The sequence below is a fragment of the Dendrobates tinctorius genome, unplaced genomic scaffold (assembly GCF_039654945.1).
Source record: "Dendrobates tinctorius isolate UK_male_01 unplaced genomic scaffold, ASM3965494v1 ptg000039l, whole genome shotgun sequence".
In the NCBI taxonomy this organism is placed as follows: domain Eukaryota; kingdom Metazoa; phylum Chordata; class Amphibia; order Anura; family Dendrobatidae; genus Dendrobates; species Dendrobates tinctorius.
This window is the reverse complement of record NW_027361707.1, coordinates 66,216,639-66,735,016: the sequence shown is the minus strand read 5'-3', so window position 1 is coordinate 66,735,016 and position 518,378 is coordinate 66,216,639. Positions and strand designations below refer to the sequence as shown.

The 518,378-nt window shown below is 44.0% G+C and overlaps 1 protein-coding gene across 1 annotated transcript; it reads right to left on the bottom strand.

Moving 5' to 3' along the window:
- Positions 1-91,978: 91,978 nt before the first annotated feature.
- On the bottom strand, positions 91,979-393,908 carry NWD2 (NACHT and WD repeat domain containing 2). The gene is made up of 7 exons (XM_073574727.1): positions 393,371-393,908; positions 264,112-264,200; positions 246,286-246,402; positions 131,829-132,032; positions 117,766-117,907; positions 116,321-116,910; positions 91,979-96,997 (listed from the first exon to the last, which is right to left on the bottom strand). The coding sequence occupies exons 1-7, from the start codon at positions 393,519-393,521 to the stop codon at positions 93,065-93,067; spliced, it is 5,226 nt and encodes a 1,741-aa protein (XP_073430828.1). The 5' UTR covers positions 393,522-393,908; the 3' UTR covers positions 91,979-93,064.
- Positions 393,909-518,378: the final 124,470 nt, after the last annotated feature.

The following is a 518,378-nucleotide window of genomic DNA, read 5'->3' as shown; positions in this document are numbered from 1 at the left end:
CAAATAAAATAAGTACTGAAAACGTCACCAATTTTCTAAGTAGATATATTTCTACAGGTGCTGTTGACATGAAATTCTCACCAGATGTCGGTAACAAGCCATCCAATCCACACAAAAAAAAAAAACCATAGATGTCCATAAACTAAATTATGTGTAAGGGCAGGTTCACACTAGCGTATAACTCTGCCAAATGGATAGCACTCAACCCAATGTTATACTATGGGGCAGTGGAGATAGAGTGCGTCTCATAATCAGATGACGCACACCCATACAAGTCTATGGGCGCATGTGAAACATCTCGCTGCACTTGGATGTCATCTGAGTGCAGTTCAATTTGTGAGTACATAGAGAATGGAGAATAGGGAGAAATTAAGTTCTCAGTCTTTTCATCAGCTATGAGAGAATCAGATCCCAGTAAGATGACACTCAGCTCAAACTCTGACGGAGTTTTAGTCGAGTGTCATTAGCATATTCAGTCCAATTTTCTCGAATATACGGAAATGTCAGCATGCCCTAATAATGAGAAATGACATGGGGAAAAAGTACTGAACATAAGAAAAAAGAGAGGTGCAAAAAGCCATGGAAAGTCATGACACCAGCTGAAATCTATCAGTAATTAGAAAGCAATCCTGCCAAATAGTGAAATATGGTGTCAGCTGGTTCAACTGATGACCAATAAAAGGTTTGTCATTACCAAGGTGCCCCACAAGAAACATCTCATGATGGGTAAAACCAGTGAGCTGTCTCAAGACCTTTGCAACCTTAATGCTAAATAACGGTGTGGGGAAGGTGACTTGGCGGATGGACTTGACTGGAGGAAGAAGGGATGGTTTGTGCACTGTAGACGGATATTTGTAATGACAGAAGGGAAACAGCTGGGGAAAATGGAATAGGAGTGCAATACCTAGATTTGACCACAAGATGACAGAGGGGAGCGTGAGAACAGGACTTGTCAGCAGCTTAGGCCTCTTTCACACATCCGTCTGTCACCATCAGTCAAAATCCGCCGTTTTGCTAAAAAAAGGATCTGCCAATTTTCTTGGCGGATCCGTTTTTTTCCTATTGAGTTGCATTGCCGGCGGATCTTGACGGATGGTCATCCGTTGGACCCGTTTTTATACGGATCCGCCAAAATTTTGGCGTCCGCCAACTTGCCCGGACGAACAACGAAATGTTTTTTTGGCCGGGCGGATCCGCATTTTACAGTGCGCATGCCCGGAGGATTGACTCAGCCGGAAATTTAACCCTAAACTCAGTTCTGGTGGCTGAAGAAATTCTCTCTCTCTCTCCTTTTCCGGGCATGGTTTCCTTTAAATTTCTGCCTTATCCGGATCCGTCAAAATAACCGTCCGGTGACACCCGTTTGTTTAAATCCGCCAACGGATCCGTTTTCCGCCATTTTGGTGGATTTCAACTGAGCTAAAAAGCGGATGTGTAAAACAGGCCTTAGGGCTACGGAAACGCTTAGTCATGGGGGGGCGGGGAGATAGGAATCCAGGAGGGAAATTCCCAAGGAAGGGGATAAATAGGACAGGACAGGGATCCAGGCTAGGCTAGTCCTGGGAGGAGCAGACTCAGTACGGAGGATTGACAACGGTGGAGAGCTCGACCAGGGGACTGATAGGAAGAGACAGTCAGGGGGATGGCCCTGACACAAAGAACCGCAGGACAGACGAGGCCCTGGTGTTAGGAACGGCGGAACCCATTATATAAAAATATAAATAAAGTGCGTTCGCTGCTCTGGGTCCACCGTGCAGTAGGTGATATAACCGCTGCTAGATGGTGGCAGAGACAATATGGTGATTATGCACACGGGTTAAACTTCACCCGAAGTGTGCAGGACGGGCTCTGTTCACACCCAGAGGTACCGTAACAAAAAACACAAAACACTGAACCTGTTTGTGACACAGGCTTCAGGTAGAATACACACAGGACGGTAAAAGGTCACAGGAGTAGTCCAAGATGGCGGTACTAAATCCTTCTAGACCTACCGTTGTTATCAGAGAATATAACGTCGCAGCCGCTAATGCTCAAAGAGCTGCTAAAGCATGGCAGCGTGGAAACTGCCGCTGGATGACACCGCTATGTCGCAAGCACGATGTCGGACGCTAGCAGCTGTGGTAATGGAACAATAGCGCGCCGGTACTGGTAGTAACTCAATCCCTCACACAGTCGTAATATCAAAGGGTAGGGGTTTCAAATGAGTCATTCACCAGATCATGCATCCATCAACAAACACACAGCAGCATGACTATACTAGCGCATGGCGGAACGGCCATGTGCGCTTTTTATAGCAGCTGGGATCTTCTGGAAGCTTCCAGACCTCCGAGATGGACCAATGAGATCCGGAGCAGGACCTGAGCACATGACTCCCGATCTCCAATGGGAGACGTCTCATGAGCATGCTCAGAAGGCAGATGGAAGAACTTAGCCTCTGGAGAGATCTGCTGCAAGGCAATCTCTTCTGCAATTTCCTCTGTAGTAGATAAGGAGCAGGAGACTGCAGAATGTGAGGGTCTGGATTCCTGCTTATTAACCACAGAAATCGGACTCCTAGCACCCGGGGGTACCGATTGGACGACGACTGCAGACTGGTGAAGCGCTGGTGGTAGATAGGCCTAGGGCAGCCGCAGCGAAAGATCCGCGAGGAACGTCACTATGACTGAAGGAGGGTGAAGGTACCCGAGCCTGAATACGGAGAGCTGTAAAGGAGCTGCGGTGTATGGCTACGGTCATCAGGAGGACGGCCAATAAACTCGGACCTGTTGCAACCAAAATCTGCCTCCATCTCGTGTCTGTGTCGTCTGATCGCGGTAAGCAGTGGACCACCTCCCAATCCGGCCCATTACCACATTTGGCGTAGTCGGCAGTATCGCCGCCGCCAATACTACAACTTCAGCGGCAAGCCTGCGACAGAAGAAATCAAAAGGACTTGAGTTTCTTTACCTGTGGAATACAAATTTGAGACTTTTTTCTGGATCATTGGCTGTCATCAGAGGATCCGGGGTGGTACAAAAATCGGACAAAATGGCTGTGATACTCCAGCGTCAGGAAGAGGCACAGGCGTTTGCAGCTGTACTGGACGATCTGGGGCCATCTCAAATCAACCCCCGGGGGGAGCAGTGTACATCTGGAGACTGCCGCCCCCTCATGCTGGACCCTGGAAGATGGGTGGAGAAGCCGACCACCGCCCCATCCAAGAACGGGAGTGGCCTAGGTAGGAAGACCGGCTGCGGCTGTTTGGCACCATTCGACTGCTGTACACAGGATGGAATGCGACGCTGCAGCTGCCGTGGTCTCGGATGCATGGAACGGCGGTGGCGTCAGGAGGTCGAATCTCGTTGGGAGTCCTGCCCATGGGAGCCACTGACAGCACCCTAGACATCGGTTGGAGAAGAGGAGTGACTGCGGTCCCTGCTCGAGAAGTCGCCTAAGAAATCTCCTGGGAACCTCCCCGCGGGACCAACGAGCCTGGAGGCTAGCCCTGCCAGATGGCAGGGTGAAGATCGGAGGCTGCGGAAGGAGCTGCGGGGTGACTTGTCGGAGGCCGCGGCGCCGGGAAAGGTGAGAGGTCCCCCGGCCCAGCCGGCGGCTCCGCAACTGGCCCCTGCCACGCGGCCTTCCCGCGTGGCCTCCTGTTTTCCCATGGGCCCAGCTGCGGAGTGCTTTGAGGCCTCCGCCAGGCCGAGCAATGCCTCTGCCCGTGTCCCCGAGCCACCCCGCCCGGTGGCACCACATCCTGTGTCGCCGGTGCGGAGCCCACCTGTGGCCGTCCCTGCCATGCTCCACCTTGAGGCGGCGGCCTATCCACCGAAGCCTGCCGCCACCCCGGTCCCACTCCATTTCCCCGCGGTGGCCGGGTTGCCAGCCTCCATGGCCTATCCACTGGCAGCTGCGGCCATCGCTGTTCCATTTTCGGCTGCGGACTGTTTGCCGGAACCCGGGGCTGCTCCAGCCTTGCCTGTGGCCTCCTTGCCAGTGACGGCGGTCGCCTCGGCCCCGTCTGCGACTCCAGTTGCGGCCTGCCCTGCGGCCACGTCTACTTCATCCCCAGAGCCGGCTGTGGCCCACTTGGGCTCTGTGGCCTACCCACCGGGACCCGCGGCAGCCCCCGCCCGTTGCCCAGCCCCAGCGGCTGCTGGGCCACCGGAATATGTGGCTGCCTCTGCCCCACTCTCGACCCCCGGCCACGTCCCGCCCACCGGACACCGCGGCCTACACCGGACCCTCCGTTTGGGTTGCAGAGGTCATACAGAAGAAGAAGGCCAGAGAGCGGGAGGTCTGGGGCCTGCTCCATGAAAAATGAGAGGCTGGCATGGCGGCTCCACGATCCACCGGGCGACTCGTGTACACCAACCTGGAGAAGGGATACGGGTTCATTCGGGACCTCGCAACCGGCCACAAGGTATACATCAATGTGACTTCCATCCGTCACTGCCGGGCTTTGCGGGAGGGGGACTTGGTGTCCTATTATAAGGAGTACTCTCCCCGCAGCTACTACGCGGTAGCCATGATCACCGAACCCGAAGGCCCCGAGCCCCCCGTAATGAAGGACCCCCAAAGACACTCCCAGAATCCCGGGAGCTCCACGGCTGTGGAGCCCCTTGCTACTGGCGGAACACTGGCTATCAGGAGATGGCCCGGACTACAGGGATTTCGATGCACCATTGTGCAGGCCAGAGGACAGTTCAACGTCCAAGATAAGGGGCATGTTTGTTGTTTATTACTTGCTCCTGATAGAGCGGGGATGCAGGGGAGGAAGTGCTCATGTTAAAGGAAGGGGGAGTACTCGTGTTCTGTTTGAAATGTTATGGTTAAAGAAAAAGGGGTAACTCCTGTTGAGTTACTCCTAGCGTAAATAAAGCAAAGGTAGCTGTATATACGGTATACCAAAAGTTGGTTTAACGTGTAGTATGTATAAGAATGTGCAATAGGTCCCGGGTACAGGGTAGGATAAAAACGCTGACCATGACTCTTTTTTAAAATTGAAGGACAAAAAGACGGAAGAGAGTGAACAGTAGTGACAGTAGTCCATCAGCCAGGTCCCCGACACCATGGACACCCCAAAAGGATAGGCGGGCGCTAACGATGACCTGGTAGGCGAAAGGCCTCGGTTATGGCGTTCCAGACAGTTGAGGGTAACAGAAGGGGAGAGTAGTGGGAGGTACACGCCGTAGAGTAGTCCGGGTGGACCTAGCCAACCTGAAAGAAGTTGTCATGTGGCGTGCGCGCCGGCGAGTAGCAGTAGGCTGCTCGGAGCATGGTGCTCTTGGTTTGGTTCGGCCCCCCATGTGTGGCGGGTTTGGCCCAACAACCGGTCCGACAACAGACAGTGGGTAAGCTTTAGGACGACGAAGGTAGGGAGTACGATTGTCGGGGACGACAATAGACAAAGGAAGGGGGAGTGTGGGAAAGGTGACTTGACGGACGGACTTGACTGGAGGAAGAAGGGACGGTTTGTGCACTGTAGACGGATATTTGTAATGACAGAAGGGAAACAGCTGGGGAAAAAGGAATAGGAGTGCAATACCTAGATTTGACCACAAGATGGCAGAGGGGAGCGTGAGAACAGGACTTGTCAGCAGCTTAGGGCTACGGAAACACTTAGTCATGAGGGGCGGGGAGATAGGAATCCAGGAGGGAAATTCCGGAGGAAGGGTATAAATAGGACAGGACAGGGTTCCAGGCTAGGCTAGTCCTGGGAAGAGCTCAGGAGGACAAGACTCAGTACGGAGGACTGACAATGGTGGAGAGCTCGACCAGGGGACTGATAGGAAGAGACAGTCAGGGGGGTGGCCCTGACGCAAAGAACCGCAGGACAGATGAGGCCCTGGGGGTACCAATTGGACGACGACCTTGGACTGGTGAAGCACTGGCGGTAGATAGGCCTAGGGCAGCCCCAGCAAAAGATCCGTGAGGAACTTCACTACGACTGAAGGAAGGTGAAGGTACCCAGGCCTGAATACGGAGAGCTGTAAAGCAGCTGCGGTGTATGGCTACGGTCGTCAGGAGGATGGCCAATAAACTCAGACCTGTTGCAACAAAAATCTGCCTCCGTCTCGTGTCTGTGGCGTCTGATCGCGGTAAGCAGTGGACCACTCCCCAATCCGGGCCATTACCACAACATACTGATAGCATTGGTTACAGAAGGATTTCTATACTGTAGAAGGTTCCAGTGAGCACAGTTGGGACAATAATCCAGAGGAGGAAAGATCATAATTTCACCATAAACCACCCATGAACAGGTGCTCCCATAAGATTTAAAACAGAGGGGTTAAAATTAGAGTTGAGCGATACCGTCCGATACTTCAAAGTATCGTATCGGATGGTATCGGCCGATCTTTAAAAAAAGTATCGGTATCGCCGATTCCGATACCGGAAGTCCCATTCAAGTCTATGGGACTTCCGGTATCGGAATAAGAAAAACCCTTTCCTGCCCTTGTACAGCCTCTCTGGGGTCTGTACGGGCCTTTCGGGGGGCTGTGCCGGCCTGCCAGGGGGTCTGTGCAGGCTCCGGTGGTCTGTGCCGGCCTGCCGGTGGTCTGTGCAGGCTCCGGGGGGCTGTGCCGGCCTGCCGGGGGGCTGTGCAGGCTCCGGGGGGCTGTGCCGGCCTGCCGGGGGGCTGTGCCGGCCTGCTGGTGGGCTGTGCCGGCCTGCCGGTGGGCTGTGCAGGCATCGTCCGATGGGACTACAAGTCCCATCGGGCGATGCCTGCTACCATGACAGTGATTGACACATTAGCCAATGATGGGACAGTAGTAGTCCCATCATCCGGCTAATGTGTTAAATGTAAAAAAAAAATAAAAAATTACATGCTACATACATACTACATGCATGCTACATACATACTACATGCTACATACATACTACATATATACTACATGCATGCTACATACATACTACATGCTACATACATACTACATATATACTACATGCATGCTACATACTACATGCTACATACATACTACATATATACTACATGCATGCTACATACATACTACATGCTACATACATACCACATACATACTACATATATACTACATGCATGCTACATACATACTACATATATACTACATGCATGCTACATACATACTACATGCATGCTACATACATACTACATGCTACATACATACCACATACATGCTACATATATACTACATGCATGCTACATACATACTACATATATACTACATGCATGCTACATACATACTGCATGCTACATGCATGCTACATACATACTACATACATACTACATGCTACATACATACCACATATATACTACATACATACAATACATTCATACAATACATACATAGACATACAGTACATATAACATAGAGTAACATACTTACCAATACTTGTCACATTGTTCCCCGAAGCCATTGTCGTCTACGGAATAAATATTAACATAACAAACCACAAAAATACTCACCCACGATCCGAAGCAGTCCACGAGTGTGTCCCACGACGATCTTGGGTAGAGAACTGCAGCATCAGATGATGCTGCCGTTCTCTACGGGCTGCAGGAATCCAATGACGGAAGGTAGGTATCCTTCCGCACTGTATTCCTCCACCACTTAAAAAAAAAAAAAGTCCCTAGTCTCACTTTATGCCATTGCTGTGTGGGAAATTCCCACGCATGTATGTAGCATGCATGTAGTATATATGTAGTATGTATGTAGCATGCATGTAGTATATATGTAGTATGTATGTGGTATGTATGTAGCATGTAGTATGTATGTAGCATGCATGTAGTATATATGTAGTATGTATGTAGCATGTAGTATGTAGCATGCATGTAGTATATATGTAGTATGTAGTATGTATGTAGTATGTATGTGGTATGTATGTAGCATGTAGTATGTATGTAGCATGCATGTAGTATGTATGTAGTATGTATGTAGTATGTATGTAGCATGCATGTAGTATGTATGTAGCATGCATGTAGTATATATGTAGTATGTATGTAGCATGCATGTAGTATATATGTAGTATGTATGTGGTATGTATGTAGCATGTAGTATGTATGTAGCATGCATGTAGTATATATGTAGTATGTATGTAGCATGTAGTATGTAGCATGCATGTAGTATATATGTAGTATGTAGTATGTATGTAGTATGTATGTGGTATGTATGTAGCATGTAGTATGTATGTAGCATGCATGTAGTATGTATGTAGTATGTATGTAGTATGTAGTATGTATGTAGCATGCATGTAGTATATATGTAGTATGTATGTAGCATGCATGTAGTATGTATGTAGTATGTATGTAGTATGTATGTAGTATGTATGTAGCATGCAGTATGTATGTAGCATGTATGTAGTATATATGTAGTATGTATGTAGCATGCATGTAGTATGTATGTAGCATGTATGTAGTATGTATGTAGTATATATGTAGTATGTAGTATGTATGTAGCATGCATGTAGTATGTATGTAGTGTTTTTTTTTTTTTTTTTTAACATTTAACACATTAGCCGGATGATGGGACTACTACTGTCCCATCATTGGCTAATGTGTCAATCACTGTCATGGTAGCAGGCCCCCGGACATCAGCACAGCCCCCCGGCAGGCCGGCACAGCCCCCCGGCAGGCCGGTACAGACCCCCACAGGGTGCACAGACCACCGGCAGGCCGGCACAGCCCCCCGGCAGGCCGGTACAGACCCCGGGCAGTCCACACAGCCCCCCGGCAGGCCGGCACAGCCCCCCGGCAGGCCGGCAGAGACCCCCGGAAGGCCCGAAATGACAGCGCATCATGATGCGCACACACCGCGCATCATGATGACGTCAGGCCGTCAATCAACTGAACTTCCGATTCCGATGCCGAATTCCGATATTGAAAAAATATCGGAAGTCGGTATCGGAATTCCGATACAGCAAGTATCGGCCGATACCCGATACTTGCGGTATCGGAATGCTCAACACTAGTTAAAATAATTATCAGTAGAGTTGTCCAAGAGCCAAGCACGACCTGTGTAAACCTACAGAAAGACCTGGAATCAGCAGATACAAGTGTTTAAAAGAAAACATAAAAAATGTGCTAAACATCCATGGCCTGTATGCATGCTCACCATGAATTTCCCACGCAGCAATGGCATAAAGTGAGACTAGGGACTTTTTTTTTTTTTTTTTAAAGTGGTGAAGGAATACAGTGTGGAAGGATACCTACCTTCCGTCATTGTATTCCTGGAGCTGGTAGAGAACGGTAGCATCAGCTGATGCTGCTGTTCTCCACGCAAGATGGACGTGGGACCCTCGTGGACTTCTGCGGATCGGGGTAAGTATATTGGTGTTTTTTTATTTTGATATTTATTCCTCAAGGGGACAATGGCTTCGGGGATCAAAGTGACAAGTGACGGTGAGTATGTACTCTATGTTATATGTACTGTATGTCTATATGTATGTATTGTATGTAGTATATATGTATGTTGCATGCATGTAGTATATATGCAGTATATATGTAGTATGCATGTTGCATGCATGTGGTATGTAGCATGTATGTAGTATGTAGCATGTATGTATGTTGCATGTATGTAGCATGTAGTGTGTATGTATGTAGCATGTATGTAGTGTGTATGTTGCATGTATGTAGCATGTAGTGTGTATGTTGCATGTATGTAGCATGTAGTGTGTATGTTGCATGTATGTAGCATGTAGTATGTATGTTACATGTAGTATATATAGTATATATGTAGTATGCATGTTGCATGCATGTAGTATATATGTTGTATGGAGGAGGAGGAAAGATCATAATTTCACCATAAACCACCCATGAACAGGTGCTCCCATAAGATTTAAAACAGAGGGGTTAAAATAATTATCAGTAGAGTTGTCCAAGAGCCAAGCACGACCTGTGTAAACCTACAGAAAGACCTGGAATCAGCAGATACAAGTGTTTAAAAGAAAACATAAAAAATGTGCTAAACATCCATGGCCTGTATGCATGCTCACCATGAAAGACTATTTTTGAGCGAAAAGCATGTTAAAGCATGTTTAACCCCTTCACCCCGAAGCCTGTGTTTACCTTCCTGACCAGGCCAATTTTTACAATTCTGACCACTGTCCCTTTATGAGGTAACAACTCTGGAATGCTTCCATGGATCCCGGTGATTCTGACATTGTTTTTCTCGTGACTAGTGTTGAGCGATACAGTCCGATACTTAAAAGTATCGTATCGGATGGTATCGGCCGATCTAAAAAAAATATCGGGTATCGCCGATTCCGATACCGGAGGTTCCATTCAAGTCTATGGGACTTCCGGTATCGGAATAAGAAAAACCCTATTTTTGCCTTGTACAGACTCTCTGGGATCTGTACGGGCCTTTCGGGGGGCTGTGCCGGCCTGCCGGGGGGTCTGTGCAGGCTCCGGTGGTCTGTGCAGGCCTGCCGGTGGTCTGTGCAGGCTCCGGTGGTCTGTGCAGGCCTGCCGGGGGGCTGTGCCGGCCTGCCGGTGGTTTGTGCAGGCTCCGGGGGTCTGTGCCGGCCTGCCGGGGGGGCTATGCCGGCCTGCCGGTGGTCTGTGCAGGCTCCGGTGGTCTGTGCAGGCTCCGGTGGTCTGTGCCGGCCTGCCGGGGGGCTGTGCTGGCCTGCCGGTGGGCTGTGCAGGCTCCGGGGGACTGTGCCGGCCTGCCGGGGAGCTGTGCCGGCCTGCCGGGGAGCTGTGCAGGCTCCGGTGGTCTGTGCCGGCCTGCCGGGGGGCTGTGCCGGCCTGCCGGTGGGCTGTGCAGGCTCCGGGGGTCTGTGCAGGCATCGTCCGATGGGACTACAAGTCCCATCGGGCGATGCCTGCTACCATGACAGTGATTGACACATTAGCCAATGATGGGACAGTAGTAGTCCCATCATCCGGCTAATGTGTTGAATGTAAAAAAAAAAAAAAAAAATTTACATGCTACATACATGCTACATACATACAACATGCATACTACATATATACTACATGTAACATACATACTACATGCAACATGCATACTACATACATGCTACATACTACATGCATGCTACATACATACTACATACATAATACATATATACTACATGCATGCAACATATATACAACATATATACTACATGCATGCAACATGCATACTACATATATACTATATATACTACATGTAACATACATACTACATATATACTACATGCTACATACAAGCTACATACTACATACATGCTACATACTACATACATAATACATATATATTACATGCATGCAACATACATACAACATATATACTACATGCATACTACATATATACTATATATACTACATGTAACATACATACTACATATATACTACATGCTACATACATGCAACATACATACTACATACATGCTACATACTACATACATAATACATATATACTACATGCATGCAACATACATACAACATATATACTACATGCATGCAACATGCATACTACATATATACTATATATACTACATGTAACATACATACTACATATATACTACATGCTACATACATGCTACATACTACATACATGCTACATACTACATACATAATACATATATACTACATGCATGCAACATACATACAACATATATACTACATGCATACTACATATATATTATATATACTACATGTAACATACATACTACATATATACTACATGCTACATACATGCAACATACATACTACATACATGCTACATACTGAAGGAATACAGTGTGGAAGGATACCTACCTTCCGTCATTGTATTCCTGGAGCTGGTAGAGAACGGTAGCATCAGCTGATGCTGCTGTTCTCCACGCAAGATGGACGTGGGACCCTCGTGGACTTCTGCGGATCGGGGTAAGTATATTGGTGTTTTTTTATTTTGATATTTATTCCTCAAGGGGACAATGGCTTCGGGGATCAAAGTGACAAGTGACGGTGAGTATGTACTCTATGTTATATGTACTGTATGTCTATATGTATGTATTGTATGTAGTATATATGTATGTTGCATGCATGTAGTATATATGCAGTATATATGTAGTATGCATGTTGCATGCATGTGGTATGTAGCATGTATGTAGTATGTAGCATGTATGTATGTTGCATGTATGTAGCATGTAGTGTGTATGTATGTAGCATGTATGTAGTGTGTATGTTGCATGTATGTAGCATGTAGTGTGTATGTTGCATGTATGTAGCATGTAGTGTGTATGTTGCATGTATGTAGCATGTAGTATGTATGTTACATGTAGTATATATAGTATATATGTAGTATACATGTTGCATGCATGTAGTATATATGTTGTATGTATGTTGCATGCATGTAGTATATATGTATTATGTATGTAGTATGTAGCATGTATGTAGTATGTATGTTGCATGTATGTAGCATGTAGTATATATGTAGTATGTATGTTACATGTAGTATATATAGTATATATGTAGTATGCATGTAGTATATATGTAGTATGCATGTAGTATATATGTTGTATGTATGTAGTATGCATGTAGTATATATGTTGTATGTATGTTGCATGCATGTAGTATATATGTATTATGTATGTAGTATGTAGCATGTATGCAGTATGTAGCATGTATGTAGTATGTATGTTGCATGTATGTAGCATGTAGTATATATGTAGTATGTATGTTACATGTAGTATATATAGTATATATGTAGTATGCATGTTGCATGCATGTAGTATATATGTATTATGTATGTAGTATGTAGCATGTATGTAGCATGCATGTAGTATGTAGCATGTATGTAGTATGCATGTTGCATGTAGTATGTATGTTACATGTAGTATATATGTAGTATGCATGTTGTATGTATGTAGCATGTATGTAGCATGTAAATTTTTTTTTTTTTTACATTCAACACATTAGCCGGATGATGGGACTACTACTGTCCCATCATTGGCTAATGTGTCAACCACTGTCATGGTGGCAGGCATCGCCTGATGGGACTTGTATTCCCATCGGACGATGCCTGCACAGACCCCCGGAACCTGCACAGCCCACCGGCAGGCCGGCACAGCTCCCCGGCAGGCCGGCACAGACCCCCGGAGCCTGCACAGCCCACCGGCAGGCCGGCACAGCACCCCCCGGCAGGCCGGCACAGACCCCCGGAGCCTGCACAGACCACCGGCTGGCCGGCACAGACCCCCGGACAGTCGGCACAGCCCCCCCGAAGGCCCGAACTGACGGCGCATCATGATGCGCACAGACAGCGCATCATGATGACGTCATTTCGGCAGCCTATCAGAGCCACAAAAGTGGCTCATTGCATTTTGGACTTCCGATTCCGGTATCCGATACGAAAAAAGTATCGGTACTCGGTATCGGAATTCCGATACGGCAAATATCGGCCGATACCCGATACTTGCGGTATCGGAAAGCTCAACACTACTCGTGACATATTGTACTTCATGTCAGTGGTAAAATTTCATTTATCTAACTTGCATTTATTGGTGAAAAAAATGGAAATTTGGTGAAATTTTTGAAAATTTTGCAATTTTCCAATCATGACAATTTTGTAACCAAATTTTTCTTTTTAGGAAGTTATAAGGGTTAAAAGTTGACCAGTGATTTCTCATTTTTACAACACCATTTTTTTTAGGGACCACATTACATTTGAAGTCACTTTGAGGGGTCTATATGATAGAAAATGCCCAAAAGTGATACCATTCTATAAACTGCACACCTGACGGTACTCAAAACCACATTCAAGAAGTTCATTAACCCTTCAGGTGCTTCACAGGAAGTTTTTTAATGTTTAAAAAAATGAACATTTAACTTTTTTTCACAAAAAAAATTACTTCAGGTCCAATTTTTTTTATTTTACCAAGGGTAACAGGAGAAATTGAACTGCAAAACTTTTTGTGCAATTTGTCCTGAGTAGGCTGATACAGGGGTAAGCCACTGTTTGGGCGCATGGCAGAGCATGGCAGAGCTCAGAAGGGAATGAGCGCCGTTTGACTTTTTCAACGCAGAATTGGCTTGACGCCATGTCGTATTTGAAGAGCCCCTGATGTGCTTAAACAGTGGAAACTCCCCCACAAATGACACCATTTTGGAAACTAGACCCCCCACGGAACTTATCTAGATGTGTGGTGAGAACTTTGAACCACCATGGGCTTCACATAAGTTTATAACGTACAGCCGTAAAATAAAAAAATCATATTTTTTCCCACAAAAATGATCTTTTCACCCCCAATTGTTATTTTCCCAATGGAAACAGGACCCCAAAAATTATTTTGCAATTTGTCCTGAGTACGCAGATAACCCATATGTGGGGGTAAACCACTGTTTGGGTGCATGGCAGAGCTAGGAAGGGAAAGAGCGCCGTCTGACGCAAAATTGGCTGGAAATGAGATCGGGTGTCATGTTGCGTTTGGAGAGCCCCTGATGTGCCTAAACTGTGGAAACCCCCTACAAGTGACCTCATTTTGGAAACTAGACCCCCCAAGGAAATCACCTAGATGTGTGGTGAGTAGAGTTGAGCGAAACGGGTCGAAAAATTTCAAAAGTCGCCGACTTTTGGCAAAGTCGGGTTTCATGAAACGAAACCCGACCCTAGGATGAGGTCGGCCACGAGGTCGGCGACTTACGCGCCAAAGTCGCGTTTCAAAAGTTTGTTTTGTGCTCTTTTTCAGCCAATCAGGATCCACGGACACTGTGGGCAACGTGATGACATAGGCACGGGTCACCACCATCTTTCAGAAGGGCATGCAAGTGATTGGCTTGCTTTGGGGGGCGTCACAGGGGGTATAAAAGGGCGTGCACGCCGACCGCCATGTTACTCATGCTGATCTCAGAATAGGGAGAGCTGCTGCTGCTGCTGATTTTGTAGGGAGAGCGTTAGGCAGGGAAGAAGACACCAAAAACTGCTTCTGCTGCTAGCGATTTTGCCTGTACAACACACCAGTCACTGTGTGTGCAGTGCAAGGGGAGGCTATATAGTGGTGTATCAGTGGTGTTGGTTGTTGGGCTGCCTTCTAAGGCTTCCTGACATTCCTGCATTGCTGTTTACCCACTGCTCCACAAACTGCTTTTTTAAAAGCAATCCCAATTTTTTTTTTTGTCCTGCTGAGAAGAAAAAAAAACTGCTTCTGCTGCTAGCGATTTTGCCTGTACAACACACCAGTCACTGTGTGTGCAGTACAAGGGGAGGCTATATAGTGGTGTATCAGTGGTGTTGGTTTTTGGGCTGCCTTCTAAGGCTTCCTGACATTCCTGCATTGCTGTTTACCCACTGCTCCGCAAACTGCTTTTTTAAAAGCAATCCAAATTTTTTTTTTTGTCCTGCTGAGAACAAAAAAAAACTGCTTCTGCTGCTAGCGATTTTGCCTGTACAACACATCAGTCACTGTGTGTGCAGTGCAAGGGGAGGCTATATAGTGGTGTATCAGTGGTGTTGGTTTTTGGGCTGCCTTCTAAGGCTTCCTGACATTCCTGCATTGCTGTTTACCCACTGCTCCGCAAACTGCTTTTTTAAAAGCAATCCAAATTTTTTTTTTTGTCCTGCTGAGAACAAAAAAAAACTGCTTCTGCTGCTAGCGATTTTGCCTGTACAACACATCAGTCACTGTGTGTGCAGTGCAAGGGGAGGCTATATAGTGGTGTATCAGTGGTGTTGGTTTTTGGGCTGCCTTCTAAGGCTTCCTGACATTCCTGCATTGCTGTTTACCCACTGCTCCGCAAACTGCTTTTTTAAAAGCAATCCCAATTTTTTTTTTTGTCCTGCTGAGAACAAAAAAAAACTGCTTCTGCTGCTAGCGATTTTGCCTGTACAACACATCAGTCACTGTGTGTGCAGTGCAAGGGGAGGCTATATAGTGGTGTATCAGTGGTGTTGGTTGTTGGGCTGCCTTCTAAGGCTTCCTGACATTCCTGCATTGCTGTTTACCCAAAGCTCCGCAAACTGCTTTTTTAAAAGCAATCCCAATTTTTTTTTTTGTCCTGCTGAGGTACTGAGCGTGCATTTTTTCACACCATACAGCGGTGTACGCTCCTCACACAGTACCGTGTAACGGCTGTTATCACAGCCACAGTGAAGCTATCAGTGTGTCACTCTGTGAGAATAAAACGAGGACATGTTCCGTTCTTACAGACCTGCACTCTAGGGAGATTCCTATTCTGCCCAATTTTACATACACCTTGTAGTTTGTGATACACTAGCCAATTTCTGCCTGTGACATAGCGCTGTGATATTCAGTGGGCCTCACACAATCCATAAGTGTCCAGTGTCCACAAGTGTCTGCAGAAATTCAAAATCTCCCTTATCCTCTAGTCACTTTGGTCACAGCTTTGCCATCGAGCCTGTGACAGAGCGCTCAGATATTCAGTGGGCCTCACACAATCCAAAAGTGTCCAGTGTCCACAAGTGTCTGCTGAAATTCAAAATCTCCCTTATCCTCTAGTCACTTTTGTTACAGCTGTGCCATCGAGCCTGTGACATAGCGCTCAGATATCAGTGGGCCTCACACAATCCAAAAGTGTCCAGTGTCCACAAGTGTCTGCAGAAATTCAAAATCTCCCTTATCCTCTAGTCACTTTTGTCACAGCTGTGCCATCGAGCCTCTGACATAGCGCTCAGATATCAGTGGGCCTCACACAATCCAAAAGTGTCCAGTGTCCACAAGTGTCTGCAGAAATTCAAAATCTCCCTTATCCTCTCGTCACTTTTGTCACAGCTGTGCCATCGAGCCTGTCACATAGCGCTCAGATATTCATTGGGCCTCACACAATCCAAAAGTGTCCAGTGTCCACAAGTGTCTGCTGAAATTCAAAATCTCCCTTATCCTCTAGTCACTTTGGTCACAGCTGTGCCATCGAGCCTGTCACATAGCGCTCAGATATCAGTGGGCCTCACACAATCCAAAAGTGTCCAGTGTCCACAAGTGTCTGCAGAAATTCAAAATCTCCCTTATCCTCTCGTCACTTTTGTCACAGCTGTGCCATCGAGCCTGTCACATAGCGCTCAGATATTCATTGGGCCTCATACAATCCAAAAGTGTCCAGTGTCCACAAGTGTCTGCTGAAATTCAAAATCTCCCTTATCCTCTAGTCACTTTTGTCACAGCTGTGCCATCGAGCCTGTGACATAGCGCTCAGATATCAGTGGGCCTCACACAATCCAAAAGTGTCCAGTGTCCACAAGTGTCTGCAGAAATTCAAAATCTCCCGTATCCTCTCGTCACTTTTGTCACAGCTGTGCCATCGAGCCTGTCACATAGCGCTCAGATATTCATTGGGCCTCACACAATCCAAAAGTGTCCAGTGTCCACAAGTGTCTGCTGAAATTCAAAATCTCACTTATCCTCTAGTCACTTTGGTTACAGCTGTGCCATCGAGCCTGTCACATAGCGCTCAGATATTCATTGGGCCTCACACAATCCAAAAGTGTCCAGTGTCCACAAGTGTCTGCTGAAATTCAAAATCTCCCTTATCCTCTAGTCACTTTGGTCACAGCTGTGCCATCGAGCCTGTGACATAGCGCTCAGATATCAGTGGGCCTCACACAATCCAAAAGTGTCCAGTGTCCACAAGTGTCTGCTGAAATTCAAAATCTCCCTTATCCTCTAGTCACTTTTGTCACAGCTGTGCCATCGAGCCTGTGACATAGCGCTCAGATATCAGTGGGCCTCACACAATCCAAAAGTGTCCAGTGTCCACAAGTGTCTGCTGAAATTCAAAATCTCCCTTATCCTCTAGTCACTTTGGTCACAGCTGTGCCATCGAGCCTGTCACATAGCGCTCAGATATTCATTGGGCCTCACACAATCCAAAAGTGTCCAGTGTCCACAAGTGTCTGCTGAAATTCAAAATCTCCCTTATCCTCTAGTCACTTTTGTCACAGCTGTGCCATCGAGCCTGTGACAGAGCGCTCAGATATCAGTGGGCCTCACACAATCCAAAAGTGTCCAGTGTCCACAAGTGTCTGCTGAAATTCAAAATCTCCCTTATCCTCTAGTCACTTTTGTCACAGCTGTGCCATCGAGCCTGTGACATAGCGCTCAGATATCAGTGGGCCTCACACAATCCAAAAGTGTCCAGTGTCCACAAGTGTCTGCAGAAATTCAAAATCTCCCTTATCCTCTCGTCACTTTTGTCACAGCTGTGCCATCGAGCCTGTCACATAGCGCTCAGATATTCATTGGGCCTCACACAATCCAAAAGTGTCCAGTGTCCACAAGTGTCTGCTGAAATTCAAAATCTCACTTATCCTCTAGTCACTTTTGTCACAGCTGTGCCATCGAGCCTGTGACATAGCGCTCAGATATCAGTGGGCCTCACACAATCCAAAAGTGTCCAGTGTCCACAAGTGTCTGCAGAAATTCAAAATCTCCCTTATCCTCTCGTCACTTTGGTCACAGCTGTGCCATCGAGCCTGTCACATAGCGCTCAGATATTCATTGGGCCTCACACAATCCAAAAGTGTCCAGTGTCCACAAGTGTCTGCTGAAATTCAAAATCTCCCTTATCCTCTAGTCACTTTTGTCACAGCTGTGCCATCGAGCCTGTGACATAGCGCTCAGATATCAGTGGGCCTCACACAATCCAAAAGTGTCCAGTGTCCACAAGTGTCTGCTGAAATTCAAAATCTCCCTTATCCTCTAGTCACTTTTGTCACAGCTGTGCCATCGAGCCTGTGACATAGTGCTCAGATATCAGTGGGCCTCACACAATCCAAAAGTGTCCAGTGTCCACAAGTGTCTGCTGAAATTCAAAATCTCCCTTATCCTCTAGTCACTTTGGTCACAGCTGTGCCATCGAGCCTGTCACATAGCGCTCAGATATCAGTGGGCCTCACACAATCCAAAAGTGTCCAGTGTCCACAAGTGTCTGCAGAAATTCAAAATCTCCCTTATCCTCTCGTCACTTTTGTCACAGCTGTGCCATCGAGCCTGTCACATAGCGCTCAGATATTCATTGGGCCTCACACAATCCAAAAGTGTCCAGTGTCCACAAGTGTCTGCTGAAATTCAAAATCTCACTTATCCTCTAGTCACTTTTGTCACAGCTGTGCCATCGAGTCTGTGACATAGCGCTCAGATATCAGTGGGCCTCACACAATCCAAAAGTGTCCAGTGTCCACAAGTGGCTGCAGAAATTCAAAATCTCCCTTATCCTCTCGTCACTTTTGTCACAGCTGTGCCATCGAGCCTGTCACATAGCGCTCAGATATTCATTGGGCCTCACACAATCCAAAAGTGTCCAGTGTCCACAAGTGTCTGCTGAAATTCAAAATCTCACTTATCCTCTAGTCACTTTTGTCACAGCTGTGCCATCGAGCCTGTCACATAGCGCTCAGATATCAGTGGGCCTCACACAATCCAAAAGTGTCCAGTGTCCACAAGTGTCTGCAGAAATTCAAAATCTCCCTTATCCTCTCTTCACTTTGGTCACAGCTGTGCCATCGAGCCTGTCACATAGCGCTCAGATATTCATTGGGCCTCACACAATCCAAAAGTGTCCAGTGTCCACAAGTGTCTGCTGAAATTCAAAATCTCCCTTATCCTCTAGTCACTTTTGTCACAGCTGTGCCATCGAGCCTGTGACATAGCGCTCAGATATCAGTGGGCCTCACACAATCCAAAAGTGTCCAGTGTCCACAAGTGTCTGCAGAAATTCAAAATCTCCCTTATCCTCTCGTCACTTTTGTCACAGCTGTGCCATCGAGCCTGTCACATAGCGCTCAGATATTCATTGGGCCTCACACAATCCAAAAGTGTCCAGTGTCCACAAGTGTCTGCTGAAATTCAAAATCTCCCTTATCCTCTAGTCACTTTTGTCACAGCTGTGCCATCGAGCCTGTGACATAGCGCTCAGATATCAGTGGGCCTCACACAATCCAAAAGTGTCCAGTGTCCACAAGTGTCTGCTGAAATTCAAAATCTCCCTTATCCTCTAGTCACTTTTGTCACAGCTGTGCCATCGAGCCTGTGACATAGCGCTCAGATATCAGTGGGCCTCACACAATCCAAGAGTGTCCAGTGTCCACAAGTGTCTGCAGAAATTCAAAATCTCCCTTATCCTCTCGTCACTTTTGTCACAGCTGTGCCATCGAGCCTGTCACATAGCGCTCAGATATTCATTGGGCCTCACACAATCCAAAAGTGTCCAGTGTCCACAAGTGTCTGCTGAAATTCAAAATCTCACTTATCCTCTAGTCACTTTTGTCACAGCTGTGCCATCGAGCCTGTGACATAGCGCTCAGATATCAGTGGGCCTCACACAATCCAAAAGTGTCCAGTGTCCACAAGTGTCTGCTGAAATTCAAAATCTCCCTTATCCTCTAGTCACTTTTGTCACAGCTGTGCCATCGAGCCTGTGACATAGCGCTCAGATATCAGTGGGCCTCACACAATCCAAGAGTGTCCAGTGTCCACAAGTGTCTGCAGAAATTCAAAATCTCCCTTATCCTCTCGTCACTTTTGTCACAGCTGTGCCATCGAGCCTGTCACATAGCGCTCAGATATTCATTGGGCCTCACACAATCCAAAAGTGTCCAGTGTCCACAAGTGTCTGCTGAAATTCAAAATCTCACTTATCCTCTAGTCACTTTTGTCACAGCTGTGCCATCGAGCCTGTGACATAGCGCTCAGATATCAGTGGGACTCACACAATCCAAAAGTGTCCAGTGTCCACAAGTGTCTGCAGAAATTCAAAATCTCCCTTATCCTCTCGTCACTTTGGTCACAGCTGTGCCATCGAGCCTGTCACATAGTGCTCAGATATTCATTGGGCCTCACACAATCCAAAAGTGTCCAGTGTCCACAAGTGTCTGCTGAAATTCAAAATCTCCCTTATCCTCTAGTCACTTTTGTCACAGCTGTGCCATCGAGCCTGTGACATAGCGCTCAGATATCAGTGGGCCTCACACAATCCAAAAGTGTCCAGTGTCCACAAGTGTCTGCTGAAATTCAAAATCTCCCTTATCCTCTAGTCACTTTTGTCACAGCTGTGCCATCGAGCCTGTGACATAGTGGCTCAGAAATCAGTGGGCCTCACACAATCCAAAAGTGTCCAGTGTCCACAAGTGTCTGCTGAAATTCAAAATCTCCCTTATCCTCTAGTCACTTTGGTCACAGCTGTGCCATCGAGCCTGTCACATAGCGCTCAGATATCAGTGGGCCTCACACAATCCAAAAGTGTCCAGTGTCCACAAGTGTCTGCAGAAATTCAAAATCTCCCTTATCCTCTCGTCACTTTTGTCACAGCTGTGCCATCGAGCCTGTCACATAGCGCTCAGATATTCATTGGGCCTCACACAATCCATAAGTGTCCAGTGTACACAAGTGTCTGCTGAAATTCAAAATCTCCCTTATCCTCTAGTCACTTTTGTCACAGCTGTGCCATCGAGCCTGTGACATAGCGCTCAGATATCAGTGGGCCTCACACAATCCAAAAGTGTCCAGTGTCCACAAGTGTCTGCAGAAATTCAAAATCTCCCTTATCCTCTCGTCACTTTTGTCACAGCTGTGCCACCGAGCCTGTCACATAGCGCTCAGATATTCATTGGGCCTCACACAATCCAAAAGTGTCCAGTGTCCACAAGTGTCTGCTGAAATTCAAAATCTCACTTATCCTCTAGTCACTTTTGTCACAGCTGTGTCATCGAGCCTGTGACATAGCGCTCAGATATCAGTGGGCCTCACACAATCCAAAAGTGTCCAGTGTCCACAAGTGTGTGCAGAAATTCAAAATCTCCCTTATCCTCTAGTCACTTTGGTCACAGCTGTGCCATCGAGCCTGTGACAGAGCGCTCAGATATCAGTGGGCCTCACACAATCCAAAAGTGTCCAGTGTCCACAAGTGTGTGCAGAAATTCAAAATCTCCCTTATCCTCTATTCACTTTGGTCACAGCTGTGCCATCGAGCCTGTGACAGAGCGCTCAGATATTCAGTGGGCCGCACACAATCCAAAAGTGTCCAGTGTCCACAAGTGTCTGCAGAAATTCAAAATCTCCCCTGTCCTATAGACACCTTGTACCTTGTTTTACATTACTATATAGTTTGTTGGATTTTGTCTACATTTCTACCAAAAATGAGGAAGGCTGGTGGAAGAGGCCGTGGAATTGGGCGGGGGTTGGCAGCTGGTAATGATGGTGTTGGTGGTGGATCTGATGGTAGTGGCAAGAGCAAAATAGGACCGAATGCAGGAGGTGTTGAGCCTGCGTCATCGTCTGGCTACATAAGGCCTCGAACGCTTAGTTTTCTAGGAGTTGGCAAACCGCTTTTAAAGCCAGAGCATCAGGAAAAAGTTTTGTCTTACATTGCTGACTCAGCCTCCAGCTCTATCGCCTCCTCTTCTTCAGTTGTAAAAAGTAAAAGCACTGAGTCGTCATTGGAGGCTCATGTTCATGAACCACACCTTTCCTTGTGTCCTTCACCCCAACCAAGATTGAAGGATGACGCAGGCCATACTACTGATTACTCCATGGAGCTGTTTTCACATACCATGCCTGGATTATCAAGTGAAATGGTGAATTACCCAGGCCAAGATGAATCTGACATGGAGTGCACTGATGCACAGCCGCTGATGGATGATTCTGCTGGTACATTCACTCAGAGCACTACATTGTCCTCGCAGTGTACAGAGCCAGATTCTGACCCTGATGAGACTCAGGTGCCCCTTCCCGCACACTATACCACCATACACAGTGACACAGAGGAAGGTGCACATGACATAGAAGAGGAGGTGATGGATGACCCAGTTGTTGACCCAGATTGGCATCCATTGGGGGAAGAGGGTGCTCTTCCAATAGCTCAGATGAGGAGCATCCACAGCAGACATCGACATCGCAACAACTATTATCTGGCAGGCCCGGAGCACTCCAAAGACAGGTTCCAAACATCAAAAGAGTTGCTGGACAGCTTGTCCAGAGGGTCAAAAGATCACAGTGTGCTAGGCCGCAAAATGTCTGCCAAAGTAGGAAGAGTGCAGTGTGGCACTTTTTTGAACAAAATCCTCATGATCAGGCCAAGGTTATCTGTAAGAAGTGCGCAAAGACCTTTAGCCGAGGGAAAAATCTGAAAAATTTGAATACCAGTTGCATGCTTAGACATTTAACCAGCATGCACTTGCAAGCGTGGACACAACACCAAACCTCAAGTGCCACATGTGCAACTGATCACAAAGAAGGTAGTCAGCAACGCTACATTGTTTCCCCCACTGTAAGCCCACCGGTTAGCACAGCAGCAAATGTTGAGGTGTCGTTGCAAGGCCACAGCAGTCAGGGAATCCCACTGTTATATCAACGAAAGACTGATTCTAGGCCATCAGAAAGAACACCAACTCCATCACCATCATCAACCCTCTCTCAGTCCGCCCTGTCCACCGCTACTTCCACCATATACAGCTCTCAAGTCCAGCTCACCCTCCCAGACACTATGAGTAGGTCAAGAAAGTACTCAGTCTCTCATCCGCGTACACTGGGTTTGAACGCCCACATTGCCAAACTAATCTCGTTTGAGATGATGCCCTTTCAGTTGGTGGAAAGCGCAGCTTTCCGCGAACTCATGGCCTATGCAGTACCACGCTATGACCTACCCAGTCGCCACTTCTTCTCTCGCAAAGTCATCCCAGCCCTCCACCATCATGTGAAAGACCGCATTGTCCATGCACTCAAGCAGTCAGTGAGCGGAAAGGTGCACCTCACAACTGATGCATGGTTCAGTCGGCATGGCCAGGGCCGTTAAGTGTCCATCACTGCGCACTGGGTTAATGTGGTGGATGCAGGGTCCACAGGGGACAGCGGTGGTGGGACAGTGCTGCCTAGCCCACGGTATAGGAAACAGTTGGCTGTAGGCGTTCGACCCTCCTCCTCCTCCTCCTCCTCCAGAAGCGAAAGCTCGTCCACAGAGCGCAGTCGTACGAGCACTCCATCTGCAGCTGCCACTGTTGCACACGAGGTGTCCCCCTATCGAGCAGCTAGTGTAAAGCGTCATCAGGCAGTGTTGCAGATGATGTGTTTGGGCGACAGACACACCGCCGAGGTGCTGGCCGAGTACTTTCAGCGACAAACTGAGTCATGGCTGGGCAGTGTGCATCTTGAGGCAGGCAAGGTAGTTAGGGCGTAATTTTTTGGCAGCCATAGCCCTTTCAAAACTCAGCCACATACCTTGCTTGGCTCACACCTTGAACCTGGTGGTGCAGTTCTTCCTCAAAAATTATCCGGAGTTAACAGCCCTGCTCCAGAAGGTGCGAAGACTGTGCGCGCACATCCGCCGGTCGCCTGTACACTCCGTTCGTATGCAGAAGCTGCAGCGATTGCTCCACCTTCCCAACCACCGCCTCATTATCGACATTGCAACAAGGTGGAACTCCACCCTTGACATGGTGGAGCGGCTGTGCGAGCAGAGGCAGGCCATAATGCGTTTGTGGGAGGATACACGGCCAGGCACTTTGAGAGCAGACATGGAGTTGACCGGTGTGCAGTGGTCGAAGCTGAAAGACCTCTGTAAAGTCTTTCAGTGTTTTGAGGAATGCACACGGCTGGTAAGTGCAGACGACGCCATCCTAAGCATGAGCATCCCACTTATGCGTCTGCTCATGCAAACTTTGACGCACCTTAAGGAGCAGGCTACTGCAGCCAATGTTGATGAGGAGGAAGAGGAGGAGGGAATCCTTGATGACATTCAGCCATTGTCTGCTCAGGGACCTCTCCTGGACGAGGTGGAGGAAGAAGAGGAGGAGGAGGAGGATGATGTGGATGATTACTTAGGGGAGGAGGATGCATCTCGTGGGGCAAGTGAAAATGTTGGCGTGGCAAGGCCTGGTACAGGGTTTGTGCGTGACTGGAGGGATGTGGATTTGCCAGAAAGTGCTCCTCCAACCAGCACTCGCAGTGCATCATTGACACCGGGAACATTGGCCCACATGTCAGATTATGCCTTGCAGATCCTAAAAAGGGACCCCCGCATTGCCAAAATGATGAACGATGACGACTACTGGTTGGCCAGCATCCTGGATCCACGCTATAAAGGCAAATTACAAAACATCATGCCACAGGAGAACCTTGACCTAATATTGGCTAATAAACAATCAACTCTGGTAAATCGTTTGCTTGAGGCATTCCCAGCACACAGCAGCGGTGATGGTTCTCACACGAGCCGTACGGGTCGGGGGCAGCTTGGCAGAGGTGTTCGTGGTGCACACAGCAGAAGTGGCGTTGGAGACACGGGTTTCATGACAATGTTGTGGACTGATTTTTCAAGTACCGCTCACACAACTGGTAATACTGCATCGATGGAAAGTGACAGGAGACAGCAGTTGTCAACTATGGTTACAAACTACTTTTCCTCCCATATCGATGTTCTCCCACACAGGTCATTCCCCTTTGACTATTGGGCCGCTAAACTGGACACCTGGCCTGAATTGGCACAATATGCCTTACAGGAGCTCGCTTGCCCAGCTGCAAGTGTGCTATCGGAAAGAGTCTTCAGTGCAGCTGGATCAATCCTGACAGAAAAAAGGACCCGTCTGTCAACCCAAAATGTGGATGATCTAACCTTCATTAAAATGAACCACGCATGGGTTTCCAAGGATTTTGTCCCACCTTCCGCTGATGACACATAGGGTGACAGAGAAATGGCTTGCTTTGGTCCACCTCTTCCTGGGACTTGACCTATTTCACCTTTTGCATCAGCTGAATGTCCAACATCAACATATGCCACTTTCTAAAACTCCCTAACTGTGCTGCCTCCCCCCCCATGGCCGGGGTCACCACCTAGCGCACGACACCGTGCGAGTGCCATTGCCCTGGACAGGTGGGTAGGCCGACTCTTGGGCGCGGGCACTGGCACAGGGTCCTTCATAGTGCAATCAAGTGTCTCTGACGGTGGTGGTGCACACCCGCCGTCAGACACACCGCCGTACTATGAGGGGCCCAGTGCCAGTACCGACGCCCACGAGTGGGCCCCCCTTGCTTGGGCAGGGCCCCAGCATTTGCAATCTTTACCTCTCCCTGCTCCTCCGCTGTGTAGTCTGGGCCGTCAAATCCATACTGTGCCTGACATCGTCTGAGCCTGCCTCCTGATGTATAGACATATATTTTGAATGTGTACGCTATCCATACATGTTATCCGGGGATACGGTACCCTTTCTAACCTTTGTGCAATCACGTGCAATCCATACTGGGCCTAACACCGTCTGAGCCTGCCTCCTGATGTATAGACATATATTTTGAATGTGTACGCTATCCATACATGTTATCCGGGGATACGGTACCCTTTCTAACCTTTGTGAAATCACGTGCAATCCATACTGGGCCTAACACCGTCTGAGCCTGCCTCCTGATGTATAGACATATATTTTGAATGTGTACGCTATCCATACATGTTATCTGGGGATATGGTACCCTTTCTAACCTTTGTGCAATCACGTGCAATCCATACTGGGCCTAACACCGTCTGAGCCTGCCTCCTGATGTATAGACATATATTTTGAATGTGTACGCTATCCATACATGTTATCCGGGGATACGGTACCCTTTCTAACCTTTGTGCAATCACGTGCAATCCATACTGGGCCTAACACCGTCTGAGCCTGCCTCCTGATGTATAGACATATATTTTGAATGTGTACGCTATCCATACATGTTATCTGGGGATACGGTACCCTTTCTAACCTTTGTGCAATCACGTGCAATCCATACTGGGCCTAACACCGTCTGAGCCTGCCTCCTGATGTATAGACATATATTTTGAATGTGTACGCTATCCATACATGTTATCCGGGGAAACGGTACCCTTTCTAACCTTTGTGCAATCACGTGCAATCCATACTGGGCCTAACACCGTCTGAGCCTGCCTCCTGATGTATAGACATATATTTTGAATGTGTACGCTATCCATACATGTTATCTGGGGATACGGTACCCTTTCTAACCTTTGTGCAATCACGTGCAATCCATACTGGGCCTAACACCGTCTGAGCCTGCCTCCTGATGTATAGACATATATTTTGAATGTGTACGCTATCCATACATGTTATCCGGGGATACGGTACCCTTTCTAACCTTTGTGCAATCACGTGCAATCCATACTGGGCCTAACACCGTCTGAGCCTGCCTCTTGATGTATAGACATATATTTTGAATGTGTACGCTATCCATACATGTTATCCGGCGATACGGTACCCTTTCTAACCTTTGTGCAATCACGTGCAATCCATACTGGGCCTAACACCGTCTGAGCCTGCCTCCTGATATATAGACATATATTTTGAATGTGTACGCTATCCATACATGTTATCTGGGGATATGGTACCCTTTCTAACCTTTGTGCAATCACGTGCAATCCATACTGGGCCTAACACCGTCTGAGCCTGCCTCCTGATGTATAGACATATATTTTGAATGTGTACGCTATCCATACATGTTATCCGGGGATACGGTACCCTTTCTAACCTTTGTGCAATCACGTGCAATCCATACTGGGCCTAACACCGTCTGAGCCTGCCTCCTGATGTATAGACATATATTTGAATGTGTACGCTATCCATACATGTTATCTGGGGATACGGTACCCTTTCTCACCTTTGTGCAATCACGTGTAATCCATACTGGGCATGAGAACGGCTGGCGAGCTGTTAAGCAAGCTACAGCACCTGTGGTTTACACACGTAAGTTTTTCATTTTTTCAGGAATGACGGTTAGGCCTAATTCCGGAACTGCGGTTGACCTGCACTTACTGGGAAATCATTGTTCGCGGGTAATAATTGTAATCAGTGATCCCCATCACTAACGTTGTTCAGCGGGTTATCTGCACCTGTAAGCGACAAACGCTGGCCTTTTAGTGTAGCGCACATGCAGCCACGGACATGTAAGGGCATGACACACCAGTTATTGGCCAATCTCATGTGCCAGAGCCTCACGTGTCCCTCTAGTAAGCCGGACTCGGACCGCGGGGCATGACGGAGTCTCGTTCGTTAACGGAATTAAGCTTGCAATGTGTGCATCTGTTCTGTAGCTGGCATGGTTGAGGTTTCTCAGGTGGAGTCGAATTTAACCGTAGGCTCCACTCCTGGTGGTGCCCTTCTGGACATTCCTTTAAGGTTCAGCTTTTCAACCATACTGCCCATGTAAAACAAACACATTGCCTTCATGAACGCTGTTTGGAGGGTCATGACTCGTGGGAATAACGCCGCCCAATCAGTTAACCTGCTAGAGAGATCGTTCGTTGCTCCCAAGCATGACATCACACTCCCTAGGAAGAAGGTAATGCCACTGTGGCGACCGTACTCCTGGGGGCGACACAAGTGCACTGATGCCCAGCCACTGCTCGATGAATCTGCTGGTACATTGACCCAGACCACTACATTCCCCTCGCACGCTACACGACCTGAATCTGACCCTGATGAAACTCAGGTTACCCTTCCCATATACAGTTCCATCTTACACGGTGACAAAGAGGAAGCTGCAGATGAAAGTGCAGGTTCGGCCCACCCGCCATCAGACACACCACCGTACTATCAGGGGCCCTGTGCCAGTGCCGTCGCCAACGAGTGGCCCCCCCCTGCTTGCTCAGGATCACAGCTCTTGCAAAGTTGAAATACTGTGCAGTGAGATGGAAGATGGGGACGACGAGGAGTCCAGACAAGTACAGGGATTCCCTAGCGAGGAGACTTATTTGATTGTTTTCAATGTTGGGATAGCAATTTTTGGGGAGCACTATACTCTGGAGAATGATAGATGGGGCCCACCATACACTGGAACATTCCAAAGGTGGACATCAGACACTGGAGCAGCATTTACAGGGCCCATTATACACTAGAGCATTAGAAATGGGGCCCATTATGTTTGGAGCATTATTTGGGCCCATAAGACAGTGGAGCTTCATCCATGGGGACCAACATATATTGTAGCATTATGTGGAGCTCATCATATACTGTTTCAAACATTATATGGGCCCAATGATTCTGTATGGAGAAATAGATGGGCCTCGTCATGAGATGTAAAAAGTGAAGTATTTTTCATTGTACTATACCGCTATTTCTCTGCCGTATCGGAGCATGATAAGTTGTGGTATGTGTTAAAGGGGCGCTCTTTCGCCCAGGGCACATGAAAACCTGCAGCCAGCCCTCCCCCCCACAACTTTAGCCAAATAACCCCCATTTTTCAGTGTGTAACTTGTATTATGAAGTTAAATAAGGTTGACAAGCTTAAGTAAGAAGAATTGATGCTTTTGGCATTCAAATGGGCACTGTAGGTGTGTTTCCTGTCCTCCTCTCACTGCCGACTTTTATTCCCCATTGACTTACATTGGGTTTCGTGTTTCGGGACGACCCCGACTTTTCCCTATAATAGGACGATCTTGCTCGACCCGACTTTTGGAAAAGTCGGGTTTCACGAAACGAAACTCGACCCTAAAAAACCAAAAGTCGCTCAACTCTAGTGGTGAGCACTTTGAACCCCCAAGTGCTTCATAGAAGTTTATAACGTAAAGCCATAAAAATAAAAAAATCATATTTTTTCCACAAAAATTATATTTTTGCCAACAATTTTTTATTTTCCAAAGGGTAACAGGGGAAATTGGACCCAAAAGGTTGTTCTGCTATTTGTCCTGAGTAGGCTGATATCCCATATGTGGGGTAAACCACTGTTTGGACGCATGGCAGAGCTTGGAAGGGAAGGAGCATCGTTTGACTTTTTCAACGAGAATTGGCTGGAATTGAGATCAGACGCCATGTTGCATTTGGAGAGCCCCTGATGTGCCTGAACAGTTGAAACCCCCAAATTCTACCACCAACCCTAACCTCAGCACACCCCTAACCCTAATCTCAGCCCTAACCCTAATGAGAAAATGGAAATAAATAGATTTATTTTAATTTTATTATTTTTCCCTAACTAAGGGGGGTTTGATTTACTATTTATAGCGGGTGTTTATGTTTGGCAGCTGTCACACGTTAAAAGACGCTTTTTATTGTAAAAATAGTTTTTGCATCACCACATTTTGAGAGCTATAATTTTTCCATATTTTGACCCATAGAGTCATGTGAGGTCTTATTTTTTGTGGGACGAGTTGATGTTTTTATTGGTAGCATTCTCGGGCACATGACATTTTTTCATCTGTTATTATTTCGATTTTTGTGATGCAGAATGAACAAAAACCAGCATTTCATGAATTTCTTTGGGGGGGGCGTTTACACCGTTCCGCGTGCAGTAAAATTGATAAACCGGTTTTATTCTTCGGGTTAGTATGATTACAGTGATACCTTATTTATACAATTTCTTTATGTTTTGGTGCTTTTATACAATAAAATCAATTTTATATAAAAAATAATTATTTTTGCATCACTTTATTTTGCGAGCTATAACGTTTTTATTTTTTCGCTGATAACGCTGTATGGCAGCTTTTTTTTGCTGGACAAGATGATGTTTTCAGTGGTACCATGGTTATTTATATACGTCTTTTTGATCGCGCGTTATTGCACTTTTTGTTCGGCGATATGATGATAAAGCATTGTTTTTTGCTGTGTTTTTTATTTTATTTTTGAAGGGTTTCACTAAAGGGATTAACTAGTGGGACAGTTTTATAGGGCGGGTCATTACGGACGCTGTGATACTAAATATGTGTACTTTTATTGTTTTTTTTTTATTTACAAAAAAAAGAATTTATTAGGGAATATTTTTTTTTTAATTTATTTAGGAATTTTTAAAAAAATATTTTTACACTTGTTTTTGTGTTTTTTTACTTTATTATATTGTCCCAGTGTGGGACATTACTATAAAGTGTCAGATCGCTGAGAAAGCCGCCTCCCTGCAGGACCCCAAAGGTCCCCACAGCCATATTGGATCCGTGGGCCTGCAGGGAGGAGGCCCTCGGAACAGCGTGATCACATCGCGCTGTTCCGAGGGTCTCAGGGAAGCACGCAGGATTCTTCCCTATGCCCCCGGTACACTGCGATCATGTTTGATCGCAGTGTGCCAGGGGTTAATGTGCCCGGGGCGGTCCGTGACCGCCCCTGGCACATAGTGCCGGCTGTCAGCTGTGATAATCAGCTGACACCCGGCCGCACTCAGTGGCGCTCCCCCGTGAGCGGCGCTGATTGCGGTGATGTACTATAACGTCCACGGTCCCACGGGCCCGGGTCATGTGGACGGGATAGTACGTCACATGTCAGAAAGGGGTAAATCATATTGCACAAAATAGTTAACAAATAACATTTCCCACATGTCTACTTTATATCAGCACAATTTTTGAAACATAAATTTTTTGTTAGGAAGTTATAAAGGTTAAAAGTTGACCTGCGATTTCTCATTTTTACAACAAAATTTGCAAAACCATTTTTTTAGGGACCACCTCACATTTGAAGTGACTTTGAGGGGCCTATATAACAGAAAATACCAAAAAGTGACACCATTCTAAAAACTGCAACCCTCAAGGTACTCAAAATCACATGCAATACATTTATTAACCCTTCAGGTGCTTCACAGGAATTTTTGGAATGTGGAAGGAAAAAATAAACATTTACTTTTCTTTCACAAAAATTTTCCTTAGGACCTATTTTTTTTACTTTTACAAGGGTGAAAGGAGAAAACAGACAACAATTTCTTTTGAGCATGCTGATACCCCATATGTGGGGGAAGTCTAGTGTTTGGGCACACGGCAGGGTTTGGAAGGAAAGGAGCGCCATTTAACTTTTTGAATGTAAAATTTGCTGGCATAATTAGTGGACACCATGTCATGTTTGGAGAGCCCCTGATGTGTCTAAACAGTGGAAACCCCCAACAAGTGACACCATTTTGAAAACTAGACTCCTTATGGAACTTATCAAGATGTGTATTCAGCACCTTGAACCCACAGGGTCTTCACAGAAGTTTATAACATAGAGCCGTGGAAATAAAAAAAATCACATTTTTCACAAATTTTGAATGCAAAATTTGATGGAATAATTAGCGGACTCTGTGTCGCGTTTGGAGAGCCCCTGATATGCCTAAAGAGTGGAAACCCCACAAGTGACACCATTTGGAAACAAGACCCCTTTGGGACCTTATTTAGATGTATTATCCAAATGAAATGAAAAGAGGTGGACGTTTCGCGCTGTGCTGCGCTTCTACGGGTCACTCCCTGTAGAAGCGCAACACAGAGCGAAATGGCCATCGTCTTTGCACTCTTTAGCCCCCCACCTGCCTGGGATGTTTTAAAAATTTTTTTGGACCAATTAAGTTTGGACTTCATTCCCATGAGGGACACCTCTTTTCATTTCATTTGGATTATGCATCTTGCTCTGGTGTGCACCTGAAGGAGAAAAGGTTTTATGCCTGCGGTATTTTTGTCCAGCTGATGGTATTGGCTCTATGAATCACCGGTGGTGATCGTCTTTATCTGTTTTCTGTGACCTTATCTAGATGTGTATTGAGCACCTTGAACCCCCAGGTGCTTAACAGAAGTTTATAACGTTAAATCGTGAAAATAAAAAGAATAAAAATTTTCTCACAAAAATCTTTTTTAGCTACAAATTTTGTATTTTCACAAGGGCAAAAGGAGAAAATGCACCCGATAATTTGTTGTGCAATTTCTCCTGTTTACCGATATCCCATATATGGTCAAAAACTGCTTTTGAAACAAAGTGCAAAGCTCAGAGGGGAAGTAGCACCATATTACAGTGCTCCGACGTCATCGCGAATGACCGCGAGACGTTGTGATCCTGCGAGAATGGACGCCATCGCGGTCATTCTCTCAAAGGCTTACTGTTACCGGGAGCGTGGAGAGAGGCGGGAAGGCTGCGCGGGACGCCGGAAGGTAAGAATAACAATATTTTTTATTTTAAATTCTATTTTTTTACAGGGATATGGTACCAAAAGCCCGGAGGACAGTCTCCTCTCCTCCGGACTGTGGGTACCCTCCGCAAATGTTCTGCTTACTTTTTGCATGGTGTGCACAGCCACATGCGGAAAGTAAGCAGAACAATGCATTCCTATGGGTGCGGGTTCGCCACGATTCCGCTAAATTAATGAGCATGCTGCGTTTTTTGCCGCGAAGCGATTTCGCCGCGGAAAAAACCGCAGCATTAGCACAGCATTGCGGAATCCCATAGGAATGCATGGGATGCTTATTTTTCGCATTTTTGCGGCAAAATCACACGTTTAAAACTGCCGCGAAAAAAACGTTACATGTGAACTCAGCCTAAGCCTTTCAATGAGTTCATCAAGGGGTGCAGTGATTATATTGACACCACAGGTGTGTCACAGACTTTTATACCATTAGGCAGTGAATAAAAAATAATTTACATTTTTACCTCCAAGATTGTCAAGTGTTAGCCCCAAGTTTTACATTTTCACACTGGGAAATGGGTAAAAATGACACTAGAATTTGTCCCACAATTTCTGCTGAATGTAGAAATACCCCAAATTTGGCTGTACAGTATTATTTTGCCATATGGAGTGACTGGGGAGGGACGGAGCGCTATTTGCCTCTTGGAGCACAAATTTTCCTAGAGTGTTGAAGTACAGCTGCCTTCTGTACCCTTATTTGCCTGGACTGCTGTGACCAGAGGAAGAGAAGGTAACCTGTGGGGAAAAGCTATGTTGGTCCCATCTAACTATGTGCAAGGGATCTGGGGGGCTTGCTGAATGTTTGCTCAGTGGACTCTGTCTAAGCACTGTGTCTTTAAATAACTAGTCACAACTACCCCCCCGGTTGCCCTTGTTACATGACAATGGCCAAAACCCAGTGGCAGCTATGAAGCTTGGTAACCTAGCACACGTACCATGCCTGGCCCACGTGCCCAAATTAGTGGTTCAGCGGTTTCTCAAAACCTACCCAGATCTGCCTGGGCTACTTGTGAAAGTTTGCTACGTGTGTACCCATTTCTGCATGTTGGCTACAGACAGCTGCCGACGCCCTCACAGGGCTGCAGCAGTATTTGCAACTTCCAGCTCATTGACTGCTGTGCGATGTCACCACGTGTTGGAACTCAAACATTATATATGTTGGCAAGTCTTTGTGAGCAGCAGAGGGCAGTGGTTAAATAGCAGCTACACCATGCACATCAATATTCCTGTTAGCCTCAGCCCATAAGAGATGATGAGTGGGCATGGATGTCTGACATCTGTGTGGATCTTCAAAATTTTGAGGACTTGACCAAGATTGTGAGTGGCGATGACATCATAATCAGAGAAGCAGGATGGTGACCCTATCTGCTGAAACGCTCACTGTTCACAAATAAAGAGGAGTCTTTGCAGGCAGAGCCAGTTGAGGTGGCTCAAGAAACTAAACTGGGTGATGCTACACAGCCCAGCCTCATCTCATCTTCTCAGCACAGACTGGGCGATAATGAGGAGGAGGAACAGGATCTGATTGCCTACACTACAGATAGTAGTACCCACATCACCTTCATCTCGCCTGTTAAGCATGGATGGCCTGGAGATGAGGAGGAGAGGATGGACAAGGAGGAGGAGTATGAGGAGGACAACATAGAAAGTTATCCTCTTGATGGGGACAGGGAAATCCTGGCTGTTGGCAGTCTGGCACACATGACTGAGTTTGTTTTGCTGCCTTTCCCATTAACCTTGCGTTTTATGCATTTTTTGCCAACACTAATTACTGGCTGGTTACCCTTCTAGATCAACGCTACAAGAAGAACTTAAAATCATTTCCACATCATGCACAAGCACTTTAACCGATATGTACACATCAAAATGGCCGCTTCAATTAGACTTCTTTAAAATGGAGCCTGGTATGCACATGAGCAGTATGCCCTATGTCGCTGCACCTCCGAAGGTCTCTAGCAAATACTGGTGCGAGTTTATGACGTCACAGAGGGTTTCCGCCTTACACGTGCTGGATTTGAGTGCCAGAATAGGATGCTTCTGTGGCAGAGGGATGGTGTTCCATGCGCTATGCACAATTGGCGCATGAACATACCTCAATGACATAAAAGAGCAACACAAGACTGCATTAGACACACTCCCCTTGAGAAAGCGTAACAGCGAAACGCGCGTCCGGGCACTGGTGGCTGTATGTGGGGTCCTTTCACCTCAATATGGCTAAGTTCTATACTACCTTTATATTAGATATGGACTGATTAAGATTTTTTGTCGTCTTCCAATATTGCACTGCATGGTATACATAGACGGACTGATTATTTTTGTCACTATACAGTCTTAATAGTCTGTACTATGATTTACGGTATCATGCTGTACATGCAAATTCTTGCAAGAATCATGGAAGTTCATTAGTATTCCCTGCTTTGTCTGATATAGACTATCTTGCTACCCTTTACTTTTTGTGAAAATCCCCTCCCACCTTCATCTACTTGATTTTATCCGCTTTTGAATCCTCTTACATGTCCCATTTACTCTTGGTTCATGTCTTTTTTTACATTTAATCCTTAATAAAAATTTTTACATTTATACTCTTTTGAATGGTGTTTTTCTGGGTACTTTGTACCCAGATTTGGGTTGTATATGTTAGTAGAACCAACCGGTTATTGATCTTTATATGATGGGAAAACCCCTATAGCTATGTTTATATATCTTTTGGATATTTTTATGGTCTTATCTGCAATTCGTCAACTGTGAGGTGTGGCAGTAGGACTAGCGTATGACAGGCATCTAATCAGGGATTATTGCCTAATAAATTGTAAGACTTGCTGCTGCTTTCTTCCATGCACTCATTGACCAATTCATGCTTTTCACGGTGTTGTGTAGTCATAAATTCATCAAATCAGGCACAATGAAATAATTTAATGTGTCCATTCACAGTTTTTCTATACCATCATTATGTAAGAGGTATGCTAGTTTAACATTTGCGTTTGGAGGTGCAGCAGACGCTCGCCGTGAAGCTCCGGCCCCTGCCGTGCCGACTCTGGTCAGTTCCGCCTATGGGCACATGCCGCTGCATGCGGCCTGCGCGCCCTATCTTTAGCATTGGGTACGCAGGCTGTGCGCAGGTATGCATTTGCCGCCGCATGCGTCATTTTGACAATGCGGCAACTGCTCCAAAATGCAACACATTGTACCGTCAAAACGACACATGCGGCGGCAAATGCATACCTGTGCCTGGCCTGCGTACCCAATGCTAAAGATATGGTATGCAGGCCCCATGCAGCAGAATGCGCCCATAGGCGGAGCTGACCAGAGGAGGCGCGGCAGGGGGCAGAGCTTCACTGCGAGCGTCTGCTGTGCCTCCAAATGCAAATGTGAAAATAGCCGTAGTTGTACTTTACTGGAGCTGGAATTACCACTTCTGAACTCTCCAGTGCTTTGTTTCCAACTAGTTCTGGGTGGTTCTTGAAGTTTGTTTGGAGTCATTGTCCTGCTGGAAGACCCATGACCTAGGATGCAAACCCAGCTTTCTGATACTGGGCACTACATTGCGACCCAAAATCCTTTGTGAATCTTCACATTTCATGATGCCTTGAACACAGTCAAGGCACCGAGGGCCAGAGGCAGTAAAACAACCTCAAAATATCTTTGAACCTCCACCATGTTTGACTGTAACTACTGTTTTTTTTTTATTTATAGGCCTCATTCCATTTACAGTAAATAGTAGAATTATGTGCTTTACCAAAAAACTCTATCTTTGTCTCATATGTCCACAAGACACCTGCTGGCCCCCTAACAATAGAAAGGGTCACCTGGCGGCCCTCTATAAATAGTGATAGCCAGCTGATGGCCCTGCAAAAAAAAATTCAGTGTGTCTGATTATGTCTCAAACACCACATGACCAGATAAGGTATTAAAATGATAAAATTACATTTCCTGTGGAATGTTTTTTTCCACCATTGAAAACAATGCAAAAACGCAGCAAAAACGCAGCAAAAACAGTGTGTGAACTTAGCCCAAAATGTGTGGAGGAACATTTTTTTCTCTTATTTATTTTGCCTTATGTACAATACAATTCATTACGCAGGAAAGAATGTTTCTTAAAAACTTTCAGTCAAATCCATTTTGTCTTCGGTTTTGTATGTTTTATTGTCTGTCCGTAAAAGTGGCGTAATACTCTGAGAACATTATTCCCAGCAGCGACCTGGGATTCAGAGATGCTTCCAGGGGTCTTCCCCAAGCTGTTTCCATGTAATTTCAGCGATGTTACAATTTGCTCAACTCGAGTAATGAATACCCAAACCTTTTGTTAGCCCTTTCCTACCAGCGATGTTATATTGAGGGATTTTTACTGGGCTCATGTAAAAAAAATAATATATCTTTGTTTATACAGTACTTTCCCTAGAAGTTGTTTTTGGAACAGGATTTGTGTTTTATGCTTTTATCCTCAGTGAATTTGTTCTGATGAAGAATTAGATTAACTTATCTTCCTGATTCCGTCAAAATAAAAACTTATCCCTTATCAGAAATCTGATTACCATTCCTTTCATCTCACTTCTATTGTTCTTATTGTCTTTGAACCTGCATAATAATAAACTACTGAATTACAGAGCAATTAATATATTAAAGGGGTAGTACAGCCTTGGGGAATTTTTTAGCAAGCACTGCAGCTGGCCAAATCCTAACAATCTGTAATATACAGTGATGCTTGAAATCTTCAGAATTTCAATATTTCTGCATTTATGAAAATAATATTTTCCTCTTCGCCACGACAGCACCCACTGAGAGAGGGGATCCGCCCCTAGGAACAGGAAACCTACAGAGAGATAAATGGGGCGGTCCCCCTTGCTCCCTCAGTTTGGTTTCCTGTTCCTAGGAAGGAACCCGCAGAAGAGGATACCTGGTCTGGTAGCCGCCCGCGTGCATGACATGAGCAGCGGGGGCCCCAGGACTGGAAGCAGCGTTTGTGGGAGGAAGAGATGAGGTCCCCCCTAGCTGGTAATGCAGGTGAGGCCTCGGTGGGGAGTACCGAGGCTCACTTAATGGGGCAGAGCAACGCGCCCCCCCTATCCCCATAGAGGGATATGCACGCATTACGGGGCAGCACCCTGGATGTTCGTGCCCCCCGCCCCCGATACGGCAAGGGGGGCTAGAGGTGGCGCTAGGAAAAGTGCAGATTGAAGATGGAGTTACCTGGAGTCCAGGGGCAGCGGTCGGGAGGTAGCCAGCGCTCCCAGACTGAGGCGACCCGGAAGTGTAGTATCAGCTTCCGGGGTGAGGGGGGAAAGCGCGATATCGCGGCAACAGAGCTGCGCCTGCGCAGTGGAAAGAAAAATGGCCAACAAAAAAAAAGAAAGGGAAAGAAGGAGAAAGAGGGGCGGAACCGGTGAGCTGCATAAGAAGCGCCGGTAATGTTACAGCGGTGCGCAGCTATGTCATCCATAGATGACCCGGTTTCGCTCCAACAGAGCCAGCCGAATGAGTCCCCACAGGGCAGCAGAAAGAGCGGCACTACGAGAAGGACCAGCAGTACCAGGAGAAGTGGCAGCTCCACAAGGGAGTCCAGCGAGCATTCCAGACAGAATGAGCCCACACAAAAAAAGCGGAAGGAGAAAAATCCGTCCTATGCTTCGCCTCAGCCTGAATTGCGAACCCCGCAGCCGGTAAATTGCTGACGAGATTCACGGGTGAGTGTTTTTAGTCAGACTTATAGCTAATGGCTTTCCCTTGATCCATACTTTTAGGCCAAGAGAACGGAGAAGGCGAAAAATAGAGAGTGTGCCTTATGTTCTCAGCCCCTCCCAGATGGCCACCCTAAAAGATTATGCGAGTCTTGTATTGAAGAGACCCTACAGGAAGAATCCTCAGGGAGAATGGAAGATATCCGTGCTATAATTAGAGAGGAGCTACGGGCCTTGGGCGGCTCCAGTAGTCTGGGGGGTCGTTCTAGAGGAATGGTTTCACCAAGAGGAATGGTTTCACCGGTGTCAGGATCGCCGTCAGAAACTGGAGAACTAGACTCAGATAGATCCCAGGAATACTTTTCCTCAGAGGAGGAGGAACAGACTTGTTTCCCTACGGACAGTGTTAGTAACCTTGTTAAATCTGTCCGAAATACCATGGGGTTGCCAGAGAGTAAGGACCCCAAGACTCCGCAGGACATGATGTTCGCAGGCATTTCCCGGAAAAAGGTCCGAGCATTCCCAGTACTCCCAGCCATAAAAGAGCTGGTAAAGAGGGAGTGGGAGAAACAGGGTCAGAGAACCTTCCTCCCCTTAACGTCAAAGCGCAAATACCCGTTTGACGATGAGTAGTTGACTTCTTGGTCGAGAGCCCCTAAAGTAGATGCGGCAGTGGCCTCTACCTCTCGTAGATCCTCCCTGCCGGTGGAAGATTCAGGGACGTTGGCTGACTCGTTAGATCGTAAGACAGATACCTTTCTTAAACGATCCTGGGAGGCATGCACTGCAGCCTTTAAGCCCGCAATAGCAGCCACGTGCACAGCAAGGTCAATGTTGGTGTGGCTGAATGACCTAGAGGAGAAAATAAAGAGCGGAGTATCCCGAAACAAACTCCTTTCGTCTATTCCCCTCATTAAGGGAGCAGCGGCTTTCCTGTCTGACTCCTCAGCGGACTCTCTCCGATTATCTGCTAGAGCAGCAGGGCTAACCAATTCGGGCCGGCGGGCCTTATGGTTGAAGGGGTGGAGAGGAGATACGCAGACAAAGACTAAACTTTGCGCTATACCCTGCCAGGGTAAGTACCTATTTGGCACGGAATTGGACGAGATCCTAACAAAAGTGGGGGAGAGAAAGAGAGGTTTTCCTAACCCGCATATTCCCTTTAGCAGAAGGGCCTACAGGAAGCCTCCATTCGGAAAAAAGAGAGATTTCAAACCTCAGTACCGCTGGGGAAATAAGGATCCCAAACAGAGGGGCAGCCTTTTTGGGAAACGTCCCTTCAGAGGAGACAGGTTCCGCTAGTACCAGTACACCGGTAGGTGGCAGACTACTGAAATTCAGCCACCAATGGGGGAAGATTACATCCAACCCCTGGGCCATTGATATCATCTCATCGGGCCTAAAGCTAGAATTTGTTCGGCATCCACCGAACTCCTTCCTATTGACTTCTATGAAGTCCCAAGCACAACAGGAAGCACTGGAGATGGAGATTGCAACGCTGTTAACTAAGCGTGTTCTGATAGAGGTCCCGGGGGACGAAAAGGGAGAGGGCTTTTATTCTCCCCTATTTTTAGTCCCTAAGCCAGACGGCTCTTTTAGGACTATAATAAATGTAAAAAAGCTTAACACATTCTTGAAGCTGAGGTCGTTTAAAATGGAATCAATAAATTCAGCAATAAAACTCTTGTTCCCCAGGTGCTATATGGCAGTCTTGGACCTAAAGGATGCCTATTACCATCTCCCCATATACCAGCGGCACCAGATGTTCCTGCGGGTAGCAGTCTGGTTCGAGGGTCGGATTCAACATTTCCAGTTTACGGCGATGCCGTTCGGACTATCTATGGCCCCTCGAGTGTTTACCAAATTGATGTTGGAGGTGATGTCATATATAAGGCTGAATGACACCCTAGTGGTCCCCTACTTGGACGACCTGCTCATAGTGGGAAATTCTGTGGCCCAATGTGAAAAAAGAATAGCTGATATTGTCTCATCCTTACAGACACTAGGCTAGCTAATCAACTGGGAGAAGTCCAGGCTAAAACCAGTAACCTGTCAGAAGTTCCTAGGCCTGCAAGTAGATTCCGTAAGTCAGAAATGCTTTTTACCAGATGCTAAGGCGCAGGCCATAGTTAATAAGATACGGATCATCACTGAAAAACCTGTAATATCATTGAGACAGGGTATGTCCTTGCTGGGGTCCCTAGTATCATGCATTCCAGCGGTGCAATGGGCCCAATTCCACTCCAGAAAATTGCAGTGGGCTATTTTACAGGAGACAGACAGATTGCAGGGGCGGTTGGAAGGGAGGATATCCCTATCGCCCGAAGTCGTCAACTCCCTAGATTGGTGGTTGGATCTTACCAATTTATCAAAAGGAGTTCAATGGTGGGTTACTCCCTCTTGGGTACTCACCACGGATGCTAGCCCCTCGGGGTGGGGAGCCCACCTGGAGGAAGAGATGGTACAGGGCCAGTGGCTGGAGGAAGAAGCAGAAAGCTCCTCTAATATGAAAGAACTAACAGCAGTTTACTATGCTATATCTCAATTTCTCCCGCAGTTAAGAGGCACCCACGTGAGGATCCAGTCAGACAATACCACCGCAGTGGCATATATAAACCGGCAAGGAGGTACGCGATCAGGACCATTGATGTCTATCGCGGAAAAGATCTTTCAGATAGCCGAGGTGCATCTTCACTCCTTGTCTGCGCTCCACATAAGAGGAGTAGACAATTCTCGAGCAGACTACCTCAGCCACCAGACCCTATATCAGGGCGAGTGGGTCCTCAGCCACCACATCTTCGAAATGATAGAGGCAAAATGGGGCAGACCAGAGATAGACCTGTTCGCAACCAGAGCCAACAGACAGGTAAAAAAGTTCGCTTCTCTCTACAGAGCAGACAACCCGGACATACTAGATGCCCTCCAAGCACCCTGGACATTCCAGCAAGCCTATGCCTTTCCTCCAATGGTTCTGTTACCAACAGTGATCAGGAAAATAAGACAAGAGAGGGCGAGGGTCATCTTGATAGCACCATTTTGGCCCAAGAGGCCATGGTTTTCATGGCTGAGAGCCATGTCAATAACCAACCCATGGATTTTGCCGCTACACCAGGACCTTCTCTCGCAGGGTCCCTGCTACCATCCACAGGTCAAAGCCCTGCGCCTAGCGGCCTGGAATTTGAAAGGGAACTATTGAAGCAGAAAGGCTTCTCAAAAAACCTGATTAATACCCTTCTGCAAAGTAGGAAAGAATCTACAACAAGAATATACTCTAAGGTGTGGAGGAAATTTCTGGCCTTTCACCCAGCAAAATTATCCGGTGAAGTGCCCATTACGGCCATTCTAGAATTCCTTCAGAAGGGTCGGGAATTGAGGCTCTCAGTAAATACTCTTAAGGTCCATGTATCGGCCCTAGGAGCCTTGTTTAACTACAACGTGGCAGGTAATAGGTGGGTGACCCGGTTTATTTCAGCTTGTCAGCGGTCAGAGCCAATTCATATTCCTCAGCTACCAGCATGGAACCTTAGTCTTGTTTTAGATGCCTTCACTCAGCCCCCCTTTGAACCCATAAGTTCAATATCAATGAAATGCCTCTCATTAAAAACTGCTACGCTAGTGGCCTTAGTATCAGCTAGAAGAGTAAGTGATCTTCACGCCCTGTCAGTTGACCCCCCCGTTCCTGTCAGTAACACGAGACAGACTGATATTGAAAACAGACCCGTCCTACCTTCCCAAACGGGCAACTAAGTTTCATAGATCTCAGGAGATCTGCCTACCTTCTTTTTATGAGAACCCAACAACACAGGACAAGGCTAAATATCATACTTTAGACGTTAGAAGAGCTGTGCTAGCCTACTTAGATAGGACCAGTCCCTGGAGGCAGAGTAGGTCTCTTTTTGTCTCCTTCCAGGGTAACAAGAAGAGGGCTAGAGTTACAACGGGCACGTTGTCCAGGTGGATCAGAGATGCGATCACAATGGCATATTCAGCAAAAGGAGAGGACCCTCCACAGGGTATTAAGGCGCACTCTACCAGAGCCATGTCATCCTCCTGGGCCGAGAGGGCGAACGTCCCAATTGAGCAAATATGTAAGGCTGCAACCTGGTCTTCTCCATCTACCTTCTATAGTCACTATAGACTAGATTTGTCCTCTACAGAGGATCTGTCTTTTGGTAGATCTGTCCTTAACACGGTGTGCCCTCCCAGGTGATTATCTCTGGAAATCTCTCAGTGGGTGCTGTCGTGGCGAAGAGGAAAAACCGGATTACTTACCGGTAATACTCTTTTGTAGAGTCCACGACAGCACCCGCTCACTTCCCGCCCGTAAGAATTAACAGGTGTTTCTCCTTGGTGGTGGAGATTAGAATTACGACTTAAAATGTAGAAAGCTATAGCAGGTGTAGAATTGTTTATATATAAGGACAGATGAATTGTGTTAACAAATTGACTAAAACATGTATGGCGGTTGCCCCGTTGTTCTCTGTAATACAAACTGAGGGAGCGAGGAGGACCACCCCATTTATCTCTCTGTAGGTTTCCTGTTCCTAGGGGCGGATCCCCTCTCTCAGTGGGTGCTGTCGTGGACTCTACAAAATAGTATTACCGGTAAGTAATCCGGTTTTCCCCGATAAACTACATTAGATTTTCAGACGTTATAAATGTAGATGAAAATAACTAAACAAGTAAAAAATTATTAACCTTTTTTTTAAATGAGGAAAATAAGGAAAATGATCCAATATCACATATCTGTAATTTGGAAAAGTATGTGAACCTTTCCTTTCAGTATCTGGTACAAACCCCTTGCGCAGCAATAACTGTATCTAAACGTTTTCGGTAATTGTTGATTTGCGCATTGGCTTGGAGGAATTTTAGCCCATTCCTGCCACAAAAAAAAGCTTCAACTCTTTTATGTTGTTGCGTTTTCTCTATGCTTCAAGTTCTTCCACAAAATTTCTATAGGGCTAAGGTCAGGATTTTCACTTGGCCATTCGAAAGCTTATTTTTGTTCTTTATTAACCATTCTTTTGTTGAACAACTTTTGTGCTTTGGATCATTATTTCTTCATGATTTCTCAGATTCTCTTGAGCATAATCTCATGGACAGATGTCCTGACATTTTCCTTTAGAATCTCCTAAAAAATAAAAAAATCAGAATTCATTGTTTCATGAATGATTGCAAGCTGTCTAGGCCCAGATGCAGCAAAAAAAAAAAAAGCCCAAACCATGATATAACTATTAATGTGATTCACAGATGGCATGAGGTTTTTGTGTTGTATTGCGATGTTTTTCTTTCTCCAAACATAACAATTTCAGTTTTATACCAAAATACTTTATTTTCATCTTATCCATCCAAAATATTGTTCCGATAGTCTTCTGGCTTATCCAGCTGATCTTTAGCAACCTGCAGATGGGCAGCAATACTCTTTTTGGACAACAGTAGATTTTCCTTGCAATCCTGCAATACAAACCATTGATGTTCAGTGTTTACCTCTTGCTGCCCGAGGAGTGCGTTCTTTGGGCAAAAAAAGTGACATTGCTGAATATCTGTGGTGGCCTGGTATTCAGGCATCAATGCAATTGCTGTGAGTGCCACCTGAGTAAGGAGCAGAGGAGTTGTAATCTGCTTCCTGCTCCACCGGTGACTCCATCAAAATGCAGGCCACTTTTGGTCTGTGCTCTGTTGAAGACGGCACATACTGAGGACGTCTGATGGCACAATGCAGTGACATCATCGCTTCATCTACCGCCTACTGATATGCATCATAGAAGAAAAGACTGCAGTCGTGGCATACATGGAACCAGGATTAGGAGTGTATAAGCTTTTTTCACTTTTCTTTTATATGTTTGCCAATGAATGGAGGACATTACAAGACATGCTGGCTGTGGGGACATAAGTGGGGCTGTCTGTAGGACATAAGAGGGGTTGGTTGTAGGGACATGAGAGGCTGGCTGTGGTGACATACAAGGGGCTGGATATGGGGACATAAGAGGGGCTCCCTATGGGACATAAGAGGGGTTTGCTGTGGGGACATAAGAGAAGTTGGCTGTGGGGATTTATTTGGTGCTGGCTATGAGACATAAGAGGGGATAGCTATGGGGACATACAAGTGCTCCTCACTAAATTAGAATATCATTAAAAAGTTAATTTATTTCAGTTCTTCAATACAAAAACTCATATTATATAGAGCCATTACAAACAGAATGATCTATTTCAACTTTTTCTCTGTTAATGATGATGATTATGGCTTAGAGCCAATGAAAAAACCAAAAGTCATTATCTCAGTAAATTAGAATATTTAACAAAAACACTTGCAAAGGCTTCCTAAACATTTAAAAAGGTCCTTTAGTCTGTTTCAGTAGGCTCCACAATCATGGGGAAGACTGCTGACTTGACAGATGTCCAGAAGGAAGTCATTGACACACTCCCCATGTAAGGTAAGCCACAAAAGGTCATTGCTAAAGAAGCTATCTGTTCACAGAGTCCTGTGTTCAAGCATATTAAAGGAAAGTTGAGTGGAAGGAAAAATTGTGATAGAAATAGGTGCACAATCAACTGGGATAACCGCAGCCTTGAAAAGATTGTTAAGAAAATGCGATTCAAATATTTTGGGGAGATTGACAAGGAGTGGACTGCTGCTGGAGTCATTGCTTCAAGAGCCACCACACACAGACGTATCCAGGACATTGGTTACAAGTGTCACAATCCTTGTGTCAAGCCTCCAGAAGCATCTTACCTGGGCAAGGAGAAAAAGAACTGGAATGTTGATCAGTGGTCCAAGGTGTTGTTTTCAGATGAAAATAAATTTTGCATTTCATTTGGAAATCAAGGTCGCAGAGTCTGGAGGAAGAGTGAAGAGGCTACAATCCAAGCTGCTTGAGGTCTACAGTATTGTGAAGTTTTCACAATCAGTGATGGTTTGGGGAGCCATGTCATCTGCTGGTGTAGGTCCACTGTGTTTTATCAAGACCAAAGTCAGCACAACTGTCTACCAGGAAATTTTAGAGCACTTCATGCTTCTCTCTGCCGACAAGCTTTGTGTAGATGTAAATTTCTTTCTCCAGCAGGACTTGGCACCTGTACACATGGCCAAAAGTACCAATACCGGGTTTAAAAACAGCAGTATCACTGTGCTTGATTGGCCAGCAAACTCACCTGACCTTAACCACATAGAGAATGGGGCATTGCCAAGAGGAAGATGAGAGACACCAGACCCAATAATGAAGATGACCTGAATGCTGCTATCAAAGCAATCTGGGCTTCCATAACATAGCAGTGCCTCAGGCTTATTGCCTCCATGCCTCACTACGTTCATGCAGTAATTGATGCAAAAGGAGCCCCAACCAAGTATTGAGTGCATTTAGTGAACATACATTTCAGTTGGCCAAGATTTCGGATTTTAAAATCATTTTTCAAGCTGGTGTTAGAAAGTATTTACTGAGATAATGACAGTGGAGTCATAACAAGAGGGGATGTACAGAGCATCATATCACATTAGACTGTGGATACATTATACTGGTGTCACAGTCCAATTCTTGGATCTGTGTCAGATTCTGGATTCTCTCATTTAAACCTTTTTTTTCCTTACAGGCCTTTGTGGCCTTAATATGGGTTTTTAACCCTGGGGGCCACAGGTGTTATTACATGTCTGATAGTTTCTTTGCTTTACCTTTTGCCCCGATGGTCACTGGGGTTATTACATGTCTTTGGTTTCTCTGCTGATGGTGACCACTCCTCCTTTGCTATTTAAGGTCACCTGGTGTATCAGCTGGTGTTGGTTATAGCAGGTCCTTGGTGGATTACAACCACGGTGAAGTTAGCAGCTGGCTCTGAGGTGTTTTGCCACTGCTGAAAGCTGATCTGGTGCTGAACTCTGCTGCCTGGTGACTGCAGCAGAGAAAAATGTGAAGGTAGCAGTTGGCTCTGAGGTCGAGCCACTGCTGAAAGCTAATTTGGTGATGAACTCTGCTGCCCGGTGACTGCAGCAGAGAAAGATAAGTGTTGAGCAGCTGGCTTTCGGTGTCGAGCCACTGCTGAAAGCTAATCCAGTGATGAACTCTGCTGCCCGGTGACTGCAGCAGAGAAAGATAAGTGTTTTTATGTTCCCCCGTTTGGTGTATTTTCCTTCGTGTGTATTAGTGCAGCGGTGGGACCAGTGTCCGCACTATCCAGTTTCCTAGTAAGGGATAGGTGCAGGGCTAGTGAGGGATTCAGGTATCCTGGTTGGTGACAGGTGAAGAGCCTGTATAGGGAATGTTAGGAGTGTTCAGGGACACTGCCTCAAGGGAGTGCAGGGGTCTCCATATCCCCGTTCCCTATTGCAGGGCCCACCGTTGTAACTGTTTTCCCAGTGTTCCCCTTTTGTCTTGTTGTTTCAGTTACCGACCTGCGGGTTGTGTCACACAGGACAGGTATACATGACAGTCTTGTTATTTCAGTTACCGATCTGTCACACAGGACAGGTACACGTGTCAACTGGGAGCTGTGGAGGACATTATATTAGGCGCTGTGGGGGAAATTATTCCTGGTCTGTGGGTACATAATACTATTTAAGATATGTGGGGGGAATCATATTGTATAAGATCTGTGGGGGACATTATACTGGGATCTGGAGATACCATACTGTATAGGAGGCTCTGGGGGCATCATACTGTATAGGGGAATATGGGGGACATCATAATGTACAGGGGACTGAGGGAGACCTTATAATGGGGGCTGTGAAGACATCATACTGTAAAGGGGGCTGTGGTGACCTTACTGTGTAAGGGGCTGTTGGGGACATTATACTGTATGGATGGCTGTGATGGACATCATATTGCAATTTAGGCATCTGTGGTGGACACCATACTGCGTGGGGGCTGGGATGGATATTATAGTGTATATTAAGGGGTTGTTGCCAATATCATACTATGGTGACCATCATACTCTGTAGGAGGACAGTGTACGGCAGGGGTACAGTTCAGAGAGGACAATGTGGTGGACAGTATGAGAGCATGATGTGAAAAAGGGGTACAGAATGGATATGGAGAGGGGTCTGAGTGATCTGGAGGCACAGTATGGAGAGGGGTTAGCATGGTAGGGGGACAGTGTTGATATATAAAAAGTCGAAGGGAAAACAATGGAAAGGGGACAGATATGGTATAGACTTTGGTTCATAAGGGCATGCAGTGTGGAAAGTGAAGCTCATAAGGGCAGATAGTGTGGCGGTCATATATTATTATTACTGTATTATTGTTATTTATTTATATAGCACCATTAATTCCATGGTGCTGTACATGAGAAGGGGGGTTACATACAAAGTTATAGCTATCGTTAACAATAAACAAATTTACAATGACAGACTGGTGCAGAGGGGAGAGGACCCTGTCCTTGCAGACTTACATTCTACAGGTATTATAGGAGGCTTTTTTAGGTGATATTATGGACATAGATTTTTATGTAAGAGGGTATTTTACTAACACTTTTATTTTAAGGGCACTGTGTTGATATATGCTGCAGAAGACCAGAGAAGTGAAGAGAACAGCTGTAGATGTGAAAAATCATCATGACGTCTGGACAAGATGGAACTGAAAAGACAGAAACAACTCAGTCAGAGGAAATGTAACTTATAAGGTAGCAGGATATAAATGTTTACCTGTTGATACTGACTACATCTCGCCAGTACTGTGGTTACTGTATAATTCACAGTCTGATAACGATTGATAACAATAATTCCCAACATCTCTTTATTATTGATAAGGACATACTGAAAGTTATTATTATTATTATTATTATTTATTGTTATAGCGCCATTTATTCCATGGCGCTTTACATGTGAGGGGGGTATACATAAAAAGTTGTATGTTTATAAGATACAAATGTATACAGGCCTGACTTGACCTTACAAATGATGACTGTACTAAGTTTTGTGATGCATTCATGTACTGATGGTAGTTATGGTGAGGTATACCTGTACAGATGATGGTACTGGTGTTGTATTTGTTTACTAACGGTGGTTCTTGTGATGTATTCATGTACTGACTGAGGTTCTGGTGATGCATCTTTGTACTGATGGTAGTTCTGGTGATGTATTTATGTACTGATGGTGGTTCTGGCACCATATTTATATACTGTTGGTGGTTTGAGTGACCTATTTATTTACAAATTAAGGTTCTGGTGTTATATATGCACTATTGATGGCTCTGGCATTTTATTTATGCACTGATGGTAATTTTGGCTGATGGTTTTTTGGTGAAGAATAAAGCACCCAAACCATGATTACTACATGGATACATGACCAGACCCATCAGTAGCATATGAATACAGCAACAGAACAACAATCATTACATGAATTCATCACTAGAACCACCATCAGTACAGCAATATGACACAAGTACCACCATCAGTGCATGAATATGTCTTGATAACCACCATCAGTACAGGAATATGGCATCAGAATCACCATTAGTACATTAATATGGCACCAGAAGAACCGTCAGTTTTGTTGCAAACTGTATTTGTTGCATGCCAGACGTAAAAACTATCATAAGTATTCCTTTATCTATAATGAGATCTGTTTAGTTCCCATTAGGGTATCTCCCAAATGCTGGACACTTTAATTGAAACAAAATGGCACCCATTATAGTTACGTTATATTAGTTTCCTTGACTGTCATTGTGTGTGACATTTAAAATATACGATGTCAGGGATGAATATTGCTATTTGTCCCTTGTATTGTATAAATGGTCTGCAACAATGAGGGATTCAAATCTAACTTTGAATACGCACTCCCTGTTGAGCCTCAACACTAAAGTAGAGTGAAGGACATAATTATTTGATCCCTTGCTGATTTTGTAAGATTTGATCAAAAATAGCATAAATTCCATCCCACCGTTGACAAGGTGACCTTGATCGGGATGGACCTACGCTGTCTAATATTAAAAACCTTACTATGTGTCTGAGTTGACCTCAGCGTGTGAATAAGGGCAGATAAAAGGACCGGGTCCAGACTTGTGGACACCAGTCTGGGGAAGCCTTTAAATGTAATTTCCAGCTCAGGAGACGGAGGCCATACCTCGGCTTGCACAGAACGCAAAAATACAATAAAAAAACACAAAAATTGGGCTTGGTTTAAGTTGGTACACATGCTGCACATAAACGCATGTTCACATTGGCCATAAAGCACACAAAACATACAAGAAGCTAATTACCTACAATTATAGACATGAACAGTCTATAATTTTAAGGGTGAGTTAATTACGGGGGAAGACCACTTTTCGAGAGAGAGAGAGAGATATCCGGGCATGCGCAGAGGAGGAAAACTGCAAGCGGTGGCCGGATCAGGTAAAAGCCTGATCCGGCTGCCGGACGTTACCATTGCCTTTCATTGGCCCACAGAGCCAGAAGTGCCGCATGCGTGCATGTCCGGCTTTTTTCGCCGGACAAAAAACGTTGCAGCACGCGTTCTGTCCGGCAGCCGAACTGCAGATTTCAACCGGAACAAACGGAAGCACATGCGGCGCGATCCGGCGCAGGTGTTTTTCAATGACGAAAAACCGCATCCGGCTGAAAAACAAACTGGATCCGTTTCTTTACACACATGCCGGATTGCGCCTGATGGCAAAATCCGGATGTGTGAAAGAGGGCTAAGAGTTCTGGCTCCTACAGACCAATTAGACACTCCTAATCAGCTCATTACCTGCATTAAAGACAGCTGTCTTACATAGTCACCTTTATAAAATATTCCTGTCCACAAACGCAATCAGTCAGACTCTAACCTCTACAACATGAGCAAGACCAAAGTACTTTCTAAGGATGTCAAAGTACCCCTAGTTGTATATTTCAGACTCAAAACAAGAAGAGATCCATTGTTGTGATAAAATTATGGGTATCCATGTAGGAAACTGAGAATGGAGCAGGTAGGAACGACCCGAGGAAGTGGGTAGCACGCTCCTATACGCTCGTATACTTCATGAAATACCCATAATTGGTCGCAAAAGGGTGGAATGTGAGAGAATATATTCCATATTGTCTCTGTGTATCCATCTTGTCTCATAACTCTTGTTCCATGGTGATCAAATACTTAACAATGCTGGGAGAAGAAGTTTCATATTTCGGTTGATACCTAAATTTTTTGCTACATTTTTCAGAGGGAGATTTTCTTTGTGACACCTTTTAAACTTGAGCTGGGCATTAATAAAGCAGAAATGCTACTAAGCAGGGTTCCTCAACTCCAGTCCTCAAGGCCCACCAACAGGTCATGTTTTCAGGATTTCCTTAGTATTGTTCAGGTGATAATTGTATCACCTGTGCAATACAAAGGAAATCCTGAAAACATGACCTGTTGGTGGGCCTTGAGGACTGAAGTTGGGGAACCCTGCTACTAAGTACACCATGTAAAGGCTCATTCACACGTCAGTGTTTGGTCAGTATTTTGCATCAGTGTTTGTATGCCAAAGCCAGGAATGGAACTTACCGAGAAAAAAATATAATTGAAAGACTGACTCCTGTTCCTTATTTTGGAGACATTCCTGGTTTTGGCATACAAATACTGATGAAATACTGATCAAAAATACTGATGTGTGAAAGAGGCCTATGGTTGTGTTGTACTGATTTCCTATGAGCTCATAAAACATATCTTATTTGAAGTTCAAAAGGCATAGAAGTTAGTGGATTTTCCTCACAATAATTATTATCTTTTTGTTAATAATATAACATTTCCTATACCAAGGTCCTGATGATGTAAAACATTTATGCATACAATTAAAACAAATTACATTTATCCCACTGATAACATTTTTTGTTTCATGGATTTCTGGATGTACAAAGATTTATAGCTAAGGATATGACAGTTGACCTTTCTCCCTTCCATTGTATTAGTGCTGACGTGTTGGTAGTCTCATGCTTGACGAGTGACTTAGTGTGTATTAGAGATGAGCGAAGTTATTCAGATAATGTTCACCAATCTCATTTGGATTCGTGTTTGCTTTCACGAGCATTTTTACTCAAAGTCAGCAAAGTTCAGTCACAGTTCGGTAAATCATCACGTTTCCACTAATGCTTTTGTTATTACTTTGGCTACGATAGGGGTGCTGTATGATGAAGGGGAGGATGGGTTCAATGAGGGGAGGGTGTGTGGAGAGGTTAGAGGGGCGACGCGCTCTTTTTTTTTCCTTTACTTTACGTGTGTTGATTCTGGCAGCCAATCTGCGTGCAGAAACCATCCACACCATCATAACACAAGGTCTTCTGTGATTGGCTGCTGAAGTCACATGTCCCTGGCCATATAAAAAGCAGACATCTTGTTTTGCTGGCACCATTGTCTCAGTGTCACAGTGCACAGAGGTCGCTCTTGCGCTTATGCTGCTGCTGAAAGTGAACTTGTCAGTTAACTAAATAGGATCCTGTCCTGTGTGAAATTAGTCTTAGATTGTGCAAAAACTGTGTGGCAGTCCCAGGAGGCACCATTTGCTACTCCAAATCGTTTCCAATAAAACTGTGTTTCAGTGGCAAAACAGAAGGCCAGGTTTCCACTTAAAAATCATTAAGCCTAATATAGTGGTGCAGGAACAAGGCCCAATTAGCTACTCCAAATCATTTGTGATTAAACTGTGCTTCAGTGGAAAATCAGAAGGTCAGATTTCCATTTAAAAATCATTAGGGCTAATATTAGGGTGCATCCTGGAGGGCCAATTAACTAATCCAAATAGTTTGTGATAAACCTATGTTTCAGTGACAAATCAGAAGGCAAGATTTCCACTTAAAAATCCTTAGGCCTAATATTGGGGAGCAGCCACGAGGCCCATTTAGCTAATCCAAATAGTTTGCGATAAATCTGTGTTGCAGTGAGGAATCAGAGGGCCACATTTTCTAATCAAAATCATTTGGGCTAATACTCTTGTGCAGGCACCACACCTCATTTCATAATCTAAATTGTTTGGGATAATAGTCTGGTGCAGGCACCAGACCTCATTTCATAATCTAAATTGTTTGGGATAACAGTCTGCTGCAGGTGAAAGACCTCATTTTGTAATCCAAATTATTTGGGATAATATTCTGGTGCAGGCAATAGACCTCATTTCATAATTCAAATCGTTTGGGATAATAGTCTGGTGCAGGCACCAGGAATCACTCCATAATTCAAATCGTTTGGGAAAATAGTCTGATACAGGCACCAGACCTTATTTCATAATCCAAATAGTTTCTGATAATAGTCTGGTGCTGGCACCAGAATTCATTCATAATCAAAATCTTTTATGCTAATTATGTGGTCTAGCCACTGTCATGTCGGACGCTGTTCACACCACTGTGTCCGGCAGGCAGAGGTAGTTCCACCTCCAGCCACTATAGCCTCAGTGGCGCTGGCTTGATCGTCAGGCTCTCGGGGGTTAATCCTGCTGGAGACCAGGTTGGATGGTTAGTCACGCCCACAGTCTTTAAATAGTCATGCTGGCCTATGGGCGTCGCCGATTATAGCTTGTGTTTCATACCAAGTGGTTCCGGTCTGGAGTGGAGGTGTTGCAGAGAGAGAGAGAGAGATTCGTGTCTGGTGGCGTATGATCCGTTGTTTTCCTTTCTCCTTCCCATATTTGTGTTTAGTTGTGCCCTGTTCACATTACTGTATATTCCTGTGTGTGTGCGGCGCAGTGCAGTTTAAGTTCTCCCTGTCTGTCATATTTGTGTGTGGGCTTTGGTGTTGTGACTCCTCACTGGGTGGAGGGTGGAGGGTTAAGTGCAGGGCTGAGCAGGAGATAAGGAAAGGGTGGAGGCTCAGGCATTTGCACCATCAGCAAAAACCCTGGGTTGAGGGTCAGACAGGGTTTCCCCTAGTTATAGGGACATCACAGGGGCCTCGGGAGTTACAGCCTTAGTGGAACTAAGCCCCCGTGACATTATAATCGGCCCACATTTTTTCAGGAGTCCATGGATCCATTAGAGTCCATAACCCGCCAGTTGGCGGCGCTGTCCATACAGGTCTCCGAGTTGAAAGGAGCAGTTCAGCAGCAGGCCCTGGTAGTAGCGAAGGTGCAAACGGCATCTGCAGGTATCGGTGCAGAGCCGAAGTTTCCGCTGCCAGAACGATTTTCAGGGGATCGCAGCAAATTTGTCGTATTTCGGGAGGCCTGCAAGTTATACTTCCGCATGCGGCCAATCTCCTCAGGTAATGAGGCCCAGCGGGTAGGGCTAGTGTTGTCATTACTGAGTGGTGACCCCCAAGCATGGGCATTTTCTTTACCAGCTGACTCTGCTACATTTCATTCTGTTGATAATGTTTTTTCTGCCCTCGGGCTCATTTACGATGATCCTGACCGACTGGCTCTAGCGGAATCTAAAATCCGCACCCTCCGCCAGGAGGAGCGCTTGGCAGAGGACTATTGTTCGGAATTTCGCCGCTGGGCCGTAGACACACAGTGGAATGACCCAGCCCTGCGGAGCCAGTTTATTCATGGGGTATCAGGGAGGGTTAAACAAGCCCTCCTGGTGTATGAGACTTCGGCATCCTTGGAGTCTGTCATGAGTTTGGTGATACGTATTGATCGCCGTTTTCGTCAGGGGGCACAGGAGACGCTACCTCTGGGGGAAAGCAGAGGTGCAAGTGTGGTTGAAGTTGATGAGTTCCCTGAACCTGTGCAGATTGCTGGCGTGGCACAGGTTAAGCGTCGCGCTCCGGGATTCCGGAAGCCCGGAGCATGTTTCTACTGTGGTAAAAGTGGTCATTATGTTAACGTTTGCCCGGTACTACCTAAGAGGGTCACATCGGCGGAAAACTGTTAAGCTCAGTGGGTATGGAGGAGACCCAACTGAGCGTATGCATATCCTCCATGATGGTATCTCAATGTATGCTCCCTGCCAAGGTTATTATCGCGGGCAGAGAGCTACCAATATCAGTATTTGTGGATAGCGGTTCCGCCACCAATGTCATAGATGAGAAGTTTGCACACACCGCCGGGTTTAAGATCGAAAAACTTCCTCACCCCATACAGGTGGTGACCATTAATGCTGTTCCCCTCCCTCAAGGGGAGATTACGGAGTTTGTGGCAGAGGTGAAACTCCACATTGGGGTCCTACATTCTGAGTCGGTTACATGTAGGGTCCTCCGTAATCTCCCAGCACAAATGGTCCTGGCCTGTGTTTTCCATGGTTGTCCAGGCACAACCCGGTAATTGATTGGACAACTCAGGACATAGTATAATGGAGTGGTTTCTTCCAAGACAATTGCTTGGCCACATGTGTGTCCGCCGTGACGCCCAGCCTGCCGGAGGCTTTGCAGGATTTCGCGGATGTTTTCTCTGAGAAGGGTTGCTCAGAACTGCCTCCACATAGAGCCTATGACTGTGCGATTAGGTTAAAACCCGGGGCCAAATTACTTAAGGCCAGGATGTTTAATATTTCTGGTCCTGAGAGACAAGCTCTGAAAGACTACATCGCGGAGAGTCTGAGCAAAGGACACATCCGGCCTTCGTCCTCGCCTGTAGCCGCGGGGTTTTTCTTCATTAAGAAGAAAGATGGGGGGTTACGCCCGTGTCTGGATTTCCGAGAGTTAAACCAGATTACTATCCGTGATCCCTACCCAATGCCGTTAATCCCGGATTTGTTCAACCAGGTAGCGGGGGCGAAATGGTTTTCCAAGCTGGACCTCAGGGGGGCGTATAACCTCATAAGGGTCCGTCAGGGGGATGAGTGGAAGACGGCGTTTAACACTCCTGAGGGTCATTTTGAGAGTCTGGTTATGCCGTTTGGGTTGACCACCGCGCCTGCCGTTTTCCAACATTTTATTAATGATGTATTTGCTCATATCCTGGGAAGATTTGTGATTGTATACCTGGATGATATCCTCATTTATTCTAGCGATCGGGACACTCATTTGGAGCATGTCAGGCAGGTGTTACAGTTGCTCCGGGAGAACCAGCTCTATGCTAAGCTGGAAAAATGTTTATTTTTTGTCCAGGAGTTGCCCTTTTTAGGATATATTGTGTCCGCAGCCGGGTTTAAAATGGACACCCCTAAGGTGCAAGCGGTGCTGCAATGGGAGAGGCCGGAGAGTCTGAAAGCACTCCAGCAGTTCCTTGGGTTTGCCAATTATTATAGGAAATTTATAAAACACTTTTCGACTATCGCCAAACCACTCATGGACATGACAAAAAAGGGTGCCGATCTAGCGAACTGGCCTGAGGTGACTATACGTGCATTTGAGCGTCTGAAGAATAGTTTTGCTTCAGCCCCCATTCTGGTGCAACCAGACGTGTCTAAACCTTTTGTGGTGGAGGTTGATGCGTCGGAGGTGGGAGTGGGGGCAGTACTGTCTCAAGGCTCGTCCTTGAGCGAGATGCATCCATGCGCCTACTTCTCCAAGAAGCTGTCGCCGGCCGAACGGAATTATGATATCGGCAACAGGGAGTTGTTGGCCATCAAATTGGCTTTTGAGGAATGGCGACACTTCTTGGAGGGGGCGGCTCACCAGGTCACAGTCATCACCGACCATAAGAATCTGCTCTATCTGGAGTCGGCCAAGCATCTGTCTCCTAGGCAGGCCCGCTGGGCATTGTTTTTTACTCGTTTCAATTTTCTTGTGACTTACCGTCCCGGGGCTAAAAACACCAAGGCGGATGCTTTGTTTAGGTGTTTTCCGGGGGGAGAAGAGCCGGTACCCATCCTCCAGAAAGGGGTAGTGGTCTCTGCTCTCACGACGGAGGTAGAGGCGGAGATTGCCGAGGCCCAAGAGGAGGTACCACCAGGACTTCCCACCAACAAATCATTTGTACCCCTGCATCTTTGGCTTAAGCTGTTGAAGGAACACCACGACTCGGTACTGGCTGGTCATCCAGGGGTGAGGGGCACCTTAGAGCTGGTATCGCGTCGTTTCTGGTGGCCCAAAATCTGGCAGGACGTGGTCTCATACGTGGCAGCTTGCATCACGTGCGCTAGGGCTAAGTCACCCCGTACCCGTCCTGCTGGCACGCTACAGCCTCTGGGGGTACCCAATAGGCCATGGACAGAAATCTCCATGGATTTCATCACTGACTTGCCAGCCTCGGCGGGGAACACGGTCATCCTGGTGGTGGTTGACCGTTTTTCAAAGCTGGCGCATTTTGTGGCGTTGTCTTCATTGCCCAATGCTAAGACATTGGCTCAGGTATTTGTGAAGGAGGTGGTCAGACTCCACGGAGTACCGTCGGACATAGTATCTGATAGGGGTACGCAATTTGTGGCGAGGTTTTGGAAAGCTTTTTGCTCACGTTTGGGGATCAAGTTGTCACATTCATCGGCGTTTCATCCACAGTCTAATGGACAAACTGAGCGCATGAACCAAAATCTAGAACAGTATTTATGATGCTTTGTGTCCGACAACCAGGAGGAGTGGTCTACTTTCCTTCCTCTGGCCGAATTCGCGTTAAATAATCACCGCCAAGAGTCATCGGGAGAGTCTCCATTCTTTTGTGTGTACGGTCAACATCCTCAGTTTTGTACCTTACGTCAGGGTGACTCGGGGGGTGTCCCGGAGGAGGATCAGCTAGGAGCCCAATTGTCATCAGTCTGGAGGCGGGTGAAACAGCGTTTGTTGAGCATGAGTGCCAGGTACAAACGGGTGGCTGACAGTAGACGCGTGCCAGGTCCTGACCTGTGTGTGGGTGAATGGGTGTGGTTAGCTACGAAGAACATAAAACTCAAAATTCCATCTTTAAAACTGGGTCCAAGGTTTATTGGGCCTTTTAGGATTTCTGCCATCATTAACCCAGTGGCTTATCGGTTGGAACTTCCCGCGGTGTACAAGATACACAACGTGTTTCACAGGGCTTTATTGAAAAAGGTGGTAGGCTTGGTGGACACGACGCCGATGCCACCTCCAGTCATGGTGGATGGCGATTTAGAGTTTGAGGTCGCCAAGGTAGTGGACTCTCGAGTAGTACGCCGTACTCTTCAGTATTTGGTGCACTGGCGGGGGTATGGTCCGGAGGAGAGGTCTTGGGTTCCAGCCTCAGACATACATGCGGATCGGCTGGTCAGTTCTTTTCACCGTCGTCATCCGGACAAGCCGGGTCCTATGAGTCTTGAGGGTCCGGAGGTCCCTCGTAGAAGACGGGGAAATGTCATGTCGGACGCTGTTCACACCACTGCGTCCGGCAGGCAGAGGTAGTTCCACCTCCAGCCACTATAGCCTCAGTGGCGCTGGCTTGATCTTCAGGCTCTCGGGGGTTAATCCTGCTGGAGACCAGGTTGGATGGTTAGTCACGCCCACAGTCTTTAAATAGTCATGCTGGACTATGGGCGTCGCCGATTATAGCTTGTGTTTCATACCAAGTGGTTCCGGTCTGGAGTGGAGGTGTTGCAGAGAGAGAGAGATTCGTGTCTGGTGGCGTATGATCCGTTGTTTTCCTTTCTCCTTCCCATATTTGTGTTTAGTTGTGCCCTGTTCACATTACTGTATATTCCTGTGTGTGCGTGGCGCAGTGCAGTTTAAGTTCTCCCTGTCTGTCATATTTGTGTGGGGGCTTTGGTGTTGTGACTCCTCACTGGGTGGAGGGTGGAGGGTTAAGTGCAGGGCTGAGCAGGAGATAAGGAAAGGGTGGAGGCTCAGGCATTTGCACCATCAGCAAAAACCCTGGGTTGAGGGTCAGACAGGGTTTCCCCTAGTTATACGGACATCGCAGGGGCCTCGGGAGTTACAGCCTTAGTGGAACTAAGCCCCCGTGACAGCCACACTATATCAGCCAATAAATGATTATTATTAATTTAGTCACAGGTGACTGACAGATCTGGGCCTAGGGTGGTGAAACAGCTGGTTAAAAGAGGGGAAGGCTACATACAACATGAGTGGGAAAAAGAGAGGTCGTGGTGGAAGGGGGAATAGGCTTCATGTTCGATGTGTATGGCTAGTTTCACACTTGCTTTTTTTTGCAGCGCGTTTTTCCCGCAAAAAAACGCATTAAAAAAACGCATACAAATGCATACAAACGCTGCGTTTTTTTCCAGCATTTTAATGCGCATGCAGGAAAAAAACGCAGCGTTTTTGCGCGTTTGTATGCGTTTTTTGTGCGTTTGCGTTTTTTTACAGATTTTGGAAAAACCCCACAAAAAAGAAAAAACAACCATTCAACAACACACAAGACCAATGGGACTTCATTGTGGGTGTGGTATGTTAATATATATACACCCTGTCTACAGTATTCTTCACATTTGCTTGATTCTTCTCGTGACCATGGATCTGCGCTGGAAGAGTTTTCACTTCAACTTGGATTTGGACATCGCGATGGCTCAGGCGTATGCAGTTGCTTGCCATGAACAAAGGAAGAGAGAGAGGCAGCGAAGACGGCGGCGTATGTGGATACATCCGATTGTTGAACTCCGGGAGAGCCGTGGGGCATACCATACCCTCTACAGCGAGCTCCAGTCAAACCCGGAGAAATTTACAGATTATATCCGGATGTCCCACGAAAGTTTCATGGATTTGCTTGCTCGTGTCCAACAATCCATCCGGAGACAGGACACACAGCTCCGTCGTGCGATTCCTCCTGAGGAACGGCTACTGGTGACATTACGGTATGTTTTAAAAACAAAGGGGTGTGGTCTGATGTTTTTTTTTGTAAATTTAGTATTCAAAACCTTGGGTAATTAGTTTTCGTGAATGTACTAATATTTTTTTTATAGTTTTTAAAAATAATATACATAAATATTAATTTTACTTCTTTGTCTGTTCACAGATTCCTGGCGACTGGAGAAACCCTATCCTCACTACACTTCCAGTACCGTATTGGAATCTCTACCTTGTCTGGAATTGTTGCTGACACCTGCCGGGCTCTCTGGAATGTTCTTTGCCCAGAATTTATGCCCCTGCCCACCGCTGAAAAGTGGATGGAAATTGCTGACAAATTCTGGACAGTATGCAATTTTCCCAACTGTTTGGGAGCTGTTGATGGGAAACACATACGGATCATCAAACCCCAAAGAACGGGATCTGAGTACTATAATTACAAAAAGTACTTTTCAATAGTACTCATTGCAATTGCGGATGCCGGATGTATGTTTGTAGCAGTGGACATTGGAGCATTTGGCCGTGGTAATGACTCGCAGGCTTTTAAAAACTCAGACATGGGCCGGAGGTTGTATGGCAACCAATTTAATTTCCCTATGCCACGGCCTCTTCCTCACACCGAAGCTCCGCCACTGCCCTTTGTAATGGTTGGCGATGAGGCTTTTCAAATGTGCGGAAACTTACTGAAACCCTACTCCAGCCGGGACTTGGACCACACCAAAAAAATTTTTAATTACAGGCTGACCAGGGCCAGAAGAACTGTCGAGTGTGCTTTTGGGATTCTTGTTTCCAGATGGCGAATTCTGGGCACGGCCATTAATCTTAAACTTGAAACAGTCGATGAGGTGGTGAAGGCCTGTGTGGTTCTACATAACTTTGTGATGGCTAAAGAGCACCCGACCTTTGAACTGGACGATGATGCTCCTAACCCATTGCCTGAATTCACTCAGCACACTCTCAGGTCATCCGTTGAAGTTGGCCAAATGAGGGACAAATTTGCGGCCTACTTTATTTCTGATGTAGGACGGGTGCACTGGCAAGATGAAATGGTGTAATGTTGTTGTTTATGGTAATAAAAATCCTTATTTGATACCATTACTGAGTGCACTATATTTTTTAAACTCCGATTAATTAAAAAACTTCCCATGTATAACTGAATTTTATTATGTTCACACACCTGGGCAGGTAAATACACATACGAGTTAAAATGCAGCATTGCTAGTCTGCGTTAAATATATTGGAATGAGCAAAGCTGCAGGCCATGAATCAGGAAACCATTTTTTTTCAAGATAAAATTGTGCAAATAGTTTAAAACAAAGTATGTGATTTTCTCAAAACACAACACTCAAAACCCAACCCCAATGAAAGTCCATGGGGAATACAAGTCAGCATTGAGTGGATGAATGTAATCTGCTCCATTAAAAGTTATTACACTAGGCCTTTGAATGACTATACTAGGCCGTGGTATTTCAAATATGAGTATACTAGGCCTTGGGGCTAGTAGTATAGTAATATGTGAAATACCACGGCCTAGTATAGTCATACCAAGGCCTACTGTAATAACTCGATTTTTAACAACTAGCATCTTGTTTCACCAAAAACAAACTGGTGAAACTAGAAAGAAACTTATTTTTTAGACAAGTTTCAACAGTTTGTTTTTCATGAAACCAGATTCTATTTTGTAAAACTAGAGTTATTACACTAGGCCTTGGAATGACTATACTAGGCCGTGGTATTTCAAATATGAGTATACTAGGCCTTGGGGCTAGTAGTATATGTGAAATACCACGGCCTAGTATAGTCATACCAAGGCCTACTGTAATAACTCGATTTTTAACAACTAGCATCTTGTTTCACCAAAAACAAACTGGTGAAACTAGAAAGAAACTTATTTTTTAGACAAGTTTCAACAGTTTGTTTTTCATGAAACCAGATTCTATTTTGTAAAACTAGAGTTATTACACTAGGCCTTGGAATGACTATACTAGGCCGTGGTATTTCAAATATGAGTATACTAGGCCTTGGGGCTAGTAGTATATGTGAAATACCACGGCCTAGTATAGTCATACCAAGGCCTACTGTAATAACTCGATTTTTAACAACTAGCATCTTGTTTCACCAAAAACAAACTGGTGAAACTAGAAAGAAACTTATTTTTTAGACAAGTTTCAACAGTTTGTTTTTCATGAAACCAGATTCTATTTTGTAAAACTAGAGTTATTACACTAGGCCTTGGAATGACTATACTAGGCCGTGGTATTTCAAATATGAGTATACTAGGCCTTGGGGCTAGTAGTATATGTGAAATACCACGGCCTAGTATAGTCATACCAAGGCCTACTGTAATAACTCGATTTTTAACAACTAGCATCTTGTTTCACCAAAAACAAACTGGTGAAACTAGAAAGAAACTTATTTTTTAGACAAGTTTCAACAGTTTGTTTTTCATGAAACCAGATTCTATTTTGTAAAACTAGAGTTATTACACTAGGCCTTTGAATGACTATACTAGTCCATGTTATTTCACATATGACTATACTAGCCCTTGGGTTGGTTTTTAACATGTATTTACCCATCAGTGTGTGTGAGCGGCGCAAACAACATTAATGAAACTTATTAATGGTGAACCACAAATGTAAATTTATTTTTTATCACAAAAAAAAAATTTAAAAATTATTTTTTACGGCGTTTGGGGGCAGATGGTTTCAATTTGGGGGTGTGCAGGGAATATGCAACACTTGCAGTTGAAGACGGTGTTTGAGGGGAAGGGGCAACAAAACTTGTGGGGGAAGGTAGTCCAGTTAAGGGAATTAAACTTGGAACACTTGTAGGAGAGGAAATCTGTTCAGTTACATTAGTTGTAATGGCATGTCGCCGTAGGCTTGTGTGCCTGGACCGACTTTGGCCCAATGCCCGCCTTGATTGATTTCGCCTTGAAGTAGGGGCAAATATGGAATGTAGGTCCCCCGTCTGCTGGTATGGCTGCTGCTGCTGAGGTGGCGGCTGCTGCTGCAGAGGTTGCGGCTGCTGCTGAGGTGGCGGCTGCTGCTGAGGTGGCGGCTGCTGCTGAGGTGGCAGCTGCTGCTGAGGTGGTTGCTGCTGCTGAGGTGGTTGCTGCTGCTGCTGAGGTGGCGGCTGCTGCTGAGGTGGTTGCTGCTGCTGCTGAGGTGGCGGCTGCTGCTGAGGTGGCTGCTGCTGCTGAGGTGGCGTCTGCTGAGTTGGCTGCTGCTGCTGAGGTGGCTGATGCTGCTCTTCTTGGTCAGTGCTCGTCCTTGCAGGAGGACTGGTGGCGGCAGTGATGGCCCAGGTTTGCAGAGTGGTGGTGGCAGGGCTACTACATGTTGTTGTAGCGGCAGGGCTGTTCCATGTTTGCCTAGTGGTGGCTGAGCTCCACGCATGCATGGGATTGGCGGTGGTGCTCCAGACAGGAGCAGCGCTTGCCATGGTGGTGTCGGTGAAGTGACCAGCTGCACTCAGACTTGTGGTGGTGTAACGGTGGGTGTCCAGCCTTTGAAGAGAGGTGTCCGTGCAGTGGTATGCAGCACAAGTCGGTAGTGAGGTGAAGCGAGTCAATGGTGGCACAGGTGGAAAGGACACCACTGACTGCTGACCGTACCGATTATGCTGCATAGCCTGCAAGAAAGCATTGTTGCAGGCCTGCAGCACATTCAGCTGTTGATCAGGACTAAGGTGTTCCGCCATGCCCTTTTCAATCTTACTAAAAAAATGGTGTGCTGGTCTGTTGAGGTCGGCCTCCAGACGGTCAAGGCGCTGTTCTACAGAATTGAAGCGGTGTTCAAAGTGGTTAAAACCACGTTCCATCAGTGCAAAACCGCTTTCAACTCTGTCGGACAGTGACTTGAGGCTGGAATTAAATGTCTCGCTCAAATGCATAAACTCGGGCAAGACATTCCTGTCCAAGGCCCTCTGCCGCTGGCGGGTAGTGCCCGCATAACCAGTGGCAGAGACCTGGGACAGGGGAACACCTGATGGCCCAGCTTCCTGGTCACCAGCTGTGTGTGTGTGGGACCTGCAAGGTGCTTCCTGGCTGTCGGATGGCTGGGACGGGTCAGAGGACGTCCGACGAAGGACCGCTCCAGGGCCAGGTTGCAGGGTGCTGCTCCAGGTGCTGTGGAAGAAAGGAAAATCATTACTACCATGCCTTTACAAGAAGCATCAGCTGTGGATTAGAAAAACACAGATTAATAAAAATAAAAACCCAAAATGTATAATACTTACGATCTTGTGGCAAGGACCGGTCTTAGGAACTGCAACGCGTGATAGTGACGGTATCTAGTTCTGGTCCTTGACGCAGATCCACTGCGAACCTGGCCCTCAGCACGAACATCACTGTTGAAGCGGTCCTTGATCGAACGCCAACGTGTTCGGACTTTGTCCACTGTTGATAAAAAAAAACAGTGCCGTCAAGTACAACAGTCACTGCTTCACAATTTAGCAATACAATACTCAAAGCAGTCACTGTACACCCCGATGACACTGTTGGGTTTCCTGCTAGAATACACCTAGCACGAAACCCAACAGTGCCGTCAAGGACAACAGTCACTGCGGCACAATGTAGCAATACAATACTCAAAGCAGTCACTGTAGACCACGATGACACTGTTGGGTTTCCTGCTAGAATACGCCTAGCACGAAACCCAACAGTGCCGTCAAGGACAACAGTCACTGCGGCACAATGTAGCAATACAATACTCAAAGCAGTCACTGTAGACCACGATGACACTGTTGGGTTTCCTGCTAGAATACGCCTAGCACGAAACCCAACAGTGCCGTCAAGGACAACAGTCACTGCGGCACAATGTAGCAATACAATACTCAAAGCAGTCACTGTAGACCACGATGACACTGTTGGGTTTCCTGCTAGAATACGCCTAGCACGAAACCCAACAGTGCCGTCAAGGACAACAGTCACTGCGGCACAATGTAGCAATACAATACTCAAAGCAGTCACTGTAGACCCCGATGACACTGTTGGGTTTCCTGCTAGAATACGCCTAGCACGAAACCCAACAGTGCCGTCAAGGACAACAGTCACTGCGGCACAATGTAGCAATACAATACTCAAAGCAGTCACTGTAGACCCCGATGACACTGTTGGGTTTCCTGCTAGAATACGCCTAGCACGAAACCCAACAGTGCCGTCAAGGACAACAGTCACTGCGGCACAATGTAGCAATACAATACTCAAAGCAGTCACTGTAGACCACGATGACACTGTTGGGTTTCCTGCTAGAATACGCCTAGCACGAAACCCAACAGTGCCGTCAAGGACAACAGTCACTGCGGCACAATACAGAGCAGGGAAATACTCACTAAACGCCTTTTTGGCGGATGCTGTGGCGCTGTCCCAGCCATCCATCAACGCTGCGGCCACCTCATTCCATAGCCGCCGTGTCACCACATTGTCCTTGTACAGCCGGTCACGGCTGTCCCACAACGGCGAACGCTCCTGGACCAGGCTGATGAGCTGCTCATTATCCAGGTAGACGTCTTCATCCCGTTGTGGAACCTAGACAAAACACATTCATTAGAATAATCAAATTTAAATTGACTAAAAAGTTACAAAAAAAGAAAAAAAAAAAAGAGTAAAAATAGAAGATAAAAAAAAAAACAAAACATTACAAATCATTTGATACTTACATTACGTATCACCACCGGGACTTGGCTTCGCTGCTCCTGCTGTTCGCCCTCACTATTCCCGTCCGCAGATGATGATGACGATGTCTGAAAGTTGAAAAAAACGTAAGAGATTTGGAGAAGCAGCAGATATACTTACCAGATGCACGAAAATAATCACCTCACGGTCTGCTTGCGCCAATTCCTGCCGCGATGGGGAATACTCCGATTCTGAAGACATACTGCATGTAAAAATAATAAAAATCATTAGTACATACATAATTTAAAAGGACAGGCATATAATGTAATATACTCACATTCTTCGCTGATATAATGTGTTCTTGGTTGAATGTCTGCTCTTCAATCTGTCTAGTGTAGTAGTGGCAGAGTTTTGGCAGGCACCTCCTTTATATAGCCTTTTTTTTTTGGACTTTAGAAGATTCTAACTAGGATAAAAAGTGGACACCACCCAAAAAACGCTGCGCTAAAAAAGCGCATACCTGCGCATGCCAGTGCGCACGTATGCGCATCCATAGGCTATAATGGCCATTTTTAGCGCAAAACGTGCGCATACGTGCGCATGCGATTTTTTCAAGGGCCAAAAAATGCAACATGCAGCGTCTGGAAAATACCAACGCACACCCCAAAAAAACGCAGCGCATGAAAATCGCATACATGCGCTTACAAGTGCGCAGGTATGCGCACCCATGTTAAATATAGGGGAAAAATCGCATGCGCACGTATGCGTTTTTTTCCAGCGCTAAAAAACGCAAATGTGAAACCAGCCTAAGTGGGTTAGGTGCTAATGTTAATGAAAACTCAACCAAACAAACACTGTCTCATCCTATCCAAAAACCACTGACAACATCTGTTACAAGATGCCTGTATTCTTAGGGTTAGAAATAGTGCTGGCTACTGGGTTCTCACTCTCTTAGATCAAAGTTACAAGAGTAAATTTAGCCAGATGCATGCATACTGGAGTATTGAAACATGCTTTTATTCCTGGATTGAAGCAACAGATTGATGCTTTATTTGTAGAATGAGTATATACAGGGTGGGACATTTATATGGATACACCTAAATAAAATGGAAATGGTTGGTGATATTGTTGTAGCTGTTTTCGTTCTGACCAAAGTCAGGTCTGCCAGATCACCAGTGAGGCCAATTTAGGAGTTTACGCCCTTAATTTACAAGTGCTTGGAGACAAAGGAGAACTGCACACTGGTCAAGTGCAAATCACTTTATCTGACGTAATGAAATGCAAGGCAATCTTTTATACCATTTACAATATGTAACTCTATGTAGCTCATGTAGCCCCCACCGTAACCCAGGGTCATACCTTGTTTACAATGTACCCAGAACACGTTGTGGCTTACTATTGAGAACATATATGATAAGAAGCATAGTTTCCTTGAAGAAGAGACTGCTGCGTCATGAGAATAAATTCTAGCAATGAGAGGTGAAAGGCAATTAAAGGCATTTACAGGCAAACCATTAACCCTTCTACATCAATTTCCCCCTTTTGTAAATGGTATAACGTTTGCCACAGGGTCAGCTGATGTCCACAAAGGAGCTACTGTTTCATGAGTCTAATACCCATAAGGGGGCTTCCTACCTGCTTCGCCCATCCACCCTCAGTGTGGACACTCACTTTCCCCGTCAGCAATGGCTATCTGGGGTCTATGATACACTATGGAAGGTGCAGCCTTAGATTCCTTTTTCACACATACATGATTCAGTAGCTTAAGTAATACATATATTAGCACTTTTATGGCTACATAAAACAATAAGCAAAACAACAAAATTCGTATACAAGTCTGTACAATGCCAAAAATCCATCCTGCTAGGCCATTAAACCAATTTGCTGGATTTAAAAAAAAAAGAGAATGTGTTACCCGACCAGGAGTCTCTGTTTGCACTGTGTTGTTTTAACCATTGGTCTCTAATTTCACCTATTTTGTCTATACTGGCCCTGATCTGGAGATTGCCAGCAGGGTCAATATAATTACAACAGCTGGGACCAATTATTTGACACATTCCTCCTTCTTTTGCTGTCAGGTAATCTAGTACTATTACTATAGTATGTTGGTTAGTAATTATGATTAATTGTCTCTGTATTGTATTAGTTTCATTAAGAACTTCAAGAATCTGGAAAATCTGATCATCCAGGTAGTCGGTAGCCTCCACTAATTTATCCCACATTTGTGTTATGAAGGGGTATATTAGCATACTACTGAATATTTTATTTGTTATCCCCATTTCTACTAGATGCGGCCTACCATTTGGACGGGGTTTATTGTCTGCAGCCCTTCTATACAAAGTATGAATTGGAACTGCTGCTGTGTCTATTTTACTATGAGCAACTATGAAAGTGGCTGGTGTTAGTTTGGCAAGAGTGCAAACCCCTCTTATGTCTGGGCTCACCCAACTGTAGGCACGATGTCCGCACACTAAGAGTACTCCTTCTGGGAGAGCACAAACGAGACCAGGGGTCTATATACATTGGTAAAACTCAAAAGTCCTGACATAGGTTTATGGGCACACCAAGTATTATTCATTTGTTTTCCACTTATACCAGATGTACATTTACCCCTTTCTTTCCTTATTATTTACCCGTAAATGATTTACAGCCTTCAACACCATCTTGGTACACCGTCTCATTTACCTGTGTTTGATCATGAATGTATATACGGAAGCAATTATTGTCCTCACCACAGGTATTTGCTCCAGTGTGTTGAAGACTGAACCACAGTCCATCATTGGGAATGGGGCCTGAGTGAGGGATATCAGTCCTCCTCCTGGCGACCATATTTCCGACGTCTGAATCATATTCCCGCCACCACATTTGTTCCTTAGGCCGCGTTATATTAAACTGAAACCAGGGATTAGCGGCCCATCCGATTATAGCCAATGAGGCAGATATATCACGGGGCACATCTTTTCCCCAAAACCTTGATTGAGTCCAAGTCTCATTGTGTATGCAGTGTGGGGTTAATACCTCCCATTGCTCCAGAGGTAAGGCTAAGTACGGCATAGTTCTTGCAGATACTGGGCTGTGTGTACAGATCCAACAGTCTTTCAGTTTCTGTCCTTCCATGTCCTTTATCAGAAGAGCATGATTCCGAATAAGTTTGTTGTCCCAGTCAGCATTTAAGAGTTTATCCTGTGTCTCTGTAGAGTGCAGTAACCCTGCTACTGCCAGCAAGGTGATTAGGAGAATAGTCACTCTGCTGTTGACAGGACCTTCTTGCAGTGACTGGCGTGGATCCAGGTGGTCTTTCCCTCAAGTTTTACTGAGGTGGATGTGGTCAGCTGGACTTGGAAGGGGCGGTCAAATCGTGGGTCCAGGCTTCTTCTCACGTGTCTGCGTATAACCACCCAATCACCTGGATTCAGCTGATACACATCTGCACTGGCATTAGGATCTGGAATGGATGAAAACACACGTTTATGCACCACATTAAGTCTTTTCTGCAAGGCCTGGACATAGGTTGTCATAGCACCGTGTTGCATTTGTAGCGCCTGTGGGAAGTACAGACCAGTCTTTGGTGCACTACCAAACAGGACTTCAAAAGGAGACAAACCTGTCTTTCTATTTGGAGTGTGTCTGACTGAAAAGAGTGCAAGAGGCAAGCACTCTACCCAGCTCTTTCCTGTCTCGGCCATGGCTCTACCCAGCTCTTTCTTGTGTCTGCCATATCCTTTTGAATTTTCAGTTTAAGTGTTCCATTTAGTCTTTCCACTTTCCCACAACTTTGTGGCCTATATGGTGTACGAAATTCTTGCTGTACACCCAGGGCCTGCATGATTTCCCTCATTATTTCTCCCATGAAGTGTGTGTACCCCTATCGGTTTCTATGGTTTCTGGGACACCATACCTGCAGATCAGTTCTTTCATCAGTTTGTCTGCAGTAGTTTTAGCATTTTCACATTTTACCGGATAGTCTTCTGACCAACCAGAGAAGAGATCTACACATACTAGGACATTTGCATACACTCCTACCTTGGAAGCTGTATGTAGTCAATCTGCAGTCTCTGAAACGGGTAGAGAAGACTACGTGTTGCTTTCTTAGGGACTTTTTCTGTTTTACCTTGGTTGTGCTGTGCACAGATGAGGCATGATTGTACAAGTTTCGCGGCTGCGTAACTGAAACCAGGAGCGATCCAGAAGGCATCTACCATGGCACACATGTGACTTTTTGAGCCGTGAGTGGGGCCATGTGTTGCTTGCGCCATGATTGGGAACAGGGACTTCGGTAGGTTGTTTATCATTATTCTCCCATACTCCATTTGAGTTCAGCTCAGCTCCCAGTCTCCTCCAGTGTACCTTCTCTGTTTGGGCAGCCTGTTGCTGGAGTGATTTCAGGACATCTAGGCTCAATGAGGCTGGAGTACGCTGACTCCCCGTCATCATCCACTGCTCCCTAGGCCGCCTTGCTGCTACTTTAGCAGCCTCGTCCGCCCTTTTGTTGCCCTCTACCTCCACGGAGTCACCTATTGTGTGTGCTTTTGACAATGCCAACCTGGACTGGTAACATCAATGCCTCCACCAACTGTTTCACCAGCTCTGCATTCTTAATGGGCTTACCGGCTGATGTAAGAAACGCTCTGCTTCTCCAGATAGGGCCATAATCATGGGCTATTCCCCATGCATAATTCGAATCTGTGTAAATATTAGCGACTTTACCTGCAGCGGCTCTACACACCTCAGTGAGTACCTTCAACTCTGACTCCTGTGCCGACATGTGAGGAGGGAGTGGTTCAGCTCGGATTACCTCAAGTGAGGATACTACTGCATATACAGTGTAGAATCGTCCATCCTGGTGGTATCTGGAGCCATCTACAAAAAACTCAAAATCTGCATTAGGAACAGGTTTTTCATGAACGTGTGCAAAACCCACTGTCTCCTGACTCATCAGTTCTATGCAGTCATGTTCATGCGTCATGTCAAAGTATTCTTCCTCACTTGCTAATATGGTCACCAATTCCCCCTTTTCTGAATCCACAGGCAGGAGGGTGGCTGGATTCAGAACGGTACATCTTTTGAGGGTGACATACTCAGGAATTAGTAGAGCGCATTCAAGTCGGAGCTGTCTGGCCATTGACAGATGTTTTGGTTGGGCTTGTATGAGTATGGAAAGGATGTCATGTGGGGAATAAATTGTCAAAGGAAACGTCAGTGTGATCTCACATGCCTTTCCTAGTAGTAGTGCAGCTGCTCCTACCGCACGGACACACGTAGATGCCCTCTGATCACTGGATCTAATTGTGCTGAGTAGTAAGCTATTGGTCTCTGTTTCCCTTCATGTTGTTGTGTCAGTACTGTGGTAGCATGTCCTCCCTGCTCTGTGCAAAACAAGAAAAAATGACTGGTCATTGTTTGGAATGCCTAAGGCCAGGGCTGACACAAGCAGTCATAGAGTGGATGCATCATTTGTGAAGCAGACCTTATCCAAGGCCTGCAGTAGGTCACCAAGCCTAGGAAAGTGCGTAGATGTTGATGTGACCTGGGTAGAGGGAGATTTTGAATTGCCTGTTTCCTGTCTTCAGTCAGGTGTCTTGTACCTTTGGCAATACAATGTCCCAAAAATGTTACTTTTTGTTTGCAATACTGTAAACGTGAGACCTTGCAAGCCTTTTCTGCCAAAAAACATAGCAAGGAAACCTGTTGCTTCCCTGCAGGACCTCTGGACCAGGAAGAACAGCAAAAGGTCATCCACGTTCTGTAATAGTACAATCTGCGGATGAGGTGATTGCCACTCCTCAAGGATCCCTGCCATCACTGCTGAATAGATGGCAGGGGAGTTCTTTCCCCCTTGTGGGAGGACTGTCCAACAATATTGTTTACCTTTATGAGTAAAAGAAAAGGATACTGACAGTCAGGGAGCAGGGGTACAGAGAAAAATGCATTTGCCACTGTGAAACATGTTGACGTTGCTGGGATCTGTGACAGTAATAGTAATGTGTAGGGATCAGGGACAATTGGGGTCACACTCTCTGTAACATCATTAATAGCCCTTAAGTCATGAACCTTTCTGTAAGTGTCAGCGAACCCTTGGGTCCTTTTTTCATAATGGGATACAAAGGGGTGTTGCAGGGAGAATATCTTTGCACCAGAACCCGTGCCTTAACATACTCTTTAATATTCCTGCTCAGGGCCATTGATTTGGCTAGGCTCAAGGGGTATTGCTTTAAACAAGGAGGAGTGGTTCATTCTTACAATTTAATCATGACAGTAAATTCACTTGTCACTAACAATAAGTTTTGTAAGCACCACAATTCCAGCACTTCACTGTTTCTAGGTCCCTAGGTCCCTTACTACGTCTCCACTGTTTTCCTTGTGCTCCAGCATACATGACAGGTTGTCTTATCGTCCTTGTTTGTTCAACTACTTTAGCCACCTTAAGGAGGTCTTTTCGGATCTACATGTCTCCATTCAGGTCTGGCTGTCTGTACTGCGTCTCGTAAGTCTTTGTTCATACCATCAATGAATGCATTCACTAGTATTTTAACATCAAGTGAGTTTATGCGAATGTACCCTATGTCTGCCCATTTCAGCTGTAACCATCCAAAGTACATCTCTACACTCTCTCCTTTTTGCTGTGTCACGTTAGTCAGGAGCACAGACTGCTCTGATTGTTCCACTGTAGCCCACTGTTTTAGTGACTCAGAGTACGTCTCCCCAGACCGTGCAGATTTATCATCCATGCCCCAAGCCTGATTCTTTGCCACATCTGTGTGTGTCTTAATTTTGTGTCCTAGTACGTCACCTGCCTTTAAACTCACCAACCTCTCTAGGTCTGCCCAGGTACACTTATATGTCCGCTGTATTTCCTTTATGTGTCTGTAAAACGGGGATGGTTGGTTTTCGGGGTCAGGCAGCTGCTACAGCAAAGCTAGCTGGTCAGAGGGGCTCCAGGGATAACACTTCTGCATCTTTCTTACTCTGGTCACCCTTCTCGGTCCTGATGTGGTTGGTCGTCTATTGTCAGCTTACTCCTCAAAGGTCAATGTCCCCACTACCCACTAACCACACTATTATGTCACCTTCTTATGTCACTACATATGATCTTGTCTGGACAGGATTTAGCGCAACTCGCTTAGGTCGTAGCACAGGTCACACAAGTAGCTATTCAGTCTGGGTTGGTCTGAGTCTGACCACAGTGTTTACAAGTCCATCTGTTTTGTCTGGGTCGCTGGTTAAACTTTGTCAATCAAAACATTCATAATACACCTTACTTCCGTACTGCTGCACATTCTCAAACATCATTTATTCACTTGCTATTTTCTTCCCTTGTCTGTGCCTTTTTTTTTTGTACATCCAAACATTCACACTCTGGCATCTTTGCCTTTTTCAATATTCGTCCCACCTGTTTTACTGCTTCCTTTCTTCTCTGTCTTTTACAATCTGCATAGCGGTGGAAAGCTATTGGGAGGCCCTGACTGCACACAGAAAAAGTTGCCCATGGCTTCAACTTTTTCTCCCGACAGCTCACCTTTATTCTGAAATGCCCCTCTAGTGTGCCTTGTCTTTGTCTTACAGGCCACACGTAGCAAGTCAGAGCGAGCCTGCCAAGGTGTAGCGGGAAGGCTCCTTGCCTCTCACCCGGTAGACCTACAGGATGTAACGAGAAGGCTACTTGCCTCTCACCCGTTAGATTAGCTGACTAGATAGGAATAGGCCTTTTTCCTTCCAGCCCAGCTCCATGGAACGTGGGAAGGCTGCTTCAACTTACACAGCTTACCTTTATTCTGAAATGCCCTCTCAGTGTGCCTGGACCTTGTCTTACAGGCCACACATAGCAAAGTCAGAACGAACCTGCCAAGGTGTAGCCAGAAGGCTCCTTGCCTTCGCCTCTCACCCGCAACAAAAAACCCGCTGACTAAAGTAAGAAGGCCCAGATGTGATAGGCCTCTAACCTACTTTATCAGCTGTGCAGTTGGCTACCTCCTTCTGCTGATCCTCAATTTGCTATAAATCAATCACACAACTAGAAGCAAGTTCAAACACATTAATGACCAAACAATCACTTACAATTTCCTTCTAAATTAGGCACCATATTTTACTTTCAACTTCCAACTTCAACTTACAAAATTTCATTCCACTTCAATTAACTACTGTTGCTTTAAAATGCACAAATCTCCTAGCGAGCATTACACCAGGGACAGAAACACAGAGAATCTTGAGCGGAGCTCCATGCCACATCCCATTAGACACTCAGCGTAGATATCAGAGGAGAACCGCGCAGCCCTTTCATTCACCCCTCCCATCAGAATTTTAGAAATTCAGTGTCCTTCACACAGAAACAGAATGCAGCAGCTCTTACACAAAATCAATTTCTACAAAACCCTCAAAACCATGGGATTTCACTGAAAGAGCAGATAACTGTATAATGTGAGTAATCGAGCCTTGCTCTTTTCCAAATACATCCAGGAAACTTTACAATGTAATGCCACATATACTGTGACATGAGCTATATCATTACTCAATTCATTCAGTCTCAGATGTGGATTTGAAATATCTATAAAGCATCTGTCCACGATCTCCCACAAGAAATAGAAAGGTAACAATCTCTTGACACAAAATGATATGTGATGATTCATTCATACGTGCTCATTCAGGGATTTTTTTTTCTATCACCTTTCAGTGGTCATTTGATTTTATAAAAAGAAGAGAACAAAAATCCCTTATACTCAATTACTCATCTCTCATCTCATTCAGAGGTTCTCATAGACATACATACAAGGACTCACACAGCCTGCCTATTTTTCATTTTGAAATTAACACAACTTATAAAACTACAGCAGTATCCACTGACACTCTGAGAACACCAAAGCCAACCTCTTAAACAACAAGAACAACAAAAACCCAAAAAACAAAAGCCACAGCCCCATACAAAATACAGCCTCATATGATTTTACTGCCAATCCAAAATGACCAAAATAACAACACTGCACAACTGCACAGAGTCTATCCCACTGCTACACAGTACACGACCAGTTAGTATATTGACAGAACAGATTGTCAGATAATACAGATGACAATTATTATCTTATTACTCTATTATTCAACTCTCATACGGACATACTCACTGCTCACTGGTGATGTAGGTTCTTTTGAACCGTGTTGTACAGCCTTACCCGGAGATATGTAGAGATCCAGAGAGAGATTGCAAATGCAAAACAATGTAAGAATAAATTTTCTCACCTGCTGCCGCTGGATTTTGCAGTTCCAATCTCCCAGGAAACTCCCACATATGAATTCCGAATAGGCTGCTTTCCACGGTCCCGCGTTCGGGCACCAAAACTGTTGTAGCTGTTTTCGTTCTGACCAAAGTCAGGTCTGCCAGATCACCAGTGAGGCCAAATTAGAAGTTTACGCCCTTAATTTACAAGCGCTTGGAGACAAAGGAGAACTGCACACTGGTCGTGGGCAAATCACTTTATCTGACGTAATGAAACGCAAGGCAATCTTTTATACCATTTATAACAATATGTAACTCTATGTAGCTCATGTAGCCCCCACCGTATCGCAGGGTCATACCTTGTTTATAATGTACCCAGAACACGCTGTGGCTGACTATTGAGAACGTATATGATAAGAAGCATAGTTTCCTTGAAGAAGAGACTGCTGCGTCATGAGAATAAATTCTAGCAATGAGAGGTGAAAGGCAATTAAAGGCATTTACAGGCAAACCATTAACCCTTCTATATCAATATCAACTTCTTGTTTGTGGCACATCAGTATATGGGAGGGGGAAAACTTTTCAAGATGGGTGGTGACCATGGCAGACATTTTGAAGTCAGCCATTTTGGATCCAACTTTATAAATGGCCCACCGAGGTCTATCCATATAAATGGCCCACCTTGTATAATACACACATCCGCTTCTATCTGAAAGCTTGAATCCTCATTTTTTGGAATAGTATTGTATTAGATGCAGATTAAAGATAGTTTATCATGAAGTATTGACTGTCATGCTAGGAAAATACAGTAAAACATGTATTCAAAGGTTAATCACTCTCTTCTACAATGGCTATGTGTGGACAAACCAGTGAACTGGAATGTTTCCTGGAAGAGGAGTCTTGTAAAAATCCTAATCTTTCAGTAATACCATAAACATATGTAATAAAAGAACATCTGTGTGATGGGATGAAATACTGGCAAACATTTTACCAATTGTTTTAAAAGTTAAAGATAAAAGTAATGAGTAAAGTAAGAAGTGTACCAATGTTTCTACTAATACTATTTGTTAACTCTGGTCACCAGTGAACGATTCATCTAAGATCTTCAGATCAGTACTACTGTATATAGGTAAGCACAGTGTTTTAGTCACTGTCTGAAATAACAGAAAAAGAATATGCTTTTGTATGACAGTTCCTCCTTCCTTAAAACCTTATACCCAGGGCCGATTCTAGCTTATCTGAGGTGAAAAATAAAAATGTCACCCCTCCGTGCAGAACAATATAAAACTGCAGGGAAGAAACACAATTTTTTTAGTTTTAGGTATTCATTTAGTATTATGTTGTTCTCTTAGGAAACTTAGAATGTTAAAGTTGGAAGGGACCTCCAGGATCATTGTGTCCAACTGCCTGCTCAATGCAGGATTCATTAAACCATCTTAGACAGATGTCTGTCTAGCCTCTGTTTGGAGACTTCCATTGAAGAAGAAGTCACCACCTCTCGTGGCAACTTATTCCACTCATTGATCCCCATCACTGTCAAAAAATTTTTTTATATCTAATCTTAACTTGAACCTGTCAGTGTCTTATTGCTTTTTCTATCTACTGCAATACCACAGTATTGCTGTATATAGGAAAAACTACTGTCGCCTATGAAGAAATACAGAAATGCAGAAATATCAAAACCACCAATATTACATGAATACATCGCCAGAACTATCATCAGTACATGAATAAATCACCACAACCACTATCTGAATACATCACTAGAACCACCATCTGTATATGAATTCAGCACTAGAGCAACTATCAGTGCAGCACCAGAATCAAAATCAGTACAGGAATACATTACCAGAACTACATCTGTATATGAATACATAGCCAGAATCATAATTAATACATGAATACAACAGCAGAATTATCATTACTAAATGAATTCAGCATCAGAACCAAATTCTGTTCAGGAATACTTTACAGACGTGAATACATCACCAGAGCCAACATCAGTACATGAATACAGCACCAGACCACCATCAATACATGAATACAGCACCAGAATCACTATCAGCACATGAATATATCATGAAAAAAATCATAATTACATGAATATATCACCAGAACCTATATCAGTACATGAATACATCACCAGAACCAAAATCTGCACAAGAATGCATCCCCATCATGAGAAAAATCATCATTACATGAATACATCACCAGAACCAAGACCAGTACATAAATACATCATCAGAACTATCCTCAGTACAAAAATATATTAGTAGAACTACTATCAATACAGGAAAACATCACCAGAACTGTAATTAGTACATACATTACATAACCAGAATCATCATCAATGCATGAGTACAGCTACAAAGCCAACATTAGTAAATGAATACATCACAAGAACTATCAACAATGTACGAATACAGCAACAAAATCATCATCAGTACATCAGTACATAAAAATAGCACTACAGTCATCATCAATACATGAATACAGCAGCAGAACCACCATCACTACATGAATACAGCAGAACTACCAATACTCCTTGAAAACATTACTAGAACTATCATTGGTGCATAAATAAATCACCAGACATCAGTACATGAATGCATCACTAGAATCACCATCATTACATGACTACAGTTCCAGAACCAAGATCAAACATTACTAGAACTACCACCAGTACAGGAAAACATCAACAGAACTCTAATTAGTGTATACATTACAAACCAACATCAGTAAATGAAAACATCACAAGAACTATCAACAATGCGTGAATACAGCAACAAAATCATCATCAGTACATAAAAACAGAACCACAGGCATCATTAGTAAATGTATACAGCACCAGAACCATTATCAGTACATGAATACAGCAGAACTACCAATAGCTCATGAGAACATTACCAGAACTATCATAAGTACAGTTGTGGCCAAAAGTATTGACACCCCTGCAATTCTGTCAGATAATACTTAGTTTCTTCCTGAAAATGATTGCAAACACAAATTCATTGGTAATATTATCTTCATTTAATTTGTCTTAAATGAAAAAACACAAAAAGAATTGTCCTAAAGCCAAATTGGATATAATTCCACACCAAACATAAAAAAGAGGGTGGACAAAAGTATTGGCACTGTTCGAAAAATCATGTGATGCTTCTCTAATTTGTGTAATTAGCAGCACCTGTAACTTACCTGTGGCACCTAACAGGTGTTGGCAATAACTAAATCACACTTGCAGCCAGTTAACATGGATTAAAGTTGACTCAACCTCTGTCCTGTGTCCTTGTGTGTACCACATTGAGCATGGAGAAAGGAAAGAAGACCAAAGAACTGTCTGAGGACTTGAGAAACCAAATTGTGAGGAAGCATGAGCAATCTCAAGGCTACAAGTCCATCTCCAAAGACCAGAATGTTCCTGTGTCTACCGTGCGCAGTGTCATCAAGAAGTTTAATGCCCATGGCACTGTGGCTAACCTCCCTAGATGTTGACGGAAAAGAAAAATTGACAAGAGATTTCAACGCAAGATTGTGCGGATGTTGGATAAAGAACCTCGACTAACATCCAAACAAGTTCACGCTGCCCTGCAGTCCGAGGGTACAATAGTGTCAACCCGTACTATCCGTCGGTGTCTGAATGAAAAGGGACTGTATGGTAGGAGACCCAGGAAGACCCCACTTCTTACCCCGACACATAAAAAAGCCAGGCTGGAGTTTGCCAAAACTTACCTGAAAAAGCCTAAAACATTTTGGATGAATGTTCTCTGGTCAGATGAGACAAAAGTAGAGCTTTTTGGGCAAAAGCATCAACATAGAGTTTACAGGAGAAAAAAAGAGGCATTCAAAGATAAGAACACGGTCCCTACAGTCAAACATGGCGGAGGTTCCCTGATGTTTTAGGGTTGCTTTGCTGCCTCTGGCACTGGACTGCTAGACCGTGTGCATGGCATTATGAAGTCTGAAGACTACCAACAAATTTTGCAGCATAATGTAGGGCCCAGTATGAAAAGCTGGGTCTCCCTCAGAGGTCATAGGTCTTCCAGCAGGACAATGACCCAAAACACACTTCAGAAAGCACTAGAAAATGGTTTGAGAGAAAGCACTGGAGACTTCTAAGGTGGCCAGCAATGAGTCCAGACCTGAATCCCATAGAACACCTGTGGAGAGATCTAAAAATGGCAGTTTGGAGAAGGCACCCTTCAAATATCAGGGACCTGGAGCAGTTTGCCAAAGAAGAATGTCTAAAATTCCAGCAGAGCATTGTAAGAAACTCATTGATGGTTACCGAAGCGGTTGGTCGCAGTTATTTTGGCTAAAGGTTGTGCAACCAAGTATTAGGCTGAGAGTGCCAATACTTTTGTCTGGCCCATTTTTGGAGTTTTGTGTGAAATGATCAATGTTTTGCTTTTTGCTTCATTCTCTTTTGTGTTTTTTCATTTAAGACAAATTAAATGAAGATAATAATACCAAAGAATTTGTGTTTGCAATCATTTTCAGGAAGAAACTGAGTATTATATGACAGAATTGCAGGGGTGTCAATACTTTTGGCCACAACTGTACATGAATAAATCACCAGAACTACTGTCTGTACTTGAATGCATTACTAGAATCAGCATCAGTACATGAATAAAGCACTAGAACCATTATCAGTACATGACTACAGCACCAGAACCAAAATCAGTACAGAAATGTATTAGTAGAACTACCAACAGTTCATGAATACATTTTCAGAACCACTATTAACATGATATTAATACAGCACTGAAATTACCATAAGTACATGAATACATCAGGAGAAAAATATTCAGTACATGAATTGGTCACCAGAACTACTACAGTACAGGAATACATCACCAGAACTGTAATCAGTACATGAATACCTCACAAGAGCCATCAATAGTACAAGAATATTTCACAAGAACCATCATGAATACATAAATACAGCACAAAACCCACCATCAATATATTAGTACTTTACAAGAACTGGAGCACCCGGGCGCGCGCAGCACCGAGGGCGCTAGAGGGCGTGCGTGCGCAGTGCAGGACCATGGGGTACTCGGTACCAGGCCCGTCGACTTCAACGGGGGAAGGTGTCACGGCAGTGGCAACCCGGTCCGTGGCCCTGGGGTGTCCATTAAATAAAATTGATGAAAAGGGATGGGGACAAGTTTTTGGTGATGTTGTTAGATGTGGTAGAAATGAAGATAAAGTTTATAGATGATTAAATACGTGACGCCACCTGTGGTATTCTGGTCAGAGGTGACCAGCGCTGTGGGGTTGTTCCCCTGAGACTGTTGATGTGGTGCAGCTGAGGTGAAAATAGCTCTCCACAGGTAGAGCAATAGTCCCAAAGCAAAGATGTTAGATTGATAGTCAAAATGGCTGTGAACGTTGGGGTGCAGAGAAATGAGACACAGATAGGTGCAGTTTCTTTACCTTTTACTGGTAATTGGTTGCAATCTGGAGTACCACATACAGGTGATGGAATGAGTCCGGCTCGCCTGGAGGCATTCAGAGGATCCACCTTGTCAGGTGGGGATTTAGGACCTTCCTTCTGCGCTTTGTGTGTGGGTCTCTGCTGTTTATAACTAAGCTGCGACCCTCAATTGCGTGCTAATTTCAGTAACCTGTACGGCTGTCAGCATGAGCCTATTCTATGGGTACCATCCTTTTCATCGTCGGCCCCGGGTTCCTTATCCGCTGCCGTGCTCTCAGGTGTTCAATGTCGCACAGGAATTTACAATCCCCTGTACTTTCAGATTCTGCGGTCAGGACATACAGCTCCTGACCACCAAGGACTCTGGCGTCCCTTTCTCTCTATTAGCGCTTCGCTATGGGGTCTGCTATACACAGTTTTTTAGCTTCCCCATTGCCTCTCCGTCTCTGCTCGTGTCTTTTCCCTCTTCACAGATCAGCTCCCCCTCACCAGCTCCTCACAGATCAGCTCCCTGTCTTGAACTGACTGGATCTTCCAGAAAGATCTTTTTACCTCACGTTTAACTGTCTTGTCATTTTTCCTCACAGCCCTCAGCTGCTCTCGTTTCCATGACAACCCCCTCAGCTCACTTCTAGCTGACTCACCAACCCCCTCTGCTGGCCAGAATATATAAGGCAGCTCCCTTTTCTGACCTGCAGGAGGAATTTTGATTTAATCTATGTTATCTGGCATGGGGGTTCCCTTTCTGCCTCCAAGCATGACTTCACCTCTTAGAGGGAGGCAATGTCACTGTGACAACCGGACTCTGGGGTGTCACAGAACCATTAACTCTTCATGAATACAGCACAAGTATCATCATCAGTACATTGATGCAGCACCAGAACCATCATCAGTAGATGAATATAGATCCATTATCACTACATGAATGCAGAACCAGAACCAAAATCAGAACAGGAATACATTGCAAGAACAACGATAAGTGAATTATTTCATCCCCAGGATCACCATCAGTATATGAATACAGCAACAGAACCAAAATCAGTACATAAATGCATCACCAGGACTATCATCAGTACAGAAATACATTACTAGAACAATAATTAGTACATACATTGCATAACCAGAACCATCATCAATACATGAGCACAGCAACAAAACCAACATCAGTAAATTAATACATCACAAGAACTACCAACAATGTATGAATACAGCACCAGAATCATCATCAGTACAGAAAACAGCACAACAGTCATCATCAGTACATGTATACAGCACCAGAACCATCATCAGCACATGAGTACGGCAACAGAATCACCATCAGTACATGAATACAGCAGCAGAACTACTAATAGCCCATAACAACATTACCAGAACTTTCATCGGTATATGAATAAATCACCAAAACTACTGTCAGTATGTGAATGCATTACTAGAGTTACTATCAGTACATGAATACAGCAATAGAACTATCATCAGTACATGACTACAGCACCAGAGCCAAAATCAGTACAGGACTATATTAATAGAACTACCAACAGTACATGAATACATTTTCAGAACCAATGTTTGCATGATATTACTTACAGCACTGATATTACCATCAGTACGTGAATACATCTGGAGAAAAATATTCCGTACATGAAATGGTCACCAGAACTACTACAGTACAGGAATACATCACCAGAACCTTAGTCAGTACATGAATACCACACAAGAACCATCAATATTGCATGAACATCTCACAATAACCATTATGAGTACATGACTACAGCACCAAAACCACCATCAGTACATGAATACAGCAACAGAACCATCATTGCTACATTAATACAGAACCAGAACTATAATCAGTACATGAATACATAATCAGAAAATTCTTCAGTATATGAATACTTAATCAAAACCAAAATCATTTGGCCCAAATGCCATGATGACTTTTGACATCCACAGCTCTTCTCTGTACACTTACCTCTTCTGTGGCCTTCTGCAGAACATCCCCACATGGTTCTCTTAAAATATCAGTTTATTATGATACTACTGAATACAAATACCTGTTCATGCTATGCTCCTTAATAATTGCCCCCTTAATCTGCTTCCTGCACAAAATGTACCCCACACTGCCTCTCTACTATAAAATAATGCCTCCACACTGCTGCACTTATGAACTATACCTTCCGTAATGTCCTAACTTTTGAAATACCCCCTCCACACCATCCTTCATGAGTGCTAACCTCCACAAGAGCCTCATCCTTATGAACCATAGCATCCACACTTCCAGGTCCCCCTATATGAACTGTATTTGGCACACTGTCCCCCCTCATGAGTTATGACCTTGACAGTATCCCCATTATAAACCATAGCCTCCACACTGCCCTGTTATGAAGTAAAACACACAATGACCTCTTATGAGCTGTAACCTTTATACTCCTTTATGAAATGTAGCCATCGCACTGTCACCACTTCATGTTGTATCCTCTCACCTGTTTCTCTCACACTGACTATTCCTCCACACTGCCCCCCACATTGACCCTATCATCACTGCAGTCCACACTGCCCCTTCTAGTCTGTCCACATATTCATCTAGTCTGTCCACATATTCACAATGCCTCCATCACACTGTTCCCTTACTATATAGTGTCTCTTTTCTATCCTGCTCCATCTCTACATTACCTTATCTGTATACTGTTTCCTCAAACTATGCCCTCCCACACACTGCCCCTCTCTATACTGTGCTCTTTCTCTACACTGTGGCATCATTCCCCCTCCCTTCATCTACAGTAAGCATCCTTTGAATCTTCGGCACCATAAAGTGCTAACTTTCCCCACCATTTATGCCCTCTCTGTGGTTCTACTGTGACCTCAATAGTGAAAAGAGGTGACCTCATCATGCCACTGCAAGTTGGGGAGGTGAGCTAATAGGTACTCCTTTGCCCCTGTAATGCCAGCTTGCTGCTCATATCTTCAATTGTATTTCGTCTCTGAATGTTGAGAGTATAATTGAAAGCATAAAGCAGGTAACTAGCTGAATCAAGCTCCCGGGCGTGTGGCAATCCGCATGCAGCGTGTGTCAAGAGTGGGAGAAGAGGGTTGCATTGACAATCCGACACAATGGGCAGCACTTTTAACACATTTTATAAGTGGTCATAAACTTGTAAATAACTCATAAAAGAATAAAGTTACGTTAAAACCAAGCACACTATTGTTTTTCTTGTGAAATTCTCAATAAGTTTGATGTGTCACATGACCCTCTTCCCATTGGAAAAAATAAATTTAGATGCAAAATGGCCAACTTCAAAATGGCAGCCATGGTCACCACCCATCTTGAAACGTTTCCCCCCCTCCCATATACTAATGTGCCTCAAACAGGAAGTTGATATCACCAACCATTCCCATTTTTATTTAGGTGTATCCATATAAATGGCCCACCCTGTACATGTAGACCTGATGGTGTTGGTGGAGAGACTGATTGGTAATGATGTTTTGTTCCATGTTATAGGTCAGCAATCACCAGATGTATCTTACATTGGCTTAATCCCTTTCTTCCTTGAGAAAATCCACATATGAAATCTGTTTTAACCCCTACTTCATGCTGTCTTCAGGTTACATAGCAAAAACCTGCTGACAGATTCCCTTTAATTACCAATCCAGTGTAATTACTGTACTCTTTCACTTTAGTCTTTTCTTTTTTACTAATGTGCTGCCTTATTTCTGAAAGGTACCTGTTGAGTTTATTATAATTACAGTACTGGGGCTTTTAGCTGACTCCTGCCAATATATAAAGACATACTCTTCTCCACAGAAGGCAGACAGAAGACGGCACCTCCTTTATCGAGACCGTGATTGCTATTGGTTTCCGTGATTGATGGGGTGTTGACCCATAACATTTTGTACAGCCCTGGTCTGGGAATTCTGCTGAGAAGTAAGAAGTCTATGCCTGATGAAGAGACCTGAGTAGTCTTGAAAGCTTGCAATTTGTTACCATCTTTTCACTTAGCCATTAAAAGGTATCAACCACTGAGGACCCTCAAATTGAAATATCTTGCAGAGAAGGAAAGATTTTCAAGGAGCCATAACCCATTCATTCTTATTTTTGTGGTCTTGGTAGTTGGATCCTCATCAATTCCACAGTGATAGCACATCCTAGTCAAATGACATCACTTTCTGGGAATTAAGAGGTTAAAGCAAATATGTTACCAGATTTTTGCAATACAAATTGAATATAGTAAATAGATATCTTAGACCTGGTGATTGACAGTGGCATTTAACATGTTAACAGCCATGGGTGGATCGCGATTCCACTCGTGGCTGTTAGTGGCACATGTCAATTAATAAAATCAACTGTTATGTGCCGGAAAACATGCATGCAGGCTCAGTGCCGGAGCCTGCATCAAGGAGTTGGAGGAAACCATTGTGACATGGATTTCAAAAGTAACTAAACCAACCACATCAAGTCCAAGAGATCTGTATAGTAATCTATGCAGTTTGTATTATGAAATTTGGTGACTAGTCCACTTTACAGGCTAGTCAAATGAGGTTTCTAAGCAATTAATTTTCTTTGCAGTCATCTATAATAATAAATGCCCTAAGCAACTTCCGGTTGTAACAACTTCCGTCCAGTTGTAACCGGTGACGTCACTGCACTGCTCTTTCCATGTTAACCCTCAACACACACACTCCACTCACCTTTCACCATCTCAACTCACGTCCACTCACTCTTTCACTCCACATACGACCCTTTGTCTCACTCCGTCTCTCATACTCACGCCGTCATCGCCGCTGATCCACGATCCCCGACATCTTCTTCCGCCAGCGCCATCCTGGATCCAGACGTCCTCCACGCCGGCGACATGTTCTTGCGGCGACGCCATTTTGGATCGGCGAAATCCCACGATAGTCAAGATGGCGTCGCCGCAAGAACATGTCGCCGGCGAGGACGACGTCGGGATCCAAAATGGCGTCAGCGAAAACTCGCGAGATTTTGCCGACGCCATTTTGGATCCCGACGTCGTCCACGCCGGCGACATGTTCTTCCGGCGACGCCATCTTGACTATCGCGGGATTTCACGATACTCAAGATGGCGTCGCCGCAAGAACATGTCGCCGGCGTGGACGTCTGGATCCAGGCTGGCGCCGGCGGAAGAAGATGTCGGGGATCATGGAGCAGCGGCGATGACGGAGTGAGTATGAGAGACGGAGTGAGAGAAGGGGTCGTATGTGGAGTGAAAGAGTGAGTGGAGATGGTGAAAGGTGAGAGGAGTGTGTGTGTGTGTGTTGAGGGTTAACATGGCAAGAGGTGTGATGCTATCGCATCCTCCCGATGCGATAGCATCGGGCCATAATCTAGTGACTACATCATTGGCCCAGCATTATTTCATGGTTCCTAATTATTTTGTTTATAATTTGAATATTTCCATTTATTACAATGTAGAAAGCATCTGGCTATGCTATTGGTTAACAGAAATTGTTTGTGTGCCCTATTGTATATCCGTCTTGTAATTATGATTGTTGTGAGACTTGCTCATGTGCACAATTTTGGGATCAGGTTCCTGTACCATTCTTGTTTCTGAACACCAGGCAGATGCTTGGTTTTTGGCAATTGGTACCAAGATCATGAACCTAGTAAATCGATTTACCCTCTGTATCCGCAGCCTGTCACCGGCATTGGCTTCATGGTTGGCCGATACAACAATTTTCGAACTTGAGGACCACGTACTTTACAATAGAGTCACACTTATCAGTCAATATAACATGTTTATTCGTACAAACAAGGCATACACAAGACTGTATATTAGTTGGAGACTGCAATAGAGTTTTCATTTAATCACTCTGTAACAAAAGGTAACTAAGTGAAACATTTATGAAAATATAAATCTCTGTTCGGGTAAACTCTCCCAACAATATAAAGTTTACATAAAAACATTCATCTATCAATTGCAAACAAGATAGGAAAAAAATCATTCAAGTCACAGAATATACTATATTGGCTTGTCTACAGAACACAGAAGTATCACTGGGCATTCTCAAAGTGGAAATCTATTCAAACGAAAATCTGACGCCCGACAAGCATATTTTTTTTTTTTTTGTAAGTCCTTTGGAAAGCTGGGAAAGGACATGCTGTATTGCACATACAATATATTAGATGAAGATAAATTCTTCATGAACATTTCATATTACGTACTGGATTGAAATACAGTTGTAGAAAAAAATGTAGAACAGTCAGTAGCTGTAAGTTAAACATCCCATTTAGCACATCAAGTAAGAAAGTTTCTATAAATTCAAAATAAGATAGAACCTTTGGATATATTTTTGATATTATCGACTATGTTGACATTATGCAGGCATTATGTCAATCCCAGAGTATTCGGTTGGTCATTTAATCAGTGTGTAACACACAAAGTAATGTATGTTTAAGGCAGATGTCAACATCACACCATCATCAGGTCCAGATAGCTCATATCTTAGATGTTTAGTTCGACATTTAAGAACTGAAGAGTAACGCCACTTAAACAATGAACTTTTGACAGTTGTATAAAGCCTCCAGTTCTGTGTAATATATGTGTTATTTTTGTCATCCAAACCCCTTGTCTTTAAGGTTTACCCTTCTAGGTTACAGCCAAGTTCCCCTAACTGAACAGAAAAACAACTGGCGACCACAACTTTTGGGAATGCTACATGCGGCCACCTATACTTGAAGTCATTGAAAGCTGGGGACGAGAACATTCAGATTGTGAAAAACAATGCAATCTATTTTATCTTAAGAGGGTTGTCCCACAAATAGAGTACATTTTTGATTAACAGATTTTGGAATAATAATAAGTTACACAGTTACATAGGTTGAAAAAAGATCTAGGTCCATCATGTTCAACCTTTCTCCACCAATTGTTCATTTTGTCCCTAAATTAACTGTAACCCACAATCCAGCCTTTTTTAAAAGCTGTTATAATGTCTGCCATTACTACCTCTTGTGGTCGGGCACTCCACATTCTGACGGCTCTAACTGTAAAGGACCCTTTCCTATTTAGCTGCTGGAATCACCTTTCTCCCATCCATAATGAGTGCCCCCTGGTCCTTAGTATGGTCCTTGGAAGGAATAAGACATGCACCAGTCCTTTGCACTGACCACACATATATTTATACATATAAATGAGATCTCCTCTGAGGTGTCTTTTTTCTAAGCTAAACAAGCCCAACTCTTCCAACCTGTCATCATATGGTTGACTTCCATCCCTTGTAATAATGTAGTTCCCCGCCTTTGAACTGACTCAAACTTCTGAATATCATTTTTAAAATGTGCATCCCGAAACTGGATCCCATATTCTAGATGTGGCCTCAAAAGTAATTTATAGAGGGGTAACAAAACAATAGGATTGCCAGATTTTATATCTCTTTTTGTACACCCTAAGAGCTTGTTTGCCTTGGCCACTGCTGCTGCTTGACATTGAGTACTGCTGCTCAGCTTGTTTGTAACCAGAATACCCGAATCCTTCTCCATGTAGTCCCGAGTATACTCCCTTTTAATGTATATGCAGAAATAGGATTACTCCATCCCAGGTGAATTACTCTACATTTATCTACATTAAATCTCTTTTGCCAAGTGTTTGCCCATTCAGACATCTCATCCTGATCCTTTTGTAATATTGTCAGTTTTTAATATCCTACATACTTGAGTGTCGTCAGCAAAGACTGAGACTTTACTCTCAATCCCATCCACAAGGTCATTAATAAAGAGGTTTAGAAGAATCGGTCCTAGTACAGATTTCTGCGGTATCCCACAATTCTACAATTGGATGTGTTAATTTTTTTTTTCCTGTGCTGAGATAATCTTAAAAATATGTACCGGCAATGTACTTCTATTTATTGTGTCCAACCATGTAAACCTGCTCCAGTTTGTGGTTGGCACAGCTCCTGGCTACGTGAGATAGCATAAGTCACTTATGACCAAAGATTATACAGGAGAAACATCAGGAGCTCATAGCTGCTGCCTTTTGTTGTAGAACATTTATCTGTCTGTTTTATCACAGGAGTGAATATTTCTACTCTATCTCCAGGGCATCATAAATCAATTAAGTGACAAAGGAACTCAAGTGACTGCTGAACTTGTGTGTCACTAACTTGATTTATGATGAGCTCAGAGGGCTAGAGACATGACAAAAACACTCCTGTGATAAGACAGGCAGGGAAATGTGTTACTGCATACTCACTTATTTATTATAAGTGATTTATGCTTCCCCACTTTGCTAGGAGCTATGGTATGTGCCAATCATGAACTAGAGCAGCTCTCTATTGTCAGACACAGCCACTACACAGTAGATAGCAGAGGCAGAGTCACATGGAATGTCACAGCACAATAACATTTTTTTTTAACACATTCAATTGTGGAACTTATTATTATTCCAAGATATATTAATTAAGATGTACTTTAAGTATTGTCCATACGCCATGACTGTTATTATATTTCAGTACATTTCACTTCTATGGGAACTGTCAATAGACTTGACTGATGCTATTTTTACAAATCGACTGACCATCTTTTCTAATCTCATGGAAACTCATAATAAAAGATTTCAGAATATAGGCTTCATAAATACAATAAGGCTATAACATAGATAAGTTGCTTCATGACTCCTTCATGACTGTCCTGTTTTCAAGCTTCATTTCTGGGTGATCTTGTAATCAATGCATCAAGAGTCTTTGTGGAGTGTAAGTCCAAATGTTGTATTTAGATGGTTTAACAAAGATGTCTCTTCTGGCATCCATAAGACTATAAGAAATATGAGAGCAGAAGCAATAGTGATGTCTGTGTAGGGACCACTTAAGGGGCTAAGTGTTACAATTGACGGAAAATAATAATGTCAGAAAGCTCATTGACATTTCAGAATTCTGATACTCAGGTAAAAAGAAGGAAATCATAAGATTTATTTCAGGTTGAAATAGACACAATAAGCTGAAAACCACTGATAAACAATGTATTTTCACATTTTCTTTGTTTCATCATATTCGCATTTTATCAGGGACAGTAGAATTTAACTTCAAGTGTGTTTGCATACCCAACAATAAAAATTCTGCACTCCCAATTTATCACGAGGGTCAATAACAGGAGATTTCTCATTGTAGGCTATTGGTCTACAGGATTAGAAGCCATATTTATTTTCAACCCCAAATTACTGGCTAGTTGTAAGCATCCCTGGGAGTACCACAAACTCCTGAAAAACACTTATGTGTAGTAGTAAGCCTGGATAATACCTTTCTTCATGATTACTGGGCATCAAATGTGCCTACAGATTGCATGCACAGATTGGCATATATATTCTGGTAGTGACTTCTGCACTAGAATGGCACAAAGATTGATTTTGCTTAAGTAGCCCTTCAAGTTTATGAGCAGCTCCTGCTTAAAATGAGACAATACTCCTCATTAAAGGATATGGACATTTTTGCATTTTTAATTATTTGTTTGTTAAATGCAAAACCAAGCAATATTCTAAATAACCTTCATTAAAAATGTCTCAACATTTTTCTGCTGTAGAGTCTGTCTAACTCCTTCAACTAGCTGATGGCGCTGCTGTTGCTTCTAATCTTAATCCAACAGCACATGCCACATTGCTCCTTTGAAGGTTGTCATCATCTGCTTTCTGCTTTCCCCTCCTTTGAGCTTATAGCTATCAGTAAGGAGGGGAGGAGGTTGAACACACAGTACAAAATGCAGAGAGGACAGAGATCACACAGGCTTTCAATAGGGAGGAAAGGACACACAAGGCAGTTTGCAATGAGAGGAGCGAGAGATCACATAGTCCGTGTGTGTCACTAAGTGTAAAGAAGTGAAAACCTGTGGTGGACTCTACATGAAGAGGTCTTGGTAGATCACTTACTCCTCATCAGCAGTGTATGTCCACAGAACAAAAGGTCCACCTGTGTCTACACAAGGATATCAGTAAATGAATAAAGCTGTGCCATCACATGAAAGTTAGTGTTGATGGCAGTATCCTGGATGCACAGACCTCACATCCAGTACTACTGGGAAGGAGACAACCACTGGTTGTCTGAAACGAGGAGGGCTGGAAATAAATACGGGAATTAGGATTGCGTTGCGAAAGTTATTGCAACTTTTTTTTACCTCGTTAACCTAAAATATACTAAAATGTTTTTTTCCAAGACAGCTGTCTGTAGCCTTTAACATAGTTCCAAATGTCAGAGGCAATTCTCTTACTTTTTTGGAGGTGTAAACTCTGACACAAAGATAATATTAGAATAAAATTATAATTTCTGAAAGTGGTTGTCATTAAAGTGATTTATCATGAAAGATTGCATTCAGTCTATGCGGCTGTATACCTGTAAATCCTCACAGTGTGCACAGAGCGCGATATCATCTGTATTCAGCGAGGCCACATACATTTAGTCAGAATGTGGCCAGAACTATGCATATCGCATACTTAAAGCGAACCAGTCAGCACTTTTGGCAGATAAAAGATATGGCCACCGTCTTTCAGGGCTTATCTACAGCATTTTATAATTCTGTAGATAAGCCCCCGACCCGACCTGAAAGATACAAAAAATAAATTTTATTATACTCACCTGCGGGGTGGTCTGGTCTGATGGGTGTCGCAGGTCCTGGTCTGGCGCCTCCCATCGTCTTGCTTCACAGTCTCCCCAGCATTGCGCTCCTGTGTAGGCGTACTTCTGTGCCCTCTTGAGAGCAGGGAAAATTCCAGCAGTGCGCAGGCACTGGGCCTCTCTGACCTTTCCCGGCGCCTACGCACTTCAGTACGCCTGTGCCGGAGCGCGATGTCGGGGAGCCATGAAGCAAGCAGGAGGGGGGCATCACAACATTTTTCAGCCCTCTGTTACAGCATTCTAGTATGCTGCATATATCCCCAATCCCCATAGCTTTTATTATACTCACAGATGGTGCGGTCTGGTCTGATAGGGGTCTCTGGTCTTGATCTGGTGCCTCTTCTCTTCTTGTGATTGCCGTCCTCCTTTCCTGCTTCATGTGGAGGACACCTCCTATGTCATCTACTCAGTGTCCCCCATCATGCCCCTGCCAAGGGCAGAGCAAAGTACTGTATTGAGCATGTGCAAGGAGAGGGCGGAGTGAAGATGGTAAAGCTGGTGACAGCACACTGCTCTGCTCTTGGCAGGTCAGAGAGAATTGCGCCACTATAGGAGTCTGACAGAACATTGTACAGTGCCTTGCGAAAGTATTCAGCCTCCTGGAACTTTTCAACCCTTTCTCACATATGCTTCAAACATAAAGATACCAAATGTAAATTTTTGGCGAAGAATCAACAAGTGGAACACAATTGTGAAGTTGAACGAAATATATTGATTATTTTAAATTTTTGTGGAAATTCAAAAACTGAAAAGTGGGACGGGCAATATTATTCAGCCCCTTTACTTTCAGTGCAGCAAACTCACTCCAGAAGTTCATTGTGGATCTCTGAATGATCCAATGTTGTCCTAAATGACTAATGATGATAAATATAATCCATCTGTGTGTAATCAAGTCTCCGTATAAATGCACCTGCTCTGTGATAGTCTCAGGGTTTTGTTTGATGCACAGAGAGCATCATGAAGACCAAGGAACACAACAGGCAGATCCGTGATACTGTTGTGGAGAAGTTTAAAGCCAGATTTGGATACAAAATAATTTCCAAAACTTTAAACATCCCAAGGAGCACTGTGCAAGTGATCATATTGAAATGGAAGGAGTAGCATACCACTGCAAATCTACTAAGACCCGGCCGTCCCTCTAAACTTTCATCTCAAACAAGGAGAAGAGTGATCAGAGATGCAGCCAAGAGGCCCATGATCACTCTGAATGAACTACAGAGATCTACAGCTAAGGTGGGACAGTCTGTCCATAGGACAACAATCAGTCGCAGACTGCACAAATCTGACCTTTATGGAAGAGTGGCAAGAAGAAAGCCATTTCTCAAAGATATCCATAAAAAGTGTTGTTTAAAGTGTGCAACAAGCCACCTGGGAGACACACCAAACATGTGGAAGAAGGTGCTCTGGTCAGATGAAACCAAAATGAACTTTTTGGAAACAATGCCAAACGATACGTTTGGCGGAAAGGCAACACAGCTCATCACCCTGAACACACCATTCCCACTGTCAAACATGGTGGTGACAGCATCATGGTTTGGGCCTGCTTTTCTTCAGCAGGGACAGGGAAGATGGTTAAAATTGATGGGAAGATGGATGGAGCCAAATACAGGACCATTCTTGAAGAAAACCTGTTGGCGTCTGCAAAAGACCTGAGACTGGGAAGGAGATTTGACTTCCAACAAGACAATGATCCCAAACATAAAGCAAAATCTTCTATGGAATGGTTCACAAATAAATGTATCCAGGTGTTAGAATGGCCAAGTCAAAGTCCAGACCTGAATCCAATTGAGAATCTGTGGAAAGAGCTGAAAACTGCTGTTCACAAACGACCTCCATCAAACCTCACTGAGCTCGAGCTGTTTGCCAAGGAAGAATGGGCAAGAATTACAGTCTCTCGATGTACAAAACTGATAGAGACATACCCAAGCGACTTGCAGCTGTAATTGCAGCAAAAGGTGGCACAACAAAGTATTAAGTTAAAGGCGACTAATAATATTGCACGCCCCACTTTTCAGTTTTTGAATTTCCACAAAAATTTAAAATAACCAATAAATTTCATTTAACTTCACAATTGGGTTCCACTTGTTGTTGATTCTTCACCAAAAATTTACATTTGGTATCTTTATGTTTGAAGCATGATATGTGGGAAAAAGTTAAAAAATTACAGGGGGCCGAATACTTTCGCAAGGCACTGTATGTATGACATCCTCCACATGAAGCAGGGCAGGAGGACGGTGATCGTAAGAAGATCACCGGATCAAGACCAGAGACCCCATCAGACCAGACGCCGACATCTGTGAATATATAATAATATGTCTTTTATGTACCTTGCAGAGTAGATCGGGGACAAACAACATTATAGTATGCTGTAACAGGGGGCTTCCAGGTGCTAGATGTACTTTATATGGGGGAAACCTGGTGACAGATTCCCTTTAGCACATGAATATCGAAAAAGTGTTATCATCAGAGTAAAAGTATTGAGAGAAATATCACAACCTATGACTTGAAAGAAAGGTTTCAGCCCTACCTCTGTTCTACATGAGACTCTACTGACCCTTGATGAAAAATCCATAAATTATTGTTTTTTTGTGCAGGATTTGATTTGCTCACAATGAAAAGCAAGGCTTCTTGTGGAGACAATCCAAGAGGTCTTGGTGCAATCCATGAGTGACCGCAGAGCCACATGGAGGTACTCCATCGATATGGGTCTATAGAAAAAAGTGTACCACAATATATATATCTATGAAATCTATGTACTATTTATAGTGGGTCCTAAAACATCCTATTTAGCATTTTGATATATTTTCAGATTCTTTTTTGTCTAGTAGATTGGTTTTATTTTTTTATCTAGTACATCGAGTACAATGGTTGATGTTTCTCTTTGCCTGCCATTAGCAACCATTCTAATGAGACTTTTCATTTTGTAAAATAAAGCTAAAATTATGAAAATATATCAAAATTCTGAAAAAATAATGTAATACCCAAGGCTCACTGAGCAACAATATACTATTTCTATTATAGGCCAAAGAATGTCAGTGCACAAGGAAAAAACCTTGATCTGACCATTACTTTACTTTTTGCACAGGAAAAAATGGCATGTAGTGCATGCTGAATAACAGTGATGGATACGATTCTGCGATACTTTCAGTGATGCTTCTGTCATTAGGGGAATGTACCTTTTATCCCCCCCCATACAATGGTAAATTTCAGGACTAATTTGTAAACATTTTTGAACATACACTGTATTACTCATACGGTGGCTTCAATTGTTAGCGGCAAAGCTCTGTCCCCTGCAGTCAATGGCAGAACACATTTTCTCATAGCAAAAGTTATGTTTTTTGGTCGGTGTTGATTCTGTTACTTCACCAGTTTCGGAAACTGTGATCGGGCTGTCTCTTGCAAACACTTCAGTGGATTCCCTCCACAAGCAGTCAGGTGCCATTTTATAGATGTAATTATTGCATTTTGGTCTATGAAAGTGAGTTTTGTTATTGAAAATTTGTCGGCTATTGGAAGTGGCAATTTTAATTTTTAATGTTGCATCCACCCGGTCTACCACGGTGTAAGTGCCAATGCTCCCATCATCAAATCCTACAACAATATTGAGATGCCTTTGTGAGAGTGCAAGAAAGGTTGGAGATTTATATAATGTACAAGCACCAATACTTCTCCCATCCGCGAGTCTCATCACTATTAAACTCGAGACAGAATTATCTTCATCATCTTCACCATTTTGGAAGCAAATGTAGACAAGATAACGCCCATCGCAAGACAAGCTCTGTTTCCATATTATCCCTGATGCATGTACTTCTCTGAGTTTTCCAGTCTGAAGATCTAAAACGTTGAACTTTTCGTCTCCATGGGTAATAATCCCAAGCTTTCCATTGGGAGAGATTTCAAAATCATTAAGATTTCTTAAGAAGTTAGATGGTAGCTGGACTCTTCTGCAAATGGCTTCATCAGCAAGGCTCCAGATGCTCACAGTCTCAGTAGATGTCATGAAAACAACAAACTCAGGACAGTCCGGAATTAATTTGAAGTTGATGATGGTTGATCCATCATCGCAGCAGAATTTTTTCGTTATGCTTCCTGTCCATAGGCTTACAGCCAAAAGTTTGTTCTTGGTCATTCCAATCAAAAAAGTATTTGCAGTAGTTATAAGTGCATTTTTTAAGGCAGCTAGGATATTACATACTTTATGGCCAGTTGCGAGTCTCCATACTCTGGATGCATTTTGCTCGCATAAAGACACTATAAATTGATCATTATGTGTAATTAAGAGTTCAGATATTCTTTGACCACTAATTCGGAAGAGATTTTCCCCGGTTCCAGTATGCCAAACATATTGATTGCATTTGTCATCGGAGGTGACCAACAGTTCTCCTGTAGCAGTGAGTACACCATTTTCTACAATACCTTCATGCTTATAGGCAGATTCAATGAAGCCAGTGTTAAAATTCCATTTTTGAACATATTCAGATCCATCAATTGAGTAGATGAAATCTCCTCTCCCGGACAGTAATACCGTGTGGACTGCTCTCCCAGTCTTGTCAATATTGGACATGGCGGTTAAGATGTCAATGTCCCAGATAGAAAGCACTCCACTGATGGACAGTGATAAAAGTAAATTATGATGACTAGATTTCACTAATTTTACGATACTCCCTGACATCTCTTGTAAACTTGCCATGCATTGCCCCGTGTCTCTTCTCCAAACAAATATAGATGAGGTATTTTCTATGGAAGCAATAATACAGTCACAGTTCCGGGAAAGAACAGCTGATATAAATCTCTCATTGCGTTTTGCCCTAAACTTTTCAGAAACTTTCCACATACGAGTGTCTAGAAGTTCAATGCTTAATGCTTTACAAATTAAAAGTGCACTTTGGTCTTCAGACAGCTCAGTGCTGATAACATCACTGGTTCCCTTTGTACAATCAAACTCTTCTGTCAGTTGGGGATTGGCTATTTCCTCTATATTCCAAACAGAAAGGCTCCCTTCATTGTCGATCATAACCACTTCTTGGGTCGTATCAAGAACGAGAATATATTTCACAAACCCACCAGAAAATTCAGAGGTTACAGTTGACAATTTTTCACCAGTGCCTAAGTGAAATATTGTGGTGGTATTGAGGTATTGGCCACAAAATGCATATAATCCGTCCGAAGAACACTGGATGCACGTTACTTCGTACCAGCAATGGAAATTATAAAGTGGCCAACCATAAAGTAAATCTATAACATTAACATTTTTACTTGCTTCCAACCAGGCTAGTGCATGTGTATGAGATAGCGTGAAGCCATTGATTAGGTTTGGCCCACCTCCTACACTTTTGGAACCTTTAACTTCCACTTCAGAGAGAAGGCAAGAATTTAGGTTGTCGTAAATTAACAAAGTATTTTTTGCTGTGGATACAACAAGATATTTTTCATCTGCTGTAAGCTTCATTCCCATAACAACAAATTCAGTAGTGGTTATTTGTCTTAAAAGTTGCCTTGACTCAACATCCCAAGTACTGATTGTGCCATTCTCAAGTGCAGAAATGATTATATTTGGGCTGTAAGTAGGAAGAACCTCTGTTACATGCAATGAGCTAGATGACAGAGTAAGTCTTTCTGGAGAGTATGTCACATCCATGGAAGAGTGCAGGGGGACAATAGAACAATATTTAGGTCCATCTTTGTCACATTCTATAAGAAGGTTTCTGAACTTAGGCAAAGAACTCACAACTGGAAGAAGAATTTGCTGCAGTTCAGCAGAGAGTGACCCTGGATTTTTCAGAACCTTGTTTTTTATGCTTTGAAGAGTACTTGCGAGAAATTTCAGTTCTTTTTCTTGTGAGTAATTATATGCTATTTCAATATCATTTAAAGCCCTATCATATTGTCCAATTTTGATCATTGTATAGAGCCAGCTAAAATTCATTGTAATCCCAGACATTATTTCATCTGTCATTCCACATCTTGTTAAATTATGTAGTAGTTCTGTCATTTTCCTATGATTTACAAAAAAAATATCAGGCTGTAGAGGATTACACTGAAATGCCCATGGCTGCTCAGGAGCCTGCCTGTCAAATTCATTTTCATCATTGAAGTGTATTTCATTGCTAAGTAATCCCCTGCGTTCATTCTGAATGCAATTTTCAAAATAGTTAGGCTCATTGTAGAATGGCTTTTTCCTGCCTCCTGACCATGCACCGAGGAAGTAATCTGCCATATTCACATGCATTTCTTGCAAGTCGTCATCATTGCTGAGATACAACTTTTGGGCGATTAGGTGGAGATGTCTATTAGACCAAACCAAAAGGTTACAATTTCGTATGTGTCTTTCAACTAAATACCCTGCAAGATCATCTTTAATTTGTGCAATGATCGTATATGGTATCCTTAATGGATTCAGCGTCTTCCCATTTGCTAGTAATTCATTCATGACATTATTATCAAGAGCCAGAATGTCTTCTAGTTCCACCTCGCTGAGTCCCATTTTAGCCATTGTAATATATCCAAGTGCTCTTGAGATCAACCTCAGTCCACACTTGTTTTCCAAAGAACAGAATAACTGCTCTATGTTCTCATGAACTGTGATACAAAGAGTAGATTCATCAACATCCTTATGGGACCTCCAATTTCTCACCTCTCGAAATGTCAGGTTGACAAACATTGGCAGAGTACATCTAGAAAATGCTTCATTGACATAGATCTGTTGACCTGATGTTACTTTTCTTTTAACTCTCAATAGCTGATGTTTAAGTATTTGGCTGCACATTTTCCTATCTCGTGGAATGAGTTCTATGTAGTTGTCCTCGTTCTTTATAAGGCACCGTAGTTTTTGGAGGATTCCATGCTTTTTTGGCAGTGTTGACAATATTATGCGAACTGTGCGTGGAAGATGAATTGGGAGCCACCAAAGCTTCCTGGCATCATCACCATCTGTAAGTTGTTCAAGGCTGTCTAATACAAGAACGAGGGGCTTATGAAAAGAAGACTCATTCAGCAAGTTTAAAAAGAGCTCTCGCAGATCTACAATCTTTTTAGGAATGCTCTGCAGTAAACATCTGTAATTCACGGCTAGCTGCTCACAAAGGCTTTGAAGCAAAGAGCTTAATTCAGAGCTCATTTCTGTAGATCCAAGAAATCTAACAATGACCACAGGATTAGATTCTGGTCCCATTTCTTCCTGAAGCCATGAAGAGACCTAGAACACACAAAAAATGTTTATTAACTCAGGTTCGGAAATGGTAAATACAGCTACAAATGACATGAACATTACAATTACCGTAATTAAACTAGGGTCATACGAATTTAATTTTTTTTTTTAATTAGACTTAAATGATATTCAGTATTATTTAATGCATTGTATTTATTGTTTTTCTCTAAATATAATTTTTTTAATTAAATGCCTATAATTTAATAATATTTAATATGATATGAGATATGAAATAGAGATAATTGACCAAAAACATTGGTATACATCCGTTAGTACCCTAAATCAATAGATGATGTTGAAATTTGCTCACTGTAAATTGAAATAAAACCTGATGGTCTAAGCATTAAAGGAGGAGTGAAAAAGAAAGCAGTGTTGCTGTCATTTAAGGGTAAATCCCAAAATTATTAAGGGAATCTGTCAGCTGGATTTCACACCCCAAACTATTTATATGTGCATGCAGCTCTTTAAAAAAAAGTCCAGCAATACCCTTACATAGCTAGTCCTCTCCTCAGTTACTGAGAAATCGGTGTTTGAATTGATGTGCAAATTAGGCTGTAGATCTGAAGCGTCTGTTACGCCAGCTCTATTCTCCACCCAGTGCCAACTCCTCCTGCTTGACTGAAGGCTCACACAACATAGAGGCTGTCAGTCAAGCTGGAGGAGGAGGTTATGGGTGAGGAATAGATCTGGAGTGACAGAGGCTTCAGATCTACTGTCTCAAAGGCAAATCAATTCAAACACTACTTTCAGAGTAACGGACTGCCCAATTAAAGTTATTTTTGGACTTGTCTCTGAAGGCACTACACGTGCATATAAATAGATTAAGGGTGAAATCCTGCTGAAATATTCCCTTTAAGCTATTCTCTATTCTTTGGAACTTGGGAATCAGGCTCTGCAGAGCCTTTATGGAATGGAGAAAGGGTGGATGCTTGAGCTCTTATCCTGGAAAGCATGGTGGACAGTATACTAAGGATGTTAAATGATCACCGATCAGCACTCATTTAATGGCCTGTTTAGACAGACTGACCACAATTCTATGTGCACACAACAATTGTTAATACAATTTTGCTGTGTGCATATAATATTAATGCTATCGGCAGCACATCACTTGTTTAAACCGGACAATATGCTGCCGAGAAAGATTATTTTAATGCTGGCACATGTAAGATTAAGAGATGGTAACCCTGAAGAGCCTCTGCATGATGTAACATTAGTGAGGAAAGACTGCTATCTGCTGGCCGGACGAAACTATGCATTTTCAGATATAAAGGTCTGCGGTGGGATTTGATGCCACGTAGAGGAGTGGTGCGGACGTGGGCCAGAGACTATACTGAGGCCAGTGTGACAGGCCTCAGAAGAGATGGCACCCCTGAAGAGCCCTTGCATGATGTGGCATTTCAATATTTGCAGATGACACAAACTCTGCAGAGTAATCAATACAGAGGAGGACAAATTTATATTACAGGAGGATTTATGTAAACTAGAAGCTTGGGCTGATAAATGGCAAATGAGCTTTAATGGGGATAAATGTAAGGTCATGCACTTGGGTAGAACGAACAAGATGTATAATTATGTGCTTAATTGTAAAACCCTGGGCAAAACAGTCACTGAAAAAGACCTGGGTGTATGGGTGGACGACAAACTCACATTTAGTGGCCAGTGTCAGGCAGCTGCTGCAAAGGCAAATAAAATAATGGGATGCATTAAAAGAGGCATAGATGCTCATGAGGAGAACATAATTTTACCTCTATATAAGTCACTAGTGCGACCACACTTAGAATACTGTGTACAGTTCTGGTCTCCGGTATAAGAAAGACATAGCTGAACTGGAGCGGGTGCAGAGAAGAGCGACCAAGGTTATTAGGGAACTGGGGGGTCTGCAATACCAAGACAGGTTATTACACTTGGGGTTATTTAGTTTGGAGAATCGAAGGCTTAGGGGTGATCTTATTACAATGTATAAATATATGCGGGGACAATACCAAGACCTTTCTAATGATCTTTTTACTCTTAGACCTGTGACGGGGACAAGGGGGCATCCCCTACGTCTGGAGGAAAGAAGGTTTAAGCATAATCACAGACGCGGATTCTTTACTGTACGAGCAGTGAGACTATGGAACTCTCTGCCATATGATGTTGTAATGAGTGATTCCCTACTAAAATTTAAGAGGGGACTGGATGCCTTTCTTGAAAAGTATAATATTACAGGGTATATACACTAGTTTCCTTAGTGTTGCGTTGATCCAGGGAGCTAGTCTGATTGCCGTATGTGGAGTCGGGAAGGAATTTTTTTCCCCAATGTGAAGCTTACTGTTTGCCACATGGGTTTTTTTTGCCTTCCTCTGGATCAACATGTTAGGGCAAGTTAGGATAGGATATGGGTTGAACTAGATGGACTGAAAGTCTCCCTTCAACCTTAATTACTATGTTACTATGTTACTATGTTATTAGTGAAGAAAGACTGCCATCTGCTGGCCAGACTAAACTATGCACCAGAAGAGTTGCAAGGGGACCTGTTATGAATGAGTCACCGAGGAGGAAAAAACAAAAAGCAAGCTAAGCCCAGAAAACCGGAGAGGTTGGTAACTAGCGGATTGCAGACCCCTGATCCTATTCACACAACTAGCAGTAGCCGTGGAGCGTGCCTACGGTGGTCCCAGATGCCTCGTCACGGCCGGACAACTAAATAAGCCTAAAGAAAGAAAGGGAAAATCTAAACTGCCCCAGAGCAGACCCAAAGCAATAGACAGCCCCCAACATGTATTGTCGGTGAAACAAGATTAAAACACAAGCACAGATAGAAAGATAGGCTGAGCAGCAATGGGGCCCTCACTAACTAGAAAGGACAGGAAAGAAAAGCTGGTGTCTGCAATCACGCAAAAAACCCTGCCAAAAAATGTCCAACACGTCTGATAGAAAAAGGCCCTGAAGTCGATAAGACTTCAATTACCTATATCAGCGCTCAGGTATATTCTGAAGACAGAGCAAAAGAGATCAACTGATCAGAGACAAAAATGGGGATTCAGCCCAGTTCCAGCCAGGGCTGGCTGAACACAAAAACTAAGTAAACCAGACAAAAACTCATATGAACAATAGCAGAGAAAACTTAGTTTTAGCTTTAAGAAGGCAGGAACCAAACTGGAAACCAGAAGCCACAGTCAGGAGAAATCACCAGCAAGAAACTAGGGAGTCGGCTGCCTCAAATCCAATCAGAAACTCCTGATATCCAATCACAGTCCTCTATTACCTCCCTTCACCAACAGAGGGAGTCCAGATAGAGAACTCACTACTCCTCTGTCAGCACAGCCAGCTCCATAACCCTCACCAGAAGCCATAGGCAAACCCGAAAATGAGCTCACAACAGTACCCCCCTTGAGGAGGGGTCACCGAACCCTCATCCACGCCACCGGGCCGATCAGGATGGGCCCGATAAAAAGCACAAACCAATCTATCGGCATGAATATCAGAGGCAGAGACCCAAGAATTGTCCTCCTGGCCATAACCCTTCCACTTGACCAAATACTGGAGTCTCCGTCTAGCCAGACGAGAATCCAGTATTTTCTCTACCTTATATTCCACATTACCTTTAACCAATACAGGGTCAGGAGGTGCCGCCATAGGAACTACTGGCTCAACATATCTCTTCAACAGCGACTTATGAAACACGTTATGGATCTTAAACGTAACAGGAAGAGCCATTCGAAAAGAAACCGGATTAAGAATCTCCAAAATCTTGTAAGGTCCAATAAATATTGGCTTGAACTTTGGAGAAGCCACCTTCATAGAGATATTCTTTGATAACAACCAAACCATATCACCCACTTTAAACCGGGGACCAATGGTCCTATGCCGGTTAGAAAACTGCTGGGCCTTTTCCTGGGAGAGAGACAACTTATCCACTACTTGGTCCCAAATCTGCTGCATTCTCTCTACCACAGTGTCAACACCTGGGCAGGCTGAAGATTCCACTTGCCCTGAAGAAAATCGAGGATGAAACCCAAAGTTACAGAAAAAGGGGGACATCAAGGTGGCAGAACTAGCTCTATTATTTAAAGCGAATTCGGCCAAGGGCAAAAATGAAACCCAATCATCCTGATCAGCAGATATAAAACATCTCAAATAGGACTCCAAAGTCTGGTTTGTTCTCTCCGTCTGCCCATTGGTCTGAGGGTGAAACGCAGAGGAGAAGGACAACTGAATTCCCAGCTTGGAACAAAAGGCTTTCCAGAATCTGGAAACAAACTGAACTCCTCTGTCCGACACAATGTTCTCAGGAATCCCATGCAACCGAACCACCTGTTGTAAAAACAAGGGTACCAACTCTGAGGAAGATGGCATCTTTGGGAGTGGTACAAGATGGACCATCTTAGAGAATCTATCACAAATCACCCAGATAACAGTCATTCTCTGAGAGACAGGAAGATCAGAAATAAAATCCATTGAAATATGGGTCCATGGCCTCTTAGGCACCGGCAAGGGCATCAACAACCCACTAGAGCGAGAACAGGGTTTAGACCGGGAACAAGTCCCACAGGACTGCACAAAATTCCTGACATCACGAGATAAGGCAGGCCACGCAAAAGACCGACTCACCAAATCTCTGGTACCAAAAATACCTGGATGACCAGCCAATGCGGAGCAATGAACTTCAGACATCACTCTCTTCCTCCACTGGTCAGGAACATACAATTTTCCCATAGGACAACGCTCAGGTTTGTCCTCCTGGAATTCTTCCAGAGCACGTCTCAAATCGGGCGAGATGGCAGAAAGAACTACCCCCTCACCTAGGATGGTAGTAGGCTTGGTCACAATAGGAGAATCAGCAAAGAAACTCCTAGAAAGGGCATCTGCCTTAACATTCTTAGTGCCTGGAAGAAAGGAGACCACAAAATCAAAACGCGTAAAAAACAAGGCCCACCTAGCCTGTCTAGGATTCAAGCGTTTGGCCGACTCAAGGTAAATCAAATTCTTGTGGTCAGTGAGGACCACAACTTGATGTCTAGCTCCCTCCAACCAATGTCTCCACTCCTCAAATGCCCATTTCATGGCTAACAATTCCCGATTCCCCACATCATAGTTGCATTCAGATGGGGAGAACTTTTGGGAAAAGAAGGCACAGGGATTCATTTTAGACGTCACCGGATCTTTTTGGGACAAAACAGCTCCTGCACCAATCTCTGAAGCGTCTACCTCCACCTGAAAAGGAAGTGAGACATTAGGTTGCCGCAAAACCGGAGCAGAAGTGAACCTCCGCTTCAGCTCCTGAAAGGCCGAAACAGCCTCTGAAGACCAAATCAGCACATCAGCACCCTTTTTAGTTAAATCAGTCAGTGATTTAGCAATACCAGAAAAATTAGCTATAAATTTACGATAAAAATTAGCAAAACCCAAAAACTTCTGGAGAGCCTTCAAAGAAGTGGGTTGAACTCAATCATAAATGGCCTGTACCTTGGCCGGGTCCATTTCAATAGTTGACGGAGACAAAATAAATCCCAAAAATGAAATCCTCTGTACACCAAAAAGGCACTTCGATCCCTTAACATACAAGGAATTCTCCCTCAAAATCCGGAACACAGTCCAAACATGTTCCACATGGGAATCCCAATCCCTGGAAAAGATCAAAATATCATCCAGATAGATGATCAAAAACTTATCCACAAAGTCCCAGAAAATATCATTTATGAAGGATTGGAAGACAGAAGGGGCATTAGTGAGCCCAAAAGGCATCACCAGGTACTCAAAATGTCCCTCCGGAGTATTAAACGCCGTCTTCCATTCATCCCCATGCTTGATGCGAATAAGATTATACACCCACCTGAGGTCAAGCTTAGTAAAACAGCAAGCACCTTTAACTCTGGAGAATAAATCAGAAATCAGGGGTAACGGATACTGATATTTAACCGTAATTTTGTTGAGGGAACGATTGTCAATACAAGGCCTTAATGAACCATCTTTCTTGGCCACAAAAAAACTCCCAGCACCTAAGGGCGAAGAGGATGGTCTAATATGACCCTTCTCCAACGACTCCTTAATATAAGATTGCATAGCCTCATGTTCAGGTACAGATAAATTGAAAAGTCGACACTTGGGAAATTTACACCCAGGGCTCAACTCATTGCACAGTCATAACTCCTATGAGGAGGCAAAGACGCAGACTTGCTCTCACTAAATACATCATAAAAATCAACCAAATAGTCAGGAACATCATGCGACTGGGGAGAGGTGGAGAAAACAGGAGTGTCGCCAAGAGCACACCAACAACCCCAACGCACCACAGACACAGATTTCCAATCCAAAACCGGATTATGGATTTGCAACCAGGGAAAACCCAGAACAATGGTATCATGTAAATTATGCAACACCAAAAATCTGAAATTTTCTTGGTGGTCTGGGGCAACCCGCATTATCACCTGGGTCCAAAACTGAGGTTTAGCATCAATACCCCTCAAAGGAATAGGCGTCCGCAGAGGTGTCATAGGAAAACCACAACGTTTAGCAAAATCCAAGTCCATCAGATTCAAGGCCGCTCCTGAATCCACAAAAGCCTTCGCGGAAAATGTGGATAAGGAGCAGATCAGAGTAATTGCCAAAAGAAACTTAGGTTGTACACCACCCACAGCAAATGTGTGTGCAAAACGTTTCTCTCGTTTAGGGCTGACAGAAATAACATGAGAGGCATCTCCACAGAAAAAACACAGCTTATTACGCCTTCTAAACTCCTGACGTTGCGCCCTAGACAAAACTCTATCATATTGCATAGGTTCAGACATTTGTTCAAAATGTGGCAGCGCCTCCCCTGTAGTCTTGCGTTCACGTAAACGCTGATCAACATAGAATCGTCAAGACCAGAGTGAACAGGAAATACCACCATAGTATCTTTTAAAGTTTCAGACAAACCCTTCCGAAAGAGAGCTGCCCATGCACTATCATTCCATGTAGTAAGGACCGCCCACTTTTGGAATTTCTGACAGTATAACTCTGCAGGATCCTGACCCTGGTTCAATGCCAATAGGGCTCTCTCAGCTTGATCAATAGCATTAGGTTCATCATATAACAACCCCAAGGCTTGAAAAAATTCATCCACATTAGTCAAAACAGGATCTTCAGGTGTCAAAGAAAACGCCCAATCCTTGGGATCACCGCGCAGCAAGGAGATGACAATTTTAACCTGCTGCGCAGAGCTCCCCGATGAGTTAGGCTTCAAGGCAAGAAATAATTTACAATTATTCTTAAAATTCAAAAATTTAGACCGATCCCCAAAAAACACATCAGGAGTAGGGATCTTTGGTTCAACAGCATGTGAATGAGTGAGATAGGCAGAAATTCCACGCACTTCAGCAGCGAGCTGCTCCACACGATCAGACAATTGCTTAATCTCCATCAAGGAGAAAAAGAAAAAAAAAATCTTCCTACGGCCCCAGAGAAAAAGAGGAGAAAATATACATTAAAAAAAAATTCTGACACTTTTTTTTTTTTACAATTCTCTCCTGCTTTTGAGTACCATAGAATCTGCGGTATGGCTGGTGATTCTGCTATGAATGAGTCACCGAGGAGGAAAAAACAAAAAGCAAGCTAAGCCCAGAAAACCGGAGAGGTTGGTAACTAGCGGATTGCAGACCCCTGATACTATCCACACAACTAGCAGTATCCGTGGAGCATGCCTACGGTGGTCCTAGATGCCTCGTCATGGCCGGAGAACTAAATAAGCCTAAAGAAAGAGAGGGAAAATCTAAACTGCCCCAGAGCAGACCCCAAAGCAATAGACAGCCCCCAACATGTATTGTCGGTGAAACAAGATGAAAACACAAACACAGAAAGAAAGATAGGCTGAGCAAACGATGGGGCCCTCACTAACTAGAAAGGACAGGAAAGAAAAGCTGCTGTCCGCAATCACGCAAAAAACCCTGCCAAAAAATGTGCAACACGTCTGATAGAAAAAGGCCCTGAAGTCTCTAGACTTCAATTCCCTATATCAGCACTCAGGTATATTCTGAAGACAGAGCAAAAGAGATCAACTGATCAGAGACAAAATGGGGATTCAGCCCAGTCCCAGCCAGGGCTGGCTGAACACAAAAACTAAGTAAACCAGACAAAAACTCATATGAACAATAGCAGAGAAAACTTAGCTTTAAGAAGGCAGGAACCAAACTGGAAACCAGAAGCCACAGTCAGGAGAAATCACCAGCAAGAAACTAGGGAGTCGGCTGCCTTAAATCCAATCAGAAACTCCTGATATCCAATCGCAGTCCTCTTCCTCAGGTGGCCGGTCTCTGCCATTCAGATCAGCTTCATTACCTCCCTTCACCAACAGAGGGAGTCCAGATAGAGAACTCACTACTCCTCTGTCAGCACAGCCAGCTCCATAACCCTAACCAGAAGCCAGAGGCAAACCCGAAAATGAGCTCACAACAGGGACCGAGATCATATGCAGGACCTGGTCCGGTGCCCTGCATTATGAAGTTCCTGGATGTAAAAGTATTGCATGCCAAACTGTGGCGGGATCTGGCGCCAAGCAGGAGTGATGTAGACGGCACTGAAGTCAGTGTGACAGGCCTTAGCAGAGCGTGAGCCAGCAGGACGCTGGCCGCCATCAGACAAGGCCTGAACGAAGCTCAGCAAATTCCAAAGACCCGACTATGCTTGTCAAGACCCAAAGACCCGACCTGCAGCGGTCAAGACCCAGAATCCAGACTGCATCAGTCAAGGTGAGAACCTTCACCCTACGGTCAAGATGTGGAGTCCACATACTTGAAAAAGACCATGTTATGGTCGAAACGTTGTATTGATATACTGATGGCAGAATAAAGGAATTTAATTTTATCACCCGGACTGGATGCTGTTCCTTCTACATATTTCCAGACTGCATCAGTCAAGGTCAGAACCTTCACCCTATGGTAAAGATGTGGAGCCCACACAAAACACTTAGAGAGCTGGGAACCAACCCTCTCCTCCCCAGGCATAGAAGACACCCGCCGTCAGTCAAGCACTGAAGATACACGAGGAGACGTCGGCCAGAGGACGCCTGCAGTAAAAGAAGGATGACACGAGTCAGCCGTGCCGTCACTTCCAGCTATAGCGTACAGTACAGTGGTCAGTCTGGGTTAGAACAGCAGGTGGGGTGTGGGCTGGTTGGTACATAGGAAGCTCAACATTCCTTGATAGACTTTGTCAGAAGGACTTGAAGCCTACTGGGAAAGCCCGGTGACCCCCACTAGGGCCATTGTTGCAGGAAGAGCTAACCTAGTAGTTCCCAGAAACCGGTGTGTTACCCTTGTAGTAATGACACAAACATAATTCTTGAGAAATGTTTCCTGTTATTCTTATTGTATTCTAAAAATTCACTTGTATATTTATTGTCTTATGGTTTACTGCTGTTTACACTGTTTTATATTATGTGTTTCCTAACCATTGTGAATTCCCGTTTACATCGGATAGAAATAAATCGTTCCTTGACTGATTCCATCTTGTGCCTCTGTGCATTGCATTCAGCGTACTGGGCCAGAGGGAAAGACTCTATGAAGAATGTCTTGCTGCGTCAAAGAATACAGCTTCCTCGAGAGTTTGATATCACCTAGCAAGTGGTGGCTCCAGAGACATTGGTGTTTCAGTTAGCTAAAAAAGCTCATGAGAGAGGCGCTCACTTTGGTGTGGAGAAGACTTTTTGGTGGTTACAACTGCTGGTATATTAGCCCCATTTGCGACAACTAGTCTAAGAGGCATGCCAAACAGAGGGCTTATATTCAAGCCAAAAGAATCTCTGCACCCTTGAAAGTGTTGATGATCAACTAATTGACTGATACATCTCATAACAGCTATGAATACTGCTTGATGATGACTGACCAGTTCACCAAGTTCGTGGTGGTGTCCCCAACTTGGGATTGGACAGCCGGAGCTGCAGCCAGGGCCAACTGTCAGAACTTTATTCACATATGTGGGTGCCCAAAGAGGGTTCAATTCCACCAAGGGACTTGCTTTCAGGGATGAGTAATGGACGAACTGCATTGTCTCTATGGGATTGATAAGTCCCGAAATACACCATATCTCCCACAGGGGAACGGGACCTGCAAATGCTTCAATCAGACCTTGCTACAAATGTTGTGGACCTTGGAAGAGGACAAGAAAATGAAGTTGCCCAAATTTGTCTCTGAGTTAGTGTGAGTCTACAACAATAAAGTCCAAGCGACTACGGGTTAAACGCCATATATGCTTCTGTTCTCTGTTCGGGTGGAGCGGACGAGAGATTACTTAATTGAAGCTTGACTCGGAAGATCATTGCCTGAGCAGTAGTCTGAGTTCCTGGATCCGAGAACATAAGCACCGACTCCAGTCAGATGGTTGGTCAAACAGAAGTTTTGGGAGGTGGAACATTCAGGTCAGCCCCCGATATCGGGAGAACAGTTCCATCCAGGAGATGGGGTGCTACTGTGGGCCAAGCGACCCAAGAATAAAGCCCCCGCTACACATAGCGATATCGCTAGCAATATCGCTGGAACGTCACCGATTTTGTGACGTAGCAGCGATATTGCTAGCGATATCGCTACATGTGATACTTACCTCTGACCGGCTCCCCCGCTGCTCATCGCTGGTCGCGCGAGAACATCCTGGACCATTTCTCGTCGGGCGCTTCCTGCTGGGCTTCCTGTGGCGATGCGTGGATGCGGGTGGGAGGACGTCAGCATCGCCGCATCTGACAGGTAAGTAGCGACCCCTGACCCCTGCGATGTTGCTGGTGAGATCTGCCTGTGTGGCAACTCACTAGCTACCACTTAGCGATGCACCAGTGATGCATATCGTTGTCGGGATCGCTGGTGCATCGCTAAGTGTAACGGTACCCTAAGCTATATCACCACTGGAAAGCAGTACCCTATTGGGTAGTGAGGAAGTTTCACCCGGATGATCCAGTCTATGAGGTCAGACCTGAAGGCGATGATGGAGAACTATCCTGAGTGTTGCACCAGAATGTGCTCTGACCCTGTTCCTCTGAAGCGGAGGAGTCCACCAAGATGAGGTCTCCAACCGGATTAGCCAGTGCCCCCCAAAGAGAAGTCTTGGGAGATGAGATAGACTAGCTTACGATGCCATTGAGATCACCGCAGTTGCTGATGCCACTCTTGAGTGGGACAGGGAACAAATCAGGGGTCGACCTGCAATCCCCGGTGACTGGGGTCTCCAAATACTCCAGAAGTACCGCTACAGGAATAACCCCACAGAACCGAGTGTGCCATCGCTGGTAATCCCCCCAACTGGTACGGTCAAGATGATTTTGTTTCAACACAGATAGAGCAGAAACACAGATAGAGCAGAAAATCTGAGAGTGCGCTCAATCCTTGGGAAGCTTTAAACCCGCAAGGATTCCAATTGCCCAATGACTGGAGAGCTAAAAGAGGGGAAGAATGTGAGAGGAAGCATTGATACCCCTGTTAATATAATTTTTCTGTGTGCACAGAATATCATCGTTATCGGCAGCACATCACTTGTTTAAACCGGACAATGTGCTGCCAAAAAAGATGACTTTATTGTTGGCATGTGCAATAGGAAGAGATGGTACTCTGCATGATGTGGCATTAGTGAGGAAAGACTGCCATCTGCTGGCGGGACAAAACTATGCCAAACCAACAGGCACCAGAGGAGTTGTAGGGGGAACAAGTTTATGTGTGGGACCAAGTCAGGTGCCCAGCATGATTGGAGTTTCTGGATATAAAAGTCTTGAGCGCCAAGCAGAGGAGCGGTGGTTCAGAGATGACACTGAAGCCAGTGGACAGGGCTCAGCATATATACAGTGGGTACAGAAAGTATTCAGAACCATTTACATTTTTCACTTTTTGTTTCATTGCAGCCATTAGGTCAAAGGAACTGGCCAAGGAGCTCAGAGACAGAATTGTGGCAAGTCACAGATCTGTCCAAGGTTCTAAAAGAATTTCTGCAGTACTCAAGGTTCCTAAGAGCACAGTAATATATAGAGACGTTTTGGCACAACTTCAAGAGTGGTGGTGCGCAAGTAGGATCCCAATCCGTATACTGGTATAGAAAAACTTGGCACACACGTGAATGATTGCAAGTGAAAAAAAGGGGGTGTTTTAATAAGATACAGTACATACAGTAAACGTTTCGGTCACAACGACCTTCGTCAATGTACTGAAAATAAAAAAATTACAAGATTTTACAAGGTTTCAAAATAAATCAAACAAAGCATATACAAAATGGATAATCTTGGGTACAAGTATGTGCAGGAATTTAAAGTTATGCCGTATACCAATAACAGCTTATAGCAAAATTGTGATACAAGATTTGATAATCACTGACACCCTGAGGACTCAAGATTATAGATACGCACATACCTATATAATGTACTGACTGCACTTGTATAGAGGGCAACCTGTTCTATAGAGAAAAAAGGTATTATGTAGTAGATGTTTAATATGGATGCCCATACCTAAGTCACCATGTGCCCATAATACCAAAAAGGTGCTACATACCATAAGGAATAATGCTAGAGCATGGAGGGTTAATTTGTCTCCTTAACAAGAGCCTGAAAATAAAAAGGTACTAGAGTGAACTATTTGTGCCATGCTGCTGATCCAGAATTTAGTAGCAGCAGAAAGGTATCTTACCGTTGGTGATAGCGTGGAACGGTGAACTAGTCTGGACGCGGTTTCCACCGCTTGTCTCCCGTGGTGTGGGGAGTGCGCACGGACCGTGTTATATACATGGTGATAATCACCGCTAACCGGAAGTGCTAGGGCGGAAGTGCCTTAGCGTGCGGTCCAGCCATGCCGCCTAGTGTGTTCCACAGGCAGGAAGGACGTGGACAGGGGGCGTGTTCAATGTCCGTCAATCATAGATTATCAACATAGGCTCTGCTATACTTAGCGTGCTGATGTATCAGGCGGTGACTTAGTGCAGCGGTATAAGGCTCTCTATCATTGTGCTGATCAAGTGGGAAGGTGATCATTGTGATTCCATGTTTTACTGAGAGTGAGTTCAATTCCGAGGATTCTGTAATGAAGATTAATAATATTAGTATGATGTATATTATAAGCTGTGTCACAATCTCAATGCTAAAATAAAATAAACATCACAATAGACAGCCACTTAATGAGATTAATGACTATGATGATAGAAAGGATTGCACATCTCTAGTACCTTTTTATTTTCAGGCTCTTGTTAAGGAGACAAATTAACCCTCCATGCTCTAGCATTATTCCTTATGGTATGTAGCACCTTTTTGGTATTATGGGCACATGGTGACTTAGGTATGGGCATCCATATTAAACATCTACTACATAATACCTTTTTTCTCTATAGAACAGGTTGCCCTCTATACTAGTGCAGTCAGTACATTATATAGGTATGTGCGTATCTATAATTTTGAGTCCTCAGGGTGTCAGTGATTATCAAATCTTGTATCACAATTTTGCTATAAGCTGTTATTGGTATACGGCATAACTTTAAATTCCTGCATATACTTGTACCCAAGATTATCCATTTTGTATATACTTTGTTTGATTTATTTTGAAACCTTGTAAAATCTTGTAATTTTTTTATTTTCAGTACATTGACGAAGGTCGTTGTGACCGAAACGTTTAATGTATGTACTGTATCTTATTAAAACACCCCCTTTTTTTCACTTGCAATCATTCACGTGTGTGCCAAGTTTTTCTATACCAGTATACGGATTGGGATCCTACTTGCGCACCACCACTCTTGAAGTTGTGCCAAAACGTCTCTATATATTGCAGTATAACCCTTACATTGAGCACACTTCATTGGGCAAATGACCTCACTAACGTTCTCATATAATGCTGAAGAAACCTCTAACATTATAGCACAATCCACTTTATCCTCTGACTTCCTTAAAATTCCCCCTAAGGAAACACGGGGACGGTATCTAGAGAGGGAACTCAGACGGTGCACCAATTTTGAACTTCATTGTGCTACGCTCACTGAGTATCTAAAAGTGCAAAGGATACCTAGGGGTCTACGTGTTCCTTTACGACCCACCCTCTTTAGTGACTCTCAGGATTTTTGCTCACGCTTTGAACAAATTATTAATAAATGTTCTTTTGATCTCATGACTCTCACGGTAGAGCATCTTCATCGAGGAATCTCCAAGTGCAAAGAAGAGATCAAGAACATTGAGAGCCAATTAACCTCTTCCATTCCTATAGAAGAATTCAACACCCTGAAGACCAAGATAAATGGGATCATAGAACAGCACCGGTGGGATACGGAAGCAAGAAAAATAAATAAATTTGCCAGAGACACAGAAGATTACGAACTCAATAGGGTCTATAAATGGCGGGAATCTTCCAACTCTGTAAATCTCTTTCCACGTTCCAACTACAGGTCCTCAACAGATGTCTCCACGTCGGGATCGGACCACGAGAGATATTCTCCTATGAACCGTTTTTTAGGACAAAGACGTCGACCTACCAGAAGAAGAGGACCCGTAGAGGAAAAAGACCCACGGAAAAACATGGACTACAACTGAGTGACCCGCTCCCAGGTAACAACCCGCTTGTAATTAACCTGTCATCCAAAAGTCTTAGCATAGCGGAACATCAGTTACTACAAAAGGGCCTTTCTTTTTGCCCAAGTTATAAATTTAACACTTTTAATCTTGACATGGACCTACAAAGGTTCTACAGACTACTTAGACTGAAATTACAATTTTCTGACAAGGATAGTAGTATTGGTCCTGCTACTACCCCATCCAACATGGTGATTTCTTCAGATAGTTTAGGCCTCAGAAACAAAAGTAACTATAGGCCCCCTCCAGGCTCCCATGCGTTAGAGACGTTTATCTCTTTTGTTAATGGTACATTTGAGGAACTGAGGGATGATATAAATAGGGGCAAAGTTCACTTCCCTAGGAACATGTCAGGATTAGACCAACAAGCATTAGGTTACTTACAGGATAACAGGGACATAATTATCAAACCCGCGGACAAGTGGGGAGCAGTCGTAGTCCTTGACAAATCTATGTACTTGAAAGAGATATACCGTCAGTTGGGGGACAAATCCACATATCAACCTTTAAGGGGCAATCCCATTCATGAAAAAAAAACCTCTTTCAAGAAATTTTCTTGAAATATACTAACAGAGGAGTTCTTGATAAGAAAACTTGCGAATAGCTCACTAAACAGTATCCCATCACCCCAGTATTTTACATACTACCTAAAATTCATAAAAGCCTTGACAACCCACCTGGTAGACCGATTGTGGCCTCCACAGACTCTATTTTTTCGCCTGTCTCGAAATATCTCGAAAAAATCCTAACCCCCCTCATAAGACGCACAACCTCTTTTATACTGGATACGGGAGAATTTCTTGACCAAATACGTAATCTAGGCCAGATTCCTAATGAAGCCCTACTGGTCACTTTTGACATTAAAGACCTGTATACGTCAATACCACACACGGAAGGTCTAAGATCAGTACGTAGATTATTGGAATTGTCACATTTCCACCCAGAACAGGTGAACCTATGCTGTGACCTACTATGTGTCCTCCTTACAAAAAACTATTTTTTATTTAAGGACACTTTCTATCTACAAATCAAAGGCACAGCTATGGGCTCTAATACAGCGCCCCCGTATGCCAACTGTTATGTGGCACATTATGAGGAAGATGTAATCTACATGGATGACCTTTTCCGCACACATGTTGTGATGTGGAAAAGGTATATCGATGATATATTCTGTATTTGGGTGGGTACTCTAGACACATTAAATTGTTTCTTTTCTCGCCTACGTTCCTCCTGGCCCGGTCTGGATTTTACGATGTCATACAGTTACAGGGAGATCAATTTCTTGGATACCCTTGTCATTAAAGATGAAATGGGCAGTCTTTCAACTGACATTTATATCAAACCTACTGATCGGAATAGTTTGCTCCACTATGAGAGCTTCCATCCCACTAAAATGAAAGACGCCATACCCAAATCTCAAATGAAAAGGGTTGAAAGAATAGTGTCCAATCAACAAATTCGTGAACAACGCATGGAGGAAATGCGCCAAAAATTTGTAGACAGGGGATACCCCAAAAAGTCTATGGCCCCTTCCACCACCCCACCCAAATCAAACATGAATCAACGTATCCCCTTTGTTCACGATTACCACCCCTTGGCATACCGTCTCCACACAAGCATACGTAGACATTGGCACCTTCTTAGCACGGCACATCCAAATATTAAGGAATTTAAAGAACCTTTTTTACCCTGTTTCAGGCGCCCACGTAACATACGTGATAATCTAATAAGAGCTGATATTGGCTCATCACAATCTTCTAAAAAACAGCGCTTCCTCATGAATCCAAAATTTGGCACCTTTCCTTGCCTACAGTGCACACAGTGCAACAATGTACTTAAAGGTGACCAATTCTCTCATCCTTACACTGGCAAAAGATATAATATCAATGACTTTTATACCTGCAGTACGTCCTTTGTGGTATATCTCATTAAATGTCCTTGTGGGCTACTCTATGTAGGAGAAACCACACAGCCCATCAGGGACCGGATTTCCAAACACAAATCCACAATCAGGTGTAAAAACTTACTTCTCCCTATTCCATTCCATTTCATCACAGCAGGCCACAACATTGCCCAGTTAAAATTCCAAGTAATAGAGCAGGTCCATACACCACGCAGGGGAGGTAATCGCATTCTATTACTAAAAAGAAGAGAAGCATTTTGGATTCATGAATTGAATACATTAGCACCTAAGGGGTTAAATAAAGAGTATGATGTGCAATCCTTTCTATCATCATAGTCATTAATCTCATTAAGTGGCTGTCTATTGTGATGTTTATTTTATTTTATTTATGGTATGCATTGTGATTGTGACACAGCTTATAATATACATCATACTAATATTATTAATCTTCATTACAGAATCCTCGGAATTGAACTCACTCTCAGTAAAACATGGAATCACAATGATCACCTTCCCACTTGATCAGCTCAATGATAGAGAGCCTTATACCGCTGCACTAAGTCACCGACTGATACATCAGCACGCTAAGTATAGCAGAGCCTATGTTGATAATCTATGATTGACGGACATTGAACACGCCCCCTGTCCACGTCCTTCCTGCCTGTGGAACACACTAGGCGGCATGGCTGGACCGCATGCAAAGGCACTTCCGCCCTAGCACTTCCGGTTAGCGGTGATTATCACCATGTATATAACACGGTCCGTGCGCACTCCCCACACCACGGGAGACAAGCGGTGGAAACCGCGTCCAGACTAGTTCACCGTTCCACGCTATCACCAACGGTAAGATACCTTTCTGCTGCTACTAAATTCTGGATCAGCAGCATGGCACAAATAGTTCACTCTAGTACCTTTTTATTTTCAGGCTCTTGTTAAGGAGACAAATTAACCCTCCATGCTCTAGCATTATTCCTTATGGTATGTAGCACCTTTTTGGTATTATGGGCACATGGTGACTTAGGTATGGGCATCCATATTAAACATCTACTACATAATACCTTTTTTCTCTATAGAACAGGTTGCCCTCTATACAAGTGCAGTCAGTACATTATATAGGTATGTGTGTATCTATAATCTTGAGTCCTCAGGGTGTCAGTGATTATCATATCTTGTATCACAATTTTGCTATAAGCTGTTATTGGTATACAGCATAACTTTAAATTCCTGCATATACTTGTACCCAAGATTATCCATTTTGTATATACTTTGATTTATTTTGAAACCTTGTAAAATCTTGTAATTTTTTTATTTTCAGTACATTGACGAAGGTCATTGTGACCGAAACGTTTACTGTATGTACTGTATCTTATTAAAACACCCCCTTTTTTTCACTTGCAATCATTCACGTGTGTGCCTAAGAGCACAGTGGCCTCTATAATCCTTAAATGGAAGAAGTTTGGGACCACCAGAAGTCTTCCTAGATCTGGCGGTCCAGCCAAACTGAGCAATTGTGGGAGAAGAGCCTTGGTGAGAGAGGTAAAGAAGAACCCCATGATCACTGTGGCTGAGCTCCACAGATGCAGTAGGGAGATGGGAGAAAGTTCCACAAAGTCAACTATCACTGCAGCCCTTCACGAGGCAGGCCTTTATGGTAGAGCGGCCCGACGGAAGCCTCTCCTCAGTGCAAGACATATGAAAGCCCGCATATAGTTTGCTAAAAACACATTAAGGACTCCCAGACTATGAGAAATATGATTCTCTGGTCTGATGATCGAAGATATAACTTTTTGGTGATAATTCTAAGCGGTATGTGTGGAGAAAACCAGGCACTGGTCATCACCTGCCCAGTACAATCTGAACAGTGAAGCATGGTGGTGGCAGCATCATGCTATGGGGGTGTTTTTCAGCTGCAGGGGCAGAACGACTGGTTGCAATTGAAGGAAACATGAATGTGGCCAAGTACAGAGATATCCTGGATGAAAACCTAACCCAGAGTGCTGTGGACCTCAGACTTGGCTGAAGGTTCACCTTCCAACAAGACAATGACCCTAAGCACACAGCTAAAATATCAAAGGAGTGGCTTCAGAACAACTCTGTGACCATTCTTGACTGGTCCAGCCAGAGCCCTGACCTAAACCCAATTGAGCATCCCCAAAGAGACCTGAAAATGGCTGTTCACCAACGTTCACCATCCAACCTGACGGACCTGGAGAGGATCTGCAAGGAAAAATGGCAGAGCATCCCCAAATCCAGGTGTGAAAAACTTGTTGCATCATTCCCAAGAAGACTCATGGTTGTACTAGCTCAAAAGGGTGCTTCTACTCAATATACCAGATAACTTTGCTTTATCCTGCTACTGATCAATGCAAATGCACAAATTGCCAATATTGTATTGAATTAACGTAGATTTATGGATGTAGATTGGCACAAAATGCACGATGTAATGCATAGTTATGTTATTTTTTTTAATAACAGCCCAATTAATGAAGAAAAACAGAACTATATAAATGTTGTATGACATAGAAGCCTGTGATTTTTTTCAGTAATTTTCAGTAGTCTGATCTTTGATCACCAGAATGTGCACAGTAAACATTCTCCTGACAGTAAGATGAGGAACATCTTCTAAAATGTGCTAAGTGTACTGAAAAAGATTGTCCCATCTGTATATCAAAATTTAAAGATAACCTAGCTCCATCAGAAACTCAGAGCCAAAAAGTATTACGGCGAAGATCAGAATGTTTCAGGCAGAGTAAATATTTAAAATTCGCACATTTTTGTCACTTTAATTTTTCAAGTTATTTACATCCTGCGTAGGTTTTTAGTCCCATTATGAAACACATGAATGAAACTGATAACATCTCATAAGATTTGTTATTACCTTTTTTGCTACTTCTGCTAGGAGGAGTGTTTTTCCAGTGCAAGGTCCACCATACACTACTAGTGGGTTAATATGGCCTGATTTGGAACGCTGTATGTATTTATGAACGAGGCTTAGCGCTTCACATCTGTATTCATAAAATGAAGAGTAGGTCCTACACAAAGACAAATGTTGCAAGATTTCATCGTAGAGTAGATCTGTCTCGGTTTCAAAGCTCTGTTGCACAGTCGCCTGGATAATATCTATCATGTCTTCATAGAACTGCTTGCAAAGCCCTTCCACATAATTGTTCTCTACTTCTTGAGAATAGCCCAGTTTCATATCACAATGTGTCACCGAGGTGTAAACCCGTAGATTGGATGATGCAACGATCGTTGGAATAAATTCATCCCTGAGCTTTACCATCTTCTCAAGGGCCTCTGTGTCTCGTATGGGCTTGCCTTCTACTTTCACAACATCTGTATACTTAGACATTTCGGGTATTTTCAAATGTTTTTCAATATTGGAAATTTTCCGAATATAGCAAACACATTTCTTTAAAAATGCAGCTGTTTGTTTTCCTAAAGCGAAGTCAAACTCATCTTCCAAGGCTAAAAAACACAAAAAAGTTCTGTAAATAATATGAAATTATAGATTAGAAAATGATTTTTGCTTTTTCTGAAATAGAACTTGGTTTGTTAAAGCAAATATACTAAGAGATTAATATAAGATCAATTTCCTAATAATTACGTAATGGTGCAATGCTAAACTTGAGATACAATCTAGACATTATAACATCAAAAACTTAACTATGGTCAAATATTGCTTAACATACATATTTCATGTCTACTTAAAAAATCCCCCCTCCCCCCTAAAAAAGAAGAAAAAACATTCTTGAGACATTAACTTAAAGCAGACAACAGGCAGCATGTATCAGACAATGGCTGCAGGATTCCAGCCATATATGTATAATTCAGAAACTGGGTCATTTCAGAGAAAAATATAGCTTGTTAGATGCCGGGGACCAAGTCGCGCTATAGACTAGTCAGACAGGCATTTCCCTGGCGGCTTCTCCCCATCTGCTGACTTGGATTGACAGGTCTCTGTTTACATACGTGTATAGAGTTAAACATAAGGTTTGCGATTGAGATGTGACCTTATGATGCGTGTTGAGCTCCGGCTTCGATGTGACTGGAACTCCAGGTATATAGTGAAGGCGAGCTTGTCCTTCATCAGTGTAGAGCAGAGTTTGGCTGGCTGAGTACTGACTATTTATGGAAACCAGTCAAGTAAAGTCTTCTTGGTAAAACTCCGTGCAAAAGAAAAGTATGCAAATTGCAAAATTGTTTTCTTCAGTTCTGCGAGAGTTAATTTGAATATCCTTCTGCCAACTAAAAATCGTAAAACTAAGCTAAAAATATGACACATTCCCTAAAAAAGACCACATAGGAGAAAAGTTTAAATACCAGAAGATAAGTATCTCTTTGCTTGGCTGGACTTTATCTTTCCTTTTTCATGAAGCAATTTAACTGCGGTGTTGAAAATGTTTTTGATCTCTTCTACTACTCCACGCCACTTCTCATTGGCAGAACTTGTGGAAGAATCACCCTATAAATAATGATAAAAACATTATTAAAAAATAAAAATGTATTACATGAATATTCATTTTATTGGGTGCATACATTCAACACTGGTCATTAACATTATGTGAAATTAGCATAGTAAAGCTAAGCATGTGATGGAAAACAATGACTTATAATTTAGTAGTTCTAGATAACAGTATAATCTCAATGTTGAAGTCAAGCAGCTTTAAAAAATGACTGAAAAATTAAATGTTGCTATTTCTAGAGCTATGCATTATTTTTACTCAACTCTGACAGTCACTATTTGACCAGCACAATTATTTTTGTACTAAATGGCAGTAACTTTTACCCAACATTAAAGAATGTGTTATTCTGTTCAACAAGCTGTTCATCCCACCAACCCAAAATCTGAACAGAAATGAATGCTTATAATAAAAGCTGACACAAAATCCAATTGTATAGCATTTGAAGAAAGCGTTCAAGTTGGGAATGATGTAATGTTTTCTCAAAATCACCTAAAATTCCACAAGTTTTTATGGTATTCCCATCTCAGACATGTATCACTTATCTACAGGATATGCCATAAATATATGATACATTGGGGTCTGACTTTCTGGACCACAACATAGTTGATAACTAGCTATATCCATGGGATAGGCGATAACTACAGTTGGTCTTTTACTGCTGGCCGTAGGATGAGTACAGCCATTTACTTGGCGACATCTGCATGTCTTCTTTTGATTAGCCAGCCTGGCATGACGTTACATGTTGTAATGCCTGTGGATCATGGACCCACTGTGCTATGGCCGGGCTTACCCTGGAGGGGCATGACTAAGCAGCTACCTGATATTCACTGGAGCCTGTGGTGGTAAGGTCAGCCTTGTGTGGCAGGTAGCTGCCAGGTACCACTCCAGGGCAGTTTACGGGAACCCAAGGGTCAGAGAAGCTGGTTTGGATTGTGTGCCCAGGCAGGACAAACTGTCCACTGGTAAGGGTTCAAACTGTGCGACTTCTGGATAGCAGTCACGATGACCACTGGTATTGGTTCAGACTGTATAGCTTCAGAATAGCAGACTGGAGGCCACTGATACTGGTTCAGATTGTGTAGCTTCTGGATGGCAGACAGGTAAAGAATGCAAGCAGCATACAGGTTAAACAAAGCACGGTCTAGATCAGACAAGGGAGACAAGGCAGACAAAGGGAAATAATTATACACAGGAAAGAATTAACTAACTAGCACAATTGTTGCTTAGGCACCTCCCAACAGGTGGAGGTGCCTTAAGTAGTAAGTGTCTTCCAGTTATTGGCTGGGGACACTTTAGGAGAGTGTGCACTGTCTCTTCAATAGACAGGCAGTGCACCCTAAGCAAGCTTCAAGGAGATCTGCCACACATGCGCAAACCCTAGGGAGTGGGAGCAGAGGCAGGAAATGCAGACGGTCAGCTGGGACAGTGAGTAAGTAGGCATCTTTGTTGGGTGTAGGGAGCAGAGGCATGCAATTACGCCGATGCTATATATGTGTGTCAAACCACAACAATGATATCACGCTGTGCCAGCTAATCAAAAGAAAAGTTGATAAGTAATTGGCGGTCTTCTCTGTCCCATCCAATGTCCACAGACTGCTGTCATGGCCGATGAAATTAGATGTGCAAAATGTTTGTAACCGATTCTAGCAATAATTTGTTGATCAGTGGGTGTCCTACTGCTAGCACCCCCATCAGTAAGCAGATTGGGTAATTTTTATCCCTGATGAAGAAGGTACTTCAACCTTTACAAAATGGACCAAATATTTTGACATCTGACCGCCACTGCATTCATTCTCTATAGGTCTGCCAGGAAAAGACAATCGCAGTGCTTGGTAGACTTGGAGGGAATGAATGGAGCATGCAAACTTCCACTCCATTCTAACATGGATAAAACTGTCCTTTTTTTGATTGGTGTGGTACCCAGTGGTCAGATCCCCACCAAACCAAAAAGTTATCACCTATCCAGTAGATAGGTGATGATAACTTGTTTTTATTGGCAAATCTAACACTTACCAAAAGCATTTGCAGGTCTATTTTCACAACTCCCATAGAAAGGAATAGAAGGCCCCCTTCTCCATTCACAGAAGTGTGGCCAAGACTAGTACACATGCTCGTATACAGATGTAGCCCAGACTAGTATACAGGTAAGGCACTGACTTAAAACATTTTGAATAAGGTTCTTAAACAATCTTTTACTTACATAAAACCTCAGCATTAAGACTAGACATATACTTTAACTTCCACGCCAATTAGCTGCCTAGCAAAGGAAAATATAAAGCAAGAACAGCCTGTCCCTTTAACCAATCAAATCAGTGATCCAAAGAAGACAGTCTAAAATATCGACACAAATTGGAGAAATGCAAATTTGTTTTTATTGTTCAAGAATAGTGATGAGCAAGTGTTCTCGTCACTACTCATTACTTGCTCAAGCATCAGTGTGCTCTGGATGCTCGTTACTCGGTGAGTTTTCTTTAATGTTCAAGTGGGAGCTCAAGTCCCCACCCTGCAAGTTTGGTGCTGTTTAGACAGCCAATCAACATGTGGGAATTGCCTGCCAGTAATGCCATAGCTATCTTGCTTGTGGCATTACTGTGATTGCCTGGCCGCATAGTATTATCAGATCTATAAAACACCAGTAACACTATGCTTATCCCACTGTACCCCGGAAACAGGCAGAGTAGGGAGAGCTGCTGGTAAAAGAGGAACAGAATTGTAGCTTCGTAATAGCCAGGGACTCATCCACATTAACATTTATTTAAGTACAACAGCAGCCTCTCTTAGGGATAATGATAATCAATAGTAATACTGCTGTTAGCAGCACATAAGGAGAGATTGTGCTGAAGGGATAGCGTAGTATAGGATAATGTGATTGACACGTCATTTATGCTGCAGCCTGCAACTGATACCAAAACCCCTTCTCAGTGCTAATAATATTTCTTTTGCTCTTAATCCTGCAAATTGTTTGGAGCAGGAAAATATTATACACCATTTTTATGGCGGCAATTGTGCATCAAAAGCAAACAGCCAGACTTGATTGGATCTCAGTAGCATCGCTATATTGCTCATGCAGCGTAACCAGCCCATCTGAGGTGTGCAAATATTCCTGCAATAGTAATACTGCAATTTTTTTCAGCAGTGAAATTTTATACGGCATTTATCATGCTAGATTTGGGCCTCAAAACACCCCCAAAATGTCTGGTTACAAATAGTGTTGCTATATTTAATATTGCAGTCTTATAGGTCCATCTGATGTGCGACAATTTTGTTGCTATTGTAATACAATTTTTTTCAGCAGTAAAATTTTATACGGTATTTATCAAGCTATAGTTGTGCTTCAAAACACATAAAAAATGTATTTGGTCACAAATAGCATTGCTATATTTATACTGCAGACTTATACGTCCATTTGTAGTGGGTACATTTTCCTGGCATTGTAATACTACAATTTTTTCAGCAGTGACATTTTATACAGCATTTATTGTGCTAGAGTTTGGCCTCAAAAAGCAGTGAAATGTTATGCTGCATTTCTCGTGCTACAGTTGTGTAACAAAAACATTTTTTGGTTACAAATAGCATCTAAGACATCCATCTGTTCCTACCATTGTAATACTGCAACAGGGATATATCATATGTAATATAAATTGATAAGTTGTGTGGTAAAGGATGGGAAAGTGAACGTGATGTTGACTGTGAGCAGAGGCCGATGCTGTGGACAAGGTGCCTGTTGTGGGAGAACAACAAATACACACATCATGTCGATCTAGCTTCCTGTCCCACTTTGTAGGGGGTGTGGAACACCATTCTTGCCGGTTTGTCACCTAGATTTAGTGGATGGGTCATGATGAATATGCATTAAGTGTAACTCCTTTTACTATGGGGTGTCATTTATGGTTGTTGTAGCAATGCCCCTAGATTTGTTAATGGGTCTTATTGGCTGGGAAATTTTAGACTTTGAATATCTAGCTTGTTTGTAGAGGGCCCCCTTATAGCTGATTGGTCCTGCGACTTTGTGCTCCACCTTATACTTAGAATATGTAGTTCCAGACACTATTATACCTCCTTGACCTATTAGAACTGCTGTTAATGGATGAATGGTTGTTATCCACCCAGCGATTGGCCTTCGTGGACTATAATACCTTACTCTTCTTGTTGTGATGCCACCCCCAGAGGAAGGCGTTTGCCGAAACGTGCGTTGGGGCTGGCACCATCACACCCGGGAGGTAATGTTTATTTGCACTTGTTTTTCCTGCTTTTAGATTATCTATGCACTTTTTGAGTAGCCATACCATGACTATGTTGGGTCTCTAATAGTAGTGTGAGTGCAGGAATCATGGGATGTATATTGAATGTGCAACCTCCCTATGACTTTATTGTGGGTAGTGGTGCCATTTTGTGGTTTCCCACTTTTTAAGCCTTGTCTGTTTTTTATACATTGTTATGTTTTTTGTAATTGAATAATGATTATGTAGAGGTCCGGGTGGCAGGCTGGGGCGGAGGGTAGCGTGCTGTGGTATTTAGGTGGTGTGGCTGGTAGGCGGTGGAGGTGTGCTGTCCTCACAGGAATGGGGGGTGACCCGCTTCTTGACGTCAACAGGCATGAGACAGAGGCAGGAATTGTATTCAACAGGTTTGCTTTTATTGGCCGCCCTCACGACGACCAGAACAAAACACGACAGATATTTCACACTGTTATCCTTCTGCAGACAGGCCCAGGTATCTTCACTTGTACACTTTCTCCATCAGGCGTACTTCATGGCTCTATCTGCCGTGGCTGCCCTTGGCCAATCCACCACGGCGTTTCACCTTACAAAGTCCACCAATAATCCAGGTCCTCACAGGCCATCTCTGCCTGTGACCAATGTCCTATAGGGTCACCCCCGTGACTGTTTCCACTGTCCAAAGTCTCTGAGGGGTCTCCTTTGTGTGACAGACTCTCCTAACCTGTGAGCTCCCCTGGCTGACTGAAGCTTCTGGAAGCTTACCTCTGTACTTATTCAGACAGACCAGGTAGCCCCACCCTCTGTCACCTGACAGTCACCTCTGCCCAATCAGAGTCACCTTGACCTCTGTCAGTTATGTAACACTCAAATGACAGTTACATAATCACTGCCATCAGCCCTCTCCAGTGACCTCTGATGGGCAGACTGCCACATGACACCTGCTGTCAAACTCTCTATCTCCTATCACAGACAGAACCGTACCCAGCTCAACCTCCCCACATTCCTCCTTCCTTTGCCCATTTTCGTCCTCGACAATTTGCGTCCCGAGGTGAATGTGGTGTCAATACCTGACATGGTCGTCACCTGAGTCACACATACTTTCCGTCACACAGACCCTCAGTCACTCAAACTTCTGTGTCACACAACTCTTGGTCGCACAGACCTCTCTGCGTCACACAAAATTCTGTGTCACGCAACTCTTGGTCACACAGAACCTCTTGTCACACAGTCTTCCCTGTGTCACACAGTCTCCCGGTCGCACAGACCTCTCTGCATCACACAAACTCCTGTGTCACACAGACTTCTCTTACTCAGGCACCCGGTCCATTTTGCCTTCTCTCTGTCCCGTCGTCCTTTCAGCTTAACATCGTCAGGGTCGGCATATTCCACGTACCCGGGACCTGCTGAATACACATTTTCATTTTTCAAATAACATTTCTAACTCACTATACATATTACACATAGCTTCGACATACATTACTTTTTGATGGGTACAACAGTTACCCTCTTCTTTGCAACATTCTACATTAAGTACTATACTATGCTTAAATTACTCACTAGTTTTGTTACCTATATCTACCAATATCATTATGCAAAGCATTTTTGTTTTTTAAATAAAGGATAACATCTTTAAATTTTTAACAAACAAGGACACTAGTGCTCACCCTTCCTTTGAGGAGAGCACTCCCCCCGTATGCATCCCCGCTACACCAAGAGTGGGCACTTATTACCCAATTGAGGACTTCGAACTGTCCCCAGGCCGTGCAATGGCGCACGACAGTCCCCAGCAGTCCATTTAGCAGGATACTCCGGGCCACCTCCTGGCGGCCGATGTTTCGACAATTAGCAGGGAACTCCACAGCCGTGAAGTCCCTGGGATGCTAAAAATACCTCTGGGCCTCGAGTGTCCCTGATGCCCGAGACCCAGGAGTCCTTGTCTCTTTCTATGGAGGCTCATACCCCTCAGGGTAGGTGATGACCGCTACCGTATAGCAGCCGCAGGGGCAGTATTCATTATAATAGGAGACCGGGTCTCCCTCCCGCAGAGCCCATCCATGTCCGATGGGGGTCACATTGAGGTAGTCTTTGTGGCCAGTGGCGAGGTCCCAGATGAACCCGCAGCCTTTAGCGGTGTTAGCATGTACAAGCCGCCCATATGATTGAGGGGTAGTCATGGCTGTCTCTCCCTTCTCGTGTAGCAGTGCCCATACCTCCCATTCTTTGGCCTCCTTCTGTTCATTAATCTCCACAACCCAGGCGGAGGGTCCGGCATAGGCCGCAGAGTCCAGTGGGCGGGCCACTGTCAGGGCCAAGAACGGGGCAGAGGCGGCCGCGGACATTGGGGAGCAGGCCGCACCCAGAGTCATGGAAGGGACAGAGGCGGCCATAGGCATCAGCGGGTAGGCCGCGGAGCAGGCCGCAGCAGGGATCAAGGCGGCCACGAGCTCTGGCAAGAAGGCCGCAGCAGGGGCCACGGATGGAGCAGCGGCGGCCGCGGATGCCGGTGAGTAGGCCGCGGCGGTCTGGAGCGAGGCTGAGGTCGCTGAAGAACAAGAGGTCAGGCGGAGCGGCCGGGGGCCGGTGTCTCGTACACGGGGCATGGGGGCGGGATCTGCCTGCGGTGCCGCCGGCTGAGCCGGAGTAACGCTCACCTTCCCCGGCATTGCGACTCCCGACAGTCCATCCCGCAGATCCTTCAGCAGCAGATGTTCTTCACCCCGCCGTCCGGCAGGGCCAGCCACCAGGACCGATGACTCTGCACGGACGGTCGGCAACAGCTCCATTAGCAGCTGTTCCTGTTAGTCCAAGGTGGCTGCAACTCCTGTGCTTCTTTTTGGCGCCAAATTGCCACAGCCATTTTTAACAAGGCATTTTTCACTCCAGATCCACCTGCAGAAATCCAGCAATTCACAATTCAATTTTTGTAATCCACAGGGAAAAATAAAATCTTCAACCCACACAGCTTAGGGTCCTTTGATTCTTCTTGCGCAGGCTTACCACTGAAGATGTTGTATTTGCGGCGATGGATCCTGCCGACTACGCCAAATGTAGAGGTCTGGGTGGCAGGCTGGGGCGGAGGGTAGCGTGCTGTGGTATTTAGGTGGTGTGGCTGGTAGGCGGCGGAGGTGTGCTGTACTCACAGGAATGGGGGGTGACCCGTTTCTTGACGTCGTCAGGCACGAGACAGAGGCAGGAATTGTATTCAACAGGTTTGCTTTTATTGGCCGCCCTCACGACGACCAGAACAATACACGACAGATATTTCACACTGTTATCCTTCTGCAGACAGGCCCGGGTATCACTTGTACACTTTCTCAGTCAGGCGTACTTCGTGGCTCTATCCGCCGTGGCTGCCCTAGGCCAATCCACCATGGCGTTTCACCTTACAAAGTCCACCAATAATCCAGGTCCTCACAGGCCGTCTCTGCCTGTGACCAATGTCCTATAGGGTCACCCCCCGTGACTGTTTCCACTGTCCAAAGTCTCTGAGGGGTCTCCTTTGTGTGACAGACTCTCCTAACCTGTGAGCTCCCCTGGCTGACTGAAGCTTCTGGAAGCTTACCTCAGTATTTATTCAGACAGACCAGGTAGCCCCACCCTCTGTCACCTGACAGTCACCTCTGCCCAATCAGAGTCACCATGACCTCTGGCTTTTATGTAACACTCAAATGACAGTTACATAATCACTGCCATCGGTGCTCTCCAGTGACCTCTGATGGGCAGACTGCCACGACACCTGCTGTCAAACTCTCTGTCTCCTATCACAGACAGAACCGTACCCAGCTCAACCTCCCCACAATTATATGTTTATTTTTATAATTTTGGTTTCTGTGTCCATTTTTTCTTTCGGATAATAGTCCTCCAAACAGTATAATGGCTCTCACATAACCCTCCAAACAGCATAATGGCCTCCACACAGCTGTCCATGCTGTATGATAGACCCCACACAAATCTTCACAGTTTATAATTGCTCACATACAGTATAATTGCCCACTAGCACGTCAAACAGTAAAATTGCCCCCCCACAAAGCATTGAAAACAGTTTAATGGCCCCCACATAGCCCTGAAAACAGTATACTGCCCCCCACATAGCCCTGCACACAATATAATAGCCCCACATAGCCCTCCTTTAAGTAGAAAGGCAACCACATAGACCTCCAAATATTATAATGGTCCCACACATAGCCCTTCAAATAGTATGGCCACCACATAGTTTAGTGGGCCGAACATAGCTCATTAAATAATATAATGACCCCCACATAATATAATGGGCCCCACATATCTTTTCGTATAGTATAATGGGCCCCACATAGTCTTCAAAATATTATAATGGCCCCACATAGTATAATTGGCCCCACATAGCCCTTCATATAGTATAATGGCACCGATATAGCCTTCCAAATATAATAATGACCCCCATATTGCCATTCATACAGTTGGGCTCAAAATTTTACATACCTCTGCAGAATTTTTGCTTTCTTGTCTTTTTTCAGAGAATATGAATGATAGCACCAAAACTTTTTCTCCACTCATGGTTAGTGGTTGGGTGAGGCCATTTATTGTCAAACTACTGTGTTTTCTCTTTTTAAATCATAATGACAACCCAAAACATCCAAATGACCCTGATCAAAAGTTCACATACCCCATTTCTTAATACCGTGTATTGCCCCCTCTAACATCAATGACAGCCTGAAGTCTTTTGTGGTAGTTGTGGATGTCAGTTGTTTCTATGGCAGGAGATCAATGGAGTTGGGATATGAGGTGTTTCCTGACCCTAGACCAAAAATTCTAATGTTTTGTTCACTGAAACAGTTAATTATCAGTTTTGCCTTGTGACATATCCTCCATCATGCTGGAAAAAGTGTTCTTCATCACCAAATTGCTCCTGGATCATTGCGACAAGTTGCTCTTGTAGAAAGATTAGATACCATTCTTTATTCATGACAGTCATCTTAGGCAATGAGCCCACTCCATGGATTAAAAGTAACCCCACTCATAAATGGTCTCAGGATTAGAGTTGAGTGACTTTGGTCGGATCGGGTTTCATGAAACAAAATTTGAGTCGGATAAAACTGGTCCGACTATGGCAAAAAAAGTCGGAGTTTCGTCCGAAACCCGACCCCAATGCAGGTCAATGGGAAATAAAAGTCAGCATTGAGCGGATGACATTCATGCACTCAATGCAGACTTTTATTCCCCATTGACTTGCATTGGGGTCGGGTTTCGGACGAAACGCCGACTTTTTTTTGCCTTAGTCGGACCAGTTTCATCCGACTCAAATTTTGCTTCATGAAACCCGATCCGACCAAAGTTGCTCAACTCTACTCAGGATGCTTTTAATGTTAGCATGACACAGGACTTCTGGTAGTGCCGCTCACCTTTTATTCTCCAGACAATCGTTCTTCCAGATTGTCCCAAACAGTCTGAATGGGGCCTTCATAAGAAAAAATAACTTTACCAATGTCCTCTGTAGTCCAATCCTTGTACTTCCTGCAGAATTTCAATCTGTCCATGATGTTTTTTTTGGAGCGAGGTAGCTTCTTTACTGCCCTTCTTGACACCAGGCCAGCCTCCAAAAGCGTTCACCTCACTGTGCATGCTGATGCACTAACATTTGTGTGCTGTTAATCCTGAGCAAGTTATCTGGTGTTTAATAGATTCTGTAGCTAAATCCTCTTTAGGAGATGGTCCTGACACTTATTGGACTTTCTACGGTGCCCTTATGTCTTCTTCATAACAATGGAACCTCTCTCTTTGAAGTTCTTGTTTATCTGATAAATGGTTGATTTTTAGGGAATCTTACAAGTAGCAATGTCCTCGTCTGTAAATCCCTTTCGATGCAAAGCAATAATGATTGCATGTATTTCCTTGCAGGTAAGTAGTTAACAGAACTAGACAACGATTTCAAGTACAAGCCCCCTTTTAAAGCAACCAGTCTGTTTTTATTATTCAAGCCAACATGATAAAGTAATATCACCTGCATTTTACTTAACAATTTCTTTTACATTAGTCTCAAACTTTTGGCCATTACTGTAGATTCAGGGTGGCTTTATTAGATTACATCTTGAATGTAATACAGCGAAAGCAACTTTTCTGTATACACATAATATAACGCTCATTAAAAGTAATGAAAGCAGTAATCCACTGGTTTTTTTTCTGCATAGTCAAACGCATAACACTTAATTTATTGTATCAACATTACACAAAGAAACATGATCTATTGGGAACTCATTAAATTGCAGGCTACTTATTAAACAGGCAGAACCCCTGCAAGGTTATGTAACAGACATTTGAGTTAAATATTAGCGCCACAGAGTAAGAACGGGAAAATAACCTATATATGAAACACAAGGTCAAAAGGAGAATAAAAAACACAAATTACAGTATAGCAGTCAGTGCAAGTACTTTAATGCTGATATGGCATGATATGTTCTCAGTAATGATTACATCTGCTCTGCGATATAGTCATTATTACAGAGAGATAGCTAGAAATAATGATTCTACTCTCTCACTAAAGCTCATTGATTTTGAACTAATATTGAACATGTAAATACAGAAACTCTAAAGGCCCCGTCACACATAGCGATCTCGCTAGTGAGATCGCTTCTGAGTCACAAGTTTTGTGACACAACAACGATCTCACCAGCGAGATCGCTGTGTGTGACAGCGATCAGCGTCCAGCCCCCTGCCGGTATCACTGTAGGAAAGCCCAGGACTTTTCTTTGGTCGCTGGTCTCCCGCTGGCCAGCACGCATCGCTGCGTGTGACAGGCGGGAGACCAGCGATCAGCTGGTAACTAACGTACACATCGGGTATCCAAGGGACGTGCGTCTGTTTGACAGCTCACCAGCGATCAAATAGCGACTTACCAGCGATCCTGACACGTTGATATCGTTGTCGGGATCACTGGTAAGTCGTTATGTGTGACGGGGCCCTAAGATGTTAAGAGGAGAGTGAAGAAATGGAAACCAATCTATTTGATAAAACTGCAGCCCCCTGTCGGCAATGTTTACTTATGTCTTAACCTGCAATATGAGAATGGAAAATGAGTAATATCAAAGCTGAAATAAGGGTGACTGACAGGACCGGGCCGGCTGCTGTCACTACCTAAAAGGCTTATCACAGGGAATCATGCCAAAGTTACTGGGAATACCACACTTAGAGATTCCCAGAATCCAAAGTTATTCCATGACTATAGGATAGAGGATGACTTACTGTTCTCTGGCAATTTGATCTCTTGAATCCGCAGAGAACCCTGAAATGGGGCTTTGCAGATTCCCGACTAGAATGCAGCATTGGTGCACATGCTTGACCTCTGCTCCATTCATTCTCTATGAGACTCTTGGAAATAGCTAATATCAGACTTGTCTTCCTCCAGCAGTCCCATAGACAGTGAATTAAGCGGAGGTTCATCATGGGCTTGTATACTTTAATCTCAATTGGCTCTGCATAGCCTTGCTCTTGAAAACAAACTGATGGGCTGCGCAGAGGGGGATAAAATGTGGGTCTGTGCAGATGGGGAATAAACTGAGGGGCTGTGCAGATGGGAGGAATAAACTGAGAGGCTGTGCCAAAGGGGAATAAAATGAATGACTGGAGTAAGATTTCTGGCATAATGTACACCAGAGCACACCTTGAAATAGAATAACTGAGGTGAAACTCCCCTGTCACACCCCATCTTTGCTCATTTTGGTGGCGCTGGTCAAACCTGGCGTGAAAATATCAAAAAGTTGCAAAATTTTTGCGCAAACTCGAATTTAGCGACATATCAAAGTGCTTTATGCCAGATTTCTGATGAAAACACTTGGATAAATTGGGGTCTATTAAAATTCACAAACAACAGACATTGTCATCCATCTGCCATCGTGTGATTGCAACCGGTAGGGGAAGATACGAAATATATTTATTTCTTTTTTTTTCATCAGAGAAAATCACTGATAAAAATGGTTAAAATTAAACAAATCAAACACTGATGAAAATTGGATCCAAAACACTGCTGAAAGTCGGATCCAAAACTGCTGAAAGTCGGATCCAAAACACTGCTGAAAGTCGGATCCAAAACACTGCTGAAAGTCGGATCCAAAACACTAAAGAAAGTCGGATCCAAAACACTAATCAAAGTCGGATCCAAAACACTAATGAAAGTCGGATCCAAAACACTAATGAAAGTCGAATTCAAAACATTGCTGAAAGTCGGATCCAAAACACTGCTAAAAGTTGGATCCAAAACACTAATGAAAATCGGATCCAAAATACTGCTGAAAGTCGGATCCAAAACACTAATGAAAGTCGGATCCAAAACACTGCTGAAAGTCGGATCCAAAACACTAATGAAAGTCGGATCCAAAACACTGCTAAAAGTTGGATCCAAAACACTAATGAAAATTGGATCCAAAACACTGCTGAAAGTCGGATCCAAAGCACTAATGAAAGTCGGATCCAAAACACTGCTGAAAGTCGGATCCAAAACACTAATGAAAGTCGGATCCAAAACACTGCTAAAAGTTGTATCCAAAACACTAATGAAAATCGGATCCAAAACACTGCTGAAAGTCGGATCCAAAGCACTAATGAAAGTCGGATCCAAAACACTGCTGAAAGTCGGATCCAAAACACTAATGAAAGTCGGATCCAAAACACTGCTAAAAGTTAGATCCAAAACACTAATGAAAATCGGATCCAAAAAACTGCTGAAAGTTGGATCCAAAACACTGCTGAAAGTCGGATCCAAAACACTAGTGAAAGTCGGATCCAAAACACTAATGAAAGTCATATCCAAAACACTGCTAAAAGTTGGATCCAAAACACTAATGAAAATTGGATCCAAAACACTGCTGAAAGTCGGATCCAAAGCACTAATGAAAATCGGATCCAAAACACTGCTGAAAGTCGGTTCCAAAACACTGCTGAAAGTGGGATCCAAAACACTGCGGACAGTTGGATCCAAAATACTGCTGAAAGTCGGATCCAAAACACTGCTGAAAGTAGGATCCAAAACACTAATGAAAATCGGATCCAAAACACTGCTGAAATTCGGATCCAAAGCACTAATGAAAATCGGATCCAAAACACTGCTGAAAGTTGGATCCAAAACACTGCTGAAAGTTGGATCCAAAACACTAATGAAAATCGGATCCAAAACACTGCTGAAAGTAGAATCCAAAACACTAATGAAAATCGGATCCAAAACACTGCTGAAAGTCGGATCCAAAGCACTAATGAAAATCGGATCCAAAATACTGCTGAAAGTCGGATCCAAAACACTGCTGAAAGTTGGATCCAAAACACTGCTGAAAGTTGGATCCAAAACACTAATGAAAATCGGATCCAAAACACTGATGAAAGTCGGATCCAAAACACTGATGTAAGTCGGATCCAAAACACTAATGAAAGTCGGATCCAAAACACTGATGAAGATCGGATAGATTTTTGCATTTTGAGAAAAAAATTACTATTGTCTGAATAGTGGATGAAACGACATTCTTACTAAATTCCTTCCATGGTATACAAAATCCAGAAAGTAATATTTTTTGCCTCTGATAAATACAAATACTGTCCTTGCAGCAAATAAAAAACAACCTTGTAAACTGTAAAAACTATTTTTTTTACTCTTCATAACAATTTTGATTCATGTGCATGGAGCGGATCACGGAGCAAATGTTCACAGGTGAATGACCTCGTGCTGGCAATTTGTACTCACAGGATTGTGATGATTCTTCAGTAGTTCTGACTTTGGCCTGAGGTAATACGCAGGAGGCACAGCATTTTCATCTCTGCAGTACCATTCTTCCAGAGTCCTTGTATCCAGCTTGGCCTCAATGGCAGCATCCAGAATCATTTCAAACTCCGACGACTCGACTTCCCCAGGGATTCGGATGGTTCCATACTTTTCTCCGAGCAGCCCCTGCGAAATAGAATTAGCACAGTTTACATCTGACATATCGCGATCCCTGTGGAATTGGGATAATTAGGCTTAGCAACGGCAATGGAAATGAATCACTTCGGTGGCACCGAATGAAGCAGTGTGAATACAGCTTACAGTGGATAAATCAGCGGACCAACCTGTGTATTCATTTTAATGTTGTGAAGCCAGTCGCACCGACGTACAGCCACTGGGGCTATCCTTCCTCTGAGATGAAGGCCATTGGTATCTCCGGCTCGACACGACATGACACAAATATTTTCTTGAGTCATAGTATAAAACTCAGAATTTTCCCATGAGAGTTACACTATGGAGAAGTAGTCGCCAACCAGTGTTTCTCCAGCTGTTGCAAAAATACAACTCCCTGCAGGGCATGCTGGCAGCTGTAGTTTTTCAACATTTGGAGTTAGGGGGTTGAAGATCATTGCTACAGAAGATACATTTTTCAGTTTTGTAAGATTTTTCTAGCTAAAAATTGAGATGGATTTTCTGCTTCAAGCCGTTAACGTGTTTATTGATTATTTGAGTGGGAAATGTTTTCTTTATTAGAAAAGCAGGAAATGTGTGAAGTGGGAGTGTAGCTTTATTGCTGATTTTCGGCTTCTAAACTAAAGCTCGAAAGTCACTGTAATAAATGTATCTGTCTGGAAAGGTAACCCAGTCCACACCGGCTAATGGCAACTAGGAGAAATAAACGGGCTTGGAGCAGATCTGTCTCCTCCTGAGATACAGAAAACAATTTGTTTGGAAAAGGGTTTTATAGAGGACTCGTCACTTGCTATAAATGTGGAATTTGTTTTTTACTGGTCTAAGTGCCACTGTTCCACCAAATCAGATGTTTTTCTTGCTCTTACATCTCTCCATTTCAGATAAATGTCCACCTTTTTCCTGTAAATATAGTCCTGTTTGCTCAAAGGTGTAGACATCAACTTTCCTATCTGGGCATCATCATCAAGACCACACCCTCTTGGCAAACAAGACTAGTGCAAAGGATCAGAAAGGCACAACCCAGCCAAAAAAACCTGCCAGATTCTTTGAGACCAGATAAAAGAATTACCGTTCATATTATTGGTGTGAAACATCTTTCGGATTGCAGTCGTTATATATACATGATGTTATACGGGTTGGACACTGGTCTATTCGTTGTGTTCTAACATAACCAATCATTACAGCAAGAGAAAAGAAAGAGAGCTTTCCACACTTCAACAGTTTCCTTGGGTGCTGAATCCTGTGGGTGAAGAGTAGAGTTCATGTGTAGTGGAATAGGGAAAGTGTCAATGGGGTTACACCTGGGGGTGCTAAGTGGGTTGGTGCACCACTAGACAGCGTGTGTGGAGACCGAGGAACGAAGTGCGCACAGAACCTGAGCTTAGCCAGTCACATGATCACAGGGGCGGAGCTAGCTGGTGACGTAACCGCAAGGGGCGTAGCTACCCCTCGCGAGGACAGGAAGCTGACCGAGGGCATAGGATACAAAGGACAAAACCAATAACGTAGTCAGAGAGCAAAGCCAAGGTTCAGAAGCCAGACGGGAACGAGGTAACCAGGGACAAGACAGACAAGTAACCAGAGGCAAGCCAAGGAGTCAGATAACAAGGAGGGACGAATCAGTACCAAGCAGAAAGACAGAGACAGTAGTCAGGGGGAAAACCGGATCATACAAAGCAAACAGACACATGCAGGGAACAACGATACAGAGAGTAACCTGGGTCAGCAATCTCAAACCGAGTGAGTGGAAGTATCACCGACACTGAACCCAGGAACTACCAGCATTAAATAGCCGCCCCAGAACCAAAGAGAGGCGGACAGACTTAACCCTGACCTGACCAGGACGGAGCCAGAACCACCCCTTTCTGAGTCATGACACCATGCAGGAAAAACGGAGAAAAAGTGTTCCCATATGGAAGAAAAAAACAACGGGTTTCTGGCACTAAGTGCGCCCTTAGTTATCTAAGGACATACTTAGAGCTAGAAACGTGTCAGTTTAACTAAGGGCATACTGAGTGCAAGAAATGCATCAGTGTTTCCATATAGGAATACTTTTTTAAATGTATTTGAAATAAATATTCAATATTTTACCAGTGGAATTGCTGACAATTCTCTCTTTTTCCTTCATGGCCAATCATTAATATCCTTCCTCACCCCCATAGATCATTGGCATAAATAATGGGCAGCAGAAAATGACCATTAATAGGACTCAGGATGACTGCAATCATGTCATTTATCAATGGGACACCTCTCCTGGTTGTCCTCTGACTGCATCCATTTGTGCACAGGCACAGATTCAGGAGGTTTTGTTGCCTCTATCTACAAGTGAGTTGAACATGATTAACCAGCGTGCCATGCAGAAGAGCAGGCAGCCTTGAAAGGTGATCATGTTGGTATAGCTGCAATCTTGACTCCTATGGAAAGTGGCATAGCTTCTCTTCACCTTTCTACTTTCTATACAGCCGATCCATGAGCAGTGGGAGGCCCTAAAGTGCGGCACAGGTGTAAGCAAATGAGTGATTGACTTACATCAGAACACAACAGCTTAGAACATTTTAGAAACTAGAAACATTTTTGACTAGAAAGTGACCAACCTCCCTGTGGGCAATTTTTTTTCCAAGTTAAATGCCTGCATTTCGGGCTAAAAATAATTTTTAGACTAGGGTTTCGTTTAAAATGTTGGACCATCTACAGCCTCTATGTCACATTGTACATAGATGGCTGCAGTGTATTTGACAGGTAACTCATTTAACAGAGATTGTAACTCTTATCTGTCTTCTCCTGAGCAACTATGAACTAAAGAGTCTTGATACATTTCTTCTAGTATGTCTCCAACAAAGAGCTCTGACGTGGCATGAAGCTATGAGGCACAATTCACAATAAACTTGGAGTCCTACTAGTTTATCTGTATTAATTTTTCTTTTTCTTTCCCAAGATAAAAAATGGTTCACCATCTTATATCTTACAGTCTTTGATGCTGTGCATTATGTGTAAATTCATAATATTGCCCCAAATGGAAATGTACAAAATGCTAGTGTTGAAGGGCTAGATGGAAATGAATGCTTTTAGCAGAATACAGCCACTGTTTACTATATGCAGAAATCGGAACTTTGTGTCATGTTCTTTTGTCGAGATCCTAGTTGTGTTTGTTTTCGGACAAGATGGGTGGTAACTGATATAGTTACTTAGAGTTGGAGAGGATTGTCTCATGCCCTTAAGTCTCCTAAACAAACCAATACATTGGCCAAGAGTCGCTTTTAGGGGTTGTCTGGAATTTTAATACTTCTTACAGTAGGCCATCAATATTACATTATTCGGTTTTGACACTCAGACCTCCCATCAATCTCACCAAAAGCTGTTTAACATCTTCCTGATGTAAGACATAACAGTATATCCTATGTCAGGTGACATTATATGGTGCTAGCTCAGGACTTGAGCCTGCACCGAACCTGACACATGTTGAACCTGTGACAGTGGTATCTAAATTGACTGTTTGCTGTTGTGAGCGTGCACTGGTTAACATCCCCCCTCTGTGACATATAGTGCTGACGCATTATCATGGCAACAGAGGGCCCGCTGAAGGCAGACATCTCTTCAATCTTAGTTTCCGTTTGATACCTAGTTTTTTTTTTTTATACCATCATTTTCTGTAATATCACAGTATATAGATGAAGCAATCAAACAAACACAAATTCAAGTCTTCCTAGGGGGAATTAAAAAAATGGTAAAAAGAAAATGTTTTTAAAAAAGTGCAAAAAGGATTGAATTTAATCATCCCTTTACCCAGCTTAACCCCTTCATGACATTTGACTTAAATTTATGTCATGGTGATCTAGTGGGCACAGAAGCAGTACCTGCACGATCTCCGCCATGAGCTTGGCTTAAGTGAAAGCCGACCCCTGGCTGTCATAGCCAGGAGTGGTGCCCATGCTGCCCGGGCCATTTAACCCCCAAAATCTCTCATTCCTGGGGCACTTATTGTGGATGCTATCTCTACCTACCTTTACATCTTTGTTTGATATGTTACGCTATGTATAATTGTATTGATAAAATCGTGTTTATTTTATGAAGTCAGCACTCCAATTTTCTTTATTTACCATATATCATTTCAGGAGTCTCTTCTTTACTTTATCCCCATTGGATTAAGACTTGATTGCGGATTATGTTGATTATATTACCTTTTATTTGTCTTATAATCAGTGTCCCTGTGAATTATTTCATACTAAATTGACACTGGTCAGAATTGTGAAATTTGGTGAAGACAAGCTCAAAGGTGAAGGGGATAAAAATAAAAAAAATATATTAAAAAAATTGTTACTCTCATATCTGATAAAGTCTACTTCCATTTTGTTGGCCATGCTAAGCATTTGAGCATTGTACTATTCCAGTGAATATCATGCAAAAATATAATATTAATAACCTATCTTAGTTATAGGTTAACAATAGTGATGAGAGAATAGACTTGCGGGAATCCAGTCCATCGGCCAGGTTAGTTGTCTCTAGCTGTTAGACAGAAGACTCGCGAATCTCTTCCTTTCTGTGATCCGTGACATGTCACTATTGCTGACACGCAGATGACAATGTACCAGTTCAACTAATCAAAAGCCATGTTGGGGACCTCGGAGAGTGAGATTTTGCAGTCTCACGTCCAGCTAGAGACTACTGACCGGTGTGATTCGATCCACCTATCTCTAATTATCAATCCTTTTAGGTTTCTTTTTCTAAATCATTCAAAACTAAAATGACACAAGAAAGATCACAATCTAAAAATTTCCAGGTCATCATCACCTACAGTCTTCAGGAGATGGCCGGTTTCACATGTCCATGGAAAATGAACCATTCTTGCATTGACCTGTCTCCAGACCTAAGCTAACTGCTTCTTCGGAACACATGAAGCTGTTGGCTGAGGTCGGGAGATCCGATGGTGGGGCCAGGTATTCCGATGTGAGAACGGTCCATGAGTCACAGATGTGTGAAACCCGCCTAACTGTGAAACGACTACAAACAGTAAATACGTTCCTGTTTCATTGACCCAATGGTGCAGTATATCTGAAGTAATGGTATGCCACTGAGCACAATAAATACATAAAAATGACTTGAAAAGAGTCCAGAGATAATTTTCATGGCCGGACAGCAGGAAATTTATGGTTGTGCTTGGAGAACATAATACAGCAGCTGACTTAGGCAGTGGGATTTATGGCTTTTCAAGCCATAATATTCTTTATATGAGCAAAACATAATAAAAATCGCTATTAAATATATCACATTATATGAGTTTAGTTTTGTGTATGGATGACGATACATATTTACAGCCTGCTATTCCAAACACCATATAACATGTTACATAGATTTTCACTGTGGGCAATAACAAACACTAATATTTCTACGAAATGATGTAATAAAACGTAGACTAAATCCTGCTCAGAGTCACATTTTATTCTTACAAGCTGTGCTCAATGTTACCATCCACAGGTATAGCTCTTCATCGATCCATTTCTCGAGAGCAGTTATTTGGCCATTTCCTCAGCATGAGTCTACACTAAGTGCAGTAATGCAATGATTAGAATACGAGGGAGTGGTCGTATCCTAGGAAAACTTAAAGGATGCCCAACATATTTTATTTTATTCTTTTTACATGCATGCACATAAAATACAACATCCCCTGCAATGCAATACAATCCTCTGTTCATCGCTCACACAGACTCTGAGTGTTTGAAACACTCCCCTAAATGTACTTTGTAGTAAAATTACTTTAAGGGGAGTGTTTCAAACAGTTTCAGATGAAAACTCCCATGGTTGTATGTGGTGAGTCAGGCCCCTGAGATCCCCAGTAAAAAGCTGATTTTGCCAGAGGAGGCCATAGTTTGACATTTTTTACTGCAGTGGCTATTGCCTGGAAAATATAGTATTACATTACAATTATTTAGAGTAATCATAATGTGAGTCGCTTGGTCATATGCCTTCAAAAACTGTCAGCTTTTCTTACCTTCCTAAACACATTAGCACAAAGTTGCTGTTTCTCACCACTCTTGTATGGAACGCCGAGCTTTGCTTGCTCTCATATTCGCCATCTTTATCTGTTCTTTCAGTAGTCAGGTTTCCATTGCATACCCTCGGGCCTTACAGGTGAGCTCAGGAGTGGATCGTCACATGCTACAATTCCACCATAAGGTTGGACTATAATTCTAGACTCTGCTACATCTCCACAGTGTGTCTACTGACCTACTCAACTCTGCTGTAATGCTTAGGTCTGCAACATTGACCTGGTGAGCTACTGATCAACGCAACTCAGCTGACCTAAACAACTCCACTCGTTATTTTGCTGGGCTCTTCTATATTGCTCAACTATGCTGATATCTACTGTACTGTTGAGCTAAAACACAATAGATCCACAGTATCATAGCAGAGAAATCTGCTTTCTTACCAGCCAGGACTGATCACTCATTTTCAAAATTCTAAATTCTAAATTCATAGGTAAAATATGTAGTCAGTTAAGAATACAACTCTAAACAACTCCACTCAATCCATTACATCAATTAAGGAATTTGCTCCTAAGACCTTGTGTGGGCATCACAACACAGAACCAGACCGCAATCAGAGGACCATAAAACATCCACATCCAGACTCCTTATCTATGAACTGGTTCAATATTTATGTTTTTCCCTCTTCCATAATGATAGTTCTGCTTCACGTCACTTGTCTTATCTATTGCATTTTTTCTGTGTTGTGTTGTGCATAAATATGTGACTCTTCAGATTTTGTATTAGTCAATGCCTGATAAAGAGACCTGAGTAGTCTCGAAAGCTTGCAATTTGTTACCATCTTTTCAGTTAGCCATTAAAAGATATATATCTTTCCTGTAGGATTTGAAGATGATTTGAATGTGAAATTAGAATCTAGTGTTTTCAATCAATAAGATGATAGTTAGGTATGAGTTGTCGACCTATTTTATTTAAATAATAAGGCTCTGTTAAAGTGTATCATAGCACAATTGACAGGAGCTAAATTGGAGTGCCCAGTGTCAGGCAGCTGCCACCAAAGCAAATAGGGTCATGGGATGCATTAGAAGAGGTCTGGGGACACGAGATGAAAACATAATTCTCCCTCTGTACAAATCACTCGTCAGACCACACTTGGACTATTGTGTGCAATTTTGGACGCCGGTGCTCAAGAAAGACGTTACTGAACTTGAAAGGGTTCAAAGGCGGGCTACTAAAATGATAAACGGAGTTGGTTCACTACAATACCCAGAAAGGTAATCAAAATTAGGTCTATTTACTCTAGAAAAGAGAAGACTTAGGGGAGACTTAATATATATGTACAAGTATATCAGAGGGCAATACAGAGATCTCTCCAATGAACTGTTTGTACCAAGGACTGTGACAAGAACAAGGGGGCATTGTCTTCATCTGGAGGAAAGACAATTTCTGCACCAGCATAGAAGAGGGTTCTTCACGGTAAAAGCAGTGAGGCTCTGGAATTCTCTTCCTGAGGAAGTGGTGATGGCTAACTCACTGAATGAATTTAAGAAAGGAATGGATGTTTTTCTTGTAACAGTATAGAAGGTTATGAATAACAGAATATTATAGGTAGATGGTTGACCCAGCTTAGGGGAAGGAATTTTTTCCCTATGGAGAAAATTGGCTTCTGCTCTGTGGGTTTTTTGCCTTCCCCAGGATCAACAATGCAGAACAGCTGCACTAAAAATAGGCTGAACTAGATGGACATAAGGTCTTCCTTCAGCCTTCAAAGCTATGTTACTATGTTACAAACAAAGGAGATCTTAGAGTACCTCAGAAGAAGAGTTGTTGATGCTGATCACGCTGGAAAAGGATAAAAAACTAAAACCTAAAGAAATTGGATTCTGCCAATCGACAGGAAGAATGTACAAATGGAAAAAATTAAAGTTCATTATTATCCTCGCTAAAAGTGGTCAACCAACAAAGATACTGAACTGTACCTCCAAAAGCAATGCTCAAATGTTTACATACCCCGGCAGAATTTTAGCTTTCTTGGCCTTTTTCCGGAGAATATGAATGATAACACCAAAACTTTATCTCCACTATTGGGTAGTGTTTGGGTGAAGCCATTTATTGTCAAACTACTGTGTTTTCTCTTTTTAAATCATAATGACAACCCAAACATCCAAATTACTCTGATCAAAAGTTCACATACCCTCGTGATTTTGGCCTGATAACACAGAAGTTGACACAAATGGGTTTGAATGACTACTAAAGTTAACATCCTCACCTGTGATCTGTTTGCTTGTAATCAGTGTGTGCATAAAAGCTGAGTGAGTTTCTGAGATACAGACAGACTCTTGCATCTTTCATCCAGCCACTGACGTTTCTGGATTGTGAGCCATGGGGAAAGCAAAAGAACTGTCAACAGATCTACGGGAAAAGGTAGTTGAATGGTATAAAACAAGAAAGGGATACAAAAAGATATCCAAAGAACTGATAATGCCAGTCAGCAGCATTCAAACTGTGATTAACAAATTAAAAATCAGGGACTCTGTAAAAACAAATCCACGGTCAGGTAGACCAACAAAAATTTCATCCACAGCTGCCAGGAAAATTGTTCGTGATGCAAAGAAAAACCCACAAATAACATCAGCTGAAATACTGGACTCTCTGAATACTAGCAGTGTGGCTATTTCAAGATGCACAATAAGGAGGCACTTGAAGAAAAATGGGCTGCATGGTTGAGTCGCGAGAAGAAAGCCATTACTGTGCAAATGCCATGAAGTATCTTGCCTACAATATGCAAAACAGCACTGACAAAACACGCATCAAAACTTCTGGAACAAGGTAATTTGGAGTCATGAGACCAAAATGTAACTTTTTGTCCACAACCATAAATGTTACATTTGGAGAGAGGTTAACAAGGGCTATGATGAAAGGAACACCATTCCTACTGTAAAGCACGGACATGGATCGCTGATGTTTTGGGGATGTGTGAGCTATAAAGGCACATGAAACTTGGTAAAAGTTGAAGGAAAGATGAATGCAGCACATTATTAGCAAATACTGGAGGCAAATTTGCAATCATCAGCCTGGAACCTGTGCATGGGACGTACTTGGATGTTCCAACATGACAACAATCCAAAACACAAGGCCAAGTCGACCTGTCATTGGCTACAGCAGAACAAAGTAAAGGTTCTGGAGTGGCCATGTTCGTCTCCTGTCCTCAATATCATTGAGCCACTCTGGGGAGATCTCAAGTGCGCAGTTCATAATAGACAGCCCAAGAATTTATAGGAACTGGAGGCCTTTTGTCAAGAAGAGTGGGCAGCTTTACCATCTGAGAAAATAAAGAACCTCATCAACAACAACTGGGGGCAATACACGGTATTAAGAAATGGGGTATATGAACTTTTGATCGGGGTCATTTGAATGTTTTGGATTGTCATTATGATTTAAAAAGAGAAAACACAGTAGTTTGACAATAAATGGCTTCACCCAACCACTAGCCATAAGTGGAGAAAAAAAAGGCTTATCATTCAAATTTTTGGAAGAAAGGCCAAGACAGCAAAAATTCTGCCGGGGTATGCAAACTTTTGAGCACAACTGTATAATAGTCTAGGGGGTCACAAAAGAAGACAAGGTAACCTCTAAGCAACTAAAGGCTTTTCTCATATTAGATAAAGTTAGTGTTAATTAGTCCACCATGAGGACACAGAAACAATGATGCGGTTCATACAGTAGCTAGATTGCATGGAGAAAGTCACTGTTCTCCAAAAAGAACATTGCTGTCCTTCTGCAGTTTGTTCAAGATCTCTTGGACAAGCCAGAAGGCTATTGGAACAATGTTTTGTGGATGGATTAAACCAGAATAGTTTTTTTAATTTAAACCAAAAGAATTATATTTGGAAAATGAAAAATACTGCATTGTAGCATACGCCTATACCTTTTGTGAAATATGGTAGTGGTTGAAGCACCATGCTTTGACCCTGTGTTTCTGCATAAGGCCAATTTACCATGATTGATGGAAACAATGAATTCTGAATTTTCTCTGCAAATTCTAAAGGAATATATCAGCACATCTATCCATGAGCTGGGTCATATGACCCACAGCACACAAGTCATTCTACAAAAGAATGGTTCCAAAGCCCATAATATTCAATGGGAGGCCAAGCCAAATGTATACCCAACACCTTAAGGGGTGGCAAAAAGCTTCCCAAACAGATAAAGTTAGGGGCAGACACCTTCAAAAGTGGTATCAATTGACCCAAAGTAGAAATTTGCTAATAGAAGAGCACCAGTCTCTCATAGGCCTTGCTTGAAGTATCTGGCTCTGGGCCAGAATTTACAGCTTTGAATTGAAGTGTCAATGAAGGCCAGGTTGTTAAGGGAACGGTGTAAGCCTTCTATGCTGGGAGCCTTGATACCTCATGCAATAGCTCTAATTTTTGGAATTACCAAGTCAAAGTTTTGATCTTAAACCCAGAGAAATATTGTGGTTGGACCAGAAGTGCACAGTTCGTGGGAACCTCATATACTGTAAAGTTTAGTTGTTCTAGTAAGATTTTCTTGACATTTTCTTAGTTGCATTGTACAGCAAAACCCATGGTCCATAAACAGCTTAAAACACAACAAAGGGATCTCACTGTTGGAAGTTTTCAGTTAAAAGACGGGTGCAAAAAAAATTCTAAGGCACTAGATATCATGGAGATCTGTGTAGACGGTCTTTATATTTGGCACAACAGTAATATTACGTAGAACTGGCTGTCCTCCAAAAATTAATGAAAAGTCAAGAAAAAAAATTGATGCAGGAGGCTGCCAAGAGGTCTACATCAACAATAAATGAGATGCAGGAATTTCTGGACAGTACTGGTTGTGTAGTGCATGAGACAACAATCCCTCATATTTTTCAAACAGTCAAGGCTGAAAGTGTTGGCACCCTTGAAATTGTTCCAGAAAAAGAAGTATTTCTCCCAGAAAATTATTAGACATATACATTTCCTTTATGTGGATTGGAATGACACAAAGAAAGCAGAGAAAAAAGACAAATTGGAAATAATTTCACACAAAACTCCAAAATGGACCAGACAAAATTATTTGCACTGTCAATTTAATATTTGATTGCATACTCTTTGGAATAAATAACTGCAATCAATCACTTCCTATAACCATCATCAAGCTTCTTACACCTCTCAGCTGAAATTTTGGACCACTTTTATTTTGGAAACTGTATCTCATATGTGAAGGTTGCCTTCTCCCAATAGCAATTTTAAGAACTCTCCACAGGTTGTTTCTCAATAGGATTTAGATCCAGACTAATTGCTGGCCACTTCAGAACTCTCCAGCCCCTTGTTTCAATCAATTTCTTCTTGAAGTGCATGGGGTGCTTCTTGAAGTATGTTTGGAGTTATTGTCTGTTGGAAAGACCCATGACCTAGTATGCAAACCCAACTTTCTGACACTGGACACTACATTGCGACCCAAAAATCCTTTGGTAATCTTCTGATTTCATGATGCTTTGCACACAGTCAATACACCTAGTGCCAGAGGCAGCAAAACAACCTAAAAACATCTTTGACCCTCCATCATGTTTGACTGTAGGTACAGTGTTTTTTCTTTGTAGGCCTTATTCTATTTTTGGTAAACAGTAGAATAATGTGCCTTACCAAAAAGCTCTATATTGGCTTCATCTGTCCACAAAATGCTTTCTAAGAAGGATTTTGGCTTACTCATGTACATTTTGGCAAATTGCAGTCTAGCTTTTCTATATCTCTGTGTCAGCTGTGGGGTTCTCAAAAGTATCCTGCCATAGTGTTTAATTTCATTCAAATGTTGATAGATTGCACTGACACCGATGCACCCTGAGCCTGAAAGGCAGCTTGAATGGGTTTGGTAATTGATCAGAGTTGCTTATTCACCATCTGGACTTTCTTGCATTACAACCTTTCATTAATTTTTCTCTGCTGTCCACATCCTGGAAGATTAACTACAGTGCCATGGGTTGTAAACTTCTTGATTATGTTGCGCACAAAGGAACATCAAGATCTCTGGAGATGGACTTTTTACCTTGATATTGTTGACATTTTTCAACAATTTTGGATCTCAAGTCCTCAGAACAGTTCTTTTCTCTTCTTTCTGTTCTCCATGCTTAGTGTGGCTCACTTAGACACACAATGCAAAGATTGAGTCAGCTTCTCCCTTTTTTATCTAGTTTCTGGTATGATTTTCATATTGCTCACACCTTTTAGGCTAGTTTCAGACTAACGTTTCTTGGTGCAGCGCAGGGCCGCCGCAAGCCACACCCCCGACCATGCCCCCTCCTGTCATCTCCTCCTCCGATCGCATGACTGTGCATGCGATCAGCGTACCCTTTACTTAGCGTTTGGTGTGCTGATCGTGCGCTGGTCTGATTTTGCTGGCGCTGTGCCCTTTTGGCGCTGCGCCCAGTGCACAAACACGCGCTGTGTTGCTTAGCTGAGTTTGAATGATCATCACATGCTTAAAATAAAGTTGTTTACCCATAATTTTTGAACTGTGGCAAAAATTTTGTCCAGTCCATTTTTGGAGTTTTGTGTGAAATGATATGCAAATTGGCTTTTTTCAATACACACAAAGGAAATAAACATTTGTATAGCAAAACATGCGCAATTGCAATAATTTTTTGGAAGAAATATTTAATTTTCTGGAACAAATTCAAGGGTGCCAACACTCACCCATGACTGTATATATAGTGGTACCTTTTTGTTATTTAACAGTTATTTTGGTGTAATGCAGTTTAATGTATTGCATGCAATTATTAGAGTATTTCTTATCGTTGATTTAGCAGATGCAATTTATTCCCTCTAATTCTGTGTAACCGCAGCAGGAAAAGGCAGCTTTTCTTAGTTTTGATATGTTGAGTAAACAATCTTCCTGCAGGGGTTGTATGAAAAGAGAGGCTCCTCAGGGTACACAGCAGTTACTACTGAAAATGTTTTGGGTAAATATCAGAAGTTTTCCTGCCAGTGGAAGTAAATTATTTCCAAATGACAGAAATTAGTTATGAAAATCTTGTTAAAGATGTTACAAAAAATTAATTTTCTACCATCTGAAATTACACTTGGCATGAACAATTTGACTTGCACGTGTTTGTGTAAGAATGCTTCAGGCTTGAGTCTTCTTAAAGCTTGTAGGCATCTGTTCGGTCTGTTTGGGATATTTTAATTTCTTGACAATCTGTTCCAAACTTCTGCCTGTGCCGTGCCGTTATGGCACTCTGACCGCCACTGTGCCTACGTCGTCAGGAGCAGGACTGAGGCATTATTCTACCCTGGTAAATCACTACAACATCTCATGTGCCATGGTCTGCAGAGTACAGAAGTCCGGATACACCATATTCATCTATACACTGTATGGTTAGACAGACCATTCTCATTGTATAACAGATTCAGAACACAAATTATATGACTGATATGGAGCATCACTGTACCCAGAGCAATCAGTTCTATGTATTATAATTGTAAAATGGTCTAAAAATGGAAAAAAAAACATTTTAACATTTATCATTTTTCTTATATTTTGCCAAAATATAAAATCATAAAAATTACTTACTAGCATGTATGTACTCTACCAAACAATTGTACCAAAATTAAAAAAACAAATAGTCCACAAGCATTAAAACAATGCTTCATATATGTATTTTGCCTTAAATACTAAAAATAATTCAGAATATTGAAAAAACAAACAAATCATTTCTGAGTTTTCAACACACAAATTGCCTCGGTTAGGCTACTTTCACACATCAGGTTTTCGGCGTCAGGCGCGATCCGGCGTCGTGCCGGAATGCCGGATCCGGCAAATGTTTTGTAAAACCTGATGTGCCGGATCCGGTTTTCTGCCGGATCCGTCTTGTTCTTGACAGACAAAACCGGATCCGTCTCATCTGGTTCATCCGTTTTTCTATCCGTTTTTCGACGGATTACGCCAGATCTGGTTTTTAAAATTGACCCTTGTGGCCTTCCGAACGGGATTGGCTACTGGAAAACTATATATAGCATGTTCCTACAGCCCTTCTTTGACAGGTTGTAGAGGAGAAAGTGCAGGTTGGAGAGAAGAGCAAGTTACTGGCGAAGATGGATGTTGTCATTGGAAATATTACCACTAGAAGTTCTGTGACGGTTTCAGTAATGAGGGACAATTTTGCACTATACTTTATGTCACCTCAAGGCAGAGTACACTGGCAGGATGACAGAGTGTGAAAGATTTGTGCCCTAACCAAACTTGTGTACCTTCTGGACCAACAGTATATACCTTTGCCAACCAAAGTTGGCTATCTTGTCATGGTCTTGCTATTTTTAGCTTTAAGGGCATGTCACACTAAGAGATATCGCTAGCAATATCGCTATAACTAGTGACGTTATAGCGATATTGCTAGCGATATCTCTGTGTCTGATACTTACCAGCGACCGGCTCCCCCGCTGCTTATCGCTGATCGCGTGAGAACTTTCAGGACTGTTTCTCGTCGTCAGCTTCCTGTGGCGCTTCCTGCTGTGAGGACGAGCGACGCGTGGAGCCGGGCGGGAGGACGCAGGATCGCCTGGTGTGACAGGTAAGTAGCGATCCCCGTCCCCAGCGATGTCGCTAGTGAGATCTGCCTATGTGGCAGCTCACTAGCGACCACTTAGCGATGTACCAGCGATCCTGACCGCGTCATATCGCTGGTCGGGATCGCTGGTACATCGCTAAGTGTGACAGTACCTTTAGGCCACAGGTGTGTACCTGGTTGTGTTTTATGCAAAGTATTTCACCTTTTAACAAAAGTTGTGTACATTGTTAGGAAATCACCAACAATAAACACAACTTTTCAGGTGAAATACTTTGCTTCAAACACAACCAGGAACACAACTGTGGCAAAAAGCTAAAATTTACCCACAGTTATATACCTGGTTTTGAATACCTTTTTACCTTTTAAATACCCTGTATTTAACCTTTTTTTTAAACATATTTCGCCGCAGAAAGAAATGACAGACAACCAGTGTAAACAATAATTTAACTTTTATTTAAAATATTTTTTTTTTGTGTAAACTGTTTTTAAAGTTAAAAAAACTTTTTTAATAAAGGTTTGAAACCAACCAAATGGGCATTTTTATTACAAAAAAAACATTATAACTCGGTGTAGTGTGGGGTGGAAATACTGCTGGAGGGGCTGCGGGACACTTCGACAATGGGAGTGTGGAGAGAGGACTGGGATCGTGGTGGGGAAGGAACAGTTAGAGGTGATGGTGTGGAAAAAGCTACAGAATGGGTGGACATGTGGGAGGCAGAAGAGGTGGTGGGCGGTGGAGTGGAGGGTTGGGCAGGGACTGTAGGAGCAGATGATGTTGATGGAAAGTTGTATGGGGAAGGAGTTTGGTACGGGGAAGGAGTTTGGTACGGGGCAGGTTGCTGGAAGTGGGGAGATGTCTGGTACTGGGGAGGTTGCTGGTACTGGGAAGGTTGCTGGTACTGGTGAGGTTGCTGGTATGTAATAGGAGGGGGAGGATGGAAAGTGGCTGGAGGGGGTACAGATGTAATAGGAGGGGGAGGATGGAAAGTGGCTGGAGGGGGTGCAGATGTAATAGGAGGGGGAGGATGGAAAGTGGCTGGAGGGGGTGCAGATGTAATAGGAGGGGGAGGATGGAAAGTGGCTGGAGGGGGTGCAGGTGGAGGAACTACAGTGGTGGGAGGTGGAGGTTGGGAGGTAACCTGCTGTAGAGCACCGTGGCACGAATGCATTACATGCATCTGCTGGGTAGGAGATAGTGTTGCCATGCGCTCCACAACAGACCTGAAAAAGGTGTGGTTTGGTGAAGATCTTGCTTCTGAATGCATGGTTTGCAGAAGTGTCTTCACCTCCAGAATGCTGGAGTTGATCTGCTGAAAGCCTGCGGAGATTTGCTCTGACAAGACTTTTAGACAGTTCTGGAAAGATGCATTCAGATGCAAGAACTCTGGCGCATAACTCTTTTCCTGACCCCTCTGCCGCTGCCGCCCAGTACCCGCAGGTGTACTAGAGGTGGCAGGGGCAGAAGGGTGGGGTAAAGGGAAAGCGATCTCCTCACCAGCAGCTTCATGTAATGTAGGCGGCCACGATGCTCCTGTGCTGGTGGATGGGACAGATGGGTCGAATGTGTGGGAAGGCTGGGAAGGTGCAGATGTACTGGGGCGGTCGAAGTGTCCCTCAGTGCCGGTCTCCTCAGGGATCGCCTCAGAAGGGTCCAATCGTGCAGGCTCCCGAGTGCTGCTCACCGTGCTGTGGAATAAAGAGAAAAAAAAACAATTAAAATACTGACATGGTATGGCCCTGGCTGAAAAAAAAAAGTTACATCTAACATTTTTTTTCACATGTGGTGTGTAATATTTACCTTCTAGTGACCATTGTTTCCCGGAGGAACGACAGGGCTTGTGCGTACTTGTACTTGCTCCTGCGTCCTCCAGATCCACTCGGGGCCCGCATCTCTTTATTGAACTCCTTCTTGAAACGATCCCTCACAGACCGCCACCGATTCACAATTCTGTTCCCTGAAACGAGAAAGGAGTGGTTAGTATACAACATCAGTGTTTCACAAACTCCAGTCCTCATGGTCCCCAGGGGTCATGTTTTCAGGATTTCCATAGTAAATAGAAATCCTGAACACATGATCCGTGGGGACCACGAGGACTGGAGTTCGGGAAACACTGGTTTACATCAAGCAACCGGTACTGTATATACTTACGCTCTTTAATCTGGGCCCGAACATCGAGGTCCTCCCAGCGGCCCACAAGGAGCGAACAGATTTCCTCCCAGAGTCGTCGGGTAACGATAAGGTCAGCGTGGCGGCGGTCAGCCATATTCCAGAGCGGCTCCCTTTCTCTGACGAGATCGATGAGGTGGTCCACATCGAGTCCTCCATCCTCACCGTCAGAGTCGGGAGCACGCTGTGAAGGCTGTTAAAGAAAAAGACAAAAATAACATAATTAGCCTCCACAAAAGAAATGAAATAAAAAGTGCAAAAAAACAAAGCAAAAATATTTATACTTACACGCTGGTGACCGCCGCGTTGCTGTCGCCGACAACCCTGGGAGGCACTGCGAGGACCTCTTGGCCGAGCACCAGATTGGGAAGACTAGAGAAGAAAACAAAAAATGTTATGTCTTTGGATGTAGGCATTTGTTTGCTGTGTGTGGTCTGCAGAACATTGTTTTCTATGTGTTGTGTGTAGTGTGATGTTGTGTTTCTGCGTTTGATGCAAAAAACTTACCAATTGTGAGCCCACTCCAGGTGTCTGTCCACCCCTTCCTTCTTCTTCTGGGAGCTCCTCTTCATCTTGTGAATCCTGTTTTGAAATAAAAGGCAATGAATAGACATATATTACAGAGATGATGGATTTTGGAAATAAAAACTTACCGTCAAACGCTGACGATGCGAGGGAGGGCTCCCAGAAGATGATGTGCTGTCTTCCTGGTGGCCACACTCCATGCCTGTGGGTGGTGTTCCATCTGCTGCCATTGCTGCTGCTGCTGCTGCTGCATCTATTGGGCGGCTGTTGAATAAAGAGAAACAAAGGGCCAATGAATATCTTGATATTCAATAGCCCTAGTTTGGAGGAATGGGGGATTTGATAATTACCGTCTCTCATCTGCTGCTGGCCTCCCCTCCTCAGCATGTTCCATTTGCTGCTCCATTTGGGGTGGTGGTGGTGCTGATGGTGCTGCAGTGGTCTCCTGCCTTCTCCTGCTGCGCTTGGTTGCTTTCTTGGGTGGCATGTTGGGTGTGGCTGTGGGTCCCACTGTCTTGCTTTTATATATGTCTTGTGGGCAGAGCTACTGAGCATGCTCAGACCAAAAAAACCGGATCCGGCCACCGGATCCGGCTTTCGCCGGATCAGGCGCATTGCGGCGCTCATAGGCTTTCATTGTGTGAAAAAGACGGACGCGCCGGATCCGGCGTGTCCGGCTTTTTCGCCGGAGACAAAAAACGTTACAGTAGCCGTTTTTTCCAGACGCCGGATCGCGACACATTGCCGGATCCGGCGAAAACCGGATGAAACGCATGGCTATCCGGCGCGATCCGGTGCAAATGCAAGTCAATGGGGGGGAAACCGGATCCGGCATTGCATTTCGCCGGATCCGGTTTCTGTCAAAAGCGCCGGATCGCGCCTGACGGCGAAAACCTGATGTGTGAAAGAGGCCTTAATCATTTGAATAGTTCTTTAAAGGGAATCTGTCACCCCCCCTCCCGGATGGATTTGACCCATTACCATGGGCATACAGGTAATAGAACTGTTAATCTAGCCTTATTTGTATACCTCGTAGTTGCGGTCTAGATGTGGAGAAATACTTTTATTTTATTTTTATTTAATGATCTCCTCCATACTCCGGGGTGTGCGGTGCCTGGAAGAAATCCTGCCTCCGCTCTTCATTATACTATCACCCCCCTCCTATGCACATTGCACTGACCTATGATGGCATATTGTGGCTACGGAATCCCGTGCTTGAGCATTGCACTCTTTCGACAATCTGCACCTTTTCCATTCCTCTAAGGTCAGTATATTCAGCGCTTACAGTATGCACAAGAACTGGACCATAGAAAGAAGGAAGAAGTGCAGATTGTCGAAGACGTGTAGGGCACATGTGCAGGATTCCAGAGAGGGATTCAAGCAAACTGCATGTCACAAGTCAGTGTGACGTGCATCGGAGAGGATAGTATAATGAAGACAGGAAGCGGGGATTTCTTTCAGAAGCCGCACGCCCCGGAGTCTGGAAGAAATCATTAAAATAAAAGTCTGTTTATCCACATCTAGACAGCAACTATGAAGCTCTCAGATAAGACTAGATTAAAGGGAATCTGTCACCTCATTTTTCCACTATAGGCTGCGGCCACCGCCATCAGGGGCTTATCTACATTATTCTGTAATGCTGTAGATAAGCCCCCGATGTAACCTGAAAGATAAGAAAAACAAGTTAGATTATATTCACCCCGGAGTCCGGTCCGGCACCTCCCATCTTCTAGCAATGACGTCCTCCTCCTTATTTCTGCCGCGGCTCCTGCGCAGGCGTACTTACTTTGCCCTGTTGAGGGCAGAGTAAAGTACTGCAGTGCGCAAGCGCCAGGAAAGGTCATAGAGGTCCGGCGCCTGTGCATTGCAGTACTTTTACTCTGCCCTCAACAGGGCAAAGTAAGTACGCCTGCGCAGGAGCCATAGCAGAAGTAAAGAGGAGGACGTCATCGCTAGAAGATGGGAGGCGCCGGACCAGACCGCGACACCCATCGGACCGCACCCCGGGGTGACTGTAATCTAACTTGTTTTTCTTATCTTTCAGGTTACATTGGTGGCTTATCTACAGCATTACAGAATGCTGTAGATAAGCCCCTGATGGCGGTGTTGGCAGCTGATAGGGTAAAAATGAGGTGACAGATTCCCTTTAACACTCTATTACCTGTATGCCCATCGTAATAGCTGAAAACTTACCCAGGGGATGACAGATTCCCTTTAGAGGAAAAAAGGAGCACATACAAAAATGTGACAATTTAAAATCCATTGCCAGAACACATGTATAATTCTTTTTGAAGCTTTCCTCATCTTTTATTAACTATTTCCAGACTGAACGCTTTTCCATTTTGTATTTTTGATTTTCCTCTTCTTAGTTACAAGAACCATAACTTTTCTTTTCTTATTTTTTCATCCAGATACAACTATAAGAGCTAGCTGTTTGCTGGAAAAGTTGTACTAATGAATCATTCCATTCGTTTAATCATTATCATGTAATGGAAAACGGGAAAGAAATTCCAAGTGTCGTGAAATTGAGCAAAAAATAAATTCTTTTTTTGTTGTTGTGGGGATTGTTTTCACAGCTAAAAATGATCTTCCAACATGATTCTCTATGTAATTAACAAACTTTTATTTTTTTTTTATTTACAAACGTGGAAAATATTGTTGGTGTTCGTTTAGTAAAGTAATGACAATCGACAATGATCATTCAAGTAACTTGATATTGACAAAAGTAATTTTCAAATTAAATTTACTGAATAACAACTAATGAGAATCAGACATTGATTTTAAATTGTGGTGCAACAGAAAAAAAATAAAATACAAACTAATGAAAATGGGCTGGACAAAAATGCTGGTTTCTTCAACTTAACATTTTGTTAAGGCAATTACTGCAAACAAACGTTTTCTGTAACTCTTAATGACACTTTTGCACCTTTCCACCGGTAATTTGTCCCACTCCTCATGAGCAAACTGCTACAGGTGACTTAGGTGTGATAGTGTCTTCTCCAGACTGCAATTTTCAGCTCTTTCCATAGATGTTCAATAGCATTTAGATCAGGTCTCTTAAAAGTTCATTTCAAAAGAGTCCAATGCTTTGCTCTCAGTCATTCTTGGATGTTTTTAGCTGGGTGTTTTGTGTCATAAAATCCTATTGCAGAAACCATGACAAGCAACTCAGACCAAACTTTCTGACACTGGGAAGCACAATTGGCTCCAGAATGCCTTGATAGTCTTGAGATTTCACTGTATAGATTTAAGACATCTTGTGCCAGATGCAGCAAAGCTGCCCCAAAACATAACCTCCTCCATGTTTCACAGTAAGTACAATGTTCTTTTTTTTGTATGCTTTATTTTTGCGTCTGTGAACACAGAGCTGATGTGACTTGCCAAAAAGATCCAGTTCTGTCTTATCTATCCAAAGGACACTCTGCCAGAATTGTTGGGGCTTGTCAATATGCACTTTGGCAAATTCCAGCCTCGCTTTTATATGATTTGCTTTCAACAATAATTTCCTACTTGATAGTCTTTTATGAAGTCCATTTTTGCTAACACAGTGACCTTTAAACTCTTAGGAATCTGTTCTGTGCTCTTTGATTACCATTTGTATTATCCATTTCTTCAAATTATCATCAGTTTTCCTCTTACTGCAATGTCCAAGGAGGTTGGCTACAGTTCCATAGACCTTAAAGGGGTTGTCCAGCCTTAATCCACAAGTCTGCAGTAACTCTAAGTGACTCATTGCACTGCACGCTGTGAGGATTCTCTAGAGCCAGCCCAGGAGCATTGAGCGAGGCCACGCCCCTCTATTCAGCACATGAATGCGTATATGCAAAGTACATACTTTATGATCAAATGAGACCAGACAGCCCCTTTCAATTTCTGAATAATATGTGCAATATGTGTGTAGGAACAGGAACATGAAGCTGTTTGGAGGTGGTCTTCTAGCCTTTACCTTTAACATGTTTGCTATAATTTTCTTTCTAATGTGATGAGAACTCTTCAGCTTTCTTTGGTCCAAGTTCAGTGTGGTGCACACCATGATATCAAACAGCACAGTGATTGTTACAACTGACAAGCGTATAGGGTCACTCACAGCGTCGTTAGGACAATGAGTAGTGGAATCCTGACAGTGACTAATTTTCTCCTTTTAAATAGGCAGACTGATTACAAGTTTGCAGCCACCTATGATGCTAATTACAGGACACACCTTAGTTTAACATGTCCCTATGATCAAATTATTTTCAATGTTTTTTAGGTGCACCATCATATTTTGTGTAGACCATTTTAATTATTTTAGATCAGGGGTGGGGAATCTTTTTTCTGCCAAGGGCCATTTGGATATTTATACCAGCCTTCAGGGGCCGTACAAACTCCGCCCACCAAGTACATCCTGACTCTGGCACTGGTTTCATGACAATCTTTCATTGCATGCCCTTCAATGTTCAGTAGTGAACACTGCGTGTGTGTGCAAACAGAGCAAGAAGAAATTAATGAGCTTGTGGCAATCAAAATACAACTACCTGCCCAAGAATGCTGGCACTGAGAATCTGCTCGGGGGCCTGATAAAAGGTCATCGAGGGCCGTAAATGGCCCTGGGGCCTGAGGTTCCCCACCCCTGTTGTAGATATAAAGAGGCCAATGAGTCTAGATATAAAGAGGCCAATGAGTCATGCTATATCAATAAAACTATTTACATTTTATTAGAAAAAAATGTTAAAATCAGGAAACAAAACATACAGATACATATAATAATTTTAGCAAAAAAGTAACACAAAGTGAAACCAGTGACACAAGAGCCAAAGTAAATAGCGCAGGGAGTGCTATGTATATAAATAGCCCATAGAGCAATGTCTGCACAGTAATCAAAATATTGTTACCATCTCTCAGGTAATTAAAGTGACTATATCCATAGTAAATACATCATTCATATCATTCAAGTGCGGCATTTCAAGAAAATGGGTTGCAGCAGTATATAGTAATTAATGTAGGTTCAACTGCTGCTGCATACCCACATTGATGCCCGCATTGCAAGAAATGGAACGCTATTGTTTAGTGAAACGTGCGTTGGGGTTGGTGCACAGGAGTGCTAGCCTGTCTACAACTATGGGTAATGATGGCTACATTTGATGTATACAAACATATATTTATTAACTCACTAGTGTCCACTGCTGCTATTTTATATCATGGTGGATATTGTTCTTTTTTTGCAATGTGGGCCCATTTTCTTTAAATGCCGCACTTGAATGATATATTTACTATGGATACAGTATAGTCACTTGATTTATTTGAGAGATGGCTACAATATTTTGATTACTGTGCAGTCATTGCATGACTCTTTATAGCTAATGTGGCGCCCCTGAGGCTCAGTCGCCACAGAGGTACTGCACCTTTTCCTAAGGTGTGGTGCCCCACCATCCAGGTAAGTTGGAGGCTCATGACCATGCTCCAACACTCGCACCCCACACTATAGAGTAGTTCAGCACAACCACATTGCGGCTCTTTGCTTAGAGAGAGGCAGAGCACCTTTGGTGGTTGCCTGCTTGGAACACTAGACGTGATGGGAGGTGGGTGGAGTTCAGAATATATACATGAGTGGGATGGTTTAAGATGACAGGTGAGTCCGACAGGAGGTCAGTGAGGAAGGAAGCCACTCGGGAGGAGTGGGGATCCCTGGAAGAAGGGATGGAGGAAGGAGTGCTGCAGCTGCCTCAGTGACCTGAGCCAGCTGGCACGGGAAAGGAAAGAAAAGAAGGAGAAGGACGTTGACCTGAAGCCTGAGCTTCCATAGAAGGGAAAGGACAAGTACGGAACGTAGGTGTAAAAGGGAACACAGAGGACGTGGGTTAGAGGAAGAACCCTGCCTAGAAGGCACATAAGTTGGCGGAGTGTGGAAGGGAGCTTTCCATCTTGCCTGGAGGTTGACTGAGTCCCTGACCCGGAGGACATGGCACAGAAGCGGGCACTACAGACTGTGAGTAAAGCTTTGGAACTACATGCCCTGGTGTCCTCCATTCCTTCCTGCGTCCGTCCGCCTGACACTGCTACATCCCCTGCGCCAGACACTACATCATCTAAGTGTCTCCACATCTACACTGCAGTGGGACAACAGCCCTGCCTGTGGAGGGCTATACCATCATTTCTGCACCACATCATCTGTCCCGGACTATCTGCATGCAGTGTCAGCTTAACACCTCCCTTGCCGAACACCACAGGTGGTGTCACGAACTATTCATTTAACTATATTTCACCATTCACATCTTCCTATTACTTGGGAGCCCAGGGCCACGGTCGGGTCACCGCTGCTGTGACACATCCCACTGATACCGGCCCGTCACCAAGTACCCCACAGCTCTGGGAGGGCGACTCAACTTGGCGTCACGAACAGGATGACGAGACCCGATGCCATCGGGTTCTGTGCGCCTGAGATTTGTTGGACTTAAAACTTGTGAGAATGTGCAGAAGACCCAGTTTGATAGACTGTGAAATGAACATTAAAAAAGGCCGTTGGCGCGGAGAAGGGCGTGAAGAGATGGGAGGTCCTAGGAAAAGACTGCGAAGAGTCTTGGGCCTCCCCTGCCTGAATTACTATGTAACAGCAACATGGCCCACCCCTCCGAGGGGTTCATGTTGTGAACTCATTTTCTGGTTTACCTCTGGCTTCTGGTGAGGGTGGTGGAGCTGGCTGTGTTGACAGAGGAGTCGTGAGTTCTCATCCGGCTCCCTCTAGTGGTGACAGTAGGTAATGAAGCTGATCTAATTGGCAGAGACCTGCCACCTGAGGAGGAGGACTGTGAGTGGACATCAGGAGTCTCTGACTGGATTTAAGACAGCCGACTCCCTAATTTTGTGCTGGTGATTTCTCCTGCCCTGAGGTTCTGGTTTCCAGTTCTGTTCCTGCCTTCTCAAGTTAAGTGTGCTCTGCTATTTTTTCACATGAGATTTGGTCTGGTTTACTCAGTTTTTGTGTTCAGCCAGCCCCTGCTGGGGCTGTGCTGAATTTCCATTCTTATATCTCTGTTTATGCCAGTTTGCTTTTTGTCCCTGATCAGATTGGTCTCTTTTTGCTCTGTCTTCAGAATATACCAGAGTGCTGATATAGGGAATTGAAGTCTAGCGACTTCAGAGTTTTTGTTATCAGAAAGTGTTGTACATTTTTTGGCAGGGTTTTGTGCGTGATTGCAGACAGCATCTTTTCTTTCCTGTCCTTTCTAGTTAGTATGGGCCCCATCATTTGCTCAGTTTATTTTTCTATCTGTGTTTGTGTTTTCATCTTGTCTCACCAACAATACATGTTTGGGGGCTGTCTATTGCTTTGGGGTCTGCTCTGGGGCAGTTTAGATTTCCCCTTTTCTTGCTTTAGGCTTATTTAGTTCTCCGGCTGTGACGAGGCATCTAGGATCATCGTAGGTATGCTCCACGGCTACTGCTAGTTGTGTGGATAGGATCAGGGGTCTGCAATCTGCTTAGTTACCAACCTCTCTGGTTTTCTGTGGCTTAGCTTGTTTTTCTTTTTCCTCCTCGGTGACTCATTTATAACAAAATCACCAGCCATACCGCAGATTCTAGGGTACTCAAAAGCAGGAAAAAAAAAAGTTTCAGAATTTTTTTTTTCCATATGTATTTTTCCTCTTTTTCTCTGGGGCCGTAGGAGGATTTCTTCCTTAATGGAGATTAAGCAATTGTCTGATCGTGTGGAGCAGCTCGCTGCTGAAGTGCGGGGAATTTCCGCCTATCTCGCTCAGTCACATGCTGTTGAACCAAAAATCCCTACTCCTGATGTGTTTTCTGGGGATCGGTCTAAATTTTTGAATTTTAAGAATAATTGTAAATTATTTCTTGCCTTGAAGCCTAACTCATCGGGGAGCTCTGTGCAGCAGGTTAAAATTGTCATCTCCTTGCTGCGCGGCGATCCCCAGGATTGGGCGTTTTCTTTGACACCTAAAAATCCTATTCTGACTAATGTGGATGCATTTTTTCAAGCCTTGGGGTTGTTGTATGATGAACCTAATGCTATTGATCAAGCTGAGAAAGCCCTATTGGCATTGAACCAGGGTCAGGATTCTGCAGAGTTATACTGTCAAAAATTCCAAAAGTGGGCGGTCCTTACTACATGGAATGATGGTGCCTTGGCAGCTCTCTTTTGCAAGGGTTTATCAGAAACCGTAAAAGATATTATGGTGGCATTTCCTGTTCCCTCTGGTCTTGATAATTCTATGTCATTAGCCATTCAAGTTGATCGGCGTTTACGTGAACGTAAAACTACACGAGAGGTGTTGCCACCTTTTCAACAAATGTCTGAACCTATGCAATGTGATAGAGTTTTGTCTAGGGTGTAACGTCAGGAGTATAGAAGGCATAATAACCTGTGTTTTTTCTGTGGAGATGCCTCTCATATTACTTCTGTCTGCCCTAAACGAGAGAAACGTTTTGCACACACATTTGAGGTGGGCAGTATACAACCTAAGTTTCTTTTGGCAATTACTCTAATCTGCTCCTTATCCACATTTTCCGCCAAAGCTTTTGTGGATTCAGGAGCGGCTTTGAATCTGATGGATTTGGATTTTGCTAAACGTTGTGGTTTTCCCATGATACCTCTGCGGACGCCTATTCCTTTGAGGGGTATTGATGCTACTCCTTTGGTGGAGAATAAACCTCAGTTTTGGACCCAGGTGATAATGCGGGTCGCCCCAGGCCATCAAGAAAATTGTAGATTTTTGGTACTGCATAATTTGCATGATACTATTGTTCTGGGTTTTCCCTGGTTGCAAATCCATAATCCAGTTTTGGATTGGAAATCTGTGTCTGTGGTGAGTTGGGGCTGTCGGTGTGCTCTTGGTGACACTCCTGTTTTCTCCACTTCTCCCCAGTCTTATGATGTTCCTGACTACTTGGCTGATTTTTATGATTTATTTAGTGAGAGTTAGTCTGCGTCCCTGCCTCCCCATAGGAGTCATGACTGTGCAATGTGTTGAGGCCTGGGTGTAAATTTCCCAAGGGTCGGCTTTTCAACTTATCTGTACCTGAACACAAGGCTATGCGATCTTACATTAAGGAGTCGTTGGAGAAGGGTCATATTAGACCATCCTCTTCACCCTTAGGTGCTGGGTTTTTTTTCGTGGCTAAGAAACATGGTTCATTAAGGCCTTGTATTGACTATCGTTCCCTTAACAAGATTATGGCTAAATATCAGTATCCGTTACCCCTGATTTCTGATTTATTCTCCAGAGTTAAAGGTGCCTGCTGGTTTACTAAGCTTGACCTCAGGGGGGCGTATAGTCTTATTCGCATCAAGCATGGGGATGAATGGAAGATGGCGTTTAATACTCCGGAGGGACATTTTGAGTACCTGGTGATGCCTTTTGGGCTCACTAATGCCCCCTCTGTCTTCCAATCCTTCATGAATGATATTTTCCGGGACTTTGTGGATAAGTTTTTGATCATCTATTTGGATGATATTTTTTCCAGTGATTGGGATTCTCATGTGGAACATGTTCAGACTGTGATCCGGATTTTGAGGGAGAATTCCCTGTATGTTAAGGGATCGAAATGCCTTTTTGGTGTACAGAGGATTTAATTTTTGGGATTTATTTTGTCTCCGTCAACTATTGAAATGGACCCGGCCAAGGTACAGACCATTTATGATTGGGTTCAGCCCACTTCTTTGAAGGCTCTCCAGAAGTTTTTGGGTTTTGCTAATTTTTATCGTAAATTTATAGCTAATTTTTCTGGTATTGCCAAACCACTGACTGATCTGACCGAGAAGGGCGCTGATGTGCTGAATTGGTCTCCAGAGGCTGTTTTGGCATTTCAGGAGCTGAAGCGGAGGTTCACTTCTGCTCCGGTTTTACGGCAACCTGATGTCTCAATTCCATTTCAGGTAGAGGTAGATGCTTCAGAGATTGGCGCAGGAGCTGTTTTGTCCCAAAAAGATCCGGTGACTTCTAAAATGAATCCCTGTGCCTTCTTTTCCCGAAAGTTCTCCCCATCTGAATGCAACTATGATGTGGGGAATCGGGAATTGTTGGCCATGAAGTGGGCATTCGAGGAGTGGAGACATTGGTTGGAGGGAGCTAGACATCAAGTTGTGGTCCTCACTGACCACAAGAATTTGATTTACCAGGAGTCGGCCAAACGCTTGAATCCTAGACAGGCTAGGTGGGCCTTGTTTTTCACGCGTTTTGATTTTGTGGTCTCCTTTCTTCCGGGCACTAAGAATGTTAAGGCAGACGCCCTTTCTAGGAGTTTCTTTTCTGATTCTCCTATTTTGACCAAACCTACTACCATCCTAGGTGAGGGGGTACTTCTTTCTGCCATCTCGCCCGATTTGAGACGTGCCCTGGAAGAATTTCAGGAGGACAAACCTGAGCGTTGTCCTATGGGAAAATTGTATGTTCCTGACCAGTGGAGGAAGAGAGTGAGGTCTGAAGTTCATTTCTCCGCGTTGGCTGGTCATCCAGGTATTTTTGGTACCAGAGATATGGTGAGTCGGTCTTTTTGGTCTTAACTCGTGATGTCAGGAATTTTGTGCAGTCTTGTGGGACTTGTTCCTGGTCTAAACCCTGTTCTCGTTCTGGTGGGTTGTCGATGCCCTTGCTGGTGCCCAAGAGGCCATGGACCCATATCTCAATGGATTTTATTTCTGATCTTCCTGTCTCTCAGAGAATGACTGTTATCTGGGTGATTTGTGATAGATTTTCTAAGATGGTCCATCTTGTACCACTCCCAAAGCTGCCATCTTCCTCAGAGTTGGTGCCCTTGTTTTTACAACAGGTGGTTCGGTTGCATGGGATTCCTGAGAACATTGTGTCGGACAGAGGAGTCCAGTTTGTCTCCAGATTTTGGAAAGCTTTTTGTTCCAAGCTGGGAATTCAGTTATCCTTCTCCTCTGCGTTTCACCCACAGACCAATGGGCAGAGAGAACAAACCAGACTTTGGAGTCCTATTTGAGATGTTTTATATCTGCTGATCAGGATGATTGGGTTTCATTTTTGCCCTTGGCTGAATTCGCCCTAAATAATAGAGCTAGTTCTGCCACATTGATGTCGCCCTTTTTCTGTAACTTTGGGTTTCATCCTCGATTTTCTTCAGGGCAAGTGGAATCTTCAGCCTGCCCAGGTGTTGACACTGTGGTAGAGAGAATGCAGCAGATTTGGGACCAAATGGTGGATAAGTTGTCCCTCTCTCAAGAAAAGGCCCAGCGGTTTTCCAACCGGCATAGGACCATTGGTCCCCGGTTTAAGGTGGGTGATATGGTTTGGTTGTCGTCTAAAAATATCTCTATGAAGGTTGCGTCTCCAAAGTTCAAGCCAAGATTTATTGGGCCTTATAGGATTTTGGAGATTCTTAACCCGGTTTCTTTTCGATTGGCTCTTCCAGTTACGTTTAAGATCCATAACGTGTTTCATAAGTCTCTGTTGAAGAGGTTTGTTGAGCCAGTGGTTCCTATGGCGGCACCTCCTGACCCTGTGTTGGTTGAAGATAATGTGGAATATGAGGTAGAGAAAATACTGGATTCTCGTCTGGCTAGACGGAAACTCCAGTATTTGGTCAAGTGGAAGATTTATGGCCAGGAGGACAATTCTTGGGTCTCTGCCTCTGACATTCATGCCGATAGATTGGTTCATGCTTTTCACCGGGCCCATCCTGATCGGCCTGGTGGCATGGATGAGGGTTCGGTGACCCCTCCTCAAGGGGGGGTACTGTTGCGAACTCATTTTCTCGTTTACCTCTGGTTTCTGGTGAGGGTGGTGGAGCTGGCTGTGTTGACAGAGGAGTCGTGAGTTCTCCATCCGGGCTCCCTCTAGTGGTGACAGTAGGTAATGAAGCTGATCTAATTGGCAGAGACCTGCCACCTGAGGAGGAGGACTGTGAGTGGACATCAGAAGTCTCTGACTGGATTTAAGACAGCCGACTCCCTAATTTTGTGCTGGTGATTTCTCCTGCCCTGAGGTTCTGGTTTCCAGTTCTGTTCCTGCCTTCTCAAGCTAAGTGTGCTCTGCTATTTTTTCACGAGATTTGGTCTGGTTTACTCAGTTTTTGTAGTCAGCCAGCCCCTGCTGGGGCTGTGCTGAATTTCCATTCTTATGTCTCTGTTTATGCCAGTTTGCTTTTTGTCCCTGATCAGATTGGTCTCTTTTTGCTCTGTCTTCAGAATATACCAGAGTGCTGATATAGGGAATTAAAGTCTAGCGACTTCAGGGTTTTTGTTATCAGAAAGTGTTGGACATTTTTTGGCTGGGTTTTGTGCATGATTGCAGACATTTCCTCTCCTTTTTAGTTAGTGTGGGCCCCATCGTTTGCTCAGCCTATTTTTCTATCTGTGTTAGTGTTTTCATCTTGTCTCACCAACAATACATGTTTGGGGGCTGTCTATTGCTTTTGGGTCTGCTCTGGGATTTAGATTTCCCCTTTTCTTGCTTTAGGCTTATTTAGTTCTCCGGCTGTGATGAGGCATCTAGGATCATCATAGGTACGCTCCACGGCTACTGCTAGTTGTGTGGATATGATCAGGGGTCTGCAATCCGCTTAGTTACCAACCTCTCTGGTTTTCTGTGGCTTAGCTTGTTTTTGTTTTTCCTCCTCGGTGACTCATTCATAACAGGTTCGTGTACTGGCTTGGTACGGAGGCGCTGGGAGAAGACGCCGCCCCTGGAAGGAGGGGCAGAAGCCAGTGGTGGGAAAGGGGCCGAGAGAGGAGGGAGAAGAACGCCAGAACGTCAACTTGGAGAGAGAGGGAAGGAGGCCTGCGGAGCGCGGGGAAGCGGATCTCCCCGGCGCCATGGCTGAGGGCTCCAGCCCCGTGGCAGAGGTGAACCGTCAGAAGCTGGGGGATGAGGTTGCCTGGCTGATGCGCCGCCTGCAGCTGAGGCAGGAAACGCTATGGACCTTGAATCTGCAGTGCGCCCAGGAGTGGCCTACACCTGCGGTACCCGCGACACCGGTACCCGTCGCTGCTACACCGGACCTCTTCCAGGAAGACCCTGCGGAGCCTAGAGCCACTGCCATACCACCGGCAGCGTACTTTGTTCCCTCCCTGCCGCTACTACCAGAGGAGTTGCACACAGCACAGGGAGCTGAAGCAGCGGAAGAGAAGCCCCCGTCCGGACCTGACACGGCTGCGCAGGTCCCTACAGAGACCCCCACAGACCCGGAGCCACCGGTGGCTCCACCGCCATCCCCGGTGTTCCACCAAACAGTATCCACTGCTGCCATGCCTGCATCGGAACAGGGACCGCACCGCCAGGAGGCACCAGGTATATACCCCGGCCCTCCTAATGGGTTGCCCCCAAACTTCACGTTGTCAGAGGCAGGCTTGCGGGAACTCGAAATGGGACAGTTGGAGGAGTCAGCTGCGGGCCCGGGACAGTCGGAAATGGGGAGGTGGAGGAGGTCCCTACTGAGAAGGGTACGGCTGGAACAAGCGCGCATGATTCGGCATCTTCGGGGGTTGGATGAGTCTCAGTCGCTTTGGGATAGTGACCTTGGGATCCCTTGGCTACCGAACCCTCGTATAGTCGCTTATCAGCGCCGACAAGCTGCGGCATCCCTTGGTGCTAGACCACGCACCAGCACACCAGAACTAGCAAGTAACCAGCAGGATGAAGACACCCAAAGTATTTCATCTGGTAGCAGTACCCCAGCAACAGCTTCCAGAACCCCAGGAGGGGACCAGCACTAAAATTTGCACTAACTCTCGTGACCCAGGAGGGTTTATTTGCACCGTTGTGCCTCTTGTTTTATTTTTGACCATCATGGTTAGATTTTGTATTCCCAGTGTTGCCCTGTGTTGTTGGCAGCCTTCATATTGAACTAGCGATCATGAACTTGGAGTGATCCAAAAACTTTTATTTGTAAATAGTTGCACCTCTTTAGGTGCCCTCTCTTGGTTTTACATATGGACACTTTGCGAAGATTAAGTCTACCTCATTGGAATCCAATCAAAGGACACTGCAAGAGATCCCTGCGGGGAGCGGTGTCCAGCACTTACAAGAATTATTATTGAAAGTTTTAATGTGAAGTATTTCATAATGTGTCTTATGATAGCTTTTAGGCTGAGTTCACATGTGGCGTTTTTTTCACGTTTCCGCGGCAGTTTTAACCGCGCGATTTTGCCGTGAAAGCGCGAAAAATAAGCATCCCATGCATTCCTATGGGATTCCGGAATGCTGTGCTAATGCTGCGGTTTTTACCGCGGCGGAAACGCTTCGCGGTAAAAACCGCAGCATGCTCATTAATTTGCGGAATCGCGGCGATCCCACACCCATAGGAATGCATTGTTCCGCTTACTTTCCGCATGTGGCTGTGCACACCATGCGGAAAGTAAGCAGAACATTTGCGGATGGTACCCACGGTCCGGAGGAGAGGAGACTGTCCTCCGGGCTTTGGGTACCATATCCCTGTAAAAAATAGAATTTAAAAATAAAAAATATTGTTATTCTCACCCTCCGACATCCCGCGCAGTCTTCCCGCCTCTCTCCATGCTCTCGTTCCCAGTAGTCCTTTGCGAAAATGCCCGCGATGACGTCCGTTCTCGCGGGATCGCGAAGTCTCGCGGTCATTCGCGCGACGTCATCACGAATTACCGCGAGACATCGCGATCCCGCGAGAACGGACGTCATCGCGGGCATTTTCGCAAAGGATTACTGGGAACGGATGCGCGGGACGTCGGAAGGTAAGGATAACACCATTTTTTATTTTGTTTTACATTTTATCTTTTACTACTGATGCTGCATAGGCGGCCTCAGTAGTAAAAAGTTGGTCACACTTGTCAAACACTATGTTTGACGAGTGTGACCAACCTGTCAATCAGTTCTCCAAGCGATGCTACAGATCGCTTGGAAAACGCTAGCATTTTGCAAGCTAAATACGCTTGCAAAATGCTAGTTTTTCCATGGGAAAATTGCGGGAATTTAAAATGCGATTTTCCCGCGGACTGGAATTCCGGAATTCTCGCGGTAATTTCCGCGAGAGTTCCGGTACGTGTGCACTTAGCCTAATATAGAATTAGGAATGTGTTGATACAGAAATGGGAGATTTGAATAAAGAAGTGAAAAAGTATATGATGAACCAGGCATCACGATTGTCCCTTGAGAGAATGTAGAAAATGTGCACTAGAAAGAGAAAAGAAATGTGTACTAGAGATGGACAGATGAAGAATACTGAAGTGATAGTGAGTAACAGATAATAGCACTTTGAATTAAGTATGGTATGGAAAAATTGCACTTTTTGACTTAGAATTTTAGGTAGTTAATTAATAACTGTTTGTAACGTTCAAGAACGAGTGCCTCTCATATTGGGAAGATTAGTGTAAGAAATGTTTATTCAGCATTGCAAAAATTTGTATGTTCCTGTATTGTCAACTTTGTTACCTTGTAGCCCGCGGACGTGCTGTGTTCAACGGGGGGGTATGTGGCGCCCCTGAGGCTCAGTCACCACAGAGGTACTGCACCTTCTCCTAAGGTGTGGTGCCCCACCATCCAGGTAAGTTGGAGGCTCCTGACCACGCTCCAACACTCGCACCCCACACAATAGAGTAGTTCAGCACAACCACATTGCGGCTCTTTGCTTAGAGAGAGGCAGAGCACCTTTGGTGGTTCCCTGCTTGGAACACTAAATGTGCTGGGAGGTGGGTGGAGTTCAGAATATATATATGAGTGGGATGGTTTAGGATGACAGGTGAGTCTGACAGGAGGTCAGTGAGGAAGGAAGCCACTCAGGAAGAGTGGGGATCCCTGAAAGAAGGGATGGAGGAAGGAGTGCTGCAGCTGCCTCAGTGACCTGAGCCAGCTGGCACGGGAAAGGAAAGGAAAGAAGGAGAAGGACGTTGACCTGAAGCCTGAGCTTCCATAGAAGGGAAAGGACAAGTACAGAACGTAGGAGTAAAAGGGAACACAGAGGACGTGGGTTAAAGGAAGAACCCTGCTGTCTGCCGTGCAAGTAGAGTTCTTGGGAATATCTGTCAGGAGGAACTCCAGTGTAACACGGTACTGGAAATCTTCACACTTAAAGGCGCTATAGAGGAGACGTTCAGGAAAGGCACATAAGTTGGCGGAGTGTGGAAGGGAGCTTTCCATCTTGCCTGGAGGTTGACTGAGTCCCTGACCCGGAGGACATGGCACAGAAGCGGGCACTACAGACTGTGAGTAAAGCTTTGGAACTACATGCCCTGGTGTCCTCCATTCCTTCCTGTGTCCGTCCGCCTGACACTGCTACATCCCCTGCGCCAGACACTACATCACCTAAGTGTCTCCACATCTACACTGCCCTGGGACAACAGCCCTGCCTGTGGAGGGCTATACCACCATTGTTGCACCACACCATCTGTCCCGGAGGATCTGCATGCAGCGTCGGCTTAACACCTCCCTTGCCGAACACCACAGGTGGCGTCACGAACTATTCATTTAACTATATTTCACCATTCACATCTTCCTATTACTTGGGCGGCCAGGGCCACGGTCCGGGTCACCGCCGCTGTGACACATCCCACTGATACCGGCCCGGCACTTGAGTACCCCACAGCCCTGGGAGGGCGACCCACTAATATTTTGATCGAGCTGCTATTTATCTGATACATGGGTATTTTTTGAATAGATATGCATAAACCATAATGATGTTGATTAGGAGTTTCTTTGATACATTTTCATTATTTTGTTATGTTGAACCCCAAAAATCAAAAGCAGTGTCTGATTTTCATTAGTTGATATTCAGTAAATTTACATTTTAAAATGACTTTTGTAAGTTTCAAGTTATTTCAGTGACTATTGTGGGCACCAATAATTTTATAAATGTGTGGTGAAAACAAAATTGTCAATTTGTTTAAAAAAATTGCTGGTGTTGCCATTTTCAGAGACCTATCTTACCAGGTACAGTATTATCATCACTAGTCCAGGTCAGAGAGGAAAAAATTAGGTGGCACTCCATGACGCCGTAACCAATCTTTTCTTTACTCAATGCAAGTAGTACATGGAGCAGGTGCAGCAGACGACAAACGTTTCGCGTCGATCAGATGCTTCAACGGGTCCAGGTCATCACTAGTTTTGATATGGTAAATCAGGTACAGTCTCATTGTTGCAGAAGGCTGTATGATGTCATCCTTGACTATATGTTAGTACATTTTAGATAACTGGTCGTTATGTTAATCTGTAATATATTATTTGAAGTACAGAAAATACTCTTCAGTGCTGAGTCATGAGAAGTGAAATTTTAAAGACTGCCAAGTGTGACAATGACATACTCCTATAATTTTCAAGGCATTGCTTCATTGAAGACAACTATCTTCTAAAATAAAGCTAAGGTTAGCCTGACATTGGCATTATGCTCAACGCTGAATTGCTGTGTTCGCAGTTCTTTTTAATAACATTGAAGCAGCTACAGAAATTCACTATATTGCTACAAGATAATATAAAACCTCAAACTGATAAACCCAGTCTATGAAAGGTCTGATTAGCTTTTGCAAAGTAGTATGTGCCCTTGAGAGAGCAACAAGCTCTTGCCATCACATGCAAGTCCAATCATAAATAATAATCAGCAAAATTCATTATGAGTCTCAGTATGAGATACTGTATAAGAACTATTTTTCAAGATTATGGTAAAAAGCTGGCACATATCATTTTATGCCAGCCGCCACCTGTGCTCACTTCGGAACTTTGTTGATAAATCTAGTACCAGCTTATACACACTCCTACAAGTGCAAATTTACTGATGGACGATCACTAATGTGGACTGGCAAAGCTCAATGAGCCACGATATCGTAGACCTCTCGACACTGAAATTGCAACAGCAAAATGGAAAAGTCATGGAGTTATGGAAATCACTGGATCAATAGACATGATTTGCAAATGATGAAGAAATGGAAACAAAGTTTTCAAAACCTCTCAATTTATTCAGTATCACGTATGAATGCCAAACACAGAAACACAAAAATACACGCACTTACATGCCTTAGTTATTTTTCATCTGTAGGACTAAGATTCTTTGGTTGAACATTGAATCTACAGTTTTCAATATTGCCATTTCTTGATGTCCTCAATGCTAAGAAAAAGGTTAAAGAGTCCAAACGTAGAAAAACAAGGAGTCCTTGAAATGATGATATGGCCTCTACAGCGCCTGGATCTCAACACCATCAAGACTGTCAGGGATTACATGAAAAGTCAGAAGGGTTTACATAGGTGTTCACAGAAGATCTGTGGTTAATTTACCAAGTTGTTAAGAACCTTCCTGCTGAGTTCCTTCAAAAACTGTGTGCAAGTTTACTAAGAAAAATTAATACTTGGATGCTCTATTGGGGGCCAATATTGATTTAATATTAGATCTATTTTGTTCATTTACTCTGTGTTTTGTTAACTGATAAAAATAATCTATTACCACGTCAATTTTTTAAAATACAGTGATTACGGAAAGTATTCAGACCCTTTTAAATTTTTCACTTCATGTTTCATTGCAGCAATTTCAAAAAAGTTAATTTTTTTTCTCATTAATATACACTCTGCACCCCATCTTGACGGAAAAAAACAGAAATGTAGAAATTTTTGCAAATTTATTAAAAAAGAAAAACAGAAATATCGCATGGTCATAAGTATTCAGACCCTTTGCTCAGACAATCATATTTAAGTCACATGCTGTCCATTTCCTTGTGACCCTCCTTGAGATGGTTCTACTCCTTCATTGGAGTCCAGCTGTGTTTAACCCCTTCACCCCAAGGGTGGTTTGCACGTTCATGACCGGGCCAATTTTTACAATTCTGACCACTGTACCTTTATGAGGTCATAACTCTGGAACGCTTCCATGGATCCCGGTGATTCTGACATTGTTTTCTCGTGACATATTGGACTTCATGTTACTCATAAAATTTCATTCAAATAACTTGCGTTTATTTGTGAGAAAAACGGAAATTTGGCGAAAATTTTGAAAATTTTGTAATTTTCCAACTTTGAATTTTTATGCCCTTAAATTACAGAGATACTGCACACAAAAAACTTGATAACTAACATTTCCCACATGTTTACTTTACATCAGCACAATTTTGGAACCAACATTTTTTTTTGTTAGGAAGTTATAAGGGTTAAAAGTTGACCAGCGATTTCTCATTTTTACAACACCATTTTATTTTTAGGACCACATCACATTTGAAGCCACTTTGAGGGGTCTATATGATAGAAAATACCCAAAAGTGACACCATTCTAAAAACTGCACCCCTTAAGGTGCTCAAAACCACATTCAAGAAGTTTATTAACCCTTTAGGTGCGTCACAGGAATTTTTTTGAATATTTAAAAAAAAATGAACATCTAACTTTTTTTCACAAAAAAAATAATTCAGGTTCAATTTTTTTTATTTTACCAAGGGTAACAGGAGAAATTGGACTGCAAAAGTTATTGTGCAATTTGTCCTGAGTATGCTGATACCTGATATGTGGGGGGAACGACTGTTTCGGCGCATGGCAGAGCTCAGAATGGAAGGAGCGCCGTTTGACTTTTTCAATGCAAAATTGGCTGGAATTCAGATCGGACGCCATGCCACGTTTGGAGAGTCCCTGATGTACCTAAACAGTGGAAACCCCCTACAAGTGACCCCATTTTGGAAACTAGACCCCCCAAGGAACTTATCTAGATATGTGGTGAGAACTTTGAACCCACAAGGGCTTTACAGAAGTTTATAACGTACAGCGGTACAATTAAAAAATCATATTTTTCCACAAAAATGATCTTTTCACCCCAATTTTTATTTTCCCAAGGGTATCAGGACCCTAAAAGTTATTGTGCAATTTGTTCTGAGTACGCTGATACCCCACATGTGGGGGTAAACCACTATTTGGGCGCATGGCAGAGCTCGGAAGGGAAGCAGCGCCATTTGACGTTTTTGGCTGGAATTGAGATCGGACATCATGTCGCGATTGGAAAACCCGATGTACCTAAACAGTGGAAACCCCCCAGAAATGACACCATTTTGTAAACTAGACCCCCCAAGGAACTTATCTAGATGTGAGGTGAGCACCTTGAATCCCCAAAGGCTTCACAGAAGTTTATAATGCCAGGGCATGAAAATAAAAAAATCGTATTTTTTCCACAAACATGATCAGTTAGTCCCCAATTTTTTTATTTTCCCAAGGGTAACAGGAGAAATTGAACCCCAAAAGTTGTTGTCCAATTTGTCCTGAGTATGCTGACACCCCATATGTGGGAGAAAACTACTGTATGGACACACGTCAGGGCTCGGAAGGGAAGTAGTGACGTTTTGGAATGCAGACTTTGATGGAATGGTCTGCGGGTGTCATGTTGCCTTTGGAGAGCCCCTAATGTACCTAAACAGTGGAAACCCCCCACAAATGATCCCATTTTGAAAACTAGACCCCCTAAGGAACTTATCTAGATGTGAGGTGAGCACTTTGAACGCCCAAAGGCTTCACAGAAGTTTATAATGCCAGGGCATGAAAATAAAAAAATCGTATTTTTTCCACAAACATGATCAGTTAGTCCCCAATTTTTTTATTTTCCCAAGGGTAACAGGAGAAATTGAACCCCAAAAGTTGTTGTACAATTTGTCCTGAGTATGCTGACACCCCATATGTGGGAGAAAACTACTGTATGGACACACGTCAGGGCTCGGAAGGGAAGTAGTGACGTTTTGGAATGCAGACTTTGATGGAATGGTCTGCGGGTGTCATGTTGCCTTTGGAGAGCCCCTAATGTACCTAAACAGTGGAAACCCCCCACAAATGATCCCATTTTGAAAACTAGACCCCCTAAGGAACTTATCTAGATGTGAGGTGAGCACTTTGAACGCCCAAAGGCTTCACAGAAGTTTATAATGCCAGGGCATGAAAATAAAAAAATCGTATTTTTTCCACAAACATGATCAGTTAGTCCCCAATTTTTTTATTTTCCCAAGGGTAACAGGAGAAATTGAACCCCAAAAGTTGTTGTACAATTTGTCCTGAGTATGCTGACACCCCATATGTGGGAGAAAACTACTGTATGGACACACGTCGGGGCTCGGAAGGGAAGCAGTGACGTTTTGGAATGCAGACTTTGATGGAATGGTCTGTGGGTGTCATGTTGCCATTGGAGAGCCCCTGATGTACCTAAACTATTGAAACTCCCCACAAGTGACACCATTTTGGACACTAGGCCCCCCACGGAACTTATCTAGATGTGTGGTGAGTACTTTGAACCCCCAAGTGCTTCACAGAAGTTTATAACGCTCGGACGTGAAAATAAAAAAATCATTTTTTTCCATAAAAATGATATTTTTGCCCCCAATTTTTCATTTTCCTAAGGGTAACAGGAGAAATTGGACCCCAAAAATTGTTTTGCAATTTGACCTGAGTAGGCTGATACCCTACATGTGGGGGTAAAACACTGTTTGGGCGCATTGCAGAGCTTGGAAGGGAAGGAGCACCATTTGACTTTTTCAACTCAGAATTGGCTGGAATTGAGATCAGACGCCATGTTGCATTTGGAGAGCCCCTGATGTGCCCAAACAGTGGAAACCCCCAATTCTAAGTCCAACCCGAACCCCAACACACCCCTAACCCTAATCTCAGCCCTAACCCTAGCCCCAAACCTAACCCTAGCCCTAACCCTAGCCCTAGCCCTAACCCTAGCCCTAGCCCTAACCCTAGCCCTAACCCTAACCCTAACCCTAGCCCTAACCCTACCCTAACCCTAGCCCTAACCCTAGCCCTAACCCTAACCCTAATGGAAAAATGGAAATAAATACAATTTTTTAATTTTATTATTTTTCCCTAACTAAGGGGGTGATAACGGGGGGGGGTTGATTTACTATTTATGGCGGTTTTTATGTTTGGCAGCTGTCGCACGCTAAAAAACGCTTGTTATTGTAAAAATAGTTTTTGTATCACCACATATTGAGAGCTATAATTTTTCCGTATTTTGACCCACCGAGTCATGTGAGGTCTTATTTTTTGCGGGACGAGTTGACATTTTTATTGGTACCATTTTTGGGCACATGACATTTTTTGATCGCTTTTTATTCCGATTTTTGGGACGCAGAATGAACAAAAACCAGCGTTTCATGAATTTCTTTTGGGGGGGTGCGTTTACACCGTTCCGCGTGCGGTAAAATTGATAAAGCGGTTTTATTCTTCAGGTCAGTACGGTTACAGCGATACCTCATTTAGGTCTTTTTTCATGTTTTGTCAGTTTTAAGCAATGAAAACTATTTTATATAAAAAATAATTATTTTTGCATTGCTTTATTCTGCGAGCTATAACTTTTTTATTTTTTCACTGATGATTCTGTGTGGCAGCTCGTTTTTTGCGGGACAAGATGACGTTTTCAGCGGTACCATGGATATTTATATGCGTCTTTTTGATCGCGCGTTATTACACTTTTTGTTTGGCGGTATGATAATAAATCATTATTTTTTGCTTTGTTTTTATTTTTTAAGGGGTTCGCTAAAGGGGTTAACTAATGGGACAGTTTTATAGGGCGGGTCGTTACGGACGCGGCGATACCTAATATGTGTACTTTTATTGGTTTTTTTTTTATTTCCAAAAAATGGATTTATTTGGGGGAATATTTTTTTTTTTTTCTAATTTATTTGGCGATTTTTTACAATTTATTTTAACACTTTTTTTATTTTTTTTTAACTTTATGAAATAGTCCCAGGTGGGACATCACTGTCCTATGACAGATCGCTGATCTGTCACATCACAGATCACTGTGACAGATCAGCGATCTGTCACAGGCAGTGCAGAAGGCTTCCTCATGCCTGCGCTTTGCAGGCACTGAGGAAGCCAGCCTCCTGCAGGCCCCCAAAGGCCCCCGTCGCCATCTTGGATTCGGGGGCCTGCAGGAAAGGAGCCCCCCGCAGCAGCGCTGCATATTGCGCTGCCGTGGGGGGCTCAGGGAAGCACGGAGGGAGCCCCCTCCCTGCCGATGCTTCCCTTTAACCCCCGGTACACTGCGATCATGTTTGATCGCAGTGTGCAAGGGGTTAACGTGTCGGGGGCGGTCCGTGACCGCCCCTGACACATTGTGCCGGGTGTCAGCTGTGATAATCAGCTGACACCCGGCCGCGATCAGCGGCGCTCACCACGTGGGCGCCGCTGATCGCGGTAGACGTATTATCCCGTCCATGGGCATAGGGGCCCGGGTCCCATGGACGGGATAGTACGTCTGATGTCAGGAAGGGGTTAATTAAACTGATAGGACTTGATTTGTAAAGGCACACACCTGTCTATATAAGACCTCACAGCTCACAGTGCATGTCAGACCAAATGAGAATCATGAGGTCAAAGGAACTGGCCAAGGAGCTCATAGACAGAATTGTGGCAAGGCACAGATTTGTCCAAGGTTAGAAAGGAATTTCTGTAGTATTCAAGGTTCCTAAGAGCACAGTGGCCTCCATAATCCTTAATGGAAGAAGTTTGGGACCACCAGAAGTCTTCCTAGACCTGGCCGTTCAGCCAAACTGAGCAGAAGGAGAAGAGCCTTGGTGAGAGAGTTAAAGAAGAACCCCAAGACCACTGTGGATGAGCTCCACAGATGCAGTAGGGAGATGGGAGAAAGTTTCACAAAGTCAACTATCACTGCAGCCCTCCACCAGTCGGGTCTTTATGGCAGAGTGGCCCGATGGAAGCCTCTCCTCAGTGCTTCTCCCAAGAAGCTAACCCCTTATTATCATTGGAGGGTTTCACTATAGGGTTCACTTGGGGCCTGTCCTTGTGAGGACAGGAGCAATTCCGGGGCACGACAGGGAGATAGGGAATTATTGCACATTTCTATCCCTTTCCCTTATACTCTCCTTTTTCCCTCGCTTGGATCCAGTACCCGGCAGGATACATCTGAAAACAGACCGGGATCTCTATGTCCGTTATTAGTGGTGAGACCAAACCATTTTTTAATGAGCACTGATCTGCACGAACACTAATTTGTTTGTTATTGTGTCTACTGTGTTGTCTCAGGTTTTAAAGACTGATTAAAGGTTATGTTTTATGAAGTGGGGAATCCTCCAAGCTATTGATGACTAGAGTGCTGCCTTATTTATTTGAAAGGTTTTGAGACTGACACACACTTTTGTCTTCAGTTTTCTTAGATCTATTAGTCACATGTTTCTCTGGTTACTGAAATATCAGCATTTCATAAATTCTTACACTTTTATAGACAAATACATCAGGTTTCTGTACAGAATCAACAATTACAGTGTTGACCCTTGTTTTTCAAGACTTCTGCTCTTTGCCCTGATCAACTTTTGGGCCAACCTGATTAATGACCGCTCATTCCTGTCTAATCAATGCTTGGAGTTTATCACAATTTCTGTATTGTTGTTTGTCCACCTGCTTTTTAAGGATTGACCAGAGGTTCTCAATGGGATTGAGATCTCGGGAGTTCCCTGGTCACGGACCCAAAATGTCAATGTTTTGTTCATGGAGCCATGCTGACATCATATCAGTCTTCATCCTGGTTTACTACAGGGCCTCGTGATTACTTTCTGCGCCTTGGTGTACAATGGTAGAATGAAAATATTATGCTTGCGGTATTGTCGGCTCTCCGTAATCCTTCATCCCAAAAGATGACAAATTTAGAACAACACTGCACTAGGACAGCCTGTTATAGCCGTGCATGGGGCTACTTCCCACACATTTGATCTTTATCTTTCATTAGTAGCCAAAAACAAAAGCTTAGAAACAATTAAGCGTTTAATAGCGGAGACAATGTCAGGACGCAATCAGCTCCATTAGCTCTTTAGATAATTACCAAACACTGTAATTTGGTGCCAACAACAACTACTGATTTGCACATAGTTTTTCTTACGGGTAGCACTATATGTCTTACAATATCAGGAGTATAATTACCAATAATTGCTGGCCTACAATTACCTCCACTGTGTAGATCCTGAGCGACATGGAGTATATCTCTAGTAGAACGTGCCTGTTTATTCTAGTATCGCAGTGAATGCTATGGTTCTGTATACACACGGATATCATGTGCTGGATTTTAGGAAATGTATAGTTATTTTTATTAATTATGTAATCAATGTAACATACGGCGGTAGGATAGGAAATAGGCAAGCAGTGATTTAGTGCCGCAGCAGTACTCCCAGTAAGTGCGTTCTATTGATCTCCTCATCTGTAATACACCAAGCAAGCAATTCATTATAATTCCTGATGTATACCTCTACAAGTGCATTAAAGATAGGCAAGGGGGTTCCTTAAAGGGAATGAGAAAATTACCTTTTCTTTAAAACAGGTTTTTATGTTAAATTTAATTTTTTTTTAAATGTTCGCTATTGCATTTTTTCATATCACTATATATACACTGTATTAAAAGTCAATCTCTGGGGAGAAAGTAGAGCTAATAGGGTCTGGCGAGGATGCCTCCCAAACTGGATCAATCTTAATGTAAGTAATACCTTCTTTGTGATTACTACTTTGCAGCAGTCTGCTTGTTTACTGACCATATGGCTTTCTGTTATGATGAGTCACCGAAGGAGGAAAAAACAAAATACCAGCTAAGTCCAGAAAAACCAGAGAGGTTGGCAGCTATCGGATTGCAGACCCCTGAACCTATCCACAACAACTAGCAGTAGCCGTGGGGGGTTCCTACGGTGCCCTAGACCCCTCGATCACAGCCGGAGAACTATATAGCCTAAAGACAGAAAGGGGAAAAACTAAACTGCCCCAGAGCAGACCCCAAAGCAATAGGCAGCCCCCAACATATAATGACGGTGAAGCAAGATGAAAACACTAACACAGATAGAAAGATAGGTTGAGCAAATGATGGGGCCCAAGCTAACTACATAGGACAGGATAGGAAAGCTGCTGTCTGCCATCCGCAAAAACCCTATCAAAATGAGCCAACCGACTGATAGGAAAAACAGGCCCTGAAGTCGCTAGGCTTCAAAAGACTATATCAGCACTCAGGTATATTCTGAAGACAGAGCAAAAGATCAACAGATCAGAGACAAAATTGGAATTCAGCTCACCCCCGGCCGGGGATGGCAGAACTCCCAAAAAACAAGGCAAAACAAAAACAAAACTGAAGAGTACAAAGAAGAGCAGAAAAACTTAGCTTTGAGGTGCAGGAATCAGACTGTTCTCCAAGAATCCAGCAGGAAAATCACCAGCCAAGAAGAAGGGCGTCGGCAGCCTTATATCCAGTCCTCAAATCCAGCCACCCAGTCATCATCTAGCTGCCCTGGTGTTTGGTAATCAGCCTCACTACCTTCCTTCACCGGAGGAGGGAGTTCATCAGACCTCAATGGTGAAGGGAAAAATGAACTCACAACAGCTTTCATTATATTTCAAGCAGGTTTAAAGATGTCTGACATCTATACCTAGGCACTTGGCATGTTTATATATGGCCAATCCAATTCTTTTGATCTAATGATTTTGCACCATACCTGAATATTTCCCTGGTCACTTGACTTAAATATCATATATGTTTATAGTAAACAGGTTCATATCTATTTGAAAACTTTGCAATGCACTGTGCACCTTTTTTGAGCTGATATATATTATGATCTAAGTAATTCTGTCCATATGCCTTTTTCTTTATAGATATCTTAGTGCTATTAAAGTCCCAAGCCTGCAAACAAATTGCCCCTCACTAATTTTAATGAAATACCCTTTGTTTACATTTTGATAACTTATCTTAAAATAAATTTTGAATAAAATATTTAAATTTTAAGTGCTTTTGTTTATGCCTCTTTATCCCTTTTATCGGCTGGTTTGGGATATAGTGTTCATGATTATTGAAGACGTCAATTTTCAAGAATTTATTAAACATGCGTTTTTTATTCAACGCATTTCAAAGTGACATGCACGTCTTCCTCAGGAAACAACCAGCACATGTGGTTCTTTCCTGAGAAAGAAGTGCATGTCACTTTATAACTTGTTGAATAAAAAATGCATTTTTATTAAATGTTATTAATCATCAGCGCAGAAAGTATCCACAAATTCTTCATATATTCTATCTATATTAAAAGTTACAGTTGAAACCAGAAGTTTACATTTCCGCCCAAGCTTTAACTTCCTGGCTGATGTCTTGAGATGTTGCTTCAGTATTGACACAAAATCTTCTTTTGTCATGATGCCATCTATTTTGTGAATTGCACCAGTCCCTCCTGCAGCAAAACAACCCCCACAACATGATGCTGCCACCCCCGTGTTTCACAGTTGGGATGGTGTTCTTAGGCTTCCAAGCTTCTCCATTTTTCCTCCAAATGTAACGATGGTCATTATGCCCAAAAAGTTCAATTTTAGTTTCATAACACCACAGGACATGTCTCCAAAAATTAAGGTCTTTGCTTTTGTGTGCATTTGTAAACATTAATCTGACTTTTTATGTTTCTTTTGGAGTAATGGCTTCTTCCTGGCGGAGTGGTCTTTCAGCCCATGTTGATACAGTACTCGTTTCACTATGGATATTGACACAGTCTTCATCTCTGGGACACAGAAGGTGTTATCTTCCAACAGTCCGTGCGATTCAGCAAGACTGTCCAGATTTGTGGGGTCAGGGTTTTGTGAAGATTTCCTCTCTTTCCCTCACCCTCTCTGTGTGATGTCTTTCTTTGGCATCTTCATAAATACGGAGCTCCTCCTGATCAGGGTCAGCATCTCTGCTCTGCAAACACTTACATTATAAATAATACTCTTATTTTCTTGTGATCTGGTCTTCCCAGAAATTGAACCCACAGCCTTTATCATTGTAAGCTAAAGTTATAAGCCACAAACCACACTGACAAGCATGGGAGGATTATCTATACTTCAAACTGCATTGTAGGCTCTGACCCACAGGCAGATGATACTGATACTTAGAGCTACATCTGTAGATAGCAGTACATTTCTATGACCCTGTTTCACAGAGATCAAAATGCTGTGAAACAAAAGAAACCACTGATGCCAAGGTAACATCATGGCGTATAATTCCTACTTGACGGTTATGGCCTGGAGTAACTAAAGGTTTTGCATAGTTCTGCTCAGTGTATACACACAAACTCTGCTGCCTGTTGTTGAACCTTAATACTGTCAAATGTCACATTCTCATCTGAGTACCCACAATGCAATGGTGTTTGTTAACAAAACAATAAAACTGTAATTTAGGTAGGTTCAGATGGCTATATTGAAAAAAAGGGCCAATCATGTACGCAAATTGCGGACTTGTCTGACTCCATGTGCATCTCCATGTGCTCATCTACATTGCTGGCAGGTGCCAGGAGATGCATTTTATTGCATGCATTATTCTTGTCCATAAAACAGACCAGAATAGTGCATAGCATGATTTTTGTTTCTGTGGACCACTAGACAATGTAGAAAATTGCCCATGTGCACTGGCATACAGGCTATAATGGGTCCATTTGCTGTCATTGTGCAGTCCGTAACATAGACCTTATATACTCTTATGTGATCGAGCTCTTAGCTTCAGATATGACTTGAGAAAATAACTCAAAATCATTTCCCTTTTGTTTTTCAGTTGCTTAATTAGGACCAGTACTTTCAACAAACAGCATAAATCCATGTTACAGGTGATTATAAGAAACTTTGTAAAGTATCTTATCAGACAAATCTGCTTTGTCCACTTATGATTTGCTTTTTTCTCTCCCCGACTACTGAACTTATCATCCACTCCAAAAAAATCAACTCACAACCTGTATGGTAAAGAAGATGACAATGAAGTGTCAGGTTATACCTCTTAATAGAAGTGAAAAGCGGAGAGAGAAAATTAGCAGTTAGAGACACAGAAAGATCATACTATGCTTTCTAACAAGTTTTTTTTAACTCACTCCCACATCTGCACTTCTTGATGCTGCTGTACAATTTCCTCACTGTGTACTAACTAAGTAATTAAGAACAGTAATCTCTCTTTGTGTGCTGTGCTGTGCATGGGGGACATGATAGCAGCTAGTCAGATGTGTGGACAGCTAGAGACGTAATAGGAGCGAGGTAGCAACCAGGAGAGTACAGGTGAATGTGTTGGGATCATTTGGGGACCTCTCTATGTATTTCAGCTCATGTGTCCAACTAAGAAGATTATTCGATTTTCAGCCATTTGAAAAAAACAAATTTAGATCCTAAAGGCCCCGTCACACTAAGCGACTTACCAGCGATCCCGACACCGATATGAAGGTGTCAGGATCGCTGATAAATCGCTATGTGATCGCTGGTGAGCTGTCACACAGACAGCTTCACCAGCGATCAGCACAGCGATGCCGAGCGCCCGGCATCGCTGGCCATCCCTGTAAAAAATAGAATCAAAATAAAAAATATAGTTATTCTCACCTTCTGATGTTGCGTTCAGCCATCCCGCCTCTCTCCACGCTCCGGTCCCAGTGATCCTTTGCACGAATGACCGCGAGATGTCACAGTCTCGCGGGATAACAAAGTCTCGCGGTCATTCATGCAAAGGATCACTGGGACCGGAGCGTGGAGAGAGGCGGGATGGCTGAACGCGACGTCGGAAGGTGAGAATAACTATATTTTTTATTTTTTAAATTATTTTTTACACCTGATCGCTGGTCTCCCGCCTGTCACACGCAGCGATGCGTGCTGGCCAGCGGGAGACCAGCGACCAAAGAAATGTCCAGAGATTTCTTCTAGCGATCAGCGATACCGGCAGGGGGGCCGCTCGCTGATCGCTGTCACACACAGCGATCTCGCTGGTAAGATCGCTGTTACGTCACAAAAGTTGTGACTCAGCAGCGATCTCGCTATCGAGATTGCTTAGTGAGACGGGGCCTTAAGACAATCAAGGTTTCTGCCTTCTCTTTATGTAGCATCTAAGTGCAGAACGTTCGGTCTGCCGTGCTGATACAACTACAGAATTCTGTTTTACAGATGGTTATATATTATTGTCCCCTACCCAGAGGTCAATTCGTTTAGCTGTGAACACAATTGATTTTTTATATGTAATCCTTCAAGTTTCATCACAACAATTCAAGTTTACCACGTTATGACAAATGTCTATTCACCCCCTTGGGGGAATTACAGAGTGCAGCGAGGCATATCTATGAACACAAGGAACACAATGAATCTGTTGCGCTGGAAGATATGATGTGAATTGGAGGTCACGCAGATGGCTTACTAAGAACAATCCAATATGTTATGGATACACAATGTGATACGGAGTAAAAGAAAGCTGTTATCTAAAAACAAAAAGGAGAATAGTAAAATAGCCTAGGAAGCAGCTTAGGATAAAATCAGTCTGTAGTCAGGTTACAGGACGTTCATATACATGAGCACACTCAAAATGGGTGTATTGGGGCATTTCTTTGTATTTTGGGGTTGTCTAAACACATAAATACACATTAGACTAACCTCGGCAGAAACCACCGATATCAACGGATCCAGATGAGAGTAATGAGCATAAGGACCCCTGACTCTCCTCTGAAAGATGATGTGGAGGGAGGTAAAGATCCGTCATGTCCCATTTCGGACAGACAATCCTTTTGCTCTCTTAAGTTAGGTATACAGAAGCGTATTTTCAGTCCGAGTGCAGTTCTTGAAAAACTGGACAACTCAAGGACCAACCCACCACGGCGCTACAAACAGTTTTCTTTCACAGCTTCCCTATCAAGCCACAAAATTCTGATGAAGGTCCAAATTCAGGGCGGAAATGTTAAAAATTCTGGATTAATTTTCTGGATATTCTGGATTGCATGAAAAAATATTTGCTTTGCTTGACTTCATCATTCAATTCTAACGGTGTGTAGAAAAAAATGGATCTTATAAGGAGCATTCATACAGCATCCATTTTTTTACTGATATATTGCAATTCTTTAACATAGGAAACGATGAATGGTCTTGTAATAATTAACTGCTGAGGTAATTAAAAATGGATTAAATATGGATGACAAGTGAGAAAAAATATCATCGAGTTTTCTGGAAGAAACTGTGACAATTTTTATATGTTCGTGTGAACCCAGCCTGAGATTGTATAGAATACTCCATTAATGAGTCTGTGTTCTGAAGAAGCTGTCTATGCACTTTCATATTTGTCAGCTGAAGGCTCAAATCTCCCACAGCAATGAAAAAAAAAAAAAGGCCGTGATGAAATGTAAAAACCTTCATATCTCCAATATCTTCCAAAACTTATGATACCGGTATATAATTGTCCAATCATTCATCTACTGTTTATGGGCAATTTTGATTTCTGGTCTGAACCTGGTTGTTCAGACAGGTCCTTGTCATCTTAAAGGATGTGGACACCTTTAGGTGAAATTTTTTTCTTTATTAAAAGCCAAACAATAATTTTTGCATTGGAATTCAATGAAAAAAATTTCAACCGCTTGGTTTCTTCAGTCTTAATTTATCTCTGTAGATAGATGGCGTCAAAGTGATTCAACAGTCAGAGCTCCTTCCGATGCCAAGGAAACTCTGAGGACTGTGAAATTATATGTGGTGATAAATCGGCATAAGAAATAATGCAAAAGAGGGATAATACTTATAAAACCTGACATCAGAATGAGCTCACTGACAAATTCAGGGTTAGGGCAGGTGAAGACGGCTGTGGATTCTCTCATCCAAGAAACGGTAATCAGGCCGGTTACGCTATTCACACTCTGATCAGAGGTTGATCAGTGTATGACCACAGTATAATCTGATTCTCTCAAGTGAGGAGAATATGGAGAAAATGTCTCCATCTTCTCCATTCTGTCAGTCCATGGAAATCGGACTGGACTCAGCTGTCACTTGGGTGCCGTCCGATGGTTTCTACAGACTCACTGACTTGCATGGCCAAGTGCTGTCTGAATATCGGATCAAACTTGAATACATACCACATAGAATAGCATTGGTCCAGGTGCAATCCATTGTTTTGTCGGATCGCACTCGTACATTAAATACGCTAGTCTGCAACCACCCAAGACGGGGTTGTCAGATCTTATTTTTTTCTTAAGCAGATATGACTAAAAAATAACAATTGGAGGCCTGTGGGCACTCCAGGGATCCAGTCCAGACCGATTATGGGGTCAACTCCAGATGCAATTACTGCGCAGCAGAGATTTTAGGTTATGTTACCACAGTCAGTAAACGCTGTGGGTGGGACGTTGCGTACATCCGTAGCGTCCAACCCGCAGAAGCCAAAGTTACAGCATAGTGGATGGGATTTCAAGAAATCCCATGCCCACTATGTGTCCACAGACTCCTGTGGCTCACCCGCGGAGACGGACATGTAGTGCGTCTCTCCAGACTGCAGCATGTCAATTTATCTTGTGGAGACGTGATCCTCTTCAAGATAAATTTCACCCATATAAGGTATTGGACTCGGTGATTCCGCACGGTTCTATGAACACATACGGATTCACCTGGGTTCAAAAGCCGGCAGGGGACACGTGCTGCGTCCAAATTCCTGATCGTGGGAACGTACCCTTAAAGAACTGCTGAAGCCAGTGATTGGCTGCAGCGGTCAGGTGAATGGAACAGTGCAACATCAGGAAAATATCAGACAAACTATGTAACTCATTCTGCAGTCTGCTACGTGTAATAGAAGCTGTAGAAGGCAGAAGTCAAACAGTCCCACATATTTATGTGCATCTTTTTCAGGTGCATTCCTGGCAAAGGGCAAACATTGATTTGTTTTAGATTTCTCTTATGTCACTTATTTTGCTAATTTTTAAATATAAACTATTAACGCATCTGTTTTTTAAAGAATTTTATACTTTTCAGAATTTTTTCCGCATGTGTCTAAAAATTTTGCACAATATGTATAGGCTTAAAAAAGATGAGCAAACATATATTGCATGCATGAGTTTTGTAATTCATTGTACAATTGTGACATTTAGTGATTTAGTCAATATTAGGGTTCAGTAGTTGTTGCTGTATTATTTATGGCTATCATAAAATCAACTTTTTTTGTATCTAACTTGGATTTTAATTTTTTTTAGCATTTGCATTTGCAAATTATCCTATCACATCCCAGTAGCCACTAGATGGCGATATGGCAGCTTGTGTACAGATTTTCCTTTTTTCTCCTGTGCCATTACGGTAGTGTTAGCGCTGAAATAAGTAATCACAGCAATTATATAAAAATTCACACTTCCCACCATCAAACACTTGATTCTTTTTTTGAAGGTGATAAATTCTCACTAATTAACTAAGAAACAAAGGAGGCGATATTTAAATGAACATTTCAGCAATGGAGAGGGTTTCCTGTAAGAGATATTGCAATTAAGATAATTTTATTATAATCGACGATGTTCATAGCAGCATTAGGTTATTTCAAATATTGAGTATAAAAAAATAAATCATTGATATACACTGACGAGCAAAAGGGTAACAATGATGAGAACTTTTGACTTTCAGGCTTTCCAAATCTTTTTTTTCTTCCAACTCTCACCATCCACTACTGCTTTGATCGTGAGACTACACTGCATTTTAATGCAATGTTGCGGTGACCAAAAAAATTCTGGCGTTTTGACTTTTTTGTTGTTATGACGTTTAGCAATTGGGTTAATTCTTTTTTTTAATTGATAGAGCGGGCGATTCTGAACGCGGCGATACCAAATATGTGTATGTAGGATTTTCTTTTTATTGTTTTATTTTGAATGGGGCAAAAGGGGGGTGATTTGAACTTTTATATTTTTTAATTTTTTTAAAAAATTTTTTTTTACTTTCTGCATGCTTTAACAGTCTCCATGGGAGACTAGAAGCTGCCATAACCCGATTGGCTCTGCTACAGGAGATGATCAGATCGCCTGTATGTAGCTGAATTGCTCACTTGCTATAAGTGCCGACCACCGGGCGGCGCTCATAGCAATCCAGCAGTGACAACCATAGCGATATACTGGAGACCTCTGGTTGTCATGCTAACCCATTGGCAACCCGCAGTCATGTGACACGGGCGCCGATGGGCCGGATTTCCGGCGTGCTTGCCGGAAGCATGTGTTAAATGCCACTGTCAAAGATTCCACCCGCGGGTGTTAGTGGCACATGTTAGTTGTTCAAAACAGCTGACATGTGCCAGGAAAGATGTGGGCTCAGCGCCATTGCCCACATCATAGGGAGGGAGTCCGACATCTGTGCGCTATTACGTTTGATGTCGGAAAGGGGTTAAAGGCTGCCGGCGCCATCTTGCTCACATTGCAGCTGGATACAGAGTAGGGAGAGTATAGTTTCAGCGTGGAGAAAGTGATAGAAAGTTAAACTGAGCATTATTTATTCCAAAAAGCTCTTTTAAAAGCTGAAGATTGTCAAAAGATTACTTGTTTGTTAGGTGGGGATTTAAGTAGGGACTAGAGAGATTTAATAGGAGGGAGGGTGAAAGGCAAGCACCTGGGTGTTCTCATCATTGCAAGTACATGCTGCAGATCTCTGCTATTTTCTACTGTGCTGTATAGTAATTAGTATTATGAACTGAATATGGTGAAATAGGGAGGGTTTTAAACACTACCAAAATACAAAAATCAGCTATTTGTAGAGGGAAATAATATTAGGTAGAACCAGCATGTACAAAATCATTTTTTGGGGAGCTACAGAATATTCCTCAGTGGCAGCATATAGTAACATCCATTTTAAAATCTAATTGCTAAATAATATTCCTCGTCTATTGCTTAAAATATTTAATATTTGTCTAGCAGTTGTGCGACTGGCGCAATCGAGATAATCGCATTTGACAATTTAGAGGGGCAATAATCTTCATTACTCTGCATTTGGAGTGTGTCAGCAAGACGATTGAAAAAAAAAAAAAATTTCTATTGGTTTAAAAAATAGTGTATCTTTATCTAGCAGTTGTGTGACAGGCGCAATCCGGGTACAGATAATCTTACGTGACAATTTAGCAGGGACAATAATCTTCATTACTCCACTGTTGGAGTGTGTCAGCAAGGGAATCGATAGGGAGTGCAAGTTTCACCATGCACAGTGTACAAAACATTAGCCACGTGGGGCATACATACATGAGCACTAAGTACAGTACTTGTAGCAAAAGCAGGAAGTGCTTTCCCATCCCAACATTTGGGACTGCTTTTACATTACATTGCTGTCATCCGTAGGGCTTACAAAGTCGCCGCAAATCCAGCCCTTGTTCAATTTTAGAGGAGTCAGCCTGTCTGCATTTTATGCTGACAGGCGTGTGCGCCTATCCGTTATGATTGCACCAGCCAAACAAAAACCCACTTAGACAACACACTTGTAGCAAGGTATCACAGCACCACCAAGGTGTAGAAGGAGAGGTAGGGCCAAGTGTGCAGCTTGGACAACCAATAGTTAAAGGGCACTGAAGAATCAGGAAGGACACTGGTATTGTCACTTAAGTAGTCCTTCACCATCTTGGTCAACTTCTCCCTCTTTGTCATAGTTACACCCTGTCACATGATCGCGGGGCGCTTATGAGTTGGCATGATTACCCGGGGTCTGCAGGAGACCCCTTTGGCTGTCATAGCCAATTTGCTATAAGCGCCGCCCAGTAGCCAACATTCATAGCAGATAAGCATTTCTGCTACACAGAGCAGGGCTGCAGTAGTACAAGTGATCAGAAGATCGCAGCCTCAAGTCTCCTATGAAGACTATTGAAGCATGTAAAAAGTGAAAAAAAGGTTTTAAAAATATTTAAAAAATATATATACAGCTCTTTATAGGTATATTTTTGAGTAAAATGTAAATTGCTCTTTTATTCTATAAACTACTGACAACACGTCTTCAAATTTCCAAGCAATACATTTTGTATTTATTTTCAGAAAATGAGAAATGGTCAAAATAACAAAAAATGCAGTGCTTGCAGCAGGGCTGTGGAGTCGGAGTCGGAGTCGTGGAGTCGGTGCTCATTTTGGTGGAGTCGGAGTTGGAATCGGTATAAAGTGGACCGACTCCGTCTCCTAAAATATACAATAAATTGGGTACAGTAATTCAATGCAGAATGTGCTGAATATTTTTTCATAGGAATTTGGGAAAGTTATGAAATGTCCTATAAATGACTGTTCTATTCCTGATCTAAGGCTACATTCACACACAGCGTTTTTCCTGCGTTTTTGTGGATACGTTTTTCAGATGCAAAAGCAGATCAGCTTTTTAAAAAACCGCATCACCTGAAAGGTTTTTCAGCTCATAGATAATGTTTTCAATAGCAAAAGCAGATTAGAAATCTGCTCTATCTATCCATTTATCCATATCTGTCTATCCATATCATATCTGTACCTAAAAGAATGAAAGCCGGATAGCACACAGACTAACACTCCTTTTTTTTAGCACCAGTCAGGTACACCTCATAGCTGCCCAAAAGGACGCCCAGGACAGGCATCGCTCGTCTTCAGTAACACATCAACATCAATTGATAGTTGGAATAAATAGACTGCATTCATCACCACAACATCTTCTTAAGGTGCAGGCTTTTTTTTCAAGTGTAGGGGTGTGCATTATGAGGTTCTACAGCAGCTGAGGTGTGCAGTATGAGGTTCTGCGGAACAGTATGAAGTTCTGCCCCCCCTAGGTTTGATCCTGGCTACACCCATGGTGTGAATGTAGCCTGAGGATCTAGGGTTTGTCTTAGCTGAGATGTCATAGTGTTATATATATATATGCAATATATATATATATAGATATATAGATATATGTATATATATATCTATATATACAGTACAGACCAAAAGTTTGGACACACCTTCTCATTCAAAGAGTTTTCTTTATTTTCATGACCATGAAAATTGTAGATTCACTCTGAAGGCATCAAAACTATGAATTAACACATGTGGAATTAAATAATTAACAAAAAAGTGTGAAACAACTCAAAATACTGTATGTCTTATATTCTAGGTTCTTCAAAGTAGCCACCTTTTGCTTTGATTCCTGCTTTGCACACTCTTGGCATTCTCTTGATGAGCTTCAAGAGGTAGTCACTGGAAATGGCTTTCACTTCACAGGTGTGCCCTGTCAGGTTTAATAAGTGAGATTTATTGCCTTATAAATGGAGTTGGGACCATCAGTTGTGTTGTGCAGAAGTCTGGGGGATACACAGCTGATAGTCCTACTGAATAGACTGTTAGCTGCTTTTTTCTTGCATAATACAAATTTTAAGTAAAGAAAATGAGTGGCCATCAATACTTTAAGAAATGAAGGTCAGTTAGTCTGAAAAATTGGGAAAACTTTGAAAGTGTCCCCAAGTGCAGTGGCAAAAACCATCAAGCGCTACAAAGAAACTGGCTCACATGAGGACCACCCCAGGAAAGGAAGACCAAGAGTCACCTCTGCTGCGGAGGATAAGTTCATCATAGTCACCAGCCTGAGAAATCGCAGGTTAATCGCAGCTCAGATTAGAGACCAGGTCAATGCCACACAGAGTTCTAGCAGCAGACACATCTCTACAACAACTGTTAAGAGGAGAATTTGTGCAGCAGGCATTCATGGTCAAATAGCTGCTAGGAAACCACTGCTAAGGACAGGCAACAAGCAGAAGAGACTTGTTTGGGCTAAAGAACACAAGCAATGGACATTAGACCAGTGGAAATCTGTGCTTTGATCTGATGAGCCTGGTCTGATGAGTCCAAATCTGAGATCTTTAGTTCCAACCACCGTGTCTTTGTGCAACGCAGAAAAGGTGAACGGATGGACTCTACATGCCTGGTTCCCACCGTGAAGCATGGAGATGGCGGTGTGTTGGTGTGGGGGTGCTTTGCTGGTGACACTGTTGGGGATTTATTCAAAACCAGCATGGCTACCACAGCATTTTGCAGCGGAATGCTATTCCATCCGGTTTGCGTTTAGTTGGACCATCATTTATTTTTCAACAGGACAATAACCCCAAACACACCTCCAGGCTGTGTAAGGGCTATTTGACCAAGAGGGAGAGTGATGGGGTGCTACGCCAGATGACCTGGCCTCCACAGTCACCAGACCTGAACCCAATCGAGATGGTTTGGGGTGAGCTGGACCGCAGAGTGAAGGCAAAATGGCCAACAAGTGCTAAGCATCTCTGGGAACTCCTTCAAGACTGCTGGAAGACCATTTCTGGTGACTACTAGAGATGAGCGACTATGCCTTTTTAGGGTCGAGTCGGGTTTCATGAAACCCGACTTTTGCAAAAGTCGGGTCGAACGAAATCGGCGGACTATAGGGAAAAGTCGGAGGCCGACTGAAACACGAAACCCAATGCAAGTTAATGGGGAAGCAAAGTCGGCAGGGAGTGGAGGACAGTAAACACACCTACAGTGCCCATTTCAATGCCAAAAACATCAATTCTTATTACTGAAGCTTGTCAACCTTTATTTACTTTATAATAATAGTTACGCATTGAAAACTGGGGGTTATTTGGCTAAAGTTGTGGGGGGTAGGGCTGGCTCCAGGTTTTCGTGTGCCCTGGGCCAAAGAGTGTCAGTGCGCCCCTTTAACACATACCACAACTCACGATGCTCCGAAATATAGGTATAGTACAATGACAAATACTTCACTGCTTACATGACATGACTGATCTATTTTAAATTGTACAATAGCTCAAAAAAGGACAGTATATTACTCCATACAGTATTATGGCCACCACATTGTGCGCCATACAGAATAATGAGCCCCATATATTTCTCCATACAGCATAATTGGTCACAGATAATGTTCTATACAGTATATGATGAGCTCCACATAATGCTACAGTATATGATGGTCCCCATGGACAATGCTCCAGTGTGTTATGGGCCCAAACAATGCTCCATATATAATGGGCCCCATTTGTAATGCTCCAGTGTATAATGGGCCCCTTAGATGCTGCTCCAGTGTCTGATCTGCCCCATTTAGAATGCTCCAGTATATGATGGGCCCCATGGATGATGCTTCAGTGTCTTATGGGCCCAAATAATGTTCCATATATAATGGGCTCCATTTCTAATGTTCCAGTGTATAATGTGCCCCATAGATGCTGCTCCAGTGTATGATCTGCCCCATTTAGAATGCTCCAGTATATGATGGGCCCCATGGATGATGCTTCAGTGTCTTATGGGCCCAAATAATGCTCCATATATAATGGGCTCCATTTCTAATGCTCCAGTGTATAATGTGCCCCATAGATGCTGCACCAGTGTATGATCTGCCCCATTTAGAGTGCTCCAGTATATGATGGGCCCCATGGATGATGCTTCAGTGTCTTATGGGCCCAAATAATTCTCCATATATAATGGGCTCCATTTCTAATGCTCCAGTGTATAATGGGCCCTGTAAATGCTGCTCCAGTGTCTGATGTCCCCCCATCTGGAATGCTCCAGTATATGAATGGCCTCATGGATGATGCTCCAGTGTATGATGGACCCTAATAATGCTCAATATAAAATGGGCTCCATTTCTAATGCTCCAGTGTATAATGGGCCCCGTAAATGCTGCTACAGTGTCTGATGTCCCCCATCTGGAATGCTCCAGTATATGATGGGCCTCATAAATGATGCTCCAGTGTATGATGGGCCCAAATAACCCTCCATATATAATGGGCTCCATTTCTAATGCTCCAGTGTATAATGAGCCCTGTAAATGCTGCTCCAGTGTCTGATGTCCCCCATTTGGATGATGGGCCCCATTTTTAATTAACCCAGGCATGGTATGTGAAAAGAGCTCAATAGAGTAATCTGAAGTGTGTGCTGCCGCATTCTTCACTTTCGGTGTGGGTGAAGGACACAAGGAAAGGGGTTGCTACTGACCAGAAGCCTGCACTGACGACTCAGTGCTTGCATTTTTTAAACTTCAGAAGAGGAGGTGATAGAGCTTGCGGCTGTTTCAGCAATGTAAGACAAAAACAGTTCCTGATACTCCGGTTTTAAAAGCAGTCTACCTACTCCCAGAAAAGGGAGCCTTACAGGCATTCCAGAGCTACACCATGATGCAGGCTCAACACCTCCTGCCTTAGCTGCTATTGCATTTTTGGCACTACCAACAGATGCACCACCACCACCATCAGTACCAGGTGGCCCCCCACACCTATGTCTGCATCCTCTTCCACCATACTTCCTCATGTTTTGGAAAATGGACCCAAAATACCAGCAGATATATGGTACTGTATCAGAAGCGTACAGCTCTATACAGTCTAGGGACAACAGTAAATCTACGTATATATTTCATGAGTCATACACAGACGCTCACAGGCTCAGTATGGAGCACACAATAAAATGAAAAGTTGAAAAAGGGTACAGTATCACCAGATACAAGGTATATATAGTACAGTGTAAACATTAGGAATCTCCGTATATATTTCAGGAGGCAGACACAAACAGGCCCAGTATGGATTACACAAGAATATGAAAAGCTGTAAATGGGTAATGTAACACAAGCTTACAGCTGTATATAGTGTTGGGGTAATTTTAAATCTCCAAATATATTTCCAGAGTAACAGACAGATGTTCACAGGCTCATTATGGATTACACCAGAATCTAAATAGCAAAAAAGGTTACTGTATCAGAAGCGTACAGCTGTATACATTGTTGGCCAAATTTGAAATCTCGGTATATATTTCCTGAGTCACCCTCAGACGCTCACTCAGTCTGGGTTTGACCATAATAAAAAAAGTTGTAAAAAAGGTACTGGATAACAAGATAGCAAGTATATATATTATAGGGTACAATTGAATTCTCCGTATACATAGTCCCGTAGTCACTCTAAGACGCTTACTCAGTATGGATTTGACCGTAATACTAAATGTAGAACAAAGGTACTGTATGACAAGATACAAGCTGTATCGAGTATAGGGTAAAAATTGGTATCTCCAATTCACCGTATATATAGAAGGCATAAACCACACACGCTCACTCACTATGGATGATACCGTAATAAAAAATTTTGAACAAAGGTACTGTATCAGCACATACCAGGTGTATTCAGTCTAGGGGTAATTGTAAATTTCCATCTATACTTCTGGAGTCAGACACAGACACTCACAGGCTCACTATGTATTACACCAGAATTTAAAAAGTAGAAAAATGGAAAGGCATTCAAAGCGTACAACAGTATACAGTGTTGTGGTACTTTTAAATCTTTGTTTATATTTCAATCTCAGTAAGCCAGTCCAGACTCTCCGCTACTGGAAACTACATGGATACAAGTACAGACAGAAAGTTCAGTGTTAGCAGAAATTTGGGAATTACTCATCGCGGGAAAACCTCCCGGTAGATGTTGCAGAGGCGATGCAGACCCTCAATTACTGTGTCTGTGGAGACAGTGAAAACGGTTCTTTGTGAAGAAAGGATTGCTTTATCGCAGTAGCGTGGATCACATCACCGTTACTCGTCTCCATCAAATTGTGATCACAGGGAGAGATGTAGACATGGTCCTCACTGCCTATCATGATGTGGCTGGTCATTTTGGAGTGCAAAAGACAGAAGCCACAGGCCGTAGGTGATTCTATTGGATTGGCATGAGAGGAGACATTGAAAAATGCTGGCAGGAATGTCACACGTCTGTGACTATCACAACTGTGAAAGGTGATCATAAAGCACCACTGCATCCACTTTTAAGTTGACGTCCATTACAAATGGTAGCCATTGATCATCTGAACGTAGAGGCCAGCAGGACAGGCCATAACTACATCTTAACCATCATTGATCAATACACCAAATTTCTAGTGGCCGTCCCTGTGAAGGATTTAACTGCCCAGACTACACAGCGGTGGAGCAGGGAGAGGTAAGTATTGCAACTTGCAAGTACTGTGGCCAGGACCAAGCAGGGGGGCACACTTGTGGTCGATGGTACTGGCACAGGGCCCCTCATAGTACGCTGGTGTGTCTGACGGCGAGTGGGCCCCCACCGTCAGAGACACTGTATTGTACTATGAGGGGCCCTGTGCCAGTGCCGTCAGCCATCAGTGGGCCCATCCACCTGTTCAGAGCAACGGCACTTGCCCGGGTGTGCCAGGTGTTGACCCCAGCCCTTGGGGGGTGAGCAGCCCAGTTAGAGAGGTTTAAAAAATGGCATTTGTTGATATGTAGGCTGGACATTCAGCTGCTGCAAATGGCGGAGTTGGGCAAGTCCGAGGAAGAGGAGGACAAAAGCGAGGCAGTTTTCTGGCAACCTATGTGTCATTAGGGGAAGGTGGGACAAAATAATTTGAAACCCATGCATGGTTCATTTTAAAGATGGTTAGATCATCAACATTTTGGTCGACAGACGGGTCCTTTTTTCTGTAAGGATTGATCCAGCAGCACTGAAGACTCTTTCAGATAACACACTAGCAGCAGGGCAAGCGAGCTCCTGTAAGGCATAGTGTGCCAATTCAGGCCAGGTGTCCAGATTAGAGGCCCAATAGTCAAAGGGGAATGACCTGTGAGGGAGAACTTCGATATGGTAGGAGAAGTAGTTTGTAACCATAGTTGACAACTGCTGTCTCCTGTCACTTTTAATCGATGCAGTATTAGCAGTCGTGTGAGCGGTACTTGAGAAATCATTCCACAACATGGTCATTAAACCCCTGTCTCCAACGCCACTTCGGCTGTGTGCACCATGAACACCTCTTCCATTGTGCCCACTACGGCTCGTGGGAGAACCAGCACCGCTGCTGTGTGCTGGGAAAGCTTCAAACAAACAGTTTACCAGAGTTGCTTGTTTGTTAGCCAATATTATCTCTAGGTTCTCCTGTGGCATGATGTTGTGTAATTTGCCTTTGTAGCATGGATCGAGGATGCTGGCCAGCCAGTAGTCGTCATCCTTCATCATTTTGGCAATGCGGGGATCCCTTTTTAGGATCCGCAAGGCATAATGGCACATGTGGGCCAATGTTCCAGGTGTCAATAATGCACTGCCACTGCTGGGTGGAGGAGCACTTTCTGGCAAATCCACATCCCTACAGTCACGCACAAACACTGTACCTGACCTTGGAACGCCACCGTTTTCTCTTGCCCCCTGAGAAGCATCCTCCTGCCCAAAATAATCATCCCCCTCATCCTACTCCTCCTCCTCTTCCTCTTCTTCCTCCACCTCGTCCAGGACAGTTCCCTGACCAGACAGTGGCTGACTGTCAGCAAGGCTTCCCTCCTCCTCCTCCTGTTCCTCCTCTTCTGTTGCAGATGCCAGATCCTTAATGTGCGTCAAACTTTGCATGAGCAGACGCATAAGTGGGATGCTCATGCTTATGATGGCGTCGTCTGCGCTTACCAGCCGTGTGCATTCCTCAAAACACTGAAGGACTTTACAGAGGTCTTTCAGCTTTGACCACTGCACACACGACAATTCCATGTATTCCCTCAAACTGCCTGCCTGTGTATCCTCCCACAAATGCATTACTTCCTGCCTCTGTTTGCACAGCCTCTCAACCATGTGCAGGGAGGAGTTCCACCTTGCTGCAACGTCTATGATTAGGCAGTGCTTGGGGAGGTGGAGCAATCGCTGCAGCTTCTGCATACGACTGGAGTGTACGGCCGAGCGACGGATGTGCGAGCACAGTCCGCACCTTATGGAGCAGTGATGTTAACTCCGGATAATTATTAAGGAAGCACTGCACCACCAGGTTCAAAGTGTGAGCCAGGCAAGGTATGTGTGTGAGTTTGGCACAGGCTATGGCTGCCACAAAATTATGGCCATTATCACTGACTACTTTGCCTGGCTCAAGATGTAGACTGCCCAGCTATGACTCAGTTTGTCGCTGCAAGTAGTCAGCCAGTACTTCCGCGGTGTGTCTGTTGTCGTCCAAAGACATCATCTTTAACACAGCCTGCTGACGCTTACCACTAGCTGTTCGATAGTGGGACACCTTGTGTGCAACACTGCCAGCTGCGGATGGAGTGCTCGTGCGACTGCGCTCTGTGGATGAGCTTTCGCTTATGTAGGAGGAGGGTCGAAAGCCTACAGCCAACTGTTTCCCATACCATGGGCTAGGCAGCACTGTTCCACCGCCGCTGTCCCCTGTGGAGCCTGCATCCACCACATTAACCCAGTGCGCAGTGATGGACATGTAACGGCCCTGGCCATGCCTAATGGACCATGCATCTGTTGTGAGGTGCACCTTTCCACTCACTGACTGTTTTAGTGCATGGACAATGCAGTCTTTCACATGCCAGTGGAGGGCAGGGATAGCTTTTCGAGAAAAGAAGTGCCGACTGGGTAGGTCATAGCGTGGGACAGCATAGGCCATGAGCTCGCGGAAAGCTTAGCTTTGAACCAAACGGTAGGGCATCATCTCTAATGAGATTAGTTTGGCAATGTAGGCGTTCAAACACAGTGTACGTGGATGACAGGATGAGTACTTTCTTGTCCTACTCATAGTGTCTGGTAGGGTGAGCTGGACTGGAGAGCTGCATATGGGGGAAGTAGCGGTGGACCGGACGGAGTGAGAGGGGGTTGGTGATGGTATTGGTGGTGATGGCCTAGATTCAGTGTTGTGCTGCAAAACCATTGTGATTCCCTGAGTGCTTTGGCCTTGCGACGACACCTCCACATTTAGTGCTGGTGGTGTGCTTAATGGTGACGGTGGTCTTACAGTGGGGGAAGTGATGGAGCGTTGCTGGCTACCTTCAGTCGGAGCGGGTGCACATGTGCTACCTGAGGTTTTGTAGTCCGTCCACGCTTGCAAGTGCATGTTGATTAAATGTCTAAGCATGCAACTAGTATTCAAATTTCTGAGTTGTTTACCTCGGCTAAAGGTCCTTCCGCACTTCTTACAGGTAACCATTGCCTCATCAGTAGGATTTTGGACAATGAAGTGCCACACTGCATTCTTCCTACTATGGTATACATTTTCTGGCCTTGCACGCTGTGCTAAGTTGACCGTCTGGCCAAGCTGTCCTGCAACTCTTTTAGTTTTTGTTCCACGTTTCTGGACAGCTACGGGCCTGCCAGATAACCGCTGCTGCGATGTCAATGCCTGCTGCGGATCCTTCTCCTTATCTGAAATATTGCCAGCGCCACCCTCCTCCCCCAATGGATGCCAATCCGGGTCAAGAACTGGGTCATACATTACCTCCTCTTCAAAGTCATCTGCACCTTCCTCTTTACCTTCCTCTGTGTCACCGTGTAAGGTGGTATAGTATGCGGGAAGGGGCACCTGAGTTTCATCAGGGTCAGATTCTGGCTCAGCAGACTGCGAGGGCAATGTAGTGCTCTGGGTCAATGTAGCAGCAGAATCATCTAGCAGTGGCTGTGCATCAGTGCACTCCATGTCAGAATCATCTTGGACTGGGGAATTCATGATTTGACTGGATAACCCAGGCATGGTATGTGAAAAGAGCTCCATAGAGTAATCTGAAGTGTGGGCTGCCACATCCTTAACTTTTGGTGGGGGTGAAGGACACAAGGAAAGGTGTTTTTCCTGACCAGAACCCTGCACTGACGACTCGGTGCTTGCAGGTTTCGAACGTTCAGAAGAGGAGGCAATAGAGCTGGTGGCTGTTTCGGCAATGTACGCCAAAACGTGTTCCTGATGCTCCGGCTTTAAAAGCGGTTTTCCTACTCCAAGAAAAGGGAAACTTACAGGCCTTCTTGAGCCAGATGATGACGCAGGCTCAAAACCTCCTGCCTTAGCTGCTATTGTGCTTTTGCCAGAACCAGCCGATGCACCACCACCATCAGTACCAGCTGCAGCCCCCTGCCCACGTCCGCGGACTCTTCCACCATACTTCCTCATGTTTGGGAAAATGTACCAAAAATACCAGCAGAGAGATGGTACTGTATGAGGAGCGTCCAGCTGTGTAAGGTGTATTAAAAAAATTAAAGCTACGTATATATTTTGTTAGTCACAGACGCGCTTCCAGTATGTATTTGACCGTATTCCAATAAGCAGATATACGGAACTGTATCAGAAATGTACAGCTGTATGCATTTTTTGTGTAACTAACAATCTCTGTATATGTATTTACAGAGTGTCACACACACATGCTGACTCTGTATAGATGTGACTGTAATGCGAACGGTAGATATACAATACTGTTTGAGAATCGGACAGCTCTATACGGTGTCTGTATGGAAAATTGTCAATCTCCATCTATTTTTATACGGAGTGACACACGCTGTCTCTGTCTAGTTTTGACCGTTATCAAACAGCAGATATACGAAACTGTTTGAAAAGCGGACAGCTGTCTAAGGTGTAGGTCTGGAAAAAAGGAAAATCTCCTCGGCTTGTCACACACAGATAGCTTCTATTTGTCCGTGATACCAGCCGGTACACGGTAGTGTGTGAGGAGCGTACACCGCTATACGGTGTATGAAAAAATGAATGCTCGGTAACTCACAGTCATCAGAACAAAATAATAAAAGTTGGAGTGCTTTGAAAAAAGCAGTTTGAACAGCAGCGTGCACACAGCAATGCAGCTAGCAGGTAGCCTTAAAAGGCAGCCTAATCACCACCAGCTCTGCTGCACACAACAAAAATCCTCCCCTTTCCCTGCACACTAATTGTACAGTGAAAAACGCTATCAGCAGAAGCAATTTTTTTTTCTTCTTCCCTGCCTAACGCTCTCCCTATTCAGAATCTGCAGCAGCAGCACCTCTCCCTATTCTAAGATTGGCAGAAGATGGCGGTCGGTGGTCACGGCCTTTTATACCCACTGTGACGCCACACAAAGCTGGCCAATCACTTCAATGCCCTTCTCTAAGTTGGTGGAGGCCGCTGCGCATGTCATCGCGTTGCCCACAGTGTGCATCCTCCATCATTGGCTGAGAAAAGGTGCTGGAAGCATTATTTGAAACGAGACTTTGGCGCTCTGATCGGCGACCTCATGGCCGACCTCACGCTATGGTCGGGTTTAGCTAAAGTCGGCTATTTTTGAATTTGACCGACCCGTTTCGCTCAACTCTAGTGACTACCTCTTGAAGCTCACCAAGAGAATGCCAATAGTGTGCAAAGCAGTAATCAAAGCAAAAGGTGGCTACTTTGAAGAACCTAGACTATAAGACATATTTTCAGTTGTTTCACACTTTTTTGTTAATTATATAATTCCACATGTGTTAATTCATAGTTTTGATGCCTTCAGAGTGAATCTAGAATTTTCATAGCCATAAAAATAAAGAAAACTCTTTGAATGAGAAAGTGTGTCCAAAGTTTTGTTCTGTACTGTATATATGTAATCGATATTACATAGCGTATTACATATTTACAATTTATTACAGTTTTTGTGTTCTAAAGTTGTATGCCAATAAATAGATATTATGTTCTATCTAAATATCTTGATTACTGTATCATAAAAATGATTAAATATCTGATGGTCACATTGTACTACAATAAATTTTTCACTTAAATATAAGCAATATATGTGGGAGTCGGAGTCGGTGTAAGGGAATTTGAGGAGTCGGAGTCGCAGGTTTTGCTTACCGACTCCACAGCACCTCAAATAATGCTAAGAAAACCAGCTCATAATCATTTAGAAACAACAATACTAATGGTTTAACTCAGGAAGAGTTCAGAAATCAATATTTTGTGGAAAAACCATGATTTTTAATCACAGCTTTCATGCGTCTTGGCATGCTTTCCACCAGTTTTTCATACTGCTTTTGGGTGACCATATGCCACTCCTGGTACAAATATTTAAGCAGTTCTTCTTTGTTTGATGACTTGTGACTATCCATCTTCCTCTTGATTACATTCCAGAGGTTTTCAATGGGGTTCAGGTCTGGAGATTGGGCTGGCCATGACAGGGATTTGATGTGGGGGTCCTTCATCCACACATTGATCGACCTAGCTGTGTGACATGCCGCATTGTCCTGCTGGAAAAACCAGTTCTCAGAGTGAGGAACATGGCCTGAGCAGAAGGAATCAACTGTTTTTCCAGGATAACCTTGTATGTGGCTTGATTCATATGTCCTTCGGAAAGATTAACCTGCCCAATTCCAGCCTTGCTGAAGCATCCCCAGATCATCACCGATCCTCCACCAAATTTCACAGTGGGTGCAAGACATTGTGGCTTGTAGCGTCTCCAGGTCTCTGTCTAACCATTAGATGACCAGGTGTTGGGCAAAGCTGAAAATTAGACTCATCAGAGAAGATTACCTTACTCCAGTCCTCTATGGTCCAATCCATATGGTCTTTGGCAAACTTTAGCCTGGCTCTCCTATGCTTCTCATTGATGAAAGGCTTTTTTCTAGCTAATCATGACTTGAGCCCTGCCTCTAGGAGCCTGTTACGAACTGGTCTTGCCGTGCACTTCACCCCAGCTGCCATTTGTCATTCCTTTTGTAGGTCACTTGATGTCATCCTGCAGTTGCTGAGTGACATTCGAATAAGATGACGGTCATCCCGGTCAGTGGAGAGTCGTTTTCGCCCTCTGCTGGTCTGTAGCTTTGTTGTCCCCAATATCTGCTGCTTGACCTTGTTGTAGTGGACTGCCGACTTAGAAATTTTAAGGATGGAGGAAACATGACGCTCACTGTATCCCTCTGCTAGTATAGCCAGAATTGAGCCCTTCTTTTTCTCACTCAAAACTTTTTGTTTCAACTCCTTTGCCATGGTTAATAGTTATTTTTTCATTCCTATTACTTTTGGGATATTACTAGCACTTGTTTTGCCATCCAGCTTGTCCTATTGCAAGAGGATTGTGAACACCACAGCAGGGGTTTTTTTTATACTTTCCTTTGTTAAATAAGATTTGGTTCAGGTGATCACCTAATCAGAAGCACATTAAGTAGAATGAGGTGCACTCTGGTTGGAATTTAACTGACACTGGAATGGAATGGCTGTCAGTCATGTAGAGAAGCTGATTTTTATAAAACTGTGCAGTGGTCTCTTAATTTTTGCCAGAGCTATAGATAAAAGTTAAAATCACCCCCCTTTTGCCCCATTCAAAATAAAACGCTAAAAAAATATAAAAAGTTCACATATTTGGTATTGCCGCGTTCAGAAACACCTGATCTATCAAAATATAAAAAGAGTTAATCAGATCAGTAGACGGCATAACGAGAAAAAAATTCAAGACGACAGAATTGCACTTTTTTTCATCACAACATTGCATTAAAATGCAATAAAGAGAGATCAAAATATCGAATCTACTCCAAAATGATATCAATAAAAACGTCAGCGTGACGCGCAAAAAATAAGCCCTCACTCAGCCCCAGAACAGAAAAATGCTATGGGTCTCGGATTTTTTTTTAAACAAATATAGGATTTTTTTAACCACTTAAATAAAAAAAAAGCCTATACATGTTTGGTATCTACGTACTCGTAATTACCTGGGGAATCGTAATGGCAAGATAATTTTAGCTTTTGGTGAACATGGAAAAAAGAAAAACCCAAAAAACAATTGTGGAATTGTACTTTTTTTTGCAATTTCACTGAACTTGTAATTTTTTTTTCATATTTTTCAGTACACTATATGGTAAAACCAATGATGTCATTCAAAAGCTCATCCCACAAAAAAACAAGCCTTCACTTGGTTATACTGAGGAAAAAATAAAAAAAGTTAGAAAAAGGTAAGGAAAAAACAAATGCAAAAATGGAAAAGGGCCTGGGGGTGAAGGGTTTAAGGGATTTTGATTGTATTAGCTAAAGATTCTGGCACTGGCATGCAACCAATATTAAGAAGAGAGGTACCAAGTCTCAGGGGGATGCCATGGCCACACATTTATGGCCACTTTCCACATTACATGGAAGTGGCAATACATAGACAACTCACTAAAAAGCATCAATCTGCCATAAATGTCCAATGTGGGAACATTTCTATCTATGGTATATTGCTAGAATATGACATCATATTCTGATTAGGGGTGGAGGTCTGCGCTAGGGAACTCGAATGGTAACGTGTGGATTTGAGGCGGGCAGGCCGTTACACCATCAGCGATCAGGAACGGACTGAATATCCCTGTAATATGCCATTGCTTTTAATGCTGGAAAACTCTCTCAGTCCGATTCCCATTACACATGACATAACTAAATTCATCCACTTTTCAGATAAAACATATTTTTATCGATGACCTTTTCACATTTGTACTTTTGAATGTCACAAAATACCTTTTCCTTCAAAGAATAAATCTTTCGATACGATTTCCATTGCTGAACTGCAATAATAAGAAAAAATCCTGTAATTATTCATGTATGCTTTCTTTTTACCACTCGCGGTCTGTGAATGCTTACTACATATTAATTCTAGTTAATAATTTCACTGCGGACAAAGGCCATTGTACTGCCTGCCCATGAGGCATGAAAGACCAGTTGGCAGGTGTCTGAGAAAACATGGACTGTGAAGAATGAAGGAGAATTAGGTTAAATGCTCTACTTTATGCCATACTGAGTTTATTTTTCTTGCAGTCTTGTTCTACACAAGAAAATAGCAATCCCGACATCTCTGTTTCTACATACAGTATGTGCCAGAGATCAGATCCCAAGATATTCCTACTGAAAATTAAAGGAAATCTGTTACTAGACAGATCTTGTTAATGAAAACATGTCAGCTTTCCTGGCATGTTGTTTTTTTAATAAATGCAAGCAGTCCCTATGAATTACCAATTTTTTGCATTGTACCCTTCCTCCAGGAAATGTATGAATAAAGTGACAACTGGGTGTTACCATTTCCTGAACCCACAAAGTCTAAAAGATTAATGTTGACCCCCATGAACGTAAGCAGTCTTGTATTTCTCTTACTGTATATCCATGAAACTGGAGATTGTCACCATCTTTCCTATATAGCCTGTTAGGCGTCAAGTTTCCCCCACTGCACTGGGGGAATCTCAAGCCAAGTCCTCTGTGGTCTCCCATTCCTCAGCAGCCACAGAGATTCCTGCTCAGCAGAGACGTTGGTCCAGCGTCTTGCCCAGGCCAACGCTAGGCATTTGGTTGCTCCTTCAGGCTCTGCTGTAACACCATGTTTGAGTCAGCAGCAAGCAGACACTCCAGGGATTAAGTACTGTATTTTGCCTACTGAGCATGCCCGTGGGACGACCTCTCATTGGAGGTCGAAGGTCACATGCGCAGATCCCGTTCCTGCTCTGATTGGTCCACTGGGAAGGTCCCGGAAGGACGCTGCAATAAAAGAGTTGCATGGCAGCTCGGCCATGCGCTAGTATAGACTCTTGTAGCTTATGGTGTGTACGATGACAGATGTTTGTGACTGCGAATAATTCATTATGAAACCCCTACCCTTAGTTGTGACTGTTGTTAGGGCTTAGAGGTTAGAGTCAGCACCTGTCAGTGGCTAGCTATACGCCACAGTGCATCCCAGTCCTCTGCACTATCTAGCGTCCAACTGTGCCTCCCTGCTCAGGGCACTGTCGTACTGCACCAGGTAGCAGTAACCACCAGTGTGACGCCGTGCGCACCTCTAGCGCTTTCCTCCCCACCCTGGGTGGTTAGTGGCGTCCGCCGAAGCGGTACTGTGCACACTTGGTGCGATCATATATATTCCTACCTTTTGCTGGCACCGCAGCCGCGGCGCCGAGCGCTGATGGTCTAGAGGAGCTCTAGTCCTGTGCCTCTAGGACAGAGCTCTGTGACCTCTAATTAGCGCTCACTCAGCCGAGCTCTGTGAGTTCAACAGGCTCCGGCATTTGTTTTCGTGGCTCTGTGGAGTAACAGAGTTCGCTTCCATTCACACTGGGTGAAGTTAACCCACGTGTGAGCAAACGTTCATCCACCACCTTGTTCCGCCATTAGTCAGCAGCAGGTTCCATCTCTGCACGGTGGATCCCGGGCTGCGAACGCACCTCATATCTCCTTTTATATTATTTGGTGCGTTCCGCAGGCCCTAACATAGCCAAGGCGAGAATTAGTTCCAGATAGTGATGAATGTACCGATCTGACAAAACTGAAATTTGTATCAAATTTTTAAAATTTCACTGAACGCAGTAAACTCGAACAATCTTGCAAAAGATTGTATCTTTCAGAGATTGATACCGTCATGTGATCTCTGACGTGGTTGGGCAGGCTTTCAACATATGGTGTAACACAGCCAATCATCAAAAACTATCATAGCCTGTATAAAAGAAGAAGCAGGGATGCAGCAGAATCTGGTGATTGTGATGAATCTGGATAGTGACAGGACGTCTCAGCTCACAGCTCAGCAAGAGATAGTAAGAGAAAGCCTTGAAACACTGAAGAAACTGCACAGATAGTGTGTGACCACACAGCAGTGAAGAATGGTTACCATATTTGGGGAGGTACTTTTGACATTACTAAGGCTGGGTTTGCGTTAAAGAGGTTGGATTGAGTCCTAGGAGACCTTAGAGTGTCACTCTGTCTTTTTAGTGCAAATGAAGGATTTTAATTACTTTACATTTTGCAACACGTCAATTCCTGGGAAAATTAAGTGAAATAGGAAAGTTCACATTTCAAAAGATTCGCTCATCTCTACTTCCAGATACAGGGATCTACTAATTATATTTTTGTTTAGCTTCTGATATCCACTGACAAAGTACTAAATGCAAGTGATGCAAGTGTTAGTTTTTATCTATAATTTTATTTATAGTTTTACGTATGCTGCCATGAAATAATATTAAAGGGACCCAGTCACGCATTTCAAGCATCTAACCTGTCCCCAGTGTGTTGTTAGTGATGCAATGTGCGTTTTTTTCATTTAGATGCTTGAAATGAGGTGACAGGTTCCCTTTAAGCATTATATATAATATATGTTACAGCATAAGGAAACATAATCTAGAACAGAATTCAGGTGGGATGTGGCATTGTGGGGGTTGATCCAAATATGAGAGTTACAACATTTAATGTATTCATGACAATATTATAATTGTATCCACAGAGAACAACTTATATACAGTATAGATTGTAAATTTAAGCTTCGACCTATAAAGCAGATCGCTGAGATAGTGACGCTTTAATAGTTTGATTTGATATTATCATGTAAATGCCACCAATAATTATACGGACAGCCTATGAGTTCTGCTTATGCTTCCAACACGCTGTGATTGACAGCTCTACATACACCAATCAGCGAGAACATTACAACCACTCACAGGTGATGTATATCAGTGATTTTCAACCTTTTTTGAGCCGCGGCACACTTTTTATACGTAAAAAATCCCGGGGCACACCACCAACCAAAATGGCACAAAATGACACTAAAACAGTACAATTCAATACAATTCAAGCAGGACATGACTGCTGAAGACCGGCAAAATATCATTTATTATTCCACACATACAGCTCTCACGGAGTTCACTCTTGGGGGTTTTAAATCAGCTTCTTATCACCACAAGAGCTGCTTTTTAAGCCCTCAAGAGTGAAATATGCCTGGCAGAGGTCCTTTCAATAAATTATTTATTTTAAAAAAGTTAAATAAAAAAGGATAACCCCCTCATATATACAATCCCATGTAACCTCATACATACAGTCCCATGTATTCCCATATATATATACAGTCCCATGTAAAGTCATACATACAGTCCCACGTATATGAGCCACATAATTATCAGCATATACCATATATATATATAGTATATGAGCTGGCGCTTGTACTCCAGCCTCATGGCCATAGTATTTCTCATTGTACCCCTTTATATTGCAGTATATGAGCCACATAATTATCCCTTTCTTTTAGTAATATGCCCCATCATTATCCCCTTCTTTTAGTAATATGCCCCATCATAATCCCCTTCATGTAGAAATTGCCCATTCCACTACCTCCATCATTTCCTTCTCCCCACCACCCCATTATTGCCCTTTCGACAACCCCATCATTGCCCTCTCCCCATCACCGCCTTCTCCATGACTCCCATCATTGCTTCTCATCACATCCATCAACTCACCTACACACGCACACAAACACACACCTCTCACCTAGACACACACACACACCCCCCTCACCTCTCCTCACCGGCAGCTTCCGTCCATTCCATAGAGGTACTCCTTCGCAATTTACTGGACATCTTCAGCTACAGTGTTTTGTGCAGCATATCACAGGGCACCTTCAGAGGGTTTATGGAGCCATGGGGAAGACCTACACAATAATAGACAGGCTTCTAATGTTATGATTGAGAAAAGCCATCAATCCCTCTATGAGGACGAGAGAAGCAGGACTCCTAAGCTTACTCCTAAGCTTTTGCTATTCAACATTTAAACGGTTTTTTATATATCTAAATCTAATCATAGAGATATATAAAACTCAATATCATCCCCTCTATTATTTGCTGTCCTGAGTTAGGGGAAAATATGACAGATTCGCTACAAGAAATTCAAAGGAATTTGGACAAGTCAAAACTGCTAAAAATATTATTCTCTGAAGGAAAATATTCACATAGCACTAGGGATGAGCAAATTCATCTGTAATAAATCAAATCCAGTATGAATTTACCAAAAATATCTGATTCCGTTGAATTCACAATTCGCACCATTCTATTCACACAAATCCAGCTACATTTATTTTGAGGGCCAGGAAAATCGCCAACACATTGTACTCACATGTCCTCACCTCTGCCACAGCCATGGGTAACTGTGACCTCATGTGGTTGTGTGGGACACGCATATTTTTGACATCAATGATGTGTGTCGTGTCCCCCCCACCCCAATGTGACAGTGTGGTTCTCCAAAAAACGAAACCTACAGAATATAGGTGAGTATAATGTATTTTTATTTTTTTAACCCCTTACCTTTTCCCAAATCATTATTATGCTTTAGGGATAGAAGAAATCTCAGATCATAGAAAACATTTTTCATGGCAATCAAAGCATTTTCAACTTGGGCCAATTTTGTTCGGACTGAATCAAGTCTGCAGCAAAAAAAAACAAATTGTCTTATCTCTATATAATATCTATTACAACATGTCCCAGATCAGTGTTTCATCTGCCATAGAGGTATGTTTTTGATTTCTATGCTTGAGCATCCGTAGCATTGTATGGTTTGGGCAGTCCTGATCGGAGGAAGCGGTTTGGGCAGCGGGTGTCTGGCTACAATCCAGGAAGCATCAGCGAGAACTTTGTACAAATAATTACATAAAAAGGATTCTGGTCTATCGTGACAAAGACAATAAATTCTCAGGGAATGCTTAAGGAAAGAGACAAAATCTGGGCTGAAATGCTGAAATACTTCCATTGGCTTTTATTTGTCAATCTGAACGTCAGCTTTGGAGGGTAAACAGATTACAAGAAGCAACAGAAGCCTACGTGTAATATGCTACAATGTCCCAATGCTCTTTTCTGATTTACAGCTTATTTTACAATTTATTGTACAAGTGCATATTGCATATTAACGGAGGGACAAAATGCCATTTATAAAACTAGAAAAACTAGAGAAGCTAAAAACAAAGGAAGTACGAAAACTAAGAATAATGCTGCAGCGGGAGATGGAAGCCTTGTAATACAGGACATACGTCTAGATTTCTTACACTATTCTTGTATTTTCCTGATTAGTAAACTTTAGTGTTTTCCAACTTCTTCAGTAACATGCCACCTTTTGTTTTGCAGCTCACCCTTTATAATACATGTACCAATTAGAAAGAAAAAGACAAACTGTAAAATCCCTAAAAGACCTTTGAGAAGGTAGCAGGTAAGAGGTTAAATCCTAATCAGACACCAGTGATGGCTGCTTAGGATTGGGCATGTTAAAATTCAATATGCCCATTTCTCTTTTCACTAAACATCTGCTAAACAACTGTGAGAAAAATAGCAAATATAGGTTACAACATAGTCATCTGAGCCCAAATTGTTAAGTTCAATTTAATGTCATCTCATTTTCTTTTCAGATTTGCCTCCTTTAACTCATCTCAGCTTCAAGGTTTGCAGTGACATGCCTTTTTTTATTCAAAGGTACTCAATAAAAAATGAAGATGGAAGGGGCAGCAATCTTAAAGCAAGTTAAAGGGGTTTTCCACTACTCTGACAACCCTTTCTGAATCCCTATGCTTTCAATCAGTAAAATAACAGTTACAGTCACCTCCGATTCCTGTGCCGTTGTAGTGTTGTCCGCATTGGCTCTCCCGGGGCTTGCATGACATAACAATCCTTGCGGCTAATCAGCGCTAGCTCCCTTCTCCCCTCCTCCATACAAATAAAGAGATCTGGAGGAAGTGAGAGCTGCTGCTCCTCTATCACTTCCAGTGGATGTTAATTACGTCTGTAAGAGAGGAGAGTGTCGCCAGTGTTCAATGTCCACAGGGATCACATGACATAATAATATCACATAATCCCCAGGAGAACCAATGCTGACAATGCTTGAACAGCACCGCTATTGGAGGTCCTTATTGTTGTCATGGTGACCCGATGTCATCATGACGACAACCGAGTCACCAGAGCCAGGAAACTAGCTTGTAATGTGAAGTGCATAATCAGCAAGTGTCTATGTCAGTGCAGAAATGACAGTTTCTATACCATGGGGAAGCTGCTTCATCTCCATGCTATAGAAGCGATCAACCTGCAAAAAATGATTGTCCCATATTGGGACAAAGTAAAAAAGTTAGAAAAAACAAAAAATTAAAATAATTGAAAAAATATAAAAAATAATCAAAAAGAAAAAAAAGAAATTGTATCTCTAAATATAAATGTTTGAATGAAAAAAAAACAATAAAAGTACACATATTTGATATCGCCACGTCTGCAACGACCCACCCTATAAATCTGTCCCACTAGTTAACCCCTTCAGCGAACTCTGTAAAAAAAAAAAAAAAATAAAAAATGAGGCAAAAAAACAATACTTTATCATCATAACACCGAACAAAAAGTGGAATAACACTTGATCAAAAAAACGGATAGAAATAAACTTTATACCATTGAAAATGTCATCTTGTCCGGCAAAAAAGAAGCCACGATAAATCTCCATCAGTGGAAAAATGAAAAAGTTATAGCTCTCAGAATAAAGCGATGCAAAAATATATATTTTTTTCGATAAGATAGTTGTTATTGTATAAAAGAGCCAAAACATAAAAAAATTATATAAATGAGGTATCGCTGTAATTGTACTGACCCAAAGAATAAAACTGCCTCATCAATTTTACTAGACGAACGGAATAAACCCCCACCCCCAAAAAGAAATTCCTGAATTGCTGGTTTTTGTTCAGTCTGCCTCCCAAAAATCAGAATACTGTAGATAGCGAACAAAAAATGTCATGTGCCTGAAAATGGTATCAATAAAAACGCCAACTTGTCCCACAAAAAACAAGACCTCACACGACTCTGTGGGCCAAAATATGGAAAAATTATAGCTCTCAAATTATGGGGATGCAAAAATTGTTTTTTTGCAATAAAAAGCATCTTTTAGTGTTTGACAGTAGCCAAACATAGAAACCCGCTATAATGCCTCTTTCACAAGTCCTGATATCTCCAGTACCGGAGATGTCAGTGTCCATGTCTGTAATACTTGCGGTACATGTGTGGCATCCGTGTGCGGCATCAGTACCACACAGACGGGTGACAGGGATGAAGCGTTACAGTAAGCGCTGTTCCTTGGCGCCAGGTGCTGAACACGGCTCTCATCATTCTCCCCTGCTCTTCTGGTGATCGGCACAAGCAGGGGAGAATGATGAGATTTATATTTAAGTGATAAAAGAGACAGCAGGCGGTGGCTGATGAGACTATTACTCCCATCAACTGACACCTGCTGCCTCTAATAACAGTGACAGCAGGTGGGGCTGATGGGAGTATTCATCAGCCACCGCCTTCACTATAAATAAATGAAAAAAAAACGGCATTGGTTTCCCTGTATTTTCTATAACCAGCCATTCAAAACTCAAAGTTGGGGGCTGCAACCCTCAGCTGTCAGCTTCAGCAAGGTTGGTTATCTAGAATAGAGGGGTCCCCGTGCTGTTTTTTTTAAATTATTTAAATAATTTAAAAAACGGCATGGGATCCCCCATTTTTGACAACTAGCCTTGCTAAAGCTCACAGCTGGGGGCTGGTATTCACAGGCTGGTAAGGGGCCATGGATATTGACCGTCGAGCCTAAAAGTAGCAGCCCGCAGCCGCCGAGAAAAGGCACATCTTTTATTAGCCTGGCTCTTCCCACTTGCCCTGTCGCGGTGGCAAGTGGGGTTCATATTTGTGGGGTTGATGTCACCTTTGTATTTGAGCGCTCATGGTGCTAGCTGGTATCTCACCGAGGTCACCGCAGTTCAACCCGGCTGGGAACGCAGCCTCAGTGACCGGCAGTAACCTGGATGACGTCACTGTCGTTCACTGATGCTACGCTCACAGCAGTTCATTCCCCAGTGGTTCTCAGCCTGGATGGTTGCATCTTGGCCCCGTCCTGGTTGAAAACTATTTCTCTCCCACACATGGATTACGGCATGAGACAGGGCAACAGAGAGCTGAGGGATGTTGTTGTTTTTAATTTTTGGTTTATTACAGGAGAGTGAGTACTTCGGTGGAATTAGGCGTTAGGCATTACTAAGCCATGGGCTTGATGTCATCTGACAATACAAAGGTGACATCAACCCCACAAATATGAACCCCACTTGCCACCGCTACAGAGCAAGTGCGAAGAGCCCAGCAAAGCGTCCGAATTGTCGCACCTAATGTGCCTATTCTGGGCGGCTGTGGGCTGCTATTTTCATGCTGGGGGTCAATGTACATGGCCCCTTACCAGCCTGAAAACAACAGCCCCCAGCTGTGAGCTGTAGCAAGGCTGGTTGTCAAAAATGGGGGGGAACCTCATGCCATTTTTTAAAAATTATTTAATTAAATAATAAAAAAAACAGCGTGGTGACCCTTGAATTTCTGATGTGTCACATGTATGACATCCTTATGTGTTATCCGTGAGCACATGTGCAGGACGTATTGCGGCACGTGCTGACAGTAAAAAATGGACATGTCAGTGTGCTTTGTCCACAGACACACAGTCCGTTGAAACATACTGACAAGTGCACAGACTCATTCACTTGAATGGGTCTACGTGTGTACGTGTCACCGATACATGTGAAATCTGTCACCACACGTACCAGAGACACGGACGTGTGAAAGACATCTAAATCTGGTATCGCTGTAATCGCACCGACTCAAAAAATAAAGTCACCTAATCACTTATATTGCATAAGGAACGGCATAAAAAATAAATGAAACCAATTCTGCAAGTGCTGCTTCCCAAAGATCGCAGTAAAGCTCGGCGCACATTTATCCTGTGCTGAGCGCTTGCACAGGAGTTTCTGTGTAAATCTGTGAAATACGTGATTCAGATGAAACGTCTGGTGGAATTTTCTCTATAATGAGGCAGATGGAGGCACTGTGGACGCTGTCTGACCTGTGATCCGGCGGTGTCTGTCTTTTTAGGACTGCATAAAAGTGCAAAATGTATCGGCGTACTCAGGATACTCAGGACAAATTGCACAACAACTTTTGGGGTCCAACTTCTCCTGTTACCCTTGGGAAAACAAAAAATTGGGGGCGAAAAGATCATTTTTGTGGAAAAAATATGATTTTTTATTTTCACGGCTCTACGTTATAAACTTCTGTAAAACACTTGGGGGTTCAAAGTTCTCACCACACACCTAGACAAGTTTCTTTGGGGTATCTAGTTTACAAAATGAGGTCACTATGGGGGATTTTCCACTGTTTAGGCACATCAGGGGCTCTCCAAATACGACATGGCGTCCAATCTCAATTTCAGCCAATTTTGCGTTGAAAAAGTCAAACGGTGCTTCTTCCCTTCCGAGCTCTGCCATACACCCAAACAGTGGTTTACACCCACATATCACATATCAGCGTACACAATTTCACAAAAACTTTTGCAGTCCAATTTCTCCTGTTACCTTTGGGAAAATAAAAAAATTCGGATATGAAGTAAATATTTTGTGAAAAAAGTTAAATGTTCATTTTTTTTAAACATTCCAAAAATTCCTGTGAAGCACCTGAAGGGTTAATAAACTTCTTGAATGTGGTTTTGAGCACCTTGAGGATATTGACCGTCGAGCCTAAAAGTAGCAGCCCGCAGCCGCCGAGAAAAGGCACATCTTTTATTAGCCTGGCTCTTCCCACTTGCCCTGTCGCGGTAGCAAGTGGGGTTCATATTTGTGAGGTTGATGTCACCTTTGTATTTGAGCGCTCATGGTGCTAGCTGGTATCTCACCGAGGTCACCGCAGTTCAACCCGGCTGGGAACGCAGCCTCAGTGACCGGCAGTAACCTTGATGACGTCACTGTCGTTCACTGATGCTACGCTCACAGCAGTTCATTCCCCAGTGGTTCTCAGCCTGGATGGTTGCATCTTGGCCCCGTCCTGGTTGAAAACTATTTCTCTCCCAGACATGGATTACGGCATGGGACAGGGCAACAGAGAGCTGAGGGATGTTGCTGTTTTTAATTTTTGGTTTATTACAGGAGAGTGAGGACTTCGGTGGAATTAGGCGTTAGGTGAGTTTATATAACTGTGTTTGTTATTTTTAAATAAAAATGGAAAACTTTTGTTTTACTTCTAATAAAAAACTTTATTCTGACTGTGTCTTTATTTACCATACAACTATAGAATTAGTAATGGAGAGGTGTCTTATAGACACCTCTCCATTACTAAGCCATGGGCTTGATGTCATCTGACAATACAAAGGTGACATCAACCCCACAAATATGAACCCCACTTGCCACCGCTACAGAGCAAGTGGGAAAAGCCCAGCAAAGCGTCCGAATTGTCGCACCTAATGTGCCTATTCTGGGTGGCTGTGGGCTGCTATTTTTATGCTGGGGGTCAATGTACATGGCCCCTTACCAGCCTGAAAAAAACAGCCCCCAGCTGTGAGCTGTAGCAAGGCTGGTTGTCAAAAATGGGGGGGACCTCATGCCATTTTTTAAAAATTATTTAATTAAATAATAAAAAAAACAGCGTGGTGAACCTTGAATTTCTGATGCGTGTCACATGTATGACATCCTTATGTGTTATCTGTGAGCACATGTGCAGGACGCTTTGCGGCACGTGCTGACAGTAAAAAATGGACATGTCAGCGTGCTTTGTCCACAGACACAGTCCATTGAAACATACTGACACGTGCACAGACTCATTCACTTGAATGGGTCTACGTGTGTACGTGTCACCGATACATGTGAAATCTGTCACCACACGTACCAGAGACACGGACGTGTGAAAGACATCTAAATCTGGTATCGCTGTAATCGCACCGACTCAAAAAATAAAGTCACCTAATCACTTATATTGCATAAGGAACGGCATAAAAAATAAATGAAACCAATTCTGCAAGTGCTGCTTCCCAAAGATCGCAGTAAAGCTCGGTGCACATTTATCCTGTGCTGAGCGCTTGCACAGGAGTTTCTGTGTAAATCTGTGAAATACGTGATTCAGATGAAACGTCTGGTGGAATTTTCTCTATAATGAGGCAGATGGAGGCACTGTGGACGCTGTCTGACCTGTGATCCGGCGGTGTCTGTCTTTTTAGGACTGCATAAAAGTGCAAAATGTATCGGCGTACTCAGGATACTCAGGACAAATTGCACAACAACTTTTGGGGTCCAACTTCTCCTGTTACCCTTGGGAAAACAAAAAATTGGGGGCGAAAAGATCATTTTTGTGGAAAAAATATGATTTTTTATTTTCACGGCTCTACGTTATAAACTTCTGTAAAACACTTGGGGGTTCAAAGTTCTCACCACACACCTAGACAAGTTTCTTTGGGGTATCTAGTTTACAAAATGAGGTCACTATGGGGGATTTTCCACTGTTTAGGCACATCAGGGGCTCTCCAAATGCGACATGGCGTCCAATCTCAATTTCAGCCAATTTTGCGTTGAAAAAGTCAAATGGTGCTTCTTCCCTTCCGAGCTCTGCCATACACCCAAACAGTGGTTTACACCCACATATCACGTATCAGCGTACACAATTGCACAAAAACTTTTGCAGTCCAATTTCTCCTGTTACCTTTGGGAAAATAAAAAAATTCGGATATGAAGTAAATATTTTGTGAAAAAAAGTTAAATGTTCATTTTTTTTAAACATTCCAAAAATTCCTGTGAAGCACCTGAAGGGTTAATAAACTTCTTGAATGTGGTTTTGAGCACCTAGAGGGGTGCAGTTTTTAGAATGGTGTCACTTTTGGGTATCTTCTATCATATAGACACCTCAAAGTGACTTCAAATGTGATGTGGTCTCCATAAAAATGGTGTAAAAATGAGAAATCGCTGGTCAATTTTGCTGATGTAAAGTAGACATGTGGGACATGTTACTTATTAAGTTTGTTGTGTGCCATATCTCTGTGAAATTAAAATTCAAAGTTAGAAAATTATGAAATTTTCAAAACTTTCGCCAAATTTCATTTTTTTTTCACAAATAAACGCAAGTTATATCAAAGAAATTTTAACACTATCATGAAGTACAATATGTCATGAAAAAACATTCTCAGAATCACCAGGATCCATGGAAGCGTTCCAGAGTTATTACCTCATGAAGGGACAGTGGTCAGAATTGTAAAAATTGGCCCGTCATGAACGTGCAAACCACCCTCAATGGTAAAGGGGTTAAGGTTAAGTTTCCATGATGAATATTTGCTTTTTTGATGGTTATTTTTTTCTGTGCCAGCAAAGTGAATGAAACTTATAAACATCTCATGCCCACTCTGCTTTTTTTATGCACTGTAAATTGACCGTCGGTGTGTGTTTGAAATCAGCAACATGTTAATTTCTCTTGAATAAGTATGTGTTTTAGTTGTGGAATTTCCCCATAGACTAATGAGATGAGGAAAATCCACAAATAAAACGCATGTAATCTGTACATGACTTTATCAATAAAGTTTTTTTTCAAAGTGAAGTAGAAGAAAGTATCCACAACAAAGCAGTTTTATTTAAAACATGACATACCAAGAGGAGTCAAAAATTCAGCAGAAATAAAATGCGAAAAAAAGGCAATAAAAATGCAATTATAATATATATATAAATTCACTCAAAAACATGCAAAAAAATCCAAGCAATCTAGTTTAGTTAATAGATGCAGAAAACCTGCATAATCGAAAACATACCAAATATCCACTGTGAGAGTTTAGACTAATCAAAGTCTAACGGGTAACGTCGGTGAATGAGGAGAGTGCCAAGCTGGAAACGGAGATTTGAAGTAAGGGCAGTAATGTACATATACAGTAACATTGGATTGGGTATTATCTCTGTTTCATAAATCAAAAAAGATATTATTCCTGCGGAAGTTATTGTTTTTTGGAAAAAGCAATATTTGCATTTCATACCACAAATGGAAATTGTGTTTGTAATAAGACTGAGAGATCTAAGGGAACTCATGGAATATTTAGTGTTTGATGTGGAGTTGATTAGATGTGGAGATTACCACGATGACTGTAGGGAAGTATTCGATCACATCTGTATAACAGAGTTTGTTTCAATGCACCATCGCACACAGTTCTATATGAGTATAGTAACTAAGAATTAAGAGTCGTGTTTTTAATATCATATGGAGATAAAAATCGTTTATTACAATAGTTTGGAAGGACCTGAAAATGCAGGAGTTCTGTATATAGGCTTTCTCCCGTATTTCCCAGCAGTTTTTCGATGCTTTTCAAATTCCGTTTTAAGACCACAATCTGTGTATAACAGTGATTGGCAACTGGTGGCCTGACGGCTGCACAAGACTGTGCTTTCCCGTAACTCTCCTACTTCAGCTATCTATTTTGAATGGAGCGAAAGGGGGGTGATTTGAACTTTTAAATTTTTCTTTTAAAAACTTTTTTTTACTTTTTGCATGCTTCAATAGTCTCCATAAGAAACTAGAAGCTGCAATACTCTGATCACTTCTGCTACACGCAGGCGATTATTGCCTGTGTGTAGCAGGAATACTCACTAGCTATGAGCGCCGACCACTGGGTGGCACTCATAGCAATCTGGCAATAACACCCAAAGATGCTGACCCATCGGTTACCTGCGATAATGTGTCAGGGTAACCGGTGGGTTAGCAATGCACCTCCTGTAAGCGCAAGTTAAATGCCGCTGTCAGAGATTGACAGCCGCGGTTTGCTGCGGCCCATTGTCAGCTGTATAGATCAGCTGTCATGTGTCCGGAAAAGTGCGGGCTCAGCGCTAGAGCCTGCACCAAACAGGGGAAGTCTGGCATGGGCATACTATTACGCCCAATGTCAGAAAGGGGTTAAATAAATTCATTAATTTAAATAAAAATGACGTGGGCTCCTGCATAATTTTCATAACTAACAGAGGGAAGGCCAACCACTAGGGGCTGATATTAATAATCTGGGAAAGGGGCCATTGGCCCTAAATGTTCCCAGGCTTGACACGTAAGCTACGCTCCGACGCTCAGCTTAGTGTCTTCTGGATTCCAGGCTGAACAGCCGCATCATGTCACAGTTCAGCAAGTCATCCAAATGAAGCAGAGATAGATTACAAAGTGGGACAAATGGATTAATACTTGACAAATAAGGTATATTGTTTTTGTACCATTTTCATTTTTACAGTAATAAATGGGAAAATGAGGAAGGTGGGTGTTTATTTCAATTAACGGGCTTTATTCTTTGCAACTATGACTATGAGGTTAGTAATGGGGGTGTCTCATAGACGCCTCTCCATTATTAACCCCTGGGCTTGATGTTACCTGACAAAACAAAGCTGGCATCAATCACATCCCTATTACCCCACTTGCCACCACACCATGGAAAGTGGAAAGAGCGAGGCTAAGCACCAGTTTTGGCACATCTTATGGATGTGCCATTTCTGGGGCGGCTGAAGGCTGATGTTGGTAGTCTGAGAGGGGGGCCAATATTCATGGCCCTTCCCTGGATACTAATTTCAGCCTACAGATGTCTGTTTAGCCTTTGCTGGTTAAAATTTATAGGGGGACCCTACGTCATTTTTTTCTGGGGTCCCCCGTAAACTAACCAGTAAAGGCTAAGCAAACAGCTGTGAGCTGCTCTTAAAGCCTGGGAACCTTTTGGGACATTGTCCCCTTTCCCAGATTAGGAACATCAGCCCCCAGCAGTGGGCTTTCCCTCTGCTGGTTATCAAAATTACATGGATGCCCATGCCAATTTGTTCAATGTAATTCTTAATTTTACACAGGATGTACTCAGCGAGTGCTGAATAAAACTCCCATCATTGTCACCTGGTCGCACTGAGCTCATGGAGACCAAGCGACAATGAATAGCGCTGTCTTCAGCACCCGGTGCCTAGGAACAGCACAAACTGTACTGCTTTTTCCCAGGCACCGGTACGTGTCACTCTGATGGCACACAGAAGTCATCCATGAGTACGTGTGTGGGACATTTTGCGGACCTTGCTGTAAAACCTGACATACAATGGGTTTTTCCATATTTGCGGTCCTTACAAAAAACAGACTACATACGGACATGAAAAACGGTCATGTGAAGGGGGCCTTACACTAATTTTTCATGGCGTTGGCCAAAGGCTCTCACTTGATCAATCAGCTAAAAGGGATGTGCAGTGCTATAAAATGTGCCTAATTAATACTGTCAAAAATGAAAATCAGAATGCTGATTCCATTTCTTAAACTGCTCTTATGAAATGAAAGCTGAGCTGTGATTGGTTGATATGGACTACAAAGACAGATTTTCCTTTATACTGTTTCGATAAATGAGACCCTTAGTCTTCTTCTAGACTTCCAAATCGGGAAGCAAGTCTGTGTTACCAGGACTTCTTATCGATGTCCTCATTTCTCTGTGACAGATTCTCATTAAGTAACATTCTCAGATGTGTTTTGAAGTCATCTTTTTATAGACTGTGCAATAGTGTTAAGGGTACAGATATAACGCAGCTGCTCTCACACTCTGTGGAATTCTTCTAGGCCAATTTGTCATGTCCCACAAGGAATCACCTGCTAAAATTGCTCGGCTGTGTTACAGGCTGTGAGGCTGTGTGATATTATTAAAATACTGTAACAAAACTTCAACGAAACAAATGAGATATGGATTTTCCATTATAACTGGTTACTTACTTCAAAAATATCAGTAAGATTTCTGTGGAATGGTGACCTATCTGGAAACATTAGGACTACATGGCGCCATGTGTCGCGTGACACTGTAATTACAACGACATATAGCAACATGGGATGTTAAGAGTGTTATAATTTCCTATGATCTCGCACTGTGACTAGTGACCTCCTGCAACGGGAACACAAAGTCGGAAATGTTTCCAAATGTGTTGGATTATATGTCACTGGTCACAAATCGTACACAGCATACTTGCCAGTGCACTTCAATGCACAGGACAAGCAACTTGTCTGCAATTTGGCTGTTTTAATTACAGCAAAATCAGAACACTAAAATAGAGTCAAGACAACAAGTTGTACAAATATTTTTGTCACGCAACTTTTATAGAGAATTGTTGTTGCACAATGCAGATTCTTTTGAAGCCCCAGTCTAAGGGCGCAGTCAGACTGCTCTATTATTCACGCAAGGATCGCATCCCGATCCTTGGATGATCGTCGGCTCACATGACTTAAACGTGACAGCATGTATTTCTATGGAGCTGTCAAGCTCAGGTCAGGAGAGCCAACGGCCAGTCCAAGGACTGCGCTGTGATCCTCGCTGGGGTAATATGGCCGTCTGACTGTGACCTTAAACTTACACTCCCTACCCCCTACAAGTTGATAAAACAGATCAAACTCCCCCACAACCATTGTCACAAAGCTAGTGATTGTACTCTCAGAACAGCAAGTAGAAAAGTCATTCGACCATAAACATTTTTTACGTCTGTCACATCGTGGTTACAATAGGCAGGGCTGTGGAGTCGGAGTCGCGGAGTTGGAGCTCATTTTGGTGGAGTCGAAGTCGGTATAAAATGGACCGACTCCGACTCCTAAAATATATAATAAATTGGGTACAGTAGTTCAATGCACAATGTGCTGAATAATTTTTCATAGGAATTTGGGAAAGTGATGAAATGTCCTATAAATGACTGTTCTATTCCTGATCTAAGGCTACATTCACACAAGAACAGGTTCTTGCTATTGTAATGGACAATGCTTCAAACATGATAAGTACAATTAAGCTGATGAATGAGAGTAATGAACAACAGCTAGAAGAAAATTTAGGATTCAGTATGTTTGAGATGGAAGGCCACAGTGCTGTTCATGTAACTGAGGAACAAACAGATATTACTACAGAAGAACAGCAAAATTATACTGTAGAAATAGATGATCTTGTTGAAGGTGCTTCAAAACACTTTCATATTCATCACATGCATTGTGTTGTGCACACGCTGCAGCTGGCAATAAGAGAAAGTCTGCAAGAGGGACATGCTGGAAATCTGATTGGAAAAGTGAGGAAATTGGTTATTGCCACCAGAACCCCTAAAATTGATTTCATCTTGAAGAGACGTTCTGGGAAAGGGGCAATTGTCGATCAAGCCACTCGGTGGGGCGACACTTATTTAATGATTGAGCGATTGCTTGAACTAAAACCGTTTCTTATAGATATGGCAAACCCTCAGGTAACCCTAAATGAAGGTCAATGGACACAGGTGGCTGAATTGAAGGAATTGCTTAATCACCCATTTACAGTGACTAAAAAATTACAAGCTGAGGATTTAACTCTTGGCATTTTCATAAGGGAGTGGAAGAACTTGCTATTTTGCCTGTCCCAAAGAGGAGGTTTAATCGCAGATGGCATGTCTGCTTCAATGAAATGGAGAGAGACACAGCTATTGGAAAATAAAATCTTTATGGCAGCTGTTTTGTGGACCAAGTCATCGTATACTGCTTGATGATCAACAGCTTACTAAAGGAAAAGAAGCTCAGACTGAGGTAGCAGTTAGGATGAGTGGCCTACAGGAGGACTGCCAGATGCAAGAGGACTTGGGTCCTGACAGTGCTACTGCTGCCATATCTTCATCCTCATCAGATGAGGCATTTGACTTTGACAAGTATTTGGATGACATGGAGCAGGCAAAGCGTTGCTGCAAGGAAAAAGATTTCACTCCGTCTCCTATAGCAAGCAGATTGACCATATTTCAGCAAAATGTTTAACTTGCTCTCAAAGAAATAGAGAAATTCAACCGTTCATCAAAACTGACTGTGCATGAGGCAATTCCTTTATACCCGGAAATTGTTAGAGATGTTCCCATGTGGTTACGGTTTTGCCTCCAACCCAAGTTACTGTAGAGAGGTTGTTCTCTGGCCTTAAAATTATTAGGTCAGATTTGAGGTCATCTATGAAGGAGGATCTGATGCAGGCAATTCTATTTCTTAGAACAAATTAATAGATGGCACAAATGTTATTTAGTATGTTTTTTGCCACTTACAAAGTTTATTACATAGTGTTTATATATTGTGAGGTAGCGCTGTCATTTAAGTAGGGGATCACTCGCTTGGCAGCCGCAAAATCAGATCCGGCACAGGTTTTCCATAAACCAGTGTAGTCCATGTGGTTTATTAAACATCATAAACCATGACCAGCAATATGTAAACGGTATAGCATCCATGACAGAGTTTCACTCTGTTAGCAATGTCCAATACGCAGGCTTTTCAGCCTCACAGTTATATCTCACCCCGTCAGGGTTCTCTCATGGCTGCTTCTCCATACTGCAGACATTCATTCCCTCCAGGGAACTCTCAGGCACTTGCAGCCATTACTCACAGCGTCCACACGTGCTGTCAGGCAGGAAGCCCCATCTCAGTGGGACCTTCCACACTGGACCAACCGGGTTCAAGCATTCACCACCTGTGACCTACCCTGGCCACATTATAAGGTTCATAGCCATGCCCACCGGGTCACATGACTCTGACCTCATCACAGGTCCTTCAAACATTTACACACTCTTTCCAACAGTGCTTTAAACACACCCCCTGGGTGCATTCGTAGGTAACCAGGCACGCCCATCTCTCTAGTTACCTGGAGACTTCTCCCTTACACATTGAAACAACATCTCAACAATATCATTGCTGAACAACACATAAGTCTCCATCCCAAAGCCACCCACTTTGGGATACATAATGGCCATTCTGTATTCTGCCATTCATCCTTTCTCTTGAGACCTCCACACAGCGCCCCCTAGCGGACACAGTGGTTACTACACCACAATATATATATATATATACTGTATATATACACAGTATATGTAATCGATATTACATAGTGTATTACATAGTTACAATTTATGACAGTTTTTGTGTTCTAAAGTTGTATTCCAATAAATATATATTATGTTCTATCTAAAAATCTTGATTATTGTATCATAAAATGATTAAATGTCTGATGTTCGCATTGTACTACAATAAATTTTTCACTTAAATATAAGCAATATATGTGGGAGTCGGAGTCGGAGTGGTGGAGTTGGAGTCGGAGTCGGTGTAAGGGAAATTGAGGAGTCGAAGTCGCAGGTTTGGCTTACCGACTCCACAGCCCTGACAATAGGTCATAAGTCTCAACAACACCTCAATAACAATCACTGCACAGAGTCACAGTGTGACACTGCAATCTTTATATTATACAACACGACACTGCGTCTGAGTGACCATAATGGTGACGCACTGCTCACACTATATAATATTCCACAGTTCATTTCTTTCGGTTTGTGTTTCAGGTTTTTTGGACTCTGTGCAAATAAGGATGTGGCCTCTCTTTTCCTTGAGCTGGACTTTACATTCATATAGCTCCCCATGGCTGGGTGTCCATTAGCTGGGTCTTAGTCCTTCTCAGCCCTTATTCACATTACGTCCATTGACATATGGTAAGGTTTTAATAATAGAAATAAGGACCATACCAAATAGGGTCACCTTGCCGTGGTGGGATGGCTTTTACATTTTTTTTAATCAAAAATATGTTGTCTAAGTACCCTATATTATTTTCATGAACTATTGCTATTTATCTATTTACTGCAGGGTACTTGCTTATTTTGAAAAAAAAATGGAGTGCTGACTTCATAAATATAAAAAAAATATATGTTATTAATCACAATCAAAGAAAAATATATTAGAGGTGTACATAAAGAGGGAAACATCAAAAGTCACGCAAGGAAAAGTCAAAGATTGGGCTACCAAAGTTCAGAGAAATCGTTTATAACCAGATAGTGGTGCACCTATGGAGAGGTACCTCCAAGAAAGTGAGAAAATTGTTTAAACGGTGCATCCATATCATATTAATCTTCCGATCCCTGCACAAGCAGTTTATATAGGTGACTCAAGCAAGTACAACCCATATAATTACTGAATAAATATCAATTTCACTGAAGAAAACTTACCCATGTTAAAGTGGAGATGCAGTTCAACATTCCTTGGGGACCTGTTGTGAACTCATTTTCTGGTCTGCCTCTGGTTTCTGGTGATGGAGCTGGTTGTGCTGACAGAGGAGTTGTGAGTTCTCTTTCCGGGCTCCCTCTGGTGGTGGCAGGAGGTAGTGAAGCTGATCTAATTAACAGAGACCTGCCACCTGATAATGAGGAAGAGGATTGGACATCTGGAGTCTCAGACTGGATTTAAGACAGCTGACTCCCTATTCCCATGCTGGTGATTTTTTCCTGCCTCCTGAGGTCTTAGTTTCCAGCTCAGTTCCTGCCTTCTCAAGCTAAGTTTTCTTTGCTAATGTTTACATTTGATTTGGTTTGGTCTATTCAGTTTTTTGTGTGGTCAGCCAGCCCCAACTGGGGCTGTGTTGAATTTCCACTCTTATGTCACTGTATGTGCCAGTTTGCTTTTTGTCCCTTATTAGATTGGTCTCTTTTTGATCTGTTCTCAGAATATGCCAGAGTGCTGATATAATGGGAGAAGTCTAGTGACTTCAGGGTATTTTTTGCGATCAGAAGTGTTGGACATTTTTGCAGGGTTTTTTGGCGTGATTGCAGACAGTATCTTTCCTTTCCTGTCCTTTTTAGCTAGTCTGGGCCCCATCGTTTGCTCAGCCTATTTTCCTACCTGTGTTCGTATTTTCATCTTGTCTCACTGTCAATACATGTGTGGGGGCTGTCTATTCCTTTGGGGTCTGCTTTGGGGCAGTTTTAGATTTTCCCTTTTCTTGCTTTAGGTTTATTTAGTCCTCCAGCTGTGACGAGGCGTCTAGAATCATCGTAGGTACGCTCTACAGCTGCTGTTAGTTGTGTGGTTAGGATCAGGGGTCTGCAATCCACGTAGTTGCCAACCTCTCTGGTTTTCTGTGACTTGGCTTGGTCTTGTTTTCCTCCTCGGTGACCCATTCATAACAGAATCACCAGCCATACCGTAGATTCTAGGGTACTCAAAAGCAGGGAAAAATTGTTTAAAGAAAAAGTGTCAGAATTTTTTTTTTATATGTATTTTTTCCTCTTTTCTCTGGGCCGTAGGAGGATTTTTTCTCTTTTAGAGATTAAGCAATTGTCTGATCGTGTGGAGCAGCTTGCTGCTGAAGTGCCGGGAATTTCTGCCTATCTCGCTCAGTCACATGCTTGTTGAACCAAAGATCTCTACTCCTGATGTGTTTTCTGGGGATCGGTCTAAATTTTTGAATTTTAAGAATAATTGTAAATTATTTCTTGCCTTGAAGCCTAACTCATCGGGGAGCTCTGTGCAGCAGGTTAAAATTGTCATCTCCTTGCTGCGATGTGATCCTCAGGATTGGGCTTTTTTTCTGACACCTGAAAATTCTATTCTGACTAATGTGGACGCATTTTTTCAAGCTTTGGGGTTGTTGTATGATGAACCTAATGCTATTGGTCATGCTGAGAAAACCCTATTGGCATTGAACCAGGGTCAGGATTCTGCAGAGTTATACTGTCAAAAATTCCAAAAGTGGGCGGTCCTTACTACATGGAATAATGGTGCATTGGCAGCTCACTTTCGGAAGGGTTTATCAGAGACCATAAAAGATATGATGGTGGGATTTCCTGTTCCCTCTGGTCTTGATGATTCTATGTCATTAGCCATTCAAGTTGATCGGCGTTTACGTGAACGTAAAACTACACGAGAGGCGTTGCCACCTTATGAACAGAAGTCTGAACCTATGCAATGTGATAGGGTTTTGTCTAGGGCGCAACGTCAGGAGTTTAGAAGGCGTAATAAGCTGTGTTTTTTCCGTGGCGACGCCTCTCATACTATTTCTGTCTGCCCTAAACGAGAGAAACGATTTCCACACACATTTGCTGTGGGCAGTGTACAACCTAAGTTTCTTTTGGCAATTACTCTGATCTGCTCCTTATCCACATTTTCCGCTAAGGCTTTTGTAGATTCAGGAGCAGCTTTGAATCTGATGGATTTGGACTTTGCTAAACGTTGTGGTTTTCCTATGATACCTCTGCGGACGCCTATTCCTTTGAGGGGTATTGATGCTACACCTTTGGCAGAGAATAAACCTCAGTTTTTGACCCAGGTGATAATGCGAGTTGCCCCAGGCCACCAAGAAAATTGTAAATTTTTGGTGCTGCATAATTTGCATGATACTATTGTTCTGGGTTTTCCCTGGTTGCAAACTCATAATCCAGTTTTGTATTGGAAATCTGTGTCTGTGGTGAGTTGGGGTTTTCAGTGCGTTCTTAGAGACACTCCTGTTTTCTCCACCTCTCCTCAGTCTCATGATATTCCTGATTATTTGGCTGATTTTTCTGATGTATTTAGTGAGAGTAAGTCTGCGTCTTTGCCTCCTCATAGGAGTTATGACTGTGCAATTGAGTTGATGCCTGGGTGTAAATTTCCCAAGGGTCGGCTTTTCAACTTATCAGTACCCGAACATGATGCTATGCGATCCTATATTAAGGAGTCATTGGAGAAGGGTCATATTAGACCATCCTCTTCCCCCTTAGGTGCTGGGGTTTTTTTGTGGTCAAGAAAGATGGTTCATTAAGACCTTGTATTGACTATTGTTACCTTAACAAGATGATGGTTAAATATCAGTACCCTTTACCCCCGATATCTGATTTATTCTCCAGAGTTAAAAGTGCCTGCTGGTTTACTAAGCTTGACCTCAGGGGGCCGTATAATCTTATTCGCATCAAGCACGGGGATGAATGGAAGACGGCGTTTAATACTCCGGAGGGACATTTTGAGTACCTGGTGATGCCTTTTGGGCTCACTAATGCCCCTTCTGTCTTCCAGTCCTTTATGAATGATATTTTCCGGGACTTTGTGGATAAGTTTTTGATCATCTATCTGGATGATATTTTGATCCTTTCATTTGATTGGGATTCTCATGTGGAACATGTCCGGACTGTGTTCTGGATTTTGAGGCAGAATTCCCTGTTTGTTAAGGGATCGAAATGCCTCTTTGGTGTACAGAGGATTTCATTTTTGGGATTTATTTTGTCTCCGTAGACTATTGAAATGGATCCGGCCAAGGTACAGACCATTTATGATTGGGTTCAGCCCACTTCTTTGAAGGCTCTCCAGAAGTTTTTGGGCATTGCTAATTTCTATCGTAAATTTATAGGTAATTTTTCTGGTATTGTCAAACCACTGACTGATCTGACCAAGAAGGGCGCTGATGTGCTGAATTGGTCTCCAGAGGCTGTCTTGGCATTTCAGGAGCTTAAGCGGAGATTCACTTCTGCTCCGGTTTTACGGCAACCTGATGTCTCACTTCCATTTCAGGTGGAGGTAGATGCTTCTGAGATTGGTGAGGGAGCTGTTTTGTCCCAAAAAGATCCTGTGACTTCTAACATTAATCCCTGTGCCTTCTTTTCTTGAAAGTTCTCCCCATCTGAACGCAACTATGACATGGGGAATCGGGAATTGTTAGCCATGAAATGGGCATTTGAAGAGTGGAGACATTGGTTGGAGGGAGCTAGACATCAAGTTGTGGTCCTCACCGACCACAAGAATTTGATTTATCTGGAGTCGGCCAAACGCTTGAATCCTAGACAGGCTAGGTGGGCCTTGTTTTTAACGCGTTTTAATTTTGTGGTTTCTTTTCTTCCAGGCACTAAGAATGTTAAGGCGGATGCCCTTTCTTGGAGTTTCTTTGCGGATTCTTTTATTGTGACTGAGCCTACTACCATCCTAGGTAAGGGGGTAGTTCTTTCTGCTATTTCGCCCGATTTGAGACACGCCCTGGAGGAATTTCAGGAGGATAAACCTGAGCATTAATAAAGTAACTTGGCACTCAACTGAATGGTCCTTTTTAAGTGAAGTTTTTATTTATGTGCAGTCCTACAAAAAGACGTTTCGGCCTACACTTGGCCTTCGCCAGTCCGACTGCTGTCTATATAGTATGAACAAACGTATGTCCACGAGCAAAATAATTTTTTTTAAAGTTTCTGCTTCCAAATATGGTGTAAGCATATAGCAAGCTTCCAGCTACCCTTAAAGTGTGCTGTGCTGGTAATTCAATTAAATGCAATATATTCCATAAGGAAATGAGGAGAGGTTCCCGCTAGATTGCTGAAGCAATTTGCCTGTGGAAGATGTCTCTACTGAGACCGGTGTAAAAATATACCTGTCTCAGTATACTCTCAGGCTTCCAAACGGCGGTGGATACCGCGTTCAGCCCTGCACACTTGCAACCTACTTCTATAAGCCCCATATTATCCTTAGGCTGCCGGTCTCACCTACACACCTGCAAGCTACTATTATATGCCCCATACTGGCCTTTTGCTACCGGTCTCAGTACAGACATTTTCTACAGGTATATTTTTACACCGGTCTCAGTACAGACATCTTCCACAGGCAAATTGCTTCAGCAATCCAGCGGGAACCTCTCCTCATTTCCTTATGGAATATATTGTATCTAATTGAATTACCAGCACAGCACACTTTAAGGGTAGCTGGAAGCCTGCTATATGCCTACACCATATTTGGAAGCAGGAACTTACAAAAAATTATTTTGCTTGTGGACATACGTTTGTTCATACTATATAGACAGCAGTCCGACTAACGAAGGCCAAGTGTAGGCCGAAACGTCTTTTTGTAGGACTGCACAAATAAAAACTTCACTTAAAAATGACAATTCTGTTGAGTGCCAAGTTACTTTATTATTATTCACTTGGGTCTGGGTAACCTACTTGTGCACCTTGTGGTAGTGCCACGCTATACTTGACACAGTTCAAACCTGAGCATTGTCCTATGGGAAAATTGTATGTTCCTGACCAGTGGAGGAAGAGAGTGATGTCTGAAGTTCATTGCTACGCATTGGCTGGTCATCCAGGTATTTTTGGTACCAGAGATTTGGTGAGTCGGTCTTTTTGGTGGCCTGCCTTATCTCGTGATGTCAGGAATTTTGTGCAGTCCTGTGGGACTTGTTCTCGGTCTAAACCCTGTTCTCGTTCTAGTGGGTTGCTGATGCCCCTGCCGGTGCCCAAGAGGCCATGGACCCATATCTCAGTGGATTTTATTTCTGATCTTCCTGTCTCTCAGCGAATGACAGTTATCTAGGTGATTTGTGATAGATTTTCTAAGATGGTCCATCTTGTACCATTCCCAAAGTTGCCATCTTCCTCAGAGTTGGTGCCATTGTTTTTACAACAGGTGGTTTGGTTGCATGGGATTCCTGAGAACATTGTGTCGGACAGAGGAGTCCAGTTTGTTTCCAGATTCTGGAAAGACTTTTGTTCCAATCTGGGAATTCAGTTATCTTTCTCCTCTGTGTTTCATCCTCAGACCAATGGGCAGACTGAGAGAACAAACCAGACTTTGGAGTCCTATTTGAGATGTTTTATATCTGCTGATCAGGATGACTGGGTCTCATTTTTGCCCTTGGCCGAATTCGCGCTAAACAATAAAGCTAGTTCTGACACTTTGATGTCGCCCTTTTCTGTAACTTTGGGTTTCATCCTCAATTTTCTTCAGGGCAAGTGGAATCTTCAGCCTGCCCAGGTGTGGACACTGTGGTAGAGAGAATGCAGCAGATTTGGGACCAAGTGGTGGATAAGTTGCACTCTCTCAGGAAAAGGCCCAGCGGTTTGCCAACCGGCATAGGACCATTGGTCCCCGGTTTAAAGTGGGTGATATGGTTTGGTTGTTGTCAAAGAATATCTCTTTGAAGGTTGCGTCTCCAAAGTTCAAGCCAAGATATATTGGACCTTATAGGATTTTGGAGATTTTTAATCCTGTTTCTTTTCGATTGGCTCTTCCAGATACGTTTAAGATCCATAACGTATTTAACAAATCTCTGTTGAAGAGGCTTGTTGAGTCAGTAGTTCCTGTGGCGGCGTGTTATGAATGGGAAACCGAGGAGGAAAAACAAGACAAACAGCTAAGTCTCAGAAAACCAGAGAAGTTGGTAACTATGCAGATTGCAGATCCCTGATCTTAACTGCACAACTAGCATTAGTCGTGGAGCGTTCCTACGTTGGTCCTAGACGCCTTGTCACAACCGGAGAACTACATAAGCCTAAAGCAGGAAAAGAGGAAAACTAACTGCCCCAGAGCAGACCCCAAAGGAAAGACAGCCCCCCCACATGTATTGACGGTGAAACAAGATGAAAATACAAACAAAGGCAGGAAAATAGGCTGAGCAAATGATGGGGCCCGGCTAACTAAAAAGGACAGTAAAGGAAAGACACTGTCTGTAATCTGCCAAAAACAACCTACAAAAATATTGTCCAACACTTCTGATAGCAAAATTAACCCTGAAGTCACTAGACTTCTAAACCTATATCAGTACTCTGAAATATTCTGAGACAGAGCAAAAAAAGAGGCCTATCTAATAAGGGACAAAAAGCAGATTGGCAAATACTGATTAATAGGAGTGGAATTTCAGCATAGCCCCAGCAGGGGCAGGCTGATTACACAACAAACTGAATTGACCAACAAGTGCAAGTGTGAACATTAGCAAAAAACAAACTTAACTTGAGAAGACTGGAAGAGAGCTGAAGTCCAGAACCTGAGAAGCAGACTGAATCACCAGAACCCAGATAGGGCGTCGGCTGTCTTATATCCAGTCTGATACTCCAGAGATCCAATCATTATCTTCCTCATCAGGTGGCAGATCACTACCACTTAAACCAACAGCACTACCTCCTGTCACCACCAGAGGGAGAACGGAAGGGGAACTCTCAACTGGTGGAGCAGAAAATGAGTTCATAACAGTACCCCCCCCTTGAGGAGGGGTCACCGAACCCTCATCCATGCCACCAGGCCGATCAGGTTGGGCCCGGTGAAAAGCACGAACCAATTTATTGGCATGAATATCAGAGGCAGAGACCCAAGAATTATCCTCCTGGCCATAACCCTTCCATTTGACCAAATACTGGATTCTCCGTCTAACCAAACGAGAATCCAATATTTTCTCTACCTCATATTCCACATTGCCTTTAACCAATACAGAATCAGGAGGTGCCGCCACAGGAACCACTGGCTCAACAAACCTCTTCAATAGTGACTTGTGAAATACGTTATGGATTTTGAACGTAACTGGAAGAGCCAATTGAAAGAAACAGGATTAAGAATCTGCAAAATCTTATAAGGTCCAATAAATCTTGGCTTAAACTTTGGAGATGCAACCTTCATAGGAATATTCTTAGACGACAGCCAAACCATATCACCCACTTTAAACCGGGGACCAATGGTTGGAAAAACGCTGGACCTTTTCCTGAGAGAGTGACAACTTATCCACCACTTGGTCCCATATCTGCTGCATTCTCACAACCACAGTGTCCACACCTGGGCAGGACGAAGATTCCACTTGCCCTGAAGAGAATCGAGGATGAAACCCAAAGTTACAGAAAAAGGGCGACATCAATGTGGCAGAACTAGCTCTATTGTTCAGCGCAAATTCGGCCAAGGGCAAAAATGAGACCCAATCATCTTGATCAGCAGATATAAAACATCTTAAATAAGACTTCAGGGTCTAGTTTGTTCTCTCAGTCTGCCCATTGGTCTGGGGATGAAACGCGGAGGAGAAGGATAACTGAATTCCCAGATTGGAACAAAAGGCTTTCCAGAATCTGGAAACAAACTGGACCCCTCGGACCTATCGGACACAATGTTCTCAGGAATCCCGTGTAACTGAACCACCTGTTGTAAAAACAAGGGCACCAACTCAGCGGAAGATGGCAACTTTGGGAGTGGTACAAGATGGACCATCTTCGAAAATCTATCACAAATCACCCAGATAACAGTCATTCTCTGAGAGACAGGAAGATCAGAAATAAAATCCATTGAGATATGGGTCTATGGCCTCTTGGGCACCGGCAGGGGCATCAGCAACCCACTAGAGCGAGAACAGGGTTTAGACCGAGAACAAGTCCCACAGGACTGTACAAAATTCCTGACATCACGAGATAAGGCAGGCCACCAAAACGACCGACTCACCAAATCTCTGGTACCAAAAATACCCGGATGACCAGCCAATGCGTAGCAATGGACTTCAGACATCACTCTCTCCACTGGTCAGGAACATACAATCTTCCCATAGGGCAACGCTCAGGTTTATCCTCCAGAAATTCCTCCAGGGCGCGTCTCAAATCGGGCGAAATGGCAGAAAGAACTACCCCCTCACCTAGGATAGTAGTAGGCTCGGTCACATTAAGAGAATCAGCAAAGAAACTCCTAGAAAGGGCGTGTGCCTTAACATTCTTAGTGCCCGTAAGAAAAGAGACAACAAAATTAAAATGCTTGAAAAACAAGGCCCATCTAGCCTGATTCAACCGTTTGGCCGACTCTAGATAAATCAAATTCTTGTGATTGGTGAGGACCACAAATTGATGTCTAACTCCCTCCAACCAATGTCTCCACTCCTCAAATGCCCATTTCATGGCCAATAATTCCCGATTCCCCATGTCATAGATGCGTTCAGATGGGGAAAACTTTCGAGAAAAGAAGGCACAGGGATTCATCTTAGAAGTCACAGGGTCTTTTTGGGACAACACAGCTCTTGCACCAATCTCAGAAGCGTCCTCTTCCACTTGAAATGGAAGTGAGACATCAGGTTGCCGTAAAACTGGAGCTGAAATAAATCTCCGCTTAAGCTCCTGAAATGCTGAGACAGCCTCAGGAGACCAATTCAGCACATCAGCTCCCTTCTTGGTCAGATGAGTCAGTGGTTTGACAATACTAGAAAAATTACCTATAAATTTACGATAGAAATTAGAAAAACCCAAAAACTTCTGGAGAGCCTTCAAAGAAGTCGGCTGAACCCAATCATAAATGGCCTGTACCTTGGCCAGGTCCATTTCAATAGTCAATGGAGACAAGATAAATCCCCAAAATTAAATCCTCTGTACACCAAAGAGGCATTTCGATCCCTTAACAAACAGGGAATTCTCCCTCAAAATCCGGAACACAGTCCGGACATGTTCCGCATGGGAATCCCAATCACTAGAAAAGATCAAAATATCATCCAGATAGATGCTCAAAAACTAATCCACAAAGTCTCGGAAAATATCATTCATAAAGGATTGGAAGACAGAAGGGGCATTAGAGAGCCCAAAAGGCATCACCAGGTACTCAAAATGTCCCTCCGGAGTAATAAACGCCGTCTTCCATTCATCCCCGTGCTTGATGCAAATAAGATTATACGCCCCCCTGAGGTCAAGCTTAGTAAACCAGCAGGCACTCTTAACTCTGGGGAATAAATCAGACATCAGAGGTAACGGGTACTGATATTTAACCGTCATCTTGTTAAGGGAACGATAATCAATACACAGTCTTAATGAACCATCTTTCTTGGCCACAAAAAAAACCCAGCACCTAAAGGTGACGAGGATGGTCTAATATGACCCTTCTCCAACGACTCCTTCATATAGGATCGCATAGCATCATGTTCGGGTACAGATAAGTTGAAAAGCCGACCCTTGGGAAATTTACACCCAGGCATCATCTCAATTGCACAGTCATAACTCCTATGAGGAGGCAAAGACGCAGACTTACTCTCACTAAAAACATCAGAGAAATCAGCCAGATAATCAGGAATATCATGAGACTGAGGAGAGGTGGAGAAAACAGGAGTGTCCCTAAGAACACACTGACAGCCCCAACTCACCACAGACACAGATTTCCAATCCAAAACTGGGTTATGAGTTTGCAACCAGGGGAACCCCAGAACAATAGTATCATGCAAATGATGCAGCACCAAAAATTTACAATTTTCTTGGTGGTCCGGGGCAACTCACATTATCACCTGGGTCCAAAACTGAGGTTTATTCTCCGCCAAAGGAGTGGCATCAATACCCCTCAAAGGAATGGGCGTCTGCAGAGGCGTCATGGACAAACCACAATGTTTAGCAAAGTCCAAATCCATCAGATTCAGAGCTGCTCCTGAATCCACAAAAGCCTTAGTGGAAAATGTGGACAAGGAGCAGATCAGAGTAATTGCCAAAAGGAACTTAGGTTGTATACTGCCCACAGTAAATGTGTGTGCAAAATGTTTCTCTCGTTTAGGGCAGACAGAAATAGTATGAGAGGCATCTCCACAGAAAAAACACAGCTTATTGCGCCTTCTAAACTCCCGACGTTGCACCCTAGACAAAACCCCATCACATTGCATAGGTTCAGACATTTGTTCAAAAGGTGGCAGCGCCTCCCGTGTAGTTTTACGTTCATGTAAACGCCAATCAACTTGAATGGCTAATGACATAGAGCCATCCAGACCAGAGGGAACAGGAAATCCCACCATAACATCTTTTACGGTCTCTGACAAACCTTTCCGAAAGAGAGCTGCCAATGCACTATCATTCCATGTAGTAAGGACCGCCTACTTTTGGAATTTTTGACAGTACAACTCTGCAGGATCCTGACCCTGGTTTAATGCCAACAGGGTTCTCTCAGCTTGATCAACGGCATTAGGTTCATCATACAACAACCCCAAGGCCTGAAAAAATGCATCCACATTAGTCAGAATAGGATTTTCAGGTGTCAGAGAAAATGCCCAATCTTGGGGATCGCTGCGCAGCAAGGAGATGACAAATTTAACCTGCTGCACAGAGCTCCCCGATGAGTTAGGCTTCAAAGCAAGAAATAATTTACAATTATTCTTAAAATTCAGAAATTTAGACCGATCCCCAGAAAACACATCAGGAGTAGGAATCTTGGGTTCAGCAGCATGTGACTGAATAAGGTAGGTGGACATTCCCTGTACTTCAGCAGAAAGCTGCTCCACACGATCAGACAGTTGCTTAATCTCCATTAGGAAAAAAAAATCCTCCTACGGCCCCAGAAAAAAAGAGGAAAAAATACATTAAAAAAAAAAAAAAAATTCTGACACTTTTTTTTTTTCTTTTTCCCTTTCTTTCTCTAACAATTCTTTCCTGCTTTTGAGTACCCTAGAATCTGCGGTATGGCTGGTGATTCTGTTATGAATGGAAAATCGAGGAGGAAAAACAAGACAAACAGCTAAGTCTCAGAAAACCAGAGAAGTTGGTAACTATGCAGATTGCAGATCCCTGATCTTAACTGCACAACTATCAGCAGTCGTGGAGCGTTCCTACATTGGTCCTAGACGCCTTGTCACAACCGGAGAACTACATAAGCCTAAAGCAGGAAAAGAGGAAAACTAACTGCCCCAGAGTAGACCCCAAAGGAAAAACAGCCCCCCACATGTACTGATGGTGAAACAAGATGAAAATACAAACAAAGGCAGGAAAATAGGCTGAGCAAACGATGGAGCCTGGCTAACTAAAAAGGACAGTCAAGGAAAGACACTGTCTGCAATCTGCCAAAAACAACCTAAAAAAATATTGTCCAACACTTCTGATAGCAAAATTAACCCTGAAGTCACTAGACTTCTAAACCTATATCAGCACTCTGAAATATTCTGAGACAGAGCAAAAAAGAGGCCAATCTAATAAGGGACAAAAAGCAGATTGGCAAATACTGATTAATAGGAGTGGAATTTCAGCATAGCCCCAGCAGGGGCAGGCTGATTACACAACAAACTGAATTGACCAACAAGCGCAAGTGTGAACATTAGCAAAAAACAAACTTAACTTGAGAAGACTGGAAGAGAGCTGAAGTCCAGGACCTGAGAAGCAGACTGAATCACCAGCACCCGGATAGGGCGTCGGCTGTCTTATATCCAGTCTGATACTCCAGAGATCCAATCGTTATCTTCCTCATCAGGTGGCAGATCTCTACCACTTAAACCAACAGCACTACCTCCTGTCACCACAAGAGGGAGAATGGAAGGGGAACTCTCAACTGGTGGAGCAGAAAATGAGTTAATGACAGCGGCGCCTCCTGACCCTGTATTGGTTGAAGGCAATGTGGAATATGAGGTAGAGAAAATATTGGATTCTCGTTTGGCTAGATGAAGACTCCAGTATTTGGTCAAATGGAAGGGTTATGGCCAGGAGGATAATTTTTGGGTCTCTGCCTCTGACATTCATGTCAATAGATTGGTTCATGCTTTTCACCGGGCCCATCCTGATTGGTATGGTGGCGTGCATGAGGGTTCGGTGACCCCTCCTCAAGGGGGGGTACTGTTGTGAACTCATTTTCTGGTCTGCCTCTGGTTTCTGGTGAGGGAGCTGGTTGTGCTGACAGTTGTGAGTTCTCTTTCCGGGCTCCCTCTGGTGGTGGCAGGAGGTAGTGAAGCTGATCTAATTAACAGAGACCTGCCACCTGATAATGAGGAAAAGGATTGGACATCTGGAGTCTCAGACTGGATTTAAGACAGCCGACTCCCTTTTCCCATGCTGGTGATTTTTTCCTGCCTCCTGAGGTCTTAGTTTCCAGCTCAGTTCCTGCCTTCTCAAGCTAAGTTTTCTTTGCTAATGTTTACATTTGATTTGGTTTGGTCTATTCAGTTTTTTGTGTGGTCAGACAGCCCCGGCTGGGGCTGTGCTGAATTTCCACTCTTATGTCACTGTATGTGCCAGTTTGCTTTTTTCCCTTATTAGATTGGCCTCTTTTTTCTCTGTTCTCAGAATATACCAGAGTGCTGATATAGTGGGAGAAGTCTAGTGACTTCAGGGTATTTTTTGCTATCAGAAGTGTTGGACCTTTTTTGCAGGGTTTTTGGCGTGATTGCAGACAGTATCTTTCCTTTCCTGTCCTTTCTAGCTAGTGTGGGCCCCATCATTTGCTCAGCCTATTTTCCTACCTGTGTTCGTATTTTCATCTTGTCTCACCGTCAATACATGTGTGGGGGGTGTCTATTCCTTTGGGGTCTGCTTTGGGGCAGTTTTAGATTTTCCCTTTTCTTGCTTTAGGCTTATTTAGTCTTCAGGCTGTGACGAGGCATCTAGAATCATCGTAGGTACGCTCCATGGCTGCTGTTAGTTGTGTGGTTAGGATCAGGGGTCTGCAATCCGCATAGTTACCAACCTCTCTGGTTTTCTGTGACTTGGCTTGGTTTTGTTTTACTCCTCGGTGACCCATTCATAACAGGGGACTGCCTCGACGTGCGTTTCGTGTTTGCGTTCACAAACGGGTTTTATTTTGGTTTTATCTTAGGTTTTATATTATAAACACTGCAAATAGCTGCAGACTGGTGGGTGTCCGGATCCATAGACCTCCACTGATTTCATAAAAGAACACACACATAGCAGTGTAGGGGCTCAATAGTAAGTCTATGGTGTATGGGTACATGCACACATTCAGTATTTGCAGCAGAAAAATCTGCTGCAAATTGTGATAAGTTGGCAGGAAAAATCAGCATAAAACATGCATTTTTCAAACGCTTTTGATGAGTATTTTGCATGTGTTTTTAATGTGTTTATCTCCTTTCATTAGAAAAGATGAAAAATGTTGCAAAAACACTGAAGTAATTGACATGCTGCAAATTTGAAACTGCAAGGAAAAAAAGCAATGTGTGCATGAGACTTTACTATGCTAGTACTAAAAAATCCTTCATTGTTTGTGACAAACACTCAACATATGCACATACCCTATGGGACTGTACACTCCATCCTATAGAGCGGAGAACAGACTCATAGCTTTTACTATTTAGGCCTATCACTGCTGTGCTTGCTATCTGCATATAAGAACTGTGCACTTCAGAGTGGTATTTTGCGTGATCGATGGGTGTTTCGGGAGTTGGACTCCACTGATCAGCAGTTTCCCTCGCTCCCATAATAAACAGCAATAAGCCAGGCATTGTAAGGGGCCCTTACTGGGTACTGCAGATCTATGTATTGGAATAGCAGCTGATCTGCAGTACTCGGCCAATAAACCGTGTACGGAAGGGTGGTGATTAGAGTGTACGGAAGGAGCTGGCGCCAGTTGGTTAAGGGCCTGTCGCACTAAGCGATATCGCTAGCAATATTGCTATAACGTCACTGGTTTTTGTGCTAGCGATATCGCTATGTCTGATACTTACCTCCGACCTCTCACCCGCTGGTTATCGCTGATCGCGCGAGAACGTCCTGGACCGTTTCTCGTCGTCAGCTTCCTGCTGTGGAGACGAGCGACACGTGGACGCGGGCGGGAGGACGTCAGGATCGCCTCGTCTGACAGGTAAGAACGACCCCCTGACCCCTGCGATGTCGCTAGTGAGATCTGCCTGTGTGGCAGCTTACTAGCGACCACTTAGCGATGCACCAGCGATCCTGACCGCGTCATATCACTGGTCGGGATCACTGGTGCATCGCTAAGTGTGACAGTACCTTTAGTGAGGATGTCGGGTGATGAACAACTACCATTCAGATAATGATGACTTATTCTTCAGACAGATCATCTACTGTACATAATAGTAGTGGACAGCTGATATAATGGGTAAAATGAGAAAATCATTTACTCACAAACTTTTCTGGTTTTCCGCATAAAATTTTATTACTGGTTCTTTAATCTTACAAAGAAGTTACCCATTTACATAATGTTACTTTTATTTGCACCGCAAGCAACTATGCACCAAAATAAAACATAGAGCAGAGCCTTACCTGGTCTCTCATAATTCTATTTCTATGGTGATCTGTAGAGTTGAGCGAAGCGGGTCGAAAAAATTCAAAAGTCGCCGACTTTTGGCAAAGTCGGGTTTCATGAAACGAAATCCGACCCTAGGATGAGGTCGGCCACGAGGTCGGCGACTTACGCGCCAAAGTCGCGTTTCAAAAGTTTGTTTTGCGCTCTTTTTCAGCCAATCAGGATCCACGGACACTGTGGGCAACGTGATGACCTAGGCACGGGTCACCACCATCTTTCAGAAGGGCATGCAAGTGATTGGCTTGCTTTGGTGGGCGTCACAGGGGGTATAAAAGGGCGTGCACGCCGACCGCCATCTTACTTCTGCCGATCTTAGTATAGGGAGAGGTTGCTGCTGATTCTGTAGGGAGAGCGTTAGGCAGGGAAGAAGACAAAAAAACTGCTTCTGCTGCTAGCGATTTGGCCTGCACAACACACAAGTCACTGTGTGTGCAGTGCAAGGGGAGGCTATATTGTGGTGTATCAGTGGTGTTGGCTGTTGGGCTGCCTTTTAAGGCTTCCTGACACGCTGGCATTGCTGTTTACCCACTGCTCCGCAAACTGCTTTTTTAAAAGCAATCCAATCTCCCTTATCCTCTAGTCACTTTTGTCACAGCTGTGCCATCGAGCATGTCACATAGCGCTCAGATATCAGTGGGCCTCACACAATCCACAAGTGTCCAGTGTCCAAAAGTGTACGCAGAGATTCAAAATCTCCATTATCCTCTCGTCACTTTGGTCACAGGCAGCTGTGCCATCGAGCGTGTCACATAGCGCTCAGATATCAGTGGGCCTCACACAATCCACAAGTGTCCAGTGTCCAAAAGTGTACGCAGAGATTCAAAATCTCCATTATCCTCTCGTCACTTTGGTCACAGGCAGCTGTGCCATCGAGCGTGTCACATAGCGCTCAGATATCAGTGGGCCTCACACAATCCACAAGTGTCCAGTGTCCAAAAGTGTACGCAGAGATTCAAAATCTCCATTATCCTCTCGTCACTTTGGTCACAGGCAGCTGTGCCATCGAGCGTGTCACATAGCGCTCAGATATCAGTGGGCCTCACACAATCCACAAGTGTCCACTGTCCACAAGTGTGTGCAGAAATTCTAAAACTCCCCTGTCCTATAGACACCTTGTACCTTGTTTTACATTACTATATAGTTTGTTGGATTTTGTCTACATTTCTACCAAAAATGAGGAAGGCTGGTGGAAGAGGCCGTGGAATTGGGCGGGGGTTGGCAGCTGGTAATGATGGTGTTGGTGGTGGATCTGATGGTAGTGGCAAGAGCAAAATAGGACCGAATGCAGGAGGTGCTGACCCTGCGTCATCGTCTGGCTACATAAGGCCTCGAACGCTTAGTTTTCTAGGAGTTGGCAAACCGCTTTTAAAGGCAGAGCATCAGGAAAAAGTTTTGTCTTACATTGCTGACTCAGCCTCCAGCTCTATCGCCTCCTCTTCTTCAGTTGTAAAAAGTAAAAGCACTGAGTCGTCATTGGAGGCTCATGTTCATGAACCACACCTTTCCTTGTGTCCTTCACCCCAACCAAGATTGAAGGATGACGCAGGCCATACTACTGATTACTCCATGGAGCTGTTTTCACATACCATGCCTGGATTATCAAGTCAAATGGTGAATTACCCAGGCCAAGATGAATCTGACATGGAGTGCACTGATGCACAGCCGCTGATGGATGATTCTGCTGGTACATTCACTCAGAGCACTACATTGTCCTCGCAGTGTACAGAGCCAGATTTTGACCCTGATGAGACTCAGGTGCCCCTTCCCACACACTATACCACCATACACGGTGACACAGAGAAAGGTGCACATGACATAGAAGAGGAGGTGATGGATGACCCAGTTGTTGACCCAGATTGGCATCCATTGGGGGAAGAGGGTGCTGCTTCCAATAGCTCAGATGAGGAGCATCCACAGCAGACATCGACATCGCAACAGCTGTTATCTGGCAGGCCCGGAGCACTCCAAAGACAGGTTCCAAACATCAAAAGAGTTGCTGGACAGCTTGTCCAGAGGGTCAAAAGATCACAGCGTGCTAGGCCGCAAAATGTCTGCCAAAGTAGGAAGAGTGCAGTGTGGCACTTTTTTGAACAAAATCCTCATGATCAGGCCAAGGTTATCTGTAAGAAGTGCGCAAAGACCTTTAGCCGAGGGAAAAATCTGAAAAATTTGAATACCAGTTGCATGCTTAGACATTTAACCAGCATGCACTTGCAAGCGTGGACACAACACCAAACCTCAAGTGCCACATGTGCAACTGATCACAACGAAGGTAGTCAGCAACGCTACATTGTTTCCCCCACTGTAAGCCCACCGGTTAGCACAGCAGCAAATGTTGAGGTGTCGTTGCAAGGCCACAGCAGTCAGGGAATCCCACTGTTATATCAACGAAAGACTGATTCTAGGCCATCAGAAAGAACACCAACTCCATCACCATCATCAACCCTCTCTCAGTCCGCCCTGTCCACCGCTACTTCCACCATATGCAGCTCTCAAGTCCAGCTCACCCTCCCAGACACTATGAGTAGGTCAAGAAAGTACTCAGTCTCTCATCCGCGTACACTGGGTTTGAACGCCCACATTGCCAAACTAATCTCGTTTGAGATGATGCCCTTTCGGTTGGTGGAAAGCACAGCTTTCCGCGAACTCATGGCCTATGTAGTACCACGCTATGACCTACCCAGTCGCCACTTCTTCTCTCGCAAAGCCATCCCAGCCCTCCACCATCATGTGAAAGACCGCATTGTCCATGCACTCAAGCAGTCAGTGAGCGGAAAGGTGCACCTCACAACTGATGCATGGTCCAGTCGGCATGGCCAGGGCCGTTACGTGTCCATCACTGCGCACTGGGTTAATGTGGTGGATGCAGGGTCCACAGGGGACAGCGGTGGTGGGACAGTGCTGCCTAGCCCACGGTATAGGAAACAGTTGGCTGTAGGCGTTCCACCCTCCTCCTCCTCCTCCAGAAGCGAAAGCTCGTCCACAGAGTGCAGTCGTACGAGCACTCCATCTGCAGCTGCCACTGTTGCACACGATGTGTCCCCCTATCGAGCAGCTAGTGGAAAGCGTCAGCAGGCTGTGTTGCAGATGATGTGTTTGGGCGACAGACACACCGCCGAGGTGCTGGCCGAGTACTTGAAGCGACAAACTGAGTCATGGCTGGGCAGTGTACATCTTGAGGCAGGCAAGGTAGTTAGTGATAACGGCCGTAATTTTGTGGCAGCCATAGCCCTTTCAAAACTCAGCCACATACCTTGCTTGGCTCACACCTTGAACCTGGTGGTGCAGTGCTTCCTCAAAAATTATCCGGAGTTAACAGCCCTGCTCCAGAAGGTGCGAAGACTGTGCGCGCACATCCGCCGGTCGCCTGTACACTCCGTTCGTATGCAGAAGCTGCAGCGATTGCTCCACCTTCCCAACCACCGCCTCATTATCGACATTGCAACAAGGTGGAACTCCACCCTGCACATGGTGGAGCGGCTGTGCGAGCAGAGGCAGGCCATAATGCATTTGTGGGAGGATACACGGCCAGGCACTTTGAGAGCAGACATGGAGTTGACAGGTGTGCAGTGGTCGAAGCTGAAAGACCTTTGTAAAGTCCTTCAGTGTTTTAAGGAATGCACACGGCTGGTAAGCGCAGACGACGCCATCCTAAGCATGAGCATCCCACTTATGCGTCTGCTCATGCAAACTTTGACGCACCTTAAGGAGCAGACGTCTGCAGCCAATGTTGATGAGGAGGAAGAGGAGGAGGGAATCCTTGATGACATTCAGCCATTGTCTGCTCAGGGACCTCTCCTGGACGAGGTGGAGGAAGAAGAGGAGGAGGAGGAGGAGGAGGATGATGGGGATGATTACTTAGGGGAGGAGGATGCATCTCGTGGGGCAAGTGAAAATGTTGGCGTGGCAAGGTCTGGTACAGGGTTTGTGCGTGACTGGAGGGATGTGGATTTGCCAGAAAGTGCTCCTCCACCCAGCACTCGCAGTGCATCATTGACACCGGGAACATTGGCCCACATGTCAGATTATGCCTTGCGGATCCTAAAAAGGGACCCCCGCATTGCCAAAATGATGAACGATGACGACTACTGGTTGGCCAGCATCCTGGATCCACGCTATAAAGGCAAATTACAAAACATCATGCCACAGGAGAACCTTGACCTAATATTGGCTAATAAACAAGCAACTCTGGTAAATCGGTTGCTTGAGGCATTCCCAGCACACAGCAGCGGTGATGGTTCTCACACGAGCCGTACGGGCCGGGGGCAGCTTGGCAGAGGTGTTCGTGGTGCACACAGCAGAAGTGGCGTTGGAGACAGGGGTTTCATGACAATGTTGTGGACTGATTTTTCAAATACCGCTCACACAACTGGTAATACTGCATCGATGGAAAGTGACAGGAGACAGCAGTTGTCAACTATCGTTAAAAACTACTTTTCCTCCCATATCGATGTTCTCCCACACAGGTCATTCCCCTTTGACTATTGGGCCGCTAAACTGGACACCTGGCCTGAATTGGCCCAATATGCCTTACAGGAGCTCGCTTGCCCAGCTGCAAGTGTGCTATCGGAAAGAGTCTTCAGTGCAGCTGGATCAATCCTGACAGAAAAAAGGACCCGTCTGTCAACCCAAAATGTGGATGATCTAACCTTCATTAAAATGAACCACGCATGGGTTTCCAAGGATTTTGTCCCACCTTCCCCTGATGACACATAGGGTGACAGAAAAATGGCTTGCTTTGGTCCACCTCTTCCTGGTACTTCACCTATTTCGCCTTTTGCATCAGCTGAATGTCCAACATCAACATATGCCACTTTCTAAAACTCCCTAACTGTGCTGCCTCCCCCCATGACCGGGGTAACCACCTAGCGCACGACACCGTGCGAGTGCCGTTGCCTTGGACAGGTGGGTAGGCCGACTCTTGGGCGCCGGCACTGGCACAGGGTCCCTCATAGTGCAATCAAGTGTCTCTGACGGTGGTGGTGCACACCCGCCGTCAGACACACCGCTGTACTATGAGGGGCCCAGTGCCAGTACCGACGCCCACGAGTGGGCCCCCCTTGCTTGGGCAGGGCCCCAGCATTTGCAATCTTTACCTCTCCCTGCTCCTCCGCTGTGTAATCTGGGCCGTCAAATCCACACTGTGCCTGACACCGTCTGAGCCTGCCTCCTGAGACATATATTTTGAATGTGTACGCTATCCATACATGTTATCCAGGGATACGGTACCCTTTCTAAGCTTTGTGCAATCACGTGCAATCCATACTGGGCCTAACACCGTCTGAGCCTGCCTCATGCTGTATAGACATATATTTTGAATGTGTACGCTATCCATACATGTTATCCGGGGATACGGTACCCTTTCTAACCTTTGTGCAATCACGTGCAATCCATACTGGGCCTAACACCATCTGAGCCTGCCTCATGCTGTATAGACATATATTTTGAATGTGTACGCTATCCATACATGTTATCCGGGGATACGGTACCCTTTCTAACCTTTGTGCAATGACGTGCAATCCATACTGGGCCTAACACCGTCTGAGCCTGCCTCATGCTGTATAGACATATATTTTGAATGTGTACGCTATCCATACATGTTATCCAGGGATACGGTACCCTTTCTAACCTTTGTGCAATGACGTGCAATCCATACTGGGCCTAACACCGTCTGAGCCTGCCTCATGCTGTATAGACATATATTTTGAATGTGTACGCTATCCATACATGTTATCCGGGGATACGGTACCCTTTCTAACCTTTGTGCAATGACGTGCAATCCATACTGGGCCTAACACCGTCTGAGCCTGCCTCATGCTGTATAGACATATATTTTGAATGTGTACGCTATCCATACATGTTATCCAGGGATACGGTACCCTTTCTAACCTTTGTGCAATCACGTGCAATCCATACTGGGCCTAACACCATCTGAGCCTGCCTCATGCTGTATAGACATATATTTTGAATGTGTACGCTATCCATACATGTTATCCGGGGATACGGTACCCTTTCTAACCTTTGTGCAATCACGTGCAATCCATACTGGGCCTAACACCGTCTGAGCCTGCCTCATGCTGTATAGACATATATTTTGAATGTGTACGCTATCCATACATGTTATCCAGGGATACGGTACCCTTTCTAACCTTTGTGCAATGACGTGCAATCCATACTGGGCCTAACACCGTCTGAGCCTGCCTCATGCTGTATAGACATATATTTTGAATGTGTACGCTATCCATACATGTTATCCAGGGATACGGTACCCTTTCTAACCTTTGTGTAATCACGTGCAATCCATACTGGGCCTAACACCGTCTGAGCCTGCCTCATGCTGTATAGACATATATTTTGAATGTGTACGCTATCCATACATGTTATCCAGGGATACGGTACCCTTTCTAACCTTTGTGCAATGACGTGCAATCCATACTGGGCCTAACACCGTCTGAGCCTGCCTCATGCTGTATAGACATATATTTTGAATGTGTACGCTATCCATACATGTTATCCAGGGATACGGTACCCTTTCTAACCTTTGTGCAATGACGTGCAATCCATACTGGGCCTAACACCGTCTGAGCCTGCCTCATGCTGTATAGACATATATTTTGAATGTGTACGCTATCCATACATGTTATCCAGGGATACGGTACCCTTTCTAACCTTTGTGCAATCACGTGCAATCCATACTGGGCCTAACACCGTCTGAGCCTGCCTCATGCTGTATAGACATATATTTTGAATGTGTACGCTATCCATACATGTTATCCAGGGATACGGTACCCTTTCTAACCTTTGTGCAATCACGTGCAATCCATACTGGGCCTAACACCGTCTGAGCCTGCCTCATGCTGTATAGACATATATTTTGAATGTGTACGCTATCCATACATGTTATCCGGGGATACGGTACCCTTTCTAACCTTTGTGCAATCACGTGCAATCCATACTGGGCCTAACACCGTCTGAGCCTGCCTCATGCTGTATAGACATATATTTTGAATGTGTACGCTATCCATACATGTTATCCGGGGATACGGTACCCTTTCTAACCTTTGTGCAATGACGTGCAATCCATACTGGGCCTAACACCGTCTGAGCCTGCCTCATGCTGTATAGACATATATTTTGAATGTGTACGCTATCCATACATGTTATCCAGGGATACGGTACCCTTTCTAACCTTTGTGCAATGACGTGCAATCCATACTGGGCCTAACACCGTCTGAGCCTGCCTCATGCTGTATAGACATATATTTTGAATGTGTACGCTATCCTTACATGTTATCCAGGGATACGGTACCCTTTCTAACCTTTGTGCAATCACGTGCAATCCATACTGGGCGTGAGAACGGCTGGCGAGCTGTTAAGCAAGCTACAGCACCTGTCCAGACAAGTACAGGGATTCCCTAGCGAGGAGACTTATTTGATTGTTTTCAATGTTGGGACAGCAATTTTTGGGGAGCACTATACTCTGGAGAATGATAGATGGGGCCCACCATACACTGGAACATTCCAAAGGTGGACATCAGACACTGGAGCAGCATTTACAGGGCCCATTATACACTAGAGCATTAGAAATGGGGCCCATTATGTTTGGAGCATTATTTGGGCCCATAAGACAGTGGAGCTTCATCCATGGGGACCAACATATACTGTAGCATTATGTGGAGCTCATCATATACTGTTTCAAACATTATATGGGACCAATGATTCTGTATGGAGAAATAGATGGGCCTCGTCATGAGATGTAAAAAGTGAGGTATTTTTCATTGTACTATACCGCTATTTATCTGCCGTATCGGAGCATGATGAGTTGTGGTATGTGTTAAAGGGGCGCTCTTTCGCCCAGGGCACATGAAAACCTGCAGCCAGCCCTCTCCCCCCCACAACTTTAGCCAAATAACCCCCATTTTTCAGTGCGTAACTTATATTATGAAGTTAATTAAGGTTGACAAGCTTAAGTAAGAAGAATTTATGCTTTTGGCATTCAAATGGGCACTGTAGGTGTGTTTCCTGTCCTCCTCTCACTGCCGACTTTTATTCCCCATTGACTTACATTGGGTTTCGTGTTTCGGGACGACCCCGACTTTTCCCTATAATCGGACGATCTTGCTCGACCCGACTTTTGGAAAAGTCGGGTTTCACGAAACGAAACGCGACCCTAAAAAACCAAAAGTCGCTCAACTCTAGTGATCTGTACACTGTGCAGTGTTAGTGCGGAGGAGAGATAAATCATAACTTTATCGCAAACAGACTGTTTTGACAGTTCTCACAGTTCACTCTTCTAATATGTGTGTAGCGCTGCATGTAGGCCGTTGTCAACCGGCACTCTGAATATGACTGCTGAGTCAGTGCCAGATACTGTGCCCAACAGCTTAGTACTGTATGCAGAAGAACTATGAAAAACTAATGTGATCTAGTAATAGGATCTTCTTGTGTTCTTGGGGGAAGTTTTAGAAAACGACACATTCATCTACTATTTTTCATATTGGTGAAAAAAATGGTATTGTTTAATATCTACTTATTTCTGTGGTGGTGGCCAACTTGTGGCAGTACTTATGCTATACTTTTCCAGCGTTCACAAGCTGGCCACCTGTTAATAAAGACCACAAAGATCTCTAGGGCATCAGTGCTTGATCAGCAGGGGTAATAAGAGAGTACTGGGTCTGTTTTATATAATTCTCTGTTTTCCTTTCTTTACGAAACTGGGTAACCCTTCAAATTACTGATACAACTGGATGAAGCCACCCTCAATCAGTGAAAGGAACTGTAGAGCTTGGATGTAGAAAAAACTGTGTGCTTTCAGCTCACCTCTCAACTACTTGTTTAGATCTATGGGAAGTTCTTGGATGAAATCCCAGTTAAGAAGGAACGGATGGGACTTAGAAAGTTAGTGAAAATTCAGGAGTTGTTTCCAGTGTGAACAAAAACAAAAACTTTTATTGAAACATCCAAATTAAAATTGTAGGACATTAAAAAACAGGACATCCTGGGGATAGTAGCAAAAAAAATCCCTATGTGTTTCGAAACGGGATTTGTTTGTGGCCCTTATTCGTGGCATCGTTGTCATGCTATTATTTCAGTTTTGATGTGTCAATAAAAGTTTTGGTTTTTATTTACACTGTAAAAACAAGTGCTGGATTTTCGCTAACTTTCTAAGAGTTTGGATGTGTAACTAATACTTGTCAAGTTTGCCAACGCCCATTCATTGTCTTTTTCTTGGCGCATCAGATCTACTCTTAATATGGAAAAAAAATCTGATCATATACAGAGGTGTAATGAAATGGTTTGAATCAGCAGCTCTCCATATTCTCTAGAGGGCAAAGCACTGGATGGCTCAGTATTACATAGCCACATATGAGCTGCAGGTTTAGTATAATTCACCTTGTGATATCTCAAGTTACCAAGGTCTCTTACTCATACTGGCTTATCTTAAATATTTATCATCCATAGTATAAAAGTGAAATCTGATATTACAGTACTTTATATGTCAATCATTATGTTACAGTTCTTCCTTTCAACCTCCTAAGTAGAGATGAGCGAATTTGTTCTGATTCGATCGGAATCGAATATTGTTTTTGTAATATTCGGCGAACACAGCCGAATGTCATTAGAGTCAATGGGAGTAGAAATTACTGAATATGTTACGAACCGATCATTCGGAAAGAACATTGTTTAATTATGGCTCGAATATGTCAAAATCAGATTCCGGGACAAAATCCGAACAAATTCGCTCATCTCTACTCCTAAGGTTACAGCCATTCCATAAACAGATTACATACAATTACACATGGATGCTACCAAAATCAATATTCAAGGTCTAAATCCACCCACTTGTTTATACCAATACAGGTAAACAAACGTAATGGAACACAGATTACACCTACATTCTGAATCCATTAATATGGAGTTGGTCCCTTTGCAGATATATCAGCTCCCACTCTTCTGGGAAGGCTTTCTACCAGATTCTGGAGTGTGTCAGTAGGAACTTTTGCCCATTATTCCAGAAGAGCATTTGTGAGGTCAGACATTGATGTTGGCTGAGAGGGCTGGAATCTCAACCTTCATTCGAGTTTATGTCAAAGGTGTATGACTATATTGAAGCCATGACTCTGTTTAGTCAGTCAAGCTTTTCTGCACCAATGTCCCCCAACCATGGCTTTTTAGACCTTGCTTCATGCACTTGGGCACAGTCATGCTAGAACAGAAAAGGGCCTTTTTCAAAATGTTACAACAAAGTTGGAAGAATACAATTGTCCAAAATGTCTTGCTATGCTGAAGTACTAAGATTTGCCTTCATTGAAACTAAAGGGTCTAGATCGACCCTTGAAAAACAACCACAAAGCATTATACATTCACTCCCAAAATTTACAGTTGTCACAATGAAGTCAGATAAGTAATGTTCTCCTGGCATTGGCCAAATTCAGATTCATCCATTCAACCTGGAAATCATAAGCAACTTCTGCTCCTCAGCGCTCGGTGACTCCGCTCTGTAACTTTACGTGGCTTTGTGGCTGAGTTACTGTGCTTCTGTCAACTTTTTAATAATATCACTCAAACATGATGGCGGAATATTTAGGAGGAAAATATGACTTCTTACATTGATAGCATCCTATTACAGGACCATATTTGAATTAGAATAAGCTATTCCATCACAAATGTTAGTGAAGGCAGACGGCATGACGAAAGGTGGGATTTTATGCGCCTGTGGCAATGGGGTGGAGGCCACACTCACTCATACCAGCAGAGTTGCAGTAAAATCACATAGTTTTTTACACAATTTTTTGTAGCACGTTGAACATAATCTGTTTGAAAAACTTGAATTAAATAATTCATACTTTTTTCATATAGTGCATTTATTTTACAATTGTCATATTTGCTCATGTAAAACAATATAGACGGGGTTCTTTGGCCCACCTAATATTAGGAATGAGGATGAGCACATTCATCCCAACTCTAACACACCTCTTACAAATGGTGTCTTTCCCTCATCCTTTAAACATGCCTCAATCACACCCATCCTCAAAAAGCCCTCCCTTGACCCATCCTCTATGTCTAACTATCATCTGATATCTCTTCTCCCTTACGCCTCAAAACTACTGGAACAGCATGTATATCTTGAACTGTCCTCCCACCTCTCCTCCTGTTCCCTCTTTGACCGGTTACAATCTGGCTTCTGACCGCATCACTCAACTGAAACTGCCATAACTAAAGTCACTAACGACCTACTAACCGCCAAGAGCAAGCGACACTACTCTGTCCTCCTTCTCCTGGACCTGTCTTCTCCCTTCGACACCGTGGATCATTTCCTCCTGCTACAGATTCTCTCATCTCTTGGCATCACAGAATTGGCCCTATCCTAGATCTCATCATACCTAACAGACCAAACATTTAGTGTCTCCCTCTCACACACCACCTCCTCACCTCGCCCCCTGTCTGTCGGTGTTCCTCAAGGCTCAGTCCTCGGACCCCTACACTTCTCCATCTACACCTTCGACCTAGGACAGCTCATAGAGTCCCATGGCTTGCAGTACCACCTCTACACCGATGACATGCAGATCTACCTATCTGGACCTGACCTCACCTCCTTACTGACCAAAATCCCACAATGTCTGTCTGCTATTTCAGCCTTCTTTTCTGCTCGCTTGCTCAAACTGAACATGGACAAAACAGAATTCATCATCTTTCCCCCATCTCACTCTACCCCTCCACCAGACCTATCCATCAATGTCAATGGCTGCTCGCTTTCCCCAGTCCCACACGCTCGGTGCCTTGGGGTGATCCTCGACTCTGCCGTCTCTTTCAAACCACATATCCAAGCCCTTGCCTCATCCTGCCGCCTCAAACTCAAAAATATTTCCCGTATCCGCACATTCCTCAACCATGAAACCACAAAAACACTAGTGCACGCCCTTATCATCTCCCGCCTCGACTAATGCAACCTCCTACTCTCTGGTCTCCCCTCCAGCACTCTGGCACCACTCCAATCCATCCTACACTCTGCTGCCCGACTAATCCACCTGTCTCCTCGCTATTCCCCAGCCTCCCCCCTATGCGAGGCCCTTCACTATTCCTGTTGTCCAGAGGCTCCAGTTCAAAACCCTAACCATGACATACAAAGCCATCCACAACCTGTCTCCTCCATACATCTGTGACATGGTCTCCCGGTACCTACCCACACGCAACCTTCGATCCTCTCAAGATCTCCTTCTCTACTCCCCCCTCATCTCTTCTTTCCACAACCGCATACAAGACTTCTCCCGTGCTTCCCACATACTCTGGAACTCTCTCCCGTAACACATCAGACTCTCACCAACGGAAACCTTCAAGAAGAACCTGAAGACCCACCTGTTCCGACAAGCTTACAGCCTGCAATGATCCTCGGTCTACTGAACCACCGCACAACCAGCTCTACCCTCTCCTAGTGTATCCTCACCCATCCCTGCAGACTGTGAGCCCTCGCGGGCAGGGTCCTCTCTCCTTCTGTACTTGTGTGTCCCTTGTCTTGCACAAGTTTATTGTACTTGTCTATATTTTCCCTCTTCCCATGGAATAAATGGCGCTATATAGATGTATAATAATAATAATAATAATAATTCCTTTTAGCACACCAATTTATTACTGGATATGTAATATGCATATGACTTACTTACCACAAAACATGGTCCAGCAGATGTTTTCAGACACTCCTCCAACAACCTCATACGAGTCCTCTGCAGTTCAGGGCTATCCCATTCTTCTTCTGGTATCCCCCAATACAAGTCTATAGCCTAGGATTTAAGGTTATATATTAGCATTCCAAACAGATGGAGGAAATAGTAAAATCATCTTTAATTTTATTGTGCCTTTACTCTCATTGTATTAGATGTATTTTTGACTTGTCCAAGGTTGTGTGATATCCTATAATTTATAATGTTGTATATACTGTATGACTAAGTCCTCAAGTACCAAGAATTGTAATTACAGACAATGATATTATGGGGGATGCACACAATTTACAGAATAACTGGGATATCGTGAATTATATTTAGATTTAATTGTCATCTGTTTCTTAGTAATAACAAATGGGAAATTATATGATAATAAAGTCTCCAATTCCGATGCCGTTGTTACAGTCAAGAAAGATTTGTGACTACTATATAGTAGCATAGCTCTCTTTTCTATGGCCCAGTTCACAACAGGCCATGGGTAAATGGCTTACTGGTGTGAGAATTACCTGTGGAAGACACAGATATTCTCAAACCACACTGATTCACTAGGTAAACCTGTTATTTTAGTGTTTACTTGTAGAGAAGAGCAAAGAATGTTGAGGAACCCGGTACTGACTTCTGTCATTTGGTGCAGCATGTCCTGAGTAGAGTTGAACGAATATGTTCGGAATTGGTCGACAATTCAGAATTTGTCGTATTCGTGGCATATTGGTACCCTATTTGTGCCGAATTTATGTTTAATGATCGGTTCCGAACATATTCGTGCATTTCTACTCCCATAAACTCCAATGGCGTTTGGCTGTCTTCGGCGAACATTGCAAAAACAATATTCGGCACTGATCAGAATCAGAACAGAAGTTTTAAAAATTAACTCAACTCTAGTGCTGGGCACTTCTGTCACTTCCTAGGCCCTCCGACATTATGATGCTCAGTGAATAGCACTGCAGCCTTGCCATGATTGCGTGGGTTTCCTCCGGGTACTCCAGTTTCCTCCCACATTCCAAAGACATACTGATAGGGAATTTAGATTGTGAGCCCCATCGGGGACAGTGATGATAATGTGTGCAAACTGTAAAGCGCTGCGGAATATATTAGCACTATTATAAAGATTATTATTATTATGTTGTTGCGCACTAGGCGCCATGACATCTCAAGGCCTAGAAAGTGACATAGGTGCCAAAGGGATGTGGGGCTGAAGAGTCCACAGAAGTGAAGTCCAAATGCAACAAAGAACCAGACCAAAGGTTAGAATTGGCTAATCTTTTTGATTTTCTCCAGTCCCTGGCATACAACTAAGGATTCAATCACATCTACGCTATAATTTCAGTACTTCTGTTGTAGAACCAGAAAAATAAAAACAATCGGAGTGTCAAAATGCCCACACCTTGCCTACTAAACAAGCCCCATTGATTTTAATGCAGCCCATAGAGATTCTCACACCATGGACATCATTTGCACTATATCATCTAGCATTTTTCGGCAGATTCTGCAAGAGAGCCTCCAAAGCATTCGTATTCAAAGTCTTATAATGGTGTGAGAACAAAGCGGTTTCCATACTCTGATTGCCAGAATAGTTTGAGAATCACAGCAGTTTTCTGTTCCTAGGTTGTCACACCATAGAACAGAGCACAAGAATATTGGAAATATGGCCTTCAATAAAAGAATGACCTCTAGTTACTCTTATTGTTGTAATTCACTGAGCTGCAAATCTGCACCAAATTCATCTCCTATAGAAAGTAATGTATGAAGAAAATTCTCAACAAATTATGGTTATTGCAAAATAAGGTAAAAGTTATAGCAGAAAAAAAACTGTCTTTCAAGAGTTGAATAATATTTATTATGTGTTTTATTATGTGTTTTATATACTTTCTGTGCCGTGGCCGAAAATGGTACGGATCAGTACGAACTTTGTGGCCTAACATAACACCATCTGCAAAAAATAGAAGTAAAAAATGGAAAAAAAAGCTCCAAAGTTTTAGTACATATTTTTTGCACAAAGTATGTCAACACATAGTTGATGTAAATGTAGACAAGACGGGCTAAAGATGTGTCATATTTATCACATGGCAAAAAGCATCAACCTTTATGATAAATCTGTAGCATTTTTAAACTGTCTACTCTACTTCAAGCTCACACTGTCTAAAAATGATATACTATGATAAATATACTCTAGTCCATGTAATCTGCATACTTTTTGTCTTTTCCTTACTTTCCTTCTTTTTTATGAATGAACATTTTCAATATATAAGGCTAGTTTCACACTAGCATATGGCCGAGGTGCGGAGGCCTGTGGACTTCCTCTGTGAAGCTCCGCCCATGGCCGCACCTCCTCCCATCAGCTCTGCCTACCTCGGCATGCAGCCTGCATACCCTATCTTTAGCATCGGGTATGCAGGTCGTGCCTCCACATGCGTCATTTTGACGGTGCGGCAACCTGCGCCAAACACAATGTGTTGCATTTTGGTGCTGTTGCCGCACCGTCAAAACGACGCATGCGGAGGCATCCGCATACATCGGCATGGCCTGCGTACCCAATGCTAAACATAGGGTACACATGCCGCATGTCGAGGTAGGCGGAGCTGATGGAGGTGAGGCCGTGGGCAGAGCTTCACAGAGGAAGTCCGCAGGTCTCCACACCTCGGCCATACGCTAGTGTGAAACTAGCCTAAAGCTATGTTCACACGTTGCATTTTTGCTACTTTTTTATGCAAATTAAAAGCTGCTTTTTACAGTACCAGTGTAAGGGGTGTACCAAATGTTATGCTGCTGTATATATATATATATATATATATATATATATATATTATATAGTGAGGTGATGTATATAATTGTAACATAGGGAAAGCGTAGTACAGTAGTTAGTCCACTAGATGGGGACATATTAGTACACTGTAGTATGCTGAGTTTAAGATAAGTAATAGTTAACTTTAGGAGGAGTTAACTGGGGTAAGGCAGGAAGTTTCCTGGTTAGTTCCAGAGAGCCTAGAGAGCCCAGACAGCTTGGGTGGGCTTCAGAGCTTGAGCAACCCAGTAGCTTCGTAACATTCGAAGATAGGAACACAGCCTTAGCAACAGTGTGACAGCAGTGGTGGAACAGAGGCTAAAGCAAAGGTCGCAACAGTATGGGGACACAGGTGGCTCTACAATGTGGCAGTTCACTGCATGGGCAGATGTCCTCGTATCCGGGGCGAAACGGACGAGGGAACTCCTAAGCGTAGTGAGTCTGAACAGGGAGGAAGCTGCAATACCTCAAGAGGCAGTATGACCCTGGCACATACTGAAGGCCATAGGAAGAGGTGCAGGGAAAGTGGAGAATGTGGACTATATGGAACCCTATGCTGATGGAGTGCCCCGGGGGAGTACTCGGTACTGGGCCCGTCGACTTCCACGGTGGCAGCGACCCGGTCCGTGGCCCAGAGGCTTCCAGTAATAAAATAGGGGAAAGTTGTGTGGTATTTATGTGGTAAAAATGAAGATTACAGTTATTAGATGGTGAAATACGTGACGTCACCTGTGGTATTCTAATCAGAGGTGACCAGCGCTGCGTGTGTTGCCTCTCTGGGATGGATGTTGGGTGCAGCTATGATGTTGTAGCCCTCCACAGGTAGGGCTGTAGTCTCAGGGCAAAGATGTTAAATAAATAGTAAAAGTGGCTGTAAACGTTGGGGTGCAGATAAATGAAAGACACAGAGAGGTGCAGTTTCTTTACCTTTTACTAGTAATAGGTTGCAGTCCGGAGTACCACATACAGGTGATGGAATAAGTCCGGCTCGCCTGTAGGCATTCAGGGGATCCCTCTTGCCAGGTGGGGATTTAGGACTTTCCTTTCTGCGCTTTGTGTGTGGGTCTCCGCTGTATATAACTATGATGCGACCCTCTATTCGTGATGGTTTCACTAACCTCTACGGCTGTCAGCGTGAGCCTATTCCACGGGTACCGTTCTCTTCACCGTCAGCCCCGGGCTCCTTATCTGCTGCCGTGCCCTCAGGTGATTAATGTGCACTGGAATTTACAATTCCCTGTACTTTCAGATTCGGCTGTCAGGACTTACAGCTCCTGTCAGCCTAGGACTCTGATGTCCCTTTTCTCTTTATTAGCGCTTCACTCAGGAGTCTGTTATATGCAGTATTTTAGCTTCCCTAGAGTCTCTCAGTGTCTGCTCTTGTCCTTTCCCTCTTCACAGCTCAGCTCTGCCTATTGAGCTCCTCACCGATCAGCTCCCTGTCTTCATCTGACAGGATCTTCCAGAAAGATCTCTTTACCTCACATCCTCACGTTTAACTGTTATCATTTCTCCTCACAGCTCACAGCTGCTTTGTTTCCATGACAACCCCCTCAGCTGATTTCTAGCTGACTCACCAACCCCCCTCTGCTGGCCAGAATTTATAAGGCATCTCCCTTTTCTGACCTGCAGCAGGAAATTGTGATTAAATGTATGCTGCTTGGCATGGGGTTCCTTTCTGCCTCCAAGCATGACTTTACCTCTTAGAGGGAGGCGATGTCACTGTGACAACCGGACTCTGGGTTGTCACACTGATGTTGTATCTGACAAGGATGTGCTGCGAGAAGGAAAAAGTAAAGTCCTATGTTTTAAGTTGCAACTGGACTGTGTCTCTGTTTGTGTGCAATTGTATGGAAAGGGTCTGCAGCAGCTCAGAGGAGACCCTGAAGGTGCAGAGAGCGGTGAGGCAAGTACACTGATTAAAGGACGTTCTCTGTATGTGATGAGAGACCAGGATGCACAAGAGCCATTAGTCACAGCCACGACTATGGCCCTGGCGCTCCCTCACACTAGCAAAAGCTAAGAAATTTCAGAAACCCATGCACACATGAGTTGGAAAACTGATACTGTTTTGAAATCTAAATACTACAATTAAATTAGTGATATGTTAAAGTAAACAATTGCCTGAGCAATTCAATGGCTGACCAATGTATAAAACTAAACATTGCCTGACCAATGTGTGAAATTGAACAATGCCTGACCAACAAAATGGCCCCGACCAATGTGTGAAGGTAAACAGTGTCCCACCTACAAAATGCTCTGCCAATGTCTCAGGTAAACTATTCCAGACCGATTCAACTCCCCCCGCTGTTATTACATTATGTATTCTTTCACGAAAGCGTGAACTTTTTTTGTTCAGAATAATCACTTTTTTTCATGCATAAAAATCTTTTTCCACTATACAATTTGATCTATTTGACCATTTTTCAAAAAATGTTTTACGGTTTCACATGTGTCTTGCATTGGTGCCCTAACACTTTGCATTGTTCATGTTTGTATGGTGGAAGCAAAGCTAAATGTTGGGATCCTGAAAAATGCAGCAAAAACACAGCAAGAAAAGAAGCAAAAAAGCCTTCAAAACTTGCAAAAACGCAACGTGTGAACTTAGCCTAACTGTTCAATATGGGCGGCTGTTCCTGTTGTGAACTTGAAAAGCTGTGCTGTCTCCTGGCCAGCCGGTTGTGTTCACCTGTTGACCGTCAACCAATATACAGTATACTCAAGTTTCACACTGATTCTGAAGGACTATATGCAAAATAAACGAAACATGGTTACAATCGCTTTAATTAGATTCATTAGTAACATCCCCCTGTACAATGAAGGTGGCATTGATGTAATTTCATCTTTGGTACAGCATTGGCACAATCAGTAACCTCGAACAAGTTTTTAGAGCGCCCTCACAAATTTCAGATTATTATTATTAAAGTAGAATATTCCCTAAAAATATTTTATCGTGTTTTTTTTTATCTTTAGTACAGTGTGAAATTTTTTTTTTTTCTTAACACAACAAATTATTTGGAGCCAAACATTTTCTAGCTATGAGCATCTGTGCCGAGAGATAAGCATAACAGAAGGAATGATTAGAGCGATCTGGATGCCTGTTATTTCTAGCTCGGCTTCGTGAATACAGTTACTCTGTTAGGCCTCTTTCACACATCAGGTTTTCGCCGTCAGGCGCGATCCGGCGCTTTTGACAGAAACCGGATCCGGCGAAATGCAATGCCTGATCCGGTTTCCCCCCCATTGACTTGCATTTGCGCCGGATCGCGCCGGATGGCCATGCGTTTCATCCGGTTTTCGCCGGATCCGGCAATGTGTCGCGATCCGGCGTCTGGAAAAAACGGCTACTGTAACGTTTTTTGTCTCCAGCGAAAAAGCCGGACACGCCGGATCCGGTGCGTCCGGCTTTTTCACACAATGAAAGCCTATGAGCGCCGCAATGCGCCTGATCCGGCGAAAGCCGGATCCGGTGGCCGGATCCGTTTTTTTTGGTCTGAGCATGCTCAGTAGCTCTGCCCACAAGACATATATAAAAGCAAGACAGTGGGACCCACAGCCACACCCAACATGCCACCCAAGAAAGCAACCAAGCGCAGCAGGAGAAGGCAGGAGACCACTGCAGCACCATCAGCACCACCACCACCCCAAATGGAGCAGCAAATGGAACATGCTGAGGAGGGGAGGCCAGCAGCAGATGAGAGACGGTAATTATCAAATCCCCCATTCCTCCAAACTAGGGCTATTGAATATCAAGATATTCATTGGCCCTTTGTTTCTCTTTATTCAACAGCCGCCCAATAGATGCAGCAGCAGCAGCAATGGCAGCAGCTGGAACACCACCCACAGGCATGGAGTGTGGCCACCAGGAAGACAGCACATCATCTTCTGGGAGCCCTCCCTCGCATCGTCAGCGTTTGACGGTAAGTTTTTATTTCCAAAATCCATCATCTCTGTAATATATGTCTATTCATTGCCTTTTATTTCAAAACAGGATTCACAAGATGAAGAGGAGCTCCCAGAAGAAGAAGGAAGGGGTGGACAGACACTTGGAGTGGGCTCACAATTGGTAAGTTTTTTGCATCAAACGCAGAAACACAACATCACACTACACACAACACATAGAAAACAATGTTCTGCAGACCACACACAGCAAACAAATGCCTACATCCAAAGACATAACATTTTTTGTTTTCTTCTCTAGTCTTCCCAATCTGGTGCTCGGCCAAGAGGTCCTCGCAGTGCCTCCCAGGGTCGTCGGCGACAGCAACGCGGCGGTCACCAGCGTGTAAGTATAAATATTTTTGCTTTGTTTTTTTGCACTTTTTATTTCATTTCTTTTGTGGAGGCTAATTATGTTATTTTTGTCTTTTTCTTTAACAGCCTTCACAGCGTGCTCCCGACTCTGACGGTGAGGATGGAGGACTCGATGTGGACCACCTCATCGATCTCGTCAGAGAAAGGGAGCCGCTCTGGAATATGGCTGACCGCCGCCACGCTGACCTTATTGTTACCCGACGACTCTTGGAGGAAATCTGTTCGCTCCTTGTGGGCCGCTGGGAGGACCTCGATGTTCGGGCCCAGATTAAAGAGCGTAAGTATATACAGTACCGGTTGCTTGATGTAAACCAGTGTTTCCCGAACTCCAGTCCTCGTGGTCCCCACGGATCATGTGTTCAGGATTTCTATTTACTATGGAAATCCTGAAAACATGACCCCTGGGGACCATGAGGACTGGAGTTTGTGAAACACTGATGTTGTATACTAACCACTCCTTTCTCGTTTCAGGGAACAGAATTGTGAATCGGTGGCGGTCTGTGAGGGATCGTTTCAAGAAGGAGTTCAATAAAGAGATGCGGGCCCCGAGTGGATCTGGAGGACGCAGGAGCAAGTACAAGTACGCACAAGCCCTGTCGTTCCTCCGGGAAACAATGGTCACTAGAAGGTAAATATTACACACCACATGTGAAAAAAAATGTTAGATGTAACTTTTTTTTTCAGCCAGGGCCATACCATGTCAGTATTTTAATTGTTTTTTTTTCTCTTTATTCCACAGCACGGTGAGCAGCACTCGGGAGCCTGCACGATTGGACCCTTCTGAGGCGATCCCTGAGGAGACCGGCACCGAGGGACACTTCGACCGCCCCGGTACATCTGCACCTTCCCAGCCTTCCCACACATTCGACCCATCTGTCCCATCCACCAGCACAGGAGCATCGTGGCCGCCTACATTACATGAAGCTGCTGGTGAGGACATCGCTTTCCCTTTACCCCACCCTTCTGCCCCTGCCACCTCTAGTACACCTGCGGGTACTGGGCGGCAGCGGCAGAGGGGTCAGGAAAAGAGTTATGCGCCAGAGTTCTTGCATCTGAATGCATCTTTCCAGAACTGTCTAAAAGTCTTGTCAGAGCAAATCTCCGCAGGCTTTCAGCAGATCAACTCCAGCATTCTGGAGGTGAAGACACTTCTGCAAACCATGCATTCAGAAGCAAGATCTTCGCCAAACCACACCTTTTTCAGGTCTGCTGTGGAGAGCATGGCAACACTATCTCCTACCCAGCAGATGCATGTAATGCATTCGTGCCACGGTGCTCTACAGCAGGTTACCTCCCAACCTCCACCTCCCACCACTGTAGTTCCTCCACCTGCACCCCCTCCAGCCACTTTCCATCCTCCCCCTCCTATTACATCTGCACCCCCTCCAGCCACTTTCCATCCTCCCCCTCCTATTACATCTGCACCCCCTCCAGCCACTTTCCATCCTCCCCCTCCTATTACATACCAGCAACCTCACCAGTACCAGCAACCTTCCCAGTACCAGCAACCTCCCCAGTACCAGACATCTCCCCACTTCCAGCAACCTGCAACCTGCCCCGTACCAAACTCCTTCCCCGTACCAAACTCCTTCCCCGTACCAAACTCCTTCCCCATACAACTTTCCATCAACATCATCTGCTCCTACAGTCCCTGCCCAACCCTCCACTCCACCGCTCACCACCTCTTCTGCCTCCCACATGTCCACCCATTCTGTAGCTTTTTCCACACCATCACCTCTAACTGTTCCTTCCCCACCACGATCCCAGTCCTCTCTCCACACTCCCATTGTCGAAGTGTCCCGCAGCCCCTCCAGCAGTATTTCCACCCCACACTACACCGAGTTATAATGTTTTTTTTGTAATAAAAATGCCCATTTGGTTGGTTTCAAACCTTTATTAAAAAAGTTTTTTTAACTTTAAAAACAGTTTACACAAAAAAAAATATTTTAAATAAAAGTTAAATTATTGTTTACACTGGTTGTCTGTCATTTCTTTCTGCGGCGAAATATGTTTAAAAAAAAGGTTAAATACAGGGTATTTAAAAGGTAAAAAGGTATTCAAAACCAGGTATATAACTGTGGGTAAATTTTAGCTTTTTGCCACAGTTGTGTTCCTGGTTGTGTTTGAAGCAAAGTATTTCACCTGAAAAGTTGTGTTTATTGTTGGTGATTTCCTAACAATGTACACAACTTTTGTTAAAAGGTGAAATACTTTGCATAAAACACAACCAGGTACACACCTGTGGCCTAAAGCTAAAAATAGTAAGACCATGACAAGATAGCCAACTTTGGTTGGCAAAGGTATATACTGTTGGTCCAGAAGGTACACAAGTTTGGTTAGGGCACACATCTTTCACACTCTGTCATCCTGCCAGTGTACTCTGCCTTGAGGTGACATAAAGTATAGTGCAAAATTGTCCCTCATTACTGAAACCGTCACAGAACTTCTAGTGGTAATATTTCCAATGACAACATCCATCTTCGCCAGTAACTTGCTCTTCTCTCCAACCTGCACTTTCTCCTCTACAACCTGTCAAAGAAGGGCTGTAGGAACATGCTATATATAGTTTTCCAGTAGCCAATCCCGTTCGGAAGGCCACAAGGGTCAATTTTAAAAACCAGATCCGGCGTAATCCGTCGAAAAACGGATAGAAAAACGGATGAACCGGATAAGACGGATCCGGTTTTGTCTGTCAAGAACAAGACGGATCCGGCAGAAAACCGGATCCGGCACATCAGGTTTTACAAAACATTTGCCGGATCCGGCATTCCGGCACGACGTTGGATCGCGCCTGACGCCGAAAACCTGATGTGTGAAAGTAGCCTTAGGAAACATTGATCTTTTTGTACGGATAATTGCAACAACCATTTTCACGTATATCTCAAGTATAGGTCATGTACACAAAAATATGGGTCCACGCTACGTCTATGCACAAGAATGAATTCAGATTCACGATTTATTATACTGTATCTAATAAATACTTTCATCTCAAGGCCAGGCAACCCCTTTAACTGTGCCCTAAGTTTGCTGAATATGGAGATGGAAGCTAAAGGAATACCATAAGTCCTTTTCTCATCAGTTGTTGCAAACTTTCAGTGTATTGATTCATTACTGTCCATAACTGCTCCTCTTCCAATGGTCCTCCTCACACCTCCAGGGCTTCAGCTAGTGACACTGACATATCGTTCTTCAAAGGTTTTTCCCAAATATAGTTAAGTGCTTTATTATTCAGTGGTTATTTCTTGAATGCCACTATCATATAGTGTGTGGTTTGGCCCGTAGCACTGACGGCTCTGTAAACCATTACCAGATTGTTAAAGTTTTTCAGCATAGTGTCAATATCTATATTGAACAATTTGGCCTTCTCTTCAATTTAGATCAAGTTCCCACTGGGCCTGTAACTGCATGGTTATTCATAAAGTATTACCAATGGATAGTGACCTTAAAGGGTTCTACCAATGAGAGCCGTTGTATTAGTATGATATATGTCTATTAGAGTGTGGCGGTGGCATGGACACAGGAGCAACTGGAAAAGGCACTAGGAAAAGTTATGGGACGAAGCAATGAAAAAAGTTAAAATTTAAATTGAAAACAGGTCACTATATTATGAAGGACAATGATTTACTGTTGATAATGTAATTGCACTTTCACTGATTATTTGACATGTCATAGGGACAAGTCAGGAGCTAAAATTGATGGTGGTCAAGGGTCGGAGACTTCCCTGCTCCCAACAGATCACAAAAGAAAGGGGTGGAAGCACTCAGCCAAAAACAGCTTCCTTTTAAGACTGAATTTCAACAGAAATTTTATGAGTCCATCTCCAGTCTAGAGTCTTGTTCTACATGCAGGACTGATTTCCTGTTAATTTTTTAATCCACATTTATTATGAGTTGTCATCCAAACCACCAACAGAGAAACCCTTAGGAGATGTGCACAAAACGTCTTTTTCAGGCATATCTGCACCAAACACAGCCTGAAAAAGCACTCCAAGATGCTTCATAGAATGAACATATGAATGTCTATGTAAAAGTGACTTATTGTTCATATGTTCAGGCTTTTAAGCATCTTTTTACTGGTTCAGATTTCGAACGATGCCAATTGACTAAAAGAACTGACATGTCCCTTCTTCAAGCATTTTACGGTTAGAAGACCTATATTTTACAATAGAAGTCAATGAAAAGCCTCCAAAGAGGCCAAAAGACATCTAGGAGTTTTTTTTAGGCATTTTTCCAACATTTTCAATGTTGAATGAAGAAGAAAAAATGACTGGAAACTGCCAATAAGAAAAAAGACAAGCCAAAAACTATGGAAAAAAACTAAACCAGTCAAAAATGATGAAGCAATTTCTCAGGAAGCGATCAAGAAGATGCAAAAAATACAGTTTGTGACAAAAAAAGCATGTTTGAAACAGCTTCCTCTTGAAAAGCTCGGTGACTGCCAAAGTTTAAAAGATGTGTGGAAATATCCATAAAGGGGGCGGCACAGTACCTCAGTGGTTAGTGCTGTTGCTTTGCAGCGCTGGGGTTCTGGATTTGAATGTCATCAAGGTCAACTCCAAGGAGTTTGTATGTTCTCCTCATATTTCTGTGTGTTTCCTCAAGATATACTGATAGGGAATTTAGATTCTGAGCCTCAATGGGGACAGCGAAGATGGTGTCTTTAAAGCGCTGTGGAATATGATGGTGCTATAAAAGCAAAATAATAAAAAAGGATGTCTGAGACTTACATATTGGTATTCTATACAGGATCAACCCACCAAGGCCATTTATATGGGCACGTAGGTTATAGAAAGCGGAATTAACCCAGAGAAATCCACATTTTTATTAAATGTAAGTGAGCTGTTAAGATCTCAGGGCCGACACAGAGCTCCCTGAGAATCTGCCTACACAGCGTTTGTTACTGTACACGGAAATAGAGATGGGTGAACCCGAACAGTAAAGTTCAGTGTCTGTACCGAACACCTACTGTTAATGCACGGACACCGAACACGGACTTCACCAGTGCATGACAGCGTGGCAAACACCACTTCTGACCGGCAGTGAAAACCAAAGACAGCATGAGCGCTCAGCTGTGATCAGAGGTATAAAGCTTACCTCCGGTCACTGGTGTCAGCTGATAGGACTACTAATCCCATCATCAGACACCTGCTACCGCTAATTACAGTGAGAGCAGGCGTGGTGGATGGAAGTATTCATTAGCTGCTCCTGCACTGTAAATAAATAATTTTTTTAAAAAAGCGTGGGTTCCCTTGTATTTTTGCTAACCAGACAGGCAAAACTCACAGCTGGAGGCAGCAAACCTCAGTTGTCAGCTTCAGCAAGGCTAGTTATCAGTAATAGAGGGGTCCCCATGCCGTTTTTTATAATTATTTGAATAAATAATTAAAAAAAATGGCGTGGGGTCCCCCCTTTTTGACAACAAACCTTGCTAAAGCAGACAGCTGGTGGCTGATATTCTCAGGCTGGTAAGGGGCCATGTATCCCCAGCCTAAAAATAGAAGCCCAGAAAAGGCATATTAGATGATTATTATGGCGCTTTGCCCGGCTCTTCCCACTTGCCCTGTAGCGGTGGCAAGTTGGGTTCATATTTGAGGGGTTGATGTCACCTTTGCATTGTCCGGTGACATCAAGCCCACGGATTAGTAATGGAGAGGTGTCTATAAGACACCTCTCCATTACTAATCCTATAGCTGTATGGTAAATAAAGACACAGCAAGAATAAAGTCCTTTTTTTGAAATAAGACTAATCACAGTTTTCCAATTTTATTTAAACGCCTAATTCCAGAGAAGCCCTCGCTCTACTGTAATAAAAGTAAAATAAAAAAACAACAATATACCATACCTGTCCGTCGTTGTGTCCCATGCAGTAATACATGTCTGGGGGATAAACAGTTTTCAACCTGGACGGTGCCAAGATGTGACCGTTCAGGCTGAGAACCACTGGTGACTTCACTGCTGTAAGTGCAGCCTCAGAGACCGGTGGTGACTTCATCGAGGTTATATCCGGTCAGCGAGGCTCTGTTCCCAGTCGGGCTGAACTGCTGTGACCTCGATGACATCCCCGCTAGCTCTCTCACGGTGCTAGCCAGGATCGAACTATCATAGCTACTTTTAAAAAATGATAGTTGCCATCAAGTCCTAGACTAGGGCTTCTCTGGATTTTACCAGTGTTTAAAATGTATATCCTTATAATTAAATTATTGATCCTTTTCCTCAAAATTGTCTCTCTCCAACTACACTTTAGCAACACCACCTCCTCAACAAGGCCTGCCATGTGTAGTCCATCAATGCATCATATTGAGTTATTTCCTATCCAATTCTGATCTTTGTTTTCCAAATAGGAAAATAATTCTCCAACATTCACAAAACAAGAAGTGTAATTCTGGGGCATTTATCAGATGAGTAATACCTATTTTTCTCTAATGGCTTGTGTTGGGTACGAAAGTGGATTTTATGTTTGCAGTCTGTATTTTTGCCATTCATTATCACCTAACAGTTATCGGATGTGTATATAGTAAGTCTCATAAAAGTTGAGTAATTAATTGTGCTGCCGCTCATATACAAGCTGTTTATTATACACTAAACGCTGTGATGTTGATAGCCGGCAAAGATCAATAGCGCTTGGGAAATAATGATCCATGTTACATTTTGTACCACAACTCGATTTTCGTTTCTTTTTTCTTACGCTCAAAGTAAAATCTGGTTGAAAGTAGTTCTGATCTTTGTTACAGATGCTTCAAAAGAACTTAAGAGTTTAAAAATCTACATAATATAAAAATAGCTAAAAGAAAACCTCAAAAATGAAGCCTGTATTCAAACAAAATATGGAACATTGTTTTGTTACCTAAAATGACAACTGTTAGCCTGAAAAATAATTCAAAAGTGCCGCCCAGTAGGTGTACCCCTGGGTGTCGTACATCACTAGAAATGAAGACATTGTGATGAATTACAGGAAGTCGGGGGCAGGTCTTTGCTCTTTCTCCTGCTCTCAAATCTTTCAAACTGCATGCGAGTATAACAAAGTGGCAAGATTTAAAGAAAACCTATCAATATTTTTTAAATTATTTATTATTTAATTTAACCCCTTTGGACTTTTTTGAATGCGGTAATATGGGGTGGGGTGTTTTTTTTTTTAATACAATTTTTTTTTATTCTTCACTGTTCTTATTAGTCCCCTTAGGGGACTTGAAGATGTGATCGTCTGAGGCAGGGTTTTTCAGGTCCTGAGTGTAATGACATACACTGAGGTCTTAAACGGATCTCCTGCTGTTACAGCAACCCATCAGCATCCCACGATCATGTCAAGGGCATGCCGATGGGTGCATAGAATTATGCACTCCCATGCCGGCATATGTTAAATGCCGCTGTTTCGAGCTCTGCTTTAAATGCCATTGTTAGAGGAAGGTCCTGGCTGTAATACACAGTCATACACTCACTTCTGACTTGCACATACATGAAAGAGTTAAGACAAAATTTAAGGCAGACAGGCCCACAAACAAGCAAAAGCTGAATTCAGCTGCAGTAAAGGCCGGCAAAGCATCTCAAAGGAGAAAACCCAGCATTTGGTGACGTCCATTTTTGCTTCCAGACTTCAGACCCTCATTGCCTGCAAAGGATTCTCTACAAAGTATTAAAAATTAGCATTTTATTTATGGTAAAGTTAATTTGTCTAATTACTTTGAGCCCCTGAAATTAGGAGGCATTGTAAAATAAGCTCTGACAATGAACGCCATGTGTGTTTGAAACGCGTTGCTGCTATGTTGTCCTTTTACTGATTTTTGTACATATTTTTTGCACCTTCTCCTATCTAATAAATTTTTGGCAAAAAATTTGGGAAGCTGTATCAACCCCTCTTTTTGTTCACTTTGTTGAATAATGGTTGCAATTCCTAAACATTTCATAAGATATTTTCATTCAACCCCTTTAACTAAACCTTAAAGTCTACATTTCAATTACAGCTCAGTTGTTTCATTTTACATCCAAAGTAAAGCCGAAATCATGAAGATTCTGGACCTGTACTGTATACAGTGGGGGAAATAATTACCGTATTTTATCCCTTGCTGGTTTTGTTAGTTTGCCCACTAACAAAGACATTAACAGTCTATAATTTTAAGGGTAGGTTAATTTTAATATTGAGAAATAGAATAATAAAAATAAAATCCAGAAAATAACAATGTATAAATTATAAACATTTATTTGCATTTTTCAGTGAGAAATAAGTATTTAATCCCTTAACAACCATTAAGAGTTCTGGCTCTTACAGACCAGTTAGATGCTCCTCATCAACTCATTACCTGCATTAAAGACAGCTGTCTTACACAGTCACCTTTATAAAAGACTTCTGTCCACAGACTCAATTAGTCAGTCAGACTCTAACCTCTACAACATGGGCAAGACCAAAGAGCTTTATAAGGATGTCAGGGACAAGATCATAGACCTGCACAAAGATGGAATGGGCTACAAAACCATAAGTAAGACTCTGGGTGAGAAGGAGACAACTGTTGGTGCAATAGTAAGAAAATGGAACCTCATCTGAATGCATTTACTATGTGTGGGAGCAATGTTTTGAAGATTAGTTCTCCTCCAAGAGGATGAAAGCTATATTCATGGCTTAAAGGGATTGTTTGGGCTTTTGCTAAAAGTCTGAAGTCACTATATGTGACTGCAGTCTTCTGAATCCTAACAGCGTTTGCAAGATTCTCTAGGATCGGCAGTGTGAGAGGGCGATGACATGACCAAAAGTATGCAAAATGCATACTTCTGGCCACATTCAGGCTAGACATGTGGTGGTCTTGTTCAATCCAATTTATTTGAGTGAAGTCATGCACATCTAGTCAATGTTGCCGTAAGTGTGCATATCGCATACTTGAGGTCACATGACTTCCCTGCTCTCACCGGAGAATCCTGACAGTGTGCTCACTGTGAGGATACACAAGTTTGCAGTCACATCGAGTGACTGCAGACTTTTAGCAAAAGACTGGACAACTCATTTAAGATATGCCAAGAAATCAGAGTCTTCTCAAAAAGGAAAAGTCCTCTATTTGCAGACAGCAGTTTTAGGATAATGAACCCCTTAGACCTCAGTCAAAGGTCTCGCTCCCAGCCAACCAGAACCCTACTCTGTACTAAAGAAGGGCAAGAAGCATGAAACAGCTGTCTGCAAATGTGTGTTTTTCCTTTATTTGAAGATTCTGGTTTGGCTAATTAATCCTTGTGTGGCTAGATATGTTAAAGAGTCAAACATTGTCTTAAAACATAGCTACCCTTAATAGTTGGCACTAAAGAGACAAATAGAAAGCTAAGTTGCTAAGGAATATTGCCAGGTCTACATGACTTCTTTTGCCAGATTAGAAGTCTCCACAACAAGAAACATTACTCCTCAGATGAACAATGAACTGTGGCACTCCGTGGGAAACCCACTCCGGCCAGAATGTCTATAAAATTACCCGGACAACACCATTTTAAATGAAGTAATCCCCCTTGTAAAATAAAAACACCATATACTCACCTCTTATACGGGCACCGCTCCAGCAATCAAGTCTCCTGGATCCCGCGTGACATTGTTTTAGCCAATCGGCGGCTGCTAATGGCTGCAGCGCTCTCACTTCTTCATGTTGTCCAAAGCTCTTACGTTCGGATGAGCCATGGACAAATGGAAGTAGTGAGATTGCAGCAACCCATTAGCGACTGCTAATTGGTTACAGGGGTCATGTTACATAACAAGTTATAGACCTGCCTCCAACATTACTGGAACAGCGCCAGTACAGGAGGTGACTGTATGGTGTATTTATTTCATATGGGGAACTGCTTTATCTAAAAAGATGTTGTCCAGGTAGTGGATAACCTCTTTAATACATAATGTGACCAAATATTAAATATTTTCTCAATCTTTTGGCTAAGAGTAGTATCTGTTCTTATCAGAACCAGTGCTATGACTTGCGAGCGATAATTGCGGAGGAATACAGAAAGAGCCTTCAAGATCAGCAATCATCAAAGAAGCCTTCAAGATTATGGCCCCAATGCATCAAGACCAGCGATGTTCACACCTGTGTGATGAGAGAGTGTGTTGGAGTCAGATGCTCCTGATTCATTAATCATGAATGAGAAGTGGTGGTGGCTTCTGTGTGCCACGTAAGAAATATTGGATTGGAGTAAGATCTCTGGCTTAAGGAACACCATAATTTATCATGAATTTGCATTGCGCAAAAATTTAGCAACTTTACAAAGCTTTACAAATCGCTTTGATGAATCGCGACTCTAGACTTTGAAGATCCTCCAACAAAAAAGATTTTTTAACACAAAATATAATTGACTAGTATCTTTGGGACATCTCCACCTCTTAATGACTTTGGCACCTCTTGCAACTGTCATGCGCCTCTGCTAGAAATATTACTCCAACCAGGAGCTGATGTACATTTTTTACATAATCTACTCCACATTTTTGTGGTATAAATCTTCAGAAATTTGTTAGGCATGGCTTAGCTACCCCTCCACTTAGACTTAGCTTTGTCCATTTTTCAAAAAGTTGGTGGAGCTTGCCAAAACAAAGGTGATGCCAGAATTCTAGGTTATACTGCTTAATTACTTTGGACCTAAGCATTTTTGCTAAAAGTTTGGAGAACTCTTTCTTAAGAGGTGTTTCGATTCATATACAGTATGTGCTAAGTACTTTACCTGAAATTCCATATTATAGTTTTCTCTGCAGAATTCTCTCAGCTTCGGGTACACCTGCTCTCTTAGGGCATTCCTCTCTGCTTCTGTATCTGCATAAATCATAAAAAAGAACATTAAAAATAATTATAAATTCAAAATAAAAATAAGAGCCATGAAGGCAAAACTGTCCAAGATGAAAAGGGCCACAGTATAAGAAACCAGTATGAAATACAACCAATTTCTTGGAGTACAGAGGATGAAACAAGTGATGGAAAAATCAATTTCTTTTGCAGATCTGAAGGACATGAGAGAAAAATCCTGACGGCTTTTAACTCATTTGAATAATCTAATCCTACAAAATGAAATCATATTTTTGCATGTTGCTATAATGCCATTTGCAAAGGATTTATAACCCATCAATATCTGCCCAAGTGTTCAAGTTTGTCTTAGACCCCCTACACATGTCCTGGTGATTTCTGCACTGGAAAAAACAGTACTGGTGAGATCAGTTATCCGTATCCGTGTGACATCCGTGAGACATTCGTGTTCATGTGTCCATGTGCTGTCAGTGTGCTGTCATTGTGACATGTATGGAATGAAATGCAGCATAGAAATTAAATAGTTTTATGCATTAAAGATGTCCAAAGATAGAGATACATAGTGATGAGGAACATGATAGACAGATAGATAGATAGATAGATAGATGGAGATAAATATGTCAGTGTGTTTTCTAATCAGTGCTTTACGTGTCTATTTTTCTGTACTTATATTTATTGTCGAAATAAATAAAATGGTGTGGGGGTCACCCCTTAATTTTCAATACCAGCTGAGGGAAAGCGGACAGCTGAGGGCTGATGTTAATATTCTGGGAAGGGGTCAATACCCACAAAGGTTTTGTGGCTATTAACATCAGCTCACAACTGTTTGCTTAGCCTTTAATAGTTATTATCAGGGGATCCCCACAAAAAATGATATCGGGTTCCACCTATATTTACTAACCAAAAAAGGCTAAACAGACAGCTGCTGGCTGATATAAATAGGCAAAGAAGGTGACATGGATATTGTCCCCTTTCAAGACTAAGAACATCAGCCCTCAGCCGCCCTAGAAATGGCATATTCATTAGATGCTCCAAATCTGGCACTTAGTTGTTTTATGTTCGCTGACATCGAGCCGAGGGGTTAGTAATGGAGAGGCATCTATAAGACACCCCCATTACTAAAGCCATAGTCAAATTTAATAAAGACATGGACAGAGCGAAATCCTTTAACTGAAACACACTGAGCTGAGTGTGATAATGTGGCTGCATGTGATCGGCGGTGAAGTCATTAAGGCTACCGCCCGTCACAGAGAGCAGTTCTCAGTGTGTTCCAGCTGGTGAATAAACTGGACTAAAGAGGGTTGGGGAGTATTTATTTAAATTTAAGGACTTTACTCTGTGTATTTATTTAAAGTCAAAGACTTTACTCTGTCTTTATTAAATTTGATATGGGGTTAGTAATGGGGGTCTCTTATAGACGCCTCTCCATCACTAACTGCTGGGCTTCATGTCATTGGACATAAAACAGCTGACATCAACCTCACAGCTATTACTCCACTTGCACTGCACCAGAGCACGTGGGAAGAGCAGAGGCTAAGCACCAGATTTGACGCGTCTATTGGATGTGCCATTTCTGGAGTGGCTGAGAGCTGATGTTCTTAGTCTGGGAGGGGATCAATATCCATGGCCCCTTCCCAGGCTATTAATATCAGCCTGCAGCTGTCTGTTTCGCCTTTGCTGGTTAGTAAATATAGGATGGACCCCACATAATTTTTTGTGGCCTCCCTATAATAACCAGTAAAGGCTAAGCAAACAGCTGTGAGCTAATAGTCTGGGAACCTTTAAGGCTATTGACCCGTTCCCAGAAAATTAACATAAGCCCCAGCTTTCTCTCAACTGGTTAGGAAAATGAAGGGGAAACTCACAACATTTCTTTTAAATAATACACAGTGGGTGCTGGCTGCAAGTCTCAACAGTGTTGTCTGATCTCACTGATTGCAGTGATATCAGGCGACAATGTTGAGACTTATAGATAGTGCTGTTCACTGGCAGCAGGTGTTGACTACAAGCCTCATCAACGTTGCCTGGTCTCGCTGATCGCAGGGAGATCAGGAGACAATGATGAGCTTAATTCAGCACCTTGAGAATTATTTATTATCTGCTCCATTTTCTATATACTAATGCATTTTTCTACTTTTATACACAGAATATCTGATTTACATATCTTCTGTTTGGAGCCCACAAGATATCCTCCTGTACCTCCCTCCTTGAGCTACTTTACAGCCATTTTTCCTCAGTCAACAGTCCTGTATAGTGCCCACACAGAAGTGATTTAGATATGATGTCTAATAGATTCCACGTTTTACATGGAAACTGCTATTGTTAGTTGATGTGTTTTTTTTTATTTTTCACAGTTTTGTGTTTGCATCTTATAGACGTACCTTGATAAATTCCACATACGGGCCGAAATGTTGGCTTTATTTGAATGTCTGATTCAAGTTTATACAAAAACTTTCATTTACTATCAACTTGGAGTGCCGAAGTTTATATTATATTTCATACTGTAAATGAGGTTGCCATCTGTACTATGATCAGCGCACCTTGATACAGTTTCTTACTTAGGCACTTTAGTTGCACTTTAACTAGGACACTTTCAGTCTACAGGAATTGTCTAGATTCTGAGATGTGATAATATATTTTATAGTATTGGTGTTTTCCTCTTGTTTGTACTTGTATATAGTATTTATCTAGTGTTCTCTTTTTTAAAACTCTAAAAATATAAGACTTTGAGACTATACACATGTCCGTCTGGAAATTTTTAGTTATCTATTCCTGTTCAGGAACACATAAACCAAATTCATGCCAAAGTGAACCCCTTTGATAAATGATGAAAATAGAAGCCAATGGGTCTCATTCATTACTTTGGGGTCCACCGGGTTTCAATTTGGTGTCAGTTTTAAGAACGGAAAAAAAAGTGCAGAATGAAGAACTTTTATTTTCGGCGGTTCCAAAGGTCTGACCCCCACAATAACTCAGTGATGACATGTTCTGGAACTGTGCCATCAATTACTGAAAATACATATTGGGGTAGTGTCATACAACCATTTTCTACACATTTGAAAAAAAAAAAGATTTGAATATTCGGATTAGATTCTAATCAGAGTTTGATCAGATTGGCATCAGTTATTCTCAGATGTGGAGTTTCTCCATCTTCTGTGAAAATCAGACTTTACTGGAAAGTCCTTTGAGTGCAGCCGATGTTTTTCACGGACCCAGGTGTTGTGAATGAGTCACCGAAGGAGGAAAAAACAAAAATACAAGCCAAGTCCAGAAAACCAGAGAAGTTGGTAGCTATCAGATTGCAGAACCCTGATCCTATTCACACAACTAACAGTAGCCGTGGGGGGTTCCTACGGTGCCCTAGACCCCTCGTTCACAGCCGGAGAATTAAATAGGCCTAAAGAAAGAAAGGGGAAATCTAAACTGCCCCAGAGCAGACCCCAAAGCAATAGACAGCCCCCAACATGTATTGTCGGTGAAAAGCAGATGAAAACACAAACACAGACAGAAAGACAGGTTGAGCAAACGATGGGGCCCAACTAACTAAATAGGACAGGACAGAAAAGATAAAGATGCTGGCTGCAATCCGCAAAAAACCCTACAAAACCGTCTGATAGGAAAAAAGGCCCTGAAGTCGCTAGACTTCAAAATCACTATATCAGCACTCAAGTATATTCTGAAGACTGAGCAAAAGATCAACTTGACCAGAGACAAAAATGGAGCTCAGCCTGAACCAACAAGGGCAGGCAGAACACAAACACTAAGTAAACAGACACAATCTCATGGAAAAATAAGAGAGCAAAAACTTAGCTTTCAGAAGACAGGTACTGAACTGGTTTGCAAGAGCTCAGAGCAGAAAGGATCACCAGCACCCCTGCAGGGCATCAGCTGCCTTATATCCACTCAGTGATTCCGGGTGTCCAATCACGCTCTGCCTGTTCAGATGACAGGTTTTTCCCATCCCAATCAATTTCACTACCTCTCTTCACCAGCAGAGGGAGTTCATCAGACATCAATGGAGAAGGGGAAAATGAACTCACAACACCCAGGTGTTTTTCACGGACCCATAGACTTGTATTGCTAATTTTTTAATCTGACACTAGGATCAAAATCCGACATATCACTGATTTTTTCTGCAAACCAAAATAATCAGATATGTGCACAGCCCCATAGAATATCATAAGTATGAGTGTTATGAGTGAAAACTATGGCGAGCCCTTGTTCAAGAAAATCGGTTGTGCAGATGAGCCCCTAAAATATAAGGGTATGTGCACACGCTGCGGATTCTGCTGCGGATTCTGCTGCGGATCCGCAGCGGATTTGGCCTCTGTGGATCCGCAGCAGTTCCGCAGACACTGTACAGTACCATGTTAGTCTATGGGATTTACAATCCGCAGTGCACATGCTGCGGTTTTTTCACTGCGGAAAAGCTGCGGTTTTAAATCCGCAGAAAGAATTGACATGTCAATTCTTTCTGTGGATTCCGCTGCGGTTTGCCACCTATTCCATTGTCCAGGTGTCAAACCGCAGGTCAATTTACCTGAGGTTTTACCTGCAGATCCGCACGGAAAAATCCGCTGGTGAATCCGCAGCATGTGCACATAGCCTAAGAGTCAGCTAAAAGTAAATGATGCCGTATATGTCAGACTTGGCAAAAAAATTCAGTATCGGAGTTTTCAGAGATTTACTTATGGCAGCCCAGTTTAACTAGGAAATTGGGAATAGCCTCATCTGGTATGTGGAGGATATAACAGAACATTTTATTGCCCTCTTTTTAAATGCGTTTGTGCCATTTATAATGGCTACAGTTACAAAAGCCAAATGTACAGCACTTAGAGCTTTCATTACAAGTATGCTTACTTGATAAATGAACATGCAGCTTCTCTGTTCTATGCTCCTCTGGGCTAGCGAATATTAGCAGTCAAGGATAGTATCAGACAAAAAAAACCTAATGCACGAGTCAGGTTTGCTAACTTGATTTTTTTTCTGGACAGCTCATCAAAAAATCACTGATGGTCAATATTTTTTTACAGACATGTTGGTGTACCATAATAATAATAATAATAATAATAATAATAATAATATTTTTTTTGCTATTGCACCAACATATTCCACAGCACTTTACAATACAGAAGGAACATGTACAAACAAAATAAGACATTACAAAGTACACAAAATTCAACATATACCAAGAGGAGTGAGGGCCTTGCTCACAAGTTTCGAATCTATGAGGAAATAGGGCTGACTCAAAAGGTAAAAAAGTGTTTGTCATGTATAGTGATGGGCGGACCCATTGATGTTCTGGTCGGTTGAGTTCGGACGAACTTTAAAAAAAAATTCAGTTTGGGTACCAGAATGGTACCTGAATTCAAGCTTGAACCCTGATTTCAGTCAAATAAATGGGAAGCCCAAACACCCGGAGTTTCCCATGGTGTCATGTGCATGACAGCGCGACAAACACCAGCTCTGATTGGCGGTAGCCGGTCAAAGTGCTGCGGTTCCCACGCTGTCACACATGTTCTGAGCCAGCAGCTATAACCAGTGGTGAAATGATTACCACCAGTCACTGGAGTCAACTGATGAGAGTACTACTCCCATGATCATATGCCTGGTCTCGCTGACAGCAGAAAGAGCAGGTGTACGATGATGAGTGCATTCATCATCTGGTGCCTGTCCATTTACCTTATAAATAAAACTAAAAAAATGGTTTGGGGTCCCGCTATTCTTGATAACTAGCACAGGCAAAACCTGTGCTCGTTATTATAAATAAGTTAAAAAAACGGCATGGGGTCCCCACATTTTTGATAACCAGCCTAGCTAAAGCAGACAGGCTGGAGGCTGGTATTCTCTGACTCGAAAGGGGCCATGGATATTGGCCCTCCACAGCCTAAATATAGCAGAACGCAGACGCCTCAGAAAAGGCACATCCATTAGATGTGCCAATTCTAGAGCTTTGCTTGGCTCTTCCCATTTGCCCTGATGCGGTGGCAAGTGGGGTAATAGTTTTGGGGTTCATGTCAGCTTTTTTATGCGACAAAGACACAAAGTCAAGTACTTTTATTTAAATAAACACAAAAAGTCCTTTCTTTGAAATAACAACTCCTCAACCCTATTTTACCCATATATTCAACAAAAGAAAAAAAGCAAAGTATACTCATCTATCCGCCCATAATCCATTAAGACCATGTCCCACAACGCTCCGGATGGTTTGGTGAGCGGTAACATCAGTGATGCAACCTCTCACCATGACAGCCAGAGCACACTAAGCTGAACGTGAGAACGTATCTTCAGTGAGACCGGCGGTGATGTCATTAAGGTTACCGCCGGTCACACAAAGCCACATTATCATATTCAGCCAAGTATGTTCAAGCTGGCATGATGAGAGGTCGCATCATGGAAATCATGGGACATTGGCTTAATGGATTATCGGTGGAAAGGTGAGTATAGTTTCCTTTTTGCTTTTTGTTGAATTATTGGGTAAAAGAGGGTCAGGGAGTTTTAATTTCAAATAAAGGACTTGGTGTACTTATTTAAATTAAAGGACTTTAAAGGACTTTCTTTCTGTGTGTGTCTTTCATACTTTTGATTACGGGGTTAGTAACCCCTGGGTAATTAACGGACTCTCGGGAGAAATCCGTGTTCGGGGTCCATGCACAGACACTGAACTTTACCATCTGCAGTTGTATGTAATCCAGCTAGTAATATAAAAAATAGAGGCAATACTTTGTAAATACTGGAAATTTACCGGTTTGTCCTAGTGCATTCCTGACAACTGGTGCAGAGAAGTTCTAAAGATGGAAAGAGGATGCTGTGTCATGATCCAGGGTGGATCTGACAGAGTAAATGCACAAGGTAACCTTTTTTTTTCCCTTGGCTGTGTGCCAAGGGTAGTTTTGCCCCCGGTAGCCATTAGGGACATTGCACTGTGGTGATTTCAGTTGTAGTTTTCCCCCCGGTGGCCATTAGGCTCATTGCACTTTGGTTACCTTAGTTTGTGCATGTAATTAGGTATCAGGTGTAGTAGCTCTATAAGAGAATATCAGGTGTGTTGATCACTGTTGGTCATAAGGTCTTCAGTTACAAGCAAGCCTGGGTGAAGGAGGGAGCTGAAGGACAGTCACGGGCAGCTCAGTCAGAGCCCTCGAGTAGCAGCTATGGTGTCAGCAAGGAGTGCTGGCATGGATTGGTGGAGCTCAACTATGGTGTCTGCAAGAAGGGCTGGCATGGCGTGGTGGAGTCGCAGTTATGGTGTCAGCAGGAAGTGCTTGCATGGCTTGGTGGAGTGGCGACTATGGTGTAGAGTTGCACTCAGCATGCTGGACTTGGTTGCTGAAAGCTGGACTCAAGCATGCTGGACTTTTTGGCAGAAAAGTTGGACTCAAGCATGCTGGATTTTTTGGCAGAAGCTGGACTCATTTGCTGGACTCTGTTTCTGGTCAGCTGCACGTAAGTGGTGGACTCTGTTTGCTCCAAGGCTGCACTATGGTGATGGATCCAGTTGGAGGAAAAGATGCACGCAGGTGGTGGCTCTGTTGCTGGGAGCGTAAGCAACAGAGCAAAGCTAAGTGGTGTTCCCCTGTTATGTCATTTTTCCTTATGTGTGTTTAGTACAGTGGTGGGATTAGTTTCCACACCGACCTATTCCCTAGTGAGGGTTTAGGTGCAGGGCGAGCTAGGGTTTAAAGGTATCCTGAGAGGAGCCTAGTGCGGAACCAGCCTAGGGAACGCTAGTAGTGTAGAGACACTGGCTCAGGGGAGTGCAGGAGGTCTCCATGTCCCCATTCCCTATCGCAGGGCCACCATTGTTATTGTTACCCAGATTTTCCCTATTCCCTTTGTCTTATTGTATTCGTTACGGGCCTGCGGGCCGCGTCACATAGGACAATTACACATGCCGCATCCTGTTGTATTAGCTACCGACCTGCGGGCCATGTCACTCAGGACGGGGCACGTGACACTCAGATTATAGAGAATGCTAGTCTTAGGTAACTAGTGGAATTGAACTCATGGGTAGAGATGAGCGACTTTGCCTTTTTTAGGGACGAGTTGGGTTTCATGAAACCCGACTTTCTCAAAAGTCGAGTCGAACGAAATTGGCCGACTATAGGTAAAAGTCGGGAAGTCATGAAACACAAAACAAAATGCAAGTCAATGGGGAGAAAAGTCGGCAGTGAGTGGAGGACTGTAAACACACCTGGCATGAATTTTAACCCTAGAGGCGGCGAAATCTCTCTCTCTCTTCTCTCTTCTCCCTCTCCCTCTCTCTCCCACTCCCACTCCAGCTACACTCCCGCTACGCTCCCGTTACGCTCCGCTCCGCTTCTCTCATTGGCTGAAAAAAGTCCCGTGCAAGCATTCGGCGAAACCCGACTTTGGCACTTGGGTCGCTGATCGCATGGCTGACTTCACACTGTGGTCGGGTTTCATTTCATGAAACCCGACTTTGGCGAAAGTCGTCGACTTTTGAATCTGACCGACCTGTTTTGCTCAACTATACTCATGGGTAGAGTTGAGCGAAACAGGTCGGTCAGATTCAAAAGTCGCCGACTTTCGCCAAAGTCGGGTTTCATGAAAAGAAACCCGACCACAGTGTGAAGTCGGCCATGCGGTCGGCGACCCAAGCGCCAAAGTTGGGTTTCGCCGAATGCTTTCACGTGACTTTTTCAGCCAATGAGAGAAGCGGAGCGTAGCTGGAGTGGGAGTGGGAGAGAGAGAGGGAGAGGAAGAGGGAGAGGGAGAAGAGAGAGAGAAGAGAGAGATTTCGCCGCCTCTAGGGTTAAAATTCATGCCAGGTGTGTTTACAGTCCTCCACTCACTGCCAACTTTTCTCCCCATTGACTTGCATTGGGTTTCGTGTTTCACGACTTTTCCCAACTTTTCCCTATATTCGGCCGATTTTGTTCGTCTCGACTTTTGAGAAAGTCGGGTTTCATGAAACCCGACTCGACCCTAAAAAAGGCAAAGTCGCTCATCTCTACTCATGGGTAAGATGGTAGACAGACATGAAAGAGAAGATGCAGAACTGTGCAGAGCTAAGTGGGTGAAAATGGATGGGCAACCAGTGCAATAACTGGCACAGAGTGGAGGCATCGGTGTGGCAATTGGGCAGAAATATGAATGAATCAAAGTGAAGTGAAAGATTTCTTAAGTCAAAGGTAACAAAAGGTTGAATTCTAGAGATGTTTTTGAGATGCAGGTGGCATGAACAAGTAAATGATCGGATACATGACATGGAGGAATGATCTGAGTCAATTATAATCCCAAAACAGCAAGCATGTTGCTCTACAGTTATGGTAGAACCACCCATAGAAGCTGCAATATTGGGCATAGGTAGGTTATTAGAGGAAATAAAAAAACAAGGAGTTCAGGTTTTGACAGATTCAGTTTTAGATAGATGGAAGACATAATGTAAAAGACATTGATATTTTATAGTAATGCAGGGGTGAAATCAGGAGAAGATGTGATTAATTGGGTGTTATCAGCACAGAGATGGTACTGAAAACAGAATCTGCTGATGGCTTGTCCAATATAAGCAGTGTACAGAAAAAGGAGAAGAGCCAGCAAATGATACAGTGAAGGGGTGGTCAGAGAGGTACAAGGAGAACCAAAAGAAAGTAATATCTTTGACAGTGAGTAGCTGGTGATCCAGTAGCGACCATTAGATTTAGCTGTTAGTAGATCATTAGAAACTTTAGTAAGGACAGTTTCTGTAGAGTGTAAAGAGTGGAAACTGGATTGTAAAAAGTCAAGAACTTATTTGAAAGACAGTGGTTTATATGAGAGTGCACCAATCGTTCCAGGAGTTTAGAGATGAAGGGAATGTTAGAGACAGGTCTATAGTTAGAAAAGCAGATCTGGTCAAGGGAGAGTTTTTTAATGGATCTCTAATGGCATGTTTGAGAGATGAGGGAAAAATACTGGAAAAAACAGGGAAAGGCTGAATATTTTAGTTAAATGTATAGTGGCAGCCAGGGAGAGGGACTGGAGAAGATGAGAGGGAATAGGGTCACTGGTGCAGGTAGTAGGGCTGGAAAAGCTAGGAATCTTGTGAACTGGCTCAAAAGAAGGAAAGTGAACTTGATGAAGTGCAGGAGGGAAGAGCATGTATGACGTTAGAAAATTTCCTATCGGATATGGTCAATTGCCTCTTTGAAGTAATATGCCAGATCGACAGCACTGAGGTTGGTGATAGGGGTCTGCACTTTAGGACTGAGGAGGGACTGAAAAGTGTCAAAGAGCCATTCAGCATTGTTGGATATTGAGGTGATGAGGATGGGGAAGTAGGGTTGCTTGGAGAGGTGAAGAACAGAAAGTCTTGTTTTAACACCTTTACAATGGTGCCAATTTCCGTTTTTACATTTTTGTTTTTTCCTCCCCTTCTTCCCAGACCCATAATTCTTTTAGTTTTGTGTCCACATAGACATACAAGGGCTTGTTTTTTGCATGACAAGTTGTACTTTTGAATGACACCATTCATTTTATCACAGTGTACTGAAAAATAGGAAAACAATTTCAAGAGAAATTGTGATAAAAAATACCATTCTGACATTATTTTTGAGAATTGATTTAACAGTGTACATTTTGTGGTAAAAAGGACTTTGCAGTATGACTCTGCTTATGAGTACGATAACAGCAATACCAACACGTCTAGTTTTTTTATTATCTTATTGGTGAAAAAATCAGAAGTGTGCAAAAAATAATTATTTTGGGTTTTATCACCATTTTCCAAGACCCATAACATTTTTATTTTTTGGATGATGGAGCTTATTGTTTGCTGGATGAGGTAACGGTTTTATTGATACCATTTTGGGATAGATGTGACGTTTTGATCACTTGTGACAACATTTTTTGTGGAATTCCAGAGACCAAAAACGGTGTTTTGCTTCCAGTATTTTCTGTAAATGGCAATAGCACATATGTTTTTTTTTAATATCATTATTTTTAAAGGGGGAAAACGGGGGTGATTTGAACTTTTATTTTTTTTTAATTATTTTCATATTTTTGGAAGCTGCGACTGTCTGATCGCTTGTGCTGTACAAGGATTCCACAGCAAGGCTGCATACAGTAAAAGTCACAGTCTCCTTTGAAGCCCGGCCACAGGTAGGATTTCAAAGAAGCTTTACAATGACAAGCAAGGGGGATCTTCAGTAGACCCCCAACTGTCATAGCAAACCATCGGTGACCCACGATCATGTTAAGGGTGTGCCGATGGACACATGGAATGACAAGTTCCCATGCTGGTGCGCATTAAATGCCACATACCAACACATGTCAAAAAACTATAAGACAATGTCATGTACTTTTTAATTTTTCGTTTATTCTCAATGGATTCAATTCTCAACAAAGAAACAACATTTTTTAATGAAATTGTGAAAGTAGTGCTTTCCTTCAATTCGTTCAAAGTATAGAAAAGGTGGCACCAAGCACACCTAGTTTTTACTTATTTTAAAGCCAGCATAAAAGCAGCCTATGATCAAGATCGGACCACCATAAATTGTACCAACAGATCACTTTTCAAGACGTTAGAATACAGTATATTGTCGCTATTCTGAGCTGGCGGTTCCTAGACACACCAATCATCATGCTACTAAAAACACTAACGTGTTGTATTGCTACTGAATTAAATTCTTTGTCAGATCTGGAGAACTGTTCATAACTACAGAAGTGGAATATACATCTCTGGTGGTCTATGTTAAAGGGAATCTGTCACCCCATTTTTGGCCTATAAGGCTGGTTTCACATTTGCGTTTTTTAGCGCTGGAAAAAAACGCATACCTGCGCATGCGTTTTTTCCCCTATATTTAACATGGGTGCGCATACCTGCGCGCTGGTAAGCGCATGTATGCGGTTTTCATGCGCTGCGTTTTTTTGGGGTGTGCGTTGGTATTTTCCTGACGCAGCATGTTGCATTTTTTGGCCCTGCAAAAAAGCGCATGCGCACATATGCGCACGTTTTGCGCTAAAAATGGCCATTATAGCCTATGGATGCGCATATGTGCGCACTGGCATGCTCATGTATGCGTTTTTTTGCATATGCGGTTTTTTTTTTAACCATGGAATTTAGGGGTTTGGGTTAGAGTTAGGGTTAGTTAAGGGGGTTTAGGGTTAGGGTTAGGGTCAGGGTCAGGGTTAGGGTTGGGGTTTGGGTCAGGGTTAGGGTTAAGTATGGTTTGGTTAAGGGTTAGGGTCAGGGTTAGGGTCAGGATTAGGGTTAAGTATGGTTTTGTTAAGGGTTAGGGTCAGGGTTAGGGTTAGGGTTAGGGTTAGGGTCAGGGTTAGGGTTAGGGTTGGGGTCAGGGTTAGGGTTAGGGTCAGGGTTAGGGTTAAGTATGGTTTTGTTAAGGGTTAGGGTCAGGGTTAGGGTCAGGATTAGGGTTAAGTATGGTTTTGTTAAGGGTTAGGGTCAGGGTTAGGGTTAGGGTTAGGGTCAGGGTTAGGGTTAGGGTCAGGGTTAGGGTTAAGTATGGTTTTGTTAAGGATTAGGGTCAGGGTTAGGGTCAGGATTAGGGTTAAGTATGGTTTTGTTAAGGGTTAGGGTCAGGGTTAGGGTTAGGGTTAGGGTCAGGGTTAGGGTTAGGGTCAGGGTTAGGGTTAAGTATGGTTTTGTTAAGGATTAGGGTCAGGGTTAGGGTCAGGATTAGGGTTAAGTATGGTTTTGTTAAGGGTTAGGGTCAGGGTTAGGGTTAGGGTTAGGGTCAGGGTTAGGGTTAGGGTCAGGGTTAGGGTTAGGGTCAGGGTTAGGGTTAGGGTTAGGGTTAGTTAGGGTTTAGGGTTTGGGTTAGGGTTAAGTATGATTTGGTTAAGGGTTAGGGTCAGGGTTAGGGTTAGGGTTAGGGTCAGGGTTAGGGTTAGTAAAGTCATGGTTTGGGTAGTGTGAGGGGCCACCTAAAAATGTTGGAAAAAAACGCAAACGCGGTAAAAACGCACTAAAAACGCGTACAAACGCTTAAAAACGCTGCGTTTTTTTCATGCATGCTCATAAAAATGCTTGAAAAAAACGCAACAGTTGTATGCTTATGTATGCGTTTTTTCAATGCGTTTTTTTGCGGGAAAAACGCGCTGCAAAAAAAAGCAAGTGTGAAACTAGCCTAAGCTGCGGCCACAGCCATCAGGGGCTTATCTACAGCAAACCTGAAAGATAAGAAAAAAGAGTTAGATAATACTCACCCTGGCTTCCAGTCTGGTCTGATGGGTGTCGCCGTCCCATCTGGCACCTCCCATCTTCATATGATGACGTCCTCCTCCTTGCTTCTCCCTCAACTCCTGCGCAGGCGTACTTTATCTGCCCTGTTGAGGGCAGAGTAAAGCACTGAAGTGCGCAGGCGCGGAACCTCTCTTACCTTTCCTGGCGCCTGCGCACTGCAGTACTTTACTCTGCCCTCAACAGGGCAGATAAAGTACGCCTGCGCAGGAGCCAAGGGAGAAGCAAGGAAGAGGACATCATTGTATGAAGATGGGAGGCACCGGACTAGACCGCAACACCCATCGCCCCCGCCCCCCGGTGAGTATAATCTAACGTGTTTTTCTTATCTTTTTGGTGTCATCGAGGGCTTATCTACAGCATTACAGAATGCTGTAGATAAGCCCCTGATGACGGTGGCTGCAGCTTATAGGGCTAAAATGGGGTGACAGATTCCCTTTAATCATTTCTACTTATGTACAATTCTATGGATGATTCCTTTCATCGTACATTGGAGAGACCTGAGCTCTGTTCGTTCTTATACAGAGCAAAGCCCCCCTCTTCTTGCCATATAGAATGGTAGAATGATTATTGCTAAAATCTCCCATTTTGCTGTCTCCAGCTTAGGAATTGATGGGAATTTATCGGCATGCAGCTTTAAAACCAAATAAACAACTACACACAAGACTATAAGATTCCTATTTTGGTTGTGTATTTTGCAGAATGAATTTTCGCTATCTATTTCTCTACAGCCTAATATGACGGATGATAAATGTGACACTATAGAAGGCAGCGAGGGACAAGTATTCCCAAAACAACTAAGATGTTTGCCAGGAAAATGTTCTGATCATTAATAGCTTCAGAGACTGTTTCTTAAGTCAGTCTGTATGTGTGTGTGGGAATGTTTTAATTAAAGTACATCTCAAAAAAGTAACACTCCATCCATGAACTGAGCTGCTGGATTAATCTATGGCAAATGGTGATGACAAAAGGGATGCAAAAAACTCAATGATGCTGGACTGTTTATCCCGTGATAATTCATGAAATAACATACATTATATTCTGGAGATGTAGTGATGGCAAAAATAATGATGGAACTGACACAGATATGGGTGCTTCTCACAAAATTTGAATATCATCAAAAAGTTAATATATTTCAATACAAAAGTGAATCTCATATATAATAAAGAGTCATTACAGAGTGATCTATTTCAATGTTTATTTCTGTTAATGTTGACAATTATGGCTTACAGCCAATGAAAACCCAAAAGTCATTATCTCAGTAAATTAGAATAATAATTAACGGAAAACACCTGCAAAGGCTTCCTAAGAATTTAAAAAGGTTCATTAGTCTGTTTCAGTAGGTTCCACAATCATGGTGAAGACTGCTGACTTGACAGATGTCCAAAATGCAGTCACACACTCCACAAGGAGAGTAACCCACAAAAGGACATTGCTAAAGAAGCTGGCTGTTCACAGAGTGCTGTATCAAAGCATATTAATGGAAAGTTGAGTGGAAGGAAAAAGTGTGGTAGGAAAAGGTGCACAAGCAACCGGGATAACCACAGCCTTGAAATAATAGTTAAGAAAAGGCAATTCAAAAATTTTGGGGAGACTCACAAGGAGTGGACTGCTGCTGGAGTCATTGCTTCAAGAGCCACCACACACAGACGTATCCAGGACATGGGCTACAAGTGTCGCATTCCTTGTGTCAAGCCGCTCATAACCAATAGGCAACTCCAGAAGCGTCTTACCTGGGCCAAGGAGAAAAAGAACTCGACTGTTGCTCAGTGGTCCGATGTGTTGCTTTCAGATGAAAGTAAATTTTGCATTTCATTTGGAAATCAAGGTCCCAAAGTCTGGAGGAAGAGTGAAGAGGCCACAATCCAAGCTGCTTGAGGTCTAGTGTGAAGTTTCCACAATCAGTGATGGTTTGGGGAGCCTTGTCATCTGTTGGTGTAGGTCCACTGTGTTTTATCAAGACCAAAGTCAGTGCAGCCGTCTACCAGGATATTTAGAGCACTTCATGCTTCGCTCTGCCGGCAAGCTTTTTGGAGATGGAAATTTAATTTTCCAGCAGGACTTGGCACCTGTCCATACTGGCAAAAGTACCAATACCTGGTTTAAAAACAACAGTATCACTGTGCTTGATTGGCCAGAAAACTCACCTGACCTTAACCCCATAGCGAATGTATGGGTTATTGTCATGAGGAAGATGAGAGACACCAGATCCCACAATGCAGACGAGCTGAAGGCTGCTATCAATGCAACCTGAGCTTCCATAACACCTCAGCAGTGCCACAGGCTGATTGACTCCATGCCACCCATATTGATGTAATTGATGCCAAAGGAGCGCCAACCAAGTATTGAGTGCACTTACTGAACATACATTTCAGTAGGCCAACATTTCGGATTTTAAAATCTTTTTTCAAGCTGGTGTTATAAAGTATTCTAATTTACTGAGATAATGACTTTTGGATTTTCATTGGCTGTAAGCCATAATAATCAACATTAACAGAAATATACAATTGAAATAGATCACTCTGTTTGTAATAACTCTATATAATATATGAGTTTCACTTTTTGTATTGAAGAACTGGAAAAAAAAAACTTTTTGACGATATTCTAATCCTTTTTTTTTAAATTCGTTTATTGAACCAAAGCCAGGGTATACAATATGCAAACTGACAATGATAAAAATACCATATAACACATATACATTCCACAGAGCATTAATGTCAAACAGTGTATGTATACCAGTGGTGTATAGAATAAAACATACTGTCAATTGCCTTACATTGGTCTGTGTGTTATTATTCAAATAATAGAGCCTGCCAACCTCTAAACCATTACTACTACTACAAAACAACAACTATTTCAAGACTATGTCCATATAGTTAACTCTTATCGTGTGATATCTCTGTCCTCCCTAAGGGAGGGATCCGAACCCCCATCCACCGCAGTGCCAGCACCTTCCGTGCCATAAGCAATGTCTCCCGTAAGAAAATCCCCGTATAATGTCCCCATGTCTCGTCATCCCACACCCCAAACAGACAAACCAATGGCTCAAGGGGAACAGGAATTTGTGCCAGGGAGGTTAATAATGATGTCACCTCTTTTCAATAGTGTGCTATAGTGGACATTGCCAAATCATGTGAATAAAATCTGCATCAGAGGTATGACATCTCAGACACTCCGAAGATTGGAAACGGCCCATCTTAAAGAGTCGAGTCGGAGTCAAATATGATTGGTTTATAACATAAAGTTATATCATTCTATTGTTGATTGACAGAGACACCTTAGTTGGTGACTCCAGGATTTCCTCCCACTCCTCTCCCTGCGCAATAGGGATGAGCCTTTCCCATTTCCCCCTAATTAAGCATATGGCAGATTCCGTCCCCACCGATAGCATGTATGTATACAGAGAGGAGATGAGACCCTGGGGACCTTGTGATTTAAGAATGCCTATCAAGGATAGAGACGAAATAGCATTACTCCTACTGACATATCTCATGTGCGATTGAAAGGCTGATCTTAATTGCAAATATCGGAAGAATTGCGACCTCGGGGCATTACACTTAGCTTGTAATTGTTCAAAAGATAATAGTGTACCGCAGTCCCATAAATCCCCTTTCGTAGAAACATTGTACTCAGACCAGAACTCGGTAGACGGGTGGGCAAACAGTGTCGGAAAATAGCTATTATTTCATAAGGGCATTTAAGCTATGATATCACTAAATCCAACCACCCTCTTGATCTGTCTCCATATTAATATTGCCAGACGAAGCATGGATAGCAGACGTGGGACATTTACTTTCTCCAATTCCAAAAACCCCAGCGGGCAATCAACATGTGCGGCATGAAGCAAATGGCTTTCAGTGTTAGGAAGATGATTACCGGGCATCCACTTATATATAGCTCTGGCCTGTCCCGCCAGATAATATAGAGAAAAATCTGGCAGCGCCGCCCCCCCCTTTTTTGGCCTTTGTAGGGTGGATAGCCTGAGCTTGGGCCTGGCCTTCCCCCATATAAAAGACGTAATCTGGGAGTTCAAATTAGTGAAGAAAGACCTAGGCACCACCACAGCACTATGTTGGAGAAAATAGCTGATCTTAGGGAGTAGTATCATTTTAATTAAATTAATGCGTCCAGCTACAGACAGTGGGAGTTTGCTCCAGATCGCAAATTTGACTTTAACCATATCTAGTAATGGATATATATTAAGTTGCAGATCAAGTGTGCTGGACTGAGAGATATGAACACCTAGATATTTAAAATGTGGTACAATAGGCAGCAAGGAGTCTCAAGTCGCGGCATCGGGGTATGAGAAAGAGGCATCAGAGCAGATTTCTCCCAATTTATATACAGGCCGGAATATTTACTGAATTCGTTTATAGTAGCAATCACCTCCATCAGTGTCTCCTCCGCCCTATCCATAAATATTACCATGTCATCAGCAGATAGGCCTATGGTATCCACCCGATCTGCTATCTCTATACCCATAATATTAGGGGAAGCTCTCATGCGAATTGCTAAAGCCTCTATTGCAAGAGCAAAGAGGGCCAGGGAAAGGGGACACCCCTGACGAGTCCTCCTGTGTAAAGAAAAGGATTTAGAAGTGGAACTATTTACAATGACACGGGTCTTAGGTTTCATATACAAAGTATTAACCCATTTTAGGAACCTATGCCCAAAACCAAATTTCTGCAAGCAGGCGAGGAGGAAAGGCCATTCAAGGGAATCGAAGGCCTTGGCTGCATGCAACGATGCCAATGCCCACCTATTGTCCGGTACCAGGGAGCAGTATTGGACCACCGATTGAACCCGTCCAATATTAATGGAGGTGCTTTTACCGGGCATAAAGCCAGTGTGGTCAGGGTGTATAAAGGTACTGTCACAGTTAGCGATGTACCAGCGATCCTGACCAGCGATATGATGCGGTCAGGATCGCTGGTACATTGCTAAGTGGTCGCTAGTGAGCTGCCACACAGGCAGATCTCACCAGCGACATCGCTGGGGACGGGGGTAGCTACTTACCTGTCACACTAGGCGATCCTGCGTCCTCCCGCCCGGCTCTACGCTCGTCTTTCCACAGGAACCGCCGCAGGAAGCTGACGACGAGAAACAGTCCTGGACGTTCTTGCGCGATCAGCGATAACCAGCGGGGGAGCGGGTCGTAGTTAAGTATCACACACAGCGATATCGCTAGCAATATCGCTATAACGTCACAAGTTATAGCGATATTGCTAGCGATATCGCTTAGTGTGACAGTATCTTTAGTTTCAAAATAATTGAGTTTAGCCTAGTAGCCAAGATTTTCGTGAAAATTTTGTAAACCACATTTACTAAAGATATGGGGCGATAAGATCCACAGTCCAGAGGGTCCTTCCGATCTTTCTTAAGCATTATTATATTAGCTTCATAGAAGGACTCCGGCATGACCCACCCCTCCCAGATCCCCCGGAACACCGACAACAAAAGTGGCGCCAAAATCTCCCGGTATTTCCTGTACAACTCAATAGGAAACCCATCCGGCCCAGGGGCTTTCCCAGAGGCCATGTCCCTCATAGCATCTTCTATCTCTTCCAAAGTGAATTCAGCGTCCATAAAGGCCTGCTGAGAAGCACTCAATTTGGGAAACGTTATATCCGATAGATAGTCTAGACACCCCTGGGTACCAATGTCATTTCTTGAACTGTACAGTGAACTATAATAATCGTGGAAACATCCCATTATTTCTCCGGTCGAGGACACCAATGTACCGTCTGACCTGCGGATCTGTAATATTGTGTTACTTGTATTATGCTGCCGCACCAAATAGGCCAGAAATTTACTAGACTGGTTCCCTAGCTAAAAGTGGGATTGGCCAGTAAAAAATAATTTACGTTTGGACTTGGAGTCTATATATTGAGTATATAATCTTTGGGCAGTCAACCTCTCCACTCTATTACCACTAGTTTGATTGGATATGTAAGCGGCCTCTGAATTCTTCAATCGTTGCTCCATTTCGTCATCCTCCCCCCGACGTCACCCGTTTGATGTAGGAGATCGTAGAAGATAGGCAGCCCCTCAAGTACACCTTAAGGGCGTCCCAAAATAAATTAACATGACGGGTTTCGGGGTGGGAGGACACGAAAACATGTAATTGGTCAGTTGTTCTGTCAGGTGACTTGATCAATTTCAGCCAGAAAGGGTTTAATTTCCATGTCATCCTACCACTTGGCGGGCCAAACCTGAGTTTAAGAATGATTGGGCAATGATCTGAAATCCATCTACTTCCATGTTCCATACTATCCACCCACATCGCCAGACCACTAGATCCAAAAATGTAATCTATGCAAGATAAGGAGTGCTTAGTGGATGAATGGCAAGTATACTCTCTTATCTCTTTGTGGCGCGTCCTCCATAGGTCCAACCATCCACTACCTTCTATAAACTGTGATAATTGGGATGTAGCTGCTGCCGGGGTCCCACCCTGTGTCTCATCATCCAGTCTCAATCTGTCGAGGCAATTATTCATAACCAAATTAAAGTCCCCCATACAAATGACATCTGCGTCTGGGTAGTTCAAAGCAAAACTCAATGCTTTCTGGAGAATTGACGTACCCGCTGGAGGGGGATTATAAACACACAGAATAACATATTCCCTAGAGTTGATCAGTGCATACATAAATATGAAGCGCCCTTCAGAGTCTCTCCGGGCCTCCTGGACCTCCCATCTAACGTCCTTGTGTATTAGTAATGAGACTCCCCTGGAATAGCTGGTGTGAAATGCGTGTATAGACCATTGAACCCATGGTTTTTGCACACTCCGAGCCGTATCCCTGGTCAAGTGTGTCTCGACCAGAGCCACAATGTGAGGGTGATGGTGCCTGATTTGTGAAAATACTTTAACCTTTTTCCGGGGGGTTTTGATAATCCTCACATTCCACGTCATGCATATTAATTCAGAACCCATCTCCACTTATCTGGGCATGTTGCGTATCAGTGCCTAAGTAGAACTCAAAGACATCACATAAATAGCAGGACTTCCATTGGCTGCAACTTCTACCAAGTAACACTTAAAGCTAAAAATAAAGCTTTTGGAAAAAAGACAACAAAATATAAACCTAGTAACATAGGAGCAAAGTCCCGCTCCTCTATCAAAAAACAAACAAGGGGATACCATCACTGAACGCAGTGTCCGGTATTGTAGATCTCTGGGTGCCCGCCAGGAGAGCTCCAATTAGGCCTGTAATGAAAGGATCCAGATGAAAGTAGACACACTAGGATTCCTTTGCAGGAGATCCTCTATGAGACCGCAGCCACTCGGTAGCCTCCGCTGAATCTGTGAAAAACACAGAGGAACCCCCGTGGACAACCCGAAGCTGAGCTGGATAAATCATGCAGTATACAATGTTCCTTTCCCTGAGCTGCTTCTTGATGTCGATGAACTGCGCACGTTGCTTCTGGAGTTCCATGGAGAAATCCGGGAAGATTGAGATCACGGCATCATTGAACTTGATGGGGCTCTTTTGTCGTGCAAGGCGTAGAATGGTGTCTCTATCTTTACAGTTGAGGAGACGCACCAGGAAGGGTCTAGGCAGGGCTTCCGGAGGTAAAGGCTTGGTGGGAACCCTGTGGGCTCTCTCAACAGCGAACATCGAGGAGAATTCATCTCCCAGAGAGGTCTTAAGCCCCAGCCTTCTAGGAATTGCTCAGGGTGCTGAACTTCAGAGCATTCAGGCAGACCGATGACACGGATCTTATTCTGACGCATTCTGTTTTCTAGGTCATCTGCTTTTTGCCTCCAGGCGTTCATAGATCCCGCTACCTTGGTTAGCTTAGCCTCCATAGGCGTAATGGTGTCTTCCACCTGGGACACTCTTGTCTCCACCTCCGTGATGCGCCCCCTCTTGGCCTGCATATCATGACGGAGTCTCCCAACCTCAGTGTAGACATCCTCTATTTTCTCGATCAGAGATGTTCTAGTGTGGGAGATAGCCTGCATCAACTGCTCAGATGCCTGTTTAAGGGTCATTTCTTCCTGTTCAATCTCCTCTCCACCCCCTGAGGGACGATTTTTATGCTGAGATTGTGAGGAGGTGTTCCGTAGATAGCGTGCACTCTCAGAAGGGTCAGGTCTAACAAATTCCTTCAATTTTTCTGCTGCCGTCGATCCCTTAGATCGATTCATGATTAAGAACCGTGAAATACCCCAGTGTAGCTGAAATTATACAGTCCAGAAATCTTCCCATTGCAATTATATATACACAGCAGGGGCCACGCTTATCAACTATAGCCTGGGAGCCGAGTCTGCGCAAACAGAGACAGAATATCACCAAGGCTCCTATGGCAGGGGGGAGGGGGAGGGACATCCACTCTCAGACACAGCAGCAATAGGAGGGGGAGCATGCAGGGCCCATCTTTCAGGGCACTCACCACACTCCTCTCAGATCCTGCAAGATATAGGTCGCTGTCCCTGCGACGTTGCAACGTTGGAGACTGGACACCGCGCTCCCTCTGATAGAGCGCGCGTCCAAGATGGCCGCCGCTCCCCGTGGGTCCCGCCATCCACCCCCATCTTCCAAGGCTCCCGCTCACCTTAGCCGTCCTGCATCTCCCCTCAGAGCTCCCGGGGGGTCCCAACACCAGCGGACACCATGCGCTGCCAGGTCCAGAGCTGTATATAATAAAGTAACTTGGCGCTCAACTGAATGATCCTTTTTGAAAATAAGTCTTTATTGTGGCAGTCACAAAGGACGTTTCGGCCTACAATTGGCCTTCGTCAGTCTGTCGACTGCTGCAGATGATGAAGTTAAAAGTGGAGAATTATATAAGATCCTATTACAAGGCAGTGATTTTGGAGGTTACTGCAATGACCAACTGTCTATAACACGTGTAGTGCTCTGGTGAATCCGGAAGAAATTGGAACAGGCAATGGAGCTTAAGTCTCTAGGGGCTTTATGCCTGTAAGAGTTTATGCCTGGTGGGTATGGGTTAATATCTTTTGATACTTGAACCAATTAATGTTAGAGAAAAATACATTTCTTATAATCCTAAGAGGTTAATGCCTGAGACGCTTTAACAGTCTTGTATCAGAAGATCAGGTTACATGAACACGTGCAGGTGTAGTGCCTGGGCGTATGGACCTGGACACAGTATCCGCTGCTAGCCCTGGACTAGCCAGTAGTTCACATGAGGCAGTTAGAATAGGGACCCGTTCAATGAAATCACCTTGACGTTGGTGAATGGGCTCACATCTTTTGGCCAAATTTTGTGCTAAGTATCTCATATGTTTTTTCTAAATTCCAAAAGCCATTATGCTATTCACACTTCATATATTTCATATTTGATATGCCTTAATGCAATTGAGTGCAACCATTGCCTTATTTTGATATGTAAGCTGTTTTTTGGTATGCACCTATTCAGACTAGGATGTGCCGTCAGTTTTTTCTGTCATTAGGGATTAAAACTAAGCTATCACTCTGATGCGTTTCTGGAGTTACTACCCTGAGTCATTGAGTGTAATATCATAGTGCTGGTGCAATGTAATGCAGGAGACCAGTGATCAGAGTAATAAAAGTTGATCTCCCACAGAGGGACTAAAAAGTAAAATAAGATTGAAAAAAAAATTATTAAAAAAAACAACCCCCCCACCCCACAAAATAAAGAACAAAAAATATTACATCAATAAATACACATATTTATGTAAAAATAAAAATAAAGAAAAAATGCATATATTTGGTATTGCTGGGTCCAGAACTCCTCAATCTATAAAACTGTCACACTAGTTAACCGCTATAGTGAATGCAAAAACCTATGCTTTTTCATCATACCTCTGGGAAAAAAGTGGAATAAAATACAATAAAAAAACGTATGTAAATCAAAATGGTATAGCGGAAAACATTATCTTGTTCCGCAAAAAACAAGCCAAAATACAGCTTCATCAATGGAAAAAATGAAAAAGCTATAACTCTCAGAATATAGCAATGCAAAAACAATATTTTTTCTAGAAAAATGTTTTTATTGTGTTAAAGTTGCAAAATAAAAAAATGATATAAATGTGGTATCACTGTAATATTACCGACCTGAAGAATAAAGCTGCTTTATCACTTTTACCACAGGGTGAACGGTATAAAGACACCCCTAAAAAACAATCTGAGTTGTTGGTTTTTGTTCATTCTGCCTCCCAAAAATTAGAATAGAAAGCGATCAAAACATATTTAGCGTTTGACAGCAGCCAAACATAAAAACCCGATATAAATCTGGTACCACTGTACTCGCACCAACCCGAAGAATAAAGTCGCCTAATCACTTATACCGCACGAGAAATGTAAAAAATAAGTAAAATCAATTCTTCACCTGCTGATTTGTTTATTCTGTTTCCCAAAGATCATAGTAAGACTCACCTCACATTTATTCTGCACTGAGTCCTTACTCTGAGGTTTCCATGTAAATTTCTGAAATGTGATTCAGACGGCTTTCTGGCAAAAGATTCACTAAAATAAGGCAGATGGAGGCACCATGGATGTTGTCTGGCCTATGATTCAGCCGTGCCCGTTTTTTTAGGGGTTCATAAAAGCACTGTGCCTAAAAAGTAGTTTTTGACCATATATCGGACATTGTCATATTCAGGAGGCACTGCATAACAAATTTAGTGAAAATTAAAAATGTGGGTCTAAAACAACATTATAGTGGAAAAAAAATCACTGCCCAATGTTATACAATTCTGTGAAATACCTGTAAGTTTAAAATGCTCACTGCACCCCTAGAATTCTTTCAGAGGTTTAGTTTCCATAATGGGGTCACTTGTGGGGGTTTCTGAGTTCTGGAAACTTGGCTCTCCAAATGAGACATGACATCCATAATCTATTTCAGACAATTTTGCACTCCAAAAACCAAATATCACTCTTTCTCTTCCAAGTCTGGCCCTTTGCCCAAACAAGAGTTTCTGAGCACATATGGGGTATCTCTGTATAACAAAATATGTGGTCCATTTTCTCCTGTTACCTTTGTGAATATAAAAAATTGTCTTTAAAGCAATATTTTGGGGGGGAAAAAGATCATTATTAACTTTCATGGTCCAATCTTCTAAAATTCTGTGAATCACCTTTGGGTTCAAGATGCTCACCACACCTCTAGATAAATTCCATGAGGGGTGTAGTTTCCAAAAATGGGGTCACTTGTGGGGAGTTTCCAACGTTTAGGCATATCCGGAGCTCTGCAAATGCGACATAGCATCTGAAATCCCAGAGAATTTTTCACTTCAAAAGTTAAATAGTGTGCTCCTTCCCTTTCGAGCCATGCCATAACCCCAAACAGTAGTTTTATACAATATATGGGGTATCAGTGTACTCAGGAGAAATTGTACAACAAATTGTATGGTCCCATTTCTCCTGCTATTCTTGTGAAAATGAAAAATTTGGAGCTAAAGAAACATTTTTGAGGGGAAAAGTGTATTTTTCCAACTTCACGGCTCAAACTTATAACATTTTGTGAAGCACCTGTGCGTTCAAGGTGCTCACGATACATCTATATAAATTTCTTTAGGGGTATAGATCCAAAAATGGGGTCACTTCCACTGTTTAGACGTATCAGGGGTTCTGAAAACATCACATAGCGTACCCTATTTATTGCAGCCAATCTTACACGCCAAAGGCAAATGGTGCTCTTTCCATTCCGAGAACCCAAACAGTAGTTTTCTACCACTTATAGGGTATTGTGTACGCAGGAGAAATTGGACAACAAACTGCATGGTCCATTTTCTCCTGTTACCCTGTGAAAATGAAAAATTTGGAACTAAAGCAACATTTTTGTGATAAAAATTAAAATGTTCATTTCATTTCTTTCTTCCACATTGTATTAATTCCTGTGATGCACCTAAAGGGTTGATATACTTCTTTAATGTGGTTTTAGGTACCAAATTTCAAATTGGTGTCACTTTTGGGAATTTTCTGTTATGTAGCGCTTCAAAGTTAGTTCAAATGGTTTGGTACCTCATTTCCACACTGCAGATATCATACAGCACTACTATTTGTAAGTTAGTTTCTCCTGGGCAATCTGTGAACTGATGATGGTCTGAGTGTTGGACCGAAACGTCTTTGTCATTCTGGATTGCATTCGTGAAATAAAAACAAATCCTTTTTTTCGCCATATTTGAGTATCAAGTTTCATAATCATGATAAAAGAAATATATCAATCGAGCTCTGCAATGTTGATCCAACAGAATTCAAACCACCATGAGGCTAAAGGCATTTTTCTCTTTGTAGGGAAAAAAAATTCTTCCAGACTCTAAATACAGCAATTTTATTACATCACTGGATATTTCCAGAAATCTAGGACATAGGATCTGTAATATTATGGCTTTCACAAAAAGGCATCTAGGCTCATCTTGGACTTATTGAATGAATCAACCATCAGAGGAACATTGAGGTATATCTCCCTACTTATAGATGCTTTATACATTTTCTGTAGCTTATCTGATAAAGGGGTGGTGTAGCCACTATCGAAAGGTGTGCGGCTTCAATTACAAGGACCATGGCCTAACACACCACAAATGTGCAGCACAAACTTGGAGCAACTTTCTAACACGAGTAAGTCAACTAATAGGTGGTGTAAAATTCGACTAACAGCGTTAAAATTACAGACTGATCAGTGAACCACTATGATAAGGCTAGGACTACATGGTGACTTTGGCCATGGTGCCTGCCACAAGACCAAAGTTCACTAGATGTTGATGCTACATCGCTGCGTTGTGACCCCCAAGGTACTCTGTCACAAAAAGTCCAACACTACGCTTGATTTTTTTTGTGACTTTTCGCAGCCGCAATGCCACGGGGAATGCAATGCAACCTGTTTTATTTATATAGCGCCATGATGTAGAAGTGACATTTTTCTAAGACTGTCTAACCTTAGCTTTCATTATCTAAGTATTAGACAGTATTGATAGATCTGTTCTATTATGTGAAAGTGAGATCCATAGTATCAGTGCACTTACAGTAAAGAATCCCCATCTATCTTGGTGGAGAACTCGTTCCTACCTTCTTAACATTCATCATTGGATACATGTGCTCTGTTTTATATGCAGTGAAATCCATTGCCATATTAATTTGGGTGAGAGATTATTGTATCGGGGTCAAGATTTAAGGCTCTGTGTCCTAAAATGGTACCCAGCACTTGGAAGATCCAGTAACAGAAACCGATTCAATTTTAGTGCAAGAAAACTTAAATGGAGTCTGTCAACACAAAATGTTTGTCCAAACTAAGCATAACCCTTATAAATATTGTACAATTTAATCTGTTGCTGTCTTTTCCCTGAATCCTTTGCTCAGTGCACCCTTGACATTACCCTTTCCCACCAAGTCCTGCAAACTGTCAAAGAAATGGTTAATCTTAGTTCTCTAAAGTCTAGAAAAATATCAGAAAAACAAGTCTGTAACCCATGACACCATTTCTAATTGTTATCATCTGTCTACGTGGTTGAATACTTTTTGGCCAGTGGTCAGTTCCAAATTCCCCTCTTCTATATTTTAATGATGTCTAAATATGTCGAGGCCAAATATCTTCTTGGCCAAATGTATTAAAAGGATATGGTTCCACGAATTGTTAAATTGACCTAAAGGAAATGCCAAACCCCCCCGTTCCCGCCACATTTAATTAAATTTATCTCATATCCCAGGATATAGCTGACATATCATTATATAACTTATCTTTTCTGCCAATTATTGTGTAAACTCTTCTTCATTTGCCAATTGTTACGAAATGTTATGGAATTGTCAATATTTGTTCATTTCCTCTTCTGATGAGCTATAAGAACCCGTCCTACTCCACCATTAAACAGGAGATTTACTTGATAGACAAGCTACCTGTGTCTCTCGTTTTATTTCTCCCAATCCTAGGTACCTAGGCAAAAGGATCCACCTAAGGTTGGTAACTATAAGAAAAAATCCCGACGCTAACAAAACATACAACACAATGGCATTAGCACATGGTTCTTCAAATTTGAACATGGTCCTGTAGTAGGACGCCTCAATTGTAATGAGTCAGTTTGTGAAATTTCTTCCCTAATTTACTGTGAGTAGTGTTGAAAATTGGAAGTGAGGTGGTCTCCAATTCCTGGATGAGAGTGGGTTGCTGGGTTGTTTAGTAATGTTTGTGTTTAGGAGCAACAGCCATGAAGTGGAGTCCACTTAAAGTTACATAGCGGGGTTACTGAGTGATATTTGCATACAAGCACTGTAAGTCCTGACTAAGAATATCAGAGTATGTTCGAATCACATTGAAAGTTGTTCTCTTGAGTAACATGGAATTTATTTTTTAGTCTTCATCCAAATAAACTTTTACAAGAAGCTTGAATCATTTTTTTTTTAGATTTTCTTGGATATTGCATAAAAGTTACAGTGCTCTCCTGACTCCATAACTGTCAAACCTTCTCTGGCATTAACATTAGAACAAATATTGTACACTGAGAGCATCATAGCTTGGGTTTCTATGACTTGATCTGCTGCTTGCAAACCTTACATCACCAAGTACAATGCCAAGTGTCATAAGGAGTGGTGTAGAGCAGCCACTGGACTACGGGCAGTGGAAATGTGCTTTGTGGAGTGGTGAATCACATGAATCACTTTTTTCTATCAATCTGATGTACAAATCTGGGTTTTGCATATACCAAAGAATGGGAATCTTAATTCTTCCAAATTTTTGGGAACACTTTTGGGATGGCCCTTTTCTGTTTCCCATAACTGCGCCCCAATTGACAAAGCAGTATCCATAAATGCTTGTTTGGATGAATTTGGTGTTAGAGAACTTGACTGGACACAAAACCTTGACCTTACCCTCATCCAACACCTAATGGCAAAATAGAATGGACCTCACAAGCGCCCTTTTGGACAAATTTGAAAAATTGCTACCGATAGCGTCCAAAATCTTGCATAAAGCGTTCACAAAAGACTGGAAACTAGCGCAGCTGCAATGTTTTATTTTTTTCATAGCTGCAAAGATAGACAAAACTCCACATCATTGCCTCTGGATTTAGACTAGGATGTCATTAAAGCTCGTGTAGATGTAATGTGTAGGGGGCATAGTGTTTTTCTATATAGAATGTGTATAAAAATTGTATTCAAGGGTCTAAGTATTTTGGCCTTGGTAGATTTGCAATATAGTCTAATTTCAAACTCTGGTGCAAATGGAGCTCTGCTCCTAAAATGATAGAACAATTAAATGCACCAAGATAGTCATACTGTAAAATAACTTTCTATATCACCAAAGCTAAAATATCTTGTTAAAATCAAGTTCTCTTAAAGTGGCATCATTACTTTATGGTCTCCAGGGAAATTATTGCTGCGGGGCCCAGAATGTGACTCAGTTTATAGTTGTGGTAATTTATTACATTTGCCATTAGAGGAATAAGCCTCTGTAATTAGGGAGGATTGAAGTAATTAGGATCCATGATAGATGTTTGGTTGATGAAATAAAATTGAACAGCAAGCTGATTCCATTCCCCGAGAGCCACTCACTGTGCATTAGTGAAATGTTATTATTTGGTGGCGGTTTTAGATATTTTACCTCAAAATATTTGACAATTATTATACTTACAGATGCCATACACAGGAAGGATGAAGTTTAGGAGGTGCCGGGAATAAAATGAGCACTGAATGGTAAAAATGGTATCACTCAGTGCTCCTTCACATGACCATATTTTTATTTTGAGTGCTGTCCGTGAAAAAAAAATGGACAGCACTCGGACCAATGTTATTTAACGGGGTAGTGCAGATTTATGTCACTGCCCAAATTTGGGTGTGAAAGAAAATCGCAGATGTACTGTCTTTTTTCTGTAAATTGGATGAGACTCATTCATTCAATTCTATGGGTCAGATTGTGAAAGAAGTGAGTCCAGCATCAATCCATAAAATCAAATCCTCCTTCACATCACCTTATTTTCATTCTGAGTGCTGTCTGTGAGGAAAAATAAAAAAGGACAGCACTCAGACCACTGCGTTTTTTTGTCTCTTTTTTTATTCGACATCTTTGGTTTTGATACCTTCTGGTATTTGGCTTGAAAAAAACTTTATTGATACTGTCATGAGTGGATTCCATGCGTTTTTACTGCATTTCCGTGGCATGTTCATTTTTTTACCTGTACGTTTTTTGCATTTAATGAAATTCTATGGGAAAATCTGCACATAAAGCTCATCATAATATAAAAATTTCATCCACTTTGTTGGAACAGGAACTATGTGTTCCTACAATGAGTTTTTGACACTGTGTATTTTTCATGCGTCAAAAGCGGTGAACGGGATTTATAGAAATCTTATGTCCACTGAGCTCCTTTAACTTAGCAAAAACTGACCAGCTTTCTGTTTCAATTCCGCAAGATATCAATTTCTCTGGCGGGTAGAGATGAGCGAATTTGTTCAGATTCGGTTCCAAATACGATCGGCATTGAATACTGTTTTTGCAGTATTCATCAAACACAGCCGAACGGCATTAGAGTCAATGGGAGTAGAAATTACAGAATATCTTCGGAACCGATCATTAAACAAACATTTGGCATGAATAGTGTTCGAATATGGCCAGAATATGTCAGAATCAGATTCGGGGACAAAATCCAAACAAATTCACTCATCTCTACTGGTGGGTACACTGAGTTTTATATACAGATTTTTCCCATTTACTTGGATTGGATGCAGAATACCCGAAAGTAAATCCACATGTGTTTTTAGTGCAAAAATGCAGAAAAACGCATGTAATCCACAAATCACTAAATCAATAAAGTTTGGTAAAAACAAAATACCGGGAAGCAGGTTTGGTTAAAACATGACATAACAAGACACAAAATGAAAAACGAGATAAAAGCACATGTAAAAAATATATTTAAAAAACGGACTCAATCTAATTTACTAAATAGGTGAGAAATAGTACAGAAAATCTGCAACATCAAAAACTCACCAAAACCTCATTGTGGGAACGTAGCCGAAGACACGGCATTTTCTGCTCAGCGAAAATGTCAAAAACTCACCAAAATTTCACGATGGGACCAAAGCCCTAATTTGCTCCATGGCATTGTGAATAATGATGATTGTCCTGTGCTGTATAACAATTACCATACTCAGTAAAATTGCCAAAAAGAAAATTGACTCTTGTACATGAGATGGGAGATTTTATTTCATTACTGGTTATACCAGCAGTTTCCGTACTCATTATGCTCATTCCAGTTTCAAGAGGCTTTACTTAATGAGCATTAACATAAGTAGCTGCCATTATGTTTATACTTTAGAAACATAAATCCTTTTTTTACAATTAGTTTCTACATAAACCCTGCTTTGTATTATAATGCACAACGGGAGCACAATGCATTACATGACAAAGCTGTATACTAAAAACGAGCACCAAATATTAAAGATTATTTATTTTATAGGGGTGTTAGACCATGAAGAATTGCCATAAATAATAGAGAAGATACATCGCACCACTGAAATAATGGGCCAAGTTTATCAACATTTTGCCATTTTCACTGTTTCTGCTGTTATAACCTGCTATCGACATCGTCCCTTTAAACGGTAATAGAGCAATGAGAGCCCAACAGGAAATGCTTAAAGGGGGAATATTTTTTTGCTGCTATGGGGTTAAGAACTTACAGTAGTGGCAAATAGTTGGTACTTACCTGCCTGTCGTGCCCGTGGCGATCTCTTCCGGCTCAAGCGTCAACTCTCTTACTTCCTTTGACCTCTCATCAACAGAGAAGCTCTTCCTCTTTTAGTCTGCTGTGTTGATGGGGCATTACTGCCGATGTCATGCTCTTTGACAGCTGGTTTTGCACAATTAGGAAGCAAGGAGCTGGTTGTCAATCAATATGAAATCGACTGTGATACCCCATTGACAGAGCTGAGCGGAAAAGAAGAAACTGCTTTGTCGACAGCGATTCTCCCACTTCTGGCGACATCACGACAGCAGCGGTCTGTGATTGATATGACCTGGCGAAGATTGTCGCAGCACAGTACAGGCAGGTAATTAGCAACATTAGTGACTACGTAATTTCAAGTTCTTGGTCCCATAGCAAAAAAAGCATCAAAGTCCCAGATAACACCGTCAACATCAAACCTTGCAGCATAGCGGACAAGAAACAGCCCGGCACTGAGCTTTATTGCAGTATGTGTGCAGTGGGTACACAGGACTGATCGAGGTCTCAGGCAACTTGTGCTGGATACTTAGAGTATGGGGCAGTACAAGCTTATAATTAAGGAGAATCCAGAATATAAGATGCACAAACTCCCTCATCTGTTTATGATGGTAAGGTAAGGTGTGCAACTGAACACATCCAATGAAAGGTTGTGTCTGTCATGGATGCTGCCGCGCCTCCTTATACTCACCTCCCTGCTCCAGTGCCGCAGTGTCTCTCTGGCCGACAGCAGCAGCATCCTGCTCTGACTGGTCCGCGGCTGACGGCGTCACTGCACGCTATGCGCATGCGTCATAGGACGCGGCCTCGTCTACCTCCTCCTCCTTGAGCTCCTGCGGTGCCCTGACCCGGAAACATCGCCGGACCAATGGGAGGCAATAGCTGGGTATATCAGGCTGCCCTCCTGTATTGGAGGCGCCTGATCTTTGTGTTCATAGCATGTTAAGCCCGCTACTCATCGTCTCTGGTGTTCACACACTCTTCCTCGCTTGTGTTCCTGCAGTTCCTACTCTGGTCCTGTCTTCTGTGTCCCTGCTCTGTCCTGCTGCCCGTGCTCCCCTCCTGCAGTCCTACTCAGGTCCTGTCTCCTGTTGTTCTGTGGTCCTCTCCTGCAGTCCTGCTCCAGTCCTGTCTCCTGTGTCCTGCGCCATCCCGTTGTCCCGTGGTCCTCGCCTGCATTCCTGCTCCAGTCCTGTCTCCTGTGACCTGCTCCATCCTGTTGTTCCATGACTCTCACCTGCAGTCCTACTCCGTTCCTGTCTCCTGTTGTCCCGTGGTCCTCACCCACAGTTCTACTCCAGTCCTTTCCTCTCCTGCTCTGTCCTATGCCCAGTGCTTTGTCTGTCCCGTGGAGGGGCTTTCCTGCTTCTCAAAAGAGCCGCCCCTCTTGGTACCGGCTATCATGGTACTCAAACCTCTCGGCCTGCTCCTAATGATCCCTGTATATGGGTCGGTTCCACCTGGTTGCTTGCCCAAGAGCCCCTCAGTGCCACGGTCCAGAGGGTCCACTCTTGAAGGCTTGCCTCGCCGAGCCGGGACGCTAACAGTGTCAGTTGGTTATTTAGAGCAAAAAGGGCTGAGACTCATGCTTCAGACTGACAACTAGAACCGGCGTCAGCACCCGGGCAAGTGCCAGGGCCCTGCTAATAACACAGTGTCCAGGAGAGAATTTAAGTGTGAATACTGCTCAAAAGCAGAGGTTAGTTATGGATCATTCTTTGTTGTTCACCTTTTGGTGACTTCAGCCAATTGTAAAAATTCTGACTGAAAAAGACAAGCTGAGTTACTATGCTTTAAAGTCACCTGCAAAGTCAGAGAGGATGAGTGCACCAACAGTGAAAAGTGTGCCCTGATTGTGGCAATTCCAAAGAGGCCTTTCTGAGACATTCAAGGATCCGCTTGTCCTCCATGATACCCCTTGTTCTCTGATGGAGGCCATGACTCAGGCCATACGAATGGACTGCAAAATCCGTGAGAGACATGGTGAACAGCGGGGTGCAGGATATACTTCCCTGGAGCAGTTCCATTTACCCGAGGTTAGAGTTGCCAGTGTTTGCGGTGCAGAGAGAAGATGGAGACAAGATCTTGGACTCTGTCTATACTGTGGTCTCTATGGACATATTTGTAAGAATTGCCCAAGTTGTCTTCAAGCTATGGAACCATCGGGAGAATGTCTGGGTCTGGGTGATGGCCGAGGAGGTCACCCAGACTCCCAGCTACCTTTTTCTTCCTCTGCTAAAGTACTGATAAATACGATGATTTCTTTCGAGAAGCAAGTGTTACCAACATAGGCGTTTATTGACTGTGTGTCTGCTGCTAACTTTATTGATTCTAGTCTGTTTCTGAACTTAGGGTTAGGGACAGTTAGTTTAGAAAGACCCATTCAAATCATCGCCCTTGATAAGACACTGTTAGCTCACAATTTGGTCAAGAGAGCAATGGTGGATTTCACTCTCCAAGTGGGAGCTCTCTACTCAGAATCCATCTCTTGTTTTGTGTTGGATAATTTACCAGCTGGATTGGTACCGGGGTTTCCATAGTTGCAGATTTACAATCCAGCTATTGATTGGTGTCAAAAGGAGCTTGTGAAATGGAGCCCCAGTTGTTACAAGAAATGTATAAAGAATGTACAAATATGCTCTGCTAGTCTGGAGTGTCTTCCATGGTACCTGAAGGACTTTGGAGATGTGTTCTTGGAAAAGAGGTGGAGATACTTCCTCCCCATGGTCCCTATGATTCTGCTATTGACCTTATTCCTAGCGCCAAGTTGCCAAAAGCTCACCTTTACAATTTGTCGGGGCCTGAACGGGTCGCCATGAAAGAATATGTTAACGAAAGTTTATGGAAGGGTCATATCCATTTTTTCCTTCTCCCCAGTAGCTGCTGGATTTTTCTTTTTTAAAAAGATGGGGGGCCTCCATCCTTGCCTTGATTTCCAAGAACTAAATAAGATAACGGTTAAAATTACTTACCCACTTCCACTCATCCCCAACCTATATAATCAGCTTCTGGGGGCCAGGGTGTTTTCTAAACTTGATCTTAGAGGGGCTTACAATTTGATACACATCCGGAAGGGTGATGAGTGGAAAACGGCGTTTTTTAACATCAGAGAGTCTGTTTGAAAACCTTGTCATGCCTTTTGGATTATCTAATGCACCTGCTGTGTTTCAAAATTTTATGAATGATATTTTCTCTGACTGCATTGGACGATTTGTTGCAATATACCTCGATGACATTCTAATTTTCTTGCCAGACTTGGACACTCACCTTGAACATGTCTGTGTTGTGTTACAGAAACTGAGTGCGAACTCTCTGTTTGCTAAATTAGAGAAATGTGTTTTTCTGTGCAAGAGATCTCTTTCTTGGGGTATATCTTGTCAGCAGAGGGGTTTAAGATGGACCCTGGGAAGGTGCAGGCCATAATTGATTGGGTTCAACCTAATTGATCTTAAGGCTTTTCAGCGTTTTCTGGGATTCACCAACTAATATAGAAAATATATTAAGGGGTTTTCACGCATTGCTAAACCAATTACTGACCTTACATGTAAAGAGGCGAATCTCAAGGTTTGGTCCCAGGGTGCTATCAGGGCTTTTGAAAGATTAAGAGTGTATTATGTCTGCACCCATTCTAATTCAACCTGATCTCCAAGAACCGTTCATGGTGGAGGTGGATGCTTCAGAGGTCGAGTGGGGGCAGTCTTATCGCAGGTCCCAAAACTCTGACTAACCTGCGTCCATGTGCTTTTTTTAAAAAAAATTTTCACTGGCGGAAATTATGATGTTGGGAATCAGGAGTTTCTTGCTGTCAAATTGGCCTTTGAGTAATGGAAGCATTTTTTGAAGCTAGTTACTAGAGTTGAGCGACTTTTGGTTTTTTAGGGTCGCGTTTAGTTTCGTGAAACCCGACTTTTCCAAAAGTCGGGTCGAGCAAGATCGTCCGATTATAGGGAAAAGTCGGGGTCGTCCCGAAACACGAAACCCAATGTAAGTCAATGGGGAATAAAAGTCGGCAGTGAGAGGAGGACTGGAAACACACCTACAGTGCCCATTTGAATGCCAAAAACATCAATTCTTCTTACTTAAGCTTGTCAACCTTAATTAACTTCATAATACAAGTTACGCACTGAAAAATGGGGGTTATTTGGCTAAAGTTGTGGGGGGGGGGCTGGCTGCAGGTTTTCATGTGCCCTGGGCGAAAGAGCGCCCCTTTAACACATACCACAACTCATCATGCTCCGATACGGCAGAGAAATAGCGGTATAGTACAATGAAAAATACCTCACTTTTTACATCTCATGACGAGGCCCATCTATTTCTCCATACAAAATCATTGGTCCCATATAATGTTTGAAACAGTATATGATGAGCTCCACATAATGCTACAGTATATGTTGGTCCCCATGGATGAAGCTCCACTGTCTTATGGGCCCAAATAATGCTCCAAACATAATGGGCCCCATTTCTAATGCTCTAGTGTATAATGGGCCCTGTAAATGCTGCTCCAGTGTCTGATGTCCACCTTTGGAATGTTCCAGTGTATGGTGGGCCCCATCTATCATTCTCCAGAGTATAGTGCTCCCCAAAAATTGCTGTCCCAACATTGAAAACAATCAAATAAGTCTCCTCGCTAGGGAATCCCTGTACTTGTCTGGACTCCTCGTCGTCCCCATCTTCCATCTCACTGCACAGTATTTCAATTTTGCAAGTGCTGTGATCCTGAGCAAGCAGGGGGGGCCCACTCGTTGGCGACGGCACTGGCACAGGGCCCCTGATAGTACGGTGGTGTGTCTGATGGCGGGTGGGCCGAACCTGCACTTTCATCTGCAGCTTCCTCTTTGTCACCGTGTAAGATGGAACTGTATATGGGAAGGGTAACCTGAGTTTCATCAGGGTCAGATTCAGGTCGTGTAGCGTGCGAGGGGAATGTAGTGGTCTGGGTCAATGTACCAGCAGATTCATCGAGCAGTGGCTGGGCATCAGTGCACTTGTGTCGCCCCCAGGAGTACGGTCGCCACAGTGGCATTACCTTCTTCCTAGGGAGTGTGATGTCATGCTTGGGAGCAACGAACGATCTCTCTAGCAGGTTAACTGATTGGGCGGCGTTATTCCCACGAGTCATGACCCTCCAAACAGCGTTCATGAAGGCAAAGTGTTTGTTTTACGTGGGCAGTATGGTTGCAAAGCTGAACCTTAAAGGAATGTCCAGAAGTGGAGCCTACGGTTAAATTCGACTCCACCTGGGAAACCTCAACCATGCCAGCTACAGAACAGATGCACACATTGCAAGCTTAATTCCGTTAACGAACGAGACTCCGTCATGCCGCGTGGTCCGAGTCCGGCTTACTAGAGGGACACGTGAGGCTCTGGCACATGAGATTGGCCAATAACTGGTGTGTCATGCCCTTACATGTCCGTGGCTGCATGTGCGCTACACTGAAAAGGCCAGCGTTTGTCGCTTACAGGTGCAGATAACCCGCTGAACAACGTTAGTGATGGGGATCACTGATTACAATTATTACCCGTGAACAATGATTTCCCAGTAAGTGCAGGTCAACCGCAGTTCCGGAATTAGGCCTAACCGTCATTCCTGAAAAAATGAAAAACTTACGTGTGCAAACCACAGGTGCTGTAGCTTGCTTAACAGCTCGCCAGCCATTCTCACGCCCAGTATGGATTACACGTGATTGCACAAAGGTGAGAAAGGGTACCGTATCCCCGGATAACATGTATGGATAGCGTACACATTCAAAATATATGTCTATACATCAGGAGGCAGGCTCAGACGGTGTAAGGCCCAGTATGGCTTGCAAGTGATTGCACAAAGGTTAGAAAGGGTACCGTATCCCCAGATAACATGTATGGATAGCGTACACATTCAAAATATATGTCTATACATCAGGAGGCAGGCTCAGACGGTGTCAGGCACAGTATGGATTTGACGGCCCAGACTACACAGCGGAGGAGCAGGGAGAGGTAAAGATTGCAAATGCTGGGGCCCTGCCCAAGCAAGGGGGGCCCACTCGTGGGCGTTGGTACTGGCACTGGGCCCCTCATAGTACGGCGGTGTGTCTGACGGCGGGTGTGCACCACCACCGTCAGAGACACTTGATTGCACTATGAAGGACCCTGTGCCAGTGCCCGCGCCCAAGAGTCGGCCTACCCACCTGTCCAGGGCAACGGCACTCGCACGGTGTCGTGCGCTAGGTGGTGACCCCGGCCATGGGGGGGGAGGCAGCACAGTTAGGGAGTTTTAGAAAGTGGCATATGTTGATGTTGGACATTCAGCTGATGCAAAAGGTGAAATAGGTCAAGTCCCAGGAAGAGGTGGACCAAAGCAAGCCATTTTTCTGTCACCCTATGTGTCATCAGGGGAAGGTGGGACAAAATCCTTGGAAACCCATGCGTGGTTCATTTTAATGAAGGTTAGATCATTCACATTTTGGGTTGACAGACGGGTCCTTTTTTCTGTCAGGATTGATCCAGCTGCACTGAAGACTCTTTCCGATAGCACACTTGCAGCTGGGCAAGCGAGCTCCTGTAAGGCATATTGTGCCAATTCAGGCCAGGTGTCCAGTTTAGCGGCCCAATAGTCAAAGGGGAATGACCTGTGTGGGAGAACATCGATATGGGAGGAAAAGTAGTTTGTAACCATAGTTGACAACTGCTGTCTCCTGTCACTTTCCATCGATGCAGTATTACCAGTTTTGTGAGCGGTACTTGAAAAATCAGTCCACAACATTGTCATGAAACCCCTGTCTCCAACGCCACTTCTGCTGTGTGCACCACGAACACCTCTGCCAAGCTGCCCCCGGCCCGTACGGCTCGTGTGAGAACCATCACCGCTGCTGTGTGCTGGGAATGCCTCAAGCAACCGATTTACCAGAGTTGCTTGTTTATTAGCCAATATTAGGTCAAGGTTCTCCTGTGGCATGATGTTTTGTAATTTGCCTTTATAGCGTGGATCCAGGATGCTGGCCAACCAGTAGTCGTCATCGTTCATAATTTTGGCAATGCGGTGGTCCCTTTTTAGGATCTGCAAGGCATAATCTGACATGTGGGCCAATGTTCCCGGTGTCAATGATGCACTGCGAGTGCTGGTTGGAGGAGCACTTTCTGGCAAATCCACATCCCTCCACTCACGCACAAACCCTGTACCAGACCTTGCCACGCCAACATTTTCACTTGCCCCACGAGATGCATCCTCCTCCCCTAAGTAATCATCCCCATCATCCTCCTCCTCCTCCTCTTCTTCCTCCACCTCGTCCAGGAGAGGTCCCTGAGCATACAATGGCTGAATGTCATCAAGGATTCCCTCCTCCTCTTCCTCCTCATCAACATTGGCTGCAGACGCCTGCTCCTTAAGGTGCGTCAAAGTTTGCATGAGCAGACGCATAAGAGGATGGCGTCGTCTGCGCTTACCAGCCGTGTGCATTCCTCAAAACACTGAAGGACTTTATAGAGGTCTTTCAGCTTCGACCACTGCACACCTGTCAACTCCATGTCTGCTCTCAAAGTGCGTGGCCGTGTATCCTCCCACAAATGCATTATGGCCTGCCTCTGCTCGCACAGCCGCTCCACCATGTGCAGGGTGGAGTTCCACCTTGTTGCAATGTCAATAATGAGGCGGTGGTTGGGAAGGTGGAGCAATCGCTGCAGCTTCTGCATACGAACGGAGTGTACAGGCGACCGGCGGATGTGCGCGCACAGTCTTCGCACCTTCTGGAGCAGGGCTGTTAACTCCGGATAATTTTTGAGGAAGCACTGCACCACCAGGTTCAAGGTGTGAGCCAAGCAAGGTATATGGCTGAGTTTTGAAAGGGCTATGGCTGCCACAAAATTACGGCCGTTATCACTAACTACCTTGCCTGCCTCAAGATGTACACTGCCCAGTCATGACTCAGTTTGTCGCTTCAAGTACTCGGCCAGCACCTCGGCGGTGTGTCTGTTGCCCAAACACATCATCTGCAACACAGCCTGCTGACGCTTTCCACTAGCTGCTCGATAGGGGGACACATTGTGTGCAACAGTGGCAGCTGCAGATGGAGTGCTCGTACGACTGCGCTCTGTGGACGAGCTTTCGCTTCTGGAGGAGGAGGAGGAGGGTCGAACGCCTACAGCCAACTGTTTCCTATACCGTGGGCTAGGCAGCACTGTCCCACCACCACTGTCCCCTGTGGACCCTGCATCCACCACATTAACCCAGTGTGCAGTGATGGACACGTAACGGCCCTGGCCATGCCGACTGGACCATGCATCAGTTGTGAGGTGCACCTTTCCGCTCACTGACTGCTTGAGTGCATGGACAATGCGGTCTTTCACATGATGGTGGAGGGCTGGGATGGCTTTGCGAGAGAAGTGGCGACTGGGTAGGTCATAGCGTGGTACTGCATAGGTACTGCATAGGCCATGAGTTCGCGGAAAGCTGTGCTTTCCACCAACCGAAAGGGCATCATCTCAGATTAGTTTGGCAATGTGGGCGTTCAAACCCAGTGTACGCGGATGAGAGACTGAGTACTTTCTTGACCTACTCATAGTGTCTGGGAGGGTGAGCTGGACTTGAGAGCTGCATATGGTGGAAGTAGCGGTGGACAGGGCGGACTGAGAGAGGGTTGATGATGGTAATGGAGTTGGTGTTCTTTCTGATGGCCTAGAATCAGTCTTTCGTTGATATAACAGTGGGATTCCCTGACTGCTGTGGCCTTGCAACGACACCTCAACATTTGCTGCTGCGCTAACCGGTGGGCTTACAGTGGGGGAAACAATGTAGCGTTGCTGACTACCTTCATTGTGATCAGTTGCACATGTGGCACTTGAGGTTTGGTGTTGTGTCCACGCTTGCAAGTGCATGCTGGTTAAATGTCTAAGCATGCAACTGGTATTCAAATTTTTCAGATTTTTCCCTCGGCTAAAGGTCTTTGCACACTTCTTACAGATAACCTTGGCCTGATCATGAGGATTTTGGTCAAAAAAGTGCCACACTGCACTCTTCCTACTTTGGCAGACATTTTGCGGCCTAGCACGCTGTGATCTTTTGACCCTCTGGACAAGCTGTCCAGCAACTCTTTTGATGTTTGGAACCTGTCTTTGGAGTGCTCCGGGCCTGCCAGATAACAGCTGTTGCGATGTCGATGTCTGCTGTGGATGCTCCTCATCTGAGCTATTGGAAGCAGCACCCTCTTCCCCCAATGGATGCCAATCTGGGTCAACAACTGGGTCATCCATCACCTCCTCTTCTATGTCATGTGCACCTTCTTCTGTGTCACCGTGTATGGTGGTATAGTGTGCGGGAAGGGGCACCTGAGTCTCATCAGGGTCAGAATCTGGCTCTGTACACTGCGAGGACAATGTAGTGCTCTGAGTGAATGTACCAGCAGAATCATCCATCAGCGGCTGTGCATCAGTGCACTCCATGTCAGATTCATCTTGGCCTGGGTAATTCACCATTTGACTTGATAATCCAGGCATGGTATGTGAAAACAGCTCCATGGAGTAATCAGTAGTATGGTCTGCGTCATCCTTCAATCTTGGTTGGGGTGAAGGACACAAGGAAAGGTGTGGTTCGTGAACATGAGCCTCCAATGACGACTCAGTGCTTTTACTTTTTACAACTGAAGAAGAGGAGGCGATAGAGCTGGAGGCTGAGTCAGCAATGTAAGACAAAACTTTTTCCTGATGCTCTGGCTTTAAAAGCGGTTTGCCAACTCCTAGAAAACTAAGCGTTCGAGGCCTTATGTAGCCAGACGATGACGCAGGCTCAACACCTCCTGCATTCGGTCCTATTTTGCTCTTGCCACTACCATCAGATCCACCACCAACACCATCATTACCAGCTGCCAACCCCCGCCCAATTCCACGGCCTCTTCCACCAGCCTTCCTCATTTTTGGTAGAAATGTAGACAAAATACAACAAACTATATAGTAATGTAAAACAAGGTACAAGGTGTCTATAGGACAGGGGAGATTTTGAATTTCTGCAGACACTTGTGGACACTGGACACTTTTGGATTGTGTGAGGCCCACTGATATCTGAGCGCTATGTCACAGGCTCGATGGCACAGCTGTGACAAAAGTGACGAGAGGATAAGGGAGATTTTGAATTTCTGCAGACACTTGTGGACACTGGACACTTTTGGATTGTGTGAGGGCCACTGATATCTGAGCGCTATGTCACAGGCTCGATGGCACAGCTGTGACAAAAGTGACGAGAGGATAAGGGAGATTTTGAATTTCTGCAGACACTTGTGGACACTGGACACTTTTGGATTGTGTGAGGCCCACTGATATCTGAGCGCTATGTCACAGGCTCGATGGCACAGCTGTGACAAAAGTGATGAGAGGATAAGGGAGATTTTGAATTTCTGCAGACACTTGTGGACACTGGACACTTTTGGATTGTGTGAGGGCCACTGATATCTGAGCGCTATGTCACAGGCTCGATGGCACAGCTGTGACAAAAGTGACGAGAGGATAAGGGAGATTTTGAATTTCTGCACACACTTGTGGACACTGGACACTTTTGGATTGTGTGAGACCCAATGAATATCTGAGTGCTATGTGACAGGCTCGATGGCACAGCTGTGACCAAAGTGACTAGAGGATAAGGGAGATTTTGAATTTCTGGACACACTTGTGGACACTGGACACTTTTGGATTGTGTGAGGCCCAATGAATATCTGAGCGCTATGTGACAGGCTCGATGGCACAGCTGTGACCAAAGTGACTAGAGGATAAGGGAGATTTTGAATTTCTGCAGACACTTGTGGACACTGGACACTTTTGGATTGTGTGAGGCCCACTGATATCTGAGCGCTATGTGACAGGCTCGATGGCACAGCTGTGACAAAAGTGACTAGAGGATAAGGGAGATTTTGAATTTCTGCACACACTTGTGGACACTGGACACTTTTGGATTGTGTGAGGGCCACTGATATCTGAGCGCTATGTCACAGGCTCGATGGCACAGCTGTGACAAAAGTGACTAGAGGATAAGGGAGATTGGATTGCTTTTAAAAAAGCAGTTTGCAGAGCAGTGGGTAAACAGCAATGCCAGCCTGTCAGGAAGCCTTAAAAGGCAGCCCAACAACAAACACCACTGATACACCACAATATAGCCTCCCCTTGCACTGCACACACAGTGACTGGTGTGTTGTGCAGGCCAAATCGCTAGCAGCAGAAGCAGTTTTTTTTTCTTCTCAGCAGGACAAAAAAAAAAAATTGGGATTGCTTTTAAAAAAGCAGTTTGCGGAGCAGTGGGTAAACAGCAATGCAGGAATGTCAGGAAGCCTTAGAAGGCAGCCCAACAACCAACACCACTGATACACCACTATATAGCCTCCCCTTGCACTGCACACACAGTGACTGGTGTGTTGTACAGGCCAAATCGCTAGCAGCAGAAGCAGTTTTTTTTTTCTTCTCAGCAGGACAAAAAAAAAAATTGGGATTTCTTTTAAAAAAGCAGTTTGCGGAGCAGTGGGTAAACAGCAATGCAGGAATGTCAGGAAGCCTTAGAAGGCAGCCCAACAACCAACACCACTGATACACCACTATATAGCCTCCCCTTGCACTGCACACACAGTGACTGGTGTGCTGTGCAGGCCAAATCGCTAGCAGCAGAAGCAGTTTTTTGTCTTCTTCCCTGCCTAACGCTCTCCCTACAGAATCAGCAGCAACCTCTCCCTATACTGAGATCGGCAGAAGTAAGATGGTGGTCGGCGTGCACGCCCTTTTATACCCCCTGTGACGCCCACCAAAGCAAGCCAATCACTTGCATGCCCTTCTGAAAGATGGTGGTGACCCCTGCCTATGTCATCACGTTGCCCACAGTGTCCGTGGATCCTGATTGGCTGAAAAAGATCGCAAAACAAACTTTTGAAACGCGACTTTGGCACGTAAGTCGCCGACCTCGTGGCCGACCTCATCCTAGGGTCGGGTTTCGTTTCATGAAACCCGACTTTTGAAATTTTTCGACCCGTTTCGCTCAACTCTACTAGTTACGTGATCACGGATCACAAGAGTTTAGCTTACACTGAATCGGCTAAAAGGTTAACTCCTAGACAGGCCAGATGGTCCTTGCTTTTCTCTCGATTCAATTTTTCTATTACATTAAGACCAGGGTCTAAGAATATGAAAACTGATGCTTTATCTCATAGTCTAGATTCCATTTCTCCTCCAGAACCTCCATCCTCCATTATTCCTCAGGGTATTGTGGTGTCTATGGTAACCTCGGAGCTGGAAAATGAGATTCTTAAAGTCCAGTCATTGGCTCCTTCTACATCTCCAGGGTCCAAATTATTTGTGCGTGTGTACCTAAGAATGCGGGTGTTACAGGAATTTTATGATTCCATTTTAAGTGGCCATCCTGGGGTTACTGACACAAGCAAAGCCATTGCTAGACTTTTTTGGTGGCCATCCATGCATAAGAATATTAAAGACTTTGTATCTCCTTGTGATGTCTGCGCATGCGACAAAGTCAGTCATAGCTGGCCGTCTGGGGAATTGGCTCCATTGCCTATTCCAGAAAGACCATGGACTCATTTGTCCATGGATTTCATTACAGATTTGCCTCTGTCTGATGGGAACACTGCTATTTGGGTGGTAGTTGATCGATTCAGCAAACAAGCTCATTTTGTTCCTTTGTCAGGATTACCTAATACAGAGACACTCTCCAGGTTGTTTATCTCTCATATTGTAAGATTATTATCCCTCTGAACATTGTGTCTGATAGGGGAGCACAATTTGTGTCTAAATTTTGGAGAGCTTTTTGCAATAAACTAGGAATTGACTTGTCATTTTCATCTGCTTATCACTCTGAAACCAATGGTCAGACTGAGAGGACAAATCAATCTTTGGAACAAATTTTAAGGTGCTTTGTGGCAGCACGACAGGAGGACTGGTCTTCATTTTTATCTCTCGCTGAGCTTGCTTTCAACAGTTGAGTAAATCAATCTATCGGAACCTCACCATTCTTCTGTAATTATGGTTTTCATAACCATTTTGGTGAATTTTCTAGGATTAGTTCTGAATGCCCTTTTGTGGACGTCACCATGCAGAGACTTGGGGATGTCTGGAGGGAGGCTCAAAAAAATATTGGGACTGCCCAGATTTGCCAAAAATGAAAGGCAGATAGAAGACAGTCGGTGGGTCCTGCCTTTATGAATGGGGATAAGGTTTGGTTGTCAGATTTGAACATTAAACTTAAAGTGCCATCTGCGAAGTGGGGTCCAAAGTTTATTGGTCCATATGAGATCCAAGAGGTGGTCAATCCTGTGGCATTTAGATTAAATCTTCCTCCATCCCTCGCATCCCTAACGTATTTCATAAATCCCTATTAAAGGAGTATGTCCTTTCTGCATTGTCTCCCTCATCCCCGCCTCCTACGATTTCAGTAGATGATAGCCTGGAGTATGAGGTTCAAATTGTTGTGGATTCTCGGAGGGTACGAAATTCCCTCCAGTACCTCATCCACTGGAGGGGCTATGGACCAGAGGAGAGATCCTGGGTCCCTGCTCAAGATGTGAAGGCCAATCGGTTAATCAGGGCCTTCCATCTAAAATTTCCTTGGAAGCCTGGGGGTTCGGTGGCCCCCCTAGAAGAGGGGGTACTCTCACGATTCCACCCCTCAGGGTGTCTGGGATGCAGTTACTGACAGCTCAGCTATCCAATCATGTACAGGGGCGTGCTGAAGCTATCGGCACTTTGATTGACAGCATGGCCATCCAATCTGGTTCACGGGCATGCTGAGCTGTCAGTGTGCTGACTAACAGCTCGACTTGCCAATCTGTGAGTGGGGGCGATGGCTGTCTCCCAAGTATTCACTATCCTTGGTAATTGCCATGTGTACTTAGCTGAGCAGCTTCTCCCAGACAAGTAACAGACATACATTCAACAAGTGAGGTTTGTGCTTCCCTGTGCCTTGAATTCTGTATGCTTGATCTGATGCCTGACCTTGGACTTCGTTCTGACCATCTGTTTAATCCATTCTGCTCCGATACGTTATCCTCCCGTTCTCTGACCTCGGAACGTTACCTGACTATGCTTTTGTCTCTTCCTTCTGTTTGACGTACTCTCCTGGCTTCTGACCTTGGACCCATTGACCTCTCTCACGGCTTGACCATGAGAAGTGACTAGCGTCACACTAGCTTCACACAGGCCTTATTTAACAGAAACCCATTAGCAGGTCTTTATACCCCAAACTGAAATAATTTATGTTAAGTTGTTCATACCCTTATTTTAGCAGTCCATGATACTATTTTAGAGAAATACTTTTGTGTAATTACACATTTTAGTAATTTTTATGTCATTGGGCACATGTGCAGGGGGCTTGGCCCCGCACTTAAAGCTCTCCTGCCTATGTCCCCTTTTACCCACCCACTGCCAACCTATCGTCACCGACTGACAGTTCACTCTGCTCCCCCATCCGAGATCTTGTGCAAGTGTTTTCATTCCTAGTGTGTCGCAAGAGCAGATCAATATTCGGGATCTTGCAAATCCTCACAAACTTATTTTGCATGCGCCACCAAGGAAATGATTGGAGGAGGATGAGTGACCAGTCAGTCATTGATGGGAAGCCAGCGGTGGACAGGGGAAGAGGGAAAGCGTCAGGAGAGCTGTTAGGGCATCGCCAGCCCCTTGCACTTTCAGCTCATTACCATAAAAATTAAGCAAGGGATTTTTCTGAAACGGAAACATGGATTGTGGAAACAAAGTTATGGACCTATTCAGCATTACAATGTCTTATAACATAGATGTTGTTAGTATGGGATACAAGTACCTGCTGACAAATTCTCTTTCATAAGAATGTGGACAGACTGGTGATTTTATTAACGTTAATGTCAAAAGCATTCATAAGTGTGGCACTGGCTACTGCCCACAAAAGGGCTTGACTTTCTACTAAACTCTGGCCCGAACTTCCAGGTTGTGGAACTCTGGCATGCAGAGCTTGATCTCACCACTCACCGTGGTCCCCTCCAGTGAAAGAGCAAGATGATAAGCTGTTACCAAATGGTAATCGTTGTACTGATGTGAACTTTCGGAGATTACTTAGCAAAGTACGAGACGATGCTATATTAGTGGAAAATACGAGATCTTGTTCTTTCACTTTGAGTATGGCTGCAGAGGGGCATGGAATCCCACCCTGTATACCGGGGCCGCACAACACAGAAGTTTGAGCCCATTTAGGCTGGTTTCACATTTGCGTTTTTTTTCGCGGTAATTTAGCGCTAAATAGCGCATGCATTTTTTTTTCCTATACTTTGCATGGGATGCGCTTATGTGCGCATACACATGCGTTTGTACGCGTTTTACCGCGCATGCGTTTTTTTGCGGTATGCGCTCGGGCGCACAAAATGCAACTTGTTGCATTTTTTGTGCGTCCGATTTGCCTCAAAAAAACGCATGCGCGCGCAATGCGTTTTTTTACAGCAAGACACCCATTATAAGTCTATGGTGAGCATATGTGCGCATTGGCATGCTTATGTATGCGTTTTTTTGCACATGTGTTTTTTTTTTTACCATTAGTTTAGACAATGGAATTTAGGGGTTTGGGTAAAGTTAGGGTTAGTTAAGGGGGTTTAGGGTTAGGGTTAGGGTCAGGGTTAGGGTTAGGGTTAGGGTCAGGGTTAGGGTTAAGTATGGTTTGGTTAAGGGTTAGGGTCAGGGTTAGGGTTAGGGTTAGGGTCAGGGTTAGGGTCAGGGTTAGGGTTAAGTATGGTTTGGTTAAGGGTTAGGGTCAGGGTTAGGGTTAGGGTCAGGGTTAGGGTTAGGGTTAAGGTTAAGTATGGTTTGGTTAAGGGTTAGGGTCAGGGTTAGGGTTAGGGTCAGGGTTAGGGTCAGGGTTAGGGTTAAGTATGGTTTGGTTAAGGGTTAGGTTCAGGGTTAGGGTCAGGGTTAGGGTTAAGTATGGTTTGGTTAAGGGTTAGGGTTAGGGTTAGGGTCAGGGTTAGGGTTAGGGTCAGGGTTAGGGTCAGGGTTAGGGTTAAGTATGGTTTGGTTAAGGGTTAGGGTTAGGGTTAGGGTCAGGGTTAGGGTTAAGTATGGTTTGGTTAAGGGTTAGGGTTAGGGTTAGGGTTAGGGTCAGGGTTAGGGTTAGGGTTAGGGTCAGGGTTAGGGTTAGTAAAGTCATGGTTTGGGTTAGTGTGAGTGGCCACCTAATGTTGGAAAAAAACGCAAACGCGGTAAAAACGCACTAAAAACGCATACAAACGCTTAAAAACGCTGCGTTTTTTTCATGCATGCTCATAAAAATGCTTGAAAAAAACGCAGCAGTTGTATGCTTTTGTATGCGTTTTTCAATGCGTTTTTTTGCGGGAAAAACGCGCTGCAAAAAAAAGCAAGTGTGAAACAGGCCTTAGTGTAGTAAAAAGTCAGACCTGTTTGGAGGGCTGTAGGAGCACTTATGAGCTGTTTTAACACTAACTTAAATTTAATAAAATCACCATTCTGAGGATGTTCACTCTTTTTTTAAAATACAAATGTCATCCCCAGATTGGTGATAGGTGCTCTTTAAAGTTTTAAGTACTTAGCTTACAGACAATTAAGTACCCAAACCATAATCTGTAACCAGTATTTGACAGCAGTATGATGTAGGGGCTAAGACCCTGAATCTAGAGATGTATCACTCACTGGTCTGATTGCTGTCACTTTGATACAATCGCAGTTTTTTTCTGCTACAGATCTAATAATGCTCTTCTGAATGATAAGCTCTGTATAACCCCACCCATACACAGAAAGCTGCCAATCAGTGGTGGAGGCGAGATTAGGCAGTAATTGACCAGGAGGCACAAGACACGTTATGCTGTAGTGATAATCTCCTGCTGATAAAACACTGATTTTACTGAAACAACAACAGCTTAGTAAGAGAGGCATTGCTGGAACCAGAGTCTATGTCCATACATAATGCTGTTCTCAGGCTAAATAGCAAAAACCTGCCGGCCAATTCCATAGAAATGCAATTTCAGCAGCACTATTGCAGGTAGTAAGCAGAACTGTACATTTGCGTAAGATTGCTAAAAAAAACACTTGCCTATGGACATGAAGCGTACAGTACATATAGTTGTGTGAAAAAGTCTTTTCCCCTTTCCTGATCTCCTATTCTTTTGCATGTTTGTCACACTTAAAAGTTTCAGATTTGGTGATGTGAAAACATTTAAGCATGACTAACAGGCAAAATAAAAGGCAATATGTCTATGACTGTTAACCACCTGTAGAACACCCTCTAAACCCACTACATTTTTCCATTATGTATGTAGATTAGCAGGTGTGAACACATCCACTGCGGTGTTATTTTAGCTCTGGTTATAAATCAGAGATAAGTCCTTTAGTATGAATGTACACAAAAATGTTATGTTCATTGACTGTCAAGATGCTATTGAATTCTACAATAAAGAGGCTCTTTATGGTTTCAGTCCAGAAAGACTGTCTATAAAAACAAATCACATCTGTTAAGCAACAAAATCTTCTGTAAACATTTATTTCTGTCATTTACTGTATCATTAACGTACGATGAATGGCGGCACTATGACAACACGTCAGATATGCTGCACTTGAAATATTGTGTGCCCCCTAAAAGGTAAAAGTAGGATTAGAAGATGACAAAAGGTAAAAAGTAGAAAAATGTTACAAACAGCAAGGAACTCGCTACAATAACCGCAGATAAAGTAAGATATTGTGCAAGTGTTCAAATGAAAGTGAAATACAATACCAAAATAATCAGTGAGTGCAGTGTACGGCATAAAAGAATGTGAAAACTCTGTTTCCAGTATGCTAATTAGCTTCAGACTAGCATTTTAGAATGGGATTTTTGAAAAATATTTTGCCAATTACCAATACTTGACAAAATCCTAGTTTGACAGGGTGTTAACATAAGAACTAAACCATGGTGGCGGTTTGGTGGGCGTGTGGAACCTGTCAGGTTCCCTTTAAGGGGGCACATCCCTACTATAGGAATAGCTAATCACAACAGAGACATGATAAATGCCCAGACAGTAGATTAATAAGTACCATATAAGCAATGATAGGTGACTAATAGCCCCATCTCCAGACTTATCTACTTGGGCGTATTTCTCATGAATTCATTTCATAGAAGAAACATTAGTTTACTTTTTACATTATGCTGCTCATCTGTAATTGTATTGTATGTATATATTTGGACTCCTGAATTTTCTTACGTACATGACCTCAAGTATTGCCCATAAACCACTGTACACACAGTGCTGCCATAGAACATAAAATATGGAAATAAAAAAACAGCAGAAACACATAAATATTAAATGCACATACTGTATATGTACATAGAATTTAAGACTGATAAAAAAATATCAGAATGAAACATAAATATTTAATGTCTATACACGTATATTTTATTTTTAGACTGATATATATACGTGCTGTTTGTATAAATGTGTCTGTATGCATGTATATATATATATATATATATACAGTATATACTATGAAAAAGTCTTTGGCAAATTACTGGAGGGGAGATATGTGTCACTGAGGCTATTAGCTTCAGTGATGTGAACATGGGAAAATGTTCCAGCACACTAAGTGCTGAGAGGGGTTAATCAGCCATGTTAAGGGCTAGGTTTAGTGAACATCTGAAGAGTGAGGGAGGCTGTTTCCCATATCTCCACCCCAGGGTGTGGTTTAGAAGGTAAATAGTCAGCCTTCTGAATCATTCGGGTTTGGTATATCTGAAGACGAGAGCTCCAGAGCTGTGCTCATGTGAAAGAGAGCTGAACCTTGTGTTTGTTTCCTCAGCGGGCGGATCCCTGCAGAAACACAGACTGTGCCATTTGTTATGTTTTTTTTCCATTAGGCTAGAAAGACAGTGTTTATTTTGCTAACTCTGCAGTGGTTTAAGCAGTACATGTAATAAACCAGTGGAAAATTTAAAGATCCAGCGCACCTGTGTCTCACACCTGAGTGAGACGATATATCACACTATATATATATACTGTATGTTATATTTACATATAAATGAAACTTCCTTCTCACCCCCCACTGGGGCTGGTCTTTTTAGTCTTTTCTCTTTCTCGGATCCTCTATCAAAGGCCTGGGAGTTTGAGGGTTCTGCGCAGGATCTTAGTTGTTCCCAGCTCAAATGTTGCTCCTGGGATCTGTTGTAGCCATTTTTCCAACTTACGAGTCACTGCTCCAAGTGCTCCTATCACCACTGGAATCACTGTGGCCTTTACCTTCCACATCTTCTCCAGTTCTCCTTTGAGGCCCTGGTATTTCTACAACTTCTCATATTCCTTCTTTCTGATGTTGCTGTCACTTGGCACTGCCATATCTATTATCATTGCTGTCTTCTGATCCTTGCCTTCTATGGCAATGTCTGGTTGGTTAGCCAACACCTGCTTATCTGTCTGGATCTTGAAGTCCCCAGGATTTTAGCCCTTTTATTCTCCACCACTTTTTCTGCGGTCTCCCAACTGGACTTAGGGGGACTTAGCCCATATGCTGTGCAGATGTTCCTGTATACAATTCCTGCTACTTGGTTGTGGCGTTCAGTATACGCTGTTCCTACTTGCATTTTGCATCCTGACACTATGTGTTGGACGGGTTCTGAGGTTTCTTTGCATAGACTGCACCTCAGGTCTTGTATTGTGTGGTAGATTCCTGCTTCTATGGATCTGGTACTTAGTGCTTGCTCTTGTGCCGCTATGATTAGTGCCTCTGTGCTGTCCCGGAGTCCAGCTTTCTCCAGCCAATGGTAGGATTTCTCCATGTCAGCCACCTTCATTATCTGTCGATGGTACATCCCATGCAGCGGCTTGTCTTGCCATGGTGCTTCATGTGCCTGTTCTAACTTCCAGATCTGTTGTTGTTGCTGCCTTAGGCTAACTTCACATTAGCGTTCGGGGGCTGCGTACTTCATCCGTTAAGCTCCGTTAAGCTCTACCTACTTTCGCATACTTCTGCTAGCGTCCTGCGTACCTATCTTTAGCATTGGGTACGCAGGACATGGGAATGTATGCGGATGTACTGTAAATAATATTTTGAAATATATACAGTTTAATATGTATATTTATTATTTACATATTTTACTTAGGTTTTTTTTGTTTTCATTTCCTTTTCTCTTTATATATACTGTGACCAAGTCACTTGTAAAGTACTATATAGGGCATATGTTTCACGGAGGCTATTAGCTTCAGTGATTTGAAACCTAGAAGTTTGTTCCAGCTTGTTATATGCTGAGAGGTGTTAGTAGGCAATGTTTTGGGCTGTTTTTGTGGACGGCTGAAAAGTAGTGGGGGGGCCGTCCACCATAGGTGTGGTCTAGAGGGTAAATACACAGCCCTCTGACTCATTCGTTGTTCAGTATGTCTGGAGAGGCTAACTCCAGAGTGGTGCTTGTGTTTGTAGCAAACTGAACTGTGTGTTCCTGAGCGGGCGGATCCCCGCAGGTACACAGACTGTGTATCATTTTGTTTTCTCTTCCTGTTTTGCCTAAAGGGTAATGTTTATTTTTACTTTGCACTAGTTAATGCTTCATGTCTATAATAAACCAGTGGATGACTTAAAGAGACAGTGTTCCTGTATCTTCCTCCATGAGCAGCTGACTGAGCCGGTCTACCACAATACATACATAAGATTTTAGTGGGGTAGTCCCACAAACAGCATTTATCTGATCATTTATCTTATGTATGTTTACAGGGAATCCAACCATTGCAACCACCACTGATCATGAGAAGCGCTATGGTACATGCATTACCACCATTTCAGTAAATCTCCCTGGATATCATGGTTAAGCCTGCACCATTTCTAATGACCCAAAAAACGCGAATGGAGGAACGGTCATGCATATGCACTATCTCTTCATTTCTACTAGGGCCTTTTTAACCCCAATCTGGTGCACTTTCAGCAATTATACTTTTACAACCTATTTGTCCTGTGACTAGGATCAACCCCTTTTAGTTTGTAGAAAGGTAAATAATATTGTATTTGTATGTAAAATTGTATTCAGATATATTGGGCCACATCGAATATGGAAAACTATTATGATTCACATATCTCCAGTTTATATACTGTCACATGAGTAACAAGGTTGTGACCCTTGTACCAATATTCAACAAGAGCATGTCAAATTGGGCACGCTTTTATTTAAAGGGGTTGTATAGTCCAAATAATAAGTCTGCAGTCACTCTGTGCCAGGTATATAGTATGCGTTATACATACCTCCATCCATAGCCCATCTAGTGGGCGCAGTATTGTATTGAGCAAGACTGTGCCCCATCTACAAATGAGGCTGTCCAGTGGGCGTGACCTCATTCCATACAAGACGGGAGTATGTTTAACGCATACGTGCCCTCTGGTCCCAGATCACAAATCGGTGAAACTCTGCAGTGCACGGTGCTTCCACTGGGGGAATTCATAAGTCTGCAGTCACACAGAATGACTGCAGACTTATCGATCTGGAATGGACAGAACCTTTAAAGTATAACTGCACATTTGTATGACTTACAGTAATAAGCTGTTGTTTGTGTACAAAAAACAACACTATTCCTGGCCATTATACGACTTGTAACTTGAATTTTAAGCAGCTTTTTCCCCCCTCTGCAGCTTCAGGATTTTCTCCTTGTGCCATCCTTGAGCTTTTCCTCTCTCCCCTTTTCATACATTTCTATAGACAGTAAGTGTAATTTAATCTATCAAAGTAAACAGATATGTAGACAAATTTGATTTTTTTTTCAAGTGAATGTTCAATGTGCGAGCTATAAAATGACTGATAAGTGGGGGTAAATCTCTATAGAGATACAAAATATATATTTTTTGTCTTCATTAGTATATTTGAATTATGAGAAAAATAAAAGCGTAGTTATAATTTATAGCTGCTTTCACTTACTGTAGGAAGCCACATACAAGGGGTCTGAGAGCCACATGCGGCGTCTGAGCTGCTAATTTAAGAACATTGCTCTGAAGTAGTAAAAAATCATCAAGTATATCACATTAGCTTTTTCCAATAGTTTTTAAAATTAATGTATATCGTATCCTTTCAATAATGTATGTTTCCCAAAATTGGGATTTTTAGGTGTTTAAATGGAGCTAAACCCTATTAAGAGATATCCTATGCTTAAAGTCATAAATTGAAACACGTAAGCAAGTCTGTAATGTGCTTGTCTGCAATGTGGTCGTGAATTTTAATGGTTTAACCATTTTATAACATCCGCTATACATATACGGCACAAGTCAGAAGCAGGTGAATGGAGCAGGTGTGGCTGTGATTAGACTCGCCCCAGAGCTGTGCGCTAGGAACGGGATACCGGAATCCGTGGTTGCGCAAGTACTGAAGTATTGACAGCTATATCCGGAGGGCAGGGGACTGCAGGTCTCCTGGCCCGATCTAATACCCGGTGGCATAGCAGCATACCAGAGCCTGGAGCCGACGCAAAGGAGCGGCACCTGTGATAGGCTCGAGCTACCTGCCATGCGGGCAACGGTTTGTTTTTAAAAACAGACAGTTAGCAGCAGGAGGGTGAGCTGTTAGGCAGCGAGGAAAAAGGGAGGACAGTGCATAAGGAAGGGCTCTGTACCTATCTGGCCAAATGTATCCAAAATTGCTTCCAGGCTGCCCAGCTCTCCATCACGATCTGTTACCAGTGCCCCAGTCTGTACTATCAACCATCAAGTAAAGGAAAAGAAAACTACAGTCCTTCTGTCCTCCAGTGATCTCTTGCACCCTGAATCCTGGACCACAAGGTACACGAAGCCTGACATAAACAGAACTTGTAGCCCTGGGGCCCCGGTCCACCTGTGGGGAGCAGAACCATCCCAGCTGCATCACCATCAGCCCCAGTGGTCTCCTTTAGCTGCGTCGGCCATCTGTTGCTGAACACCACAGGTGGCGTCACGTTAAATCTCATATACAGTACAGACCAAAAGTTTGGACACACCTCATTCAAAGAGTTATCTTTATTTTCATGACTATGAAAATTGTAGATTCACTCTGAAGGCTTCAAAACTATGAATTAACACATGTGGAATAATATAATTAACAAAAAAGTGTGAAACAACTGAAAGTATGTCTTATATTCTAGGTTCTTCAAAGTAGCCACCTATTGCTTTGATTACTGCGTTGCACACTCTTGGCATTCTCTTGATGAGCTTCAAGAGGTAGTCACTGAAAATGGTTTTCACTTCACAGGTGTGCCCTGTCAGATTTAATAAGTGGGATTTCTTGCCTTATAAATGGGGTTGGGACCATCAGTTGTGTTGTGCAGAAGTCTGGTGGATACACAGCTGATAGTCCTACTGAATAGACTGTTAGAATTTGTATTATGGCAAGAAAAAAGCAGATAAGTAAAGAAAAACGAGTGGCCATCATTAGTTTAAGAAATGAAGGTCAGTCAGTCCGAGAAATTGGGAAAACTTTGAAAATGCCCCAAAGTGCAGTGGCAAAAACTATCAAGCGCTACAAAGAAACTGGCTCACATGAGGACCGCCCCAGGAAAGGAAGACCAAGAGTCACATCTGCTGCGGAGGATAAGTTCATCTGAGTCACCAGCCTCAGAAATCGCAGGTTAACAGCAGCTCAGATTAGAGACCAGGTCAATGCCACAGAGTTCTAGGAGACTTTGTGCAGCAGGCCTTCACGGTAAAATAGCTGCTAGGAAACCACGGCTAAGGACAGGCAACAAGCAGAAGAGACTTGTTTGGGCTAAAAAACACAATAAATGGACATTAGACCAGTGGAAATCTGTGCTTTGGTCTGATGAGTCCAAATTTGAGATCTTTGGTTCCAACCACTGTGTCTTTGAGCGAAGCAGAAAAGGTGAACGGATGGACCCTACATGCCTGGTTTCCACCGTGAAGCATGGAGGAGGAGGTGTGATGGTGTAGGGGTGCTTTGCTGGTGACACTGTTGGGGATTTATTCAAAATTGAAGGCATACTGAACCAGCATGGCTACTACAGCATATTGCAGCGGCATGCTATTCCATCCGGTTTGCGTTCAGTTGGACCATCATTTATTTTTCAACAGGACAATGACCCCAAGAGCACCCGTGACTTGCGGCGGATGCCGTGTCCATGCTGTCTCCTGCACTGTGCACTATTGGACGCAAACCGGCCCCAGGCTGCCTCCTTGTCTCAGTTATGATTCTTCTCTTTTTTGCCCTTACAATAAGAATCCACAGTGCTTTTTAAGGGTACATTGATAAAGGTCATATAGACCGAAATGTAACTGTATGTACTGTACCTTATTAAAATTACTATCTGCATTTGGAATCCACGTGTGTGTGCCAAGTTTATATATAAGAATGATCCCAAACACACCTCCAGGCTGTGTAAGGACTATTTAACCAAGATGGAGCGTGATGGGGTGCTATGCCAGATGACCTGGCCTCCACAGTCACCAGACCTGAACCCAATCGAGATGGTTTGGGGTGAGCTGGACCGCAGAGTGAAGGCAAAAGGGGCAACAAGTGCTAAGTATCTCTGGGAACTCCTTGAAGACTGTTGGAAGACCATTTCCGGTGACTACCTCTTGAAGCTCATCAAGAGAATGCCAAGAGTGTGCAAAGCAGTAATCAAAGCAAAAGGTGGCTACTTTGAAGAACCTAGAATATAAGACATATTTTCAGTTGTTTCACACTTTTTTGTTAATTGTATAATTCCACATGTGTTAATTCACAGTTTTGATGCCTTCAGAGTGAATCTACAATTTTCATAGTCGTGAAAATAAAGAAAACTCTTTGAATGAGAAGGTGTGTCCAAACTTTTGGTCTGTACTGTACATATTCCCCAAGTGCCGGCTGCAGTGCCGAGTGTTGATGCAAGAGAATCGTGCGAGTTTTTCGCATTGCACATGCCAATGTTACCCTGGCCTTACAGCCAAGACCTGACTCTAACCATCCCGGCTTTCGCAAAGCAACACCTGTGATTGTTAACCTGATAAATGCCATTGTCAAACTGACAGTGCAACAGTAGGGTGGCCCAACAGACTCTCCATGCATGTGTTGTGACTGTCACGCATCTGCAACACATGCAGCTGTGACACTGGACAGCTAATCAGAAGGAGTGATCCAGGTAGGCGGGTTCCCTCTACAGCTTTTTCAGTAAGTGCTATAGCTTGCCGAATAAGTAATGATCCAAACAGATTCGCTCATCTCTACTGATGACCTCCAAAAGTTAAATTTTTTAGGGTTTTCCAATTACTACAGAAAATGCATTAGAGGTTTTTCAGATTGTTAAACCTCTTACCAATCTCAGATTCAAGGAGGTAAATCTTAAGTGTTGGTTGCCGGATGCTATTTTGGTACTTAATAAATTGAAAGAATGCTTCATGTCCGATCCAGTTTTAATACAATCCGATCTCCCTGAACCATTCATTGTGAGGTGGATGTTTTGGAGATCGGAGTAGGGGCTGTATTATCTCAAGGCTCCAAAACTGACCAACTTGGGATGATGTGCTTTTTTCTTTTGGAAATTTACATCTGCTGAAATTATGATGTTGGGAATCGCAAGCTACACATGGTTAAATTAGCCCCTGAAGAATGGAGTTTTTTTTTAAGGCGGTAGTTCATCAAGTCATGGCAGTGACAGATCATAAAAATGTAAACTATATTGAATCAGACAAACGGTTAACCCCAAGACAGGCAAGTTGGTACTTATTCTTTTTTAGATTTAATTTTTTTTTCATCACGTTAAGGCCAGGGTCCAATAATGTGAAGGCTGACGCTTTATCACGCAGCCTTGATTTAGTTCCTCCCCTAGAACCACCGTCCTCAGAGTGTTGTGGTGTCTATGGTATCTTTGGAGTTGGATACGGTGGGGTCTAAATGCGAGTGCAGGGCAGGTCCAGAACTCTAGTAACCTGCAGGTTAATAGTGTTTTTTTACATGAAAGATTACCAGTAAACAGTGCTGTGCTACTCTGATTTTCTTTTTAAATATTTTTATTAAAATTTTTATAAAACTGGTATGTGGAGAGGGAGGGAAGAACAAGGAGGGGGAAGGGGGAAGGAAAAGGATAAATGTAAAGGTCATAAAAAATAGAGAACGTTTGTAACAAAGCATACATCAATAAGTATACAATATAGTAATACCAATAAGCGGTACAAAATGCTGAACCTTTGAGAAGGAGAGGCAAGAGGGCGGTCTAATCCAACCATGTAAGGAGGTATATGAGAAAAATTTAAACTCTTCTAAATTTACTGTTCCAAACCTTCCATTTTTTAGTGTGGGTGGGAATAGTATTATTAATAACTGCAAACCTCCATTCAATAGCATTATGTTGGTAGATTTTATTTAAAATGTCTGAGAATTTAGGAGAATCAGGTTTCTTCCAAAAGTAAGCCAAATTATTTTAACCTACCAGGAGGATATGAATAACTATCCGTCTCACCGACGGGTGCAATTGATCCATATCCAAGGAAAGCAATGATTTTTGGGGAGTCAAAGTAAAGTTTCCAGTAAAGGATTCAATATTACAAGAAACCTGGATCCACAGACGTTTAAGCTTCGGGCAGCACCAAAAGATGTGGTAAAGATTCTCCGGTTGACCACAACCTCTCCAACGGGGGGGGAATGGTCCTTGTTAATATGAGAGAGTCTAATAGGCGTGAGATACCACCTGGTAAGTAGTTTAAAATAAGACTCATGAAGAGTCATCGATATGTTAGAGTTATATGTATTTTTTATGGCAATATCCCATTGCTCATTCGGAATACCAATCCCAAGGTCGGTCTCCCATCTCCTTAAATATATAGTCTTACAAGAGAGATCCTCTCTATTGAAAAAAGAGTGCACATTCCTTAGGCTCCAGGTATGTTTATTATTTAAGCTGCACAGCAGAGTAGACACAATTTCATAATTAAATGCTTTGCCTAAAAGGATTTTTTGTACCTTATCTTTTAACATTAAGTAAGGGAAAAATTCAGAGAAAGGGACATTATATTTGGCATTTAATTTGCTGAATGTGAGAAAAGTAGACCCATCGTGTATGTTTTTTTATTTTTTTAATACCCAAATTATTCCAGATTTCTGAGAGAGGGAAGTCAAAAGTGAAAGCCACTACATGAAGCGGGAACCTCAAGGCCTGTTCAACTTTGCGAAATTTTGTATATGGTTTGATCAGAGATCTCCATGCAGAAATGATGGGACTGAAAATAGGAAGAGAAGATACCTTTTGAGGCTCTTGAAACAACAAATAGAAAAGCAATTCTTTTAGAGAGCCAAATTTACTTATGTGTCTTTCCAGGTAGATCCAAGCTGGGAATTTTTGTGTACTATTGAGCCAATACCAGCTCTGCTTAATTAATAAGGCCGAGTGGCATGTAAGTTAGGCATGCTCGTACCTCCTCTGCTCTTATGTTTATATAGAATTTCTGACAACACTCTAGGCCTCCTGTCATTCTACACGAATGATTTTAGCAAATTTTGTAAATTTTGTATAGATTGAAATGGTGGAGTGATCGGGAGCGTCCTAAAAAAATTGAGCATTTTGGGCAGAATGATGGATTTCGCAACCATCACCCTAACAAACATAGAGAGTTCAATTTGTCTTAAAAAGGAAATATCCTTGGAGACAGTTGCAAGGATCCCATTTAGATTTGCCTTGCCAGTTGCTTGGATAGAACTAGCTAAAGTGATCCTCAGATAATCTATCCCTTTATCTTCCCAGGCAAGCTCAGTACTTCTCTTTAGCTCCTCGATTTCTACCAAAGTCTTGTTGAGGGTTAAGAATTTCGACTTGTGAAAATTAATTTTGAAATAAGGGGCATTTCCAAGTCTGCTCTGATGGAATTCATGGGGTCCAGTAGGGTCAAAAAGAGGTCATCAGCAAATAATCCAATTTTAAAACGACGGGAGGGTAAATCAAATCCTATAATATTCTCATTGGATCTGATCTTTTTCGCCAGTGGCTCTATTGCCAACACAAAGAGCAAGGGTGACAAAGGGCACCCCTGTCTTGTTCCATTTGAAATAGGGAAGAAGTTTGAGAGGCAATGATTAGCATAGATTCTGGCAGTGGGGGTAGAATATAATGCGAAGACCGATGACAGGAATCCTTGGCTGAAACCAAATTTAGTTAAAGTCGCTTCCAGGTAAGACCAATATATCCTGTCAAAGGCTTTTTCTGCGTTCAATGCCTAAAATGCCTAATATTGGATAGATTTGCCCTGGTAAGTAGATTCAAAACTCTCCTCGTTCCATCTGCCGCCTGATGTCCCTCGACAAAGCCAATCTGGTCATCAGATAACAACTGAGGGAGTATGCCTTTTAACCTTTCAACAAGCAATTTAGAATTAATTTTAATGTGTTTATGAGTGATATTGGCCTGTAATTTTGCATAGTCTCCCGGACCCCCCACTTTTGGAATCAGAACAATTACAGCTTCAAGCACCTCCTTTGGGAAGGAGCCCTGAGAGGATGCTGCATTAAACACTGAGACCATATGTGGAATCAAGGCTTTAGAAAAGGACTTGAAGTATTCGGAGGAGAAACCATCCAGTCCCGGGGATTTTTGGGCCTTTAATTTATTAATAACGGACAACAATTCTCCCTCCAAGTAAGGGCAATCAAGGAGTTCCAGGTCAGAATGAGTCAACCTGGGAAGGTTAATGTCCACCAGAAAATTATTAATAGATTCGTGGTTCACAACAGGGGTCCGAGGATCGTCTTTAAGATTATACAAACGCTGGTAAAATTCTGCAAATGAGTTAGTGATAATTTTAGGGTGTGTTTTGGGTTCGCCCGAGAGGGAGACTATCGTGCTTATCCTTCTGTTGACTCTCTCCCGTTTCAGTTTCACCATTATGTATCTGGTAGCTACTCTGATTTTCTGTGCCTTTCACAATCACAAATAAATGTGGGTAAAAAAGGAGGCAACTAGCGATGAGCGAGTATACTCGTTGCTTGGTTTTTCCCGAGCATGATTGGGTGTCCTCCAAGTATTTTGGAGTGCACGGAGATTTTTTTTTTTTTTCAAAGCAGCTGCTTGATTTACAGCTGCTAGACAGGCTGAATACATGTGGGGATTCCCTAGCAAACAGGCATTCCTCACATTTATTCAGCCTGTCCAGCAGCTACAAATTATTCAGCTGCTTCAACACATGCTAAATCTCCGAGCACGCCAAAATACTCGGAGGACACCCGAGCATGCTCAGGAAAACCTGAGCAACGAGTATACTCGCTCATCACTAGATATATAAAGTATATCATATATGGTGCACAGACAATGCAGCAGATGGAGTTGAGGAGATCGGCTTTTGTCCAAGAGAAGAAAACTCTCCTGCTAACTGTAAATCAACGTGTTATCTATGTTTGACAATTTTATTTTCCTTCTGCCTGTGCACCAAAGATTTTTTCTATTAACCCTCATGTGGATGTAAGCTTTAACTAACCTGCTCCAAGCTCAGCTCAGTCTCTCCTGCTTTGCATTAATTAGAGTGAACTATGCTACAACTTAGTTATCTCACAGATAGGAACACAGCACTTATGCATGTTCTGCCCTATGATTTAAGGAAGCGGTCAGGTAATTCTGACACTACTGACCTTAATGACTGATCGACTATAAGAAGCACATAAATTTTAGCAAGTTTTTATCTTGTTAAAAAGTGCCTTAGTTAGACAGTGAAGAACCCCTGCTTACATTAAACTTCATCGTTTTTTTTTTAAATGTTATAGGGTTTGTCCAGGACTAATTTTTGTTACTATGGGCCTTAAAATTAACATGCAGGTAGTTGTTACCTACCTGCCTGTTGTGCTCGCCACTGATCTCTGTGGGAACAGAACGGTCACAGACCACTCCTGCCGCTGGTATGGCAGCATCCATTGATGTCACGTCACAGCAGCTTCTCTACTACTCTGTTAACAAGGAGTGCCTGCCGACATCATGCTGATTGAAAGCCGACAGTCAATCTGCATAATGTTGGCAGACACGTCCTATCGACAAAGCAACCCAGAATAGAAAGAGCTGCTCTGTTGACGTTGAGTAGCTGAATCACCAGCAGGAGCGGTCAGTGACCACTGTGTGCCTGCGCCTGGTAAGGCTACTTTCACACTTGCGTTTTTTGCGCACACAAACGCATCAAAAAAACGCATCATGCGTTTGTGTGCGTTTTTTGCGGGTTTTGGTGCTTTTTTTAAAAAAAGCATGCGTTTTTTGCGCATACGTGCGCATTACAATGTGCACGTATGCACACCCATAGACTATAATGGGTGTTTTGCTGTAAAAAAACGCATTGCGTGCACATGCGTTTTTTGGGGGCAAGTCGGACGCACAAAAAATGCAACAGGATGCATTTTGTGCACCCGAGCGCACACTACAAAAAAACGCATGCGCATACAAACGCATACAAACGCATGTGTATGCGCACCCATGTAAAAATAGGGGAAAAAAATGCATGCTTTTTTTGCGCTAAAAACAGCGCAAAAAAACGCAAGTGTGAAACCAGCCTATAACAGGCAGACACTGTTGTTGTGTCGGTTAGCAACTACCTGCCTGCCAATTTTTAGGACCACAGTAAAAAAAAGTCCTGGATAAACTCTTTAAGAGTGTCAAACGTGAAACAAAATTATCATGGGGCAAGTAACATTTTTGACTTACTAACTTCAAAGGGTTAAAATAATGCTTTTTATTTAATTCAAGTGAAAAAAATCGTAGAAAATAAAACAACTACTTTCGGATGCAAGCAGGCATCCTTAATTGTGATACTGTTTGCATCTGATACTAGATTTTTTTCTCCACTCATTTTTTCATTTGGATTCTGAAATTTTCATTATATCAATAAAAAGCATTAGTTTAACACTTTGGAGCTGGAACAATCGTTATGGATTAACATTACCCATTTGGATGTCTTATAGAGGAGCAGTTCAAGGGTCTTTCCTCCTTCACGGAGGAGGTGAGCAGCCATTTTGAAGTGAATCTGGATAATGAAAAGACATCACTCTTCACAACTTAGAGATAGGAAGAGAAACTCATAAAACATTGGAAAATACAAATATTACAGACAGTGTGTGCTGTACAGCTGCTGTAGTGAAAAAATAGCTTAGTAGACTGAGAACTAGGCTAAGGGTCACATGACCATTTTTCTCTCATCTGACAATATTGGTCCAATCAATCTGATCAGACTGTGATCAGAGTGAGGCCTGTTTCACACTTGCTTTTTTTTGCAGTGCGTTTTTCCCGCAAAAAAACACATTGAAAAATGCATACAAAAGCATACAACTGCTGCGTTTTTTTCAAGCATTTTTATGAGCATGCATGAAAAAAACGCAGCGTTTTTATGCGTTTGTATGCGTTTTTAGTGCGTTTTTACCGCGTTTGCGGTTTTTTCCATCATTAGGTGGCCCCTCACACTAACCCAAACCATGACTTTACTAACCCTAACCCTGACCCTAACCCTAACCCTGACCCTAACCCTGACCCTAACCCTTAACCAAACCATACTTAACCCTAACCCTGACCCTAACCCTTAACCAAACCATACTTAACCCTAACCCTGACCCTAACCCTGACCCTAACCCTAACCCTAACCCTTAACCAAACCATACTTAACCCTAACCCTGACCCTAACCCTTAACCAAACCATACTTAACCCTAACCCTGACCCTAACCCTAACCCTAACCCTGACCCTAACCCTAACCCTAACCCTAACCCTGACCCTAACCCTTAACCAAACCATACTTAACCCTAACCCTGACCCTAACCCTAACCCTAACCCTGTCCCTAACCCTAACCCTTACCCCAAACCTGACCCTAACCCTAACCCTTAACCAAACCATACTTAACCCTAACCCTGACCCTAACCCTGACCCTAACCCTAACCCTAACCCTGACCCTAACCCTAACCCTAACCCTGACCCTAACCCTAACCCTTAACCAAACCATACTTAACCCTAACCCTGACCCTAACCCTTAACCAAACCATACTTAACCCTAACCCTGACCCTAACCCTAACCCTAACCCTGACCCTAACCCTAAACCCCCTTAACTAACCCTAACTTTACCCAAACCCCTAAATTCCATTGTCTAAACTAATGGTAAAAAAAAACCGCATGTGCAAAAAAACGCATACATAAGCATGCCAATGCGCACATATGCTCACCATAGACTTATAATGGGTGTCTTGCTGTAAAAAAACGCATTGCGCGCGCATGCGTTTTTTTGAGGCAAATCGGACGCACAAAAAATGCAACAAGTTGCATTTTGTGCGCCCGAGCGCATACCGCAAAAGAACGCACTTTTCGGATTTTGGCGCGCACGGCGCACCGTCAAAAGTGCGCAGCGCAGGTCAAAGCGCAACTAGCGCACGGCCTGCGCACGATCTGCGCACCCTATGCTAAAGATAGGGTGCGCCGATCGCAGGCGCCGCTGTGCGCTAGGAGGCGGCGCTACAAGCAAGGGGCGGGCACGCCTGGCAGAGAGCCGGCTCGGGGGTGGAGCCACCCCCGGCCGTGCGTGCGCTTAAAAAGCGCTAATGTGAAACCAGCCTTACTGCGAAAAAAAACGCAAATGTGAAACCAGCCTGAGATCCGATTTCATCAGATGTGGAGAATGAAAGAAAAAAGTTTCTCCATTGTCTCCATTCAGTCTGCCTGTGAAAATTAGACCGCACTTGGATGTCATAAGAGTTTGGTCCGATTTTTGTCACAGACCCATATATTTGAATGGCTGATTGTGTTCCGATAATCAGAGGTAAAACGTGAACGCTGTGATTTTAATAATAAACCGTTTGCAACTAATTTTAATAAATCTCTTGCAACTACCACCAGCTCTGGCCATACCTTACAACTTCAGATATTTATGATATGCTCACCAAAGGTGTCCGCCTCCTGCAAGACATTGCACCATTTCACAACTCACATACCTCCACCTCTTTCCAACAATTAAGTTATTTTTGAAGGCAAGCATTTTCCCCATGATGAGACTCTGATTTCCGATGTCACAACATGGCTTTTGGAGCAACATGTCGACTTCTACAAGCAAGGTGTTTACAGTTACTTAAAGAGATTTGAGAAGTGTGTGTCACTAGGTGGCACCTATATAGAGAATGACTAATAAATGTGCCAAGTTTCATTGCTCTCAGTTCACAGGAAGTGGGTCAGGGGAAATCTCTAATGAATGCCCCTCGTACTAAAACAAAAGTATAACCAGCAAGGTACTGCATGGATAGTCCGGGTCCACTAGAGTTCTGCCAATTGGAGGAGTGTGCTAAGTAAGAAACTTTGCTTTATCATGTCTACTTGCGGACATGGAAAGCTTCTGTACTGGTGAGACTTTAGAGGATACAGTGTATACATTTTTATAACTTTTTTTTTGTTTCAAAGAATAGACAATAAAATAAAACATATCAACATATTAATCATGATTAAAAAAATAAGAAAAAAAATCCTACTGTTTTGTGTCTGCAGCTCTTCTTCAGCACGTAAGTGTCTGTCTTGTATAATAGTCATGTTGCATGCTTTATCATAGTCATGTATAGCTGGCGCTGTGAGACTTGCAACTTTATTTTTTCTGGAAAGAGATAATTTTTAGATCTTTTCTTTGTTCCTTTCCCATACCCCATTATGTCCTTCTGTATACTGAGCATGTGCAGCAGTATATCTCGGAGGGAAATTCTACTGATTCTACTTCAATCAGCCGAGTACATATAGATATTCTAAAGCACTTACAATCAGACTGTGGCTGATGAACTCTTGCTACATCAGTGACATCAGTTTGGAACATTTTATGTATATAGAGTGTTCTTCTCTTCCGATGCATGTGGCCATTTCTTAGCACATTTTTTACTCAAGTATTTACGCTCAGTAATTCAGGTTTTGCAGCTAAGCTTTTCTAAAATCACCCCTTCTCATCACTTATAAGAGTCATATCATTATTTGGAATGATTGTGAAGTGTGTCTCACATGTAATCATGCATAACTTTAACTTAATTGGCCATCATCCAATGAGCCAGGAATTTTAAAAAATGTGTTTCTTCACGATATGTGCATCATCTATAAAGGTGTTGCATCAGATTTGTTGTTTGTCTTCCGTTTGGCAGAAGAAAAACAAATCATGAAGAGCTATTTTAGGGATAAGATATGTTAGGGTTTAACCCCATAATGATCACGGGTGGAAGCCCTGATCTATGGGACCAGTCAGACGGCTGTATAACATTGTCGACAATGGCATTGCAATGCTTGGACTGACCGGCAGCTCTCCTGACCCGAGCATGGCGGCATGTATTTTTATGCAGCTATGACGCTCAGGTCAGGAGAGCCAACGGCCATTCCAAGGATTGCAATGCGATCGTCGTCTGTTTTAAATGGCAGTCTGACTACGCCTTATAAGTGAGGGACAGGCAGATGATGCATTCGATGACTAGACCAAGGGGGCCTGAGGGCAGGACAGTGGGCAGTAAGCAGCGGTGCATCCAGAAAGTTGAGCAGTGAGGTATTAGTTGTTTTTTTTTACCACTCCTTATGGATCATCACAAGCTTCGTAACTCAAATTGCAAAGCGTTCAAATTCATGAAGAAGCACAAATGTCAGTAAATTCGACTTTCTTGATCCTCTGAAACTCAATATGCTCATCTGTACCTTTTAGTCATTTGAGATCAGGCAGAGGTGTCTGTACAGGACAACAAACTGATGGTGTCACTGTCAGAGACGGAGATGAATGCTGTGCAATATATTCCATAAGTTCCTCAATTCCCCTTCACTAATACACTTGCCAGAGGCAAAGGAGGTCAACAGTGACCTGGCTTGGTAGTACAACTGCCTGGAAGACTGGTGCCGCTGGTGTTGGTGCTTCTTCTGCTGCCAGCGACTCCCACGTTATTAGCAATGGTGTGGATATTTTTTCTTTTACACCACCCAGTCCATCACCATTGCCACTTTTACTGCTTAATTTGTATAACTAACTTTGGAAATTTTTTTCAACCACAGTTATTCCAGAATTTCCAAAAAGAACATAAGAAATGGTTGGAAATTGATAGGTACATGTACAGAAAGTAAAATGTCACAGCTGGCCTCAACATAGATGTGGCATATATGAATGTAAAATTTGTCTAGTAACACAGAAATGCAAAAAAAAAAATGTTTAGGAAAAAGCAAACTTTGTAAAGTAGAAAGTTGCAAATAAATGTCTGGATTTATTTAGAATAAAAAACAACATTTATTCCCCTTTACAAAAAGGATTGCATGGCAGGGCACAGAAGAGAAGGAGCGCTTTTTGTCTTTTGTACTGCAAATGGTTTTCAGTCACCATTTCACATTTTCAGAGCCCCTGAGGTACCAGTACAGTGGAAACCCCTGATAAGTGACCCCATTTTGAAAACAAAAGCCCATCAGGAATTCATTTAAGGGTATAGGAAAGCATTTTTACCATACAGAGATTTCACTGAGTTGCTTTTTTTCCCCATTGGCCTGTAAAAATTAAAAAAAAATTGTACTTGTTACGATTTTACATAGATTCAGCTGAAGTTTTTTTTTTCATTTTTACAGGAGGTTACAAGAAAAATGTACTCTGTGATTTATTACACAAATTGTACAGAGTACTGAAATAACCCTTACTTTTTGGGCAGGTGTTAAGCCCCCGTCACACACAGCGATGCGTGTCACTAGTGAGATCGCTGCTGAGTCACAAGTTTTGTGACGCAACAGCGAGATCGCTGTGTGTGACACTTACCAGCGACCGGCCCCCCCTGCCAGGTTATCGCTAATCTTCCTGGAATGGCCAGGACATTTTTTTGATCGCTGGTCTCCCACTGGCCAGCACGCATCGCTGTGTGTGGCAGGAGGGAGACCACCGATCAGCGCGCTGGTAACTAAGGTACACATCTGGTTTCTGTGTGCAGCGCTTAGAAACCCGATGTGTACCTTAGTTACCAGTGCGCTGGTGCAGGGAGCTGGTAACCAAGGTACACATCGGGTTTCTAAGTGCCGCACGCCGCTTAGAAACCCAATGTGTACCTTGGTTACCAGCTCCCTGCACCAACGCGCTGGTAACTAAGGTACACAGTGGGTAACTAAGCGACGTGCGTCACTTGTCACCCGCGTGTCGCTGGTGCTGATCGCTGGTGAAGCTGCCTGTTTGGCAGCTCACCAGCGATCATGTAGCGACACACCAGCGATCCTGACAAGGTCATATCGTTGTCGGGATCGCTGGTGCGTCGCTATGTGTGACGGGGCCCTTAGGGTTTAGAAACAATGGAGCGCCATTTGGCTTTTGAAGTGCAAATTTTCCTGGGAAGATTGTTGGTCACCTGATCACCTTTGCAGAGCCCCTGAAGTACCAATACAATGAACCCCCCCCTGAAGTTCTTTTATATTGACTGTGCCATCAAAGGGCTTATTTTTTGTGAGGTGAGTTCTAGTTTGAATTGCTTCAAGTTTGAGGTGCATAGAACATTTCGACATTTTAATCACTCTTAACATTTATTTTTTTAAGGCCAAAAAATATCATTTTTTTCCAATGTTCATTTGGCTGGATAAATAAAGTGATAAAGTTATCTCATTTGGACTGTTACAAACCCGGTAATATTGTTTTTCTTTTTTTTTTTACGTGCAACATAGACCCTTTAAAATTAAATAATAAAACTTGTGTTGTTGTATTAACACAGTCAAAACTTTTCATTGTCTATAGGAATGTGTACCAGCTTTGTTTTTTGATAGACTAGATGTGATTTTTAGTGGTATCACTTTGGAGTACATGTGATCTTTTATGTGCTTTTGATTCCATTTTTCGGGTAGAAAGGTGGCTAAAAAATCCAGCAATTCTGGCTTTTCTATTTTTATTACAGTGTTCATTGGGCAGGATAAGCAGCATGCCTAGTTTATAGATTTATTACATGGAAAAATATTAAATATGTATATTTAATCTTACATTTTATTACCCTTTTACAATAAAATCTTAAAAACATGTTTTTGGGTCATTATATTCAAACTTTTTTTTGTTGCTCTTGTTGACAGATGTGTGTAAGGGCTTGTTTTTATGGGACCACCTAGTTTTTGATGGTGTAATTTTTATGTTTATGTGACTTTTGGTTCAGCATTCATTTAGTACTTTTTTCTCACATGAGTTGATCCCAAAAAAACAGCAATTCTGTCTTTGTTTTTTCTTCTACACCATTTACCAGGCATGTTAACTGAAATGCGTGTTTAATATTCAAATACGTATAGTTTTATTTTCTTAGTTTCTGATAGTCTCATTTAATACTCTGATCGCTGGTATAATTTATTGCAATACTCCTTTACTGTCCTGCTATTGGCAAGAATGGTCATCGATGATAGGTCATGAATATCACAATCCTGGACAACCCCTTTAAAAAAGAATCTGTGACATTGTTACTATTATTCCTTATTCATTCACAACTTTTAGAGCCGTCCGGGTTTCCGTAGCTCATTCATTAATACGACTATACTAATGGTTCTTCTTTCTCCCGTTACTCCCAAGAGAAACTAGGGCGAGTTCTACTGATTTTTGTTTGCATGAGATGTGTTCTGGGTTCATTTTGCATTTTTTTAAATATCATTCTATGTTTTCTTTTTGCATCTATGATGTAATCATATGTTTAGGGTAGGTAACCATCAAGAAGAATTTTTTTTTTTTTTTAAACTATACATAAAAAAGTTTATATTCAATTAGTCATCAACTTCTCCCCTTTTCAGTTGTGAAGGCTATAAGAGGGTTGCATGTCACGTTTTGTTTGTAGATACCTGATGAAGGCTGTTCGTAGCCGAAATGCGTTGTGTTTTTAATACTTTTTATTGTTATTATTTTTATTAAAATACCTACTATTGGAGCACATACAGTAAATCGGCTACTTTTATTTACTCATCCTGGCGGTGGAAATGCCATTTCCCTGGATTCTCTTTGCTTGTCACTGTAGTTGGAACTCCATGGGAGGAATCTTCCACAGAGTACACCAGGCTGGTTTCAGTCCACATTACAGATCACGTATTGGATTTATTGCTCCTAGGGGTCCCGTTTCACATAGCGATGCACCAGCGATCCCGACAACGATACAACCTGGTAAGGATCGCTGGTGTGTCGCTAAATGGTCGCTAGAGAGCTGCCAAACAGGCAGATCTCTTCAGCGAAACAGCAACGATCCGGCGATCACTGTAACGACCTCGCCGGTCGTTGGTACCTTGTCATACAGCAGCTTTTCATACGATTCCCGCCTGCATCCCTGAGTTCAGCGTCGCCAACGAGGTCGCTCGTCAGCATCAAACACAGCGATGCGCACTGGCCAGTGGGACGCCGAAGACGAAAAAATGGCCCAGGACATTTGAGCACGATTAGCGATATCCAGCGGGGGGCTGATCTCCACTGCGTGTCACATGTAGCGAAATCGCTGGCAAGGTCGCTGTTGCATCACAAAATCCGTGACGCTTCAGCAATCTCGCTAGCGAACTCTCTATGTGAGAAAGGGGCTTAGCATTGTGCCTCAGCTAGCACAACCATACTTGGTGAGCAATTACCTTAAGTCTCACCTGATTTAACCACCACTTGATTAACTACATTTAGATAGAGTTCCTTTTTTCCCCTGTCCTTTGAGAAATCCTTTGCCTCAAAAATCTGTAATTGAACTGACACCTGACACTTGTTCCTCATTGGTAGCGGTGCTTTTAGATGCCATGATTTTGGCCAGTCAATAGACCTTAATAAGCAAGATTGACTATAAACAAGTCCCATTTTTTTGACGGCACAAACGTTCTGATCACCCTACCAGTGACAGTTTTATTTGCCTATCGGGTGATCAAAAGCAAGTTTACATAATACGACAATCATTAAAAGAAATTCAAAAGCTTGCTTGCCAATTATCTAGTCATCTAAATGCATCATAAGATTACGTAAAGACTACTGAATAAGAATCACAGCATTATGTTAGTTCAGTCACGCAATACAATTCATAACAAAGCAGAGTTAAAAAAAAGATGCTCCACCATAATTATTTCATGAAAAATACAAGTGAGCAGACATGTTCTCTTTAAAGCCAAGTGGTGGAATACTTAATGTATGAGTTTATTTTCCTACATACTGCAGGTATTACAGTTGTGCTCAAAACTTGATATACCCCGGCAGAATTTTTGCTTTCTTGGCCTTTTTTCAGAGACTATGAATGATAACACCAAAACTTTTTCTCCACTCATGGTTAGTGGTTGGGTGAAGCCATTTATTGTCAAACTGTATTTTCTCTTTTTAAATCATAATGACAACCCAAAACATCCAAATGACCCTGATCAAAAGTTTACATGCCCTGGAGATTTTGACCTGATAACATGCACAGAAGTTGACACAAATGGGTTTGAATGGCTACTAAAGGTAATATCCTCACCTGTGATCTGTGACAAATGGGAGGAAAATTGTTCGGGATGCAAAGAAAAACCCAAAAATAACATTAGCTGAAATACCGGACTCTGAAAACTAGCGGTGTGGCTGTTCCAAGATGCACAATAAGGAGGCACTTGAAGAAAAATGGGCTGCATGGTCGAGTTGCTAGAAGAAAGCCATTACTGGGCAAATGCCACAAAAAAATTCTGCTGGGGTATGTAAACTTTTGGGCACAATTGTACATTTCTTTTATTTTCTCTGGATTGAAGCGAGTAAGTATTGCATATGAAATACAAACCCAAAAGCAAGTACACCTACATTAGAACAGAATAGAATGGTTTATCAAGCTAAGATGAACAAGAAATTACCATTTTTTAAAGGCTTTATGTTATGCAGGTGGCGCACGTCGTTGGTGGACCCACTGTGCCATGGGGCCAGGCTTACCGTGGAGAAGCGCAGCTAAGCAGCTAACAGATGTTTACTGGAGCTCCTGATGGTGGAGTCAGGCTTGGCTGCAAGTAGTCGCCAGGTACCACTCCTAGGTAGTCCTCTAGGGGAAGTGATGCAGACAAAGAAAGGACTAGAGGTCCGTTCAGACTAAGGGTATGTTTCCTCGGTCAGGATTTGCGTCCGATGTTATAGCATAGTGGATGGGATTTTATGAAATCCCATCTCCACTATGCGTGCGGGGACACCTCCGACTTCCCTGCGTATACGCATATGCGACGCGTCTTTATACACCACAGCATGTCTATTTTTCCTAGTCGCGGGAGCCCGTATTTCTGCTGTGGTTACTGAGGCCACCAGGCATTACTGGTTTAATCTACTGCATTTTTTCTTCAAACTGTTTACATATCCACCACCATATGAGTCACTCCACATATAACAGGTATTTATTATTAACCCTTGTTATATTGATTCTTAGCGCGAGTATTATCTGTGTGTATTATTTAACTCTTTCACATGTGGTTTGGGAACTTACTTGCAGCTGAATCAATTATTATACACCTGCTACCTGTCGAGTGTCCAATCGGCGTGTACAATCGATTGGTGGTGGCAGCTAGTTTTTCACAGGTTAATGGGAAGTTTGGCGATGACTGTACCGAAGTATATATATTCCATGCGTTGAAGCCGTATGTGTATATACTATATGCTCACTGTGAGCTCCCTAATATCTGGCCTAGTAGTGAAAGCAGTCATGGTGTCGTCTATTGAGCAAATTGTGTTATTGTCTTGACAACTGGAGATAGTGGAGTGCTAGTTTGAGATCATCTGGCAACCATGGGGAGATATCTGAGAGATGCCATGCGTTTCCTGAGAAGTTGGTGGCAGCGTTGGGAACTGTGTGATCTCTCCAGCTGTAACCCTTGACAGTGTTTCATGGTGGTTTACTGAGTGGTTAACTGCAGTTGTCTGAAGATCGTCTAGAGGTGATTTACTGAGAGCTGGCTGAGATTGGTGGTTTATTGAATAGTAATTGCAGATGTGTTGAGGTCCTATGGTGATGGTTCGCTAATGCGCGATTGAAATCATCTTAGGTTTTGGTGATGAAGGGAAAATGTGGCCGAGGTGGTTTACTGATTGGTAGTCTAGATCATCAGGGGCTAATTGAAATCATCAGGAGGTTGCCTGGGAGCAAGTTAGATCATCTGGAGCTGATTGGTGGTGGCAAACTACGGTTATCTGAAGGTTGTTTAGAAGTGGCTTACTTAGGGGTAACTAAGATCATCTAGTGGTTTATTGAGTGGTAACGGCAGTTGTCTTGAAGTTCTATAGTGAAGGCTCCCTAATGATTAATTGAGATTTATCTGGTGGTGGTGAAGGGTAACGGTGGAGGTTGACTGAAGTGTAACTAAGCAGAAAAATCAAAGCATATAATCATCATTTAGGCACTAGTTTTTTTTCGCTCACCATTTCAAAATCTTTTATGCCTTTACTAATTCAATAAATATAATTTCATTCTTCATAGAAAAATCTGTACACCTAGACCATTGTAGCAGAGTTTTTTTTATCAGCATTCTTTTTAAAGTTAAGCAAGAAGAAATGTAAAATGTCACGTTAAACAGATTTATCCTTCTGGAAGAAGCCTATCCATCTAATTTATTTACATAAAACAACAGATTTTTCACTTATCGGGCTAAAAAGCAGAAACATATTCAGTAATTTTTTTGTGACTGTTCCTCCATGTAACACTTTGGTTGGACAGATGGTCTCTACTGCACACGTTCTCAAGCTAATTTATTTGGGCTAACTTTTACCTAGTGGAACTTCTGGTAACTTGTGGATGATTGGAGACACAATGGGCACAAAGATGTCAGCAGAAGAGGATTGTTCTACTGCCAATGTTTTGTGAACAGTGCACTAATTATCCGCCAAGCTCCATCTGATGTGGACAGTAATACTGCCATGGGGGTTACTATACTACAAAAGTAGGGCAGCTAAAAAAAGAAACATGGCATGAACATATTTTAGATCAATTTTGTTTTTGCTCTATTTGCTTTTGTTTTAGTGATGTATGGCATGTGCATATATCAGATGGAGACAAGTTCTCTCAAAGTGGGATGAAACATGCTAATAATAATTATATGTACAGTACTTAACATATATATAACATAGTTGTGATGTCATATTCTTTCTTGGTATTCTCTAGAAGATCAGATAATGGTCTAATAATCATTATAGGTTCATGCCATTTGTTTCCTTCAGCTAGCTATTAGTGTGTTTTTTAGATGGCTGCACAATAATAGGTTACTCCTCATGGAGCATAACGTGAACATATTGCTGGGACTATGGCTGAACCCACATGTGTAAGATATTGATTGATAAACCTAACCTATTGTACTTGCTTTAAAGAGATGCTATAGTTTTAGATCTCAAATAAGAGAATACACGTGGGGCTGAAACTTGCAGTTTACTATTTTTAGGCTATAAAGCTGCAAGGGGAGATTTCTGAAAGGGAACATCTCACGTAATTTGATTTTTTTAATTAGGTAGGAGTCTGTAGAAGAGAAGCAATGAAAATAATCTTCTAGGCTATAACATTATGGGTCAGTTTCTGATAAAATAATCCAAACAAATAAAAAACAAAATAATAATTTTTAAATAATTAAAAAAAAAGGCATGGGGTCCCCTCTCCATTTTTGAAAACCAGCCAAGCTAAAGCAGACAGCTGGGGGGTTGGTATTCTCAGGTTGATAAGGGGCCACTGATATTGCTCCCCCCAACAGCCCGCAGCCGCCCAGAAAAGGCACATCTATTAGATGCGCCAATTGTAGCACTTTCAACGGCTCTTCCCACTTGCCCTGTACTGGTGGCAAGTGGGGTTCATATTTGTGTGGTTGATGTCACCTTTGTATTGTCCGGCGACATCAAGCCTATGGCTTAGTAATGGAGATGCGTCTATAAGAAACCTATCCATTACTATTTCTATAGTTGTCAAGAAATTTTACTTATAAACGTTCAACACTGATTTCTGCTCACAAAATACTAAAAGATTCAATGACTAAGGGAAGACAGTGTGCTTAAGGGCAGTGACAATGGGCCTTGGTGCAAAATTTGGACCTGGGTCACTATCAGCATGTTGGAAAGATGTAAGTAGTAATCTAGATCATATAAACACTTACGTGTCCCAAACCGTAATACTCAAAAAATGTCTACAAATAAAATATATAAAATATTTAAATCTCAATAAGAACACATCAATAAGATCATTTTCTAAATATTAATTCTAAATAGTAGTCATACAGTTACCATATAATAAATATCATCATATTGTTAGTGAACAAGTCCACTGTCAGAGACACCGCACTACACTTGCTCATAGAGCCAGTGCGCGTGTCCTGAGTACAGAAGCAGTGCTAAGAGTTACCTGGGGAGCAGGGCAGCAGAGGTGACAAAGCGTGCTTCAACTAATAGTGTCAGAGAAGCCAGAGAACTCAGATTATGGCAAAGCAGAAGTCATGCACGGTACAGACCAGCGAGGTACAGGAGGGATAAACAGACGGGAGGTCAGACAAAGCCAAAGGTCATACACAAGATATCAGTACAGTACCAGGGAGGAGACAGAGTGGATAATCAGGGCCAAGCAGAAATCAAAACCAAACAGACATAGGAGGTACCAGGCAGAATCCAAAGCGATATCCAGGGAACAGACCGAATCATACACAGAGAATCAAGCAACCAGAACACAGCACTAACACACTCAGGGGTCACCACACAATGCCAAGGGCAAGAGTATAACTGACAGGGATGGGAGCGTCCTGAGGCTATAAGAAGGCTCCCCCAGAACCAGGGAGAGACAAACCATCATAGCCCCAGGTGTGCAGGTAAGCCTGCATCGGGATCACAACCTTTAACCCCAGAAATGCCAGTCATCAGCACTGGTTCCAAACATTAACCCCACGTGTGCGAGTCAAACCCGCACTGAGATCATGACAGTACCCCCCTCTCAACGGGGGGCCTCTGGACCCCCAGGCTTGCCCGGGTACTTAGCATGGAAAGCCCGTACCAGGCGATCAGCATGCATCAACCGGGCCGGTACCCAGGACCTGTCCTCCGGTCCATACCCCTTCCAATGAACCAGGTACTGTACCGACCGCCGTACCAACCTGGAATCTACGATATGACCGACCTCGTACTCCACCTGCCCCTCGACCAAAACAGGAGGAGCAGCAGGCTCGGAGTCTCCCTGGACTGCTTCAAAAGGTTTCAGTAGAGATTTGTGGAAGACGTTAGGGATCTTGAAAGAGGGTGGAAGGCACAGCCTATACGCCATTGGATTGATTTTTTCCACAATCTTGTACGGGCCAATGAATTTGGGACCTAACTTGGCTGATGGAATCTTTAACTTAATGTTTCGCGTGGAGAGCCAAACTTTCTCTCCCACCCGAAACATGGGACCAGGTGTTCGTTTCCTGTCCGCGAAAAAGTTATACCTGCCTTGAGACCTGGATATACGCCGCTGGACTTCTGCCCATGTATCTTTTAACCGCTGAACAGAGTCCTCAGCCCCGGGGCACCCCGAATCCAGACGAGAAAACTCACCAAAATGAGGACTGAACCCATAGTTAATCAAGAAAGGGGACCTACCAGTGGATTGACTCACCCGACTATTGAAGGCAAATTCAGCCAATGGCAGTGCATCGCACCAGTCACTCTGTCTAGCAGAGGTTAGACACCTGAGGATCTGTTCCAGGGACTGGTTAGTGCGCTCCGTCTGCCCATTGCTCTCAGGATGGTATGCAGACGAAAAGGACAGAGACATACCTAATTTTTTGCAGAAAGCACGCCAAAACTTAGCCACAAACTGCACACCACGATCAGACACCACATTCAGGGGTACCCCATGCAACCGGATCACATGCTGCACAAACAACCTGGACAATGTCTCAGCTGACGGTAGTGCGGACAGGGGTACGAAATGAGCCTGCTTAGAAAACCTGTCCACCACTACCCATACCACTGTATTACCCTTAGATGGAGGGAGATTGGTAACAAAATCCATGGATAAGTGAGTCCATGGCCTTTCGGGCACTGCCAAGGGTATCAGCTCCCCTGCCGGCCGGCGATGAGAGCTTTTAGAACGAGCGCAGACCCCACAACCAGCAATGAATTTTTTTATGTCCGAACCAAGGGTAGGCCACCAAAAGATCCTAGCCACCGCCAGACGTGTGGCTGAAATACCAGTGTGAGCACTCAGCTTGGATTCATGGAACTCCTGCAAGAGTTTCAGGCGAAGTTGCTCTGGGACAAACAACTTCCCCTCCGGCTTGGCCGCCGAGGCCTGCGACTGGGCCCCCTGAATCTCCCGTTCCAATTCAGATGAGACCTCTGCTATCACAACCCCAGGGTGATGAATGGAGGACGGTGGCTCAGGGGGCGACACCGGCTGAAAACTGTGTGATAAGGCGTCAGCCTTGACATTCTTAGACCCTGGACGAAATGTAATTGTAAACTGAAAACGGGAAAAAAAAAAGTGACCAACGGGCTTGTCTGGGCGTTAGTCTTTTAGCAGACTCAATGTACGACAAATTTTTGTGATCCGTGATCACCGTAACCGGGTGACTGGCCCCCTCCAAAAAGTGCCTCCATTCTTCAAACGCCAATTTGACCGCAAGAAGCTCTCTATTGCCTACGTCGTAATTTCTTTCCGCAGCAGAGAACTTCTTGGAAAAGAAAGCACATGGCCTGAGGTTGGTTAGAGTGGCAGGCCCTTGGGACAACACCGCCCCCACCCCCACCTCAGAGGCGTCCACTTCCACGACAAATGGTTTGGATGGATCTGGCTGCACTAACACAGGAGCAGACATAAAACATTTTTTCAGCATCGCAAAGGCCTCTTTTGTGAGCGAGGACCAATTTCTCACATCCGCACCTTTGCATGTTAGATCCGTGAGAGGTTTGTCCACTTGCGAAAACCCCCGGATAAATTTGCGGTAATAATTGGCGAACCCCAAGAAGCGCTGAAGACCCTTAAGATCTCGGGGTTGCACCCAATCCGCAATGGCCTGCACCTTCTTGGGGTCCATGCGAAAACCCTCACCGGATACAATTAACCCCAAAAAGGACAACTCTTGTACACAGAATACACATTTTTCCAATTTGGCATACAAATGATTTTCCCTCAGTCTTTGGAGCACAGTTCGTACATGTTCCAAATGAGAATACTTGTCGGGGGAATATATCAAAATATCATCTAAGTAGATAACGACAAAACGACCAATGAGATCCGAGAATACCACGTTGATGAAATTCTGAAATATGGCAGGGGCGTTGGTAAGACCAAATGGCATGACTAAATTTTCAAATAGTCCCTCGGTCGTGAGGAACGCGGTTTTCCATTCATCCCCCTCTCGGACCCTTATCAAATTATATGCCCCCCGAAGGTCCAGTTTAGAAAACCACTTTGCCCCTGATAGTTGGTTACATAAATCGGGAATCAACGGAAGGGGGTACGTATTCCGTACAGTAATTTGATTAAGCTCCTGGAAGTCGAGACAGGGACGTAACCCGCCATCTTTTTTCTTTACAAAAAAGAAACCTGCCGCCACAGGTGAGACTGAAGGACGTATGTGTCCTTTGCGCAGACTTTCAGTAATGTACTCCTTCATAGCTAAGCGCTCAGGACCAGACAAATTAAACAGACGGGCTTTGGGTAATTTAGCCCCCGGGACCAGCTCAATAGCGCAGTCAAAGGGTCTATGTGGCGGTAACGTCTCGGCCTCGCTTTCAGAGAATACATCTTCGAAGTCCTTCAGGCATTCCGAAATACCTTCCAGCTCAACAGATGATACAGACACAGATTTAACAGGTTCAACCAGCAGTGCGGATTTATCATATAACTCAAAATCATTAAACCCCCATTGTACAATCTCCCCCGTTTTCCAGTTAATAACTGGGTTATGGTGTTGTAACCAGGGCATGCCCAACACCAACCCTGCAGGTAGATTGTCCAGCACAAAACAACTTATGTTTTCCACATGAGTAGCGCCCACTCTGAGCGAAAACACATCAGACATAAAGCGAATTCCCTCCTTAGTGAGGGGAGATGAGTCAATGGCCATCACCTTGATCGGAACCTTGAGCCTAACTGTCCCTATCTTGCAGTGTGTGACCAATTGGGAGTCAATAAGATTAATAGATGATCCGCAGTCCACGAAGGCTGTAGAGGAAAAAGAACTACCATCCACAAACAGTTCCACAGGCAGTACTACTTTAGAAAACGAGGAAAATGGTACCTGAGGGTCTGAGCAGCCTCCCCGTTGACTACCCAGACCTAGTCGTTTCCCGCCGACCGGGTTTGAAGACGGGCAATTCGGGCACTCCCTTTTCCAATGTCCCGTTTTACCGCAGTAAAAGCATAACTGCTTGTCCTTCCGGCGTTTCCTCTCCGTATCCTTCAGGGAGAGGGCGCCTACATCCATGGGCTCAGGGGCAGTCTCTTTTCCACTGGGGAATAATGGAGTATCCACCTGCATCACCCCTCTGGCCCGCAGCCTGCGGTCCATCCGGACGGCCTGGGTCATGGCGTCCTCGAGAGAGTTAGGTGGGGGATGTAACGCCAAGGCATCCTGCAGCCGCTCGGACAAGCCTCTGCGAAAGAGTCCTCGGAGTGCGGCATCGCTCCAAGAGACCTCTGCCACCCAGCGGCGGAACTCAGAACAAAACCACTCAGCTGAGTGTTTCCCCTGACAGACACTCATCACCATGTCCTCTGCCAATCGCACTTGGTCAGGTTCATCATAAATGTGCCCGAGGGCCTCAAAGAATGCGTTCACTGACATACGTTCAGGAGAAGAGGAAGACAGAGAGAAAGCCCATGCTTGCGGAGCCCCCCGAAGTAGGGGAATAATGACCCCCACCCTCTGGAACTCATCCCCGGAGGAGCGGGGCCTTAGAGAAAAAAAAAGCTTGCATCCTTCTCTGAAAGACCTGAACTCCTTTTTATCCCCTGAGAAAAGGTCTGGTAATTTGACCGGAGATTCGGGGGACGCTAATGACACATCCCTACCCCCAGAACCAGAAGCCCCTGCATCAACAGCCCCCTGCACAGTAACCACCAACTGTTGCTGGGTCTGGGCCATCGTGCGTTGTTCCACATTGAGCTTATGGAACATTTGGGTCAGGTGCTTGACCTGATCAGCCAAGGCTTGTATGGGATCCATGAGGATAACACACACTTTTTTTTTTTTTTCTTTAGAAAAAAAACAAAAAAAAACAAACAAAAACAAACAAAAAAAAACAAGGGATGGGAGCGTCCTGAGGCTATAAGAAGCCTCCCCCAGAACCAGGGAGAGGCCACAATCATAGCCCCAGGTGTGCAGGTAAGCCTGCATCGGGATCACAACCTTTAACCCCAGAAATGCCAGACATCAGCACTGGTTCCAAACATTAACCCCACGTGTGCGAGTCAAACCCGCACTGAGATCATGACATCCACTTTATCAAAACTAATATACCAAGAAGAAACTACATAAAGGGGATAAATACTGCCACACAATGACCATACAGGTTGGCTCAAAAGTTTACATACCCCAGCAGAATTTTTGCTTTCTTGGCCTTTTTTCAGAGAATATGAATGATAACATCAAAACTTTTTCTCCACTCATGGTTAGTGGTTGGGTGAAGCCATTTATTGTCAAACTACTGTGTTTATCTTTTTAAATCATAATGACAACCCAAAACATCCAAATGACCCTGGTCAAAAGTTCACATACCCCATTTCTTAATACTGTGTATTGCCCCCTCTAACATCATAAACATCATAAATAAAATATATGACAGTAGCACTTTCTAGCTTTGTTAACCCCTCTCACAGTAGAAACCTGTATGGGACCCCCATACAATATTAATGCCTATGTGCCCTTTGTGGCCCCTGTGCAATAGTAAAATTCCTCTTTTTGCCCCCATTCAGAAGTAAAGTCCATCTTTGTGTTCAAATGCAACAGTAATACTCCCTTCCCATTCGCAACAATATAGTAGTAACATACACCATTTCAGCCCCAATACAGGAATAGAAGCTATATTTTATGCCTTAAAACAGCTGTAACACCTCATATTGTGGCTCCATAAGTTCAAAATGTATGGGTCACAAAGCGGAATATTATTAATTCTTTCTCTCCTGTGGATTATATTGTCTTCAAATTGGCTTTATACAATAATAATGTCTTCCCAATTAGCCTCCTACAGTAATTATATCCACCACTTGCTACCACAAACTAATATTCCTCATTACGGCCCCCATAGAATAATTATGTCACCTATCCTGTAATATTGTCCCCCATACTGCAATGATGCCCCCATCCTGCAATAATGTCCCCCATGTTGGCTATTTTCTTTAATAATAATAATAATAATAAATTTTATTTTTATAGCGCCGACATATTCCGCAGCACTTTACATTTCAGAGGGGATTTGTACAGACAATAGACATTACAGCATAACAATAATCACATACAGTAGATTATAACAAATACCAAGAGGAGTGAGGGCCCTGCTCGCAAACTTACAGTCTATGAGGAAAGAGGTAGACACGAAAGGTGGGTGGTAACAGTTGCCCTGATTGTATGGACCAGCCATAATGTTAAGTGTGTAACAGTACAGACACAGAGGGCTAATGGATGCATAAAGCATGTGGGAACATGATGCTGGGAACCTGGTTATGGTAAAACTTTTGGCTCTGCCACACAGGGATAGGTTAGGTTAATGTGTTGAGGCGATAGGCCAGTCTGAATAAATGCGTTTTCAGGACACGCTTAAAATTGTGGGGATTGGGGACTAATCGTATTGACCTGGGAAGTGCATTCCAAAGAATTGGCGTGGCACGTGTAAAGTCTTGGACACGGGAGTGGGAGGTTCTGACTATTGAGGATACTAACCTCAGGTCATCAGCAGAACGGAGGGCGCGGGTAGGGTGGTATACTGAAACAAGGGAGGAGATGTAGGGTGGTGCTGAGCCATGGAGGGCTTTGTGGGTGAGGGTAATAAGTTTATACTGAATTCTGGAGTGGATGGGTAGCCAGTGTAATGACTGGCACAAGGTAGAGGCATCGGTGTAACGATTGGTGAGGAATATGATCCTGGCTGCAGCATTCAAGACAGATTGGAGAGGGGAGAGTTTTGTAAGAGGGAGACCGATTAGAAGAGAGTTACAATAGTCGAGACGAGAATGAATAAGAGAAACAGTAAGAGTTTTTGCAGAGTCAAAAGTAAGAAAAGGTCGAATTCTAGAAATGTTTTTGAGGTGCAGATGACAAGAGCGAGCCAGTGATCGAATGTGGGGGGCAAAGGAAAGCTCGGAATCAAGTATGACCCCAAGACAGCGGGCATGTTGCTGGGGAGTAATAGTGGAACCACAGACGGAAATGGCAATGTCGGGTGTAGGTACATTAGTAGCGGGAGGAAACACAAGGAGTTCAGTCTTTGACAGGTTCAGTTTCAGATATAGTGAGGACATGATATTAGACACAGCGTTTAGACAATCGCCAGTGTTTTCTAGAAAGGCTGGCGTGATGTCAGGAGAAGAAGCGTATAATTGGGTGTCATCAGCATAGAGATGGTACTGGAAACCAAATCTACTGATTGTTTGACCAATAGGGGCAGTGTACAAGGAGAAGAGGAGGGGGCCTAGAACCGACCTTTAATAATGTACCTAATCTTGGCCACGTTCTTTAATAATGTCTCCCATCCCTGGCTTCTTTCTTTATAAGGGCCTCCCATCCTTGCTCCTTTTTTAATATTGTCCCCCGATCTGGCCCCTTTCTTTTGTGAACTCCTCCATTTTTACTCCTTTATTTAATATTATCCCATGTCCTGGCTCACCTATTTAATAATTGCCCCCCATGCTAGCCCCCATCCCTTAAAAATGTCTCTCTCATCCTGACTACTCTTTTTTAATAATGTCTCCCATCCTGACCCTTTTTATTATTGTCTCCCATTCTGGCCTCTTTTTTAATAATGTCCCAAATCTTAGCCTCTTTCTTTAACAATCTTCACCATCCTGGCCCCACTCTGTAATAATGTCCCTCATCCTCGCCTTTTTCTTTAATAATGTTGCTCATCCTGACCCCCTTTTTTTAATATTGTCCTCCATCTGGGTCCCTTACTTTAAAAAATGTCCACCATCCTGGCCTCTTCCTTTAAAAATGGCCTCCTATCTGGAAGCCCAGCTTGAATAATGTTCCCCATCCTGGCACTCTTCTCCAACACATTTAAAAAAATGGAATAAGTATCCTTCCTACCTGCCTGGGCTAGCACGATGTGTAGCATACTCTTCCTCCTTAATCGCCAGAGCAGATGGGCGAGGCAGCGCATACAAGCGACATCATGCATTGGCGCTGGCGGACCCCCTTCATCCACAGGGCCAGTCACAATCTCTTCGACCATGATCGCTGTGCCCCGGCGTAGGGGACTTTTATAAAAGATAGGCTACGGCCACACTATCAGTATTTGTTCAGTATTTTTACTCAGTATTTGTAAGCCAAAACCAGGTGAGGAACAATCAGGGGACAAGGTATAATAGCAACAAGCGCACCAATTCTGCATGTGTGACCCACTCCGGGTTTTGGCTTACAAATACTGATGTGAAATACTGACTAAATAGCCTAACAATGTTATTCACAGGAGTGGTCCACAGGATTAAAAATGGTCCACAGTCAGAACCACCATTGACAGGGAATATGTTTAGTTCCTTCCTTTGTGTCTTAGTGCTTGACAGTATATAATGTATAATTGTAGAGGTTTTCCCCCAGGCTGCTTAGCCCCTTGAGAGCAGTAAGACCATTCACCCTGCTAGTTTCACCAACAATATTGAGAAAATTATGTGCAAGACAAAGGACTCGTTAAAATCAATGTAATTCATTATGCTGTCCTGTTTTCTTTATCTTTAGGTCACAAATAATGGACAGAAGCACAGAAAAGACCTGATAGATGTAGACAGAGCCTTACTGTAAGGAACCTGAGTACAACTAAACACAGCAGCCGATCAATATGTGTCCAAATCCAGGCGTATATCTGTCTGGTAATCCATATGTGTTGCAGACAGGCATACATCATGGCAAATGTCAGACACCTGATCAATATAGTATCCAGAAAAGAATATAGAAAATGTCGTATTGGTTGACAGTTATCTAAGATTCTGCCAACTGTACTCCCTATTTATCCTATGCTAACAGAAAAAAACTAAATGTAACATTTCACAAACATTCATGCCAAGGAAACGCTCTAGAGTGGTTGATTACAAAATGTCTCAAAGGTTTGAATCATCACAGACAACTCCATTAATTTGGGAGCTGACACAACCACAGTACAGTTTAATATATGCAGCACATATGCTTGTATGTAGACATACCATGCACGGTATATATGTGTGTTGGTGTGTATAAAGACTTACAGATACACTTTCACTTTTTGTGCCTTTTCCATCTGGGCCAGACCATCATGACAACTTCTTTCCAACTTCTTTTCCAAGTTTGCATCTAAGACACATCTGACTTCTATCACTTCCAGCACAGTCCCTACCTATAACCAACCTACAAATCTCCTCATACTGCTGATCCCACCAATTTTGTGCCTAATTTTTCTAGTTATTAGTTCCTGATATCCAGCACAAGAAAATGGAGCAGCAAAAACACCATCAAGTACTTACAAATATCACTTTTATTAAACAATCAGACAAACAATCACATAAAACATGATTCACAATACAAAGTAAGAAAAAAAGGAGGAAACAAAACAGGTACACTGAGGGAAGGTTAGAGGTCCACAGTATGGCCTAGGAAGACATAAAGGATCAGCAGTCACATCCAGAGGCAAGGTATCCTTCATAAGGTATCACCATGTCCCACAAAGTAATGTAACAAATCTATGTGCTGCCTGCACACATAAAGCTACAATGAGGTAGGCGTTTACCCATGATAAGTCAGGACCTGAAGGTAACCTTCCCACGACCCCTGACGTGCGTTTTCCGTGCTCGCTTTCTGAAAGGGGGAGAAAGCCACTAGATTTATCAGACATCGACAATCTATAGCAATTCTGATACATAATGCAAAGAGGTCAAAAAGCAAGTATATCATATTATCTGTGCTTTGCGAAAAATTAGAACTTGTGCCGCTTTCTATAAATCCAACACACTGTGGTCCTTAGAGAATCATGAATAGATGGCCGGGTGTGAACCTCAATGTTCCAATACAAAGAAGCATTCCCTTCCTGAACAGCGTATTTCCAAATAGCTATTACCTTCTGTAAACAGGAGACACCACAAGATTGCTCCGAGTATATCAGTTCACCGGTGCTTACGAAGGCAAGTCACCACGCCATTGTGTCCATATTAAACAATGCATAGCTCCCGTCTTATGAATCCTGTTTCCGCTTTAACTACTCACACTGTAAACCATTGCCAAAAACACATTGCATTAGCGCGTTTAGAATGTGAATGCCCCCTTTTGTAAAGCCTAAAGTAAAGGAATAGTTCAGAGGAGGTATAAGCACTCATCACTCTGGCAATCTCATGTCCTCTAAAAGCAGCTCTGGCCTCTGTATTATTTATGGGATGCAGGTAGCGCGCGCAGCCTCCATTAAGGCATAAATGTTTAACTTTGCTCATTACTGAAAAATCATTCAATCAAAGTATATAGTGTATGACTGACTATAAACCAGTAAATCCGAGCCGTGAAATATGGCACAGTGTGAGCCTCTCCGAAATTACACAGGTCATTAATCAAATCATTACGATGTGCAACAAAAGTAAAAATGTGAAACTAGGAGAATCCTTTTATGTTTTTGAAGGCATTTTATTACCTGAGTGGTACCCCCAGTAGTGTAGTTACCGGGGGGCGTCGGAGGGTGCCGTCGCCCCAAGCCTCGCACTCTGAGAGGCCCCCTACTTTTATCTGTATCAGGGTGTGCAGCGCACCAATACAGTAACTCTGAGGCAGAGCAGGGAGGCGCAATCTATGTGGGGGCTATAATAATACTTGGAGGGCTATGAGGGAACCTTTATACAAGCCATTATACAGTGTGAAGGATTGTGTGAGATCCACCATTCTGTGTGGGGGCTATTATACAATGTGGGGGCATTATACAGTATGGAGAGGAGTGGGCCCATTATACTGCATGGAGGGCTGTGTGGGAATCATAGTTGGGGTCACTATACTTTTCAGAGGGAGATGAGGAGTGGGGTACAGTAGGGTCTTCATACGGTGCATGTGGAGAGCACTGTGGAGGAATTCCCTGTGGTTGTCTCTTACAGTGTTTGGGGCACCGGGGAAATTAGAGGGCCCACAGTACCACACAGCAGATGCAGTAATAGGGACAGATACAGCAGCAGCGGATCAGTATTGGGGTATCAGCAGGATGGGGGGTTTGTGAAGGATGGGGATAGATGGGGACAATCCTGAAATGTGAGAAGTCAGATGTGTCTTTGTTGTAATCTCTGCCGCCGAGTTCTGGCTGGAAGAAGTTGTCATGTCGGTCTGGCCCAGATGAAAAAGACGGGAAAAGTGAACGCGGTAAGTCACCATCTGTAACTGTACTTTGATCTCTTATATGTTCTGTAGGACTGGTATTTACCGCTAACCATATGGATAGAGATTTTATATAGAGATTTTTCTAAGTAACAGCGCAGTCATCTGCTGAGGTTCTCCTATATCCAGTATTAGGGAGCACCACCAGGTTTGTAATCAGGGATACCTGGTTAGGGGCTCACTCAGAAGTTTTGCCCCACTCTCATCCCTTCCGAACCAAACCCCTAGCTGCGCCTCTGGGTACCCCAATCTCCAGGTCATAATGGCTACAATTTCATTTACCGTATATTTATATGTTTATTCTCTGTACAGCGCTTGCTCTGATCCTTTGCTGTCTCCGAACGTTTTGGATTGTTTACCACTGCCAAATTATTTTCAGGCTTCAAGCTGTCGGATACACAGTAAGAAGATACTGATGGAATATTCAAAAGATGTGATGCCATTGTCAATGGTGGTTGAAGCCAGTTTAAAGCAGTTGTCAGCCCTCTTTTTTTTAAAGTGTACCCACCTACTGATCCATCACTCACCACCTCAATAATCTAATTAACCCCTTCTACCCCAGGTGATTTTACATTTTTTCATATTTGCCGTAGTTTTCCTCCACTTCTTCCATAATTTTTTTTATTTTTCCATCCACATAACCATATGAGGGCATGTTTTTATGTGTGACAAGTACAATTTTTAATGATATCGTTCATATTTAGATGTGGTGAACTGGGAAGCAGGAGAAAAAATCCATGTTCGGTGAAATTGCAAAAAAAAGTGCAATTTCACTTTTTTTTTATTTACCATGTTTACTATATAGTAAAACTGACCTGTCGACATGATTGCCCAGGTTAGCACAATTATGCAGATACCAAACATGTATAGTTTTTTCTCTTATTTAGGTGGTAAAAAAAATAGAAAATTAGTGAAAAAAACCCCCAAAACTTTGCTTTTGTCTTTGTGTGTTTTGTTATTTTTTCATACTCTGAAAAACCTATATTTAAAAAAAAAGTTTTTACTGTGTTTAATAGTCCCCATGGGCGACTTGAAGCTGTGATCGTCTGATCTCTTGTGCTATACACAGCAGTGCATCAGCACTGTCAAATATAACTAAAATCACACTCTCCTATGAATGCCACCTGCCGGCTGGTTGTCACAGGAGATTCTTCATGACGAGTACAAGTGTCTTCAGCAGAACCCTGGCTGTCATGATAACCCATCCCTGCGATCATGTCATGGCTGCTCCAATGGGAGCGGGAAACAACCTGCACCCCTGCATGCGCGTGTTAAATGTCATTTATGAGGTTAACAATCGTGGGCTCTGCTCCGCTCCACCCACTGCTGTTAAAGGCACATGATGGCTGATTAAATCAGCCATCATCTGCTGGGAAAGATGCACGTTCTGTGTGTGAGCCCTCATCAAAGTCTGGGACATGATATATGACTTATATGTACAACATATGTCTTGAAGAGGATAAAGAGCAACCATTGTTTTGTTTTATTGCAAAAATCAATGGTATATGTGAAAATAAGAAACTTTGTAATATACATTATCAGATAATTTTGCCTCTTTCTCTGCCAAGCCAGGATTTCTTGGGTAAAATCTGTATTCTGTGAAGACGGATTGTTACATCTCTAAAAGAGGAGGTGGCAGTTGGTTTTTCTAAGATTCTATGTAGAAGTAATGAGCCCTGTCTGTAGCTTGTCCATTCAGAATATTATCAGTAGAGATGAGCGACTTTGCCTTTTTAGGGTCGTCGGGTTTCATGAAACCTGACTTTCTCAAAAGTCGAGGCGAACGAAATCGGCCGACTATCGGGAAAAGTCGGTGTCCGACTGAAACACGAAACCCAATGCAAGTCAATGGGGAAGCAAAGTCGGCAGGGAGTGGAGGACAGTAAACACACCTACATGCCGGACCGCTTTTTTAAAGTGCGCGAAAACTCTCTCTCCCCGGACACTGCACGTCATCTTGTTACCCACAGTGTACGTCATTGCTCAGTGGCTGAAAAAAGTCACGTGCAAGCATTCTGGGAAATCCGACTTTGGGGCTCGTTTTGCCGACCACATGGCCGACTTCACGCTGTGGTCGGGTTTCGCTCGGCGAAACCCAACTTTGCCATAAGTCGGCGACTTATGAATCTGGCCGACCTGTTTCACTCAACTCTAATTATCAGTAGTACCTGACACCTCCTATCTCAGTAATGGAAAAATTTTCTTCACCAAATACAGATTTTACCTGTGATTGAGAATTTTGAAAATAAATAATCAGTCCACTAGGAGAAAGAAGGAGAGTGCTCTGATAAGATAAATTACAAAGTTTATAATTTCCACGTATATTCTTGATTTATGAAGTAAAAATTAAAATGACGGTTACACTTTACCTATATTATCAATGGCGCGTAAGGACCTTCCTATTATAATTAACGGGCGCACAAGGACCTTCCTATTATAATTAACTGGCGCGCAAGGACCTTCCTATTATAATTAACGGGCGCGCAAGGACCTTCCTATTATAATTAACAGGCGCGCAAGGACCTTCCTATTATAATTAACGGCACGCAATGACCTTCCTATTATAATTAACGGGCTCTCAAGGACCTTCCTATTATAATTAACGGGTGCACAAGGACCTTCCTATTATAATTAACGGGTGCACAAGGACCTTCCTATTATAATTAACGGGCGCACAAGGACCTTCCTATTATAATTAACGGGAGCACAAGGACCTTCCTATTATAATTAACGGGCGCGCAAGGACCTTCCTATTATAATTAACGGGTGCACAAGGACCTTCCTATTATAATTAACGGGTGCACAAGGACCTTCCTATTATAATTAACGGGCGCGCAAGGACCTTCCTATTATAATTAACGGGCGCGCAAGGACCTTCCTATTATAATTAACGGGTGCGCAAGGACCTTCCTATTATAATTAACGGGCGCACAAGGACCTTCCTATTATAATTAACGGGCGCACAAGGACCATCCTATTATAATTAACGGGCGCACAAGGACCTTCCTATTATAATTAATGGGCGCACAAGGACCTTCCTATTATAATTAACGGGCGCGCAACGACCTTCCTATTATAATTAACGGGCTCTCAAGGACCTTCCTATTATAATTAACGGGCTCTCAAGGACCTTCCTATTATAATTAACGGGCGCGCAAGGACCTTCCTATTATAATTAACGGGCGCGCAAGGACCTTCCTATTATAATTAACGGGTGCACAAGGACCTTCCTATTATAATTAACGGGTGCACAAGGACCTTCCTATTATAATTAACGGGTGCACAAGGACCTTCCTATTATAATTAACGGGAGCGCAAGGACCTTCCTATTATAATTAACGGGCGCGCAAGGACCTTCCTATTATAATTAACGGGTGCACAAGGACCTTCCTATTATAATTAACGGGCGCACAAGGACCTTCCTATTATAATTAACGGGCGCACAAGGACCTTCCTATTATAATTAACGGGCGCACAAGGACCTTCCTATTATAATTAATGGGCGCACAAGGACCTTCCTATTATAATTAACGGGCGCGCAAGGACCTTCCTATTATAATTAACGGGCTCTCAAGGACCTTCCTATTATAATTAACGGGCTCTCAAGGACCTTCCTATTATAATTAACGGGCGCGCAAGGACCTTCCTATTATAATTAACGGGCTCTCAAGGACCTTCCTATTATAATTAACGGGTGCACAAGGACCTTCCTATTATAATTAACGGGCGCGCAAGGACCTTCCTATTATAATTAACGGGCGCGCAAGGACCTTCCTATTATAATTAACGGGTGCGCAAGGACCTTCCTATTATAATTAACGGGCGCACAAGGACCTTCCTATTATAATTAACGGGCGCACAAGGACCTTCCTATTATAATTAACGGGCGCACAAGGACCTTCCTATTATAATTAATGGGCGCACAAGGACCTTCCTATTATAATTAACTGGCGCGCAAGGACCTTCCTATTATAATTAACGGGCGCGCAAGGACCTTCCTATTATAATTAACAGGCGCGCAAGGACCTTCCTATTATAATTAACGGCACGCAATGACCTTCCTATTATAATTAACGGGCTCTCAAGGACCTTCCTATTATAATTAACGGGTGCACAAGGACCTTCCTATTATAATTAACGGGTGCACAAGGACCTTCCTATTATAATTAACGGGCGCACAAGGACCTTCCTATTATAATTAACGGGAGCACAAGGACCTTCCTATTATAATTAACGGGCGCGCAAGGACCTTCCTATTATAATTAACGGGTGCACAAGGACCTTCCTATTATAATTAACGGGTGCACAAGGACCTTCCTATTATAATTAACGGGCGCGCAAGGACCTTCCTATTATAATTAACGGGCGCGCAAGGACCTTCCTATTATAATTAACGGGTGCGCAAGGACCTTCCTATTATAATTAACGGGCGCACAAGGACCTTCCTATTATAATTAACGGGCGCACAAGGACCTTCCTATTATAATTAACGGGCGCACAAGGACCTTCCTATTATAATTAATGGGCGCACAAGGACCTTCCTATTATAATTAACGGGCGCGCAACGACCTTCCTATTATAATTAACGGGCTCTCAAGGACCTTCCTATTATAATTAACGGGCTCTCAAGGACCTTCCTATTATAATTAACGGGCGCGCAAGGACCTTCCTATTATAATTAACGGGCGCGCAAGGACCTTCCTATTATAATTAACGGGTGCACAAGGACCTTCCTATTATAATTAACGGGTGCACAAGGACCTTCCTATTATAATTAACGGGTGCACAAGGACCTTCCTATTATAATTAACGGGAGCGCAAGGACCTTCCTATTATAATTAACGGGCGCGCAAGGACCTTCCTATTATAATTAACGGGTGCACAAGGACCTTCCTATTATAATTAACGGGCGCACAAGGACCTTCCTATTATAATTAACGGGCGCACAAGGACCTTCCTATTATAATTAACGGGCGCACAAGGACCTTCCTATTATAATTAATGGGCGCACAAGGACCTTCCTATTATAATTAACGGGCGCGCAAGGACCTTCCTATTATAATTAACGGGCTCTCAAGGACCTTCCTATTATAATTAACGGGCTCTCAAGGACCTTCCTATTATAATTAACGGGCGCGCAAGGACCTTCCTATTATAATTAACGGGCTCTCAAGGACCTTCCTATTATAATTAACGGGTGCACAAGGACCTTCCTATTATAATTAACGGGCGCGCAAGGACCTTCCTATTATAATTAACGGGCGCGCAAGGACCTTCCTATTATAATTAACGGGTGCGCAAGGACCTTCCTATTATAATTAACGGGCGCACAAGGACCTTCCTATTATAATTAACGGGCGCACAAGGACCTTCCTATTATAATTAACGGGCGCACAAGGACCTTCCTATTATAATTAATGGGCGCACAAGGACCTTCCTATTATAATTAACGGGCGCGCAACGACCTTCCTATTATAATTAACGGGCTCTCAAGGACCTTCCTATTATAATTAACGGGCTCTCAAGGACCTTCCTATTATAATTAACGGGCGCGCAAGGACCTTCCTATTATAATTAACGGGCGCGCAAGGACCTTCCTATTATAATTAACGGGTGCACAAGGACCTTCCTATTATAATTAACGGGTGCACAAGGACCTTCCTATTATAATTAACGGGTGCACAAGGACCTTCCTATTATAATTAACGGGAGCGCAAGGACCTTCCTATTATAATTAACGGGCGCGCAAGGACCTTCCTATTATAATTAACGGGTGCACAAGGACCTTCCTATTATAATTAACGGGCGCACAAGGACCTTCCTATTATAATTAACGGGCGCACAAGGACCTTCCTATTATAATTAACGGGCGCACAAGGACCTTCCTATTATAATTAAAGGGCGCACAAGGACCTTCCTATTATAATTAACGGGCGCGCAAGGACCTTCCTATTATAATTAACGGGCGCGCAAGGACCTTCCTATTATAATTAACGGGTGCACAAGGACCTTCCTATTATAATTAACGGGTGCACAAGGACCTTCCTATTATAATTAACGGGCGCACAAGGACCTTCCTATTATAATTAACGGGCGCACAAGGACCTTCCTATTATAATTAACGGGCGCGCAAGGACCTTCTTATTATAATTAACTGGCGCGCAAGGACCTTCCTATTATAATTAACGGGCGCGCAAGGACCTTCCTATTATAATTAACGGGCGCGCAAGGACCTTCCTATTATAATTAACGGGTGCACAAGGACCTTCCTATTATAATTAACGGGTGCACAAGGACCTTCCTATTATAATTAACGGGTGCACAAGGACCTTCCTATTATAATTAACGGGAGCGCAAGGACCTTCCTATTATAATTAACGGGCGCGCAAGGACCTTCCTATTATAATTAACGGGTGCACAAGGACCTTCCTATTATAATTAACGGGCGCACAAGGACCTTCCTATTATAATTAACGGGCGCACAAGGACCTTCCTATTATAATTAACGGGCGCACAAGGACCTTCCTATTATAATTAATGGGCGCACAAGGACCTTCCTATTATAATTAACGGGCGCGCAAGGACCTTCCTATTATAATTAACGGGCTCTCAAGGACCTTCCTATTATAATTAACGGGCTCTCAAGGACCTTCCTATTATAATTAACGGGCGCGCAAGGACCTTCCTATTATAATTAACGGGCTCTCAAGGACCTTCCTATTATAATTAACGGGTGCACAAGGACCTTCCTATTATAATTAACGGGCGCGCAAGGACCTTCCTATTATAATTAACGGGCGCGCAAGGACCTTCCTATTATAATTAACGGGTGCGCAAGGACCTTCCTATTATAATTAACGGGCGCACAAGGACCTTCCTATTATAATTAACGGGCGCACAAGGACCTTCCTATTATAATTAACGGGCGCACAAGGACCTTCCTATTATAATTAATGGGCGCACAAGGACCTTCCTATTATAATTAACGGGCGCGCAACGACCTTCCTATTATAATTAACGGGCTCTCAAGGACCTTCCTATTATAATTAACGGGCTCTCAAGGACCTTCCTATTATAATTAACGGGCGCGCAAGGACCTTCCTATTATAATTAACGGGCGCGCAAGGACCTTCCTATTATAATTAACGGGTGCACAAGGACCTTCCTATTATAATTAACGGGTGCACAAGGACCTTCCTATTATAATTAACGGGTGCACAAGGACCTTCCTATTATAATTAACGGGAGCGCAAGGACCTTCCTATTATAATTAACGGGCGCGCAAGGACCTTCCTATTATAATTAACGGGTGCACAAGGACCTTCCTATTATAATTAACGGGCGCACAAGGACCTTCCTATTATAATTAACGGGCGCACAAGGACCTTCCTATTATAATTAACGGGCGCACAAGGACCTTCCTATTATAATTAAAGGGCGCACAAGGACCTTCCTATTATAATTAACGGGCGCGCAAGGACCTTCCTATTATAATTAACGGGCGCGCAAGGACCTTCCTATTATAATTAACGGGTGCACAAGGACCTTCCTATTATAATTAACGGGTGCACAAGGACCTTCCTATTATAATTAACGGGCGCACAAGGACCTTCCTATTATAATTAACGGGCGCACAAGGACCTTCCTATTATAATTAACGGGCGCGCAAGGACCTTCTTATTATAATTAACTGGCGCGCAAGGACCTTCCTATTATAATTAACGGGCGCGCAAGGACCTTCCTATTATAATTAACGGGCGCGCAAGGACCTTCCTATTATAATTAACGGCACGCAAGGACCTTCCTATTATAATTAACGGGCTCTCAAGGACCTTCCTATTATAATAACGGGCGCGCAAGGACCTTCCTATTATAATTAACGGGATCACAAGGACCTTCCTATTGAAATGGGCGCTCAAGGACCTTCCTATTATAATTAACGGGCGCACAAGGACCTTCCTATTATAATTAACGGGTGCACAAGGACCTTCCTATTATAATTAACGGGTGCACAAGGACCTTCCTATTATAATTAACGGGCGCACAAGGACCTTCCTATTATAATTAACTGGCGCGCAAGGACCTTCCTATTATAATTAACGGGCGCGCAAGGACCTTCCTATTATAATTAACAGGCGCGCAAGGACCTTCCTATTATAATTAACGGCACGCAAGGACCTTCCTATTATAATTAACGGGCTCTCAAGGACCTTCCTATTATAATTAACGGGTGCACAAGGACCTTCCTATTATAATTAACGGGTGCACAAGGACCTTCCTATTATAATTAACGGGCGCACAAGGACCTTCCTATTATAATTAACGGGAGCACAAGGACCTTCCTATTATAATTAACGGGCGCGCAAGGACCTTCCTATTATAATTAACGGGTGCACAAGGACCTTCCTATTATAATTAACGGGTGCACAAGGACCTTCCTATTATAATTAACGGGCGCGCAAGGACCTTCCTATTATAATTAACGGGCGCGCAAGGACCTTCCTATTATAATTAACGGGTGCACAAGGACCTTCCTATTATAATTAACGGGCGCACAAGGACCTTCCTATTATAATTAACGGGCGCACAAGGACCTTCCTATTATAATTAACGGGCGCACAAGGACCTTCCTATTATAATTAATGGGCGCACAAGGACCTTCCTATTATAATTAACGGGCGCGCAAGGACCTTCCTATTATAATTAACGGGCTCTCAAGGACCTTCCTATTATAATTAACGGGCTCTCAAGGACCTTCCTATTATAATTAACGGGCGCGCAAGGACCTTCCTATTATAATTAACGGGCGCGCAAGGACCTTCCTATTATAATTAACGGGTGCACAAGGACCTTCCTATTATAATTAACGGGTGCACAAGGACCTTCCTATTATAATTAACGGGTGCACAAGGACCTTCCTATTATAATTAACGGGCGCGCAAGGACCTTCCTATTATAATTAACGGGCGCGCAAGGACATTCCTATTATAATTAACGGGTGCACAAGGACCTTCCTATTATAATTAACGGGCGCACAAGGACCTTCCTATTATAATTAACGGGCGCACAAGGACCTTCCTATTATAATTAACGGGCGCACAAGGACCTTCCTATTATAATTAATGGGCGCACAAGGACCTTCCTATTATAATTAACGGGCGCGCAAGGACCTTCCTATTATAATTAACGGGCTCTCAAGGACCTTCCTATTATAATTAACGGGCTCTCAAGGACCTTCCTATTATAATTAACGGGCGCGCAAGGACCTTCCTATTATAATTAACGGGCGCGCAAGGACCTTCCTATTATAATTAACGGGTGCACAAGGACCTTCCTATTATAATTAACGGGTGCACAAGGACCTTCCTATTATAATTAACGGGCGCACAAGGACCTTCCTATTATAATTAACGGGCGCACAAGGACCTTCCTATTATAATTAACGGGCGCACAAGGACCTTCCTATTATAATTAACGGGCGCACAAGGACCTTCCTATTATAATTAACGGGCGCACAAGGACCTTCCTATTATAATTAACGGGTGCGCAAGGACCTTCCTATTATAATTAACGGGTGCACAAGGACCTTCATATTATAATTAACGGGCGCACAAGGACCTTCCTATTATAATTAACGGGCGCACAAGGACCTTCCTATTATAATTAATGGGCGCACAAGGACCTTCCTATTATAATTAATGGGCGCACAAGGACCTTCCTATTATAATTAATGGGCGCACAAGGACCTTCCTCTTGAACAGAAAACATCTTGCACTTGTTTGAGAACAATTGCCCTGATTGACCGAATAGATTCAAGAAAATATTTATAAAATTAATCTTGAACGCACTTAAAAAGTATTCCAATTGCTAATTAATGGGGCCAGAGTTTACATCTTTAGCTCTATGAGTCACACGAGAATTAAACAGAATAAAACAGTTAACCTAAACGAGTGCCATGCGGCTAAACACAAATAGAGATCATCCCGAGTAATCAGCAATCAGCAGCTTTTTTTCTTACTGTTTCTATCAAATTCACCTAAATTTAGAACAATAGTACATTAGAAATGGTATTTAAAGGTCATATCAGAGCAGATGTTTTTTTCTGTAATGTTGATTACAACTGTTGTATCAGATTTCCGAGCCACTTCTACTGCCATTAGAGACTGTTGAATTATTGATAGAAATATGACAAGAAAGGCTAATATTATTACAAAGTTATATATTCTGTAAAAAGAAACATGGAGTAAATAGATAAAACCAGGCCCAAATCAGCGCCGAGCATGCCAGATGCCCGGACACATTGCTGCTCCTTGCTCTGCATTTATAGCTTGTCTCTTGTGTCGTTTTTCCTAAGCAAGACAGTAGGACAAACTACCGTATGTCAGACACTACTGTGTTCTACATGGGATGAGCTCTCTGGCGCAAGACTCTCTCGATATATATTTTATTCAACATTTTCCTTCAGGTCTTTCCAGGGTCGAAAACTAAGGACTTCAGCGGCGGATGGGATCGCAGCGGTGGCCTGGATCCAAGCGGCAGCTGGGATTCCAGCAGCGGTCGGGACCGCAGCGGCAGCCTGGATCCGAGCGGCCGCTGGGATCCCAGCGGCGGTCGGGATCGCAGCGGCGTATTCGAGATCACAGCGGCGGCCTGGATCCGAGCGGCGGTCGGTATGGCAGCGGTGGCCTGGATCCGAGCGGCGGTCGAGATCGCAGCGGTGCTCGAGATCGCTGCTGCATCCTGGATCCGAGCGGCATCACTTGGGTGTTCCAAAATGGCGGTCGGCGTACTTCCAGTGAGGCGCGGTGGATTGTGGGATTCGAGGACATCCAGACGGAAGTGGATGACGGACAATTTAAGGCAATTGTATATATATATATAGATATGTCCTCCATCCTAGTATAATGTGCCCGATCCTGAGTCCCTTCCAGTAATATATGTCCCCCATCCTGGGCCCCTTCCATTAATATATGTCCCCCATCCTGGTATAATACCTCTCATCCTGGGACCCTTCCAGTAATATACAGTATGTCTCCAACTTGTTATAATGCCCCCCATACTTGGCCCCTTCCAGTAATAACTGTGGCCTATCCTGGTATAATGCCCCTTATCCTGGGCCCCTTCAAGCAATATACAGTATGTCCTGCATCTTGATATAATGTGCTGCTTCTTGGGTTTCTTCCAGTAATATATGTCCCCATCCTGGTATACTGCCTTTCATCCTGGGCTCCTTCCAGTAATATATGTCCCCATCCTGGTATACTGCCTTTCATCCTGGGCCCCTTGCAGTAATGTATGTCCCTCATACTGGTACAATGCCCTCCATCTGGGCCCCTTCAAGTAATATATGTTCCCCATCTTGGTATAATGTGCCTCATCCTAGGCTTCTTTCAGTAATATTTGTCCCCCATCCTAGTATAATACCCCTCACCTAGGCCACCTTTCAATAATATATGTCTCCTTTCCTGTTATAATGTTCCCCATCCTGGACTCCTTCCAGTAATATCTGTGTCCCATCCTAATATAATGCCCCTTATCCTAGGCCTCTTCAAGTATTACTGTATATGTCCCACATCCTTATATAATGTGCCCCATCCTGGGCTTCTTCCTGTAACGATGTCCCTCATACTGGTATAATACTCTCCACCTGGGTCCCTTCCAGTAATATATGTCCTTCATCCTGATATAATGTACTGCAACCTGGTCCCCTTCGAGTAATTTATGTCCAAATCCTGGTATAATGCCCTCCATTCTGGGCCTTTTCCAGTAATTTATGTCCCCCATATTGGTATAATGCCCCCCGGGCCTCTTCTTGTAATATATGTCCCCCATTCTGGTATAATGTGCCCCATCCTGGGCTTTTTGCAGTAATACTGTCCCTATTCTGCAGCTCTTCTCCAACAAATGTAAAAAAGAAAAGATTCTTCTTACCTTTCCCCGCTCCCACACCAAGCAGTGTCCTCATCCCTAGCCAGTTCAAAAGGCGGCAGGTGACTTCAGAGCCAGGCAGCGCATGATGTCACTACCATGCGCCATCAGTGACTTGCACGCTGTCTTCAGCTGTCGATCTCTGATTGGCCAGCAGCATGTATTGCAGTGCAGTGACCTAGTGGGTCTCTGCACCCCACCACTTGTCAGCTGTGCTTCCTTGGACACATATCCAGCTGAAATAGCTGCTGGCGTTGGTAGCGCTTGCCCTTTCCAGCAAGGATATATACAAAAAACCTAGTTCACTTTTTCTGCATACTGCAACCTTAAGCGGACATTGCTGTAGATCCAGAGAAGAAAGTCCTACATGCGAGATTTGCATGACCTTGCGATGACACCGGCTAATGCAAATTATGTTATAAAGCTAACAGGGGAGTGATAACATAGAAAGAGGGCTAACTAGTCTGAGGAACTGACACTCCATTAACTAGCCAAAGCCCTCACTAGCTTGGAAAAGGGGACCTTATAAATGCTGTTATAAAACATTAGTTCAACTGAATACTGTTATACGCTATACAGAGCTGATTAGGAAGGGTGTTTCGTCGTACATACTGTATGTGAATGCTGCTAGGTTGGAGGGCATGGTGGACCTGATAGGTTCTTTTTAAGGATAATACTCATCGGGTAGTTGAATATGGTTTGAGTGGGGTTTGACCCCATCTTTTTTTCATATACACAGACATAAATTTATACACTGGCTCAGCTCAATTAAATGTGTACTATTCTTTTCATTTGTGGAACACCACTCATCAAAATACTAAAAGGCCATCAAGTGTACTGAAGAAGTGTAACATTTGTGAAGTTTTTATGCTCCAGGTGCTGAATTATTTGAACAAAGATGAGGAAACAAATGCGAGCGTCGTGCTGACGTCAGAAAGGTGAAATGAGTTCACTGGCTGTGAACTTCCAGGACCTGTCTGATGGTACCACTTGCTCAGACAGGGAATAGGAGTTCACAGGGAGATGCTGAACACACGCTGCTCAGTGTCTGCTGGATGACAGGCTGTATGTTCAAATCATGCAACCATGCAGCCTGCCATCTAGATGTAGCAAAGTTAGACCCGATGCGGGAAAAAAGGATTAGCAGCATCTCTGCAGAAAGGTGAGGAATAATGTTCTTTTTCATTTTTAACTCTTTTGCAGATTACAAGGGCATTGGTGGAATAGGCGAGGTTGTAAGTATGGTTTAATTAAGATTTATTAAAGGAGTCTGTGTCATTCTTTCAATTAAAGGACTTTATTCTGAGTATCTGTGTTTTCATACAATGTGACTATGGGGTTAGTAATGGGGGTGTCTTATTGATACAAAGGTGACATCAGCCCACCCAACTATAACCCCACTTGCCACCGCTACAGGGCAAGTGGGAAGAACTAGGCTAAGTGCCACAATTGGCACATCTTAGAGATGTGCCTTTTCTGGGGCGGCTGAGAGCTGATGTTTTTAGCCTGGAGAAGCCAGTATCCATGGCCCCTTCCTACGCTATTAATATCAGCCTGCAGCTGCCTGCATAGCCTTTGCTGGTTAGTTTTATTTATTTTACTCATTTATATAGCGCCATTAATTCCATAGCACTTTACAGACATTATTTGTTTCAATCTAAATTGCCTATCAGTATGCCTTTGGAATGTGGGAGGAAACCGGAGTACCCGGAGAAAACCCACGCGAACATGGGGAGAACATACAAACTCCTTGCAGATGTTGTCCTTGGTGGGATTTGACCCCAGCGCTGCAAGGCTGCAGTGCTATCCACTGAGCCGCCCTGGTTATTAATTATAGGGGGACCGCCTGGGAAGCTCCATGGATATTAACATCGGCCCCCAGCCATCGGCTTTCCCTCTGCTGGTTACAAAACTTACGCTGGAGCCAAAGCCATTTTTTTCAGATAAATTATCTTTTATTAATTAAATACATGTACAGTAAGCTGCACACACACTGTACTAACTGCATTTGTCACAGATATCTGTATATCTATATATTCTATTTGTATTATTCAATCTCTTCTATCCTGTCAGGTCCTGCTGTGATTTTACACTATGTGGCTGCTGAATTGCTGGCTTTTCTTCTATCTAAAAATATATACATATACATATCTATATGCGTGTGTCACTGACATCTTTATATCTACCTATCTTATGTGTATATATCTATTTTATTCTAACCTGTCAGTGTGATTTTATTGTATGCAGCCCATGAATTGCCAGCTTTTCAAAGGACACCGATGCGTAAAAATCGGACAGCACTCGCATGATTTGAGTGCTGTGAGATTTTTTTCTTACACCCAAAGGCTTGCATTGGTGAGTCTCGGCCAAGTCTCAGTGACAATCGCAGCATGCTGAGATTTTACATGCACACCGAATACGGCTGAGAAAATAAATGCTGGTGTGAGCTGCCCCATAGATTAACACTGGGTTGAGTGCATGCAATGTTTTCTCGCATAGCACTCGGCCGTATTCTACGGTAGTGTGACTCCGGCCTTTATATGACAAAACCAAGTAGGTGTATGTCTATCAAACACAGAACAGGTGAACAGTAAAGTAAAATCTTTCAAGTACAGTTTTTCTCTAAAAGTTCCTCTCCTAGTTTTGGTACGCAAACACTGATGCAAAATACTGACCAAATACTGATGTGTGAATAAGGTCTGTTTCACACATACGTTTTTGATGTCAGTTGCAATCCGCAAAAATGGCGGAAAACGGATCCGTCTCCGTTCTAACATCAACGTGTGCCACCGGACCGTTGCTTTGACGGATCCGGGGAAGGATGAGATTTAAAGGAACCGCTGCCTGGGAGACGAGAGAGAGAGAATTTTTCACAATCCCGAAACGGCATTCAGGGTTAAAAATGTTCCCAGAGAAAAGCTGCCAGGCCTGCGCAGATGAAAATAGCGGTCCGTCAACAAAAAAAATGTTGCAGAGTCCGTCTCATCCGCCCGGGAGAAGCTAAAATATTCTCGGATCCGTCAAAAAATGGGTATGACGGACGACCGTCAGTCAAGATCCGCCACTAATGTAAGTCTATGGGGGGAAAAAAACGGATCCGCCCCTTTTTTTGCGGATTCGTTTTTTTCAGAAATTGACGGATTTTGACTGACGCCAAAAAACTGATGTGTGAATCAGGCCTAAGCCCTAAGACAATGCGCGGTCAGCTTTCTGTGGAGAGCTGAGCAGAGACAAACATAGCAAGTGGGGCACAACCTTCAGCTTCGCACTTCTGCAACTTCATTTCAGAGACTGGTTGGGTCTCAGAATCCGAACCCTATCAACCGATCAAAAGTTCTCACATGTCAACATGAAATGTCAAATGTTTTATGTTTTACGAGAAATCCACTTTAATTAACTTGGCCAGTTAACACATTTTTTTCTCCTTTTCATTTTTTTTAAACAATTTAATTTCAGAAGCTTCAGTATTCATTTTTATTTCTGAGGTCATGAGATTTGAGCGGTAGGCTGAACATGGCCGGTTACCAAAATTTTAACCTAATTTATCTATGTTACTACACAAATCTTAGGCAAAAATCGCTTTTCAAGACACAAGAAACGCCTCTAACTGTTTCCAGAAGGATATGCGATGACAGCTAATTATCCTCCAATTTGTCTGAGGACTAATCACAGAAGAAGATATCTGGCAGGTAGGACAGCTTTGGGACCACCAGAATTCCCTTTGTGTTGTCAAATAACAAATCATTATTCTAGCTCAAGAAATTAGTCAGTTACTCCTAAAGTAAAAATCCATATAAAAATCCACCACACAGATACTATTAATACAGCTCTCATTTTAAAATATATAAATGTATGTTAGAAAGAAAATTTGTTAGTTTTAACCCCTTAGTGACGAAGCCAGTTTGCAGCGTAATGACCGGGCCAATTTTTACAATTCTGACCACTGTCACTTTATGAGGTAATAACTCTGGAACGCTTCCATGGATCCCGGTGATTCTGGGTCTGTTTTTTCATGACATATTGTACTTTATGTTAATGGTAGAATTTCTTCTATATGACTTGTGTTTATTTATGAAAAAAATGGAAATATGGCAAAAAATTGTAAACTTTGCAATTTTCAAACTTTTAATTTTTATGCCCTTAAATCAGAGAGATATGTCACACAAAATACTTAATAAATAACATTTCCCACATGTTTACTTTACATCAGCACAATTTTGGAAACAACATTTTTTTTTTGTTAGGAAGTTATAAGGGTTAAAAGTTGACCAGCGATTTCTCATTTTTAAAAACAAAATTTACAAAACCTTTTTTTTAGGGACAACATCACATTTGAAGTCACTTTGAGGGGTCTATATGGCAGAAAAGTGACACCATTCTAAAAACTGCACCCCTCAAGGTGCTCAAAACCACATTCAAGAAGTTTATTAATGCTTTACGTGCTTCACAGGAACTGAAGTAATGTGGAAGGAAAAAATTAACATTTAACTTTTTTTTTACAAATATTTCACTTCAGAACCAATTTTTTTTTATTTTCACAAGTGTAAAAAGAGAAAATGAACAGTGACCAAAATGAACCAATAGGAAAAATCTTCGTACTGTTGCCGGGTGCCGGCTGGCTGATCTCAGCGGGCGCACACGCCAGTCATTTTCTTCCCGGAAGAAGATGGCGGTACCCATAGAGGGGAAACATACGGGCCAAGGGGGAGGATCGGGCACCCTATTTCTCCTCTGAGGTGTGATCACATCAGAGGAGAGAGAAATTAAATGGCACATCTGACTTTTTTTGTGGTCGTCGTTATACTGTTAATAACGGCGATTGCAAAAGCGGGGTTGGTAAAAACCAAACCGAATAATGTTCTCTGGGGTTTCGGCTACCTACTGCGGCCGAGACCCCGGAGAAAATCTGACTCTGGGGGGGCGCTATATACTTATTCCACAGTGCCGTGAATTCACAGCGCTGTGGTTTAAGTACCCTTAACTACCGCCGTTAAAAGGCATATCAGCGGTCGCTAAGGGGTTAAAAAGGGTTTTCCAATAATAATTTTTTTGGTCTATAGGAACATTGATAATCATTTGTAATAAAGCCGTTAACTATAAGAAAGACAGCAAAAAGGGTCTGTCACATCATGTGATCCCAAACAGACTTGAAGATATTGAGGTCAGGGTTCTTTGGTGGCCATATTGTCACTTCCAGGACTCATTGTTCTTCTTTACACTAAATATAGTTCTTAATGGCATTTGCTGCACGTTTGTTTTCATTGTATGACTACAAAATAAATTTGGAGTCAATCAGTCATTTCACTGATGGTATTGCATGATGGACAAATATCTGCCTGAGTTTCTCGGCATTGAGGGCACTATTAATTTTGGTCAAATTCCAAAATCCATTTGCTAAAATGCAGCCCAAACGTGCAAGGTTCCTCCCACATGTTTCACTGCTGCCTGCAGACACTCACTACTGTACCACTCTCCAGCTCATTGGAAGACAAATTCCCTAATGTTACAGCCAAATATACCACCTTTTGACTCTTTGTCCAAAGCACCTGCTGCCTTTTTTTCTGCTCCCTAGTTGCTATGCAATTCTTCCAAAAGGAGCACTTCTGACCATAATACACCACACAGTAGATGTCACGGATGTGTCAGAGGCTGTAGACCATTGCACTGCATCTGTCTGCAGAAGGTCTCAGCAGTTTGCTTTGCAGACTTCTGCCTGGTCCTTCTGACGCTAGGAACCAGTGGCCACCTCTCCCGGCTCTAATGGTCACACCTGGATCTGGGTGTTTATAACTCCCAACTTGCTGTTGAGAGCTGAGGGTGATATTTTCTAATTGCACTTCCCTGTTGAGGCTTGGAGCTGCAGCAGTCGGCTAGTGTCCTCTTTGGAGTTTGAAGGACGACGTTGTTTCTCTCTGAGTCTACTCAAGCTAAGTTTCCCCTTGTTTTGTGTATCCCAGCTATCTTTAGTGTTAGTGGGGTTCGATCAGCATTTACTACTTCCTTTCCTAACTGCTAGGGTCTGACAGGGACAAGGTATCCTGCTCGGCGATAGGTGCAGAACCTATTTAGGGTCTCTTAGGGCAGACAGGGTGACGTTAGAGCTGCCTAGGGGTCTCCACTCCCCAATTCCCTAGTGCTGGCCCCCCCTTCCCCTTATCCCTTTGTGTTGCAGTCCTACACTCTGCGTGACAGTAGATGGGTGTAGTTTTGCCCCATTGGTTGCTTCTAGTTCTGAACTGATGGCACTGTTGGATGTCTTCTGATTTTGTAGATAACTAAAAATTATGTGTCTTTTATCTGCTGTACTAAGTTTCCTTGGCTGATCACTGCCTCTATGACCCTCAATGTTGATCTTTTCATGGTGCAGGCTATGCGACATAGCATTGACACTATTTCTAGTCAAGTTTGTGCTCCAAAAGTCAAATAGTGCATCTTAACCTCTGTATCATGCCTTATCCCCAAATAGCAGATTCTATTCAAATCTGGGGTATTGTTGCATTCAGACAAACTGAATTCATAAATTAGTTAAAATTACAAACTTGAGGTTAAAACAACAATTTAGTTGAAAAAATGTAACTTTAAATTTTTTCATTCAAGTTTGCATTAATTGCTGTGAAGCACCTGGAGGGTTAATAAACTTCCTTACTGCAGTTTTGAATACATGAAAGGGTGAAATCTTTAAATTGCAATCACTTTTGGGGATTTTCTGACATACAGTATACTGTATGCCCCTCAAAGTCACTTCAAAACTGAATAGGTCTGTAAAAAAAATAGTTTTATACATTTTGTTGAAAAAATTAAAATTGCTACTAAACTTTTGAAACTTCTAATATCCTAATAAAACAAAAGGTCATTTAAAAATGATGCTGATGTCAATTAGACGTATTGGAAATCTTATTTATTAACTATTTTGTGTTGTATGACAATCTGTTATAAGGGCATAAAACCTCAAATTTTGAAATTCACATTTTTTTCTAAATTTTCAATATTTTCATAAATGTAAATTTTATTAACCTAAATTTACCACAGTCAAGAATAGAATGTGTCATAAAAAAATCATTCTCAGAATCATGGGATATGTAGAAGCAGTCTAAAATTGTGATGACAATAGCATAAGAGAATTAAGCCATAAGGAACTAAACCACTAAAACAAATGGATCAAACAGGAAAGGAAGATAGTACTACCCAACTGGACAATGTGGCCTCTGGACTAGGAAATAGGAAAGGTTGTATCTCTGATACACAGAGTTATAACAAACAATAAACCATGATGAGGTTCCAGTATTGCACTCATAGTTTCACTATTTTTGTATGCAAATTGCCTCTTCAAAGAGAACAAGGACTTGAACTCTATAGCGCCACCTGATGGTAGTAGCGATCCTACACGTCACAATCAACACTTTAACGAGTCTTGTAATATGACAGGATAAAAGCCAAATCAGAATCTCAATTTGCATACACGGTGTTGCGGGCTATTGGCCCTCGTCAGTGCAAAGTATGAGAACTGATTTGGCTAACAATTACCAACAGGTGGCGCTATACAGTTCAAGTCCTCTTTCTCTCTGAAGAGGCAATTTGCAGATTAAGTTTCCCAGAAGAGCATTGCACGGCGTTTAAGTCTCCTTACCTTGACAAGCCAGAGCTGGTATGTCACTCTCCATAAGGAGAAACCTTACCCCTTAGACTATTTTTGTAGGATTTATTGAATAACTCATATTTAAAGGCTCATTAAAGGGTCGACAATGACTTGTAGGACTGCTACTTCCAATAGGTGACACACGAGTTCAAGTCCTCTACCTCTGTGAAGAGGTAATTTTCATATTTAATTTCCTAGAGGCGCATGCAAGGCATTTAAGTCTCCTTATACTGGCATGCCAGACCTGGCATGTCACTCTCCACAAGGAGAAACCTTATCTCTTTTTTATCATTAAGCCTCAAGTATATAATATTGTCTTACATGTTCAAATTAACAATCCACTAGATAGCTCTCAGGAAGGTACTGTGTTTAGAAGAGAAGCACCATAGGGCAGTCAGGATATAATATAGAATTCTACAGACAGTCTTCTTTTCCTGGGTATGGAGGAAGCTAAATCTAGCGGGTGAAAAATTATGCCTCCTCGCTCTGGCTGTTCCCCGCACTCCTAATAAAAGCAGCTACATTTAAAAGACATATAGATCCAATACATCTAGCAAGCATCTTAGCCATCTTCAGCCCGAGGAGAAGCATTGCTCTTCAAAAGAAAGGAGTTAGAAGTTTATATAGTTGAGTCTTGCAGCTGACAGAAGCCGTTCAATAGATAAGTGTAGACTAAATGAACAACATTCAATATATACGCGCCTGCCCTTTTTACCGGAGCACACAACAAGTTTCATAAATGTCAAGGAATTGATAGGTTGGGATCATCTGCCGCAGGTGCTGTGTTGGCTAAAAGGAACAGCTAGATAAAGCGGGATTAGAAATAACTATTTCTTCACAGTGGAAAGACACATTGTGATGGGAAATATTAACAATCCCGAGGCACAGGCTTAAGTAGAGAGATATCGATCCCAATGTTTATTTGGCTTGAAAAATACTAAAATTGCCGGGTCCTAGGCTTAGGAATTCAACATCTTTAGAAAAACTACATTTTCTAAAATTCTGTAGTTAAAAAACCCAGAGCAGGATGAAAGGGAGGTAACTCTGGGCTCGAGCTTTCAATAGACATTCAATTTCTCTTGGCGGATCCCATTGATTGGAGCCAAATATGCTGACAATGTAATGACTTTTAGAGCTTCCAGAAAAATCACAGTCGGTCCCAAAGTGTTAAAGCTCTTGACTGAACGATGGTTGGCTTTAAAAAGATCATTACACAAAGTCCCATGGGGCAAATTTTCTGTTGGCGAATATTAAGCTGTGGTCGCCTTTTCTGCCATGACTTAATAACATGGATCACAGAACACCCATTTCATCCTCGCTAAATGTAAGAGAGCCATCCAAGAATCTTGCACTGTTTTAGCTTTACTGGCACTTACAAAATCTGACTTGAGTTTCAGAACTCAACTTGTCATGTTGATAAACTGATCAATATTCTAAAAATCTTTACTGCTCTCATCAATACATCTACAAGCAGGGACTGCATCTCCTATAAACCTATTATACTGTATACATCCTCTATCATTACCGTCTGGTATGGTCATGATAAATCAACTTATATCCCTTAAGAAGCCTTCAATGTATCCCAATGTTAATGCCTTGGCGTAACCAAAATCCAGTGGTGGCGGCACCAATTGTGGTACATGCAAAACACAAGCCACAGAGACACCATCACGTTTCTCAACGCAAGCAATGACTAGCCAGGTCTTTCCCCAGGAAGGAGCAACCAAGGAAAGGGCAGTCTCCAATGAAGGAAACCACCTATGTCAAAACATGATATCCATCCACAGACAGCTGTTTCGGGGTATTGCCCCTCATCACTGTGGAGTAGGAAACTGGCCAGTAGGAGCAATGCCTAGTAGAAGACTGTGAAAAATGAGGATGAATGAACTGATGGAGATCAACATCCAACACAGCGGAGACACATCACACTGCGTTGAGAAACATGTGATGGTGTCTCCGCAGTGTTGGATGTTGATCTCCATGAGTTCATTCATCCTCATTTTTCCCAATTGTGTACATGACATGATATATAGCAAACTGTTTTAGTATTACGGTAATAGTGTCGAAGTGTCTGAAATTCTGAGGTTTAGAAGATCACAAGTTTCCCAACAAAGTGCAATTTGTCTTATTACATTTATTATTATTACATGTAGTTAATTGCAGGATAAAATGTGGCTGCTGATTGGTTCTTGCAGTCGCTGTCTCAGAGTGGATTGCCAGCATCTGTAGAAAGGCAAGCATTTTGTGCTCCCTAACCGATGGATTGTTAGAGATAAAATTTTAAAAATAAAGTTACACATTGCTATATTTATTTTTATGACTTATTACATTTTTGTTTTCTTATGTAATTGTTTTATTACTCTCACCCTAAGCCTAGCCAAAATGCTAGAATTCTCCATAACCTAGTTCCAACTCTAGTACTAGCCTTACCCCTAGTCTTAACCCTAACTCTAGTTTTATGCAAATTCAAACATTTTGAGATTTGATTCGCAGTTCAAAAAAAACCTTGTTTGGCACAATATCCTACACTGCTGAAGCATCAGAGAGCAGGCTAATGCAGTTTTGCATTGACACGTGGGCCTCCTCATAATGACCTGAAGTTATGATTTCTAGTGAACTATCACTTTTTTTCTCTCCATAGAGTGTAAGCTCTTCTGGTCATCGGTTTTCTCTCTCTCTCTCCTATGTAGTATTGTGGCACCTCTGAGGGTCCAGCCGCCACAGAGGTACTGCACCTCATCCAGAGGTGTGGTATCCCACCCTCAGGTAAGGAGGGAGCACCACTCATGACTCCTAACACTCGCACCCAACACACACCAGGTCAGTCAGGGCATCTGGGTGTACCCTTGGGGAGGAAGGCCTCATCCCAGGCTGGCTAGGAAAGGGTGTTGGGGAGACAGTGGGGAAAGGTAGGTAGAAGGGGTGGAGATTAGTGAGTGGTGTGATAGAGGCCATCCAATCAGTGACAGTTAGTGGGAGGCGTTAGTGTGAGGTAAAAAGATCATTCTGGAAAGATCCAGTCAGTTGGTGGAGGGACAGAGGAAGAGCAGGACTGACGTGGGGAGAGTAAGGGTCGGAGAGACACATCTAGAAGGAAGGAAGCTCCTAGGAGAATAGAAGGGGTCCTTGGGGCACGGGTAGTGTGGAAAGCCACCCGTGGGGCCCGTATCTAGACATGGAAGGACTAGACCACAGTGGGGGAGCCGGCCCCTAAGTCTAGTGGAGAGTTACAAACGAGGCTCAGCTAGCAAGCCGGAGGCTGAGGTAACGTCAAGTGCCTCTGCCGCAACCACAATTTTTCCCCAAAAAGGTAGATATAGAGGATCCCTAGGCTTGACCCACATCGCCCGGCGAGATCCGTGGCTGCTGTCTCGGGGACACTGCTTGTGAAGGCGCAGGGCAGGAGAGAGAGTAGAAATCAGCGCAGAGAGGCGGCCTAGAAAGGTGAACATAAAGGGAAGTCCTGAAAAGGTGTTTGCTGGACCCCTCCCCCGGAGGACACAGTGCCAAGTGGGTCACCATGTACACAAGAATTGTGAGTAAAAGCTCTGAAACTGCACCCAACTGTCTCCTTCGTGTCATTTGCGTCTCATCTGCTCCATACCGCACGCACCATCACCATCACACCTGTTACCACCTTAACTGCCCTGGGACACAGCTCTACCCGTGGAGAGCGTAACCATATTTGCTGCCCTAACACCATCCCAGAGGATCTGCATTGCAGCGTAGGCTACCCTTGCCGAATACCATGGGTGGCGTCACGACAAACTTCCCCTTTCAAATTATTTTTTCCCATTATCATCCATCATCCTTCATTAAACATCCATCTTTACTGGACGCCCTGGGCCATGGACCGGGTCATTGCCACCATGACACATCCCCTTTTAAGAACCTGACCGGCCTGGTACCAAGTAACCTAAGGCCCTATGGGGACACTCCAGTATAAGCTCTTATGGTCATCATTATTCTATCTCTTTCTCTCTCTTCCTCATAGACCGTAAGCTCTTATGGTCATCGGTATTCTATCTTTTTCTCTCTCTCTCTCTCCTGTAGGATTTAAGCTCTTATGGTCATCGGCTTTCTCTCTCTCTCTCCCTCTCCTATATAGTATAAGCTCTTATGGTCATCAGTATTCTATCTCTCTCTCTCACTCTCCCTCCCATAGGGTGTAAGGTTTTATGGTCATCGTTATTCCATCTTTTTCTCTCTCTTCCCTGTAGGGTGTACGCTCTTACGGTCTGTTTTTTTTCTCTCTCCCTCTCCTATGTAGTATAAGCTTTTATGGTCATCGCTATTCTATCTATTTCTCTCTCTTCCCTGTAAGGTGTACGCTCTTATGGTCATCGGTTTTCTCTCTCTCTCTCTCCTATATAGTGTAATCTCTTATGGTCGTCATTATTCTATCTCTTTCTTTCTCTCCCCTGTAGGGTGTACGCTCTTATGGTCAGCTGGGTTCTCCCACTCCCTTCCCCCATATGTATTTTCTGAGTAATTACAAGCTTTCTAGTATTGAAAGTCATGCAAATTCATTTGTTAGTAAATTTAAATTTCAAAGATCTGCTCATCTCTTGTCTGCGTGTGAGTTTTTATAAGGATATCATTTTCTCATATAAAATAAAATTATGGAGGTTTTTCAAAGCTTCTCCTATCAATTAATCAGTGAAAAACAAACAGCACTAGGTTGGCACACGGATGGCATCCAAGTGATATACATTTTCCTTTCACGAATCCGGTCACTTGAATGGATGGATTTTGATCTAGCAGACAATGGGTCGAAAACAAAATGGCCATATTAACCTATACATCGACTATAATGGGTACATGTTCTCTCTGTGAAAAACAAAAATTCACACTACTTTTAGGATGACATTATCATGATGTTTCCGTTCCCCTTTTTATATTTTCCTGCAGATGCTGATATTTTATTACAGATTAGACCGTGTTGGGGTGTATAGGGACCACAACTCAATGAAGAGCTCTAAAAAATACTTTTTTTAATGACCGAGAGAGAAAAAATGACAACGCTTTCTATCACACGTAATGGATATCTGATTCCAGAGTGAAGCCACAATACAAGCTGAGACATAAGGAACTGGGGAAGCAAATGGTGCATTACATGGAAATTGGAAATCAGTAACGCTGCGTTCACACGTCGCGTTTTTTGCGGCGTTTTTTAATGCGCGATTTTGCCATGAAAACGCAAAAAAACAGCATCCCATGCAATCCTATGGGATTCCGCAATGCTGTGCTAATGCTGCAGATTTTCCCACGGCAGAATCGCATTGCGGAAAAATACGCAGCATGCTCATTATTTTGCGGAATCGCGGCGATCCCGCACCCATAGGATTGCATTGTTCCACTTAATTCCCGCATGTGGCTGTGCACACCATGCAAAAAGTAAGCAGAACATTTGCAGATGGTACCCACAGTCCAGAGGAAAGGAGACTGTCCTCCGGGCTGTGAGTACCATATCCCTGTAAAAAAGAGAATAAAAAATATCGCAGTCTCGCGATAATGTAGCAGTCCCTATTCATCCAAAGTCATTACTGGGAACGGAAGCATCGCTGAGGCCCGGGAAGGCTGCGTGGGATGCCGGAAGGTGAATATAACACCATTTTTTATTTTTTTATTATTTTTAACATTATATCTTTTACTATTGATGCCGCATAGGCAGCTTCAATAGTAAAAAGTTGGTCACACTCGTCAAACACTGTGTTTGACGAGTGTGACCAACCTGTCAATCAGTTCTCCAAGCGATGCTACAGATCGCTTGGAAAACGCTAGCATTCTGCAAGCTAATTACGCTTGCAAATCGCTAGTTTTTCCACGGGAAAATCATAGAATCATAGAATCGTAGAGTTGGAAGGGACCTCCTGGGCCATCTGGTCCAACCCCCTGCTCAAAGCAGGATTCGCTAAATCATCCCAGTCAGATGTCTGTCCAGCCTCTGTTTGAAGACTTCCATTGAAGGAGAACTCACCACTTCTCGTGGCAGCCTGTTCCACTCATTGATCACTCTAACTGTCAAAAAGTTTTTCTAATATCTAATCTGTGTCTCCTCCCATTCAGTTTCATCCCATTGCTTCTAGTCTTTCCTTGTGCAAATGAGAATAAAGTTGATCCTTCTACAATGTGACAGCCCTTTAGATATTTGTAGACAGCTATTAAGTCTCCTCTCAGTCTTCTCTTTTGCAAACTAAACATTCCCATATCCTGCAACCTTTCCTCATAAGACAGGGATGCAGACTGGTCACCATTCTGGTCGCTCTTTTCTGAACTTGCTCCAGTTTGTTGATGTCTTTTTTAAAATGTGGTGCCCAAAACTGGACACAATATTCCAGATGAGGTCTGACCAAAGAGGAGTAGAGGGAAATAATGACTTCACGTGATCTAGACTGTATGCTTCTGTTAATACATCCTAGAACTGCATTTGCCTTTTTTGCTGCTGCATCACACTGTTGACTCATATTCAGTATGTGATCTATTAGTATACCTAAGTCTTTTTCACATGTGCTGTGAAATCAAGGGAATTTAAAATGCGGTTTTCCCGCGGAATGGAATTCCGGAATTCTCGCGGTAACTTCCGCGAGAGTTCCGCTATGTGTGCACATAGCCTATCTGGAATCATTTTTTTTTTTTTTTACAAATCATGGTAACAATTAGCTGTAATGCCACAAAAATAACAGAAACACAAGTTTAATTTTTCCTTATAATGACCCTGTTAGATCTCTATTGACTATAGTACATACTAATGATCCCTACATTGGGGAATCTCATCTGGGAGTGTAGTGTCCTACACTTCTATAATATAATTACTACCATTCCTCTGCATAACAAGGTATTTCCATACATAATCTGTGCCCCAAGCTATTTCTATATTTATTTCCATTAAATAAACTGCTATCTCATTATCTCAGCCTTGTGCCTGTTCTCTATATTCTGATTTATTCTTCATCGACTTTGCTCTATCCAATGTAATGCAATTGACACAATACAGAATTGAATTGGCATAATAGAGAATTTGTGCAGCAGTTTCACACTTTTATTTATTAGCCTTTACTATGTTATACCCTCCTCCCAAATTTCCTAAAGATCCATTATGCTTCATGAAGCATGTGGACAACAAGCGTATCTGTATAGCAAATGTCACAGACTTCATTTTATGAATGAGAATAAAATGGTTTTACAGTATAGTAAGTGGCAGCAAATTGCTATGATATCCCAAGACTGAAAAAGGTTTCATAGTATCATAGTCTTGAAGGCTGAAGATAGACTTAAGTTCATCAAATTCAATCTATAATCTAACAAGTGTAGTGCAGTGGTAGCACACTAATGCAGTGATGAGGCAGTGACCAAGCAAAGTTCCAAACAAAAGTCTCTTTAATGTGTTTACTTCACAGCAATAATGTCCAACTCATATAAACACAGCACACGATATCCTCCGGATCGCAGCCGGGCACATATCCTCTGGATTACAGTCACTAAACACGCCAGTCAACCTATGATCAGGTGCCGTGGGCGACTGCACTGCCGTGTTAATATCTCTTTACTCACAGATTTACACAGTACATGATATCCTTCAGTTTACTGTCACTAAACATGCCAGTTCTCCTCTTGAGACCGTTGTCGTGGGCAACTGCACCGCCGTGTAAATGTTCTATTCACAGCATTACACAGTACACAACTTCTTCTGGTTCGCAGCCAGGAACCATATCCTCCAGTTTATAGTCACTAAACTTGCTAGTCCTCCTTCGGGCACAGGACAGTCTAGCTCTGGTTCACCACCGGACACGACCATTAACCTCCTAGACTAGTTGCCGTGGGTGACTACACTGCTGTGTAAGCTGTGGGTGCCAGGTGTCTTAGCTCCCCAGGCTGCTTGACTCCGCTGGCCTGTGTTGCCTCACAGTTGGAGAACTGGGGAGCTGACTGCTATGTACTCCTCCAAACACCAGACTGACACTGACTCTGACCCTAACACACCCAAACCCTATACAGCAGGGTTTTTAACAAGAATCTGTGGCCCTCAGCCACCTGGAAAACCTGGGCTGGGAATGAAACGGACTGCACCACTACCATCCTGTAGTCTGTTTCAAACACAAAAAAACGCAGGGCAGGTTTTCCCTAAACCTGCCTTGGACAACTATAGACCGAGACCTATATTTACTTTAGCCAGCATTGTTACACAGCTACAACTGTGACTGCAATGCCCTCTCATGGCCTCAATACGCCTGCGTGCGCATCATGGGGGGAACCGACAGTGACCTTCACATATAACACCAGTCACTGCCTTACACAAAATATCTCCAAAGTAGGGGAAAAGATCTCCCTGACTCCACATACGGCAATCACACTAGTTCTCTGTATTAACGTCACAACACAGAATTTAGTGCCCATAACCGGTAATACTACATTTTTCAGGAGAGGCATCCAGGCCTCCTTGAACTTCTGTAGTGAATCCCCCATTACAGCATCATTTGGCAGAGAGCTGTGTAGTCTCACTGCTCTTTCAGGTTACCTGAAATGTTGTTCCCTTTCAATAAATGAAGGTTGCAATTATAAAAAAAACAAACCACACTGTACTCACCATCCCTTGATCAACTGGTGAAGCTCCGCCTCTGATCTCAGTTTCTAGCATTGGTTTCAACATTGACTTCACGTGAACAGCATTGCAGCCAATCAGTGAGCTCAAATGCTCTGCCCGCGTAGATAAAATGATGCCGTCATAGGCACTGAGTGCGCTGATTGACTCACTTCCTGTACACATTATGTCAGCTCCGCAGCCAATGCCAGACATCGGGAGCTGCAGTAGAGACTCACTGGTGGAACCGGGGAAGGTAAGTCCAATGTCCTTTATAATAACCTTCAGCTAGGGATATTTATTTACGAAATGGAAACAACCACTTTAAGACACATTTATATCATCCAATTATTGGGGAATGAGCACTCATATGTCGGTCTGACGAGACTGGCTGGCAATCATCAATAAATGAGTAACATGCTCATTTATCTAGTATATTGATTTTTAAGCTTGCTGAAAAAATATCGTTTTCAGCAGTGCATCATCCTGTGTAAACACGTCATGTGCTACCAATAACATGATATTCTAGGCGCACAAAATTATAGTATTAATGATCGTTATGTGCACTTACAATTGTAGTTGGACTGTTAAAACAGGAAATTAAATGACCACTGATTGCCTAGTCGATTGTTAGATATTTGGCTACGATCATGCCATGAACCTTTCTGTAGCGCACCCATTTCTCTTGCACAATGGTACTTCTGACCCCAAGGTCCATTCACTTGGAAAAGGTTGTGATGCCGTTCATTGTAAGTGGTGGCAGACGTACATTTGTGCAAAGAATTAGATTGGTGAAGGGCCCAGAATCAGACACCCAACTATCATAATGTTATGGCATATTCTAGTGAGAAGCCGTAACATTCCAGTAGGGAAACACCAGGCTCTACCACTAGAAACTGCTGCCTGCCTGCTGGCTCATCTCTCTGCCTCTCTCCAGGTTCTCTACCTCCCCATTTTGATAAGCATCAACTGGAATCTGATCCCTCAGTGAAACAGATCTGAACACAGATTTGAGCAAATTTTGAGAGTGAATAATCAGCGCATCAGACAGGTGGGAGACCAAGAGAAGAAACTGGAGAAAGAATTGGTTTCTCCAATCAAATATATTATCTTTCCTTGGGCTTATGAATTATAAAAACAAACTGAAAAAATATTTACTCTTTCATAATCACTATTAAATCTTTATAAGAGAATATAAAATATTTATTTACCTGCATTATTTATTAGAACTTCATATATTTGTTAAAGAGCAATCCTATGAAGTTTTTTCACTAAACATATGTACATATGCATGGAATGGAGTGTGAGTGCATTAATATACACACCTACCACCGCTCTTTTGAGGATCCAGTGACGTTCTCTTCTTCTCAATGAAGTCACCGCTCTTCAAACGTTCTAGGTCACACTTTTACAATGTACATCTATGGTTAGTTTCACACTAGCGTTAAGAGGTGCAGCGCAGGGCCGCCGCTAAGCTCCACCCCTGGCCGCGCCTCCTCCGGTCAGCTCCTCCTATGGGCGCATGACGCTGCATGCGACCTGCTTACCCTATATTTAGTGTTGGGTACGCTGGCCATGGGCTGGTATGTTTTTGCGCTGCGCCGACATGCACCAAACGCACCGTGTTGCATTTTTGTGCGCTCGGCGCAGTGCAAAAAAGGCGCATGCGCCGGCAAAAATATACCAGCACATGGCCAGCATACCCAACGCTAAATATAGGGTACGCCGGTCGCATGCAGAATCATGCGCCCATAGGAGGAGCTGACCGGAGGGGGCATGGCCGGGGCGGAGCTTAGCGGCGGCCCTGCGCTGCGCCTCCTAACGCTAGTGTGAAACTAGCCTATGGGCACCAGAACGAGCCATAGAAGGAGACTCCATAGACTTACGTTGTAAAAGAGATGTCCGGCTCATGAACAGAACATAAAGAGCTGACGTCACTGAGAAGAGGAGCAGAACGTCGCCGGATCCCAGAGAGGGCATTGGTAGGTGTGTATATTATTAATACACATACACTATCATTTACATACATAGATGTTTAGATGTTTAATGCAAAAAAATCTTTATGGGAGGGCTTCTTCATTTGTTATTAAAGTTCACGGAGACAGACACTGTTGGGTCTCCTTATTAATGCAAAATAGCAGAAGAAAGTGGAGAGGAACCCCCACCCCAAACTTAATGAGATGTGGTGGGCAATCAACCAAGAGAGATAATGTGCCTACATCCATAATTTCTTCTTATTACCATACATGTGGCCTTCTGGTTCGTCTTGGCCAGTCAACAGGGAAGCATTGGAGAAAAAAGGATGTAGTTCAGCTCACCCCTCATTGATGCTGCAGCAAGGTCCGAGCAAGGACACGTCTCCACTTGGACGTCCTGGAATACTTCTTAGAAAAAGGAAAGTCCAGCTCAAGGAGTAAAATCCAGAATTTTCTTTATTTATTTCATTAAAATACAAGCATGGCTGCAATAGTCACCAATGCGGTTTTTACCCTGACATGCCAGGGTTAAAACCGCAATAATGGGAAGCATTTACATGACTGCACTCCTTTATGGCACTACTGTGTCATCTGTGCCTCTTGATAGCTCATTTGATTGTGACCGATGCTCTAATGTAAGGGGGGATGCTTTTGTAGGAGTGTACAGTATTTGGATCTAGACAAATAAAGATCGACACTTCCATTTAAAGTGATTATCTCCTGAAGACATTCGAAGACCATATGGCTTGAATAGAAGGGGGGGCTTCAATAATTAGAGACGTTTTCAATAATATCCCTATGGTCTTCTCTTCAGCAGCTGAATCATCTATATCGTTATCATATCAATTTTTTTTCTGCCTCATCTACTACAAGGGAAATATCGGCTGCGCACCATTGTGCCTCCAATAAGAGGTTCTATATGATGAGACAACTCCTAGCATTTCATCATGCACTTGTCTGTGTATCATTGAATTATCCAAAGCTGATATACTCAATATAAATAAGCAATAAATATAAAAAATAAATCAGCTGTTGGGATGTCACCACGTTGCCTATGGTTCTGTAACATGAACTCCATGTGCCGCTCTACAGGGTCCAGACACCTGTGCAGAGGCTATGGACACTTACAAAAATTCTTTTCTCTTATTCTTTATTTTTTCTTTCCAGATTTCAATATTTTAAATTAAAGTCTCTTTATTTCAGCTGATTGATTTTGTAAATTGTGCGTTGTGGGTGTCTAGTGATGTTTGCATTTTGAGGCCGGTTTCACATTAGCGCATTTTCAGCGCGCGCACGGCCGGGGGTAGCTCCGCCCCCGAGCCGGCTCTCTGCCCGGCGTGCCCGCCCCTTCCTTGTAGCGCCGCCTCCTAGCGGACAGCGGCTCCTGCGATCGGCGCACCCTATCTTTAGCATAGGGTGCGCCGATCGTGCGCAGGCCGTGCGCTAGTTGCGCTTTGACCTGCGCTGCGCACTTTTGACGGTGCGCCGTGCGCGCCAAAATCAAACTTTTCGGATTTTGGCGCACACGGCGCACCGTCAAAAGTGCGCAGCGCAGGTCAAAGCGCAACTAGCGCACGGCCTGCGCACGATCGGCGCACCCTATGCTAAAGATAGGGTGCGCCGATCGCAGGCGCCGCTGTCCACTAGGAGGCGGCGCTACAAGGAAGGGGCGGGCACGCCGGGCAGAGAGCCGGATCGGGGGCGGAGCTACCCCCGGCCGTGCGCGCGCTGAAAATGCGCTAATGTGAAACCGGCCTACGAGAGATATATCACTGATTCTTTGACAGGCAGAACATATTGTCCTCGGTATCAAAAATTCTTACATTTAATGGACCAGAAAAAACTTTGTAAAATAAGATGACAGATTTAAAAATGATTGTAGAGAGAAAGGTATTTATATACATAGATGAGAAGTGACTGAATATCTAAAGTTTGAGGTCGGAGACCTCCGTGCCCTTGGAATTAACTGTAAGCAAGAAATATCATGTAGTACTATGATTATTTTTTTTTTCCAGGCTAAATACTACCAATGGTTAGAGCATTGGAATGGGGTCAACCTGAAGATTATGGTTGCACCCTCAGCTAATTTTATGGTCAAAACTCTTTGAAAAACCAAAATATTGATAGGAAGCGGGGCTTCCATAACTTTAGAATCACTGAGAAAGAATAAGAAGCAGGGCTTCCATAACTTTCGAACCACTGAAAAAGAATAAGAAACAGGGCTTCCATAACTTTCGAACCACCGAAAAACAATAAGAACCAGGGCTTCCATAACTTTCGAACCACCGAGAAAGAATAAGAAGCAGGGCTTCCATAACTTTCGAAGCACCAAAAAAGAATAAGAAACAGGTCTTCCATAACTTTGGAGCCACCGAGAAAGAATAAGAAGCAGAGCTTTCATAACTTTCGAACCACCAAGAAAGAATAAGAAACAGGGCTTCCATAACTTTCGAACCACCAAAAAAGAATAAGAAGCAGGGCTTCCATAACTTTCGAACCACCGAGAAAGAATAAGAAGCAGAGCTTTCATAACTTTTGAACCACCAAGAAAGAATAAGAAGCAGGGCTTCCATAACTTTTTAACCACCGAGAAAGAAAAAGAAACAGAGCTTCATAACTTTCGAACCACCAAGAAAGAATAATTAGCAGGGCTTCCATAACTTTCAAACCACTGAGAAAGAATAAGAAGCAGGGCTTCCATAACTTTTGAACCACCGAGAAAGAATAAGAAACAGAGCTTCATAACTTTCGAACCACCAAGAAAGAATAAGAAACAGGGCTTCCATAACTTTCGAACCACCAAAAAAGAATAAGAAGCAGGGCTTCCATAACTTTCAAACCACCAAGAAAGAATAAGAAGCAGGGCTTCCATAACTTTCGAACCACCAAAAAAGAATAAGAAGCAGGGCTTCCATAACTTTCGAACCACCGAGAAAGAATAAGAAACAGAGCTTCATAACTATCGAACCACCAAGAAAGAATAAGAAGCAGGGCTTCCATAACTTTCGAACCACTGAAAAAGAATAAGAAACAGGGCTTCCATAACTTTCGAACCACCGAAAAACAATAAGAACCAGGGCTTCCATAACTTTCGAACCACCGAGAAAGAATAAGAAGCAGGGCTTCCATAACTTTCGAAGCACCAAAAAAGAATAAGAAACAGGTCTTCCATAACTTTGGAGCCACCGAGAAAGAATAAGAAGCAGAGCTTTCATAACTTTCGAACCACCAAGAAAGAATAAGAAACAGGGCTTCCATAACTTTCGAACCACCAAAAAAGAATAAGAAGCAGGGCTTCCATAACTTTCGAACCACCAAAAAAGAATAAGAAGCAGGGCTTCCATAACTTTCGAACCACCGAGAAAGAATAAGAAACAGAGCTTCATAACTATCGAACCACCAAGAAAGAATAAGAAGCAGGGCTTCCATAACTTTCAAACCACCGAGAAAGAATAAGACGCAGGGCTTCCATAACTTTGGAACCACCAAAAAAGATAGACCCCTAAAAAATAACCTTCATTATTTATATTAAAAGCACAAAAAAACTCTCACAAAAAAGACACACTCTAAAAATGATATTATAGAGGTGTGACTTGAAAAAAGTATAGTTTCCACGGTTGACCAAAATTACAAATATATTATGATAGGGTATATGAAGGGCTATTAATTCCTAGATATTCCCTACTAGTTACCCTACCTTGCCATGGAAGTTGACACCCTAATGTTAGCAATATGGCGGCCCCGCTCAACATCAGTTTCCCTGACTACCTTGTTATATATCAGAATGTAGCTTAGTGAAACAATATTCATTAATATCATATATGTGCATATCAAAAGATAAGACAAATGCACTGATGAAACAATACATTTAGCCACTAATCAGAGTATGCAGGAAGAAGTAACCATCAATAAGAAACAATACACAAGATTCAGTATACATATATACATGTAATGCTCATCACACAATCTCTAGGCTCTGAAATAATGTATACATTGTCTTTTGATTATATGAATAAGCATAAAAAACTAATATTCAAGATACTAGTTAGTCTCCATGTCCCGTAGTCAAGAACGTGCATAAGCATGCCCATTGAAATGGGAATCAAACAAAATTAGTAGAAAATAATAATAACATGATACTTATCACCCATTGTAGTGTCTGGGTACTTGTCCTGACGCGTACATGAATATTGTTTCACTATCTGAGCTACATTCTGATTATAGTTTAGGCGTGTAATAGGGTATTCAGGAATACGGAAGTTGATCGGGGGCGCCATATCGCTAAAAGGAGGCCAACCTCCGCGGCAAGGTACGGTAACTAGGAGAGAATTAATAACCCTCCATATACCCTATCATATGTATTTTTGGTAATCTACTTTTTACAAATCACACCTCTACAACATCATTTGTAGAGTGTGTCTTTTTTTTAGCGTTTTTTTGCTTTTAATGTAAATAACATATTTTTTTATTTTATTAGTTTTCTTTTTTGCTGGTTACAAAACCCTCTGCCCAGGACACCATTATATTTCATGTGCTGACATGACTACATGTACTGTAGATAGCATCAACTATGGAGGAATATACCCTGTAAGTGCTAACACTGATGAGGGACAAGTGGGCTATACCAAAACAGCTGTGTGGAATGGGTGCCCGGCCCAGCTAACTTCTCTACAGTAGTTATAGTCATGGCCGTAAGTGTTGGCACCCTTGAAATTGTTACAGGAAATGAAGTGTGTCTCCCAGAAAATTATTGCAATTCCATATGTTTTATTATACACGTGTTCATTTCGTGTATGCGTATTGGAACAACACAAAAAAAATTGCAATAATTTTCTGGGAGAAATATTTCATTTTCTGAAAGAAATTCAAGGGTGCCAATACTTCTGGCCATGACTGTATGTATGCTGTTAGGTTCTTAAAAAGCTTGAACATATATTTAGAAGTCATCGACCTCCATAGCTTGCACTACTAGATTGTTTTCTTCAGAAAAAGAACTCAATTTCATATTTTCACCTTCCAATATTGCTAATAAAACTATAGTTGGTCTTCTTAGGGTGTGGGCACACGCTGCGGATTCTGCTGCGGATTTGGCCCTGCGGATCCGCAGCAGTTCCGCAGACAGTGTACAGTACAATGTTAGCCAATGGCATTTCAAATCTGCAGTGCACATGCTGCGTTTTTTTACGCGCGGATTTGCTGCGGTTTTAAATCCGCAGCATGTCAATTCTTTACCTGCAAATCCGGACGGAAAAATCCACAGGTGAATCCGCAGCGTGTGCACTCTGTCACCAGGTTGCCCGGTTTTTGCTACCTCATCTGAAAGCAGCATAATGTAGGAAAAGAGACCCTGATTCCAGCGATGTATCTGAGTTCAGCTGTTGTGATAGAATCAGAGTTCTTACAAGTAGCACCAGGCTCTTTTGTGCATTCTGTGCATATATGGGTGTGACCGCCCTCTTTCTGAGCAGGGAAATCCATCCTGTCTGGTCTAAGCTTTTACTAGAGGTTCAGTCCCTCAATCCTTGTTCACATTCACGTCACTTGGCAAGTGGAAAGGTTTTAAATACTAGAGTTAGGACTGTCCCACAAGGGTTGCCGTGACGTGGCGGGATGGCTTGTACATTCTTTTGATCAAAATTATGTTTACTAAATACCCTTATTATTATTACCTTTATGCATTATTTGCAGTTTATTTTTCAATTTTTTATTTTAGGATATTTGTGTTTTTTGTTTTTGTTTTCTCTATGTTAAGGTCATGTGTTAATAAGCACTTACATTGTGCATACACATTAACTTACTTTCTCAGTTCAGCCTCCAGTTTTTTTCTTTATGTAACATTGTCTATTGACAGTGAGCTGCTTATCAGAGAAAGGGGCGTGGTTGGAACAGACCTGTAATCCAGGCTGTGATAATTTCCTGGTGATAAAACCTTCATTGTATGGAAACAAAAGCACACAGCCTAATAAATGACACATCGCTGTGAAAACTGTGTCCCAGCTGCTACATTATAATGCTATGTTACATTGTCTATTGACAGTGAGCTGCTTATCAGAGAAAGGGGCGTGGTTGGAAGAGGCCAGTAATCTAGCCTGTGATAATTTCCTGGTGATAAAACCTTCATGGTATGGAAACAACAGCACGTAGCCGAATAATTGACACATCGCTGAAATCTGTGTCCCAGCTGCTACATGATAATGCTATGTAACAAAAACCTGCTGATTGATTCCCTTTAAGGACACCCAGTCTCAACTTCACAAAATTGCGTTGATTGAAGGGTAACTTGCTCGATCAGCTAAACCCTTCCATACACCAAAGAGGAGCACTTGTGGATCGGGTGCAATCAGTAGCCATATTGCAAGCCGCATTAAAAGGTAAAACACTGCCTTAAAGGGTCGCTACCTCCACAGGTGGCATAAAACCTGCAGAAGACAAAGTGTTTTTTCTCCACAGGTGGCATAATAAGGTAGTTTTATATCTCATCTTCCTATTTTTTTACTTCATATAGCTCATCGCTTAGGATGCTGCTGGGGTGTGGTGGCAGCGGTCAAACATCGGCAGCGCTTACAAGCTTTTCCTATTAGGCTTGTAAGCACTGCACTGAAGCTGGCCAGGATTGGAGGAGTGCGCGCTTAGCTCTAGATCCCAACCAGATCCAGTGCTCCTCCGATGCCGCACGGACGAGATTGCATCTGTCTGCAGTATCAGAGGCCGCACAGGACGAATCAGCGGGTCAACACCGCTGCAGGTCTGGCTGTCAATCAAGCACGAGAACCCAGTCCCCCAGCAAGCTGGAAGCTTTAAGTCATGGAGTGGTGTGGTGCTAAACGTAAGGGTAAAGCTTACCTTATAAAAGACTACTGCGACCCACCTAGTGATAGCAGCATTTACCTACGGACGCGCTGATGGGTGGTAAAGGGAAGTCTTCATGATGCAGAAGCAAAGGGTCATCACAAAGAAGAAAACACTGACAATGAAAGTAACAATGGCCTCCTCCACCTGTCCTCGTCAGGGAGTGACCCTTGGAGACCAGGTTGCTTTCAGCACCAGCGCAGCGGATAGCAATCGAAGACCAGACTGGCTCAGTTATAATGTGTAAGCAAATACCGATACCAGCAGCTTCTTACATGAGGTCGCAGGAAATGATTTATCAGCAAATATTACATGACACACTGATCGCTTGAGCTGCTGCCAGTTTTTCCTTCGTGTAAGCTGGAAATACACAGAGCAATATTGGGAGCCATAATGTGGGCGATCCGGTTACAGCTCCAGACCAAGGGAGCTCGCATTATACAGAGAAGCCTGGGGAATCGCCGGGCATCGCAGCAAGGTCACAGATAAGGGAGCGGTGGGTCGCCAGCGGACGGGTGGGATCTTGTCTGGCTCCATCCGCTTCTTGTGCTTTACATGACAACTTAGCATTCAGCGCAGAGAAAAGTGTTCACGTCCCCGGCTCTGATCACAGTGAGGTCAACGCTTATTGTAGACCATGATGTCACCGATGCACAACATCAAAACTTACTGCTCTGCAGTCACAGTCTGCCCCGCTGCTGGAGTAATGGACGGGGTGGAGACAGAACGAAACAAAGCAATGTATACATCAAAGAGCAGTCCTATGTAAAAGGAGATTGTGGCATCAGAAGAAGCGGAGTCAGACACGTGATTTATATGTGTGTGAATACTGTGTATAATATATACATAAATGTGCATAACGGTATGTACATACATATACCTGTGTATATATGTACATATACTGTATATGTGTGTGTGTACACTGTGTATATATATACTGTACATATGCATTTATGCCCATACATATACGTGTGTATATACTGTATGTGTATACATATATATGTGTGTAAACTGTATATACAGTATATATATACATTTATGCCCATACATATACGTATTTACATACATATATATGTTTATATATATAAATGTATGTGTATACTTATATGTGTATATATATATATCTATACATAAATGTATGCACATATATATACATCTGTGTGAATATAAATACATCGACATATATATGTGTGTGTTTCTTCACTCCCTCTTCAAGGGTGAAGTTTTCTAACCGCACCAAATTCAGCACTGCTGCATCTGCTGCCCTGGATCAGTTCTGCTGTACATGCATGTCTTGCATGCACTGTATGTCCATATACTTGTCCTACATTCCTCATGGACAGCTGTCACCTTTCCTGGTCTGGTCTCCGGGTCTGGATTACTGGTCTGATCCCCTGGTATGGTCTCCTGGTTTGGCGTACTGGTCTGTTCCTTTGGTCTGGTCTCCTGGTATGGTCTCCTTGTCTGGCGTACTGGTCTGGTCCACTGGTCTGGAGCACCACTGGTCTGGAGCACTAGTCTGATACCTGGGTCTGGTCTCCGGGTCTGGATTACTGGTCTGATCCCCTGGTATGGTCCCCTGGTCTGGAGCACCACTGGTCTGGAGCACTAGTCTGATCCCTGGGTCTGGTCTCCTGGTCTGGTCTCCTGGTTTAATCCCCTGGTCTGGACCACTGGTCTGGTCTCTTGGTCAGGAGCACTGGTCTGGTCTCCTGGTCTGGTCTTTTGGTCAGGAGCACTGGTCTGGCGCACTGGTCTGATCCCTTGGTCTGGTCTGCTGGTCTGGTCCACTGGTCTGATCCCTTAGTCTGGTCTCCTGGTCTGGTTCCCTGGTCTGGTCCACTGGTCTAGTCTCCTGGTCTGGTCCCCTGCCTCAGATACAGCCACTGTTGTACTTTGTGTTCTGCTTGCTGCTATATCAGTAACATCTTTTTCTGGCGAATCTGGGGCACCTACTTTTTAGTGTCTCGATGAAGGGTGCTGTGAACACATGCCAGTCATTTGTTCCGCAGGGTTCACACTTCACCAGTGTGTGACATCTGAGCACATTGTAAGGAATCATAAAAACCTTCCCGGGAAGTGTAGACATCAGACTAATGTGTGATGGATCTTCTGCAACCCAGGCATTCATCTCAGGCTCAATGAGGCGTGTGGGCTTACTATAAATACACTTACTGATGAGGACATGCTCACACACTGTATTCCCCAAATAGTAGGAACAGTCATGTTAATGAAGGGTTAAACACACATGTAAATCTGCATCTGTGTTACATTAGAGAGCAGAGCAGATGTATGCTCTCCCATATACTGCTCTAAAGACCACCATATATACTAGGAAGCAGAGTAACCTTTTACCCTGACAGATACCACACAGGACCAGGAGTCCAAGCAATCATCACATCACACACATTACATAACCCATAACACAAGATCCACAACTCAGAAGTCACCAGCTCAAAGGCACGGCAAAGACGAGAAATACTGCCCGAGACACCAGGATGAGCAGAGACATCGGCCGCCCATCACAGCTTACAATCTAACACCTTTACATAGGGTACACATCAGTAACACCCCCTACACAAACACACCATATCAGTAACACACTCATCAGTAATACCCCCTACACATACACACCATATCAGTAACACACACATCAGTAACACCCCCTACACATACACACCATATCAGTAACACACACATCAGTATCACCCCATACACATACACACCATATCAGTAACACACACATCAGTAACACCCCCTACACAAACACACCATATCAGTAACACACACATCAGTAACACCCCCTACACATACACACCATATCAGTAACACACTCATCAGTAACACCCCCTACACATACACACCATATCAGTAACACACACATCAGTAACACCCCCTACACATACACACCATATCAGTAACACACACATCAGTAACACCCCCTACACATACACACCATATCAGTAACACACACATCAGTAACACCCCCTACACATACACACCATATCAGTAACACACTCATCAGTAACACCCCCTACACATACACACCATATCAGTAACACACACATCAGTAACACCCCCTACACATACACACCATATCAGTAACACACTCATCAGTAACACCCCCTACACATACACACCATATCAGTAACACACACATCAGTAACACCCCCTACACATACACACCATATCAGTAACACACTCATCAGTAACACCCCCTACACATACACACCATATCAGTAACACACACATCAGTAACACCCCCTACACATACACACCATATCAGTAACACACACATCAGTAACACCCCCTACACATACACACCATATCAGTAACACACACATCAGTAACACCCCCTACACATACACACCATATCAGTAACACACTCATCAGTAACACCCCCTACACATACACACCATATCAGTAACACACACATCAGTAACACCCCCTACACATACACACCATATCAGTAACACACACATCAGTAACACCCCATACACATACACACCATATCAGTAACACACACATCAGTAACACCCCCTACACAAACACACCATATCAGTAACACACACATCAGTAACACCCCATACACAAACACACCATATCAGTAACACACTCATCAGTAACACCCCCTACACATACACACCATATCAGTAACACACTCATCAGTAACACCCCTTACACAAACACACCATATCAGTAACACACACATCAGTAACACCCCCTACACATACACACCATATCAGTAACACACACATCAGTAACCCCTCCTACACAAACACACCATATCAGTAACACACTCATCAGTAACACCCCCTACACAAACACACCATATCAGTAACACACTCATCAGTAACACCCCCTACACATACACACCATATCAGTAACACACACATCAGTAACACCCCCTACACATACACACCATATCAGTAACACACTCATCAGTAACACCCCATACACATACACACCATATCAGTAACACACACATCAGTAACACCCCCTACACAAACACACCATATCAGTAACACACACATCAGTAACACCCCCTACACAAACACACCATATCAGTAACACACTCATCAGTAACACCCCCTACACATACACACCATATCAGTAAGCAACTCATCAGTAACACCCCCTACACATACACACCATATCAGTAACACACATCAGTAACACCCCCTACACATACACACCATATCAGTAACACACACATCAGTAACACCCCCTACACATACACACCATATCAGTAACACACACATCAGTAACACCCCCTACACATACACACCATATCAGTAACACACTCATCAGTAACACCCCCTACACATACACACCATATCAGTAACACACACATCAGTAACACCCCCTACACATACACACCATATCAGTAACACACACATCAGTAACACCCCCTACACATACACACCATATCAGTAACACACTCATCAGTAACACCCCCTACACATACACACCATATCAGTAACACACACATCAGTAACACCCCCTACACATACACACCATATCAGTAACACACTCATCAGTAACACCCCCTACACATACACACCATATCAGTAACACACACATCAGTAACACCCCCTACACATACACACCATATCAGTAACACACTCATCAGTAACACCCCCCTACACAAACACACCATATCAGTAACACACACATCAGAAACACACCCTACACATACACACCATATCAGTAACACACACACAACTTAATAATAATAATAATAATAATAATAATAATAATCTTTATTTTTATATAGCGCTAACATATTCCGCAGCGCTTTAAAGTCTGCACACATTATCATCACTGTCCCCGATCGGGCTCACAACTTGCACAGAGACCACAATAGTTAAACACACACAACACTCACACACACAGTATATATAATGCTTTTGGACACTTGAAAGTACAACTAGTATTGCTACGTGTAATTAAAAAAAATGTTCAACAGCAGCTAAAGTCCCACTTGGATGCCACACGCCCCACATAAGTACCACACACACACACATCAGTACCACACACACACACACCACATCACTACCACACACACCAAATCACTACCACACACACACACACCACATCTGTACCATACACACACACAGCAGTACCACACACACACATAAGTACCACACACACCAGTAGCAAACACACCACATCAATACCATACACACACACACCACATCAGTACCACACACGCACACACACACCACATCAGTACCACACACGCACACACACACACACACACACCACATCAGTACCACACACACATCAGTACCACACACACACACATCAGTACCACACACACACACACACACCAGTACCATACACACACACTCACCATATCAGTACCACACACACACATCAGTACCACACACACCACATAAGTACCACACACATCAGTACCACACACACACATCAGTACCACACACACACACACCAGTACCATACACACACACTCCCCATATCAGTACCACACACACACACCACATCAGTACCACACACACACACACATCAGTACCACATCAGTACCACACACACACACACACACACACACACACCAGTACCATACACACACACTCACCATATCAGTACCACACACACACACATCAGTACCACACACACACACACCAGTAACATACACACACACTCACCATATCAGTACCACACACACACATCAGTACCACACACACACATAAGTACCACATACACACACACCAGTACCATACACACACACTCCCCATATCAGTACCACACACACACACCACATCAGTACCACACACACACACACATCAGTACCACATCAGTACCACACACACACACACACACACACACACACCAGTACCATACACACACACTCACCATATCAGTACCACACACACACACATCAGTACCACACACACACACCACATCAGTACCACACACACACACACATCAGTACCACATCAGTACCACACACACACACACACACACACACACACCAGTACCATACACACACACTCACCATATCAGTACCACACACACACATCAGTACCACACACACCACATAAGTACCACACACATCAGTACCACACACACACATCAGTACCACACACACACACACCAGTACCATACACACACACTCCCCATATCAGTACCACACACACACACCACATCAGTACCACACACACACACACATCAGTACCACATCAGTACCACACACACACACACACACACACACACACCAGTACCATACACACACACTCACCATATCAGTACCACACACACACACATCAGTACCACACACACACACACCAGTAACATACACACACACTCACCATATCAGTACCACACACACACATCAGTACCACACACACACATAAGTACCACATACACCAGTAGCAAACACACCACATCAATACCATACACACACCACATCAGTACCACACACACATCAGTTCCACACACACCACATAAGTACCACACACATCAGTACCACACACACACACACACCAGTACCATACACACACACTCACCATATCAGTACCACACACACACACACACACACACATCAGTACCACACACACACTCACATCAGTACCACACACACACACACACACACCACATCAGTACCACACACACACACATCAGTACCATACACACACATCAGTACCACACACACACTCACATCAGTACCACACACACACACATCAGTACCATACACACACATCAGTACCACACACACACCACATCAGTACCACACACACACACATCAGTACCATACACACACATCAGTACCACACACACACACACACACATCAGTACCACACACACACACACACACACACCAGTACCATACACACACACACACACCAGTACCACACACACACACACACACACCAGTACCACACACACACACACACACACACACACACACCAGTACCACACACACACACACCAGTACCACACACACACACACACACACACACCAGTACCACACACACACACACATGCACATACCACATCTGTACCACACACACACACACACACACCATGCACAGAGACAGTTACAACCAAGTGCGGCTTACCTTCAGGGTTGGCACTGATGAAGACCCGGACGCTCTTCCCTGTTGGCACAAGGTGTGGGGGCATTGTGCAGAGGTTCCCAGAAAACGCTGCTCTCCTGATAGCTGAGTCCCGGGGGCACGGTGCCCTACTGGTAGCTCCAGACGGCCACATGTCTTCTGCTTCACATGCCAGGGACAAGAAGTGAAGTAGGCGAGTCACTGCTGGGCAACTTCTTACCCGCTGGCACCCACAACTAAATGGTTAACCACCTGCATACGGAGAAGGGCCATGCCAACTACTGCAGAAACAGCGCTCAGTGGCAGAGCAGGGCTGTCTCCAGGACTCCCGGCACCGCAGGGAGCAGTGATGTGCGCCCCATGTACTGGCAGTGCCAGGCTGCCAGCGGCGGAGGGAAGCTTGTTCTCTCGCTGTCAGATCGGCAGCTATTGCTCCTGCTGCTGGGGACATGTGACTTGGGAGAATCTTCACTCCCTGATCTCCCTCCTCTCCCCTGCCCAGCGCCTAGGAGAGGAGGGGCGCCATTGCTCCAGAGACCACTGGCATCCACGGCGGGATGGTTCAAACTGGGCACAACTCCGTGCAGAAAACCGCAGACAGCAAGGGCAGTGTGCACAGTGCACACAGCATTGACCGACAGCGCAGTGCACCTCCCTGTATCCCCTGGGGCAGGGCTGGGTACATGGCTCCCAGCTATTGGATTTTTATATGTAGTAAATGTACACGGAGATCACAGCATAGAATATAGTGCAGCAGCAGCCAATATATATAGACATTCAGTATAGGAACATTGAAATGTATTCTATTATCTGTCTATTATCTACTATCTGTCTTGTCTATCTATCTGTTATCTCTATCTCACAACTATCTATTATCTATCTTTTTAGCTATATATCTATCTATCTATTATCTATCTATCCATCATCTATATATCTATTTATCTACCTATCATCTATCTATTATCTGTCTATCATCTATCCATACACACCCATCTATCTATACATACGTGTACTTTCTTACTTCTCGATAGTTTAGTATACTAGATGCCTTGTCAGGTAGGTTTCTTGGCAGAGCTTCTTGACTCTTCCAGTAAGGCCCAGCATTCCCCAGTTTCTGGCTCCCAATCATCAGGACGTAGTCACATAGCAGCAGCTCAGCTACACTCTGGGCTGATTCATCAAATAGTCATCAATAGAATTCTGGCATAAAAGTTTGAAATGTTGCATAATTTGTGTGCATATCGTGGTTGTTGAAAAATGTTGTGACTTTTAGCGTTTTTCATGCCAGTCCCAACTTTTTGAGTGAGCAGAGCCTGCCCTGGAGGGAGTGTGGCCAAGCATAGACCACGAACTCATGTGCTGCAGAGGCGGCTGTCGATCAGAGTGTCAGGTGTGCTTACAGCGGCCTCTTCCCATGACTGAAAGCCGGCGGCTCATGAGAGGAATGAGTTCATTTTTTTCCCAGTAGCTATGATTTCAGTAAAGCCTCTGGTCAGCATTGTAGCACTATTTACCTACCTATTTACCTAGGTCATGAGTGGCCTGATACAAGGAATGTCACACTTGTAGCCCATGTCCTGGATACGTCTGTGTGTTGAGGCTCCTGAAGCAATGACTCTAGCAGCAGTCCATTCCTGGTGAATCTCCCCCAAATTTTTTGAATGCCTTTTCATTAGTCCTTTCAAGGCTGCAGTTATCTCGGTTGCTTGTGCACCTTTTTTTACCACACTTTTTCCTTCCACTCAACTTTCCATTAATATGCTTGGATACAGGACTCTGTGAACAGCCAGCTTCTTTAGCAATGACCTTTTGTGGCTTACCCTCCCCTTGTGGAGTGTGTCAATGACTGCCTTCTGGACATCTGTCAAGTCAGAGTCTTCCCCATGATCGTGGAACCTGCTGAAGCAGACTAAGAGATCTTTTTAAACACTTGAGAAGCCTTTGCAGGTGTTTTTGTTAATTATTCTACTTTACTGAGATAACCACTTTTGGGTTTTCATTGGCGACAAGCCATAATCATCAACATTAACAGAAATAAACACTTGAAATAGATCACTCTGTAATGACTCTATATAATATATGAGTGTCACTTTTTGTATTGAAGAACTGAAATAAATGAACTCTTTGATGATATTCTAATTTAGTGAGAAGCACCTGTATATAGAATACACAGTGAGGTTTTTGTGATGCTCCTGTTCACATCACTAGTTGGTTTTATTTGTCAGTTCATTCCATTCCTTTATTTTTCATGTCAGCAAATGACAGATTGATTTTGAGACAAGCTGTAATTTTGTTAAGTGTCATTTTGCCAAACACTAATACATGCGTTACAATTGTATTAACTCTTTAATGGATGCTATGGAGAAGAAAAACAATCGCCAGTTTTTTATGCTATTTACCAATCACCTTAAATATTCTCGATCACTGCATATATAGTTCATCTTGGCTTTTTTATATAACTACACCATATGTTAAGCCCAAAACAGCAGTGCAGACCATGGTGTGCTCCCTGCTGGATTACACAACAGCTGCAGGCTTATGCTCTGGGACTGTGTTGAGCAGACAGCAGATGGCGCTGTGTTCAGTGTTAGATTTTGATGATGCTGTACTGTGTAACCTCTTTGATATGAGATTTTCCTGCAATCCTCCATGTGGAGCCGATGCAGATAGTGGTTGCTGTGTGTCCCTAACAGTTAAGTTTAACACAATGTTTGACTATTGTGATTCTGCTGAAAGCTGAAATCTGCCACATTCCTATGCTTTGTAGCTGCCTACTAAGGCCTCTTTCACACTTCAGTTTTTTACAATCAGTCACAATCCGCCAGGTTTGGAAAAAAACGTATCCGCAATTTTCTTTTGAGGATCCGTTTTTTTCCCCATTGACTTCCATTAATGGCGGATTGTGACGGATTGCTGTCCGTTGCATCCGTTTTTTTGAGGATCCGCCAAAAGTTGCTGTCCGTCACCATCCTCAAAGATTTCAAAACGGAGCTTGCAAGGTTTTTTTCTCTGGCGGATCCTCCAGACACTCATTTAACCCGAAATTCTCTCTCTCTCTCTCTCTCTCTCCTTTTCCAGGCTGTGATTCCTTTAAAATTCTTCATTTGTCGGATCCGTCAAAAAAACGGACAGGTGGCATCCGTTGTCAAACGGTACTAAAACGGATCCGCCATCCGTCCTTTTGGCGGATTTTAACTGATGCAAAAAACTGAAGTGTGAAAGAGGCCTAATATTCACAATTCTATAGTCTGATGGGGGTCCCCTGATTTGTTTGTTTACAGTTATTTTCTGTTGTAGTGTGACTGGGACATCGCTGGCACTGAATGGATTAACAAGGTTTTGTATGTAGGTGCAAGAGATTGGTGTTAGTACCCCCTCGTGATATCCAGCGAGGATTCGCCGGTTTCTGCACCAGGAGCGAAGGGTATGTATGCTTTATACATACTCCTGGACGAGGCTCGTCTAGTGGGGGTGGCCTCGCTCCATACACTTGTATTGAGCGAGACCGCACCCCGTCTACCATCTATTGATGTGGCCAACCAGTGGGTGTGGCCAAATGGAGGTCACGGCCTCTGCTCCATACAAGTGTATGCAAGCAAGGCCACGCCCACTGGCCAGGAGTATGTATAACACATACATACTTTCCGGTCTCAGGTAAGAAACTGGCAAATCCCTGCAGGGCACAGTGTGGGCGCTGGGGAGATTCATAGACTGCATCACACAGAGTGACTGCAAGCTTATCGATTTGGATCGGACAACCCCTTTAGTGTTGCTCAATTCTTTGTGTCTCCATTGCTGAAAAATAGAGAAATACAGGCAGATACTTCATATAATATAATAATACATCATGTACCATATACACTCGTGTATAAGACAAGTTTTTCAGTACATTTTTTGGTGATGAAAATGCCCTCCTCGGCTTATAAAAGAGTCAGTTGTCCCAGAAAGACGGCGGGAGGGGGGGAGCGGCAGAGCAGCAGGTCACAGAGGCAGGAGCCCGGGCGGCTGTGGCTAATGCCTGCACTCGCTGCTAAAGCAAAATCAATATTAATTTCTCTGTAATTGCGCACAGCAACTGCCTCAGCTGCCGGCTTCCAGCACACATCCTACTTACCTTCCTGCGCGCCCTCGCCGCATCTTGATTGTTCCGGTGTAGGGAGGAGGACCCCCAAAGAGTGTCCGGGCCAGAACCAAGGAGACCGCCATCTGAGTTCCTAAGGAAACAGTACCCGGGGAACAGAGGAGGAGAGTGGACTGTTGAGAGTGACAGGACAGCAAGGGGAGCGGCGAGTATAAAAGGGACAGGGAGCGCGCAGAGGAGTCAGTTGGTGATACGTCAGACACGGAGCAGGAGACGGAGGGGGCGTGAGAGAACGGGAAGGACACTGACAGTTGAGAGAAGAGACCAGCAGCAGAAGGTAGATACGCAGTGGCCCTCAGGAAAGAGACGCCGAGCTTACCGACAGGGGACTGTGTTGTGAGTTCATTTTCCCCTTCGTCACTGGGGTCTGGTGAACTCCATATTCTGGTAAAGGAAGGTAATGAGCCTGATTATCAGGCACCTGAGTCTAATGAGGATGACTGGCTGAGTGGAGTCACGGACTGCATATAAGGCTGCCGACGCCCTTCTGCCCTGCAGGTGATTTCTCTGTGGACTTCTAGGACACCAGTCTGATTCCTGCTTCTCTAAAGCTAAGTTTTCTGTTTTGCCTGTTAGCTTTTTTGTTTTGTTTTTTGTTTTCCTTGCTTTTCAGTATTCTGCCATTCCCTGCTGGGGTGAGCTGAATCTCCTTTTGCCTGTAGCTCTGTCTTCAGTATATTCCTGAGTACTGACATAGCTTTTTTGAAGCCTAGCGTCTTCAGGGCCTTTTTCTCTGTCAGTCTGTTGGCTCTTATTTTCATAGGGTTTTTCACGGATTGCAGACAGCAGCCTTCCTGTCCTTTTCTATCTAGTTAGCTTCGGCCCCTCTTTGCTCAGTCTATCTTTCTGTCTGTGTTAGTATTTTCATCTTGCTTCACCGTCATTATATGTTGGGGGCTGCCTATTGCTTTGGGGTCTGCTCTGGGGCAGTTTAGATTTCCCCTTTCTTTAGGCCTATTTAATTCTCTGGCTGTGATCGAGGGGTCTAGGGCATCGTAGGAACCCCCCACGGCTACTGCTAGTTGTGTTGATAGGTTCAGGGGTCTGCAATCTGATAGCTGCCAACTTCTCTGGTTTTCTGGACTTAGCTAGCATTTCTGTTTTGCCTCCTACGGTGACTCAATCATAACAGAATCACCCGCCATACCGCAGATCCTAGGGTACTCAATAGCAGGAAAGAATTGTGTTTAAAAAAAAAAAAGGATGTGTGTATATTCTTTCCTCTATATCTCTGAGGCCGTAGGGGGAATTTTTTTTTTTCTCTCTCAATGGAGATAAAGCAATTGTCTGATCGTGTGGAGCAGCTCGCTGCGGAAGTGTGGGGAATTTCCGCCTACCTTGCTCGTTCGCATGCTGTTGAACCAAAGATCCCTACACCTGATGTATTTTTTGGGGATCGATCTAAATTTTTGAGTTTCAAAAATAATTGTAAATTATTTTTTGACTTGAAGCCTAACTCGTCAGGGAGCTCCGCGCAGCAGGTTAAAATTGTCATCTCTTTGCTGCGTGGCGATCCCCAGGATTGGGCGTTTTCTTTGAAATCAGATGATCCTATTCTGACTAATGTGAACGCATTCTTTCAAGCTTTGGGGTTGTTGTATGACGAACCTAATGCTATTGATCAGGCTGAAAAGACCCTGTTGGCATTGAACCAGGATCGAGATTCTGCAGAGTTGTACTGTCAAAAGTTCCGAAAGTGGGCGGTCCTTACTACCTGGAATGATAATGCCTTGGCTGCTCTCTTTCGGAAGGGTTTGTCAGAAGCCGTAAAAGATACTATGGTGGGATTTCCTGTTCCCTCTGGTCTGGACGATTCTATGTCATTAGCCATTCAGGTTGATCGGCGTTTACGTGAACGCAGGATTGCACGAGAGGTGTTGCCACCGGTTGAACAGACGTCTGAACCTATACAATGTGATAGAGTTTTGTCTAAGGCGCAACGTCAGGAGTTCAGAAGGCGTAATAAGCTGTGTTTTTTCTGTGGAGATGCTTCGCATATTATTTCTTGTTGTCCTAAACGAGAGAAACGCTTTGCACACACATTTTCTGTTGGTGGTGTTCAACCTAAGTATCTTCTGGCAATTACTCTGATCTGCTCCCTGTCCACATTTTCCACCAAGGCTTTTGTGGATTCGGGAGCAGCGCTAAACCTAATGGACTTGGATTTTGCTAAACGTTGTGGATTTCCGATGACACCTCTGCAGATGCCTATCCCTTTGAGGGGGATTGATGCTACTCCTTTGGCTAAAAATAAACCTCAGTTTTGGACCCAGGTGGTCATGCGGGTCGCCCCAGACCATCAAGAAAATTGCAGATTTTTGGTATTGCATGGTCTGCATGATGCCGTTGTTCTGGGGTTTCCCTGGTTGCAAATTCATAATCCAGTTTTGGATTGGAAATCTGTGTCTGTGGTGAGTTGGGGTTGTCGGTGTGCCTTTAGTGAGGCTCCGTTTTTTTTCCACCTCTCCTCAGTCGCATGATGTTCCTGACTATTTGGCGGACTTTTATAATGTATTTAGTGAGAATGAGTCTGCGTCCTTGCCTCCTCATAGGAGTTATGACTGTGCAATTGAACTAAGCCCGGGGTGTAAATTTCCCAAGGGTCAGCTCTTCAATTTATCTGTACCCGAGCATGACGCTATGTGGTCCTATATTAAGGAGGCGTTGGAGAAGGGTCATATTAGACCATCCTCTTCACCCTTAGGTGCCGGTTTTTTTTTTGTGGCCAAAAAGGATGGTTCTTTAAGGCCTTGTATTGAATATCGTGCCCTCAATAAAATTACTATTAAATATCAGTATCCGTTACCCCTGATTTCGGATCTATTCTCTAGAGTTAGAAGTGCTTGCTGGTTTACCAAGCTTGACCTCAGGGGGGCGTATAATCTTATCCGCATTAAGCAGGGGGATGAATGGAAGATTGCGTTTAATACTCCGGAGGGACATTTTGAGTACCTGGTGATGCCTTTTGGGCTCACTAATGCCCCTTCTGTCTTCCAGTGCTTCATGAACGATATTTTCCGAGACTTTGTCGATAAATTTTTGATTATCTATCTGGATGATATTTTGATCTTCTCCAAGGATTGGGATTCTCATGTGGAACATATTCGGACTGTGTTCCGGATCTTGAGGGAGAATTCCCTGTATGTCAAAGGATCGAAATGCCTTTTTGGAGTACAGAGGATTTCATTTTTGGGATTTATTTTGTCTCCGTCAACTATTGAAATGGACCCGGCCAAGGTACAGGCCATTTATGATTGGGTTCAGCCCACTTCTTTGAAGGCCCTCCAGAAGTTTTTGGGTTTTGCTAATTTTTATCGGAAATTTATAGCAAAATTTTCTAGTATTGCCAAGCCATTGACTGATCTGACTAAGAAGGGTGCTGATATGTTGAATTGGTCTCCTGAGGCTGTTGCTTCCTTTCAGGAGCTGAAGCGAAGAATTACCTCCGCCCCGGTTTGGCGGCAACCTGATGTCTCACTCCCGTTCCAGGTAGAGGTGGATGCTTCTGAGATTGATGCAGGAGCTGTTTTGTCCCAAAAGGATCCTGTAACATCTAAAATGAATGCCTGTGCTTTCTTTTCCCGAAAGTTCTCTCCATCTGAACGTAACCATGATGTGGGGAATCGGGAACTGTTGGCCATGAAATGGGCATTTGAGGAGTGGAGACATTGGTTGGAGGGAGCTAATCATCAAGTTGTGGTCCTCACTGACCACAAGAATTTGATTTACCTAGAGTCGGCTAAACGCTTGAACCCTAGACAGGCTAGGTGGGCCTTGTTTTTTACACGTTTTGATTTTGTGGTCTCTTTTCTTCCTGGAGCAAAGAATGTCAAGGCAGACGCCCTCTCTAGGAGTTTCTTTGCTGATTCTCCTGTGGTGACCAAGCCTGCTACCATCTTAGCCGAAGGGGTAGTTCTTTCTGCCATCTCGCCCGATTTGAGACTTGCTCTGCAAGAGTTCCAGGAGGACAAACCTGAGCGTTGTCCCAGTGGAAAGTTGTATGTTCCTGACCAGTGGAAGAAGAGAGTGATGTCTGAAGTTCATTGCTCTGCATTGGCTGGTCATCCAGGTATTTTTGGTACTAGAGATCTGGTGAGTCACTCTTTTTGGTGGCCCACCTTGTCTCATGATGTCAGGAATTTTGTGCAGTCCTGTGGGACTTGCTCCCGGTCTAAATCTTGTTCTCGCTCTAGTGGGTTGTTGATGCCTTTGCCGGTCCCCAGGAGGCCATGGACCCATATTTCAATGGATTTCATTTCTGATATGCCGGTCTCTCAAAGAATGACTGTTATTTGGGTGATTTGTGATAGGTTCTCTAAGATGGTTCATCTTGTACCACTCCCTAAGTTGCCATCTTCCTCTGAGTTGGTGCCCCTGTTTTTGCAACAGGTGGTTCGCTTACACGGGATTCCTGAGAACATTGAATCTGACAGAGGAGTTCAGTTTGTGTCTAGATTTTGGAGGACTTTCTGTTCCAAGCTGGGAATTCAATTGTCCTTCTCCTCTGCTTTTCACCCTCAGACCAATGGGCAGACAGAGAGAACAAACCAGACCTTGGAGTCGTATTTGAGATGTTTTATTTCCGCTGATCAGGATGATTGGGTTTCATTTTTGCCCTTGGCCGAATTTGCTTTAAATAATAGAGCTAGTTCTGCCACTTTGATGTCACCTTTTTTTTGTAACTTTGGGTTTCATCCTCGACTTTCTTCAGGGCAGGTGGAGCCTTCTGCCTGCCCAGGTGTTGACACTGTGGTGGAGAGAATGCACAAGATCTGGGACCAAGTGGTGGATAAGTTATCTCTCTCCCAGGAAAAGGCCCAGCGGTTTTCCAATCGACATAGGACCATTGGTCCCCAGTTTAAGATTGGTGATATGGTGTGGTTATCATCAAAAAATATTGCTATGAAGGTGGCTTCTCCTAAGTTTAAGCCTAGATTTATTGGACCTTACAAGATTTTGGAGATTATTAATCCGGTCTCTTTTCGTTTGGCTCTTCCTGTCACATTTAAAATCCATAGTGTGTTCCATAAGTCCTTGTTGAAAAGGTTTGTTGAACCAGTTGTTCCTGGGGTGGCACCTCCAGACCCTGTATTGGTTGAAGGTAACATGGAATATGAGGTAGAGAAAATACTGGATTCCCGTCTGGCTAGACGGAGACTCCAGTATTTGGTTAAGTGGAAGGGTTATGGTCAGGAGGATAAATCCTGGGTCTTTGCCTCTGATATTCATGCCAAAAGATTGGTGCATGCATTTCATCGGGCTCACCATGATCGCCCTGGTGGCGTGGTTGAGGGTTCAGTGACCCCTCCTCAAGGGGGAGGTTCTGTTGTGAGTTCATTTTCCCCTTCATCACTGGGGTCTGGTGAACTCCCTATTCTGGTAAAGGAAGGTAATGAGCCTGATTATCAGGCACCTGAGTCTAATGAGGATGACTGGCTGAGTGGAGTCACGGACTGGATATAAGGCTGCCGACGCCCTTCTGCCCTGCTGGTGATTTCTCTGTGGACTTCTAGGACACCAGTCTGATTCCTGCTTCTCTAAAGCTAAGTTTTCTGTTTTGCCTGTTAGCTTTTTTGTTTTGTTTTTTGTTTTCCTTGCTTTTCAGTATTCTGCCATTCCCTGCTGGGGTGAGCTGAATCTCCTTTTGCCTGTAGCTCTGTCTTCAGTATATTCCTGAGTACTGACATAGCTTTTTTGAAGCCTAGCGTCTTCAGGGCCTTTTTCTCTGTCAGTCTGTTGGCTCTTATTTTCATAGGGTTTTTCACGGATTGCAGACAGCAGCCTTCCTGTCCTTTTCTATCTAGTTAGCTTCGGCCCCTCTTTGCTCAGTCTATCTTTCTGTCTGTGTTAGTATTTTCATCTTGCTTCACCGTCATTATATGTTGGGGGCTGCCTATTGCTTTGGGGTCTGCTCTGGGGCAGTTTAGATTTCCCCTTTCTTTCTTTAGGCCTATTTAATTCTCCGGCTGTGATCGAGGGGTCTAGGGCATCGTAGGAACCCCCCACGGCTACTGCTAGTTGTGTTGATAGGTTCAGGGGTCTGCAATCCGATAGCTGCCAACTTCTCTGGTTTTCTGGACTTAGTTAGCATTTCTGTTTTGCCTCCTACGGTGACTCAATCATAACAGGACTGCCTCTTCACCCCAATCCCGGGTTACGATCTGCCCCTGGTCATCCTTGGCCGTTACTGCTGAGCTTGAGCCCTCTGTGGCCTGTCCACTCCCTCTCCTGGCTGCTGCCATCCCCCTTCAGCCCACGGTTGCAGCCTGCCCGCTGCCATCCGCGGACGCTGCCGTGAAACGTGGTTGCGGCCTGTCTATCACCACTCACAGCAGCCTTCACCCCGCTGCGGTCGGCAGTTGGGGCCTGTTCCTCGTCAACAGAGACACTCCGCACACAGCCCCAGGCTGTGCGCGTGGCCAGTAAACCGCCACTCTTGTGCACTGCGACACAACCCTGCTTGTGGACAGGAGTCCCATTGAAATCGCTAACAAGTGCAACCCCGCTGTTACAACAGGGGGTTACTTCATCTCAGGACTCCATCAGGGCCTCTTGTGCCCCAACTCCTCCTGGGCGCTGGAACGCCAGAAGACTACTCCAAATCTTCAGCAGCTGGGCCCAGCGGCTGTGACGCCATGGCAGCCTCATCAAAGACGCCATGGCAGCCTCATCAAAGACGCCACAGCAGCCTCATCAAAGACGCCAGAGCAGCCTCATCAAAGACGTCAAAGCAGCCTTATCAAAGTTGCCAAAGCAGCTTCATCAGCAACGCAGCTTCCACAGAGACGCCGAGGGACGTCAGGACGGATAAGTGACATTATAGAGTATAAGGACCCGTTGACGGCCATACCGTGGCCCCATAGTAACCGGCCTTGGTCGGGTTAGTCATGTTCTTTTCAAATAGTGTTTGGTTGTACTGAGTCCCTGCGAGGACAACTGTTGTTTTCCCTTTTGGTTGCTTAGCATAGCCCTAGCGGCTTCAAATTATAAAAGTTTGCTTTTCAAAGTTCAACCAGTCTCGTGTCTCGTCACTGCATCCTGCGAACCTGCTGTTACCTACACCGGCCGAGCGATCACGTGGCCCCGCTGATTAAAGTAATGAATATTCACGGCTCTCCACTCCCATAGGCGTGGAGTGAATATTCATTACCTTAATGAGCAGAGCCACGTGATCGCTCAGCCGGAAAAGCTGCTGGCGCCTGAATGAGAAGCAGCAAGGACACGCAGGCAAGGTAAGTAGGATTTTTTTTTATATATGTATTTTTTTTTACAGGAACCATGCATACAAGGATAGGGGATAAGGAGCCATTCATACAAGGACAGGGTTGGGGGAGCCATGCATACAAGGATAAGGGGACAAAGCAAACCCGGCTTATACTCAAGTCAATAAGTTTACCCAGTTTTTCGTGGTAAAATTATATGCCTTGGCTTCTACTTGGGTCGACTTATACTATAGTATATACAGTAATGCCATCAAGGAGGTGTCTGATTGTCTTCAAATGTATTCTTCTGCTGGACAATGACCCCAAACATACAGCCAATGTTATTAAGAACTATCTTCAGCATAAAGAAGAACAAAGAGTCCTGGAGGTGAAGATACACAGCCTTGATCTCATCAAGCAAAAATATTTGCTCAAGATGACAACCACAGAAGATATGGGGTTAGTTCTCCAAGATGTTTGGAACAACCTCTCTGCTGAGTTCCTGGAAAAAAATGTGTACAAGTACAAGTACCTAGAATAATTAATGCTTTGATGATGTTTTGACAGTGAAGAGTGGTGAAACCAAATATTGGTTTGATTTAGACTTCCCTTTTCTCATTAATTTTGAATTTTGTTTATTGATAAAAAATAAACTATTAGCACATTCCATTCTTATTTTTGCCGCATTCTCCCCACATTTGTCTAAAATTTAGCTTAGTACCATATATATATATATATATATATATATATAGTGATGCAGTGACCCCTGTGACAGCTAAGGGGCACTGTATGGGCTTCCCAGGACATGCATGCAGGCGTTTCCTTTATTGTGATGGGGAAATGGTGAGCTGCAGGATTGTAAATGGCCAATATGTATCACAAGGATGGTTGCCTTGTGATGGAAGCTGGAGCGTGTATTTATCAGCAGAGGTACTGCTGAGGGTTTGTTACTGTGTATCAGGGAAGCTTCCAGGTGACTTGGTGAGATGGGTGGAACCAGTCACCTACAAACCCACCCAGGGGCATGTGTCTGAACTGTGTCTGAACGCCCAATGTAAAGCCTGTATGTGTGTGGCTGTGTTTGGAATAGGACCTGTAGTGAGGTCATGACAATGTGATCCATACCTCACCTGTGGGTGTGGTTATGTACCATATAACGTGCCTGAGGTCTGGTCACTAGGGATGACCGACATTGCCCGATATTGTATCGGAATTCCGATTTCCGATATTGAAAAAATATCGGATATCGGAATTTCCGATATCAATGCAAGTCAATGGGAGAAAAAAATCGGAATTACAAAATGACCACTACAGTGCTATATAATGGATAAAATGGAGGGGAAACACCTCAGGATAATGGGGAAGGAGTTTGCAGAGGCAGAGGAGCAAAAGAATCGCTAGAAAAATGCACAGAGCGAAAGCTGTAGCAGGAAAACATTTTATTAACAGCAGTGTTTTTTCTTTGGGTTAGGATTAGTTGGGGTAGGGTTCGGGTTTATGGTTAGTAGGGTAAGGGATAGGTTAAAGGGGGTTTTACACTAAATATCGCTAAAACGTCACTGATTTTGTGACGTTATAGCGATATTGCTAGTGATATCGCTAAGTGTGATACTTACCAACGACCGGCTCCCCCGCTGTCCATCGCTGATCGCGCGAGAATGTCCGGCTCCATTTCTCGTCGGGCGCTTCCTGCTGAGACTTCCTGCTGTGACGTCCAGCGACGCGTGGAGGCGGGCGGGAGGACGCAGGATCGCTGTGTGTGAATGGTAAGTATCGTGCGCTGCGTCGCTGCTGCATCACTGTGAGGTCTTTCTGTATGAAAGCTCACTAGCGATCATTTAGCGATGCACCAGCGATCCTGACCTGGTCGGATCGCCGGTCGGATCGCTGGTGCATCGCTAAATGTAAAAGGGCCTTAAGGGTTAGGGGTTTGGGATAGTTAGGGTTAGTGATTTTACATTATTAGATTAAAACTGCCGGTGGTGGTGTCAATATGCCCTTTGACTGACAGGTGTCCACGTTCAGCTCACCTTGCTTTGCAGGGAGTTTCCAGGAGCACCACGTGGAGGAACGGATACACTCCCTTTAAACCATGCTTAGTCTTCTTCTGCTGATTATATTACTGTTATTCAGTAATTCTGCATATAGATATTCTGCTTTTGGTTCATGTACATCTGCTCCTACTGCTTCCTAAACCTCTGTCTATGGTTATCCTGCTATTGGCTGGTCGCAGAATTTCCCAAACCCAGAGGAAATACGCAGAAGTAACAGTAGGCACAGGAACTTGAGAGAACCAGCTGGTGAGTCTGGAACCCGTATAGGCAGCAGAAATCAGCATAAGAGCCAATGGAACTAACGGGCACCAGCTGACGTTACCGGAGGCCGATAACTAAGCAGGAGGTAACCTGTGCCAGAATGCACTACCAAGGACCAGCAGACGTTACTGGAACTCGGATACCACAAAGGAGGGACCTAAACCATTTACTCTACTGAGAACCAGCTGACGTTACTGGAACCCAGATAAGCAGCAGAATTTAAAAGTGCCGGTGGCTGTACTGGGCAACAGCTGACATTACTGTAGCCCGGATACCACAATGTGCTTGTGACATAAGCCAAAAGCACTGCCGAGAAGCCCAAAAAAACCACACAAAGATGCAAGTTCAAGAGCAAAAAGACAGGAGTCCGGGGACTTCTCCATCTGTCTTCTTGTCTTGGGTCTTCTGCATCTGTCTTCCTGTCTTGGGTCTTCTGCATCTGTCTTCCTGTCTTGGGTCTTCTACCGGAGTAATGTCTTCTCGGCAGAAGGTGCAAGAGCCACATTTGCCCCCGCAACCTGGACACAGTCTTCTTTACTCCGCAGTCGCAGCAGGGGAGGAGGAGGGCCTACTGGCACTGTCGAGACCAGCCTTGAGCATCAGGTCCCGGAGTCCACGTAGGGGGCTCCTACACTGCCGACACCACAGATAACAGCAAACTGAGCTGGAATGATGTACGGCGGGGGCGTGGAACAGTGCGGCGGACACAACCGTGTAACGGCGAGCGGTGTCGAAACACGGTTTGGAGCAGGAGGTACCCGTGCCCTTGGACACTCCCGAGAACCAGCTGGCGATGCTTGAACTCGGTTTACCCCTCTGGGGAGGCACCTGTGTCCGCACTTCTCTGCCAGGAAACAGCCGGCGTGTCTGGATCCCGCTTCTGCCTATAGGTGTTTGGCATCTGTCGTCCTTGTTTTCCCACTTTGGTCTAACGAGGTACAGCTGGCGTTACTGTTGCCCAGAAACACAGCATGCTGTGAAAGTGGCAGTCACGGAAATGGGCGCTTGCTGGCGGTACTAGAGTCTAGAAGCACGGCATGCTGTGAAATCAGCAGTCACGGAAATGGGCACTTGCTGGCGGTACTAGAGCCCAGAAACACGGCATGCTGTGAAAACAGCAGTCACGGAAATGGGCACTAGCTGGCGGTACTAGAGCCCTTGGAAAACAGTATGAGGTGAAAGAGTCAGTCACAGAACCAGGAGCTAGATGTTGGTAGTAGAGGCCAGAGCACTGGCATAACAGATGATGACGCTGTGTGCAACATAGGCACATGACAGAGCATGCATACTGCTACCAACCATGCATGTAACCTGTCTACTCTGGCCCAGGGCAGCAAAAGTCACCAGAAATCCAGGCCTGGTTCATTTTTAGGAATGTAAGCCGGTCCACATTTGCAGCGGATAGTCTGGTACGTTGGTCTTTTAGTACATTGCCAGCTGCACTAAAGACATGTTCAGAAATCACACTGGCACCAGGACAAGCCTGGACCTCCAAGGCATACTGGCTAAGCTCGGGCCATGTATCCAACTTGGAGACCCAAAACTTGAAGGGGGCAGATCCATCCTGAAGCACACTGACAGGGGTGGAGAGGTATTGTGCCACCATGTCACGGTAACGTTGCCTCCTAGTGCGTTGCACTGTCTGTGCTGATGGTGCCCGAACTGTTTGCGGGTTCAGAAACCATTGGAACAGGTTGGGTATACTGAACCTGTCAGTAGCAGATGTACTGCTTCTGATACCGGCTTCTGAACGGATTCCGCTGGGCCCAGGACGCACTGAGGTGCCTGCTAGTGCACGCGCATCACTGCTATGCGGTGGAAAAGAGAACATGAGTGAATTAACCAGTGCATCTTGGTACTCCTGCATTTTACACGCCCGGTTCAACGGTGTAATTAGGCTTTGAAGGCTGTCACGGTAATGTGTATCTAAGAGGGTGGCCACCCAGTAGTCATTTGTGTGGAGAATACGAGCCACGCTTGGGTCGTTTCTCAGACACTGCAGCATGAAGTCACTCATGTGCTGAAGACTGCCAACTGGCCATGCATCGCTGTCACCAGCTGGAGGAATGTGCTCTGGCTGCTCTGCATCACCCCATCCACGCTCTATCTGGTGACTACTAGTAGAGCACTGTGTACTTTCCTCCTCTGGCTCATCCTCATAGTCCTCCTCATCCTCCTCGCTTGCTTTGTCCTGCCTGGACCTTTGTGAGGCACCCACAGAGCTTTGTACCAACCGGGCCAATGAAGATTGCCTGGTTGGTCCAAGTGTCTCATCATACTCCTCCTCCAGAGAAACCTCATCCCTTAGTCCTTTAAGTGATGATTCTATAAGGCATATAAGGGGAATAGTCAGGCTGAGTAGGGCAGCATCCGCGCTCACCATCAGAGTGGAGTCCTCGAAGCACTTCAAAATGGTGCATATGGCCTTCATGGATGCCCACTCTGTGGTTGTAAAGTGGGAGGGCTGAGATGTGTGTCACCTACTTTGCGCCTGCTGCAGCTGCAACTCCATAATTGCAGGTTGCTGCTCACACAACCTCCGCAGCATATGCAAAGTCGAATTCCACCTGGTGGGGAGGTCAACAATGACGTGGTGCTCGGGCAGGCCCAATCTGCGCTGCATGGCTGAAAGGCGCGATGCAGCCATGCTTGAACGCCACAAATGAGAGCACTCGTATCTGACTTTGTGCAGCAGCTCCTCAAGGTCAGGATAGTTCCTAAGGAAACTCTGCACCACCAAGTTTAGGACATGGGCAAGGCATGGAATGTGAGTCAGACCACCTAGGCCCAGAGCCACGACCAGGTTTCGGCCCTTGTCACACACCACCATACCTGGCTGGAGGTTGAGCGGCGCAAGCCACATGTCGCTCTCCTCCTTGAGCGTGTTCCACAGCTCGGTTGCGGTGTGGTTATCATCACCCAGATAAACCAATTTCAACACGGCCTGTTGATGTTTGGCCGATGCAGTGCTGAAATCGGTTGTTGTGGTACGTCTGGGTGCAGGCGAGTCTGATGAGGAGTATGAGGAGGAGTCAATTTGTACGGAGGAGAGGCCTGCAATCCGTGGAGTTGGCAGGACCCGCGCACTTGCACTGTCAACTTCAGTTCCAGGCTCAACTACATTTACCCAATGGGCGGTGATGGAAATGTAGCGTCCCTGGCCATGCTGACTGGTCCACGCGTCGGTGGTCAGGTGGACCTTGCTACTAACTGCATTTTGTAGCGCATGCTTAATTTTACGCTCCACATGCTGTTGCAGGGCGGGGACGGCTTGCCTGCTGAAGTAGAAGCAGCTGGGAATGCTGTATTGTGGGATTGCAAACCCTAACATATCGATAAAGGCTGGCTTGTTCACCAGCCAGAATGGTAGCATTTCCACTGCAAGCAGTTTGGTAATGCGAGAATTCATGCCCTGTGCTCGTGGGTGGTTTGCCGAGTACGGGCGCCTTTTCTCCCACACCTGTGTGACAGATGGCTGCACACTGGATTGGGAGTGTGAGGATGCCAGCGATTGGGATGCTGATGCTGACGAAGTACAGACAGTGTGCCGCACCACAACACTGCCTGCAGATGCACCCTGGCATTCTGGCGAGGAAGCGGGAGCAGCTGTTTGCGAGCTGGAGTAAGAGGTGGCCGCTGTGGCTGAAGAGGTGGAAGGTGGGGAACCAGCTGCAGGTGGCGAATCATCTTGGGTGTGATGCTTCCACTCCACAGGGTGCCTCTTCCTGAAATGCGTCAACATATTGGTGGTATTAAGGTTGCTGACGTTCTTCCCTCTCCGCACAGTTTGTCGACAAAGCTTGCATCTGACTACTGTAACGTCATCTGCAACTTGGTTGAAAAAGGCCCATGCACCACAACTCTTGGACGCACCCCATGTGTTCTTTAAAAGAGCCCTGCTCCTAACGGGTGCTGAAGTTGAGGGAGCAGACAACCAATTTTTACCTCTTCCTCTCCCACGTGGACGGCCAAGCTGCGCCACACCTGCAAGCTCTTCCTCTGAGCTATCCCCACTTGCTTGCTGCCCCTCAGCATGCCATGATGGGTCAAGGACCTCGTCATCCAGTACACTTTCGTCAGCAGAAACTGGCAGCTGAGTTTCATCATCATCTACTGACTAGGGTCTGGTCACTGTGGGCACTGGCCCACCCTCCACTTCTTCCTCAGACGGACACAGTGGTTGCACATCTGTGCACACTACCTCTTCTTCAGCTGCAGGAGTGCTGTCTGGATGGCACCCAGATTCCAAGCCAACAGATTCTGAGAAGAGGATTAAGGTTGGCTCCTGGCCCTCTGAATGTCTGGGCAATTTGATGGGCGGTGAAGAAGCAGATGAGTGCTGCTCTTCAGTGGCCTGACCCGATGTGGTGGAGAGGTCCTGGGAGGATTCTGTGTTCATTCAGGTGGATTCCTCAGCTGCCATCCAACCAACAACGGTTTCTACTTGATCCTGTCTTATCAGCCTATGGCCCTGAGCTCCTAACAAGCTGCGAATAAATGACTGCTGCCGGGTGAAAGTAGGTGCTGAGTGACTTGGGCCTGCTGCTTGCTCTGGATGTGCACCATGTCTAGCTGCTGATGCACCTCTTGCGCGGCCGCCGTGGGGATATCCCTTACTCCCTGCCTTCTTCATCTCTATCGATGGATTCAAAATGGCAAGAAAGTAATTATTAGGAATTAGTGTGCTTATTCCTGTAGGACAACAAACAGGTATTAGAAACACTAATGGCACTGTATTATGATGGTGTGTCTGCTACACTTCATTTGAATCTAGTGTGGCCTACACAAAGAGTAACGTGTGTTTGTGGTATTGGTGTACACGTTACGGTCGGATGTCACAGCGCAGTAAATGACACTGCTGTGATACCAAAAAAAAAGGATTCTCCGGGACTTGGCTAGGTGCTGTGTGGCACCAGCCACAGAGGTTGTTTGGGTCCCTCACAGCACAATCCCTATATAGTGTTTAACTTTTAGGAAAAAATAGGGGAAGGGGATTTAAGGGATGAAAAGAAAAGGCAGTGAGACACACACCACACAGTGCTGCAGCAAGAGGTGCTGCAGCAGCTGCAGTGAATGTGCTCTGCACTGTCTCACTAAGCACCTCAATGAGAGCCTGCACAGCACAAAAAATTTAACTGAGCAGGGTCAGTGAGGAAAAAGACTGCTTCTGTAACACACAGGGGCTGCTACAGTCGCTGAAAAACAATTTGTATTGCTATAAGATCCGAGATCTCTCCCTATCTCCAACAGCAACCTATCCCTATCTGCTTTCACAGTAGAGTGAGGCTAAAATGGCAGGTGCAGCCTTTTATACTGCCTGATCACACCATCCAGCCAATCGCAGCTAGCTAGCACGTTTGGACGCCTCCTACCAAGCTTAGGGGAGTTACACAATGTTGTCAGCAATTCTTCAGCTCCTGATTGGCTCCACAGAGCGCTCAGAGGCTGAAGGATTATGGGATTTCCGATTTCCGATATGAAAAAAAATCGGAATCGGAAATCGGAATTCCGATATTGCAAATATCGGGCCGATTTCCGATATTTCAATATCGGAAAGCTCATCCCTACTGGTCACATGGAGAGAGAGTGTGTACCTGAATGGCTCAGGGTGCAAGGTCCTGGAGGGTCAGTTTTGGGAGATTCTGAAAGAAGAATCAGATCCCTGGAGCACGTGCTGCAACATTGGACCTGGTGAGGCGTGAGTGTTGGATGGTCTCAGGAGGGGACGGACGTCCTTAATAGCACCCGCTGAGGCCCTGGACCTGGTGGCCGGTGTGTTGGGAGACCCTGGGAAGAAGGTTGGATCCCTGAATAGCACCCAGTGAGGCCTGAGTGTTGGACAGTTCCAAAGTGGGAACGGACGTCCTGAATAGCACACAGACAGGCCATATGTGTTTGCAGAGTCAGTGACGGCACTACATTGGGGGAGCTACTGTCCGTCTGTGGATCTGGACTGTCAGGTGGCCTAGTGAGCAAGGTATTGTCCGGGACGGTGATCCCAGTTCGACAGCTTCCCTGAGAGAGAGAGTACTGACTGGAGTCAGCGTGCAGAGCAGGAGCTCCTAAGAGGTAACCCAGGACAGGAGGGAAATAACTGTTGGTGCTTGTGAGGTTCTATGAACGCTAATGAACTGTTTGGCGTGCGGTCGCCCACGGTCACTGGACAGAGAGGTCCAGCGTGTTTAGAGACTGCAAGGAAAAGCCATAACTTGTAAATGTTCTGGACTATGTGTTAAACCTGTGAAGTGTAACATGGCCTACAGCAGTTTATGATGCTTGAATAAACCAAAATGGACTGTTTGTGTGGAAAAACCTGTACCTGACCCTATTAATCTGCTGCCAAGTGAGTGTCCCCAAACACTAACAATATGCGCTACCTTACATTATATATATATATATATATATATATATATATATATATATATATATATATCCAGTAGGTCCCACAGCTGGCATAGAATAAGCTAGGTCTGTGTTCTATAAATGCTACAGCAGTGCCAAGTGCGATTTCTAGTGCTCTTAAAATATGCAAGTGTGATCCATTATCCACAGCGTATAATGCATTTGCTGCCTAATGATTCAAAACATAAATAAATAATTGTACTTACTCTTTGCTGCTCGCTTGCCCAGTATGTGGTGGGGCATCCTGGTGAGAATGGCCCAAATAAAACATTTAGTAGCTGCCTGGGTTCCTGGCCGTGCTCCGTTATAGTTATAATCTGCAAATCTCTTTTTGTGTTTAAAGAATTCAAGAAAAAGGTGCAGTAAAAAGATCAACCTAAAAGGCTGCACCCTGTAGACAAAACACTTTCTTTTATTTTACTGCCAAGAGAGAAAGAAGTGTCTGTGGTCACAGCTAGAGGTGACATTAATGTGAGCTGTGGACCTTTACAGTCCGTGCATTATATATAAACCTCCCAGAGAGTGTAGCTTAGATTGGGCAGGAAACGCAAGCCCCTGGTAGGAAACAAAGCATCCAAAGCACCAGATCAGGATATGAGATCAGCTAATTTTCATTCCACTATTTCCCAAATCAGAAAATGTGCAGAATATTTATGGTTTAAAGAAACACTGAAAATGAACAATATCTGTAATGAGCTTGTTATAATATTCAATAGGGTCAATGACAGATCACTGTCTCATGTCCATTAATCAGTGTCAGACTTGGATTGATTGAGGCCATTTGAGGAAATTATTCTCCAATGTTAAATTGTTATCTTTGCTGAAATATAATCTATAACGTCTAATAGGTTATCCTATAAAAATAGGCTATAAAAGCAAGCTCTAACTGAGGTTGTCTCTTGATGTACTCTTGGGTTCCGTTTTTTCATCAGAACCTTGATCCATTGGAGGATCATTGATACTTGGTGCACCCATGTGACCCTGTCAATATGCTATTTCACCTATCTTGATATCGAGGAAAGAAAGTAGAGGTTTGTGGCTGATTTTCGGGCTTGCTGATCAATGATGAGACTTATATCCCAGATAGTCAAATGGATAGTGGTTTATTCTACGTGTTTCAAAGTACAAAATACTTCTTCACCAGGAAAGACCACCAGTATCAATCTTGATACATAAGAAACTCAGGAAAATTAATATATAGATAAATAAAAATATATTTTAAGCTTGTACTTTCAAAGCCTGAGATTTCAGATTTGCTTGACCTTTACAGCACATTGTATTAAAAAAAATGATTATCTTCACATCGAAAGCGTTCCTCTGCATACGTTATTGAGTTGTTTTCTACATATGTTATAGAGTGGTCCTCTTCATAAGTTGCTGAGTGGTCCTCTACATAGGTTGTTGAATTGTCCTCTTTATAAGTTGCTGAGTGGTCCTCTATATAGGTTGTTGAGTTGTCCTCTATTTAACTTGCTCAGTGGTCCTCTTCATAGTTTGTTAAGTTGTCCTCTTCATAAGTTGTTGAGTTGTCCTCTTTATAAGTTGACGAGTGGTCCTCTTCCTAGGTTGTTAAGTTGTCCTCTTCATAGGTTGTTGAGTTGTCCTCTTCATAAGTTGTTGAGTGGTTCTCTACATAGGTTGTTGATTTGTCCTCTTCATATGTTGTTGAGTTGTCCTCTATATAACTTGCTGAGTGGTCCTCTTCATAGTTTGTTAAGTCGTCCTCTTCATAAGTTGTTGAGTTGTCCTCTTTATAAGTTGATGAGTGGTCCTCTTCCTAGGTTGTTAAGTTGTTCTCTTCATAAGTTGCTGAGTGGTCTTCTTCATAGGTTGCTGAGTGTTCTTTTTATAAGTAGTTGGGTTGTCCTCCTTTTAATTTGTTGAGTTGATGACCTCTTAAGTTGTTATGTTGTCATCCTTATAAATTGTTGAGCAGACATCATCGCTTATTGAATTTTCCTCTTTATGACTTAAGTTTTCTTTTTCAGGTATTATTAAGTTGTCAGCTTCATAAATTGTTGGGTTATTCTGTTGATACAGAAGTAGTTATTCTTAAACTAACACATGAGAAAGATATCACAATGCAGCTAACACTTAACACATCAAAAGGCATTGAATTTGTATAGTTAGGTGTCACTCTAGACATGTTAAGAAAGACGACATAGTGTAAGCTGTTGAGTTATCCAGTTCTACAGTAAGTTAAATGACAACCAATATGTCTGCTACTGATATGGAAGCAGGGGTAGTATAAATACTGTAGACTTTGGTAGATTTTCAGTTCAGGAGATTGAGAAAACGGTTTACCCAACCTTGGGGGAACTGTAATTGTGGCCATATCGGTTATCACTCAACTCACCTACAAACCGGCAAGGTAATGAAAGACAGACAATGCTTCTAGCTTTAACAGTTAAGCTTACCGACACTTGTTTATCCCTATAATGATAAAAATTGTGTCTCTGAGCCCACCGCTCCCATGATGGAACCATAAAGCATTTTTTCATTACTGATCAATATTTTCATTATAATGTTTCCACCAGCAGAATAGTACACATTAATTATATTTATGGAAGCCAGGATAAAGATGCATCTGGGAATGAGATCATATTGCTGTATCATTGATGCACACCGCAGTGACATCACGACTTCACACAACTAGAGGGGTGGATTCTATTTTTTTTTCCTTCCTTTCACATATTACAGGACATCACTTGATTTTCTCTGGGTGAATGCCACAGCACTATTCTCCAAATGACTGTCTCTGAGTTAAGGTTTAATTATCAAATGGAGCAGAATTGATTGAATTGGAGTGGCTGGGTTGAAGTGAATGCAGATGAATCAAAGACTCGGTTTGATGCCAATTAATCCCTTGGGGTAAGGACATTAGTTATAAAGCAGACCTTCATTTTGCCATTTCTCGGATGTATTTATTACGCAGGAAGAGGAACGTCAATATCTTTTGTCAGAAGCACCATTTAACAAGGTAAACCTGACTGTGCTAATCATCTGGATTTGTGTACCTCGCATTTTTGTAAAACAGGTTTCTAAGGAAGCAGAATAAAGTAATATATGCTAATCGTCAGTGAACGGGCTCCCTTGTGAAATACTGTCCTTTTACCTTACAGTTTTGTTAATTACTGTAGCTTTTTAAGTGTGCGGAGAATTAAGCAGTGGTCATCACAAGCATTTCTCCATTATTTTTCCTACACTGGGGACCAAGAGCTGCACACGTACGGTATATCCACTATACATACACAATAAATACTGTATACTTCTTTGGTCATCTGGCCAATGACGACTGTGATTGGCTGCAGCAGTCAAGTAACCTGTCACCTGATCACTTCAGCCAATCACAAGTCTCTATGGTCAGGTGACCATATCGATGCCTTAGTGAGTTAACTAATTCTGACATATACCCTTCAACCCATTCCTGGCATGGTGATTTTCCATTTTTACGGTTTCGGTTTTTTTTTCCATTGACATAGCTTTATAAAGGCATGTTTTTTTTTTTTTTTGGCAAAACAAGTAATACTTTTGAATGACACCATCCATCTTATCATATAATGTACTCGAAAGTGGGTAAAAAAGTTCAAAGTGCAGTGATATAGGTGAAAAAGTGTAATTCCGCAGTTTTTTTTTTGGCATTTTTTGTTTACTGCATTCATAATACGCCAAAAATGGCTGGAAAATAAGATTCTACAGGTCAGTATAATTACAGCGATACTGAACCTGCTAGTTTTTTAAATTTAAGTAATGAAAATATACTCGTAAATCTATAAAATAAATTATTCTTGTGTCAATATTTTCTGAGAGTTGTAATATTTTTAATTTTCGGGTGCTCGGGCTGTGTGAGGGCTTTTTTTTGCACCCTGAGGGGTAGTTTTTCATGATACCAATTGAGAGTAAACACAATGTTTTGTTGATCAATTGCCACTTTTTGCATTTTCTTCCATCTTCTTGTTTCGGCTGCCTAAAAAATACAACTCTGGCTTTTTGATTTTGTTTTGTGATACCACATGGACTTTTTTTTTTAATTCTTAATTTTTAATGGGGGAAAGGATGGTGATTTTAATCCCTTCACAACCGGTGACATATAGGTACGTCATAGGTCGTGTATCCACCTTTGAATCGGGCTCCGGTGATTTGATCAGCTGTCATGTGCCCCTAACAGTCACTGGTGGAATCACGATCCACCTGTGGCTGTTAACTAGTTAAATTCCGCTGTCAGAGATAGATTAACTCGTGCTTACCAGAAGCACTTCATAAAATCTGCTGATCGGCGCCCCTTTCTCATGATTGTGGGGCGCCAATTGGTTAGCATGACAAACAGGGGTCTTCAGAAGACCCCTGTGCTTGCTATTGCTGAACTGCTAACAGTACAGCTCTTCTGCTGTCGTTCTATTCTTGCTGCTATCTCAGATGCCTAAATTACTGAACCTTCTGTGTAGTAAATGACCCCAAATTATATACTACAGAAATAATGGGGTCACAACTCAACTTTATTGTCCCAAACATATAGTGCCAAACAGCTGATAATATTGCCCACACAGTAATGTGCGCAGCCATGTGCCCCTAATGGCACCAGCGCAGTAGGTCTCAAGCTCTTCTCTGAGGGTCCAAAGGACTCAACATATGCCATGCTTTTTTCACAGTGATCAGTTTTAAAGCATTCTTGTATTTTTTCAGTAAGATCCTGAATAATAGTTATGGGCACTTTTTAAGATACATAACTAGGGATGAGCGAATCTCTTGAAATTCAAATTCAGTTGCTTCGTTGAATTTGGTGAGAAAATTCAACAAAAAGATGCCTTATTATGCACTGGGGATGCTCCCTAAGCCTCAGGGGACCCCCCCTGATATAGTACAATGTCACGACCTGTGTCGCCTGAGACCTAGTCAGAGCAGCAAACACTGACACAGAGTGAAGGATGTCACCTTCTATGAAGACCAGAAGACACCAAAGCTGGAGACAGCCAGTGAAGGACCAAGCGAGCAACAGTAGGGCAGGTGAGCGTCATACATGGACATGCTCAAAGCAAAATCACCAAAAATTTGTAATTTTAGTAAATGTGAATTTTTTGTAAAATTCGTTTTGCCTCAAGCTGATTTGGTAAATTTGGGAAAATAAATCTTAGTTTCCCTGAATCTAATAGTCTAACATTTATATCATTATATCATAGTTATATTCATATTTATATTGTATTGTACATTATATATATAGAAAATGCTGCAAGAAGGTGACCCGCCAGTCTTGTGCCGGCAGGGATTTCTACAGGGAAGTGAGCTACAGGCTGGACCACTATCTTGTCCTTACAGCTTGTGCTCATCATTTCCCTTATATTTCTAATGTTTACTTTAATATCAGCAACATGTTGGATGGAAAATTGCAGCACTTTACAGACATAGTCATTATTCCCTCTCAGTAAGACTTTAGAGTGTGGGAGGAAACCATAGTTTAATAAATCGGACTGTTTTTCTCGGAAATGCAAAAATCAGTCATGTGAACCTAACCATAGTGTGCCAGTCCACCAGTTTTGGAACCAAAATTTTTTTTTGTTTGGAAGTTATAAGGGTTAAAAATTGACCAGCGATTTCTCATTTTTGCAACACCATTTTATTTTTACGGACCACATCACATTTGAAGCCACTTTGAGGGGTCTATATGATAGAAAATACCCAAACGTGACACCATTCTAAAATCTGCACCCCTTAAGGTGCTCAAAACCACATTCAAAAAGTTTATTAACCCTTTAGGTGCGTCACAGTAATTTTTTGAATATTTAAAAAAAAATTAACATTTAACTTTTTTTCACAAAAAAAATACTTCAGGTTCAATTTTTTTTATTTTACCAAGGGTAACAGGAGAAATCGTACTGCAAAATTTATTGTGCAATTTGGGGGGGAACCACTGTTTCGGCGCATGGCTGAGCTCAGAAGGGAAGGAGCGCCATTTGACTTTTTCAATGCAAAATTGGCTGGAATTCTGATCGGACGCCATGTCACGTTTGGAGAGCCCCTGATGTACCTAAACAGTGGAAACCCCCCACAAGTGACCCCATTTTGGAAACTAGACCCCGCAAGGAACTTATCTAGATATGTGGTGAGCACTTTGACCCCTCCAGTGCTTCACAGAAGTTTATAACGCCCGGGTGTGAAAATAAAAAAATCGTATTTTTTCCACAAACATGATCTTTTTGTCACAAATTTTTTTATTTTCCCAAGGGTGCCAGGAGAAATTGGACCCCAAAAATTGTTGTCCAATTTGTCCTGAGTACGCTGACACCCCATATGTGGGAGAAAACTACTGTATGGGCTCACGTCGGGGCTCGAAAGGGAATTAGTGACATCTTGGAATGCAGACTTTGATGGAATGGTCTGCGGGTGTCATGTTGCCTTTGGAGAGCCCCTAATGTACCTAAACAGTGGAAACCCCCGACAAATGACCCCATTTTGGATACTAGACCCCCTAAGGGACTTATCTAGATGTGTGGTGAGCACTTTGAACCCCCAAGGGCTTCACAGAAGTTTATAATGCCCGGGCATGAAAATAAAAAAATCGTATTTTTTCCACAAACATGATCAATTAGTCCCCAATTTTTTTATTTTCCCAAGGGTAACAGGAGAAATTGGACCCCAAAAGTTGTTGTCCAATTTGTCCTGAGTACGCTGATACCCCAAATGTGGGAGAAGTGATGTTTTGGAATGCAGACTTTGATGGAATGGTCTGCGGGTGTCATGTGCGTTTGGACAGCCCCTGATGTACCTAAACTATTGAAACTCCCCACAAGTGACCCCATTTTGGAAACTAGACCTCCCACGGAGCTTATCTAGATGTGTGGTGAGCACTTTGAACCCCCAAGTGCTTCAAAGAAGTTTATAACGCCCGGGCGTGAAAATAAAAAGATCATTTTTTTTCCACAAAATGATATTTTTGCCCCCAATTTTTTATTTTCCTAAGGGTAACAGGAGAAATTGGACCCCAAAAGTTGTTTTGCAATTTGTCCTGAGTAGGCTGATACCCCATATGTGGGGGTAAAACACTGTTTGGCTGCATGGCAGAGCTTAGAAGGGAAGGAGCACCATTTGACTTTTTCAACTCAGAATTGGCTTGAATTGTGATCAGACGCTATGTTGCATTTGGAGAGCACCTGATGTGCCCAAACAGTGGAAACCCCCCAATTCTAACTCCAACCCTAACCCCAACACACCCCTAACCCTAATCTCAGCCCTAACCCTAGCCCTAGCCCTGGCCCTAACCCTAGCCCTAATGGGAAAATGGAAGTAAATACATTTTCTTTTAATTTTATTATTTTTCCCTAACTAAGGGGGTGATAACGGGGGGTTTGATTTACTATTTATGGAGGTTTTTATGTTTGGCAGCTGTCGCACGCTAAAAGACGCTTTTTATTGTAAAAATAGTTTTTGCATCACCACATATTGAGAGCTATAATTTTTCCGTATTTTGACCCACCGAGGCATGTGAGGTCTTATTTTTTGCGGGACGAGTTGACATTTTTATTCGTACCATTTTCGGACACGTGACATCTTTTGATCACTTTTTATTCCGATTTTTGGGACGCAGAATGAACAAAAACCAGCGTTTCATGAATTTCTTTTGGGGGTGTGCGTTTACACTGTTCCGCGTTCGATAAAATTGATAAAGCGGCTTTATTCCTTGGGTCAGTACGGTTACAGTGATACCTCATTTAGGTCGTTTTTTATGTTTTGTCGGTTTTATGCAATAAAAACTATTTTATATAAAAAATAATTATTTTTGCATCGCTTTATTCTGCGAGCTATAACTTTTTTATTTTTTTGCTGATGATGCTGTATGGTGGCTTGCTTTTTGCGGGACAAGATGACGTTTTCAGCGGTACCATGGACATTTATATGCATCTTTTTGATCGCGCGTTATTGCACTTTTTGTTTGGCGGTATGATAATAAATCATTATTTTTTGCTTCGTTTTTTATTTTTATTTTTAAGGGGTTCGCTAAAGGGGTTAACTAATGGGACAGTTTTATAGGGCATGTCGTTACGGATGCGGCAATACCAAATATGTGTACTTTTATTGTTTTTTTTCTTTATTTCCAAAAAATGAATTTATTGGGGGAATATTTTTTTTTCTAATTTATTTGGCGATTTTTCAAAATTATTTTAACACTTTTTTTTTTTAACTTTATTACATTGTCCCAGGTGGGACATCACTGTCCTGTGACAGATCGCTGATCTGTCACATCACAGATCACTGTGACAGATCAGCGATCTGTCACAGGCAGTGCAGCAGGCTTCCTCGTGCCTGTGCTTTGCAGGCACCGAGGAAGCCGGCTCCCTACAGGCCCCCGAAGGTCCCCGTCGCCATCTTGGATTCGGGGGCCTGCAGGGAAGGAGCCCCCCACAGCAGCGCTGCACATTGCGCTGCTGTGGGGGACTCAGGGAAGCACGGAGGGAGCCCCGTCCCTGCTGATGCTTCCCTTTAACCCCCGATACACCGCGATTGTGTTTGATTGCGGTGTACAAGGGGTTAACGTGTCGGGGTGGTCCGTGACCGCCCCTGACACATTGTGCCAGGTGTCAGCTGTGATAATCAGCTGACACCCGGCCGCGATCAGCGGCGCTCACCATGTGGGCGCCGCTGATCGCTATGACGTACTATCCCGTCCCTGGGGATTAAGTCCCAGGGCACATGGACGGGATAGTACGTCTCATGGTAGAAAGGGGTTAAAAAAGTGGTCTGGCAAGTAGGTGTGTTTACTGTCCTCCACTCCCTGCCGACTTTGCTTCCCCATTGACGTGCATTGGGTTTCATGTTTCAGTCGGACCTTCAAATTTTCCTGCTAGTTGGGCCGATTTCGTTCGACTCGACTTTTGAGAAAGTCGGGTTTCATGAAACCCGACTCGACCCTAAAAAAGGTAAAGTCGCTCATCTCTACTAATGACCACTGTGCCTTTCAAAATGTTTGCCTCTATGCATTTTTTGGAGCATTTTTCCACTTTAGGCTTCAATAGAGATGCCTAAAAAATTGTAACCTAGTGTTTTTGAACTAAAATAAAATACATAATCATTGTTTAAACGTATTACCAAGTTCCAAAGAAAAATGTATTTTTTTAATACCCCTGTATCTAGACTTGAATATTTTTTGTTAGTTTGTGAAAGGACAGTTATGTCTTTTAAATATATAGGGCGTGGAAACATAGGAGAAGATTAAATTCTGCACCGAAGGAAGAACTCAAGAAGGTGATGATTTACAGTCATTTTATACAAGCACTTTGACTGAATAGTATAAACAGTTACATAGCAAAGAATAAAGAAAAAAAATTGCTGTTTGATTTGTATAGAAAAGTTAAAAAAAAAATCAATGTTTTATGTCATTCTTCTGAGAGACATACAGTAATCTTGCTTCCTCTGTTCTAATTTCTTTGTATGATGGGCTGTTCTGAATTTTTTTCCTTTTGGTCTGTTAAATCAACTATTCACAGGCATTTACTGAACCAAATAGAAAAACATCAAAATCAGTGTTTCGGAAACACGAGGAGAATATAAAATAGAGACATTATAGCTACAGCAAACATTCCACATCCAACAAGACATCAGGGAATTCCAGTGCAAAAAGCGCATATGGGCTCGTGGATCTGTCATATTCCTGGTGCAATCGCAGATGCAATGCAATTCCTATACCGGAGATATACCTTATATATGCGGTTATGGGTTATCTAATATTCTATTAGGTTTATGGTGGTCTAGAGGCTAAAAGTGATTACAATTCTGTTGGATGTTGCATGGAGTTAAAGTGTCTTGAGAAGAAAAGTGTACCCCATACTGCCTTGTTGTCTTTACACATCCATAATTTAAAATGAGTGATAAAATTATGTTTTTATGCACCTTTCACTATGGAGAGCTTAGTAAATAAGTATTTTTACAACAGTAAGTAAATTGGTTTATAGTGTGTACGTATCACTGAGGTGATGTAAATCCAGGGAATTATGTACCAATTATACTAGTTTACTGAGAAGTTTAGTTTGAGTAGATTCTGGGTCCAGGATTTAGAAATGACCAGAGATCCTGGGTGGGAAAGGTTGCTCCTATACTCCAGCCTGGGCCTTACAGACCTAATGAAAGGCAGCTGAGGCAGCTCATTGTTCTCTGCTAGAGGCAAACAGTTGTATTTTTAGGGGAAAGCATTTAAAGCTGCTTGAGCTTCTATTACACCAAGATTGATCAGACAGTTTGTTTTGCCTTGCCTGAAGAAAAGACTCTTTTTGTTATATCTTATTTTGCTGAAGGAAGTAATTTAATTTGAAGTGTGTAAACATGTAATAAACTTTGTGTTTGCACAGCTGAACCCTCACAATACCCGCATAAAAACACCATCCATATGAAAGCAGAGTTATTTACCAAAGAAAAAACAAATTATATACTAGAAGGTTCACATACATAAATATGCATAAATACATGGTCTCCCGGTACCTACCCCCACGCAACCTTCGATCCTCTGAAGATCTCCTTCTCTACTCTCCCCTCATCTCTTCTTCCCACAACCACATACAAGACTTCTCTCATGCTTCCCCCATACTCTGGAACTCTCTGCCGCAACGCATCAGACCCTCACCAACAACGGAAACCTTCAAGAAGAACCTGAAGACCCACCTGTTCCGACAAGCCTACAGCCTGCAATGATCCTCGGTCTACTGAACTACCGCACAACCAGCTCAACCCTCTCCTACTGTATCCTTATCCATCCCTGTAGACTGTGAGCCCTCGCCGGTAGGGTCCTCTCTCCTACTGTACTTGTGTGTCCCTTGTCTTGCACATGTTTATTGTACTTGTCTATAGTTCTCCTTTTCCCTGTAAAGCGCCATGGAGTAAAAGGCGCTATATAAATGTATAATAATAATAATAATAATAAAATACATTAAAAAAATCTTTATTGAGCAAATCCAGTAAAAATACCCAAGAGCAAAAGTATGCAAATTGAGATAGAATAAAAATCTGCAAAAAAGGGGAGGAACGTGAAAAATAGCTGTTCGTGTATGTAAAAAAATTCAATGAAATAAGACCAAGAACCCTACAATATTCACAGATATTAATCATACATAGAGCCAAAGGAAAAGTGTGAAGCGAAGCTTTAAAGGGGTAATATCAATTTGCCTTTTGAGCAGCACAGGGCTCTGCAATCTTCTTACAATCTCCTCACTTTCTGTTTTTTGGCACAGCAGACTCTCCTCCTTGGGAGACAGATCTGATGAATAGTTTAAATGTAGTATAAGTAGAGCTATAAAGCTCAGCATAAATTCTGCTGCCCAGTCATAGCCTAGAACTAAATTCTATTGAGAATCTGTGGAGAGCCTTGAAAATTGTTGCTCACAGACGCCTCCATCTAATTTCACTGAGCTAGAGCTAGTTTGCAAAAGAAGAATGGGCAAAACTTTCAGCCTGTAGATGTGCAAAGTTGGTAGACAGATACCCCAAAAGTCTTGCAACAGTAATTACAGAGAAATATGGTCTTACAAAGTATTGCCTACAGGGGGCTCAATACAAATGCACCTCACAATTTTCAGATTTATATTTTTAAATTGTTTCAAAAATCATGTATCATCATTTCACTTCCTTTAACTTCACATTTAATTTTGTGAGTATAGCGTGAAAATATATGGAAACATTTACAAGGTATGAATATTTTTCCAAAGCACTGTGAGTCAATACAAATGGAGATCAGGTTTTACACGCTTTAGTCTATAGAAATCTATGGAGTAGGGATTTGCTGATGCAGAGATGTAGAGATACAAGAAAACTCAGAATTTGTTAGCTTCTAGTAGATGTTTAATATAACCTCAGTTCTGGATGAACAGCTACACTGCTCAGTACTTCTGTAAAATGTGCAACAACATATCCTGAAAAGTCACCTGAAATGATTGCTACAGTTTAAGGTGAAAGTACTGGACGACTTCCACAAGACATCTCCATATTAAATTCTGTGTGTCTTTTAATTTAAAAGGTTATACAAAGTTTCACATAAAGGTTTGCTGGTTTCCAGAAACAACTCCTTCCTGTTCTTGGATAATTTATTTTATTGCAACTCTTGTCCATTCAGGTACATAGGACAGAGCTGCATTGACAGACAGAATTCCTGGACAATGTGACACTGTTTTTTCTTCTCCATGCAGAACATGACAAATATGTTTTTTTAATTCTCCTTTATTTTTAAATCTTGAATATTCTCGTAGAAAAATTCCTTTATAGGGAACATCGGCTGGAAACAGATCTCCCAAAGAATCCTCCAGAACTTACTTTCAATGAAATGGGCATTACCAGTGTGAGACATGTAATGACTGACAGTATGCTCTCCTGATATACATGTTTCACACTGGTAACCCCCTTTTATTTAACCCCTTACCAACATATGATGAACAGTTGCTTCATATGCTGGTTCCCTGACTTTGATGCAGGCTCAGGAACTGAGCTTGCATCTTTCCCAACAGATGATGGCTGTGATATTCAGCCATCATCTGCCTCTAAGAGCCATACATGTATTGGAGTCCCTCTATTATGCATTCAAATGCTATTGTAAAACCTCTGACAACTGCACTTACAGGGTATGTCATTCCATGTGCCCATCGGTACCTGACGCGATCGCGTGGCGCAGATTATAGATGGAAGAAACAGGGTATTGACCCTGGCGGGATCCCAACCAAGGTCTTGGTTACTCGGTCTGCTGCACGGCACCTGGTCTACGAGGCGATCCGCGATTGTCCATAGGGGAAGGTAGGAAAGTTTAAAAAAAAAAATCTGGTGCCGGCGCTCCCGAAAAATACATCATGTACTAAAATTGCTTGATTAAAAAAGTTTTTTATTCTACATATACCAACTAAAAACAACGTGTTTCCGCTTGAAAAGAGCAAAAGCCTTCATCAAGTAAATTATGCAACCATACTGAAAAAATAGCCATGTCTTTTTTTAAACTTTTTTTTGCAAGGGAAAGGGAGGGGTGTATGCTACCAGCACCAATGCCGTACTACACGTGATTTGCTTATTCCTCTTGATTAGTTAAATTCATTAGTACAGGAGGATAAGGGGTGTGGAAGACTTCGAGACAAAAGGAATTTGTATATAAATAATAACCATAGATCTTAATAGATAAAACTGTTATAGGGCCAATGTGACCTATCACAAACAAACTTGAAAAACGAAAATTTAGAAAAAAAATTAAAATAGATTGAAAAGAAAACAGAAAAAATGTTGAAAAAATTTAAATTAAAAAAAATAAAAATAAATATATATATATATATATATATATACTGTATATATACATACATACATATATACAATATATATATATATATATAAAATTTAAATCCGACCGCTGTATTGATAGTTATAATATCGCTATACTTTCGCTATCACATTATTCAAACCATTAGGATGCAGAGTTTGTAAGCAAAATATCCAAAAAGATTCCTTCTTATTTAATACTAGATGGTGGCCCGATTCTAATGCATCAGGTATTCTAGAATATGGCCAGCGGGAAACCGACGTTCAAAAGATGGTCCAGGAGGATCCACCGCAATCGGCGATCTCACAGCGGGGGCCTGGTCGCTGCTGCGTGTCACCGAGGCTAAGTACCCAAGTTGCAGAAACCACTGTTTGGGCACACGTCGGGGCTTGGAAGGGAGTGAGCACCATTTGACTTTTTGAACGCAAAATTGGCTGGAATCAAAGGTTGCACCATGTCGCGTTTGGAGACCCCCTGATGTGGCTAAACAGTGGAAACCCCTCAATTCTAACTCCAACCCTAACCCCAACACACCCCTAACCACAACCCTAACCCCAACACATCCCTAACCCTAATCCCAACCCTAACCCTAACCCCAACACACCCCTAAACCCAACACTAACCATAACACTAACCACAAGCCTAACCCTAATTCTAACCCTAACCCTCTTTTCAACCCTATCCCTCTTTCCAACCCTAACCCTCTTTCCAACCCTAACCCTAATTCCAACCCTAACCCTCTTTCCAACCCTAACCCTAATTCCAACCCTAACCCTCTTTCCAACCCTAACCCTCTTTTCAACCCTAACCCTCTTTCCAACCCTAACCCTAACCCTCTTTCCAACCCTAACCCTAACCCTAACCCTCTTTCCAACCCTAACCCTAACCCTGATGGAAAAATAAAAATAAAAATATTTTCTTTATTTTATTAGTTCTTCCTACCTATGGGGGTGATAATCGGGGGGGTTCATTTACTTTTTATTTCATTTTGATCACTCTGAGAGTGATAAAAATGAAATAATGGAATCTGCAGCCGGCAGATTCGGGCGGGCGCACTGCGCATGCGCCCGCCATTTTCTAAGATGGCGGCGCCCATGAACCGGACCCGCCGGACACCGGGAGCGACGGGGGGACTTGGAAGGTGCCGGGGGCGGTGAGAGTGGGTGAGGGGGGGATCGGAAGCTGGCGGGGAGCGAAGGGAATGGGAGGGGGGCAGATGATGACAGCGGCGGCAGATCGCCGCTGTCATTCAGTGGCGGGGGGGCGATCGCCGGTGGGGGGGGTCAAATCGGTGTCTCCAGCCATGTCCGATGCTACTGCAGCATCGGCCATGGCTGGATTGTAATATTTCATCAATTTTCATTGATGAAATATTACTATCGCTCTGATTGGCTGTTTCACTTTTAACAGCCAATCAGAGCGATCGTAGCCACGTGGGGGCGAAGCCACGCCCCCTGTGGTGAATTACAAAGCCCCCTGTATCTGCGGGTCAGGTGACCTTTCATTGACCCCAGTCACCCGACCCGCAGGGGGGCTTTGAATTCATGACACAGGGTATGCGTCATAGGTCGGATTGGCACCGACTTTCATGACGCATACGCTGTGTCACAGGTCGGGAAGGGGTTAATCTCAAAGGTCTCACCAGTGCTGTATGAAGTGATCAAGCGAGCCCCATGTTGTATAATGTTACATGTATAGTGTGGCGCCCCCAGGGGTATGGTCGCCACAGTGGCTTTGCCTTCCTCCAGGGGAGGGTAATGCCCGGCTTGGAAGCAGTGATGGGTCTCTCCAGCAGTTAACCTAATGCATGCAACACAGTTCCACTCCAGGCCAGCAGGGGGAGCTCTGAACCAGGATGGCGGGGAGGAGGTGCTCCCTGAGGGCCAAGAGGAAGGGGTGGTCAGATAGTCTGCGGAGGGTGAAGTGTGCAGACGTGTGGAAAGAAGCTGGAGGTGGTTGAGCTAGGAAAGAGAGCTCCCTCAGCTTTAGAGCGCATGAGCTGGAGCCTGGTCTCCACGGCTGTATGGATACTAAAGGTCCTACAGCAGATACCAGAGGAGTAGGAGGCTGTAAATGCCCTGCTCCCATCAGAGACTTGGGACACAACAGCAATTGAATAGAGAGCCAGGACTCAGGAGAGGAGTCCCCGAGAGAGGCTACAGCTGTCTGTCATACAAGTATAGTTCTAGGAACATCCGAAGAGAGGCATTCCAGAGTAACTAAGTACTGGGGTGCTTCACACCACAAGGCGCTAGGAAGGAGACTGCACAGCCCTTCTGCTGAGAGAGAAGCCTGATCTGCTTCCAGGCTAACCTGCTCCAACACCATCTGTAATCAGGACCCTGGACTGCATATACTAAGTAAAGGTACATAAACTGCAACCGCTGTGTCTTGTCTGTTCCCTACGCCTCCAGCACTGCTACATCCCCGTGCTGGTTACATCTACACTGCCCTGGGACTACAGCTCCACCTGTGGGGAGCTTTTACATCTTTGCTGCACCCTACCATCAGTCCCAGCGGATCTGTATGCAGCGTTGGCCTAACACCATACTTGCCAAACACCACGGGTGGCATCACGTACTATTCTACCATTAACTACATCTCCCATTGCTTGGGCGCCCAGGGCCACGGACTGGGTCACCGCTGCTGTGACACATTCCCCTGACACCGACCCGGTACCGAGTACCCCACAGCCCTGGGAGGGCGACCCAATTTGGAGTCACGAACAGGATTATGGAGCCTGGTATCCCTGGGTCCTGTGTGCCATAGACTGTGATTTTGAACTGTGTGAATTTGGCGCCAATTGCCGCCATTGCCGAGCTGCTTGGCACGCGTGGGAAGAAAGAGACGGGCCTTCGTGGGCGGAGCCTGCCGGAGAGCGCGAAGAAGTGAAGTGCCACGCGGGAAGAGAGGACAGCGTGCGAGAAGAGGAGGAGATGAGGCCTACAGCCCAGAGCGCCGGGCCTGTGAAGCGGCCGCCGGTGAGCTTACACAACCCCCGGCCCTGGCTAACGTTAACTGGGGGGGAAGATGTCCGCGCCAAACGGCGATGCCGCGGCAAGCGCCATTGTCAACCCCGCAGCACCGCCAGGAGGAGCACCCACCGCAGCGGTCCCTATAATGCCGCTATCCATGCCCTACATACCGGGAGCGGCCTGGCTACCGCAGTACTTGGGTGACTCGCATACCCTGAGTGAATTTAAAGAGAGACTGTGCAGTTTGTTTAAAGTATACCCTTTGACTGAGAACCAGAAAGTGAATATCCTGATTGGACAGCTAACGGGTGCAGCACAGAGAGAGGTGAAAGCCTGGCAGGACCCTGATAAAGAGACTGTTGCAAAGGTCCTGGCCAAACTGAAGAGTACCTTTGACACCCGCACTGCAGTTGAAATCAAGATGCGGTTCTTTGGCAGTAAAACAGAAGGCACAGGACAGTATAAGGGACTATGCTCTCAACCTGCAGGAGGCGCTGCGAGCCGTCAAGCAAGTCGATCCTGACAGCGTAAAGGAAGAAGATAAACTGTTGAAGGAGCAGTTCATTGAAGGACTCCTGTCCAGTACCCACAGAGGACAGTTGCGTATCATAACCTTGCAAAACCCTGATCTGGACTTTGCTGAATTTAAGGACAGGGCTATTCGGGTACTGCAGGAGTCCACTGACAGCCGTCCAGCGCTCCCTAGGCGTCCAGCGATCACCTACCATCAGGAAGCAACATCTTTTCCCTCCATCCCTGTGGAGGCTGATGCACAGACCCTGGATAAAGATGCAACTGAGGAGCTGCGTCTTCAAGTCCAGGAGCTGTCCAAAGGGATGGCTGCACTTACCAAAACCGTGCAGTCCCTGCAAGTGTCCTCTAAAGACAAGGTCCAGCTTGCTTCCAGTCCAGAGGATGTCCCATGGCTCCGGAGGAGGAGAACCCCGCCACTTCGAGGAGGGAACAGCGATCGCTATGACCAGGACGGACGTCCCATCTGTCGGCGCTGCTACAAGGCAGGTCATCTGGCCAGGTACTGTCCTTTAAACGAGCAACCCCTGGGGCAAAGGGCCAACCCCCAGGAGTTGGTTCAGCAGGCCCAAAGAACTGGACAGCCAAGTATGTGGGAGGGAGACCAATCCTTCCTGTGGTGATTGACGGCATCCCCATGAACGCTTTGCTGGACACTGGCTCCCAGGTGACCACTATGCCGTACATTCTGTACAAGAGATATTGGGCTGATTCCGAGCTTACCCGTGGCCCACCTGATGACCTAACAGTAGGTGCTAGTAACGGTCATACCTTGCCGCAGATAGGATGTAAAAAATTACTGTTAAGGTGGGGCTGGTGGAGCTAAAGTCTCAAGGTTTAATAGTTGTTGATATTGACCGACGTAAATGTAATCCCATGATGACTCTTGGTACAAATGTAATTGAAAACTGTCTGTCCGAGGTTATTGTCTTGTTGCAACAGGTGGCTGAGACTGCTGGTTCCGGAGAACAACGAGTCCTGCAGAGGGAGATCAGAGCCCTGTTGCAAAGGCAGCAGGTAGAACTCTCTGGTGGAGAGATTGGCAGCGTCAGAGTGAGTGATGCTTTTCCCATTGTAATACCCCCAAGGAGTGAAATGTTGATATGGTGTCGGGCAGCTATAGGCCTTAGAGGGAGGGATTACCAGGCATTGGTGGAACCGGTATACTCCGAAAGCAGGCCCACTGTCCTGACAGCCAGAGGGGTGGTTGATGTACAAAAGGGGAGAGTACCTGTACGCCTTTTGAATTGTGGGGAGGAGGAAGCCACAATACCTCCGTACGCCACAGTTGCCAAGCTGCTCACTGTTAATAACAACTCATGGCAGGCAGCAGAACCCTTGGTCTCATCCGACCAGGTGGAGGACAACGGCTCTGGAAAGCAGCTAGAAGAGTGGTGCCAGCAACTGCAGGTGGGAACTGAGTCTACACCTTCATACCAGAGAAATGGGGTTTACAGAGTGACACAAGAGTATGAGCGGGTATTCAGTAAACACCCACTAGATTTTGGGCAGGCAAAGGGGGTTCAACATCATATCCCCACGGGAGACCATCCACCCATAAAGGAGAGGTACAGACCTATACCCCCAACACAGTACCAATGTGCTAAGAGTATGCTGAAAGAGATGAAGGAAACTGGGGTTATCCGGGACAGTTGTAGCCCATGGGCAGCTCCCATAGTTTTTGTAAAGAAAAAGGATGGTACCATGAGAATGTGTGTTGATTACAGGAAAATTAACAGCATTACATATAAAAATGCCTACCTATTACCTAGGATTGAGGAATCCTTAGCTGCACTTAAAACTGCTAATTACTTTTCCACCTTGGATCTCACCAGTGGGTATTGGCAGGTTCCCGTGGCAGAGGCAGATAAGGAGAAAACAGCATTTACTTCTCCAATGGGTCTCTGTGAGTTCAATTACATGCCATTCGGGCTCTGCACTGCTCCAGGAACATTTCAGTGGCTGATGGAGTGTTGCCTGGGACACATGAACTTTGAGACGGTCCTGTTGTACCTGGATGATGTCATTGTTTTCTCCAAAACCTATGAAGAGCATCTGGAACACCTGGCTGAAGTATTTGAAGCTTTGTCCAATTTTGGCCTGAAGGTGAAGCCTTCCAAATGCCACCTCCTGAAGCCTAAGGTACAGTACCTTGGTCACGTGGTCAGTGCAGAAGGTGTGGCACCAGATCCTGACAAGGTCACGGTCATGCGGGACTGGAAGAAGCCCAGCAACCTCCATGAGGTACGCTAATTCCTCGGACTGGTAGGCTACTACCGGAGATTCATCAAAGGCTTTACTGAAACAACTACCCCGATGCAAAACCTTCTGGTGGGGCAGTCCAAGAAAAGCAAGCAGAAGAATTCCACGTTTGAATGGACTGAAGAATTGGAGAAGTTCTTCACCAGATTGAAGATGGCCCTCACTGGTGACGAAGTTCTGGCTTACCCAGATTATGACAAACCCTTTGTGCTGTACACAGATGCCAGCAACGTGGGATTAGGAGCAGTACTGTCGCAGGTACAGAATGGAAAAGAGAGAGTGATCTCCTACGCCAGCAGGAAGTTGCATCCCACTGAGAGGAACCCGGATAATTACCGTTCTTTCAAGCTGGAGTTCCTTGCCATAGTCTGGGCTGTCACCGAGAGGTTCAAGCATTACCTAGCTTCGGCCAAGTTTACAATCTTCACGGACAACAATCTGTTGACCCTCTTGGACACTGCAAAACTGGGTGCCCTGGAGCAGCGGTGGATGGCTCGGCTGTCTAACTACGAATTTACTATCAAGTACCGAGCAGGGCACAAGAATGCCAATGCGGATGCTCTATCCAGAATGCCTAATCTGCCAGATGCAGAAGTCCCTGAGGCTCTGGAAGAGATAGAGTTGCCTCCCTTCCACCGACCACTGGTGGCCCAGCGTGCTCAGGGGGTGAGAGACAGGCGGTCTGGTTTGAAGGAAGTCACCCTGAATCCATTGCCCCATCATGAATGGGCCAAAGCACAAGATAATGACCCGGCAGTCCGCCTGGTGAAGGAGCTACTGCTTCAGGCTGATTCACGCCCAGGTTCGAGTGCTCCTGAAGAAACCCAGCAGTTGTGGAAGGAGAAATGCCGGCTGTTCATTTATGAAGGGAAGCTATGTCGGAGGAGTATCAATGCCCGCACTCATGAGCTAGTCTGGCAGGTGGTGGTCCCAAAGAGAGATGCGTCAATGGTCCTGGGAGCATACCACAATGGAGCTGGACACTTCGGATGGAAGGAGAGAGGTTCTACTGGACTGGCATGAGGAAAGCCATTGAGAGGTGGGGCTGGGAATGTGGACAGTGTAACCTGCGCAGAAAGGATAGAGACAGCCAGAGAGCTCCTCTGCAGCCCATCATCACCAAACAACCACTTGAGTTGGTGGCCCCGGACCATGTGAAGCTAGTTACTAGCCAGTCAGGTTACCTCTATGCCCTTACCATTGTGGACCACTATTCAAGATTCCTGGTGTTTGTGCCTATCAAAGATCAAACTGCCAGAACAGCGGCCAGAGCGTTCCAACTGCACTTCTGTAGACCACATGGGTACCCTGAGAGAGTGCTTACTGATCAAGGTCCGGCTTTCGAGGCAGAAGTGTTTCATGAATTCTGTAGCCTGTATGGTTGTAAGAAGATCCGGACAACACAGTATCACCCACAGACCAATGGCATGTGCGAGAAGAGGAACCAGGTAGTGATTGACTTGCTGAAGACATTGCCCTTGGAGGAGAGAAATCTGTGGCCCGAAAAGTTGCCAGATCTGGTAGACCTCTACAACCATATTCCCGTGAACTCTACCAACTGTACTCCAGCATACCTGATGAGAGCCAGACCTGGTAAGCTGCCTATTGACTTGGACATGGGAGTCCTGACACCTGAAGTGGCGTCCCCAGATGCTGATTGGGACACGGAGAGGCAGCAACAGTACCGGAGAGTTCAAGAATGCGTGGAAAGGAGTCTGGCTCAGGCAAGGCAAAAGCAGGAGAAGCTTTACAATCAAAATGCACATGCCGTTCCTTTGTCGCCGGGGGAGCAAGTCTTGAAAAGGAAGAGAAGATTGCACAAGTTGGATGATCAGTGGGAAGCTGAACCTTATACCATTCTGCCCTCGAACTTTGATAATACTACGATATGCCTTGTGAGTAAAGATAGAGGAGAGACCTCAGCAGCGGTATCAAGAGATCATTTGAAGTTGTGTCCTGACCAGTTGAAAGAAAGAAGAGAAGAACCAGATAACATCCAGCCCGTAGTGGAAGAAGAGAAGGTCAGCACAATGCTTAGGGAGTTCCCTGCGAATTGGATTAGAGTGAACAATGCTATAGTGGTGCAGTGTTGCTGCTTCCCCAATTGGTAGCACAGGAAGATGTGACTCAAGAGAATCAGGAAAATTGGGTAGCAGATGCCACACCAGCAGTGGAGCCAGAGAACCCTCGCCCTGCCAGTGGTGAACCTGTCGTACCTTTGGTGAGTCCAAGAGTTACTAGTCAGTCTAGTGTCCCTGTGTTACATAGAACCCCCAGTAGTGTATACAGTACATTACTCACTGCACCAGTCTTACGCAGGTCTACCCACACCACACAAGGCATACTACTGGTTAGATACCGTATATAAAGTAATGTAAATATTGAAATTTTGTAAATATGTAACTGTTTTTCAAGTTTTGTGCCTACAGGTAACCTGCAAGAGTCTCCTTTGGAATTTGTTTATTGACACTGAACCACAGGACTTGTGTGTGGTCAAAAACTTTTACCATTTGCCCAGGAATGGACCATGGACAGTGAGGCTGGACTTATCATCATAGGACCATTTTTGAGCTCTTGGTTTTTGCACATTTTTCCCTTTTTCAAATCTTGTACAAATTATTATTGTCCAATTGTTTATATGTAATTCATGTTTTTCTTTTATTCAGCCCAGGAGTGCTGACTTGCACTAGGGGGGAATGTGGCGCCCCCAGGGGTATGGTCGCCACAGTGGCTTTGCCTTCCTCCAGGGGAGGGTAATGCCAGGCTTGGAAGCAGTGATGGGTCTCTCCAGCAGTTAACCTAATGCATGCAACACAGTTCCACTCCGGGCCAGCAGGGGGAACTCTGAACCAAGATGGAGGGGAGGAGGTGCTCCCTGAGGGCCAAGAGGAAGGGGTGGTCAGATATCTGCGGAGGGTGAAGTGTGCAGATGTGTGGAAAGAAGCTGGAGGTGGTTGAGCTAGGAAAGAGAGCTCCCTCAGCTTGAGAGCACACGAACTGGAGCCTGGTCTCCACGGCTGTACGCATACTAAAGGTCCTACAGCAGATACCAGAGGAGTAGGAGGCTGTAAATGCCCTGCTCCTATCAGAGACTTGGGACACAACAGCAATTGAATAGAGAGCCAGGACTCAGGAGAGGAGTCCCCGAGAGAGGCTACAGCTGTCTGTCATACAAGTATAGTTCTAGGAACATCCGAAGAGAGGCATTCCAGAGTAACTAAGTACTGGGGTGCTTCACACCACAAGGCGCTAGGAAGGAGACTGCACAGCCCTTCTGCTGAGAGAGAAGCCTGATCTGCTTCCAGGCTAACCTGCTCCAACACCATCTGTAATCAGGACCCTGGACTGCATATACTAAGTAAAGGTACATAAACTGCAACCGCTGTGTCTTGTCTGTTCCCTACGCCTCCAGCACTGCTACATCCCCGTGCTGGTTACATCTACACTGCCCTGGGACTACAGCTCCACCTGTGGGGAGCTTTTACATCTTTGCTACACCCTACCATCAGTCCCAGCGAATCTGTATGCAGCGTTGGCCTAACACCATACTTGCCAAACACCACGGGTGGCGTTACAAACTATTCTACCATTAACTACATCTCCCATTGCTTGGGCGCCCAGGGCCACGGACCGGGTCACCGCTGCTGTGACACATTCCCCTGACACCGGCCCGGTACCGAGTACCCGACAGCCCTGGGAGGGCGACCCATATAGCAATTCCTTGATCCACATTTGTGCACGCCCAGGAAAAAATTTCTGGAGACTTTTGCAGGCCTACAGATAAAATCAGTAGTTTTTTTAGGTTACTGAGCGCTATCCAATTTCTATGGTACAACCCCTCTTAACCCCTTAAGCCCCAAGGGTGGTTTGCACGTTCATGACCAGGCCAATTTTTACAATTCTGACCACTGTCCGTTTATGAGATAATAACTCTGAAACGCTTCCATGGATCCTGGTGATTCTGACACAGTTTTCTCGTGACATATTGTACTTCATGTTAGTGGTAAAATTTCATTCAAATAACTTGCATTTATCTGTGAAAAAAATGGAAATTTGGCGAAAATTTCGCAATTTTCCAACTTTGAATTTTTATGCCCTTAAATCACAGAGATACAGCACACAAGAAACTTGATAAGTAACATTTCCCACATGTTTACTTTACACCAGCACAATTTTGGAACCAAAATTTTTTTTGTTAGGAAGTTATAAGGGTTAAAAATTGACCAGCGATTTCTCATTTTTGCAACACCATTTTATTTTTACGGACCACATCACATTTGAAGCCACTTTGCGGGGTCTATATGATAGAAAATACCCAAAAGTGACACCATTCCAAAAACTGCACCCCTTAAGGTGCTCAAAACCACATTCAAGAAGTTTATTAACCATTAAGGTGCATCACAGGAATTTTTTGAATATTTAAAAAAAAATGAACATTTAACTTTTTTTCGCAAAAAAAATACTTCAGTTTCAATTTTTTTTATTTTACCAAGGGTAACAGGAGAAATTGGACTGCAAACATTATTGTGCAATTTGTCCTGAGTACGCTGACACCTGATATGTGTGGGGAACCACTGTTTGGGCGCATGGCAGAGCTCGGAAGGGAAGGAGCGCCGTTTGACTTTTTCAATGCAAAATTGGCTGGAATTCAGATTGGACGCCATGTCGCGTTTGGAGAGCCCCTGATGTACCTAAACAGTGGAAACCCCCCACAAGTGACCCCATTTTGGAAACTAGACCCCCCAAGGAACTTATCTAGATATGTGGTGAGAACTTTGAACCCACAAGGGCTTCACAGAAGTTTATAACGTACAGCGGTACAATTAAAAAAATTATATTTTTTCCACAAAAATGATCTTTTCACCCCCAATTTTTATTTTCCCAAGGGTAACAGGACCCCAAAAGTCATTGTGCAATTTTTCCTGAGTACGCTGATACCCCACATGTGGGGGTAAACCACTATTTGGGCACATGGCAGAGCTTGGAAGGGAAGCAGTGCCATTTGACGTTTTTCCTGGAATTGAGATCAGACACCATGTCGCGATTGGAAAACCCCTGATGTACCAAAACAGTGGAAACCCCCCACAAATGACACCGTTTTGGAAACTAGACCCCCCAAGGAACTTATCTAGATGTGTGGTGAGAACTTTGAACCCCCAAGGGCTTCACAGAAGTTTCTAACATACAGCCGTACAATTAAAAAATCATATTTATTCCACAAAAATGATCTTTTCACCCTCAATTCTTATTTTTCCAAGGGTAACAGGACCCTAAAAGTTATTGTGCAATTTGTCCTGAGTATGCTGATACCCCACATGTGGGGGTAAACCACTATTTGAGCACATGGCAGAGCTTGGAAGGGAAGCAGCGCCATTTGACGTTTTTGGCTGGAATTGAGATCGGACACATGTCGCGTTTGGAAAGCCCCTGATGTGCCAAAACAGAGGAAACCCCCACAAATGACACCACTTTGGAAACTAGACCCCCTAAGGCACTTATCTAGATGTGTGGTGAGAACTTTGAACCCCCCGGTGCTTCACAGAAGTTTATAATGCCTGGGAGTGAAAATAAAAAAATCGTATTTTTTCCACAAACATGATCTTTTAGTCACCAATTTTTTTATTTTCCCAAGGGTACCAGGAGAAATTGGACCCCAAGAGTTGTTGTCCAATTTGTCCTGAGTACGCTGATACCCCATATGTGGGAGAAAACTACTGTATGGGCACACGTCAGGGCTCGGAAGGGAAGTAGTGACGTCTTGGAATGCAGACTTTGATGGAATGGTCAGCGGGTGTCATGTTGCTTTTGGAGAGCCCCTGATGTACCTAAACAGTGGAAACCCCCCACAAGTGACCCCATTTTGGAAACTAGACCCCCTAAGGAACTTATCTAGATGTGTGGTGAGCACTTTAAACCCCCAAGGGCTTCACAGAAGTTTATAATGCCCGGGCATGAAAATAAAAAAATCGTATTTTTTCCACAAACATGATCAATTAGTCCCCAATTTTTTTGTTTTCCCAAGGGTAACAGGAGAAATTGGACCCCAAAATTTGTTGTCCAATTTGTCCTGAGTACGCTGATACCTCATATGTGGGAGAAAACTACTGTATGGGCATACGTCGGGGTTCGGAAGTAGTGACGTTTTGGAATGTAGATTTTGATGGAATGGTCTGCTGGTGTCATGTGCGTTTGGAGAACCCCTGATGTACCTAAACTATTGAAACTCCCCACACGTGACCCCATTTTGGAAACTAGACCCCCCCCACGGAACTTCTCTAGATGTGTGGTGAGCACTTTGAACCTCCAAGTGATTCACAGAAGTTTATAACGCCCAGGCGTGAAAATAAAAAAATCATTTTTTTCCACAAAAATGATATTTTTGTCCCCAATTTTTTATTTTCCTAAGAGTAACAGGAGAAATTGGATCCCAAAAGTTGTTTTGCAATTTGTCCTGAGTAGGCTGATATCCTATATGTGGGGGTAAAACACTGTTTGGGCGCATGGCAGAGCTTGGAAGGGAAGGAGCACCATTTGACTTTTTCAACGCAGAATTGGCTGGAATTGAGATCCAACGCCATGTTGCATTTGGAGAGCACCTGATGTACCCAAACAGTGGAAACCCCCAATTCTAACTCCAACCCTAACCCCAACACACCCCTAACCCTAATCTCAGCCCTTACCCTAGCCCTAGCCCTAACCCTAATGGGAAAATGGAAATAAATACATTTTCTTTTAATTTTATTATTTTTCCCTAACTAAGGGGGTGATAACGGGGGGTTTGATTTACTATTTATGGCGGTTTTTATGTTTGGCAGCTGTCACACGCTAAAAGACGCTTTTTATTGTAAAAATAGTTTTTGCATCACCACATATTGAGAGCTATAATTTTTCCATATTTTGACCCACCAAGTCATGTGAGGTCTTATTTTTTGCGGGACGAGTTGATGTTTTTAAGGTACCATTTTCGGGCATGTGACGTTTTTTGTTCGCTTTTTATTCCGATTTTTGGGTCGCAGAATGAACAAAAACCAGCGTTTCATGAATGTCTTTTGGGGGGTGCGTTTACACCGTTAAGCGTGCGGTAAAATTGATAATGCGCTTTTATTCTTCGGGTCAGTAGGGTTACAGCGATACCTCATTTATGTCTTTTTTTATGGTTTGGCGGTTTTATGCAATGAAAACTATTTTATATAAAAAATAATTAATTTGCATCGCTTTATTCTATGAGCTATAACTTTTTTTATTTTTCGCTGATGATGCTGTGTGGCAGCTCATTTTTTGCGGGACAAGATGACGTTTTCAGCGGTACCATGGATATTTATATGCGTCTTTTTGATCGCGCTTTATTGCACTTTTTGTTCGGCGGTATGATAAATTATTATTTTTTGCTTCGTTTTTTATTTTTATTTTTTAAGGGGTTTGCTAAAGGGGTTAACTAATGGGACAGTTTTATAGGGCAGGTCATTACGGACGTGTCGATACCAAATATGTGTACTTTTATTGTTTTTTTCTTTTTTTATTTCCAAAAAATGAATTTATTGGGGAATATTTTTTTTTTCTAATTTATTTAGCAATTTTTTTTAAAAATTTTTTTACACTTTTTTTTTTTTTTAACTTTATTAGGTTGTCCCAGGGGGGACATCACTGTCCTGTGGCAGATCGCTGATCTGTCACATCACAGATCACTGTGACAGATCAGCGAAAGTTATCCCCCATTCATTTGGGTTTTTTAGTTTATTAATTAGTTCCCATGCTTGTTCTGTGGACCCTTTCCACAGGATCACTAAATCATCTATATAGCGTTTATAAAGCAACATTTTTTCTTTGAAAAAAAAAGCTTGAATAATGCAGATAGGGACTTGAAACGCCCCATAAAGAGATTAGCGAAACTCGGGGGACCCACATCATATTGCGATCCCGAGCCTCTGTAAATAGAGTGAATCCTGAAAAGCAAAAAAATTATGTTTTAAAATAAATTCCAAACCCCTTATGAAAAGCTCCCACTGTATGGATGGTATTATAGAGTTTATCTGCAGGATAACAGCGTTATGTTGCTGTCCGGCGCCTCGAAGCTGCCAAACACAGCGGGGAGAAAATGATCTTTATTATCCTCGCAAGCATTTGATATTCAGTCATGGAGGCGGGGTCGGTGCTGGTTCAGTCACCGCTCTGAGTATACAGAGCGGTGACCAGACGCTGACTGACACTCGCTCTACATTGCAGCCGGCTGTCAGTCAGGGCCGGGGGCGCAGTTACAGCAGCCGTTGTGTATACTCAGAGCGTAACTGAACCTCCATGACTGAATACCAAATCTTGGTGGGGAGAATAAAGATCATTTTCTCCCCTATGCATTTGGCTATGTGCAGGCATCGGTTAGCATCATAACTCCATATCTGCAGGTTAACGACTTTATTCCTGGTGACAGGTTCTCTTTAAGCCATTTTTCTTATTTTCCTTTTCCTTTTGTTCTTTAAATTTACCATTGCAATTTTTAACTTTTTTTTGCTTTAAATGTGAATTGTGAACATTTTTTATTTTGCTCATGCCTGCAATTACAAATGTTCTAAACTAATACTAAAATATGTGTTAGAAAATGTTGAATGAATGAACCTTGGTTTCAATAAGGCAAGTCATGTATTTTGCTGGAGTTTTTTTTTGTGAGGAAAACATATTGTTTTTCCACTCCATTGAGCACAGCCTTTGATGTAAAACCCAAGTGGCAGTCATTAGAGAGCCGGGAATCAGGGTGTCTTTTGTGCAAAATTGTATTTGACTCGTTCACTTAATGTGACCTTCAGATAAAAGCCAGTTGAATTGCGGCAGCAAGTATGTCACAGGGGTGCCAGGTTCTGTCCGTACCTGCTACTCAATCAGCGTTGTTTTAAGGGATGTTGTCTCTGGAGGGCTACGACACATCAATGTCCTACGTAAACACGTTCTTACACATGGGTGAATTTTGCATTTTTGGGGATCATGAAACTAAATCTCACCCCTGAAGAGTTGACCTCCAGAATCTGACTATGATAAAAGGTCCTGTGCACGGGAAAGGGGGGCAGACTTGGCAGGAAGACAGAGCGCGCAGTAGGGGAAGATTGGTGCTCCGTCTTCTAAGCATCATGATAGCGCAGGCCGGCGCTGTAGATTCCTTGTTTCCAGGTACACTGACTTTGGACAGAGATCTGCCGTGTGCCCGTTGTCTCCCATGACCGAAAGTTTCAGATGCTTCGGGCTGGTGGTTACTGCGCGCGTGCCGCCTAAGACAGACCTGGTGACTCATCTAGAACTGAGACATTCCTCACCCACATACTACTGCCTAGCTGAGTCACGCTCCGGCGGTATTACAGGCCGTGCTGCACCCCACACGACGAACCTGGGATTCAGAACCCCGCTTAGGATAACCAGGACTCACCGCCATCGCCGGGAACCGGACCCCTAACTTCTTCAGGACGACACCGGAGTCATCACGCGCCAGTTGCGTGGGCACCACCGTTGGAACCTAAGACTCAGCAGCCAGATAGCCGGCGGACTGATAAGTTAACTCTTTCATGAACAGTTGCTTAACCTTTTACCTCACCCCTCACCCATACCGTGCTAATATCACTTTCTATACCCCCTGCTTAACCAATTACCTCCCTGAGTGGAGTATACCTCTGTTAATAAATCTGTTAACCCTTGCTCTGCCTCCTGTCTGTCACTGCATCCCATTACCTGCTCACACATACATTCTATATCATTAGATTACCTATAACCCACAATGCCATTTGTTGTGAGAAAAGCATTCAGCCCTATTTTAAATGCTGATTTATTGTCTGTCATTACTACTTCTTGTGGTCAGCATTCCACTGCCTAACTGTAAAGAACCTTTTCCTATTTAGCTGCCAGAATCACCTTTCATCCACATGCAATGAATGTCCCCTGTTCCTTTATAAGGTCCCTGGAATGAATAAGTCATGTATCAGTCCTTTGTACTGACCACCCATGTATGTATACATATAGATGATATCTTATCTGAGATGCCAGTTTTGTAAGGCTGGGTTCATACTGCGCTATGACAGACCGTTTAACGGACTGCGTTTCACCGCGGTATAACGCAGTGTAACGCAGTCCGTTAATGCTGCCATAGCCTCCTATTAACTAGCGCATCGCGACTATGCCGTAAAGCGGCACACGTTCGCGATGTGCCGTTAAGCACTGATGGAGCCTCAGACGCGGCCTGCAGCGTCTGAGGCTCCGTCATAGCTAGCGCTGATGATTCATCAGCGCTAGTGGTCATAGCATGTCACCACTGGCGCTGATGAATCATCAGCGCTAGCGGTATAGCAAAATGCATATCGCGTTATGCTATAGCATTATCGCAGCTCGTCAATGCTATGCGTTGATAGGGCTGGTTAACGCTATGTGAACCCGGCCTAAGCTAAATAAGCCCAACTTTTCCAACCACTCATCAAATGAGAGGCCTCCATCCTGTGTAATAATCCAATATCCTTTCTAAAGTGTGGAGCCCAAATCTGGATTCCATGTTCTAGATGTGACCTCACAAATGATTTATAGAGGGGTAATAAAACATTGATATCACAGGATTTTATCTCTTTTTTATACACCCTAAAATCTTGTTTGCTTTTGTGGCTGCTGCTGGACATTAAGTACTGCTACTCAGCATACATGTAACTAGAATACCCAAGTCCTTTTCCTGTTCTGTAGTGCTGAGCATACTCTCATTTAATGAATATTACGCTACATTTTCTAACATTAAATCTCATTTGCCAAGTTTTTGACTATTCAGACATCTAATCCAGATCATTTTGTAATATTGTACTGTTGAGTTCAGTTTTTAGTATCCTACATAGCATGTTTTCGTTAGCAGAGACTGACACTTTACTCTCAATCCCATCCACAAGGCCATTAATAAAGAGATTACTGTCACCATCCAATCAGTGATACCAGTGCGTGTCCTCATGTACACCTTTAACCCCTTTTTGACATGCGCCGTACTAGTACTGCTTTGCGGGAAGTGCATTTGTACGGCGCAGCAATTCCCGAATTGTTGGTTTTTGTTCATTCTGTCTCCCAAAAATCAGAATAGAAACCGAGCAAAATATGTCATGTGCCCGAAAATGTTACCAATAGAAATGTCAGCTCGTCTCGCAAAAAACAAGCCCTCACATGACTCTGTTGGTCGAAATATGCAAAATTATAGCTCTCAAAATATGGTGACTTCTGTGAAGCACTTGGGGGTTCAAGATGCTCATTACACATCTATGTAAAGTTCCAAAGGGATCTAGTTTCCAAAATGGTGTCACTTGTAGGGGTTTTTCACTGTTTAGACACATCAGGGGCTCTTCAAACACGACATGGCGTCCGCTAATTATTCCATCAAATTTTACATTCAAAAAGTCCCTTCCAAGCCCTGCAGTGCACCTGTAAGAAGAAGGACCGGACCGTGGGTACCTGCTTTGCGCTGGGTCCAGAACTCCTCTCCTCTGTTGTGTGTGTGGGGGGGGGAAAGCTTAGCAGACCGGACCTAGACTTGCATTCGGGAGCAGGGTGTGTGGCTAAGCTAAAAAGGCCACGGTGCAGCAGAGGGAAGTGAGTGCTCCAGCCCTCGAGCACTGCAGCAGTACAGGCCCATGCCCGAGCATCACCACTACCACCTGCAGAAACTGTGCCCAGAGACATGCAGCATGCCCGCTGGCCTTCTTCGAGTAAGGTGTCGATCTCTTCGGGCCCGTGGGTACCGCGCATCTGCTACCTGAGAACGACCGGGTGTGTGAGCATTATCTGCACTCTGGCCTTACACTCAATATTTGCCAAGCCACATTGGGCTCAAGCAGCGTGGTGACTCGTACCATCTCTACCATACCTGTATATGGAAAAGGAGCTTCACGAAAGACATCAGAGACTAAAGCCCCCTTTACATTTAGCGATGCACCAGCGATCCCGACCACGATATGACCCAGTCAGGATCGCTGGTGCATCGCTAAATGGTCGCTAGTGAGCTGCCAAACAGGCAGATCTCACAGCGATGTAGCGACGCAGCAGCGGTCGTTACTTACCTTTCAGACGCGGCGATCATGACGTCTTCCCGCCCGCGTCCACGCGTCGCTCGTCGGCACCAGCAGGAAGCAGCCGACGAGAAATGGACATGGATGATCTCACGCGATCAGCGATAGCCAGTGGGGGAGCCGGTCGGAGGTAAGTATCACACATAGCGATATCGCTAGGAATATCACTGCTGCGTCACAAAATCGGTGACGCTTTAGCGATATTGCTAGCGATATCACTATGTGTAAAACCCCCTTCACCGCTGCCGCCAGAAGATGGATCATTGTTATCTGCAGGAATTCACCGTATCAACCACACACCAGCCGTTGTTGATGCCATCGCTTGTCTTGCAACCCCACAGCCTGAGAATTGACTAACTGTATAAGTTCACCCTTCCCGAATTATTATCTCTGCTGTATACATTGTTCCCCCAACCAGTATATCTTTCACACCTGAACTGCTTATCTTCCCTCATTTAACTGTTTATGTGTTGTTAACCCTTGCTCTGTCTCTTGCCCGTCACTGCATCCCACAACCTGCTTACACTTGGCTTAGTGGGCAGGATGCAGTCCACAGGCATGGAAGTGACAGTCCCGACAGGGAAGGTCCGAAGTGGGGAGGTATCCTTTCCACCAGCCACCGATCCAAGTTGGGTGAGAAAGCTTTGGAAAGAGATCCAGGATCTGTGAGAGGAATGGTCTGATTTGAAGAAGAAACCTTCAACACTTCTGAGCCCCTCTGGAGGCAGAACTGACCCCTAGCCTCACCGGGAAATGAGAACGCCTCGTATAGAAGAGCAGCCGACATGTTACAACTGTGGAGGCACTGGCCATTTTGCTCAGGGATGTGCACAACGGGGAAGAACTCTTCACCACGCTCCAGTAAACTAGGAAGCTCCGTAGCTGGGGGATATCGCCCGGAGCCTGAGCAGTCAAGGAGGAGAGCAAGAAGTTCCACCAGTTTAGTTTCCCTGAGTCCTCTTGTTTCGGCCAAAATGGATGGCCAGGCTGTTCGCTGTCTAGTCGAAACTGGTTCTCAAGTGACCACTATGCCTGAGACCTACTTCAGAAGTCATTTCCCCCAGACGATGCGACCTGAATGGGGCCCCGTGATCAAGTTGACAGCTGCTAATCTGTTGCCTATCCCAGTCGCCGGAGTGGTCTGGATGCAAATCACTGTGTGCAGCAAAAATGTGGGCCGGAAAGGAGTTGTGTTGACCGTTGGGGACCCTGGCAATGGCCCCGCTGTGACTTTAGGGATGAACGTGTTGAAAGAACTTGGGAACATCCTGGTCAACAAGATAGCTGATGCGTTTCTGAATCGGTGGAGCCCTCGCACCCCTCAGAGAACAGTGTTCCAACAGTTGATCCGGGTAGCCCAGGTCCAAGAAACCTCGAGTGAAGGAAAAACACTGGGAAAGGTGATCGTCCCGGCCGCCGCAAACCTTGTCATACCAACATGTCAAACTGTGCTCACTCTGCCTATCAGAGTCTGTACCCCTCTTGAAGGAGTTGAAGTTCAGATAGAGCCTGCATTTGTGGAGCAGCTACCTCCAGGGCTCCTCATTGCATGGACGTTAGCTACTGTTCAGGTTGGAAATGTACCAGTGCGATGTGTCAATCTTGGGGAGGGCGATCTCATGCTTCTGTCCAGGAGTGAAATAGCACAGATCATGGGCATGCCGAAAGAGTTAATGCCAGAGAAAGCCGTGCAAATGACAGTGAAACAGGGGGATCCCTGGACAGTGGCCATAACGGTGTCCTCTGAACCAGAATCTAACCACTTAAAAGAAGGATGTAAAATTCTAGAGCAGATGTCGGCTGAATTAACCAAACTCTCAGCACAATAGGTACAACAGGCGGAAGCCATGCTAGAATGATACCAGGACATCTTTGCTCATTGTGACGATGATTTTGGGTGTACCACAGCTATCACCCACGAGAACGGGAACGATATCAACAAATTACACCACAAATGTACCAGGAGGTGAAGAAATTGCTGGGCATATGTTGCAGAATGGAGTTATCCAAGAGAGCCAAAGTTCATGGGCTGCACCTATTGTCCTAGCACGAAAGAAGGACGGGACCCTGCACTTCTGCGTAGACTATTGGAAACTGAACGCCTGCACCGTGCGAGATTCATACAGACTACCGAGAAGTGAGGAATCACTGTCTGCCCTGGGAAATGAGAAGTACTTCTCATCATTGGACCTGGCCAGTGGGTATTGGCAAGTGCACATGTCAGAGCATGATCGGGTGAAGACAGCCATCAGACAGCCTATGGGGTTGTTTGAGTTCAACCAGATGCCCTTTGGCCTTACCAACGCACCCAGGACCTTCCAGCAATTGATGAATAGATGTTTAGGGGACTTAAACTTTGAGGCCACCCTCATCTACTTGGATGACATCATCGTCTATGCAGCCACGTTTGAGGAGCACCTGCAATGGCTGGAATAAGTGTTGAGTTGGTTACAAAAGCATGGCCTAAAAGTGATGTCTGGTACATGTTGTCTCTGCTGTAGGGGTTAAACCGTCACGTGAGAACATAGCAGCGGTACAGGACTGGCCCACCCCGAAGACTGTAAAGGTTTTCCTGGGACTCACTGGGTACTACTGACGTTTCGGTAAGAACTTCACTTGCATTGTTAACCCGCTGCTAGAGTTGTTAAAAGGAGTACCATCTGGTGCAAAAAATAGAACCATTCAATGGGGAAACAGTCAGGAAGAAGCTTTACGAGCCTTAAAGATGTCTCTAACTGAACCACCTGTACTGGCTTACGCAGACTTCTCTCAATCCTTCATCCTTCACACCAATGGAAGTCTACATGGATTAGGAGCAGTGTTGTCACAAATTCAGGATGGGAAAGATCGAGTGATTGCTTATGCAAGCTGGTGCCTCCACGGTTCTGAATGAAATCCATACAGCTACAGTTCTTTCAAGCTGGAACTGCTGTCATTGGTGTGTGTAATGACTGAGAAGTTTGATGAGTGTCTGTCTGGGTCAAAAGTCCTAGTACGCACCAATAACAATCCTTTAGCTCACTTAGAAAATGCAAAACTAGGGGCCCTGGAGCAGCAACGAGTGACCCGCATGGTTAAGTACTGATATAAGATCGCTTATCGGAAAGGAGCTGAGAACACACAAGACAACGCTTTATCCCGAGTGATGCATGAGTGACCTTGACTTAACCAGGATGAAGAAAGGGAAGCTGAAGAGATCCCTGAATTCCATAATTCCACCAGGATGGTGGTGACCACGCAGGGACAGATCGAGGAGACGCCCAGAAGATGCACCCTGGGATGAACCCGTGATGACTGGGTACAACTCCAGCAGGAAGATAGGGAACTCGCTCAGATAAGGCAATGAGTGGCTCTGAAACACCTTCCCAACCAAAAGGGAGAGGGACACCCTATCTCTGGGAACTCTGCAGATCCTTCGGCAGTGGGAAAGGCTCTGACTGGAAGACGGTCTATTGTATCGAAAAGTACAGTTGACCAATGAATTGGGAGTCACATGGCAAATGGTGCTCCCCAAAACACAGCTTCATCAGGCATCCAAAGAGGCTCTCGAAAGAGGGGAAAACTTCAGCCCGGAGAAGATATTTCGGTGGTTGCAGAAATTAGTCTATCATCCTCGGCTGAAAGCTGTGGTAAATGAGGCCTGTCAGCAGTGCAGAGGCTGTGAGCTAGCTAAACCTCCAGAACAGAGGGCTCCTACGCAGACCATCATGACTTCTGCTTCCTTAGAGGTAGTGATGATTGACTACTTGACTATAGGCCCGGCTCACCTTGGATATGAACACTGTCTGGTGATGACTGACCACTTCACCAAATTTGCTGTGGTGACACTGACACGGGACCAGACTGCTGAGTTGGCGGCACAGGCCATTTGCAGAAACTTTATTCAAGTGTACGGCTGTCTGAAGAGAATTCACTCTGACCAAGGCGCCTGTTTTCAGGGGCGAGTGACGGAAGAACTGTATCACATGTAACAGATTGTCGATGACGTATTACCACCCCCAAGGAAATAGGGCCAGTGAACGTTTCAATCATACATTGATTCAGATGCTGAGGAAGCTATAAGAAGACAGGAAAGGTCACTGGCCTGAGTTTGTGGCTGAATTAGTTTTGGGTGTGCAACAACAGGGTACATTGCACCACTGCATACACCCCTTACACCCTGCTGTTTGGCCGACAGGGACGAGAGATTAGTGAGCTTGAATTGGAACCAGAGGAGAACTACCTGCGGACTGGGGTGTCCACTTGGTCCTTGAACACCGACACTGGTTGCAGACCCTATATCGCCTAGTGCATTCCAAGGTCCGGGAGCTTGAACATCCTGAGACAGCTACCCTGTGAGGGACAGCTCTTAAGGCTGGAGATCGTGTGTTGGTCTGAGACAAACATCCTCGAGGCAAGTTGGAGTATCGATGGGAAAAGACCCCGTGTCGGGTGAAACGCAGGATCGAAACCGAAGGTCCTGCTTATGAGATGCAACCTGAAGGGGAAGAAGGGGCTCCAACTTGAGTAGTGCATCGGAACATGCTACGTCCTTGCTTGTCAAGAGACCCCGACCCACCAGAAAGAACACAAGTTGCTCCTGAGCCACCCCCTCCTGCAGCCTTTGATTATGATGAGGAAGAGTTCTCTTACGCATCACCCGTTGGCCCAACAGAGGAACAGGAGCCTGAAGATCCCGAAATGGCTGTTCCATTGAACTTGGGCGCGTCCCCACCCTCGCCCATTCAACCTGACTCCACTACCCAACCTGATACCACTACCCAACCTAACTTCACTACTCATTCCGTCTTACGCCGCACCGAATGGGCAACATCTGGAATGCCACCCAACTGAGACGAAGAAGGCCAGTTTATTTGGCAGCGAATTATTCAAGAAATGGAAAAGTGTCAGTGTTTGCTACAGTGGAATGGCGAGCTAAAGGATAGGAGGGTGTAAGAAAAAGGACCGGACTGTGGGTACCTGCTTTGCGACAAGTCCGGAACTGTTGTGGCTGTCTCCTTTGTTGTCTGGGGGAAAGCTTAGGGGACCGGACCTAAACTTGCATCTGGGAGCAGGGGGTGTGGCTAAGCTAAAAACGGCCACGGCGCGCACGAAAGCAGTCAAATTTGGCGAGAACAGACAGCGAGCAGCAGAGGGAAGTGAGTGCTCAAGACCTCTAGCAAGCAGCAGAGGGAATTGATTGCTCGAGCCCTCTAGCACTGCAGCAGCACAGGCCCGTGCCCGAGCATCCCCGCTACCACCTGCAGAGACTGTGCCCAGAGATCTGCAGCGTGCCCTCTGGCCTTCACAGAGCAAGGTTCAGAATGCTTAGGGCCCGTGAGTACCGTGCATGTGCTGCCTGAGAACGACCGGGTGTGTGACCGTTATCCACGCTCTGGCCTTCCTCTCGATATTTGCCAAGCCACGTTGGGCTCAAGCAGCGCGGTGACCCGTACCCTCTCTACCACACCCGTATATGGACTAGGAGCTCCGCGGAAGACATCAGAGACTAACCGCTGCTGCCAGAAGATGGATCATCATTATCTACAGGACTTCACTGGATCAACCCCGCGCCAGCTGTTGTTGACGCTATCACTTGTCTTGCAACCCCACAGCCTGAGAATCGACTAAATGGATAAGGTAACCCTTCCCAAATTATTATCTCTACTGTATACGTTATTCCCCCAACCATTATACTTTTCACATCTGAACTGCTTATCTTCCCTCATTTAATTGTTTACCTCCCTGCACAGAATATCCCTGTGTTAAGTAAAGTTGTTAACCCTTGCTCTGTCTCTTGTCCATCACTGCATCCCGCAACCTGCTCACACACCTAAACAGTAGTGCTTCACCACATAGGGGGTATCGGCGTACTTAGGAGAAATTGTGCAATAAATTGTGTGGAGCAATTTCTCCTTATGAAAATGCAAAATATGGAGCTAAAAAAGATTTCTTTGGGAAAAATAGAATTAGACTTACTGGTAATTCGGTTTCTAGGAACCTTCCACGACAGCTACATCGGAGGATGTCTACCCCGCCCTAATAGGGGACAGGAACAGGAAGAGGTTAAATATCCCTCCCCTTCCTGCAACCACCAGTGTTTTCCTGGACACCAGTATGAATAGTTACCACCAAAGTGCAGGAATCATCCAATAAGAATATCAGATAGGGAGGGAAATTAGTGCTGTCGAGGAAGGTTCCTAGAAACCGAATTACCGGTAAGTCTAATTCTATTTTCTCTAGTCACCTTCCACGACAGCTACATCGGAGTAATACCAACAGCCAATTTCTTTAGGGGGGAATCACGGCCTGCAGCACTCGTCTGCCAAATGTTAAATCCCCATTGAAATTTAGCCTGTAACGCCTGGTGAACGTGTGGATGGACGACCAGGGGCTGTTCTGCATATCCGCTCTGACGAAGCATTCCCCTGTTTTTTTGCTCATGACGTTGCTATCGCATGGATAGAATGTGCCTCAGTGAGGTGGGTGGAGCCAGCTTCTGTGATGCGTAAGTCAGGCAAATAGTGTGATCGAATTCGCGATCGTGTTCTTTGACTCCTTCTTGCCTTATTTCGTCCTGAGAACTGGATGAATAGATTCTGGTGAATCCGCTAGGCTTCACTCTATTGTCGGTAGACACGACCACTCTGCAAATGTCGAGAGTGTGGAAGGTCTCTTCCTTAGGGTTGGAAGAACTTGGGCCGAATGAGGGCAGTGCAATGTCCTGATTCCTATGAAATTTTGAGAAGACAGGCATGATCTAATCTCAAGATAATATCTGTAATGATTGCAAGGTAAGCTTCTTGAATTGACAGGGCCTGCAATTCTCCCATACGTCTAGCCTCAGTAATTGCAACTAAGAGGACGGTTAAAGGGTTAGGTTTCCATGGTCAAGGAATCTAGAGGCTCAAATTGATCTTAGGTTTGAGCACGGTGTTGAGATCCCAAGGAGGCCCCTGATTGCGGAGTATAGGACGAATCGCGGCTGCCGAAGCCATAAACCGTAGATCCAGTGGTGGCTGGCCAGGTCAAGATCAAAAAAGGTGCTAAGAGCTGATATTTATACCTTTAGTGCTGGGGATAAGGCTCTGTTCCAGACCTTTTGTAAACATCTAGGGTCTGTGCTGCACTGAGATGGAAGGGATCAGGGGTGCCTGGAGAGCACCAGGGTCGTAAACCTTTCCCAGACCTTGGCATAGATGGCCTTGGTTATTGGTTTTTGGCTTTCCTGAAGGGTTTGGATTACCCTATCCGAGAGCTCTTAGGAATTTGGCCTCAATAACCATGCTGCCAGGTTCCCTTTGCCTACGTCTGGGTGTAGCAGAGGACCTTGGTGAAGGAGGTTGCCCTTTTTGGGGCAGAAGCCAGTACCTTCCTGGGCCATGGCAGGTAGGGCACTGTACCACTTCTTCCGGGCCACCGAGGGGCGATTAGTATTGTGGGAACTCGGTCCGTCTGCATTTCCTGAGATGTTTTTTGCCCGCATCGGTGTGGGTGGGCAGGTATATGCGAGGTTGGAATCCCACCATTGGGTGAAGGGCACCTATTCCTTGCACTTCATCCATGTAGTTGAGGGAGACGAATACCCCTGTCTTCACATTTTGCCTGTTGGTGGCTAGGTCCACCTCCACCCCATCTTGAGGCTAGGGACATGAATACCGCATGGTCCAGGCGCCACTCCTCCGGATGAACGTCTTCTCGACTGAGGAAATCTGCCTGGGTGTTGTCTGATCCTTTCAGACGCACTGACCAGGAGAAGATCCTTGTTGCTATTGCTTTCAGGCCTGTGTACTTCATACCCCCTTGGCTGGAGATAGGCCACTGTGGTCATGTTGTCCGAGTAGGTGCAGACATGGCGATTTTGGATTAGCGATGATGACGTGTTTTAGCGCTTTTCCTACCGCCTTCAGTTCTCTCAGATTTAAGGAACTGCTGCTGATGCTCGGCAGCCATCGCCCCTGAAAATAGGATCTCTCTACTACTGCGCCCCCGTCTCGTTGGCTGGCATCTGAGCGGAGTGTTTTCAGGGGAAGCTGAATCCAGCTGACTCCCTTCTGAAGATTTCGGTAGTTCAACCACCACCTCAGGGCCGGTTTAACCTGACCAGGGAGGGGAATCCTTCAGGACAATGGAATTTGTAGCCGCGTAGGCCAGGCGGATCCTGGAATGTAAAAGCACGTGGCTTTGTGGGCCTGAGCCCAAGAAACCGCCTGGGTGCATGTGGTCTGAGATCCTAGAGCATACATTGACTCTGAGGGTCAGTGCCCGCTAGTCCTGAACCAGGTCCTTGGTGGACAAGGTCGACCTGACAAACCATAGGTAGGAAGGATGTCTTTCCCCTTGAGTCAGAGAGAACTCCCAGAAGCTTCCCTCTCGTGGAGGGATAGACCAGGTTCGGTATCCAACCCAGGGATCTTAATATCCCCGGGTCTTTCCTACGTCCATCTTCTGACATGAGATAGATGGTATATAGAAGAGGAAGTTGTCCAGATATGGGATAATGCCTATCCCCTGGCGCCGGATGAAAATCACTGCTTCCGCCATGATCTTAGAGAGATACATTGTCGGATGGATTGGCACATGGAAATATGCACCTTTCAGCTCTACCATTGCCATTACCGAGCTCAGTCTGATGAGCGGGACTGCCCCTGATTGACTCCATTTTAAATTGCCTGTACCGGACCGATTCGTTTAATGGATTCAGGTTTATGATGATTCGGTTCTTCTCTGATGGCTTCCTCACCAGGAAGGGACGTGCATAATGGCCGTGTCCTTCTCCCGCTTTGGCACCCTCGCGTTGTACTGGAGCAGATCTTTGGTAAGGAGCCCTGAAGGAGTGGAGGCTGTAGGGAGGTTACCCCTAAGCATTACGGGGAAGCACTCTCGAACCCAATTTTTTTAATTTTTTTTTTTTAGTCCATCTCATATGGTACGATGGATCAACTGATTTGTGGAGATGGACTGCCAGCGGGTAAAAAAGAGCGAGAGACGACCCCCAACCGGGCGTCATTGCTTATCTGGGGTCTGTTGATGGTTAGGGACAAGGATGTTCCTGCCCTTGTCTCCCTATACTCTTCCTGAGTATGTCAACAGGACCAGGGAATCTCAGCTAGTCTCTCATGCCCGTACTGGTCCAGCCTCAAGCTGCTTAGCAGCTGTGATCTGATGAGGGCATGCAAATTCAGCTTAGATTAGCTGTTGACAGAGGTTTGGTCACGGGCGGGACAAAAAATCCATCTCCTAGGATTTCTATGTTTCGGAAGAGATGCTTTTGTCCGAAGCTGTGTCCAGGATGGTATCCAGGACAGGCTTGAACCCATAGTGGCCCTGGAAGGGGATGGCGCATCATTTGGAGATAAGTCACCTCCCTTAGGATTTTAACCAGGGCACTCCTCTATAGGAGTTAGAAAGGACGGCCGCTTTTGCGGCTACCCGGACCTGGTGAGAGCAGTCACCTTCAGCCTAGAAGAGCCGGTGCATTAAAGAATTACCCGAGACCTGCGAATTACAGGCTGGTCTTCCTGGTCCTGGCCTGGTCCCAAGTTGTGAGCGACCGCCAGCGGAAGCATCGGCTAGGAACCTTGTTGCTTTCTGCAGTACGGGTAGGGCGTCAGGTATCTTTCCCCCTAAGGTGTCCTGAGTCTGTGTGTAATCACAGAGACAGGGCATGTGAAAGCCATATTAGCTTCCTAGCAGATTTGTAGAGGTGTCCCAGGACTTCCTTGATAAGCTCTCAAATATATATATATATATATATTTTTTTTTTTCCTCGATCCATTGGATCTTTGAGCTGGGAGGAGTCCTCATTTTTATATATGGAGGCCTCCTTTTATGGAGGATCAGATTCTGTACGTTCTCGTGTACAGGACACCTCCTTTGGGCTTCAGTCCAACATCTCGTCCTGTACCGTGTATTTAACTTCTTCCTCCTCCACCCCTATGGTGCTTTAAACCAACCTGATTAGCTCACCCACATTCCCGGAACCAAGTGATATTTCTTGTTCCCTGGTTTTAGGGGTGGACATGGAAGAGGAACCCTCAATCTCCCAAGCGTCCTCTGAATCCGAGGACTGAATTTCGTCTGAGTCAGATTCTATCAGAGCTTTCTTCCTCCTCCTAGAGGGAGGCGGTCTGGGAGAAGGGAGCCATGGAGGAGTGAACCTCCTGTATTATGAGAAATTGATTTGATGCTATCCAGGAGAGAGGGCTGCTCAGCGAGAAGGACCTCTCTGTACAGGACGGGCAGAGTATTCCCCGTATGTCGAGGGAGTCTGGCAGCACACATTTTACACTTGTGGCTGAATCTCATAGGGTCAGAGACCTTTTCTCCCCATATTAGAAAAAGAGAAAGGTATGCTACGCCATTTTAGTAAATAATGTTGGATAGCCAGGGCCGACGCCTGCTACTTACAGTAGGAGGGGGTATGCTGGGCTCTGCAGACGCAGAGAGAGTGGGCTTGTCACCATCCATGCCGTCTAAAATCAGTGTCAGACAGGTCTTACCTGGTGATCTCCTCACCTGGACCTTGAAAGATCGAGGGTCCAGCGTTGTTTGTGCACCTCCTCCTCCCTTTGGCCCAATGGGGGGAACCACATGAGGACACCCCAGAATGTGACCGCCGGTCCCAGGAGTAACGTGCCCCCCGGCGCGCGTGCGCTCCACTGTGGAACACATAGGGACAGACCGGAAGTGACGCGCGCCCCAATGGAAAGCCCAGTAACGCCCGAAGTGTAGGAACGCCACCGCCGGCCAGCGTGAACCCCTGGGAACCGGCAGCACGGAGGAGGAGGAAGCCGGGGAGCTATCTGGAGGACCCCGGCGTGCACATCACTGCCTCGCTTTACCCCCAAAGGAGGCGCAGGAGAGGCAGGAGAGTCCCGAGTCCCACCATGCAGGTGGAGACAGGAGCAGCCATCGGAGGAGGAGAGCAAGGCCCCCGACCTCGGCTGCCCGGCATCTGACAGGTATCCCAGCTGATACTGGGCATGGGGTGCTCCCGATCGCCGGCCACGGCAGCACCATCATAGACCTCTTCATGCCCCATAGGGGACAGGAAAACACTCGTGGTTGCAGGAAGGGGAGGGATATTTAACCTCTCCCTGTTCCTGTCCCCTATTAGGGCGGGGTAGACATCCTCCGATGTAGCTGTCATGGAAGTTGATTAGAGAAAGTGTTATTTTTTTTTTTTATTTCCATGGCTCTACATTATAAACTTCTGTGAAGTACCTCATTACACATCTAAATAAGTTCCATAAAGGGTCTAGTTTCCAAGATGGTGTCACATGTGTGGGGTTTCCACTGTTTACGCACATCAGTAGCTCTTCAAACGCGACACGGCATCCGCTAATTATTCCATCAAATTTTGCATTGCAAAAGTCAAATGGCTCTCCTTCCCTTCCAAGCCCTGCCGTGCGCCCAAACAGTTGTTTTCCTCCATATTGGGTATTGGCATACTCAGGAGAAATTGCACAACAAAATGTATGGTCCATTTTTTCCCGTTACCATTGAAAAGTAAAAAAAATTAGGTCTAAAGGAAATTTTTTCTGAAAGAAAAGTAAATGTTTATTTTTTCCCTTCCACATTCCAAAAATTCTATGAAGCATCTGAAGAGTTAATAAACTTTTTGAATGTGGTTTTGAGCACCTTGAGGGGTGCAGTTTTTAGAATGGTGTCATTTTGGGGTATTTTCTGTCATATAGGCTACTCAAAGTCACTTCAAATGTGATGTGTCCTTATAAAAAAGGATTTTTTGCAAATTTTGTTGTAAAAATGAGAAATCGCTGGTCAAATTTTAACCCTTATAACTTCCTAACAAAAAAAATTATGTTTCCAAAATTGTGCTGGTGTAAAGTAGATATGTGGGAAATGTTATTTATTAACTATTTTGTGCAATATGACTCTCTGATTTAGGGGTATAAAAATTAAAATTTGAAAATTGCAAAATTTTAAAATTTTTTGAAAAATTTCTGTTTTTTTCACAAATAAACTCAAGTTATATCAAAGAAATTTTATGACTATCATAAAGTACAATATGTCACGAGAAATCATTCTCTGAATCAGTGGCATCCATTGAAGCGTTCCAGAGCTATTACCTCATGAAGTGACAGTGGTCAGAATTGTAAAAATTTGCTTGGTCATGAAAACAGGCTTCGGGGCGAAGGGAAATCTGTCACACCTGGGACATTTTCAACCGATTAATATGGGCATACAGGTGATAGAAAGGTTAAGCTAGGCCTACCTGTATGCTCATATCTGCAGTCTTGTTGTTGAGAAATTTTATTTCTTTATGCTAATGATTTAACCAGCTCTACCCTCTCCTAGTGTATCCTCACCCATCCCCTGTAGACTGTGAGCCCTCACGGGCAGGGTCCCCTCTCCTTCTGTACTTGTTTGTCCCTTGTCTTACACATGTTTATTGTACTTGTCTATATTTCAACCCTTTTCATATGTAAAGCCCCATGGAATAAATTACGCTATATAAATGTATAATAATAATAATAATAATAATGATTTCTTCCAGGCTCTGGGGGGAGTTTCAAGCCTGAAAGAAAACTCTGAACTCCAGTCTTCATTTGCATACCACCCCCCGCTCATCAGCGTCAGAGTGCCCTGCAACATATTTTTGGTGGCTCTGGAATCCTGTGCCTGTGACCTGCAATAGTGCAATCATGCTTACCTTTTCTGCTGCAGTTTGGTTGCGTCGGCGCACCGTCAAAAAGGCGCATGCGCCGCCAAACGCATACTGCGCACGGCCTGCGCCCCCTGTGATAAAGATAGGGGACGCAGGGCGCATGCAGCGTCATGCGCCGGTGGGCAGAGCTACCGGCGGGGGCACGGCAGGGGCGGGGCTTAGCGGCGGCCGTGCGCAGGCCGTCGCTGCGCTCATAAACCCTAGTGTGAAACTAGCCTAAGCCACCAATTGCATTTCAGCTGTCATTTATTAACATGAGATAAAACTAAATAAGTGTTTTTTGTGTTATCTAAATTTTCAATACTTTTATTACCAAAAATATTTTCTAATGCTCTCCCTCTTATTGTAGGATCTGTAAGGTAGTCTGGGATAATACAGTAAGCTGCTGGTAGATTTTATGGATCTACAGCAGAAAAGAAGGCGCTTTCCACTATTGTTTTCCATTCATCTCGGCACCTATAATGGTGTAATATTGATTTTGTCAGAAAACACAGAGAAGGTGTAGAGATTGTTAATGGAAATTGAAGTGTGATCAGAAAGTTTAAAGGCCCCTTTACATTTAGCGATGCACCAGCGATCCCGACCACGATATGACCCGGTCAGGATCGCTGGTGCATCGCTAAATGATCGCTAGTGAGCTGCCACACAGCCACACAAAATCGGTGACGTTATAGCGATATTGCTAGCAATTTCGCTATGTGTAAAACCCCCTTAAGGCTGAAAGTAGAAGAGAGTGGAAGAAATGTGTCACCCACATTGATGTCCTGTGAGTACATTTTAGTGTTTCCTTATGTATTTTTTATTAAAACAGTCACAATTTTTTTACATTTACCATATAATCTCTTCATCTTATGGTGTATATGGATAATAATACCATTTATGGCAATGAAATACGGCTTTCATGGGTAGGTTTCTGATCAACTAAGATCTTCTGTAGATCAACTAAGATCTTCTGTGGATCACCTGAAATCAATTAAAAAAGACTCCTTTCTAACAACTGCACTTTCAACCCCATACCACATCTACCCTCCCTTTTTCTCCCTTCTTTTGGAGTGCACTCTATCCATATCTACTCTCCCGCCCAACCTCCAAGTTGCTGTCATATACCAAACCCCGGGCCTGGCCACAGCATTTATCGGTCACTTCTCCACCTGGCTTCTGCACTTTCTCTCTGCCGACATTTCCACCATAATCTTGGGTGACTTTAACATCCCCACTGGCACCTGTCAGACAGCAACCTCCAAACTTTTGTCACTTGGTTCATCATTTGGTCTTACGCAATGGTTCTCTACAGCCACCGACACAGGCAGATATACACTAGAACTTATCTAACCTCACAACCTCACTTCTTCCCCTATCTGATCACCTTCTACTTACTTTCTCATCCCTGTCCTCTTCACTTGCCCTCCATATCCAGCAACCAGCACAACCCCACAGAAACTCACACCAAGACATTCACACACTCTTTGACTTTCTCCTACCACTGTCCTCCATATCTTCACTCCATGGCACAGACAGTGCCACTAATTTCTACAACATCACACTTGAATCAGCTATTGACTCAGTCACCTTTCTGGTACATGGTAGAGTGTGATAAATCAATAGACAACCCTGGCACATCAACTTCACTAAAAATCTTCGGCAAGTGTCCAGGGTTGCCGAGTGGCATGGAAGAAAAGACACCAACAGGAAGACTTCACCAAATTTAAACAAGAATTTTTCACATTCAAGTTGGGTCTCACCTCTGTTAGGCTACTTTCACACTTGCGTTTTTTTGCGCTGCACACCGTGCGCAGTGCAAACGCACATAAAAAATGCATTATGCGTTTGTGTGCGTTTTATGTGTTTTTGCGCATGTTTTTTTAAAAAAAAACCCGCATGCGTTTTTTTGCGCTGACGTGCGCACCCATAGACTATAATTGGTTTTTGGGTGAATTTTGTGCACATTGCGTGCGCATGTGTTTTTTTGAGACAAGTCGAGCGCACAAAAAATGAAACAGGATGCATTTTGTGCGCCCGGGCGCACACTACAAAAAAACGCATGCGCGTGCACACATGTAAAGCATAGGAAAAAAAAACGCATGCTTTTTTGCGCAAAAACACAGCGCAAAAAAACGCAAGTGTGAAACTAGCCTCAAACATGACTATTTCACAACCGTCAAGTCTTCTCCATCCCTGAACCCCCAACACTTTTAACTCCCTCCATCACCGACCAGGGCATTCTCATCTCTGCAGAAGACTTTTCCACACGTGTCAAAGACAAGATTGTCCAAATCAGGCAAGTCTTTACTAACCAACTATCAGAACCGCTTCATTTAAAAGACTAATTCTCTTCCCCCATAACCTTTCTCCCCATTATTCCTGAAGGAGAACTCATTCATCTTCTCTCTAAATCACACCTCACCACTTGTACACTTCACTCGATACCATTCCACGATACCATTCCACCTCCTCCCCAACCTCATCACTATGCTTCTCCCAGCACTAACCAATCTTTTCAACCTATCATTAACTTTTGGTACCTTCCCTTCTACTTTCAAACTTGCCACAATCACACCTATCATGTAGAAGCCATTCCTTGACCTGACCGTTACATCAAGCTATGGTCCAGGGCCTAATTGTAGCCAGATGTCCTATCCTAGAGTGAACAATGATATGGAAATACAACCACACATAGACGTGGAGGACCGAACAGCGGTTAGGGAGCAGCGGCAGCGAGCAGAGAACTGAGCAGTGATTTGAGTATAAGGATTTTTTTATTATTTTTATTTCTTACATTTAATATGCTCTGTGGTCTGGATATAGCCCAGAAGATAAGAAGATACAGTTAATTTGAGGAGAATAACTTCTCTGCAAAACCAATTTCCTAGAAAAGTCCACCTGAACAATTAGAATATTGCTTGATCCACTCATCTTTACAACCACTCATTTCAGAGGGGGCATTTCGGAACCACATTCTTGGGATCATTGGTCTGACTCCCATTCATAGCAAGATACGATATCCTAAGAATAGGTGATAACTTCTAAAGATGGGAATAATTCTTTATATGACACTTTAGGTTCCTTTGTTGGAACTATTGCTTAAACATTTCCCCCAGAAGTTAAGTTGGCCATGCACAATAGATTAATGATGTTTGAACCCACCAACTGGCCATAGAATGTGTATGGGGAGCTCCCAATAATTCAAAGATAGATTGAGTTGGAGGATACAAAGAACAAGCATGTTGAATTTTAACACCTTGCCCAGTGCCTGGCAGGAGCATATTCTCTTCAGAACATATGCATGCTCAGCCATCACAAACCTGTATGAAGGTGGGATCACGAGAATTAGCTGTTGGATGAGTGAGTGAGTGACTGACAGCTGACAGCTTAAATTAACAGGAAAAAATCTACTACCTCAAGTTTGATGCCAGAATCTTTTGGTGTCACTCATCTTTCTCAACATACGACCAAATATGTTCACATCCAGTATGTCAGCGCATCTAAGCAAGAACCTTATCTACAGACAGTGTCTGTGCCCTCCACTCTCTGGCAGCTGATGTCAGCTGGGGGAGGGATGGATAACCACTACACAGGGAAACAGCTGACATTTCTCATCCATTTAGTTGGAGCCCTGGAAAAAGAAATGTCAGTCAATGTTGTTTCATGCTGTAGATGAAGAGACAAAATCAATTATTTCTTTAACCTCTTCAGAACACGAGTATTTAAGGCTGATATTTTGCTGCTGGAATAGAAAGTCAGCGGAATATGTAATATGACTTGGAGATACATCTATGACATATTCTACATTACTATTCCAGCTGCCATAAATCCTCCAAGTCTGATCAGTCAACAGATTATAATATATACATATATATATATATATAATCTACAGTCATGGTCGAAAGTGTTCAAATTTAAAAAAAAAAACTGACTGTCACATCCAAGCATAAACTAAATGTGAACAAGTGCTTAACCTAGAGTCACCAACTCATATACACTCAAACAAAAAATTAAAAAAGGAAGCACTGTGTAGTGCCGTAGCATGCATACATGAAATATGAAAATTGAATTGCATTACTGCATTAGAAATATGAAAAATTGAGAAAGCTTAGCGCATAAAATGGCCAATTTATGTGTACTTGGAAGCCACGTTAGGAAGTTTCTCGTTTTCCAGGACCCTAACCTAATGCCAATCGTCACTTAGACTAAAGTCTTCATCTATATGGGAACCTATGGAAATCATCTCCTTAGACTGAAATCTATCTCTGTGGAGGGGTGGTGGCCCTGCTGTGATTAAACACGCCTGTGGCTAAAAGGTGGAGTGCTTAGTCAGAAGGTTAATGAATACAAATTTAAAAAAACTGAAGGTCACATCCAAGCATAAACTAAATGTGAACAGGTGGTAGCCGCAGGCCTTTTTAATCATAGTAGGGCCACTACCCCTCCACAGAGATATAAATTTCAGTCTAAAGAGAGGATTTACATAAGTTACCATACAGATGAAGACTTTAGTCTAAGAGAGGATTGGCATTAGGTTAGGGTCCTGGAAAACGAGAAACGCCTTAACGTGGCTTCCAGGTACACATAAATTGGCCATTTTATGCTCTAAGCTTTCTCAATTTTTCATATTTCTAATGCAGTAATGCAATTCATTTTTCATATTTCATGTTTGCATGCTATGGCGCTACAGAGTGCTTCCTTTTTTGCTTTTTTGTTTGAGTGTATATGAGTTGGTGCTTCCTTTTTTGTTTGAATGGAGCAAAAGTGTTGACATCCTTCAAACTTTTTAGCAAAATGATCTATTTCTCCCAGAAAATTATTGCAGTAGCATATTTTGTTATACACATGTTTATTTCTTTTGTGTGTATTAGAACAACACATAAAAAACAGAGAAAAAGAAGGCAAATTGGACATAATTTCACACAAAATCCCCAATATAGGTCAGACAAAATTTGTTGGCACTCTCAACTTAATATCTAGTTGCATACTTTTTGGAATAAATAACTGCAATCAATCGCTTCCAATAACCATTACATTAACAAGCTTCTTACACCTCTCAACTGGAATTTTGGACCACTCTTCTTTTGCAAACTGCTCCAGGTCTCTCATATTTGAAGGCGCCTTCTCCCAACAGCAATTTTAAGATCTCTCCACAGGTGTTCAATGGGATTTAAATCCAGAATCATTGCTGGCCATTTCAGAACTCTCCAGCACTTTGTTTCCATCCATTTCTGGGTTCTTCTTGAAGTTAGTTTGGGGTCTTTGTCCTGGTGGAAAACCCATGACCTCAGAGGCAAACCCAGCTTTCTGACACTGGGCACTACATTGCGATCTATAATCCTTTGGTAATCTTCAGGATTCATGATGCCTTGCACCCAGTGCCAGAGGCAGTAAAACACCAAAACACACTTTCACAGAAGGATTTTGGAAAACTTTAGTCTAGCTTTTTTTATGCCACTCTGTCAGCAGAGATTTTTTTCATTCAAATGTCGACGGATAGTTTGCACTGACACTGATGCACCCTGAACCAATTAGATGAGCTTGAATTTTTTTGGAACTTGATTGGAGCTGCTTGTCCACCATTCAGATTATTGTGCACTGCAATCTTTCATCAATTTTTCTCTGTCATCTACATCCAGGGAGATTAGCTACAGTGTCATGATGAGTTGTACACTTCTTGATTAAGTTGTGCACCATAGTCAAAGGAACATACAGATCTCTGGAGAAGGATTTGTAACCTTGAGGTTGTTGATATTGTTCAACAATTTTAGTTCTCATGTCCTCAGACAGTCCTCTTCTTCTCTTTTTGTTCTCTATGCATAGTGTGGCACATACAATGCAATGATTGAGTCAACTTCTCGCCTTTTTATTTGGTTTCAGGTGTAATTTTCATGTTTCCCACACCTGTTACTTGCCATGGGTGAGTTTGAAAGAGCATTACATGCTTGAAACAAAGTTTTTTTACCCACAATTTTGGAAAGGTGCCAACAATTTTGGTCCTTCCATTTTGGGGGTTTTGTGTGAAATTATGTTCAATTTGCCTTTTTTTCTCTGTTTTTTTTGTGGTGTTTCAATACACACTATTTTTTAGAAATACTTCATTGTCTTTAACAATTTCAAGGATGAAAACACTTTCGGCCATAACTGTGTATATACCTTAGCTGTGATATTGTGAGAGACAGCACTGTGAAAAAGTTTCAAGCAGGTGTGGAAAACATGCTGCAACGTAAGAATGCTTTTAGTGAAAGTGTTCATACTTTATTTTTAGTCATTAATAAAATGTAAAGTTGATGAATAAAAGAGAAATCTAAAGCACATCGATATTTGGAGTGATAACGCTTTGCTTTCTTTTGCAATCCTTTGTTCTGATTTACATTTCTCTTGTTCTTTCACATTGCACTTTGTTAATTGATGAATAGTTAATAAACTATTAGTGCTTCAATTTTTGCAAACTTTCTTACTTTGCAGCATTTTTTTCACACCTGGCTTAAACTTTTGCATAGTACTGGATGCTATGAGACAAATTGCAGAATTTTCTCCGTCCAGCATCGCACTTTCAACTGTATCAACTCCTCAGATGCCGATACAGTTGAAAGCAATGATGGCGGAAGAAGCATCATCTGACGCTCCCTCTGATGTCTGATGTCTCAGTGCAGCGGGCACGATGACATCACTTACAGTGCGCTTGCTGTGCCAAGCAGTGTAGAAGATCAGAGGATACCATGAGCAGACTGGAGCACTATGTGGGGCCCATTATACTGTATGGAATACTATGTGGGGGCCACTATACTGTATAATGCACTATGTGGGGCCATTATACTCTATATTGTATGGAGCACTTTTTGTAGCCTTTATACTGTGTAGGGTACTATATGAGGCCATTATACTGTATGGAGTACTTTGTGAGGCCATAATACTGTATGGAGAACTATGTGGGACCATTATACTGTTAGGAACACTATGTGGGTCCTCTATACTATATACTGCACTATGTGGGGCCATTATACTGTATAATGTATGGAGTACTTTTTGTGGCCATTATACTGTACAGAGGACTATGTGGGGTCATTACACTGTATGGAGCACTATCTGAGGCTATTATACTGTATGGAGCACTATGTGGCTCCATTATACTGTATGGAGCACTATGTGGTTCCATTATACTGTATGGAGCACTATGTGGGTCCATTATACTGTATAGAGGACTATGTGGGGCCATTATTCTGTATAGAGCACTTTTTGTGGCCATTATACTTTATGGAGCACTATGTGGGACCCATCATATTTTATAGAGAACTATGAGGGGCCATTATACTGCATGGAGCACTTTTGGTGGCCACTATACTGTATAGAGGACTATGTAAGTCCATTATACTGTATAGAGCACTATGTGTGGTCATTATACTGTATGGAGCACTATGTGGGGCCATAATACTGTATAGAGCACTTATTTGTATTTTTGTGGCCATTACACTGTATGAAGCACGAAATCGGCCGACTATAGGGAAAAGTCGGGGTCCGACTGAAACACGAAACCCAATGCAAGTCAATGGGGAAGCAAAGTCGGCAGAGAGTGGAGGACAGTAAACACACCTACAGTGCCCATTTCAATGCCAACGACATCAATTCTTATTACTTAAGCTTGGCAACCTTAATTTACTTTATAATAATAGTTATGCATTGAAAACTGGGGGTTATTTGGCTAAAGTTGTGGGGGGGTAGGGCTGGCGCCAGGTTTTTGTGTGCCCTGGGCCAAAGAGTGTCAGTGCGCCCTTTTAACACATACCACAATTCATAATGCTCCGATATGGCACACAAATATAGGTATAGTACAATGAAAAATACTTCACTGCTTACATGACATGACTGATATCTATTTTAAATTCTACAATAGCGCAAAAAACGGACAGTATATTACTCCATACAGTATTATGGCCACCACCTTGTGAGCCATGCAGAATAATGAGCCCCATATATTTCTCCATACAGAATAATTGGTCCCATATAATGTTCCATACAGTATATGATGAGCTCCACATAATGCTACAGTATATGATGGTCCCCAAGGACGACGCTCCAGTGTGTTATGGGCCCAAATAATGCTCCATATATAATGGGCCCAATTTCTAATGCTTCAGTGTATAATGGGCCCCGTAAATGCTGCTCCAGTGTCTGATGTCCCCCACTTGGAATGCTCTAGTATATGTTGGTCCCCATGGACGATGCTCCAGTGTGTTATGGGCCCAAATAATGCTCCATATATAATGGGCCCCATTTCTAATGCTCCAGTGTATAATGGGCCCCGCAAATGCTGCTACAGTGTCTGATGTCCCCCACTTGGAATGCTCCAGTATATGTTGGTCCCCATGGACGATGCTCGAGTGTGTTATGGGCCCAAATAATGCTCCATATCTATTGGGCCCCATTTCTAATGCTCCAGTGTATAATGGGCCCCGTAAATGCTGCTCCAGTGTCTGATGTCCCCATTTGGAATGCTCCAGTATATGATGGGCCAAATGGATGATGCTCCAGTGTATGATGGGCCCCATATATCATTCTCCAGTTTATATTGCTCCCCAAAAAATGCTCCAAACATTTAAAAAAATTAAATACCTCTCCTCACTGGTGTCACGTGGACCTGTCCTGTGTGACACGACCCGAAGGTCGGTAACTAAAACAACAAGACACGGGGGAAGGGAAAACAATTACAACGGTGGGCCCTGCGATAGGGAACGGGGACGTGGAGACCTCCTGCACTCCCCTGAGTCAGTATCCCTCCACTCCTAATGATCCCTAGGCCGGTTTCGCACCGGGCGCCGATCAGCATACCTGTCACCCTAGCACACTCTACACCTATCCCTTGCTAGGGAGCTGGGGGGTGCAGGCACTGGCCCCACCGCTGTACTAATACACACCAGGGAAAAATACAAACAGGGGAAATACAAAAAGACTTATCTTGCTCTTCTGCAACACTAGGCAGCAGAGTGCATCACTGGATTAACTTTTCGCAGTGGCTCGAAACCTCAGAGCCAGCTGCCACCTTCACCATCTCACTCTGCTGCGAAAACCGGGCAGCCAGAGTTCAACACCAGTTTCAGCAGTGGCTCCAACTTTCAAGCCAGCTGCTAACTTCACCAGGTTTCTGCAGTAGCTTCAACCTCAGCCAGCTGCTCCCTTCACCGTGGTTCGAATCCCAAAAAGATGCTATCACCAACACCTGCTCATAGACCATGTGACCCTATATAGGAAAAGGGAATGGTCAAATGATCAGGGGCTAAAGGCTGCTATAATCCCAGTGACCACCGGGGGCAAAAGGCAAAGCAAAGAAAACATCAAGTTCAATGACCCTAACGGCCACCGGGGGCAAAACTAGAACTGAAACCACCAGCATGCAATGACCCTAATGGCCACCGGGGGCAAAACTATAAATAAAACCACCACAGTGCAAGAAAAAAAAAGGTTACTAGTGCATTTTATCTGTCATGATCCAGCATGGATCATGACAGCTGGGTACTGCTCTACTCTGGACTCCTCAGCATTGCCATTTTAAAGCTCTCTGCACTTGTACTGTTTCGGTAGAGGGCATACAGATGTGATGTCATCGCGCTCTGTAATCTGTCACTGTCAGGAAAGGCGGAAGGCGTCACAGCGGTGGAGCAGGGAGAGGTAAGTATTGCAAGTGCTGTGGCCCTGAGCAAGCATGGGGGGCCCACTCGTGGGCAACGGCCCTGGCACAGGGCCCCTCATAGTACGACAGTATGTCTGATGGCGAGTGGGCCCTCCCACCGGCAGAGACACTTTTGCGTACTATGAGGGGCCCTGTGCCACTGCCTTTGCCCACGAGTAGGACCCCCCCACCTGCTCAGGGAACCGGCACTTTCATCTGCACCTTCCTCTGTGTCACCGTGAAAGGTGGTATAGTATGCGGGAAGGGGCACCTGAGTTTCATCAGTGTCACATTCTGGCTCTGTAGAGTGCGAGGGGAATGTAGTGCTGTGGGTCAATGTACCAGCAGAATCATCTAGCAGTGGCTGTGCACTCAGTGCACTCCATCTCTAATTCATGTTGGACTGGGGAATTCAGAATTTCACTTGATCTCACAGGCATAGTCTGTGAAAAGAGCTCCATGGAGTAATCTGAAGTGTGGGCTGCTGCATCATTCACTTTTAGTGGGGGTGAAGGAGACAAGGAAAGTTGTGGATCCTGACCAGAAGCCTGCACTGATGACTCAGTGCTTGCATTTTTTTAAACTTCAGAAGAGGAGGCGATAGAGCTGGAGGCTTTTTCAGCAATGTAAGGCAAAACCAGTTCCTGATGCTCCGACTTTAAAAGCAGTTTACCTACTCCCAGAAAAGGGAGCCTTAAAGGCCTTCTTGTGCCAGCTGATGATGCAGGCTCAACACCTCCTGCCTTAGCTGCTATTGTACTTTTGGCAATACCAGCAGATGCATCACCACCACCATCAGTACCAGCTGGCCCCCCCACACCCACGTCCACGGCCTCTTCCACCATACGTAATAATTTTTGTGAAAATGGACTAAAAATACCAGCAGATATATGGTACTGTTTCAGAAGTGGACAGCTCTATACAGTCTAGGGATAATTGTAAATCTCCGTATATATTTCATGAGTCAGACACAGATGGTCACAGGCTCAGTATGGATTAGACAATAATATAAAAATTTGCAAAAGGGTACAGTATCACTAGATACAAGGTATACATAGTATAGTTTAAACATACTGAATCTCCGTATACATTTCAGGAGGCAAACACAGATGCTCTCAGGCCCAGTATGGATCTGACAACAATATAGAAAGTTGAGAAACGGTACTATGGCACCCATGAGGGTACGGTCACCACAGAAGTACTGCACCTCATCCAAAGGTGTGGTATCCCACCCTCAGGTAAGGAGGGATCACCACTCAGGACTCCTAACCCTGCACTCAACACACACACACATGTTAGTCAGTGCTTTCTGGGTGTACCCGGTGGGAGGATGGCCTCATCCCAGACTGACTAGGAAAGGATGTTGGGGGTTAGTGTGGAAGGTAGGTACAGTGGGGGGAGCTTAAGTAGTGGAGTGATTGTGGGCATCCAATCAGAGAGAGCAAGCAGACAGTTGATGGGTGGATCTAGTCTGAGGTAAATGGATCTTTCTAGAGAGTTGTCAGTCGGTGACAGGACAGAGTAAAGGTACTGTCACGCTAAGAGATATCGCTAGCAATATCTCTATAACTAGTGACGTTATAGCGATATTGCTAGCGATATCGCTATGTCTGATACTTACCTACAACCCGCTCCCCCGCTGATTATCGCTGATCGCGCGAGAACAGGCTGGACTGTTTCTCGTCGTCAGCTTCCTGCTGTGACGACGAGCGACGCGTGGAGCCGGGCAGGAGGACGCAGGATCGCCTGGTGTGACAGGTAAGTAGCGACCCCCGTCCCCAGCGATGTTGCTAGTGAGATCTGCCTGTGTGGCAGCTCACTAGCGACCACTTAGAGATGCACCTGCGATCCTGACCGCGTCATATCACTGGTCGGGATCGCTGGTACATCGCTAAGTGTGACAGTACCTTAAGAGCAGGATTGCTGTGAGAGGGCTGAGGGTCAGAGAAGAGAGAAAAATCTTGTCCAAGCTCATAGACTGGAAGGGGTCCTTGGGGCATGGGAAGTGCAATAAGCCACCTGTGAAGCCTGTTTTTGGAGAAGGAAGGACGAGGCCTCGTTGGGAAGCTGGCTTCTGAAGGTAGTCCGGAAATACAGGGCTCAGCTAGAAAGACGGAGGCTGAGGTAAATTTAAGTGCCTCAGTCTCAGCTGCATTCAATACTCAAAAAGGCCGCAGTTGGAATAATGGACCCCGGAGCCTGACCCACGTCGCCGGGTGTGATCCGTGGCTGCCAGCTTGGGACACTGTTTGTGAAGGCCGACAGCAGGAAGGAAGGGAGAGATCAGCGCAGAGACACGGCCTAGAAAGGATACACAAGGAGGAGTCTTGACCATGTGTACCTGATCTACCTTTGAGTTTGCCAGACCCCTCCCTCGGATGACACAGTACCAATCGGGTCATCTTGTGCACAAAACTTTTGAGGAAAAACTCAGAAACTGCACCCAACTGCATCCTTGGTGGCTTTTACAACTCTCCTGCTACACACGCTACACTCACATCACCGTCAACGGCTCACAAACACCATCTCAACTGCCCTGGGATACAGCTCTGCCCGTGGAGAGCTTCATTGTCTTGTCTTCTTTAAAATCGGCACAGAGGATCTGCATTGCAGCGTCGGCTACCCTACCGGGTGGCGTCACGATCCCCCCTTTCCAAATTAGTTATCATACCATCTTCCCCTCATCTGAACTGTCAACTTCTTTATTGGACACCCAGGGCCACGGACCGGGTCCCAATCACCACCGTGACATACTTCCCCCTTAAAAGAGCCTGAAAGGCCTGGCACTGAGCAACCCCCGGCCCTGCGTGGCGTTTTATTTTAACACCAGACAATAGGGATATATTGTATAGTTTCAACATTATAAATCTACGTACATATTTGAGGAGGCAGACACAGACGCTGTCATGGCCATATTGGATTCAACAACAAACTAAAAAGTAGAAAAAGGGTACAGTATCACCAGATCAAAGGTATATAGTATAGTTTCAACATTCAAAATCTCTGTATTTTTTTCAGGAGGCAGACACAGACGCTCTGAGGCCGAGTATGGATTACACAACAATATAAATAGCAGTAAAAGGGGAATGGATCCCAAGCATACTGCTGTATACAGTATTGGGGTCATTTGGCGATCTACATATATATTTCAAGAGTAACACACAGCCTCTCACAGGCTCAGTATGGATCACACCATAATATAAAAAGAAGATCTGCAAGAAATAATCACACATGTGTGCCAATGCTCCAGGTGTCAATGATGCACTTTTAGTGGTGGGTGGAGAATGAATTTCGGGCACAAAGGGTACTTGATCAACAGATACAAGGTATATATAATCTACTTAAAATACAAAAAAATTTCCGTATGTATTTCAGGAGGCAGACACATATGCTCACACGCTCAGTATGGATTTGACAATAATGTAACAAGTTGAAAAAGGGTACAGTATGACCAGATACAAGGTATATATACTGTAGTATAGTTTAAACATTCTAAATCTCCATAGACACTTCATGAGGCAGACACATGCTCTCAGTCCCAGTATGCATTAGCCAAGAATATAAAAAGTATAAAAAGGTTACTGTATCACCAGATACAAGGTACATATAGTATTGTTTAAACATTATAAATCTCCTTATTTTTTCAGGAGGCAGACACAGACGCTCTCAGGGTCAGTATGGATTACACAATATAAAAAGCAGTAAAAGGGTTATGGATCAGAAGCGTACAGCTGCATACCGTGTTGGTGTAATTGTAAATCTCAGTAGATATTTCCAGAGTCAGAAACAGACTCTCACTGGCCCAGTATGGATTAGACCACTATATATAAAGCTGTAAATGGGTAAGGTATCACAAGCGTACAGCTGTATACAGTTTTGGGTTAATATTAAATCTACAAATATATTTCTGGAGTTACAGACAGACGTTCACAGGCTCAGTATGGATTACACAAGAATATAAAAACTTGAAAAAGGGTTATGTTTTACAGTCGGTCAGCTGCATACAGTGTTGGTGTCATTTTAAATCTCCTTATATTGTACCAGAGTAAGACACAAACTCTCACAGGCTCAGTATGGATTACACCAGAATATAAAAATGAGAAAAAGTGAAATGTATTCGAAACGTACACCAGTGTACAGTGTTGGAGTACTTTGAAATTTTCGTTTATATTTCAGTGTCAGTCTGCCAGTCCAGACTCTCCGCTAGAGGAAGGTAGATGGATAAAAGTACAGACGTAAAGTCGAGTGATTTTAGATGTTTTTGAATTTGTAATCACGGGAAAACCTCACAGGAGAATTCGCAGAGGCAATGCTGACCCTCAATAACTTTAACTGTGGATACAGCTAAAATGCAAATTAGTGAAGAAAGGGTTGCTGTATCGCAGTTGCGTCGATCCCATCACCGTAACTCGTCTCCATCAAATTGTGATCACAGGGAGAGCTGTAGACATGGTCCTCACTACCTATCATGATCTGACTGGTCACTTTGAAGTGCAAAACACACAAGCCACAGGTCGTAGGGGATTCTATTGGATTGCCATGACAGGACACATTGAAAAATGGTGCTAAGAATGTCACACGTCTGTGGCTATGAAAAATGTGAAAGGTGATCATAAAGCACCATTGCATCCGATTGGGAGTTGACGTCCCTTACAAATGGTAGCCATTGGTAATCTGAAGGTAAAGGCCAGCAGGACAGGACATAGCTGCATCTTAACCATCATCGATCAGTACACCAAATTTGTAGTGACCGTCCCTGTGACGGATTTAACTGGCCAGACTACACAGCAGTGGAGAAGGGAGAGGTAGGTATTGCAAGTGCTGTGTCCCTGAGAAAGCAGGGGGGACCCACTCATGGGTGCCGGTACTGGCACACGGCCCCTCATAGTACGCCAGTGTGTCTGATGGTGAGTGGGCCCCCCCACCATCAGAGACACTTAATTGTACTATGAAAGGCCTTGTGCCAGTGCCGTCGCCCAAGGTTTGGGCCACACACCTGTTCAGGGAAACAGCACTTGCCCGGGTGCAGCAGGTGTTGACCCTGGGCCTGGGCTGGGGGGTAGCCCATTTCGGGTGGTTTAAAAAATGGCATATGTTGATGTGTAGGCTGGACTTTCAGCTGCTGCAAATGGAGGAATTGGAGAAGTCAGAGGAAGAGGAGGACAAAAGCGAGCCTTTTTTCTGGCAACCTATGTGTTATCAGGGGAGGGTGGGACAAAATCTTTTGAAACCCATGCATGGTTCATTTTAATGAAGGTTAGACCATCAACATTTTGGGTCGACAGATGGGTCCTTTTTTCTGTCAGGATTGATCCAGCAGCACTGAAGACTCTTTTAGATAGCACACTAGCAGCAGGGCAAGCGAGCTCCTGTAAGGCATATTGTGCCAATTCAGGCCATGTGTCCAGTTTTGAGGCCCAATAATCAAAGGGGAATGACCTGTGAGGGAGAACCTCGATATGGGAGAAGTAGTTTGTTACCAGAGTTGACAACTGCTGTCTCCTGTCACTTTCGATTGATGCAATATTACCAGTCGTGTGAGCGGTACTTGAAAAATCAGTCCACATCAAAGGTCATGAAACCCCTGTGTCCAACGCCACTTCGGCTGTGTGCACCACGAGCACCTCTTCCATGTTGCCCCCTATGGCTCGTGGGAGAACCAGCTCCTCTGCTGTGTGCTGGGAATGCCTCAAACAACCGGTTTACCAGAGTTGCTTGTTTGTTAGCCAATATTAGCTCTAGGTTTTCCTGTGGCATGATGTTGTGTAATTTGCCTTTTGTAGCGTGGATCGAGGATGCTGGCCAACCAGTAGTCATCATCCCTCATCATTTTGGCAATGCGGGGGTCTCTTTTTAGGATCTGCAAGGCATAGTCACACATGCGGGCCAATCTTCCAGGTGTTAATGCTGCACTGCCAGTGGTGGGTGGAGGAGCACTTTATGGCAAATCCACATCCCTCAAGTCACACGCAAACACTGTACCTGACCTTGGCATGCCCACATGTTCTCTTGCCCCCTGAGAAGCATCCTCCTCCCCAAAATAATCATCCCCCTCATCCTCCTCCTCATCTTCCTCTTCTTCTTCCACCTCGTCCACGACAGTTCTATGACCAGACAATGGCTGACTGTCATCAAGGCTTCCCTCCTCCTCCTGTTGTTCCTCAGCTGCAGACACCTTGTTAGGGCTGGAGGAACGCACCAAATTATAAAATAATAGTAGGTGCGTTTGCAGCCCGGGGTCCACCATGCAGAGGTGGTATACTGCTGCTAGGTAATGGCGGAAGTATAAAGCGGTGTGGAAAAGTCACACGTGGGTTACGTCACTTCGTGTGAACAGGAGCGAACTCTTTTAACTCACAGAGCCGCATTAACGCTGAACATAAATGCCGGGGCCTGTCTAGCTCACAGAGCCCAGCTAAAGCACGCACAGAAAGCAGCCACAGGTTAGAGTCCCTCTAGGCCCTCTGAGCACACGGCGTCGCTGCCACGAACGCCGCTATAGACGCTGGCAATGGAGTGTGGAGCACGTGCACTGAGGTGTGCCAAGTCACAGATGATGCCTAAAGCCTGACTCACACTCTGACCTACCTACTCCTAAGCCTGGGCGCTAGCAGGCTAGGCTGCACAACACATGCGTAACAAGGGTAGGGGTTTCATAATGAGTCAGTCACCAGAGACATTCATACATGCATACACCACTCACTCCTCATAGTCTGAAATTACAGTCTTTCCTAGCGCATGGCCGAGCGGCCATGCGAACCTTTTAAAGCCGCGCGCGTCCGGGACCCTCTTGGCTTCTCAGATGGGCCAATCCAAACACGCGCAGGACCTGAGCACGTGACCTTCGATCTCCAATGGGAGATCACTCCACGGGCATGCTCAGTGGCCCGACATGGGGACTTAGTCCCTGGAGAAACTCACTGCTGAGCAGCATGCATTGCCATAGCTGTGCCAGAGGTGGCAGCAGCAAGCAAACCCACAGAGCTGGTCTGGGCAGAGCCCGATGGGACCGATGAGTTTGCTGAGCAACTTCCTCTGGGGAGGAATGGGAGACCGCCAGGAGCAGGGCTCGGGATTCCCGCTGTGCAGCAACAGGAACCCGACGCCTAACATTACCCCCCCTCCTAGGCCCCCCCCTCTGAGCCTCACTCCGCTCGAATTCCACAATGAGAAGTGGAGCGTGGATGTTCTCCATCGGCTCCCAGGAACGAGCCTCTGGACCATGACCCTTCCAATCCACCAAATAAAACTTTTTACCCCGCATCATCTTGCATCCCACAATGGCATTGACCTCAAACTCATCAGACGACAGGCCTGATGTTCCGGCAGATGGCTCAGAAAACTGGGACATGTGAACCGGCTTAAGGAGGGACACATGAAACGTGTCAGAAATAGCCAAGTGTGGTGGAAGGGCCAGGCAGTAGACCACAGTATTGATCTGCTCGAGGACCTTGAAAGGGCCAATATAGCGCGGTGCGAACTTAGCGGATTCAGCCCGCAGTCTGATGTTTCGGGCAGAAAGCAACACTAAGTTGCCAGGGGTGAAGGTCAGAGCAGGACGCCTGCGTGCATCAGAGGAGGCCCTCATTCTCTCCTTGGAGGCCCGGATAGCATCCTGCGTGTGATCCCAAATGTCACGTGCCTCCACTGCCCAGTCTGCCACCCTAGAGTCGGTGGATGACACGGGCATGGACACGGGGACGTGCTGATGCTGGCCGTAATTTAAGAGCAATGGGGTCTGACCGGTGGAGTCGGCCACATCGTTGTTCAAAGCGAACTCCACCCATGACAGCAAGGATGCCCAGTCATCCTGCCTGGCCAAGACAAAATGTTGCAGATATGTCACCAAGGTCTGGTTGGCTCTCTCAACCAACCCGTTCGTCTCGGGATGATAGGCTGAGGAGAGAGTTAACTCGATGCTGAGCAGAGAACAGAGCTCTCTCTAGAACCTAGACGCAAACTGAGGACCCCGGTCGCGGACAATCTTATCCGGCATTCCATGCAGACGGAAGACATGTTTAATAAACAACGCTGCCAGGCCCCGTGCAGAAGGTAGCCGCGAGAGTGGCACCAGATGCACCATCTTGGAGAAGTGAACGGTGACCACCCAAATGACGGTGCTGCCACTGGACTTGGCAGACCCACCACAAAGTCCATACCGACCATCTCCCAGGGCCTGTCCACTACCGGAAGGGGATAGAGTAACCCAGCGGGCCGCTGCCGAGAGGACCGATTCTGGGCGCAAGGGACGCACGCCTGAATATAGTCCCTGATGTCACGGGCCATATGCGGCCACCAGTACGTCCTCGCCAGAAGCTCAGAGGTCCGTTTGGTCCCAAAATGTCCACCCACCCTGGACGAATGAGCCCAAGAGAGGACCTCCGGTCGCAGATGAGCAGGGGCAAAAGCCTTGCCTGGAGGTACAGACTCGAGGGCGACCGGAGCCACGGTTCTCAGGCTCTCAGATGGGACTATCAGCCGAGGCTCCTCATCCTCCTCCGATGACACCATGGAGCGGGAGAGAGCATCGGCCCAGACGTTCTTCTCTCCGGAGAGAAAATGCAGGGTGAAGTGGAATCGGGAGAAGAACAAGGACCATCTGTCCTAGTGAGAATTCAGCTGATGGGCTGTTTGTAAATAGACCAAATTGTTGTGGTCGGTGAACACCTGGAAAGGGTGGCGGGCCCCCTCCAGGAGGTGTCTCCACTCTGAAAAGGCCAACTTCATTGCTAGCAACTCCCTGTCCCCGATGGAATAATTCCTCTCCGCCGGAGTGAAGGTCTTGGAGAAGAAGCATTGGTGCTTCAGACCTTGCGATTCCTTCTGGAATAGGACCGCTCCAGCATCGACGGAAGAGGCATCCACCTCCAGAATGAAGGGTTTATCCACATCAGGGCGATGTAGAATGGGAGCGCTAGCGAAATGGGATTTAATAGAGGAGAAGGCTTTGGAGACAGGTTCTGACCGCAATTTGGGGTTTGCACCCTTCTTTGTGAGGGCTACCAAGGGCGCTACCAAAGTTGAGAAGTTGGGAATGAATTGGCGATAGTAATTTATGAACCCCACAAAGCGCTGCACCGCTTTGAGAGAATGGGGTTCCTGCCAATCCATCACCGCCTGTAGCTTGGCAGGATCCATGGCCAAACCCTGGGCAGAGATGATATAGCCCAAGAAAGGCAAGGACTTCTGCTCAAACACACACTTCTCCAACTTGGCATAGAGGGAGTTTGCCCCCAGGTGGTCGAAAACTTTGCAAACATCTTTCCAGTGGGAGTCAATATCTGGAGAGTAGATGAGAATATCATCCAGATAGACTACTACCGAGGAGGTAAGCATATACCGGAAGATATCGTTCACAAAGTCTTGGAAGATGGCTGGGGCATTACAGAGCCCGAAGGGCATCACCAGATATTCATAGTGCCGGTCTATGGTGTTAAATGCCGCCTTCTATTCGTCCCCATCACGGATGCGAATCAGGTTGTAAGTCCCCCTGCAGATCAAGTTTGGTAAACACTCTCGCTCCCCGTAGCCTATCAAACAGCTCCGATATCAGGGGTAGAGGATACTTATTCTTAATGGTGATGGCGTTAAGACCCCTGTAATCGATGCAAGGACGTAGTTCCCCACTCTTCTGGACGAAGAAGAATCCCGCCCTCGCTGGTGACACTGACTTCCTAATGAATCCTCTTGCCAGATTCTCCCTGATGTATTGAGACATGGCCTCTGTCTCCGGGAGAGATAGGGGATAGACTCGACCCCGGGGAGGCTCAGCTCCAGGCAAGAGGTCAATAGGACAGTCATAGGGGCGATGCGGTGGAAGTGTCTCCACCGCCTTTTTGGAGAACACGTCCGTATACTGTCGATAGTGTTTGGGAAGCGAGGAAAGATCTGCGGGGACCTCGGTGGAGGCAACCTGGATGCATTCCCTCATACATCTACCCTCACATGACTTACTCCAACCAAGAATTCTCCCCGAGGACCACTCTATATGGGGAGAGTGATACCGCAACCTGGGGACCCCTAGAAGGACCTGGTCGATACCCTCGGGCATGACGAGGAGGGATATCGTCTCCTGATGAGATGGAGACACCAAGAGTGACAGTGGAGCGGTTTGGTGGGTAATCTGTGAGGGCAGAGTCGCGCCATTCACTACTCTGACGTTGACTGGCTTGGACATCATAAGCAGTGGTATCGCATGCCGTTGAGCGAAGGCAGATGGCATAAAATTGCCCTCTGCTCCGGAATCCACGCAAACCTCCACCGCCAGAGTAGAAGAACCAAACCCAAGTGTCCCCTTAAAGGACAACTTGGAGGAAAGCGCTGCAGATTCTAGTGAGCCGCCTCCTACGGCCACTAGGGGCGAGCGTCTTCCCAGCCGCTGTGGACACTGGTAGGCAAAGTGACCGGACTGCCGGCAATCACGACAGATCACAGGGGCTCGAGCGGGCTGGGGCCTGGATCCCTCGCGGGAAGCCCCCTGACGCTCGGACACCCGATCGGGAGATTCCAGAGGTTTAGCAAAACTGGGTGCCAACCTAAACCTCTGCCTACACTGGGATCGCTCCAACCTTTGCTAGGCAAAGCGAAGGTCTATACGGGTGGAGACGGTGATAAGCTCCTCCAGTGTAGCAGGAATCTCCCTGGTGGCCAGAGCGTCCTTCACATGGCCAGCCAAACCTCTCCAGAATGCCGGAATGAGGACCTTATCTGGCCACTCTAACTCCGAGACCAGCGTCCGGAACTGGATGGCAAAGTGGATGACCATGGACGAGCCCTGTGACAATGCCAGCAGCCGGAGCGTGGTGTCATGGTTGACTCGCAGTCCCAGGAAGACATGCTTCAGAGTGTCCAAGAACCGTGAGGCACTCTGCACCACATGATCACCATGCTTCCACAGCGGTGTGGCCCACTCTAAAGCCCTGCCCGACAAGAGGGAAATAATAAATGCCACTTTGGCCCGCTCGGAGGGGAATCGTGCTGCCAGCAGCTCCAGCTGTATCGAGCACTGGCTCACGAAACCCTTACAAGAGGCACTATCACCCTAGAACTTCTCGGGCAGCGGGAGGCGGGACAAAGTCGGGGAAGGGATGGCAGTGGTCACACGGGAGATAGCCTCTGTGGCTGCCTGAACAGCGACCGCAGTAACATCCGCAGCTGAGGCTGAATGCTCGAGAGCCGCCAACCTGCCCTGCAGCTGCCAGATGTACTGCAGCAGTCGCTGTTCGTCCGCCATTACTAGCCAGACCCTGGCGCTAGGATAATGTTGGGGCTGGCGGAATGCACCAAATTGTAAAATAATAGTATGTGCGTTCGCAGCCCGGGGTCCACCGTGCAGAGGTGGTATACTTCTGCTAGGTAATGGCGGAAGTATAAAGCGGTGTGGAAAAGTCACACGTGGGTTACATCACCCCGTGTGAACAGGAGCGGACTCTGTTAACTTACAGAGCCGCACTACTGCTGAGCATAAATGCCGGGGCCTGTTTAGCTCACAGAGCCCGGCTAAAGCGCGCACAGAAAGCAGCCACAGAACGCTACCCCAAGGACATGAGGTTAGAGTCCCTCTAGGCCCTCTGAGCGCTCAGCGTCGCTGCCACGAACGCCGCTATAGATGCTGGCAATGGAGTGTGGAGCACGTGCACTGAGGCGTGCCAAGTCACAGATGATGCCTAAAGCCTGACTCACACTCTGACCTACCTACACCTAAGCCTGGGTGCTAGCAGGCTAGGCTGCACAACACATGCATACCAAGTGTAGGGGTTTCATAATGAGTCAGTCACCAGAGACATTCATACATGCATACACCACTCACTCCTCATAGTCTGAAATTACAGTCTATCCTAGCGCATGGCCGAGCGGCCATGTGAACCTTTTATAGCCGTGCGCGTCCGGGACCCTCCTGGCTTCTCGGATGGGCCAATCCGAACACGCGCAGGACCTGAGCATTTGACCTTCGATCTCCAATGGGAGATCACTCCACGGGCATGCTCAGTGGCTCGACATGGGGACTTAGTCCCTGGAGAAACTCGCTGCTGAGCAGCATGCAATTTCCATAGCTGTGTCAGATGTGTCAGCAGCAAGCAAACCCACAGAGCTGGTCTGGGCAGAGCGCCGGGACCGATGAGTTTGCTGAGCAACCTCCTCTGCGGCTGGGGAGGAATGGGAGACTGCTGGGAGCAGGGGTGAGGATTCCCGCTGTGCAGCAACAGGAACCTGACGCCTAACACACCTGATCCTTGATGTGCGTCAAAGTTTGCATGAGCAGATGCATAAGTAGTATGCTCGTGCTTATGATGGCATCGTCTGCGCTTACCAGCCGTGTGCATTCCTCAAAACACTGAAGGACTTTACAGAGGTCTTTCAAGTTTGACCACTGCACACCCAACAATTCCATGTCTGCCCTCAAACTGCTTGCCTGTGTATCCTCCCACAAATGCATTACAGCTTGCCTCTGTTTGCACAGCCTCTCAACCATGTGCATGGTGGAGTTCCATCTTGTAACAACGTCTATGATTAGGCGGTGCTTGGGGAGGTTGAGTGATCGCTGCAGCTTCTGCATACAACTGGAGTGGACGTTTGAGCGACAGATGTGCGAGCACAGTCTTCGCACCTTATGGAGCAGGGCTGTTAACTCCGGATAATTATTTAGGAAGCATTGCACCACCAGGTTCAAGGTGTGAGCCAGGCAAGGTATGTGTGTGAGTTTTGAAAGGGCTATGGCTGTCACAAAATTACGCCCATTATCACTGACTACCTTGCCTGGCTCAAGATGTAGACTGCCTAGCCATGACTCAGTTTGTCGATGCAAGTACTCGGCCAGTACCTCCGCGGTGTGTCTACTGTCGCCCAAAGACATCTTTTTAAAATAGCCTGCTGCTGCTTACCACTAGCTGTTCAATAGTGGGACACCTCGTGTGCAACACTGACAGATGTGGATGGAGTGCTCGTGCAACTGCGCTCTGTCGACGAGCTTTCGCTTCTGGAGGAGGAGGAGGGTCGAACACCTACACCCAACTGTTTCCTATACCATGGGCTAGGCAGCACTGTTCCACCGCCTCGGTCCCCTGTGGAGCCTGCATCCACCCCATTAACCCAGTGCGCAGTGATGGACATGCAACGGCCCTGGCCATGCCTACTGGTCCATGCATCTGTTGTGAGGTGCACCTTTCCACTCACTGATTGTTTTAGTGCATGGACAATGCGGTCTTTCACATGCCGGTGGAGGGCCAGGATGGCTTTCCGAGATAAAAAGTGCCAACTGGGTAGGTCATAGCTAGGGACAGCGTAGGCCATGAGCTCTCGGAAACCTTCGCTTTCTACCAAACGGAAGGGCATCATCACTAATGAGATCAGTTTGGCAATGTAGGCGTTCAAAGCCAGTGTACGTGGATGAGAGGATGAGTACTTTCTTGTCCTACTCAGAGTGTCTGGTAGGGAGAGCTGGACTTTAGAGCTGCATATGGGGGAACTAGCATTGGACATGACGGACTGTGAAGGGGTTGGTGATGGTGAGGGTGTTGATGGCCTAGATTCAGTGTTTCCTCGAGAAAATATTGTGTTTGTGTGACTGGTTTGGCCTAGCGATGACACCTCAACATTACTTGATGGTGGTGTGCTTAGCGGTAGCCTTACAGTGGGGGAAGTGATGGAGCATTGCTGGCTAACTTGAGTCGGAGCAGGTGCACATGTGCTACCTGAGCTTTTGTAGTCCATCCATGCTTGCAAGTGCATGTTGGTTAAATGTCTAAGCATGCAACTGGTATTCAAATTTCTTAGATTTTTCCCTCTGCTAAAGGTCCTTCGGCACTTCTTACAGATAACCTTTGCATCATCAGTAGGATGTGACACACTGCACTCTTCCTACTATGGTACAAATTTTCAGGGCTTGCACACTATGCTAATTTTACCATCTGGCCAAGCTGTCCTGCAACTCTTTTAGTTTTCTTGCCAAGTTTTTTGACAGCTACGGGCCTTCCGGATAACCGCTGCTGCGATGACGATGCCTGCTGTGGATCCCTCTCCTGTTCTGACCAATTGTCACCAGCACCCTCTACCCCTATTGGATGCCAATCTGGGTTAACAACTGGGTCATCCATGACCTCATCTTCAATGTCATCTGCATCGTCCTCTGTGTCACCATGTAAGGTGGTATAGTATATGGGAAGGGGAACCCGAGTTTCATCAGGGTCTGATTCGGGCTCAGTAGACTGCGAGGGCAGTGTAGTGCTGTGGGTGAATGTACCAGCAGATTTGTCAGCAGTGGCTGTGCATCAGTGCACTCCATGTCAGATTCATCTTGGACTGGGGAATTCAGGATTTGACTTGATAACCCAGGAATGGTATGTGAATAGAGCTCCATGGAGTAATCTGAAGTGTGTGCTGCAGCATCCTTCACTTTTGGTGTGGGTGAAGGACACAACGAAAGGTGTTGTTCCTGACCAGAGGCCGGCACTGATGACTCTGTGCTTGCAGTTTTAGTAACTTCAGAAGAGGAGGCAAAAGAGCTGGAGGCTGTTTCGGCAATGTAAGCCAAAACCTGTTCCTGATGCTCCGGCTTTAAAAGCGGTTTACCTACTCCCAGAAAATGGAACCTTAAAGGCCTTCTTGTGCCAGACGATGACACAGGCTCAACACCTCCTGCTTTAGCTGCTATTTTGCTTTTGCCAGAACCAGCCGATGCACCACCACCACCATCAGTACCAGCTGCGCCCCCCTGCCCACGTCCGAGGACTCTTCCACCAGACTTCCTCATGTTTGGGAAAATGTACCAAAAATACCAGCAGAGAAATGGTACTGTATGAATAGCGTACAGCTGTGTAAGGTGTATGTAAGAAGAGAAATCTCCGTATATATTTTGTGAGTCACAGACGCTCACCTAGTATGTATTTCACCGTAATCCAACAAGCAGATATATGGTACTGTATCAGAGGTGTACAGCTATATACATTGTTGGTGAAACTGACAATCTCCGTATATGTATCTACGGAATGTCACACACACACTGACTCTATGTAGATGTGACCGTAATAAGAACACCAGATATCCGATTCTGTTTGACAATCGGCCTGCTCAATATGGTGTATAAAGAAATGGAAATGTCCGTATATGTATTTATGGAGTGACACACACACATGCTGACTCTGTGTAGATGTGACAGTAATAAGAACACCAGATATCCGATACTGTTCGACAATCGGACTGCTCAATATGGTGTATAAAGAAATGGAAATGTCCGTATATGTATTTAAGGAGTGTCACACACACACTGACTGTGTAGATGTGACAGTAATAAGAACACCGGATATCCGATACTGTTTTACAATCGGACTGCTCAATACGGTGTATAAAGAAATGGAAATGTCCGTATATGTATTTATGGAGTGTCACACACACACACACACACGTTGACTCTGTGTAGATGTGACAGTAATAAGAACACCAGATATCCGATACTGTTTGACAATCGGACTGCTCAATACGGTGTATAAAGAAATGGAAATGTCCGTATATGTGTTTATGGATCGTCACACACACACACACACATTGACTCTGTGTAGATGTGACAGTAATAAGAACACCAGATGTCCGATACTGTTTGATAATCGGACACCTCTATACGGTGTATGTATGGAAAAATGTTAATCTCCATGTATTTTTTTACGGAGTCACACACATATAGCATGTATTTGTCCGTGATACCAGCCGGTACACAGTAGTTTGTGAGGAGCGTACACCTCTATACGGTGTGTGAAAAAATGTACGCTCAGTATCTACTGTGCAGAAAAAAAGGAATAAAAGGATTTTTTTCCTTTTAAAAAAGCAGTCTGCACAGCAGTGTGCAAACAGCAATGCAGCTATCAGGGAGCCTATAAGGCAGCCTAATCACCAACAGAGCTGCTGCACAAAAAAAGTGTGAAAAAATGAAAGAATGGTAACTGTGCAGAAAAAAGGAATAAAAATATTTTTGCTTTTAAAAAAGCACTCTGCACAGCAGTGTGCAAACAGCGATGCAGCTTTCAGGGAGCCATATAAGGCAGCCTAATAACCAACAGAGCTGCTGCACACAAATATATCCTCCCACTATACAGTTGTTGTACAGTGACATTCGCTATCAGCACAAGCAATTTTTTTGACTTTTTCCCTCCCTAAACACTCTCCCTTTTGAGAACCATCAGCAGCAACCTCTTCCTATGCTAAGATCACCAGAAGTAAGATGGCGGTCGGCGGTCACGGCCTTTTATAGGCACTGTGACGCCACACAAAGCCAGCCAATCACTTGCATGCCCGTCTATAACATGGTGGCCACCGCTGCCAACGTAATTGCGTTGCCCACAGTGTGCATCCTTCATGATTGGCTGAAAATAGGCGCTAGAAAGATTGTGGGAAACGCGACTTTGGCGCTCAAGTCGGCGACCTCATGGCCGACCTCACGGTATGGTCGGGTTTCGATCGGCGAAACCCGACTTTAGCAAAAGTCGGCGGATTCTGAATTTGGCCGACCCGTTTCGCTCAACTCTAGTAAGGAGAACTATGGTGGGCTATTATTCTGTATAGAGCACTTTTTGTGGCCATTATACTGTATGGAGCACTATATGGGGTCCATCATTCTTTATGGAGAACTATGTCGGGCCATTATACTGTATGGAGCACTTTTTGTGTCCATTATGTTGCATAGAGGACTCTGTAAGTACATTATGCTATATAGAGCATTATGTGGGGTCATTATACTGTATGGAACACTATTTGGGGCTAATATACTGTATGGAGGACTATGTGGTACTATTATACTGTTATGAGCACTATGTGGGCCCTCTATACAGTATAGTTACACTATGTGGGGCCATTATACTGTATGGAGCACTTTTTGTGGCCATTATACTGTATAGAGGACTATTTAAGGCCAATATAGTGTATAGAGCACTATGAGGGGCCATTATACTGTATGGAGCACTATTTGAGGCCATTATACTGCATGGACCACTATGTGGGGCATATTATACTGTAAGGAACACTATGTGGGGCCATTATTCTGTATAGAACACTTTTTGTGGCCATTATACTGTATTGAGCACTATGTGGGGCCCATCATTCTTTATGGAGACCTATGTTGGGCCATTATACTATATAGAGCACTATGTGGGGTCATTATACTGTATGGAACACTATCTGTAGCTAATATACTGTATGGATGACTATGTGGTACCATTATACTGTTATGAGCACTATGTGGGTCCTCTATACAGTATAGTGCACTATGTGGGGCAATTATACTGTATGGAGCGCTTTTTGTGGCCATTATACTGTATAGAGGACTATTTAAGGCCAATATACTGTATAGAGCACTATGTGGGGTCATTATACTGTGTGGAGCACTATTTGAGGCTATTATACTGTATGGAGCACTATATGGGGCCATTATACTGTATGTAGCACTTTTTGTGGCCATCATACTGCATGGAGCACTTTATGGGCCCATTATACTGTATAGAAGGCAATGGAAGGCCCTGTTGTACTGTATGGAGGACTATGTGGGAACCATTATACTGTATAGAGCACCTTTTGTGGCCATTAGACTGAATGGAGGGTTGTGTGAGGATTACAGTTGGGAATTATACTGTGATAGGGTCACCATGCTTTGTAGGGGGGATTGAGGGATGGGGGGTACAGTAGAGTCATCATACCGTGCTAGTTTAACATACTGTGGAGAAATTCACTGTGAGAGTATCTACAGTGTTTGGGGCATACTTTTGTTGACAACATACTTTATTATGTAAGGTATTTTATCCTTTGTTATTACATATTTCAATTAGGCCTTTGGGCCATATGCTATTTACTGCTCTTACATATACAGTACCATTCTAAAATTTTATTCTAAGAGGTATTAATTAAAATGTATTTTGTTCAGTGGACAACCCCTTTAAGTTTGTTTCCATATCAAAAGCATCATCATTATATTTGATGATGAGGAAAATCCATCAACTGTAGACTTTTTTTTTTTTTTTTATAAATATCAAGGTTGGCCCACGACTTTGTCCAAGCTTTTAATTTTGTCCCTCTGTGTATTTGAGCATGACATCCCTGATAGGGGTAGGTGCAAATGTTCTCCATTCGAGAAAAATTGTCTGATTATGCTAATCACACTCTGATCAGACTTTTATCATAGTTTGATCCGATTTTCTTGGATGTGAAGAATTAAAAAAAGTTTTCTCCATCTTCTCTATTTAGTTTGTCCATGAAAATCGGACTCCACTTGGGTTGCATCTGAGTTCGATACAATTTTTTCCACAGACATGAATGGGTGAGTGCCGTCCGATTATTAGAAGCAAATTTTGCACGCTGCAAGTTTTTTCCTTAGACCACGTGGTTACAGGAAAAAATGGAACATGAATGGAACATGTGCACTCCCTTATGGAATAACATTGGTCCAAGTACGATCCAATGTTTTGATGGATCACACTCAGACTGAAACTACGGTCATCCACTCAAGCCCTAAAGAGAATGTTACAGCAGCCGATAACAGATGATCAATGGGAGTGCCGGATATCATACCCCCATCAATCAGATATTAACATCCAATCCAATGGACAGGCCACTATTAAATAAGAAGTTGTCAAACCCTTTACCTAAAAAAAAAAATTAAAGTTTAAATTTTCTAATAGCAAATATTTTGCTCACAATTAATATCAACCATATTAAAAGTTGTGGTAAATAGTAGGAAGATACCAAAACAAAGATAACAAAGAATAAAAGAAAAATATATGAACCTGACAACTTCTCACAATGTTCAAGGTAGTAATCATGTGAATAAAGAATTCAGATTGAGGGGCGGTGACAATGCTAAAAAATAGAGTTACACCACCACTTAGATAGGGCACATTTACAAATTCAGAGAAGTGCAATGAAATCTTATGAAAGTGAGTGAAAGTGCAACTGGTTCTTGATTTGCTGCAACAGTTAAACCGATTGCCAAGTAGAGCCACAATGAAGGACATGACCTTAGTAAATGAGCCCCTGAAGCTTCAGATGTGGTTAGTAATAAAATAGGGTAGACTCTGGCTTGTAAAGAAATATGCCTTAATTGGTTCAAATGCAAACATACTGTAGGCGATGATGCAAAAACTAATCTGGCCACTAGAGTTGAGCGATACCGTCCGATACTTCAAAGTATCGGATCGGAATGGATCGGCCGATCTTTAAAAAAAGTATCGGTATCGCCGATTCCGATACCGGAAGTCCCATTCAAGTCTATGGGACTTCCGGTATCGGAATAAGAAAAACCCTGTTTTTGCCTTGTACAGCCTCTCTGGGGTCTGTACGGGCCTTTCGGGGGGCTGTGCCGGCCTGCCAGGGGGTCTGTGCAGGCTCCGGTGGTCTGTGCCGGCCTGCCGGGGGGCTGTGCCGGCCTGCCGGTGGTCTGTGCAGGCTCCGGTGGGCTGTGCCGGCCTGCCGGGGGGGCTGTGCCGGCCTGCCGGTGGTCTGTGCAGGCTCCGGGGGGCTGTGCCGGCCTGCCGGGGGGCTGTGCCGGCCTGCCGGTGGTCTGTGCAGGCTTCGGGGGTCTGTGCAGGCATCGTCCGATGGGACTACAAGTCCCATCGGGCGATGCCTGCTACCATGACAGTGATTGACACATTAGCCAATGATGGGACAGTAGTAGTCCCATCATCCGGCTAATGTGTTGAATGTAAAAAAAAAAAAAATAAAAAAAAAAAAATGACATGCTACATACATGCTACATACATACAACATGCATACTACATACATGCTACATTCATACTACATAAATACTACATGCAACATACATACTACATATATACTACATACATACTACATATATACTACATGCATGCTACATACATACTGCATGCTACATACATACTACATGCTACATACATACCACATATATACTACATACATACTACATGCATGCTACATACATACCACATACATACTACATACATACTACATACATACTACATGCATGCTACATGCATGCTACATGCTACATACATAACACATATATACTACATGCATGCTACATACATACTACATGCTACATACATACCACATACATACTACATGCATGATACATACATACTACATGCTACATACTACATATATACTACATGCATGCTACATACATACTACATGCTACATACATACTACATATATACTACATGCATGCTACATACATACTACATGCTACATACATACTACATATATACTACATGCATGCTACATACATACTACATGCTACATACATACTACATATATACTACATGCATACTACATACATACTACATGCTACATACATACTACATATATACTACATGCATGCTACATACATACTACATGCTACATACATACTACATATATACTACATGCATGCTACATACATACTACATGCTACATACATACTACATATATACTACATGCATACTACATACATACTACATGCTACATACATACTACATATATACTACATGCATGCTACATACATACTACATGCTACATACATACTACATATATACTACATGCATGCTACATACATACTACATGCTACATACATACTACATATATACTACATGCATGCTACATACATACTACATGCTACATACATACTACATATATACTACATGCATGCTACATACTACATGCTACATACATACTACATACATACTACATGCATGCTACATACATACTACATGCTACATACATACCACATACATACTACATATATACTACATGCATGTTACATACATACTGCATGCTACATGCATGCTACATACATACTACATACATACTACATGCTACATACATACCACATATATACTACATACATACAATACATTCATACAATACATACATAGACATACAGTACATATAACATAGAGTAACATACTTACCAATACTTGTCACATTGTTCCCCGAAGCCATTGTCTTTTCCGGAATAAATATTAACATAACAAACCACAAAAATACTCACCCACGATCCGAAGCAGTCCACGAGTGTGTCCCACGACGATCTTGGGTAGAGAACGGCAGCATCAGCTGATGCTGCCGTTCTCTACGGGCTGCAGGAATCCAATGACGGAAGGTAGGTATCCTTCCGCACTGTATTCTTCCGCCACTTAAAAAAAAAAAGTCCCTAGTCTCACTTTATGCCATTGCTGTGTGGGAATTTCCCACGCAGCAATGGCATAAAGTGAGACTAGGGACTTTTTTTTTTTTTAAGTGGCGGAAGAATACAGTGCGGAAGGATACCTACCTTCCGTCATTGGATTCCTGCAGCCCGTAGAGAACGGCAGCATCAGCTGATGCTGCAGTTCTCTACCCAAGATCGTCGTGGGACACACTCGTGGACTGCTTCGGATCGTGGGTGAGTATTTTTGTGGTTTGTTATGTTAATATTTATTCCGGAAAAGACAATGGCTTCGGGGAACAATGTGACAAGTATTGGTAAGTATGTTACTCTATGTTATATGTACTGTATGTCTATGTATGTATTGTATGAATGTATTGTATGTATGTAGTATATATGTGGTATGTATGTAGTATGTATGTAGCATGCATGTAGCATGCAGTATGTATGTAGCATGCATGTAGTATATATGTAGTATGTATGTAGCATGCATGTAGTATATATGTAGTATGTATGTAGCATGTAGTATGTATGTAGTATGTATGTGGTATGTATGTAGCATGTAGTATGTATGTAGCATGCATGTAGTATATATGTAGTATGCATGTAGCATGTATGTAGCATGTATGTAGTATGTATGTGGTATGTATGCAGCATGTAGTATGTATGTAGCATGCATGTAGTATGTATGTAGTATGTATGTAGCATGCATGTAGTATGTATGTAGTATGTATGTAGTATGTATGTAGCATGCAGTATGTATGTAGTATGTATGTAGTATATATGTAGTATGTATGTAGCATGTAGTATGTATGTAGCATGCATGTAGTATGTATGTAGTATTTTTTTTTTTTTTTATAACATTTAACACATTAGCCGGATGATGGGACTACTACTGTCCCATCATTGGCTAATGTGTCAATCACTGTCATGGTAGCAGGCATCGCCAGATGGGACTTGTAGTCCCATCGGACGATGCTTGCACAGACCCCCGGACATCAGCACAGCCCCCCGGCAGGCCGGCACAGCCCCCCGGCAGGCCGGTACAGACCCCCACAGGGTGCACAGACCACCGGCAGGCCGGCACAGCCCCCCGGCAGGCCGGTACAGACCCCCACATGGTGCACAGACCACCGGCAGGCCGGCACAGCCCCCCGGCAGGCCGGTACAGACCCCCACAGGGTGCACAGACCACCGGCAGGCCGGCACAGCCCCCCGGCAGGCCGGTACAGACCCTGGGCAGTCCACACAGCCCCCCAGCAGGCCGGCAGAGACCCCCGGAAGGCCCGAAATGACGGCGCATCATGATGCGCACACACCGCGCATCATGATGACGTCAGGCTGTCAATCAACTTTGAACTTCCGATTCCGATGCCGAATTCCGATATTGAAAAAATATCGGAAGTCGGTATCGGAATTCCGATACAGCAAGTATCGGCCGATACCCGATACTTGCGGTATCGGAATGCTCAACACTACTGGCCACTTGAACAGGTATAATAATGTCAAGCGCCAATCACTGTCTACTCAAATTTATCATCCACTGCTCCTGCTCTCACTGTTATTAACGGCTGCAGGTGTCGGATGATGGGATCAGAAGTCCCATCAGCTGACACCAGTGACTAGAGGTAAAGTTTATACCTCCAATCACAGCTGAGCGCTCATACTGCCCTTTGACAGCGTGGAAACCATGGCTCTCTGACTGGCGGGAATGATTACACCGCCAATCAGAATAGGTGTTTGCCGTGCTGCCATGCACATGACAGCTTGACAAACACACGGTGTTCGGGCAGCCGAACCCAAACAGTAGCACGGACTTCCTGGTGAAGTCCGTGTTTGGTGCCCTTGCCCGAACAGTAGGTGTTCGGTATGGATGCCGAAGTTTACTGTTCGGGTTCGCCGATCTCTAAGAGTGATCTATTTCATGTGTTTCTTTCTGTTAGTGTTGATGATCATGGCTTACAGCCGGTGAAAACCCAAAAATCATTATCTCAGTAAATTATAAAAATTAAAAAACACCTGTAAAAGCTTCCTAAGCATTTAAAAAGGTCCCTTAGTCTATTTCAGTAGTCTCCACAATCATGGGCAAGACTGTTGACTTGACAGTTGACAGATGTCCAGAAGGCAGTAATTGACACACTCCACAAGAAAAGTAAGCTTTGCCTTTCATTTGGAAATGAAGGTCCCAGAGTGTGGAGGAAGAGTGGAGAGGCCACAATCCAAGCTGCTGGAGGTTTAATGTGAAGCTTCCACCATCAGTGATGATTTGGGGAGCCATGTCATCTGCCGGTGTTGGTCCACTGTGTTTTATCAAGACCAAAGTCAGCGCAGCCATCTACCAGGAAATTTTAGACCACTTCATGCTTCCCTCTGCAGATAAGCCTGTTGGAAATGGAAATTTCATTCTCCAGCAGGACTTGGCACCTGTCAACACTGCCAAAAGTGCCAAAACCTGGTTTAAAAACAAAAGTATCACTGTGCTTGATTGGCCAGCAAACTCGCCTGACCTTAACCCCTTAGAGAATCTATGGGGTATTGTCAAAATGAAGATGAGAGACACCAGACCCAACAATGCAGATGAGCTGAAGGCTGCTGTCAAAGTTACCTGGGCTTCCATAAAACCTCAGCAGTGCCACAGGCTGATTGCCTCCATGCCACACCGCATTGATGCAGTAATTGATGCAAAAGGCGCCCCGACCAAGTATTGAATGCATTTACTGAACATACTGTACATTTCAGTAGACCAATATTTCGGATTTTAAAATCATTTTTCAAGCTGGTGATAAAGTATTCTAATTTACTAAGATAATGACTTTTGGGTTTTCATTGGCTGTTAGCCATAATCACCTGAAATAGATCACTCTGTTTGTAATGGTTCAACATAATATATGAGTTTCACTTCTTGTATTGAAGAACTGAAATAAATTAACTTTTTGATGATATAATTTAGTGAGAAGCACCTGTATGTACTCCATCCTAATATATTTGTCCCTCATCCTGGCCCCATCCTGGTATATATATGTCCTCCATCCTGGTATATACAGTATGTTCCCCTTCCTGGCCTCATCTTTGTATATATATCCCTAATCCTGGTATATATGTTCCTTATCCTGGGCCCCATCCTGATATATATGTAGGCAAATATGGGGCAATTAGGTATCTGTCTCTTGAGGTTTTTAACTTCCTTTGTATTAATACTTTAAGATTATAGGTTGAACTTCTACAACTTGTGTCTTTTTTCAATTTCATCAACTATGATTAGAAAAACATACCTGTAAGGCTAGTTTCACACTAGCGTTTTCAGGTGCAGCGGACGCTCGCCGTGAAGCTCCGACCCCTGCCTCGTCTCCTCCTGTCAGCTCTGCCTATGGGCGCATGATGCTGCATGCGACCTGCGTACCCTATCTTTTGCATTGGGTATGCAGGTCGTGCGCAGGTATGCTTTTGCCGGCGCATGCGTCCTTTTGACGGTACACCAACCTGCGCCAAACGCATCGTGTTGCATTTTGGTGCGGCCGTCGCACCAACAAAAGGACGCATGCGTCGGCAAAAGCATACCTGCGCACGGCCTGTGTACCCAATGCTAATGATAGGGTACGCAGGTCGCATGCAGCGTCATGCGCCCATAGGTGGAGCTGACCGGAGAGGGCGTGGCAGGGGCGGAGCTGACCGGAGGAGCGGCAGGGGCGGAGCTTCACAGCGAGCGTCCGCTGCGCCTCAAAATGCTAGTGTGAAACTAGCCTAAGTATGTTGCCAATAATAGTGAGACGACATTATGCTTAAGTGTACATACTAAAGTTAATGTATATTCAACAGAACCGTGATGAAGCCGGTAAGATGGGATAAATATGGATAAATAGAAAGAAACAACAAACAAGGAGACTGTGTGATATGGAAATTATTTTAGCATTTATTTAGTAGAACAGATGGAGTAGATATATACTGACAAAGAGATGAAAGTGCTGTAGAAGACAGCACAAAAAATAATTTACTATAGTGATTGATGTGGCTGAGAGAAGGTGATTGGATACATATGGTCACACAAATTGTGAGCAAAGACTTAGATGACAAGAAGGACTCAAGAAAGGTCAGGAGGTCAAGCCCACAAAATAGTGATCCTAAGGCTGCGTTCACACGTCACATTTTTTTCGCGTTTTCGTGACGGTTTTAAACGTGCAATTTTGCCGCGAAAACTAAGCATCCCATGCAATCCTATGGGATTCCGCAATGCTGTGCTAATGCTATGGTTTTCTCCGCGGCGGAATCGCTTTGCGGTAAAAACGCAGCATGCTCATTAATTTAGCGGAATCGCGGCGATTCTGCACCCATAGGATCGCTTGATATCCGCAAATTATACGAATTTTCACGGATTTCATGTGGTAAAAACCGCATGCGGACAGGAACTGACATCATGGCAATCCCATTATGCCATGCAAGGACCATCCCATAATCCAGGAAGACGAAAATCCCATAATCCTTTCCGTCTTCCTGGATCATGGCTGCAGGCATGGAGTGGTATGATCGGATGGACCTGGATGTCCCCTTGATGATCAGTTTGGTGAGTGTGTCTATGTGTGTGTGTCTATGTGTGTGTGTCCGTTTGTGTGCGGTGTATATGGGAAGTCTGTCTGCTGCTGTCTGACATAGGCAGATAGGACTACTACTCCCATCGGCCTATGTCTGTTCCCATACAATAGTGTCAGCAGGCTCAGCGCAATGGGAGCAGTATTTCCCATCGAGCTGTTCCTGCTGTGGACAAAAACACTTTTTTTTTAACCCCCGCCAATATATTTTTTTAGGGCCCCCCCTTTTTTTCCCTAAAATCTCATTTGTAAAATGCTATTTTTTTTTTCACATATGCTTTTAATTCCGCCCCCTCCTTTCTATTCATATCCATTATTTATTTTTTTTTTTTGTAAGGCCAAACATTTTTTTTAATTGGTGGCCAGTGGTTACCTGTGGAAAAAAATTATAAATACCTGTCCCCAACGTTGCCACCTAAAAAAAAAATAATATAAAAAACCCCTACTCACCTAATCTGCTAATTCCCCGAAGACCATGTTCCACCTAAAAAAATAAAATAAAATAACAAAGCACAAAAATACCTACCCTCCGCAGAATCCCAAAAAAACGAGTGTCCCACGAAGATCTACAGTTTAGAGCGGCCACATAACATAATCCACCGACGTCGCTGCATTGAACGGGGCCGTAAAGCGCCCCAGTTCATTGTTTAGATTGTGAGCCCCATCAGGGACAGTGATGATAATGTGTGGAAAATGTAAAGCACTGTGGAATATGTTAGCGCTATATAAAAAGATTATTATTATTGTATACCGAGTTCACCCGAAGGCAGCTTGCACTGCTCAGGTGAACTCGGGCTGTGCGGTCTGCGCATGTGCGGACTCCCAGGCTGACCTGACGTGAACTCAGGAGCGTGGGAAAATTTCTCACGCTCCTGTGTTGATCTCTGGTCAGCCAGGGAGTCTGTGCAGAGTGCATTTAACTCATTCTGCAATGGGTAACAGCAGGGCTGGTCGCATTAGTACCTGTCCCCGTTGTTACCTTTGATAGATTGCTGCGGGGGACCTGACTGAACGTCGGAAAGGTAATTATCTGTTTTTTTTTTTTTCTTCAGGTCATGGTTTGGATTGGCAATATAATAAAATGTGGTCAAAAAGTTGGTGTCTTTATTTCAATAAAATTTTTTTGAATTTAACGTGTGTCTTATTTTTTAACCCTTGACAAATATATGGTTAATAATGGATAGGCGTCTGATTGATGCCTATCTGTTATTAACCCGACTTAATGTCACATTCCAATAGCAATGTGACGTTAACCCCTTATTACCCGATATGCCACGGCACAACGGCAGTGGGATGAGAGAGGCTAAGTGCCATAAAAGGTGTATCTTACAGATGTGCCTTTTATGGGGTGTCTGGGGGCAGATTTTTTTAGCTGGAGGGGGTCAAAAACAATGGTCCCTCTTTAGGCTATTAAAATCTGCCCTCATTCACTTGCTTTCCCTCTCTGGCAGTTAAAATTGCACAGGAGCCTACGCCTTTTTTTTCCAGATTATATACTTAAATTGACCCCCAAAATTTAAAAAATATACATAAACAAATACATTAAGTAAACCCAAAAACGGTTTTGATATTACATGGTTTACTTTATGTAAACCTTATGTCTTATCATGCCATGTTCTGTATTGATTTTTTCACTAAGGTTAGGGTCAGGCATGTGCCTAGGGTTATGTCTAGTGGTAGGGCTAGGGTTAGGCCTATAATAATGTCGAGGGTTATGCTTGGGTCTAGGGTTAGGTATAGTGTTAGACAAAGGGTTAGGCCAAGGTTTACCCTTAGGCCTAGGGTTATGCATGGCCATTGTATTAGGTATAGTGTTAGGCAAGGTGTCAGGCAGAGGGTTTGGGTTTGGCCTAGGGTCATGCCGAGGGATAGGCTTTGGCCTAGGGTTATGCTTAGGCCTAGGTAAAGTGTTAGGCAAAGGGATAGGCCAAGGTTTACCCTTAGGCCTAGGGTTATGCATGGACATTGAGTTAGGTATAGTGTTAGGCCAGGGGTCAGGCAGAGGGTTTGGGTTTGGCATTGGGTTAGGCCTAGGGTCATGTCGAGGGTTAGGCTTTGGCCTAGGGTTATGCTTAGGCCTAGGGTTAGGCAAAGGGTTAGGCCAAGGTTTACCCTTAGGCCTAGGGTTATGTATAGTGTTAGGCCAGGGGTCAGGCAGAGGGTTTGGCATTGGGTTAGGCCTAGGGTCATGTCGAGGGTTAGGCTTTGGCCTAGGGTTATGTATAGTCTTAGGCAAAGGGGTAGGCCAAGGTTTATCCTTAGGCCTAGGGTTATGCATGGCCATTGTGTTAGGTATAGTGTTAGGCCAGGGGTCAGGCAGAACGTTTGGGTTTGGCATTGGGTTAGGCCTAGGGTCATGCCGAGGGTTAGGCTTTGGCCTAGGGTTATGCTTAGGCCTAGGGTTAGGTATAGTGTTAGGCAAAGAGATAGGCCTAGGGTTATGCATCAGGTATAGTGACATCAGTGGCTCTACAACTGCAACATGGTGCCTGATCTCAATTCCAGCAAATTTATCATTCAAATAGTAAAACGGTGCTCAAGTAGTAACAGAGATTCTGTTGAAAGAGCCGTGTATGGTTGCTTGGGTGTTATAAGTTTATGCTAAAGTTCTATGGAGCCCGATGACATGGGTCAGAAATGAAGACAGACATGGTATATCACAGTTCAAGATGTATATATTGCAGAGATATGAACTTCAGATGAGATGCAAACTGTGACTCTACAGATAAGCAGGCAAATAAGACAGTCTCAAAGTAGTACAGAACAGTCCAGCAATGCAGGGTCCGGGGCCCAGAGCCATGGCTGGCTCCTAAAGGAAAGCAGACCGTAGCAGAAGTGGGTGCAGAGCGGGTGTAAAACAACAGAGTCCTTCTGTGGTACGTAGATCCAAAGCAGGTGGGGTATCCCAAAGATTAGAAGAAGCAAGCAGGTTGCAGGTCCTTCCAGCTTGGCAGCAAGAAACACAAGCAAGGTACAATGTGCAGCGTTCCCTTATATACACAGCAGACAGGAAACCAGAAGTATGAGACAGGAAGCAAGATGGCCCCCGTGAAGCCAGCAACTCCATTTTCGTTAAGGGCAGAATCCAGCCGAACTAAGGGCAAGAGCAGACAAAACAGGTACACAGTCCTTACATTGGGGTTGTGTGTGTGATTACAGGTCTACATGGATTCCAACATATCTACATTGGTTTGGTGGCTGTGTTTCAGTGTGGATATATTTTAATATACATGAGTGCACCAAATTATATAGAGATACCTTACTTTTCATCACATTTTTTTTTAAACATTTATTAACATGGATTATTCACATTGTAGATAGAGAAGCATCCAGAAGTACGGGACTGCGCCAGTGACAAATATAAGGGCTCGTACAATAAAAGGGATGCGTGGCAAGCGATTGTGTCCGAAATCTATCCTCAGTGGCCTCAGCTGCCGAAAGCGGGCCAAAAACTGATTAGTAAGTAATTATTATGTGTAATATTTTAAATTTTTTGGCTGTAATTTTTTTTAAATCATGAATTTTTTGTTTTGCTTTCATTGCAGTGGATGATGTCAAAAAGTGCTGGCGCTCCATCACAGACAGGCTGGTAAAGTCAATGAAGACACCAAGTGGTAGTTCACCTCCCAGAAGGAAGGTTGGCTATGCAGACTAGCTGCAGTTTATTTTAAGCAGCAGGAATTTGCAGAGGTAAATCGAGGTTGGATTAGTGCGGTTTGTCTGGCTGACGTCACGATGTGGGATATTAATGGTAGTTGTCCAGTGGCTCTGGCTGACTGGACATTGTGTGATATTAGGGGTAGTATGCCGGTATCTCCGTCGGGTTGTAGTAGGGCGGTGGGCCTGTCTGACGGGACGTTGTGTGATATTAGGGGTAGTAGGACGGTATCTCTGGCTGATGGGACGATGTGGTATATTAAGGGTTGTAGTAGGGCGGTGGGTCTGTCTGACGGGACGTTGTGTGATATTAGGGGTAGTAAGATGGTATCTCTGGCTGATGGGACGATGTGGTATACTAAGGGTTGTAGTAGGGCGGTGGGTCTTTCTGACGGGACGATGTGGGCTATTTGGGGTAGTAGGCGGGTATCTCTGGCTGATGGGATGATGTGGGATATTATAGTGAATGTGGCGGTCTACACTCAGCTTAATATATATAGATATAATGATTATAATTTTTTAAAAAAACAACATAACGATTAATGCTCGTGCAGCGCAGGCCTCTTTATCCTTTTTAATATATATCTCTCTCTATTTTTTTTTATTTTATCAAATTTGACAAACTGTATTTTTGTAACAGTGATTTGTTCTTCCTTCGACAGAAAGGATGGAAATGTAAGGGCCGCCACGCCAACAGCCCCTGAACAGAACAGCCCGGAGAATGGTCTGGCAGAGGAGGTCCAGGACTTTGAAATGTGCTCATCTCCACCTCCTCCGGACGCCAGGCCTTCTTCAGCTATGTCATCAATATCATCCAAAGCTGCTTCGTCATCGGCATCTTCCTTTTTGGATAACAGTCTGTCCTCTGCCATGGGAGTGGCGTCTGGCTCCAGTTCTGCTGCTCCTGCATCTGGCACTGCCTGTAGCTCTGCTGGTGGCGTGTTAAGGCGCACTGGGATGCTGGCTGATTCTGGCCGTTCCGTGGCATCGACAAGGGCGACACAAAAAAAGGGAAAAGGACTGAGACTTCGACTAGTGCAATTGAAAACCTCACTAGTCGAACCCGCAGTCTTATTGATAATACCAGACATCAAGATGAACTCGACACTTTCGGGTTAAGCATAGCCGGCCGCCTGAGGTCCATGCTACGGGACAGTCAGAATGTAATAATGTCAGCAGTCAATGTTATTATAATGGCTGTTGACATCCCATCCAATATACCACCGTCAAACGAAATAATCACGGGTATTATGAACATTTTCAATCCCCGATGTACCTCCACTACCACCAGCAGTAGCTGCATTGCAGCGTTTTGGGCAGGCGGCAGCATTACATCACGACCCTGCTGATGCCTTGCTTCATGGCCGCCAAACTTCATCTCAAACTGGTGTCCATCATGGAAGCTGCCAAATGAGTCAGGTTTTGTCACAAAACCTATTTCCTTCATATAACTATGAGCCGGAGTGCCATGATTTCAGAGGGTTTTGTCACCAACAACCAACTCGGCTGTCCACAAACCTCCACGACCCCCCCCACACCTTCCCTGTCCTGTTGACAGGGTACAATTTCTTCTGACAATGTTTGTCATTCAGTTTTCAAGTATTTTGCATACTTTGGTTTTATGTGGTTTTACCATTTATAATGTTTATATAAAAAAAAGGTTTTCAAGAAACAGTGTGTGTGTGAATATATTTTTAAACAAATATTTTTACAATTGATAAATGCAGTCCGAAGACTACCTCACTGCACTCAACCGACCAACACTTGCATTGAAATCTGCCCTCTCCTCTGCTAAACATGCCTACTTTACATCCCTTGTATCTTCCTTATTCCACAACCCCAAACAGTGGTTCAATACTTTTTACTCCCTCCTACACCCACCACGGCCACTGCAAACTTCCCTAATCTCTGCTGAGGACTTCGCCGCGCACTTCAAAAAACAGATAGACCAAACACAGCATGTCTTTATTATTCATCCACCACAACCCCTTGGTATACCAGACCAATGGCCAAACCCCCTAGCCTCCTTATCCAACATCAGTGAAGGGGAGCTTGCTCATCTTCTCTACAAATCACACCTCACCACTTGTGCACTCGACCCCATACCACCTCCTCCCCAACACTTTTATCCCATCCCTAAACCACCTCTTCAGCATAGCATTCCCTTCTGCTTTCAAACATGCCACAATCATGCCTATCCTTAAGCCAGCTCTCGACCCAATAGCCATGTCCAGCTATCGGCCAATATTGCTGCTCCCATTCGCTTCTAAACAACTGTAACATCATGTCCACGCTTAACTTTACTCCCACCTCTCATCTAACTTGCTCTTTGACAATCTAAGGAATAATACTCTATACTCTTCCTTCTAGACCTGTCCTATGCTTTGGATACAGTTGACCAGTGCCTCCTACTACAGCTCCTCTCCTCCTTTGGCATCTAAGACCTTGCACTATCCTGGATCTCCTCATACCTTTCCAAACGCACATTCAGCATCTCCCACTACCACACTACCTCCTCATCACACACTCTCTCTGTTGGTGTCCACCAATGCTCTGTTCTAGGACCCCCACTATTATCAATCTATACACTTGGCCAGGGCCAACTCAAAGTCTCATGGATTCCAGTAACACCGTTATGCCGATGATACTCAGATCTACCTCTCTGGCCCAGACGTCAACTGTCTGCTATCCAGAATCCATTAGCGCCTATCAGCCTCCTTATCCTCTCGCTTCGTCAAACAGAATATAGTCAAATATGAACTAATCATCTTTCCCCCATCACACAGATCTTCCTTACCCGTCTTATCTAATTGCCGACATCTCGTTTTCTCCCATACCAGGGATCCGCTGACTTGGAGTAACCTTTGACTCTGCCCTGTCCTTCGAAACGCATATCCAAGCTTTCTCCACCTTCTGTCGCCTACAGCTCAAAAATATTTGCAGAATCTGTCCCTTCCTCTAACTTTTTCTACTAAAATGCTTGTGCAAGCCCTCATCATCTCCCACCTCGACTATTGCAACATCCTTTTCTGTGGCCTCCCTGCTAAAACCCTTGCACCTCTCCAGTCCATCCTTAAAAACTCTGCCACCCGAGTAATTCATCAGTCTCCTCGCTACTCCTCCACTTCTCTCCTCTGCAAATCTCTTCACTGGCTCCCATTCCATCAACGAATCCAATTCAATTTACTAATACTGACCTACAAGACCATGTATAACCTTGTCTGCCCCCATGTGTCAGAACAAATCTCCCGATACCTTCGCCCACACGTAATGTCCGGTCCTCTCAAGACCTCCTTCTCTCCTACACACCGCCTCCAAGACTTATCCTGAATATCCCCCATCCTCTGGAATTCTGTGCACCAACCTGTTCGACTATCAACCACAATCGGATCCTTCAGACGGAACCTGAAATCCAATTTCTTCAGGAAAGCTTACAGCCTGCAATGATCCCCGCTGCCTCCTCACCACTCTTTGAGCTGCCGCCTCAACCAACACCAGAGCTGCTGCGGCACCCCAATCAACTGCCTCCTTTGTTTACTGTAAGTGATATCTGTAATTTGTATGTTACCCCTTCTCATGTACAGCACCATGGAATCAATGGTGCAATTTAAATAAATATTAATAATAATAATAATAATAATAATATATTAAAAATGGATTCCAGTGTGTAATGGGATCATAATAATCGATGTTCACCAAATAATTGAGACGAGATTTTTAATTTTGTACAACAACAAATTTTATTAATAACTTTTTTTTTGGTTGTCAAAATGGTTATATCAGCACGGGACTTGGTTGCTTGGGATTATTCATCATTTCTTCTCTGCTGTCCAGGCAGCTCAACACCAGCACAGGAGTACTGCCAGTGCACGGCACCTTCAGGACTCATGAATTAGTCAGTGCAGGTTTCTCTCACACACACACCTGAGTTTGAAAGCCTTCCCTGACCCAAGTTTTCAACTGCAATTAATTCAGACAGCTGTGACTCCTCATCTACGTCAATGCTGTATTCTCGAGCGTAGTTGTGGAGTACACAGCATGCCTTAATTACAGTGTCAACAATCTCCGTCTCTAACTGGATGGCAGTGTGAAAGATCCTCCTCTGACTACACAGGATCCCAGAGGTGCATTCCACATATCTTCGTGTACGGCTCAGCCGATAATTAAAAACCAATAAATAAAAAATTATATTACACCTGCGCTGGCTGACTATATCCCGTGATGACACCTGAATAGGTCATAAACAAGTACTTACTTCCTGTAAACTGTGGGGCTGCGGGTGGATCCAGCGTGCGCCACGTGTGGAGGTGAATGTACCACGGTGTGACAGGAGACGCAGCACCAAGGAGGCGCCGAGAGGCTTCTAGTTTGGCCTGCACGCGCTTCCTTCCCCCTTTTTCGGTGACGTCACCTGATCTCCTCCCTCTCAGCCGCTGCACGCCGACGGCGCCTCTCGGCCGGAGCGCGCCGCCACCATTCAGCGCGCCCAGCGGCTGTCAGCTTCAGAGACGCTCCCGCACCACTGCCCACAGGAGGGACGCCTCCTTGGTGCTGCATCTCCTGTCACACCGTGGTACATTCACCTCCACACGTGGCGCACGCTGGATCCACCCGCAGCCCCACAGTTTACAGGAAGTAAGTACTTGTTTATGACCTATTCAGGTGTCATCACGGGATATAGTCAGCCAGCGCAGGTGTAATATAATTTTTTATTTATTGTTACTGTTCTTCCTGGGTGTGCACAGACCCAGGCTATTCGCCAGCAGCGGCTGTATTGCACATATCCACTATCAGTTGCATCAGGGAGCTCCGGTGTATTTTTGTTATTGATAATTAAAAACCCTCCGCCGGTCATCCAGTGCCCTTCGTGGCTATGGGCGCAGCAGGTTGGTCTTTAAGGGAAATGCCTCATCCGATACCATTACAAAGGGCATAGGAAGCGTGGAACCCGGCAAAGGTCTTGGGGCCGGGAGTGTGGCGCCGTCTAGAAGAATTTGCAGTCCGATCTGAGATGATTGCAACACCTGAGAGTCCCCAGAACTGCCATAAGCACCAACGTCGATGGCAACAAATTTGTAATGTGCATCAGCCACCGCCATCAGGACCACTGAAAAAAACTTCTTATAATTAAAGAAGCGTGATCCAGATCGTGGTGGCTTCTGCACTCTTACATGTTTACCATCAACTGCACCTATGCAGTTTGGGAAATTGGCCACAGACTGAAAGCCTGCTGCGACCTGCAGCCAATTCTCCTCGGTTGGTGATGGCATCACGATGGGCTGCAACTTCTGCCAGATGACGGTACCTGTGCACCTCACAATTTGAGAGATGGTGGATTTACCAACCCTAAATTGGAGGTACAGTGATGTGTAGCTCTCTCCTGTGGCCAAGAACCTGAAAAGAAAAAAAAAAAATTAGAATAGCAAAATAATAAAAAATAAAGGCAATGCTAGGGTAACGTTCACTAAACGACGCACCAGCAATCCCGACAACGATACAACCTGGTAAGGATTGCTGTTTAGTCGCTACATGATCGCTACTAAGCTGGGGAACAGGCAAATCTACTCAAAGACAAAGCTACTATGTGGCAATATGTATAAAGACATGGCCGGTCTTTGGGACATTGTCACACAGCATCAATTCTACCCACTCAAACATGGATAAGCATGATTTCAGAGTTGCTAACGAGGTAGCTCGTTGGTTAAAAACACAGCGATGCATGCTGGCTAGCGGGACACAACTAATTAAAAAATGGACCAGGACATTGTAGTACGATCAGAAATATTGCTTGGGTGGGTCAGTCAATGCTATGTGTCTCACATAGCAAGATCGCTGGCAAGTTCGCTTTAGGGTCAATCAGTGACGTTTCAGCGATCTCGCTTACTATCTGGTTATGTGAGACAGGGTCTTTATAATGGGACGTTTGAAAATTCTAAATAAAATTATGGTATTTGGGATTATAAATAAAAATAAATTTAATTTTTTTTGATGCGCTGTGTTTTGCAGTATTTATGGGGGTAAAATGTATATATAAAAAAAAAACCTTACCGCAAGGTAATGAGCAGCCTTTCCTCAGCAAAGATGGCTCTTTGCATGACTGTGTGGTCATAAATTAAATCTGGTGAAAGGAGGTCGAGTAGGCGATCAAATGCTTCTCTTGTCAGCCAGCAGAACTGTGCAAATTTCTCCGGATAGCTGTTAAAAAAAAAAGTATTTGATTAACACACAGATAAGTATTGCACATGATAACAACAATCAACAAAACAACGTAAAAATTATTTTGGTGCACATGGAGGAAAAAATAACTTGTTTGCCCTACTATACTGCACATGGCACCTTCTGTCTGTGTAGCCTTTTCAGGCTATTAATTATAGGGGGACCCCATGTCATTTTTTGGGGGGTCCCCCTATTTTAATAGCCAGTAATGGCTAAATATACAGCTGTGGACTGATATTCATAGCCTGGGAAGATCCATGGATACTAACCCCTTCCTAGGCTATAAACATCGGCCTCCAATCGCTGTCTTTCCCTCTCTTGCGCAGATAATTGCTTTTGGAGCCCACACCATTTTTTTCAATTTCTTCTTAAATTAAACAGATATTGCATTTAAGGCCGGGGTCTCACTTGCGAGAAACTCGCACAAGTCTCGCACCTCAATACCCGGCACTGCCGCCGGCACTTGGGACCGGAGTGTGCGGCTGCATGTATTTCTATGCAGCTGAACGCTTCAGTCCGAGTGCCGGCGGCAGTGCTGGGCACTGAGATGTGAGACTCATGCGAGTTTCTCGCAAGTGTGACCCCAGCCTACGCATATTTTATGTGTGTATGTGTGTGTCTTTATTGAACGTTTTATGTACCATTTTATGTTTATTACTAGAGTTGAGCGACTTTTGTTTTTTTAGGGTCGAGTTTCGTTTCATGAAACCCGACTTTTCCAAAAGTCGGGTCGAGCAAAATCGTCCGACTATAGGGAAAAGTCAGGGGTCCGACCGAAACACGAAACCCAATGTAAGTCAATGGGGAATTAAAGTCGGCAGTGAGAGGAGGACAGGAAACACACCTACAGTGCCCATTTGAATGCCAAAAGCATCAATTCTTATTACTTAAGCTTGTCAACCTTAATTTACTTCATAATACTAGTTACGCACTGAAAAATGGGGGTTATTTGGCTACAGTTGTGGGGGGGTAAGGCTGGCTCCAGGTTTTCGTGGGCCCAGGGCCAAAGAGCGCCCCTTTAACACATACCACAACTCATGATGCTCCGATACGGCAGAGAAATAGCAGTATAGTACAATGAAAAATACTTCACTTCTTACATCTCATGACTGATATCCATTTTAAATTCTCCAATACCTCCAAAAACGAACAGTATATAACTCCATACAGTATTATGGTCAGCGCTTAGTGCGCTATACAGAGTAATGAGGCCCATATATTTCTCCATATGGAATCATTGATCCCATATAGTGTTTCAAACCGTATATGATGAGCTTCACATAATGCTATAGTATATGTTGGTCCCAATGGATGAAGCGCCACTGTCTTATGGGCCCAAATAATGCTCCATATATAATGGGCCCCATTTCTACTGCTCTAGTGTATAATGGGCCCTGTAAATGCTGCTCCAGTGTCTGATGTCCACCTTTGGAATGCTCCAGTGTATGGTGGGCCCCATATATCATTCACCAGAGTATAGTGCTCCCCAAAAATTGCTGTCCAAACATTGAAAACAATTACATAAGTCTCCTTGCTAGGGAATCCCTGCACTACTCTGAACTCCTTGTCGTCCCCATCTTCCATCTCACTGCACTTGGCTGTTTCGGCCCTCCCACCGGCAGAGACACTTTTGCGTACTATGCGGTGCCCTGTGCCAGTGCCATCGCCCATGAGTATGCCCCCCCCCACCTGCTCAAGGAACCTGCACTTTCATCTGCACCTTCCTCTTTGTCACCGTGTAAGGTGGTATAGTATGTGGGAAGGGGAACCTGAGTTTCCTCTGGGTCAGATTCTGGCAGTGTAGAGTGCGAGGGGAATGTAGTGGTCTGGGTCAATGTACCAGCAGCATCATCCAGCAGTGGCTGGGCCTCAGTGCACTTGTGGCGTCCCCAAGAGTACGGTCGCCACTGTGGCATTGCCTTCCTCCTAGGGAGTGTGTTGTCAAGCTTGGGAGCAACGAAGGATCTCTCTAGCAGTGAAACCAACACACAACACATTTCCCACTCCAGGCTAGCAGGGAGACCGCTGAACCTGACTGCTGAGGAGCTGCTCTCTGTGGTCGGGAGGAGGTAAGTTAGGGCACTCTGTGCAGGGAAGGGGAAGTGTGTGGACGTGAGAAGGGGAGCTGGAGGATGAGCAGAGTTAAGGCTCACTCCTAGCTGGAGCGCATGGTCCCGATTCCGGTCTCCGAGTTTGTAGGGACACTGACGTTCCTGCAGCAGAAACCGGGGGAAGTAGCAGCTATAAATGCTCTGAACCCAACTAAGGCTCGGAGGCCCCAGCATCGACGTGTGGGAGCCAGAAGGAAAAGGCTACAGCTGTCTGCCATACAAGTAAAGTCTAAGGAACACCTGTTAGACAGAAGGCGCTTCAGTGAACCACGGTCCTGTGAGTGCTTCCCCCACAAGCGCTAGAAAGGAGACGTTCAGGAAGGTACATGTTGGCGGAGTGTTGGAAGGAAGCTTTCCATTTTGGTCCCGGAGGTTGGCAGAGGTCCTGACCCGGAGGACACAGCACGGAGGCAGGCATCTGCGTAACCTGCAGACTGTGAGTAAAGCTTTGGAACTGCACGCTCTGGTGTCCTACAGTTATTCCAGCACCGCTACATCTGGGTACCAGCACCTACACCGCCTGTGCCTTTCCCCATCACTACATCTAGACTTCCCTGGGACTCCAGCTCCACCTGTGGGGAGCTTCACCATCTTTGCCGCACAACACCATCAGTCCCAGAGGATCTGCATGCAGCGTCGGCCTAACATCTATGTTGCCGAACACCACATGTGGCGTCAAACTATCTATATAAACTCTTTACTATTATACCATGCCATTTACATGGGCACCCAGGGCCACCGTCCGGGTCACCGCTGCTGTGACACATCCCACTGACACCGGCCCGGTACCGAGTACCCCACAGTCCTGGGAGGGCGACCCATATGCCGACTGCTGATCGGGTGGCGTTATTCCCACGAACCTCCAAACAGCGTCCATGAAGGCAAAGTTTTTGGTTTCCGGGGGCAGTATGATTGCAAAGCTGAACCTTAAAGGAATGTCCAAAAGGGCACCACCAGGAGTGGAGCCTGTGGCTTAATTGGACTCCACCCTGGAAACCACAACCATGCCACCTAAAGAAAAGATGCACACTTTGAAAGCTTTGTCGATTCTGTGTGTGGTGTGGTATGTGTGTTTGTAGTTGTGCTAGCGATTTCTCAGCTTTATTCCGTTAACAACCGAGACTCCGGCATGCCCCCGCAGTACGCGTCAAGCTTACTAGAGGGATAAGCGAGGCTCTGGCACGTGAGATCGAGCAATAACAGGTCTAGCATTCCTGTACATGTCCAGGGCTGCATGCACGCTAAACTGAAAGGACCAGCTTTTGTCGCTTACAGGTGCAGATTATTCCCCGCGAACGATGATTTCCCAGTAAGTTCAGGTCAACCGCAATTCCGGAGTTAGGCCTAACCGTCATTCCTGAAAAAATTACGTGTCCAAACCACAGGTGCTGTAGCTTGCTTAACAGCTCAGCAGCCATTCTCAGTCCCAGTATGGATTCAACAACATTGTAGAAAGTCGATAAAGGGTACAGTTTCACCGAATAAAACGTATATATGTAGCCAAGTTTACACATTAAAAATATATGTCTATAGATCAGGAGGCAGACTCAGATGTTCTCAGGCCCAGTATGGATTTGACCAGATTGTACAAAGTTGAGAAAGGGTACTTTATCACTGGATATCAGGTATATAGCATAGTTTAAACATGTAAAATATCCGTGTTCTCAGTATGGATTACACAGCAATCTAAAAAGTGGAAAAAAGGAAATGCATTTGAGGCGTACACAACTATATACTTTTGGTGTTATGTTTAAATCTTCATATGTATTTCTGTCTCAGTAATGCAGTCCAGCCTCTCCGCAATAGGAAATGAGATGCATACAATTACTGACATAAAGGCTAGTGATTGCAGAAATCTAGGAATTACTATTCACGGGAAAAACTTCCGTCACAATTCTCATAGGAGATGCTGACCCTCAATTAATTTGTGTGTTGAGACAGTGAAAACATTTTTTGTGAATAAAGTCTTGCTGTATTGCACTTCCGTTGATTCCATCACTGTTACTCATCTCAATCAAATTTTTATCACAGGGAGCGATGTAAACATGGTGCTCACTGGCTATCATGATCTGTCACGTAACTTTGGAGTGCAAAAGACAGAAGCCACATTCCGTAGGCGATTCTATTTGATTGGCATGAGAGGGCACATTTTAAAATGTACGCCGGAATGTCACACGTTTGTGAGTAGGAAAACTGTGAAAGCTGATGATAAACCACCATTGCATGTCATTGTGAGTCGACGTCCATAAGAAATGGAAGCCATTGATCATCTGGAGCTAGAGCCCGGCCAGCAGGACAGGGCATAGCTACATCTTAACCATCATCTTTCAGTTCAATCAATTTGTAGTTGCACTCCCAGTGAAGGATTTGACAGCTTAGACTACACAGCGGAGGAGCAGGGAGAGGTAAACATTGCAAATGCTGGAGCCCTGCCCAAGCAAGGGGGGCACACTCGTGGGCGTCGGTACTGGCACTGGGCTCCTCATAGTACGGCGGTGTGTCTGACAGCGGGTGTGCACCACCACCATCAGAGACACTTGATTGCACTATGAGGGACCCTGTGCCAGTGCCCGCGCCCAAGAGTCGGCCTACCCACCTGTCCAGGGCAACGGCACTCGCACGGTTTTGTGCGCTAGGTGGTGACCCCGGCCATGGGGGGGGCAGCCCAGTTAGGGCGGTTTACAAAGTGGCATATGTTGATGTGGGACATTCAGCTGCTGCAAAAGGCGAAATAGGTCAAGTTCGCGGAATAGGAGGAGGACCAAAGCAAGCCATTTTTCTGGCAACCTATGTGTCATCAAGGGAAGGTGGGACAAAATCCTTGGAAACCCATGCATGGTTCATTTTAATGAAGGTTAGATCATCCACATTTTGGGTTGACAGACAGGTCCTTTTTTCTGTCAGGATTGATCCAGCTGCACTGAAGACTCTTTCCGATAGCACACTTGCAGCTGGGCAAGCGAGCTCCTGTAAGGCATATTGTGCCAATTCAGGCCAGGTGTCCAGTTTAGCGGCCCAATAGTCAAAGGGGAATGACCTGTGCGGGAGAACATCGATATGGGAGGAAAAGTAGTTTGTAACCATAGTTGACAACTGCTGTCTCCTGTCACTTTCCATCGATGCAGTATTACCAGTTGTGTGAGCGGTACTTGAAAAATCAGTCCACAACATTGTCATGAAACCCCTGTCTCCAACGCCACTTCTGCTGTGTTCACCACGAACACCTCTGCCCAGCTGCACCCGGCCCGTACGGCTCGTGTGAGAACCATCACCGCTGCTGTGTGCTGGGAATGCCTCAACCAACCGGTTTACCAGAGTTGCTTGTTTATTGGCCAATATTAGGTCGAGGTTCTTCTGTGGCATGATGTTTTGTAATTTGCCTTTATAGCATGGATCCAGGATGCTGGCCAACCAGTAGTTGTCATCGTTCATCAATTTGGCAATGTGGGGGTCCCTTTTTAGGATCTGCAAGGCATAATCTGACATGTGGGCCAATGTTCCCGGTGTCAATGATGCACTGCGAGTGCTGGTTGGAGGAGCACTTTCTGGCAAATCCACATCCCTCCAGTCATGCACAAACCCTGTACCAGACCTTGCCACGCCAACATTTTCACTTGCCCCACGAGATGCATCCTCCCCTAAGTAATCATCCCCATCATCCTCCTCCTCTTCTTCCTCCACCTCGTCCAGGATAGGTCCCTGAGCAGACAATGGCTGAATGTCATCAAGGATTCCCTCCTCCTCTTCCTCCTCATCAACATTGGCTGCAGACGCCTGCTCCTTAAGGTGCATCAAAGTTTGCATGAGCAGACGCATAATTGGGATGCTCATGCTTAGGATGGCGTCGTCTGCGCTTACCAGCCGTGTGCATTCCTCAAAACACTGAAGGACTTTACAGAGGTCTTTCAGCTTCGACCACTGCACACCTGTCAACTCCATGTCTGCTCTCAAAGTGCCTGGCCGTGTATCCTCCCACAAATGCATTATGGCCTGCCTCTGTTCGCACAGCCGCTCAACCATGTGCAGGGTGGAGTTCCACCTTGTTGCAATGTCGATAATGAGGCGGTGGTTGGGAAGGTGGAGCAATCGCTGCAGCTTCTGCATACGAATGGAGTGTACAGGCGACCGGCGGATGTGCGCGCACAGTCTTCGCACCTTCTGGAGCAGGGCTGTTAACTCCGGATAATTGTTGAGGAAGCACTACACCACCAGGTTCAAGGTGTCAGCCAAGCAAGGTATGTGGCTGAGTTTTGAAAGGGCTATGGCTGCCACAAAATTACAGCCGTTATCACTAACTACCTTGCCTGCCTCAAGATGTATACTGCCCAGCCATGACTCAGTTTGTCGCTGAAAGTACTTGGCCAGCACCTCCGCGGTGTGTCTGTCGCCCAAATACATCATCTGCAACACAGCCTGCTGACGCTTTCCACTAGCTGCTCGATAGGGGGACACCTCGTGTGCAACAGTGGCAGCTGCAGATGGAGTGCTCGTACGACTGCGCTCTGTGGACGAGCTTTCGCTTTTGGAGGAGGAGGAGGAGGAGGGTCGAACGCCTACAGCCAACTGTTTCCTATACCGTGGGCTAGGCAGCACTATCCCACCACCGCTGTCCCCTGTGGACCCTGCATCCACCCATTAACCCAGTGCGCAGTGATGGACACGTAACGGCCCTGGCCATGCCGACTGAACCATGCATCTGTTGAGAGGTGCACCTTTCCACTCACAGACTGCTTGAGTGCATGGACAATGCGGTCTTTCACATGATGGTGGAGGGCTGGGATGGCTTTGCGAGAGAAGAAGTGGCGACTGAGTAGGTCATAGCGTGGTACTGCATAGGCCATGAGTTCGCGGAAAGCTGCGCTTTCCACCAACCAATAGGGCATCATCTCTAACGAGATTAATTTGGCAATGTGGGCATTCAAACCCAGTGTACGCGGATGAGAGACTGAGTACTTTCTTGACCTACTCATAGTCTCTGGGAGGGTGAGCTGGACTTGAGAGCTGCATATGGTGGAACTAGCGGTGGACAGGGCGGACTGAGAGAGGGTTGATGATGGTGATGGAGTTGGTGTTCTTTCTGATGGACTAGATTCAGTCTTTCGTTGATATAACAGTGGGATTCCCTGACTGCTTTGGCCTTGCAACGACACCTCAACATTTGCTGCTGTGCTAACCGGTGGGCTTACAGTGGGGGAAACAATGTAGCATTGCTGACTACCTTCTTTATGATCAGTTGCACATGTGGTACTTGAGGTTTGGTGTTGTGTCCACGCTTGCAAGTGCATGCTGGTTAAATGTCTAAGCATGCAACTGGTATTCAAATTTTTCATATTTTTCCCTCGGCTAAAGGTCTTTGCGCACTTGGCATGATCATCAATCAATCAATCAAATTTATTATCGCCAAGTACATATTACATATATACAAGGAATTCTTTGTGGCAAAGAGGCAACATAATATATAACAACAGATACAACAAGTAACATCTAACAAGACAGATACAGTATATAGTCTACACATGACGATTTAATTTTTGAACAGAGAGTGGATAGAATCTGTTCATATGGCGGTTGGTGCTGCATTTGGGGGCTCTGAAGCGACGTCCTGAAGGGAGTAGGTGGAATGAGGAGTGTCCCGGCTGAGAGGGATCGGATGAAATTTTCAATGCGTGGGATCGAATACTCTTATCATAAAGATCCTGAATTTTTGGCAGGGGGAACCTATTATTCTCTCTGCTGTTCTGAAAGTCCTTTGTAAGCGGATTTTGTCATGCGCAGTGGCTCCCCCATACCAGACTATCAGAGAGGAACAAATCATAGATCTGATGACAGCATTAAAGAATAAGATCAGCAGATTCTTAGACAAACCATATCTTTTCAGGAAGAACATCCTCTGTTGTGCTTTTCTTATAACAGCATCCACGTTTTTCCCCAATTTAAGATCATGAGAGATGATAACACCAAGGAATTTGGTCTCTGTGACCCTAAGAACCACTTCGTCATGGATGTAGATTGGAAGTATCTCATGTTGATCTTTCCTAAAATCCACAACCATCTCAGCAGTTTTTTTAGTGTTGAGTACAAGATTATTGGCTTTACACCAGTCACATATTCTTTTCACCTCACTCCGAAACAAGTCTTCAGCATTTCCCCTGATGAGACCAATCAGTGTCATATCATCGGCAAATTTCAAGATTTTTACTGAGTCTGCTGAAGAGATGCAAACATTCGTATAGAGAGAAAACAGTAACGGGGACAAAACACACCCCTGAGGTGCCCTGATGTTTGTGACCAAGGTGTCAGTATCTAGTCCTAGAATCTGTTTTTTCTTACCCTTAGACTTGCCCTTAGTTAACATGGATCTTGATGTTTCACAAGTCGGCCATCTTGCTTCCTGCCAAAGCTGTATATAAAGCCAGCACCTGTTCTGTTTCATTGCTTGAGTATTATGTTTTGGACTTTGTGCCTCTGCAGTCCCAAGCCTGGACTTACTATCCCTGTTGGTCCTCTCTTAACGGCGGAGTCCTCCGTCAACCTGCACGTCTGGATCCCTGCCTGCTGATCGAGTAATTGCTGAACACCTGACTTCAGAAACCTCTGCCTGACTACACCTGCGGTGAAGTAAGAACTCCAGCCAGCTGGTGTGTTCCTCCGCTCTGCAAGAGTCTGTGTCTTGTGCCCGCATTGCTCAGTGACTTTGAATGCTGTGTCGCAGAGTATCAACTCTGCTATAACCATTTATCAGATTGACTGAACATTTATCTGGACTTATATGCTATCAGATTACTAATACAATATTTCTTGCGCAACCCATTGTGTCTGCAGTCTCTTGACCTAGCCACTGGTGTCCAGTTGTCTCCACTAGTATCGAGACAGGATACTCAAGCCTTAAAAAATGGATGCCGCTGGGTCAGAGACTTTAGAAGTGCGTGTTAAGAAGCTAAATAATATCACTGCCACTATACACGCTGAAGTGCAGACATGGAAGAGCAGAATAGAAGGCCTAGAGGGGCAGACTAAATATGATATACAAGTGCTCAGTCAGACCCTTCAGGAATTGCGTGGCCGAGTTGCGGCTCTGGAGGCACAATCTCAGGCTTCTGTTCCTACCATCCCCAAACTACCGCCATTTAGGTTTGGTGGCGACCGAGACAAGTACCGTGGGTTTCTGAACCAGTGTCGTTTATACTTTGCTGCACATGTCACACAGTTTCCTACAGACCGATCCAAAGTATTGACTATCATCATGTTGCTGACAAATAAGGCCCTTGCCTGGGCAAACCCTCTGATAGAATCACAGGATGCATGTCTGAATGACTTCAATATGTTTATCGCCGCCATGGGGCAGATGTTTGACGATCCGAACCGTGGCCTTACAGCTGAGACAGCCCTGCTGAATTTGCGTCAAGGTAAACGCCCAGTGACTGAGTATGCTATGGATTTTAGAAGGTGGGCTCAGGACACCACCTGGAATAGTGCAGCGAAGTACTCAATATTTAAGAAGGGGTTGTCCAGTTCTATCAAGGACGAGCTTGCACGTGCGGAGGCTCCCACTGCTCTAGGTGATTTAATCAATCACTGTATTCGCCTAGACGCTCGCATCTCCGAACGAAAACTAGAAAGATGGTCTGAGATGAACCGCAGCAATAAATCGCTTCTTCCTTTCCTTCCTAAGGAGAGTCCGGACCCAAGTCCCCAGGAGTCCACACCTGAGCCGATGCAGGTAAATTCCCTACGAAGTCGAGTAAGTGACGAACGGAAGGAATTTCGCTTCAAGGAGAATTTATGTTTTTACTGTGGGAAGTCAGGACATTTTATTATCAACTGCCCCAATCGTTCTCGCAGAACAACCGCAGCCATGGTAGAACGCGACTTCTCCGAATCATACTCCATGACTTCCGAATCAGGGCCACCCGAAATTGCAGCAACCGCTCCAGATTATGACTTTTCAGATATGAACTCTGTTACATCCGAAACGATACTACCCATCAATGCTGTTATTCTATCTTCTGCAGTTTCATACCCTTGCAATAAGAAAAAAGATTCACATTGTTACCTTCATTACCTTCCTATCAAGATCTGGATTGACTCCCGTTGGGTGAACAGTTCCGCCATGATAGACTCTGGGGCTAGCGGTAACTTCATGGACACTTCTTTTGCTAAGGAATATGGAATCCGATCACAAAGAAGAGTGTCTTCAATTCTGATGGAGACTGTGGATGGGTCCCCTTTGACCTCGGGGCCCGTAGACCAGCAGACTGAACCACTGAAGGTCCTCATGGGAGATGATCACCAGGAGAAATTGCCCTTCCTTCTGATTTCCTCTCCACATTTCCCTATTATCTTGGGTTTACCCTGGCTGCAGGCTCAAAATCCCATCATTGACTGGGAGACTAAGAGATTGCGCTTCCCAGCTAAAGAGGTAACTTCTGAGAAATCGACTGATCCATCTCCGGCCAACCCATCATCGGACCTAGAGTTACCGGCAGTTTATAAAGAATTTTCAGATGTGTGCGATAAAAAGAATGCAGATAAATTACCACCACACCGCTCTTATGACTGTCCAATTGAGCTTCTGCCTGCTGCTACCATTCCTTTTGGTAATATTTATCCATTGTCCGGTCCTGAGCTCAAGACTCTCAAAGAATATATTGACGAAAACCTGTCTAAGGGGTTTATACGCCCCTCATCCTCTCCAGCCGGTGCACCCATCTTTTTCGTTAAAAAGAAGGATGGATCCCTCAGACCCTGTGTTGATTACCGGGAAATTAACAAGGTAACCATCAAGAACCGCTAGCCTCTGCCATTAATTCCGGAGCTTCTCGAGAGAGTTCGTCAGGCCAAGGTCTTTTCAAAATTGGACCTACGCGGGGCATACAATCTAGTCCGTATAAGACCTGGAGACGAACGGAAAACAGCATTTAGGTCTCGATATGGACACTTTGAGTATTTGGTCATGCCATTTGGACTTTGCAATGCCCCAGCAACGTTTCAACATCTCGTAAATGATATTTTCAGAGACATTCTTGATATTTTTGTCGTAATCTATTTGGATGACATTCTGATTTTTTTCTAGCTCCATGGAGGAACATCAGCAACATGTCAAGACTGTCTTGCAGCGGTTGAGGGAACACCAGCTGTACATCAAGCTGGGGAAATGTGAATTTCACAAGTCGGAGATCCAATTCTTAGGTTATGTAATTTCTCCACAGGGTCTGAGTATGGATAACAGCAAGATCAAGGCGATTCAGGAGTGGCCAATCCCCAAGAACGTCAAAGAGGTCCAACGTTTCATCGGGTTTGCTAACTTCTACAGACGTTTCATCAAGAACTTCTCTGACATCGTCTCGCCCATCACCCGGTTGACACAGAAGAAGACAGCATTTATTTGGTCCCTTCATGCCCAAGAAGCATTCTCTCGGCTCAAGACCGAGTTCACGTCAGCACCAGTACTGATCCACCCTGACCCGGAACTCGCCTTCATTATTGAAGTGGATGCCTCAAACTGTGCCACCGGGGCTATACTGTCCCAAAGAACAGGTGAGAAGAATTTACTTCATCCTTGTGCTTTTCTTTCCAAGCGACTGTCTCCTGCCGAAAAGAACTACGATGTAGGAAATAAAGAATTACTGGCTATCATCGCCACCTTCAAGGAGTGGAGACATCTTTTGCAAGGAGCCTCACAGCCGATCGTGGTCCTCACGGATCACCACCACCTTGAGTTCATCAGGTCAGCAAGATGCCTGACCCCACGGCAGGCCCGCTGGAGTCTTTTCCTTAATCAATTCAATTTTACAATCTCTTATAGACAAGGTTCTCGCAATGGAAAAGCAGATGCTCTATCCCGGATGTTCTCCACTGACGCTGTTCCAGATGCTCCACCTAAGACCATATTTTCTGATTGCAATTTTGTAGGAGTCATTCAGAATCAAGATTTGCTGCAGGTCATCAAAGAAGCTTACAACTCTGATCTTTTTCTGTCTCAGCCATCTGATGAGGTAAGCCTTCTTTTTAGGAATGGAGTTTGGACCCGGGAACGGCGCCTCTACATTCCTGAAGCCGTGAGGTTAAGAGTGTTGAGATTGGTTCATGATTCCAAGGTTGCAGGGCACAGAGGAATTCAGAACACTCAAGAATTCTTATCTCGCTTCTTCTGGTGGCCAGGTTTTCGGAAGGATGTCCAGAAGTACGTTTCATCTTGTGAGGTATGTGCCAAATTCAAGGTTCCACGTGCCTCCCCTACTGGTCTGTTACAGCCTTTGCCGGTGCCGTCTCGCCCGTGGGGATCCATTTCTATGGACTTTATTGTAGAACTGCCCCTTTCTGAGGGAAAGAGTACGATTTTGGTGGTGGTCGATCGCCTGACCAAGGCGGCCCATTTCATCCCTTGTTCCGGTTTACCCTCTGCGAAGGACACTGCTGACCTAATTATCCAGAACATCTTTCGCCTACACGGGGTTCCGGATGAAGTTGTTTCTGACCGTGGAGTTCAATTTACTTCAAAGTTTTGGCGAAGCTTTTGTTCAGCATTAGGCATAGAAGTTAACTTATCTTCTGCTTTCCACCCACAGTCCAACGGGCAGACAGAACGTACCAACCAAACACTAGAGCAATACCTTCGCTGCTACATTTGCCATTTGCAAGATGATTGGGTAAGGCTACTCCCCTTGGCCGAATTCTCTTATAACAACTCCCAGAGTGCCTCCACCAAACAGTCTCCATTCTACGCTAACCTGGGATATCACCCTAGCATTCTTCCCAGATTACCGGTAGATACATCTTTACCAGCAGTTGCCGACAGGATCTCTTCACTTCAACAGAACCTTGAACTTCTGAAAGAGACTTTGGGTTCCGCACAAGAGAGGTACAAGAATGCAGCTGATAGATTTCGCAAACCAACACCAACATTTAAGGTAGGAGATTTAGTCTGGTTATCTACAAAAAATTTAAAGATGAAGATCCCTTCCCCTAAGTTGGGACAGAAGTACATCGGTCCTTATAGGATCAGTGGCCTGGTAGGTGCTGTTGCATGTCGCTTAAAACTCCCAAGAACACTGAAGATACATCCTGTCTTTCATACTTCTCTACTAAAGACTGTAGTACCAAATCCTTTTCCAGGACGCTCATCTCCTCCTCCTGATCCCGTTCTTGTGGATGGTCAAGAGCAGTTCATCGTTGAGAGGATTCTGGATTCAAGAATCTACAGAAATCGACTGCAGTATTTGATTAAATGGCAAGGCTATTCCTCAGAGGAGAATTCCTGGGAACCCGTGGATAATATTAACGCCTCCCGACTGATTGAGCAGTTCCATCAAAGGTACCCTGGCAAGCCTGGTTTAGGGTCGTCCAGAGGCCGTCCGTGAGGTGGGAGTAATGTCAGTATCTAGTCCTAGAATCTGTTTTTTCTTGCCCTTAGACTTGCCTTTAGTTAACATGGATCTTGATGTTTCACAAGTCGGCCATCTTGCTTCCTGCCAAAGCTGTATATAAAGCCAGCACCTGTTCTGTTTCATTGCTTGAGTATTATGTTTTGGACTTTGTGCCTCTGCAGTCCCAAGCCTGGACTTACTATCCCTGTTGGTCCTCTCTTAACGGCGGAGTCCTCCGTCAACCTGCACGACTGGATCCCTGCCTGCTGATTGAGTAATTGCTGAACACCTGACTTCAGAAACCTCTGCCTGACTACACCTGCGGTGAAGTAAGAACTCCAGCCAGCTGGTGTGTTCCTCCGCTCTGCAAGAGTCTGTGTCTTGTGCCCGCATTGCTCAGTGACTTTGAATGCTGTGTCGCAGAGTATCAACTCTGCTATAACCATTTATCAGATTGACTGAACATTTATCTGGACTTATATGCTATCAGATTACTAATACAATATTGCTTGCGCAACCCATTGTGTCTGCAGTCTCTTGACCTAGCCACTGGTGTCCAGTTGTCTCCACTAGTATCGTGACACAAGGTGTCCGAAGTGAATGGTCCAACTTTTACACTCTGTATCCTGGCTGTCAGGAAGTTATAAATCCACAAGCATAAGTTGAGAGGGACTCCAAGAGCTACCATTTTCTTATGAAGTATATTCGGATCAATGGTATTGAACGCTGAGCTAAAGTCCATGAAAAGAATCCGACATATGAGTGCAGTTCATCTGTATGATCCAAAATGTACTTCAGTGCCAGATTGACAGTGTCATTTGCCGAACGATTCTCCTTATAGGCAAACTGAAGCGGGTCCCATAGCTTCTGCGTGAATTTTATCAGGTGGGATATCAAAATTCTTTCGAAGACTTTCATAGCTACAGATATGAGTGCTACTGGTCTATAGTCGTTCAACTCAGAGGATCCCACTTTCTTGGGGACAGGGATAATTGTGGAACTTTTCCAACACTGAGGTACAGCGCACTCTTTCAGTGACACATTGTATATATTTGTCAGTATAGGGGCAAGCTGGGTAGCACATACTTTCAGACACATTGGAGATACACCATCAGGGCCAGGTGCCTTTTTGACCTTAAGTCCCTTCAGGATGCGTATCACCTCTGCCTCGGAGATCACTACTTGGGTGTTGCACAATGAATGATCTTTATATGAACAGACTGAGGAGCTTAGAAATGAATAGCCACTGTGTGTAGAGCTTGCCTCAAATCTGCAGTAGAATTCATTTAACTCTGCTGCCAGACTTCTGCTGGGGTTCACTATAGTGGGGTGGCTTTTATAATTGGTGACCTCTCTTAATCCTCTCAATGCAGATCTACTATCTTTTGATGAGAACCTTTCCTCCAGAATCTTTGCATACTCGTGTTTGGCTAACTTGATCTCTTTAGATAGCGAGTTCCTAAGTTTCTTGAATTCAGTAATATCGCCTGCTTTATAAGCCTCCTCTTTTCTCTTACGGATCAACCTGACTTTATTTGTAAACCACGGCTTGTTGTTTCCCCAAAAGTGGACAGATTTGGATGGAATAAACGTGTCTTCACAAAAACGAATATATGAGGATTTTGTTCAAAAAAGTGCCACACTGCACTCTTCCTACTTTGGAAGACATTTTGCGGCCTAGCACGCTGTGCTATTTTGACTGTCTGAACAAGCTGTCCAGCAACTGTTTTGATTTTTGGAACCTGTCTTTGGAGTTCTCCGGGCCTGCCAGATAACAGCTGTTGCGATGTCGATGTCTGCTGTGGATGCTCCTCCTCCTCATCTGAGCTATTGGAAGCAGCACCCTCTTCCCCCAATGGATGCCAATCTGGGTCAACAACTGGGTCATCCATCACCTCCTCTTCAATGTCATGTGCACCTTCCTCTGTGTCACCGTGTATGGTGGTATAGTATGCGGGAAGGGGCACCTGAGTCTCATCAGTGTCAGAATCCGGCTCATTACACTGCGGGGACAATGTAGTGCTCTGAGTGAATGTACCAGCAGAATCATCTATCAGTGGCTGTGCATCAGTGCACTACATGTCAGATTCATCTAGGCCTGGGTAGTTCACCATTTCACTTGATAACCCAGGCATGGTATGTGAAAACAGCTCCATGGAGTAATCAGTTGTATGGCCTGCGTCATCCTTCAATCTTGGTTGGGGTGAAGGACACAAGGAAAGGTGTGGTTCATGAACATGAGCCTCCAATGATGACTCAGTGCTTTTATTTTTTACAACTTCAGAAGAGGAGGTGATAGAGCTGGAGGCTGAGTCAGCAATGTAAGCCAAAACTTTTTCCTGAAGCTCTGGCTTTAAAAGCGGTTTACCAACTCCTAGAAAACTAAGCCTTCGAGGCCTTGTGGAGCCAGACGATGATGCAGGCTCAACACCTCCTGCATTCGGTCCTATTCTGCTTTTGCTACTA

Coding starts and splice junctions, on each gene's coding strand:
- NWD2 (XM_073574727.1), bottom strand. CDS start 393,521: ATGTGGCCGTCTGGAGCTACCAGTAGGGCACCGTGCCCCCGGGACTCA. Junction 117,908..131,828: donor TGAAGAATCATCACAATCCT/GTGAGTACAAAT, acceptor CATTATTTATAG/GGTGATTCTTCCACAAGTTC. Junction 116,911..117,765: donor AAAGAGATACTTATCTTCTG/GTATTTAAACTT, acceptor TGTGTTTTTTAG/CCTTGGAAGATGAGTTTGAC.